Raw genomic sequence first — 576716 nt, 5'->3', positions numbered from 1 at the left:
TCGGTGAGTGAGAGGATGAGTTGTGTGTTGTCAATATGGGACAAGATGTTAAGTCTGTGGGTTCTGACAATGTCTGCAAGGGGTGTCATGTCGGTGTTGAACAGGGTGGGGCTGAGGGACGATCCTTGAGGATGCCGCAGATGAGGTCTGGAGTTCTGAGGTGAAGGGTGGCAGGCTGATTCTCTGAGTTCGCCCCGTGAGGAAGGATGCAATCCATTTTAGGATGTTTCTCTGGATGCTGATGTGGTTGAGTCTCTTAATGAGGATGTGATGGGATCCTTGTTCAATACTTCTGAGAGGTCGAGGAGGATTTGGGCTGCTGGTTCATTATGGTTGAGAATGGATCTAATGTCATTGGTGGTGGCGATCAGGTCTATCGCAGTGCTGTGGTTAGCGTGAAAGCCGGATTGGGAGGCTCAAGCAGGTTGTTTTCTTCTAGGTGTTTGGTGAGCTGGTGGTTGATGGCCTTCTTGTGGACTCTGGCGGGGTTTGGGAGCAACACGATGGGGAGGTAATTCTTGAGTTTGATGAGGTCTGCAGAGGGTTTCTTCAGAAGTGGTCTGACCTCCACGTTCTTCCATCTATTGGGGAAGGTTGCTGTGGTGATGAAGGTGCTGAGGATGTTGGGGAGTTCCACACTAATTTGTTGGGTTCTGAGGTTGAAGAAAGGGTGAGGGCAGGAGTCCCTGGGTGCCCTGTAGCGGATGGAGGACATGAGTTCTGTGGTGGTCTGCGTGGTGATCGGATTCCATGAGGTGATCCAGTGGGAGGGCTGAGTTTGTTGAAGTTGACGTTTGGAGGTTGGGGTTCAAAGTTGTTGGAGATGACAGCTATCTTGCTGTGGAGCAGTTCTGACAGGGTGTTGTAGAGTTTCTGTGAAGGGTGGACTGTGTTCTGGGCAGCTGATGAGCCAGAGAATTTGCTGGCTGTGTAAGAGTGTCTCTGTGCTGTTGGCACTTGCTTAAATGCAGTCTGTGAGGGTGTCTCTTTTGGTCTCTTTGATGAGTTGGTGGTACCTATACCCATTTTTCTAATGATAAGAGGCTGACAGTAACGAATCCCTTCTATCTGTCATGGTCGGATCATCTGGCCGTTCCCTTCAATCTGTCCTATCCGATCCAGGACATCATTAGAAGGGTTCCGAGTACAATGGAAGTACGTAGGAATCTCAAAAATATCAAGGAAAACTCTTTTGATCCGTGGACGTCTAGTTTGTCCACAACTCAGGAGTTGGATGTTTCGTCGGCGGTTTTACAATATGAAAAGACCATCACAGAGGCCCTGGATGAACTGGCTCCTGCTAGGTCTTGTTATTCAGCCAGGAAAAGACCCTCAGCTCCCTGGTTCTCAGAACAATTAAGACTCCTTAGACAGGAAGTAAGGAGACAGGAGCGCCTATGGCATTCTAGTTGGGACCAAAAGGACAGGGAAGCCCACAAAATCCTGTTAAAAAGATACAAGTCGGAAGTGATTAGGACCAAACAAGAATACTTTACGGCCCTCACAGCTTCACTTTCATCTCCTAAAGAGCTTTTCAGGATTGTGGACTCTCTTACATCTCTCCAGATCCCTGACCCTGTTATTGCATCTCAGGAGCTCTGCAATAGGATAGCTACCTTCTTTCAGTCCAAAATATCAGACATTTACATTGCTTTGCAGTCGCAAAGATCCTCTACTGCTGAGCCTTTGACTCCCGCTGTTTCGGACTCTGCTTCTGCAGAGCTACCTCGGTCCGGGGGTCTGGAATCCTTTCCTCCTCTCTCTTGCCAGGATCTAGAGATTCTTCTTAACAAAACTAAATCTGGTTCTCCGCTAGATGCCTGCCCTTTAAAGATCCTTAAGCAGTGTAGAGAATCCCTCCTTCCCCCTCTGGTTGACATCATGAATAGGGCGATGAGGGAGGGCATTTTTCCCCAGCAGTGGAAAAATGCTGTGGTAAAACCACTGCTCAAGAAACCTTCTCTTGACCCTGGGGTATTAAAAAACTTACGCCCCATCTCACTGCTCCCGGCTCCCGCGAAGATGATAGAAGCCCATTTAAATAAACATCTTGCTGCCTTCGTGGAGAGTTCGGGTTGTCTGGATCTTTCCCAGCATGGATTCAGGAGGGAACATAGCACTGAGTCTGCCCTCACCATAGTGCTTGATAACATCCGCACGCGCGTGGATGAGGGACAGACCTCCCTCCTGATCCTTTTAGACCTTACGGCTGCCTTCGATACCCTTTCTCCCCCGGTCTTAACATCTCGACTGAGGGAGATTGGGGTTCGGGGGGTGGCCCTAGGGCTCCTTTTTTCCTCTTTTCTTGACCATAGAGAGCAAAGGGTGATGCTGGGTCAGTTTCTATCTCTATCCCTGTCTGTGCAATGTGGGGTCCCTCAAGGGTCGGCGCTTAATCCCACCCTTTTCAACATTTATGTGACCCCCCTTGCCAGACTTATCAGATCTTTTGGGATGGAGGTAGTCTCCTATGCGGATAACACCCAGATCCTCGTCTCTCTCTCCCAGTCAGTTACGTCGACTGCCGCCAATTTTAGATCTTGTATGGAGGCAGTCGGCCAATGGATGATTCACAATTCATTGAAACTGAATGGGGAGAAGACTGAGGTGATGGTGTTTGGAGGAAAGGAAGAGATCTGGTCAGCTGAGTGGTGGCCGGATTCACTGGATGCCTGTCCTGATCCTACTTCCTCAGCTAAAAACCTTGGGGTTATGATTGATCCCATCCTTAGTATGTGACAACAGGTCAACAGGACTGTATCAACCTGTTGGGGTATCATCCACATACTAAGGAAAATCAGGCACTACCTCTCTTTGCAGGCAAGAAAGCAACTTGCCGTTGCCCTCCTGGGCTCCCGTCTGGACTACTGCAATGCGCTGTATGCAGGACTGAATAAAAGTCAGCTACAGCGCTTGCAGGTGGTCCAGAACGCAGCAGCCAGATTTGTTCTGGATCTACCTCGACGTGCCTCTGCCACTTCTGCCCGGAAGCATCTCCACTGGCTTCCTGTTGCGGACCGGATACTTTTTACGATCATGTGTCTGGTCTACAAGGCTTTAGCTAAAAATAGCCCTACCGGAATTGGATCTATTTTGTCCCATTACAATCCTGGCAGGAACCTTCGCTCCTCAAACAGACTTCTTCTATCTGTTCCGCGTATTCGGAAAACCAGATGGGGGGGTAAAGCTTTTTCCAGTCTGGCCCCTAAGTGGTGGAACGCTCTCCCTCTTGAATTAAGGTCTCTCCCCACTCTACAATCTTTTAGATCTGCCCTGAAGACCCATCTCTTTGTACGCGCATACCCGTAGTTGTGCTCTGCATTTTAGATTTTTTGGATAGGCGCCTTGACACCTTCGGGTTTAGTTTGCGCATTACAAATTGCATAATAAATAAATAAATTGAGGTCTGATTTGAAGGCTGTTCAGTTAGCAGGGTCATTGGTGGTGCACCATTGTTTCTCTAGTCGTTTGCAGTTGCACTTGATGGTTCTGAGGTCTGGCATCTACCAGCTGGCTCTTCTTGGGTCTCCGTTTTGGCTGGTTTCATGGGGCATCTCTGTTGGCACATATGGTAATTCACTCGGAGAAGTTCTGGACAACCTGCCACAGATCTGAGAGGCATTGGGCTGGGTGGTGTTAAGGGCCTGCATCCATTGGGTCTCTAGTACTTTGCTCCGGCTGCGGTGAGGAGCTGGGTGGCTTGGTGGTTGTCATACTTCTGTCCAAAGGACCCAGTGTCTGGACTTTGAAATTCCAACTGTTATCACTGCCATGGGTCAGTTTCTTAGTATGAGACACCAGCTGAATGGATTTCCTGTCCTGACATATAGAACCTTTGACTTGAAAACGACTGTCTTTCCCTCACTGCGGACAGGCCTCATTTAGACAATGGCGGATCGGGAGCACCACTCTAAATTGGAGGTTCTCTTTCCCCGCTAAACCTGTGGTTCCCCCTCTCTAATTAGATGCATGGGAGCCCCTATGTTTATACAGGAAAGCCTCTTATGACTCCACTGGTATAAGCATTTGGCCTGGCACATTAACATGACACCCACATGATAAACCTTCAATGATTTGAAGGGAGCTGCAAACATAGTGGCTCTCTTTACATCGGATGAATATCTGCCAGGCAGATGAGGTTCTCACAATAGGGCTTACTCAACCACACTAGTGGGCCAAGAGGCCATTGCACTTAAATGGCTAGCTAAGTGTACCCTATTTCATAAAATCAGTAAGATGTAATCAAAATACTAGCCTAAAGTTATCCTCATTATCTAAGTATGTGAAACCAGCTGCAAGGGTAGTGGTTTAGATGGTGTACCAAGAAATTCTGATCCCTGTTTGTAAGCTGAATAAAAACTCAGACTCACAGCACGTCCTGAAAAAAGTCGTTTTTGTTTGGCAGGCAGCACAGGCATGCATTCCACTGTGAGGCTGCAGACTCTAAGAGCAATACTCCATTGAGAACTATTGGTGGACATATGTGAGCTCTCTAGGAAGTACCCTACTGTTGCATGCCATACATCATTGATTAGGAATGTAGACATGTTGGGTTCCTATGTGAGGCTCCTGGTGCCAAGAGCACCTGAAAGCCATTGCTGTCCCTGAAAGACTGCAAATGAACAATGGTGGAAATACTGACTCACAGCAATCTGGGGATGGACAGAGAAAGGAGAAAGAGCCACAATGGAATGAAGTGCACTCACAGGCTAGACGCTGCATATGTCAGGAGCAGAGCAAACAGTTTGGAGATTCACTGTATTAGCTGCAATGCAGTGAGAGATCAAAGGGGAGTATGGCGTATGGTTTAGTAGAATATAGTAGTAGCACAACTAAGACTTAGGCTTACCGCATTCAATGATGGATGAACACTCCACATAGCAGAATTCCAGGAGAGCCCCCATGGGCATCACCACACTCCATATCAGAAACAAGCTTAGGCAGAGACAGGCTACCCAAAGGTATCAAAGACAGCCATACAAACAAAAGTAGGGGGAAGGAAGTAGTTAAAATTGAGAGAAAACCAAAAGAGAAGAGAATAAAAAAAACATAAGTATTCAATAACAGGTGCAATCTAAAATGATACAGAGAGCCACAAAAACTAACAACACACATGGATGCCTTGCCTTTTTCTTTTATAGCCTCTTAAATGTTGGTTCTACCTTATCTGTCCCAGAAGTGTATTGTAATCACAAAGTGAAATAAAGCAGAATACCTGCATAAGTTGGCAGTTTAATTTGTGGACATTCAAAGTTTTCCATTGCCCCTTTCTTCAGAATTCACAACTCCAACTCATTCTACATTTGATCTCATCTCTCTGATGTGCCGGGATACTGAGGGTACCCTCCACTAAGAGGCGGAGGCTGGTTTTGAATGGACCCGACTATGAAATTTGTTTATTCAAGGGGAGCATTAACATAGTCTGAATTTTCACAAGATCTTTCAGAAACAGCACATCCCTGGTGGCTCAAGTTCACATATACAGCTAACAAAAACCATCTAGACTTCTTGGATATCACCATTTATGCAGAAGGCTCTTCCCTGCAAACCAAAACTTATCATAAACCGGGGGCGGAGCTTGCCGGCGTCCATGAAAGACGTGTGAGCGCTGAGCTCCTCGCCTGAGCCCCGTTAAACTCCGTCAAAATTATCCTTTTGGTGCCTAACTAGCTCTGAAAGTTGAGGCGAACTCTCTATCTACGCTCCGGCCTAGCGGGGGGGGCTTTCCCCGGTCGAAATCCGGTGTGGTGTCGCTTTGCTGCATGGAGGACGGTGCTGTGGCGGACCAGGCCATAATCCACGGTCTATCCTGAGTGGCTGCCCGGGCTGCGTCACTCTACGTGCGGCCTGCGGTTCTAGAGTGGTGCCGGTCTACCTCTCCTGCGGCTGAACAACTGGTCCTGCTTGGCGATATCACGCCCTGTTTCCGAGCGAAGTTGTGGTGAACTGGCCTTCGATTTTGTATTCGGAGGGAACAGAGGTGCTGGTGTTTTGAGGTACTACTGGACACCGGAGGAAGTTTCTAGCTGGCCGCCAACCTTCTTGGAGATCGATCTATCGGCCTGTGCCTGAACCCTGCGTGTCCCACGGACAGCTGTGGGACTGTGGATGTGAGGTTTCCTGGAGTGGTGGTGACCCAACTGCCCGGCTTTGGTGTGGTCTGGTTACAGGGGAGTGCTCGGTGGTGTGCCTCTCTGGCGACTGGGCCTACTCGTACTGCCGTGTGATTAGCCGCCATCTTGGACGCATTTCTTGCTGTGCCACACCTTGTCCTCTGGAGCCTGCTGCCCCAGTGTCTCCTTTCTACTCCCCTAACATTTGCTGGTGGTTTATTGCTGGCGGTTGGGCACCTCGACTGAATGTCCACCAGGAACGCTATGGGGAAGGGTGACAAAACCCAGCCCAAACTGTTGTTTGATCAGGGGAAAACGAAGGGTGCAGAGGGGCCGGCCCCGGATGCCTCGTCGCGGCCTACGGCCTCCGACAGCTCACTGTGTGCGGACATTCGCGAAATGCTGGTAACTATGGAGAAAGGCTTGCAAGACAGCATGGCGGCGATTGGCACTAAAATCGATGCATTGTCATACAGGATGGACCGCATGTCCGAGAGAGTCGATAAGCATGCCGAACGGCTGGATATGGCAGAAAGGCGGCTGACGGAGGAGGAGGAGGCCCAAACGGAATGGGATAAAGACCGCAAGCAGTTCGGAAGGCTACTTCAAGTCATTCAAGACAAGACGGAGGACTTGGAGGCACGCTCACGGCGCTCCAACGTTCGCATTACTGGGGTGGCGGAGTCTACCAACACTGGTAAAATGGAACTGTTCGTGGAGAAGCTGCTTCGGACCCTGTTAGGGGAGGAGGTCTTCTCCCCTATGTTCATTGTCGAGAGGGCACATCGCACTCTGGGGCCGAAACCGCAACCAGGACTTCCACCGCAGCCGATTATTGCGAAGCTCTTGAACTATAGAGACAGGGATCTGGCGCTTTGGCTGGCAAGGGAGAAAGGAAATTTGCAATTCGAGGGCATGAATATCTCCCTCTATCCGGACTTCACGGCGAGAGTGCAGGAGGAAAGGAAGCGCTTTGCCCCATATAAGAAACAAATGAGAGACCTTGGGCTGGACTACGCCATGTTGTACCCTGCGAGACTCCGAATCAACAGGCAGGGGCACTCACACTTCTTCCCCGACCCTGCGGAATTGAAAAAATCCCTGAAGGAATGGGCTAAGGAACAACGCAACAGTCTGAGGAGTCAACGAGAGGACGCTGATGCCGCTGCTGACATGGACGGCCAGGGGTAATCGAGTGTGTGGACTCCTTTCTGGGTCGACTGTGCCCTACCGAATTTTTTGACTCTTGTACAGATGCTGTGAGCCTACTGTGTCGCAATTATGGGGTGAGATCTTGCTAGTGACTCCTTGAACTAATAGGAATGTACAGGGGGTCTGGTGGCAGCACGCTTTGCTGTCTGCCGGTTGCTTTGGGGAGGGCCCTCCCACGCGGGAGCTTAGTTCTTTGCTGGTGAGGGATTGAACTGGTGAGGGTGCCGAATGCTAGTGGGGGGCGGGGTGGTGGAGTAACCGAGGTATAAGGTCCTAGACCCAATTGTACTGTTGTCTGGCTGGGAACCTCTGCCCCTGTGCTTTTGGCTTTTGGCTCACTTGAGGGGCCCATGGGTCTGTAGAGTCAACTGGTGGTTTCGGGGGGGGGGGGGGGGGGTGATGGGTGGTGGTGGAACCTGTCTGACCGGGTTGGGGTTGGTCGGCTGTGGGTGGGTGGGTGGTTGTTCTATTCTTCTTTTGTTGACCATGTTACATACGCCAATTGGGGACTGTTGGGGGGAGGGTTTTGTTCGGCCTACTACAGGACTGTGTCTGCTGTGCCACCTGTCCGAAGCTGATTCGCTCGCTATTCTGCAATGGTGGATGTTGAGATTTTAGGGCCGGAGAGTGGCCCCGACTCTATCAGAATGTTAACTTGGACTGTGAGGGGACTGAATGATTTCCGTAAACTCCGGAAGGTACTAGCATACTTACAGCACCACAGGGTTGACCTCGCACTGCTCCAAGAAACCCACCTGCCTCTAACTAGTCCTATGCTGTTGACCAAGGGTCTTGGGAGTGCTTGTGTTGCTGCAAGGTTCACTACACATGCAAGGGGTGTGCTTACGTGGGCCAATCCCAAATCGCAATTGAAACTACAGAAGGTTGTTGTGGACCCGGAGGGTCGATATACCGTTGCCCGTTGTGTGGGGAAAGGCCACGACTTGTTGGTTGTGAATGTGTATGGCCCCAATTACGACACCCCTACCTTTTACACCTCGCTAGCGGACCTATGCAGACAGTATGAGGGCTCCAGGTTGCTGTGGGGGGGCGATTTCAATTTCGTATTGGATCCAGAGCTGGACAGGTCGGCTGGTGCTTCCAAAAGCCCGGCGGCCTCGGCATTACTCATGCAGGCGGAATTGGTGAAGCTTGATTTGTTGGATGTGTGGCGTCATAGGCACCCGGGGAAGGGTGGTTTCACTCATTATTCAGCCTACCATAACATACACACAAGAATTGATTATTGGTTTGCCTCCCACTCCCTCCTTAATTCAGTGAAGGGATGTGCAGTATTGCCCCGTACGTTATCTGACCATTCACCACTGCTTTTGCTACTAGAGGCGCCGGCTAGAAGGATACCCCAGTTCACCTGGAGGTTCCCCCCATATTCACTCCTGGATGAGGCCTTCAGAGGGGAATTAGCCGAGGATATAGACACTTACTTTTCGACTAATGTGGGGTCGGTGGATAGTGTCCAGGTACTTTGGGATGCGTTCAAGGTGCACATACGTGGGATGACGATCGCCAAACACGCAGGGGTGCTCAAAGCTATCAGGCAGCGATTGAAATACTTGGAAACACAACTGTCTGATCTGGAGCGGCAAGCGGGGGGTGCAGGGGATACCGACACGAATGAGAGGCTTAAATCTCTGCTAGCGGAATTCCATGATGAAGCGGATAGGGAGATACAACATATGGGGAAGTATGCCACGGCACGCCCATACGGGGAACGGGACCGCCCTGGCTCCCTGTTGGCTAAACTGATGCGTAATAGCAGACCGCCATTGGTGATTGAGGAGTTACTAACATCTAGTGGTGAGGTGGTTACGGAGGAAAGGGATGTACTGGCGGAATTCCATGCTTATTATACCGAACTGTATAAATCACGGTCAGGTCACCTAGAGGAGGAAATAGATGACTACCTGAGCTATATCCAGATGCCCTTCTTGGCCAATTGGCAGCGAGAATTTCTTATGGCGCCGTTCCAGAAAGAGGAGATTACGGAGGCGCTGGAGGGGATGAGATCAGGCAGCGCTCCGGGGGCTGATGGACTTACGGTGGCCTTCTATAAGGCTTTCCAAGACAAACTTGTACCTTACTTGATGCTGCTCTTTGATGACATTTGTCAATAGGGTAGTATGCCGAAATCTATGAGGGAGGCACTTCTCATTACCATCCCGAAGCCGGGGAAACCCCCCAATGAGTGTGGCTCATATAGGCCGCTCTCCTTGATTAACGTAGACGCCAAATTATACGCAAAAGTTCTGGCAGCGCGTTTGGCTCTACTTGTCCCAGACTTGGTTGCCCCGGAGCAGGCTGGGTTTGTCCCCGCTCGGAACTTGACCTACAACATTCGTACGGTACTAGGCACCATTCAACATGTCAGGCAAGAGAATAAGGCTGTTGCTATCTTCCTGGACATGGAAAAGGCCTTTGATTCAGTGGAGTGGCCGTTTATGCTCAGGGTTCTGCGTAAGTATGGGCTCGGTGAACCTTTTTTACAGATGCTAGGGGCCCTGTACTATAAGCCGACTGCACGATTGAAGATAGGAAACTCGGTCACTGCCCCGATTGAGATCAGCAGGGGCACCCGACAGGGTTGCCCCCTCTCCCCGCTTCTGTATGCTTTAGTGGCGGAACCCCTGGCGTGCGCTATTAGGGAATACCATGGGTTTGAAGGGATCAACTTCCCTACCTATCAGATTGGCATTTCGACGTACTCTGACTACACCCTGTTATATGTTCGAGAACCGGAGGAGAACTTGTCGTCTGTCTTGCGGGAAGTGGTGAGGTTTGGAGCCCTGTCTGGATTGTGGGTCAACTGGAACAAGTCTGTGGCGCTTCCTCTGACCCCGGTGACCCTCCCGTTTGACTCGGAGTACCCGCTGCAATGGACCACGGACTCTATCCTCTACTTGGGGATCCGTGTTCACACGGATCCTGAGATACTGGTGCGCGAGAACTATGGTGTTGCGTACTCTAGGCTGGTGGATGATGTGGAGGTGTGGTGCAGGCTCCCGCTGTCCCTGATGGGCAGAATAGCACTAATGAAGATGGTGGTCCTCCCCAGGTTCCTCTTTCTCTTTGCTAATATCCCCGTAGTGCTTTCAAGGGCTTTTTTCCGGCAGCTCACGCAGACGCTCATCAGGCTTGCGTGGGGGGGCAAACAACCCAGGGTTCAATGGCAAACTTTAATGCTCCCCTATGAACGAGGGGGCCCGGGGGCTCCAGATTTGGAACGGTACTACAGAATAGCGCAGGGGGCTCATCTACACACCTGGATCCATGGGGACCCTGGCATCCCGCACGTGAAGCTTGAGCGCCTCTTCGCGGATCCCACCCCGCTCCCAGCCACAATATGCTTCCCTGTTGACCGCAGGGTTGGAAATTTAGACTCTATTGCAGCCACAAACCACGCTTGGCATGAACTAGTCCGCTCCCGGGATAGCGAGCTGCTGTATTCCCCCCTTATGCTGGTGGAATGGGCGGTGTGGTTGGCCCCGCTGACAGAGAAGGGGGTCCTTAAGGCGTTACGGGACTTGGGCATAGAAAAGATGGGGGATTTCTTCTTGAACGGCACGGTAAAGACGTTGCAGCAGGTCCTGCAATCCGACTCTGGGAAGACGCTGTTGCACAGTTTCCAATATCATCGGGTCCGTAGGGCACTGCAGGTGTTGCTGGGCCCGGAAATGTCGGAGCCGCAGGAGGTGCTGGAGCTCACATATGTTATTAAGAACCCATCGTCCAGTAAGTTGGTTACGAATCTTAAGAAATTGGGGGACCGGCACAGGCAGTACCCACTCTCCAAGGCCAGATCGGCTTGGCAGTGTGATCTCCAGTTGACGATCTCGGATGAGATGTGGCACTACTGTTGTACGAACTCTAGAAAGATATCACGTAATAGTAGACATCGTTTGATACATTTTAAGTATCTGCAGCGGGTCTACTACACACCGGAAAGATTGCACAGGTACGGATTGCGGGAGTCGGCGGAGTGCGAGCGGTGCCACTTTCCCTCGGCTGATTTCTTACACATGTCCTGGACTTGCCCTAGTATTCATACATTCTGGCAGGGGGTATTCTCGGAACTTAGTGTGATGTTGGGAACGGAGGTCCTGCCGTGCCCGGCTCTGGCGCTGCTGGGCTTTTCCAAACCGCTGCCGGTGGCAGTGCGGCGCTTGGCGGATATTGCGCTGCTGACTGCCAAGCGCCTGGTTGCGTTGTGCTGGATGAGGGGACCGATTCCCACTAAAAGTCGCTGGGAGACGGATTTACTGTATTGCTGTACACAGTCTGAGGTGTATAATGAACTGCTTCCCCCGAAGAGTCGCCCTAAGAATTTCTGGGGGCTATATAGTGAATATCAGTGTGCCAAGGGGGGCGGTGAGTCAGACCCTGAGGGGGAGGAGTTGGATGAGTTGCAGGGGGGTGGAGGCGTCAGAGGTTGACATGCTACACGTCTGACTGATCTTTTTCGTGAGGTGGTCACCTGGTTCCTTGTTGCTATTAGCTGAGATGTTGGGGGTGAGAGTCCCCGGGGAGGTTACACAGGGAGGGTGGTACTCGGTGGCTCCCTTAGAGTGCTCCCTTGCACCCTTGGGCCTATGGGTCCTTGGCTATAGGTGCATTGTTAATTTTAGATTCAGCAGACATAGCAGGTGGGTGGGTGGACACGGGTAAGGGTAGGCTGGTTGTTTGGGGGGTAGGGGGTTTGTTAGGATGTGGGTTTATTGCACTTGTTCTTTTTTTAGGTAACTTGTTTACATAGTTTTGAGACTTCATCTGCATAGTCACACTAGCTGCATTGTATTTGCACTTCAATCCGTGGTCATGAGCGTCGATTCCCGGATTATCTACTTCACTCTTGATACACGGCAAAGTTATTCCTGTAGAACGCTTTCTCTGTCTGCGCCGCCAGGCCTCCGGGATGCTGGCACTACGGCTGTGTATGATGCTACTGACCACTGTACTGGATGTTGTTTATTGTTGCCGCCGGCCTCCGGGTTGTAGGTGATGAGTGCTGTGTGCTTACATCGAAGGTGCAATAAAGTACAAATTTAATTTAAAAAAACTTATCATAAACCAACATCCAAAAACAGCCTACTCTCCTTCTCAAGTTACCATCCCAGACCATTGAGGGAAAATCTTCCCTACAGTCAATTCCTGAGGCTACGCAGGAACTGCAGCGAGATCACAGAATATAAGAGACAGGTTAATGAACTTGGACAAAAACTCGGAGATAGGGATAATCCGAAAAGAATCATTGAGAAGTGCAAAAAAAGAGCACGCAATCAGAACAGAGACGGGCTCCTTGAACCAACCCCACGTGAACCAGAAACAGACATCTTGACATGTGTAACCACTTATGGCCCAGCGAGTAATAAACTGAAAAAAGTGTTAACAAGAACTGGAGAATCCTGACGTCAGCAAACATTAAATGGCCCAAACCAAGGTTTGCCAATAAAAGAACCAGAAATTTTAAAGAGATGCTGATACACACGAGACCTCCACCTAAGAAACATGTAGTGGTAACTATGTCACCTTGGAATGCCAACCCCGTTGTTGGACACTACCCTTGCGGCTCCTGTTCAGTCTGCCTGCTAACGAAGGTGACAAAAGAAATACAACTACTACCAAATCTAAAATGGCAATTGAGAAATCATACCAATTGTAACACAAGCCATGTGATTTATATGATCACATGTCCTTGCAAAAAACTCTACATTGGCATGACCTGCAGAAAGGTGAAGCTCCGCCTATGTGAACACAGAAGCAATATCAAATGCAAAAAAGTGACAACGAAAATGTCAACACATTTTTGGGAAGCAGGACATACAGTCAATGACCTTGAATGGGTTGTTTTGGAGACCCTGTCCCACAGAGATCATAATGCCGAAAGTATTCTCTTCGAGAAGGAACAAAGATGGGTACACAGACTGGGCACAGACCGCGAGGGACTAAATGACAATATCCCGTGGGGAAATATCTACAAATAAAGAATAACCAACTGCACGATCCAATCATTAACATTATGAGTGATTAAAGAACGATCTCATTACCATTTAATATCACAATACCAACTATGACCTTCACCAACGTATGCCGATTGAAATAAAATTAAAAAAATTAAATTAAATTCACTTTCATTGTCAAATTTGAAGACTGGCAACTTATTACCGAAGAAGAAAAAAGACTCTGATAGGTCTTTCTACCTTCTCACACGAACTCCTTACTTAAACACCCTAACCCGGAAGTAGAACTGTTTCCGGGACCGCAGAGTCAGTACAAGTCGAGTGACGAGGTGGCCGAAGGTAGCAGCAGATGCAACTGCAACAAAACCGTAACGTATTACTCTTTGGATAGGTTAACTGAGATCTAATTTATTACATCAGGCCCCGCTGACCCACGCGGATCCGGATGAGGTTAAAATAACCAGAAAAGAAGGTACGTGAATTAAAAAAACTACACGCATTCTACTCTAGCACTAAATCACACTGTTGAGTATGGCAGAGCTCACAGAAGACACACGAGGCACGCCTTCTTGCACCGGAGTGAATGATTTTACCACTTAAAAGACTGCATGATGAGCGTTACTTAAATAAGTAAGGCGCACCCTATAAGTATGGTGAATGCGTGAGAACAATATAGAGAAGGTATATGAAATACGCCAACAATACAATCCGACGCCCCCCCTTTTTACCAGATGATGAGACAACGAGTGGGTGGTTGTGCAACATTTTAAGAAGGTACATGAAATACGCCTTTTTGATATGAACGGATTGTGTACAAAAATCCAAGCACAAACTAGTGTATGAAACAAATGGCACGTCATTCAAAATTCCCCGCCCTAGATTCTGGGATAAAATCACGTAGTGTGGAAGAGTATAGAACACGGAAGGTACATGTAGCACGCCTTCTTGCACCTGAGTGACAGATTTAAAAAAAAAAACCCTGATTGCCTGGCTCACAAATGAGACGCACCCCAGAAGTATGGAGAATGCATGAGCACTACATACAGAAGGTACATGAAATACGCCTTCGAGACCCCATTATCACTTGATGAACAAATGAGAGAGAGCCAAAGTAACGTTATGTAGGGTATATAAGATATGCCTTCGAGAAATGAATGCTCTGTGTATTAAAACAGTATTAATATAACATCTGAAAGGTATATGAAATACGCCTTTCTTATTCCGCCTGTGCAGTTAGGACTGCTACTAAAGACTTGACAGCAATTTGTAACACAAGTTTGCCAAATAATATGAGAGAGTTGACCTTACCCATGCCATGGGGAGTAAGAGCAGTAGTATAGAGATGACCACATACTACTCAAATGAGCATTGCATGTTACCGGTTTAAACCGTACTTAATGTTGTGTGAACCCCAAACCCCGTCCCTTTGTTTCTTAAAACTAAGTTTTTTATAAATATCTTTATCACAGGTACCAAAGGACCTTTTAGAACTACAACTCAAATGAAGTTCTGTAATAGCTACACTGAGTAATACTTAGGAGTAACTCTCACCTCTTTACACTTCACCCCCTGGTCCTGAAGAAAGCCCACCTGACCTCCTGGCGAATGAGGGCTGAAACATGTCGACCTATTTTCACATTCTTTGCGTGATTGAGTCATAATAGCTCTTAATCACCCACATTAATTTTATTGCCTCTAAGAACCCGGAAAGAATAAAGAATTGTATCTGGAACCTAGAGACTTTTAACACACTTCACCTTTCACGAGCACCATTTCTGGTCACTACTGTTTTGACAAAGGGTATTACCTCCAGGTGGAGGTTGCATAACCACTAAACCCTATGATTATGCAGACACGTGTGAGAAAAAGCGGAGAACGGAAATATACCGCTTAACGTTACCATCAGTGAACACGTGTATGAGGGTTTTTTATTGGGATTTAAGAACCGTTCCCGCATACCCAATGTTATGCAGGACATATGATCCTTCCATTTTTGATTAGCTATAGCCAAATTTATTACCTCACTTGCCCCACTTTTGAACTCCAAACTAAACCAGATCTGGAACACTTCTCTAAATATATACTATATGCTATAGACTCTATTCTCTCATGGCACCCACATATAAAAAAGTCCAGGACCATTTTAACACAATATGCAACACCAATTTAAAAAAAACTTCACGCCACCGGAATAAAGGCTATTACTAAGCATGGGCGGAAAATCCGTTACGCTCGCGGATTTTGCGGATTTTCGGGAAATCCGCAATCCGCGAGATTTGCGAATTTCCCGCAAAATCCGCAAATCCGCGAGCAGCGGATTTTGCTCGCACTGCTCGCACTGTTCGCGTGAGTTCGCGCCCCGCGAATAAGTGCAAAATTGCAGAAATACGATCTTAGCAAAACTGAAAGTAACTACTTACCAGGTTCAAAAGTTCAGGCACATCATTAGTAGCCATTTCCTGTAGTGCTTCCTGAGGGGCCCCTCCAGAGTTCAGTTGCCAGTTGAAACTATTATGTGACCCTGCTCTGAACCTCAGAATAGTTACACATATGCCACAAAGGTCCTGAATTACAGCTAAGGGAGACAAGCAGGAGCCAGGCTGGAAGTTAAAATCCATTAATCAGCCCCTAATTCATTATTGTCAGTTGGGGCAGGGCAGGTGTTGTAACTAATTTTGCAACAATGAAAGCACTTAGCAAGTGCAAAAGATCACTAATCAGGGCGCACTAAGGAAGCAGGTGCCAGCTAAAAAAATATTCTGTGACACATTAATCAGCCCCAAATTAATTCAGGTCACTTGAGGCAGGGAAGGTGTGCTTTGCTTTGCCGAAAATAATGTACACTGGACAACCAGAGGGTGTGGTGATGAAACAGAGGGTGGCATGGGTGGGCCAGAGGGTGGCATGAGTAGTCAGAGAGTGGCAGTGGTGACAGAGAGTGGCAGTGATGAAGAAGAGTGTCCCAAACAGGCTGGACACGTAGAAACAACAAGTTCGCAAAACTTGCGACCCGACAGGTAAGTTCGCAAATTGCGAAATTGTAAAAACCCTCGCGAACTGGCAGAAACACGGGCGAACACAAAAAAAAAAAATCCGCAAATTCGCGGGAATTCGCGGATTTTGCGGATTGCGAATCCGCAAATCCGCAAAATTCGCGGATTGCCAATCCGCAAAATCCGCTCATGCTTAGCTATTACACCTGCACTGGAGATCTATAAATCCAGAGCACAAACTGCCGCTTTGTATGGCTCTGAACTGTGGGGCGGAGAACAACTCTCTATACTAGCAGTGGGAGAAAATAGGGCCCTTAGAGCGATGGTGCCCCTCCCCCAAAATACTCCACTGATTCCTTATACCTACGATTTGGGGCTAAAACATATTAAACACAGGGCGGTTTGGATGGCGCTATCATACTGGACACGGTTATGGGTCACTGAGAAACTCTTCTCTTACAGGCAGGCTTTGATAGAACTACTTGCACTGGACACCCATGTTAGTTTCCCCTGGTTGGTTAATGTTCGCAAATGGCTTTTTGTCCTGGGCTTAAGGAAATTTTGGAGCAATCCTGGTGAAATGACCACTGATACCAAACAGGAATTAAAAAAGGTATACTGGGAATTTGTCCAATGTAAAGTCAATTTGAATTGTGGTCATGGCTCATTAACATCTGAATTTTTAATGTTTAAACCAACCCCCTCCAACCCCATGAACCATTTTTAGACCAGATAGAACCTCCACTTGCGGAAATACTTTACCTGAAATTAAGGTACGGTATTCTCCGAGGATCACTGACATAATATCGATGTCATAAATATTGATGTAGCAAAATATAGAGTAAAAAACTATAGAATACCAAAATATCGATTTCCTATCTCCAAACAGGTAAGTACAAAAATATGGAATCAAAAATATCGATGTAAAAAAGTTATAGTTAGTCAAAATATCGAATTTTTAAATTATCTTAAAGGTAATGTAAAAGTAATGAAATAATAAACAGAATTAACTTAAACATACTATACTTAAATAACCTTAAAATTAATAAATAATGAATTTAAGTTAAAAATAAATTAACATCCAATTACATGTTTTAACACACATATATATATATATATATATATATATATATATATAAACATAATATTAATACAAAATATACTATATTTTTACCATAGCAGGAGAGTAACATTTACTATAACCACTCCAGTAAATACAAAAGTAGAGAAAGCGTTGGATAGCGTGGGGGTAAAAATTACTATTCCCACTCCAGAGAGTGCAAAAGTAGAAAAAGTGTTGGATAGCGGGAGGGTAAACATTACTATTCCCACTCCAGAGAGTACAACAGTAGGGAAAGCATTGGATAGCGGGAGAGTTAAAATTACTATTCCCATTCCAAAGAGTGCAACAGTAGGGAAAATCTTGGATAGCGTAGGGGTAAAAATGAGTATTCCCACTCCAGAAAGTGCAACAGTAGGGAAAGCGTTGGATAGCGGGAGGGTTTAAATTACTATTCCCACTCCGGAGAGTGCAACAGTAGGGAAAGTGTTGGATAGCGTAGGGGTAAAAATTACTATTCTCTCTCAAGTGAGTGCAACAATAGGGAAAGTGTTTGATAGCTTAGGGGTAAAAATTACTATTCCCACTTAAAAGAGTGCAACAGTAGGGAAAGCATTGGATAGCGTAGGGGTTAAAATTACTATTCCCACTCCAGAGAGTGCAACAGTGGGGAAAGTGTTGGATAGCGTAGGAGTAAAAACTACTATTCCCAATTCAGTAAGTGCAACAGTAGGGAAAGCGTTGGATAGCGTAGGGGTAAAAATTACTATTCCCACTCCAGTGAGTGCAACAGTAGGGAAAGCGTTGGATAGCATAGGGGTAAAAATTACTATTCCCACTCCAGAGAGGGCAACAGTAGGGAAAGCGTTGGATAGCGTAGGCATAAAATTATTTACTATTCCCACTCCAGTGAGTGCAACAGTAGGTCAAGCATTGGATAGCGGGAGGGTAAAAATTAGAATTCCCACTCCAGAGAGTGCAACAGTATGGAAAGCGTTGCATAGCGGGGGGGTTAAAATTACTATTCCCACTCCAGTGAGTGCAACAGTAGAGAAAGTCTTGGATAGCGTAGGGGTAAAAATTACTATTCCCACTTCAGAGAGTGCAACAGTAGGGAAAGCGTTGGATAGCGGGAGGGTAAAAATTACTATTCCCACTCCAGAGAGTGCAACAGTAGGGAAAGCGTTGGATAGCGGGAGAGTTAAAATTCCTATTCTCACTCCAAAGAGTGCAACAGTAGAGAAAGTGTTAGATAGCGTAGGGGTAAAAATTACTATTCCTACTCCTACTCCAAAGAGTGCAACAGTAGGGAAAGCGTTGGATAGTGTACGGGTAAAAATTACTATTCCCACTCCAGTGAGTGCAACAGTAGGGAAAGCGTTGGATAGCGTAGGGGTAAAAATTACTATTCCCACTCCAGAGAGTGCAACAGTAGGGAATAAAAAAAAATTAAATATAACACCAAATACAAATTAATTAAAAGTAATTAACAATTTTATATAATATAATAATTAATCAATTAAAAATACAAAAAAAATATTACAAATAATTATCTATAATACAAATTATTTACCAATTAACAATTAACTAATTAACAATTAAAACATTATTAAAAATTACAACAAAACAAAACCAATAAATAAATAACAATATTTAATTAATTACAATTAAATGACTTCCCACCCTATTCCCCTAGAAACGCACAACCCGCTACAGAAAATAAATTAATAAAATTAACATAATTATCAAATAAACTATTAATTAAAATTAATTACCAATTATATTTTAATTAATTACCAATTACATTTTTTAATATCAATTAATTCCAAATAAATGCCAATAAATAAATGTAAAAATGTAAATAATTATAATTAAATTACTTCCCACCCTAATCCCCTATAAACCCACAACCCGCTGCAGAAAATACATTAATAACATTTACATAATTATCAATTAATAAATTAATTTAAATTAATGACCAATTATATTTTAATTAATTATCAATTAAAAATTTAAATATCAATTAATTCAAAATAAATACCAATAAATAAATTTCAACATTTAAATAATTATATTTAAATTAATTCCCACCGTATTCCCCTATAAACCCACAACCCCCTACAGAAAATAAATTAATAAAATGAACATAATTATCAATTAATCAATTAATTAGAATACTTACCAATTATATTTTAATTAATTACCAATTAATTATTAATTAACAATTAATTCAAAATAAATGGCAAGTAATAAATTAACATATTTCATTAATTATAATTAAATTACTTCCCACCCTATTCCTCTATAAACCCACCACCCTCTACAGAATTATATTACGCAAAAATGAAATACCATAAAATTATTTCATTAAAATAAATTATAAAATAAATATACACTTTTCACACATATACTAACATAAAAAACACTTAAAAAAATTAATCTTAACTTACTTACCTCAAATTCAATATTTTTGTTGACTATATTCTGTCCATTCTATAATTTTGTTGTCTATATTCTGTCCATTGTATATTTTTGTTGTCTATATTCTGTCCATTCGATATTTTGTCCATTCTATATTTTTGATTCGATATTAATGCTATTCTATTCGATATTTTTGTAGTCTATATTCTGTCCATTCGATATTGTGTCCATTCTATATTTTTAACTCAATATTAATGTAACTCGATATTAAAAATTCTATATTTTGAGTGTATACCATTCTCCGAGTTGGAACATTCACGTCAAAATGGGATAAGTACAACAAGGGTGGAGAAGATGGCAAGTGTAAAACCTGCAACTCAGATGTTTTAGAGGACGTAGCCCATGTCCTTTTTTTCTGCCCAACCTACTCTAATTCTAGGAAAAAGTGGATAAAGCAAATGGGAGGAGGATGTTGGGGATCTAGAGGAGGAGGACTGGAATGAAGCCCTGGCAAGTTTGCGGTCGGCCACAATATCCACTCAGCTGTGCCTGATCCAATTTAAGTATTTACATCGCACATACTTCACACGGCAGTGTTTGTGGCGGGAGGGAATGGTGGGTTCCTCAGAATGCCTTAGGTGTGGATCAGAGATTGGAACACTGTTACATACTGTCTGGAGCTGTTCAGCACTGCAGAGGTTTTGGGAAGGGGTTTTCCGGAGCTGGCTTGGGTGCTTCCTCGAGATCCCAGATTGGCGTTGCTGCATGTCATGGAGGGGATTGGGGGCAACAGGTAAAAACGCCACTTGCTGTTGCTGGGTCTTACATTGGCCAAACGAGACATTGCACGCGCCTGGAAGGCGCACCAGCCCCCGCCTCTGGCTGCCTGGAGGAATGGTATGGACTTGTGCATGGGGCTGGAGCAGCCTGTGTTCTTGGCCAGGGGCTGCCCTGGAAAGCATTTTAAGATCTGGAAAAGGTTACTGATTACCGAGGGCTGGATTTGGAACCTCCGCCCGATGGAGCCGCATTCCTGTCACCTTAACACTCAGACATTAGATACTATGGTGATGTGTTCTGGATTGACTCCGTATGCTTTCTGTACAGTTATGCCGTCCTCAGTTCAACAGCAGCGCACTCTGGGTGGAGGGGTGGGAGGGGCTTCAGGGTACAGTTTTCTATCAAACGTCTGTCAATGGTATTTTTGATATATTATTGCTTGCAGTAGTCTCCGGTGTTCGGGGCAATGCATCATATGTGTGCCCAGACAAATAAAATCTGTTTTAAAAAAAAAAGTGGATAAAGCCGTTGGGGAGAAATCTGGACATTAGAAAATACAAAGATATGCTACGTATCCTAAAGTCTGATAATACCCAACTCATTGTTTTTGGTATTAATAGGCTACAAATTTTATGAGAATGAAGAAAGGACTCAAGTTTTAACTATCTACCTATATAAGAGCACTTTAGAATATAATCCTGTACTATTGGTATAATCTGCTGGATATTATTTGCATTTGCACCTTGCACTTTATGCTGAAGGACTCGATGAAGATGCAGATTGTTAACTATTTATTTAATTGTCTTAATTGTAAGGGTGAAGAGCCAAGTTTTTACATCGCAAAAATGTAGTTAGCCATCAAAGTACTTTAGTACTCTTCTTTTATATATATTGTTGTTGTTCCAGCTTCAAATATCCCTTGTATTTTGTATTATAGTAAAGATTTTTAAATTTGTATGAACATGGTTGTAAAACTCTAGATTCATCTATCTAAGTCTGTGGAAATGTAACAACCTCTTAGTATTACTGTATGAGATTGTTATAATGTATTTTATGTGGATTTTCTTTTAAGATTCTATGAATCGAATAAAGATGTTTTGTGACTTCTCTAAATACTGGCACCTATCCTTTTATCTAGAAAACCGCATTAGTAGAGCCATTCTAAAAAAAGCAGGTACTGACCCGACTGAACTAAAAAAAACTACAGGCCAATCTCTCTCCTGCCAGATCCTGCCAAGATATTTGAAAAGGAAGTGCAGAAACAACTCTCAGCATACCTTGAATTAACCAATCTGCTACATGATTCTCGGTCTGTATTTAGAGCTGGTTACAGCACAGAGACGGCCCCATTGGAAGTGGCAGAAACAATAAGAGAAACCCTGGATCATGGCAATTAATCTATGCTGGTGCTGCTGGACTTGTCCACCATTAAAGTAATGGGGTGACCCAAAAAGGTACTGGACCTGGGTTTTAACCGATAAAAAAAAATAGTCCAAGACCTCTATATTTTCAAAGCCTGAATAAATCAATCACTATTTTCTTCAACAAATTCAGAAGCCTGTCACTACGGATCAGCTCCAATCAATAAATGCATCTCATTCTGCAAAACACAAGAAATTTAAAGAAAGCAACAGCAACAGATAATGCCCAACCTGGAGACTTATTTAATATCTCAAGGTCAACAAATTAATCATTTCGAACTTTCTTAGTTAATAACAATGGTTGCCCCGATTGGAGCGTGCAGATAGAAAAGATATACGTTTTAGAGTTTGTAAGAAAATAAGACAAAAATGAATTCACAGACGTCTGTCATTATCTGTTGCTGTTGCTTTCTTTAAATTTCTTGTGTTTTGTAGAATGAGATGCATTTATTGATTGGAGCTGATCCGTAGTGACATGCTTCTGAATTTGTTGAACAAAAAAGTGATTGATTTATTCAGGCTTTGACAATATAGAGGTCTTGGACTATTTTTTTGTATCGCTGGACTTGTCCACAGTAAGTAAGTAAGTAAGTAATCTTTATTTGGCATAGTTACTTAAAACCATTGCAATATAAAATGGATTAAGAACAGAGAAAATAAAACTGCAGTTTTAAAAGAATCAGAAATTAAAATGTTCACATTTCCTTATGACAATTGTGCATATATTTGGACTTCGTATTTGTAAAGTATTGCTCAATGTCCTCATGAACTCATGAAGTCGGTAAAACAGTCAGCAGAGTGATGTCAAATCAGTTGAACTGGGACAGTTGTGGGTTAGGTTTTTTGGCATCTTCTTTTCTACTGCCTTCAGAAATTTTACAAAGCTACAATTCAAGCCAGGGTCATTAGGGTGAAAACAGGCAAGGACCGCCGTCCTTCTTGTGCAGATCCCTTGCCGATTGAAGTGGTGTTTTAGCCAGCGTTTCCGTTCGTCCCGTAGTTTTTCACAAGAGCATATCAAGTGCAGCATGTCCTCTTGTGCCAAGCCGCATAGCCGACAAAGGGGGTCAGCTTTGATTTTGAGCCAGCGTGGGAGATTTTGAGTACAAGGTAGCAGGCCCAACCTGTGCCTTAGAAAACACATCTAGACACTTTTAGAGTATCCCTCGGCCAGGTAGCGCTGTTGGGCTTTAGTTGTGTACGAATTCAGGGTCAGACAGCCATGTGTTCTTTTCGAGAGGGCTTCCTTGTCTTGCAACCATGATTGTAATTTGATTCATTTTTTAACCAATTTTTTCTAGACCTGTATTTGTCAGGCTGCCCATGAGGTACTTAGAAGCTGCTGAGGAAGGATGCTGTTCTAACTCCTTCCACAGGTGTTCATTCAGAGTTCCTTGTTTTGATTTCCTCACTTTATCCCAGGCTATCATATAGGCTCCCTGCCTTGCCAGGGACTGTTGGTCAATGCCGAATTCGAGCCTGATTTGAGCGGGTGAGGTTTGCTTGGGTAGACTGAAAATGATTCTGTATGCAGCTGTTATAGTATTGTCAAGGGTCTTGGCATCCCTTCCTCTGAGTGCCTCACTCCCATAGGTAATTGATGGGAGAAGTTTAGCACGAATTACATGCGTCAAGGGAAGGAGAGAGGGTCCGGAAAGTTTTTGATTTAGCGACTTCAACGAAATCGCTAGCGAAAGTCCTCTCCATCGCATACTTGTTCTCTGGACCGAGAACTACCCACCGTTGTCGATCTTCACTCCTAGGTATTTGTATGTTGGGGTGTCTTCAATTCTTGTCGTATTCCAATGCCATGGTGTTGGTTTCCTTTTTTTCTTGCTAATGGTCATTGTTTGGGTTTTCCCCAGATTTATTGTAAGATCGTTACTTGAATACCTTTGTGTTGCATCCAAAAGATGTTGAAGTCCTACGTTAGTGTGGCTTATTAGGACGATGTCGTCTGCGTATAGTAGACAAGGTAGCTGGAGCCCTCCTAGTTTAGGGGCGTGAGAGTTACAACCATTTAGTATTGGGACAAGGCCCCCTAGGAACAGGTTGAAAAGTGTGGGGGCTGGGACGCAGCCTTGCTTTAGGCCCTTATTGGTCTGTATGGGCCTTTACAAGGCGGATCCGTCCCCTATTTTTATCTGTACCAGGCCTCTGTGTGCAGGTTGATGAGCAGGTCCAACAGGGGTCTCGAGATCCCCCAGTCATTCAATTTAGACCACAAAAGCTTCGGTTTATGTTATCGAAAGCGGCCTTGTAGTCGATGAAGCAGAAATGGATGGGCATTTTGTTACATTCTGCTTTGTCTATGAGCATGCCCATGCTCAAGATGTTCGTCATCGTGCCTACTGACTTAGCGAAGCCTGTCTGGTTGGCTGGGATTAAGGATCTTTCTGTAGCCCAGGCCGTCAGCTCTTCGAGTAGGGTACCTGCAAAGTATTTTGCCTCGTTATCAATTAAAGCCACCAGTCGATAGTTATGTGGGGAAGCCTTATCTCCTGCCTTATAGATTGGGGAGAGGATAGAGCCCCTCCAGGACCTTGGTATGATGTTGGATTGTCTTATTTCCAAAAAGAGGGGTTCCAGGGCTGCTGCCCAGCCTGGCACATCTTGTTTATAAAGAATAGGAGGTATACCATTTGGCCCTGGCGCTCCCTCCTTTCTTCCTTTTTTGATTTGGCGGTGGATGGTGCTTTGTAAGTTCGGCAAGTTCTCACTATCGTTTGGAGTATAACATTCTGTGGGCCTTGTGTCGTTAATTGTTATATGATTTTTATAAATGGCAGGCTCGTAGTGCTGGTTATTTTCTTCAGCCTGACTAAAATGGGTGCCGAGAAAGCTTGCCCAGATGTCCTCTGAGATGTTTGATGAGACCCCGTGGTGCGCAGGTCTTATGAATGCATTTATTGATTTCCAGAACCTTGCTCCATCGTTCTGTTTGATATCGGAGTGAAGTCTCGCCCATAAATTGTCCTCAGCTGATTTGTTTGCTTCCCATTTTAGTTTTTTTAGTGTTGATTTTAGTTTTCATAGATGGTCTTGCTTTACGGTGTCCATGGGTTTCCGTTGGAATTCTCTCATTGTACAGTAGATTGAAGTCTTTATGTCTTTAATTTTCCCTTTGTCTTCTCGAGAGAATTTGCAGGAACTTACATCCCCCAATTGTGACTGAGGCTTGGGTCTTGTAGCATACATAGACATAGTACTTGTAAAATGTTCCCATTTCGTAATTTCACAATGCCCGGTGCGGCTCTCGAAGTGCTGTTTTGCCCTTTCCGCTAGCGTTCCATCTATTGCTGATGAATATTTAATTTTTTTAAAGTTGATGGTTTGGATTGACTCTTTTGGCACTTTTGATCGCTCAAAGTTAGGCTTTATGGTCTTGATGATAATTTCTTGGGGGCAGTGGTCGCTATCCCCACTGCAGCCGATCCGGTATGATTTTAAGGACTGGAAAAAGGGAAATGATATTAAAGTATAGTCTAGAATGCTGCTTGTTTTTGTTGTGTGAAAGGTTGCGGCTGGAGGATTATCTCCAGAGGTCCTACCGTTGAGGGCCCTGATGTTAAAGTATTCCAGATCTTCTAGTGTCCTGTTACCTAGTTTGGTTTTTTTGGATATCTGTGAGGTTGCTTGTGTTGGGATGTCCCAAATTGCATTTTGGATTAGTTGTACGTCTTCCTGCGTCGCACCCATGAGGTTAAGATTGAAGTCCCCTGTAAGAACAACATTTGGTGTAGGTCTTTCCCTTATGTGTGTCTCCATAAAACTACAGAGGTCTTTAGCTGCTTTCCCTTTCCTTCTTGGGTTAATGTAGGCATTTATTAAAAGGAAGTCGGTTTCAGTAATGCCTTGTTTGAGTTGTGGCAAGCGAATATTTACAGCCAGGGCAGCTGTAGAGGATGGCCCGTCTTCTTTTGCCGTCAGTACACTTGTAACCAGTATGTAGGTTACTAGGCCGCCTTTGGAATGCCCATATTTTGCCGTCCTATTTGCAGCTGAGTAAAAACGTAAGTAACCATGGAGGTTGGGGGGGTCTGCGAGCCATGTCTCTTGGAGTGCCACTATGTCAAATTTTCTGATGTAATTCATGAAATCTGAGTCAGTTATTTTGGAAGCCAGGCCGTTAATGTTCCATGAGCATACTTTTAGTGAGTCGTATACGTCTTCCTTTGGCTTGTGGCCGATTTGTCATTCGGTATTGTTTAGAGTTCTAGCTATCCATCCTGAGTCAAACATTCCAGGTATTTGTGTGTATTCATCTGCAGTAACTCCAGTGCTATTAATGTGTTGATCAGTTTTGTTGCTCCCTGGTCCTACCGCTCCTCTGAGGACCGAGTTTTTTAGAGTTTTCATGATAGCTGGAGCTGCCGCTTTTTCCACCAGGTCAAGAATGTCAGGGTACCTTGGTTTGACATAAGGTTTTATTGTGATCCCCCAGCTTTTAAAGATGTCAGCTTCGGCAATTAATTTTTGTGAAATTGCCAGGGTTCTCCAAGTTGCTTTTGATTTTTCTTTGCCTGTATCCTCATCGGCTACAAATTCGATGGATACCAGGTCGGAGATTTTTAATTCTGTCAAGGATGGAATATGGTATAGCAGCCTTAAGATGTTACCTCTGTTGAGAGTGTCATGTCTTCCTTGCGACGTGTAGTCCGGATTAAACCAGACAGCACCTGTTGAGTTTTTTCATTCTCCTGCTATTGCACTCTCTGTTATTGGTTGACTAGATCCCATAACCTCTACTCGTCGTGTTGAAGTTGTTTCCGGTTGACTAGAGATGTGTGCGGTGACTCTTAAATGTCGGCCTAGTATATGTTCATTTGGTACAAACGGTTCAGCGTGCGATCGTTCGTCTGACCATCGCTTAACCTCTACTAGTCGTACTGCAGTGGTTTTGACGTCGTTTGTGCTACTTGTGGTTATTCTTAGGTCTTGGCCAGAGGTGTGATGGTTCCTTAATGGTGGCCCGGCTAGATGGGCAATTTCGCAAGGTCTAGAGATGTTACACGTGAGACCCGTTGTCCCCATAATAGCTGAGTCTACTTCTCTCCTTGCAGTCAGTGCACCTTCCATTGTCATTGCTGGATAGCTTTCTGGCAGCTGTTTGCCTGTCTCTGCAATAGCCGGTCCTCGATTGATCCCAGACTTTGTTCCCCTAGTGGGTCCATGATTTTTTATTTGCTGGCGGACCGAGCTAGGCTGCATGCTGCTTTTTTGTGCTTGTTTCCCGCAGGAGGCAGGGGTTATATTGCTGGTTTCATCGAGTTGGAGACATGAATTTCATATTCCTCTTCCGGGCTCTTTTTGAGTGCAGATGCTATGTGGTTCCAGATTTGTTTTTGCTTTGCTGTTGCCCCCCAGCCCTTTGGTGATTGTTGCCTTGATCGGGGTCTCAGGTGTGTCGATGACTTCATCGGTTTCTGATAGATACGTGGCACCCTCGGGATGTGCTGTGCTTTGTTCCATGTTCAGTGTTTTCCCAAAGAGTTGTAGAAAACCATTACGTTGCGAATCGATTTTGTGTTTCCTGCCTTTGCGTTTGTTTGCTCATCTTTGTTTGGCGTTCATTTTTGGGTTTGTTATTTCTTCCTCCGCAATGTCAGGGAATTGAGGTTCTGTGTTTCCTGTCTCGCTGACCACTGGGGTTGATGGTTTTGTGGGTGCAGGGGCCCTTGAATTAGGGTTGATTTGTCCGTTGCTCCCCAGCACCTCTTTGGTCATTGGATGGTTAGTCGCAGCCACAAGAGGGTTGGTGCAGGAGTTACTTTGCCTGCACTTGGGTGTTCTTCTAAGTTCTGTGCACAAATCGCTCATTATTGTTGGTAGTCTCGACAATTTGTCGATTATTGGGCCGCATCCGCATCCTTCTTTATAAGACCCAGATACTTGGTTCGTCAATGGCGATTTATTCTGAAGAAGCGTATTGAGCGTGCCCAGCTTCCCATCAATGGCCACCACAAATACAGCCAATGTGTCAAGTAGCGACAGTTGGATGTCCATTTTGTCCGATTGGTAGTTGAGGGCTTCTACCAGGAGTTGTGTTGTTTTGAGCAGACTACTCCACGCCTTTTCCTGATTTGTTTGCTTCGAGGTTTTGTCCTGATTATCCGCGGACAAGGGGCTTTTTTGGCCCTCTTCTGGAGCCCCCACGTCCATCACTGGGTGATCCAATGAGACATCATTTATGATGATCGGTAAGGACGTATTCATACTTGTTTCACTGCTACTTTTGTCTTGGGTATATACTGCTACGAGGTCTTCCCACTCTTCCTTACCCAGGTATGAGGATATTTCTATCACGTCTAGGGGCAAAGTTGGTGGCCTGTGTGAGTGTGCAGTATCCTTCCCTGGCCTCATCGTACTGTTGTGATCAGTTGTACGTTCAGAATGTGTTAGAGTTTGATTCCCAAGAGTTGAGACATTCTCTTCCCAGCACTCCTTTACGTCTTTTTCACTTGCCCCATTGTGGTTGTTGGGGGCTTTTTTTGGTACTTGGATTTCCGACGTACAGTTCGTAGTGCGATGCGGAGGTTTGTCGGCTTCGCTGCCCTTACCAGATGTTATCCACTCACATAGTTTATTGCTAGCAGTTTTGCCGGGGGCTGTAAGGCATTTGGGTGACATGTGTGTAGGCTGGCTTTTGTTATTGTCGTTTGCCCTGTGCACTTTAATAAGGTTTGGTTCTAAAATGATTTTCGTACCGGACGTTGCCCCTTTGGTTGTGACAGCCATTGTGAAATTGTTTTTGTCACCCTGAGGGATTGATGTCACTTGTAGTGGTTCTCTGGCTGTAGAGATAGGGCTTCTCTTGCTGTTGTCGTCGGTTGCTGAACCTGTGTTGTGCACAGACACTGGCTGACAAGTCTGGGAAGGTTCAATGGGTTCCTGTAGGCCTGAAGATTCATTGATGTTGGAGAGTAATGTATCCCCCGCGTTTTTTAGGAAGTGAAATTTTGTGAACATTTTTAGTTGGGGCATTGCAAGGTTGGGTTTTGTTTTGCTGCTCTTCTCTGTATTTGCTGGTTGTTCACTGCTCACGCTGATAGAATCAAATTTGTCGGTTGCTGGGTCGATTGGTGGACCTACACTCTGAGTTAATGGCCTGGATTTACTTGTTTGATCTTCTCTTGCCCCCTCGACTGCTTTCGGTGATCTTTTGCATTTGTTTGACGATTGTTTGTCCCTCCTTTGCTAGTGGGGCATCCACGAACGCGCCCTGATCTCATATCGCCTTTCCCTGCAGCCTGCTCTAATTCCGCGCCACTGCTCCTAAACGTGCTCCCAAGCCTGCCTCCCAAGCCCGTCTACCCCCCACAAGAAGGGCGGCTGCTGCCAGGGAGGGAGCGGGGCGATATCGAGGAGTAGGGTGTTGTCCAAAACGGTAGGTGAAGGTTTTAGCAGGGTCAGGGTCAGGGACCGGGCAGGCTCTGCGCCGCAACCTCCTCTTTAGGCATTTCTGCAGTTCTTGGCCGACCTCTTGTACTTTTTCGCTGGACTTGTCTACAGCATTTGATACTGTATCACATCGGATTCTTCTGGAGAGGCTCGAGCAGTTGGGTGTAGGGAACACTGTTCGAACTTTGTTCCGCTCCTTTCTTGAGGGCTGATCCCAGAAAATCTATCTACGTCCTTACGTATCCACTGCCTGCCCACTTATTTGTGGAGTCCCCCAGGGCTGGGCCCTTAGCCCAACTCTTTTTAATGTTTTACCTTGTCCCTCTTTCCTCAATCATTGATCTTTATGGTGTCAAGGTGGTGTCCCACGCTAACGACACTCAGCTAATGTGGTCTTTCATAGACCTCTCTGAAGCTGCTTTTACTAACTTTAAACAGTGTCTACTCAACATCTCATCTTGGATGACAGACAGCTGTTTAGAGTTAAACACGGATAAAACAGAAGTTCTACTTTTTTAACCAGCCATCACCCCTATAACTGAACTGTGGTGGCTCACAGAACTCCGTCCCCCTCCTATGCCAGTCTTGCCAGTGAGAAACTTAGAATTCAAATTTGACTCCGCCCTTTCAGGGAAGGCTCAGATAGGCCAATTATCATCTTCATGCTTCTGGAAGCTGAAAATACTGAGGAGATTTTTACATCTCCTACCCATGGACTGCAGAAAAACGGTGGTGCATGCACTAATTACTTCTCAACTAGACTATACCAACAGTCTGTACTTGGGTCTCCCTGATTATGTTATCAAAAAGCTGCAGGTCATTCAAAATGCTGCAGCCAGGCTCATTAGGAATGTACCTCTCCGCCACCATATCTCCCCACTTCTCCGCAGCCTACATTGGCTGCCTGTAAAAAAGAGGATCCAGTTTAAGGCTCTGATCTAGGCCTTTAGGACCACCAAAGACACTGGCCCGAAATACTTAAAACTAAGACTACCTAAATATGTCCAAAACAGGACACTGAGATCAAATCACCAGAGACTCCTCATAGTTCCACGTTTAAAAAAAGCTAGACTGGGCGGTCGATCTTTCTCTGTCATTACCGCCTCTCTCTGGAACTCCGGAGCATCTTCGAAATGCCAACTCAGAACAGATATTTAAAAAGAATCTAAAGATTTGGCTCTTCAGTTCACCCTAGAGCCTCTTCCACTTCTGCGTACTCACCAGGACGTCTTCCCCATATTACTCACTGTCAGCACATGGAACACCTCCATTGGAGGTAGCTGTTGCGCTTTACAAAATGCAAGAATATTATTATTACTGAAAGCTAGTTACATTTCTCCTACTGGATATCTAGGTGAGAACATAAAGTTATTAGGATACTTTGATTCAGACATTTTTTTATGAATAGGTCAGCCAAAGGGAAAGTATATGTTGCTGTTGCTGGACCACCAATCCTTGGCTGGATTCATCAGTATGACTTGCACATAATAGTAAATCCAAGAGCAGATAACCAAGTCATGGTAGTAGATGACTACAAACTTTGTAACATTTTACACGATGCAAGCAGAGTGTTTAGAGAGGAATTAGGAGAATTAAAGGGGTACGTACATAAGATCCGTGTAAAGAATTGTACTGTCCCTGTGCAACACAAAGTGAGAAGAGTTCCCCTTGCAGTTAGAAAGGAGGTTAAAAATGTTATTAATTAAATGTTACAAGGTGGTGCCATTGAACCTGTTGAGGCCTCCACATGGGTGTCTCCTGTTTCATCACGCAAAAGGCAGATGGCAAGGTAAGATTTTGTGTTGACTTAAGATCTTTGAATAGAAATGGTGTAGCAAACACCTTTCCTCTCCCCAATATTGGAGAGCTAGTGTCCACCTTACAAGGTGCGAAGTTCTTCACAAAATTAGATTTGAAGACCGCGTATCATTAGATCTCCCTTCATGATGATTCCAGACATTTAACCGCGTTCATAACCACAGAAGGTACATTCCAGTTTACGAGACTTCCATTTGGATTGATCTCTGCTGCCAGCGTCTTTCAACGTATGGTAACAGAGAGATTTTTAAAGGAATAAAAAAGGCAGTATTTTTTCAGGATGACATTCTTGTTTTCTGTGACACCACATCTGAACACAACCAAGTGCTTAAATCTGTGTTTCAATGAATTGATGAAGCGGGTTTGACATTACGTACAGAAGAATGTTCCTTCCTTGTTCAGCACGTTGGTTGGATACAGTATCTAGCAGACACAGCTGAACACAACAAAGCGGCAGCGTTAAAGTACACACTTGGATCAATAATATTTCCTGATCCAAATGGCCACTTGACGTTGTTCGTGACAACAACACGTTGCACAGGAAACACGGTGGCGCTTTGACGCGCTGAGGCGAGAAGACACTGTTGCCTAGTAGCAATGTTCAGCATGATGAGGCTCTGATGCGCAGAGGAGAACAACGCTGCTGCCTAGCAGCGGATCGCATAAAGAACTTGTGCATGCATGCAGCGAGTGGACAATGACTGACTCGCGGTTTGCTGAGTGACGTCAGAGCAGCCCTGGGCTCACGTTATTTCTGTCAAATTTCTTCAAGAAGGGTTGATTCCGCTCGTTGCTTCGGGGAATGAGAAGTTGTAAAATACACTGTGGATTCTTGTAGGAGAGGTGTCGCTTGTTCTCGCCCAGATATGAAGAACGTTTGCTCTGAAGAAGGCTCTACTTCTTATCTGGCCAGCACAGAAAATCGTCGGCAAAATGAAGTAAATATCTGCAGTAACAATGCTGGAGTCTCTTCGAGGTAAGTAGAGGATTTAATGATAGAGCATAGATAAAGCGTACATCTCACCAGCTGACCAGACACCAACTGACAAGTCTGGAATGCAGCTTAGCTTAGAGAGATGCATTTAGAGCATTGCAAGTATTCTGAAGGAACAGTAGGGAGCAGTAATACAGGTTGGCAACCATTTTGAAAGAGAAGAACATATTAATAACATGTTCCCCTGTCTTTTTGCCTCTGCCTCCTGTATTTTTGCTGTGTGCTGCATTTTGTTTTTGCTGGTCTAGATGCTTTGAGCACTTTGCAACTGCTGATCAGTGCCAAATTGCAAGAGCTCCTTTTGTAAATTGTGAATATGGGTTGTGGTTTCATGATTAGCTTGTTTGATTTACTACTAAGTCCCTAGTACAGTGCAATGTGTGTGCCCAGGGCCTGTAAGTCAAATACTGCTAGTTGACCTGCAGCACAGATTGAGCCACCGACGCTGGCGGCCGATCAAAGGTGTCTCAGACATGCCACTGCAATGTCTGTGTGCAGTTTCTACTGCCATATCAACCTGTAAAGTGCACCCACTTGCTAGACCCTAACCTTCCTTTCTATCACATGTGCGTCACCCCTAAGCTAGGCCTAAGGTACCCCTGTGGGCAGGGTGCAGTGTATGTGAAAGGTAGGACATGTACTGATGTGTGCGACTTGTCCTGATAGTGAAATACAGTGTATTTTGTTTTTCATCATTGAAAGGCTATCTGTCCCATAGGATACAATGGGAGTATACTTATAACATCTTATAAGTATAACTTCAAATTAGGGAAAGATAGTAAGGTGGAGTTTAGTATGCCTGTAAACTCAGAATATAAAAATGCATTTTTTAGTAAAGATGATTTTTATATTGTGGGTTGGAAAATAGCACTTTTAGAAAGTGGGTATTTTCTTGCTTAGACAATACTAAATTTCAAAGGAGGGTCAAGGGTAAATAGTTTAAAGACCGTCGATAAGACAGAAGGCCCATGTTTTGACCCACAGCAACCCTTTCCTTTGTCAGGTGTTGCTGTGGCGCAGATACATCGATGATATCTTGGTGATCTGGAGAGGCTCTGAGATGGAGGTTACTAATTTCCACATGTTGTTTGACCCTTCGGGCAACCGATATCTTAATACTATTGGCCACTTAATTGAAGTTTGGCTTAGCTGAGTTGCTTTGTTTCTTGCTGAATGACTTGATCCAGGACCCCTATGGCTCCTGGCATTGTACATACACATTAACATAATAATTAGTGGGTGTGTCTCTGTGTTTTTCTTTCCCTACAGGAATGTATCCTCCACTTATCATAGAATTGACAAGGATACGGTAGGATCGTCCAATTGACGATTTAAGTCACTATATATCATTTCTTCACTTTAAAGTTACTTCACACTTTAAGTTTGAGTACGACTTTGCAGTAGCAGTATAAACATCTCTGGCCCTGAAGAATGCCGGTGGACTTTTCACCTTAAGGCAGAAACATGTTGGCCTATTTTACCAATTAGCAAAGAATACAGTGATTTTTTCACACTGTTCTCTCACTCGTTTTTAATTGACGTCCAGGTGAATACCAAATAAAAGTCTTTTTTTGTCTGGATAGTCATTTTAACATCACTCACCACTTTCACTGCACTGCACTGTACCAGCACCGCCAGTGGCGAGGACACTATCTCTCATTGAACCTTGGGCATATGTCATCCTGACAATTCATCTAGGCACGGAGACACCCGCCAGGTTTCATATGTCCTAAATGAAGATGCTCCGCCACGAGGGTGGGCTGATAGGACTTTGTTTACATTAATAGTGTCTTTTGACCACTCTAAGGCTGGTCCAGGGCATGTCCAGTTTTGAAGACTAGTTTTTTCGGTAAGAACACTTTTGACTCAGCTTAATTATAGACTGTCAGGTTTGTTTGTTGTTTCCAGTAGCTTGAGTAGGGGTTTTAACCTCGACGGTCTTTAAACTATTTACCCTTGACCCTCCTTTGAAATTTAGTATTGTCCATGTATTGAGCAGCCTCGGCTGCGGGTCACATTCTTGACAACATTCACTTAATGTTGTTTCTGCTAACTTGTTTTATATAATTGCCCTATATTTTCACTAGCTATGGCTGATTTTGGTGGTTTAGCGTTCGATGATGAGGACCTTAACAACCTTCTTACTGACAACCCCAGCATCTTAGGCGATTTACCTTCCACATCCGCTGCGACTACTGAGGATGACTGGGTGACCCTACTAAATTTAAAAAAGAACCATTCCCGTATTTCCCTACATGGGGTAGTGATGAACGAGTACCTCCATGGCAAGTGTGCACCATCTGGTCTAATAGTCACAAATACACCTCGCCTCTTTCTGACAGATAAGGGATTCTTGAAAGATTGGGCCTTAATCGCATGGCGCTGCACGCGCGATTGGCTCATTCTGATCATCAAAACTGCAAAAAAAGCAGCCGACGCCATATTGGTTGAGATCCAAGTATTGGAAGGTCAAATCAATGCAGCCATCCGACCTGTGCTTTACAAAAAGAACTTGGACGAGACCAACAAAACCAATAAAGAGTATTATGATAATATTCTGTTGAACAAAATAGAAAAATTCAAAAAAGACTTGGCACGCTTTTCTATGGAAGTCGCCTATCCATATATTAGCGATTCCTTTGTAGCTCCGGTCTACACACCCAAAGGAAAAAGATATGGATCTAACTATTCTTCCTCAGGTTCAGAATCAGATTCTAATGACCAAGGTGATTCAAACCAAGGAACACCAAGCAGAGGACGAGGGAGAAGCTCCCAGAGACGAGCAAACAGAGGGCGAGGAGTACAGTATTATCCAAACTCTGGACCATGGTGGCCTCCAGCCCCTTGGGGATATCACCAACCACCGATGGGACCACCACCCATGGGCCATCAATTTCCTAACTACCCCCCTAATCCAAATTTTTACATGGACCAGTCTTTTTTATGGCAGGGCCGAGGCAGGAGCCATGGTCGGAGGAGAGGCCAACAGACTGTGAATTGGGCACCAGAAATGACAGAAAACAGAAGAGGCCCAACCTAATTCAGGACAGCGACCTTGTAGTCAATCTTAGCTCCCGGACACTCACACCGGTAGAGACTTCAGTCCTCAATAAAGGACTGGGATTTGTCCCGACTTATGAAGGAGACCCCTTCAACCTTAGATGCGAACTTGAATCCTTTTTTAGGAAAATTCGCCTACATTTCTTCTTCAAGACCCATAATGATAACAGTGATCTGGATGACCCGCCGGACCGTAACACTGGTCTGAAACCTAAGTCTACGTACACGCCACTGAACCATCAAGTACCTGCGAGGATTCTCGCTTTTGAGCAAGCAGTCACCCATGACATTATGAACATGGATACAAGAAACAAGCAAACATTTTTTAACATGACGCTGACCGAAAAAAAGGCACTCATTGGTTTGTCAAAAGACACAACTATAACCATTAAACCAGCCGACAAAGGCGGAGCAATTGTTTTGCTAGACACTGCTACATATCACAATGAGTGTATACGCCAACTGAGTGATTCCAAAGCTTATCGTCGACTTACAGAAGACCCGACCAACAGGATCTCCAATGATATTAAGAGTCACACTGAAGAAGCATCATGTGAAGGATGGATCACGAGCCAAGAGGCAAGGTACCTCAACACAACACATCCGGTGGTACCTTACTTCTACTGCTTGCCTAAAATTCATAAGGAGAAGAGACCGCCCCCTGGACGCCCAATCATCTCGGGAATTGGCTCTATACTTGAGCCATTATCCACCTTTGTGGATTTTTTCCTCAAGCCAATTGTTAAAGAAACCCCTACGTATCTTCAAGATACTGCAGATGTATTGCGCCTACTAGCCGATACTGAGTTCAATGTCGAAGCCGACCTGCTGGTAAGCTTCGACGTTGAGTCCCTTTATACCTGCATCCCGCAACAAGACACTTTGGATTGCATTAGGACCTTGCTGGACTCCAGACAACTGGACACCATCACGCCTGTGCCCTTCATTATGGAATGTGCGAGGCTGGCCATGATGGAAAACTACTTTCAATACCAAGACGATCTTTACCTCCAGGTCTCTGGGACGTCAATGGGGAGTGTATTTGCCCCTAGTCTTGCAAACTTATACATGCATCAGTTTGAGCAGGACCATGTTTTGACCCACAGCAACCCTTTCTTTTGTCAGGTGTTGCTGTGGCGCAGATACATCGATGATATCTTGGTGATCTGGAGAGGCTCTGAGATGGAGGTTACTAATTTCCACACCTGGCTGAACTCTAGGAACCAACATCTGAAATTCACAATGGAACACAGTAAAGAACAGTTGCCATTTCTAGATCTACTTATTTTTCCAGGCGAAGGAGGCTTACTCAGTCGACTTTACAAGAAACCCATGGCACGCAACTCTCTTCTGTCTTATCGAAGCTTCCATCCACAATCCCTTCGCCAAAATCTGCCCGTAGGACAATTCTTGAGGGTTCGAAGAAATTGTTCCTCTACCAATCTGTACAAACAACATGCGACTGAATTGACAAAACACTTGAAAGAACGCCAATATCCCGGTCATCTAATACGCTGAGCACAGAAGAGAGCCTTCAATAATAATCGAGAGGCCCTCTTAGAACATCGAGGGAGCAAGACTACCTCAGATCGATTGACAATGGTACACATGTTAAGCACTCTATCCAATGGGGTGAAGAAAACAGTGTTGAAACACTGGAAGATTCTGAACACTGCTTCTGGTGAGGTACCAAGACCTCTTTTCGCCTTTAAAAGAGGGCCCAGTATCAGAGACAGTCTAGTACACACTAGACCCATCTCTGTGCGCAGAGCACCTTCAGCTACTACTATTACCCTTTGGAACATTCCTCCTGTACGAGGAGATTACCCTTGCGGTGGATGTACCGTGTGTCCTCAGACCCAGAAGACTCTGTCCATCGACATCGGAACATCCAGACCCTGGCAACTAAACACCCACACCAATTGCAACTCGGACAAGTTGATCTATATGATCACGTGCCCATGCAAGCTGGCATATATAGGGCACACCACCAGGAAAGTCAAAACACGTATAAGCGAACACAAGAGCACAATTCGCTGCAACAAACAATCTACGCGCTTAACCAATCACTTCCTGGCAGCAAAACATAAAGCAGATGAACTGAGGTGGGTGGTCCTTGACCAGCCGTATATCCCTGCACACATCACTGATGTTTCCCGTTTTCTTTTTGTCAAAGAACAGCGTTGGATTTTCAAACTGAAAACGGATGTGGTAGGGCTGAATGACAACATTCCATGGGTGTCTATTTGACCTGCACACTTGTCAATTGGAATAGCTCAATACCAACAAGTTAAGCAGGGTCTGGTCGCACGGGTGACAGCTTGGTGGGGTCGATTCCTACATTTGACCACACATGCAAGCTATCCTTTATTGCAGGGACTGTACATTCATTACTATATGGCCTTATTATGGGAGGTCCCTAGCACCATCTTTCTGACCCTTGCCCTAGGGTACACCTTTTTCCATATCACGCACAGGGCAATTACGGGGTAACAAGATGTAAAGTACTGTAGACTGGGTTTGCCTTGTGTTGACCTTGTTCCTTGGGGGTGGCCACGGTTGCTCGACTGATTTTCACTCTTTGCTGACATTCTCGGCCTCCCTGTGACACTCATGCATCTATGCTTTTTCCATTCACCCCGAGATGATCAAAATTGGTGCATTAGCAATTGCGCATGTGTCACAGTTCATCTTGTAGTGACAAGCTGCTGAGCATGCGCGGTCATCACCAACCTCTAATAACTGTTTATGGTTCACAAACATAAGGTGAGGCCTCTACTCCATAGGCCGGGTATTTTACTTTGTTTTTTACGCCTCTGGGTCAAGCGTATGCCGCTATGATCACTTTATACATCCATTTAGAACTCGGAACCGGTGTAACAGCTATCGGGCATGCGCCGCTGTTTACATTGTAGTGTTGAGTTGCTGAGCATGCGCGCACGCAAAGGCGAGGCTGTAATTGCGCATGCCCAGGTCTTCTGTACGCAGCTCCCGCTTTGGGTTTCACTGACGCGCATGCGCATTTAAATACATTGCCCGGATCTTGAACGGGTTGACATCATCGATGTCGACAGGTGTGGCTAATCGCCTTTCTCTGCCCCAATCAACGCGGGTATTTAAACACGCCTTCCGCCTCTCGTCGGTGCCTCCTCTTCGGCTCAGGACTTTGCCGAGGGGTACCGACGGAGAGGTGAGTGTGCTGCGGGTTGTTACGGATCACTAGGACCTGATTTGTCTATTTTTTCCCTTGGGGATCCCTTTTAGTCAAGACTACCTTGGCTCATGATATCTTTATTTAACATCTCTCAAGCCCTTTAAAAAACAGCATAGTGCAGGTTAACCTTGGTGAACTGCATAGTCATCAATCCTCCAACATTTTTTTAAGAACAAGGGTGAGGGAGGGTATTGACCAATAATCAACAGAGAGCACAGGGCTGTCTTCACTGACAAGATGTTGTAAGAATACATTACATCTCCTTACCATATGGACCATGATAGACAATTGAGTGGAATTTCCACGTCATCCTAGCAGGACTTATTAAGGTCATGCTCCATTAATATTCTACAAACCCCTTCTTTTCTCAAATGCTTCACTAACCATGGGTGTCAGGGCGAAGTGAATATTTCGGGCAAATTACGAACTAGTTTTATGCACATAACAGTAGATACCAATGGTATAAGACTTCTATGAGGCTTCTCAATTGTGCCTTTCATATATATTATATTTATTATTTGTGGTGCATAGAGCGGGGCCTCATCACTCTGAGTCGTTGCCAAGTGAGGTGAGGCTGTACTCCCAAAACTTTCTGGGTAAGTCAAATTATGGATTAATTTTGAATAATCATAAGATGTTGTTTGACCCTTCGGGCAACCGATATCTTAATACTATTGGCCACTTAATTGAAGTTTCGCTTAGCTGAGTTGCTTTGTTTCTTGCTGAATGACTTGATCCAGGACCCCTATGGCTCCTGGCATTGTACATACACATTAATTAATTAATTAATTGCGGGTTTATATAGCGCTAGGATCGACTCCCGGAGGAGTATCTCCGCGCTTCGACCGCTGCGAAACCCTTCCTGGCTTACCTGAGAGATGGTCCCTTAATGGGTATCTCCAGGGTGAGACCAGGCATCCCCGGCGGTCTGGTGGGGCCGTTAGTGAAGATGAGGCAAGCTAATGCCCAGAGTTGCCGAGTGTGATCGCTGATCAGAGTGGGCACCGAGGCGAGAGAATTATCGAGTCCGCTGACCCTGGTCCAGAAACCTGCCGCGTCGGGAATCGAACCCTGGTCCCGGGCCGTCCTCTGCTCTCGGGTCTGCCGCCTGTAACCAGTGAGCCACACTACTTCACAGTGGATGTGGATTTATTAACATAATAATTAGTGGGTGTGTCTCTGTGTTTTTCTTTCCCTACAGGAATGTATCCTCCACTTATCATAGAATTGACAAGGATACGGTAGGATCGTCCAATTGACGATTTAAGTCACTATATATCATTTCTTCACTTTAAAGTTACTTCACACTTTAAATTTGAGTACGACTTTGCAGTAGCAGTATAAACATCTCTGGCCCTGAAGAATGCCGGTGGACTTTTCACCTTAAGGCAGAAACATGTTGGCCTATTTTACCAATTAGCAAAGAATACAGTGATTTTTTCACACTGTTCTCTCACTCGTTTTTAATTGACGTCCAGGTGAATACCAAATAAAAGTCTTTTTTTGTCTGGATAGTCATTTTAACATCACTCACCACTTTCACTGCACTGCACTGTACCAGCACCGCCAGTGGCGAGGACACTATCTCTCATTGAACCTTGGGCATATGTCATCCTGACAATTCATCTAGGCACGGAGACACCCGCCAGGTTTCATATGTCCTAAATGAAGATGCTCCGCCACGAGGGTGGGCTGATAGGACTTTGTTTACATTAATAGTGTCTTTTGACCACTCTAAGGCTGGTCCAGGGCATGTCCAGTTTTGAAGACTAGTTTTTTCGGTAAGAACACTTTTGACTCAGCTTAATTATAGACTGTCAGGTTTGTTTGTTGTTTCCAGTAGCTTGAGTAGGGGTTTTAACCTCGACGGTCTTTAAACTATTTACCCTTGACCCTCCTTTGAAATTTAGTATTGTCCATGTATTGAGCAGCCTCGGCTGCGGGTCACATTCTTGACAACATTCACTTAATGTTGTTTCTGCTAACTTGTTTTATATAATTGCCCTATATTTTCACTAGCTATGGCTGATTTTGGTGGTTTAGCGTTCGATGATGAGGACCTTAACAACCTTCTTACTGACAACCCCAGCATCTTAGGCGATTTACCTTCCACATCCGCTGCGACTACTGAGGATGACTGGGTGACCCTACTAAATTTAAAAAAGAACCATTCCCGTATTTCCCTACATGGGGTAGTGATGAACGAGTACCTCCATGGCAAGTGTGCACCATCTGGTCTAATAGTCACAAATACACCTCGCCTCTTTCTGACAGATAAGGGATTCTTGAAAGATTGGGCCTTAATCGCATGGCGCTGCACGCGCGATTGGCTCATTCTGATCATCAAAACTGCAAAAAAAGCAGCCGACGCCATATTGGTTGAGATCCAAGTATTGGAAGGTCAAATCAATGCAGCCATCCGACCTGTGCTTTACAAAAAGAACTTGGACGAGACCAACAAAACCAATAAAGAGTATTATGATAATATTCTGTTAAACAAAATAGAAAAATTCAAAAAAGACTTGGCACGCTTTTCTATGGAAGTCGCCTATCCATATATTAGCGATTCCTTTGTAGCTCCGGTCTACACACCCAAAGGAAAAAGATATGGATCTAACTATTCTTCCTCAGGTTCAGAATCAGATTCTAATGACCAAGGTGATTCAAACCAAGGAACACCAAGCAGAGGACGAGGGAGAAGCTCCCAGAGACGAGCAAACAGAGGGCGAGGAGTACAGTATTATCCAAACTCTGGACCATGGTGGCCTCCAGCCCCTTGGGGATATCACCAACCACCGATGGGACCACCACCCATGGGCCATCAATTTCCTAACTACCCCCCTAATCCAAATTTTTACATGGACCAGTCTTTTTTATGGCAGGGCCGAGGCAGGAGCCGTGGTCGGAGGAGAGGCCAACAGACTGTGAATTGGGCACCAGAAACGACAGAAAACAGAAGAGGCCCAACCTAATTCAGGACAGCGACCTTGTAGTCAATCTTAGCTCCCGGACACTCACACCGGTAGAGACTTCAGTCCTCAATAAAGGACTGGGATTTGTCCCGACTTATGAAGGAGACCCCTTCAACCTTAGATGCGAACTTGAATCCTTTTTTAGGAAAATTCGCCTACATTTCTTCTTCAAGACCCATAATGATAACAGTGATCTGGATGACCCGCCGGACCGTAACACTGGTCTGAAACCTAAGTCTACGTACACGCCACTGAACCATCAAGTACCTGCGAGGATTCTCGCTTTTGAGCAAGCAGTCACCCATGACATTATGAACATGGATACAAGAAACAAGCAAACATTTTTTAACATGACGCTGACCGAAAAAAAGGCACTCATTGGTTTGTCAAAAGACACAACTATAACCATTAAACCAGCCGACAAAGGCGGAGCAATTGTTTTGCTAGACACTGCTACATATCACAATGAGTGTATACGCCAACTGAGTGATTCCAAAGCTTATCGTCGACTTACAGAAGACCCGACCAACAGGATCTCCAATGATATTAAGAGTCACACTGAAGAAGCATCATGTGAAGGATGGATCACGAGCCAAGAGGCAAGGTACCTCAACACAACACATCCGGTGGTACCTTACTTCTACTGCTTGCCTAAAATTCATAAGGAGAAGAGACCGCCCCCTGGACGCCCAATCATCTCGGGAATTGGCTCTATACTTGAGCCATTATCCACCTTTGTGGATTTTTTCCTCAAGCCAATTGTTAAAGAAACCCCTACGTATCTTCAAGATACTGCAGATGTATTGCGCCTACTAGCCGATACTGAGTTCAATGTCGAAACCGACCTGCTGGTAAGCTTCGACGTTGAGTCCCTTTATACCTGCATCCCGCAACAAGACACTTTGGATTGCATTAGGACCTTGCTGGACTCCAGACAACTGGACACCATCACGCCTGTGCCCTTCATTATGGAATGTGCGAGGCTGGCCATGATGGAAAACTACTTTCAATACCAAGACGATCTTTACCTCCAGGTCTCTGGGACGTCAATGGGGAGTGTATTTGCCCCTAGTCTTGCAAACTTATACATGCATCAGTTTGAGCAGGACCATGTTTTGACCCACAGCAACCCTTTCTTTTGTCAGGTGTTGCTGTGGCGCAGATACATCGATGATATCTTGGTGATCTGGAGAGGCTCTGAGATGGAGGTTACTAATTTCCACACCTGGCTGAACTCTAGGAACCAACATCTGAAATTCACAATGGAACACAGTAAAGAACAGTTGCCATTTCTAGATCTACTTATTTTTCCAGGCGAAGGAGGCTTACTCAGTCGACTTTACAAGAAACCCATGGCACGCAACTCTCTTCTGTCTTATCGAAGCTTCCATCCACAATCCCTTCGCCAAAATCTGCCCGTAGGACAATTCTTGAGGGTTCGAAGAAATTGTTCCTCTACCAATCTGTACAAACAACATGCGACTGAATTGACAAAACACTTGAAAGAACGCCAATATCCCGGTCATCTAATACGCCGAGCACAGAAGAGAGCCTTCAATAATAATCGAGAGGCCCTCTTAGAACATCGAGGGAGCAAGACTACCTCAGATCGATTGACGATGGTACACATGTTCAGCACTCTATCCAATGGGGTGAAGAAAACAGTGTTGAAACACTGGAAGATTCTGAACACTGCTTCTGGTGAGGTACCAAGACCTCTTTTCGCCTTTAAAAGAGGGCCCAGTATCAGAGACAGTCTAGTACACACTAGACCCATCTCTGTGCGCAGAGCACCTTCAGCTACTACTATTACCCTTTGGAACATTCCTCCTGTACGAGGACATTACCCTTGCGGTGGATGTACCGTGTGTCCTCAGACCCAGAAGAAGACTCTGTCCATCGACATCGGAACATCCAGACCCTGGCAACTAAACACCCACACCAATTGCAACTCGGACAAGTTGATCTATATGATCACGTGCCCATGCAAGCTGGCATATATAGGGCACACCACCAGGAAAGTCAAAACACGTATAAGCGAACACAAGAGCACAATTCGCTGCAACAAACAATCTACGCGCTTAACCAATCACTTCCTGGCAGCAAAACATAAAGCAGATGAACTGAGGTGGGTGGTCCTTGACCAGCCGTATATCCCTGCACACATCACTGATGTTTCCCGTTTTCTTTTTGTCAAAGAACAGCGTTGGATTTTCAAACTGAAAACGGATGTGGTAGGGCTGAATGACAACATTCCATGGGTGTCTATTTGACCTGCACACTTGTCAATTGGAATAGCTCAATACCAACAAGTTAAGCAGGGTCTGGTCGCACGGGTGACAGCTTGGTGGGGTCGATTCCTACATTTGACCACACATTCAAGCTATCCTTTATTGCAGGGACTGTACATTCATTACTATATGGCCTTATTATGGGAGGTCCCTAGCACCATCTTTCTGACCCTTGCCCTAGGGTACACCTTTTTCCATATCACGCACAGGGCAATTACGGGGTAACAAGATGTAAAGTACTGTAGACTGGGTTTGCCTTGTGTTGACCTTGTTCCTTGGGGGTGGCCACGGTTGCTCGACTGATTTTCACTCTTTGCTGACATTCTCGGCCTCCCTGTGACACTCATGCATCTATGCTTTTTCCATTCACCCCGAGATGATCAAAATTGGTGCATTAGCAATTGCGCATGTGTCACAGTTCATCTTGTAGTGACAAGCTGCTGAGCATGCGCGGTCATCACCAACCTCTAATAACTGTTTATGGTTCACAAACATAAGGTGAGGCCTCTACTCCATAGGCCGGGTATTTTACTTTGTTTTTTACGCCTCTGGGTCAAGCGTATGCCGCTATGATCACTTTATACATCCATTTAGAACTCGGAACCGGTGTAACAGCTATCGGGCATGCGCCGCTGTTTACATTGTAGTGTTGAGTTGCTGAGCATGCGCGCACGCAAAGGCGAGGCTGTAATTGCGCATGCCCAGGTCTTCTGTACGCAGCTCCCGCTTTGGGTTTCACTGACGCGCATGCGCATTTAAATACATTGCCCGGATCTTGAACGGGTTGACATCATCGATGTCGACAGGTGTGGCTAATCGCCTTTCTCTGCCCCAATCAATGCGGGTATTTAAACACGCCTTCCGCCTCTCGTCGGTGCCTCCTCTTCGGCTCAGGACTTTGCCGAGGGGTACCGACGGAGAGGTGAGTGTGCTGCGGGTTGTTACGGATCACTAGGACCTGATTTGTCTATTTTTTCCCTTGGGGATCCCTTTTAGTCAAGACTACCTTGGCTCATGATATCTTTATTTAACATCTCTCAAGCCCTTTAAAAAACAGCATAGTGCAGGTTAACCTTGGTGAACTGCATAGTCATCAATCCTCCAACATTTTTTTAAGAACAAGGGTGAGGGAGGGTATTGACCAATAATCAACAGAGAGCACAGGGCTGTCTTCACTGACAAGATGTTGTAAGAATACATTACATCTCCTTACCATATGGACCATGATAGACAATTGAGTGGAATTTCCACGTCATCCTAGCAGGACTTATTAAGGTCATGCTCCATTAATATTCTACAAACCCCTTCTTTTCTCAAATGCTTCACTAACCATGGGTGTCAGGGCGAAGTGAATATTTCGGGCAAATTACGAACTAGTTTTATGCACATAACAGTAGATACCAATGGTATAAGACTTCTATGAGGCTTCTCAATTGTGCCTTTCATATATATTATATTTATTATTTGTGGTGCATAGAGCGGGGCCTCATCACTCTGAGTCGTTGCCAAGTGAGGTGAGGCTGTACTCCCAAAACTTTCTGGGTAAGTCAAATTATGGATTAATTTTGAATAATCATAAGATGTTGTTTGACCCTTCGGGCAACCGATATCTTAATACTATTGGCCACTTAATTGAAGTTTGGCTTAGCTGAGTTGCTTTGTTTCTTGCTGAATGACTTGATCCAGGACCCCTATGGCTCCTGGCATTGTACATACACATTAATTAATTAATTAATTGCGGGTTTATATAGCGCTAGGATCGACTCCCGGAGGAGTATCTCCGCGCTTCGACCGCTGCGAAACCCTTCCTGGCTTACCTGAGAGATGGTCCCTTAATGGGTATCTCCAGGGTGAGACCAGGCATCCCCGGCGGTCTGGTGGGGCCGTTAGTGAAGATGAGGCAAGCTAATGCCCAGAGTTGCCGAGTGTGATCGCTGATCAGAGTGGGCACCGAGGCGAGAGAATTATCGAGTCCGCTGACCCTGGTCCAGAAACCTGCCGCGTCGGGAATCGAACCCTGGTCCCGGGCCGTCCTCTGCTCTCGGGTCTGCCGCCTCTAACCAGTGAGCCACACTACTTCACAGTGGATGTGGATTTATTAACATAATAATTAGTGGGTGTGTCTCTGTGTTTTTCTTTCCCTACAGGAATGTATCCTCCACTTATCATAGAATTGACAAGGATACGGTAGGATCGTCCAATTGACGATTTAAGTCACTATATATCATTTCTTCACTTTAAAGTTACTTCACACTTTAAATTTGAGTACGACTTTGCAGTAGCAGTATAAACATCTCTGGCCCTGAAGAATGCCGGTGGACTTTTCACCTTAAGGCAGAAACATGTTGGCCTATTTTACCAATTAGCAAAGAATACAGTGATTTTTTCACACTGTTCTCTCACTCGTTTTTAATTGACGTCCAGGTGAATACCAAATAAAAGTCTTTTTTTGTCTGGATAGTCATTTTAACATCACTCACCACTTTCACTGCACTGCACTGTACCAGCACCGCCAGTGGCGAGGACACTATCTCTCATTGAACCTTGGGCATATGTCATCCTGACAATTCATCTAGGCACGGAGACACCCGCCAGGTTTCATATGTCCTAAATGAAGATGCTCCGCCACGAGGGTGGGCTGATAGGACTTTGTTTACATTAATAGTGTCTTTTGACCACTCTAAGGCTGGTCCAGGGCATGTCCAGTTTTGAAGACTAGTTTTTTCGGTAAGAACACTTTTGACTCAGCTTAATTATAGACTGTCAGGTTTGTTTGTTGTTTCCAGTAGCTTGAGTAGGGGTTTTAACCTCGACGGTCTTTAAACTATTTACCCTTGACCCTCCTTTGAAATTTAGTATTGTCCATGTATTGAGCAGCCTCGGCTGCGGGTCACATTCTTGACAACATTCACTTAATGTTGTTTCTGCTAACTTGTTTTATATAATTGCCCTATATTTTCACTAGCTATGGCTGATTTTGGTGGTTTAGCGTTCGATGATGAGGACCTTAACAACCTTCTTACTGACAACCCCAGCATCTTAGGCGATTTACCTTCCACATCCGCTGCGACTACTGAGGATGACTGGGTGACCCTACTAAATTTAAAAAAGAACCATTCCCGTATTTCCCTACATGGGGTAGTGATGAACGAGTACCTCCATGGCAAGTGTGCACCATCTGGTCTAATAGTCACAAATACACCTCGCCTCTTTCTGACAGATAAGGGATTCTTGAAAGATTGGGCCTTAATCGCATGGCGCTGCACGCGCGATTGGCTCATTCTGATCATCAAAACTGCAAAAAAAGCAGCCGACGCCATATTGGTTGAGATCCAAGTATTGGAAGGTCAAATCAATGCAGCCATCCGACCTGTGCTTTACAAAAAGAACTTGGACGAGACCAACAAAACCAATAAAGAGTATTATGATAATATTCTGTTGAACAAAATAGAAAAATTCAAAAAAGACTTGGCACGCTTTTCTATGGAAGTCGCCTATCCATATATTAGCGATTCCTTTGTAGCTCCGGTCTACACACCCAAAGGAAAAAGATATGGATCTAACTATTCTTCCTCAGGTTCAGAATCAGATTCTAATGACCAAGGTGATTCAAACCAAGGAACACCAAGCAGAGGACGAGGGAGAAGCTCCCAGAGACGAGCAAACAGAGGGCGAGGAGTACAGTATTATCCAAACTCTGGACCATGGTGGCCTCCAGCCCCTTGGGGATATCACCAACCACCGATGGGACCACCACCCATGGGCCATCAATTTCCTAACTACCCCCCTAATCCAAATTTTTACATGGACCAGTCTTTTTTATGGCAGGGCCGAGGCAGGAGCCGTGGTCGGAGGAGAGGCCAACAGACTGTGAATTGGGCACCAGAAACGACAGAAAACAGAAGAGGCCCAACCTAATTCAGGACAGCGACCTTGTAGTCAATCTTAGCTCCCGGACACTCACACCGGTAGAGACTTCAGTCCTCAATAAAGGACTGGGATTTGTCCCGACTTATGAAGGAGACCCCTTCAACCTTAGATGCGAACTTGAATCCTTTTTTAGGAAAATTCGCCACCATTTCTTCTTCAAGACCCATAATGATAACAGTGATCTGGATGACCCGCCGGACCATAACACTGGTCTGAAACCTAAGTCTACGTACACGCCACTGAACCATCAAGTACCTGCGAGGATTCTCGCTTTTGAGCAAGCAGTCACCCATGACATTATGAACATGGATACAAGAAACAAGCAAACATTTTTTAACATGACGCTGACCGAAAAAAAGGCACTCATTGGTTTGTCAAAAGACACAACTATAACCATTAAACCAGCCGACAAAGGCGGAGCAATTGTTTTGCTAGACACTGCTACATATCACAATGAGTGTATACGCCAACTGAGTGATTCCAAAGCTTATCGTCGACTTACAGAAGACCCGACCAACAGGATCTCCAATGATATTAAGAGTCACACTGAAGAAGCATCATGTGAAGGATGGATCACGAGCCAAGAGGCAAGGTACCTCAACACAACACATCCGGTGGTACCTTACTTCTACTGCTTGCCTAAAATTCATAAGGAGAAGAGACCGCCCCCTGGACGCCCAATCATCTCGGGAATTGGCTCTATACTTGAGCCATTATCCACCTTTGTGGATTTTTTCCTCAAGCCAATTGTTAAAGAAACCCCTACGTATCTTCAAGATACTGCAGATGTATTGCGCCTACTAGCCGATACTGAGTTCAATGTCGAAACCGACCTGCTGGTAAGCTTCGACGTTGAGTCCCTTTATACCTGCATCCCGCAACAAGACACTTTGGATTGCATTAGGACCTTGCTGGACTCCAGACAACTGGACACTATCACGCCTGTGCCCTTCATTATGGAATGTGCGAGGCTGGCCATGATGGAAAACTACTTTCAATACCAAGACGATCTTTACCTCCAGGTCTCTGGGACGTCAATGGGGAGTGTATTTGCCCCTAGTCTTGCAAACTTATACATGCATCAGTTTGAGCAGGACCATGTTTTGACCCACAGCAACCCTTTCTTTTGTCAGGTGTTGCTGTGGCGCAGATACATCGATGATATCTTGGTGATCTGGAGAGGCTCTGAGATGGAGGTTACTAATTTCCACACCTGGCTGAACTCTAGGAACCAACATCTGAAATTCACAATGGAACACAGTAAAGAACAGTTGCCATTTCTAGATCTACTTATTTTTCCAGGCGAAGGAGGCTTACTCAGTCGACTTTACAAGAAACCCATGGCACGCAACTCTCTTCTGTCTTATCGAAGCTTCCATCCACAATCCCTTCGCCAAAATCTGCCCGTAGGACAATTCTTGAGGGTTCGAAGAAATTGTTCCTCTACCAATCTGTACAAACAACATGCGACTGAATTGACAAAACACTTGAAAGAACGCCAATATCCCGGTCATCTAATACGCCGAGCACAGAAGAGAGCCATCAATAATAATCGAGAGGCCCTCTTAGAACATCGAGGGAGCAAGACTACCTCAGATCGATTGACGATGGTACACATGTTCAGCACTCTATCCAATGGGGTGAAGAAAACAGTGTTGAAACACTGGAAGATTCTGAACACTGCTTCTGGTGAGGTACCAAGACCTCTTTTCGCCTTTAAAAGAGGGCCCAGTATCAGAGACAGTCTAGTACACACTAGACCCATCTCTGTGCGCAGAGCACCTTCAGCTACTACTATTACCCTTTGGAACATTCCTCCTGTACGAGGACATTACCCTTGCGGTGGATGTACCGTGTGTCCTCAGACCCAGAAGAAGACTCTGTCCATCGACATCGGAACATCCAGACCCTGGCAACTAAACACCCACACCAATTGCAACTCGGACAAGTTGATCTATATGATCACGTGCCCATGCAAGCTGGCATATATAGGGCACACCACCAGGAAAGTCAAAACACGTATAAGCGAACACAAGAGCACAATTCGCTGCAACAAACAATCTACGCGCTTAACCAATCACTTCCTGGCAGCAAAACATAAAGCAGATGAACTGAGGTGGGTGGTCCTTGACCAGCCGTATATCCCTGCACACATCACTGATGTTTCCCGTTTTCTTTTTGTCAAAGAACAGCGCTGGATTTTCAAACTGAAAACGGATGTGGTAGGGCTGAATGACAACATTCCATGGGTGTCTATTTGACCTGCACACTTGTCAATTGGAATAGCTCAATACCAACAAGTTAAGCAGGGTCTGGTCGCACGGGTGACAGCTTGGTGGGGTCGATTCCTACATTTGACCACACATTCAAGCTATCCTTTATTGCAGGGACTGTACATTCATTACTATATGGCCTTATTATGGGAGGTCCCTAGCACCATCTTTCTGACCCTTGCCCTAGGGTACACCTTTTTCCATATCACGCACAGGGCAATTACGGGATAACAAGATGTAAAGTACTGTAGACTGGGTTTGCCTTGTGTTGACCTTGTTCCTTGGGGGTGGCCACGGTTGCTCGACTGATTTTCACTCTTTGTTGACATTCTCGGCCTCCCTGTGACACTCATGCATTTGTGCTTTTTCCATTCACCCCGAGATGATCAAAATTGGTGCATTAGCAATTGCGCATGTGTCACAGTTCATCTTGTAGTGACAAGCTGCTGAGCATGCGCGGTCATCACCAACCTCTAATAACTGTTTATGGTTCACAAACATAAGGTGAGGCCTCTACTCCATAGGCCGGGTATTTTACTTTGTTTTTTACGCCTCTGGGTCAAGCGTATGCCGCTATGATCACTTTATACATCCATTTAGAACTCGGAACCGGCGTAACAGCTATCGGGCATGCGCCGCTCTTTACCTTGTAGTGTTGAGTTGCTGAGCATGCGCGCACGCAAAGGCGAGGCTGTAATTGCGCATGCCCAGGTCTTCTGTACGCAGCTCCCGCTTTGGGTTTCACTGACGCGCATGCGCATTTAAATACATTGCCCGGATCTTGAACGGGTTGACATCATCGATGTCGACAGGTGTGGCTAATCGCCTTTCTCTGCCCCAATCAACGCGGGTATTTAAACACGCCTTCCGCCTCTCGTCGGTGCCTCCTCTTCGGCTCAGGACTTTGCCGAGGGGTACCGACGGAGAGGTGAGTGTGCTGCGGGTTGTTACGGATCACTAGGACCTGATTTGTCTATTTTTTCCCTTGGGGGTCCCTTTTAGTCAAGACTACCTTGGCTCATGATATCTTTATTTAACATCTCTCAAGTCCTTTAAAAAACAGCATAGTGCAGGTTAACCTTGGTGAACTGCATAGTCATCAATCCTCCAACATTTTTTTAAGAACAAGGGTGAGGGAGGGTATTGACCAATAATCAACAGAGAGCACAGGGCTGTCTTCACTGACAAGATGTTGTAAGAATACATTACATCTCCTTACCATATGGACCATGATAGACAATTGAGTGGAATTTCCACGTCATCCTAGCAGGACTTATTAAGGTCATGCTCCATTAATATTCTACAAACCCCTTCTTTTCTCAAATGCTTCACTAACCATGGATGTCAGGGCAAAGTGAATATTTCGGGCAAATTACGAATTAGTTTTATGCACATAACAGTAGATACCAATGGTATAAGACTTCTATGAGGCTTCTCAATTGTGCCTTTCATATATATTATATTTATTATTTTTTGTGCATAGAGCGGGCCTCATCACTCTGAGTCGTTGCCAAGTGAGGTGAGGCTGTACTCCCAAAACTTTCTGGGTAAGTCAAATTATGGATTAATTTTGAATAATCATAAGATGTTGTTTGACCCTTCGGGCAACCGATATCTTAATACTATTGGCCACTTAATTGAAGTTTGGCTTAGCTGAGTTGCTTTGTTTCTTGCTGAATGACTTGATCCAGGACCCCTATGGCACCTGGCATTGTACATACACATTAACATAATAATTAGTGGGTGTGTCTCTGTGTTTTTCTTTCCCTACAGGAATGTATCCTCCACTTATCATAGAATTGACAAGGATACGGTAGGATCGTCCAATTGACGATTTAAGTCACTATATATCATTTCTTCACTTTAAAGTTACTTCACACTTTAAGTTTGAGTACGACTTTGCAGTAGCAGTATAAACATCTCTGGCCCTGTTGGCCTATTTTACCAATTAGCAAAGAATACAGTGATTTTTTCACACTGTTCTCTCACTCGTTTTTAATTGGCGTCCAGGTGAATACCAAATAAAAGTCTTTTTTTGTCTGGATAGTCATTTTAACATCACTCACCACTTTCACTGCACTGCACTGTACCAGCACCGCCAGTGGCGAGGACACTATCTCTCATTGAAACTTGGACATATGTCATCCTGCCAATTCATCTAGGCACGGAGACACCCGGCAGGTTTCATATGTCCTAAATGAAGATGCTCCGCCACGAGGGTGGGCTTATAGGACTTTGTTTACATTAATAGTGTCTTTTGACCACTCTAAGGCTGGTCCAGGGCATGTCCAGTTTTGAAGACTAGTTTTTTCGGTAAGTACACTTTTGACTCAGCTTAATTATAGACTGTCAGGTTTGTTTGTTATTTTCTTGCTTAGCCATCCTGTGTGCCTCTACTGGTTTGTGGATTGACTGTCTGGCTTTGGAGTGACAATGTCTCGGGATGTGCATTCACTGTAGACAGACACTGGGGAGGTTGAGGTGTGTCCTGCCTTTCCTGCATGAATCAGGGCTGGGCTGAATAGACCTGGGCTGCATTTAGAATTGGGGAGGAGATTTCCTTGCACCTGAAAGAGCCTTCTCTGTCTTAGAAAATACTGTTTTCACCTCCTGCCAGGAAGCTGGATCAGAGAGGACAGAACTGTCTTTGGCACCAGTGAACAAAGGAAAATGCTGTATAAATATTGGGGTCCAGACGCGAGAACTTTGGATCACTTCTGGACTCAAGAGGAACCTCTGCCAAGGATAATAGCTGGGAAAACTGAAGAAGAAGTACTTACCCTTTGCTGTGTGCTCTCTGGGGTGGCCTGCAGTGGCTGTTTCTGCCAAGGTGAGGACCCACACTTTGCTGTGTGTTGTGTATCCTTCTTGAAGAAGATCTCCAAGGCCTTGGTGTAGAGCTTGCCTCCTGTTCTGAAGTATCAGGGACACAAAGACTTCATTTCTTCTGTCCTTCTGCATCTGGCACTGCTGTTTCAGCTGCCACAGAGAAAGATTGCAACACCGACGCCGGCAAGTGATGTCGCAAGAGCATGACACATGGCCCCAACTCACACCGCAGCCCGATGCCTGCTGACGCAACACCGTATCAGCTCAGACTGCGTCACAGAGGCTGCTCCCTGCACTTCAGTTGAGGGAACCACTTGTGTCTCTCATGACACACCATCCCGATTCACACCGCAGCCCGACCTCATCGACGCCGGTGCGTCATCATAGTAGAGCTGATACCTGACGTGGGTGAGTTCCTGAATCCATCAACACCACACCATCGTCAGGAACTGCTGCCTCGTTGCCACTGCAACATCACCTCCCCGGCAACAGTAAGGAACCAACGCCTCACCTCCCTGACAACAGTAAGGAACCAACACCTCACCTCCCCTGCTTTGCAGTAAAGAACCAAGGTCTCACCTTCTCTGGGGTCGTGAGGAACAAACGCATCACCTACCTTGTGGTCGTACAGAAACAGCACCAACAAAGCATCACCTCCCTGACACCCTGCACCATCTTTGCTTTCATCGTTTGCCAATGTACTGTTCTTTGGGGGCCTGTGTGACCCTGCACCCAATGCCGCGTCCCTCGTGGTCAGCGCCGTACTTTCGATTTTAATCTGTCATGATGTTGTAATAGCTCCAGGAGGAGTTGTTTGTTGCTACAAGGTTTATTTGTGTGAACAACCTATTTCTGAGGATATTTTGGTATATATATTGTGGATTTTGTCATTTTGGTCTTGTTTGGTTTAGAGAAGGATTACTTATTTTTCTAAACTGGTGTGTTGTCCATTCGTAGTACTTTCACTGTAGTACTGTATGTGTGCACAAATGCTTTACACACTGCCTCTGAGATAAGCCTGTCTGCACGTGCCACACTGCCAAGGAGATGAGCATGGGTTGTCTAAGGGTGTAACTCCCTTACCATGACTAGAAGCAATGGTCTCTACTTGGCCAAAGGTGTAAACCATTGCCAATTAGAGACCCCATTTCTAACAATGACCTATGTTCTTCTGTTAATGATCTCTAGTAGACCATCTAATTGAAACACGTGGACCAAAAATATTCCAGGGAGTTCTGTTGCTGTTGGTAGTTTTTAGCAGAATGAAATGCCCCATTTTATTAAATAATCCACCACTACAAATAATTTACTTATCCTTTGGAATGGGGCAAGTTACTAATGAAGGCTATGAGATCATATTCCAGCTTGTAACAAACTGGCTACTTTTGACTCACACACAGTGCATTTGTTGATGAACTCATGTGCCAATGTTTCCACATGTTTCCATCTGAGGCAACTAAAAGTATCCACTGAGTAGTTCAGACATCTTTCTTTGTCCTGGATGTTCTGCTGCCGAAGAATCAGTACACCACTTAATTACTTTCTGTTGTATCTCTTCTCCTGATAGGTACATTGTTTCTCCTCAATAAATCAATTTTCGCTTGCAGAATCTTTTGTTCTGGTTTTTTTGTATCCACTACTGAACAACTTGCTGTTCCCTTTTCACAGTCTCAAGAAAGTTTGAGGATACTTAAGCTCAATTGTTTTTTACTGCTACAAATACAATCTCAACTTTGATGTGAAAGCGCATCTCCTTTTCCAGACTTATTTAATGGTCCTTCGATGAGTAAATAGTTAAACCGTGAGAAAAAGAGAGCATGCTGAGCATGTCAGGGATTGGCACACTACATTGAGGTGAGAAATTGTACGTTTGTATGGTCTGTCCGTAATGTAAGCTGATGAAGTGCTCCTTCCATGCAGTGTCTCCAAAGTGCAAAGGCAGTGTTTACAATTGATAATCCTCTATAGTCTGCCAGACTTATATTATTTTCTGCTGCAGAGAGTATACATGAGAAATATGCCACTGGATGCAGGACTTGGTTCTTGAAATCATGTTTTAAAATGCTGCTCCAATTGCATAGGGGGATGTGTCAGTTTCATCTTTAATTGGTAAATTCACCAGAGAATGTCTGAAGCTGGGCATAATGTGAATGCTTTCGTTAGTGTCTGAAAAGTCTGCTCTCTGTGATCTCTGCAGCAAAAAGCTGAGCCTCTCTTAGCAAGTTCTATAATGCTTTGAAAATTAGAGGAATATTTTTGTGAATGGCCGATAGAAGTTCACAAATATGATGAATCATTGTACTTCTTCATTGTTTAGGGAAAGGCCTGCACCATTACTGCCTTGACTTTTGTTGGAAGCCACACAAATGTCTTATCTGGAGAGTATAAATTCCTCTAAGTACATTTTGGCTACTTCGAATAAACCTTTTTTTATCTTGGCATATACTGAATGTTTTCTCAGGCTAGATAGAATTTCTAATTATGGAACTGATGTTGTTCCAGGGTTTCTAAATATGTCATTAGTCATCGATATATAGCATCATGTGCATATCCAGTAGATCTCAGAAAAAAATTGTAAACATAATGTTGAAATGTTGTTGGGCTTTGTAATGGCCAATTGGCTTCGCTAGCTGTTTCAAATGGCCAGATACCTTGTTAAACACCATCTGACACTCACCCCTTTCTCGTATGTATTCTCACCATATTGTATGCTCCTTGCAGAACAAAATTGCTGAAAATGTTAGAGATTTCGACCTGATCCAGAAGAACTGATATTAATGAAAGGAGATACTAGTTGCTGATAATAATGTAATATATTTATTTGTAAACAATGTATGGTTTTTAGTCCCAGTTCACTTTGGAGACATAAAAATGAAGACACCAGCCGGTGACATAAAATGCCCAACAAAGCCATTCTCCAAATGTTCATTTAGGTATTGTTGCAGAATGTTATCCGACCTGGCTATTAAGTGGTATATTCTACCATGAGGAATGGGTTCTTCTGGCAATAATTTGATGAAACAATCCTATTCCAGAGTTGCTAGAGGATATCTATAGCCTTCTTGCTGAAGAGATCCTTACATTCTCTGTATGGTTCTGTCATCAAAGTATCTTCTTCTCTTTCTTCTGTCTTCTATTTTAAAATCTGTCTTGCAGATTAAAACAAGATAAAGTTTAAAACCTGCCCTTGTGTTGAACTTGAAATCAATGTTCATTACAGTATGTTGAAGAGAATGTATTGGATGTCAATGTATGAATTATTCCAATCAATGTGAGGGGCATGATGTCAAAGCCAGGTCATTCCAAGGCCTCAGGGAAATGCTGAGCATCAATAATGGTAGTAGTTAATAGTGGTACTACCACCAAGACTCGATTTTGGTAACCGATAGCGCAGTGACTTACTCTCTGCAGACCAAGACACTTGGGGGCATATTATCAAGGACGGCACTAAAAATTGTCTCCGGTTTAGCGGCAGAAAACTGCCGCTAAAGTGGCGATAATGGGCTTTATTAATTTCTTTATTTGCATTTGTATACCATAGAGAACATTGGGCCTTTATATTCCCATTGCAACTTGGACAGATTGAATATTCATCTCATAAAAAGGCCCCCTACTTGAAAAACACAGAAAGGAGAAAGAAAAAAACAATGGCGCCTAGCAATGAAAAACAAAAAGTTTTTTGTTGTAATTAGTGAGTTAGTCAAACCTAGGTCCCTTAGGGTCCTCTTGTCACCTGTGTGTGTCTTGAGCCCGGCGGCAACACCTTGCCACTTTCTCTTAGGTAATGCCCACAACTGCTACAGCATTGGTCAGTTAGACCTGGACTATCTGTATTGTCTGATACATATCTGACATGTATCAGATCAGGTTGTGTGCTAAAGGGGGTTGTCTCTGGATTGCTTTGGCTGGTGTGGCTGGGGGACCATCTTGTGGAGTAGGTACTCTTTGGTCCTCTTTGGATGTTAAGTATTCCCGTAATGGTTCCCAAATGTTTTTAGGGTGGAATTTTGGTGGCATCAAATCCAAATAATACAAAAGTTGGATGCTGCACTAAACCACATCCAGGTGCCAGTCCTTCTCCCTTAGTATTTGTTGGCCACCCCACATTATAGTTACTGTGCATTTTGGCAAGAGCAGGAGCATGGCCAACAGCCTGTGTTCCGCGGGTGGCATCTCTTTTACATACTCTAGGAGGCCAAGCTGTGGTGTGCCGTCAATACGAAACTTTACCATTTCCTGAATGGCTGCAAACACCTCAGATCAATACCTAGCAACCTCGGGACAAGCCCATGCCAAGTGGCGAAAGTCCGCCCGGGGCCCCACATCTTTGGCAACCCTCTGTGCCTTTTAGCCCTAATCTGTGTAGCTGCAGCGGTGTACAATATAGGCATTCTAGGAAATTGAAGTGTATCAACCTATGCCTGTAGTTTGTGGACAGCCTGTCTAATTGTTTGCAACACAAATCCCAGTGTGCCTGTGTGAATTCTGGACCTAGGTCAACTTCCCAACTGAACTTTGCACGCAATTCCGTCTTTAGCATGTGTTGCTGTACTCTTTTGTGATTAGCTTCTGTGCTGATGGTGTATTGATCATTTGTTCTAGTATAGGCAGCGTTTGTGGTGGTGCTGAGAATGCAGGGTTCCTCTTGCGGCATGTGGCCTTGATTTGGCAATACAGAAGTATGTCTGTTGCGTTCACCTGATGTATATCTACAAGAGGGAGTGCTTGGAGGAATTAGTCTTCTCGGTATATGTCAGCGAATCTGTGAAGGTTAAGTCGCTGCACCCTTTTTTGCACCCCAGCCTCCTGAAGGGGTGGCATTATTGGCTTATCACTAAGTGGGATAGATGGGGCATATAATTGTGATATTTCTACCCTTTTTTCAAATTCCCTCCCAAGCCCATTGAACACTTTCTATGGTATTTATTTCACAGCACAGAGCTTTGTATGGACCGGAGAGTGCAGTGTTAAGAGGGAGAGGGGCAGCAAGATCCCATTCTAAAATGGAGTGGGGTGTATTCAGAAATTTAAAAATGTTGCCTGTGCACATAGGACGTATAACACCAGGTCCAGCGCACCAAACCCTCCCTGCGCAAGAGGCAGAGTGAGAACCTCCCAGGAAATGTGCAGTTGTTTTCCAGCCCAGGTCAGAGATATCAAATTAGACTGAAGTCGCTGGAGGACTGTACGTGAGTGGCATCGGAATGTTTTGAAATAAATAAAGGAATATGGGTAAAATGACCATCTTGGCGATTGCTATGCAGCCAGCTAGGTGTATTGGAAGTTTGGACCAAATTGGGATCCTGCTTTCAAGCCAGTCAATAGCACAGGCTTAGTTTGCAGTCAACAGTTCTTGGACATCGCGGCTCACCCATATACCTAAGTAGCACAAGGGGCCCGTGGCCCAAGTCAGTGGGTAGTCGGTATGAAATGGAGATGTGTTAACGGTGAGGGGAAGCAGCACAGATTTATTCCAATTGATGTTTCTCCTGGATATGCCACAAAATCTAAGCATCTCCCAGATAATTGAGGTGAGGTTATTGCACGGATTGCAGATATAGAGAGTGATATCGTCTGTGTAGAGCCAAATTATGAATCCTCTGGAAATGAAGCCTATGCCAAGTTGCAAATTATGTCTATGCCTAGCGGCCAGTGGCTCCATTGCAATAGCAAATAAAAGTAGTGAGAGGGGGCAGCCCTGACTGGTACTGCGTGCTATTGTGTTTGGTTCAGAAAGGAGCCAGTTAAGCTGTATCCTGGATGTAGGTAGGGTGTATAATAATTTTATATACGTGATGAAGGTGAGGCTGAGACCTAATTGCTGTAACAATGTGAATAAATAGTCCCATGTCAGGTAATCAAACGCCTCAGTGGCTTCTAACAGGGCAGCAATCACTTGGACATCAGGGTGTAAGTAGTGCATCACTGCAAATAGTGTTCTTAAATTGTGTGAGGTAGAGTGTCCCCGTATGAACCCGGCCTGGTCAGGTCTAATCATTTTAGGCAGTAGTGGTGGAATACGAATGGCGAGGATTTTGCAAAGGATTTTATTGTTGATATTAATTAATGAAAGAGGATTATTGGAGTCGTACTTTCGGGGTGGTTTATCAGGCTATTTTCTCTGGAGGATAACTACCCCCTGGCATAATTGGAATATTCTGAAGTGTATGCCTCAGTGTACCATCTTGCCCTTAAACCTGGGGCTGTGTGGGCTGTTAAGTGTAATCCTTGAAGAAAGCAAATATCCATGTGGTGGCGTGTGATGTAGGCAATCATGTTCCAGTCTTGATTTCTAGTAATCATTTATGCTTCTTATGTTCCAGGTTAAGCATTTTATAGACATCATGTAGAGTAAAGTGTGGTGTACCAGGAGTCGTGACCCATTGGAGGCAATCTAAGAGGGGTTCTTACCTTGTTACGGTTCACAACACCATTGCAAGTGCCATCATCTGTAACATGCTTAACTCTACAGAACTTCATGCGTAATGGCTTCAATTCCCTCCTTCCCCCAACCCCAGAACTTAGTTGACTAAAACTCCCCTCCTCCCACCGAACCTCCCAAAATGGAATTAAACAATATCGTAGGATACATCCCTGGGTCTAGAGAAGGACCGGGCGGTCTACCACACCATTTAAGGTGGGTGATCGGATGGGCATCAGCCCAATATCCCAGTACCACATGCTGTTAGGGGTATTAAGTTGGAAGTCCCAGTGGGCGATTATCCCTTAGTCATTACCATGCCCGTTCATTTATCTGTGGTGCGTACCATGGAGCTTCTGCCCTGGCGGTTCTATCATGTCTCTTTTTTTCCTCTTGTTTTTTTTTTGTTTGGGATCCCTTCCCCTTCCCTCAGGAGTTCAGCCAGTCCCATCTAGAGAGGTTTCACCTGTGCCCGCCTGTGAGCTTGCCGGGGACGACTGGTTGTTGGCGAGTTTCTTGGTGAATCGAAGGGCCTCCTTGGCGTCGGTGAAAAAGTGCTCCTTTTTCATGATGCAAAGTTTGATGGGGTATAGCAAGGCATAGGGGATTTTGGCCTGTTGAAGCTCTCTCTTGGCGGCAAGAAATTCCCGCTTGGCGTTCTGCCTAGTGATAGTAAAGTCGGGGTACAGAGAGATGCGATTACCCTGGTGAGTTAGATGTTGCTTTTCACACGCCAGACATAATATGTGTCTCTGTTCCTGTAGTTCAATAGTCAAGCTATAATGGGTCACGCAGGAGCTCCGAGCGCCAGCCGGGGCCCCAGGAAACATTGCACGTGCTCCACTATGAACAGAGGTGACAGCACCTCAGCAAAGAGCTCTAGCAGAAGAGAGTCGACAAAAGCCTCCATAGTGGTTGGGATGGGGGGGGATTCAGGAATACCAGATATGCGAAGATTGTTGCACGGTGCTCTGGATTCTAACTCTTCATTTTTGGCCTTGATTAGTTTCAGTACTTTATCCATTCGAAGTAGGTGTTCTATAGTTTTGCCTTGAGCATCTTCATTGTCAGATATACGTGCTTCAGCTTGGTCTAGCCGATAGTCGTGCCTGCCCACTCTATGCTTCATGTGGTCAAGCCTGGTGGTGAGTGTGTCTAATTTGGAATCTATAACTTTTAAGCTGGATTTCATGTTGATAAGCAATTCCTTAATATCGCTGTCCTGTTTGACTTCGCTTTCCGGTGTGTCTGTCTGAGTGTCAGTGCTTTCGAAGGAGAATTTGGGCTGATTAGTGTCTTGCTTGCCCATGTTTACCAGAGGTATGATGTGGTGGTTTTGCCAGGATATTAAGTCGGGATGTCGGCCTTTCTGGATTGGGAGTCCTCTGCTATTCTGTTCACAGGCCCCACCTCACCCCAAGTCGTCAGTGAGGGGCATGAGCAGCCCCTGACCTTAGCTGGGTGTCAACTCTCTGGGGGACAGTTCATCAAGTGTCACCGTCGTGGAGGTAAGTTTGGCCAGTGATGAAGTGGCATTTCTCTATGTGGAGCATGCAGGGTCACCTATTGGAGGGAAGAGGTTGAGTGGATTAGGCTTCGGTGTTGGAAATCCAGCTCATGTTTTTTCACAGAGTCCTCAGCTTTTCCACTTGCTGGCCCCCATTGCCCAGGATCTTCAGTGGGGGTATCAGTGGGCCTTGCTTGGTGCCAGATCTCAGCACTTAGGTGATAGCCTTTGGTGGTCTTCGCCGTGCATGGGTATTTATTAAATGGCGTAGTGCAGGTTAGTTCGCTGCAGGCGGTGCGCATCCGAGCCAGTGCTACCATATCAGCATCAAGTGGGTACACATGGGTCCAGGCAGGTCATAGGCACAGAAAACCACGACTGCCCCGCTACCTCAGTGAATTAGGCAGCCCAAGGATCAGGCCTAGTCAGTGTTCTGTCTGCACTATGTTCTTTATCACAGTGGGCTTCTCAGGCACCGCAGAGCTCTCCGCCCCTCTGACCAGCATGTCTGGTAGGCGGCCATCACTGATGCCTCACCAGGAGCGGCATCTGGAGCATGGGACGGCCGCCGCCACCCAGGCCAGTAGATGAATACAGCCCCCAAATTGAGAACGGGCCCTGCGTCACTCCCAGCGCCCAACTCAGTAATGGTGTCACCTACCCTCTGGAGGCCGGGTCCAGGGTCTCGCGACCAGGGCACCCTGTCGGTTTCAAGTCCCATTTGAAACTTTCCCTCTGAATGAACAAATATGTCCCAAGCTAACATTGCCACCCGGGCCTAACTTCTACGCTGTGAAACTAGATTCCTGCGCATTGACTCATAACTTATAAGACATCCAGTAACTCTTCAATTATTTAGACATAATTGGGTTCCTATAATAAACATTTTTTTTTCTAAAAATAGTAATGTTGTATTCACATTGTTAATTAACTTCATGATTTTTAGAAAGAAAGCAAACTCAACATGACCTCCCAATTCAAAGCCGTCTCCAGCTCAAGCTTCCATACCCTGAAGATGCTGAAGAAGATTTTCAAATACTTCCCATTCAGCACCCGAAAATTGGCATCCACGGCTTCGTCATAAGTAAGCTGGACTACTGCAACACCCTCTGTGATGGGATCAGCAAAAAACTACCCAGAAGACTGTAGACCATCCACAACTCGGCAGCCGGAATCACTATCAACGTCGAAAGCCACACTCACATCACATCACCCTTTGAAGGAGCTCCACTGGCTCCCCAAATACATGCATAATTCAAACTTATCACTCACTCTTTCAAGGTACTGAAGAAGCTAATTTATTTCATGCAAATAATGTAGAATAGCAGCCATATGTGCAATAATTAACGTAAAATTTAAAAATGACACATTTTAAACATGAAAACTACAATAGGCAGATATAGTTATACGGAAAAGGTGGTAAAAATGCGTAAATTATATTTTCTTTTAACTGAAAATGAACTTGATAATGTGGAAAAGTGCACAATGGAATTTAGGGACTTGACCTTGAGGTGGCATGTTTAGAAATATATGTTCCGATTTAAAAAATGTATTACATTCTACTAAGAATCATCTGATTGTGATAACTAAAGATCCTATTTATCCCCTTTTTCACATAATGCTTGAATTGAATAGTTGCACATTTTAAATCAGTATTTCTCTTGTTTGGCATACTTCATTGCTTATGCGATGAAACATTAACATTAGAAGGTTAAACTGTTTTCAATGCCAATGGTAATGGAGGTCTATGAAACAATAAGCCATATATTTAAAATGTCAGGGTCAAACCTGGTGATAAAAATGTGCAAGCTGCATGTTATGTCCTGGGAAAGGAAGAGCTGAACTCACTCGAAAGCGAATGCTGTTGCCTGATTGGATCCATAAAAGGCAAAACCTGCTGCAGATGTTGTAACATTATTTTTGCCTTTTCTATTAGTGCGTGTTTCTAGTTTAGAGACAACACAAATTCCACATATCGATTCCCAGAGACCCATTTTCCCCTGCACCCTGCAACTTTATGCTATTGCTTGAATTATTGAACCTCAGCTGTGTTCTTAAAGGGAAGTTAAACTGCTTTAATTGGATTTTGGTCATCATGCTTTCTTTTTCTCCCTCTTTTCCTTTGAATCCAAACTCTTCATGGGTTCTACTAACTCTCAATTTTGCTCCTCATCTTTAGAGTAGGGGAATTTACATTCATAAAATGTGTTTGATGCACTATTTGATGATTTGTTTGATCCATATTTTTTTCTTACGTCAGTAAACTTACTTGAATTTATTGACTAATTTGAATAAAAAGAATCTTACTAAACTCTCAATGAGAAAAAAAAACTTTCAAAACAAATTTAAACTCCCAGCATTAACTGAAATTAGAACTGTTATTGTGACTTAACTTACGATAATGAAGTAGCTCCTAGTTCAAAACGCGGTGGCAAAGATTTGTCACCTGAAGTGAGTTGTACATAGAAGCAAGTATTGGAACGGAACTTAACCCTGAACTTCATAAAAGGTAGAACCATAATATTTAAATTTTGCCCCACGTCCACACTATCAGTACTGAGTAACACTGGCCCAGTATAGCTCAACCTTGCTCTTTTTTCAGTTCACAAATCTTTATTCACAAACTGGAGGTGAGTAGGCTATGGTATTGAGTACCATAGAGCAAGCATTATGCCGGCTAAAGTGCAAGCATGCTATATTTGGACATACATAGTGGGTACCTTAAGTATGCACTAGAGTATGGCCCTAGTAGAAATGGCCCGGTTAATTGAGATGGGATCAGAATTATAAATAACAGTAATTACCATGTGGTTTACAGATCGCACTCATCATTATGTTTCAGCAGGTTAAACACATCGAAATAAATCCAATTGTGTGTGTAGCCTGTAAGTGTTTTTAGTTCTAGTTTGTCTAAAGCACTGCCAGGAGAGGGGCTTTTTCCTCTGACCACATGTTGGAAGTCAGTAATAAATCTTTTTTTTAAAGTTTGAGTTTATTAAGCATTAAAGAAGAGCAAAAAGAAAACCAAAATACATGAAGAAAACAGGCAATATGATAAATCAATAAGATATACAATAAGAGGAGGAAGGGGAAATGAGAATTACACAACTATGTAAAGGTGTAAAAAAGAAATGGGAGTGCATCATAAGTCAAGCATCAAAAACAACAAAGTAAGCATTGCATTCTTCAAGTAGATAAGCAATGAAAAATAGTGAACGAAATTAAGGAGGTTTGGGTACCTCAATAGAGTGAACATCATGGGTGATGGAGGAAGGGGTAGATGAGGATAGATAATTCACTAAAGGGAGCCAAAGAAGGTCTCGTTTGATTGCTAGAGAGACAGGGGAAACACAATTAGTATCTAGTCTGTGATGAAAACAAACTGCATTCCACCATGAACGGAAGGAGACATTGGTGGCAAGTTTCCAATTGGACGTAATATGATAGAAAGCAATGGCAATGAGAAGGTCCATTAGGAGATAATGTCTATGTGATTGAGGTAATGCAGAGATAGGGAACCTAAAATGATTTGTGCTGGGGAGAAAGGGATACTAAGGTGGAAACATTTTGGATTTGTGACCAAACCGAATTACAAAATTGAAGAATCGGAGGGCATTCGAAAAGCATGTGCTTCAAATCTGCAGCTGGGCAGGGGGACGACCAGCATGTAGGAAGTGTGTCCGTGGAGAAGGAGGATAAAACTGAGGGAGTGAAAAGGGTGCGATTGTAGATAAAGTATAAAGTTTGGGTGGTGTTGGCAGCTCTAGAGGTCTTATGGAGTTTGAACCAGATTTTGTCCCATAATGCAATGGACCAATTCAGAGAGAAATCCCGTTCCCAAGCTAATTCAACTTTCGATTTAGATCTGTCTGCAGAAAATTGAGCCGAATTGTACAGGAAAGAAGCAGAAGGAGAGAAGTCCAGAGCTAGAGCTACAGAGCGACAAGCGGGGGGGATGGGATTGGAATCCAGAAGAGATGAGAGATAAGAAAGGAGAATAGGACGTAGAGTGTCGTATTGAGAGCGTGTATTAGGGGGCAAGGAGAATTGAGACCTAAGATCCAAAAAAGATAGAGGGAGATTATGAGAAATAAGCTGAGAGATCCAACGAAGACCATGGGAATGCCAAGACTTCCAAAAGAAAGTGCGATTACGGATTAAAGTTGCTTATTATGCCAGATGGGCTGTTCATGCGTCAAGGAAATGGAAGGATAGAAAGAAGATAAATATGGAGAGAGAAGTTTGCAAGAGTGGGAAATATTTGGGTTACGGAGACTGGTCAGAGGGGAAGTAAAGGATAAGAGTTCACGAAATTCGAAGGGGCAAATAAAAGAAGATTCAATCATCAGCCAGAGAGGGGGATGGAAAGGAAGATCGGTGGAGAGCCAATTAGCCGATTGTTTGAGAGAAAAAGCACGATGATAAGCTTTGAAGTCAGGAAAACGAACTCCGGAGTGGGATTTGTCCTTCCGTAAATAAGCAAGAGCAATACGGGATCGCTTACCCTTCCATAGAAATTTTAGGAAAAGAGAATCCTTCTTTTTAAAGTAACAATCGGGAATATGGATTGGAATCATGGAAATAGTATATAATAAAAGAGGCAAGAGCATCATTTTGATCGAACTAAGGCGTCCCCACCAAGACAAGAAAAGCGGGTTCCAACGAGTAATAGCAGATTCCAATTTTTTATAGACGTAATCAAAATTGAGCTTCAGTGTGTCTGATAAAAGGGGAGCAAACCAAACACCTAAGTATTTAATTTTAATTGGTTGCCATGAGAAACCTGAGATATCAAAAAGATGTTTTTGACATAAAGAATTCAAAGGAAGAATTTCACACTTATCCATGTTGAGACGGTAGCCTGAAATGGCAGAGAAGGAGGAAACCTGTTGTAAGAAAGAGGGGAGAGACGAGACTGGATCCGAACAGTAGAAGAGAATGTCATCAGCATAAACAGAAAGTTTGACTTGTTGAGAGCCGAAGTGAAAACCGGAAAAGGAGAGAGGGGGCATCCCTGCCGAACCCCTCTGTGAAGGTGAAAATAGTCTGACACTGCGCCATTAACAAAAAGCGTCGCTTGGGGGCTGGAATACATTAGAGAAATGAGGGAGATAAATTTGGCATGGATGCCAATCCAAGAAAGAGCCTGAAACATAAAGTCCCATCCAATCCTATCAAAGGCCTTCTCCGCATCCAGAGAAATAGCGGCAAGAGGAAGATTCAAAGAAGAAGCCTTACTAAGGATGTTGAAAAAGACTCTGGAATTATCAGAGGAAAGACGGCCTTTCACGAAACCGGATTGCTCAGGACCAATCAAATCAGGTAGTAAGGGATCCAGTTGAAGGGCCAGAAGTTTAGCCAGAATCTTATAATCAGTGTTTACTAGGGAGATGGATCGGTAGTTATTACAGAGAGAGTTAATCTTATCTTCTTTAGGAATTAGGCAAATTAAAGCTTGTTGAAAGGAACCACTTGAGAGACCAGAATCTAGAAAAGATTGAAAAAGAAGTAAGAGTTTTGGTAAAAGAAAATCAGCAAAGTGGCTATAAAATTCAATAGTGAACCCATCAGGGCCTGGAGCCTTACCATGTCTCAATTTAGAAATAGCGTGAGAGATTTCAGAAAGTGAAATGTCGGTTTCCAAAGATCCAAAATTCACGTGCGCCGAAGAAGGGGGAGAAAGAGATTGAAAGTAGGAAAGGATGTCGGCCGAAAAAGGCACACGTTCTGGAGTATATAGATCTTTATAAAAAAGCATAAATTCTTTGAGGATATCATTATCTTTAAATAAAGAATCTCCGGTTGATGTCTTAATCAATTCAACTCTTGTTCGCTCTTTTCGAATTTTCAGATAATTAGCAAGTAATTTCCTATCTTGTTTTGACCCCCATAATAACATGCATTACATTTCAGTAATAAGTTGGAAGCAGAGTCAGTGGTGAACTTGTAAAAAAAAATGTTGGCCTCAATTAGATCTTTAAGCGAGGACTCAGAATTCGAAGAGTGATAAGCGAGTTCAAGTTGTTTGATTTTAGTAAGCAAAGAAGAAGATTTAGCTTCATTAGCCTTTTTCTTGCGCGAGACAAAATTAATAATAAAGCCTCTAGAAGCTGCCTTGAAAGAATCCCAAACCATGACATATTATTATTATTATTATTATTATATAAAATTTATAACGCGCTCAGTTACCCAGGGGCATCCCGGCGCAGTACAGAACAAGAAAGAAGCACCGCTCAATCACTACACTGGAAACAGATGGGTCTTCAGAAGTTTCCTAAAGAGTAGGATCTTAGGCTCTGAACGGATTTTAAAGGGAAGGGAGTTCCACAGTGCCGCCACTTGCACTGAGAAACGCCTGCCCCCAGAGCGAGCTCTCTTTACTCTAGCTGACTGCAGGAGATGTCTTTGGTCCGAACGCAGTAGACGTGTGGGCTTATAGGGTCGTGCCATGGTGGAAAGGATAGGGGGGCCCTTACCATGCAAAGTTTTATGGGCCGTGCACAGCGCTTTAAATTTCGCCCGTTCCCTAATGGGTGAAATTTAAAGCGCTGTGCACGGCCCATAAAATAGGAGGAAATAAGAGGAATGAGATGTGTGATTGAGTGTAAAGAACTCAGAAGCAAAATTGGAGAATTCCGTGCAAAAGGTAGAGTCAAGGAAATGGGAATTATCAAACCTCCACCTGCCGGAATGTGGAGAAAAGGGAAGGAGGTTTATATCTACGAGTACCGGGGCGTGATCGGAGATCAAAATGGAACCTATATCAGAGTGAATAGCGTGCTGGGAGAGGGACTTGCTAAGAAAGAGGTAGTCAATGTGTGATTGGGAATTATGTGCAGGGGAGTAGAAGCTATATTCTCGATGATCAGGGTTACACAATCTCCAGATGTCCACCAATGCCCTGGTTTGAATAGATCTAGTGAACTGGGAGTGCATTCTAGAGGGTGTGAACTTAACTTTGGAGTGGCGATCTAGAATGGGGTCAAAAACCAGATTGCAATCTCCACCAAAAACAATATAATCTTCAGTGAGGGAAGAGAGTTTGTCAGAAATAGAGGGCCAGAACAGTTTATCAACGCCAGTGGGAGCATAAACATTAAAAAACACGATCGGTATCTTATCAATAAGCAATCTGACAAGGACCCAGCGACCCTGATCATCACATTCCTGAGAAACTACAGAAACATTCAACTTTTTGTAAAACAGAATCAGAACTCCTCCCTTCTTATTGTCTGTGGGAGAGAAGTAAACATGCCCCACCCAACCACGTTTGAAATTTAAAGCTTCAGTTTCCGAGAGATGCGACTCTTGAATAAAAGCCACATCAGTTTTTAGCCTAGCAAGATGAGACAGTGCTCGTTGCCTCTTAATTGGGTTGTTTAAACCCCTAACATTCCAAGTAGTGATACGGAACATAATACAGCGAGAAAAATATAAAGCAAAACCAAAATATGCTCACTAAGTCAGCAAGAATAGAAGAAAGAAAAAAGGTATCATGATGGAAGATAAAGAGGATGCGGATGACAGAAAGAAAGAGAAGTAAGGAGAAAGAAAAGGAGAAGAGAAATAGCAAAGAAGAAGAATAGAAGGAGATAAGAACAAAAAACATAAAGACAGTACAAGTCCGAAAAAGACGACTGAGTAACATACTTACTGGTCAAGCGTGAAACGGGGGCCGGAGACAGCAGTGACGACAGCGAGAATAGCAACCTCAAGCGAACCACCGCCTGCACAGGGATAAAGAAAGCAGGATAGAGGGCTAACAAAGGTAACAGCAGGACTGAAGGTAAAGGGGTGAGCCTATAGGGAAAGAAGATAAAAACAAAGGTTAACAAAAAAGGATAAGACATTAGGATGAAATAGAGCACAAATTTACGACCAGGTTCACAGGACTAAGGCCAATCAAAAGCAAAACATGTCCAGTCAGATGGCTCCAGAAGTATCCATGTCAATCGCTCCGTGTCGCCGAAGGAAGTCTTACAGCACAGCCGGGTCCTTGAAAGTAGTGGTTTTCTCCTTGTAAGTGACTTTGAAGAGGCACGGATGCAAGAGCCCATATCTGGCATTAAGAGCTCTCAACTGGGGACGCATGTCAAGGAACTTTGTCCGGCGATCACCCTCCCAGACTACTTGTTTTTTGGCCTTGGTGGCAGAAAGCACTTGTAGAAGATCTGTGTACTGAAGAAACAGCATGATGACACCGCAAGGCTTTGAGGACACCCTGGGACCCAGACGGTGAGCTCTCTGTATGTTGATGGAAGCTAAGGCAGGGGCGTCCAGCAATTTTGGAAGGAATGATTGGAAGAAGGCAGTAGGGTTAGACCCCTCCGTGAGTTCAGGAAGACCATACAGGCGGAGGTTGTTTCTGCAATTCCTGTTTTCTAAGTCTTCTGTCTGCCTTTTAAGGTGAAGTATTTCAGCCTCCATGGACGGGATCCGAGAGCAAGAACTCTGTGCAGATTCTGTGGATTGTTCAAGAAGTAGGACTCGTGAGTCGAGGGTCGTCCATTTGTCTTGCATGCTTTTCAAGGTTTGTGCTGTCGATTCCATGAATGGTATGAGAGCCCGCATCTCTTCCAAAATAAGATCCAGCGATGAGGACAAAGAGGTGTTATCTGGAGATGGAGGATCTTTTTTAAGACGTTTAGAAGAGGCCAGAGTAGTTGGAATCTTGCTGCCATTATGAGACTTAGAGATTGCCCCCAAATGACTCAGGCTTAGACATCATGCCGACCTCCATATCCTGCGAAGGAGAGTCAGAATCCGAGTTGGTGGGCCCCCTGACTGGAGTAGACAGTTTCAAATTGCGAAGCTTTCCCATGTATGGGTGACAACAAGGTGAGCGAAAATAAAGCGCAGTCCGCACAGGGCCAACAGATTGATAAAGAAAGTCTGTGAAGCAAGGGAGTAGGCAAAAAGGGGAGGCCAGATAATAGACCTGAATCCGTCCAGTCAACTCGTAGGCATTTAGAAGGATGAAAAAATAAACAAAGGAGAGAAGTTGTCTCCAAAAAGAGCCTCAAAGTTCCTTAATGAGGGCAGAAAAAACAGTGTCTCTGTGAAAGAGAGTGGGAAGGAGCGAGAGCACCATACGAAACATACTGGCCTTCAGGTCGTAGAATCAAAACTGCGACAGAAGTACAAACTGTTGAAACACTGTGAGGCCGGAATTAGAGGAAAGCACGTGACAGCATTTCCAATGCAACATCAGCAGGGAAGCGTCTCATTGAATAGATAGAATGTTGCAACAGGGCATAAGGAACCAGGCAAAGAAAACAAGTGAATGCCCAAAAACGCTACATGTATGTCCAGGACCAGTAGTAGTATTTAAAGGGGCTCGCCAAAAGACCAAATTGGCAAAATGACATAGTAAACAGGCGAGGTGAGCCCCTGAGCATTAACAGGACAGCGCTGCTACAGAAAATGGTGTCCGGATGTCAAAGACTGGGACCGCGAGCATTCTGGTGAAAAAGGCAGAAATAAAAATGAGAACGTTAAAGTCCAGAAAAAGGGGCTCACCTCGACCCAAAATGGTGCAGGAAACAATCCAGTGATGACCGCGACCCCGCAGGCAAACGGGGACACGCAGTAAAGTCGGCGAGCTCCGCCGCCTCAGAGTACAAAATGGCGGCCGGAGCCACGGAGAGTGGAGAGTGGAGGTCTGTGTCGGAGACAGCGGAACTTCAGTCAAACCGGCATTTTGAAGGTGCCAGCTGGGTCAGCACATCCTGCGGATGATGTGAAGGTATTTCCTGATGGAAATACCGCGTAGAACCGCTGGAGTGGTGCAGAAGGTGAGGTCCGTCACGAGAGCTCTCCCGTCACCCCGCCATCCCGGTTGGCGCCGTAGCCACGCCCCCCAACCTTGCTCTTTGCTTCCCAAAACTTCTAGATAACTCTGCTCATCTGGACTCCTACTTGCACATATCCCATTCATACGGAAATCTCGATCCGATGGGGGAGTCTTCTCCTACATCGCTCTTAAAGTGTGGAACGATCTACCAATACACAAAGGAGCCTCCTCCTCACTTCTTGAATCATGCAAGAAGCTGAAGACTTTGGTTTTCGAGTAATGCAACTAGGCCCTAGGTTTAAGTAGACTCAGACCTCTTCGGTGCCAGATACCCTCCCGGGTGATACTGCACTCTAAAAATCTGCATAACATAACATTCCGTAAGGTATAGTAACATAACATAACGTGACATAACAGCTGTCCTCGCTTCATCTTAACACAAAGTAGTTACTAGCAATACATTTTTGCTATTTTTGGAATTGTGTAAACTTTATGATCTCCATATCTCAATCTTATTTGAACTTTCTGAATTTTTTGTTTGACTAGAGACTCCTATTAGTTCCGTTTATGCCATGATTACACTGCCGTACCTTAAGGAGGCGTTGGCTCACCTGTGTTTGTGAATAGATAATCACTGTTGAGCTTCCAGTCTCCCCCATTCACTAGGCCAGGTGCTTTCTCATCGAAAAACAGAATTCGCCTTTTGGTACTGGGCAGGTAGTCATGTAAGTGTGAAAAGGATATTACTACTACACCTCACAAGTTTAGGTAGAGCCGCTTTCTTTTTAGTCCAATCATTGGGGTCTTTGAAGCAGAGTTATCACGGCAAGACCGAAACACTGCCTACATGTTGCTTCTAACTTTTTTCTTTTAAATAAACCGAACATTTGCAATGCCTTTCTTGCCTTAGTTTTCTATTAAGCTGCAACAAGAAATATTTTATTGACATCAAGAATGAATTTATGTTCTTTTCCCAGAACACGATCAGCATTTGCAAGACCTGCTTTGAGTACATACCTCCTGGGCACTAATAGATTAATTGTTTTGTTTTCATGGACTTTTGAGACATACTCATTGAATCAAAATATAAAAGCATTAATTCCTCTCCTCTCAGTGGTATTCGTATACATTGAAAATCTAGGCTGACTCATTGGTGGCAAATGTTCTAAAAGGATAACAGCTACCTAAATATTACTTTTCTTTAGAACAGTGGCAGTTTTAATCGATAGCTTCTTAATTTTCTTTCTGTCTTCTGTAGACGTTGGAGAAATTTATACTACTAACATAGTAGGTTGCTGCAATTTCGTTCGTTAGCAATCCATTCAAACAAAATAAAAAGTAAAAATCCAGCTCAATTATATTGTTATGTGGCTAAAAACTGTGACTAGGTTTAAAGATTTAAAGGTTTAAATTGCTTAAAAGCTATCAAATATGCCTGAAAGTATAGAGGTGTGAAAAGGATTTATTGTAATGAATTTACTCTGCAATGTGGCAGTTCCAGCTTGAACGTAACAGCAGTGTCTTGCCTACAGGCTACTGTGAATGATGTTTGAAGGCGCTAATTGAAAGGAAGAGGAAGTGTGATAAAATCTCCAGTCTTTGATTATTTAAATATTTTTTTTAAAAATGTGTGAGCGCAGTAGAAAGTACCAATAATTAAAAAAAACATCATCTTTCCAATATGGTAGTTAGGTTTTATTCACTGTGATTTCTTCTCACTGACGTGGATAGTATATATTCTTGATTGCAATAACTGTAGCTTCGAGAAGTCAGCTGCTCAAGATGCATTGAATGAATCAAGCTGACTTGGCACCTGCGCACAACAATAACACTGCGCCGTAATAGCGTGGCAGCATCTGTGTGTGGATGTATGTCGTTACAATGCGATGTTTAACATCGCAGTACTTTACAACGCATGTTTTATAACGCAAGTCGTTACCACGACATGCGTTGTTGGGGGCTGGATAGTGAATAGTTTAATTTACGATTCCAACTTCAGTCCCCGTGGATAGTAGGGAAGTAGTTGGATAGTAAATTAAACTATTTACTATCCTGGAGCGCCCCCCAGCGCAATTCGTTGTTACAACTTGCGTTGTAAAAGTTGTGTCGTAAGGGAACTGCGGTGTAACATCTGCGTTGTAAAAGATGTTCCCCTCTGTGTGTGCATGCATGTGCAGTGTACTGTGTTTGCTTGTGGGACAGGTTACCTTAAAAAAAAAAGCCTTCAGGTGTGTGTGGTAAGGTTGACGTTTACAACTGGAGAGTTACTTAATTACCATTAAAGTCCAGGACAATGTGGTCTTTTGCTTCAGGCCTGATATTCAAGTCAAGTAAAATTCTTTATATCCAAGACACATATTTTACACAAATACTGCACATTTTCATACTCATACATGATACCTTTTGGAATCATGAAACCTCAATACACATCGGCACAGCAAGCACTTAACACAATCCTAAACACAGTGTAAAACAGTAATTAAAATACCTTCACAACAAGGGTTCTTTTTGGGGTACACAGCTCTTTATCCCAAACACCAAGTACATCACATATTTAGGGAGCATCAATTACCCTGTTAAATTGCTGGACCAATTCCATTATTCTAATTTTAACAAGACCTTTTATAATGTATCTTAAGTACATCTAAGAACAGCCCATTTGAACCATACAACATATACATCGTATTTTCTAGGATGCATAGGTTAGCCTATTAAAATACAGGGCTATAGGGACTTGTATAGTAAAAGTGTTTTGATAGGGAAAGTGCAATGTGCAAAGTCACATGGCATAAACCACTCAACAGACAATTCATATTAAAAAACAACACCTTTTAAGGAGCATCTTTGGCACATTTTAGGATGCATATCATTTTCAAGTAAGCACCAGCATTTCATAGACTGTTGCTTCCCTTAAGAGTTGGGTATGGCCCAATGCCTGGGTGAGGCCAAGCACCACCATATTTCCTTTCCCACATATAAAGAAATTCCTGGTTACTTGTAGGATTTCTACCCCTCCCCATCCCCCGGGGTAATCAGATTGGTAAAAACAACCCTGGGTCTAATGGGCACTTTATTCTCCACAGGGGTTAGGGTGGGGCAGATTGGCAGAAAACCCCTAGCAGGGGAGCAGAAAGATGGGTTTTCCAATGTTTGGGGAGGAGCACTTGGCTATGCATGTGCCATCCCTGGTGGCTAATGAATGGATCCCTACTTGGAGATCACCCTCCGACAGCCAGCAACCCCCAAGCAGGGATCCACAAGGGACTGATACCATTGGAAAGAGCATATTCTCCCCTTTCCAAAAGTACTTCTCCCATTTTGATCAGTGTTCAGGGGCTGAGAAATCAACCCAGAGCACCGATCCGAGTAAATGCATCCAACACCTAATGGTGCTGCCTGCTTTCACTTTCACTCTGCGTAACATCAGCGTGCTCTGCAGACTGAACAACACAGTGTGAAAAAAATAATATTGTGATGTGAGGGAAGCTAATCTCTTATGGCTTGAGATTATTTTGCAAAAAGAGAGCACAAAAAGATTTTTTTACACTTGGTGGGAAGAGGAGATGTTCACGTGCTCTGCACCAGCGAGGCAGAGAGAACATGAACTTTTCTTCCTACCTCACTAATGTGGTTAACTTTGAAACAGTTCGGCAGTGTGTCAAACAGAAGTAACATGTGGGCCATTTTCTTGGCATGGTACATTACAGTGAAGTCTACCTCTAAAATTATTTAAGAAATTCATCATCCCTCAAGGTAGATAAGATATATTCAGTGGGCAAAGGACTGACTTTAAAAAAAAACCTATATATTTTGGTAGATTTGATGATGTTGCATCCTCTTCCCCTCCACTATATGAGTGAGGGACCTTCACCACAAGTGTGGGGGCCTTTTGTGAATCAGGCCATCAGTCTCCAGATAGGGGGTCAAATCAGTTATGAAACATCTGCAGGTTTGTAACACTGTTAGAAGGATAGATTATGAGCCAAGCTATACAATATTTTCTCACTTCAAATTGTTTCTTGATTGATAACATTATTTAAACATTTATTAGATACTACTAGAATATAAAAATGCTCAAAGAGCATGATGAAAAAGCTCCATTATTGAATCTTTGCAAAGGCAGATCTCCTAATTCATCGTGACTGGAATTGAATTATGCCTGGTACAAGAATGCTTGTCATTTCTTTGAAGCTATACTCTTCAGAACCTTTCAAATACACACAGTAATCATACTGTTTTGTGCGGAGAAAACGTTTGACCTTGTGAGCTGGAAATTTCTTTTCTATAGATTGCACCACATACATTTTTTACCTCTGCTCCCAAATTTAATATACTTGATGTATACCAGATCTAAAATGTGATTGATAATTAATTTCTCGACATTGGGCAGAAACAGTTTCACAGGGCACATATCAGGGGTGCCTTAGTCAACCCTTCCTTTTGTAACTTTCATAGATTACCTGCAAATCATTATTCAGTATTCCACAATTATTCATTATCCTTCTTCCAATTTCAAACCTGTCCTGTATTATGCTATATGCAGCTTTCAGAGAGGAAACATGTAACATTAAAATACTCTGGATAATATTGAAAATCCCACTTACAATGGAGGGTAGAGAGGCAAACCGCTTAAGACAGACGTTTTGTTGTCACATACTGCACAAGATGATTTACTTGAACCACTGATGAGTAGTTTCCATCATAATCTCAAATGATCCATGGACATCTGGCTTGATGAAGATTATTTTCAGACAGTACTAATCTTGCACTCAGGATGCAAATGGAGCAATGTGTACTCATGGCTGCATCTACCATCACCCTCATAGAGTAAAGATATGCAGGTTAAAAGTAAAAGCAGGGAAAGAGGAATGGGAGAAGAGAGACAAATGTGGGCCCAATTCACAAAGGGCCTCTGCATTCAGGGTGGAGGCTCCACAGGCGTGGCAGAACTTCAGACCTGCAATTACCCATTGCGGGGCACGTGCCACGACTGTGGGGCCTCCTCCATGAAACTCTGGATATCACCACTTTGATGCATCACTATACTGGACACTGACATCTGAAGGGCAAGATGGGCATCTAAAGATATAGAGCATTAAAAGCATATAACATTGAAATCTACATATAAATATACATCTAAATCATTCAATGTATATTATTAATCCAGCCCTAACAGTAAATAAGATATACCTTGAATATTTGAAGGGAAGCTAACAATACAATTCTGTCAAGATCCACACAAGTCCATGATATGGCACCACAGATATTAGCTAGTAAAAATTTTTTTTTATTTCACTTTGAGTTTTTTCCCTTTGCTGATCTACCTAAAACCTGATATTCCCGAACGGAACTTATTTGTTAACAACCTATCAAATAGCAATCTGATTCATTAAGCAGCACCAACTATATTTGCAAATGAATACTTTTTTGATACCCCCACATTTAACTTGGCCCCTCCTTGATAGATTTGCATGAAACTCAATATATAAAGAGGACAGTAAAAATAATATTGACTTGCCAAACTTCGTGCTTATCTGTGATAAGACACCAAAGTTATTCGCATTGCAAAGATTTTGTGACCCTTGATTTACATTTGGTTCCTCTTGATTTAGCTGCATAAAACTTGGCATACCAAAAGAAAAATAAACTTGCTGAAGGTTTACCAAATGTCATGCTTATCTGTTGCGCAGATCAGTTCAGTTCTCAGTAAATGAATGCTGTTTGGACCCTCTTTTGAAAATATGCCCCAGCTTGATCAATCAGCACAAATGTGAATACACTAATAGTGAGCTGAACATGCTGATTACCTCATCTGCTGTTTTTGATCTGCAGATCTGGATCCGAATCAATGGACGTATGTGTCGGGGCCTCAAAGGGACCACTCTTTGCTAAAAAAAAAAAAATCTTAATGTCACTGTATTATTTAAAAAAAAAAAAAGAAAGAAAGGTCTGATGGTGGTTGGGCCCTGCAGCCAACCCCTGCTGTGCAAGGCTAAATGTACAGTGTGGGTTGGCAGCTAATGGAAGAAGTGTGTTCCATCCGGCCATAGTCCAGGCCCTGCGGCCAACTTCTGCTATGGCCAGTGGTTCGCCATCAAAAGTGGGTTGGTTGCAGGGCCTGGCCAGAGGGTGGGCCCTGTGGCTAACCCACTGTGATCATGGCCAAATGCCATGCACAGCGGAGGTTTGTTGTCCATAGCAAAAGGGTGCAGGGGCTGCAGCCTACCCCACTGTGCATCACTGAAGGCCTTGCTCAGTACAAATAGGTTGCCCATGGAGGGTTGGGTTTGGAACTTGGCCTTTGGCCATGCCAACGCAGCCAACCCTGTCTGTACAGATGAGATCCAAAGTTTACATGTAGTGAGGGCTAAACGTTCACAGACGGTTGGGTGCATGTACCATTTGGATGTGGTATATGATCAACGAACCACATAAATTCAATAAAAAAAGACAAGGGTTTAAGGGGAGTTATTGTTGACTTTGTTATCTTAAAAAAACTCAGAAATGTATCTACAAACAACAAATAAAGTGCAGTTATGTTTCCAATTAAAAAATTAAAAAACACAAACATTCGCAAGTATGGCCGGCACCACAATTCCTAACTCAAACACAAAATACAATACTCATGACCTCACAATATTTAAGCCAAAAAAACAATTCCTGAAACGAAAATGCGAAAATAGAGCAACACATGTGGCAACCAATAAATAATACTAGCTTCATAGTCATCCCTTTCGCAGTGATAAGTGTAATGTAATATGTATTTTAAAATGCAAGGGTATTTATAATGTTTTTTATTACATCTGTCCTTTTAAGAGCAAGAACATGAGAATTGCAGTTGGTCTGCCAGATCCGGTTTGCATTGCTGTTGTGCAAGAAATGGATTGTGTTTCTAATTATAACTTATGAATTTCATTGTTTTTAGTTTTACTTTAAAACCATAACTGCACTTTATTTAGTTTTAGATGAAAATATAAATATTTAAAGCTATTGTACCTTGCATATAGTCATTTATATTTATCATCAACATTCAGAAGTACTTTGTGCCGGTATACTTCTGTTCCATCAGATGATTATCCCAGAGTTCTTGTGAAACTGTCTCTCTTTTTTTTTCATAACAAATTTTATTCGGTTTTACAGGTACAGGTGGGACAGTGCCCGATATAGACATTATAAATGACAACTGATGTAGAAATTAGCATATTTTATATAACCATAACAATTCAGCCAGTTGAACATCTGGCGTGCAAACTAAACAGTTGCACCTGTTCCCACTGAGTACCCGCCACTGCATACATTTAGATATTTGTGTAGCAACATATGAAATGGCCAATCTGTGGCTTACTGATAAATCATGTATTATATTGGGGGCTCTATGGGGGGTCAGGGTGTGGTAACAGGGGTAGATCTATACCTCGGTATGACGCTCAGCCGGACCAAACCTTTCTCTGTTTTTGCGGGCAACCCCGTGCCTGGAAGACTGCGATTTCGGGGCCCATACATCTATCCATGGCTTTTTTCCAACCCACAATACTCAGAAGAGTCAAAAACTGTCATTCTTTAAGTATGTGGTCCTAATTCACAATGGGCCTCTGCATGGAGGGCTGGCAGTCATGAGGGAGTCTCTGCACTTGGGCAGAATCTCTGCAATGTGAATTCTACTTGACGAGATCCCACCCGAGTGCAGACACTACCCCAAGACTGTGGGGCCTCCACTACGAATTCAGAGGCCATTTGTGAATCAGACCCTGTATTTGGCAAATCAAATGTACAAATAATTAAAAGTTAATTTCCTTTCCATGCGACCTGATTTCTGATATATTTTGCTTCATCCCAAGCTGACCTCCATTCGTTTCTTCATGGCTAAAATACGAATCCAATCTCAAGGTCAAGGCTCCAGCAACAATGTGGCATGATCCAAGCTGCCGGCTTCCATCTCCAAACAGTGTGATAAGTCAGTGATTACTGGGAAATGTAGTTTAAATGTTGGATGCTGTTAGGTAGTGTGCTCTCCACAAACCGAAAGCCTTTCATCAAGTGGCTCCAACATTTAATGAGCACCACATGCTTTTTTTTAAGTTCAAAAGAGTATTTTATTGGGTAAGAGTAAGGTGTCAATTCAAAGTATAAAAGCAATACAGAGAAGATATATTAACAATCAAGTTAAGCAGTATGTCAAAAGTAATAAGAAATAACTGAGACTAAAAACGGGCTGAAAAGCAAAAACAAAAAAGTGGCAATGGTTAAGAGTATATAACAATTCAACATTAGGCAGGTATATTAGGATAATGAAGAAATAAGGAATGTCAAGGGTAATCAGGGAGGTTTAGAGACTTCTTGCTGAACAGGTCGTAGATGAAATGAACGTTGAACACATACATCAAGATAAAGCGTAATTGAAAGCCACAAATCCGCAAGTTTCGCCGCCATATGAATAGGAAAGACAAAGGCAGTGTCAAGTCTATGAATATGGCATACATTATACCACCATGCTTTAAAAGAAATGTTTGAATTTTTTTTCCAATTGACTGTAATCTGTTGAAATGCTACAGCCAGCAACAAATCAATAATTTGAACATCAAATGAAACATCCTCCCAGCAGGGGTAAAGACTACCCAGAAAAATGTGAGTGGGGGAGAAAGGAATGTGGGTATGAAAAATTGTGTTCATTTGGGACCAAACTTGTAACCAGATATCATGGACAGCTTTACATGAGAATAACATGTGAAATAGAGTAGCATGTGGAGAAGAGCAGGTCCAATAAAAGTCTGGGGTTGAGGAAAACCTCTTACTAAGGTCATACGGTGTGAGCAGAAGTCTGTTGTAAATAAAAAACAAGGATTGTGTCAGGGTCGCTGCTCTAGATGACTTGCAAATTTTAGTCCAAATCTTATTCCATAGAAACGTTGGCCAGGATGTATCGAAATCACATTCCCATTGTTCTTCTACTTTAGTTTTGGGTCTAGTGGAATCTGTAGTATGGAGGTATTTACAAATAGTAGAGGCTTTAGACGTGGTCCGCAAAAAAGAATGGAGGCGTGTTGTAGGAGTAAGAGATGGAGGGACACAGGATTGTGAGAGTCGGGTATGAGTCAGCATGACTGCTTCCTTGAGTAAAAGGTATTTACGAGCAAAAGAGGCAGGTAAGTCAAAAGATTGGCTAAGTGTAGGGAACTGTAAAAAAGTGGAGTTAGAGAACAGTTGGGACACCCAGAGTAATCCTTTTTGTCTCCATGACTTCCAATAAAAAGGCTTATTGTTGATTAGTAGGTGCATGTTGTGCCAGATGGTGGAACAAAGGAAATCAGCAGTTGTAGTGGAGGGGGGGATGTGTGGAGGATAAAAGCAGCTTGGTGGTGAATTTATGTAAGGGAGTGGATAGTGAGGGTGGTTTGTGAGAAAAAGACAGAAATTCAGCAAGGGAGAAAGGAGAGAGTGAGAGACGCTCAACCGTGACCCATAAAGGGCATGGATCAGCAGGGTCCTGTAACCAAAAAGAGGCTTGTCGCAAAAGGAATGCTTTCTGATAGGCTGGGAAATCCGGAATATTAACTCCACCTTCCAATTTTGGTCGTATTAGTCTGGCGAGAGACATCCAAGGCTTCTTCCCATTCCAAAGAAAGGAAGATAGGATTGAGTAAATTTTCTTGAAAAACTTTAAAGGGATGGCCACTGGGATATTGGAGATCGAGTAAAGAATTATGGGAGACAGCATTATCTTAATAGTATCGAGGCGAACCCACCATGACAAATAAAGAGGGTGCCATCTGGATGTTAAGTCTGATACTTTCTGAATACATTTGTTTAGGCAGAGAGAGACTGTGTCTGAGATTGAGGAGGTAGCATGTAGACCTAAGTATTTAATGTGAGAAGAGCTCCAAGTAAAGTTGGAAGTATTAAAGTCAGGTTTGAAGGTAAACTTGGTCAAGGCCAAAATCTCACATTTATCGTTGTTAAGTTTATAGCCAGAAATAAGGGAGTACTCACGTACTACATCAAGAAAGGCAGGTATCGAGTCAGTTGGGTTAGATATAAAGAGCAAAATATCGTCGGCATATGCAGCCAATTTGATATGAGAATGTGGAGTTTGGAAACCATGAATGTTGGGATGTTGGCGAAGTTTGGAAAGGAAGGGCTCCAGAGCCAAATTAAAAAGGAACGGGGACAGGGGGCAACCTTGACAGACACCTCTGACCAGGTCAAAGAAGGAGGACACCAAACCATTGGCACAGACTGCCGCACGTGGGTTAGAATAAAGAAGGGATACTAAAAAAATGAATTTGGGGCCAAAGCCAAACCATTCCAGGGCGGAGAAGAGATAAGTCCATTCAACCCTGTCAAATGCTTTCTCAGCATCCAGAGCAATCGCTGCGAGAGAGTGTTGTACATGCCAGGACTTCGACAGGACATTAAACAGAAGTCTAGTATTGTCTGTGATATAGCGTCCCTTAACGAAGCCAGACTGTTCCACGCCTAATAGGTCGGGTAACAAAAGATCTAATCTGGCTCCTAGCAATTTTGCAAAACTTTTATAGTCGATGTTAACTAAGGAGATGGGTCTGTAATTTTTGCAGTATTTGGTGTCCTTCCCCTCCTTAGGAATGAGGCAGATGTGGGCGTCAGAAAAAGAGCCAGAGGAGCTGCCTAAACTAACAAATGTGTTTAGCAGAGAATGTAATTTTGGTATGAGCTGTTTTGAAAAATGAAGGTAAAATTCAACTGTGAAACCATCTGTTCCAGGAGCTTTATCTTTTCTGAGGTGTTGGAGTGCAGTGGGTAGTTCTTGCTGGGATATGTCTGACTCCAAAGAGGTAAGATCAAGTGGGAAATGTTGAGGTTTGTGTATGCTAGAGAAGAAATGAGATAAAGATTGGGGGGAAGGTTGAGTTTCAGAAGAGTAAAGAGTGTTGTAAAAAAGAGAGAATTCAGTTAGAATATCCTTGTGTTTAAGGTTAGAGTCGTTATCATAAGTAGATTCAATATTCAACTTATTATGTTTAACTTTCAGGTAATTAGCCAAAATCTTCCCAGCTTTATTCCTACCCCCATAAAATTTCGCACTTGACTTCAATAAATACAAGGAAGCGTCCTCTGTAGATTTTTTGTTAAATTGCATCTTAGCATCAACAAGAGCTGTCAAACTATCTTGGGAGTGTGAAGTATAATAGGCGTGTTCCAAACTCTTAATTTTCTGGAGAAGATCACCGGTAAATTTACGGACAGCACTCTGCTTCTTAGCAACATATCCGATTACAAAGTCTCTTGCTGAAGCTTTAAAAGCGTCCCAAATGGTGTGTTTTGGTATGGAGTTAGAATCATTGATCCCAAAAAGCTCACCAAAAAAATGAGTGAAGGAAGCAGTGAACTTATGATCCAAGAGGAGAGCATTGTTGAAACGCCATCTCCTAGGCCCATCAATTTTAGGAAGAATATCAATATTGATGGAAACAGGGGCGTGATCTGACAATAACATGGGACCAATTTCAGCAGTAGAAAGAGTTTGGGCAATGTTATGAGAGACAAAAATGTATTCAATCCGTGATTGGGAATGATGAGAGGGCGAGTAGAAAGTGAATTCCTTCGTCGTTGGATTGCAAAGACGCCAAGCATCAATAAGCTTGTGTTGCGAGATCGCTTGGGCAAAATTTTGTGGGACTTATTTGAAGCATACGAAGCTTTAGAGTTTCTGTCCAGAAAAGGGTCAAGAGGTTGATTACAATCTCCTGCCAATATGAAATTGTCATCCATAAATTTGGTGATGTGCGTAGAAAACACATGCCAAAAAGCTGGATCCCCTCCAGTGGGGGCATATACGTTAAGGAGAGAGATTGGAACACCCCTTAAAGATAGTTTGACATGAACCCATCTACTTTCGGTATCCGACTCTTGAGTTACTAAAGAGTAAGAGAGGGATTTACGGCATAGGATGGCAACCCTGTTGCGGTTGCCATCACCAGGGGAATAATATACTTCACCTACCCATCCTCGCTGAGTTTGGCAGACTCTACATCTGAAAGGTGGGTTTCTTGCAGAAATGCAAAGTCAACATTCAACTTAGCTAAATGAGAAAGAATTCTTTGTCTTTTGATAGGAGAATTAATACCCTCAATATTCCATGTAACAACTCTTAGCGACATACAACGTAATATTTATTATAGCAAACAAATTGAATAAATACATAGAGAAAGCCCATGAGAAAAGGATAAAAAGCAACTGCAAAATGGTATGAGGAAAAAGAAAGGGAAAAAGAGAACAATACAGTAAAACATGATGCAATGAGAAAAAGAGTACAGAAAAAAGAAGAAGAGGCCTGAAGAGAAGTAAATAGAGATGGATAAATGTTGAAAACAAGAAGAGAATATAAGGAAATATCAAAAAGAACTGAAACTGTAAAAAGAGAAGAGAATAATATCGCCAGTGAATAGACCAGACAAAAAAAGGAAGAGAAAAAAAGAAAGGATAAAGAAGGAAAACCAGAAAAGACACCTGAAGAAGATGGGAGGCAAAGGGAGAGGAGGGAGGGAGAAGTGACATACCAGAGGAAAAACATGTAGAAAATAATAAGGTAAAACATACCTACAAAAGGTAGAGGGTGAGGGAACACAACCAGGAACAAAACCAGGATCGATGAGGAGGGGGGGTGGAGCCACATAGAGCAGGCGGGACAACTAGGGCAACGGAGCCCACAACTAGGAGAACATCACGGAACGATGGGCAAATTTGTGGAAAACATGAAGAAATGGTGAATAAAAAGAAAAAACGTGAAAGGACAAAGGAGGGGAGAACTAACATTATCAGAAGTAAAAAAAGAGAAGAAAAATGGAAGTAGTAAACAGGAAAAACCGCAATCATTACAGAAACATTTCAGAAAAGGTCAACAAACATGAAAAAACCTATGAAATACAACTAGAAAATTGGGGAGCATGCAAGAGGAAGTGATGTTAAAGAGAATCACAGAAGGAAGACAAGAAATTCAGGAAGGGTGAGAAGAAGAAGCATCAGAGACATCCATATCAGCTGTTCTGCAGGAGTTCAGGAAGCTTTGAAGACGAACAGGATCCTCGTAGGTGGTAGTTTTGTTGTTGTAGGTGACCCTGAAGAGTCAAGGGTGGAATAGTCCGTATCTAGCTCCTATAGATCGAAGTTCAGCTCGCATGTCCAGAAAAGCCTTACGTCGGTTCGCTGTAGCCTTTGCGTAGTCCTGGGCAAAGAACAGGGAGGATCCATACCAAGTAAGACGAGGAGAGGCTCTGGCCGCTGATAAAACTTTCAGAAGATCTGTGTACTTTAGGAAATATATAATAACCCCTCTCGTTCTTGACGAGGCTGAAGTAGAAGAGGAAATCCGGCCAAGTCTGTGGGCACGTTAAATATTAAGTATGATGTCCTCTGGGAAATGGAGAAGCTTAGGAAGAAAGGACTTAAAGTAGGCAATAGGGTCATTCCCTTCACAACCCTCCACCAGGCCGTAGATTCGTAAATTATTACGTCTGTTGCAATTCTCAAGCTCCTCCACCTGTTTCTGAAGAGATGAGACCTGCAAATGCAAGTGAGAAACTTTAGTAGACGTTTCTTTAAAAGAAGAAATGCACTGTTCCACTGAGGAAACTCTTGCATCCATTTGCGACCAATTGTCTGTCAACACTTGCAATTTGGCAGTGGTTTCTTCATGAAAGGACGGAGGGCTCTTATTTCTTCCAGTAAAAGCTCCAAGGAGACTGATGATATCGGCTTAGGTGGAGAGGGGGAGTCCTTTTTTAATCTTTTAGAAGTTGCCTTTCCTAGGGTTGGCACCGATGGTTCCATCGTGGATTGAGTATCCAGAGTCAGGGACACCTGAGAAGCTTCAAACTTGGCGAATTGAGTATACAATTTGGAATTCTTGATAAAGATGTGCCTCGAGTTGGTGGAGTTTGGCGTAGTTTTGCCAATATAATATAGCTACGAAAGAGGATGAGCAGCGAAATGACAAAAGCAAGTGACAGGAGAAACAAAAGCAGTTTTGTGCCAGAGGAGATAAGCTGTGTAGAACAAGAAACTAGTTCACAGGAAGTAAATCCAGGGAAGGACCAATGGCAACAACCATAAAGGAGAATGAAGCGTTGCGCCCAAGTCGCAGGCAGTAGAAGATTCAGCAGTTAGCTTGAGGTGAAGAAAGCATCACAAAATGGCCGCCGCATCTGAGGAGATACAGTACCTCGCGGAATTGGGACAAAAAAGCAGCCAATAAAAGTCAATAAACGAATAAAAGAAAAGCTTGGGCAGTAGATGTGCCTGTAGAGCAGTTGGGAGCAGCAAAACTCACATAATGCGGCTTGGAGTAAAAGATGCAATGCGGATGCTTCGCGGCGGATTAGGCAGAGGAAAACAGAATGGCGGCTGCGACCGACATAAAGTCGCGGCCAAACTTACTCCGATGAAAAAGGAGTGTGAACTGCTTCAGCGAAGGTTGAAAAGGGTCTCACATCATTCTCGAACCCTTCCGCTAGCAGAATCCGTTCTCTGTAGCACAGGAAAATTCCTCAAACCGCGCCTGCTCTCCCAAGCCGGCGGAGCGCTCACCCCAGTGCTGCCATGCTCATCGGGTGCCAAGCCACGCCCCCACCACATGCTTTTCCTTCCATAAAATACCAACACAGTGGGTTTGGAGTATTCAGTTCCTGCATCTGCAAGGTCTGTCTGGTATGTCATGCATCCTGCCAATTAAAAGGCTGCCTCTGCACATTATTATGCTCAATTGATAAATAAGTCGAAGGCACTTTCTGCAAGGTGGCTGGCATTGCCATTATTCATATTGGACATGGTTGCGCTTATTAGGATCACTGTATTCTTAATATGTTATTTATTTATGAAATATCTGACTTGTTTCCTTCAAGCACATTTTTTCCAGGAAGGTTGATGTTATGCCATCACGAGGGTGGACTTGCTTTACCCACTTTAATCTCGTATTATTTTGACACAGTTGCATTACAGGCTATTCACTTTACTGATTCACTCATTCATTTTTTAATGATTCTTTTTTGATTCAATATATGTTATTGACAGAAAACATGTATTTTTTTAAATTGCAGGTGCTGTGATCCTTGGGATTTTTGCGATGAGTCAATATTTAGATAACTAGTCATCTACACGTGGAGAACTTCTTGAAGCCTTGGAAATTATGTTTTCATGTGGTACATTGCAAACCCCAAGTTATATACGTACCTATTAGAAGTAAGCATGTCAATTAATTTATATTGAATATTCTAATTTAGAACATATGGTAACACATATTTTGTGACACATAAAAATCTATTGCTTTAGGCAAGTCCATGTGTGTGAGATAATGCATAATTGAGCTCTGACATTTTGGTTAAATTGGAGAATAAGATGCATATTCTTTTCTTGGTCAGCGATTATTGTCAATATATGACTCATATATGTTACTGTTATATATAACTCTAACCACTAGTATATGTAGTAGACCTTTGTACTTACTACCACTCCTATGTGATTTTAGAGTTTATCTGTTTATATCTCTTCCTTGAGTGACTTTACAACTTGTACATTTGCAATTGTTCCCTCCTTTCACTCCACTTGTACATTTGCAATATATATATAATTGTTTCTGTTGGTATCTCTTATGTAACTCATGTAATCCAAAGTCCTTATGTAACGCAACTGGTTCTTTTGTAAATCGCTCTGACACCTTCGGGTAATGTTCGCGCTATATAAAGTGTTTGTTCCACTATGCACCACATAACTATAAGCCAAATGTCCCATATTTTTAAGTCTGACAATGTGGAATGACTGACTTTGTCTTAGATGGGCTCCCATTTGAAGTCAGTTTGAATATCTAAGGGGCATATTAACAAGGAACAGGGAAAATTAACGTAAGGGCACTTAGCGTTATTTTTTTAACTCCCGCTATCGCTGGATAATATTGCTTGGTTATCGCGTTATTAACAACGCTAACCGCCTAGGCGATAAAAAATCCAGCGATATCGGCATTTTGGGAGTTTATCGGTGGTAATGCAGCGATAAAACAACAAGGATAGAGATATCCTTGTTGATAGCCCATGGTGGACTTAGCCATGTAATTCACCTCCGATTGGATTACATGCCTAAGTCTGAAAATTAGCAGACTTAAAAAAGCTGCGTTAAACGTGGTTAGCGTTGCTTTTTTTGTCTCTAACAGGGTTAGCGTGAAGCTTGCTAATAGGAGAATTGTCGCTTAGCGACATTTCTCCTATTAATTTGCTCTGGAACGCCCACTTTGCATCTCATTAGAGATGCAAAGGGAAGCGTAGTGAAAAAGGGTGCTAATTTTTTTTTCTCCGCTTCTTCTGCTTTTAAAGCCAAAAAAGCGGAGATAAAGCCCTTGTTGATATGCCCCTAAATTCTTTATTTCTGCATCAATGGATGTGTTTGGTTAGGCTACCCCGAAGACCACCATAGTTGACATTTGACCGACAAAACACCTCATTACATCGGACAATAATTGGTGAAACAGTTTTTGCAGTGGCAGGCTCTCTGATGACCTCTGAAAAGAGATAGTTTCAACCTCTAATATGTATCAATTAGTTTAACAAAATAGTCAAGATCAGACAAATTGAATATGTTTATGCATTAATAAGTACTACTGTAAATTGAAAACGAATTGACTCTTTATGATGCATATATCGACCATTTGGATGAAGGAGATTTGTTATAAGAGGTTTATGTGGTCTGCCTTTAATGTGTAATTGCTAGCACTTAAGCAAACTTTGGATAACACTTTTTAAATGCTGATATTGGTGTCACTGAGACCTTGCTAATCTGTGATACAGTGGAGAAGCTGTGCTTGATCACGTTTCCATATTATCAGCCCATGGATGAACAGGCTGGTGACTCCCATAGAGAAACTTGCACATCTGTTCTTTGTTATGATAAATTTAGGTGTACACAGGCCTGGAGATACCATTTCAGGTCACATGATGGTGAAAATGGGAAAAGTGTTGAAAGATTTGACTAAAGCGCAGAGTATCATTAAAAAAGCTAGCCCAAGCGTGTCCCCTATTGCAGTTTCCAGCCAACCGTAAGGCTAACTATTCTAAGTGATACATTTTTGGTGTATGCCAGAAGAGTATAGGAACAAAACGCCTGCGTTTTACACGTGTGACTTTAAGACAGCAGACTGATGCTCAAAAAATGCGAAAAGTAGAATTTTAAAACAGACTCTTGAACTATTTGCAAAGGACTTCTGTGGCGAAAGCATCATGGCTGATTCCAAGATTGAAGACAATGGAAAGACAGTGGTAGCGCCATCCAACATCTTAGACCGCTTTAGATTTTTGGGCATGGTGTATATCTGTTCAGTTTTTATGCATGGCTTTTGTTGCTGATCTATGCTTTCAATTCATTACTGAAGCCATCTTCCAACTAGGACTAGGGGCATTTCAGTGATAGGTCTTTAAAGTGTGAAAGGTGATATGCATTGCTTTTACCCTGTTCTGTCACTAGAATCTATACACCATCAGATTCTTCCATCCATTTACTTTGTCTTCAAGCAAAGGGGTTCTGCATCATTGAAGATTTGATTTAAACTCTAAGTTCAACAGGTTAAACGTTTACATAAAGTAATTGGAAATTTCTAGGCATGTCCTTGATTTGGTCACCACTTCCTCATATTGATTGGTTATTAGCCCCTGATCCCTGTTTTCAATAATTTGGCTTCCCATCCTCTTTCATGTATCGGAAAATGGGTGATTTATTAAAGTACATAGCATTTAAAGTAATGTGCAAATAATGAAGATGCACTGATGAAGCAGAAGTCTTCATAACATACTGTAACGACCGGATTCTCGGACCAGATGGGATCAGCTCCTAAGAGCCCCTCTAACCCAGTCGGAACGTAATCACCTCCCTCCTTAGAACGTATTTACAATGGGTATATGTATATGTATGTACATCTTGTACCTAAGGATGGGGAAAATAGCAATACACATGCATAGGTTTTCTACAATATCCCATTCATACCAACTAGTCTCAGGGCCACTTAGGCCCAGACTAATCTACCCTGGGGCAGTTCTGATTATGTACCATTACACACTGATCACCCTCAGTGCTCACTCGACACGCAATCCGGCATGCCATACACACTGATCACCCTCAGTGCTCACTCGACACGCAATCCGGCGTGCCATACACACTGAGCTGCAGCCCCAGTGCTCTCTTTTTATTTGGTCCACAATCCGGCGGACCTACACACTGGTCTCACTCCCAGTGCTCGCTTACTTACAACCCGATCCACAATCCGGCGGATCTACACATCAGGCTTCCGCCTGATGCTCTCATTAACGCCGCTTACCAACGACGATCACTCTCCTATGAATACCTTTGGAAGGAATCTCTCATTGGCTACTCGGGATGATACTACAATGACATGAATTAGCACAGCTTTCCAAATTGAATCATGTACCTTCTGCTCTCAGCATCAAATGGTCCCTCTCTCCCTCATTATTCAGTCACCTCTTACCTGACCGGGATTCACATCCGTTCATGAAAACGATGTCTGACTAGAAGACCAGGTGACCCTGATTGAACAAGAATACAAGGCACATGTCGGTTCACTAAGAACTGGGGTATTTTATTACAATGATTATAAACACAGCACTATACTATAACATATATCCTGAAAAGGAAAGTAAAAGGTTAGAATATGCACACTAAAAGATGTGGGGCAGATGTCACCTTATTAACGTGAAGTCGGGGTTCGGCAGTCATCTAGGTTCCCTTCTCGTCTGTGCCTTGGCTCGTCTCGGAATCACACCTCAGCAGTCACGAGTACACGTTTGCACCGTTATGCTCTGGCTCCTCTGCTTCCCTCCAAGTCACTGGAACCTTTCTCTTCATTAGCTGCTGTCTCTCTCTGTCTCTGATCGCTCTGCGCTACTTCTCCTTCTCCTTCAATCTTTCTCAGAGAGTATCAGCTTCATGATCTTTCTTGGACTTCAAAATGGCGACTGTCTGCCTGGAAATGATTAATGGCATTGATGCTAACGGCTAGCTGCCGCCAACAGACTGACTGACTCACAGCCTAACACTTTCGCTAATATGGAAGCTTGTCCTTTCATGGAAAGTTACGGCCAGTAACCTGCCGCCCACCAAATTCTTGTACCTCCCCGTACCAAGGACACGTTCCCAGCTGGCCAGCCTGATGTTGTGTCTTCGGAGTGGAGAAAAATACAGTCTTTCGATAAGGGCCAGCCTGAGCCGGTTCTCTCCAAGCGAATAACACTTCGAAACTAAAACATTACGTTTGACCTAGAAGCCTCTCAAGCTGCCGGGGCAGAAAGCAAGATGGAGTCTCTCCCGTTTGAGGCCTACAAGGCCCGAAATAAGCATAACTCCATAGAAGGTATACTAACACTCTTGCAAAAGGACGGATTATCACTAATACTAATGAATCTATCCCCTAACTTAAGTTTATAAGCCCTGATCTAAGGAAAAGGGTACGAAAATGCACTACTGTGCCTTATGAATAGGCCCTGTTTATAGTTCTAATCCCTGCACTAGGAGGGTAATAGGCTGGAGTCACCTTCAATCATTCCCCCTCCAAGGAGGGCCGAAAAAGTCGGTCAGAACACTTCACCCTTGACTCCAGTCTATTAACCATTCTCTATATGGAACTAACATCTGTGGAAGAATAATAGGAAACAAAACGAACTGATCTATTCCTTTTGCCAAATCTACAATATTGGAGTAAAGAAGGAATGCACTGAATAAAGCAGCAAATAGCTACTAAAATTCAAATAGAAATTATAATACCCTCTAATATCTGTCGTAGGGAATGTAAGTCAGGTAACCAATTGAAGAGCCAGTCAAACCAGCCCTGATCAATATGTTTTCTAACCTCTGCAGTCAAGTCCTGGAGTTTGTCAATATGGGCCTGGATCGACTTGGTGTGGTCAGACAAATTAAAGCAGCAAAGACCCTCAAAGTCAGAACAATCATGTCCATGCTTTAACAGGAGGTAGTCAATAGCTGCACGGTTCTGCAGAATTGCTCTGCGTTCACCCTGGGCATCTAATAACATGTCAGATAAAATGGTAGAGGTTTGATTAATTGATTTTACCATCCAACAGGCCAATTTACCAATGGATTTTGCGTTGTAAACCGCCAACGCTGGGACACCAATGATTGAAATAGCTAAACTAAGATATTCAGATTTGGAATAGAGATGTAAGGAAGAATCACAGTCCTCATGTAACATCATAGAATCGCGGACTATACGGGAATAGGTATTGGGATGTGAGGAAAACATTAATAAACTCAGTCTAGTGATGGCACACGGGCCTCCGGAAATATTTGCAGGAATATAAGGCCAGGAGGAATTACCGTAGGAGAAGAGCCAACCAGAAGGTAACAGCATTGTACGGTAATGGCTAGGAGCAACTACTATACTTTTACAGGTCATGTTATTTTTAACAGAAACACATGATTGTGGGAATCTTCGTAAGCACAGCAAACGTTCATGAGCCGAAAAAGAAGTGGCGGCTCTCAATTTTAACTTTACACATTCAGTAATTGCCTTAGGATCACAAGTCAAGAAAAAGCACAAATCACCCTGCGTGATATTATACGTAGTGATCTGAGAATGAATTGGGGGAATGGACTCTGAGAGAATAATACATAAGGGACAAAATTCATGGGCCGCGAAATCACCCAGAATAACATTGGGTCGGGCATTTGATATATTAAAAATATGTTTCAAAGTCTCCAGGGAGGCAGGGACAGCAACCAAGCAGGTCGCTAAAATGTCAGTTACAGAACGCATAGGTGTCAGGCAAAAATGCGGAGAATTAGTAACTCGTTTGGCTAGGGTGGTCCAAAAGTTTGATGATGAATCCCACGCAGCGAAGGAACGCGGTACTCAGGTTTTCCAATCAACCAAAGTCTGTGGGTTCTCTCCTCTCCCGACGTAGCAGACCAAAAGGAGTCCAACGCCGGCACATCCTGCAGCAGCAGTCCAGAGAATGATCTGAAAGAAAATCAAATACAGGCATTATTCATTCTCGTAAATAACATTTGTCAGCCGGGACAGCTTCCCAGCTATCTTTCCCTGGTCTCATCACCAAAATGGTGTTGTCATGACCGGTTGCAATGACTTCAGCTTGTTCAGGGGGATTTTTAGGCGATTGCACCCATATTCTCGCTCCAGGATTGTCTGTAGAGCCGAAGCCTTTCTGGACTCGCACAGTTAATAATGTTGGGGCAGTGCCTTTCTGAATCTCACCACTGAAAACAGGCATGATTAGCAATTGAGCAACTCGGTCAGTCTTTTGAATCGATATATCAACCTCACTGCTGTTCAGCAGGAGAACCTTAATCTCTCCCTGATAATCACTGTCAATCACTCCTCCGAGTACTTGAACACCTTTTAAGGCAAGGCCCGATCTTGGGGCGATCAGACCAAAACTTCCAGCTGGTATACAGACACCAATGCCAGTCTCGACAATTATTCGGTCTTTACTCTTAAGTACAATGTCATTCATGGCATGCAGGTCCAAGCCTGCGGAACCTGGGGTAGCTCTGCATGGAGCCAAAGCTCCGGGGGTAATTTCCCAGTACATTACAGTATTGCCAATGGTGTTGGGTTTCGCATCAACATTTGGGGGAAACAAACGCATCAAAGGAGATTCAGCATGTAGCAAGGGACGATTATTCAGAAATAACAATGCTTGAACTAAATAATCCCGCCAGTTTTTATAGCGGTCGTCCGTTAATTTTCGCAACTGTTCTTTAAGCAAACCATTCATCCTTTCAATCAGGCCTGATGCCTGTGGATAATAAGGAATATGAAACACCCATTCTATATTGTTTTCCGCACAAAATTCCTGTACCAATCTTCCACGAAAGTGGGATGCATTATCAGATTGAATTTGAAATGGAACACCATAATATAATATGATTAATTCCAATGTTTTAATGATATTTATTTGGGTAGCTTGTTTGCAAGGAAAGGCCGCCGAAAGGCCACTGTAGGTATCGACAATTGTACAAACATATTGACAATTTTTGCTCATAGGGAGCGGGCCAATATAATCAATCTGCCAAATTTGAGCGGGCAATTTTCCTCAATGTAAATGACCTTTAACACTTTGTGGTACTTTTCGTTGTCTGGAATGTTGACAGATGGGACAATGCAGAATAGTATCTTTAATGTAATTTAAAGGAATATAACTTCCTCGATCGGCGGCCCACCTGCTAGTGGCTCTCTCTCCAAAATGTCCTGCTTTCTGGTGGGCCCATTTCGCCAATCCCGCCAAATCAGAATCTTGCATGTCCACCACTGCCTCAGCAATTTTAGATTTCTCATCTGCAATGTTATGAAAGAATTTGTCAAGGGAGTCTATCGGGGTATGAGCATCCACATGAAAGATTGTCACAGTACTCTGTGGGAGCATTTCCCAAATTTCTTGCCATAATTCTTTTCCCCACAATTCTTTTGAATGCAACTCCCAATTATGAGTATGCCAAGTTGGTAACCATACCGCCAGTCCGTTAGCTGTGGACCAGGAATCAGTGAAAATATGACATATGCCAGGTAGTTCCTGTTTCAAAACTTGGTAAACTGCGTATAATTCAGCATATTGACTACTCTTTCCTTCACCAGTTATACTCAGTAATTTCTGCCAGATAGGATTATAGGACACTGCCTTCCAATGCCGTTTATCTCCAATGAACCTCGCTGAACCATCCGTAAACCACACATGTTTTCTGTCCTCCGCGGACAAATCATCAAATGGCTTACCCCACTTGACAGGAGATTCCTGTACTACAGGTACGGAGCAATCACTCCCAGTCTCATTCGATGGCGCCTGCGCCACTTGCTCATGTAATGCTGCCACACCCATCGGACCCACACGTGCCCTGTCCTGAATGTACCATTTCCATTTAATCACACTCGCTTCTTGAGCATGTCCAATTCGATGAGTTTTTGGCGAACTCAAAACCCACTGCATGATAGGAATTTCAGGTCTCAAAATCACATCATGCTCGGTATCCACCAGAGCCCAATAACATGCAAGTAACTGTTTCTCAAAAGGTGTATAACGCTCACCAGCCTCAGGTAACTTTTTAGTCCAAAAACCTAACGGCACTTTTTGTCTGCCTTTCTTTTGCCACAAACTCCAATTTTCATACAGGCCTTGTACGGACACATTCAAATCCACATCACCCTCGCCCACAGGCCACAGATCCAAGGCGTACTGAATCGCTTCTTTTGCCAAATTAAATGCATTCTGTTGTGGTTCACCCCATTCAAACGCATGCTTTTTGCGAGTGACTCGATATAAAGGAGCCAATATCTGACTCAAATGGGGAATATGTTGACGCCAAAAACTAAACAAGCCAATGAAACTCTGAGCTTCCTTTCTATTCCTCGGAACTGCAAAGTCTAAAGTTTTTCGTTTAACCTGCGGGATCACCTCTCTGTGACCTTCATGCCAATTAATACCTAAAAATTTAACATTTTGAGATGGACCTTGTAACTTATCAGGATTAATTTCCCAACCTTTTTCACATAAGCAGTCAATGATTTGATCTAATTGAGCCTGAACTTGATCTTGTGTTTCACCTTGAATTAAAATGTCATCAATATAATGACACACTTGAATTTGCGGGTGTACAGTTACTTCGGACAAATGCTCCGCCACCAACCGGTGACAGATCGTAGGACTATGTAGATAACCTTGAGGAAGACTTCTAAACGTCATTTGACGCCCATTCCAGGTAAAACTGAATTGTTCCTGACACTCGGGGGCAATCGGAATTGAAAAGAAAGCAATATCAATAGACGCATACCATGTACCTGGATGCTTTTGGATTCTTTCAATTAAAGTAACAATGTCTGGTACTGCAACAGTCAAACGGGGTGTGTGTTTATTCAGTTCTCGATAATCAACGGTCATGCGCCAAGAATTATCACTCTTGCGCACGGGCCAGACGGGATTATTCCAAGCAGAAGTAACCGGAGTTATAACTCCTGCATCAATCAAATCCTGTATTGTGGCACTGATCTCTTCATGACCACCTGGAATACGATATTGTTTCTGAGAAACCACTTTTGTAGCTTGGGGAATTTTTATGGGGGGCATTCGTAAACGGCCAACCCGTACGGGTCTGGACGATATGTAGTGCTTAGTTCCAAATTGATAACAACCATCATCCAAATGCAAAGTCATTCCTTTTAAAATATCAATTCCAATTATATACTCCAAGAGTGGTGCAACTAACACAGAATATTCTCTTCGGGGAATTCTACCTATTCTCATTTCAAGTGTAGTTTGCACTGCGGGAGTCTCCTTTCCACCTAAACCAGTAATTGTGAAAAATTGGCCTTTGAATTTCTTTGATTTACCATGAATTAAAGTGGCCTCCGCTCCTGTATCTACCAATGCTCGGGCCCTTTGGATATTACGATGTTTCCAAAAAATTTCAATATCTACATAGGGTCTATTGTCTTTGTGAGCCCACCTGCGTACTGGAGTTTGACCTATTTCCTAGTCATTTTTACTGCGTTCTGTCAACCAAGACAAATCAGGCTAAATGCTCTCAGGTTTCTTGGGTATCAAAATATCCTGTTCATATCCATCTCCATGACGTGGGGAATCATCACGCTCATAGCGCCGTCCATCACGGCGATCAGAATCCACACGATGCCTCTCATCACCACTGTCATCAGAATAACCACGATCACAATCATTCTTTCGCACACGACGGGCACCCTCTTTCGATCCAAACCACGCTTACGAAACATGTCCCATAAGCGAATATTAGGTTCACCGTCCATGTCTTCTTTTTTCACACCATCAGCCAGCAGTGCAAGAAACATATCACGTCTAGAGAATTTATAATCTCCAGCAGTACGACCCTCCGGTCGAGATTGTCTCTCAGGTTTAAACCAGTCACCCAACTCACCAAGTTGACGGACAGACTCAAGCACCATAGACAGAGGATTGCCAGTTTGATTAATTAACAAAGTCATCATAACCTGCTTATAAGCATCAGGAGAAGAACGGATGATGTGATTACGCACAGAAGATGTCAACGAGCCATCCAACAACCTGTCAGAAGTACTGAGAAAAATCGCAGTTTTCATCACTTCCTCTTTCAAACGCTGCGACGCATCGCGCAAAGTATACCACGGCTTGTCATTGACAGGCCAATCAGACTCAGTAGGGTATTTATGGTTACAGCCATCATTCGCGAGCTGGAGTAGACTAATTTGGCCAGCACCATTATAATTTCAAAAATGGTCTTGTACAGTAGAATCAGAACTCAAAGAGCAAAAACGTAAACAATCACCTGCATCAAGCATGATACCTGCAGCACCCAATTCATAAAGGCGCACCATCCACGTAAGCAAAGCCTCACCAGGCCGTTGTCGAAATTGTTGCAAAATGTCACTAACTTCCTGTTGAGTAAAATCTTCAATACTATCCAAATGAACACCATTCGGATTACCAGGAGCCTGTTGTAATTTACGACGAAAAACCGGATGCGCAGAAACCTCCGGACGAGCATCCGAAGAAGCCCGGTCCATAGATTTAGAGGAAGAATCAAGAATAGGCACATCACCAGAACGGGAAGAGCGACCAAGGTCGCTAGAACCATCGTCTTTGTCACAAGAAGCAGATTTACAATCACGTCCAGAGCGAGAAGACTCGCGCTTGTCACTCTCCTCAGCCGAGGAGCCAGAATCATTTGAATCCCAGATATTACCATCCCATTCGTCGGGGTTCCAATCCAGCCCGGCTTTCGCCACGACCAGACGCACTTTCCGTTTACAAACACGACCACGACGATTCCTATATTTGTATTTTGTAATACGAACAGCAGCCCTTTCGGCTATAGTCTGATACGTCTCAAGTTTGTCGGCAAGCAATTTATTTTGACATCGTAAAAGAGTATGCGCATTCTGCACCTCAACAAACTTTTCTTCAATATCCACAAAACGCTTCTGTAATTTGACAAATTTCTCATGAAGCATTCTGTATGCAGTCAGTACAATCCAACCTCTGCGTCCCAAAATAGGAAGCTCATCACCCTTCACTACTGGAGCCTTTTGTAAGCAAGAAACCACATCAGCAGGCTCCGCCTGCTCCAAACAAGAAGTCCAATTCTCGCTCAAACCAGTAGAATCGGCCCACTCACGGGCCAAGGCCTCGTAAGGCGTAGATTTCCAGCCGGGAATTTCAACAGGCAATTTGAAAGTAGATTTTGATTTACGCGAAAACATTTTGACACACAAAAAATATATACACAATTATCAACAAAGAAAATACGTACGAGCCGAGTGCAAACCAACAAGATCAAAACAATACAGCGCACACAAGCTTCGTAAACAGTTCGTGACGCCAGATGTAACGACCGGATTCTCGGACCAGATGGGATCAGCTCCTAAGAGCCCCTCTAACCCAGTCGGAACATAATCACCTCCCTCCTTAGAACGTATTTACAATGGGTATATGCATATGTATGTACATCTTGTACCTAAGGATGGGGAAAATAGCAATACACATGCATAGGTTTTCTACAATATCTCATTCATACCAACTAGTCTCACGGCCACTTAGACCCAGACTAATCTACCCTGGGGCAGTTCTGATTATGTACCATTACACACTGATCACCCTCAGTGCTCACTCGACACGCAATCCGGCGTGCCATACACACTGATCACCCTCAGTGCTCACTCGACACGCAATCCGGCGTGCCATACACACTGAGCTGCAGCCCCATGCTCTCTTTTTATTTGGTCCACAATCCAGCGGACCTACACACTGGTCTCACTCCCAGTGCTCGCTTACTTACAACCCGATCCACAATCCGGCGGATCTACACATCAGGCTTCCACCTGATGCTCTCATTAACGCCGCTTACCAACTACGATCACTCTCCTATGAATACCTTTGGAAGGAATCTCTCATTGGCTACTCGGGATGATACTACAATGACATGAATTAGCACAGCTTTCCAAATTGAATCATGTACCTTCTGCTCTCAGCATCAAATGGTCCCTCTCTCCCTCATTATTCAGTCACCTCTTACCTGACCGGGATTCACATCCGTTCATGAAAACGATGTCTGACTAGAAGACCAGTTACCCTGATTGAACAAGAATACAAGGCACATGTCGGTTCACTAAGAACTGGGGTATTTTATTACAATGATTATAAACACAGCACTATACTATAACATATATCCTGAAAAGGAAAGTAAAAGGTTAGAATGTGCACACTAAAAGATGTGGGGCAGATGTCACCTTATTAACGTGAAGTCGGGGTTCGGCAGTCATCTAGGTTCCCTTCTCGTCTGTGCCTTGGCTCGTCTCGGAATCACACCTCAGCAGTCACGAGTACACGTCTGCACCGTTATGCTCTGTCTCCTCTACTTCCCTCCAAGTCACTGGAACCTTTCTCTTTATTAGCTGCTGTCTCTCTCTGTCTCTGATCGCTCTGCGCTACTTCTCCTTCTCCTTCAATCTTTCTCAGAGAGTATCAGCTTCATGATCTTTCTTGGACTTCAAAATGGCGACTGTCTGCCTGGGAATGATTAATGGCATTGATGCTAACGGCTAGCTGCCGCCAACAGACTGACTGACTCACAGCCTAACACTTTCGCTAATATGGAAGCTTGTCCTTTCATGGAAAGTTATGGCCAGTAACCTGCCTCCCACCAAATTCTCGTACCTCCCCGTACCAAGGACACGTTCCCAGCTGGCCAGCCTGATGTTGTGTCTTCGGAGTGGAGAAAAATACAGTCTTTTCGATAAGGGCCAGCCTGAGCCGGTTCTCTCCAAGCGAACAACACCGGAGCAGAAAGCAAGATGGAGTCTCTCCCGTTTGAGGCCTACAAGGCCCGAAATAAGCATAACTCCATAGAAGGTATACTAACACTCTTGCAAAAGGACCGATTATCACTAATACTAATGAATCTATCCCCTAACTTAAGTTTATAAGCCCTGATCTAAGGAAAAGGGTACGAAAATGCACTACTGTGCCTTATGAATAGGCCCTGTTTATAGTTCTAATCCCTGCACTAGGAGGGTAATAGGCTGGAGTCACCTTCAATCATTCTCCCTCCAAGGAGGACCGAAAAAGTCGGTCAGAACACATACCTTGGTGATGTTCACGGTAACCACAGTTTTGTGGTTGATCACATCCTGCCAAGAGGTTTTACTTTAAATGAATTGATATAAGCTTTCACAGAGAACTGTGCATTGACCGTGCTAGGTATCCAGCTCAAAGAATTCCTGCAGGGCGGTAAGAGGATTAAATATCCATCACACATGAAAATGGCTGACACACTGATCGCATAAGCATATATACTTTTTGAACTATTTCCACGTATAGAATTACAACTTGGATGGACAGCAAGCTGGTCAATTCAACTGCACTGTCAGTTCACATTGTTCTGCCTGTACATAATGGACATCACACACGCAGAGTACAGCTATATGGGCAAATATACGTCCCATCAACAGAAAACATGCTGGAATAATTGGTGGGTCATGTCTCTCTTGCAACTTGAATCCCTTCAGACCTAACCCAATTTCTAATGGGAAATGGAAACCAAAGGTATAGCAAAGAGTTTCTGCAGATGTTCACATACTACCTAATGGCCAACATGTTGTGCCTCTGTAACAACTTACCACTGAGGTTAAAAAGCTATTCAACAGACCCTTCAACCTCAGTGCTACTTCTTGTTTCAGAGTATCAAATACATTTGTACAGTGCTCTTTTATTTTGTTTTTGCAATTTCCCCCTCATAAATACACACATACATACATACATGCATACATGCATGCATGCATACATACATACATACACACGCACACACAAACACATGCATACAGTGCCTCTGGGTAGTAGTGAAAGGGTTCTTCACATATCCACTGGTGGAATTCCGCTTTTCAGCTTCACTGAGGTAGTGAACCTAAGTGTTAAAATGATGCTAAAAACCCAGGGCATTTTCAAAAAGTGTAGTATGGCCTAAGACCTGCTTTGCATGAATGTTATGTTAGGATGTCTTATTAGAAGTTTAAATGCCATATTACCTTTTGCTGACATTTTGAAAGTTACCACTGTAACCTATAAATATATAAATCACTAGCTTATACCAGTCAGTAGTCAATAGTGTCTGTGGAAAGCAGGGGCAACCAGCTACCCAAGCAGATTTCAAAGAGGAGAGCGGCATGCCGGCAGTAGTACTGCATGACCTTAGGGACCACTTTGCAGGCCAGGGTAGAGGTGGCCAGGTGCCCAAGAAAAGGGCAGGATCACTTGCATGTGCATTAAAAAAAGTGTTAAGGAAAGGAAAGAAAACCTAGGGTACATCAAAGAAGAGTACAAAACCTTGTCTCAGGCAAAAGGATTGCCACCTAATGCCATGAGTGGTCTAAAATGCACAAGTTGTTGTCTCTGGGGCTTCCACAAAGTCAGGCCATATTAAACAATGGTTACTAGTGGGATAATCAGGTACACATAAACCATTATTCATTGCTCATCAATAGATAACAAATTGCATCAGCCAGAATGGCCAGAGTGCATGAGAATTAAAAGAAATATGAAAGTGTGTAAGTTGCAGATGGGCAATGGAAAAATAGTGACTCCTGCTGTTTGCACTATTTAAGTCATTGATATCAAGACAGCAAAAGCAGTTAATTAACTATAGGTCTAATTGCCCCAAGCGTTGACGATGTTTCGATCTGCAATGATATGAAAGGTCATGGTCAGTACATAAGATTTACAATTGATACTTTGTAAAGGAACGATGAATGGGTCAATAGTGTGCATGCCATTTAAAGTTAATGAATTGTATGGCCAGGTATACTCGGTAAGTTACTTATTTTGAGTAAATCTAAAAAAAGGAGAAATGAAAACCCAGTAAATGTGATGCAGTATTTAATTGGTACAACCTATAGGTTATCACCTAAAACAAAATGGAACTTTCTTAGATATTGCTAATATCGCCAATCAGTGCACATATGTCTGGTTTTCAAAATGATAGCCTAACATTAAACCAACTGCTTTGGTCAAGAATTATAGTGATACGTATAAAACTGAATTAAACAAATGGTATCAAAAGAAATTAATTGAATTACCCAGCATGTTGAAGGTGCCAACAGAGACTAGCTGTTTTGGGGCAACTACGCTGCCGCTGGAAGAGCTCCTGAAAATAACTGAAGAACTGAAAAAATTTGCCAAGTGCTTGAGAAGATGATAAAGGAGGGGGGGCACGGCGAGGCGCCCAACAAGTATGGCAGCGTCTCCGCGAGGCTCCTCTCCCGATGCGGCGGAATTGCACTCAAAGGATACATAGCGCAAAGTTGCACCCAGGAATGCCTATCGAAAGATGCAAAGGCTAACAGAGGACAACTCTTGAAGCTTTTTATAGCACAGCAAGGACATTTTCAGAGGTAAAGTGTCTCGCAGTATAATCGCGGGACGCAGCCACCATTTTGAATTCTGAGACGTGCGTTTTTCTCTCACATACATGAAGGAGAATGTCTTTTTTTTCTTTTGTCTCTTCATTTTTCTGCCACAAATGTTACTAGCTTCCCAGTCAAATGACATTCTCAGTACTCCCTTTTAATGGGACTTTATCGCACCACACCTGCCCAATTTAAATATACGTAGACAATGAGACTGTGACCGCCATTTTGAGTAGGAGCATATTTCTTTTTTTCTTTTGTTGTTTTTCTTACAGGCTAAAATTGATGATTGCTCCACCATATATCTGGACTATGCAAGGTCTTTTTATGTTTAAGTCCTCCTGCATAACCCCCTGAATAAGGGATTACCTATACACCCTCCACTTCCCTCTCTCACGCATAAACTCCAATGTAGTGTACCAAGTGGAGGGGCACAGCTTATCGAGCAATTGACATGTTTTTAGCGCAACAGGATTTATACTGATCCTCGACAATTCAAGGCAGTTACTGATTTACGCTGTATATCGTGTCATATTTTTCACCAAGCTTGTGCAATTTCATGCAGGTGAAGTCTCTTTCAGGCTGAATTTACCCATTTACTTCCCAATCCTGATAATAACATTTGCTGACTTTGCATTGCATATTTTAAGGTACATGGGAAGAATGAAAGGATCCCTTCATAACGCTCCTAAATCACAACACTTCTTCATTAAAAATTCTACGCTCCTCTCAGAATTTTCCAATCTGGAGGATACTGAATTACTTACCACAGAGAACACTGACCCAATAATGGAACCTATGCAAGCGACGCCAGGAAAATCCAACGTGAAACGCCTGACCACCTAAACCGGCTTCTCCAGTCTCAATGGAGTTACTACTAAAAGAAATAAGAGCCCTCGGGCCTTTTGTAGAGGAAACCAACTCTAAATTACAAGCTCTTTCAGACAATTGGCCTCAGCTGGATACAAGACTTACAGTAGTAGAACAACACGTCTCCTCCTTTGATGACACAACCAAAACTGTTACCTTTCTACATACTCAGGTCTAAACACTTCAAAAGCAAGTCCAGGACCTTGAAACTCGCAACAGAAGGAATAACTTGCACATTTATGGCTTGATGGAAGGGGCCGAAGATACAGATCCTCTTGTATTTTTTACATCATTCAGAGGACACCGCACTAAACATGCAGCGCGCTCATAGGCTGGGACGAATCTCCACTAACACTTCATCTTCACATCGACCAAGAGAAGTCATCCTTTATTTTCTAGGGTATACAGACTTGCTCAAAGTACTGGCAGGGGCCAAAGCTATCCAAGGATTTCTTGGTCTGGATCCACATTATTCTTTGCACAAGATCATTCCAAGGTTACAGCAGCTAGACGCAAAGCTTTTCTTAACATGAGACCTGACCTTCGTTTCATGGGAGCTAGATATGGTTTATTCCACCCGTGTCTTTACAAGGTCACCTACAATAACAAAACATCAACATATGAAGATCCAGTTAGTTTGCAAAGCTTCATCAATGCGCATACAACAGTTTACATGGATTCTTCAGGATCCTCCTCTTCGCACATTACATGATTTACCTGTAGCTTAAATCTTAGATATAAACATTCCTTTGAAAGCATATTTCAAGATGCCTGTCTTATATATATGTTGGTAACTTTTCTTCATTAGCATCATAGCTTACTGCCGTTTTTGAATGTCTTAGTTTATGTTACTCAGTATTTATATTTCCTGGTTTATTTTATTTTCATAAATTAATGTTCAGTATGTTTCTCTTCACTTCACTGTTACATCCTAGTTATGATGCGGTTCTCTCCCGGTTGATTCGATCCATCCGAAGATGTCCGTCTGCTCCATGTGGCTCCACCTACCCCCGTCCTACGTTTTTTTTGGTGTAGGTATCGTTATTTGTTTTGTAACGTTTTTTGTTTTTCGACATGTATCGTATTTTCTGATCTTCTGTTTACTTGGTGTCTTTAGCACTCTTATTTTCCCTCTTATTCTTGATTTTACTTCTGTCTTCAATGTTGCATATTTAAACCTCACTATTCTTTCATTTTCTCATGTCTTATCTACTATAGTTATCTCCCTTCATATCAATATGCTCAGCTCGCATCTCGGGTTTTGAATACATGCTCGCTTTGCTTGGCTCTTGCTTTCTCTATTTTCACCACTTTTTCATTCTGTCTGAGTTTCAATGAATTGGACTCTTGTTTCACATTTTTGCTTATTTTTTTCTTGATTTCTCATGCATTTAAAACTAATTTCTTGGAATGTTAGGGGATTAAATTCTCTGATCAAAAGACAAAGTTTTATCCCACCTAGCCAAATTAAATGCGGATATAGTATTCTTGCAGGAAACACAATTTATAGAGGATGAATCTTTCACATTAAAAAGAGGCTGGGTGGGAGAAGTTTTCTTTTCCCAGGAAGATGGCAAACGCAATGGAGTTATGATATTGTGTAATTGAACGCTTCCAGTTAAACTTACATCACAAAGCACAGATGAAGATGGTAGACGGCTAAATGTAAAACTGTCATTGAATAATGTTTAGTTTCTCTTCTTAATGTATATGCTGGGTGGTGATGTGCCCTTCTGAAATTTATTAGAGAAGCAGTTTACTCACTGTTTTGAAGATAATTTTATATTAGCTGGTGACTGACATCAGGTTTATGATCCATTTGTTGACAGAAACTCTAAAGTCAAGTTTACCCCTAATAAGTCCCATAAATCCTTTGTTCATGCCACCCAACACAAACTCCTTGATGCTTGGTGTTTATGTAACCCGACTGTTAGAGAATATACTGTCTATTCTCCTGCCCATCAAACCTAGAATAGATCACATTTTTAATTCACATAACATCACAGTTTTTCATGAATGCAGAAATTGGTCCCATTTTGTTATCTGACCATGCCCCTGTCTCAATTGGCCTTTACTTATTACCCAAAATTGATGCTCCTAGAAGATGGCGTTTTAAGAACTCCGGGGCATATTAGCACGGGCAATATTGCTGCTTTAGCAGGACTTTTTTCTCGCTAAAGCGGCAATATTTTTATCGCCCTCTTTTAGGCGATAGCTACAGGTTTGGGGCCCGCTTTGCCTGTCGGCGATATTTATCGCTAATGACATGCAAAGTGGGCGTACCCAAACTGTTAGCGACTGAAAACAGTCGCTAACACAGCTATCGCCTATTAGCAAGGCAGGCGAAGCGATAACAAAAATCATGCTATGCGCTATTATCAATATAAATTTACGCCTGCTAAATAGATGACTTACCTATATAATCAATGGGGGGTGGATTATCAGATTAAGCCCCCATTGGCGTTAATGTGAGAATATCGCTGGATTTCCAGAGATATTCTCGTATTTTGCCGCTAATGCTGGATATTTTAGCACAATGGAGAAAACGTTGCTAATAGAATGTTTTCTCCGCTAAAATATCCAGCGATAGCCAGCGATAAAAAGAAAAGTCGCTAACCACGTTTTCCCTTCTTCTAGATCCAGTGTTCACTGATTCTTTTACCACCTTCTTCAGTGAGTATTTTGCGGTTAATGAAGATGAATCCTTATCATTTTCAACTATTTGGGATGCTTTTAAAGCCTCAGCAAGAGATTTCATCATTAGTTTCACCGCCAAAAAATGAAGAATTGCACGTAAGATTACCAAAGATCTCCTTCAAGACATTCAGAAACTGGAACACTCTTATTATACCACACACTCAAAAGAGTGCTTAGCCACTCTTATTGATGCCAAAATGCGATTCAATAAGAAATCCACAGACAATGCCTCCCTTTATTTATTAAAAGCTTGCGCATAATTTCATGGGGGAAAGAGCAAAGCAGGGAAAATATTGGCGAATTATTTGAAAATCCGACAGAACAGGTTAAATATTGAATCCATATATGATGAACATGCCGATTTAAAATTCAAAGACCCAGAAATATTGAAGGAATTTTCTCTCTTTTATAAATCACTGTACACATCAGAAACACATACCACAGACTATTCATTATCACATTTCTTTTCCACAATCTAGAAACCTCAACAATTCCCTCTTGATTTGTCCTCTTTGGAATTGGACCTAACAGAACATGTGGTTTCACCGTTGAATTTTACCTCCATTTCTCTAAACTCCTATTACCCAAGCTGCATTCTCTGATACAATCTTTTTGCTCCCTTAATAAGTCCATGGGCTCTTTTTCAGAAGCTCACATTTGTCTCATCCCCAAAGAAGGCAAGGATTCCAGATTCTGCAAAAATTACAGGCCCATATGTTTGGTCAATATTGATTATAAAATGTATTCTAAAGCGCTAACCCTTCGCTTAGGCTCATATTTGCTGAATTTGTTGGGCAAAGAACAATCTGCCTTTGTCAAGGGGAGACTCCTAACTGATAACACGCAACTCTTTTTTAATGTTTTATCAAAGTCTTCACACCTGAAACAACCCCTTGCAGCAACTGCACTGGACGCAGAAAAAGCGTTCAACAGAGTAGAATGGAAATATTTATTTTATACCCTTAAGTGGTTTGGTTTCGGCCCCAAATTCATATCTTTTATTTCTGTTCTCTATTCTAACCCACGTGCTGCGGTCTGTGCTAATGACCTCATATCCTCGTTCTTTGATTTAGGTACAGGAGTCAATTTGGCCTTAGAGCCATTTCTTTCTAAGCTATGTCAAAACCCTGACTTGTATGGTTTCCAAACTTCGACTTCCCATGTTAAATTGGCGGCATATGCTGACGATATTTAGCTTTTTATGTCCAAACCAGAGGACTCAATTCCAGCTTTTACAGAGAGAGTAGGTTCATTCTCGCTCGTTTCTGGTTATAAATTAAACAATGATAAGTGCGAGATCTTGCCCTTAACTAAATACATCTTTTCAATCAGACTTTAGTACTTCTAATTTCACTTGGAGCCCTAACTCCATCAAATACTTAGGATTCCACTTCACCCCTTCTATTAAAGATACAGTAGCACTATGTATGAATAAATCCATTCAGAAAATATCAGAACTAACCGCCAAATGGCATCCACTTTATTTATCAGGGTGGGGGCGTTTAGACACTATAAAAATGATGCCATCTCCTATAGTTTTATACACTATCTCTAATTTTCCAATTTTCAGCCAGGCCAAATTTTTTAGGAGGGTTAATTCAATCCTATTCTTCTTTTTGTGGAGTAACAAGAAATCCCAAATGCCTTTATCAAAATTGATCCGCCCTAAAATGAAAGGTGGAGTCAATTTTCCAGACTTTTCGACATACCAAAAAGCGTTCCTTTTCCGTCAGGCTTCCTTCTGGCAGCTTGATTCCGCAGATGACTCCCCTCTTTGGACCTCAATAGAACGTTAATTTCTTTCCTGCTTCTCGTTCCTCAAATATTTCTCTTTTTCACGCAAACCACAGTCACTTTTAACCCCTATAATCAAACTAATCTCCAAACTTCTGGAATCAACTTCTTCATCCTCTTACACAAACAAGAACATCTTCCTCAACTCAACAATTCGGCATAATAAGAATGTGCTCATTCGAAACAAGCCTCTCTACTGGAATACTTGGAGGCAAAATGGACTATTATGGATTCATCAACTATTTTCAGGATTAGACTTTATTCCTTTTTCCTCACTCAGTTCCTCATTCGGCTTACCCGTTTCATTTGGCCATAAACCCAACTTTCTTAGAAATGCTGTGATGAGTAAATAAACTCAACTCAAATATCCACCTGTCATCTCTGACACACCGAAAACTTTACCACAACTCTCTACTCTGATGATCAATAAGCCCAAAGCATCTGTCACATATAGACATTTACAAGATAACCATACTGTTCGACAGAAGTCTAAAATAGAGGAAGCTTGTGAGACTGATTTCAACACATCTTGGTCACTATCATTATGGCAACACATATGAGTTAAATTGCACAAATCTTCCAGAGCTGCAAACACAGCGCAAACATTATTTTTTATATACAACAGGCTTTTATGAACATCGCTTGAAATAAGTAAAAGGATATCGACTTTGTCAGACACTTGTTGGACATGGTCCTCCTCAAAAGCAGATTTATTTCACATTTAATTTTCATGCCCAGGTGATTTTACTTTTTGGACATGAGTTTGGAATCAAATTAATTCATTTTTGGAACCAATTTTTCCTTTGCCTTCAATCAAATATTTCTTGGTAGTCTCTCATCTATCTGGGATAACATCACGTTTATTGTCAAAATTATTGATATATTCATAGCAGTTGCCTTTCAGCAGATCACCATTAAATGGAAGGATTTCACAAAGATATATAGGGCTTGGTGGTATGCTGTTTGTCATAACCATAGGTTGGATACTTCCTTCGTCTTCCCTATACAGTTGGCAACTAAAAGTCTAAACCTGTGGTTACCTGTTACAATCTACATTGATCCAAGTGCCAAACAAAGGTCCCAATTGCAACCATCTCAACGACAAGTCCTTAAACCACCTTAATTCCCCAATTTGTTAGTAGGTACTTTTAAATTCTAGTGATGAGTGATGTACATAGTACATATATTTTGCTTTGCTTTTTCTAATTTTATTAATTTGTCCAATTCATGTAATTTGAATGTAATGGTTTTATTATGCAACAATGTAAATTCTTTATTATGTATCGCATATTGACACTTTTATTCTTCTCAATAAACATTTTTCCTGAAGATGATAAAAGAGGCCTAATGCATTTGCAACTCCTCACCACCTTGTACAGAGAGCTAAACTCTGAGGGGCCTATGCATCACTGTGGAAAGGAAGGTTGCAAAATGGGGCTTACCTCATGTTCAAGATGCTTGTCTTGAGCTGTAGTGACTAGAAATAGAAGTTCCTGTATAAAAACAACTAAAGCAGGCCAAGGAGAGAAATCATCTGTGAGCAAGAAAAAGTTAGAGGGTTAAATCTTAAAATGAAAAAAATACGCTCTATTTAAATACTATTTTTATCAGGCGAAAGGTAAAAAAACTGGCTATATAGTACAGTGTGTGGACATGCAGAGCAAATCAAAGTGCCTACTTAAGAAATTGACAATCAAAAGGAAGAGATTTCATGTCAATTACATGGTTTGCAGTTTGAGCCAGATATTGCCACGATTAATATAAAGTATAAAAAGTCATGGTCTTGAAGCAATGTATCACCAGACAGAATATATCATGGTGCTCAGACGGTTTCTTGGTCATCGGAGAATGTCACGTTGGAACTTGGGTCTTTGCTTGGGGAGGGGGAATAAAACCCTACTCAAGCACCAACCACATTCCTTCTCAAGGTGACCCACAGAAAATCACTAAATTAACTTGTACTTAACCTTCTGGTAGCTTGGCACAAAAGCAGTTAGGCTTAACTTAGAGGCAATGCTTAAAGTATTTATGTAGCACACAAACAGTAAAAAAGTGAAAATCCAGCACGAGAAAAAGCCTACATCAATTTAGTAAAATAAAGTAAAATGTAAAAAAAATTACAACAAAATGATACAAATGCAATCAGTAGAGCTGAAGATATGCAATTTTAAAGATTTCAGGTAAGTGTGGTGCATAAAAGCACAAAGCGACATTCTCATATATTTGGTCATGCAGGAACGGATAAATGTCACAAGCTCAGGCAGACAGCGATAGAGCATGTGACAGATACAGGGACCAGGTTAGTAAAATAGAAAAAGTTATTGTCTAAAGTCCAGAATGAAAAGTTTTGTTTGCAGTAGAGGAGCCCGCGAGAAGCAGAGAGAGCATTGTGGATGGTCATCACTGTAGCGCAAAGAGCAGATCTTGCATTGCCAGTCGTTGCAGTAGCATGAAGAGTCAGGTTCACCAGAGCCTCACATTGGCGGTTGGTGCAGAAGTCAATTTCTTGGCGCACATGGGCCCGTTCACAATCATGAAGAGTCAAAAACATCAGAATTTCACCTTCTGTTCAAGAAGGAGCTCAACTGATGCCACACCAACAGTCCAGGACCTGGGGGCACCTCTTGGTGATCAAGAACTCACTGCAGCAGAGGCCAGCAGGGCTCAGGCAGGTCCAATTGCAGGTCCAAGCAGGTCCATTTGCAGAAGGTCAGTTAGACAGTTGCAGAGAGGCCGCTGGAGTTTGTTGTGTCCATGTAGCTCAGAACATGAGGCCAGTCAGCTGACCCTTGGAGTCACTTCAGCCTGGGATGAAGGGTGCAGGTCCAGTCTTTCTTATCAGCAAGCAGAGCAGGCTTCAAGCATCAGGGCATCCTTCTACTGTAGCATCCACATGTCCAGGATTGCTGAAGTGTAGGTCTGAGGGTCCCATATTTGTACCTGTTACCCCCTTTGACGTGGGGCGGGCTTCTGGAATTTTCCTTCTACAGAGTTGTCTGGAATTTCCTGCCTCCCTGCCTTGGTTCCTGCCTGTGTGGAAGCATATTAGGCTAGTATGAAGTTCTTTGTGAGGGTGCTGGACAAATGCCTTTTAAGTGCAAGTGTGGTAGGTGACAGTTCCATCCCCAATTATGACAGGAATGTCGATTCTGCCATCATCCAGACCCTCTATTGAATGAATGAATGAATACACACTTGTATAGCGCATGGCTACCCAAGGGCATCCCAGCGCTTCCTGTGACACCTTATCATTCAACACTGATCAGGGAAAGAGAAAGGTCTTCAACTGCTTCCTGAACCTAAGATAGTCGAATTCCAGACGAATTTAGTCTGGAAACTGGTTCCAAAACTTAACTGCGTTGTAGAAATCGAACCACCGACCTTCTGTCTGTGACCTTTTGATCCTGGGAACTGCAAGCAATTGTTTATTATTAGATCTTAGAGACCTATTGGTGCGATATAATTGCACCATGGACTGAAACAGTGGGGGACCATTACCAGAGGTAGACTTGTGAACAATGCACATCGCCTTAAACCTGATTCTTTCCTGAACAGGAAGGCAAAGCAGTCGACTGAGCTCCAACTTAACAGAATTACGTTTCGGAACATTCATTAAGAGATGGGCCGCGCAATTCTGGACAATCTGAACTATCCTAATAGTTCCTTGAGGCGCACCCAAATAGACTGCAATGGCATAATCCAGCCGGGACAGAATAAGAGCTTGGACCTACATACGTCTGGCATCAAACCGAAGAAGAGGAAGAATCTTCCTTATCATCCTGAGAAGTGCATAGCAGTTAGCAGCAACTTTACGTGCTTGGGCTTTAAAATTCAAATTACAATCAAACCAGATGCCCAGACTCTTAATTTGTTTCTTTGGTACAGGAGGGTAACCAAGACAGCTAGGTGACATTCGATCCAAATTCATGGGGGCAGCATGGCCCAATAGCCTAATTTCTGTCTTGGCACCATTTAATTTAAGAAGAGACAGATCCATCCACTCAGAAACCTTCATAAGGCAGGAAGTTAAACCCGGCTCAAATTTATCTTGCTGACTAAGAGATACCACCAACTGGGTGTCGTCAGCTAAGTAGCAATATGGATCCCCCAGGGAAGTACCACATCTGCAAGGGACCTCATGCAGATGTTAAACATGGTAGGACTTAAGGAGGATCCCTGGGGGACTCCATACTGCAGCGGGATCAGATTTGAGAGTACATCTTCTTCAAAGACAGCAAAAGATTTATCAGCAAGGAAAGACTGCAGCCATTTCAGGGCAGTGCCTGTTACCCCCACCTCCCTGAATCTTTAGATCATAATTTGATGGTTCACGGTATCAAAGGCTGTGCTGAGATCTAACAAAATAAGTGCAGCACAGCCTTCGTTGCTCAAGATTTTTCTAGACTCTTCGACCACGGCGAGGAGGGCGGTCTCTGTGCCCTGTTGGCGCCTGAAACCGGTCTGAGTGGGGTGGAGGCAGTTATTTTCCTCAAGGAAAGTTGCCAGTAAAGAGTTGACATATTTTTCAGCTAATTTACCTATTCCTGGCAGCAAAGAAATGGGGTGATAGTTGGCCCAATACTTAGGGTTTAAATTTGATTTTTTCAGAAGAGCTTTAACTCTTGCTTGTTTCCAGAGAAGAGGGACCTGCCCCCTTAAAAGGGAGGAGTTTATCACATCCTGAATAACTGGTGAGACTTTTTCTGAAACCTGATTGAGAATAGCCGGAGGGGCGGGGTCTGCCGGGGATCCTGATTTAAGTTGCCTCAGAAGTTCCTGCAAAGAGGGTAAGGTCAGTGGAGGAAACTCCTTCAGCAAGACTTGATGTATGGGTGGAAGAATATTTATATCCAAATTGTTTTGCTGGAAGGTAGAATAAATGTAAACTTTAGTGGAGAAGAAATTAGCTGTTTCATCACAGCGCTTTTGAGCGTTATCACATTCAATAGAAGGGCTGGGAGAAGTAAGAAGGGATTTCACAGTTTTTAAACTTTCCCAGGGGGAATTAGATGCAGAGGCAATTTTTTCGTGATAATAGCTAACTTGAGCGGCTTTTATTTCATTTTTATAGAGCTTAATTGCTTCTCAATATTTGCTCTTGCTCGTCTCTGTGAAATCTTTCCTCCATTTCCTTTCCAATTGTTTACAAGATTGTTTAAGCTCTCTAAGTTTATGAGAGTACCAGGCTTTCTTATTAGGTCCTACTCAATGCCGTAATTCATTCCTAGGGAGAACTGAATCCAACCGGGACTCCAGCCAACCGTTGAAATTATCATTAATCACTGTGGGATCAAAGTGAGGTACCGGGGCAGAGTTTATTAAATTAGTTGCCCAGCTTTCCACAGAAAGTTTGGACCATATGCGCCAAATTTTTTAGGTCTAGTAAACAGCTGCAACAGACCTTGTGGGGTCCAGACTAAAGATAATAAAAAGTGGTCAGACCAAGGAACCGCAATGGACTCAACCATAGTAATGTTTGTAAGATTCGTGAATAGAGGGTCCAGCGAATGACCTAAGTTGTGGGTAGGGCTGGTCACTATTTGCTTGAATTGAAACTTTCCAAGCCTTCAATAAGGTCCTGCAAAGAAGAGGAGTCAAGGTCATCAAAATGTATATTAAGATCACCCAAGATAAAAAAATTGGATGAAAGGCTGGCCCCATTAGTGACTATCGGCACAGATTCATCAAGCTGAAAACGGCTCGCAAAGGGCCAGATTCTGAGAATCTGGCCCTTTGCGAGCGCTATTTTTGCATTTGGGATTCATCATCCCAAATGCAAAAATTGCATTTTTAGAAATCGCATATTTGCGAATAATTGCATTTAAGGAATCTCAATTAGAGATTCCTTAAATGCAATTCAAGAAGCATTTAAAAATTGCGAAATCACTATTTTTGGCCGCTATTTACAGCGAAGTCTGACTTCGTGGTAAATAGCGAAAACTGAGAAAAATGTACTTTTGTGCATTTTTCTCAGTTGTATGTTACACACACATGTCCTTTGGACATGTGTGTGCACAACATCAGTCTACATTTTCATTTTAGGGGTGCTACAGGATGTGCTTTAAACACCCCTGGCACCCTTAAAATCGCATCCTTATTTGCGATTAGCAAATTGCTAATCGCAAATAAGGAATAACTCCCTATTCATTCCTAAAGGCCCGTAGGAATGAATGGGGAGTTATTCCTTATTTGCGATTAGCAATTTGCTAATCACAAATAAGGAATGTGTAGGAATCACAATTTATTTAGCGATTCCTACATGAATCCCGTTTTGCAAGTCCTTAATAGCGATTCCTTAATAATCGCTATTAAAGACTCGCAAAACGGGGCAATGATGAATCTAGCTGTATATCAGGGAGATCATTACAGAAATTGCACAAGACTCCTGGGGGGCGATATATAAGGATTCCGGAAAAGATACAAGTAGGTGAGAAACTTATTCCAAAGGATAGGCTCTCACAATCAGATAAAAGGCAGTGGATCTGCATCTACAAACATTTTTGTAAATAAGGGCAATTCCACCACCACGGCCACTTACACGATCTTGACTGATAATGGTATAATTAGAGGGAAGAGCTTGAACTACATCAGCATCAGAGTCCTTGTTAGTCCAAGTTTCCATCAAAAAGAGGGCATCCGGGCTCCTCTCTTCAAGAAGTAAGTAAATTTCACTTGAGTGTTTTGGGAGGGAACGACAATTAAATAGTAACAACGACATAACGTATTCCCCTCCTCCAGAGACATAATATGCGTACATTCACTCCTAATCTCATCTCTAATCCTGAGGAGCTGCTTCTTGTTATAACAATAATCATCTGAAGGAGATCTAAAAGGGGTCCCGGCCCCTAGCCCCTGCCTGGCGTGGACGGGCGCAGACGGGCTTGCCTTTGGAGTACCTTAGGCGCGCCCATTGCACGCGTCCGCTCCACAGATGCGTCATCGGCTCAAATTACGGCTGAGAATGCGTGAGTGCACGTCGGCGTCCCGAGAAAAAACTAGAGTCCTGACCTAAGTTTATCAAAGATAGGGGACGTTCCCCCTGAGCATTTAACGCAGCTCAAAGTGCCCCACACAGTAAGTGCAATACACAACAATTATACATTTTTATAAAAGTATTAAAATACAATAGCAATAGTTAAAAAAAGAAAACAGACTCTCACTCCTGACCTAGATCAGAGCGAGAAAAATGCCACAGCGCAGCCGTGTCGTCGGCATAACCCCTTCCATGCTCATGACGAGCTCAGCTCGTCATGCAGTACAGTGCTCCTGTGCTCATGACGAGCTGAGCTCGTCATGACCACACAGGTTTTCATTGCTGTCCAGCACAGCAGAGGGATTTGTCAAGCAGCGATGTGGTTAATTTAAGGCTGAGAATGCGTGAGTTCGCGTCGGCGTCCCGAGAAAAAACTAGAGCACTGACCTAAGTTTTCAAAGATAGCGGAAGTTTCCCCTGAGCATTGAACGCAGTTCAAAATGCCCCACACAGTAAGTGTAATAGACAACAATTATACATTTTATAAAAATATTAAAACACAATAGCAATAGTTAAAAGAAAACAGACTCTCGCTCCTGACCAAGATCAGAGCGAGAAAAATGCCACATATTGTGAAACTGTCTGGGAGGAATGCATATAGGCCAAATGCCAACTACAACTAGTCATGTGGCCCAGGATACAGGCATCAAATGGTTAGGAGAAGAACATGCCAACGGTCTGAGAGTGACAGTTTCATAATTGTGACTTAAAATCCGACTTTACCAGTAAAGACTGTTTTAAATTACAACTCCTCGGACACCAAGCATGACATTACACCTTCGCCCACACACAAAGTTATCACTTATTAAATGCTGAAATAAAGCTTTATTGACTGACTGACTGACTAAATATAATAAGATAAACCAATTTTAGCTCATGGGCGAGGTAGGCCTCACTGTAGTGAAAGGTTAACTTAGGAGTTTTTCACTAGCAGGACAAGTAAAACTGAAAAGTACATGTTCAACTTTTTTAATGAAATGCGTCTTGCCCTGTGGGCTGCTTACTGCCTAACTTAGGGGTGACATATGTATTAAAAGGGAGTTTTAGGCCTGGTCAAAGGTTTATTTTGCTGCATTAAAATGGCAGTTTAGAACTGCACCAGCAGGCTGCAATGGCAGACCTGAGACAAGTTTTAAGGGCTATTTAAGTGGGTGGCACAATTGTTGCTGTAGGCCCAGTAGTTGCATTTATTTTATAGGCCCTGGGTACAGGCTGTACCTCTTTACTAGGGACCTAAAAGTAAATCAAATATGGCAATTTATTTTTTCTTTCAGTTTTATATAGCGCAAACTAGACCCGAAAATATCAGGCCTGAGCACTTTATGTGAGCACCAGTTTCATTATAGATGGACACATTCATTTTTGTTAAGCAGGGGGAGATTAAGTGATTTGTGATTTGAGCTTCATTGTTGAGAATCGAACCCAGTTCCCCAGCTTCAAGGTTGACTGCTCTAGCCGTAAGGCAACATCCTCTCCCCAATTGGGTGCAATCTACTTTTACCATTTTTCAAGGATGAAATACAAGTACTTTAGCATTAGTTAAAAGTGGTAAAGTGCCCAGAGTCCAAAACCAAGACAAACGAGGTAAGCAAAACACAAGGGGTAAAGGGAAAATGTTTGGGGAACTGCCACCCAAGGGTGTCCGGTCTGCAATGGCCAATTACCAATGGCTTATCTATAACCGGTTATCCCACTAGGCACTATTGTTTCCTATGTCCTTCTTATGTGGCAGTTGATTGTGGTTTCTGGGATGCACCTGTTGCCTATTACTCAGGAGGTCATGGGCACCACGGAACATTGTATTTGGAGTCTGAGGGGCCACCAACAGCAGCAGTGAGCTCCCTTTAGTTTCATAAGCACAGAGTATCAAAAATGTAGTTGTTGAAGCCAGTTCCTAAGACTCCCCCTGAAGGTTGACTTAACTCCTTGAATTGGACCAAGGATGTTAAGGAAGAACCTGGTTGGGGCGTGGGTGAGGCGCGAGAGAGAGAGAGAGAGAGAGAGAGAGAGAGAGAGAGAGAGAGAGAGAGAGAAAATGAATGAATCCTGCAGGCTTGTGCTTTGGGAAATATTAAAGGGACTTTGGAGACACAGAATTCCAGGCCAAGTTATTAATATCAAGGTCTCTACCTGAAGATGAGTGACTGCAATTGCTAATTAAGTTCGGAACTTATCCTGTGGAAGTTGGTGCATGTGCAACCAGCCCTTGGTGCACACACACCCTGCGCAGGAGTCAAAGATGCAATGCCCACACTGCACCGGTACAGAGGAGGCCTGGACATGGTGCGAAACGAACAAAAAGGTAACAAGGCAGGAATAACAAACTGAAGGTAAGAAACTCTAGAACCGAAGGGAATTAAACAAGAAAAAAAACAAAGAAGGTGGAAAGTGGAACAATCTGACTGTGAACTATAGCAGCTTGTGAAGAGTCACATCAACTGATGTTGCCAAAAAAGGGAACTCTATTCAGGTAGGATTGAAGTACTTGGTTTGCCACTATTGACCTAGAAGTGTTCCTGATTGTGTTGGGCCTATAGTATCTGGGGATGTGAATATGAGTCTGGGAAATGTAGTTTTTTTCAAGTGCTACTTTGTATTTTTCAGTGTCTTGAAAAGTTCATCTCCTGCATCCAAAGAAGTCTTGAGATCTGACATTTATGTCCATCTGAGATGGAAAAGTGACATGGGCGGCAGGCGGATTCCACATGCTCGGCAGCTGAGCACCGCGGTCCCTCCCCCATCCCACGCCCTAGCTTCACTCACCGCCGAACTACATGGCGAGCAACAGCGAGTTCTTCTTGTCTGATCAAATGGGCAACCGCTTTTGATTGCCTGTTCTGGGCTACAAGGCCTGCGTTTTGCCTTGGTGGATATCAGCCCGGTGGAGTTCATGGAAAGCTGCGACTTGGAGACTGGCTTTTCAAAGTTCCGAGGATTGTCTCCAGTTCCAGTTCCTGGTATTCCGACATGGTGCTGGGTGTGTGTTATGAGGCAGCACAAATGAGGCAGTCTGTTTTTTTGCTAATCTACTGCACTGGAATTCTTTTCAGCAGGTGCAGAACTCCTATTCCTCATTTGATGATTTAAAAGCCCTGCAGTATTTCGAACTTGGTTCAAACAGAAGGGAAAAAGAAGAAAAAGTAAAGAAAAAGAAAAATTCCACCAGATTATTATCAGCAACAGACCACCAGGTTTCCAACTGGGATGGTAAGTGCTTTTTTTTCTTTTTTCTTTTTAAACAGAGGTCTTTTTGTGAAGCTCTAATTTTACCGCCCAGCTGGGGTCGCTGGGTGGGTCTATAAACTGCTGAAATAAGTATGTTAAATCACTCTAAGGCATCAGGTGCCCTGGTCAAACCTGAGGCTGCAGCGCTGGCTCAAAGAGCTAAAAAACGTGGAGGGCAGGCAGCACCTTGGCCCAATCATACCTCCCTATTGCGCAAGGAAATAATGATGCCTTCAAATACAGGCCAAGGCATAGGTGAGAATGAGGATATTTTGACATCACCAGATGCAGTTGGGTAGTCTGATTCTGAGGCCCCAGAATCTACAGCTCAGACACAGTGCAAAAATTTGGCGGATATACAGGTTATGAAATCTAAGCAAAACTGGTGAAGTTACAACAGCATCACTGCTGAATCATGAATCAGAGCCAGAAAAGCATAGTTTCCAATAACTGCTTTCGGTGGCAACAATTAGGTCAGGGGGATGGCTTCATAATTTTTTTACATGTCTACACTTTATCATTTTTTGGCGGCAAGGGTTTCAGGACACAAGTAAGCCATAGGATGTGCAGTGCTACCAGATTCCAATTTGGCGTCATTCGGTGTTTCTAAAACAATCAAACAATTAACAATGGGCAACAATATTTTATTTTTGTAGCATTGCTGGTTTCACATTGTTTGATACTCCAGAATTGGCAAACGAGAAAGCCTCCATCAAAATTACAATGGAAAAAAATTACTTGCAGTGTGAAGTTTGAAGAGGTTTATGCAAGGCGAGTAGGGGGGCAGAAAAGATATAAGGCCATTTGGCAATTTTGGGAGTAAGGTGAAGAGGCAACAATGAATAGGTTATACTTTGCTAGATGAATGATGGGTCCTTTTTCAAAATGTTTTTATATAAATATATATTTTAAGCCTCATTTCGGGACAGGTCACTTGGCGCTAGTATTGGACTGTTTTCTGTACAAATACACACTTTATACATACTCATCACATAAGCTGAGTCCTGGTTATCTTAACCGGGGTCACTTTTTAGCCACTAGAGCTTGCGTATGCGACTGAATTTACCGAGGATTCCCCGCAACTTGGAGAGTCTCTGTACTTAAGAGACCTGTCTATACTGGACCACCAACATATATATTCACTGAAAAAAACATAGGTTTCATGGACATTATAGTTAGAAATGATAATTTAAAAAACCTTAGAAATTCACTGAAAAAAACACAGGTTTCAGGGACTTTATAGTTAGAAATGAGCATTTAAAAAAACCTTAGAAATTCACTGAAAAAAACACAGGTTTCAGTGACGTTATAGTTAGTTGGACATTTCACACCAGAGAAATTTGGCCATTATAGTTAGTAGAGCTAACTATAATGAACCCCGCAATGCACTGCTGATGATGCCACATATTACATCACTCATGACATGGTCAGTGACATCACTGATGACATCTCAAATGACATCACTGATGACATCATCCTGTGAAGGTGTGTTTCTTTAAAGTTTAAATATGTTTTGTATATATATATATGCCATGGTGTATTGAAGAATGAGTGGGTGTATAAGTGTCTGAATGGATTATTTATTACGTGCGTGACTGATTGTATAAGTGACTGATTAAGTGTATCTTACTGAATGAATGGGTTAGTGAGTAAACTGTGTTAATGTCTGTATCAGTCTGTCAGTTGGTGTATAAGCAGCTACATGGGTTGGTCAGTAGCTACATGACTGTCTATATTGGTTATTGATCGGTTGTCTGAGTATCTGTATGCGTGCCTGAGTGTCTTTGTGAGTGGATGGGGGGTGGGTGACTGTGCATAGATGTGTGAGTGGGTGATTCACTGGGTGTGTGGGTTTAAGAGTGCATGCGTGAAGGGCTGTATGGGTGGGTGAGTGTGTGTAAGGGTGTGTTCGTGAGTGAATGGATGTCTCAGTGATATATGTGTGAGTAACTACATATGTGAAAGGCAGTATATGTGAGTGTTGGAGTATATAAATGACTATAAGTGAGAGTGACTGTATAGAGTGTGTGCTTGTATCAGTGATTGTATAAGAGAGTAAGTATGTGTTAGTATTTGTATAAATAAGTGAGGTGGTCTGTTTATAACTGTGTAGGTGAGTAAATGGGTGTGATTGATTCTTTGCATGATTGAATAGGTATGTCAGTATGTCTATGGATGAGTGGCAGTGTGTGAGTGTATGTATAGGTGAATGAGTGCATACAATAGTGCTGCAGACCTCATTCCCCCACCAACAGTGCACCAGAAGCCACTTTTGCAAAGTGGTGTAAAAAGGGGCATGGCCTCGGACCATCTCTCTGCAACACAGCTCTGTGGCGCCTACTGGAGGTACTTGGTGGGCTAGTTGGCCCCCAGGGACCCTCAGGATTGAAGGAGACTTAATCCCCCAATTTACAGTGCACTAGGGGGTGGATTCTAGGGGGCCACGCAACATGGTATTGACTGAATCGTAAATGTGGGTCACAGGCAGAGGATTTAGGATGGGCCCATCTGCAGGGTCCATTGATGACTGTGTATTTAACAGAACATTATGTGTGCATCCATCTGTGGATTACTAAGTGCTCAGACTACAGCTCTCATCATGCACAGTCTAATAGGAGAGGCCCTTTTGGGGGCGTGTAATATTTAAATGTGAACTGGGACCGGTACGTACACTTCCTTTTCATTAAAGCCTCCGAGGAGAAGTTGATGAACGTTGAAACAGGTAAGACAGTTCTATACGGAACAGCTGTTCAAAGTATCCACAGGCAGAATACCGTTCATACCTGTTGAAGGCTGTTGTCTTTCTGCTGTTGTCCGAGTGCTGCTTATCTGGTGGACAACCTTGGTGCTGAATCTATAGGTGGCCGTCCTGCCATGGAGCAAGCACCACCCCTCGATTCTAGGAGGCCACTCGACTTGGTATTGAACATTATGTGTGCATCCATCTGTGGATTACTAAGTGCTAAGACTACAGCTCCCATCATGCACAGTCTCATAGGAGCGGCCCATTTGGGGGCGTGCAATATTTAAATGTGAACTGGGAACGGTACATGCACGCATCCTTTCCATTAAAGCCTCTGAGGAGAAGTTGAGGAACTTCGAAACGGGTCAGGCAGTCCTATAGGGAACAGCTGTTTAAAGTATAGGACCCCGGGGTAACTATGTGCCAAAAAAACCAAAAAAACAATAATTAACAAAAATATTATACTCGGAATAGTATGTTTTAGCACCACTCACTGGAGGGATGAAACTTGGTATGACCGTTTGAACCACAGCCCCATAATGCATTTTAAAAGCATTCCACTAGAGGAAAGACAATCATTCAATTAAGGGCAAAAGACTGTGAATGCAAGCGGCGTGCTTTGGTGCAGGCTTACCTCTGAAGAAGTTCTAGGGAGAACGAAATGCATTAGGAATTCACCTCATGTTGTTCCAAAAAGAAATAAAGGAATTCGCCTCATGCTGTTCCAAAAAGAAATAAAAGTGGCAAATAGAAACTTACGTGTGCGGCTCATTTTCTGTCCGGAGGGGGAGAAGTGTGGAGACGTCCACAATGCTGCTTGAACGAACCTCGACCTGCCAACGCTGATGCCGTCGGTAGTAGCAGCCGCTACCTCAATATTTGTCAAGTACTGGATCTACCGGGAATTGTAGTTTAGCGTGTGATAATACGGGGGTTCGAGACCGTAGTCTCGACATTTAATTATATCAAGGGAGCTCCCAGATTTAGAGGCAAAGGGGGGGCATAGGGACCCGGTCTGATCCAATAATAAATGGATCATTGTTGGGTATGTTAATCGAGGAGAGCTCCCCTCGTAATCTGACCGTCATTTGTAAATATGTGACTGGTAACATGGTAAATAGTGGTGGTGGGGTCAGGGCTCGAGTGCTTTTATATTAGGGACGAGTGTAAGGTGACATATCTATATCGCTAAACTACAATTCCCGGTAGACTTAGCGCTCGTCCGGCAATCCCTGGCCTCCCATTGGTCTGGATTATCGCCACCACGATATCACAGACCACAGTTCTAAAACTTGACGGACTACAGCAATTGGGGTGAGGCATACTATGAATTACAAATCCCTATAGATATACCGCATGGGGTAGCTCTTAGTCACCCATATCTGACCAATATTGGAAATCCATCTTATGATAGGTATTGTGACAATTGCCAAACCCATCACACCACATGCTCATATTTTACAATGGATTGATACTCACTTTCATGAATTTAAAGTTTATCTAAAGTGTGTATATAGTAGCTTTGAAAGTTCAATGTGCTTATCAGGCATAATGTACGTAGCAAAGTATTTTTTCTATGTTTATTGAGCATTGACACAAATGTGGGACTATAAGTTTGGCAAAATACAAGATGGTGGTTACTTGAAAAAGGCTTACGCCGAAACGCGTCGTCCTTGGTTAAAGAGTGCACAATAAAGGATTTGTGCAAGATTTCCTGGTGTGCCGCCTCTGTGTCCTTCGAATTGGTGGGATCCAGTACTTGACAAATATATATATATTGAGATTGTGATCTCAATAGCGCATTTATGCTGTTATTCTATTTATGTATTCATTTATCGTGGCACTGATTTGGAGGAAAGACTGCCTGAGCCTAAGTTATGTAGTGTGTCTTTTATGTCACTTTATCACGTGGCTGTGAGAAAAAAATGCCCGGGAAAAACTTTTTGTATTTAAGCCATTTTGAACTTACTGACTGATGATCTGTGAACAAGGGCGGACGCCCGAAACGCGTAAGATCTGGTGGCCTTGAACGCACAATAAATCGTTTTAGCCCATAACGGACGTTGGAGTGGCGTGGCTTTCTTTCCTTTCATTGCTGTGGCGGCTGCTGCGCTGGTTTGGGGAGAGAACTGCATTTGCGCATATATATATATATATATATATATTTTTTTTTTATGACAATCAGATGCTTCTTAGATAAAAAAACAGAAAAATACAAATCACACAGCAATATGATAATTAATATGATACGCTTTTGTCTATACCACAACATCTTTCTTTTTTCAAACCAATTGTACAAACAGATCAGGGGTACTTCAATGGGCTCGTGCTTCTCCCCCAGTTACGCGAACTTGTTCGTGGGCTGGTGGGAGAAGCACGTAACTTGGGCCGAGACTAATGAGCTATGGACAGATAACATCCTTATGTGGACCAGATACATAGATGATCTTTTTATTATTTGGTGAGGAGATCGTACCTCGGCTGAGGAGTACATCTCTAAACTGAATGATAACACCATGAACCTGAAATTTACAAGCACTATAAGTGCAACTAGCATTTGTTATTTGGATTTGGAGGTCTGTGTAAACAACAATACACTCCAAACAAGACTTTACAGAAAACCTACGGTTGGTAATGCTGTTCTACATGCAGCGAGTTACCACCCGAAATATCTGATAAAAAATGTCCCCTACGGCGAACTATTACGCCTAAAAAGAAACTGTTCAGTAGAAACCGATATCCAACAAGCCAGGAGTGAGGCAAATGATAGGTTCCTGAGCAGGGGCTATTCCAAAAACATATTGCAACAGGCATCTAATAAAGCTTCCATGATCAACAGGAGGGATCTCCTGGTGCCCAAAATAGTGCCTAAAGTGGAGGAGGAGGTGAGAATGATCACCAAATTCAACACAAAATCAGGCGATCTAGTCCACTCTTTTAGAAAAAATTGGCATATCTTAACAACGGACAGTGTGTTAAAAAAACATCTATCGAAGCAGCCCTTAATAACGTATAGGCGCTGTCAATCAATGTCTGACCATCTCACAAAAAGCCATTTTTCTCAAGAGCCACAGCAAACTAGTCGATCAAATATAAAAGGCTTCTTCCCCTGTTTGCGCTGCAAAGCCTGTAAAGGGAGTAAAAAAACTACAGAATACCCAGGTAGAACAAGTGAAGAAAGACCCAATACGAAAATCAACAAACTATTAAACTGCCATTCAGAATACACCGTTTACTGTCTGGTGTGCCCCGGTAAAAGAAGATACATAGGGAGCAACATCAACCCCACAAAGCTCAGAATACTTGAACACATGCGAGCAATCGTGAATAAAGATAAATCTTACCCGGTTGCTCGACACTTTGCGGAATGTCACCAGAGCAATAGAGATTTGCTAAGTTTTTACTGCATTGATCAAGTAAATCGCTTAGAACGGGGGGGGGACAGAGAGAAGGCACTCAGAATCTTGGAGTCAAAATATATCATAGACCTGAAAACGACGACGCCTTGGGGCCTTAATAACGATGAAGAATTGTGGGTCCACCTGTAGACATACACATGGGATCATGTGTGTGGACATCCTATGTTTCTGTGAGATTTTTCCCAACTTGTAAATTACTCCCTAGGGTTTTAGTTATGTACCCTTTCCGACATCATTTAAAATGAAATATGAGAATGTGATACTTTGGCCCATAAAGGGCTACATAACAAGGATGGGGAAATAAATAATGACCTTCTAATCTGAATTAAATAAAATGAAGATTAATAAGGGGATACACCCCCATATAGCTAAAACAATTGAGAACATTAATGGATATAAGAGGACTGAAGGTTATGATATCCTTTATGAATATCCCCAAAAGTATCACATAACAATGAATTGCACTGAAATTAGGAAATGTTTGTTGTCTGTAATGTTTTTAAATGATCACTTTGCACTTTATTTGTTACGACATTGCCTATGTTTTACTCTGTAAATAGAGGATAAATATATGTTTAAAGATGGCCGCCACATTGGCAGAATGGTACATCTTCAATGTTAATGATTATGTCTCGGCAGATAGGCTTATAATGTCGTCACTTTACAAACACAAACTGACACTGACGAAGCTAGATTAGCGAAACGCATCTGTCAGGGGTGAGGGGGGGGGGTATGCATTAAAATCTTTTGATAACGGATTCCAGTGTGCTTGCCATTATTCCGGCTGGATAGTTGGATGTGTTGCAATATATATATATATATATATATAGAACACCCACTTTTGTTAGTGTTACCCCTGATCTGACAGTTTTCTGGGACTGTAGTCTCAGCGCACCCAAAGATAGATTATTTGCTAGAAGCACTAACGCACTTTCTATGGAAGCATTGTATGTAGATTTTAGGTATTGTACCCTAACACTGTGGCACATCTTTTCCATTAATTAATGTGTTAAATAGGCCAAAGGATAAAAAGATGATGTTAATATTTTAAATACCATTGCACTTGTTCTTGACAAAGGTGAGATCAGGATTGATTATGTGTATCAGAGCAGAGGATGTGGAGAAAAGGAGAAGTTGATTTCAGTAGAAGAATCATCTTCTCGGTATATACTTCTCTAGTTTTCCTAAGTAATTAAATGAGGTATGGCAGAAATGAGTCCTTATAAAGGTACATAATGAATGGAACTATTTGTGAATGCTTTACTGTACATTTTAGATGATTGGCTTAGGTTAGTGCATTGCTATTTTCTGTACAATCTATTTTTATTGAATTAATTATTATTCAAGAATTGTGATCTATCTGCTATATCTGCTCAATAAAAAAGAAAAAGTGACTGAGCATTCCTTATATTAGGAGAAGGTGAGACAGGGAAAAACAGCTGCACAGATTAGAATCTAGCTACATTATAGTATTGGATTGAAAAGAACTGAATGGTTTAAACTATGATGAGGAATTGTATACACAGCTATGTGTTTTCTTCACAGACAGTTCTGTTCAGCCAGTATTATTTGGTTAGAAGTGTTTTTAAAGTGGTTTTAATATTAGGATTCTCCATTATATATGTATATTTTAAGATATACAGATGATGTCATGGATTTTGCATCAGAAGAAAAGCTACTTAGATTTAAGGCTTAAGAATTGATTAAGACAAGGGTGGAGATGTCATTGGATCAGTGTGAATATGCGCTTCTACCTATTAAAATGGTATGATATTGAGAGACGTGCGAGCATGCTCTACAAAATGGCCACCACCTAGAGAGCTCCGGCGATTTGGGCCCGTTTTTCATTAAAACGCTGATTTGTTTATCAACATTGAGGTGCAAACTGTGTTGCTTTTATTTTGAAGTCAGTACCTGTGGTGTGTGGTGATTTTTGGCGATTTTGGTGGCGGTGAGCAGCGTTTTTCCCTGCATCCAACTTTCACCTACAGCTCTGCTCCAGGACAGCCAGGTTTGTTAGTCAGGGGGCAGAGCAAGTGCTCAGGAAAGGGCATGTCCTGGGCCTAGCCACTCCCATTGCCCATTATAGCTGCTGCACCAGCATTATTAAGGATTTCTTCTTGCAGGCTTATAACTTTACTCCTTTTATCTAATTTTCTACCAAAATGTTGGCTTTTCTCACACAAATAAAATGAAAAATAAGAATTCTATTCATACCAAAAGAAGGCAGCAGGTTTCACCTCCACCAATTAAATCAAAGGCAGTTTAATCATCAGAACCTTCATTATCCCTAATTTTAGAGGAAATTCATGCTCTTTGTATTAACACAGATTATATTGCTTCAGAAGTTAAAAATGTTCAAAAAGAAATGGCGAGTTTATCAATGACAACCTTAGAGAATGCCATTAAACTTCAGGATAATAAGACCAAACTTGACTCTTTTATCCCGCTTGTTGCAAAAATATCACCATTGTCTACACAACTTTTAGACTTGAAAAATCGCAACAGACAACTTACCCTACACATTTTTAATTTGCCAGAAGAGGTTGAGGGCAGCAACTGCAGACTGTACTTAGAAAATTTGATTCCAGGCCTTCTACAAATTAAATTTCCAGAAAAGTTTGAGATTGATAAGGCCCACAGGATTCCTTCACATCGCAATCCTAAGCTTACTAAACCTCGTCAAATGATATTCAAAGTTCTCCGACATCATCATCTGGTTTTGATTCGAAAAGCTGCGCGAGAAATTCCTTCCTTGATGGTCAATGGGAATAACATTTTCATTTATCAGGATTTCGCTAAAAAAACAGTTTCAAATCGCAAGGAGTTTACTGTTCTACGTCCTCAACTGTGTAGACTTGGGTTCAAATATGGTCTTCTTGACCCTTTAACTATTCGTATCTGGAAAGACAATTCATAAATCTCTTTTCATCATCCTGACTATTTACGTCAGTTTTTGGACCAACAATCACACCACTCAATGAATACTCCTGACTCTAATAATTGATTTCAACGAAATTCTTGTGTCATGACAAAATAATTGCTTATTTCTTCATTGGGCTCCAACGGTTCTGGTCATACTTGTAGAAGGTATGTGCATTTTTTTCTTGATATTAATGTACTTTGTTTGTTCTTTTCTCCCTATTTTAATTTCTCCTTGTCCTTTTACTAATTCTAGAGTTACTGTATTCTTCTATTTCTTATCCAGTTCCTCTTCTCTTTTTCTTGTTTTTCTTACTTTCATTTCTTTTTCCATCACTTAATTATGGCTAATGTTCATCCTTTTAAAATCGTTTCTCTAAATGTTAAAGGTTTACGTCATCCAGTTAAACGTACCAAAATTTTAGATTATTTAGGTAGTTGTAAGGCAGATATATTTCCCTACTGACAAATGCTTTTCATTTGTCTCTAACCCCCATAATTCACATTCTAGGATTTATAATTTTTTAATTTCCCCACAACTTGTTCAATCTGCAACTAATCCTATGATTGGTAATATTGATATATCTGATCATACCCTGATTTCTTTTGTTCTGGATTTAACTTCCACTTTTGCAAAACAAACTAGATGGTGTGTAAATACTGGGATTGTTCTTAATGAACATAATAAACCAAAAATGTTAAATGCCATTCATGATTATTTTTGCTTAACCCTGAAGATTCCACTTCTATGGTCAATAGATGGGATGCCTTTAAAGCCTATATTAGGGGTGTAACCATTTCTATTATGGCCTATGAGAATAAAACATTTAATGCACATATCATACATCTGGGAAGCCAAATTGCAAAATTTGAAAGACTTTTTATTACGTCCAATGATCCTCAATTCCGAGTCAAACTTCAAAAGCTTCTATATGAATTTAACTCAATTCTCAGTAAAAGAGCTGGCATTCAGCTCTCCAAATCTAATGGTAAATTTTGTTTTAATGCCAATCGATATGGAAAACATCTAGCGAAATATTTATGTATAAAAAAGATAAGACACAGATTAGCTCAATTAAGGGTCCTAATGGCAAAATTGCACTATCTCACAATGATATTGTTAAAACATTTTGGAATTTTATTCTACTCTATATAATAAGCCAGATTTTCATGATTTCTCCTTAATTGACTCTTTTGTAAATACTTGTGATTTACCCAAAATCTCACAATCAGATAGACTTGGACTAGATTTACACATAACTACAGATGAAATTTTAACAGCCATACAATCTCTTCAATTAAATAAGTCCCCTGGCCCTGACGGTATAAGAGCTGAATTTTATAAAGAATTCCAATCCCAACTTTCACCTTATCTTTTTCAACTTTTTACTTTTTTTGATTCTTCAGGAACTATCTTAGGTTCTTTTACTGATGCTTTAATTATTGAACTTCCCAAACCTGACAAAGACCCCATCCTTGTTTCAAATTACCGTCCTGTATCTTTAATTAAGCAAGACTGTAAATTATATGCTAAAATACTTGCCTCTAGATTAGCTCCTATACTGGACTCTATTTTTCACACTGATCAGTCAGGTTTTATGAAGAACAGATACTCTACAAACTACGCGAGAACCTTATTGCATGTAATTCAACAGAGTCACACTTTAGTTGCACCCTCAGGTATTATGGCTTTGGATGCAGAGAAAGCCTTCGATAAAATCCATGGCAATTTTTATTTCAGACCTTGTTATCATTTAATTTTGGTCCCTTATTTATCCGCATGATTTCTGCCTTGTATTTTGCTCCCACTGCTCATTTATTTATCAATGGCCAAGTATCAAGTCAATTTTCCCTTTTTCTCCACTTTTATTTCTAATTGGAATTGAACCTTTCCTTAGCCACATAAGAAAATGTGATAAGATTAAAGGTATTACGTTGAAGAATGTTACTATTAAAACCTTAACTTATGCGGATGATGTGTTATTATTTATTAGTGATCCTACCTCCTCAATTCCTTTCTTATTAGAAATTATTTCTAAATATTCCATGGTTTCTGGTTACAAACCTAATATTAATAAAACAGAATGTTTCCCCTTAAATGTTTTCTGTACTCCTGATATGTTACCTATGACTGACATTATCTGGCAAAAAGACAAATTGAAATATCTCTGTATTTTGTTTCCGTCATCCATCAGAGCAAAATTAACATTGAATAGTAACTTCATCCTAAATTATATTAAAGATAAAACATCCAAATGGTCCTCACTTCATCTCTCTTGGTGGGGTAGAATGGAATCTATAAAAATGAATATTGCACCTAAAGTCTTTTATACCCTTGCTATGATTCCTACTCAGTTTCCGTAAAAAATTTAAAAAAATGTTGATAACATTTTATCTAAATTTCTTTGGAATAATAAATCACCTCAAACTGGTTATAAAAAAACTAAAAATACCTAAATGTAATGCTGGTTTGGGTATGCCTGACTTTTTTTCTATATCATAAAGCATTTATATTGAAACTAAGTTCTGTATGGTTTATTTCTTCCTCTTTAATTAATCCTCCTTTTTGGTTTCATATAGAGCAATCTCTTGTTAACCCTTTTCCATTGCCCACCTTGCTAACAATGTCTAATAAATCTACAGTTTTACATCAATCAGTTATTATTAAATCCTCTAAATTAATTCTTAATGACTTAGATTCAAAAAACATATTCTCCTATGGATCATACTGTAGACTTATCATTATGGTACAGTAATGTTATTAAATTGAATAGAAATGTCAATTTCTGGAATTCTTGGATTAAGGCTGGTATCTTCTATCTTAAATACATATATTGTAATAATGCCTTCATTCCATTCGAAACTTTGCAAATGAAATTTAGTTTGCCTAAAGCTGATTTTATTAAATAGGACTTTCTATGTAATTCAGTTTTAGACTCTTTTTCTCATGGTATCACATCTACTGCTACAACAGATTTAGTAAACTATATTCAAGTTGTCTCTACGTCCTCACATGCGGTTTCTATCTTGTATAAAAGACGATCTACCTCTATAGGAAATAATTTAAATGTAATTTTGATATTTTAGAATAATGAACTTTCCCTCTCTTTATCTAATGATACTTGGAAAATTATTTGGCTTAATAGTATTTCAGGATGGTTACCTGGATTGCTTTACCAAACTAACTCTTATATCTTATTCAATTCTCGATGGATCCCATTACGCCTATTTCGTGCTAAACTGCTACAATCAGAAACATGTTGGCATTGTAAATTACATCCAGGATCCTTGCAACACATGCTTTTTGATTGTCCTTTAATTTTTATATTTTGGACAGAGGTCTGGGATATTATACAAAATATATTACATATTCAAGATGTTCTTTCTTATAACTTGTTAATAGGTAAATCGGTTGGTCTTTTCCATAACCTAACTGATTTAGAAGAGAAACTGTTTAATTTCCTAATATCAGCTGCTTTAAAATCTGCTACTTCCTGTTGGAAAGATATTTCAGCTCTATTGGCTCATGCCTGGTGGGCATGGGTCATTTTTACAGGAAGAGGAGCTCACTTATCTATGACTGGGATTAATCATAACTCTAATTATTTTCAAGCCTTTTGCTTACCTATAGACACATATTTGTCTTCATAAATGTAATTTTATGCCTGTTATATAGTCTAATAACTTTATATTCCATTCCATTTATATATTACTTATATGTAACTAGTAACTCTGTTTTTAATAGATGACATAGTATGTATTCATATTCCCCTTTCCCTTCCCCCATCTTTATTTTTTACTCCCTTCCTTTTATTGAGTATTGATATTCCTATGCCTCATATACTTTACTGATGTTTTTATAATTCTGCATATTTTGATTAGGTATTTTTGCTCATGTATTATTTTCTGTACTGTCTGTTTATGTCATTTATTCTAAAACTCAATAAAATTATTTTGAACTCAAAAAAATGGTATGATATTTTATATTTTTATTTATAAATTTGTGCCCACAGAGGTTTGATTTTCAGCATTATTATACTATAAGATATTAATGTTTTGCCTACGTTTTTTTATTATTTACTTATTTAAATTTAATTAAGTGTTTGTTTTTTACCCACTGGGGCTGGATGCTAATTAGGTGTTTATAGTTGATTTTAAATTATTTTTGAACATCAAGTTGTAATTGTTTACTTTACAGGTTAGTTATGTGCTTTACTTGATACATTTGGAGAGCTTTCCTTGTATTATCGTGTTGATGTGGTATATAAACTGTAATTCAAAATGTCGACTTGTATTGTATTCAAGGCTTGCTGAGAGCTGATTCATTTTGGCCTCCACCTTGACGGCATTGTAATACAGTATTTTGAAGTGCTCCTGGAGTTCTCGGTCTCTTCCTAAACAAGAGGAGAGTGATTTGTGTGTTCTGTTTGAACGTATTGGGGGTCGCCTTCTCTACCGAGCAGCAAAGTGGTTTGGAGCCCACCAGCATTCTGCGACAAATATGAACAATTAAGGTCCATAGATGTGAATAAATGGTAATGCATCATGTCTTGAATTAATACTAAAATAATACTAATCTATGGTCGATTGGGACACTGTCATTGTTTCAATATTATTCTTTATTGCCCAAGCGGTCCTTTAAGGGCACACCTCATCGGTAGTATTAGAACTAGCATTAAAATAGGCATATGGCTTTTATAGAAATGTTCACTGTTATGACATGGTCATTATAGGAAGTGTGCCAAAACAGTTGGTCGTGCTTTCCAGTAGTTAGAAGCGAAATGTTCTTGTATCTTGTGAATGTTCATGGGCATTGAAATGTTTTTTTTTTCTTGTCTTTGTTGACTGCATGGTGAAGACCCTGTAACAAAGTCATTAGGCCTGACTTTTTATGACTGTGTACCTACCTTAATCTTTCTAAAAATGCATTTACAGATATTGTTGTTTTAGGAAAAGGTTCTGCAGAGACTCAAAAGTGAGAGATGCTATAGACCTATGAAGTATTTACTGCATGTAGGAACTCAATTGACAACTGTGATCACTTAGTTAACATCTGTGACTTTACTTCAGTGTGCACCCCATGTGCCTTGAAGGACATTGTTGGGGAAGTTCAAATTGTTTTTTTGATATACATATTTATATTTGTTTAGTTTTATGTGTATAAAGTATTTTTCCATTTCCTTTTTTCAAATAAAGCACTGACTGTATATATGAGTGTGTTTTATTGTATTGCTGAGTCCAGATTTCTCTCTACCTCACTTCTATGAAGCAGCCATTGACTGTTCTTCTTCTGCTTTCAGTGTCAATTGCTTAAAGTGGTACTTATTACCCAGTTTGACATCTGCAGCATGGCGGCCACAGGACACTAAAAGTTAAGGTTCGCAGTTATCCCATTTGGGGCCAAATAAATGATGTTTAGTCTAGAAACCTCAGTCCTGGATTCTTCATAGACACAATATATGTAATTTGTTTGTGTATGTGATGTTTTTTTAATGATGTTGTGTTGCTTTATTATTTATTTATTTATTCATTTATTTATTTATTTATTAATTCGTAGATGTAAGTGAGGCCAGAAGCAGAGTGGGTAAATCTAAATATTCTGTTCTTATTACTCAGGTCTTGTTCACGCACAGAAGGCTCCATTCCTCTTGGTAAAAAGTTGGCAAAAAATAACTTTATTAACACTCCACATTATTTATAATACTATAATCTGAAATATATTTAACTCCTTACTGGCTTCTCACAGAAAGTATCATAATGTCTATTTATACCAAACTCTTGTCCGCATGCCTACTATAAGTATATGGCTTTTAGGTAGGCAACTTAGTTCTATGAGTACCTGATACGTGCTTAACTTTTAAAATATTCCCTTAGCATCCACGTAAAACAATAACATCATGTACATAGAAGTTAGCATGAGAATCTAGCATGGGCCTACCCTGGTTTATCCTCTGCTCCACCGTTCTGCATAGGGGCTTGTGCTAGTGAGAGGGTCATAAGGGACACATGAGAGTGTACCAATCCGTGTTGGGACTTTCAAGCCCCACCAGATGCTGGGCTGGCTAATGCCACTAACGAGACATCAACTTTACATCTTTTGCCACACAGTCAATATCTAAGCTGAGGCAAATATGACTTTCCCTTGACAGTGGGTGCATTTACAGACTGATGGAGGTTCCCTCTAGATTCTTGGAATCCTCCTTTTCCCACACCAATCAGTGCTTTGCGGTGTTGCACTAATTGCTTATTGACCCCCAGTTAGTGCATCCAATCTGGTTAATTACACCCCTGTGCTTGGTTCAATTATATAGCGCGTCAGTCTCACTCACAATATTCATGGTTCTGGGCTGATGCCCCTCACTCACCATTCTTCCACCTTCCTTTTGAGTAAATGACAACCCAACAGCGCAGCTCTGTAGAGTGTCACAGAGGGCACCAATTAAATTCTAAAGTGGTGCTGTCCTACAATTCACCTATTCATCTAACCGTTCTTTGATGTGTATCCTACACCAAACTATGCCCTATATGTATATGAGTTGGTGCTGTCTTAGGTCCCTTTCTCACCATCAGCATTGGTGCTTTGCATTATGAATATCACATGGCACAGGGCGCAGGTCGAATTGAGTTACAGAAGAATTATCTTCTTTGCACCAATTTACTGTTGCATTAGTAAAAACGTTTGTTGTGCACTCATTATCATATTTATCATTTTAAATTTTCTACAGATCCTTTGTGCCAAAAGTTCTGGATTGATATTGCTGTGAATTATATATGTATTTTACATGCCATCTTTCCCTCGAAACTCACTGTTCATTCAGACGTAAACGTGGCAAGTGACGTTCACTGAATTATGCCATTTAGTACTAAATTTAGAAAGTGGCTTTCGATGAATGATGCCCATTTTATACCTCTGTTTTCCCATCTATATGTAAAACGCGCAAAGTAAGTCTAACCAAGCAAAAAGCGTGCTTCAGTTATAGGAATGAGAATGTCCTTTAACTGTACGTCATTGTAATGACTGATTTTAATCCTGCAGGTAAACTGATTTGGAACTGCATTAAAGTTCCTAATTGCATTTTTGCTATTTGCGTTGTTCATGTAAAAATGGCATAACATTCAAACACTGCAAATATACTCAATTCTCTATGTTTTCCAGACTTGTGAAAAAAATGTTATCTTTGCCCATGTGAACGAGTGGGTGTATAAAACAGTACATGTTGAAACATCGAAATGATGTAATCTTCATCAACAAGACACTGTGCAACAATACGAGTTCATACACTATTTCCCTCTTGAATATGTTGGGAAGGGTTAGTCTGTGCTTTCTGTATGCATGTATTTCCATAGCACGAACCTCATCAAAAGCAAACGGGTGCTGTACATTGTCAAAGAAAAGTTTAAAGTCAAAGAGTGATCCGAGAGATAGTTTGTTTCTGGATTGTTAATGCAGAGTGATGTATGCCGATCTGCAACGGTTTCATATATTGATGTAGTATTTGGGTGTTCCTTATAGATAAAGGAATGCTGTTCTAGAGCCTAAATATAAAGATTGAAAAGGCTTTGGCCCACATGCATCAAGCACTTTTTCATTCGCAAACGGTGCGATTCCTTAAAATCGGCCGTTTGCGAATGCAAAAGTGCTTTTTGGGATGCATGAAGCAATTTTAGAATTTGCAACATTGTTGCGAGTTCTAAAATTGCGGGTGCTTTTAAGAAGTCGCAGATGTGCGACTTCTTAAAAGCAATGCATCATCACTTTGACAAGTGAAAATTCGCACTTAGGGTTCCAAATTTACCGAGTGGTTGAACCACTCGGTAAATTTGGAAAAAGTGTTTAAAATGCTTAAAATGTTTTTTTTCAACATTCATGTTACGGACACACATGTCCTTAGGACATGTGTGTGTGCAACATGATGCGAAAAATACATTTCAGGGGTGCATGGGGGGTCCTTTGGACCCCCCCCTGCACCCATGAAATTTTCTAAGTGCCACTCGCAATTTGCATTGACTCCTATGGGCCTTTTGGCCCATAGGAATCAATGGAAATTGCGAAAATTAACTTAAGAATTCGGTATTTCTTTGGGATTCGGTAAAAAATGCGATTTTTACCGAATCACAAAGAAATACCGAAAAAAATGATGCATAGCATTTTGCATTTCCTAAATAGCGATTCCTTAATTTTCGCTATTTAAGAAATGCAAAATCCTACATTGATGCATGTGGGCCCCTATGCCTAGATTAGCCTAATCTGCAGTCTAATGGTACTTGTAGTGTTCACCTCCCGTGACGCTACTTGGGGGGGGGGGGCTGCACCAGGACTTTCCTGTGCCAATGCATGCTTGGTTTAGCCCACCGGTGACATGATATGATGTGACTAAATAAAGGATGAAGAGCAAGAGCTGTGATGGCAGTTACTCAACGCCCATATAACATATATCTGGTGATCCATCAAGTCTGCACAACCACGATGCATGAGAGAGGCCAAAAGCCTCACCAATACTGTCCCTCGCAACATCTCTACACTGGCGACAAGGATGGGTGGTACCCACATGACAGGCAGAGCACATCCCTAAGTCCAAACCTACAGCATGTGCGGTGGCCACACAGCATCAGCTCACTGCTGGCGATGCTCGTGCCGCAAAGGAGGACAGCACCTGCAACACAAGCCTGAATTCTGGCTCCAAGGCACAGTTACATGAAATGAGAAATAGTGCACTTATCACCTACAACACTGTGAAAGCTCCAAGGGACACAACATTTGAAGAGACAAACACATTTGGCCCAGCACCAAAAAGTCAGGAAGACAGTCCATATAGGAACACAAGAGAAATTCACAACCCCTGGGAAACACACCACAAGGACACAGGCACAACTATCATAGCAAAAGTGTTAGCAATCAAACCCATCATAATAGACACGCAGACACCCAAGTGGAGAGACTAGGTGGAACGCTTAGAACTTTATTTTGAAGCCACAGGGGTGAAGGTAGAGAGGAAGAGAGCCCTTCTTCGTTTAGGGGGAAAAGGAATGCACAAAATATATAACACAATCACCGAGATGATGCCCAAGACATACACCACACTGGTCATTGCCCTCAATGCCCATTTCGAGCCCATGCCCAATCAGGAATATGAGCATTTTATATTCTGACTGGTCCGCCAAGAATCAGAAGAATCACTGGACAGCCTTAATAGGAGGCTGAGAAAATTGGCCAGCACCTATAAGTTAAACAATGAGCAGAAAGAAATGAGAGGGCAGAGCTGCGCCTCAACCAAGCTAAGAGGACACATCCTACAAGTGTAAGGGAAATCCCTGCAGGAAATTCTCATAATGGGAAGGTTAAAGTAGCTCTCAAAAGCTAGAGCATCACATCTGAGAGAAGCACTACACCGGACTACAAATGGAACTGGTCAACAAGGGTTCAGCCATGGAAAATGCCTGATAAGCCAAATAGAGCACCTGAAAGTAATAAGAATATGTAGGTATGGCAGAGTACCCACCCACAGGCCGACAGACTGCCCAGCCAAAGGAAAGAAGTGTCCTTCATGTGACAAGTACGATCACTTTGAAAAAGTATGCAGCTCCTCGAAATAGAAGAACGCGAAAGAGTCTGTCAACACTATCCCCGACACAGGGGATGAGGCGAAGGATATGGATGACGACATCACTGAATACATAGTGCACTCGGTGTTCACCATTGGCACCGCCACCGCAACCCAATGACCTCTACTTCAATGTCACCTACAAGTTGGGAACTACCCAGTCATCGCCACCAAAGATACCGAAACCTCCATGGACATAATGTCAGCTGACATGTACAAAATCATGCCAAACTCACCCACACTAACCAAAGCCAAAGTCAGAGTCTTCATGTATGGACAGAACCCATCCCTACCCATGCTAAGGAGCTTCTTTACCCGGGTCTCACACACGGAATCATATGTTGACACATCCATCTACGAGGCCAAAGGAGCGCAGGAATGCTTCTTACTGGACTTGGCCTTTCTGCAGGGTCTCCTGCAGGCGTTTTGCCTTTCTCCTCTTCTTTGTTTGCTGAGCTAGTTTATGTTGACCTTATGACTCTGTGCACCTTCCCACTGCTAGTCAGTGCTAACATGCTTGTGATCTCTACTTAAAACATGTTAGAATGGCTTATACCCAATTGACATAGTTAATTTACTTCTATGTCCCAAGTAAAGCGGCATTACCTGTGCCTAGGGCCTGTAAATGAAATGGTATCAGTGGGCCTGCAACACTGATTGTGCCACCTACTTAAGTAGCAATTTAAACATGTCTCACGTCTGTCATTGTGGCCTTTTGTATTTGCAGTTTACACTGCCATTTTGACCTAGTAAAATAAGCCTTTTGCCAGGCCCAACTCTTCCTTTTAAATACTGGGTAGGCCTTGGACAGCTCAGAGGACAGGGTGCAATGAATTTAAAGAGCCGGGCCTGCACTTTTAAGTTTCACTTGTCCTGGTAGTGAAAAACTCTTAAATACATTTTTCACCCTTCATGTTTGGCGTCTCTGGAATCACATTTTAACCCCTTCCGTGCTCCCGTCGACCGACGGAAGCACTCCCTCCCTGGTGCTGCAAACGGTCAACGGCCGTCGCAATCCCACCCACTCTTTAGAACACCCGCACCGCGGCGGAATTGCCGCTGCGATTAAGGCGTTAAATACCCAACTTATGGTGAAGTTGGAGTTTAAATTACAATTCTGAAAATGTCACTTTTAGAAAGTTACCAATACTTGAGGTGACCCAGCACACCTTTCCTTTAGCAGTGTTTAAAAAAAAGTAATCAAAATATTAAAGGTAAAATAAAGAACTTTTGCGTGCATCCACGTTTTAGTAAGGGATCAGGCCCTAGTCCCTAGAAAATGTCAGAATACGAAATGTAGGAAGTGACAATCCACTTCCTACGTGGAGCACAGCTATGGACTAGAATGTCTCAGAAAAGGTTACCCAAAACACTTATTTGCAAAGTTCACTGTATTAGATCAAAATCAAATCGTAATAGTTGACATCAATAGAAATGACATAGTGGGATTAATATTATAAATCAAATCAAAAAGTCATGTACAATGATACAGAATTTCAACATTTTCAAAAGCGGCCAAGTTTACAGAGTCATGAGCGAAGTAGAAGTAAAACTCCAGATGCATTAGTGTTGTGCTGGATACAACAATCCCATCCACCATCTGACTCGTGCACTGCCATGCAAATGATAAGCCACAGTGCAAGGTGGGGTAAAAGAACGTAAATGCAGTGAGAAAATAGGCAAATGGCTGCTGTTTCTTTCTCTTCCTGCGCCTTACGTTTTTGTTTTACTCCTCGAGTGCACATCCTAGTCTTTTACTGCATGGCTTTCATGTAAATATTTGTACACTTCAGGCAATTTGGGTTAAATACTCAAATTTGTTGTGTTGTAGATTCCTGAGGAAGATTCACCTGACTCGATCAAGTTATGTTTTGATGACATTTACCCCTGAAGAAGGGTTCCACTTGAACCCGAAATGCATTGGGATCGTCTTTGTTAATGCATTGTACATAGGGTGTTACCATTTATGCATTGCGCATATATATTTGATTTTGAAACTTACACTGCTTTTGAAAATGTTGACATTCTTTATCATTGTACATGAATTTTTGATATATATTAATCACACAATGTCATTTCAATTGATGTAAATTATTACGGTTTGATTTTGATCTAATACAGTGAACTTTGCAAATAAGTGTTTTGGGTAACCTTTTCTGAGACATTCTAGTCCATAGCTGTTCTCCACATAGGAAGTGGATTGTCACTTCCTCCATTTCGTATTCTGACTTTCAGAAAGTTGCAATTTTTTTGCCTTAGCCATTTGGTGTCTGCACCTTGTCTCTATGTCACATGACTGGGTGTAGCTGACAGTTGTGCTTTGTGTGTTCCTCCTAGACAGCCACACACAATGGGGAGCTTAGGTGTGACTGGATAGGTCATCACTGGTAGGATGGGATGGAGCAGCTGGGCCCAGCCACACTTAGACTTGAATAGGTTGTGTCCTGTCTCCACACAAAGGGCTGCATATCCCCTGTAATTAGTCTGGAGACAGGCCTAGGAAGGCAGGGTGACTGTGCATCTCAAAGGCATGCCCATAGAAGCAGATCCCCACTTCAAAGGCACAACTGTGCCTAAAAACTGTCCCTCAGACACAATCTCTTCAGCACACTTCTGGACCTCTGGATCTGCAGCCAGTAAGACGGACTGCTGTGCTGCGGAACGGATGACAACTCTACTGGACCCAGGAACTGCTGTCCTGCAACCCACTAGCCTGTCGAAGAAGAACTGCACCTGCAACTTCATCTTGAACCCAGGACCCCAGATTGACTCTAAAGGTTAGTCTGATCGTCTACTGATCAGAGCCTCAGGGACATAAAAGGTTTCCCAACCAACCCCTGGACCCTGCTGCAGGAAGGTCCTGACCCCCATTTGGTGCCTCTCAGGTCTTGGATCCTTGGTATGACTCACAGGCTCATAAATCAAGCTTTTTGGTTCATTGTGACCGCGAACAAGCCCGTTTGCGGCGAGACTGCGACGCTTACACCAAAAATCAGCACAAGCACCACCACTCGTCTTTTCACCCAGCAGCATCGAAAGTCTGCGGTGACCCGCCTACGTGAAGCTCCATCCCGACCATTTGTGACACCCGCCCTGACCATTCATGACACTCTCCTTGCTCCCCATTACCCTCTCCAATGCAAACGGGACTCTTGACACAAACCTTAAGAAGACCGAACCTCAGAGGGACTAAGGGGGGACTGTATCCGACCCACATTCCATAATGATCGACCTGAACTTTGACTTTGACCCAGTTCAGCGCGACCAGATAGTGGCTATTGGGTTACTAGAAACACCGGCTCAACAATAGATTACACATTAGCAGATCCCGATCTATTTCCTTATATTAAAGATTTCCATATCCTGGAATGGGTTGAAAGCGACCACTATCCCCAGATATTCATAATTCAATCAAACTAAAAGAGTATTAGCAGGCGCATCCTCTAACATTGAATACTCAACTTTTTAACTTACAAAGATTAAACTGGAATGAAGACAACATTTCTAATTTAATGGAGACATGTCGCCTATTGCTCCCACCATCAGAAGAACCTAAAGATATAATAAAGGCTTGGGAGTCCTTCATAGTTAACATCAACACAAAATACCAAATCAAGTCCAGAGGACACAAAACAACAAGATACGGAGGAGAAAAGTGGTACACGCCAAAAATGCGTTCAATAAAAAAGCAACTGAACTTAAACCTAAAGTCATTACAAAAAAAGGACCCCCAATTATCACAACAAACTCTCAAATCGATAGCAATTTTAAAAAAGGAGCTAAAACGCGAAACCAAGGCAGCCAAGCAAAAGTATAAGGAAAACCTGGAGTCCACCATACTCTATGCAATCAAGCTCCGGAATTCCAAACAGTTCTGGGCAAAAATAAATCTCATGCTTAATGGCAAACAGCGGCAGTTCAACTCGGACATGGCTGATCAAATATGGGGCACACATATTGACTCAACATACAATTTCACACTGGACAAGCGCATACATAACACACCTGCGATCCCAATAGAGCTCAATTTAACTCCCAGTTTGAGAATAACAACAGAAGCTTGGAAACCCAGCATGCAAAAAGATTCATCCAGCACCCACAGTAGGGTACTGGTGGAAGCTCCAGCCTCAAACTCAATAAAGCCATTTCAAACCAAAGAAAGCTGCAAGCCTCCCATTCTGGAGCATACAGGATAAACAGAGCAGATTATTCCAAAGCAGGTTCTGAGGATTATAAACCACCGAGAGCAGATGGGGCCCCGGACCAAATGGCCTACCCAACGCTCTATTTAGGCAGGATCCCACGTTTTGGTCCAACCTCTTATCCCCCTTGTTTTGTAACAGCTTGCAGACCGGCAACATTCCTGACTCCTGGAGGGGCAGTATCCTACAACCGATTCACAAATCAGGGACTCGCTTAGACCCTAGCAACTACAGGTTAACAGCCCTAATAGACGTTGAGGCCAAGATCTTTGCATCCAACTTATTGACAGATCTGGAGACTTGAGTCAGCAGTAAAAATGTGATCCCACTGACACAAACAGGTTTCTGGGCCGGCATGGGCACTCTAACAAACTTATCAGCACTAACCCTCCTAGCTAAGAAAGCAATTGACAACTCTACCATTCTATACACATGCTTTCTAAACCTGAAAGCTGCTTTTGATAAAGTGCCAAGATCTAACTATGGGTTAAAATGAAAGCTTGGGGCGCCCCTCCCAACTTATTGGGAGCAATTATCAATTTATATTCGCATACTTGGGTCCAAATAAAAAAAGGGAACGGTTGGTGCCTAACAAAGAAATTTCCAACATTTAATGGGCTAAAGCAAGGATGCGTGCTGGCCCCCAGTCTATTCAACATCGACAGCACCGACCTAGAGCCCGACCTATGCACAATCCAAGGTGAACCACCGAAATTGGGACAAACACTCATAGCGAGTCTGCAATATGCGGATGATATTGTGCTTCTCTCACAAACTCCAGTGGGTTTACAACGGCTGATTTACCAACTAGTGGTGTACATCTCGAATGCACAATTAACAATGAACCTAAAAAAATCCAACGTCCTACGCTTCTCCAGCGCTCGTAAAAACGACCAAAATGTGTTTGGAGGATAAATCCCATACTTTAACCCAGGTGGATGAATACAAATATTTCAGCATCCTACTAGATCGCCAACTTAAGTACAAACATCATTTAGACCTTGGGAATTCAAAATCAAAACAACTTCAATTTGCCTTCAAATCCATTCAAAAACATCTAAGTGGAAGTTCAACTGGTCACCTGCTAAAGGTTGTAGCAGCAAAATTTCAGCCTTCAATCACATACGGATCGGATTTGATGGCTACCAAGGAATCTACATTGCTAAACCTTGCGCAATCAAGATTGTTTAAAAATCTCTTCCAAATTCCGTGACATATTTCCCAAGCACAGAAACGCCTGGAATACGGATTAATAAATCAGATCCCGGCCAGACACGGGGTCCTGGCCAAATACAATTAGCGCAGGAGGAACACTGAAGATAACACACTTGCCCATCTCTGCTGGGAAGAAGTAGAAAAACAGGCTAGGCAGACCAATTCCACATGCAAGTCTCTTAGGCAAGCGCTTCTATCTCTAAATCTGGAAGAAGCTTGGCATTCACCAATGTCATATACTGCTTTTAAATGAATTACCAACAACGTCGTTAAACAAGCATCGTTGCAAATAGACAAAGGCTTAGTGGCTGGAAAACGTCATGCCTGGATCGTGATGCCAACATACAATCAACTGAAATAACAACCTTATTTGCAAGAATGTTTCAGGGATCACTACAAGAGGAAACTAAGTCTACTGAGGTTGGGGTGGTTCCCGAGCAAAGACCTTACCCCTAAATGGTTACAGACCTGGTCAACTTTGGATTGTCGCCTCTGTGAAAAGGGAGAAGAGTCGATATTGCATCTATTATGTATTTGCTCGGCCTTAAAAAATCTAAGGAAGATTCTCCTGAAACCACTCCTAAGAGAAACACAAGTAAGGACCTGCAGGGCGGCTGTGATAAAATGCCTCAGCGGGTCATCGATACAACTTTCCTGCAAAACGATAATATTCCTGGCATTTGCTGCTCAAGAGCTTGAAAAAAGGGAGCAGCAAAAGACGAACTGGGTCACATGGACTCCCTGCGGCTGGTCCTAGACTTTCCTTCATTCTCTCAATAGTCACCAACTTCCCTTCTCTGATATTTTGAAATACACTACAAGCCTTTTATTTGAGACAAGAGGGGACAGTCACATCTAATAAAATATAAGCACTTATGGACGCAGTACCCCCTGTAATAACAGTCTTTTGTTGGTCCCCATACTTTTATGAGACGGCCACTGCCTTAAAATGCTGTTACCCCTGTTTCTTTTTTTCTTTGTACATTTTAAAACGATTCACCAGTTTTTACTTATCACGCATATTTGTGCAAAGTCGCTAAGGACACAGGGGCATGTGCCATTTTATGTTGCTTTATGCTGACTCAAAGATGTTGATGTTTATCACATGGTGGTAAGATCCACCCTTTTACGATTCTAACAAACCAAATAAAGTATTACTTACTTACTTACTGATTATGGTTCTACTGATTGGAATTTTGTTGTTTTGGTCTTGTTTTATTTACTAAATTCAGTTCTAATTTTCTAACCTGGTGTGGAATATGTTTTGTGTGATGTTTTCACTGTGAAGTGTTGCACAAATACTTTACACATTGCCTCGAAGTTAAACCTGAGTCCTCTGTGCCCAGCTACCAGGGGGTTAAGCACATGTTAATTTGGGGTTTGCTTGTGCCTTATCCTGACAAGGTTTGTGGTTGTTGCTTCACTAGTGCTCACACCCCAGTCAACCAACAACTACATTTTTCACACTCCTCACCTGCAACACTGCACAAGCACTGGGTCTAGTCAAGTTCGCCCTTGGAGTACATGCAGAGGAACTTTCTCACATCTTGGCTGAATTCCGAGGCCTGTTTGAAGTGTTTGGATGTTCGAAGGACAAGGTAGTAAAGCTACATATAGACAAGTCAATACAGCCAATGGCATTACAACACGGCCGGATCGCATTACACCTGTGATCTACGTCAAGAATGAGTTAGACAAGCTTGTTAAAGCTGGGATCACTGAGAAGGCCAGCTGCCCTACCAGTTGGGTGTCCCCAATTGTTGTGACTAGAAAACCGAAACAACTCAGGGAAGTCCATATCGGCATGGATATGAGGCTGCCCAATGTCCGGCGAGAATACCACCTCACCCCTACCATTGATGACTCAGTCAGGGTGCCAGCTGGTTCTCCAAGGGGGACCTAGGGTCAGGATATCACCAACTTACCCTGCACTCTTGAGGTATATCACAACATTCTCAATGCACGTTGGGCTTCAATGCTACAGCTACCTAAATTTGGGATCTCCAGTAACCCTGGGCACTGAACTCCGCTCCGCTGGCAAAGTTTGCTGAATTTTGCATACTCCGCGTTCTGCGGAGAACGCAAAGTTCCTGTAAAACGTCAAAATCCGCATCGGAGCGGAGTTCAGCCCCGGACCCACCTGCCTCCCACCCCTCCGGAGCTCTACAGAGTTGACTAAAAACTCAGTGGAGCTCCGCTCCACATCTCCCACCCCCTGCAATAAATATTTTTTAAATAAAATGTAAAATTAAAGTAAAATAAAAGCGCCCTTACCTTATCGCAGCATCCCGGGCTGCCCTCCTCCTCTTCGCTGTAATCCCCTACATCAGACCTACTCCATAGTAGGACTGCGCATGTACGCGCATGTGCGCCGGGATAACGGCGAGGAGGAGGACGACAGCCCGTGACACCGCAATAAGGTAAGTGGGCTTTTATTTTACTTTAATTTTACTCGAACTCTAAACACATATGAGTACTAGCCATATAGATGACAGATAACTATAAAGGGATGGTGCAAAATAAGAATAATAATTGCATGTATTTCCATAGGATTTGCGGACTGCTCTAATTGAAAAAGGCTGGTCGAAGCTATAGATCACTGATAAGAATTACCTAGTTTCAAATAAAGACAACGGCAGCAAAAAGTCCAAGAAGTAAAACCTAAAACTTTAGGGTAAGCTTCTGATAGTTTAATGAAAAGCCCTGTGCAAACAATGATATAATAATGCATATAATGTTATTTAACAAATACTAAATGTTGGAAGTAAACTAGACGACTAAGCCGCCAAAGTTCTTTTGACTTATCCTTATTTTAAGTAAGTAATGCAAATAAAAGGCATTCATTATGATTGATAGATAACAATAAGGTTTTCAAATTTAACAAACATGTAATTTGCAGGGCTCCTTTTAAATCATTCTCAGACAAATTGAACAGAGAACATTCTGCTAAAAATCATTTGCGGAATATCTGAGTGAGATTTCTACCTGCTTATTAACATGAGGGGAATGTAACACAAGTATTGATTGGATTGGTCTACAAGTAGGAATGATCTGTAATGAAATTTATACCCCTCTATTCATAGACATAAAGACTAATATGATGTCTCACAAAAAGAATCTAAATAATGAATTAATTACATTTATGAATAGCCACCTTCGAAATATTATGGGTGAACCTAGGATGCACTGAACCAAAATTAGAAGTTATTTAATTTACACCCGTAATACATTGATTTTAATTGTGTTTTATTGTTTCGTAGATACATGATTTTATGATTAACAATGAGAAATTTGTGAATATGATAACAGTCCTGAAGAAGATACCACCTCACACCACCTCTGGATTCTTCTTATTGGAGTTGCAAGTAATACCTAGTCTATGTGGATTTGTGAAGCTCAGAAAAGACACACCTATATTCTGAAACTAGTATTAGCACCAATAAAAAGCACTGTAATACCCACTCTGTGTTGGGATATAGGGCTTAACCAAGGCACTGTTCTGCAAGATAGAGGTAATTTGCATGATGAGGTAGATGTGAGTTAAAGCAATATGACTTATTTTCTCTTGTTTACCTGAACAAAGTCACCACTAAAATGGCCTTGATAGACTTTTTTAAATAGAGCTAGCTGAAATTGAAGTTGTAATAAATTCTCAAAGGTCACTTATCTCTACCCTAGCAAAGACCACTCAGGCTCCACTAGCTGACAGCGGAAATTCTAGCAGCTCAGATGTTGATACATTTTGGATAAATTAGTGACAGGGCCAGCGCTTAAAGTAAAACTACACCCAGGAATGAGAGGTGCGAAGGCTATTTCACTGGAGGAACAAGTACTTGAGAAACAGGGAAGACCTGCAGAATGGGTGATTAAATTACTAGGAAAGATGTAAGAAATATACAAAATTTAAGTAAAATAAAAGTGCCCTTACCTTATCGCAGCATCCTTGGCTGCCCTCCTCCTCTTCGCTGTAATCCCCATGTGCATGTGCAGTTCTACCATGACCTACAGGATTACGGTGAAGAGGAGGAGGACAGCCTGTGATACAGTGATAAGGTAAGTGCGCTTTTATTTTACTTTAATTTTACTCAAACTCTAAACACACATGAGTACTAGCCATATAAATGACAGATAACTATAAAAGGATGGTGCAAAATAAGAATAATAATTGCATGTATTTCCATAGGATTTGTGGACTGCTCTAATTAAAAAAGGCTGGTCGAAGCTATCCGTCACTGATACAAATTACCTTGTTTCAAATAAAAACAACAGCAGCAAAAAGTCCAAGAAGCAAAACCTAGGACTTTAGGGTAAGCTATTGATAGTGTAATGAAAAGCCCTGTGCAAACAATGTTTTAAAAATAAGGTAAACCTGATATAATAACTCATATAATGGTATTTTTAGCAGATACTGAACATTGGAAGAAAACTAGACGACTGAGGCTCCAACGTTCTTTTGACTTATCCTTATTTTAGGTAAGTAATGCAAATACAAGGCATTCATTATGATTGATAGACAACAATAAGGTTTTCAAATTTAACAAACCTGTAATTTGCAGGGTTCCTTTTAAATTATTCTCAGACAAATTGAACAGAGAATATTCTGCTAAACATCATTTGCGGAATATCTGGGTGAGATATCTACCTGCTTATTAACATAAGGAGAATGTAACACAAGTATTGTATGGGTGATATTAGATCCAGATGTAGTACACATTGAATTCCCTTTTATTGGTTTGGTCTACAAGTAAGAATGATCCGTAATGAAATGTATACCCCTCCATGCATAGACATAAAGACTAATATGATGTCTCCTAAAAAGAATCTAAATTATGAAATAATTACATTTATGAATAGCCACCTTCGAAATATTTTGGGTAAACCTAGGATGCACTGAACCAAAATTAGAAGTTATTTAATTTACACCCGTAATACATTGATTTTAATTGTGTTTTATTGTTTCGTAGATACATGATTTTATGATTAACAATGAGAAATTTGTGAATATGATAACAGTCCTGAAGAAGATACCACCTCACACCACCTCTGGATTCTTCTTTTTGGAGTTGCAAGTAATGCCTAGCCTATGTGGATTTGTGAAGCTCAAGAAAAGACACACCTATATTCTGAAACTAGTACTAGCACCAAAAAAAAGTACTGTAAAATGCACTCTGTATTGGGGTTTTGGGCTTAATCCAGGCACTGTTCTGCAAGATAGAGGAAATTTGCATGATGTGGTAGATGTGAGTTAAAGCAATATCACTTATTTCCTCTTGTTTACCTGAACAAAATCAGCACTAAAATGGCCTTGATAGACTTTTTTAAGTAGAGCTAGCTGAAATTGAAGTTGTAATAAATTCTCAAAGGTCACTTATCTCTACTCTATCAAAGACCACTCAGGCTCCACTAGCTGACAGCAGAAATTCTAGCAGCTCAGATGTTGATACACTTTGGATAAATTAGTGACAGGGCCAGCGCTTAAAGTAAATCTCAACCCAGGAGTGAGAGGTGCGAAGGCTATTTCACTGGAGGAACAAGTACTTGAGAAACGGGAACATTCTGCAGAATGGGTGGTTAAATTACTAGGAAAAATGTAAGAAATATGGGAAAGGCTAATAGAAGTGATATATACCAGCTTGAAATACTGATTACCAATCAATATACTGCTCTGCTTCCTTATTGGCTAAATACTGTCCTCTGCTCTTTCAGTATGGGCACCATAGTGAAGCTACAGAGGTGAGTCGTTAGGGGATTAAACTCTAATAGTAAGCTTAGTATTGCCCATTTTGGCTCAGAAGATATCTAATTTGTGAGTGACTGAAAAACAGGAAGGAAGTAATGGGGCTGGCTGAAGCATCTGCTTCTTTGACTTCAACTGTTCCTGTGACTTTAGGGTCTGCAAAGGTAGCAGCAGTAGCTGATGTAGGAAACAGACGTAATGCTGTTGCATAACAGACATCCTCATCATCTATCACACTGGCTAAAGTAAGGCAATACGTCAATAACATTCTGTTGAAGCTTTTGAAAAATAAAATTGAAAGCAAAGACTAATGCATTAGCAAAGTAATTGGCACAAAAACAGCCGTGCAGAAATAGGAGAGGAACATCAATTCCTTTTTTGTACAGTACAGAGAAGTGGAGTCTCACTTAGACTCTGTGCTAATCACTGATCGAAGCTTAACATTTTGAATGAGCTAGAAAACAGTGCTAAACATTCAAAAATGGATCTTACCAGTATTTTGAACTCTCATTAGATTAATTGTGCATCCTTTTTTTAAATTTATTTTAATTCTTAAAATCCTGTGCATAGGGTGGCAAAGCACTTTTCAGCAGGGTACAACGGCAGGCTGAATTGTCAGAAGGTTTAACAGTAAAATGGAATAGAACATAGACACATTTAGACTTTAGAAAAACCCACTTTTATGCAGTAGATGTATATTACTTGAGGTCTCCGAGAAAGTGTTGTTTGAGGTTCCACTTGAAAGCAGAGATTGGTATGTGATATCATATATGCACTAGGATAGCATCATATATCTTCGGTAGGGAAGAATTACTTGCGAGTGAATGTGTTTCTAAATTTGTCATGCATGTGATTAAATTGTTTGTAAGATATTATCTTCATAATTCATTTGGTGGTGAACACCAAAGGGATTCATACAGAGCAGTAACAGCAGTATAGAAAAGTTGTCTCTCACGCTAGAAATAACTTAATATATTTATTATACCTTTTCACCACAAAATATAACTAGAACGTCTAAGCAAGCTAATGACATGTAATAATTTTCCAATGCTGTAGTGCCTATATTCGTCAAAGAAATCTAACAAATTGAAAGTGTAAGTAGACTCATTGTAAATGTTTTGTATTGGTGTTTCTCTACAGCATTTTGTGAGGATAAGATTGATATTCCTGGAGGAATCAAAATCAATCGTAGCAGTTCAGCATTGCTTGATATCATTTGAGACATGAAAAACAGAAATAACGTTTTATACAATGTTATATCACTTTTTTGGTGGTGATAGAGCCACAGTAGTTATAGTTTGTTCAGACTTTCCATATGAACCTTTTCATAGGTTTTTTAATAACTTTGGTGCTGTTTGCCGCATTTGCATGAAACTTTCCAAAAAAGAAAGGTTCACTTGCTTAGACTCCTTCATGGAAAGTTGTGTGCTGATCCATCAAGCAGCTGCGAAAAAGGAGGGGGGGGGGGGGTCACAAAATTTTAATTTTCCATTTTAATTCCCATAGGAATGTTTGCTTTCCTATACAGAATAAAATGGCTAAACCAAATTATTCCTAAATTGGCAGAGAGTTGGAATGTTACTCAGGATGCATATTTTGCATTCTTTAGTATATATTCGTTCAGTAGCTTTTGAGAAATTAGCTTTTAATTAGGTAATTGAGGAGGGCATGAAGAGGATAACTACCAGAAAAAGTTAGTGATATCTCTCCTGTTGGTGTACAGGTTTACAGGGATTGGTTAATCCTGACTGGCTGGCCACAACATGAACAATATGTTATGGCAGCCATTAAAGAACTCTGGGACATTGTCCCTACGTCATCAAACTGAATAAAAAAATTTAGGAGGAGTAACCTGAACATACCCTGACCCAAAGAGTCAGGTGAAGGGGGTCCCATCAGACCCGCCTCTATTGCAAGGTTGCAACATGGAAAACCACACAGCTTCAGGGAACAGGTTTATCTTGGTGGTGGTCCACCATGCCCCTAGATACCCTGATGTCATACTTCTGAGGATTGTGGTGACCATTACCTTGCTTGGTATTTTCACCAGAATAGTGTTATCCAAAGAGGTAATCTCAGACAGGAGAACACATTTCATGTCTGTGTACTTGAAGGCTTTGCAGGAGGAGTGTTTGGAGATGTACACATTTTCTACCTCTTATCACCCCCAAACCAATGGGCTTGTTGATAGATTCAACAAGACCCTAAAAGGTATGATTATGGGGTTGGTGAGAACTCCATAGGAAGTGGGATCTTCTACTCCCATACCTTATATTTGCCTAGATTGAGGTACCACAAAAGGGAATGGCTTCAGCACCTTTGAGCTTTTATCTGGGCATCCTCCCAGAGTTAAATCTTGTCTGAGAAGGGTGGGAGAAAATTCTCAAGGAACCCAAACAGGACATTGCTGACTATGTGCTGGACCTATGTTCCCAACTGAGTTCATGAAGTAGGCTTATAAAAACTTGAGGACCGAGAGGAGCATAATACTCACTGGTATGATCAAAAAGCAACCCTGGCCAAATACCATCCAGGTCAGAAAGTGTGGGTTGAGGAGCTTGTAGTTCCAAGGGCCCACCAGGGAAAATGAAATGGGCACTACACATTACTGAAGTTGATGGGTGAGGTACACCCTGAAACTGCAATAGTGTAATCTATGTCAACCCTCTGAAGCCCTAATTTGACAGGGCAGTCATGACTTTGCTAATTGGTCACTGACAGAGGTAAGAAAGAAGATAGTGAGCCTCTTCCAGACCTCTTATCTCACAATGCCAAGGATGGTTCACTGGAGGGAGTAGTTCTCTCACCTACACTGACATAACAGCAGCAGAGAGAATGTCACCCATTGTTTGGGTGGTTTGCCAGACTATTCCTCCTCACACCTGAATGCCACGTTCAATTTGAGGTAAAGCCATTTGGCTTGAAGTTTGCCCCTGAAACATTCTGGAGTCTGATACTGTCCTGACTTGAGACCTTTTAGTGCTGTATATCTGCATTAAATTGCTGTCTGTAGCACCACCTGATATGGCCACACGACCAACATAAGTGAATTGCATCGGGCCCTGCAACAGGCAGTACCAACTACCAAGGGCAGCAAGTGCCACATCGGGCAGGGGCTTGTTGTGTACCTTGTCCATCAAGATGGTAGGAGACATTCACAGACTCTTCAGCCCAAGATCCAGACAATCATAACTTGGGAGCTTCCCAAAACCCTAATTCAGGACAGAGTCTACCTGGGTCTGACAGGTTACTACAGAAGGTTTGTGAAAGTGTAAGTCACCATTGTAACCCCCCTCCCCTAGGAGGGTTGACAGAGCTGGCTTCAAGGAGGCAGCCAATGAAGATTATATGTACTAAGGAGTGTCAGACGACCTGTGTTACCCAAAAAAACATGCTGTGTACAGCACATGTACTAAAGGCACCTGATTTCAGCAATGAAGTTTGTGGTTCTAACAGATGGTTCAAAACATTGGAATGTGACAGTGACCATTTGTAATCAATGACCAATTGTCTTTATAAGCAGGTGACTACTTCCCAGAGAGCAGCGTTGAAATGCTGTAGAGAGAGAAGCCATTGCTGTTGTTTGACCACAAAAAAGCTGACACCTTACTCGTATGGTACTCACTTTAGGGTTCAAACAGACCACGGGCATTATGGATGACTCATGCAGATGAGAGGAGAAATCATAAACTGTTGAGGAGGTCCAGCTCCTTACAAGGTATTAGCTATAAAGTGGAGCACAGGTGTGGGACTTACCATTCCAGTTCTGATGGCCTTTCCCATTTCTTCTATTTTGGTGCTGAGAGCTGCCAAGGAAATGGCTGAGTTGCTCGTTATCTTTCACCCGGAACAGGAATATTTCATGATCACCCCCATTTGTTTTGGACTGATGCTGACAGGTATTTGACTCTGCGCACTGGGATGCATGTGCTCTGTCCCATGAAAACATGTTAAAATTGTCTATCCTCATAATAGGCATTCTTAACTTACCTATAAGCCCTAGTATATGTTACAAAGTGTACACAGGCCTATAAGGTAAATATCAAGTGGACTGCAGAACGCATTGAGCCACCAGTAGAGTGACTGTGCAAAAACATGACTGCAGGCTACTACAGTAGTCTGTACATTTTTAGGACCTCAAATTCAGTCTGCCAAAATAATCCTGCATGGTTTTTAAAAGTAGGACATGTAAAATGTTAATGTTTAGAATGTCCTTACAGTGACACGGCCCTAAAAGCTATTTCCACTGTAACACAGTTAGTTGATCAATAGGATAGCATTAGGATTCAGTATTATCCCCTTTGCTGCTAGGCATTTTACACCCCTTTGTTAAAGTATTTTGTAGCTATTTGGAGTAATTTGCGCTTAGGCCCCTGTAACTTTTTGACCACATAAGGTATCCACGCCAAATGTGTGACCTTTTATTAAAACATCAATGAAATTCTAAAGGTACACAGGGTTTGTGGATTCCCTTGGAGGGAACCCAGAAATTAACCAAAATACAGCTAATTGTTTTTTTGTGGGAAAAATGGGAAAAAAGTGCTGCAAAGGAAAGTGTCTGCTTTTTTCCCTGCAATTGGTATCAACAAAGGGTTTGTGGGGCTAAAATCACAATTTCCCCAGGTTTCAGGGCCTCACAGACTTTTGTCAGAAAACCAACATTTTTTCACAGTTTTGGCATTTTACTGGGACATAGCATATTTATGCTATTTTTTGTGCTTTCAACCTTTCTCAGGTTAATGGTAGAAATGGGTATGAAAGTAATAATGAACCCTGGAAAGCTATACATTTCAGAAAAGTAGACATAATTATGAATTCAGCATGGGGTCATTTGTGTAGATCCTTCAAGGTCTCTTTAGGGAAACTAACAGTTGAAAATAGGAAAAATTAGTTAAAACAACAGCCATTTGTGCCAACATTTTCACTTGTAACAACTTCTAAATATGACAGATGTTTGAAAGCAATATACCATTACATCCGCTGGACCTTTCTGGTTGTAGCGATATATAGGACTTGCAGGTTCACCAAGAACCCGACAAACCCAGATCCAATAACTGAGCAGCATCTTGCAATGTTTTTTTTATTATGCACCGGTATATACCAATTAAATATATACACTGAAAAATCGGGATGAAATACACCTATGTATTTCTGAAATTGGAACAACAAAAAATAGAGTTTAGAAACAGTAGCTATTTGCACATTTCCGAAATTGTGAGTGCCCATAATAGCATGAGAATTATAGCACATTTTTCAAAGTGAGTTCGTTTTTAACATTGTCTTTCATTTGTAAGGCAATAATGCTTAGAAAGTCAATAGGTAATTATAGTTGCTCTATAATTCAGTATTACCCTACGTCTCCCAATAAAATGGTACCCCACTTGTGTGGGTAGGCCTAGTGCCCGTGACAGGAAATGGCTCAAAACTCAACGTGGACACATTTTTACAGTGAAAACTGACCCTTTTTTTGCAAAGTGCCTAGCTGTAGATTTTGAACCCTAGCTCTGCCGGCACCTAGGAAAACCTAGCAAACCTATACATTTTTGAAAACTAGACACCCAGGGAAAACCAGGATAGGGTGACTTGTCTGGCTTTCACCAGGTTCTGTTACCCTGAATCCCTTTCAAACTTCAAACTTTGACAAAAATAACACATGTTCCTCACATTTCTGTGGTGGAAAGTTCTGCACTCTGTGTGGATCCACACAATTCTACCTGTTTCACATTCCCCAAAGTCTTCCGAGAAAAATAGTGCTTCACTTGTGTGGGTAGGCCTAGTGGCCACAATAGGAAACAACCCAAAACGCAACGTTGACGCACCACCTATTCAAAGTGAAAACTGGCCCTTTTTTTGGAAAGTGCCTAGCTGTAGATTTTGAACGCTAGCTCTGCAGGCACCTAGAGAAACCTAGCAAACCTCTACATTTTCAAAAGCTGGACAACCAGGGGAATACAGGATGGGGTGACTTATCTGGCTCTAACCAGGTTCTGTTACCCAAAATCCCTTGCAAAGCTCAAACTTTGTCAAACAAAACACATTTACCTCACATTTCTGTGATGGAACGTTCTGGAATATGAATGGATCCACAAAATTCCACCCACCCCACATTCCCCAAAGTCTTCCGAGAAAAATGGTACCCCACTCGTGTGGGTGGGTCAAGTACCCATAACAGGCAAGGGCCCAAAACGTATTGAGGAGACATCAAAATTACCTATCACAAAACAACCTTGCTTTGCAAGTGGGGTCCCCTGGGGATTTGACCCTGGGCTCGGGGCCATCTTGGGAAACCTACCAAACCCATACATCTCTGAAAGCTAGACACCCAGGGGAGTCCAGTGAGGTATTTGAGAAAAAAAATTGGGGGTCCATGCAAGCCATACCTCACTGGACTCCCCCGGTTGTCTTGTTTACAGAAATGTGTCGGTTTGGTAGGTTTATGAATGTGAGGGGTGGAGGAGCACACGTAACTTAAGTGTTTTCTTATAACTATTACTTTATTCACATGAACCTTTTCTTTATGGGTGCATCACTGCTGCAACGTGTTGACAGCATGTGCAAATCATAAACTAATAATCTAACAGGATGAAAATCCTGAGTGCAATGAACACTGTTCCCTTAGAACTGACCGTTCTATTTCTTTTACCAATTGAATCCGAAAACAACCAATGCAATTAATAAAAACACTCCATTGTTTTGTATCTGATGCAGATTGTTATTCATTAATAAATCATATAAAACGCATCATCTCAAATGTTGTGTTTGATGCTTAACAAAGAAAACATACAAATTACTGTTATAGTTTACAATACAAGCAACACTGTGTACATGGAATTGCAGATTTTACATTAACATTTTGTAATAGTTTTAATGTGAAGCCCGATGCATTTCAGGACTCTGCGGTCCCTTCCTAAGGGGCGGGTTCTAAAATCGAACAAATCTCAAATTATACATTCATATATTATCAACCGTAATTATGCATTAAGAGAGTCCCATACCCCAACAAGTGATGAATACACTAACATGTTAATACATGGTATTAAATGAGCCCATTTCACAAAAAGAAGAGAAGTAAAGTGTTAAAAATGCATGGAACGCGAACAGAGTGAAAAAGAAAAAATCGAGGCAAATCATTGTGATGAGAAACCTGTGTAAAGTTATCAAAAAAGAAAAAAAGAAAAAGAGATGTGGGGAGTGGTATATACACTGTAGATAGATCACCGCGAAAATGGGAAATGGAATACTCAGTAAACTGCATTGCAGAGAGCATGCAATGGCGTACCTGTATTGAAATGGTAAAACTGTATCCTGCAGAAATGAGGATACCATGTAAAGAATAAGAATGGGGTCTACATGCCGATGTAAAGTGAAAGAGAAAAATAAGTGTAATCATACCTCAACAGTGTCAGGGTAATCCCCAATGTGTTTAAAAGGGTAATATAGCAACAAGAAAACCTTGTGTTCCTGAGAGAATATAAAGCATTTTTATAACCAGTGAACACAATGTCTTAAGAAGAAAAACATGTTGGCGTTCGAGACTGGATTAAGAAAAGTACGGCACTCAACCAATGCCGGTCAGGCGGTTCCAAATATATCAATTCTGCCTGGTCATTAAACTAAGTAATGAAGGACATATGATAACATAAACCCTCAAGATCTGGAGCGTTAGGGAGAAATAATTACCTGGCTGCGAGTAGGTTGAAATCTTACAGAGACGGGGAAGGACTGCAAGAGTCTCATGCGTCAGTAGCTGTTCGAGCTCCTCCGCTGAGCGTACAGCGTAAATATGTGAAAAACTGTGAAAAAACATCAAGAAAACAACGTTATGCTTCATAATGAAAATGGAAGAAAGACCGAAAATAAAGTGCTATACACGGGTCCAATCATTGTGATAAATTATTAAATATTGAAACCAGGCCAAAGTTGGTAGTGGTCAGGTACGAAGTGGTAATAAACTACAATGAATCAAGTGAACAAAGTAGGACAACAGTGGTTGTGGCCGTCTTATAATCTAACACATGTAGGTGAACTGAAGAAAAAGCACTATAGACTGTGTGCCTTTTTTCTCTTAATAAAGATTTGAAAAAAAAAAGAAAAGTGTTAGGAGTTGAACATGCTGCGCTTACATAGTTTCCCCTTATCGCAGGTCGGAACCTCCGCTCGTGATTCATACTCCGGCAGATGTACAGATTTATTCAGACGCTGCCCTCGTTATTGACACGGATGATTTCTACCCAGGTAATACTTGCATTACCAGGCATCCGCTACCAGTCCTTGTGTCCCCTTGCAATCTCCAAACAGAGGGCTAGACCCTTAATGCTTTGTGGTCTCTCACCTTTTCCTCTCCAGCACTTCACCAATTCGCCAATCCTGTCCTGAGGAGGATCCCAAATCATTGTGGATCGAAACGCCGTCGACACTGCAGCGCAATTGTTTGGCACACTACAACATTTGGCTCATAACTGTGATCTAATGTGCTACAAAAAACTTGAATTTATCAATCATTTGGCCATCACTGTATATATCTCTGTCACCTTGCGCCGTTCACGCTGTTCACCCCCTTCACTTGCGTCGTCACCTTCACTTGTACATATCACCTTGTCACCAAGTGCTTCTTGGGTTGGCACATGATTTTTCTTGTACAGTGCTGCTTTCAACTGTATTCCCTTGTGTAATATATCATAAAATTGTTGAATTACAAGCCATGTACTAACTAATTGAGCCTCCTTGTTTCCTTCATATGGAATGCTTTTTGCATGCACAACTTAATTGCCTGTCAATTTGTTACCTATTGGGACATTGTGTTTTATATATAGCTTACATAGCAGGCATGTAAAGATATTCACACTACATCTCCCAGAAGGCCTTCTGGGTGGGACCTGACTTATTTATTCATTTACAACGCAAGGAGCGTTGTACATGATTCTGACGGAGTGCTTGTTTCCTGTATTCAGAGTGGCTGCCCTGAACCTTCTTTGCTTGTGTACCTTCGTGGATTTTCTGCGTCCTGCGTTGAGGCGTGGAAAGGATTACTTGTTTGCTGATTTGGGCTACTTTGGGGTTGCTGTACGCTTTACGCTTGGCTGAGCGTGAACGCCTTCTTGGTAGTGTCTATTCCCGCTAGCAGCTGCAGTAGGATTACTCAGGGCATTCACCTCTTCATTTACCGCCATCCTCTGTCCTTTTCTTGTCCTGCGGCAGCAGAACGAAGAGGTGATCTTGCCAGCAGAGGCAGGCTGGTACTCACTGGAGGGCTCCTACACGTCATTCAAACTCACTACACTGTATATTCAAAGTTCGGTAAGCCCCCTGGGCTTCTGGAGTAGAGGTCCGCCTCTGAGACATTTTCCTTTTTCCTTTATATTGTTTTATCCTGGAATAACAAAACTATCTAGCTGGGTCAGCTGATTATTCTTGGAGCCTAGTTTTCTTACATATACTTGTGTTATTTGGAACGCTCATGAAACATAGATCTCCTACATTTTGATTTTCCTTTTTGATTGCTTCATGAGTCATACTTAATTAATGAGATTTCTGTCCTGTGCTGCAGTTGGCCATATCATTTGGATTAAAGGGCGTGTGACAGAGGTTATGTATGGAGAATAGTAGCGCTTATTAACAGCTTGGATTTGATGTTGGCATGGTGTGTAATATATAATTGTTTTTGCATTATAGGTGTGAATATCTTCCCTACGGAGAGAGAATTATCTTACCAAAGAGAGAGGAAGGGTTCACCTCAGGGACAGTTCTTTTTTATGGAATGACTATGACTCTAGTAAGAATTATATGAGAGTAGCCAGAGAGTTATACTGTATTAATCCTTTGCTTATTTTGTCACAGGTCTCCCTTTTCCACCGCTGTTCCTAACCTAAACCCATCCCTCACTTGATTGCCTTTATACTCTGTATATTTATTTAGTCAGAGTGTGGGGACGTCAGGAGTTGGACCCATCTGAGCATCGCCCTGATCCTGAGGAGCTCGGTAGTCGTGACAAAAAGTACGGCAATCACCCAATGCAGATCAGGCATTAATAAATATGCCAATTCTGCTCGTCATCAAACTAAGGAATGAAGGGCATATGATAACATAAACCCTCAAAATATGGAGCGTTAGGGAGAAATAATTAAACTGTCCCCGAGTAGATTGAAATCTTACCGAGATGGGGAAAGACTGCAAGAATCTCGTGCGTCAGCAGCTGTGTGAGCTCCTCCGCTTAGAGTACGTCATAAATATGTGAAAAAGCGTGAAGTAAATGATGATATGCTTCATAATGAAACTGGAAGAAAGACTGAAAATAAAGTGCTATTCACGGATCAAATCATTGTGATAAATCATTAAATACTGATACCCGGTCAAAGTTGGTAGAGGTCAGGTATGAAGGGCTAATAAACCACAATGAATGAAGTGAACAAAGTAGGACAACAGTGGTCGTGGCCGCATTATAATCTAACACGTGTAGGTGAACTGAAGAAAAAAGGACTATATCGCCTATAGACTGTGTGCGTGAAGAATATACAATGTATACATCCAGTGATGACTCTAACAGCCTACAGATATTATATCAAAGATCCCCAGTCATGGGCATAAAAGCTGAACATGAAGAGATAAAAACTGGTCATGATAGAAAAACCCAAAGTGAGAAAGGTGGAAAAGGAGAGTTGTATTAGATAACAAAAGTGTAAGGGCTCTTAATACATGTAAGCATTTCGATATATAAGTTTAATAACTTTATGATATAGCCAGTATGATTCATAGAAGGCAGCTCATCTCTATTCTATCATTTAACTCTTTCGGGGCTAGAGTGTCCAGAAAGTTTATCCAAAACACATTGCGCTGTAGTAATTTCTTACTGTTATCAACGCACTCAATCTGTTCCACTACTTCAACGATTTGGCCTCTTAACTGTGTAATTGTGTGTTTTGCTTCCTGCCAGTGAACTGCTATGCTGGAAGTTTTATTCACAGTACGTATAGTGCTTTTAGGTTCTGTTATTCTAAATTAAAATTTCCGTTCTGTGTTGCTTACATAGGCCTTCTCAAATGGACATTTCAGACAATAAATTACATTAGTCGTGTTACAATCTGAGGTATGTCTTAATTTTATATTTTTGCCTGAGATGAGATGTGTGAGTATTATGATATTGCAATGAATGTGATTAAAACACTTGGCTGTGCCCTTGAAATTTATAGTTGCTAGGCGTCTTTCAGAAGATGTCATCAATTTTTGAAGATTCTTGCCTCTTGTATAGGAAAAAGTTGGGTTGATGTTAAAAATGCCCTTGAAATCTGGTCCATTCTGAAGAAGTTCCCATCTATTGTTGAGAATCCTCTTTATTTGATTGGAACATGTGGAATATTTGGACACTAATGTCGGTGTATCTTTCTTTGTGCTAGTAGACTTTAGTAATAAAGACATCCAGTCTTTGCTTGATATTCTGGTCATACTTTTCTGCAAGATGTCCTCTGGGTAACCCCTTTGTGCAATTCACTGTTTGTATTCATTAATCTTAGCTGTCACTGTATCAGGTTCTGAACAAATCTGTTTGATTAGAAGGAATTGCAAAAAAGGTAAATTGGAAATGATACTCTTCGGTGGAAACTTGAGAAATGAAGCATACTATTCTTGTCAGTTGGCTTTGTGTAAATCTCGATCTACTTCACTAATGTTATGGAGGCGACCAGTGATCTCCAAAAGGACACCGTAACTTTGTTCAAAATCAAAAACAAGTATCAGGCACCAGTTTCACCTAAAATACTAGACTCTTTTAAGAACACAGTAAGAAACGATTTATCCAAATTAAACTACAAAAAATTGAAGAGCAACAATTTGACTGATTATGAGAAAAGGACAATTCGATCAACAGCTAACAACACCACACTCACCTTAAAACCAGCTGATAAAGGAGGAGCCACATATTACGTTCAAAAAGTCAATGAACACATTTTGGATGACACTACGTACTTGGCACTTGTCAGTGATCTTACTATCAAATTACAAGGCATTTTACAACATATCCTCAATGAAGCAGAAGAGATGGGTTTTATAGATATACAACTCAAATCATAACTCGTTGCCAACAATCCACGTAGTCCCAGGATCTTCATGATCCCCAAAATATATAACATTCCAACAGATCCTCCCTTTCGACTAATAGTCTCTGGTTGCCGATCCATCCTTGATCCATTAGGGAGGTATCTGGATCACTATTTGTAAAAATGTGTTCAGAACTGGTGTACACACGCTAGAGATACAACTGATTTCCTACATAATCTGCAAAGCATACAACCTTACATTCAAGCTCACTGGATACTATGCACAATAGATATTATGGCTCTATATACATCCATAGCACATTCTGAAGGACTGGAGGCTGTGGAATTGGCATTATTAAAAATACAGGCAGTTGAGACAGACAAGGTATTTTTGTTAAAACTCATATGTTTGTCTACACAACAGCTATTTCAAGTGGCAAGGGAATTTCTACGCCCAATTCACCGGACCATCAATGGGTTTTTCTGGAGCAGCGGCGTATGCCAATATTTTTATGGCGACATTTGAACATGATTTCATTTTAAATTACGATAACTAGACATTGGGTATAGCACAATACTGCAGATACATTGACAACATATTTTTGATCTGAAAAGGATTTGGAACACCTGATACAACAATTGAACACTAGGAATCCCAGTATCCAATTCACACACATAATTAAGAAACAACAGATTAACTATTTGGATGTCCTAGTGTCTAAACATTCAATCGGCACTGGATTAAAGAACAAGATTTACACAAAGCCAACTGACAGGAATGGTACGCTTCATTTCTTAAGTTTCCACCCAAAGCGTCTCATTTCCAATTAACCTTTTTCACAATTCCTTATAATAAAACAGATTTGTTCAGAACCTGATACAGCGACAGCTAAGATTAATTAATACAAACAGAGATTTGCACAAAGTGGTTACCCGGAGGACATCTTGCAGAAAAGTATGAACAGATTATCAAGCAAAGACCTGATGTATTTATTAGTAAACTATGCTAGCACAAAGAAAGATTCACCGACATTCGTGTCCAAATATTCCACATGTTCCAATCAAATAAAGAGGATTCTCAACAATAGATGGGAACTTCTTCTGAATGAACCAGATTTTAAGGGCATCTTCAACATCAACCCGACTTTTTCCTTTCTCACTTTGGGTTTTTCTATCATGACCAGTTTTTATCTCTTCCTGTTCAGCTTTTATGCCCATGACTGGGCATCTTGGATATAATATCCTTAGTCTGTTAGAGCCATCACTGGATGTATATAGTGTATATTCTTCACGCACACAGTCTGTAGGCTATATAGTCCTTTTTTTTCAGTTCACCTACACGTGTTAGATTATAATGCGTCCATGACCACTGTTGCCCTAATTTGTTCACTTCATTCATTGTGATTTATTACTACTTCATACCTGAACTCTATCAACTTTGGCCGGGTTTCAATATTTAATGATTTATCACAATGATTGGACCCGTGCATAGCACTTTATTTTCAGTCTTTCTTCCAGTTTTATTATGAAGCATAACGTAATTTTCTTCACGTTTTTAACGTATTTACGGCGTACGCTCAGCGGAAGAGCACGCACAGCTGCTGACGCACGAGATTCTTGCAGTCTTTTCCCGTCTCTGTAAGATTTTAACCTACTCGCGTCCAGTTGGTATGCAACGTTTACAACAAAGTTTTTACAACGCACTACCATTACAACGCAGGCATTACCACGCATACCATTACAACGCATTGCGCTGGGGGGCACTCTAGGATAGGTAATAAGTTTCATTTTCTATCCAACACCTTCCCTAGTGTCCACGGGGACTGGAGTTGGAATAGAAAATTATACTTACCACTATCCAGCACCTCTAAGCGCTATGCGTTGTAACGGTATTCATTGTAAATACCGCGTTGTAAAGGTATGGGTGGTAAAAGTATGCGTTGTAACATCATACATCCGTCCAGTTTATTTATTTCACCCTTACACTCCATATCTTGAGGGTTTATTTTATCATATGCCCTTCATTCCTAAGTTTGATGACCGAGCATGATTGGCATATTTAGTACCGCCTGACAGGCATTGGGTGTGCCATACTTTTCTTTTCTTTTTTCAAATCTTTATTAAGAATAAAAAGGCATGTTACAAAAACTACACATTTGCAGTCAGGGTTGTTCATACAATGGACAGGCTCTACCCTCTCCTAGAGCTCCTAATACAATAACTAGATAGTGACCATGTCATACAACCTCTACACCCTCAGTGACGTCTTCTCTGGTCCGTGGTGGTGCACAAATCTCCCCTCTGTAAGAGTTCCCCTGACCCCAGACTTGTGTTCATTTGTTCAGGTGTCCCCTGGACTCATAGATGGATTTCTCGGTCTCGATGCACCAATCCATATCGTTAGACCAGTCCACCAGTTGCGGCGGGTTTGAAGCCCTCCAAGCTGTGCAATATTTTGTTTAGCGATCATGAACCCATGCGTCACCCACAGTTGCTCTTTAGAGTTCAAGTCAGTAGGGTCCCAAATATTTAACAGTGCTAACTTTATGTTACAAGGAATCTGTTGCCTCCTCCATCTGGCCCACCCCCCCATACCTAATACCCCTAAATTACCGCACACTCCCAAATAATATGAATAAACGTGCCTTCCTGCACACACTGCCTTGCACAGCTGCCCTCTGGGACGTAACCCATGCCAACCAGCATTTGTCCCGACAGGAAGGATCTGTGATGCAGCTTAAGTTGAACCATTCTGAGCTGGGAGGAAATGGCCACTCCGCAAGGGGAAGCCACCGCCTCCCGCCATTCCTCGTCATCCAGACCTGCGATATCGTGATCCCACTTAGCCCGCAAACTGGTCAGAGGGTCCACCATATTATTGATGAGTTTTTTATAAACATGGGAGATGGGCTTCTCCGGTCGATCACCATCAAGTATCCTATCCTCAAGTAGGGAGGATTCTAGGAGATCGCTACCTCTAGGGAGAACAGGAGCAGGGAATGCCTAATCTGAAGGTATCGAAAGTATTCAGATTTAGCTAGCCGGGGAGGTCAAATATGGCAAGATATCATCCTCATATGGGGAAAAGCGGTCCTCCCACCCCTGTGTCCAACGAAGGCCCAGGAAAGCGGTGTCTCGATGCACCAACGATGCCAGCTACTCCAGGGCCAATGCAAAGAGAAGCGGCGATAAGGGACAACCCTGTCGGGTGACCGTACCAAGAGCAAAAACTGGGGATTTCTTGTTATTGACAACCACTTGTGCAAGAGGTTGGCAATAGAGAAGTCGTACGCAGTCGGTGAACTACGACCCAAACCCCAATTTGTGGAGTACGGCAAACAAATAGGGCCATTCTATGGTGTCAAAAGTGGATGCGGTGTCCAAGGACACCATGACCGCATCCTTCCGAATCGTGGGTACCCTACCCAGAACCCCGTGAAGCCTGTGCAGACTTAGAAAGGTATTTCTCGCTAGCATAAATCCCGACTGATAAGGATGGACCAGACTTTGGAGGACCCTGAGCAATCGAGTGGCAAGGACCTTCGCCAGGATTTTCGCTTCACAGTTGAGCAATGAGATGGACCTATAAGATGAACATTTGTTAGCGGGTTTACCCGCTTTGGGGATGACGACTATGTTGGCCAGCCTCTGATCTTCAGGCAGAATACCCCTTTCCCTACTGTCACGAAACATGGCAACAAGGAATGGCGCGCTCTTGCTCGCCATTATCGTGAACATTTCTATGGGTATGCCATTAGGACCCAATGTCTTCCCTCCCCGCAAATCGTGGATGGCCTTTTTGACCTCCTCCACCGCGATCTCAAAATCCAAGTTGGAGCATTCATCTTCAGTAAGGAGTGGCAGCGAGATATCACTGAGAAGAGAGGCAGCGCCTTCCTCAGAATGCGCTATGCGGGATGTGTAAAGTGCCTGGTAATAGTGGCCGAACACGTGCGCTATGTCTTGGGGCATAGTGAGAAGCGGAGGAGAGTTGGTCTCCAACTCCACCACAACTCCTTGACTTTTATGCGAAGTACCTGACGTACTTCTGCTAAGTCGTTGGTTCTAACCTAACCGCGCTTTCCAAGTCGAGGATCTCTTCCTCTAAGCGCGCCATAGCGGTCCCTCATTCCTAACTTGTACTCCGATATAGGACAGGACCACTACCCGTATAACCACTTTGTAGGCCTCCCGCAGCACTGTCGCGAGTCGACCGAACCCTCGTTTTCTTGGAAATAGAGATCTATCTCGGGCAGGACCTTATCTCTGGTAGAGGGTCTATGGGACACCAGGAGTTGATCGAGGCCACACGGCCTACCGCTGGTTCCCCGACCTCCATGTTCGCCAGCCATCATGCCAGTCCCAGGCCTCTTCAGGGATGGTGAAAAACCAAGCCTTCCCCTGATTCCACCCTCAGCTTGGCAAGGAAGAGCATGGCATACTTCAGTCCCTGCTCACGAAACGCCTTTTTCACATCCAGGAAACTGCAGCGCTGATGCTGAACCTTGAGGGTGAGGTCCAGGAAGAAGGTAATGCGGCTGTTCTGGAATGCCACCAGCGCCGATGACCGGGCACATTGCAGGATGACATCCTGGTCCTGAAAGCTGAAGCTCCTAGCCAGCAAGAGCCTTGGGAGGGCCCCGGGGCTCAACCGGCCACCCGGCACGCGATGAGCTCTTTCAACAGAAAAAAAATTAGAAAGGCCAGTTGGATTCAGGTAGGTCGTGATCAGTTCTTCCACAAGGAAGTCCGCTGATGACCCCTCTGCCCGCTCTGGCACCCCTAGTATACGAACATTAATGCGCCAGGAGCGCCTCTCATAATCGTCCGGCTGTGCCTCCAGGGGGAGCGGAGACAGCGCCTGTGTCTCCACAGCAAGGTAAAAGAAAAGTGCGAGCAAAAATTATTAAAATGCAGAGATTAAAAGTATGTTTTAAAAGCAGCGAGAGCTGCGAGAGCCGAGGTCGTTCATGCAAGCTACTCCCTAGTGCAAAGTGCAGCATAAGATTGAATCAAAAGCACTACCTGGAAGCGATAAGTGATGTTGCGGGTCCTCTGTGAACTGGGAGGGGGAAATCGGAGGCTATTGCCCTGATATGCCCCCAAGGGGGGCAGAAAGACAGCAGCTATTCTTTTGTGGGGGTGGGGGCATTGGGATGCCCATTCAAGGCAGCCCCCACCCCTACGTATAAAAAAGCCAGCATAATAGCAGGCGCATAGTGGGCTCTCTGCCCCCTGGGGGCAGATCAGGGGCTACTGACCCCATGTAAACCCGTATTTGTAAAGTGCGAACTACTCACCCTTACGGGTCCCAAGGCGCTGGGGGCCGTCGTGGAAATTAAGTGAGCTATTGCCCATTGTCACATGGTGCTGAGCTGAGCTGCCGCTGGAGCCGGGGATCGAACCATGAACCCTGTGCTCCGAAGTCAGCAGCCCTGGCCGCTGCACCACACCTCTCCACTACCTCTTGGGAGGGGCAGAAAGACTGTGACATCTATTTGGGGGTTGGGGGCATTGAAAAGCCCATTCTGGGCAGCCACCACCCCGACCTATAAAAACATATAATCCCTGGCATCTAGGGTGCTTTCTGCCCTTCAAAGGGGGGGTAGAAAGACTGGAATTTTGTGGGGAGAGGGATAGGGGCATTGGCATGCCTATCTTGGGCAACCCTCACCCCTAAAATCATTGGGGAAAAACACCCTGGCTTTGTGCCCCTTGGGGGGGCAGATTGGGCGCTACTGCCCCCATCTGCCCGTCAGGGATGGCAGAAAGACTGTGCTTTTGCAGTGGGGTGGTAGCATTGACATGCCCATATTGGGCAGCCCCCACCACTAATTTGCATTTGAAAATAATCTCTGGTTTCTAGTGGGCTTTCTGCCCCCTCTGCGGGCAGGTTGGGGGCTACTGCCCCATCTGCCCCAGGGGGGGAGTATGCCTGTAGTTTTGTGGCTGGGGCATTGGCATGCCCATATTAGGCATCCCCCACCCCTAATTCAAATTAGAAAAAAATCCCTGGTATCTAGTGGGCTTTCTGTCCCCCACCCAGGGGGCAGATTGGGGGATACTACCCCCTTCTGTCCCCCTGGGGGCAGAAAGACTGTATTTTTGCTGGGGGTGGGACATTGGCATGCCCCTTTTGGGCAGCCCCCACCCCTAATTGAAATTGTCATAAAAAAATCCCTGGTCTCTATTGAGCTTTCTGCCTGGCAGAAAGACTGAATGTACCCAATGTTTGGGGAGGGAGCAAAGGCCCTTGCGCAAGGGGCTGCTCCCCCTTCCTGGTGGCTAGTGGTTGGATCCCTGCTTGGGGATCACCCTCCTGGGGCGATCTCCAAGCAGGGATCCACTAGGGAGGCTTTCTACGTGCTCACAGGGCTGCGATAGCCCCCTGAGCAAGTAGAAAGCGAAACTGAAATGAGGCTCTTGGCTCGTTTTAGTTTCAGTTTCACTGAAATGACATCAGCACAATGTGCGAGCTGATCTTCATTTCAGGGAAATCAAAGCTGCAGCCTCTGGAGCTGGAGATTCTCTTCCCCAGCTCCCGAGGCTTTTGGGGTGAAAGGGAATCCCTCTGGTGCCCGCACCAGAGGGATTCCCTGTGCCATGTGTTAGGACGGCCGGAGGAGTTAACATGAATAATGTTATCTCCACCTAGGAAACAAAATCTAATTTCATTCTTGGACTTTTTTAAATAATTATTACAAACTAAATACACTGGTAAAGTTGGCTTTGCACAAACTATTTTATAATACATGTGTTTGAAATATAACCTTTTACCTGCCTAAAGCATTTAGAAGTCAATTAGCATGAGCTTCCTACTGTCACCAGAAGCTGAATAGCTCCTTTGAGAAAAAAGGCTTCAGTGTGGGAAGGTGGTCTTTCCCTTTGACAGGATAAAAATCTGGGCAGTGTCAGGAACTTAACTAATCTTAAAGAGGCTTACCCTATCACAGGCAAATGTAGCTAATACCTGGGCCTGTCCCCTCCTTTATCCCTCCAGTCAACCAGGCACCAATTCAAGTGTTGAAGGAGCTGCCCCTGTACTGGTTTTGAGTATCCACAGAGACCTAGTTGCTCATTTCCTTGCCCACACCTCTAGGGTGGGGCACTGGAGCTTGATCAGGGAAGAAAGGGGAACATCCTTTACGACGCGGATGTTACCCCGCAGTACCGTTACAACGCGGATTTTAGAACGCAAGTCATAACCACGACTTGCGCTGGAGGGCGCTACAGGACAAGGAATAGTAGATTTACTATTCCAACACCTTCCCTACTGTACGTAGGCTGGTGTTGGAATAGTAAATTAAACTATTCTTAAGTCTGCACCCCTACAGCGCAAGTCATGGTAACGACTTGCGTTGTAAAATACGCGTTGTAACGGTACGTGTGGTAATACCACACGTCGTAACAACGTACATCCGGAAAGAAATGGTCTGCCATGTTGGATTTAGGTAGAGACCGGAACTGTGGGATTGTTTGAAAGTAGCATCCTCCCAGTCTAGGGTCTCAAACGTTATATTAAAGTCACACGCTATGATAAGGTATGGGCGGCGCTCCCTTCCATCCAGATAGTCTTAAAAAAAAACGTAAATACTTCGATGGATTGCCCCCCTTAATGCCTCTAGCATAAATGTTTAATATCGCTTCTGTCCTGATCCTATGATCTTTAATTCAAATGCCCAGAATATCAGTGCACTCTATGGGGATTCTGGTTGATTTTGCATTTAATAGATGCCCTGACTCATATCAGCATGCCTCCAGAAGGGCGAACGACCTTTACAATGCGGTCGTTACACTGCAATACATTTACATCGACTTGCGCTGGATGGCGCTCTACACTATGGAATAGTATGATGTACTATTCCAACACCTTCCCTACTGTTACACACACTGAAGTTAGATTAGTAAATCATACTATTCCTAAGTGCAGCGCCTCTAGCGCAAGTCGTTGTAATGACCTGTGTTGTAATAACCGCAATGTAATGTACCGCGATGTAAATGATCGCGTTGTAACGTCACATATTCCTCTAGAAATCCTACCATGGCAGTTGGGGATAACTGGAATCCAATAGCTAACATACTAACATACCCAGCCTTCAAGACTGGTGCTAGGGTCCACGTTTCCTGGAAGAAGCAGATATCTGATTTCTCTATGAAGTCGGTATCAAGTAGTTCCAGTCAGGAAGGCCCACCTTGGCCTTAAGTCTGGCTAGATTCCTGGAAAATATTGTTATCTCAGTCAATGCATCTGATGTAGGTGGAAATACATAAGCAGGAGAACCTTCCAAAGGAGTGTCTGTTTGAGGGCAGGAGTCAGTCTGAGGGATTTGCTTGTTGTTACTGGGAACAAAGCCCGAGTTATTAACCAGCTCAACCACATCATGAGCCAGCGGGAGAAGGGTTTTGGGCATATATCGATACCTAGGCTAGTAGAGGAGGGAAGTGATTTTAGTTTAAAATTTGTCGGATGGGACCTGTGTTTTCCCCCTGTGTCGTTTGAGCATGGTAGAGGATTGGGTGTGCTTAAATAACATGGTGAGGATAGTCAATCTATGTCCTCTAGTGAGGAGCCACCTAGGGCTTGGTTTTGGTTTTATGCAGAGTAGGTGTAGGCCTTTTGCTCTTCCAATGATATTTGAACTGAATGCTCGATGACGGAGGGAGGCTAGTCCCAGCATCAAGTGCTACCAGATTGTCGGCCATGCTCCTGTCGGCCATTTTGAGCTTGATACAATCGAGTTCTTGGCTAGAATTAGTGAGTCTTTACAGTTACAAAGTCTTCGATAATAATTGACCGGCAACCCCTCACTTTTCGTACCCAGTGAGAGATTTGTATTTTAGTAAATACAACCCTTCTTAGCTGGTGGGGAAAGGGAGCTTCAGTACATTTACCGTATAGACCTTTTTAGTATTCGTTATGTTATTTTATGTTATATAGGCTTATAAAGCGCACAGCTGCCCCAGCAACAGGGCATCCCGGCGCTGACAGCAGAAAAAAGCCACAGAAAGGAGCTAGGGCTTACAGCGCAGGGAAGAGATGGGTTTTAATTGCCTTCCTGAAGGCTAGATAGTTGGTCAGACAGCGAACCTGTAAAGGTAGGAAATTCTAAAGCTTTGCCACCAGGGTGCGAAAAGAACGCCCACCAACCCGCAACCTCTTCACCCGGGGACAGTCACCAAGCACTGCCCCATAGAGCGAAGGTGGAGTATAGGAACATAGGACAGGAGCAAGTAGGCCAGAATGCCTGGGGAAGAGAAATTCTGAATTTTAAAGGCTATGCAGAGGGCCTTAAACTCTATCCGTTTGGCCACTGGCAACCAGTGTAGCCAACGGATAGCATTGGTTGTAGATCACCTTCTGGGGAGACCGAGCAGGGTTCGGGCAGCCGCATTTGGGACCCTCTGCAGTCACATAACCTCTGCCTAGTTGGTCCCTAAATAAAGAGGGCTGGCATAGTCCAGTCTCAACAAGATTGAAGACTGGATGATGACTTGGCGAGTGGATGGATCAAAGAACCCCAGCAGGGGTTTTAGCCACCGTGGAGAAGTGTGGAGAAGTGTGGCTCAATGGTTAGCACGGCAGACCCTGATGCAGAGATCTGGCCCGGAACCAGGGTTCAACACCTGCCTCAGTGGGTCTTGGGCTTAATTTCCTTGGACCTGATAATTCTCGCCTCGGTGCCTATTCTAATCATGGGTCCCACGCTGCAACTCTGGGCAATAGCTTGCTTAATCCCCACAACGGCCCCAAAAGCGCTGGGATGCCTGGCTTCACCTTGGGGGTGCCCAGGAGTGGACATCTCACAGGGAAAAGCCAGGAAGGGTTCCTAAGCAGTATAGGGACAGCGCCGGGACACTTCCGTTGGAGGTAGCTGTGCGCTCTACAAATGCTGGCATTTACATTTTTACATTTACCGTAGTAGACCAAAACAGGTCCCTGCTACTTTCTTTGTTTGAGCTTGGAAACTGAGGGTCGAATCCATCCAGACCCCCAGATTTTTTACCACCAGCTTGGGAGTGGGTGCCCTCCCCCACAAGGGTAGTGGACCACCAACGCTCACTTCATAGCTCCGTGCCTTTTCCAACCAGTAGCACCTCAGATTTGTTGGAATTAAGCTGGAGACAGTTGGTGGTCTTCCAATCCGTGACAGCCACAAGATCTCCACAAAACGTGGGAGCATCTTGCGTAGAGTCGTCAGAGAGTGCCACCACCAACTGTGTGTCATCAGCGTACGAGACAATAGTGAGCCCTCTAGCTCTGGCCACTGCTGCCAATGGCTGGACGTAAAGATTTAACAGTATAGGGCTCAAAGTTGAGCCCTGTGGCACACCTTGTCCAATAGAGTGGACCCGGGAAAGAAAAGGGGGGCTGTCACCTGGAACGACCTCTCAGAAAGGAAGAATCTGAACCAGTCCAAGGCAGAGCCCACTATGCCGGCCTCATCCAAACAATGTAATAGGATCTGGTGGGAGACCGTATCAAATGCCACACTGAGATCCAATAATATCAGTGTTGCAGTGTCCCCGGCATCTAATATTGTCCGCAAATGTTCGGTCACAACTAGAAGAGCCGTCTCCGTGCTGTGACCAGGGTGGAAGCCATTCTGCGAGGGGTCCAGGGTGCCATTGTTATTCAAAAATTCTGTTAGAATAGAATTGATGTGTGCCTCAGTGATCTTAGATGCCCACAGTAAAAGCGATATAGGACGGAAATTTTCTGGTTTGGATGGGCCAAGTGTGGGTTTTTTAAGCAGAGGCACCACCCTTGCCTGCTTTCACATCCTAGGAACAACCGCCGTGGAAAGGGATGCATTAATCACCTGACACAGGGGGGCCAAGAGCACAGGTAGAGATTTTATAAATTGGTCCTGTTTAAGAGGGTCTGCAGGAGAGCTGGGTTTACATTTTCTACATAACAGCTGCAGCTCCTCATGTGAGATAGATGGAAAAGCCACAAGAGTGCAGGTGGACGGAGGACTATGTACAGCACTAGGACATATTGGGGTTGAAGAGAAGGAAATATATATGTTTTACACTTTCTTGACAAAGAAAGTGGCAAGGTCCTCGCAATGTTGATCAGACGTGATCACAGGTGCAGTTTGAGTCCTCCTCGATTTAAGGTCTGTAAGTATTGTAAAGATGCTTTTGGCCGGGTTCTAGCTCTCCTTAATTTCATTAGCAAAATAAGCTGCCCGTTCTAACAGGAATAGCCCTATGGTACCTCTTAATAGCGGCCCGATAACACCCCTTAGAAACCCGGTCATATTCCTGTCTCCAGGCCCGTTCCATTTTTTTACATCCTTTGCATTTTGTAGCCAGCCGTTCATTGAACCAAGGGTTGGAGAGTGAGTTGGGGCACTTTGACCACTTCGCAGGAACAAGTGAGTCCAGTGCCTTACTGATCCAGTCACATAACGCTTTAGTTGTTCCTCTATCGTGATTGCGGAAGGTCATTCCGCCCTCATTCTGCAGCTTACTATAGCTTCCTCAAGGCAGGCCTCTTAAAGGGTCATTCAATGTGGTATGTAAGTGACTAGGGTCTGTTCCCCTAGCATGGCTCGGGTCACTTCTGCAGGCCGTCCCTTGGATTGCCTGGACAAATGCTCTATTTTGCCTTGCAATAATACTATTCCGCTCCTCCCTAGGACCTGGGGGAAAATGCTTCCGCAAGGTGGTCCTTGTTGGCATGATCCTGGGTGTGGTTTGCTCTTCATTGGTCATCGTGCTTAGTGCCACCTTGCTATCCAGTAGTTGCGTAACCATGTTCGTTAGCTGTGCTATCATATTCTTAAGATTTCATATCTCAGTTTACAGCTCTTTTATTTGTGTGGTAGGGTCCTCATTATTATGTGGCAAGGTTTCGTAGTGGGAAGCCCTCTTAAGATCCTCATCTGGGGCAACTCTTGCAGATGGAGTATCTACTAAGTCAGCCAATGGAGAGTAGCGATTGCTACAAGGTAAGGCTCTAGTGCCAATATTATTTGTGGTGGAATATCATCCACCCCAACTAATAATCTACATTCCTACACTGCCCAACTGAAAGCAATCTTACAGTGCCCCTGGCAGCCCAAATCCAAGGTAATGAAACCCTTCTCTCTCTGTGCAGAGCCATGTGTGCTCACCTCAGTGGTTTGGTCAGGGAAATGAGCAACGTCTGCTCTGTGGTCATTTCAAATCAGTTCTGAGGCCAGCTTCTCTCCTACAGGAATTGATGCTTGCCTTACTGGGTGAATAAAGAAGGGCCCTGCCCAGGTGTACGCTAGCAGTTGCCAGTGACAGAGTAGGCCTCTTTGAAGTTAACCCAGATTCTTGGAACAGCCCAGTGGAAGTGGCGGCTCCTCTGCTATGGCGGAGGAGTGTCGCCCCACTGCTTGTAAGCAGTGTAACTAAAGGAAAAATAAAATGATAATAACTAGTTATTATCATTTTATATTTTCCTTGTTGCCGCAGCTTTGGGGGAGGGACTGCTCTAATGACAAAGCAGGGGAGGGGAGGAGTGGTTTGCACTCCCTAAAGTGCGTATGAATATTTGGCTGGCCAAACATTCATATGCACGTTGCATGTTCGTGACCCAGGCTGCATTACAGCCTGGGTGGGGAAAAATGCCCAGGCCCCCAGTGCCCATCTGAGTGCTGAACCATGGCGCTAAGACCTGCATTGTGATTTGCTCAGTGGGAGCCTGGATGCTTCCTGGGTGCTTTGTTCCTGTTGTGGAGACGACGGTGGAGAAAGCGGTGGAGAGAGCCATGAGACGTGGTGAGAAGCAACAAAAACATAAGATTTTCTTTCTTTACTCCCTCTCCCGGCCCCCGTCCTCCACCCTCCAACCCCGATCAGTGCCATTTGCCTCTGCCCAAATGGTCATCCTGCCAGAGGAACAGAAGCACCTGTCAACACTTAGGCTTTCCTCCTGCTGTGGGGTCAGTTTGTATACAGTATTCAGGGGCTAATTAGCCACCAGGTGATAGATGGAGCTCATGCAAATGGATTTCGAGAAGCTTTGGGAAGGAAAAAGGCAACGTTCCAGAAGTCATTTTTCCTGAATAGGTATTAAAAAATTCCCTTTTACCATTAAATGGATTTTGAAAAAGTGTTAAAAAGAGTCCTTGCATTTTATTTCTGTTTTCTAACCAAAATGAGCATTATTAAATGTAATAATATAACCTCGTATTTTTCTATGGAACAGCCAGCCTTGCTACAATGAAATAGCTTTTTGGGGATTTTTCTCTGTAAGACATATGTAGCATTACATTTCTACATGTCTCGCTTTTAAATACCCTGTAACCTGTCATAGGGCTCATAAGGTCTACATAGGGTGAATTAACAATATATAAAAGAAAAGTTTTTACCTGTCAAAATGGTTTGCTTTGAAAAGTTGAATTTGCAGCTTAAAATTGCAACAGCCAGGTTACAATGGTTGACCTGCAATCATGTTTGCACTGCCGCTGTAGTGGGTGGCACAATGTGTGCGCATTCTGCTAATGGCTTTTACCTTACAGGCCCTTTGTTCACATTGTAAAATATACTAGGGACTTATAGATAGGTTAAACATGCAAATTAGGAATATAACTGATTTCAACCTGTTTTAGGGTTCAGAGCATATGCACTGGAGCTTGGTTGGCAGAGTCAAAAAGGCCAGCAGCATAATCCCACAAAACAAATGGGTGATCATGTAAAAGAGGCATTTTCCTACAGTATTCAAAACAAAAAATAGAGCATTCCTGAATGCCATTTTGTTGGAATAGCACCAGTTAAAACTAAACCCTTCACTGAAGAGCAGGCTGAAGCTTGGCCTGAACGATGATGGCCAACTCTCTGAAAGCTCACGGCTGGCTGGCCTGCAATTTTTCAGGCACTCACTGTTATGGAGTGATAGGGTAGATCCGTGGATTGCGCCAGTGTCCCCAGAGATGTTGTGTGGGCTTGTACCACTCATCCCGAGGAGTCACTGAAACGTGGCCCCTGCACCACGGCCTATGCCTGTGAACCTCACCCACCTCATGCTACACTGACATCCTTGGGACAGGTGGTGGACAGGCTTGCAGGTGCTGGTGCTGCCTCGGAGTGTTTTCCCTGGTAAGCCGCCTCCACAACCAACCATGAGCAAGCCCCTGCCTTAATCTTGCTGGGAGATGCGGTGCTGCCACAGCGTCCATGCCCCCGGCAAGCTGCACGACCCATCTGGAATCAGACAAAAGGGCAGCAGGAAACAGGCCTGCACACCAGGGCAGCAATTCCTTTAGAGCAGCAGTCCAGCAGAGTATTAGTCCTTGTAGCAGGACAGCAGTTCTTCTTCCAGGGAGTGCAACCACAGGTGCAGAAGTGTACTAAAGAGTTGGTGTCTAAGGTCCAGTATTTATTCTCAGTTGTGCCTTTGAATAGGGGTGATCTTTCTAGAGGCGTGTCTTTTAAGTGCAAAGGTGTCCTGTCTTCCTGGCTCTGGCTCCAGACTAACTAAAAGGGGTATGCAGCTCTTTGTGTGGAGACTACGCAGCCTATTCAAGTGCAAGTGGGACTGAGAACAACTCCTCTCACCCATCCTGCTAGTGATGGCCCATCCCGGCACATCTAATCTACCTATTGTGTATGTCTGTCTAGGAGGAATATACAAAGTCCAACTTTCAGTCAGACCCAGTCATGTGACCGAGAGACAGGCTGCAGGCACCAAATGGCTATGTCCTAGTACCTTGGAGTCATCCACTTCTGGAGTCATCCTACTTTGATGCTTTGATGAATTAACTTAAAAACATTAAATCCACCTTGGGGTCACTGGAGCTATCGTGCTTGGAAGCAACAAGGGAGATAAAATCTCTGAATTCTGGGATTTCCACACATTAACACAGAACAATGGCTTACCTCCCTTGAATAGCAACAAGCTAAGGAGCCTGATTGGGGATCATAATTTTTGCACCTGCAAAATTGCCTTACCAACCTCTAAGACTGAATCTGGCAGAACAATATCTAAATGTAGAATCAGAAGAGTTTGACAACCTTAGCCAGTTCCTGGAATCAGTTTTTTACAGACTCCTGGGCCTCACCTTTCAGCCCCAACTGGAAATCTTGCATGTGCAACAGGATATGCTGCGGGATGAATGCCACATCCTCCCAACCAATGTCGATTATTGTGTACCTTTTGCGATATACGCATGTCCATCTCATTTTGCTAGTAGCCAAATGCACTCTTGACCACAGTGATGGTGACCACTCAGGTTCCTCTGCTTCCTCCTACTGAAGACAGCACCACCCATGTCACTGATGTTGATAGTGGGTTCAAGGGGCCGGACGCCCAGCGGAGGCAATGGCACTTCCGATACACAAGGGTAACACAGGCTCCCCTGGATGCGAAAGGGACAAATTCCACTCATCCTTGAAACTGTAATGATGCCAGGACCGAATGCCCCCAACATGAGTCCACATCCCATGGCAACAGTAGGATCCTATTATACATTTTACAGGAAAGATGGCATTGTTTTAATTATTTAGCCTCTCTTAGCTTCAAAGATTTCCTACTGATGATACCACAGACCCGGCCCCTGCTGACTTGATTTCTGAATGTCCAGCGTCGTCCAGCAACAGAAGATACTGTTCTATTTAAAGCCCAGAAAACATGATATTGCACTCATTCAGCAGACACATTTATCCCCAGCGTAATCTGTCAAACTGTGAAGGGACTGGGTGGGGCAGGTCCTTTCCACTTCTAGGACTACTCCAGAACCAGACGCTCCAGCACCTGTCCCACAGGAAACCGGAATAGCAATCCTGATCCACAAGAGCCTGCCAGCCTGAGTCATCTACTTGTGGGGAGAACCCCATACATGCTTCATTCTTGCCAAGCTCTCCATTTACAATCTTCTCCTCACAGTGGGCTCTATCTACGCTCCCGACCCGCTGAAAGTCCCCTTTTTTGCCTTCTTGCATAGAGTGTTACTGGATGCCCGAGGTGCATCAGTGCTTCTGGGGGGTGATTGAAGCAATAATCCTGGACCCCATCTTGGACTGCTCCAGACCACTACAACAAGCATGATAGATGCCTCTGACTTGACCTCATGGCTGATCACATGCTGACTGTTCCAGAGCACCTTACCCACCCGATGAACAAAACTTGTTGCCACAAATGTTTTCTCTGATGTAATGCAGAATGATTTGGTTTTGGTTTACTGTATGTAAGGGTGTGTAAGTGGATGTGTGAGTGGCTATGTGAGTGGCTGTATGGGTGTGTCAGTGGCAGTATGGGTGAGTTAGTGGCTGTGTGAGTGGCTGCAGAGGTGTGTGAGTGGGTGTGAGTGGCAGTATTGGAGAGTGAATGGGCATTTAAGTGGTTATTTGGGTGTGTGAGTTGTTGTATAAGTGGTTTCATGGGTGAGTTTGTGACTGTATCAGTGGCAGTATGGGTAAGTGAGTAGGTGTATGATTAGCTATATTGGTGAGTGAATGGCAGTGTGTTGGCTGAATGGGTGAGTGTATGGGTGTGTCAGTACCTGCTTGGGTAAATACGTGGCTGTGTGAGTATCTGTATGGGTGATTGAGGAGTTGTGTGACTGGCTGTAAGGGTATATGAGTGGGTGTGTAAGTGTCTGTATGTCAGCCAACAAGTTATATTGAAGTAGTGCCCAGGCATCTCTCTTCTGCTTTAGTGCAATGTTGACCTTGCCTTGCCTTTCTGACTCATGTTGGTGTCTGTCTCCTGCCATTTTTCTTAATGGATGGTTGTTCTGCTCCCAACTCGGTAACTGCTCTTTCTTCTTTGTGCTGTCTGTTCTATCTGCCACCTGCCTCTGTTTAACTGCTCCTTCTTGCACCCTTTGTTTTTCTTAACCGTCCCATTCTGCAACTTTTGCTCCTCTTAAGGTAAATTTTGCAGCTTGGTCTCTTCTGTCAGTTTTTGCCCCTGGCTTGCTCTGCCCATCGCAATTTCTCACTTTGCTGCTACTGCCCGACTTTCCCACTCTTGATAAGTCAGTCCACCATCATCTCACTCCTCCCACTCTCCCAGGGCCTGCTTAATGGATGCCACAGCACAACCCAATTGAGTAGGTACCTATGCATTTCTCTTCTGCTTTAGTGCTACCTTGATCTCGCTTTGCCTTTCTGACTCATGTTGGTGTCTATTTCCTGATGTTTTCTTGTTAGCTTCTTGTTCTGATCCCGACCTGTTAACTACTCTTTCTTGTATATGTTGTCTGCTCTATTTGCCCCTTGTCTTTGTTTAACTGTTCCTTTTGCAATCTCTGTTCCTCTTACTGCTCCATTTTGCATCTTGGTCGCTTCTGTCAGTTGTTGCCCACTCAACTTGCTCTGTCGATCCCATTTGCCTGCCTTGCCACTGGTGCTGGACTATTCCATTCTCCCCACTGGACTTTCCTGCTTTAGTGGAACCAGCCCACTGACCCCTGCGCTCCTCCCACTCTCCAAGGCCCTACTTAATGAGGCAGCAGCACTGACAGCACACCAATGGCAGTTCCATCTGTGGTCCTTTGTGCCTGGACCACTCCCAGTGCCCTGGTTCAAATGTCTCCCCCAGCTACACCACTAACAAACTCCACCTGTTGAGCCCTAGATGCCACCATGAACACTCCTGTCAGGCCTCACCTCAGTCCACAGTGAGCCCCTTTCCCTGCTCACATTGCCCATTCACCTGCCTCCACAAACCCGCTCCAACCGCCCACACAAACACCACTCCCCTCACCAAATCAGAACTCAAGAAACGCACTCACACAGCACCACCCACCCACCCTTCACAACAGCACTCATGTGCATACATGTTCCTCAACACAAGCTAGCTCAGCAAGCACTCCACCAAGATTTGCTACCTCATCAACTTCAACGTACCGGACCTCCTCTTCCTCACCGAAACCTAGCTCAAAACTGTATTGGAGCTTGATATCTCTTCAGTTATCCCTACTGGAAAACAAATCCAGCACCAGGCCCACCCTATAAACCAGGAGGTGGACTAGCCATCATCCACAGGAACACCATCAAGTGTATCTCTTACACTTACCCAGAAGCCACGTTTATGGAACCCATGCACTTCAAGCTTCAGACAGAAACTAAAATCACTATCAAAAGCATCCTTGCCTACGTGTCCCCAGGACCTCACACACACATGAGCAACCTCCTCATCACACCTCTTACCATGGTCACCAAAGTCTTCATACTCCTAGCTGATCATAACTTTCATCTCAATTACCCAGCGGACTGCAACTTCACAGACTTGCTTAATGTCTATGAAACATTGGCCCCACCCAGCTTGTACAAGGCCCTGCCCATATCGTCGAGCACACCCTGGACCCCATCTTCTCTCCCACCAGTGACAAGGTTAAAGTCAGCCACATCACTCCACTCACATGGGCAGAACATTATCATCCACTTCCAGATAACAGGGCCATCAACCACCCCTACAGAGTCTAGCAAGACCTCAAGTCACTGTGGGAAGAAAGTTACAGAAACTGATTAGCTCAACGCCCTCCAACTAAACTACCCAGAACCCACCAGCATTTTCATCAATGATATAAACAAATTGAACTAGGCGTGGGAAGTGAAATCTGTTCCGTTTGCGGAGTTTCTGCACTCTGCGCTCTGCGTAGTGCAGAAATCTCTGCTCCACGTAGTGCAGCTGAGTTATTCCCCACTCATGCACACAAGTGGTAAGTTGGAGAGCGCGAGCGGCTGCTCGGGTAAAATTTCTACTCTGCAACAACCTCTTAGACCCCTTCCACGAAAAAAAATCACCCAAATCTACAGCAATTTCGAACCTCAGCCAATCCCCATCGACCATCCCAGCCTGCTAGCCTCTTTAACCAAAGACTACCAACTGACAGCATGAAACCCTTAATCCATAAAGGATACTAAAGCAATAATGAAGACAGTCCACTCGGAGTGCCCACAGACCCATGCCCCATCATATCTGAATCATGGAAAGACCCACCATCTACACTGCACTCACTTCCATCATTAACAACTCCCTCAAAAGAGACACCTTCCCAGATAGCTGGAAAAACTCAAAATCACTGCCCTCCTCAAAAAACAACATATATACATTGTTTTGACTATAGAATTTGTTCGGGTACCCATCTTCCCCTGGGACCTTGTTATACAGCAGGTTCATAATTGTCTCATCAATCCACTCCTCCAATATTTCGCTCGCCAGTAGTTTTCTCCCTTCATTTGAGAGGGCCTGCTTGAGGAACACCACTTCACTAAGGGCGCACTCTGAGCCCTCAGGACCATAAGGGTTCTTAGAATCTAGGAAAAAAACATCAGCTATCTCCACTGGATGGGTCAGCAGTAGATTTTGCTGGTTTCATATGGCAGGCATGGCTAGAAGGGCCTCTGCCATAGCTGTGCTGATAACAATCTACCCATCTTGCATGGAAACTACTTTGAAATGGCGGGCTATCAACCCAACTCGTGTCTTCCGCCACACCCATACACCATTATAGATATAGTTCCACTATGGAGGCCATCATTATAATTACAGTCTAGGTCATTCCAATGTAATATTTACTGAAGGTCTCTTGGTGTACTGTCGACCATCATCCCATGTCTGGTGTCTTATAAGGCAGTCCCTGCTCCTGAGCTGGCCAATACCTGCAAACTCAGCTTTAGTAATGGAATAATCGCAGCGGGCAACAAACCATTAAAATCTGATCATGGAACTGTTGCAATTTCATTTCCTCTCCTCTTTTCAGTCTCCATACAGCCATCAAGTCTTTGGAGGGCAGTGGAATTTGTCTTTGTTCCACTGTTTGGGCCTTATAGACTCCAGCAGCTCTTTTTTTCCATCTCGTTGTCACTGCTTACAGTCTCTGATGTCCTGCCATTGGGTGACTATGAAAGCCAATTGCCCTTACAGCCCTGGGGATGGTCTATGCTAGTGATGCTGCCTATTCTCTTACAGGCGGTGAGTCCATTTTGTGAATGTCTCAACTTGCCAGGAACTGCTCCAGATCTTCTGGTTTGATGAACTCTCTCTGTCTATCGTTCACAGTAATCAACATCAAGGCAGGCTGCAGCAGGCAGTATCAAATATTCACTTTACTGTCAGGATTTTTATTTTCCCTCCTGATCAAAGTGTCCTGCGAGAAGACTGTAGGAATTACTGTTTTCTCCTCTTTGTAGATGAATGGCCCATTGTGGCAGTTTGCCACTGTGATGGCCTGTTGATGAAACAAAGAGAAAGCAATAATCAGACTAGGTGCCGTTCAGTTCCTACCAGCTCTGAAGCAGATTCTATGCAGTGTCTGAAAGTGAAAAGAGGGATAAAAGTGAGGTCTGTAATCTCAGTGATAAGGGAAGCTTGGAAGCTGAATATATTCTCAGCTTCTGCCTGTTCTGGAAATGCCCAAGAAGCGGACATTATTCCTCCAGTTTTTATCCTTCAACTTCATTATTTTCTTCCACTTCTTTATCCAATGTTCTTGGCCAAGGTCAGGGCTCCTGTTGATGGCATCTATTTGCTCCTTGAGAGTTCCTACTTTCTGATCTGTGGCATCAACTCTTGTTGGAAAGTTTTAAAAAATAACCTTCAGCAATTTTATTTCAATGTTTGCTGTCTTATTATCTTCCTGCATTGAGTCCATTGTGGTCTAAGTCAAAGTCAGTTTGCCCATCAGAGTGTCTAAGGTAATGTCCCAGGAGTCAATTTCGATTTCCCTGTGATAACCTCATATAGGAGAAGTAGGAGTAACACTTTCCTTCTTGACATTTGGAGGAGATGAGGGTGGAGTGTGGCAGTGGACCTTCTCCTCTTGCACCTATGGGATCAGACATGTAGTCCACCACCTAATCAAATAGTAGAAGGCCACAGTAAGGTAATTCTGGAATCTTGAAGGACAATGTAATTCTGAACAGTCTTCCTATCGGAGTTCTATGAGGTCTATGTGGTGTCACCAGTGGTGGGTCTGTCCAAGGAGAGCATATCCACATCTCTCAGTGGCCCACGTTTAAAGGCAACACAGCAGTTATGGTAGTCCTTTCACACCATAACAGTTTCATGGTACAGGGTTGGAAACAGCTGCGATGATTTGGCCCATGCTCTGGGTTTGGAGGTGTTTCTGGTCCGGGCCCTGCACATTTCAACTATCAGCAATGGATTGTGAATACAGTACACATGCTGTTTATTGCTGTCCCTTTGCTCCATGGTACTCAAAAAACAGTAGTTTTTAATAGCAGCTGCTGTGACCTAATGGGCCTCCCAGCTTCCCCATCAGCAAATGGTGAATAGGGTGCATCCGTCTCAAATCTGTAGCAGCTGTACCTTGAGTGAGCACCTCTCAGGGTCAAGCATGTGTGTGTCTAGACAGTAGCGGGGCTCTGTCCCAATCTCCACTCCGTACCCTGTATGCTCATCTCTGAGAATACACAGGGTCCCGGTTACGGCTTCCGTCTTTCCCAGCATATTTCAATGCACTGTGTCTGGCTATATGACGCGTGTCCCCAGCCACCATTCACCTGTATCCAGGTTGAATGAAGGCCCAGACTTGCAGTGGCCTTAGCGTATTGCCTTAGGTTGGGATGTGGCCATGACCAGCCAATGGCTTAGGTGCCCGTGGCCCAGGGCTTGTATGCACACTCTATAGTCTTACAGCATCGAACTGTGAGAGGTCAGTAGCTCCCGTACGCTACTCACCAAACTTCTGTCAACCGTTGGTCTCCATCTCTACCACTGTTAAGGGGCTGGAGTAGGTAAACCAAGAGTTGACCATCTCAAGGTCGGCCAAGCTCCGCTATGGAAAACATTTTCATTTCACTATCTCTTATCCCATGCAAAATCACTGTGATGTTGAGACTCATAGCCAGAGTTAGAAATGACAGCTTTATGCCAGAAAATTATGCAAATCCTACATATGCCATGCAAATGCCCTAAGGATTTGTGAATCTGGTGAAAGGTACACCTATGCATGCCAGGATTTATGTTTTTTGTTTAATAAGATTTGATATTTATATTTGTAGTCTTTGATTGTGGCATACATAAAGAATCTGATATGATAACAGCTATTCTCAATAGGAGGACAAGGCTAATATGTATATTATGGTTGTTCTCAAATATATACTCATATGTGTGAGAACATATCCTTTGTCAAGACAGACTCTTTAGACAGCTCCATCTTTGGTCTTAAACGGTCATCCAATCAAGTTAAAGGAGTACACATTGTCAATGGCTTCCATTATGTGTACTTTTGTTTTTCATCTCTACTATTTACGTGTGCTTATAATTGTTGCAGTCTTATACACCTTTTACCTTAAATACTTTAGTTCATTGTTTTGATTCAGTTTTCATGTAGAACTCTGATCATTGTAATTCAGATGTCGATTCACAAAAGCATTTAGTAGAAGGAAAAGCTGTTCCACAGCAGTACTCTTTTACATGCTCTCACGTTACGTTATGTTATGCTGATTTGTAGATTGCACTATGACCCAAGAGGGTTTCCTGGTCCTGAGCAGATGTGAGTCTAGGCACCTCTTGGACTACTCGAAAAGTCAGGTCTTCCGCTTATCAAGGAATTCATGAAGTGAGGATGAGGCTCTTATGTGTAGAGAGAGGCAGGTGGCTCCATGCTTTAGGAATGACGTAGGAGATGGCTCGACCCCCAGATGGAATGACGTAGGAGATGGCTCGACCCCCAAATGGAATGACGTAGGAGATGGCTCGACCCCCAGATCTGGTTTTCGGTATGCGTGGGATTTGTGCTAGTAGGAGTCGTGATGAACTGAGGTGTCTGGAAGGTTTGTTAAAGCAGATGCGATTGTTGAGGCAGTGGCGTAGCTAGGCCTTAGTTTGCCCATGGCGGCACCTGCGTTTGCCGCCAGCTGCGGCATGATCCAAGAGAGGGGGGTGGGGGGGGGGGGGGGGGGGGGTTGCTGGTGATTCTAGCGGCTGTCATGGCCGCAGGTAAGGGGGGTATACCGGATCTTGCGGCCCCGACGCCCGCCGTTAATAGTGGGAAAGGGGGCCAGCCGCCCGACCAAAACTTGTGCCGCCTAGGGCTGTCCACCCCCCTAGCTACGTCACTGTGTTGACGTATGCTGGTTCAGTGTTAGGAAGTGCCTTAAAAATGTGAGTGAGGAGTTTGAATTATAAACTCAAAATCTGACATTGTGAAGCTCATAAAACTATTGTCTTTACCAAATGTCCCATCGGCCGTCTACAAGCAGGTTTGTGATATCACCCATAACAGAAACGCGACATAAATGTCACATTGGAAAATAGCAGACTTTTACTCACAACGTGGTTCATAATATAATCATCTTGAAATGTAAAGCTCTGTAATCTGCATTCTTGGCACACGAGAGTCACGGACACATCTTAAGCGGATCTGACATTCAAATGACGCAAGCGATGCTCTGCGACAGGAGAATTTCAATTGCATGCTTTGCATGTCAGGATTGCTCTGTACTCTTTGTAATTCTCACATTCCTGGAATGCGCGTTCCACTGCTTTAATCTACAGATGAGGAGGGCGCCAAGAGCCATTAATATGCTTTATTTATAAGTAGACTTTACGCTTCCCCGCACAAAGCAAGTACATGCGTATTTCATTCAAATTTCAAAAGCAATCTACAAATATGAATAAAAGGAGTCTTTTTTTATGGTAGCAACAGTAGGCGTTCTCATTAAGTTTAAAAAAACGTATAGTCTTCAACACCAAGCACACTTTTCATTTATTTCAACTTAAGGAATTAGATGCAATTGGCCTTCATGAGTCCTGTTCCTGTGCCAGGCTGTTGAGCTGCGCTGGATACCTCACACGGTGTAAAGGAGGCATTCGTAAGGGCTCATGGAACTCTCTCCATTAACATACATGGGTAAGGGGGAGAGTGAGCGAGGGATGTTCAGCTGCTACTAATTAACTAATGGGAATGCAGCAATGGAGGCATGTAAAGGCACTAGACCTCATGGGGCTTATTTACAAGTCCTTTGCTTCATCGGTGCGTCACTTTTAAAATGGGAAAAAGTGAAGTACCGGCGGCGCAAGGGGCTTGTAAATAAACCCCTATGGGGCATATCCAAGGCAGGCTAAATGAAATTAACACCGCTTTTGTGGGCGTTTTCATCGCCCTATTAGCAGCTGTCACTAACATCAGTTAGCGACAGCTTTTAGGTGATAGCGAGCGGTTTGGGGCCCGCTTTGCATGTCAGCGATTTTTATCGCTAATGACATGCAAAGTGGGCGTACCCAACCTGTTAGCGACTGAAAGCAGTCGCTAACATCGCTATCGCCTATTATCAACGCAGGCATAGCGACAAAAAAAATGTGCAAAGCGCGAATATCGCTGAAAACTAACGCCTGCTCAGACCAGTTCTTAGCCTGTATATCCAATGAAAGGTGGATATTCAGGCTAAGTCCCTATTAGCGATAATGCCTGAATATCGCGGGATTTCCAGCGATATTCACGCATTTCACCGCTATCGCCGGATATTTCATCGCTTTGGAGATAAACGTTGCTAATAGCACGTTATCTCTGTGCTAAAATCCGGCGATGCGCAGCGATAAAAAAAATTCGCTAAGCTTATTTAGCAATAAATATCGCTAGTTGTTGATAATATGCCCCAATGTTTTTTTCCTTTCACAGTCTCCCAATAATGCAAAGCAAAGAGAAGGATGCTCTGGCCCATCAAACGACTGTATGTTCTTCCGGATGGCACCAGGGGCTGTGCAGGACGGGCTTTTATGGCACAACGCACAATGGAGCACCAGTTTTATCGACCCGCAGGACGAACAGTGAATTCTTTCAGCCAAATATTTCTCAGTGTTAGTGCTTTGCATTTAGGCAGCTTTGCTCAGAAACAGAAAGAGGCAAATCTTGCCCACTGTTTCCGAGCTGTGGGGCATATTATCAAGCAGGACATTAAAATTATCGCAGTTTTAGCTGCAGAAAACTGCCGCTAAAGCGGTGATAATGGGCTCGATAATATGCCCTGTAGAATTCCAATAAAAGCCCATGTTCACACCAGAACATGGGTTTCTATTGGAATTCACAAGGCCATATTATCAAGCCCATTATCGTCGCTTTAGCGGCAGTTTTCTGCCGCTAAAACTGCGATAATTTTTAACGCCCTGCTTGATAATATACCCCTGCATCCTCTGAAAAGAAAGCACTAGCACAAAGAAATATGAATACGAATTCACTTCACTTCCTGCTGGAGCGTAAACAGGCGTTCAGCTCTGCGCTGAGGCAGTGGCGCCCATCTTGCCAGGCCCAGATGTCACTCACACAGTCCACTTTGAGATTGGTTACCAACTGCTGTCAAGAAACTATTTAAGGGTTTGCGACCAAACAAACTGACAACATAATCCTGCATTTCCTTGCGAATCACATGCAAGAGGAAGCATCCCTTTTTTGTGAATTGTATTGTCACTTTAGAACATTGCTTTTAGTGAGTCTACTTTTACAAAGCCTGTCACTGTAAACATTGCGGCTCTCTACCATCCATTCACCATATTTTTGCCTCTCGATAAATAAGACAAGATTCGCAAACAAATATTGCAGACTATGGTAAACTCCAGAAAAAAACAAACACACTGGATGCTGGTTGGTCAGGGTGACCTCAGGAGCAAGCACATTCTGCAAAACATGGTGTTTGTTCTGTTCTGTGTGGCCTGGTGCTCCTTAGGTGGTCACAATGGCAGAACCCTCCATACCAACTAGTGAATGGGTCAGAAAAACATGCACAACATTTTTTAATGGTGATTTCTGCAACTTATTTACCAAATGCCATGTTCATTTTTAAGTTGGCAGATGACATATGCTTAAATTATGTGGTTAGTTAATGCATGCTGTAAAATTTTTGCATAAATTGTAGCAATACTTTATAGTACCTAATATACTGTTGTAATAGATACACAAAGCAGTCTCTCAGAATTTGAAAGTATTGCTTGAATTGCAAGCTGGGGGCAATAATGCAGTGTTCAAATTGTTATTATGGGTACTAGTAAATGCTTAAATGTCCTGCAGATTGACAATGACTTGGAGACGGGTATCAGCATCACTGGGTTTACTTTTTGTAGTGATACAAATATCTGCCATCTTTTTTAAAGATAAGTGTCTCTACGAAAGTCTGTTAAAAGCTACATTCTTTTAGGGCAGAATTTAACACTGCTTGTTTCTACAGGTTTCCATCCACATATTGCATGCTATTGCAAAAAAAAACTTCGACCTGTTATATCCCTTAAAACCTCATGAAAATCAGGGGCGTGGCTTGCGAGCCGCTCTGAGATGGCGGATCGCGCTTGAGCTCGGGGACACAGGCGGCTGTCGGGACGATTTTGGGATCCCGTTCGTTGACATTTTCAGCACCGAATTCCAGATAATGTACCGGAATGTACTGTGAGCGTCTGGATGTACATTACTGCAACTAAAGCAGGCAAGAACTGACCTTTTCTTCGCTTGGGAGCCTCGCTGCTGGAACTCTATTGAGCGGCCGCCATTTTGTTTTTGCGGTGGCGACGCTCGTTTTTCTGTCACAGAGCACTACAATAGAGCGTTGTTTCTTTTGAAGATGACAAGAGGAGATGGTATTTATGTTTTTCCTTTATTTTGTTAGTCCTTTGGACGTGCCTTTATGACTACAAGCGCGGATATGTTTGACTGAATTCTTTTACCCCCCTCTGCTGTCTCTTCTGGTAAGCTACCTCCCCGAGGTGTTAGTGCTGTGTGACCTAATCTAGAGGTTGCTTGTCAATTGGTCGATACTGCTGTTTTTGCGCTCTAGTGGTAGCTTGCGTGTCTTTTTCTTTTGCCTCAACTGTCCCTGTCCGCCATTTTGAGCTCTCTTATCACAGCCATAGTCTGCACTTCTGGCTTATACAGCGTTTACTGTCAGTGAAACTTGGTGAAGTGTCGGTTGGGTCCCGTTTGGCCTATTTTTGATTGGTCCCTCTACGCATCCATATCCTGGTGCATTTTTTGGTGCATTTACTGGGTCCTTGTTCCTATGGCGGACCACATGGGGCTGACTACTACTAACAAAGACTCTAAAGGGACTCTTAAACGATCTAAACAACAGTCCCCCACTCCTGAGTCCCCTCAGAAAGACTCTACTACCACTTTGGATGCTATTTTGGCGCGTTTAAATGTTGTCCACGATATTGCGCAGTCTACCAAGACTAATACCGATTTACTGCAAGTTGAGGTAGCAGCTATCAGGAATGACTTTAAAACCTTATCTGTCAGGGTTTCTACTGCAGAATCCCGTATCAGTGTGGTGGAGGATAATAGGCACCAACACTCGAGGGCTCTTCACCAGATGGAACGTTTCATGGCGGCTTTGCGTAGAGACCTTACAGAGCAAGAAGATCGTAATCGGAGAAGTAATCTACGTATTTTTGGTCTTCCTGAGGATACGGAGCAATCAGCCTCCTCAATGATTTATTTTCTATCCAAATGGCTTCCTTCTACCTTGCAAATTTCCTTTCAGAAAGACTTTGAAATTGAAAAAGCTCGTCTAGTTCCTACGTTCAAACCCAAATCTTCAACATATCCGAGCGCGGTCATTTTTAAACCGCTGCATCATTAACATTCGGAACAAATTTTGGCTCATATGAGGAAGGTTAAGTCAGTGACTTGGGAAGGACATCGAATTACTATCTCACAAGATTTTGCTAGAGACACTGTAATTCGGAGAAAAGGTTTTCTCAATCTGCGTAAACGTCTTTTGGACATGAACATCCCCTTTTCCTTTGCTGGTCCTTCCAAGTTTCGTATCTCTGTTAAGGGTCGATATCGTATTTTTGATGAACCTTCTGATCTTTCTTCCTTTTTAGATAACCAATCTGAATCGCAGATGGATTCTTCTCCTGCTCCAGGTCCCTCCTCTCCTGCTCCGGGTTCTTCTGGAACTTGATTCCCCTTCTGTTTCTTTTTTGTCTGCCTCTTACATATGCCTGTCTGACATATGTCGCTGTTTCAATGTTACATGCTGTTTTTTGCTCACCCTCCTTTTCAGGTGATTTGCTTCTCGTATCTCTATTATCATGGTTACCTGTGCTTTTTCAGTAACCTATTAGTTTCTTTGTTTTCCTTTTTTGTTTTGCTTTCTTCTTCTCTATCTATTATTCCATCTGCGTTAATTGCTATTTTGTGTCCTCCGTTATTTTCCCTTTACACTCGTGTTATTTTCTGATTGTTAAATGTCATTATCTTTGACACTTGTTTCTTGAAGTGTCCTTTTGCTTTTGTGTAGTTTTTATACCTCTTGACAGGATTTTTCATTTCTCCGTCTTCCCCTTATGTTGTATCATTCCGACTCGTATTATCTTGTTGTTCTACCTTCTCTGTATGGTTTTTCTCTTTATTTGCAGTTCTGTTTTTCATTCCGTTTGTTTTGATCTTTCGTTGATTCTCTGTTTATTAGTATGCTTCGGATGTTTCATTTCACTTTATATCTTGTTGCTTCCTTGTTAATACGGTTCTCTCTTCACCGTTTCTATAACTTAGATAATGTATTTATCTTTTTCTTGTACACCTTAGTGATTATAGTTCTATTTCTACTTTTATACTGTTTATGTTGTTATAGGCCCTTTTTCTACTCTCTTTGTATTATGAGCTCGGTTCACTAGATGGCTTCCCTGTCCTTCAGGTCGGATGTATTTCGTGTGTTGACAGTTTTTGTTTTTTTATATTGATCATATGTTTAATTCTGTCTTTTTGTTTTGTGCTTGGAGTCTCCGTTCGAGTTCTACTCTGTTCATATGTTTGATTGCTTTATTATGTTCCCGTAATTTATAGGCTCCTTGTCTACTTTATCCACATGTTTCCCTATATATTCTTTTTTATTGCTCTTTTGATGAATTTCTATTTATTGTTACTTCTCATTCATATTTAATGCTGATGATTTTTAGTACAGTATTTATTAAGTATTAATTCTGCCTATTGTTATGTTTGATTAATTCACTGACTGTTTCTATTATATGTATATAGTTCATATTTTTTTGGTTCAATAATTTATATGCTCATTGTATCCTTTATCTAAATGCTTCATTATACGTTTCTTTTTCTTGTACTTTTGATGAATTTCTATTTATTGTTATTTCTGGTTCATATTCATTCATGATGTTTTCTATTACAGTATGCCTTACGCATTAACTTTGCCTGTTTATATTTTTGCTTTCTTCACTAGTGGTTTATATTTTATGTATATAGTTCAGTATATTGTCCATCTCTGATTCATAGTTTTGCATTCTATCTCTTTCTTACAGAATTTCTTAAACAATACGTCTGCATATTTTCTACTTATGGTCCATATACAGGATACTTGTTATTTCTTTTCATTTAGTTGTTTGTTTGCTTTTTAGTTGGTCTTCTTTTTATAATGATTGCTTGCTCATATAGTTTTATAATGTTTTTATTTTATCCTGTATTGCGCCTTTGTTTTCCTATTTTTCTTTAGCTCACAAACCTCTTAAGACCTTCCCACTTCTATCTCGCTCTCTTTTTTGCATTGCTCTGCTTCTTTTATTACCCTTTTTGCTTATCTCCTACTTTTCTGGCTATAATTGGGTTGTTAATTTTACTTTGATTATTGGCTATTTCCCGGCAGCCTGCTTGCTTCCCGCATCCATGTCTCCCCTAGTATGAGTTTGGTCCTCTCTAGACCTCCCCTGGTGGGTCTCTTTCCTTTGATTTTTCTATTCTTTTCTGGTTCTTCTCTTTCTCCTCTTCTTTTCCTCTTCTCTTCATTCCCTTTCTTTTCCTTTTTCCTTCTGGATCCTCGTGTAGTGCTCTCTTTTGGTATAGAGCGTTGTTGGTCCTAAGTATGTGTTCTGTTTGACGTCTTACTCCCTCTACCATACGTCTGGTTTGGTTTTATGTTAGCCTATGTCTGGTTTGAATGTAGTTTCCCTTAATGTTAAGGGATTAAATCATCTGGTTAAGAGGGCCAAGGTTCTCGATTATTGTAAATCTCTCTCTTCGGATTTAGTGTTCTTACAAGAAACAAAGGTCTCCTATAAAGAAGCGCTGTTATTACGGAAAGAATGGGTTCTTGATGTGATGTGTTCGGATGCCCTTGGTAAGAAGAATGGGGTCATAACACTTATTTCTAAAAAATCTGGGTTATCAGTTATTTCGGTTGAGCATGATTCTGAGGGCCGTTGGTTGTTATCTCGATTGTCTAATGGCTCTGCTGATCTTTATGTTTTGAACATCTATGCCCCAAATGCTGATGATCCTTCTTTTTGGCAAAAGATCACTAAACATTTAGCTCTTACTCCACATAATGGTAATTTGATCGTTGGTGGTGACTTTAATTTACCACTTGATCCAGTGTTGGTCAGAAATTCGGCTTTCTCTTTCCGCCCTCCTAGATCTCATAAACAATTGTTGAATATGTGCTGTTCTGCAAATCTTCAAGATATTTGGCGCCTTCATAACCCCACAGGTAGTGATTTTTCCTTCTTCCCCCCCTCATTCTAGTTTTTCTCGTATTGATTATCTCCTAGTGCATTCGTCTTTAGTACAGCAATCATCTTCTCCGTTCATCCATCCTATTCTTATCTCTGATCATGTGGCTGTATCTTTTTCTCTCCTAAATCTCGTTCCTAAGAGTAAACCTTCCTCTTGGAGACTTAATACGGAAGTTCTCCATGATGATGTTCAAGTTCAAAACATACACGATGAAATTGAACGTTTCTTTTCTGATAATGAAGGCTCAGTTAGTTCTCCGGTGGTCTTATGGGACGCTTTGAAGTGTACTCTCCGAGGACACATTATTAAATTATGGCAAAAAGAAACGCTGACATCAAAAGGGAACTTGCGGAGTTAGCAGATAGTATTAAACAGCAGGAGCTTCTTTTTCGCCGTACTAATGATAAACAATTGTTGCAATCCATCAAGAATTTGAAATATTCCTACAACACTATCGTTACCAAAAGGGCTCATATTGGGGTTCAGGCCCAGAAATCCAAACGGTTACTCCTGAAGAATCGGGCTGGTAAGATACTAGCTGCAACTTTGAAATTTCAAGAGTCAAACTTTAAATCCTCTCAAATTTCTTCTATTACTGATAAATCTGGGGTTAAAAAATTTCAAACGAAAGAAATTCTTGAGGTATTTCGAGATTTTTATAGTTCTCTTTATACCCCCACTAATCAATCCTCCTTTGATGCTTGCCAGGAATTTTTTAAAACTATTCCTCTACAATCTGTCTCCTCTGCGGATGGAGAGAACTTAGGTGGCCCCATCACATCTGCTGAAATTATACATGCTATCAAGTCCACTCGGTCTGGTAAAGCCCCTGGACCGGATGGTTTTCCTATCATCTTTTACAAGACCTTCCTCCCTTCTATGGTTCCTCGTCTTAAAGCTGTTTTCGATGTCTTTATTCATGAGAGCGCGGTTTCTGGTACTGCGGCAGATGCCACTATTGTCGTACTTCCGAAAGACGGAAAAGATATCTCAGACTCTAAAAACTTTCGCCCTATTTCCCTTCTTAATGTGGAGGCTAAAATCTTTGCTAAGATTCTGGCCAAGCGGTTAGAATCTTATATTCCATCTTTAGTTCATTCATCTCAGACGGGTTTCGTGAAGGGTAGACTTGCTAGGGACAATATCCGTACCTTCTGTCATATTCTCGGTACTGCTAAATGGTCTACGCTTCCAGCGGCGGCTCTTGCCTTAGATGCCGAGAGGCCTTTGATAAGGTTTCTTGGCCTTTTCTCCATGCTGTTCTTCGTGCCCATAATCTTGGTGACTCTTTTGTCAACATGGTTATGTCCTTATATGCCCAACCGAGAGCTAATATTTGTGTCAATGGGGCTACTTCTGAGTTTTTTAGTCTCCATCAAGGTTCCCTGTCAAGGCTGCCCTTTATCCCCGCTTTTGTTTTTATTAGCGATTGTTCCTCTTCTTAGACTCATTGATCTACATCCAGATATCAAGGGGTTTACTTTTGGTCCGCATCGCATAAAAACAGCGGGTTATGCGGCTCTTCCCGCGCTTACAGATATTATTGCTCATTTTTCTACGGTCTCTGGTTATACGCTTAACAGAGACACGACTGAGATGTTTACCCTGAACTCTTATTGTTTTCCGGCACATATGGGTACTGCTGGCTTTAAGTGGCAATCTAAACATCTCAAGTATCTAGGGATTTGGTTTTGTGGTACGCTCTATGATACGGTGGCACATAATGAGGCGCAAACTCTTCTCAAAGTTCGTCACCTTCTAGATACTTGGTCCCCTAAACACATTTCTTGGTGGGGTCGTATTCAAACTCTTAAAATGATGGTTACTCCTATTATTAACTTTGTTTCCTCTATGCTTCCGGTGAAATTCTCCTCTTCTTTTTTTCGTGAGATTGACTCCATTACTACTAAGTTTCTTTGGATTGGTAAGAGGGCTAGAATTGCGTATAAATATTTGAGGAAACCTTATGAGATGGGTGGTTGTAATTTTCCTGATTGGGAAAGATACCAGACTGCGTTTTTGGCTTCCCAAGGTGCTTTGTGGTTTTCCTCGTCTCCTGTACACACGCCTTCCTGGGTGTTTATTGAGCAACATCTTTCATTTACCTTACCACTTTCCACCTTTTTTACCACATCCACTTCACCTATTCCTTTTCCCCACTCCATTATTTTAGATACTATTGCAGCGATTAAGTCTGTGGATAAGAAAGTGGCTACTCCGATCCATAAATCGAGGTGGTCTTCTTTATGGCGTAACCCTAGATTAAAATTTGTTATTGATCCTGCGTTGATCCCTTATTGGTCCTCTAAAGGAGTAACTTTATTTCGTCATTTATATGACTCCAATAATGATCCCTGGCCCTTTTCCTCTTTAGCCCAACAGTTCTTGCTCTCCAATTTGGACTTCTATACTTTTCTAAAAATCAAAGTAGCTCTTGCTAAAGTACGCCTGGAGCCCAATTCTCCTACTGGTATGTTATTTTTCTTGTGGCTTCGATCTGGTCATGTGGCTTCAAAGATCTATACATTTTTGTCTTCCACTTCCTCTGCCTTACATACTGTTACCCAACAAAAGTGGTTACATCATTTTGATAAGGATATTACTGACCATATTTCGCCAGACACCTGGCAGCTGATTGGCAAATTTTCTCTCCGTGATAAGATCGCCCCTTCTTTAACCCAATCTAAATTTTTCTCTATCAACCTTCTCCATTGGACTCCTGTGCGTTTGCATTCGTTACACTTGAAGGACGATGATCTCTGTTGGAGCTGTGGTCTGGCTACTGGCGATTATTTGCAAATGTTTTTTACCTGCTCTCTTTTACAACCCTTCCGGGATCTCATAAATAAACATCTCATATTCATTTTTAATACTGATTTTCAGCTTTCCTTCCCCATGGCCCTCTTGGGACCTTTAGCTTGCCTAGTGCCCTTGCCTTTGGATACCTTAGACTTGCAATTGCTTGATCTTTTACTGACAGTTGCCTTTAAGGTAATCCTTATGGAATGGAAGTCTTTTTCTTCTGTAACCTATCATACATGGTGGGCATGGGTTTCTTTTTTACGCAGCGCACACATTTCAGTCGATGTGGCTCATCTTACCCCTACGATTTCTAGTAATGTTTGGAAAGCTCTGGACGCTTATATGGATTTGGCTTTGAAGGGTTTGGTTGCCCAGTATCCTTTTGTGTCCTCTACTTGATTGCTGTTTGTTATTTGTGTAATGTGTGTTTGTAGTACTGCAGTGGATCCTTCCCTTCCCTTCCTTTTCTCTTTTTCCCTTATTCTTGCTACCTCCTTTCTACTTTTTCTTCCTCTGTCTTCTTTTCCTTTCCTTTCTTTTCTCTCTTTCTACTTCTCTCATTCATAATAGTGATACTGTTTGCGGAAATTTTGGTCATTGATTTTCTCCTTATGAATTTCTTATATTTTTACCTTTATATTGGTTGCGGGAATTCTCAAAGTACTATGTCTATGGATTTCGATTGTATCACTATGTATCACTATGTATTGTATTTATATACTTCTTATACTTAATAAACTTATTGAACACAAAAAACCCTCATGAAAATCAACCTTAAATTAAACGTTTACTTTTCTTTATTTATGTTGCATGAATCTCTCCTTTCTTTCAACCCTTTTCATGCTCTCCATATACCGGCTAGTTTAAATGTCTTAATCTCTCTCTTTTTTGAAACCACATAGCTGCAATTTAACAATCTTTATTAATTCCTGCATGCATTTGTTTCTCATAGAGCCCTCTCTAATGATCACTCCTTAAGGTCTCATTACGAGTTTGGCAGTGCAGGAGCGAGACCGCCCCACTCCCCCACCTCCAAACCTGTGGCTGAACCGTCCACCAGATTAGGAGTTTCCTCCTGTCTGATGGGCGTTTCTTTGGTGTTACCTAGGCGGTGCCTATGAAATAGGCACTGCAATAGGAACATCAAAATCAGTACCTGCAAGGCATTGATTGCTGCAGTCCAAGCCATGCAGGTATTGCGCTGCATGAACAAAAAGGGGCACAGCACGTGCCCCCCTGCATGCACGCCATAGTGCAGAGGCACAAGGAGGCCCTGTAGGACCAAAACAAGAGAGGAGAGATTGGGGCTTTTATAAGGTCCAGCACTTGTGCCCCTACAGTGGTGAAAACACCGAGTATGCTGTTCCTAAGTGGGAAGCTAGGTCTAATAGGTGGAGGGGAGTGCTCTTTTAGGAGCAAGGACCCTCACACACCCTAGAGGTGTCATACTTCATCATCCGGCAGCTCCTTGTTGGGCTGGCGCTGCAATGCCCAGTGGGCCCCTCAAGGATGCTCTTTGCCACAGATCTTCTTTTTTTGTAGATACGTGGTGAAGTTTGAGTAGAACCAGCAAGGGCCTCGGGTAGGGGGTATGCCACACTGAGCTTCGGTCCGTAGTGTTATTACGCTCCACAGCGTACAACTTGCCCGTCAGATTGAGGCCGCCCCAGAATTTTTGCATGGGTCTAACCCCAAGTGGCATTCCTCATAGCCATGTAAAGTATACAAGGCAGACCTTTATTGTCTCCCCTTTTTTTGCATATTATTCAAAGGGCATGGTTCACACATCTTCTAATTTCCCCCATCCCTGTGAAGAGTAGAATTAGGTCTTCCGGGTCCTGATGAAAGGCCATGGTCCAATAAGGACTGTAATAGGCATGAAAAATGTTGACCTCCTTATCCATTACCTTTGTAGCTAAACATATATTACATCTATTCTATGCTCATAACACGTTTTTATCCTTGACAAAGGGACCCTAGAATTAAAACTTTATTTCCTGCCCAGATCCCTTTAGTCAATTTTAAAACACCTTTCTTTCACCCATTCTACTGACACTTCACCACCCATCCACTCAACATACATTGGCTAAAAAGAGAAGATCTCCAGCAAAGAGCCCCCTCGAGAGGCCTGTTGGGCATTGCAGCAACGGCCCAATGAGGAGCTGCTCGATGATTAAGCATGACACCTCTCACGGTGTGTGAGGGCCCTTGCTCCTAAAAGGTGCACTCCCCTCCACCTATTAGACCTAGCTTCCCACTTAGGAGCAGCACGTTCCTGTAGGCTCCCTTTGTTTCCTCCCTGTCACACATTTTATGGCATCAGCACTGCCATGAAAAGTGTTGCAGTGACGAAACTAGTAACATGCTTGGTGGGGCTGCAGCAGCCGCCAAGCATATTGCAGCCTGAAGACCGCTGCACCACCATCAGTGATCTCTGATCCCTGGCGTTTGTGGTGGTACCAGGTGGTCTGACTGCCCTGGTCATAATAGGGCGGTCGGAAGACTGCCACCGCTGAGCCCTCGCGAGTCTGGCAGTCCTAGGACCGCAAGACTCATAATGAAGCCCCAAGTCATTTATGTACCAGAAAGAAAATGGAGTAAATCCATGGAATAGTTTCCTTTAGCATGCAAGACTAAACTAAATACCCAATGGACTGACCACTATCTGTGGGCTCCCGGGTAGCATGCTACTTGCCATAAAGAATGCCAATGCCTCGTCAGGGGTAGTAAGAGTGTGTGTAAATGCAATTTCAATGCAATTGCAAGGCATTGTTTCACAAGGAAAACTAGATTAAATGATACTCTGTAGTTACTGCAAATTGAGTCAGACAATGTTGACTTGGGAAAAAACTAGCAACAGGTAACTCTGCACCGATAGTACTCAATTCTCCAACCACATTTACAAAGTCTTGAGTGTTGCTTGTGTATTACATTTTGCTCATACACAAAATGTGTTTTTTTAGATCTGCTCTACAGTAGTTAAGACAAAAAGCAGTGGGAGTCTGCACCCAGTAATTTATGTCAAATCAAATATCACTATTTTCTTCAAGACCAACTGCATCTCATGCAAGCCTATCAGAAATGCCATCCCCGGATAACTGACAAAGACATTAACCACCTGACTTAGACAATGCCACACTAGAACAACAATCTGCAGAAAAACAAAAAAACAGAAAAAAGTCCCTTTTAGGTCTAGCTTTGCAGCGCACTATTCTCCAAACCCTATATTATCAAAAGGAAAAGATCATCCAGAAGCACTACTAAGAGAAGGGTTATTGGAACTGTCCTCATGCTATTTTTATGAGAACCATATGTTTATTTGGAAAAGGTTGTGTGATTCCACAGAAAAAGGGTGCTTGGACTGCACTTTCTGCCTTGTGCGAAAGTTAATGTTCAACACAACAAGAGTTAGTTGGTTATGGTGCCAATGTAATAAACAAGGCTATAGGTCTGCTGCATTTATTATTTCAAGTTACGAAAATGGCAGTATGCCTGGTGTATTTATTGTTAAAGGCATATTTTAATGCCAATAGTATGCGTTCTTTTTACACAGTGTTAAAGTCTTTACAGAGGTATTTGGTTGCATGGCATCTCTCAGATTACCTTAGTAGTTAGGCATTTTAGTTACACTTTCTGACAAACCTTGGAAGCAGAAGATTTGTCCTGGCAATCCGTGACAACCCTCATTTTTTATATTGGTATTTTACACTCGTATGCCTGATGGTTGCCTTGTGAGAAAGCTTATGCTGAACACAGTAGGCTTGAGGTGGTTATGGTGGCAAGCCAATGATAAAATGATAGACGATAAAGACTATAAGCCTCATTGATTCACTGGGAAAATTATGACTGATGCCATAGGTCTGATCTGTTTACTATGAAACATAATGCGAAAGGCTTGCTACATGGCTTATTTACCATGGAAAACTATTGGTAAAGTCAATAGGCCTTTATGGGTGGATGGGTAAAACTGGGCCTGTCAAAATGTTCATAATCTCACATAATTTTGTGTTATGCTTTTTACGAGAAATTCCCGATATTATGCTATTACACCACATGTTCATGTTCATACGAGGTTCATGACAAAAATGCAGCACCAGTACAGAGGAAGAGTGACAACATAGAGAACACAAGTGGCTGCTGTTTGCAGCACTTGTGTTTTTGCTATTGTTTTAGCTCAGAATGTGTCCTTATGTACACAAAAGAAGCAAGGATACATTTCAAATTAAAAAGCAATGCAAAATAATGTTTTTGTATTTTGTGTAATGATGTGTCATGTTGCTTAATTTTTCCATAAGTTTGCATAATTATGCAAAAGAAAAATATGCGCATTTTGCACACCTCTAGTTATTACACTGTGTGACAGGTGGTAAATAGGCATTTTGTTAAATGAGATCTTAACAATATCTATAACAGATAAATACATAGTGAAAACTCAAATAAATTGAAATCATATTTAAGTAATTATTTAGTTAAATATAATTTTAAATAAGTACATTTAAATTAGGTAATAAATAATACATTATTTTTTTGGGAAAAGAACATTAAGATGAATTTATGATTTTACACTTTTTAATTTTATATTGAGGCATGGTACTGAGGAGCTTTTAGGGTTTACGGAGGGGTAGTTGACAGAAATTACCATCTTTTGCATGGAGTAGCCCCACATTTATAGGTTGAGTGTTTTTGTTGGCTGTATGACTCTGTGCACTTTACCCCTGCTAATGAGAGGTATAGTGCCTGTGCTTCCCTTTCAGCATGATGAAATTGGCATATCTCTGATTGCCATATGTAACTTACCTATAAGGCCCTATTATATGGTACTAAAGTGTACTAGGCACCTGCAAGTTGAATGTCACAAGTGGACTGCTGCCCCCATTGAACCATTCACAATAGTGACATTGTTAACATGACTGCAGGTCTGTCCCATGTAGCCTGACTGTACAGGTTTAAACTGCACATTCAACTTGTCGAAATACCCCTTTTGATAGGTCTAAACCTGTCTTTCAAATATTAATAAGTCAAACCTAAGTATGCCTTACTGCCCTGAATGCAGGGTGCATGGTTTTTAGAAGTAGGACAGGTAAACTGTAATGATAAATATGCCCTACCATTTAAAAGGCCCTAAAACTACTTTATATAGTAGCATGGTGGGCTGCTCATTAGTAAAGCATTTGTACGCAATAGTAAATGTAATGCTGTTTTCTTCAGCTAAGAAGCAGCTACTGATTTCATTTTGGAATGTTTAGCATAGTGAATACAAGCCCAATTCACTGGTGAAGTATAACTTGTAATAAATATTTGGGAAAGGGTACTTTTCGAAGGGTACCTTTTTCCCGCATGAATTCTCTGGATTCCCATTTGCATAAGCTCAACTATCTCCCGGCAGCTGAATAGCTCTCTTGATTAGATGCGAACCTCCTCGCAGAGTTGGGACAAATACTTTGGTTGTGGGGAGGTGTTCTGTTCAGGCTCTACACCAGGGAAGAAAGCTTTGACTATCTTGGATTTAGATAGAGAGGAACACTGCGGGATTGTTTCCATTAAGTCACAGAGGAAGTGCTACAAATGTGGGTAGGGTTGCCTCCGGGAACCTTTACTTTATTGGTTAGGGAGGAGGCAGGAGTCACCCTACCCACAGGCTGGTGCAGGCATAAATGTAGCACTCAAAGTACCCCCCTCAGAATACTTTGCTGTGGAAGAGCAGAAGAGGACTCGACCTGCTGTCTGTGGCCTGAGAAAAGCCTAGAAGATTGGACCTGCCCCCCCTCTTGTACCCAAGACAAAGATGTGGACTCCAAGGGTCGTAAACCTGACCTCTTATTCAACCTTCGGGTACACAACAAGCTACAATAGGGTTTCCTAGAAATTCCCAGCTGACCAGTTCTAACTCTGCCTGCCCTGGAGCCTGCTGCTGGCCTCTGTTGGAGAGAGTCTTGACTCTAAAGTTCGGTCTTTAAGGTCCTGGATCCTTGGCTGACAACAAAGTGTACATTTCTGAACTTTTCTTAAAACCTGGTACTGTGACCAAACTGCCAAACGATTCGATGACGATGTATTGCCACTGGGTCAAAGAGTCAGGTTGCTCCAGCTCGAGCTTTTCCACAGCAGAAAAGTTGATTCAGTAGGATCTCGTGGAGGCTTCATGGAGCTATCTTCAGCTACAACCTGCAGCCTTACCATGCATGAAGAATCCAAGCTCCGGGGGCGTGGCTAGCAGCCAACGATGGCGGCCGCTGCTTAGAGAGGCTCCCGAGTACCGGCGGCTTCCCACGACTATCCGTTGCATTAATCCTGAAATTTATAGTGCTGGCGGGGGAGGATCGGACCCGGAGTCCGTGCGGCACTCAGCACTGCAAAATTGGAATCGGTGGAAGCCTGGACGAGCTTCAACACACCGAGCGGAGACCGGAGGTGAAGAGGGCCTCCTGCCAGCCTGGAAGCAGCAGTGTTGCGGAGAGAGGGTGACCGGCCGGAAGTGGCCTCGAAGCGGCGGGGTGCGGCAGGAAGTGTCGGTCACCGGACGCGTTGTCCGGTAAACCCGCAATCGCACCCCCAGCAGTCCCGACGTAAGTGCGGCTCCCCGCGACGCCTGGAACAGCCCTACAACACCGTTTGCTCTGGCCGGGGGCGCATTCTGGACCTCTGGCTACGGCAGTGACGCCGCCATTAGATCGCGCCTCACGCAAGCGGCACCCCGGCACCTAACAGCGGCTCTCCCCACGGAACTGTAATTGCCCCAGCTCACCGGATTAATACGTGGGGGACAGCGGATCCCTGGAGATCCCATTCTTTAATGTGTTCGACCTCCTGCAACGCGCTCCGCGTGGAAGACACCGGAAGGAGCAGTGGAACTCCCGGCGGTTCGCGCTCAGAAGGGGCGCTGTGACTCTGTGAGGTACTGTGTCCCGGCGCAGGCTGTACCCACGGCACGCCACCAGGCTTTTTGGCGGACTCAGCGAAAGTATGGGGGTCGACAAGCCGCCTAACTTCTAGTGCCACAGAAGGAGGCACTGCATAGATTGCCATAACCCTTACCAACGCTCAGCAAAACATAACCGAGGTGCCCTCTAGCTGCTGTAAACCTGCGGGGGGGACTCTTCACCCCCTCATTGCGAACTCGACTCTGCGCCCACGACAGGGGTGTTTTACTGGTGCGGCCGTGGACGGCACAAACGCTGGCATATCGTGGCATTCAGTGCCGCCAACACCACACATCACCATGTCAAACAGGGACCCCAAACATAACTCTACCCAAGCCAAACTGGATAAATTTGCGTACGAGAGGCAGACACCGCCCCAGGAACAACGCAAGAACGCAGGGAAAGCGGCGGACGCGGATGGGGCTAAGAAGGCCACACTTGAAGATGTCCTGGCGGCATTGGCCCAGGTGCAGACGACGGTCGGAGCAACCGCCACTGAAGTCACCCTGATACGGGCGGACCTCCAAAAAATGAACGAGAGGGTCAAGCAGGTAGAAGTCGTCACTAAATCTTTGGTAGAGGACGTGTCTGAACTGCAAACGGCAATGGAGCGACTTCAAGCCGACAACAAACTACTAAGGGACAAACTGGATGATCAGGAAGGTCGCTCCCGACGAAACAACGTCCGAATTTTAGGCGTGCCGGAATCGGAAGACACGGGGGCGATGGATCTCTACGTGGAGGACTTGATAAAAACCCGACTTCAGCCCAAGGGACTCTCACACTTCTTTTCGGTAGAAAGGGCCCACCGCATTCCGGGGGGAAAACCGAAGACAGGAGGTCCACCGCGGCCGATACTAGCAAGACTATTTAACTTCAGGGACCGAGACGCCATTCTGCAGGCCGCCAGGGTGGCACCAGCCATTCAAATCCAAAACTCGAGACTTGCATTTTTCCCTGACTACACGGCTGAGGTATCCAGGAAGAGAAAGACGTTCCTGGAAGTTAAAAGAACGTTGAGGGAGAAAGAATTACCGTACTCGATGATCTTTCCAGCACGACTGAGAGTAGTTGCGGACAAAAAGGTGTGGTTTTTCGACTCCCCCGAGACTGCCCGGGACTGGCTGGAGGGTTGGCACTCAGTGGGCCGGCAACGCAAGAATCACAGACCGGATCACGAACACAGAGACGACAGCAGACATGGTTCGCAAACATCTGGTCGAGGAGGGGGGACAGAGGGCTCTCCCTTCCGCGGAACAGGAGGGGCAGATGGAGAGGGGTGACCCTTCCCCCAGGATCTGTGCTGATCACAATTGCTGACCATCGACTTCACATTTCATTTGCTGCACGAAGACACTGGCATGACCTCCCCTGAGGCACGCAGGGATGCCGCCTACTCTGGTTGTGGGATGGGTTAACCACTCTGCTCAGTTGGGGGGGCGGGCAGTTGAAAGTCCGTTAGGCAGGGGTGCAGGGAGGGGGGGAAGGGGGATGGGTTGTTTTTTTACAGTTAGGAAATTGTATGTTAGGAACACATGTGCAGGGCCAAGTACTGCACCACACCACTCAAGGGACGTATCGGACCGTTTGACCCAGTTAGGCACGAGAACGGGGGGGAGGAATTGTTTTGTAATGTTCATGTTGGAACTGTACACACATGGTCATGAACGATGTTTCCATTGTTATAGGACTCAATGCGCGCAGGCAGGGACAGACAGCGATTTGATGCCCCCATGAAATCTTTAGGCTCTTCACTGCGCGGTGTCGCAGCTACTGGACCACTTGTGTCTCCTGGGTACCCCATTGTGCACCTCATAATCCCCAATGGCTAACAACACAGCACCATTAGGGGGAGCAGAACCCACCGATACACAATGCCCGACTCTGTCCTTGATGTCATGGAATGTACGGGGTTTGGGGGACAAGGTTAAACGGGGGTTGGTATTGGCTGCTATTAAGCGACTGCGACCTACTGTGGCCCTGCTGCAGGAAACTCACCTGGTAGGGGGGGCTAGAAAAGCTCTGGATAGACGAGGTTACAAAATGTGGGCTCACTCTGAATTCACGTCCGGTTCCAGGGGGTCCGGCATTCTAATACAAAAAAACTCACGATTCATGCCCCTATCGTCTCAAACTGATGACCAGGGCTGCTTCGCGGCTGTGCATGGGCAATGGGAGGGGACACTCTTCAATTTTGTGTCGGTATATATTCCGCCAGCATTACATTCGGTACACCTCCCGAGACTAGGGGACTTTCTTCTGACTCTCCCGGAGGGTGAGATTATTCTAGGGGGAGACTTCAATGCAGTCATGGACACGCAACTAGATAAACACCCCACACCGGCCCTGACGGGGGGAGACACGTACTTACGGCGGTTCGCAATGGCCATGGGAATGACTGACGTCTGGAGACACTTGCACCCGGGCGTAAAACAATACACCTTTCTCTCCGCAGTGCATGGAAGCCTATCCCGCATCGACTACTTTTTGTCAATGGGTGACGGCCTTCACCACGTAGACAACCTAGTGATCCACCCTCGGGGTATTTCAGACCATTCACCCCTCACACTGAAACTTTCCATGCAGACGAGAGCACGCAAACGCATCTACCCAATTCATGCATCCTACTTTAAAGTTCCACAGGTCCGCAAGGCCCTTAAACGTGCCACGAAACAATACTTTCTTGAAAATGTACACTCAGTACGCTCCTCAGAGACACTCTGGGAAGCCTATAAAGCGGTCCTGCGAGGACAAGCCATTAACACTATAACCGGGTACAAAAGGCAGCAGTCCCAGGCACTGGCCGATTTAGAGACGGCATTGAGGGAACGGACCACGGCTCATGAGCTACACCCCTCTCCCTCCACCCTACACGCACTCACTCTCCAACAGCAGTTATATAATGACCACCTGCGCTTGGTTGTTAAAGGACACATAACCGATACTCAGAATAGAATTTACGACGTGGGGGACAAAGCAGGGAAAATGCTAGCATGGCTGGATAAGCGTGAGACCAATTCCAGGGGGATACAACGGCTGAAAGATGTGCATGGAGTGCCGCATTCAGATCCTAGGCGCATCACAGAGATACTGGCGGCCCATTTTAAACAAGTATATTCCCCGGAGCAGGTAATCACATCTGAAACCGCAAAGGCTCTCTTAGCTCCGATTGTGGTCCAAACATTGTCACCAGAGGCATCAAGTGACTTAGAGGCAGATATAACTGCGGAGGAAATCCAACTGGCCATTCAGGCTCTGAACCCGGGCAAGGCGATGGGGCCGAATGGAATACCCATAGAATGGTACCAGGCGATGCCGGAGACCCTCAGCGTACATTTGTTAGGGATGTTCAGGGACTGTCTAGAGAAGGGTTCCCTTCCGCTGGACCAGCGAGTGGCGACTATCGTAACTATCCCCAAGCCAGGTAAACCGCCGGAGGAATGTTCCTCCTATCGACCCATTTCCTTACTAAACGCGGAAGTGAAAATTCTAGCTAAACTCCTAGCACCAAGGATTCTGCCCCATCTGTCATCAATCATACATCCGGATCAGTCCGGATTTATGCCGCACAGAAACACAGCGTTGAACCTGCGGCGACTACACGGTGTACTGGCTAGAACAGAAACCATTAAATCGCCGGCAGTGATTTTAGCGCTTGACGCCAAAATGGCATTTGACCTGGTGGAGTGGGAATACTTGTTCGAAACGCTGACACATATGGGATTTGGCCCTCGCTTTCTCGCATGGGTCAAGTTGCTATACACGGACCCAATGGCTCACGTGGTGGCTAATGGCCATATTTCACATGCATTCCCGTTGGGAAGAGGCACGCGGCAGGGATGCCCTCTGTCACCCTTGCTGTTTGCCATCTCTCTAGAACCTCTTGCAACCCTCATACGAGCTTCACCCCTCGTTAAAGGTATAACATGGCCTGGGGGCTGGGAAGATCGGCTGTTCTTGTACGCGGATGATATGTTAATATATCTAACTGACCCGATGAAGGCATACCAGCGTTGTTACACATCTGCGACACGTACGGCAGTATCTCAGGCTATACACTAAACCGGGCCAAGTCTGAAGTATACATTCTGCAGGGTCCAACCCCGAACCTCGACAGTGCGTGCCCGCTGAAGTTGGCGGGAACGTCCTTTAAATACCTAGGCATACATATCACTAGGGACCCGGCAGAATTCATAGATAAGAACCTGAAACCACACCTGGTCCGGCTTAAACGTGATGTAGAATTTTGGTCGGGCCTGCCGTTAACGCTCCTGGGCAGGGCGGCACTCTACAAGATGATGGCATTACCACGTTTTTTATACGTCCTTGAGAACTCACCATATCCTGTGCCCCCTACGTTCTTCCAGAAAGTGGCGGCTCTGGTCTCCAATCTTCTATGGGGCAGCCTCCCGGCACGAGTGGCACAGTCCAAGCTGCACAGAGACTGGTACAGCGGGGGTCTCGCACTACCAAATCTGAAATTGTATTACTGGGCTGCACATCTCAAGCCAATTAATCAGTGGGTCCACGCGCCACATACTGACCCGGCATTCCATTCAGACAGGGCACAACTGGGCACAAATAGTTTGTTAGGTCCGTTATACGATCGCCGCAAGGTGCGGGCACTACTGGGCCCCACAAAACTAACAGTTCAAATATGGCACACGGCAACGGCAGCTCTGGGTTGGAAGGGGAAGATAACCAAGATGACTCCGCTGTGGGACTCTCGAGCATTGGGCAATCTCAGAAACACCAAGGGGTTCGCACAATGGGACACGATTGGCATTACCACAGTGGGTGATCTGTGGGAGAGGGAGGAGGTAATCCCCTTTGCCCGACTAAAAGAGCTATATGATTTCGGTGACAGGGAACTTTACAGATACATTCAAATCCGCCACGCACTGCTCACAGCCCTGCCACCCGGCACACCACTACCGGAGGCTTCTCCTCTGGAAGACCGCCTCCTCACTGATTGTATGCTAGAAAAAGCGATGTCCCTCACGTATCGTAAATTGCTTAATAATACCCCAGATCCTACACTCCACCTGAAGGAGAAATGGGAGGGGGACATTCACGATATGGATGAACATGAATGGAATGCGGCACTTGGGTCCCCTAGGGAAGTGGGCATCTCTGCACGCATGAGACTAGTACAATTTAAGATCCTCCACAGGGTTTACTACATGAGGACTGTGCTACACCGCATACAGCGGGCGCCCCATCCTTACTGTTTACGTGGGTGCGGAGAGGAGGGCACATTCTTCCACACCATATGGGACTGTCCCAAAATCCAGGAGTACTGGATACAAATACTCCGCACACTCTCACAAACACTAGACCAATCCTTACTGCCTGACCCGAGGAGGTGCTTACTGAATATATGGGAACCTACTGACCTGTCCAGGTATGAACAACTCTGGATCACAGCGGGGGTAATGGTGGCGAAACGCGACATAGCACAGCGCTGGGGGGCAGCAGACCTGCCGACTAAGTCCCAATGGTGCCTGAACATGGACAGAGTAATGTTGACCGAGAGAGCAGTATATTCCAGCCGAGCCTGCCCGGGGAAATGGAACAAGATTTGGTTAAAATGGAATGAATATAGAGGGGATATTTGTGAACCCTTGCCCGAGGATGACCAGGAAGATTCCGACGACGAAAGTGATGAGGGTTGAGAATAGGTGGGGTGGAGGGTTAGAGATACGTGAGGATGTCCTGCAGTGAGTACCAGGGTGGGTCGGGCAGTGAGGGGGAATGTATTGAATATGGGCAAATTTAGGTACTAGGAAATGAGACTCGACTTACTGTCCTCCAAAAAGACGCTTACAGCTTGGACTGCATTGTTTTGTGGCAGACCGTAATGTCATTCCTAACAGGTTAATGTTACTAGTTTGTTGTTTTTCAAAAAGAAAAAGTGAAAAATACCATCAAAACCGCATTTTCCGAATGTTTTACTTGCTAGTACTGCACTTTTCTTACGCAGCATGTTTCAATGAACAACTATTATGATTATTGCTTAACTGACCTTTTCGCTGTCTTACGCTGTGAGTAACGTTCTTACAATAGCGGCCGGCCCGCAGGGTTGTAGGCATTCCGCTGTGTAATATGCAAAGTGCAATAAAGGTTTTTGAAAAAAAAAAAAAAAAAAGAATCCAAGCTCCAAAAAAGTGATTAAGACCGTAAGTAGAAATCTTCAGCATGTGTAGGCACGAAAAGTATCAGGTCGCTGATTGTCCTTCTCTGGCATGAATTTTGAATTTTTCTCACTTGGAGCTTTCCCACCAAAAGTAAACAGCTTCACTGGGACTTCATCCAAGGGTTATCTGACCTCATAGGACCTTCTCGAACACAGCCTACATTCTTGCCCCACTGAGGATTCTGCCTTCCATTTCATGAACTAAGGGTCCCTTGTATATATTGTATACACCGTCTCCAAGGCAACAGAGTATACATACTACTAATATGAAGGTCCCCCCGCCCAATATAAATGGGGACAGACCTTCAGCTTGGCCACAACAGAGACTACTCTATCTCTGCTGTGGCCAAACTTCTCTGACTACCCTGGGGAGTAAGAGCCATCAGAGAAATGACTACATGTCCACCCGCCCGATTTGCATGGGCAGACATGCAGTCATTTTTTACACTCTGTTACGACAGGTAAAACCTCGTGGTAAGGAACAGTAAAATCATTATAATCCTCCTCACGCCATTGGAGAAGATTCCCATGGAAGGGGGGATTATTGCATTATTTACTTTTCAGAAAGAAAAAAGGAGTACTCTTTGCCACAGTTCTGCGTCCTGCTGTCACAGCCCTGTAGCACAGAGTAATATGCATTGCCAGGAACCCCCGTGATGGAGGCTTCTGGTAATGCTTTTAGAAATGATCGCCTGCTTGGTCATTTATAAATTCGGTGAGCAACCTCTTCACCATGGGAATAAAGTAATTTACCTTGTCCTCATAAAAACATACTGAAATTTTGCCGTTACCGTTAACTGAAGTAACTATAACTTGCACTCTCACCATGCGCAGTGATCTGATCAATGGTGTCATTTCAGTTGTTATCATTGATGCTATCAATTTTGTCTGGAGCATGTCATGAGCGTTGTAATATGTGAGATCATAAACATTGCATGGCGAGAATGCAAGCTATGGCCCCAGGGCCCCCCGGGTCTGCCTTTCAGGTGTATTCACTATTCTGGTACAGTTCCTCACACATCATCTCACCTCGCCAGGTCCAAGTATCCACTGTGCTTAAGTTTGCCTTCATTAATGGCAGTCCTTTATTTCCTTAGAGAGGAATACCTTGGGTTCTTTACTGGTTCTTTTCTTTCTGATAACAAGGTTATTTGTGGTGTCTGAGGTGTTCTCCCTGTATTACCAATGACCTCATGGGTCTTGACATCTCTCCCATTGGCATGATTTTCTCTGCTATATCTTTCCCTCTCATTCTTTTTTTTGGGGGGGGGGGTAACTCTCTGTGTGAGGAAGCTCTGTATATATTTTTCATGAACTAACAGGGCATGGTTGGATCCTCCTCTGGTTTTTTACATTGCTAAAGTTGATCTAGCATCTTTTAGATAGATAGATAGATAGATAGATAGATAGATAGATAGATAGATAGATAGATAGATAGATAGATAGATAGATAGATAGATAGATAGATAGATAGATAGATAGATAGATAGATAGATAGATAGATAGATAGATTCTAAAAAAAGGTCTACAAAGAGAGTCAATTAAAGAAAAAGCTGCTTCATTAAGAAGCCAGCTGCCCTTTGATGGATTACTGGCTTACTTTGCAAAGTCAACCTCCCTTTAGGAAGTTTGGTCAGGGGGGAAAATCCAGTAGCCTAGGCTTTATTTTCTTGTACTATTATTTTTTTCAATCTACTTCATTGCAATTTCATTGCTAGGACATCTACCTTGGTGTCCAGGGATGATTTTCCTAATCGACCCACAGACCATATTGTACCTCCACAACAAGCTAGCTGCACTGGTCATGCTGCGAGCAACGGCCTTTGCACCCACGGCAGCATATATCAAACAGGAGGACTGGCTAGAGGAGGATACCTACGTGACCTAGCCAGTCCACGTGCCCTTCAGAGCTAATATCTGGACATTAGTAAATATAAAATGTAAGTGTTTCCGTACCTCAGCAGGGGTAGCACACACAAGCCACATGGGATACAATACAATGACATGTTGCCATGCCTATCGAGAAGTGAGGAGGGAAAACAGCAATACACCAAACTATCTTTCGAATCTGCCTTCACACCTTGAGACCACAGTCCTTGCACCCAGGATGGTAACTTTCCCACTGGAAAACAGGCCAGGAGAGGCAGAGCAGGTGGCCCAGCCAATTTACGCCACCTTCAAGCCATACTGAGAGAGCAGTGTGCCACATCAAACATTGGTACTGAAGTTGATTAAAGCATTCAAGCAAATGAAAAAGACCTAACTCTAAAACAACCGGAGTCTAGGATGCAAGTCCAAGAACAGACGCACAGAAAATAAACTGGATGGAGCTTGGGCAAGCCCTCTTTTACGGAAGCACATTGGTACGAAGGACCTATGACGGAAATAGGTAAAAAGTTCTATTTTGAGGGATTCAGGGAGTTTATGAGGGGTGATTGGTCGGAGGAGATTAAACATCCTCCTCATAGAGTTAGGAATGTGATGAGGAAGGGTCTGGGAAGGTGATGCTATTTTTGCTTTGGCCATATACTGCAAAATCACATAAACCACATCACTACTGTGCAATTCTTCTTATGTTGATCATATATGCATTCGCATATTCTAAACACACACCATACAACATATAGCATACAATAAGCAGAGGGCGTCTTTAGCTCAGCCCACTTTTAGCCATTGTCTTGTTTGGGAGAGCTTCGTTCATGTATTTGCTTTATTGGATTTTTATGACAGCCCACGGCATTTTGCTGGTTTACATTTTTACATTTACATTTGGATGATTGGACATAAAGTAACCCCTTTGCAGCAGTGCAGCTAGAGAACTGTGGCTCCTACCTTCAGTGTTGTGGTTCTTTTGGAAGGTGGGATGCTGCAGGGGGCATGTTGAGGGCATTTGCAATTCCAAGTTACAGGCCGGCTGAACTTGCTATCCTGATCTACCTAACTTGCTATCCTGATCTACCAAACTTGCTATCCTGATGTCCTATCGCCACGACCGTGGCCTACACGTCCTTTTCCAAAAGTACTTTTTAATGTCTACATGACTCCTCTGGCAGCCCTCATTGCATGGAGAAGGATTAAGGTGATCTCCTACATGGATGACACCTACCTGGTGTTCTCCTTTAAAGACCACTCTGCTGCAGCTTTCGATTCTTTTAAAGACTATCTCAAAGACATAGCAGGCTGGTTGAACGAAAACTGCTCAAAACTTAAATGCTGATAAAACGGAGGTCTTATTTTTTAATCTAATTTACCCCCACCAGCAAGCCTATTGTGTCCTGGGGAACTCGGCGTCCACCTGTACCGAAGGACTCAGTCCAAAACCTAGGAGTCAGGTGGGACAAAGACCTGACCCTTTCGGCTCAAGTCCGGCAAGTCTCGGCTGCCTGTTTTGGGAAGAAGAGAACCATTTGAAAATTTCTGGACAGCCTACTGGAAGAAAGCTGAATGACCACAGTTTATGCTCTTGTAACCTCTCACCTCGACTACGCCAATGGCCTCTACCTAGGCTTGCCTGTTTTCCTGATCAAAAGGTTGCAATGGTGCAAAACGCAGCAGCTAGGCTTATCCACATGGTCCCAATACTTCAGCACATCTCCCAACACCTCAGACAGCTCCATTGGCTCCCAGTTGCCAGGAGAATTGAATACAAAGCCCTGATGATAGCGTTTCGTGCCTACCATGGCAGGGGTCCCTGCTACTTGAGGAAGAGACTTCGGCCATACCGCCGGGAGCGGTTCTTAAGATCCAACCTCCATCACCACCTTGCCGTCTCCTGCTTTTCCAAAGCCAGGAAGGGGGTAGGTTTTTTCGTTAAGGACTGCCAAACTGTGAAATGACCAGCCTACTCACTTATGCATGCTGAACTCGGAGCAGGATTTCAGAAAGAAGCTGAAAACTTGGCTCTTTAAGCATTGGGATTAACTGCTCGGCTCTTCTACTCTGCTGTCTTTGGCGTTAGCGCTGGGATACCTCTTCTAAAGTAGCTGTGCGCTCAATAAATGCTCTTTATTATATTATTATTATTATTATTATTATTATTATAACTTCTGTTAGGACCACCTTGATGATCCCTTCACATCCCTTGAAATGTTCCCATCAGACTTCACACGTCTATTCATATAGAAGGTTTTCTTCACTTCACCGCCCCACGTTGAGTATAAGCATTCTCTAATCCTCAGACACAAATGCCAAACAGTTACTTGCCGGTCCTCGGCGAGGGTTCTCCACTCTCCCAAGGCATGGACTATCTGGGGACTGGTACTTACTATGTTATAGCCTATCTAATGCTCTTTTATTAACCTTACAGATTAACTCTACCCGACGGTTGTAACATTTTGGCATACTGACAGCCAAAACTGTGCTTTGCTCTCACGGGTAAGATTCAGTCACTTGACACATACTTTGTCCCCCATGTTGCCTGTCCATATTGTAGTGACATGGGTTGTTTCTTCCTCAGCCCCCAGATCTAGTAATTGTTCTGGACCTGGCAATGAGACCCACTATGCATTCAATCACACTTCACCACTAAAAAGTGGCACCTACCGAAAGCTCTGGATGGTTTTGTCACCCATAGGTCCGTATACTGTGAGGGCATTGTTTTTTTCTAGTATTCCAACCCAAAGGCTGTTGCTTGTTGAGTCCAATAACTCCTAAAATAGCTAGGTTCAGCTTACTCAAACCTCCTCCTTTCTAATTTCAGGGGCCTTGCATTACATGCAGGTACCTTCTCCTAGTACATGTATTAAAAAGGATCATGTAAACTTGTCTAAAAAATTGTTTAAAAAAAAAATCATATCTTGGTGTAAAATCCTTTCTTTTCTTCCTGCACTTTCTTCCCTCACTGGGCTGCAATCATTGTAATTGTGTTTCTGTGTCCTGAAGAAGACCTCGAGTCACAAAGGCCAAAACGCCATTGAATATTTTACCACCCCGACTGGAATTGCTAATTATGCTATGATTCTTTTATAGTTTATGAACAGAATGCCCGTACATAATCTCTACATCGACTAACTTCTAATCTATATGCTGGTTTTCATTGTTCCTTTATGTGTTTCACTTGCACTGTTTATTCACATCCTTCACGAGCACTATGTGTTCACCCCTGCACTTTATATACACCTTAAAAAACTCTTTGATGCTGCCATCAACCCTATTTATAAAAAGCATTTAAGCAGTTATTCCTTTTGATAAAACATGAACTTGTGAATATAAGAAATTGTGATTACATGTTCTTGGTGTAATTAATATACTGTCATAATTTGTACCTTTTTCCAAGGACTCTCATTGAGATATTGTTGCTTGATAATTGGGAGCAGGTTGAGGGCAGTTAAAGTTGCAGACCCCTGGTCCACGTCTGCGCCTCATTGTATTTCGTTTGTATTTCTCCCTTCTGTGCCTTCATTTGTACATCGTTTTTTACCTCCCCCATCTGTGCCTTCATTTGTATTTCATCCCTGTCTCACAGTAGTGTTGGATTCGTAGTGTTTCTCACCGATTCTGCCGGTATTATTCCCCTGTTGTGACCCCCCTCCGCTCCCTGCTTCCTGCCGCTGCTCCCCGCCCCCTTTTATTTCTATTTCCCCGTTGGCCGCCCCGCTCCCGCCTCCCAGCTGCTCCTCCCTCCCACTTCGCCTTATATGGAGACCGTGCGTACGCGCAGCGGTCACGCGTAGCAGATGCCCCGATTGCACACCGAAGGCGCGCCAAAGGCAAGCCCGTCTACGCCCGTCCGTGCCTGGACCATGCTCAGTGCCAGGACCCCTGGTCCACGTCAACGCCAACCCTCCCAACGGACCTACGACGCCGCCACCCTCCCCGAACTCAACGCCGGCCGGAACGCCGACTGCTACCGAGCCACCCCGAAACGCACCCACGGACCCTTCACCTGCCAAGCCTGCAAATTCACCTGCCTCCGGACCTGTACCGCACCCGACAAGCCGAGAACCAGCAGCAACCACCTCAAGTGCATCTTGCTCAACACCCGCTCCGTCCACAGGCACGCCGTCGAACTCTGGAACTCTCGCCGTCGAACTCTGGAACCTGCTCGACACTACATCACCGGATGTCGCCTTCCTCACAGAAACCTGGATGAACGCTTCCTCAGCGCCTGACATCGCCATAGCCATCCCAGACGGATACAAGATCACCCGGAAGGACTGTGTAAACCAGACTGGAGGAGGCATCGCCATCGTACACAAGAACACCATCCACATCACGACCAACCCCGACGACACCTTCACCACTGCCGAACAACTCCACTTCCAGATATACACCGATCCCAAGACCACCCTCAGAGGCACCCTCATTTACCGACCCCTGGGACCATGGACACAATTCAGCAAAGACATTGCAGACTTCATCAGCCCGCACGCCTCCCCTCCGCTGACTACATCCTCCTAGGGGACCTCAACTTCCACCTGGAGAACAACAAGGACAGCAGCACCACCACCCTACTGGACAACCTCGCCAACCTTGGACTCAAGCAACTGGTGAACACCCCCACCCATTATGCCGGTCACACGCTTGACCCCGTCTTCTCCTCCAGCAAGCATATCTCCTTCAGCCACTCCACCGGACTCCACTGGACTGACCACAGCTGCATCCACTTCAGCTTCAGAAGAACAACAACCCACCACCACCCACAACAGATACCTCGCAGGAGCTGGAGCAAGATCACCACCGAGCAGCTCACCACCTCCCTCCGCCAGAACCCTCCCGCCAGCACGACGGACCCTAACGAAGCAGCCAGCAACCTCACACAGTGGCTCACCAACTGCGCAAACGACCTCGCACCACTGAAGAACCCTCCCAGCAGACCCAGCAGCAAGAAAACCTCCTGGTTTGCCGACGAACTCAAGAACTTCAAGAAGAACTGCCGCACCCTCGAGAAAGCCTGGCGTCACGGCCAGACCACAGACAACATGACTGCCCTCAAGCACGCCACCCGCAAACACCACCAGCTGATCCGCACCACCAAGAAGACAGCATTCACAGAACGACTGGACAACATCACCCACAACAGCAAGGAACTCTTCAGCATCATCAAAGAGCTCTCCAACCCCAGCGCCGGAAACAACAACATCATCCCCTCGCAAGTCCTCTGCGACTCACTCGCCTCGTTCTTCCACCGCAAGATTGCCGATATACACAACAGCTTCGGCACACCTACCACGCACCCAACCACCGAACCAACGCCCCCCACCACCACCCTCTGCGCCTGGACCCCGATCAGCACCAAAGACACCACCCGCACGATGAACACCAACCACTCCGGATCACCAACCGACCCCTGCCCCCACCACGTCTTCAACAGGGCAGACTCCATCATCGCGCCCCAACTCCGGGACATTATCAACACCTCCTTCAACACCGCCACCTTCCCGGAGATCTGGAAGCACGCCGAGCTCAGCACCCTCCTGATGAAACCAACAGCGGACGCCACCGACCTCAAGAACTACCGCCCCATCTTGCTCCTCCCTTTTCCCGCCAAAGTCATCAAGAAGACCGTCAACAGACAGCTTGCCGCCTTCTTTGAGACAAACGGATCCCTCGACCCCTCACAGTCCGGTTTTCCGAGCCAACCACAGCACCGAGACCGCCCTCATCGCAGCCACCGACGACATCAGATCCCTGCAAGACAACGGGGAAACAGTGGCCCTCATCCTCCTGGACCTCTCTGCAGCGTTCAACACTGTCTGCCACCGCACCCTAGTGCAGCGCCTCAGCAACATCGGAGTCCAAGAGAAGGCACTGGAGTGGATCATCTCGTTCCTCCCCGGTAGAACCCAGAGAGTCCGCCTCCCCCCGTTCTGATCAGAGGCCACAGAAGTCATCAGCGGCGTACCACAAGGATCATCACTCAGCCCAACCCTCTTCAACGTCTACATGAGCCCTCTCGCAGCCATCGCACGCAAACACAACCTCAACATCATCTCCTACGCCGACGACACCCAGCTGACCCTTTCCCTCACCAACGACCCCGCCACCGCCAGAACCAGCCTACACGAACGGATGAAAGACGTCGCCGAGTGGATGAAGAACAGCCGCCTCAAACTGAACTCAGACAAGACGGAAGTCCTCATCCTGGGATCATCGCCCTCCGCCTGGGAAGACTCCTGGTGGCCGCCTGCCCTGGGAGGCGCACCCAAACCAACGGACCACGCACGCAACCTGGGTGTCATCCTGGACTCCTCCCTCGCGATGACCAAGCAAGTGAATGCAGTCTCATCATCCTGCTTCAACACCCTGAGCATGCTCCGAAAGATCTTCCGATGGATCCCCACCGAAACCAGGAAGACGGTCACCCAGGCCCTCGTCACCAGCCGTCTGGACTATGGACACACCCTCTACGCTGGAACCACGGTCAAACTCCAGAAAAGACTCCAGTGCATCCGAACGCCTCAGCACGACTCATCCTGGATATCCCGCGCTGCAGCCACATCTCCGCCCACCTGAAAGACCTGCACTGGCTCCCCATCAAAAAGAGGATCACGTTCAGACTCCTCACCCACGCACACAAGGCTCTCCACGACTTGGGCCCGAAGTACCTCAACAGCCGCCTCACCTTCTACACACCCACCCGCCAGCTCCAATCCGCCAGCCTCGCCCTCGCCTCCGTCCCAAGAATTCAGAAATCCACCGTCGTAGAAGATCCTTCTTCTACCTTGCAGCCAAGACATGGAACTCCCTCCCCACTCACCTACGGCTGACCCAGGATCACCTCTCCTTCACGAAATTACTCAAGACCTGGCTGTTCGAGCAGTAGCGACCCTCCCCCCCCCCTCAGCGCCTTGAGATCCTTACGGGTGAGTAGCGCGCTATACAAATTTCTATCATTGATTGATTGTTTGAGGCCAGCTAAACTTGCTATCCTGATCTACTCCCAAGTTACAAGGATAAATGGCAGCTATCTTAGATTGGATGAGTCCATTTACAGGAATGAAAACTCGTAAAATAGCTGACATTCTCCATTTACCTCAGAGGATTTTCTGATCATCCAGTCCCTTTTTAATTTGGATCCCCTCGTTTGTTACTTCCCTCTGTGACAGTGGGCCCAATATTGTAGAAGACATACTAGTGCTCCCAAAAACATGTTGTTAATCCATCAGTTGGCCCTGTATTCTTCCTGACACATATGCTTGTAAGCTTTGGCTGCATCAGAGTCAGCAGAATCGGGTTCTAGGCATCAGTTCTGTCCTGTGGCAAGAAGTGGGCAGCGGTTAGGAGAGGACACTGGGCCTGATTATGAGTTTGGCGGTGTGAGAGCGAGGCAGCATTCCAACTCCCGGCTCCCAACCCACCAAACTCCACTCCCGACCGCCTGCTGGATGACAAGTAGTAATCTGGGCAGGTGGTCCTCCGGCAGCTGATCCATAGCGCTGCCTTTCAAAGGCTCATAGGGGAACTTTAGAAAGACAGCGCCGTGAGACAGCCACAGCTCGTTCCAGCATGGCATGGACTGCAAAGTACATGCTGTGCTTGAACAGGGGGTGCATGTGTTCATGGTGGCACTGCATGTGCCCCCCTGCTTGCATCCCAAAGGCCCTGAGGCAACAGGGGGCCCTGGAGGGGCCCTTTTCTTGACTTTTCAAAACCCTTTTCATGGAGGTCTCACCACCATAAAAAAAGGGTGGCTGACAGCCAACTTATATTTTACTTGGCGGTGCCGCAGAGGTACCACCAAGCATATTGGGACCTCAGACCACTGCACCGGGATCGTGGATCCATGGAGGTTGCAGCGGTGCTAATGCAGTTTGACTGCTGTAGTTGTAATAGTACAGTAGGGCCACTGGTGGGGCAGTCGTACGGAGGTCCCCGACCACCAACGCACCTCCACTGCGATTTTGGCAATCCTATGGTTCGCCAAACTGATAATTAGGCCATTAGTGCTCAGACAGTGGTCCATTGTTTTCTCAACAGAGGAGCAGATGCTGTGAGATGGGCAGCAGTTCAACAGCCGCAATGGAACATGGGTGACAGCAGAACTACTGCTCAGCTGTCTGGAGTTTGTAGGATGGATGCCAGTGCTGAGCCTGTGCCCCTTGAGGCCTAAATGCAAGCACTTCCAAATTGAGGTGACATGGTGTGTAGAATAAAGATGGACTGGGATGCTGACCAAATAATTACCAGTGGCTGAGTTTAATCCAAACATTCCATCCATCACTAGTTTGTATACTTCAGTGTAACCCTGTACGCGGAACGGGTATGCTCAGATGTGGGTTCCATGTTCACTGTGCCCCGGAAACCAAGCTATACCCGACTAATGAGTCCTACGAAAGGGGAATCTGGTTATGGGTTGCTTGTGCTAAATTTCATAAAAACCTGGCCTGGCAGTTAGAGCTGGACTGTTCCTATTGGGGCAGGGTCAAGGCAGATTTGCATATGGCTTGATCCAAACTAAAGTGACATGGGGTGCAGAATAAAGATTAACTGGGATGAGACCAAAGTAATTACCAGCGGTTGCGATAAATGCAGGCATTGCATCCATCACTTTTTTGCATACTTAACATGAATTCTCATACAGTGGTTAGTGGCATAGAAACAGCATGCTGGCAAGAATGATAAAAACCTACAGTTTAGTTCATCCAACCATGTTTTCTACTGACATAATGATTAAACCAATCAGATTAGTTACATCACAGAAACATTGTTTTTTGTTAGTCCTCTGTTCCAACCCTACATCATGAAGATGTAAGAAAAGAGCATAGGCATGTAGGCCTTACCATTACAATAATCATACAACTTTTACAATTGATGTGTCACAAACGCACACACAGGGCCCATTTGGGATCTAGGCAATTGGCATGGGGCATGTATCTACTGAAAGAAGGAGCATTGGCAGACTTCTTGGTGAGTGCAGACATTACTCATTATATAAAAAAGCAGAGCGTAGACTGGCATTATACTGCTACGGATTGAGGGACATTACTTTCTGTATTTCTTTCATCTAACCCCAGAAGACAGGAGAGGCCCATGCATGTAGGAGCAGTGAGGTGGTGGGGCCGGATTGGGAGGGGGGATATTCAACAGAAGACCAGAAGGGAACATTAAATAAATAACACATTTTCCTTTGTCATTGTCTGTCAACCCCCCTCCCACCACCCGACCCTACCCAGCCCCACCACTCCACCACTCTTACCTGGGCCGCTCCTGCTACTAGACACAGTAAACAAATATAGCACTACACCGTTTATGTGCACCATTTCCTGTAATTCAAGTATATTTTGGTCATGAGTCCACCCGGTCAGAATACTGAGGTCCAATACAATAGTATCATCAGCGCGTTTAGATCCTCAGGCCTTGCATGTAACACTAATGTGGCCAATAAATAGCATTTTGAACATCAAACATATACAACCTTTTAAAGATCAGTGACCTAATCACACACAACTATGTTTAAAGAATGCTTCATCAGTAATTTTGCCTCATCTGTAAGTAACTAATTTTCTGTATATTTTCTTTTTTGTGTCTTGTTTACAAATGCTGAGAAGGCAAGATAAGACTGGAAAATTACAGTTGGTACCATGTGCATAATATAGGGTTTCCAGTTTATTTATTTGATTTGGAGCTCCAAGGTGAACCACAAACAATAAAGAACAAATAATTGTTGCTTCTATACAATCTAAAGAATGAAATAAATGTAAAATAAGAAACTTTACAAAAATGTAATACTTGTTCTTTCACATTCAGGGAACATCTATACTAATATAATAAAGAGAGAGCCCAAACCTTTGAGGCGGGTAATCTCAAGAACCACAGTACCAATCACAACACCCAATACAGCGTTGGAAAGGGCAGTTGCAGCAGAAGGACATAGGCTATGAAGACGCCCACCATATACATTTAAAAGGTAAAAGAACCTTGCCAGCAAAGTAGTCCCTTGTGGGCGTGTCTGCGTTGTGCTGTGGGCGTGTGCTGGGGGCGTGTGGTACGTTCTGCCCTTCATGCCATGTCTTATATTGTGTGCTAATCCCACCCTGCTCCCTTTAAATACCCCGGCACCCCATAAACATAACCCACCCTTACTCCTTAAAATACCCCAACACCCTTAAACACTAACCCATCTTAACCCTATAAATATACCCTGTACCCCAAACCTATCCCTAAACCCTAAAAATACCCATGTACCCCAAAACCCAAACCTAGATCTGAACCCTATAAATACCCCTGTACCTCAAAACCCAAACCTACCCCTGAACCCTAAAAATACCCATGTACCCCAAAACCCAAACCTAGCCCTGAACCCTATAAATACCCCTGTACCTCAAAACCCAAACCTAGCCCTGAACCCTAAAAATACCCATGTACCCCAAACCCCAAACCTAGCCCTGAACCCTAAAAATACCACTGTACCCCAAAACCCAAACCTACCCCTGAACCCTAAAATACCCCTGTACCCCAAAACCCAACCCTAGCCCTGAACCCTTAAAATACCCCTGTACCCCAAAACCCAAACCTACCCCTGAACCCTAAAAATACCCCTGTGCCCCAAAACCCAAACCTAGCCCTGAACCCTAAAAATAACCCTGTACCCCAAAACCCAAACCTACCCCTCAACCCTAAAATACCCCTGTACCCCAAAACCCAAACCTAGCTCTGAACCCTAAAAATACCCCTGTACCCCAAAACCCAAACCTAGCCCTGAACCCTTAAAATGCCCCTGCACCCCAAAACCCAAACCTACCCATAACCCTAAAAATACCTATACCCCAAAACCCAAAGCTAGCCCTGAACCCTAAAAATACCGCGGTACCCCAAAACCCATACCTATACCTAAACCCTAAAACTACCCCTGTACCCCATAACCCAAAACTTTATCTGAACCCTTAAAATACCCAAACACCCCAAAACATATACCTCAGTACCCCAAAACATATACCCCTATACCCATACTTACCTTATCCAAACATTTAAAAAAAAAACATGCTTTTACCATTCATGCATTTGCAACGAATTTCGTTGTAAATGTATGCGTGGTAAAAGCATATAAAATGTAATGCCATGCGTTATAATGGCATTGCGGAGTCATGGTACTTTTGTAATGAAAGTATGCAGAGTCATGGTATGCGGAAAGAAAGTTGCGGAATAATGGGTGTTTACCCTCCCCCGGTAAGTACATTGGTGAGACGGCGGCCCACTTCTCCAGCAACATTCTCATAATTTTTTCACCACCCATTTGAAAAATGCACAGGTCTCTCTCATTGATGGCCAGCACCGACATACACTTTTAGACACACCTCCCGCCACAAGTTCTAGAATTGCGAACTTTAGAGCTGGGGAGCTACGTTTGAATCTCGGCATCAGCTCAACATCCTGTGATTCCAGGCAAATCGCTTTGTCGCCCCGTACCTACCACAAATAAAAGTGTTCTTCTGTAATGTAAATTGTGCTCATGCCATGTGGTCGAGTTCGCGCTATATAATATTACAAGGAAAAATAAAGTAGGGAAACTCAAGTTCACACACTACTGAACGCGCCCTCTTAAGTGCATCAGCAGTGCACTGTGAATCGGAGCGTTTCACAGGCCTGTCACAGATAAGAAATGCTATCAAAACGAAATCCTACAAAACAATATACTACTGGCCGGCAGCAATTCATACCCGGACAACGTCGGGACGGGCTGCTAGTATTAAATAAACAAGCTTTTCTACTGACGATATACCCGAGTTTACAAAGAGAGGTTTTAAAGTGTGTTGACATGTAAAATATAAAGCAGGGCAAATACAAATGTCATGGCCAAACTCTTTTGCACTATTATTACAGAGTACACAAATTGAATCTTTAGTGTCAATTTTGTTTCATTTAGTTTTAGTGAAACAGCAATACAAAATACTAAGCCTCCAACCATATGGCCAACGGGTAAGATAAAAACAAACCAAGGAAGTATAAGACCAAAAAAAGTACTAAACCACCCCCAACTTCTCCTTACTCGGCCCTCTCCCCCAAGAGACAGCAACCTTCTTCTGTCTGTTCTGTTACGATGCTCCAGTGATGGCTTATATATGGTATTATTGAGTGCTTTGGTGGTGTCTATCTTCCCTTCTCCCTGTGTAGTCAATCTCAATACCTGTAGATAATTAGGGCAGGCCACATTTCTGAATGACCTCCACGAAGAAGTTTAAACAAGGTTTCCAGCGCACCACAAAGTCATCTCCCATGTGCTTGAGTCTAATGGAGCTATTTTCCATATCCATCAGGTCCCATGTTCTCTACAGCCACTGTCGGTAATCTGGTATAGAAGCGTTTACACATGCACTCAAAATCACCTTATTGGCCGCACATAACAGAGTTGACAGTAAATTGCCTTTCATGGAGTGAAGTGGGAAGAAAGCATTCTTTGACTCCGCGGATTAGATATGCTAGGAGTCTTAGGATCTTGTTGTTAAATATTATGTCTAAGTTATTCAAGACTTCCTCCCAATATTTAGTGAGCTGAGAAAGACAATGCCAGGGCAGGCCCAGCAGTGTTCCTATATGCCAACAGCCTCTCCAACAGTTGTTATCTTGTGTTGAGTTCGATGCACTTGATCGTTCTGGGGCCGTTTTATACAAAGTGACCAAGGGGAGCAACTGCCATTTGCTCCCACTTTATGCACCCGGGGCACTTTGATATTAAAGAAAGGCACACAGATGCTTGTGTGGCCCCTTCTGTAATTCTGTAATACAGATAGTACTGGTGCACACACAGCACCGGTGCTATCATTAAAGGGCATTTCCTCATTTGCAAGGAGAGTGGCGCAATACAAATGAGGGAATCACGTTGTTTCTGCCATATTACCGACGTGGGTGCAGAGGCAAACATGTCTTTAGAAGGTGCACTCTCAGTGCGCCACAAAAGGTGGCACTTTCTCAGTACGCCTTCAAAATGCAGCCCTCTAAAGGGATAAAAGGGGTTCCCATGGACCCTGCCAGACATCCCCTTGCAGACAGGTGCAGTAACTCACTGCACCCGCCTGCAAGGGGATCGCTAACCCCTTTTAAAAGTGAAGGCAGGTTGCTGACTGCACAGAGAAAAACAAAGCAGCTATTAAAGTACGGCTCCATATTTCTCTTGAATGCCCTGCCTTGGGTGCAGAGCGAGTTCGCAGTTGCCCCAATGGCAGCGCATTCTTCCTGATAGGATGCCCTTTCCATGTTTGCACTCGGTGCACCTGCTTTGTAGTGTGCCCTGGTGCAAACATAAAAAGAGAGGCCAATCTGTGATAGGGGCCTTGGTATCTAATACCAATAGGAAACTATTGTATTAGCTGCTTAATTAGCACACTATCTGATATTGGTTTTTTTTATGAGTTGGAAACCTGCTTTCCTTTTGTGTTCTTCCAACTTTCTTCCAGTTCCTTTTCCCATCTTAATTGGCCTGTTTTTTTCCCTGCCTCCTGATTTGACATAAGAATGTGAGTTTATCCCCATGTTTTAGTAATGAGCCATTGCTCTACAGGGTGAAAGAGCCAGCTAGCACCTTTCTTGATTGTAGAATTAGAGAGAGAATAGCAGCGTTGGTAGCATCGAAAACGCTCCCCTTTGGGGATTCCAAAATCTGTCTTGAGTCACTCAAAGGGTTTGAGCCTGTCAAGCTCATAGAGTGATGGGAGAGGACCCACAATGGTTTCCAGATGTACATCCCACTCTAGATGGGCCCAGGAAGACCCAGTATTTTTTGTTTACTGTCAAATGTCATTTTAACACATAGCGGAGCTCGGATGTGTAATAGTAATTAGTGATGTGGGGGGGACACAATCCACCCTCTGCTTCTGGTCAATACATTTGTTTGACTGTCAGCCTATGGGGCTCCTCTACCCATATGAAGTTATTGAAAAGTTGTTGAAAGCCCCTTAGTGTGCCTTGAGGGCGAAGTTATGGCATTGATTGAGCCAGGAACAAGAATCTCGGTAGTGCTGTAATTTTGGCGGGTACGATGCGATCCAGCCAAGACAACCCGCTGAGTGCCATGTCTGGAAGTTGGATTTCAGCTGATTAATCAGCTGAGTGTAGTTATCTACGAATGTTTTCGAAGTGGCGGGGGTAATATTTATACCGAGATAGCAAATGCTGTCTTTCACCCAGGGTAGGAGGAGTCTAGTCTGTAGCCTCAGTTGTATAGTGAGGGGCAGGGACAGACCTAGTAGTTGGGATTTATGGGTAGTTATGTCAAAGCCGGGGACTTCACCGAAATGCTGAATGTTGGGCAACGTGGCAGGGAGAGAGACATCCAGATCAGACAAGATCAGTAGGATGTCACCAGCATAGAGGCATAGCATATGGTCTGTTTGGCCCAGGGTTACTCCCTTGACCTTCCTATTGTTTCTGAGTTTGATGGCCAAGGGTTTCATATAGAGCGTGAAGAGAAGGGGCGACAGAAGGCAGGCCCTGTCTGGTCCACATTCGATCCATGTAGGGGAGGTGAGTGAGCCACTGAAGGCCCAGGTGATTAATCTCGGGTCCAATTCCATCCTGACCATCAGCTCTGTGAAAATGGGCCTGTGGACCCAGTCAAATGCTTTATACGCATCTGTCAATAATAACAATGCTCGCTTGCCCACTCTGCTAACCTTATCCACCAGATGGAGGATCAGTTTGGTGTGTTCTACATATGTGCCATCGGGTCAGGGAGTGCATGCAACCACTCAAGTGATGGGTTAGAATGCTAGTTAGTAGTTTAGTATCAATATTCAGTAAGAACATTGGGCGGAAAGGGGATCAAAGCTGTGGATCCTTCCCAGGACCAAGTAGGATAGTATTGACTGCTTTGTGCATTTTTGGGTAACCCCCCTGTTCTCCCCCACTGAGTTAAATAGTGTTGCCAGTACCAGCACTAATTCTCTGCAAAAGATTTTGTAGAAGAGGACCGTATAAACGTCGGGCCGCAAAGATCTTTGGTGTTTCAGTATCCCTTTCATTTCTAATAACCAATTTGATGTTCCCCTATGATAACCTCTTCACCTGGAGACTGTAGCATGTGTATGATCACCATCTTCAGGAATTGTTCCTGATTAGTGTTGGGTGCATAAGCAGATGCTACTATAAATGTATAGCTAGACAATGACAAACTAGTTCTCTCCCATTAATATCAGTTGTAAGGTTACCCAGGCTCCCCTTAAAAGCATGAGATAGAAGAATCGCTACCCTCACTTTCTTCTTGGGATAAGAGGATAAGTAATGCTGTAGGAGCAATCTGCAATGCATTCTATGCCAGTCTTTTGCCAACAAATAGTTTTTTTGAAGGAGGCAAATGTGTCCTCCCGAATTCTTGAATAAATTTAATGCTCCTCCTCTCTTACACGTGACATTTAGGCCCCTGATGTTGAAACTTCCTATTTTGAGGGGTGCATTAATACGTGAAAGGTATGATAGGTGTGTACTGGTGTTTTCTGCGCGCTGGATGCCCTCTTTCTGTTCCCCCCTGGTAATGTTTAGAGGTAAGTCGACTGCTCAGTGTGACTACTGAGCAGCCGGCTACTCCCTCCCAACCCTAAATTCCCCCTTCCCAACATCAACTGGTAAAGAACATTAAAGAACTGTTCATGTTCACCTCCGCAATTGGACTTCAGAGGCCAACAAGCTAAAAGTTCTCTACTTTGATTTTAGTGGCGATACTGGTAATCGTTGTTGTCAGTCCTGCTTCTCCACCTCCACCCCACCTAAGGCAGTGTACAGCAGACCAATAGCTGAAAAGAGGTGTCTGAAAGCCCCTCTAAGTAAGTATAGTATGCATATCATTTTAGTAAAATGAAAAGGTCTTGGCTAGCGCCAGATCTAAAAACATCTGCTCTGCTGAAGCTAACTTCGCAAGGAGCATTATTATCCCATGCAGGATCATACATTTTATTACATTTTGAAGTGAATTTTGTTGTACAGTTTGTTTTACTGCTTTCTGTTCCTCTCACTAGTTCTCTGGCTTAGATTGTTTTAGAATTAAATTGTTTTTTTTATTGTCAGAACACATAACAAAAGAATACAGTGCATTATTGCCTACAACCTTGTGGGCAGGCGAATTCACAAACAAAGCATACAAAATTAGAGTTCATGAGTCATGAAGCAATTAGAGCGTTGAGAACACAGCATGTCGCCTACAACCCATCACGGGCTGGCCATGAACAACGTCTTGATTTAAAAGATGAACATTACATTATAGAAATAGAACAAAAGCAAGGTCTAAGATACCACACGTGGCTTTGTGACAGTGTTCCTCGGGCACACCGTAGATCCTGGAGAGCAAGGACGTCTGCATTTAGAAATCATAACAGGAAAAAAAGAGATTAACAAAATTCTAAACATATAAACCTGATGTCCTCCCTCCCCCCACCCTCTTCTCCCTCCTGGTGAGCCACCCACGAACGTAAGCTACACCTGCGTGCCTACAGTAATGGTACCAGTCCCCCGGGATAAAAGGCAGTTACATTAGGGGCGCTTGCCCTCATCTACTGCCAGGCTCTTGTGATGAGTACAGGCCTCAGCAAGGCCTGCGAGTGCAAAGGGTTCGCCCTTCTGTGCACGCAGTCTTCAGACTACAGAAGAAATTGGCATGGAAACTGGAAATACAAAGACATAGTTTAATAAACCTTTAAAGGTGATACTACAGCCCACACAACACTCTACAGTATTGTACAAGGTAGCACAAAGAACTCAGACATGCGGTCCCCTTTTATACACAAAGAAGGGGCTCATAAGGAGGCGGTTACAACTCAAAGCATGATTTACAACCATATATGGACATTTCTTGAACATGATCGATACATGGGTGGAGTTAACGGTTCTTGAAACCCGCCGAATGCACATTCCAATCTACGCTAATCAGAAACAGATGTGACTCCTACTGGGCATGCGCTAGACGCACAAAGAACTATTCATAGCCTGTTGCTGGGCAAACTTCAGGGGTGATAATCAGTGAGGTAGGACTCGCCTCGTGGCGAGCACATGGCAATGTATAGCATACAAGATGGACGCCAGAAAACAAAATGGAGTCTGGCCGTATTTCAAGTACTAGCAGGAAAACTCAAACAAAGACATGATAGCATGTCTTCAGTGAATGCTTAATACTATCGCTGTTTTATTTACAACAGACAACCCTTTCAGCATTTGCTGAAGACATTCGGTTTCCTTGGATAATCTAAATACTCATCATTTATATCGATGCTCATCATGTCAGCTGTCTCTCTAGTTATAGTTTTCTTATGGGTAACCTCTGTGACAGATTGTTTATTAGGCACACACAATGAAACACACAAAGAACATATCATTGGACTACATTGAATACATACACAACACGTGAATAATATGGCAACAATTATACATAGTCCAGTAAGAACTTTCCAACCCCATGTAGAAATCAAGGACCAGAACCACCGAGAAAAGGTCCAAGATCCATTATCGACATGTATATAGGCTGCAATATTATGTAATTTGTTAATAGCTTTATACACAGAAGGAGTGTGGTCAGGGATAAAGACACAACAGCTGCTTCCGATAATCCTACAAGCTCCACCTCTAGCCGCTAACATGACATCTAGAACCATTCGGTTCTGTAATGCAACAATCGTAGTAATTTGCAACTCTTCAGTAAGATTCCCAAGGGCTGCAGCAGTTTGATTGGTAACAGCTTCAACTACTCTTGTTAATCGTCGTATCTTTCTGCTGTTCAGAGCAGCTCCCGCAAAGAAAAATAATCCTAAATTGAAATCTATATACTGCTGCAGACTAGTATCCGTTTGGTCAATATCATCTACAGATAAAGTTTGTTTGAATCTATTTACAGTCACATTATTCAATAATTTCAAGTCTTTATGATATGATGCAGGTGCCAGGAATACAGGTGGCAATAAAAACGATACATAACATACTCCGGACCATCCAGCTGGTAATCGATATTAGCCTTTGTTTCCACATACAAAATAGGTATTATGAGAGGCAAGAAAAGTACTATTATTAAGGCCATCAATGTTCAATATAACAATACAATCACTAACACCTACAGGAATATGGCCTACACTCTGTACACATAAATCTGCTTGTGCTTGGGCCACTGAGATCACAAACTTCTCTTGTCCAACAGTGTCTGTGGTGTTCGTGAAAATATAAGGTGTCGATTCATTGTCCGGTCGATACTCTTCCCACTCCCATATTGTTCCGTTGGCTTGTGTATAGCCTTCTTTATCTTGATGACATTCTTTATTCAGTCTAAAAAGCAATATTCCTACTGTAGGCTTTCTCGTAGCAAAAAGCAATGTGTACCATGCTCTACAAGAGCCATTATGAGAGAAAGGAAGAGGTATGAATGGTGTTCCCCCTTTCGTTTGATGCGCTGGCATCATCCCACATATCCAGCAGTCTGTAGCATTTGTAGCAACGTGGGTATGATGCAACATTTGGATGAAAGTGTTATTCAAATACGACTGTCGATGTTTCAACTCTTGATATGGGAGTGTATAGAAAAAGTGCTCATCAGGGACTAGAGTAGAAACAACATACAGCTCACGAGCAGGAGCTTTATCCTCCACAAACCACATGACTGTAGCAATAACTGCTATAATGATAATGAAACCTACAGAACCAAAAATCTTCTTCTTATCCATTCGAACAAATGTACACAGTATCTTCCTGAAACTAAAGTGTTGTCAGAACTCTTACCCCTAGGTAGCCGTTGTTTTCTTCACCAGCGGGCCAAGACGGGTGTCACTACACTAATACATGGCTGATCCCCCCCCCCTTGCCTCATCGGCTCTCCGTTTCACTGACCTAGGGACTGTTCTGACAACTTCTCACACAATTGCAGATTCTTTTCTTGGTCGCAGATTATATCTTCTTGATCCAGGGATCGTCTGGTCCGGGAAGAACTCCTCAGATTTGTTTGATACCACAGCACGGCCTCTTTCCATAGTCAGGATATCTCGATGGTCGGTCAATACAGCTGGCTCCACCAGGTCAGGTTGTACTTTCCGGCAATGAATGGAATGGATCCAATTTTTTTGATTGGTCACCCGCACTGCTGTTCTTGTCGCGAGGAGGACCTGTTCAGGACCGCACCACCTCGGCTCCAGACTGCTTGACCTCTCGAAAGATTTCACCAGAACGAAGTCACCAGGCCGGAGGTTATGGCCTTCTCCTGTGGACCGATCCGGTAGTGTTTCTCGAACCTGTTGATGAATGGAAACCAAGCTGTCAGTTAATTGTGCCAAATAGTCATTCATTAAAACACAAGGTACATCGTACACTGAGCTTGGTTTGGGCACCCCCCATATGTTCATGAGGCGCCTGAATACAATCTCATAGGGCGTTAGGCCCGTCCGAGAGTGTGGTACTGATCTGATAGACAATAATGCCAAAGGCAAAGCATCTGGCCAAGTTAGAGAAGTAGGAGCCTGTATTTTCGCTATTTTTAACTTCAGCGTACCATTGTACTTTTCCACCAATCCTGCTGATTGCGGGTGGAACACGGCATGGAACTTTTGCACAATGCTTAATCCTTTCAGGACATACTTAACAACGTCCGCCACAAAATGGGGCCCGTTGTCACTCCACAACAATCTGCAAACACCGAAACGAGGAAAGAATTCCTTCAGCAGCACCTTAGCAGTAGTCATTGCAGTATTGTCCTTCGTAGGGTATGCTTCAATCCATTTACTGAATGCACAAACCACAACCAGGACATACTTCAGATTATTGCAGCGTTCCAGCTGAATATAATCCATTTGCAATACTTCAAAAGGTGCAGTTGGTGTTGCAAATCCTCCTGCTGGAGCTTGTGTTCCTTTTCCTGGATTATACTTAAGGCAAATCATACAGGTCTGTTCTATTCTCTTTGCCGTGCTAGCAATCTCTGGATGCTCCCAAACTTGCGTAAGCAATTTCACAATTGCCGAAGCTCCAACATGTGCTAGCCCATGTGCCATCTGAACCATAGGTTGTACGAAGGCTGTGGGTAACTTCCACCTATCCATCTGCTTATTCCTCCAACAGCCTTCATCATCCATTTCTCCATCTTTTGACCATTGTTCTCGTTCTTACTCAGTGGCAGTCTTTTGTATCTCTAACACCTTTTCCCTAGCATCATGCCACTGCTCAGCTTGTGACTTCACAACATACATTGGAGTGGAGCCAGGCTGCATCGCAGTTTCACGTGCAACTCGATCTACAAAAGCGTTTCCTTGTCCCACTATATCTGTCACTTTCTTGTGTGCGCTACATTTCACTATAGCTATCTTTTTAGGATAGGTCAGTGCAGTCAAGAGATTTTGTACTAATTCTCCATACATTATCTGCGCTCCATGTGATGTCAAAAAGCCCCTTTCCTTCCAGAGCAGGCCAAAATCATGCGCTACTCCGAAAGCATAGCCGCTGTCCGTATATACATTCACGCATAATCCTGCACTAAGCTCACAAGCTCGTGTCAACGCTATCAGTTCTGCTGCTTGAGCTGATTTCTGCGGTATGAGTGCTGTCTCCACTATTGTGTGTAGCGTAGTAATTGCATATGCTGCTGAGGTAGTCCCATCCGGTAACTTCAAACAAGACCCATCCACCCACAGCTCTCCATCCACATCTGTAAAGGGCGTATCTTGCAAGTCAATACGACCCTTTGTCTGTTCCTTAGTCACAAAGACACAGTCATGTGTCTCTTGCGCCTCAGGCTGAGTCACTGGGAAGGGCAACAACGTGGCTGAATTCAATGCTGCACATCTCTTCAATGTAATATGATGAGCCAATAGTGTCAGCTCATACCCTGTCAGACGAGCGCTAGTTAAATGCTGCGTCTTTGTTTGGTTCAAAAGGGCATCCACAGCATGGGGGGCCAACACCAACAACTTATGAGATAACACAATCCCTTCACTCTGGCGTATTGACACAGCTGTTGCTGCAACTGAGCGAAGACAACCAGGCAATGCTCGAGCAACAGGATCAAGCATCGCCGAGAAGTATGCACAAGGGCGCTGTTTATCGCCGTGCATTTGCACTAACACTGATAATGCGCATCCATCTCTCTCATGAACATACAATGTAAAGGGCTTCGTGTAATCAGGGGTGCCTAATAAGCATGGGTGGAAAATCCGTTCCGCTCGCGAGATTCGCGAATTTCCCGCAAAATCCGCGAACGGAAATCCGCGACTGGGGATTGGGTCAAAAGTTCAAGCTGACTTTTGTAACTCTTTTAGAATGGCGCCAGCAAGCTGCCAGAGCCATTCTAAAATAGTTACAAAAGTCAGCTTCAACAGGAAGCTCTAATAGATAAAGTAAAGCAGGTGCTGCTCAAATTCAGTTACACAATCATTAATCACCCCCAAACTTGGGGTGATTAATGATTGTGTATCTTAATTTGAACTTCAACTAGAGCACCTGCTTTACTTTATCTATTAGGGCTTCCTGTTGAAGCTATTCCTAGCTATTTTAGAATTGTGCTGGCAGCTTGCCGGCACCATTCTAAGTGGGGCTGAGGGCAGAAGGGCACAAAAGTGGGACAGAGGGCAGAAGGGGACAAAAAATGAGTGGGGCAGGGGGCAGAAGGGCACAGAAACAAGTGGTACAGAGGGCAGATGGGCATAAAAAACAAGAGGGTGGCAGTGCTTAATCGGGCAAAAAAAAAACAGCGAAATTGCAAAGCGCCTCGCGAACACGCAAAGCGCCTCGCGAACACGCAAAAATAAAAAAATCTGTGAATTCGCGCAAATTCGCAAATTTTGCGGATTGCCAATTCGCAAATCCGCAAATTTGCGAATTGCCAATTCGCAAAATTCGCCCATGCTTAGTGCCTAACACTGGTGCTGAACAAAGGGCCTGACGTAATTGTTGAAAAGCATTCTCACATTCATCTGTCCAGGGAAGGGGAACTGGAGTATCTTTTGTCAAAAGGGCTAACAGTGGTTTAACTATGTAGGAAAACCCTAATATCCACTGTCTACAAAAGGAGGTGAGACCCATAAAAGCTCGAACATATTTCTGCGTGGAGTGTGCTGGTGTGTCTAAAATGGCTTGAATACGATCTGGTGTAAGTGCACGCCCCTCCTTAGACAAAAGGTGACCTAAGTAGGTTACCTTTGGTCTACAATATTGCAGTTTTTTTTCTCGATACTTTGTGATTGTGAGATGCCAAAAAGGTAAGCAAAGACAAAGTACACTCCTCACATTGTGTAGGGGTGTCGGCTGCCAACAAGATGTCATCGACATATTGTATAAGCGCCACACCTTCGGGTAAAACAAAAGAATCCAATTGTCTTTTCAACGCTTGACTATAAATGCTGGGACTCTCAGTATAGCCTTGGGGAACTCTACAAAATCTGTACGATCTATTATTCAAAGTGAATCCAAAAAGATATCGGCTGTCAGGATGAATAGGGATCGAAAAGAAAGTGTTCTTCAAGTCTATAACAGAGAACGTTGTTGCAGTTGGCGGGACCAGAGTAAGAAGTGTCGTAATATCAGAAACCACTGGGTATTGAGGTATCACTATCTTATTGTCCTCCCTCAAATCGATAATAAATCAATAAATCCTAGTGTCAGTGTCTTTCTTCAAAATCAGTAGTATAGGATTGTTACACACATTGTATGGGACTTCTTTAACAACCCCTACTCTAATCAGATCCTGCACTATCTGTATTAGCGCCTCCTCCCCCTCCTGTGAGATTCGATACTGAGGCAGGTGCAGCAACACGGCTCCCTCCTTTACACTAATGTGCACCTGAGGAATGATCATCCATCCCACACCAGTATCCTAAGTGGACCACAAAGTATGAGGTAAAGAGGCCAGTGCAGCATCTTCTTTAATCGTGTACACCCTCTCCATTGTCGGATAATTGTCATTTAAGATAACACGTACTCCTTCAGTGGAGCATCGTATCGTAGCCCGAAAATGCTTGAGCATATCCAGGCCCACAATGTTATCATGCGTGTTCGGGGAAAGCAAAAATGGACATGGTGCAGCAAACTGATCTACATAAAGTGCAAGAGGTTGTGATAGTGGGCTAACAGAAGGTGTTCCATCGAACCCTATTGACGTAATTGTTAAGCCAGACAGGGGAGCCCTCAGAACCAGTTTTTTAGACAAAGCGCTATGAGTAGCCCCTGTATCTACCAGGAACCGATCAGTAGAACCCAAAACATGTGCTGTAACATAAGGACCCCTCTGATCTACTGGCACTTCAACTGATTCCTTACCCCATCCTACGCAATCCTATGCATACTGTGAATCGTGCTGTTCAGGAGGTACATAGTCAGACATTTGGTATTGATATTGTCGATCAAAAACATTGGACCCATCTCGTGGTCGTATACTAGAGTCAAACCTAGCTCGATCATTCGTGTTGCTCCTAGGGCCTGAAGAACCTCCTCTACCCCTCGTGAATCCCTGCCCCCGCTCTTGCCGCTGTGCACGCAACAATGGACACTCATTCGCCCAATGGCCTCTCTGCCTACAATATGCACATTGATCCCGGGCCAAATCAGTACGGCCCAAAGAGGAAGAAACCGGGAAATTACTGCCACCTCTATCATTACCTCTACGAGGTGGCCCATACACTTGCGCTAACATAACCTTCGTTTTTAGATCTTTAGATTTCTTTTCCTCACTAACTTACGCTTCTAGTTCCTGACGCTCATAATACTGAGCCATCGTCAGGAGGGATGCTGACGACGAAGTCGTCCAAGAGCTTTCGCTCGCTTTCAATCGAGCTGCTACTCTCGGTAATAAATTCGAAACATATTTATCAACAAAAAGATGTCGACCCGTGTCGTCCGTAAGCGACTGGCCGCTGAAATCAAGGAAAGTCTCCTCAAATCGTGTAAAGAAATCTGAAACTGATTCATCTACTTTCTGTTTACATGATACTAACATAGTCCAATCAATCTTTTTAGGGGGGATGAGCATTTTTAATTTAGTCAAAATAGCAGCGGGAAGATCTAAAATCGACTGGGGCGGTTTCTGTGCAGGTTTCCTTTCTCTATCCTCATCCTCAAGATCAGCCCATTTAATCTTAAATATCTGAAGGTCATCTACTTTTCGTATAGATCTCCACATATTTGGGGGTAATATAAGCCCGAAAAACAAGTCAGTATCGTCCAGGGTCATAGTACAAGAATTTAGAGCCCCCTCAACTTCCTCGTAAAAGGCTGCGGGATTCTTTCGTGGATAAGGCAATGCCGCTTTTAATGCCATAATATCTGCTCTATTCCAAGGAGTATAAACCCAGTTATAAATGAAATACCCTTGAGCATCAGGAGACCCTCTATCCGAACTAGTACCTGCTTATTTAGGAGGAACGTACAAAGGCGCTGCCTCCCGCATTGGTTTAACATGCACTGCATCGATCTTATCTGAATAAAAGATGGATGACTGCTTCCCGCCACCACTCGGATTCGTTTTCTCCTCGCCGGCTTTCCTTTTCCGCGCTTCATCCCGTAGCCAAAACATCTCACCCCGCAACGCAAATATCCGTCGAATCGCATCAGGCACCTGAGAAGGAAGAAAAAGACCTTTACGCATTTCTTTAGAATCGGCTATCACATCATCCGTTTCAAAAACATCAGAATATTTCCGAAAAGCTGTTGCTACTTCATTAGAAACAAATTCAGTAAAGTATAGTTTCTCCCTATCCTCCCATGCTTCAAGCTCGTCCAATAAATCTTTCAGGGAGACAGCATCTTTGTTGACCCGATAAGCAATCTTATGGAGTTCAGCCATACGCTCGGTCGACAACATAGACCGCGTATCCACATTCTGCCCGGGTGGTCCAAAATCCTGATCTCCTCCTCTTGGGGCAGACGGGCCAGCGTACGGGGGCGGAGAACGATCTAATAACGAAAAATCATCATCCGATTTATTAAGGACAGGATAAAGAGGCTGTCGAACAGGATACTGGCCAGATATTTGCAACCGACGTTCTTTCTCTTGTTTCTCTTCTAATTCCTTTGCTTCGTGCTTTTTCGCCTCGTGCGCTCTCTCACGCTCACGCTCACTCTTACGTTGCTCCTTCTCAATCAGTGCCTGCTCACGCTTCTCACGCTCTCGTACCTCTTTCACCCACATACGTATACACTCAAACATATCTTGTCTCACTCGCCGCTTACACATACACTGCTCCACATACTCAATTTTCCGCACATCAAATGATCCATACATAGGCCATCGTAACTCAGGATCCTTTTTGGTATATTTCTGCCATAACGTGCTGTACATTACGGGGGAAAGACCAAACTTCACATACATATCCCTATTCGGCGTCCCTTCCGGAGGAGCCGGCTGTGATTCTTCTAGTATCAACCGGTCATTTCCAAAACAGCAGCACCACTTACGGAGTGCGCTAAAAACAGGCATGTCTAAAAATAGTGCAAACTATGTAATATTATAATTAAAATGGCACTTAAAACGTTGTGCCGCTCAAATCCAAAGGTCAGGAGAAATATCTCCACATTGCCTGCCTATATGAGTTGCAACACATATATACCCCAATTCAAAACCAAACACTATGACTAGTCACCTCAAACAAACAAACAAATTAGTCACGGCAAGCGTATCCTAAAACTGCCTTGCCAATCAAGACTACCAAAGGCTCGCAGCAAGCACCGTACAACGATTCTTACCAATCAAGAGCGTCCAGATTCCAACTGCCAAGTTCCGAATTCGCCCAAATGGCCACTATGCGGCAAACCAACAGAAGAGGTCTCAGTCGATGACCGGCGCCACCCAGATGGTCAGATCGGAAGGGAAGGAAGAATACCTTGGATGCCAGGACTAAAGGCGCCGCTGGCAGTGATCACGTCCCCGGCAAGGTTCCAATCCTTCGTCAGGACCAGTCCTTTGAGCATCCGAGTCGTCGATGAGCCCCAAGTGACGGGCGCCAATTGATGAGTACAGGCCTCAGCAAGGCCTGCGAGTGCAAAGGGTTCGCCCTTCTGTGCACGAAGTCTTCAGACTACAGAAGAAATTGGCACGGAAACTGGAAATACAAAGACATAGTTTAATAAACCTTTAAAGGTGGTACTACAGCCCATACAACACTCTACAGTATTGTACAAGGTAGCACAAAGAACTCAGACATGCGGTCCCCTTTTATACACAAAGAAGGGGCTCATAAGTAGGCGGTTACAACTCAAAGCATGATTTACAACCATATATAGACATTTCTTGAACATGATCGATACATGGGTGGAGTTAACGGTTCTTGAAACCCGCCGAATGTACATTCCAATCTACGCTAATCAGAAACAGATGTGACTCCTACTAGGCATGCGCTAGACGCATAAAGAACTATTTATAGCCTGTTGCTGGGCAAACTTCAGGGGTGATAATCAGTGAGGTAGGACTCGCCTCATGGCGAGCACATGGCAATGTATAGCATACAAGATGAACGCCAGAAAACAAAATGGAGTCTGGCCGTATTTCAAGTACGAGCAGGAAAACTCAAACAAAGACACAATAGCATGTCTTCAGTGAATGCTTAATACTATCGCTGTTTTATTTACAACACCAACTTCTGGAGCCGCAAGTAGGCAGGACAAGTTAGTTCCCAAAAGTTTGAAGATTTAGATTGAGATGAAGGGAGCCCATACTTTAGGGTATTAAGATTTGTCCCCCAGAGTGGCCATGGACAATCGTTCCATGCCCAGAAGGGACCAAAATTGGAGCAGCCAGTGGGAGTGCGCTGGGATTCTGTCAGCCTTCCTGCCCGCCAAAATAACCCGGTAAGCAGCATTCAGGGCTAAGGCGATCTGTTTGCCCTTGAGTGAGCACAATGGGAAGGTCAAAGTGTTCGGAAGTCCTAGAATTGTGTAACTGGGGAACCTCAGGATAGCGGTTTTTATAGGCCCTGTCAATCTCATTGAGGATTGTATCCCAGTATCGCGTTAATTTGGAGCAATTCCATAACAAGTGAAGAAGGGTTCCCGGATTCCCACATCCACGCCAGCAGAGCCCGTCATTCTGAGAGTTCCATTTAGCCAGTCAGGCCAGGGTATATTACCAATAGGATACAATTTTAAATGCAGTTTCTGTGTGTCCCACGGAATGTGCAAAACTATGTGATCTATTAAAAATATCCTCCCTCTCTTTGTCAGACAGGGTGCGACCTATCTCTGCCTCCCACTGCTTCTGTCCCACAGAGTGAGTCCCCGTAGCTCCCGTGGTAAGAAAGGAGTAGAGCTCGAGGATGAGCCTGCAATCTTCTTTTTTCAGGAAAAGCCACTTTTTGAATGGTAGGAATGGTCTGCTGACCTGAGGGCGTAAAAGGGGACTAGATGTCCAGTGCAGCATTTGTGTATGGAGCAAGTGGTCCGTGCCCGCTAGATTGTAATCCTCTTAGCATTCCTTAAAAGAAATATGGCTCCTCAGGTAAAAACAACTACCCCAGCCGTTTACAGCCACCCTCCACCCAGCGGGTCACTACACCCTTGTCCATCCCAGGAGGGAAATCAGGATTCGAGAAAATGGGAGATATAGGTGAAGGATAGGTGGTAAGATTTGCTTTTGTAGACACCTTGTCCCAAGCTAGCATGGTGGGGCGGGTGACTGGCGAGGGATAGAGACCTCATGCACGTGCTGACCTAGGCAGCCAACACTCCCTCCAGATATGCCGACCAGCTACTGCCAGGTCCTTTTCTTCCGCAGTTTTAACTAGGCTATTTTGCAGAACCAATCCCAAGTATGTAATGCCCCCTGTCACCCAGTCAAAATCAAATTGGGCCTGCAGGGTTTCCACAGTAGTGTGCTCCACAGTGAGATTCAGCACCTGCGATTTTTGCAAGTTTATTTTAAATCCAGAGACCTGGCTAAAAGACTGCAAGTCTGCCACGATGGCTGGCATAGATGTTTGGGGATGTGCTATCGAGAATATGACATCGTCAGCGTATAGTCTGATAAGATGGTGAACGCCACCGAATGGGATCCCCTGCACCTGTGGATTATCCCTAAGTAGTTGGGCAAAGGGATCCATATATAAGGCAAAGAGAAGTGGGGAGAGAGGGCATCCTTGCCTGGTGCCTCTCTCCACGGCAAAGTCTTCCGAAAGCACGCCATTGACCCAGACCCGCGCAGTAGGCGCATTGTAGATGCTCGCCACCCATTTGCGAAATTTGTGTCCTATACTGAAGCGCTTCAGTGTGGCAAATAGGTATGGCCAGTGCACACGATCGAAGTCTTTGTCGGCGTCCACTGCCAGCAGTAGTGCCTCTTCCCCCGACCTGTGCACCTTATCAATTAAATGGCAAATCTTCTTTGTGTTGTCCCCACACTGCCTCCCCGGGATAAAGCCTGACTGATCCGGGCCAATTGATCTGGGCATAAGAGGGTTTAGTTTATGGGCCAGGATGCTTGAGAACAACTTTGCGTCAATATTAAGCAGGGAAATGGGGTGGTATGAACTACAAAGCGCCGGATCTTTCCCGTATTTGTGAATGACAGAGATCGTGGTCTGGAGCATAGAGGTCGTGAGGGTGCCTGTCTCGAGGAAGGAGTTGAAAAGTAGGTTGAGCAGCAGTGCTAGCTCTGCGCGGAATGTCTTATAAAAGAGGGTGCTGAACCCATCTGGACAGGGCGCTTTCAAAGGTTACAGCCAGGCAATGGCAGAGATCACCTCTTCAATTCGAATCAGGGCCTCCAACCCTTCCACCTCAGAAGCTGGGAGAGGGGTTACCTCTGCGCCGTGTAAGTACTCAAGTGGCTCTGCAAGATCAGGAGACTCGGTGGAACATAGCCCCGCATAAAAATCCCAAAGACTGCAGCTATTGTAAGATCGTCTGTCACCTCCCAGATCACTTTCACTGCTTGGGCCTGCTGCTGGCAGCAGAGACAGTGCATCAACATGGGACCAACCACTGTTAGAGCCTACGTAATACTTATGCTTCAGTCGGAGCACCTCATATTCGGCCCGGTCAAGGTCCAATCGTTTCAATTGTAGCCGTTCCTTATCCAACTGGTGTCAAATGCAGGACGAGCCGGTATGCTTGTGAATGGCCACTAGTTCCCTCACTCGGTCCGCAAGGTCTTGGTGTTTCTCACGCCTAGTTTTATTATCATAGGCCGCTCCTGAAATAAGAGCCCCTTGTGTAACTAAAGTAATCGTCTCCCGAACAGAGGCCAGAGGTGTAGTGCCATCGTCATTGAGCGCTAGGTAGTCAGTCAGGGAGCTACTGAGACCCTCCACTACAGGCAGGGTCCACAGTAGTGAGTCTCGGAGATGCCATTGTGGGGAGGAAAATGGCACAGGTTAAAGGTGCTGTGCAAGAGTGATGTGAGCATGGTCCGAAAGGGAGCGGGCCTCTATGGAAGAGGCCTGGGTACAGGCCCACGCCACCCGGATTACAAGGAAGTGATCTGGTTGGCCGTATGTCTTGTGAGCCATTGAGTAAAAGGTGTAGTCCTTTTTGCCAGGGTGCAAACTACACCAAGCATCCCTAACCCCACAATCATCAAGCCAATCCCTCCCGGCCCCTGATATAGCGCCGGCACCACCTGTTCTCAGGCGGAATCGATCAACCCCAGCATCCATAACCAAATTCAGGTCCCCCCCACCACCACTAAAGGATCAGGCGTACGCAGCACTTCAGACAGAGAATACAGCAAGAATTCCTCTTGATGGCCATTGGGGGAATCGAGGGAAGCTATTGTGATAGTGGTAGTTCCTATACGTAGACGCAGCGCAAGCAGGCGCCCTGGAATCTCCACCACCGTTCCCCAAACCGAGCCCCTAAAGTGTGCGGAAAGTTAAAGGGCTACCCCTTCTGTTTTATGTTTACCCAAGGACCAAGATTGCACTAGGTGTCTCAGTGGAGGAGGTGTGTTTCTTGGAGTAGGCACACGTCCCCCTGTGTGTTTTCAAGCAAAGACAGCACAGTCTTCCTTTTGGTGGGATTATTAAGACCTTTGATATTATAACTAATAACCCGGACTGCCATCAGTGGGGGAAAGACCGCTAAATGCCATAGCTAAAGTCCAGGAGCCAGAGTAAAGAGTGAGGCTCACCAAGGATGGAATACATATGCGCTGGCAGGGAGAACTTATCACAGTGGTCATGGCTAAAAAGCTTACCAGAGGGAGAACCCACCCTACCATAGAACTGCAAAAAAACCAAAAAACATAACAATAAAGCAACACAAAGTCCAACGTGAAGGTTGGGCAGCACTCAAATGGGACTGCTAAGAGGGTAAGGGACATCTCCAGCAGGAAACTAGGCACCACGTCCGCCCCCTAGGCCCACAAGAAATGGTGTGAACCCAAAGGCACATTACCCTCAGTCATTGAAGTCCAGTGATCCCCCCTCCGCACCTGTCATGGTTCGGAGAACAGCAGACCGTTCCTTAAGAATGGTGGCCGGATCAGGGCGAAGGCGATCCAGAGTCTGGGAGCTCCGAGGGCTGCTTCCCTGAGATCTCTGTGAGCCCTGTTCCGCAACATCTGGAGAAGAGGACAAGTCATCGAGGGACAGCTTCAGCACCTTGCAGGTATCTGAAAAGAAAGGGACCTGATGCAATTTCCCATCAATTTGAGGCTAAAGGGGTGGTCCCAGGCGTACGAGATGTTCTGTGAAAGAAGATGGGTAGTTAAGGGGCGGAAGTTTCTTCTCTTCTGGAGCGTACTAGCCGCCAATTCCTGGAAAAGCTGTGGGGTATGGTCCCTGAATAACTAATAACCCGGACTGCCATCAGTGGGGGAAAGACCGCTAAATGCCATAGCTAAAGTCCAGGAGCCAGAGTAAAGAGTGAGGCTCACCAAGGATGGAATACATATGCGCTGGCAGGGAGAACTTATCACAGTGGTCATGGCTAAAAAGCTTACCAGAGGGAGAACCCACCCTACCATAGAACTGCAAAAAAAACAAAAAACATAACAATAAAGCAACACAAAGTCCAACGTGAAGGTTGGGCAGCACTCAAATGGGACTGCTAAGAGGGTAAGGGACATCTCCAGCAGGAAACTAGGCACCACGTCCGCCCCCTAGGCCCACAAGAAATGGTGTGAACCCAAAGGCACATTACCCTCAGTCATTGAAGTCCAGTGATCCCCCCTCCGCACCTGTCATGGTTCGGAGAACAGCAGACCGTTCCTTAAGAATGGTGGCCGGATCAGGGCGAAGGCGATCCAGAGTCTGGGAGCTCCGAGGGCTGCTTCCCTGAGATCTCTGTGAGCCCTGTTCCGCAACATCTGGAGAAGAGGACAAGTCATCGAGGGACAGCTTCAGCACCTTGCAGGTATCTGAAAAGAAAGGGACCTGATGCAATTTCCCATCAATTTGAGGCTAAAGGGGTGGTCCCAGGCGTACGAGATGTTCTGTGAAAGAAGATGGGTAGTTAAGGGGCGGAAGTTTCTTCTCTTCTGGAGCGTACTAGCCGCCAATTCCTGGAAAAGCTGTGGGGTATGGTCCCTGAAGCGGAGAGGCTGATTGGTACGAGCTGCTCTGAGAATCTAGTCCTTCACCGTGTAATCATAGGCACATTTCAGGATGTCATAAGGTGGGTGATTCGAATGGCGAAGGGGGCCAACTTAATGGCAGTGGCCTATCTTGATGGAGGATTCCGGCGAGGAGCTAACGTTTGTGTGGAAGAGGTCTTGCACATAGCCCATGAGGTCCTCCCCCTCTGTCCCCATGGGGACCGCCCGGATGCAAATATTGTTCTCCAAACATTCTGAGTGTGTTTGAAGATCCAACTGTTGATCCCACAGCCTCAGGACTTCCTGCAGAAGCGGGGTCCTCCAGGATGGCTACACGCTCTCCCACCGCATCCACATCTCTCCTGCCCTAGAACTGCAAAAAAAACAAAAAACATAACAATAAAGCAACACAAAGTCCAACGTGAAGGTTGGGCAGCACTCAAAGGGGACTGCTAAGAGTGTAAGGGACATCTCCAGCAGGAAACTAGGCACCACATCCGCCCCCTAGCCCCACAAGAAATGGTGTGAACCCAAAGGCACATTACCCTCAGTCATTGAAGTCCAGTGATCCCCCCTCCGCGCTTGTCATGGTTCGGAGAACAGCAGACCGTTCCTTAAGAATGGTGGCCAGATCAGGGCGAAGGCGATCCAGAGTCTGGGAGCTCCGAGGGCTGCTTCCCTGAGATCTCTGTGAGCCCTGTTCCGCAACATCTGGAGAATAGGACAAGTCATTGAGGGACAGCTTCAGCACCTTGCAGGTTTCTGAAAAGAAAGGTACCTGATGCAAATTCCCATCAATTTGAGGCAAAAGGGGTGGTCCCAGGCGTACAAGATGTTCTGTGAAAGAAGATGGGTAGTTAAGGGGCGAAAGTTTCTTCTCTTCTGGAGCATACTAGCCGCCAATTCCTGGAAAAGCTGTGGGGTATGGTCCCTGAAGCGGAGAGGCTGATTGGTACGAGCTGCTCTGAGAATCTAGTCCTTCACCGTGTAATTATAGGCACATTTCAGGATGTCCGAAGGTGGGTGATTCGAATGGCGAAGGGGGCCAACTTGATGGCAGTGGCCTATCTTGATGGAGGATTCCGGCGAGGAGCTAATGTTTGTGTGGAAGAGGTCTTGCACATAGCCCATGAGGTCCTCCCCCTCTGTCCCCATGGGGACCGCCCGGATGCGAATATTGTTCTCCAAACATTCTGAGTGTGTTTGAAGATCCAACTGTTGATCCCACAGCCTCAGGACTTCCTGCAGGATGGCTACACGCTCTCCCACCGCATCCACATCTCTCCTGCCCTCACAAAGATATGCCTGTAGGTCAGTCTGATGGCCAAGATGTCTTCCCTTTGTGAGGCAGAAAGGGACTCCAGAAATTCCCTAGTGACAGTGCTGTTTGGACTGTCTCCTACTGGCATTGCGCCAGAGACTGAGGCATCCCCGTCACCTTCAGCAGGAGGTCTCGCACAGACCTTTCTTTTTTACCCATGGTGGCAGCCATCTTGAAGCCAGCGGGCAATGGGAGAGATAGGCAGTCACACACTACCCCAAGTTGAAAGCGTCTGGGTTTTATCAGTGGGTAGATCGTGCCGCGCCCCAGCCCCAGTCACTGTCCGATTAGCAGCATATGCCCCAAGTGGCGACGGCAGTCGTCAGGCTCATCGCTGCACCCAAGGGGGACCCACACACAAGTGGAAAACCAATAGGAAGGCTCAATCAGGTCGTGCCGTACCGGTATGCTGTGGGCGTGTAGATCCACCTAAGTGACCCCCGCATCCAGAGGAACTGACCGTGGGTGGAAAGGGGTCGGCCAAGGGCAGAAGGGATCAGTGGCTCTTCTGTGTAGTTGGTATCCTCCACCGTCAGATCCCACATGGCTCCTCTAATAGCTGCTCTCCGAATCAGACACAGTTCACAGCCTCAGCACCACCTTGCCCGGGGGCACCCGGGACCGCCACAAAAGGTATTAGCCCCCACAGATGTGGCAGCGCCCTCTGGGGGGGACGAGGCACAAGGGGCATCCCACCATGCTCTAGGCCGCAAGTAAGCTGCAGTCAGGCCGCAGGCAGAGGGCCGAGAAAGCACGGGCCCCTGGCAGGCTGCACTGAGGGTAGAGTGTCATGGGGTCCTCCACGAGGCACTTGCCTGGCTCTAGGAATACTCAGGTGGGGGCCTTCCTCTGCAGCTGGCCAAAGTCGATATACTCTGCGGGCCAGTAGGCTCACATAGATTTCAAGCTGGTGGGGTCACGCTCGATTCCGGGACTGGGGGCCTGCTATCACTGCAGTGCGGCGCCAGGGACAGAGCGCGAGTGCAGGAACAGTCTGGGAGTCCTCCGGCAGCACACACGCTGAGGCGATCTCTGCTCGCCCGGGAATCAGGGCAGGGCAACTTTCTCGCGTCTCCGATGTGCCCAGAGATGTGCCCAGAGAACCGGGCCGCCAAGCCGACCCCTCCGTCCTCAGGCACCTGTAGCCGTGGGCGAGGTAGGTGACACGCAGGGAGGGCCGTAACGGGCCGGCACTGCGGTACGCTGCTCACCATTGCACGCACTGGACAGGAGCAGAGCTTCCGATCAGGAATCTGAAGTACTGGTGGGCCTTAGTTAATGCTGCAGGCCCGGCGGGAGCGGAGCTTAGGGAAGACACGTCCGCTCACTCCGCCATCTTGGCCACGCCCCCCCTTAGATTGTTTTATACTGTCTTCTGTTTCTATTGAGGTGACTACTTTATGAGATGAGTGAATCCTAAGAGTGTTGCTCTCTGCTCACTGTTTTTCTAAATGCAACATTTATGATTTATTGGTGTCAGTTCCAGAAATTTCATCAAAAACGTTTTAAAATTGAAACTCATTCAGGCACAGTGCATTTTAAATACTTATGTTCAAATTTAGAGAAGTGTGACAAATAACAACAGCACTGAAGAGAAAATATATTTACAATTGAACCGAAATGAAAAATCAACAGATTTTAAGTGGTGTTCCATTTTTGCTACAATTGAAACAATGAGCACCACAATGTCAAATGGTGTTCGATGCAGGGCTAGCTCTAGGGTGGTGCCACTGGTGCCACCGCACTGGTGTTGACTTCGGGTGGGTGTGCTCTACTTGAAAGTTTCATTATCATTTTAAAGCACAGGCTGCCACATTCCTTGCCTCCAGCAAATTTCAGGCAACAATACAAATATCAAGATAACTCTGGACATTAATGTTATTGCTGAAGGGAGATCGGAGTTTTGCCTAGTGGAAGTTTTGACTCATCATAAGGTAGCACAGAGGTTAAATATGCCTGCTGCAAAGAATGTGTACCATGCAGTCATGCAGTGGGTTACTGCCTATGTTAGAGAGCTACTTTTGTTACTAGCAATTTATAAGTTAAAACTCTAACATAGAACAGTGAGCTATTAACTGTTATCAAAAAGTTGCATGCAAACTGCAAGGTATAGATTAGAGTGTTATGATTTTTCACGTCTCTTCTTATCCTAATGTTGCAAAAATGGTATAACCTCCAACCATAGTGTTACGTTTTCAAATGCTGAATTTGTGCTTCTCTAGACCAAGCACTCTTAAACTATATTGCCTATCAGTATAGATAACATGTGACTCTTACACCTTGTAGTCCTCTGTCTTATATAACATTTCCTATACACTGATTTACACATATATGATTGATTGCCTCTGTGCAATGTGTGTGTGTGATGTAAAGTGCTCTGACACCCTACGTTGGTATGAGTGGCGGTATAAAACTAACTAAACGCATACAAGAGAGAGTGGTTATGAAGACTTAAGGGGCTCTGTTAAAGGGTGGTAGTATTGGAATCCATGGCAGAGGTGGCCATTGGGGGGAGCCAACAAGCATTGTCGCACTAGGTGCCACCACCGCTAAAGACGGCTCTGGTTTGATGTATAACTGAAATGATGCAATTTGCTCCAAAAGGTGAATACACCAATGCATAACACAGTAACCTCAATGTATGCAAATTGCATATATAGCAGAATTCAACATGTACAATTCAGACATACACAAAAGCCACATCTTGTCATGACCAGTGTCTTATGATAGATGGATAAACGGGGATTTCAGCACAGTGCCAAGTGGTGCAAAGGTAAAGTAGTGTAGTAGCATTAGGTGATATGATCTGCGCCATTTTTAGTGTTAGGCTAAATTAATTAGAATTTTGTTCTGTTTTTGTGTTCATAATGTCATACTCTGCCTCAGACCAGAATTGGATATCTGGAAGTTTTACCCATTTACCAATTTGTGGCAGCACTTACAATCTCGCGTTGGTGCGTATATGCCCCAGTGCGATCAACCTCAGCATTTTAGAAACAATAGAGTACAATAGCAAGTTGAATCGCCGTGGAAATAATAGTTAGAATGATGTTATCAGAAAAGCCTACACTGGGAGAAAATCGAAGGCTAACGCGTCATTACGACAATGTTGCACAAGCTACTTGGCATTTTCAAATTCAGCACTGGGTCATGCTTTAACCTGGTGACATTTGCAAAGCACCTTTGTGCATGCATGCTTTTGCATGTTTTAGCACATAAAATCCAAACCTATTAGCATTGCCAATAATTATTGCAATTTTTGCTGCTGCTAATATCCCCTCAAAATTTACCAACATCATTGTAAAATGTCCCAGAGTAACTGATACAAATATCGCTCAGTTGTGCAATTTACATCTTCTGCTGATAATCCAATTCAAAGGGCCAGATAAAACATGCACCTAATTAAATTGTATCATATATTCTCATAGACCACAATTCTAATAAATTGGAAACACTTTTGTTAGCGTTATTGTGTGACAGTGGCATATTTAGTCATGTACTAAAGAGCCACTGCAAAGGACTTTAGTTTTCACATACTGAGCTAAAATGCTGTGGTTAATCAAATCAGTAACATATTTACGTTTTCAGTACAGCACAGAAACAATTACTTTCCTTTTCTCTGTCCTAAAAATTGTACAACAACTAACCGATTAATATAATAATTTCCTCCTTAGCAAGCATCCTTGGCAGGTCCCATGTTGTCTGATTGAAAAGTAAACTTGAGTAAGCTAATAGATTCCAAGATAATGTGATCCAAAATGGTTTGGAAACCTTACTTGCTACATTTTCGATTCCTCACCACCCCACCATCAATACTCTATGCTGCTACGTATGATGCTCCGCACCATATTAATGCTATTGATGATACACGATTTAGGAAATCATAATACACAACACATTTACTGATTAAAGTCACAAAAAGCTGAAAGTGCACCATTTAGAAAAGTTGGTGCAAAAATGTGTAGAAACTAGGTAATATCTTGGAATCTGCATAATAATACTAGAAACTCTATAGTTTATTAAAAGTGAAAAACTAATTTTGTAGTGTGAATTTTAGAAGACTGTATGCTTATATGAATATTGAAAAAAGATGGTAGTAGTAGGGTATTTCTAACCTTGGCTGTTTCCATGTAATAATATATGGTGAAAGTTCTTCATATTCCCTATTTGAATGGATTTTATTACACTATATTTGATACTGATTTAGAGTTTATTTAATTTAAATGTGAAATGCCAATTTAAAGGCTTTTTTTTAAATGCTTTGTTTCTGTTAAAAAAAAGAAATAAAAAGTCTACACTGGCTCCCTATGAAACTAGGGGTTCATTTTAAATCCCTGTGCATGGTTTTCAAAGCCCTTCACGGAACAGGACCAGACTACCTGCAACAACGCTTCCGATGGTACATCCCCAGAGGAGCCCTTCGTTCGGCTGAAGCAAAAGAGGTGGTTGTACCGCTATTTAAAAAAGCTAACTGGGGGGGTAGAAGCTTTGTCACCTGAGCCGTCCGGGCATGGAATGACCTTCCCTTTCACCTCAGAAGCACTACAGAACTGCTGACATTCAGGAAGGGGGTGAACACCTGTCTGTTTACTATGTAGGACAATACATACTCTTGAATTTGGACAGATGGTAGCCTGCGCAAGGACACCCTCATAAATATATTGAGTAAATTGCAGTCATTTTAGGGTACACATTGAATAAGTAAAATAATACTTTAAGAGCCCTTCCAAGTCTTTAGTATTCCAGTCGGCATGTGTATGTGTTTGTGATGTGTTTGTATCAGATGTTCTGTATGATTTTCATGTTGTATGTCTGTGTGTTATATTAAGAACATTTGTATGACACACATTTTGTCATGTGTAAGGCAGCACTCATGGGCTTCTGGGAACCCTCCAACCTGGGTTTCAAAAGTTTCACAACAGACTGCAGTCTTATTTGCTGTGTGTTGCTGTATCATCAGTGCAAATTTAGTGTTTCCTGGAAACCATGTCTTTTTCATTATGTATCAGTTAGTCATATTGTTTGATGGGTGGTGCTTCTTATTAAATCAGTTGGATGCACATGAGTTAATTGGCATACTTATTGCTTGGAATATTGTGTGTAAGTGAATTAAGAAAAGGTTACTGGTGCTGTTAGATTAACAATGACATCCATCTACTTTCATATCGAGACTCAGTTAGATGGATATTAGGAGTGGTCTGTTGGAGGATAGTCCGGCTTATCAAGAAGGTCAGTCGGGGTAGGAACACACTGATAACCACCTATATGGAATATATGTGCAGTGTTATGTTAAATATGATGTGTTGGATTCTGGAAGTGTTGTGACAGTGGTTTCCTCTGTTGTGAGTGTGCTGATTCACAATCATATGACATATACGGTAGTGTGATGGTGTACCTTGTATAAAATGTTTTCTGTTGGTTGTTTGGTAGCTGAGTGAGGGGCAGTAATATGCAGTATTTACTCAGGTCACTTTCTATCTTTTTGCTTAACTGATTCCAATAGCGAATTAAGCCTTGAATGAAAGCTGTTAAATGCACGGGTGGCAAGATCAAGAGGGAGGACATATAATATTGAAATAGTTAATTCAAATAATTAATTTGCATTACAGGGGTAACTGTTGATTGAATACACTATATTGCTACTGAAAATGCCAAAGCTTTTGCAAGCAGGCTGGTATTTGCTTTCTTAAGGGAAGAATTATTGTTTCACTTCTGCAACTCATTTATTGGAGCATGGTTTGGGCCATAGTTTTCTATAAATGTATGTAGGTTTCTTTTTAAAGTATATAAAGCAAGACTGGTGATCGGAGGCATTTAATGAGATCCTATGGACTCTTGGCACCACATGATCTGAACCAGTGCGCTAGCGATGGTGACTATGAATTAAGGAATGGTAAGACATTATTGAGCCATGTTGTTATTGTTACCAATTGCCACCACTCTAGTCAATTTCACTCATGTTTTCATCCAAGTAGGCGTATCTAAATGTTTAACAAGCGAGTGAGATTGTAACTTTATGAATGAAGCCGGACCTTACATTGAGAGGAAAGTTGTGTTGGGCAAGTCCTCTCTTATGGTATGGGCAAGATTAGAAGAGAGGTGATCAGTTTCTAGGGAAGTATTTTTCTGTGACACCCAGAAATATTATTTAGGGATCAGAGGTTCCAATGAACTCTCCCCATTTGCAAACAGGGATATTCAAATTGCCCACCAACAGGTTCGCTAGTGGGGATGCAATTTGTGATACGGCCTATGTACAATAGGTTGCATTGTCAACTGCCCATTTGCAGAGGGTTGCAGAAAAAGTTGCCTAACGATTATTAATTAGACCAGTGGCTATTGGTTAGGAACACAGGGGTAGAGGCCAGCAAGGGACCTTCATTTCCGGTTCACCAAAAGGGATTTTGTTTTTTAAAGGTAGTGTATGTCACTTAAAGGGACAGGTACTGCTAGTAAGACTTCCGGTGAGCAAGAGGGGAATGCCTCTTTCATGCGAGTCTGAAAGAATTATCGAACTCAGAAAAGAGGTTTTGCTAATTTCAAAAGGCATTTTGCAGTTGGAAGGGTGCAGTATTGTTTAGGCAGTAATGTATATTTACAAAAGAATAGCATATTTAACATTAGTTACCTCATAGGAATGTAGAGTGTTGTTTCTTTCATGTTCCATGTATACATGCTTAGGGGTTGGGGTGTTGGGGTACGGCAGGAGAAGGGAAGAAGCTGTGCAGATAGACAATGTGCTGGTGCTGTTCGTGCCACCTGTGCATGCAGGTTGAGCAAATATAAGATATATATTTTCAATTTTGCTGTTTACTATGTAGGACAATACATACTCTTGAATTTGGTCAGTTTGCGAAATTGCAGTACTTAACACTGCAAAATTACTTTGTAAATTAAGATCCCAAGGACTTATTTTTGGGAAAATTGTGAGTTTCACTTGAAAGTTTACAATGCATCTATAGTTATATACCTCCATAAAAAATTGTTGTTCAGACATTTTCATTTTTGATTTGTGTTTTTTTATTACTATGGAAGTAATTTAGCTTGGATCGACATTGCTGATATGAGCTGAATTTTTCAGTAAGATATTTTTTAAAATGGCGTATGTGTTGCAGTGAGGGTGTAATATTTCAGGAGCCATGAAACCTATATACTTCATTTTGGTGTCAAAACATAGGTTTTGGGGGTTCAAATAGTGTTATGGAGAAAGGAAATACCTCCACAGAGCAACCCTTCTGCCATTTTCCAAAAGGAAGAAGGGACATATATAAAGGAAGAAGAGACATATATAGAAATGAAACACATAATATTGTTTTTTAATCCTTTTATGTATACACCAAACAATGTTTATGATCTGAATATGAAAGAAAATTCTGCTATCACTCCTGAGTTAGACATATTTTTATAGTTCACTTTATTTAGTTAGTTGTTTCACTGATCACTCATGGTACATTTGTAGAATGTTGAACATTTGAGAAGAGCATTTCGACAGGGACATCCTTTTGTTGCACAGGTTTTGCAAGTACATGTACTTGTAAGTACTTTGGGTTGAGGCTTTAGAAATTTCATAGGTTTTTGCACCCCATGCATATATTCCCAACCAAATTCACACAGATCTTCCTCTACATATGCATGATCCAAAACATTTACACATCTTCTGATCAAGTAGAACACTCTTTCAGTGTCTCCACGCAAAGAATATGACGTTGGTGGAAGGTCACTTAGGGTGACTGATCTCTTGAACTCACTGTACAGAAGATCACCAAATGTGTGACAGTAAGAACTCATTTTCCACAAATGCTCAAGTTATTTTTCTGCGTCTTTATTGTCTCATTCTTCTTCTGTCTCAGCAAATCCTTTTAGAATCTTCACATGTTCAGCAGTTAAAACTCCAAGCTTTATTCCAATTGTGCTCATAGTGTCATCAACTGTAAGAATATGTGCCTTGATAAGAACACTAGGCATCTCTGGGTCCTGCTTCTTGTGCAGAATATGAAGCAGGATTAAGTGTCTTTTCTCCCATGTTCCATAACGTATCCATAACTCTGACAATCCGTGACTTAAGAACATTGCAACAATTCTAAGTAGCAGAATAATAACATCTGTGTTATTTGACAGAACAATGATTTGAATAAACCAATTTAAACAGCCCACTCAACATGTGGCACAACACAAAGGCCAGCTTCCTCCAATTTGCTGTTAAGTTATTGAATAATATGGCCCGTGCCATTTGAATATATCTCTGCAGGCATCAACCCCTCAGTGATAATTATTCCACTTTCAACAATTGGAAGTTCAGTGTTCACTGAAGCATCTGCAAAGTTTTAGTGAGTTAACATCTCCAAGTTCTTCTTGTTCAATGTTGAATTTTAGATGCAGACAAGGTCAATTGTTACAATTGTAGACATTCATCTGATTCTTTCACATTATTTGGCAGATAGTTCAAGATAACTGTCAAAGACAATGTGCAGTTCTTGTAAGGTGCACACTGACTTTGATATCTGTAGAGCAGTCAATCAAAAAGTGAGCTTAAAATCCTAAGGAAGGAACTGTCTAGACTGAATGCGATGGAATATCTATTAAAAAAGAGTCTGTGCAGCCCATGATAAATAGCTGGAGGTAAGAAAATCGGTTTCCTACTTAGACACCCTACCAAATCAGGGGCTTAGAATGGAAATTTTAATGGTGAGAATTGGGATCAATCCACCTCGGTCAAATGACAAAATAAAAAAGGAATTGATGGGTCCAGATTGTAGATGCACATGCAGGATCGGTATGAAATGTAATTACTTGCATGTATTAATGGATTGTCATAAAGTAGTAGTCCAGCGAAAACAGTTTTTACGACCTATTTTCATAAAATACAGTACTAGGTCCTATCTGCAAGCAATTGAGTTTCTTACTGATATGCATCACCTTGATATTGTCATAGCTGTGGCAAACTTTATCCAGGCTGTTAAAAGGTTCTTCATGGAATAGGGACTGGAGAGTTGGATTGAGCAATGAGGAACAGAGATTTAAGTTTCATCCCTATCACCGTTTTAAAACAGGTTTTATAGCAGTTGATTTTCTTATGGGATTTTTTAAATGTTTTTTAGCTGTTGTAGGAAAGTGTCTTAATTTAACTATGGTAGAGGCTGTAAAAAATCCATAGTTTTTATGGAATGAGATACTGCTTTTGTCATTATATTAAGAATTTTGAAAAATGTGTATTCTTTGTGGTTTAAAGATCAATGGTCTAAATAAACTTTATTCTGACTTGACTTGACTTGACCACTCAGGTTGGGGAAAAAATACCAGCACCAAGCTGCATCCCCCAGTTCTGTACTGTGCTTTGTAGCTGTTAATTGGGCACAACATCCTAATGCATGCACATCTCAAAATAGGCATTGCTTGGGTGTTCATGGGAAATCTGGTCCTACCTTTTTGGATATGTAGCAAACAGTCTGAACGGAGGTTCATACAATGTTTTAAAAAGGATGCAAATAAGCTGCTAATTTTTATTTGATTTTATTTGAGAGCTTTACAAATTGCACACATGACAAAGGTGATCAGAGAGCTTTAAAGTATACAGGAATTTTTTTCAAAAGTCTAATGATGGTTACATTTACAGTTCTGTACATATTACAAGTTCAAAATATACATGGTCCTATCAGTAAGTAGTCCTTGGTAGTTACTGGAGGATCAACATAGTAAGTGGTAAGCTAAGTGGTTCAGTAGCTTGTATGTGGTCGGACAGTGTTGCGAAGTAGTGTGAGTATTCGCCATTTTAGTTTCTGTGGATTTGTCATTACTCACACCTGGGCATAGGGTGGTACATCAAACACGTGAAAGGCAATGGGACGATGTTTACAAAAGTTCTAACCACTGGCTATAACTTGGGGTAGTATTCCAACCCATTTAACTTTAGATTAGGCCCAGCCATAGGCAAATATGTCTTGAACCTGCTTCACTAGAAAAAGTCCAGCCTGAATTACCAAGCCAGGTCCTCTCTGAACTTGAACACAAACAACCCAAAATCAGTTTCACCCTGAGGGGGTCTCTTCAGTCTGGTGTAGCTTGGTTGAAGTGGCATAGTGCGCAAGCGACCCACGTCTGGTCATACTCGTTTTTTTTTTTAGAGTGTTATATAGCTCGAAGTAGACCAGAGGATATCAGGTATCAGAGCACTTTACATAGCACCAGTTTCGTTACTCAAGTGAACATTCATTTTTATTTTTTTTAGGCACGGGGAGATTAAGTGATTTTGCCCTGAATTGCAGGATGTTGAGCGTCCTTGCTTATGCTCAAACCTGGTTCCCCAGCTTCAACGTTGCCCGCTCTAGCGGTAAGGCTAAATCCTCTGCCAAACTCTTGGCAACTTAGGGCAGTACATCAAAGACACAAAAGATGAGGGGTTGTGATGTTACTCAGAGTGATTGCCAGTAGTTAGAAAAAATACCAGCATTCCTCCCATCACCTTTTGTGTGTTTGGAGATATGTTCTTATTATCTTTCTCCTGTTATAATCCTGGCTGCTGCATTAAGTGTGGCCCTCATGGGGGCTAAGTGGGTTTTTGGTGTCCAAGGGAGAGTTGAATTGCCATAGACTAACCTTGATATCACAAGGGATTGTACCACATTTTTGGGGTCCTCCACTGGAATGAATGTTTTGGCCTTATTTAGGAGCCTGTAATTAAAAAAGGCTTTTCTTGTTATGGAGGTTTTGTGAGCATTCATGCTCATACCTTTGTCTAGCATTATCCCAAGCTGTTCGGTGCATGTGATGGTTGAGAGGACTGTAGTCCAGAGCAACTAGAGGAATGATCAATTGTTGGATTAGTGAGGCGGTACCTTTTAGGAGTATTTGAGGAAATTCATTTTCCATCGAGTTGGGTTTCAGGTGATTTATTGCTAACATGTGTTGTACCTCTTTTAGGGTGTTTTTCAGGTGAAGAATATCCCTACATGAGGAGAACTTTTAGTTAGAGTTGCGTGTTACCTGTATATAGGTTGTATGAAAGGTTAGTGTGTTGCAGGATTGCAGTAGGGGCTTCATGTAAAGATTGAGGAAAGTGGGTGACAAAATTGATCCAAGGGGAGCTTCTTGGTTTATAGGTGCTGGATTAGTGAGTGTGAGCCTTTCAGTTTAACTAGCTTCCATCATTTGTTGAGGTATGAGCAAACCAGTGAAGAACTGTGCCTCCGATGCCCATGCATGATTTTAGTATATTAATGAGTGTTGTGGGGTTGACTGTGTCGAATGCCAAGGAGGGGTAAAGGACTACTTGCAAGCATGAGTTATCTGCATCCAACATTCTGAAGATGTCATCTATGACGTTAAAGATGTCTGTTTCTGTGCTGCAGCCTGCCCTTAACCTTGACCGGAAGATGTGTACAAGGTCATGGTACTCAATGCTGGCTTACTTAGTACCATGCACTTATTTAAAGAGCCTTCGCTAAAAAGTGCAGGTTGGGCAAAGGACAAAAGTTGTTTAGTGCTTCTGGATCCGCTCCTGATTTCTTGAGGAATGAATTGACCTGTCTGAGCTGTTTCTTAGGTTAGTGAGATATTGATTTTTATTTTTCTTTAGATGTATAAAAAAGAGGCTGAATTCCTTGATTAAGGTGAGGAAAGAGGGCCAGTTATGTGTGACATAGTATTAAAGTCTGATATGACTTTTATGAGATTGTCTTTCATGAGGGCTTTGAATTCATGACATGCTGCATTGTTCTTCAGAGTTAGGGGCAGGGAGTTCTAGGCCGTTTTGACGGTATTGGTCTCTTGAGTTGGGTGTGTGCTTAATGTATCACATGAGGGTGTAGTTGCGCAGAGAAAGAGTTCATTCTTCGCAATCTAGTCTCTAAAGTATTTGGCAAAGTCTTCACAGCATTCCACTGTGGTGACTGTGTTTGGGATGATGGTGGTGGATGTTTGTTGTTTGATGATGTTGCAGAGTGTTTTCAGGCGGTTTCAGGTTTTTCTAGCTTGGTTCAGAAGAAATATGCGTTTCCTCTAATGATTTATTTCTTGTACCTATTTCTTTCGTAGCTTGGGAATGTGAGGTTTGTGGAGGAGTGGTTTTGCTTCCATTTTATCTCGACCAGTTTAGGCTGTCTCCTCTCTGCATTTAGCTATTTGGTCAAATAGAAGCATGACAGGTTTCTTAAGAGTCTTGTCAGTTTTAGTGGGGTGACTTAATTTAATATAACATATGTTGGTTCATTGTAGTGTGAGGTTAGGTCATATGTTTTATTTAGGCACTCAGGTGGTTGAATGTGAGCACTGATCCTGGCTGCAAGACCATTGCTCTTGATCTGTTTGATATTTCCTCCTCAGCATTTAGGCATGTAGATTTTGTCTTTGGAATTTTGGTATTCCAAAGTTATGTAGAAGAATGTTACAGTCTACTAGTCAGATGATGTCTAGTTTCAGTGAGTCAGATTTAGCTATAGGCATTTCTAGGGTACCCCCCACCCCCCTTTGCATACATTAGTTTGTTGCAATGTTGTTTTGGTCTATTGTATTCCAGGAAGTCTTTTAGAATTATTATTAGTGTGCTGTTGCTGTTGTTTCATAAAAAGTGACAGTACAACTAGTAGAAGATGAGGCTAGTAGTTACCCCCAGGCATCCTAATTATTTAGGGCTGCAGTCTGGGATAAGTTTAAATTCTCAGGAAAGTCAGTGGCGGATCAGTCAGTGGGCTGGCTATTGGCAGCCTGGCAAACACATACCAGGACAGGAAGGAAGTTACAAACACACTGTACACTTTTTCTTCAACCATTTTATAGGAAGATCCCTAGATGAGGATTTGTGCTTTTGGCTATCTGCCTCACAACCTCATTTGTATTGGTTGGTTGAGTGTGAGATAGCAAAACATCACTTAACGGGAGGGACAGGGCTAATTACGTAGGAGATGGGACTCTGGCACATCCAAGCTTAGCATGGGTCTGGATTAATTGCCAAACAAGGTAAAAGGGACCCCCTGAGGCTAGTGAGTGTTCCTAGGACAGGGCAACAATTCTTTAAGTAATAATAATACCTAGGCAACTGAATACCTGCCTGGAGTCAGGTGTAACACATACAAATTGATAAACAGGACCTCAGTGTACTGACAAACAAAGAAAGTTAAAAAAAATCATTTTATTCTTGCATATAAAACTTACAAAACAATTACAATGTCACATACATATCATGGACTGACAATACATAAAAACATATTTCATCAAATCATAATAGAACAATAATATCAACATCAAATAGTAAAATATTACAAGGGTTTCGGAAAATGAAGTAGATGAGATGACAATCTCTACACGCGTTCCAGCGTAACATACGCCTTCTTCAGGAGAACCACTTGAATTTCTATATATAAGAAAAATATATGCATAAATCGACGTAATATATATGACAATAAAGTACACTGAGGCTGTTAAAGGATAACACAAGGTGCATGAGGGGTAAGGTATATGCTGTGGTGTTACATCAAAAACCACTCAAGAAAAGATAAACTGAAGAGAAGGAAGGGAATATACTATGGTGTTGCATCAAAAAACCACTCAAGAAAAGATAAACTTGAGGGAAGTAGACTCAAAAATGTAATAGAAGGAATGATAGAACCCAGTATACCAAAGAAACTAGAGAAGAGGTACAAGGTGGACCCCCAGAATGGTGATTAAAGAGTTGAAATGCGAAAGGAAGAATCAATGTGAAAAAAACTAAATAGTATCACGTGATTGAGACAAAGAGAAAAGTGACCAGAATACGTAGAATTAAGTGCCCCTATATTGAACAAATATTGGGCCTTACCTACAGGTTGTGTAGTTTAAAACACCACAGGGAGCTGGACAACGTAATTTGAATGATAAAAGCAGTTGTTAAATAAAATGAACAAAATAAATTTAAGTCAACCTATTCAAGGAAGCATCTAGGTAAGGAGGCAGTGTTGATAATAGCTAATTACCTATCTGTTGCATTAAGGGGGTGTAGTTGAGGATAAACGGCAGCGCAAAAAGCTGGTCTCAGGACTGTAATTAGAAGTATCTAAAAAATTAGATATGATACAGTCAAAAATATGGCCATAGAAGAATTAACTGAATTATATAAAGAAGGCTGTGTAAATGAAACTACCTGATCGTGTTCGGGACAACAACCAAGAAGAAAGGTGGACCGCCAAAGATAGGAGGCTAGGTCTGTCCAGTTGGGGAACTTTAAAAGCCGTCTAATGAAACAGATCAGGCTGAAATACATAAACAATGCGGAATCTAATGAATAAACTCATCCTGTTTGCAACAGGTGATGCTACCCTTCTCGAGCGGTGACTCCACTATCCATAGACAGTTACCTCGGCTGGAATGGAACAGTAAAGATAACAGGTCCTGGATGAACTGTAGAATGTCTAAGTTTTAGAGGGGTGTCAAAGGCGCCTACAAATGATAATCTGCAACAAAAAAACACCAAAACTGTATTGTGATAGCATAGACAAGTTGGTGTCAAGATGAGGGTTTAAATGATAAATGGAGTATTGTACCCGGAAATGTACATGCAACTATCCTATTCACTGAGTAAACCAAATTGTGGCAGGACCAACTGCGAGTATCAGAATATACGATACCAAATAAAGACGAACGAATGGTTTAATAAAAATGTACGTGCACAACGAGATAAGGGGAAGGCAATCCAAAATTAAATGAGCCTCAAATCATACTTGATAAAAACAGAACGCTGATACTGAGAGGCGGGGACTCGTTTAAGCACGAGCTGGGATCAGGGTGATCCTGTTATGTGTGCAGCAATACAATGTCAGAAGGCGAAAGAATAAACTTACAGGTAGCCCCGCGTAAGCATGTGTGCCTAGGATCCACAGCCGGAGAGAGGAACCCAGGAATGGCGTGTACGCGGTTTTTAAGCCAGCCAGCGCCTCGGAACGTCAAGGCGCAATGCACGCGCTAATGACGTTACATAAGGGTGTAGGGGGTGGATACAAACAGCAGACAGCTGGTGCGCTGACCTAACATAGGTTTTGGCCTATATGTATCAAATAATAGAAAGCAAGGTCAGACTTCAAAGCGCGAAGCGCGCGGTGATGTTGTTTCAGATGAAAAGAAGGAAAGAAAACCAATGCTAAGAACTGGTACGCTAACCTAGCGATGATCATGGCCTAAAGTTGCAAGATAGCAGAGTATAAGGACGACGGCCCAAAGAGCGAAAAGTGATAATAACTCAAAGATAAAAAAGAATATAATGAGTGTACAAAGGAGTGCAAAAATAATTACAAGTGGAAAAAAATGAGTAAATGGACACTGGAGGATAATTCTGAATGTCATACATCACTAAGGGGGTAAATCATCTGGTAATAAAAAGAGTGTACAGAGAAGTACAAGAGTAATTGCAGGTAACAAATAAATATGAGTAGAATGGACACTGAAAGGGAACTCTGAATGTCATGCAGCAATAGGGGGGCCAATCATCTGGTATTATGCTAAATGGCATTCTCCCATGGGATATCGTTATTGAGCCCTTTGGTATTTGCTGCGAAGGAGAAGATCCAAAAGACCTCGAGTTTTTTGCGAATGTCCTCCATTTTGGTGCTACCATCGGTGTCCAAATTTTCAATGATAAACCAACGTATCTCATTGGGTTTATAATGACATTCTAGGTAATGTTTTACCAGGGGGGGCATTCATTTTAGAGGTATGGATGGTTGAACGATGTTCAGTTAAACGGGTACAGAAAGATCTAGCTGTCTCGCCCACATAACCAAGTCTACAAGTGCAAACCAAGACGTAAATTACATTTTTGGTCTTGCAATTAGAAAACTTGCGGGGGCGGGTAGTATAACCTTGAAATGCAAAGCTAGTACCAACTATGGCTGTTTCACAAGCTTTGCAAGTATTGCATTTATATGTGCCTGTGATTGGCGAATTGCCATCAATGGTCTTTTGGACAAATGGAATTCCTTCAAAAATCTGGAACTGGTGATATAATCCTTAATGTTCTTGTTTCTTCTATGGGCAAAGATAGGTTTTGGCATTTTATCATTTTCCTCTGAATTACTATTGAGGATATGCCAGTTAGAATTAACAATCTGAGGAACTGTATTATTCATGGTCGAATGTTTGGTGATACATACCAGTTGATTTTTAGTAGCTTTAGATTTAGGCTGAAGGAGATAGTCACGGTCGTAAAATCGTGCATTTTTGAACGACTCCCGAATGAGTATATGAGGGTATCCCCGAGCAAGGAATTTGGCTTTCAATGAACCTGCTTGGATATCAAAATCCTGGATATTAGAGCAATTCTGTCAAAAACGAAGAAATTGGCTGAAAGGAATACCATCCTTCTGAGCCCTAGGATGGTAACTGTCGAAATGAAGTAAAGTGTTCCGTGCAGTAAGTTTAATGAACAGATCTACTTCAAGGGCCCCTTGTTTGTGTCTTATGAGGATGTCTAAAAACTCTACTTGGTTTATACTAGTGTGTGATGCAGGCGCGCAACACCCATTGTGCTCACAGGGCTGCAGCCCCCCGTTGTGTGCGCCAGCCCGGGCGGAGACAGCTTCGCGGGCTGGCGAGCATCTAATTGGAGCCGCACCTGAGTACTTAACAGGTCTTTAAAAGACCATTTACTTGTAAATGAGGCTTTTGTTGTGTGTTCACCCCTTCTTACAGCCACTCGGTCTATGGTTGGAAGAATTAGCCCCCCCGAAATATTTTTCAGCTCACCCCCGAAAGTTGGCTCTAGTTGCCCGCCTGGTGTGATGTAAAATGAAGATTGCTATCACACACGTTAAGCCACTCCAATAATTCATTCTTTGAGTGCCTGCTCTGTATCAGTCAAAATAAAGAAAATATCATCAATATAGCGTGATCAGATGGAAATGGATTAAAAAAGGGGCCACTTCATTGCGTATATGTGTCATCTCAAATTCGGCCATATCGATATTGGCCACTGATGGAGCAACATAGGCTCGCATACTTACGCCCTTTTTCTGCTTATATAAACTTTTACCAAACTCAAAGGTGTTCTCTGTTAGAACTATTTCTATACATTGGAGAAGGAAAGTTTTAGGGCAGGGAACCTGATATTTATCAATGAACCAAGCAATGGCTGTGAGAGCTTTATCTTGCGGAATGTTACTGTATAAAGCCTCAATGTCAAGAGTGAGTGGATGCTAGTGGCCTGATTAAATGGAAGGTGTTCAACTTTATTGATGATCGCTGTGGTGTCCATGATGTATGACGGTATTTTAGTTATGAACGGTTTTAAAAGAGCATCTGAGTATTTCGAAAGAGGTTCTGCAATAGAACTGATGGTGGATACTATTGGACGATAGGGAGGGTCTAATACATCTTTATGGATCTTAGAGATTCCAGATATGCATGGCATTGTAGGTTGAGGTTGGTTAAGATAGTCAATCTCTTTATTGAAAATATAACCATCATCAAGAGCTAGTTTTGTTAGATTTTGAATTCTCAACTTTACTTGGGGCGTAGGATCTTTTTGGAACAAGGAGTAAAAATTGGTGTCATTCAGGAGGGACTTCATTTTGTGTTCATAAATGCAAGTATCCATGACAACTATGCCACCCCGTTTGTCACTGCTTTTGATAGCCAGAGTCTTTTCAGTGGATAATATTTGAAGAGATTGGAATTCTTCCCGATTCAAACTATACAGGGGTTTAGGTACACATTTGGTAGCTTTCTTCAAGCAGTTGAGAACAGTGTGTTTGAACACCTGAACTTCTGGTCCAAGTTCATCTAGGGTTGGAGTAAACAAAGAAGGATTGGACATACCTGAGAGATTGGTGGTGTAATTACTTAACTCTTCTTTATCCTTAAAAAAAACTTTTGAGTCTAACTTTCCCAAAAAAAGTGATAATATCCTGGTACAATTTCAAAATTATTAGAAGTGAAATGAGGAACAACGGAGAGACCTTTAGAAAACAGATTAGTGCTCGCAATGTCTAAAGGTTGAGAGGAGAGGTTAAAGATCGGAATTATGTTCCTCTCCTCCAATATTGGGTGTTACGAGTTTCCAACATTTGGTTGCTGTTCTGTGGGTGATATACATTCTGATAGTTGCCACGAGTTTGGTTCTGAAATCTGACTCTGGGTCTTCCCGTTCAGGAGCTGCCTTGCCCTAAAAAAGGCTGTGGGGCATTGTGATTAGGATTAAAATTTCTAGGATTAATTGCCACCTCTGTAGAGCTTCCATATGTAGCCCAAGAATAACCCATAAGTACTTCAAAAAACATAGATCACAGAAATGATGCACATTGACCGTTTCTTAGAAAACCTCTGCTCATTTCTATTAGCTATAGCAGGAGTAGCAGGGAATCCACAATTGGTGCAAGTAAAGTTTGAGAAGTGTAAATAATTTCAAGGTCAGGAAAACAACAAAATAAAATTTACAAACTAACTTAGAAGAAATAAAAAAAATATGAGCCAAGTGACACCAAAATGATTAGATTTGTTTAAGGGGAACCAGAGGTATAACAAGTTCATATTTTAAGGCAAAAAGATCATGGAAAAAGTAAAACAACAATCAGGAGTAACAATTTGCAGTTGACTAGGACCTAGGTAGGGGCAGGAATCATTATGTAGAACCTGCGATTCTGGTACCGCCCAAGCATGGCAGGGGTCTGGGATAATAGCTATCTTTGTAGATCTTCCATAATCGTCCCAAGAACACTGTACAAGTACACGGTACATCTCAGAGCTATCATGATCAACCCTCTTGTGACAGAAAAAAGTACACAGTGACCCTTTCTTGCAAAATCTTAGCTCATTGTCAAGTAGCTATGGCACAACAAGCAGGTAATACTCAAAATGTGGGTGTTAGGTTCAGGAACAACCACCAATTTCACAGTCAGGTAAAGCATACAATTCACAAACTAACTTAGAAAAAAGAAACGATAATGAGCAAAAGGACACCAGAATTATTACATTTGCATAAGCGGAACTAGAGACACGGATAACTAATGTCAAAAGGAGCATAGAAAAAGTAGAGCAACAATCAGGAGTTACAGTGTGCAGTTGATTGGGAACTAGGTATGATTGCACATTAACAACGATAGAGCCGTGGTTAAAGGGGGATAACCCTGGACAAAGAGCCTTCCGCTGGTATAGGGAATTATTTGGAGTCTTGTGCACAGAGTACTTTGCTGTAAACATGGCAGAGTACCGTGGACACCAAACTGTCAGTTTGAACACTGTATTTAGAGTTGGGTGAACAATTATTTTTTTGTCGGAAGCCCCAATGACATTAGGCCATTGGTCTAAGTCCCTCAGACTGTTCAGCTATTTTGAAAGGACATTCAGATGTACATTTTTCCTGCTCTGGACTTCCATGAAAATCCTGCCATACTGAAAAAGACAAAATAGTAAACATTACCCTCATGCTGTGGGAGCATGGGAGAAAGGGTCTTTTGGAAGTTTGTTTTTGAAAAACAAAAAAGTTTGTGGAGTGGCCATATGAAACATTGTGCTGCTCAATTTAAGTGCTTTCAGTGATACTACCATGGCAGAGGCTCTTCTGAAGGCACATCATTCTCTCCAGGTAAAAAGAGATCTTTAAATGTAGTGGGCAGTCATTCTCCAGCTTTGAAGATTAAGGCCTCTGGCAAGCAGCAGTGATGGAGCAAGAATTTGCACGTTATGCGGCTTGCTTGTACTCATGAATCTCGAATAACGTTAACGTCATAACCAACACGTTTTGTCTTATTAATATTGCACTTTTACACTACATGGGGGTGTACCAGTGACGCTTGCCTATGTGTTTACTAATCCTAACTACGCTTGCATCTAAAATGGTCGCTGCTATGCGGGATTCTAGTCTGCGCATGCGTCGGTCATACCCATGTGATGTGACACACTCGCAGTTCTGGAGGGAACTTTTCGCTCATGCACATTACAGCAAATATGGCCGCTTTGTTCCTGACATGCTCTTCGCTTGCATTGCTGCTTTTGCTCAGCCGTTTTGTTCTGCTTAACTCCTAATGCTATAGTTATTTTAAAGTAAGGGATGTAGTATAGCCAATCATGGTATACAGTGTATTCATTTTTTTCTGTGTTTCTAAATTATTTTTGCTTACTTTTCATGTATTGATCTTTGCGGGCCTGGGAGAGGTGCGCCCTTCCATCTTTGAAGCCCATACTGTACCAATCACGTGATGAGGGAAAAGAGAGTCTTGCAGCAGTGGAAACCAGCCAGCTGGCTGCCGAAGCTGAGATGCTCATGGGAACCTGAACCATGCCCCAGCGAGAAGACTCAAGACTCATACCTGCACTCGCTACATTGTAATGTTGTAATGTGTGTGCTATTGTTTTCTGAATTTCTATGCCATGGGAACTGGAATGTAAGGGGTGGGTTCGAAAATTGAATATTTAGTATGGGAAAGTTAAAATTATAGTTGGTGTCATGACCTAACCACCTCTCTTGTCCAATCCGAAGTTGGGGATCCTTTCACTTGCAACATTGGTGGGTGGTACACTGACCCGAAAACAGTATAACTAGCCTAGGTTTAGCTAGAGAAATTGTCCGACTTGTCTGAATAGCTGACCTGTCACTGACCCTACAGAGAGCTGCGGTGCACTCTGTCCGTAATTTCCACCAAACTCAGTTTGGGGTGGAGAAACTTTAAGTGCTGGCGAAGCACTTTGCTGGGAGATTCGAGAACCCAATCGGGGTTATTGGCAGATTCCTTGCAGAGAGGGAGTAGCGCAGGCATTGCATCCGAAGCAGCAGGTGTTGGTCGTAACCTTTGGTGAGCCCAGTCCTGATCCAAATCCTGGGGTGATTCTGTCCTGATTGTCCATGAGCTGTACCTGCTCGCCTACTGGCATCCTAAGTCCTTGAGGGTCCTTTCCCACCTTTCCCAAACTGACCCGTGGCCAGGGTTAGTCTCCGTCCTGATTCTAGGTAAATATATCCTGTGTGGGTGGTTGTCTATCTAAATCTTTCTCTCTATCCCGTCTTAAATAAAGCAATCTTGCCTATGTCAGATTTCTCTGTCATTTGACTCTCATGAAAGTATTTTCTAGCATATTCCATATCTTTCCCCTACCTTTAGTCAAACACTGAATTGTTTTTCATATTTAGTATGTTCCATTCTTACCCTCCCTATAGAAAATAAGTACATCTTGGAAAGTATAATTTTTCTTCTAAATCGATTAGTATAATTCAAGATTCAGCATTGCATAGTATGTTCCCTTTCTTTACCCGCCTTTAGCAACGTCATGAAAGTCTGTTAGACAAATTAAGCGTGTTCCTTATTTTTCCTCTTTCATTATTTCTTGAGTTATAGATGATTCTTACTTTGATTCATGGTTATATTATATTTCTGATCTTGGTTATTGATGTTTTGATCTGTGTGAATTTCATTCTCATGGCATATGAAGAAAATGATGACTAGATAAAGATTTGAAAACTTCTTGTGTTTGTGGTTATTACATGGTATAAACATTGTGCAAATAGTATATGGTATTTTGTTAGTATTATCTTCCTACCCCTGCTAGCTCCTGATCTGTCGTGATCATAAGTACCTGTGACAAGGAGTTGGTAAGTCAGGTACACGGAAATAAAAAGTAAGAAAACAAGAATTACTGATAGTGGTGTGTAAGTCACCTGACCAATAAAAAATTAGTGATAAACACATTATGGGCCCAGAAGTGCATATTTTGGTAAAATAAGAGTAGGGTGACCTGCGTGCTCTAGGAAAGTCAAGATTTAGTTGCAGGAGTTTTAAACAAAGAAATTACAAACCCAGTTTTAGAAACATGTGCACCAAAATTAGGCCCATTTGAGGAAAACTTCAAAACTGTTGCCTGTGACTCTGGCCTAGCAGAAAAACAATTGTTTTGCAAATTAAACAGCACAGAATATTGTACACCAGATAATGTTATTTTTCAGATTCCTGATGAGGATGTAGATTTTAAAATGGCCCAACAAGAGACAGATGTAGCAGTATTTTCAGAAAAGACAGTTGAAAAATTACCTTCTGATTTTGAAAAAATAATAAACACAGAAATAAGAGAGTTCACAGAGAAGGATGCCAGATTAATAAAATGTGCAGAACATGTCTTATTAAAATTAGAACCAGATGACATGTATTCAGGAATATCATCAGTTGCAGGAATGTTACCAATAAAAGGATTTTTGATGGAATTTATTGGAAGTTTGTGTAACTTTCTGATCACAGGCTCACAGAAAATAAATGAAAATAACAGAATAGTGCAGGAGATTAAAAGCATAATTTTTCCATGTTGTCCTGTGGTACCGAATCCCGCCAATATATTTTTTCACATTCCATGTGCTTACTTTTATTGATTTTTGCAACGTCCATGTAACAGTGCCATTGCATGACAATAGTCAGGAGTACTGTCAAAAAGAAGATGAATACCTGGGACACAAAATTGGAAAAGGAGGTAGAAAGGTGTCACCAGAAAGGGTGGAAATAATTTCCAAGAAAAATCCACCTCAAATAAAGAAAGAAGTCAGGACATTTTTGGGAATGGTTAGCTGCTGTAGAGAGTGGTTACTAAACCTTTCCCTAGTGGCTAAGCCTTTACTGAGGCTGACACATGAGGATGTGTCTGATCCGCTTCCATTGGACAACAATTGCACAAAAGCATTCCTAGAGTTGAAAGAGAAAGAATGTCGCGCCCCAGCACTAGGAATGAAAGTTTATTTGAAAGAAAATACACCAATTTGCAGTGAGAGGGAGGGCTGCACTCTCTCATTGCCTATTCAAAAAGATGAATGTTTTCAAAGGTCTGTGATGTACTGCCCAATGACCTTTGACCCCAACTTCACAGAAATTTCAGCAAATGAATTGGATTGTGATGAAACTAAATATGTCTAAATATCATGAAAATATGCATAAAGCCAAGATCAGACTTTAAGGATGAACGTCTGAGTCAGCCCAACAATGTCCATTTTGTAGATGGCCCATGTTTGAAAGGCGACCCATTAAAAGCAGCACATTCTATGCTCCTTATACATGATTCTGTCAAAGCTTTATGGCTTTCAGTAGTTGCCCCAGCCCAAAATTCAAAATTGATTGCCCTTACCATAACATGCAGTATATCTGCTCAAATGGGAGTCACTGTTGTCATGGGAGAGAGGAATGCTAATTCAGTTGCACAAATTTGTGTTCTGATAGCATGTACATTCTGTGGAATCTTCACAGGTGAATTAAAAGAGGCTCAAGAAAATGTTTTTGAAGCAGCACAACAGGGTTGTATCAGAACTATTTTTGAAAAAAATGACAACTGCAAAGTGGCAAATGTGTTATTGCAAAGACTGATGCCCAGGTATAGATTGCCAGTTTCTCTGAAATCAGATCATAATGAGGTCTCAAAGATAATGAGTGCAGAACAACAGATTGGACAAGGAATGGATTGTAGCTATCTGCCTGTAGTGTCAAGCATAATAAAGCAACACAATGGCAGCACTGAGTTACCTTTTGCAGAGACTGTGTTTCAGCAACACCAAAGTGGCTTGAAAATGCATATGCAAGTGCACTTGTGGAAAACACTGATGAGAACACTAGCCATTGCTGTGTAGGTCTGGTTGATGTACAGTGTGCAGTTTCTCACCAGATTGCAGCTGCTACACAAGATCTGCATAATGGATGGTGCAACAGCTTTGATCTGAGAGATGCTGTGGTGAAACATCTGAATCTGATCAAAGTGAAAATAAGAGTGAAAGGCCTTGGTTGAAAAAGTGCAAGGATTGATGGTGCGCTATCAGAATTTCTCTTTTTCAATATAAGGAGTTAGGTCCTGGGACGTGCAGTTGGATGGACCATCATTAAATACTTATACAAAGAATTACCAGCTGCACATTTCTTTCATGTCTCACATTTAAGAACTACAAACCAATATCAATTGGAGTTTGTAAGGTATACTTTGTTCATACCTATTTTATTTCATTATTTTTAAATGTTTCTGTATTGTTTCAACTAAGAAAAAACACTATACATACATATTTACAATTTGTACAAAACAACATATATATTCTACAACATTAAACAATATATAGAGATAGAATTCATCACATAGAGCCAATTCCATCAACAGACATCAATTATTGTGGGGTGCCCTATCTTGACAACAAGTTCATTTACTATCCTTAACAACTTAATGCAAGGGAAAAAGTAAAAAATACTCTAAGCAACAAATCGCTCTATAAGACCACACATGAATTAATTAGTCTAAAGGACTTCCAAGTCAATTGCTTCTCAATGTGCCGACGCGTTTCGAACCCTCTCACGTCAATTTTCGGGTTCTCATCAGGGCTCTGTTCTTAACTTGTCTGTAGGATGTATATAAAGACAACATTGTTTTAATTAACTACTCTTCCTAATAGTGTCCCATATCTATGCTTAGCTCTTTATGGTTATACCTGTTTTCCAGCAACAGTCGATCCACTGATTCGCTTTCTTTTCTATGAGGGAAGGGTGTCCTTCTATTCTGCTACCTACAATGAAAGTGTGAGGTATCGTCACTCTATGTAGGGGCTAGGTGTAACAGATGCCAATGCATTTTCTTGGACGTACCTGCCTTTGGTGTCTCTTACACCGGCAGTCCTCTTATTGCGTGTGCTCGCACCTTTTATTTTCTTTTTCTGGGGTTGTTTTTCTTATCCTGTAATTAACAAGTTCTTTGTTTGCATTCCTAGCACAATTACACTGGTAAAAGCATACCTGTACGCTCTTTAGTTGAGTGCTCACTAATCATTTCCTGGTTATTCAGCCTGTTTTAGGTATTCCTTACCACATTGGGCCGCCGGTTTTGCCAACATCTAAATTTGAAAACAATGCAGGATCGTTTTAAGGAAAATAATCCTATTTTTAAAAAAAACTGATTCTGTCATGTTTGCGCTTGCCCTGACCACGGTACATACCTGGCGGTGGATTCGCGGAAACCGCCGATACTTCGTGTTAATTGACGCGCAATTGTCAGCGTCTTTTTCATAGGGCCATTATCTGTAAAAAGGATATTATTTTAAGATAAAGCGGGTCTACGCTCTAAGTTTTTAGGTAAAGGGAGGCAGGTCTGGCAGCAGCTTACCTGTTTTCACAGCTTCTTAGGGCTCTCTGACTCTATCTCTGGGCGCGGCGGCCATCTTTTAGTGTCTATTTATACATACAGATTTTCTGTCAAGTGTGTCAGCCATCTTTGAACGTTGTTCTTTGTGTTAAATTTCTACTTGCGCGTGGCGGCCATCTTTTAGTGTCTATTTATACATATAGATTTTCTGTCAAGTGTGTCGGCCATCTTTGAACGTGGTTCTTTGTGTTAAATTTCTACTGAAGGGGGTTCAAATTGACACAGTCTGCATTTACAGTCGTTAAATTTCAGACAGAGCATTGAGACCACTCATTGCACTGTCGAACTTCAAGTTTAAGTACGCTTCTTTTTTTTTCGACATCGGCAGAACTTTGTTGCTGGCTTATTGTAAACAAAACTGTCCACTTGAAATCATTATCCCCATGTTGTTTCTCCACAAAATGGTCAACCATCGGGGCAGATGTTACTTTATTCTTAATGCGAGATCGATGTTGAGTAATGCGTGTATTCACTTGCTGATTTGTTTTGCCGATGTATAACTTCAGGCAAGGACACACGATTGCGTACATGACATTGTGTGTTCTACAATTCGTGAAACCCACGTGTTTCCATTTGACATTTCTGTGTAGGAATTCTTTTCCCTTGATTGTATTTACACAGGAGATACAATTGCCGCATTTATGGAGCCCTTCAATTGGTTTCAAGCCCCATTGTGACAATAAGTCACTTTTTGTTTTGGGCAGGGCTATGTCTGCTCTCACCACTTCTTGGTCAATACTTCTGTTCTTTTTATATGCAAATAGGGGACGAGGGAAAAGACATTCTAAATTCTCCAACAGGTGCCAATTTTTTAACACCATTTGTCTCAATTTATGAGTGTCAGGACCAAAAGTGGTCACACACACCATACGGTCTAATGGTTTCTTGTCCTTTGTTTCTAGCAAACATTCGCGCGGTGTATAGCGCGCCCTCTTGTAGGAATGTTTGAGCAATTTTTGGGAATACCCTCTATCCTGCATCTTGTCACAGAATCTATGTGCATGATGTTTCAAATCTGCCATTTCGGTGCAGTTTCTCCGTATTCAGAGCAATTGGCCATATGGCAAGTTTGTCTTTAGGCTCCTTGGGTGTGCCCTCCGATTGTGTAAAATTGTGTTTCTATCCGTTTTCTTCTTGAAAAGGAAAGATTTCAACACTCCTTCATTGCAAGTTACTTCGACATCTAGGAATGTCCTTTTGGCACAGCTAGACTCAATTGAAAATTTGATGTCTTGATGTCTTGCATTAAGCCACATGTGAAACTCCATTAGTTCAGTGTGGCTCCCCTGCCACAGGAGCCACACGTCATCAATGTAACGGTACCATTGTTTTATGTGGGTCACATATGGATTGTTGTTATCTATTAATCTTTTTTCATACTCTGCCATGAACAGCACGGCCATCTCTGGGGCATAAGGGCATCCCATCGCGGTGCCCTTTATTTGCATAAAGAACTGTTCATTAAATCTGAAGTAGTTCTTTTTTAATGCCACCTCCGCTAATTTCAGAATGAATGTTGTGGGGACCCTGTGTGGCCTTTCTCTTGCCTCTAGGTAAAGCTCCATTACCTCGATTGCTTCGTTCTGAGGTTTCTGGGTATATAAGGACGTAACGTCCATTGTTACCATTATTTGACATTCAGGATCAAACTTGGTTCCCTCAACTTTAATTAAAAAGTCTGTTGTATCTCTCAGGAATGATTTCACATTACTAATATGTGGTTTTAAAAAGAAGTCCACGTATTTAGACATTGGCTCCAAGCAAGAGTCGCACCCAGAGACGATAGACCGTCCTGGGGGATCTCTTGAGTTTTTGTGGATTTTGGGGAGGAAATATAGTATGGGAGTCCTTGGGAATTTTTTCACTAAGAACTCACTTTCTTTGAGGCCCACAAACCCTCTTTTATCCCTTGACTGATGATTTCTGCGATAGTCCCTTGTATTTCCTTAACTGGATCTTCTTTTAGTTTCCTATACCAGACTTGATTTTCAACTTGGGAGAGTGCTTCAATCATATATTTGTCCCTCGGCCAGAGCACTACCGCACCGCCTTTATCGGCCTGTTTAACCACAATTGTGGAATCTTCTTTAAGATTTTTAAGCGCCGCTCTTTGTCCACTACTAATGTTCTGTTGTACATATTTTTTGCTCTTTTCCAATTTATTTAATGATGACAACATTGTTTGTTCAAAATTTCTCAGCACCTAAGTAGTCTAATTGCATGGAAAAAGTACAGAATGCCACACTGTATGAGCCATTCTGATGGCAAGCTGAAGACAAAGAGAAAATAAATGCTGAAACGGTCCTGTTTAATTTTCCTTTTTTATTATTTTAGTTACTTATTTTAAAGAAGACTAACTGTTCCAAGAAGCTACTTACAGATCTCTGCACTAAAACATTTGAGCTTGGCTATATATGATCTGATTACAGACCAAACTTGTGTTTGCCTTAGAAATAGACATAACATTGTTATATGCTCAGCTTTTGCAAATTAAAAAAAAGAAAAAAAAAGATATTGTCACTTGTAAAATGAAAATTGTGTGATGAATTATAAATCATTTTATTATGATTTGAATCATCAGAAGGGTGGATTGATGGAGCAGATTTCATCTGCAGTCAGGCATTGTTTTATTTTTTGTACTTCAGACAGGCTGCATTTAAATTGCCACGCACATTTTGGTGCAAGTTAAAACATGGCACATGAAAAACATGAAAGTGAGGCCTATACAGTCTGAAATGCTTTTGCTGAATTAACATGTGTTTTTGCAATGTAGAGAAAAGTGGCCTTTTTAGCTTTGAAGATTAATAGAATATGTCTCTCTCTTTCCCAGCTCATCCCTTATAATCTACATTCACTATTTCTGTCTTAAGAGACTTTGACTTGTTGCATATTTTGATAAATATTTCAGTTAATAACACCTCTTTTTATAATGTGTGTGAATTAATAATGCACCAAACACTACACAGGGGGCTAAATGCTTTTTTTGCATGAAAAGCTATCTAAAACACTAAAGCATGTTGCTGTGTGCGCTGTATTAACTGTGTGCGCTATATTAACTGTGTGTGCTTTTAAATTTTACACTAAAGCATAAAAATGCTATGTTGCACATTTATTTTGCATGTTGTCATAAATAATAGAAAAGCTGCTTTACACTAATAGCTTGGCTAGGTAAACATTTATAAGGGGTAAGTTGGGAAACATAATGGGCTGATTTACATGAAATTAATATTCTATTTGTGTTTGTTTTATTTTTGGGCCTACCATTAAATGGCTGCCTGTGAAACCAGCAAGGCTATGGCTTGCTTTGAAAGAGAAGAGAGCATGCGCAGACACCAGCTTGACTCAAACTGCGGAAGGAGTCAAGGACATCTTGAACTGTACATTCTTGTGATTGTGCCAATGTACCAGCTAACTAAAATATCTGTCCTACTGCGCTGTGAAAGGAAGGAAGAATTAGCAAATGTTTATAAATGTAGTTATTCATGTATGCTTCTTTTGTTAAAACTGGTAAAGTCAGGTTTTTTAGAATGAGTCAGGGTAGTGAGAACTCATGCCTTCATGACTGACCAATCACGTACAGGTTTTCCTGAAGATGAAACATTTTGTGTAGTCTGCCAAAATTTAGTGTATAAATACTGACCTCTCCGGAGGAGGGGCTGGCTTTCTTAGCTCAGCTGGCTTCTTGCCCATTTTGGCTTAGGCTTTGCTTCATTCTATGGGTTAGGTACGAGAAATGTCCCGGGAGACTGTGAAGCGTCCGAGGAGAGTCAGGGGGGGGGGGGGTTTGCTTTCACGTCATATTTTGGCACTGCAGGCCACATTCCTTTGAGGTCTGGTGAAGGAGGGGCTGTCTCGCTCCTTTTTGCTCTTTAGACACAGAGATGCACAGAGCAGCAACAGATAGAAAGGCTTTTTAGATTTAGATGCTAAACTATAAGTTTATGCTTTGACTAATTAATTAGGTCTGAAAAGAGTTATTTGACTTATGCATTTATTTCTCTTAATGGGAGATTTTTGCAAACTATTTGATTTTTGATTAGCCTTGCAAGGCCATTTTTCTTAGAAACTCTTTAAGAGTTTTGACTGAAATTTTCCGCCACATTTTCTTTCCTATATGTAATGCTTATATGCAGACTGTAATGTGTTCTGTATTAATGCTATTTTTCCTGTTTTCCAAATTCTGTAACCTGATTGATATTTTACTAATGAATAAAGGGTCAGAGAAACATTACTTTTGACTAGAAAATAAAACCCTTTAAATACTCAACAACTCTCTTTATTGGCTTAGAATAATAATTGCATTTTTGACTGTTCATCTTTATTTAAAGTCTCCTGAAGGTAATACATGGTGTGAAGGGGCCAACACCTTTTTCAGCGGTAAATTAGAGGTAGCATGAGGGTTTTCCATTGAGAAATTACCAGAAGAAATTACCGCTCCATCAGCAGGATAGTGGAATGCCTTAAAAACTCTCAAAAACGCCCCCTTGTCTTGGAGTTAAAGTCTTTCAGAGGAGCAAACTCCAAGTCTGAAGTCATTGAGAGTCCCACAAAATCGGATACTTTGTTAGCAAGCAACTGCTGAAGCTGTTGGTTTTGCACCAAAAGTTCTGATCTGGAAAAGGCTACATTTTGTAGCCCCTAAGGACACTTTTCTGCTACGATGGAGCTGCTGCCTCACCCCAGTCCAACATTTTACCTTCAGACTCAGGGACTGATTTATGATTGGCAGACAGGATGCTCACAAATGTGATATGCGCCATAGTGTATAATGCATTTGTAATAGGAAGGGTGGGATATGCATCATACTATGACAATGTAGCCAAACACTTAATCAAGCCCTTAGTCAATTTGGGGGTATTCTTCTAGTGAGGCAAGGCTGGACTCTGTAGCCAGGCAGAGCTCCACGAAGTTGGAAACCTTTACAGCAAGGTTCAGCTGGAACCTGTTTTTAGAACAACAAAAAGCTCCAAGTGGGACAAACCTTCTTTTCTTGGTAATCTAGGGTATTACCTTCCTGGGAAAACCTCAGCACCTTGCACCGGGCTTCTGCCGGTGGTAAAAAACACATAAAGTCCTACTTTCCTCCAACTGCATGGAACTTTCTTTCTGATTAGTCCTACAGACTCTAGCTTCATAAGACAGGCTTCTGTGCAAGAGAAATTTTTACAGCCAGATCTCCTGCAGAGTACAGTCCTCTGTGGTCATCCTGGCCCTCTTGGAGTCTGGAGTGCTTCTTGTTTTTGCGTGTCTGATGGAGGCGCATTGGAGTTGAACCTCATGACCCTTGGAGAGCAGTTCTAGTCCCTGGGAAGTAGTCCTTGATTCCCTGTCTTCACTTTTTCCGGTAGGATCCCTAGTCATCGAGTCCTTTTCTTTCTGCAATAATATTCCTTCAGATATTATCCTCCCAGGTCCAGGAGTGCTTTGAGCAGGTGGCAGTAAGGTGCCAGTACACTGTGCACTAGCCAGTGATTGGCAATTGTTCTCTATTCAATCCTGTCTACTTTCTCACAAGAGGCTAACCTCATTTTGCAACACTCTTTTCTTTACTGTGAAAATTCACACACGCCCTCAATTAAAGAATCCTGAACCCTTCCCACTGGAAGGGCACCAAGCAGGATCCTAGCCAATTCACTAATTAGATGAGGTCGCCTGCCCTCTTTTAGTGTTCAAACTGGTTTTACCTCCTACTGTGGTTGGGGCCAAAAGGTCTATGAAGGCTCTGTCACTGAATCATGCCAGCCCCATTTGAGATCAGGAAGGCAAAAAACAGAAGTGTTACAGGTGTCCTTTGCTCTTGAACCCCTCCCTGATGGCTAAGTCACCAATTGTTGAAAACATCCTGGGTCCAGTGGCAAAGCTATTGTCATCTGGCAGGTAAAGCTGTTAAATGAAGCCAAGGAAGAAAATTGGACTTTAGAGATGCAATTAGTTTTATAACTACAATGATAATAGCTTTTAATTCTTCAGGCAGTATAATACATCTATTTCAAATATATAGTGAGGTACCTGTTTCAAATATATACAGTTTTACTTCTCTATATATCAGTCACCGTGTTCTGTGGGCTTACAGGGCAAACTTTAGTGGTAATTTATTATTCTGTAAAAAGGTTTTATGACATGGAAAAGGCTCTTTTCTGTGCCATGTACTACTGCAGAGTCTTTAAACTGCAGCCCAGGCAGTGGTGATCTTGGCAGCTAAATATTTGTTGATATATTTTGTTGTGTAAATACATGCTCTAGCCCATATACATCATTTAACTTCCATGCCCCAGGTGCAATTTCTACACTATCTACCCTCGCACTATGTGAAAGTCCAATTGAGTGAAACAATTTACGAATACCATTTTAGTACCAGAGCAGATGTGATTGTTATTGTATTTTCTATTTAAGCAGCAGGTGAATCTTATTAGATTGAAATTATAGTACTCCTCTTGTTTATTTTGAAAATGCAAACTCCTGAATAAACGTGGCTCAAATACTGAATTCACATGCAAAGCCATGCTGTTTTCACAATTAATATTATAGTCTAAAGTTGCTGAGGGTGGATTTATATTATTTTACACCATATGAAAGCACAGATTGAGAAGATTATAACATGATGCACATCATCAGCTTAGCTGGCAGTAAACACCACCTTGTCCTAAATTAAATTAATTGTGTAGCTGAGATTCTGGAGGTGATGCATTACTGTGATAGAAGAAAAAAAGCCAAGGGAATACAGCCGTGTTTATACACCACACTCATAATTCCAATAAAAATACAAATGAACACATTTGGAAGCAACACAAGGGTTTACCCCTTTGTGTACATGAGGGTAATGTTTATATTGAAACTTGGACCCCTTTCTAACAGACATTTCGGGGATGAAGATGAACACCTTTGAGCTTTTGGGTTTTAGTAATCCCATCAAAAGGCACAAAAGGCAATATTCATTAGTAACTCAATCATATTGTTCCTTTAGGAATGTTCTGGGTGATTTGCATTTTTAATTTTCCTCATCACCAATGCCATAGACAAGGTAAGAAATAATCGAAAGCAGTCAAAATGGCATAAAAGTGATGTGAACATTAGACGTTCAAACATTTATTTCACATATTTTGTTCTGTGTGAGTCTCTCTGGTTATGTCCCTTCTTGCTGTCCTGTAGGAACCACCAGTGGGGTAGCTAGAGAGGAGGGGAGACCTCCCCAGGCGGCACTCTTTTTTTTGGGGGGGGGGCGGAGGTGAGCTTGTCATCTCTTACGACTACCACCATCCCCCGACTTCCTGAGAGCAAGTTTTCAGCCGCCACTCGCCCCCCCCCCCCCCAGAACAAGTCGTCCATCGGTCACCACCCCCGGAAAAACTAATTCGTTGAACAGCACCACACCCCATTCTAACCTGCACCGGGTGGCAAGCTTACAGGCGGTAGTAGGTCTAGCTATGCCACTGAGGACCTCGCAGTATTTTATTGTAATAGCATATACATAGTGTGCCATTCTCCTTATAAATTACTTTCAATATATGGACAGCATGCTTTTCCTTATATTTTGGACCATGTACGAAATTGGGATATTAGTTGAGAGGGGTGGAAGACCCACTCAAAAATAAATACAGTCCTTGTCAGAGTGAACCGCAAAAGTCATTAAATTAACCTGTGCGGAACCCCCTGGTAGCTAGGCACAAAAGCAGTCAGGCTTAACTTAGAGGCAATGTGTAAAGTATTCATGCACCACACAAATAGTAATAAAGGAATAAAACAACACAAGAAAACTCCCAGACCAAAGTAGAAAAATAGAACACACTTTAATAAATAAAATGATACCAAAGCGACAAAAATGTAATCAGTGGAACCGGAGATATCATTTAAAAATATTTTTAGGTGAAATTTACACCCAAAAGCACATAGCGCCTCTGGCGCTTATCTGATCACGCTGGACTGAGGAAAGTCACAAATTCACGCTGATTGCGATAGAGTGCAGGCAGATACAGGGAATGAGGTTAGTCCAGTTGAAGATTTATCTTTGCGAAGAGTGCCGTTCATGTTGGTGGAGGCCGTGAGGAGGAGGCTGTTGGTGCAAGGAGCAGGTCAGGTATCGTGTATGGTTGCTTCTGAGGCATCAAGAGGTGGCCATTACTGGAGCTTCACATTGGTGGTCAATGTGGGGTGTTGCTGTTAGTGCAAAGAGCAAGTCTCACGGGAGGAACACATTGGCGGTCATCACCGGTGGTCATTGTCCATCTCACCAATCATGAAATTTCAATCCTTTTTCCCCACCTCATTCTATTTCTCTGCCTCTCATATCTTTCTATTTCATGCATCTGCCCATATTTTACCTCACTCTTCCATGAGTTCCGTATCTTTGTACATATCACTCCATCTCCATGCACCTACACAATATCTCTTTATCCCAGCTTTCTCTAACTCACTGTTGTCTACTTCATCTCTCTCTCTCAAATACCTCTCTCTCTGCTCACTTGTCTCCCTCTTACGATTGCATCTCTTTCTCTTACATTCTGTGCCTTCTTCCACACCTTTACCTCTCTGCCCTATCTCACTACTTCACTACACTCTCTACCTCACCCCTTCGTTCTGCACCTCAGTGTTCTGTTTCTATATCACCTCCCACTCCCTCTCCTCCATCTATGTCAGCTCTGTTTCAATCTCATCTCTTTGTTTACCTCACCTCTCTATTGTTTTACCTTTACCACTGGCTCTCATTCATCTCTCTTTGTGCCTTACCTATCTACCATGTTTCCTGAAAGTTTAAACAATAATTTAATATTGTGGGGCATCACAAGGTTTTCCATGTACTGAAAATGGATTATAAATGCAAAGTGTTTCTGAGCTGGGGGGGCCAAACTATTCAGACACAAATGTGAAGTTCCAAAGGATACAACCATATTATTGGCAGGGCTTGGTCCCCTATGTCATATGTGGTCAGCATGCGTTCATAGTCCTTGGAATATCTTTCCAGTCTCAGATTATGTAACGTGATATAACAATCTAGACAATTACCTTGATAGATAATAATTTATTCTAGCTGAAACATTATGTTATGGTGCCTGTTAAAGATGCTTTAGTCCCAGCAACAACAAAAACAATAAAATGTCTGGTGAAGGCAGTAATTTAGATCTGCTAGTTGCATGAAATGTGGTGGTAGTGAATCTTGTCTGGGGTCTTTCAGGGACACCGTTTTTGTTTGAAGACTTTGAGACATGCTTGGAATGAGGCTTGCTAAATGCATAGAGCTCTGAATGTGTTTGTTATGTACACCATGTGAAACAGAGCTAGAACATGCACATCATTTGCAAGATTATAGGTATTAGACCTGTTTTCATACACTTTTCAGCCTAAAACCCTGACAGGAAGCACATGTCAGATTCACAATGCATGGTTAAGATAAGGCTAAATGTGAGGGTTTCTTTTGACATGCTGGCCCACAGAAATATTGTGTTCTAGGGAGTTAGCCTTTGTTTAGGACAGTCAGTGTATTTTAATTTGCACTTTTGAAGATTTGGGAAATATAATTACCCTCTATTTAATAAAAAGGAGAAATCAACTCAGGTCACTGATAAACCTCAATAAAAAGTATGGATATAATAGACAACACTAACAACAAAAATGATTTAACCCTCATTACATGTACTTTTGCAAGAACAACAGCTACCCTAATCTGAGTAGTCACTTGAATGTAAACCAGGTCTGACCGTTATTGCCTCCGACCCTAATTGTGAGATAAGATGGGATAAAGAATGATTTATGCCTCAACCTAGGTAATTTAATAACACATTATAGCATAATTTCAGACTATCCAAGGAATTCACCAGTTGATGAGAAGAGCAGCTAAAAATTGGATGCAAAGATACAAGTGAGTACAGTTAAAGATGATGGTGAAAGGATATAGAATCATCAATGTAAATCTCAAATACTATTTCAGTGTTAACCTTCTTTTATAAATCTGTTGAGCAGAGGCATAATTTTAAATTATTTATATTGTTTTATATGTGAAATTGGATGATGTTATCACTTTTGGATTTATTATTATTAATTCAAAGATAGAGTCAAGGGTTTATCTGTGTCAAGTCAAACAAAATAATTTGGAAGACCAGTGCTTTAAACACTCTGGATTTTGTCTGGAGACGTTTTTTTCTTGATTGATTATTAAAATGAAAGAGCGGGATAAGTAATGGCATCTGGAGAGTCTTAGATTGAAAAGACATGTTCCTAATTTAAAGAGAAACAAATGTGAAATAAATCCCATCCATTTTACTTAGATCATTTGCAAGAGTAAAAATAATAAGATAACTGGCAGTTAAAATGAAGGAAGCGTAAGAAATTACTAACTGAGATGGACAGTGGTGCATTCAATAGTATTATTTTTAAGTCAAGAAAGGCTAACTCCACTTTGCTTATGGTGTGGGCAAATTAAAAAAACTTTCACCCAGTATTTACCCATTCAACAAAAGCAATTGATATTTTCATCTTTAAATGGAAACTAATCATGCTATCATTGATATATCTACACCTATGGTGTAAATGTATTTAAGCTTTTAATCCAATGGAAAATAGTCTCTTTCAAATTGGTGGATGTAAAGGTAGTAAGTGGTCCTAATAGAGCAGGTACTCAAGCACTGGGCAGGGTTGCACACCATAATTAGTTCACCAAGGCTCTTAAAATCACAGTAACCAAACAAATGTAAAGAATTAAAACATACTAAGTGAAAGTGAGGAATATGAGAAATTGAAAATAATGAAAAAGTGAGAAAAAAGTCTATCAGAAAGACATCTGGAGGGATAAAAGATAATTTTGTATGAAAATGAGATATGAAATAACCAAAAGGAAAATAAATGTATTCAACTCTTGGACACTGAATCGAAACTAACTGCGTTATAAGACTGGAGAGATGGGTATCCAGAGAAAACCTTCCATTTTGTTAGGCATGATTTTCACAAGGGTGCGAAAAATTTAGTAATATTTTCACATTGAATATAATGCTTTTGTGAGCAGCAGCAAAAGGAGGAAGAGTGCTAAATGGCTATTCATTTCCTTGACCTTAATTTGAGTCAACAGGTCAATCGTTTGGTAAAAACTAAACATGGCATATTACAAATCAGCTTCTCAGAGCAGTTGAGATATTGTAGAGAGACACCAAAGTCAAATAAAAGTAGGTGGTGGAACAAGAATGCGCTGCAAAATTATAACAACTAACCAGGAACTGAATGTTGATTAACTTAGTGCACTTCACTGTTCAACGACGTGTGATCAATGCCTCAAATGTTCTAGGGTGCTGGCGGGTATCACACACTGAACCAGGGTCCGAAATTAAAGATAATAAATGCACTATGCCATTTTTGCACTGTGTCTCCCTCCGCACTCCTTGTCATTCCCTGATCGGTTACAAATGCTTTATAAATCTTTCTTATCAAAAAACATTCTTGCATAAAACCATAGTGTAGATAGATAATTCCGTGTTTATTGAATTTGTTTCTTTCATTCAACTATTTTTTTCATTTCTTCAACATTTGCATGTTGATGAACTCACTTCCAAGAAAAATACGTTCAAACGAAAACCCTCAATGCATTTCAGACCTCTGGTCCTTTATCAGGAGATTATTTTCACTATGGAACAAAAAGAGTGAACAATTTAGACCTTGTTTCATTCAAATGTATACGGGTCAATGAAATGTTATACCGGGTGAGGATTGCTTACCCATGTTCCTTAACCCGCATGATCCACAGACCCATAACAGATCAAAATTATGTTTTTGTGTAGATTAGTTGATTTTGTAATAACCTGAAAGAAAATCTGAAAAATCAGAAAATTAAAAACAACTAGTGGATGTCAAAAAGCATTTTGAATATTGAGTACAAATAATACAACTAGGATCTCCTAAAGCTCATAAAGCTCACCGATGATTCGCAGGGTTAATTGCCACCCCAAAAATGAAATAGGTGTAGAGGCAAGTGCCCATCTGTCAAGCAAAATACTAAACCCTTCTGCAACCAGTGAAGACAGGTGTGATTGGATACTTAGGACAATGTGAAATCCTCATGGTTGAAAAATTAACTGTAACTCATATGGAGTCTTATCCACACTGTACTAATGTTTTTAAAAAAGCTGTGTGGTGCTCTGAATCACTTTAAAAGATGTTAACAAGCTGGTCTTCAATTCTAAGTGTTTGGTAGATGATACACACAGTGGATTGCTTTCAAAGATTTACACAGACCAGACCGTGATTCTACAGCCCAATATTTAAATACGTTGCCTGTTACTCTTGGTCACTTGAAAATTTCTAGGCATACCAGACTGTGATTCCAAAGTGGAACATTTAGACCGAAACATTTGCAAAACTATGTATGGATGAACTTCATTAGAATGACAGCCTTAAAAGTTAAGTAATGGAATCTCTGTTAGAAAAATGGTATAAAATGAATAAACGATTTGTACCTGCACTTACCTAACATCCGTGGTTGGATGCTGTGTCTCCTATCCGGCGTGCTCTTTGTACGCCATGTTTACTACGCATGGCTTCAAAAGCTGTGCTGCTTGGTAATGGTAAAAAGTCAAATTACCCAATTGTCGACCATCTTATAACAGAATCTCATAGCACAAAAATAAATGTACATCAGAATTCAGAATGAATTACTCCACTGGTATTGCATGAATGTAGATTCCAAACTGAAATCTATGATCAAACAAGATTTACTTAATGTGTAAAGTATGCTGATTAATGATGAAATTTACTACAAAATAAATATGCATTACATTGAGCTCTAAATCATTAGAAGAAAGACAGGAAATCGTTTTCTCTAGAATGTGATTTTCAAAAACTAAGTTAAAATCCTATACTGTTAGCCTATGCTGCTGTGGTGGGTGCCTGATTGAACATTAAAAGTAATAATGGTATGTGTCCAGAATGGATTGAAACATTGGTGATGTTTATGGTCTATGATAGCAGTTAAGCACATATTATTAGTACAACATTCAAATCACTTCTTGACTCAATATATCCCAATATTATGAGGCAGTCCAAAGTTCTGAATGCAGCTAAAGCCTATTGCTTGTCTGTCATCACAGTTGTGTCCTGGCGTGTTATTATTTCACACAATTTGTAATGATAATCCTATGTTTTAGATGTTTTGCTGGCGAAGTCACCCAGCTGAAATGTAAGTGGATGATGGATGTTCATCTGAGTGTGTAATCTAGTTTCTTTCATTGGGTGTTATAAGAAACATAGAATTCTACCCAGTCATTTAATCCATTGGCTATCAACGTGTTCAATCTTTTTATCCGGTATGATTCTCTTTTAGTAAGAGTTTTCTATTATCAGTGTCACCTGTTCTAATACTGAAAATCTCCATTGACTGATGTTGAGACCCAATGATTTAAAATGAGTAGCCACAGAGGATTTTCTAATGTTGTGTTACACTTGTGTTCGGTCATCCTGTGTTTTAACTTAATCTTGGTGCCTTTGGATGGATGATTTATCTCTGATCTCTTTATTAAGTTGTTGGAATTGGTACAGTTGTAACATGGAGTGGGGCCTTTGTGCTTCTTTTTGTTGTCGCTTATTGTATTGCTTCAGTATAATAGTTCTTTAAGATTTTTGGAACGTTCATATGCCAACATTGGTATTTGGTTAAATATTCCCTTGAAATTAGATACAGCTTGTAACATCGGACAATATTTTAAGATGCTTGTTTTTACCATTGTGCTTTTAGTAGGAAACTTGGATATGAATATTGTTCTTGTGGATTCTTTTATGTGTGGTTTTTATTCAATAATTCTTGTTGGCTTCTCTTCTCTGCCCTATTCACAGCTTCTTTCAAGATGTTTTGTGGATAGTCTGTTTTTGTGAATTTCTCGCATATCATTGTCTTTCCTGTTTCAAAAATTTCAGAAGCCACAGTTGTTCTCCTGATTCGTAATAGCTGTGAATAAGGCAGGTGTTTCTTCAATGGAACTTGTAAAGTACATCAGATTATTCCGATCTGTAAATTTCCCAAAAATTGTCAGTCTTAAATTGTTTGTACGTGAAAATTACTTTTTACATCTAGAAAGGTAAGCTGGCTATCGTTTATTTCATGTGTAAATTGTATGCGATCATCCACAGACTTCAACTGTGTAATGGCATCCTCAAACTTTGGTGACTTTACATAGAAGAAAAACATCATTGATAAATCTTAGGTTGCTCTCCCACTTATTACTGGTGTAAATATGTTCCTTCTCAAACATTTGCAGAAACAAATTTGAGTGTCAATTGTATGAAATAGTTATCCTCCCAATAGAAATAACTATGATAAAGGATGAAATGTATTAGCTCCAGAAGAAATATCTTCAGATCTTCATCTAAAGTGGAAGCTGTCAAAGACCGTTCAATGTCCAAGTTGTGATGAATTGATGTATAAAGAGATTTCATGTCAATGGTACATAACAATACGTTCTCTTGATCTTTAATCTTAATTAAATCTAATTTATTGAGAACATTTGTTGTGTCTGTCACATATATTTCATAGACTGTACACTTGATTGCAAGTATTGGCCTGTGTATTTCCCTACTTGATAGTTGATTGCGCCCCTTGTTGACACAATAGCTCTGGATGGTGAATTCCTTATCTCTTTGTGAATCTCCAGTAGCATGTGTATTAAAGGAATCTGTGGGTAGACTGTGCTAAGAACTGTTTGTCCACATCAGGGTCGGTTCATTGATCTACTGCTGTCTTTTAGATGCTATCTAGCATTTTGGCAAATTCTTTTGTGTGGTTCTCCTCAATGGTCATATATGCTGGTGTATCACATACGTGATTCCTCACGCTATCCATATAAAACTGTTTGTCCATAATCACCAAGGCGCCTCCCTTGTCTGCCATACAAAATTCTATAGATTTGTCTCTTGCCATTTGTCTGATGACGCCTACTTCCTTGCTTGTTAAATCGAATTACATTGTTTTTTACTTTGAAAGAAGCCCTTAACTTCTGCAAAAAGCCACATTTTTGGATGTGCCTAATTGTATACTTCCCCAAATTAGCAATCAATAGTGTCTCTTTTAAATTTCTTGATGTTTCTATCATTTATATTGGTTGTGGATCATTCTAATTGTATTTTGATATCTTTTATGATTTGATCCAAATTTTCAAACTCAGTTTATTTCCTGTTTTCAAACTTGTGATTACAGTTAATATTTCCCCTAATAATTTGGATATTTCTTCTATAATACGTAGGATTAAGTTGAGTGAAAATTTGTTTTAGGATAACGTTACATATTTCTATGAAACTCTGATTGTTTTTACATGATCCCACCAAGCCCGAACACTACAGACCTATTTCCCTTCTTCCTTGGCCAGCTAAATTAGCAGAAGCTCATGCTAATGCTATTCTATCTTCTCACCTGCAGGAAGCAAATATATTGGACAATTCCCAAAATGGGTTTCGTGCAGGCCACAGCACAGAAACTGCCCTCCTGGCTGTGGTGGAACACATCAGACATCTGTTGGATCTGGGTCAGACGGCGGCACTGATCCTTTTGGATCTCAGTGCCGCCTTCGATACGGTGTCTCACCAGATTCTTTTACATCGCCTGATGGAAGCAGGAGTTGGAGAGGTGGCACTTGAATGGTTTCGCTCCTTTCTTAAAGATCGAGCCTTCAAGGTTTCCACACCCCCTTTTGTTTCTGCTTCTCGCCCCATACTCCAGGGTGTTCCCCAAGGGTCGGCCCTGAGCCCTACCTTGTTTAACTTATATGTTCAGCCATTAGCGGAGGTAGCCCACAGTTTTGGTCTCTCCTTAGTGTCATACGCCGATGACACGCAGTTGGCGGTGGCACTTAATGGCGACTCCAACATGGATGCCCCCACCTTTCAGTCAGCTCTAAAAGCTGTGGCCGGCTGGATGGCGAACAATCGGCTCCAACTTAATGCCTCTAAGACCGAGGTCATTATTTTTGGTAGGGAAAGTGAATTATGGGGAGATCAGTGGTGGCCTTCTGATCTTGGCCCCGTCCCTTCCCCTGTGACTGAGGTTAGAAACCTTGGGGTGTGGTTCGACCATAAACTCTCCTTCACTTCCCACACAAAACGTGTGGCTGGCACCTGCTTTGGCACCCTGCAGTGTCTCCGACCAATCTTTAAGTTCTTCGATGCGGAGACCAGACAGAGTATTGTCCAAGCCCTGGTTCTTACCAGACTAGATTACGCTAGCTCCCTGTTTCTGGGCCTTAATCAGGCCAAGCTATCTCGTCTTCAGAGAGTTCAGAATGCGGCAGCTAGGATGCTTGTTGGCCTTCCGAAGTTTGTCTCGGCCCGTCGGACTATCCAGGATCTCCACTGGCTGCCGGTGGGGCAGAGAATTAAGTTTAAAGCTCTTTGCTTAACTTTTAAGATTCTCAAAGCAGCCTCCCCTCCCATCCTTGCACAGACTATCCAGCACTATGTCCCTGCCAGAGCTCTTCGCTCTGCTGGATCTAATTTGGCCATTGTGCCACGTTTCAAAAAATCTAGGATGGGCGGACGCTCTTTCTCAGTGTTGGCGGCTATTCTCTGGAATTCTTTGCCTGCCCCTTTGCGCTCCATTCCTGAGTTGCTTCCTTTCAGAAAGGCACTTAAAACCTTCCTTTTTACTACAATCTAGGCCCATCTTTTCCACCTTTTCTGTCGTGTTGTGTTATTATTCTCCAAAGCGCCGGGACGCCACTTTGCTGCGGCATCCGCGCACTATACAAAAATTATATAACATAACATAACATAACATCTCGTTTTTAATACAATTTTTAAGCCTCTAGATATCCTTTTTACATTGTACTATTGGATTAGCGCTGTCCCATGCAACCCATGATTTCTTTCTTTCTTAGAAATGTTTTGAAGTTGGCACACATTCTACCTGAGCTTTTGGTAGTAATCCCAGAATTATTAATTAAAGAATATATTCATTGAGCTTCATCACTAGAAAATCCCTAAGTTAGAGCTCTATTTTCTGATAAGTTTGCTATGTTCTCAAATTACATTTTCTTAGGGTGCAATTTAATAGTGATCAGAGTAAAGCATAATTAATGTTGATTAACTCAGTGCATTCCACTGTTCAATGATGTGTGATCAATGCATCAAACGTTCTAGTGTGCTGACGGGTATCATCAATTGATCTGGGGTGTGAAATTAATGCTAGTAAATGCATTGTGCCAAACTTACCACTGTGTCTCCCTCCACACTCATCATCGTTCCTCATGGGTCACCAATGTTTTTATAGAAACCATAAAACTTAGATACATAATTCTGTGTTTATTAAAGTTTTTCTTTCCTTCAACTAACTTTTCTTTTCTTTAACATGTGTATATTGATGAATTCACGTCGAGCAAAAGTAAGTTCAAACAAAAACCCTCAATGCATTTCAGGCCCCTGTTCCTTCATCAGGAGGTTATTTTCAGTATGGAACAAAAAGCCAAAATGGTGCGAACAATTTATTCCTTGTTTCATTCAAATGTATTTGTGTCAATTAAATGTTATACGCTGTGTGGATTGCTTACCCATGTTCTGAAGCCCAAATGATACATACATAGATCCATGACAGATCAAAATTTTGTTTCCTTATCGAATAGTTGATTTAGAAATCACTTGAAAAAAATCTGAAATAAAAATTCAAGAGAACAAGGGAACAGTAAAAAGTGCTTTGAATATTGAGTACAAGTTATTCGACTAGCATCTCCTAACAGTCATAACGCTCACCCGTGTTTCACAGGGTTAATAGCTGCCCCAATGATGGTAAAGGTGTAGAGACAAGTGCTCGTCTCTGAAGCAAAATGTTAAACGGCATCAGCAAATCTGTGTAGACCTGTAATTGGATATTTAGGACAATGCACAATCGTCTAAGTTGAAACAAGAACTATGACTCATATGGAATTTTTAACCAGACGGTGCTGATGTTTTAAAAAAAAAGCTATGTGGTGCTCTGAATTGCTTTAAAAGATTTGAACATGGCAGTTTTCCATCCCAAGAGATTGATTATTGGTACATGGGCTAATCAGGAACTGAAGCAGGACTGCATGAAGAAGCGATTAATAATCAGTCTGCATGCAACTAATATAGTTGAGAGTACGACTTTCAGATTTTCCATCCAAAATATGGCGGTAAGAACCTATACATGCTTCAATATGCAGATGATATTATCAGCATGGCAGATCTGTGGTCGGTTTACAAAGAGCACCGATGTCCATAAAAAGAAGAAACCTCTGATGGCAAACATAAACAAAAAAAAGTTTTTGATGGATGAACAGAGGCTTAAATTCTTATCAATGGAAAATGAGTGTGTTACTACTGATAGAAAACCCGAAATCATAAGCTAAATAGGACTGCATGGCGAGCCACAAGCCCATCTCAAAAGCTCAAAACTGAAAACTTCAACCATTAATTATTTCCTAATAAAGCTGCACTTGTACTCATAAAGCTACTTGCTTTCACTATGTTGCACCACTTTGAATGAAAAAGGCATTGAGCTGTATTTAAAAGGAGTGCTCACCCTACCACAGTCATGTCCACGGTTTCACTTACATATTGAAATCGGACAAATAAAAAAGCCCAGATTGTACACATTCATTTTTTATTACAAATTACTTTCAGTGATAACATCACCTCAGGGGACACTAAAATCATTGATTTCACTCGAAAGAGTCCAAAAAAGAAATTGAGATCTACAATTAGTATTTTTAAATCCATTATTAAAGACAATTTGGCAAAAACTTCACATGAGCTAGATGTGACACGGTTTCAAAAATCACATTACACTTTCCTGCCTTTTGCATAAACATATTCTTAAATAATTTTGCCACTCTCAAAATCCTAACCAGAACCATACTGCGAAATTAGAACTTTACCTGTTTTTACTAACTTTGCTATTCAAAAAAAGTAAATATTTAAACAATTATATATATGTTTTGTGAAGGTCTGATTCTAGCATTGGCTGAATGTTATAAAAAAAAAATATGTATATATATATATATATATATATATCCTGTACACCGTTTGTCTCCTAGCTCGCGCGCTCGCACCGCCAGCAAGCAGACTCCGGACACGGACCTCGAGGTGCATAGAAGTTCTTTATTAAGCAGAAAGAGTCTCCGACGTTTCGGCTCAACGGAGCCTTTATCACATGACAGCGTTTTCTGTGCAAGGTACACCTTTTAAAGTGAAAGCAAGTGGTCAACTCAAATCACCTGTGCAAACTCATTAATAGACATAGAAAACATACTATGTAATGCACCCAACTCCGTTTTGCATTTCAAGTTTCTAAATAGATGTAAAATACATTTGTAACCAGATCGTATTTACAACATTTCATGCAGATTCAATAACAGGTGTGACTCCAAATGTAAGTCTAATTCCTTGTAAAAGAATATCATAGTAAAATACACAAATCTATTATACATATCCGTCTGTTTAAAAGCCTTATTTACAAATATGTACATCCCCTAATCATTGTCTTTCAATACTTGTAAACATAATTTATGATTTTTCTTCTCCATTTAGGAACCTCGGTATGATGGCTAAATCTATATAAAGTGCTATGTGCTACCTTTTTAAAGTGCAAATTGTGCTTAAAGTGCATCAAAATGTGCAAAAATTGGCAAACTTTGTGCAAATACGCATATTACAATATACCTCGGTCCTAATCTGTTTCACTCACAAACAGTATATATTTACAGATATGTCAGTTTCTGTTGTGGAGGAGAGTTGCTTTGTCTTTTCCTATTGTCCTTCCGCAATGTTGTATTTGGACTTTTAACCCTGGACGGATAAATCATCATTAGCAAGAGTCACACAAATTTGTATTGAAACTTGCTGTGTGGGTGCCATAATTCCTATGTCTCTAAAAAAGTCCTTGTGATGGAACGAGTGAAAAATAATAAGTCAGGTCCACAAGGGGCCTGAAACCCAAAACCAAACTGTCCCAAATGATAAAAAACAGACAACCATATGTTAAAAACCATTTCAGTTCATTTCATTTTGTTGGTTATTAACCTGGTTGTAAAAAACAGTGCACAGTGAAAAATAATAATAAAACAAACATTGCCTATTCTCATAGCAGCATAATTTCTTTCAGAAATGATTATTATGATTTGTGGATGCTCGCAGCCCCCTCAGGATCTGTCCCAGCCATCTCCCAGCCGGGTGAGTGCCGTGGACATTATCCACGTGGGGGAGAGCACACACTACTGATATATTAAGTCATCTAGAGTAAGCAAGTGTGGAGATCTTCAGTCACATTCAACCCATGAGGCACCTTAGTATTGAGCAGGAGGATGTATTTTGTTTCCAGCTTTCTGAGTCTGGTTTCCCTGTCCCCGCCTCTTTTGGTGTTAATGACAGAATCAATAACCCAGTATCTAAGACCACTGTTGTTACTTTGGTGATGGTCCTTGAAATGGCGCGCAACAGGATATGTGCTGTCCATATTGGTTATTGCTCGCAGATGTTGCAAAATGCGTTTATGGACAGCATTTCTGGTGCTGCCCACATACTGCAAGCCGCAAGGACAATGCAAAACATATATAGCGTATTCTGTCTTGCATGTTAGTACTTGGGTTATTTGATGTTCCCTTCCTGTGAATCCATCCATGTATGTTTTGGTGTTTTCACCGTGAGTACATGCTTTACAGATTTTACAGTTATAGAACCCTTTATTTCTTTGCCACCACTCTGATCTTATAAAGGGATCCGGGTTGGTTTTAACTATATGGTCCCTTAAGGAGGGGGCTTTGCTGTAGGTTAAAGAAATAGACTTTGGTAAGCTTTTGCCTATTATATTGTCCCTCAGCACAATGGGCCAATGTTTATTCACTATTTTTCTTATTTGATGGTGTTGTCTAGTGAATCCTGTTATTAATCTGAAGCAATCAGGCTCAACTTTATCTGGTTTAGATGTGTCTTGCCTGGACGGTTCCCTGTCCGCTTTCCTGATTAGGAGCTCCTCTCTACTCATTGACATGGATTTTTGCACAGCTTTGTCAATCACTTTGTCGGAGTATCCTCTTTCAAGGAATCTCTCCCTGCTCTCCTTTTGTGCCTGTTCCAGTTCCACGGGGTTGCTGCATATGCGTCTTAAACGCAGCATTTCCCCATACGGGATGCTGGAAATGAGATGGACCGGGTGAGCGCTAGCAGCATGTAAAATGCTGTTGCCTGCTGTCTTTTTTCTGTAAACCCTAGATTCCAAACGACACCCCCTGGTGTAGAGCTCAGCATCTAGGAAGGTAACTGTTTCCTGACTGAGTGTCGCAGTAAATCTAAGGTTTAGGGGGTAATCATTAATTTCCTCAATGAATTTAAGGGCCTGTTCCTGACTTCCCCTCCATATGACGAACAAGTCGTCAATGAAGCGGAACCATGCCACCAGATTGTTTTTAATGATGTGCTGAAAACCAAGCCCCAGGACCAGTTCCTCCCAAGCTCCCATGTGCAAACATGCGTAACTTGGAGAGAAACTGGCCCCCATTGCTACCCCCTGTTTTTGGCGGTACAACTGTTGATTAAACAAAAACACATTGTTTGTGAGACAAAAATTCAACATGTCCAACAACATTTTAGTGTGCTTTTCATTGCCGGGTTCTCTTCTTGATAAATAATACCGTATTGCATCAAGACCATCACTATGAGATATACTGGTATATAAAGCTGTTACATCCAGGGCTATCAGCCAATCCCCCTCCTGAATCTGTACATCCTTGATTTTTACTAGGAAATCCCCTGTGTCACGAATATACGACCCCAACTGCTGAACATAACCTTGTATGAAATGATCTATATAGATTGAGGTATGCTCAAGAAGGCTCCCCCTTGCTGATATTATTGGCCTTCCAGGTGGGTAGATGGGGTCTTTATGTATTTTGGGTATGAAATACAAAATCAGTGTTACAGGGTGTTCAACCTTCAGATAATCAAATTCAGTGTCAGTAATGAGTTTGGCTGACCGCCACTTACATAGTTTTCGATGGTATTCTTCTTTGATGGTCAGGAGTTCTCGGTTGTTGATTTTCTCATAACATGCACTGTCATTAAGTTGACTATAGGCCTCTTTATCATAGTTTGTTTTGGTCATGAGGACCACATTTCCCCCTTTGTCACTGCTTCTGATTACCACATTTTTTTCCTTATTGAGTTTCTCAGTCAATGCCTTATATTGCTGTTGCTGGGCTGTGTATCTGCGTTTTGTACCCCCAATTTGTATTTGCAACTTTTTCAGATCCGTTACCACATTTTCTTGGAAAATATCTATATTGTCTCGCAGTAGGATGGGATAGAAGGTAGATGGTGCTCTGAAATCTGTGGTTGTGGTTGTTCTATCCCCACTCTCATCGACCCCTTTGTTGGTTCCATTGGTATTGTGAGTTGCATCATATCCTACTCCTTCTGTTTCCCAAAGCTCACTTATGATGCGTGTTCCTTGTGATGCCTCAGGTTGCTGGATTTCCATCGCTGATTCCGTGTCTGATATTATTCCATCTTTGTTTTTTAAGGCATAAAATTTGCGTAATTTCAGTTTTCTAACTGCCTTATAAACATTACATCTGGTACTGGCATAATCAAAGTCGCAGGGGGGTGCATAAGATAGGCCAAGTTTAAGTATATTCTCCTCATTTTCTGTAAGTGTCAGTTCAGTAAGGTTGACGATGGTGCGATTGGAGGTTGGTTTTATTCTTGTTGCGGGGTATTGGTCCGCCCGGTTCCCCCTCCTCTCTTCTTTAGAGTTCCTCTTTTTTGCCATCCGCGACCTCTGGCGGCGCCTGTAGTTTGCCCTGTGTTTTCTTGACTGCCTTTCGTGTAGGATCTCAGGGTATTCCGCCTGTCCTGGCCTAAAAAAACAATCTCCTGGCCTGGCGTGAGTTTTGGTAGTTTCGCCGCTTCCGCCTGTCTACGGCGGTCTGCTTCTAAATCAGAGTCGGGATCCGAACTAATTGTGGCATCGGAGGAACCGCTTGCTCCACTTGTTTCCTTCATTGCGGGGTTGAGATGGCTCGGGGGGTTCTTTCTATTAGGCTGTTGTTTGGCACCGCCCCTGCGTAGAGTTTCAAATTTCCGCGCAAAAGTAAAAATCTGGCCCAGTTCGTAATCATTCCTATCCCTTTGGAATTTATACGATTTTCTTGCCACGATTTTTGCCTCCTCTTTCTTTAGACGTTCTTGCATGATTTTTGAAAGTCTATTCTTTTCATCCTCTTCCCCCAGGCCATCAATTTCTTCTTGTAAGTCCGCTATCTCTGTGAGAAGTTTAGCTCTATCAATATCTGCATATTTGATGAGCACCTGCACCTGGCGTCGCGATGCCTCTAAATTAATTTCTGCCCACTCCTTCATCAAGTCGGCGTTTGGATTTTCATAAGTGGGGGCTGTTAATATTCTTAACCCCCGTGGGATACGGTTCACATCATTGTAACGCTGTAGTGACTTCGACTCCCACCACTTAGCTTGCTCTTGAAATGACTTTTTTTCCAATAGTTTGAATAATTCTTTGATTTTAGTTGTATTGCTGCTGCCACTAGTTTCTGTGTTTTTTTTCCCTTGTATGTTGTCCGGGATAGGGGTGTCATCGGAAAACATTGTTGCAGCTAATGTTTCCCGCTCCCTTACGCTGTCACCCGACATCTTTCTGCAATGTTTCAAATGCTGCGCTGGTGCCGTCTAGCTGGCCGTTTCAGAATTACCGGCAGGCTAAACAGGTTCCCAGACTTATCCTCTCTCCTTTCCCAGCTATGGCAATTACTGGTGAGCTTACTTGATTTGGCGTCCTTGCTTCTCCAGGCTGTATTTCTCCTTTGGACTCGAGCCCGAGTCGCGTACAGCTCAGGGCGCTCAAAATCCTTCGCTCTATTTTCCGGTCAATTACCGGAAGCCGGGGGTTAGACGCCGTACTCCTTCCGGGGCCTGTGAATTCCCTGAACGGCATTCAGAGAAAGAATCCGATTTCGAAGCGTCGACCAATTTTCAAGGAGGGTCCCGTGTAAAGCCAGGACGAATCCCACTGGCTATATCTCCTGTACACCGTTTGTCTCCTAGCTCGCGCGCTCGCACCGCCAGCAAGCAGACTCCGGACACGGACCTCGAGGTGCATAGAAGTTCTTTATTAAGCAGAAAGAGTCACCAACGTTTGGGCTCAACGGAGCCTTGATCACATGACAGCGTTTTCTGTGCAAGGTACACCTTTTAAAGTGAAAGCAAGTGGTCAACTCAAATCACCTGTGCAAACTCATTAATAGACATAGAAAATATACTAACCCTGGGCGGAGTTCGCGGAGTGGGGCTTCGCGGAGCTACGCGAAGTGGGCGAGAAACTACGCCCACCTCCGCACTCCGCGTAGCCCCACTCCGCAAACACCACTGGCCGCCAGCCCCGCCACCCGCCTCCCTCCCGCCCTCCCTAAATACTTTAAAATACAATAATCAAATAATTTAAAAGCACTTACCTTGCCGCCACTGCCCGCCGCGTCCCCGGGGCTCGCGATCTTCCGTCTTCCGTACTAATGCGCATGCGCGGGCGGCCGCGCATGCGCATTTTCTCGTGAAAATGCGCATGCGCGGCCGCCCGCGCATGCGCATTAGTACGGAAGACGGAAGTAAGTGAGCCCCGGGGACGCGGCGGGCAGCGGCGGCAAGGTAAGTGCTTTTTAAATTATTCGATTATTGTATTGTAAAGTATTTAGGGAGGGCGGGAGGGAGGCGGGTGGCGGCCAGCTACGCTCCGTCTGCGGAGTGCCGCCTGGCTCCGCAAGCTCCGCAAAATGCGGAGTAGGCGGCACTACGCACACTCCGCAGACGGAGCGTAGCTGGCCGCCCACCCCTAAAATATACTATGTAATGCACCCAACTCCGTTTTGCATTTCAAGTTTCTAAATTAATGAAAATCGGTTACCTGCTCTAATACAAATGTCTGGAAGAGTTCAATTCAATGCAAGTTTAGGATATAGGTATTTAGTACAATTAATGAATTCATTGTATTTTAGTCTGTTGTTTAGGTCAGACTATGCACCGATTCATTAATTTATGGTAAATTGTTTGGTTTAATGAGGTATAGGGTTCAAAGATACTATAATGTAGTAATTGCATGTGATCATATACATTAAAAATTCTTCCGTATGTATTAAGATTATTCTCTGAGTAGCCTGGGGCCTTATTTATGAAGGCCTTGCGTCAGTTTTGCCCCGCCGGTGCGTCACTTTTTGTGACGCCCTGGCGGTGTAAAAAATGCGCCTTGTTGCGCCATATTTAAAAAGTGACGCATCTAGGTAGATGCGTCACTTTTTAAACCCCTGCGCCACATTATACCTGCGTCAGGTATAATGTATGCAGAGGGGGCGTTCCCCCCCAAAAAGCCTCGTAATAGTGACGCAGTGAAATCTATGAGATTTCACTGCGTCACTTTTAGGACGCTGTTGCGTCAAAATCTTGCGCCTGCCTCACAGCAGGCGTAAGACTGACGCAAGCCCTTTCACATGGGGCTTTCCCCATGTGAAAGGACGCATTGCTGGAGTTGCGTCACTTTTGTGACACACTCCAGCAATGCGTCACTTTTGCGCTTACAGATACGTCAGAAATACTGACGTATCTGTAACTCCTTGCGACATGATGCGTCATACATTAAATATGACGCATCAGGAATATCGCAAGGAGTGCGCAGTGAAAAGTGACGCATCGCTGTTTTCACGCAGCGATGCGTCACTTTTCATAAATGAGGCCCCATGTTTCTAACCAGTGCACGCATTCTTGGAAGTGTATCTTTTATAAATGATACGGCAGTTTCACGTGTAGACATTTTCCATTGTAAACTTCTGCAAAAACCAGGTTGAATAAAATAAATGTTGCCCTAGCTATTATTTATAAATCTTGCTTCTGCATCTGTCCTGTGTCAGTGACCTTGGGTTCTTGGAAGTGAGAGCGGTTACAGCACCTGTTCACATCACTTGTCGTATTAGCACATTAATGTAATCTGTACTTTGTGAGGTGTCATTGATATGCTGATCTGTTTGCTTCAAGGCAGAACTGAGCTCTCTACCAATGCACACAGCCGTCCGGAAACGTATGTAACGGTTGCAAGTTCTGCAACAATCTGATCCAATTAGCTAAATACCTCTATTGCCTCCAGTGAAACTATTCTCAGCTTTAAAGTTGAAGTTCAGTTTTAATTTATCTGATCACGAATATTTCTTTCACTTGACTTGGTCAATAATATGAATAAAGAATACATTTTTTTTTAGACAAAATGAGTTTTTAATTTGTAAAATAATAAGTCCTGGGGCTGTATTATGTATTGTGATTGTTTGCGCCCGGTGCACGTTTTGAAAGGTGCGCCAGGCGCAAACAATCACAATGTGCCCCATTATGATGTATGCTCTGTGTTTTCCCAGTGCAGGCGGCACTTTCACAGGTTAATAGAGACCCCCTTGCAGGCGGGTGAGGTCAGTGACTGCACCCGCCTTCAAGGGGATGTCTGAGGGGTCCATGGAACACCTTTCACCGCCTGCAGAGGGCAGCTGTCAGGAGACGCACTGACAGTGCACCACCATTTAAATGACGCTCTGTCAGTGAGCCTCCTGAGGACTTCTTTGACTCTGCGCCCACGTCTGTAATATGGCTTGGGTGCAGAGTCAAATGAATTCCCTCATTTGCATAGGTCACCACCCTATGCAAATGAGGGAGCACCCTCTGAAGGTAGCGCTGGGCTCTAAGTGCGCCAATGCTATCAGTATTAAAAAAGGGACGCACAAGTGTCTGTGCCCCGTTCTATAATACCAAAGTACCCCGGGGACACGCAAAGTAGGCGCAAACGCCTGGTGCACCCCTGGGGCACTTATTGTAATATAGCCCCTGGTGTTAAAAGTTTTGCTCAGAAGCCAACGGGTAGTGTTTTGAATGTAGACACACTGATTACCGATATTGCGTAGAATTAGTTCAACCTCATGCATCTATCATCCACCACAAGACACTCATAGTCCCTTTATCTCAATCTATCAGGCTCTTTTTCATCCCTGCTTTTTGTTACTGTTTTTTCGTCTTACTCTTTCCTTCTACCCCAGTTTGTGTTTTTACAACTTTTGCTCTGGGTCAAAGTCTGAAGAGGAAAAATAAGAGCCGGGACCCATCTGCAACCCATCTGCAACCACCAGCTCATATTATGCACTGAGTGACACTTGTAATTGCAAATCATTGCTATTGACCCTGATTAACAAAAATAGTAGGAAAGGTAAGGGTGGATATCTCGAACTACTTTCTGGAATATACAAACGTTCACAGAAGTACACCTGGAAAGCTGCACCAGGCATGTATATTTGGAAAGGCCATTTGACATTCCAATTGAGATCCTATTCCTGTTGTGCAGTGTTCGCCATTTTGGAAATTGAATTCCCTGTACAAAAACGCATCTATTTTTTCTTTGGAGGGAAAAACATTTATCTCCATGAAGACAGTCCTTTACCTAAGCCAACACAATTATCTGGATCCATTTAGAGTGAGTTATTCCAGTTGTTAGCAGGACTAAAAATCCTACCATTTTCAGGGGGAAAATGAATGAGAGGAGTTTGTGAAGGCAAACAAATACTAATGTTTATGAGTGTTAACAAACTTCCAAAGATGTCCAAACCCATTTTCCCATCCTTTGACTGGGATTTGAAGGGGCAGAGAACTCTTCACTAATGGCTAATATCCCTGTACACATAAAGGTTTTTGCCGGCTAGGAATCCCTTTGTGAATTCCTAGCATCTGTAAAACAGGTATATTCAGTCATAAATCTATATTTACCAGGCCATCTGAAATCAGTGAATACACTGCTAAATTTGTAATATAGTAAAAGTTTGTTTAGATAGAATCCACCTGTATTTCATTATGGAAGATGAACATGGTGTATCATTGCAAGTAAAATTTACTTTTGAACATCATTGTAGAAATATCTGATATTAGTCATGCTTTTTAAGTGTGCAAGTGTGAACATATTGCCTTGCAAGCATACCTTGCTTTATCTATACTTTGTTATCTTATTTCAATAAAACACTATCATGAAGAGTAATGGAAACACATGGGTGTAAACCAGAAAACAACTTACAATCAGAAAAAGTAACTTACTATTAGGTACACTTCACAGTCAAGATTAATGTAATCGAAATGAAGGTGCTTTTTATTAGCTTTTAGTATATTTATATTAAAAAAGATGTGATTACAAAGGTGTTGAACCTGTCATCCTTAGGGTGGTCTTCCATCAACTTTTTGCCTGCTTCCCTTCTCTTTTTGCTGCACCTCTATGTTGGCCTTAGGACTCTGAGCAGTTTACCCCTGATAACCAGTGCTAAAGTGCATGTGCTTCTCTCCTAAACATGTTGTCATTGGTAAATACCTGATTAACGTATATAATTTACTTGTCAGTCCCTTGTAATGTGGTATTGCATATACCCAGGGCCTGTAAATTTAATGATACTAGTGAGTTGTGCCACTCACAAAAGTAGCCTTTCAAACCTGTCCCAGGCCTGCCATTGCAGTGCCTGTGTGTACAGTTTACAGTCACTTCAGCTTGTCATTTAAAACCACTTGTCCGCTAGGAGAGGGTCTGAGAAAGATATAAAGAAAAGAGCCTCCTTAACATAAAAAAGTTAATTAAAAGCAAAATCAAATTCCCCCATTATGATTGAGAAACAATCTCATTTGGCCTTGGTCCTGAAGAGATCTCAAATTGAGGATGGTGAAACGTTTCAGCTTTTATCCGCAGTAAGGGAGTTGAATGAATGAAAATCTATTCTTTAATTTGAGGCAACCAGGGACTGGGACAGGTGCCTCTTTCAAAAATTGCCAGAAGACACAATCTTTTCACTTTTGCGGACATTCATTTGTTGTGTATCAGAAAGTAAAATAAATAACAACTCTTGCTTGTGAAAAGTTCAAGACTAGTTTGCTTTAATTTCATTTCAATATGTGTTAAAATTATGTCTTGAATGCATGCCTTACAATTTGAATTGGTACAAAAGGGGGTGCTGATGGACGGAGCATCTGAATCAATCAAACACTCACACCCAGTCAAAAGATCTGGGTTTAATCCATCACCGTTCTTTAGCCCACTCTGCCACCCCAGTTCCGACATGGCTATATGCAAATCAGTCTGACCCTGTGCCTCATGGGAACAGTCCAGCCCGAACTGCCAAGCCATGTCTTCCCTGGACCAGAAACAAGCTTCAGAGGACCGGTTTCTGGCATTCCAGCCGTCTTCAGCCCGGCTTGCTTGAATCCAGTGGCAAAGTGAGCAAGGGACTCACGTCTGAGCATACCCTTCCACACTTATGGCAGCCAAAAGCGGTACAAAAGGGGGTGGTGATGGACAGAGCATCTGAATCAATCAAATACTCACACCCAGTCAAAAGATCTGGGCTTAATCCATCACCGTTCTTTAGCCCACTCTGCCACCCCAGTTCAGACATGGCTATATGCAAATCAGTCTGACCCTGTGCCTCATGGGAATAGTCCAGCCCGAACTGCCAAGCCATGTCTTCCCTGGATCGGAAACAAGCTTCAGAGGACCGTTTTTTGGCATTCCAGCCGTCTTCAGCCCGGCTTGCCTGAATCCAGTGGCACAGTGAGCAAGGGACTCACGTCTGAGCATACCCTGCCACATTTATGGCTTCCATTACCACCCCCTTTTGTACCGCTTTTGGCCACCATAAGTGTGGCAGGGAACTCTGGCAGGACCACTGAATTCAGCCTACTTACCTTGATAATCCCACTCCACGTGTGGAGACTATTCCCTAGACAACTCTGTGGTTTGACACCATTTTGAAATTGTCCCACTGAAGACAAATGTAACATTGAGGGTGCAAGCTGGCAAGTACAGAACTGGCTTCTGGATTCTTATCTTCTGACAGAATCTCCCAGTAACCTACAAAACACTCCAGGCAGCTATCATCCAACATTGTATTTCCTATGTCCAGATGATGACCTCCAGTACTGAACATCGAAACACCGTCGACTTGTGCAAGCTAAACTTGGAATTTGAATCATGATATGATTCTACAAAGCCTTTCATAGTAGTATTAACTCATGCATAAGTTCTTTCTGAAGTCTTGTCCAATACGCGGTAGTTTTCTTCATTATTTTTTCACTTGCGCCGTTTCAATATTGCCCTGTAAAGCATTACTCAGGCCTGCCACCACTGCCTGTAGTGCAGTTTTAAACTGCCATTTCGACCTGGCAAAATAAACCTTTTGACAGGTCTAAATGTACTGTTTTAATACTTATAATCACCCCTAAGGTAGGCCTTCACCACTCATAGGGCAGGGTGCATGATATCTAAAAGTAGGACATTTGGGTTGATGCCTTTTATCTCCTGGCAGTGAAAAACCCTTAAGGCCTTTTTCCAATTCTGTAATGATATCTCTCCCATGGGCTTAGTATGGGATACATTCAGTATGGGATCAAGTAGAGAAATACGTTTTACACTCTAATGAATTTCAAATTAAAATCTTCCTTAATGGTAAAACTGAATTTTAAGTTACTATTCTGAAAATTACACTTTAGAAAGTTTAAATTTTTTTTGCTTCAACTAAATGTGCCTTTCTCTCAGTAAACATAGTCACAAAACAGTGACTGGCTCACCTGTCACTGGTTTTGTTTTCTTTGTAGACATGAGACCAAAAAAGCCCCAGGTATGAGGGGAGTGTATCTTCCTGACAGGATGACTAAAATGCTAAGATACCCTTCCCGGTGATAGTATGCTCTATAAATACCAAAACATACCATTGACTGGGGAGAAGCTGTAATCTGCCCTGATTGCCCTTCAAAGGGCCCTGCCTCCGGCCACAAAAAGGAACCTGACACCAAACCTGCCCTTCCCTTTGTCACCCTAGAATGTTTGGAAGCAAACTCAGGGGAAGAGGATGAGCTGAGTGAAACCAGTTTTGGGGCTAGGTCAAGGAATTGCCCCGCACAAACACTGACACCTGCAGACCCACTCTTCAGAACACTCCTACCCTGTGGAAGATTCAGACGAATGACTGCCCTGCTGTCTCAAGATGGAAAATTGGATTGGCTTGCCTTGAAACCAGGCTCTCCAGAGTGACTCCAAGGGTCAGTTGGCTGACCTCATCTATAAACCAAAGGGACACAAGTAGCTTCCAGAGAGATCACTGCAACTGCCAAGCTGACCAGACCCAACTAGACCTGCCTAAACTGCTACCGCTAAGCTCCAGTGAGACCTGCACTTCGCTCCATCAGTGACAGTCCACGTCAACTACCAATGTAAATCTTCTTCGATGACAGACTCTTCGTGCTACAGCAACAACCATCTGGAATACCCGACCAGCAACTTGCGCCGACAATGGCCTCCTAACGGCCCCATCCAATGTGAGCAGCAGCTCTTCAAGAGGACTGGATAAGGTAACCTTTAGCAGGGCTAACCTGGTTCCTGCATCCAACCTCCATTGTGGTCAGTCTGAACTTGTGATTTTGCCAGGTCCAGAGCAACCAGATAATAACGAGTGGTGCTTTTTGCTGCTATTTTCACCTAAAACTTGTTGGAGTGCTCTGTAAATACTTTACATATTGCATCTAAGTTTAACCTGACTGCTTTGTGCTAAGCTCCTGCCGAGGTGAGCACATGTTTGTAGTTCACCTTGACAGGGATTATGTTGTTTATTTGAGAGGGGCTTCCATGCCCTCTCAACAAATAACCCAATTACTTAGGTATGCAATATTTGGGTCATTGTCGAAATGTGGTTGGTGCTGTTTACAATTTACATCCTGACTTATTGTTTTTTATAATTCAGCAATGTACTGTTCTGGTCCTTTGTAACTTCAGTTGGTGGATCTTGTGCACAGTGACATGTGATTCCCAATTTGTTTGCCAGGCTATTGCTAATTTTGATTGTTCATTTAAAGTATAGTGGAGGTTGCTACCGGCTTTCAAGTAAGTTGCCTCCTCCTTGCCCACAGAAAACCTCCCACAATACTTTTAAATCCCCATAGGCAGGAGGGGATCTCTCTATCGGTTCACTTACAAAATATCGATAGCAAAAATATAGATGACAAAATGATTGATTCCCTATACTTAAACAGGTAAGTACAAAAATATCAAAGTTAAAAATATAGATGAAAAAAATATTGATTTCAAAATATCAAAAATAAAATAATATGTATTAAATATATAAAATATTAAGATTATCTTTAACAAAATTAATTAAATGTAATAAACATTTATAACTAAATATAAAAAAGAAACTTAACTATAAAAATATAAACACCCTAACATAATAATGTATACATATACATATATTTACTTTTATATTATTTATTAACTTTATCTTTATTTAGTTTTTAAACATTTAAATTATATAAACATAAAATATATAAATATATCAATATTTTGAAATGAAAAAAGCATTCTATAATAATTAAAACATTCAACTATTTAAAAAAATTAAAAGATACATTTTGTGATACAATAAATACAACAGTAGGGAAAATGTCGGATTACGCCATATTTAAATTTACAATTACAACTCCAGTGAATACAACATTAGGTAAAGTGTTGGATAGCGGAGCAGTAGAAATTACTATTCCCACTCCAAAGAGTGCAACAGTAGTGAAAGTGTTGGATAGCGGAGGGGTAAAATTTACTATTCCCACTCTAGTGAGTGCAAAAGTAGGGTAAATGTTGGATAGCGGAAGAATTACATTTACTATTCCAACTCAAGTGAGTGCAACAGTAGGGAAAATGTTGGATAGCGGAGGGGTAACTATTACTATTCCCACTCCAGTGAGTGCAACTTTAGGAATGTTTTGGATAGTGGAGGGGTAAAAATTACTATTCCCACTTCAGTAGGTGCAACAGTAGGGAAATCATTGGATAGCAGAGGGGTAAAATTACTATTCCCATTCCAGTGAGTGCAACAGTAGGGAAAGTGCTGGATAGCAGAGTGGTAAAAATTACTATTCCCACTCCAGTGAGTGCAACAGTAGGCAAAGTGCTGGATAGTGGAGGGGAAAAATGTGTATTCCCACTCCAATGAGTGCAACAGTAGGGAAAATGCTGGATAGTGGAGGAGTAAAAATTACCATTCCCACTCCAATGAGTGCAAAAGGGAAAGTGCTGTATAGCGGAGGGGTACAAATTACTATTCCCACTCCAATGAGTGCAACAGTAGGGAAAGTGTTGGATAGCAGAAAAACAAAAATTACTAATAACATTTAAACAATTGAAAACAATTAAATAAACTTAAAAATAAACAAACAATATTTAAAAAATATTACACATGGGAAGCAAGAGCCCTTGGTATCTGTAAGCGTCACAAGCACATGAAAGTAGAAATGCGCTTTGCCTCCTTAGTGATCCTCCTGGGCAAACGATGCATAACTATGCACTGGAAGGGATCAAAAGGCCCTCCCCTGGTGGCCTGGGTGGGTGCAGTCAAGAAATGGGGCGCAGCGGAAGAGGGAATACTTAGAGGGGAGGAAGTCCAGGGTCCTTATAGCCCCTGTGGATACCCGGGAGGGTATGCAACGGGCCCAGACAACCAACGGGCCAAACCTAATGGCTGCCAACGCCCATCACCACACCCTCATACAGACAGCTCTTGATGAACCTCCCCCTCCCCTACAAGCACCAGCACAACTTTATTTTTGCAAATAATATTAAACATTTTGATATTTTTTACATTGATATTACTTTCCTAAAATCGATATTCTTGACCACGGGTATTTGTCTGTAGACATTCCTGAACCACAATATTTTTGACACAATATTTGTGCACTTCGATATTTTTTACTCGATATTCTGTCTCTGCACCCTCTCTGTCTTCAGTGGATCCACTGCTATGTAGCTATAAAGAAGGCAATGAATCTTTACCAAGTGAGTGCCATATTGGTTGCACAGGGATAATTTTATTTTTTCTTCAACAATTAACTCCGAAAGTGAGACTTTGTTCTTTAAAAACCACAAAATCAATGTCCCAGATGTGCAGTAATATTTCTGCCTGTACCTGCGGGTCAAGGAGCCACTCACCTGCCTTACATGAAGTCCCAGACAGGAAAATCCAGTGACGGTTCCTTTGCCCTAAACAGGATGGATTGACAGTCACTAAGGCCTGTTGCACTCTGGCAGATGGACTATCAGATAGGAGGTTTCTCATGACAGAGTCATTGGCAGCTTCACCGTTAAAAATCTCAGCTCTCCCACACATATGATGGCCCTGGAGCACTGCTGAGATATAGCTGTCCTATTGCTTCACCAAACTCTAAATGCCCCCCACTATTTACTTAGCTCATGATTGCAATTGGGGTAGAATAATTTCATTAGTTTCTGAATGAAAAACATAGGAAATTCATCAAATCAGGATACACGTTTCTTTTTTGTTCATGTTTCCCAAGCAAGAGCTCACATTTGATTTGATCAGACTTTTCAGTAGACATTTCATATATTGATACTTTAGGGTATCCTTTGTGGGTGCCAGGGCCTAGCTACAAGGATAGTGTGGTCACTTTAAGCAAACATTGAAAACGCCATGCTCCGCCATTCTGAAAATGCAGGGATGCGCTATTTTCAGAAGAATGGGGTGCACCCCTGAGTTTCCCCTAGTGCTGATGCTAAATCTAGCTGCCTAGCGCCAACGCAGGCAGAACTTCCATGTGTGCTGCATAGAAGATGCAATTTGTCATTTTTTAAATGATTGTTTATGTGCAGGAATATCTTCCTGCACATGAACAATCATTCACGGAAATTTTCTGTTTAAAATGTGCTGCACAATGCAGCTCATATAGAAAAAGCAAAAACTAGGAGAAATTAAGCAGTTCTCCTCGTTTGCCATATTAAGACGTGGCTTTCCCTGGTCTTAATTTTGGCACTGCCTCCTATATACGCCACCCCTGTAAATAGCGGGCAGCGTCAAAATCAAAGGATGTTGTGGCAGCACGCATAGAAAGAGGAAAAAACTAGGAGAAATCGAAGCATTCCTCCACTTTGCGCCTCCTTATGCCTCCCCTGGAGAAGGGTAGGATTCTGACACATTCCCAGGTTTACGAAATATTGTAAATCTGGGAATAAGGCAGAATCCATGCTGTGGGTGTTGCATGGAAACACCCACAGCAACACCCATAGCACGTCCCTTTCACACAAAGTGCTGAGTGAAAAGAGGCCATGTTTACAGGGCCATGAAAAGCCATGCAGGGTTTCTTTACGTGGCCTTGTATATACGGAGCATCATACTGCACCTCTGGTGCCTCAAAAAAAGTGACACAACAGCAGGGAAAGGGGCTTGTAAATATGCCCCCTAGATTTTATGACTAAATATTCTTTAGTGAATATAAAAGCCTCATGTAGATACTTTGCTTTGTCGAATTGACCTATTTGTCAGTTTCACAGAAAATGATAGATTGCATGGAATCTAAATATTTTACTGGTGTAGAGATGGAATGCCACTGTCAGAAGTTTGAAGGTCTATGTGGTCAATCATTCTCTTTTTTAGCAGTGCCATATATTTTTTAACACAATGCAAAACGCCCTTTTTGTGCAGTCTTAGTTTATATAACTGAGTAACATTCAGGTACCATTATGTCAATTTTGGGTGATGATTAGTTTTCCAATTCTTTAAAAAAGAAATAATCTAATTTATATCTATTCAGTGTGTGAAGATCAAATCTGCACGCTTCATCTAAATCAAATGAAGTGAATGCGCATTTAAGGGTGTTATTTTCAGTTTTAATCCAACTGGTGTGGCAGATGATAGAGGAATTTGTGCAATCAGACCTGCTCTTAGTTTCATCCTTTTGACTGTTGCCGGGGTTATTTCGTTTGAAGTATTACATTGATACCTACCATGATTTGGTTCAGTTCGTTTTTACCCCATCTTGTGATATAACTATGCTGTACTCTTTTCGACAGGCATATATTCGCAAATTTCTCTCTAGAATGAAGAAGGTCTCTTTAAATGAATTTAGGTAAGCAGTGAAGTGTAAAAGCGACCAGAACTCCGACCTTCCAGAATGATTCCGTTGCAATGAGCTGTTAGCCTGTTTCTGGCATTGAAGAATAGGCGCCTACCCTTTTGAACTGGGTATCTTACTATGTATACAAGGACACCCTGAAAAAACAGAACTACAGATCAGACTTGGACAGATAATAGGACCGGGCACCAACATGAAAGTGGCCCCCATTAGTGAATTTGATAGCTTAAAAAGTGGCTGATATTTACAAATTGGGGCAGTTTTGAACTTGTATTGTCATGTTGTATAGGTTTTTTCACGTTATGGACAACTGCACGGATTGCCACAACCAATGTTTGTTTTGATATCAGGGGAATCAACAGTAAAAAAACTGCCACCAGACCATAAAACAGGTCCACAAACAGCTACAAATCTGCCCCACACAATGGTCTGTCAGACCAGGCAATCAGACACTGCCTGATTCCCCTACAGGCCAGTCTGACCCTGCAAAACTACCAAGATTTTCAGTCACTCAGAGGTAAGGAAGAAACTTACATCATAGGAATAGACAATGTACTCCATGTTTAGCATGGTGGCTAAGGATGCAAGTCTGGGCAATTTACCAAGACATTTCTCCTGGCTAAATACAGGCTTTACAAAGTTTTCAAAGAATAAGAAAGCTAAGGTGAGGCCTGAGACCACCAGCCTGATAGGAAGCGACACGATCAGTGCCTGGATACCCTCGCGGATTATTAGCTGTGATTTATAAATCCTGACTGATTGATTGAGAAAGGCCCATGTTGTTATAATGGGTCTAGGCGAAATTAGTGGTAATAAATGTTCAGCTATATTTGACAGAAGTATTTTGAAATACTTGAAAATCATTTAATTAAAAACTGTCATATATATTCCCCTATACCTGTACCACATATAAGGAGCCCTGAAGCAGCGCTCGCGAGATCTATTCCTTATACCAGTCAGAATCGATTTTGGTGAAGCACAGAGCATATGCATTGTATTCAGTGCTCCCTGAGCAAAACGGATCGTTTTTTGTGATTTTTAAATAATTTTAAAACTGTGTGATTTTCATGTTGTAAATGCACTCAGCATACCTCTGATACACTTGCACGCATTTTCGCCCATCTATCACGGCGCTAGCTGCCGTTAGAGCTTCAAACCGGGCTCAGGCTTCTCTGCACTCGGCGGCCATCTTGAGTGGGGGCTAGAGTGGTGGGAGCGCTCTAGTGTACCACATATTAGGAAACAGTGTTCTACCGCGCTAGCGGTCGCGTTTGCGGGGGCGCCGTCGCTGCGCCGGAGTCTCGCCTGAGTCAGCCCGTTTGCGTCCCGGAAGCGCTCGGGAACGTTTCTGGTGGGTTCCTTTTGCTCTTGGCTCGATGTACACTAGAGATGATCTTCTGTCTTACAATGTACACACTGCTCCATGTCAGCGAGCTATCCCCTACTCTGCTGGGGATATTACTAAGTGCCCCACGTGTGGGTGGATGCCGGTCCCCACAATTCCCTGTCCTGGCAAGCTCCCTCTTTTAGGTACTAACTGCGCCTTGTTAAATACTAGGTCTCTTCCTCAGCACGCTCTCGACATATATAATCTCTTAACACAAGATGACATAGATTGTCTCTTTCTCACAGAAACATGGCTCGGTGAGGGCTCGGAACCTGATCTGGCTATTGCCATCCCTCCCTCATATGCTATTTTCCGTCGAGACAGATGCAAGGGAAGGGGAGGCGGAGTGGCACTTATCATTAAAAGGCACATTCCTTGTACCATCTTGTCGACGGATGATTTACCTGACTGTGAAATCCTTGCCTTCTCCCTGGCCCTATCCCCCCATCAATCCTGCCTGGGGCTTTTGCTTTATAGACCACCTGGCCCTCTTGGCTCCTTTACTGAGGATTTGCTATCGATCATTTCCACACTGAGTCTTAGAACAAAACACTGCCTAATACTCGGGGACTTTAACATCCACATGGATAAGGGCGAGGATCCTGAAGTGCAAAAATTTCTGGATATGACATCGTCGGTGGGACTTCATATGTACCTACAGTCCCCTACACATGAGAAGGGGCATATTTTAGATCAAATTTTTTCGACCGTTCCGGTGGTCCTTTCCTCCCTTGCCCCAGTTCTTTGGTCGGACCATTTCCTAGCGGATTTCACGCTAGTACATCAGCCTGTGGCCGCCCGCATTTCGCAGCGGCTCGCTGCTCGTAGTTCTAGAGCCTTCCACAAAGTCACCCCGGCCATGATCACCCAGGCTTTAGATACCCATCCTTGTGTTCTTACGGGCAGTCTGGAGGATGATGTGGTGTGTTTTCAGAATTGGCTCACTGCACGTTTGCAAGCCTTGGCACCATCTCGCCAGGTTAGATCTGAACTGGCACGAGCATCAGCCCCGTGGTTCTCTGCTGCCTTGGCGGCCAAGAGAAGGCACTGCAAGAGGCTGGAGAGAATTTGGAGGAGGCACTATGATACATCGGCTAAGCAGTCTTACAGAGCAGCAGTGAAAGAATATCACAGGGAGCTCGTTGCAGAGAAAAAATCCTTTTTGGCCAGAAGGATCGAGGAAGCAGATAGCTCCTGCAAAGAGATCTTTAAGATTGTTAAAGAATTCACCTCTCCCTCCTGCTGCACTTCTGCATCTGCTTTCTCGGAACCTTGGATCATGGAGCTTGCAGTATTTTTTACTAATAAAATACGTACTATCCAGTCAGCGTTGCAAGGAACCCAGATCATCTTGAGCACAGGTTCAGAGGTCGACGGCCTTTCCAACCCCTGGTTATGCCCACCAGCTATGCATATGGATTCTGTGGGCCCTACCCTGCACTGTTTTCCCTCTTTAGAGCCTCAGGCCTCGCTTGACCTTTTGTCTAGCCTGAAATCTGGCTCTCCTCTGGACCCTTGTCCCGCCAAGTGTCTTGCGACCCTGGCACCTGCCCTTAATCCGATCATCAACCCTCTCATTAATGCATCTTTGAAGTCGGGCAAAGTCCCCTCCTCCTGGAAACAGGCCTTAGTTCTTCCCCTCATTAAAAAACCAAATGCAGATGCCAAACTGCATTCTAATTATAGGCCAATCTCGCTGCTTCCTGCCCTGGCCAAGATCATTGAAAAGTGTGTTCATACCACCCTTACCAACTTTGTAGAGGGTAACTCCCTTTTACATCAGTCACAGTCTGGATTTAGATCTAACCTGAGCACCGAGACCGCTCTTCTTGAGGTTACTGAGATTGTGAAGGAGACCCTCGATAGGGGTGGAAAGGCCCTGCTTATCATGCTTGATTTGTCGGCGGCCTTCGACACCGTCCCCCACGACCTCCTCCTAATTAGACTCTGGGAGATTGGGCTGCGGGGTACGGTGTTCGCATGGTTTCAGTCTTTTTTGGCCGATCGGACACAAACGATCTGGGCTCCCCCTTTCTCCGCCCGGATGCCGCAGCTTGAGGTAGGGGTCCCGCAGGGCTCCATACTGAGTCCTTCCCTCTTTAATATCTTCCTTACACCTCTTGCGGCACGGGTGGAGGAGCTAGGGGCCCAGATCATATCCTATGCGGATGACACACAGCTCCTGTTCACTTGTGACAGGGGCTGTGACTTCGATGGAGCAGCCATTCGGAAGTGTTTGGAGTTTGTGTTTGACTGGTTTGGGAAAAATTGCCTCAAATGCAACTCCGACAAATCCGAGATATTGTTCTTTGGCTGTCCTGCAGACCCACGTTGGAAGCTATGGTGGCCTTCGGCCATGTCTCCCCCTGCCAGCGATTCGGTCACAGCGAAGAACCTGGGTATGATGGTCGATAACACTCTTTCCTTTAAAACCCAGGTTGCTGGCTTGACTGGGAAGTGCTTTGCCATCTTAAGGATGTTGCGCAAGTTTCTGCCCTATTTATCTTTGGAGCATAAGAAAATTACGGTGCAAGCATTAATTGGCTCGCGCCTAGACTACGCCAACATCCTTTACTTAGGTCTTCCTGAGTATCTGCTGACTCGTCTGCAGATAGTTCAAAATTCTGCAGCCAGGGCAATCTTCGGTTTAACTAGAAGATCTAGGGCCAGCAATCTCCTTGTCTCTCTGCATTGGTTGCCGATTCGTAAGCGTATCTTCTTCAAGACCCTAATTACAGCTTTTAGGGCGCTTCACAGTTTCGGCGCTGAATATCTGCAGAGAAGGGTCAATTTCTATCTTCCATCTAGACCTCTGAGATCTGCTGCCCAGGCCAAGGCTATCGTTCCAGCAGTGAAGCGTGCTCGCTGTGGAGGTCGCTCCTTTAGTTACCTTGCACCCCGCCTCTGGAACACACTGCCCTTGACGTTGCGGGTGTGCACCAATCTCTCGGTTTTTAGGAAAGGACTTAAAACCTATCTGTTTGCTTTGTAATGCTGTTATGGTCAATTCTGGTTATGCTTTCTGTTATGGCTGTTTGTTTGCTGCTGGTATTTGGTGTGATGATCTTTAGCGCCGGGACGCTCTTTGGAGCAGCTGAGCGCTCTACAAAACAAACAGTAACATAACATAACATAACAATATCTTGTGACACGCTAAAATTGTATTCTGCCTGCAATAGTTGGGTAGGAAAGCTCACTTAGAAACAAATTTGTTTAAAGTGATTCAGGACACAACAAACATAAATAAGGAGTTGAAGAAAGTGAATCATAAGTACTGCATCATTTTTTCTGGCCTGAATCACCATACTTTTTCTACACAAACTTACAACTTTTGTTTGGAAAACGTGACTATTGTCTATGCAAATTCTTGATTGTAATTCACTGTGCCAGGAATTTCGGAGTTTTAGGTGTACATGTGCAATTTGTGACAGTTGAAAATCTACAAGATGGGTCGATATCACAAATATGAACCGGACACCAAAAGTTAGCAAAGTGGATTTTCTCAATGGAGTTTCTGGAGAGGGCACAATGGAGTGCCTAAAAAATGGTGCAAAACAATCTCAATGGAGTGCCTGGCGAATAGTGTAAACAGACAAAATCTCTCTAGGTATTCACAAGATTTGAGGGACCTCAAAGTACTTGAAAAAAACATTTTGTAGGGGTTGTGATGAAAGGGAAGCCTTAAACTGCAAAACTATTTTCTGTGTGAAATAACTGAAATTTCACATTTCCTTGATCCTTACACAAATTGTTGTTCTGTAATGTGGGGACTCCATAAAGGAAGGTTCAGAACACGTTAAGAACACGCTAAGATATTCTAGTACACTGTTTGACCTGGCATCTTTTGACATGTTTCCCCTGTCTTTTTGCTTTCTGACATCCTACGGCACCATTGTCTCCATATCATGTACTGATGGCTGTGCTGCAGCAACGACGACACTACTTCTTGCAGTGACCTGCCAGCACCTCAATGAGCACCGTCCCTCTACGCTCATCTCACCAACGCCACTGGATGTCGTCACCAAGCTGCTGCCTGCACCGCAACCTAAGGGCACCTCAGGCTGCACCGCTACACTTCGTACTGCAGCCTCAATGCCTGCCGATGCCGGCACTGCAGACTTCAACCTCATGGAGTTCGATCTGCAACTGTGTGACGTCAAGGGCCCATTGACTCCTGCACCGACCTCCGGGGCTGTTGCCTGCCAGGACCGCCTCTTCGGAGCTCATCGCAACATCCACGACGCCCTGGTTTTGGTCTTGTTTTACACAGATAAATATTGCCTATTTTTCTAAAACTGGTGTGGTGTCCTTTTGTAGTGTTTTCACTGTATTACTGTGTGTTATGTGCAAATGCTTTACACATTGCCTCTGTAATAAGCCTGACTGCTCATGCCAAGCTACCAACAGTGGCGGCCGACACAATGAAGAGGTGCTGGGGTGGGTGAGTAGAGCACCGGGGAGCACGGGAGGCGGTGCGTGCAGGGGGTTAATAATAAAAAAATATTAAACCACTTACCTTGAGCTGCCAGCCGCCTCCTGCATCGCGCCTTGATCTTCCTGGTCCCAGCAGGCACTGGAGCAGCATTAGACTCCCTATGCAATTCCCACGCTGCAGCACAGGAATGGGCCTGAGGGGGCTGGAACGATGCTCCGCTCAGACTAGGGAGTCCGTGCTGTTTCTCCAGCCCGACTGTGCAATACAGCTGCGCTCGAGAAACCTAAGTGCACTTGTGGGTTTGGCCGGCCCGAGACCGCTGGCCAAACACACATGCGCACTTAAAAATGCACATAGCACTCCTCCTCCCCCTCCCATGCCCCAGCCCCGGCCCTCTCTGCACACACTGGGTCAGAGGCGGCAAATGAAAAATAAAATGATTATAGGTAATAGTTTTATTTTTTAACTGCTGGCTTTGAACCAGCGGAGTGATACTCCTCCGCCATTGTGGAGGAGCCACCCCTGGCTACCAAGGGGGTGAGCAGGGGTTATTTTAGAAGTGTAATCCTCTTGTGTCCACCTCGACAGGGGGAGGGGATCGAAAGGGTCCCAGTATGCAAGACAAGTGCCAAATAGATGGCAAAATGCAGGCTCCCAAAAAAGTGAGGACATCAATGAAACAGCCCCTACAATACTTCTAATTAACCACCCTTAGACTAATCCACTGCCTTATTTTTTGAGCGATTGACTATGAAAGTGAAATATGACAATCTCGAACTGATTTGTCGATGTTGGCCAGCTGCCATGACAAGCGAAACCTGTGCAAATTTTCATTTGGAGAATGCTCTGTATTCGTTTCTTTGTTCTATTTCTTTTTTCTTTCTTTCTTCATATGTTACTCACAGATCCTACATTATGTATGCTGAAAGTTTAGTGTTTTTTTACTGTACTGTGAAAATGCCAATAAATAAAAGGTTACAAATAAAATAGAAGTGTAATCCCCTTTATCCTGACAAGAAGAAAGCATTACTGTTTGGACAAGATGCACACCTCTGCCAGCTAGAGACCTACATTTCTAACAGACATTTAATAATGTATCATTGTGTCATGCCTTCTTTAGTAATACATTTTGGTAAACATTTTCATGTGAAATTTTTCATCAGGCTTATTTTTACACATATTTGTATTCCTAGAAGCAGGATTGGGACGAATAACATTTTCTTTAAAACACTTTCTGATTTGTCTTCTTTTCCTTGGGGAAAGGTTTATATTCTTCCTTGTGTCTTTTCATTCCTCTTCTTTTGTCTTTACTTATTGTCCCTAGTGATTTTTATCTGACTCACTTTCAGGGGGTAATTTATATTCTCATTAGCTTATAGAGTAGTCAGTATAGTAATATTATATTTATAGAGTGCTCAGAGAGGTACCAATGGTAGTGATATTTCTTATTGTCCAATCAGACAGCAGAGAGTTTAAGAAATCAGTGGCATCACGTTCGCCTACGAACACTTCTTCACACATCAAATGCAAGACACCACTACCTTACTATTGCTCTTTGGGCCAATATTTAGCATAAGTTAAAAACTGCCTTTTTTATGCAAACGCCGCTGATTACATCATTAGTTCCTTTTTTTATACTTTGTGCAATACAGCTTTGCAAATAAATGTGCACCCAATGGCTGCAGAAACTATACTTCAAAGGGCCACCAGAGCGTCACTTTTTTTGAGGCTCCTGTGGCAGTGCGCCATTTTCCATATTTACAAGGAGGCACTAGGCCACTTAGCATGGCATAACGCCACCTTGTAAATAAGCCCTCTACCACCACAGTCTGCTGTGGCAAAGGGGTGTGCAATGGGTGTTGCTGTGGGCGTTCCACTGCAACACCTATTGCTTTTTGAGAGTGCCCCAGATTTACAAGGCTGGGGCAGTGGCAAAAACTAAGGGCAGGTAATATCTGGTCTTCGGATGGAAATACAAGGTGAAATTTCGCCTTGTTTTTGCTCTTTCCAAGCGCGCTGCATTCTGCAGCACACATTGAAAGAGCAAATTGCCATTAATGATTGTTTATGTGCAGGAAGGTATCCCTTCCTGCACATAAACAGTCACACCTACAGCGCAGGCACCTTTGCAACATGGCAAAAGGGTGCCTGCACTGACACTAAGCAGCTTTTTTAGCACTAGGGGAAATGCCGGGGAGCGCCATATTTTTGTAAATACAGCACATCCCTCCGTTTTGAAAATGTCAGAGCGCGGCATTGCCAAATTTGGCATAATGCCGCATTACGGCATTTTCTTTTAAATATCCCCCTAAGTTTCCTAATGTAGGAACTAAAAACGACCTTGAATTAGTTTTCAATAATATGGGACTGACATTTTTTTTTTCGAGACCAGGTGATTTAACCAATCTACATTTCTGCCTTTGAATGGAGTGAATACAACTGAGCCAGTGACAGTTTCTTCTTGCCACTACGCGTTGTATGTGGCCATAAATATGTGCCAACATATCACACATAATAACTACGTAATTTTAAAATGGGGCCTCACTAATCGCAGTTCCACATGCCAAAGAGCTCGAGGAGGTTGACCTAATCGCGCACAGCGTCAACCAGCCTACAGTTTACAAATGTGAAACCAACTAAAAGTCAAAAATTGTGTTATAACTGCAAATACATTAAAGCTTACAGCGTCACGGTGCTTATTACAATTTAACCTCGAGTCTAACAGAACCTCTTCATATATATAATTATGAGTAACCCACAATTTATGTCCACTGGCATAATATGCATAGGACTTTTAGAAGAATTAAATTACATTATCCGAGATTTGTCATAATTCAGTGTCTGGTTTATTAACTCTAATATGAAATTAATTGCTTTCTGCAAGTTTGAGCTAAAAGCTATTTGTCATCTGCGTATGCTAATGGTGGAACAGCTAAAGATACTAATTTGGGAAGCAGGGAGTCAACCTTCCTAATTTCCAGGGGCAAGTCGGCCTTGCATAAATTAAAAAGGCAGCTCTGTTTTGACACCATGTTATTTAACTTCAACAATGCCCAGTGTTTCCTATACTCACTTGTGCAATCTACCAGGATATTTCTGACCCGCGATGAAAAGGAAATCTTTTTGAGTTCCCAAACCAGTCATCTTTGGCCACAAAACTGTTCTTTCCACACAGTCAGAAGCTGTTCTGAAACCGATGAAACAAAAGTATAGTGGAGGAAAAACAGCCGACCTGATATTATGCACAAGAACATAAGCTTGAAAAGAAACAGCAAAACCTGTTCAACTTATTCTGCAGTAGCATATTATAATGCACGTCTTGCATATTAACGTGTTTTTTTTACATTAGCCTTTTTGGAAGAGGGCCTGAGACGGGCCTTCAAAGAATTAGGAATCTGAATCATATCCATTGGTGTAAAAGAGACAGCCAAAGGTGCCGGAATCTGAGACTAGGCTAGGAGACCTGGGTATGTACAACATCACACACACCTTCCGGGTCTGAGGCTCTTGGAATTCTTGATTTATAAGGCAACTGATAAGAAATGATGCATTGTCAAGGTCTGAATGTTTTTTTCAACAGATCATAGGGAACACCTACCAATAAACATCCACACTTGGGGTATTTGTACTCGTATCCAACACTCCCTCAACCAACTGCATAGCATTATATTTCCTAAATACCATATATGCTACTGCAACGCGAATTTTGTTTTGGTACTTCAAGATTTGATGACATTTACTACAGCGTTGCCTTTTTTATCACTACTGATTTTAAAAAATGAGTTTTTCTTTTTTAAATCTTCATGTCTGATCAAGCTGAAGTCAGACTGGTACCCTTGTCACTGTTTCTAAAACTAGGTGTGCCATTTCATTACTGTTCTGTATTAGGTGCCAGGATCTATCCAAAGCTGCCTTAATATTTAAATCACTGTTTATTAATGATTCAAGATCTTGAGTCAAATATTAAACAAAAAACTGTCCCTGAAAGCCATCCGAAATCGTTTGTACCCAGGTGGTATGACATTTTGTTCTTAATTGTTCCTAGGGGATGGGACACTTCCGATCTTCTGGAAAACAATGAAATGTCATTTTTGGGGAGGATACGATTGCTCCCTGTTCAAGGGTGCATATAGTACAAGTTACTGACATTAAACCTGTCTGCTTCTATTGAAGCATAGATCATTGCAGGTCACCAACTGATCATTCACTACTAGAATTAACAAATGGATTACTCTCAATATTAGTGGACAACTAGACACCACGCCCAAGCGCTCAAACGGGTTGACAAGCGCTTTACACTATTGGGTTCACACAATCTTAGTTTACAAATGGAGTTCACAACTAAAGTTCACACATGTTACTCCAGGCCTCAATTTCACATCATGTGAAAAACGGGAGTTCTCAGAAACCTGTTCAAAAGTTTTGTTCACTTCTTGAGTTCACACATAATTACTACACAATTGGGGTTCCAATTGTCACAAGAGATATTATTCAGTTTACTCATGTGTTTGTGCCCTCAACTACTCCCACCTAAAAAGCAGCCGCAGGACAAGTCCTGCTCCATGATGAAAAGACTTGGGGCCTTATTTATGAAGGCCCCCTTGCGCCACCGGTGCGTGTCTTTTTCCCATTTTAAAAGTCACGTAAAAGTGGCGCAAGACCTTCATAAATAAGGCCCTTGATGTGGCAGAAACTTGAGTGCATCAGAGAGACACAGGAGCAAACATCAATCAGGGTGAGTAAAACAGATTGTGCAGAGAGAAATTTGTAAATGTACTAATTAAAATCGAATACACTTTCTAAATGAAACTGACACAACAGATAAAAAACATGTGGATTTTGAATAATCAACATTCCCGATTTAGCATTCAGAACAGATCCGTTATTACAGAGTTGGCCATTCTGACCTCCCTGCTGTCTCTTGATATGTTTCTAAGAGGCTCTTGTGTTCTGTTGGTAAACAGTCGCGCGAAAGGAGCAGTGCACTCTGAGGTATCTCTCTGCTGTTGAAGATCTGAGACTTAGATCTGTGTGACATTAGAGGTAGCCTGTTGTTACAGGTCAGAGTATTTGAGTGTGTATTCCCTAGGTCTGTACATCCTGTGCCACCTAAAGCCAATGGCTGCATATTCACGCAAGCAGAATCATAGCTTTGCCATTTAAAGCCTTAACCTGAACATTCCGTTTCGATTTGGGGAACACTCTGCTATCTGGGGCATGAAGTTGTAAGATTTATGAAACCTGAGGCATAAGGCCTGATGTATCACTGGGCAGGTCGAAAATAGTGTGCAAACTGAACACTGATATTTTGTGTCAAGCACAGACAGCACACAACTGTTGTACTAATCAGTCATATTGCCTTGTATGCCAACACATTGTTGTTAGTTACAGGGACAGGTGCTGATCAAAAAAATGAAGGGGAGACTTTGGAGTTAACATGCAGAGGACCACTGTCACCATCCACTCCCCGAGAAGCTGTCTGACATGATTTCCTTTACCTCAACTTCCACCTTGACGTAGCGGACGACCCGGATGCGGTTAAACTGTTGGATATTACATCTCCACTGGGTCTTATACCGTTCGTGTCGGGGCCAACTCATGAGAAGGGGCATACCCTGGATCAGGTGTTTTCGTCTGTCCCTCTTGTGGAGGTTGACACCCTGCCGGTGCTCTGGTCCGATCACAGGCTGATCAGATTTTCGGTACTGGAGAGTGCGCGGCCAGAAAACAGTGCCTCGGTCTTGTCTAGACCGGCCTCGAGAGCGCTGCACAAAGTGACACCTGACATGCTGGAACAGGCGCTTCTGGACCACCCATGCCATCTTTCGGGCGATCTGGATAGCGACACTGAGGCTCTGCAGCTGTGGCTCATTGACAGGCTGGACGATCTGGCCCCCAAGGCAGCCCCCCGATCCACGGTGGCACGGCAATCTGCACCGTGGTTTACCGAGGCTCTTCGTGCGGCTCGCAGCCAATGTAAGGTGGCCGAGAGGGCCTGGCGCCGTCTTTATGATGGGGAGGCTAAACTCGCCTATAAGGCGGCGGTGAAGGCCTACCATCAGGACATTCTGGGAGCTAAGAGGGACTATTTGGCTAGGAGGATCGAGGCATCCGCGAACTCCTGCAAGGAGATCTTCACCATTGTGAAGGACTTCACGACCCCTAGTTCCCAATCGCCCCCTTTGGTTTCTTCGGACACGTGGGCAGGGGATCTTGCCGGCTTCTTTACTAATAAGATCAAGGCGATTCAGGCCTCCTTTGTGGAAGGACCGGAGGAGGGAAGCGGCGTCACCGGGGCTGGGTGCGGACTTCCGCACATACCGGCGGCGGTGCTGTCTGATTTTCCTGCTGTTTCCAGCGATGTGCCCAGGCAGCTGCTGGCCAATCTGAAATCTGGCTCGCCACTCGACCCCTGTCCCGCCAAATTTTTGGCTGGGATGGCGGAGGTGGTGAACCCGCTGGTTAATCCCATCCTCAACGCCTCTTTGAGGGAGGGGAGGGTCCCTAGCTCTTGGAAAAGAGCGATGGTGATCCCCCTCCTAAAGAAACCGGGTCTTGACGCCGAGGCTCTGGCCAATTATAGGCCAATTTCACTTCTTCCGGCCCTCACGAAGATCACGGAAAAACACGTTCACGGTGTCCTGTCGCGCTTTTTGGAAGCTAACAATCTGCTCCACCCATCCCAATCCGGTTTCCGTCCTAACTTTAGTACGGAAACGGCATTGTTAGAGGTCACTAAGATCATCAGGGAGACTCTGGATTTCGGCGGGAGGGCCATGCTGGTCATGTTAGATCTATCGGCGGCCTTCGACACCGTCCCCCATAAGGCGCTCTTAGCGAGGCTTTATGACATCGGCCTTAGGGGGACGGCGCTCAGGTGGTTTACATCCTTCCTTGAAGGCCGCCGCCAGACGGTCTGGGTTTCCCAGAGCTCTGCCGAGATGCCGCCATTGGGAGTTGGGGTTCCACAGGGTTCTGTGTTGAGCCCCACGTTATTTAACATCTTTATGTCCCCTTTGGCGGCCTTGGTGGAAGCATATGGGGCCCAGATCGTCTCCTACAACGACGACACGCAACTCCTCTTCACTTGCGGGAAAGACCAGGAGTTCGATGGAGGAAGAATTCGGGACTGTCTTACATTGGTCTTTGACTGGTTCCAACGGAACAGTCTAAGGGCCAATTCTAGCAAGTCCGAGGTTCTGTTTTTTGGTTGCGTTGTCGATCCGGAGTGGCAGCATTGGTGGCCGTCCGACATGAGCCCTCCTGCACAGTCTTCGTTGGTGGCTAAAAATCTGGGTGTCAAGCTGGACAACCAGCTGTCGCTGCGAACACATATTCTGGGTCTGGCGGGCACCTGTTATGGAATTTTGAAAATGCTCCGTAAATTCCTGCCCCTGCTGTCTGAGGAGCACAGGCGTATTACTGTGCAGGCTCTCGTCGGCTCTAGGCTAGACTATGCTAATGCCCTCTTCCTTGGCCTCCCTGATTACCTAGTTCAGCGCCTACAGGTGGTACAGAACTCTGCCGCCCGGGCTATCTTTGGCTTGCGTAGACGAGCCCGAGCTTCCGGGCTGCTACAGGCATTACACTGGCTGCCTATCCGGAAGCGGATCCAGTTTAAGTCCCTGACTCTGATGCATAAAGCCCTGTTTGGATCAGGGGCCGGATACCTGCGGCGGAGACTGGCCTTCTATCGACCAGTTCGCTCCTTGCGCTCGGAATCCCTTTACAAAGCGGTGGTCCCTCGGGTGAGGAAGGCCCGTATGGGAGGACGCTCTTTCAGCTGCAAAGCTCCACAGCTGTGGAACTCGCTTCCTCTTTCGCTTCGCAGCACTGCCAATTTGTTCCAGTTCAGGAAAAGCCTGAAGACTTGGCTTTTTAGTCTTTAGGCTGTTCTTATTGTTTCAGTTTCAGTTCTTTTTCTTATTTTTCTACTGTGTTGTGTTATTTTTATTCTGAGCTGCAGGTGGAAAGCGCCGGAACACTCTTTTTGAGTAGCCGTGCGCTATACAAGAGCGCTATAACATAACATAACATAACATACCTGCGTGCCCTTGTCCCACCCTCTGTTTGTCCTTTTTCCCCATAGCCATTTACGAGCCCCATTCTTTTTAGTTCTTTTGCAGGTTGGTACTACTTTTATTTTCATTCCGTTGATCAGCTGATTTCTTTTGCTCAACCTCCTCTTCCTTCTCAATCTTTCTCAGCCTTTTTCTTCAAATCTTTCCTGTTTTATCGTATTATTTTGTTAACCACTTTCCGTCCTCTTTTGCGGTTTTCCATCTTCTTTAGATGTCAGTTGAACACAGAAATTGGACTGCCATAAACATGTTTTATCTGTTGCTTTCCTAGTTGAACCTCGTCAGTTTTTTTTATCTTCTTAATTTTCAGTTATTCTGGAATTTTTAGACGTTTTGAGTCTCTTTAAAACTGAGATCTTTCAATCTGCTACTGAAAATCAATAAAAATCAATAAGGATCCTGCCAATGTTTTTACTGCAAAGGTTTAGGTTTCTATGAGTAATGCTTTAGGTCATCTTAGCTTTTCACCAAGCTGGAATTATTTGAGTCTGGTTTAATCAGGAACCAACTGACCACCATTGAGTTGAAAAGGCTCATCTGACTTTGTTTTACTTCGCCCCCATTATTGTGGATATTAGGTTACCATCAAGATCGGTGATTGAATCTAAAACTGTCCCACTCATGAAGGATCTTTGTGCTCCTGAGAAGAGTGGATTTACCCCTATTTTAAATACACTTAAAACAATCAATTAATCAGTGATCTTATAAAACACGACTATGCACCTGTGAGGGTCTCAAGGCACGAAGGGGGAGGGGGTCTGCGGTTCATTTGAAGAGCCAGGTCTTGAGGTCCTTCCTGAATTACAGCAGCAATGGTGATTGTCTGAAGTGCAGCAGTAGGTGGTTGCAGGTCTTTGCAGTGAGATAGGAGAAGTATCTTCCTACAGCTGTGGTCTTATATGGCCAGTGGGGTGGAGTGGAGATGACTGGTGGGAGTGTAGAAGGCGAGGCAGTGGTTGAAGTATGCAGGTCATTGTGGAGGCCTTTTTAGGCATGCATGTAAAGCTTGAAGGTGATTCTTTTGTTGACAGGTGGCCAGTGTAGGTCTCTCAGGTGGCTGGTGATGTGGTTGCAGCGTGGGATGTTCAGGATGAGTCTGTCAGTGGCGTTCTGGACATTCTGCAGTTTCATTTTGAGTTTCTGGGTGGTGCCGGTGTAGAGCGCATTGCCATAGTCGAGTCTCCTGCTGACAAGTGCATGGGTGACGGTTTTCCAGGACTCAGTGGGGATCCACTTGATGATCTTGTGAGGCAGGTGGAGCATATGGAAGCAGGAGGACGAAACAGCTTTGATTTTGGATTTCATTTACCGTGAGGAGTCCGGGATGATGCAGAACTTTCGTGCATGGTCCGAATGTGTGGGGGTTTCTGAGCGCTGCGGGCCACCAAGAGTCATTCCAGGTGGAGGGGGAGGAGCCCAGGATGAGGACTTAAGTCTTGTCTGAGTTAAGCTTGAGGCAGCTGTCCTTTTTCCAGGTGGCGACTGCCTTCATCCCGTTGTGGAAGTTGCTCTTGACACCAGTGGGTTCGTCTGTGAGGGAAAGAATCAGCTGGGTGCCATTGGCGTGGGAGACAATGTTAAGTCTGTGGCTTCTGACGAGGGCTGCAAGCGGGGCCATGTAGATGTTGAAGAGGGTATGGCTCAGGGAGGATACCTAAGGCACTCCGCAGCTGATTTCTGTGGTTTCTGAGTTGAACGAAGAAAGTCTGACTCTCTACGTTCGGCTTGTGAGGAAGGAGCGAATCCATTCTAGGGCTTTGCCGTGGATGCCGGCGTTGTGAAGTCTTGTGCAGAGGGTGTAGTGGAAGACGGTGTTGAAGGCGGCTGGGAGGTCCAGGCAGATGAGGGCAGCAGTCTTGCTGCGGAGTTGAGGGATAAAAAGCTGATTTCCCCTATGTTAGTGGTATGGGTCGTACATATATCTTGTGTTAGCATGATGTATCTATATATTCCTAGTATAGAGGTATGCATAGTGCTCAATCTATAACTTCTTTTGCTAGTAAGTAAGGATATATGCTGTTTGTGTGTTCTGTTTGCATCAAGTAGGCAGAAAACTGTTTAGATGCCATCTTTTCTGTCTGCGTTAGACACGAACAGTGATCACGTGTTACCTGACAATGGTTGTCAGGCCTTAGCTTAGTTGATTTGCTAGAGACAGCTGAATACACGCTATTCTCTCCCTGTGCTTGGACTCAAAATCGCATCTGGCTTTGGGTGCGATAAGCGCATTCCTGAATGTGCCGTGCCTGCACTCCTAGGCACTGAGACGAAAGGGAGTCACCCCTCCTGACCTTCCCAATAATAACTAAAGCAGAGCTTTGTACTAATCATGTCTGCCATATATGGTCCTTTCCGAGGGCCAGGAGCCAAGTAGTGTTTTCCTGGTACGGTGACTTCATGTATCAGCCTAAAAGTATATTATTAAGATAATTTCGCACGTTAGGTGTGGAAGAAACGGCCACCTTTCAGCAGACAATTTCGCACGGGTTAGGTGTGGAAGAAACAGCCACCTTTCAGCAAAATTCCCCATGGCAGGGGGTGAGACAGGGTTGCGTGTTAGCACCCACCCTGTTTTGCCTTTATGTCAACGGGGTAATTTCCCACCTAAATGGGATAAATCATACTGATGCGCTCAAACTCTCTGGTAGCAGGGTGCCGGCGATAATGTTTGCAGATGACACCCTTCTGCTTTCAAAATCCTCAATGGGAATTCAGAGGATTTTGGATGGCTTTGTGGGATTTTGTGAAGATAGGGGGTTGGAAATCAACGCCATGAAAACCAAATTTATGATTTTCAATCCCCCTGCACGGACTAGACCTAACCCGTGCATTGGAAAAACAAGGCTGGAAAGAGTTCACATTTTTGAATATTTAAGGATTACTTTTAATGAAAACATGACATGGGCCCCCCATCAAATAAAGTCCCAATTTAGGCAATCCCAGCTCATAGGAGGCATCCTAAAACTCTCCAACAGCTCTACAATAAAACCTATTCGACCTGTAGTGGAGATTTATACAACAAGAGTGAGAGGGGCTGTCACCTATGAGGGTGAGCTCTGGGGGCACGCCTGTCGTCCGCCGATTGTTGTCACAGAAAATAAATTCCTTAGGCAACTGTTGATGCTCCCCAGTAGCTCCCCTTGCTACCCATTAAACTGGATATGGGTCTTAGACCGATTGATGAGGTTGTGGGTTTGAAGCCTCTAATATTCTGGAGGAGATTATGGAGTACCCCGGAGCTTTCTGTTTACAGGCAGGAATTATTAGAGATTTTAAATACAACTAATACGGGGAAAATTCCCTGGCAAGCTAAAATTCCCAGTTAGCTTGGTATAAACCTGAAACCGCTTGCCCGAGCACCCCACGAAAAAGTCTGTCTAAACTTTTTTATGAAAGCAGATTAACAGCCTCGATATCTAGCACTCTCAGTGGCACTTTAACAGACTCTTTCTTAAAGGTGAAGGATTTTTATTATTTTGAAACTGTCCTAGATGCAGCGACGGCTCGTGGAGGGAGTTACGGTGGGGCAGGAGGGCGGGGAGGGGGAGGGGCAGGGCGGAGGTTGCTAAAAACCGGCATATGGATAATTGCAGGTAAGTAAACAATTTAATTAATAAAACGAATTTCGTAACTCGCACTGCATTGCATTTTGCGATGCAAGGCGCACTACGAAATTCGTTTTATTAATTAAATTGTTTACTTACCTGCAATTATCCATATGCCGGTTTTTAGCAACCTCCGCCCTGCCCCTCCCCCTCCCCGCTCTCCTGCCCCACCGTAACTCCCTCCACGAGCCGTCGCTGCCTAGATGTTATCTTTCCAGCTTTTACAAGGAAGTTGTATTTGCAGTGGAGGTACGGCACAATACCAACTAGAGCTTTCACATGCAATTGGTTTCCATCTGCTTTGAAACTGATTTAGTTCTCCAGCGCCGGACATTTCTCTCTTTGCATTGGACTATTTCCCATGTGAATAATATTGAAAACTTCTGCACTCTGCCATAACATTGCTTGCAGATCCTGGTCCAGCAGAAAAGGGTTCACAGGACCATTGTTTCCACCGGGCGAGGTAAAAAGCAGTTACAGGGTGCCATTTTGTAGTGTTGACAAACTGAAATAGCAGACCCCAAAATTGCTTTTTTATTGCATGAGAAGTGGCCACGGGCAAAATGTTAAATTGCAGTGAAAGCTGAACATCCGTGCACTGTCCCTGGTGAGTCTGCATGATCAATGAACTGTTCCTGCATCATGTGTGGTACTTTTGTTGTATTCGCCTCCAGAACCTCTAAGGGCTTTTCAATAAAGGTCTGCAAGACAGCATTCAGCATAACAAATTCGTAATAATTGCAGTGACTCAGTTGATCTCCTATCAGGCATCGCAGGTAACTGCTTGTACCAGTGCCGAACAGTGCTGATTAATGCACCCCTACTCTGGTGCAGGGGCGGCTGGTGACATTTGAAAGTGGTGGGGCGTAAAAGTTCAGGATGAGCGGCATGTAGCGAGCGAGCGGAGCATACCTTCTAATTACACTTCCACCACATCCATCCATCCTGAATCCATGACATTCATCCATCCTGCATCAATTACATTCATCCATCCATCCTGCATCCATGATTCATCCATCCATCCTGCATCTATGACATTAATCCATCCATCCTGAATCAATGATTCATCCATCCATCCTGCATCAATGACATTCATCCATTCATCCTGAATCCATGACATCCATCCATCCAGCATCAATGACATTCCTCCATCCATGATTCATCCATCCATCCTGCATCCATGATTCATCCATCCATCCTGCATCAATGACATTCATCCATCCATCCTGAATCCATGTTTCATCCATCCATCCATCCATCCTGCATCAATGACATTCATCCATCCATCCTGAATCCATGTTTCATCCTTCCATCCGTCCATCCTGCATCAATGACATTCATCCATCCATCCATCCATCCTGAATCCATGATTCATCCATCCATCTATCTATCCATCCTGAATCAATGACATTCATCCATCCATCCTGAATCCATGACATCCATCCATCCTGCATCAATGGCATTCATTCATCCATCCATCCTGCATCCATGATTCATCCATCCATCTATCCATCCTGAATCAATGAAATTCATCCATCCATCCATCCATCCTGCATCAATGACATTCATCCATCCATCCTGCATCAATGACATTCATTCATCCATCCATCCTGCATCCATGATTCATCCATCAAACTATCCATCCTGAATCAATCACATTCATCCATCCATCCATCCATCCTGCATCAATGACATTTATCCATCCATCCTGCATCCATGATTCATCCATCCATCTATCCATCCTGAATCAATGTATTTTTCATGTCATAAAAATAAGCTATGGTCACTTTAAAACCAAACAGTGGTCCTAACATTCCGTGCCCTCACCTTCCTACTTGCCCCAATGTATCATTATATTTGAGACTACTCGCTTTGCATATCTCTGCTTTCATTATGTAAAGCGATTCGCCGCACATCAGGCCAGGTTTATGTCCTGCAAATGCCTAAAAGATACTTATTGTATAGGTGGACACTTCAGTTCGTGGATTTATTACTGAAACAATAGCCCTGGTACCAGCCAATCAAACCGCACAGAGAACAGCTCGCCAGCTGTGAAACCCCAGGTGCAGATAGTTCTTGCCAGTACAGAAACACAGCCTTCCGCGCTCTGATGTTAAGGCAATAAACAATTATGGTTATACATGAACCTTCTTTACCCTTAACCCTCCTCCTCGCAGTGGGACATTTTGTGTGATGAGGGAGCGCAGCGCCTCCACACACAGACGGGAGGCAGGATCACCACCAAAGGTACAGCCCCTCTAAGCCAATCCTGGCAGCGCCAGGGCATGGCTATTCTTCGCCCGTAGCACGCCCATTAGGAATGGGCATGCGCAAACAGGTCAAAACAGGTCAAAACACAAGTGCGCATGCGTGGGCACGGTGCCCTCCGTCCCTACTCATGCGCACTTTTGTTGTGCTGATGCCTGTTGCCCCCCACTGGTCTGACAATCATGTTAGTCAACATGACGCGGACCGGGCGGTCCGGCGTCATGTTGACTGACATGATTGTCAGTTCAACCTCGGCGTCTTTAAACTTAAGTAAACTGAGAGTTTACTTAAGTTCAAAGACGCAGAGGGAGCTGCGGGCGGGGGGGCTACGCCCCCACGCCCCAATGGACGCACCGCGCCTGCTCTGGTGAGCTCATGACCCGGACTCCATTGCTCGCTGCTCGTGACAGTGCAGTATCTGATGGATGGTGTAATATAGTATCAGTGTAATTACAGAATAGGCTAACATATAATGCACTTAAATCACTAACACATGGACTCATAACAGAATCACAAACTCATCTTCGAACGGGCAATATGTTGAGGGAAAAATCATTATTAGCCAATTTGATGCTCTATTGAAGCTAATGAATAATCTATGTGATTAATTATCTAATCTGAGAGAGTAGCCGAGCACCGCGTTTGCAGGGCTGCTCAGTGAAGGAGCCGAAAGAGGAATCCGATTTTAACACAGTTAGAAACTGTAGCTGTTTCCAAAGACTGTCACAAAATGAGGTGCGGAATTTTACTTTGCAGCACCTGTTGCACGCTTGAAAGGAAACCGCGGGAAATGAGCCGCCATTTTGGGAGCAAGGTTGCCACCTGCATTAGTGAGTCAAACAAAAAGGGAGCCGCGCTGCCGCGGTATCTGGATATGATTTCCCATGACGCTTCTGGAATGAGCTGACACATCTCAAGAGTTTGCTTCCAAGTCAAATTGCTTGAACTAACTAAATTAAAAAAGAAATTAGACTTAACACACAGTACGGTGGGAATGTGCCTACCTGAAGCCCTGGCCAGTTTTATGGCTCATTATTTCACATAAAATAAATAGCACAGTATAACACGAATTGGCAGAAGGATGCTAACGGTGCGGCACATATTTAAACACCTGGCAGCAATTATTTGCCATACAGTCTGAATAGATATCCGTGCATACCCAAACGCATGCAATTAGCCAGTTTTAGCAATTTACGAAACTACATTACTTTACAAGTGCTTTGTCGGGATATTCTGCAACAAACAATAGTTACTTGTACTTGGGCCCTTTATTCGTGCCCTGTTTTGCAAACATCCATTTGCGAAATGTAAACACAAAAAACATCTGTCTGTATACTTGGTTTATTGCAGATAATGAGATGCAAAAAAATATCAGTGTGCTGCATGTTCCTGTTCTACGCGGTTATAGCTTCGCTCGTCGATAGGATGTTTTTTTAATTCCCGACCCAACTCCATTTCGAAAAGACCTCTTCATGAAGGACTTCTCCAAGAAGGGCTTTAGGAAAGCCAGTTCCTCACTCTTGTCTGCCTCCGCCAAGCAGGTGTTCAACAAGATCATACAGTATTCAGATTTTTCGGAGAGCTGGCAGGAAATAAAAAGAGTATTAATTTACCGGAATACTATACAAAGGATTAAATAGCTTAATGTACCTAATTTACATAGTCTAGGGAGTGCTTAGAAAAATAGGGCAGGTGATAATAATAGTGCTAAATACTTTTTAAATCAATTGACATAATATTAAAATGTGGGATTTTATTAGATTTTTTTATTGCAAATAAATGCAGCAATGACGCACAGTGTAATAACGTGAATGGTGCTTGCTGTGTAATTGCGGATCTACAGCTGTGATGTTGCATGTAGCTGCCATAGGGCACAATACATTTTCCCAAGAAATTGACATAGCAGTAAATATCAGAATACACTTTAATATATACAGTGCTATATGTTTTAAACAGCATAATTGATAGATGAATGTACAAGTAGAAACATTAGTGGCTGTGTTTTCTTCTATTTTGAATACCGTGTCTCCCTTAGGAGCCACATATTCTACTTCAGCTTCTGAGAGTATGGTTTAGAGGTGGGTGGTAACTGCAAAATCCTCCTGAACTTTGGAAGTGCTAAATCTTAAAAAATAATGTACGGTGGCATTTCTCCTATCACAGTGCTAGTGTGGGTGAAATTCGGTTGGAGAATTCACACACAATCTTAGAATTTCCTCCAGAGAAATGACGATCTTACATTCTCACCGAACTATAAATCAAGCCCCACACCACTTGTTACGTCTTTAACACATGGCCTGGCTAGAAATATTACAGATGTTTCCTTTCTCTTCTGAACTGGTATGGAGTTGGGCATATTGGTTTCTCTGCAACATTGTGCATATATGTGGCATTTAAGAATGCAATTGACTTAGACTTGCCCACTATTTTATTTAAAAAACTGCCCTGTTCATCACAAAACCTACGTGCCTATGAAGAAATGTAATTTTGAATGTGTGGCCTAGCTACCTGAGGGCCAATAAACAGCACACATAGGGCTTGGTTATGATGTCGTTCGGAGGAGCTCCAAACGGCATTCGGATTTTCCTAAACTGTGTCGGAACCTATGTTTCTGACTGATTCGGAAACCCTTCCGACCGACCGATTACGATGGAAAGGTAACCGTTCAGTCATTCCGGATCGGTTCCGCCCGGCATTCGGAAACTCCTAGACGGTTGAAGCCGAGTCGTACAGCTCTACGGACTGCGTTTCCGACCTACCTATTACGATGTCGGATTCGACAGCCATTCCGACTAGGACCATCTGACATAAAAAGGCTGTCAGAAACTTACTTTGGGGCCCCTAGCAGGCCCACCTTCATCCTGAGGCCTCCGGTTGGGGGCACACAAGGGACCCCACTGTAGACCTATGCACATTTTGACAGGCACCATGGGGTGCCCGCCACTGGGTGCAAGATTTTCTTCAACCACCCCTATTTTCAATGGGAGTCTGTGTCTGTTGGGTCACAGGCTCCCATTGTAGTCAATAGGAGACTTTCTGAATGGTGTTCAAAAGCAGGGGACTTTAGTTTCCAACTAACATCGTAATCAGGCCCATATTATCTTCTAGGAGCTTATTTAGAATTATCAGCCTTTGTTGCAAGGGCCCCCGGTGAATCACATAAGATACATCATCAACAACCATGTAATCCTTAAGGAAAATGATTCATCCTCTGCAGTTATAAACAAGAGACTTGTTAACAGGACAATATTAAGGATATTTTGGGTCTCTTGCAAGACATTTTGGGCCACCCCCCCCCTTGAAAAGACTTTGAATTTCTCTCCCATTTTCAGCTAATTCAACTCCTTGTGGTACCAAACTATGCTGAATTAACCATTAAACTTTCAGGTACACAAAAACAGCCAGAACTAAAGCATCCAAATAGTACCAAAAGAAAACTTGAATAAGCTTTGCCCAGGGACATTTTTGTGCTTGCATCTGGATATTATTTATCTTTCAGCAACAATATTTTAAGTGGAATTCAATGTCTAAGCAGCTTGTTCTTCCCCTTCGTGGAAATACATGATGAGGATGACATGGTGAATCTTTAATGGGATATGGCATAATGTTAAAATATGATATATATATGTATGTATATGCATGAAATTATATTTGCATTGACAGATACTTTCATAATCTCAAATAAACCTGAATCCCAATGGCCTTCTTGCTTCAATAGGGAACATCACAGCACTGCACTGCATTCCATAGTGAGACTTCTGATAATTGTTTTTATTAATTCTTTTCCTATGCATTGTCATCTTCACCATTTTCAATGTGTACATGTCTTTGGCTAAGCGGTACAAAAGGGGGTGATGATGGACGGAGCATCTGAACCAATCAAACACTCACACCCAGTCAACAGATCTGGGTTTATTCCATCACCGTTCTTTAGCCCACTCGGCCACCCCAGTTCAGACATGGCCATATGCAAATCAGTCTGACCCTGTGCCTCATGGGAACAGTCCAGCCCGAACTGCCAAGCCATGCCTTCCCTGGACCGGAAACAAGCTTCCGAGGACCGGTTTCTGGCATTCCAGCCGTCTTCAGCCAGGCTTGCTTGAATCCAGTGGCAAAGTGAGCAAGGGACTCACGTCTGAGCATACCCTTCCAACTTATCGCGAACAAAGCGGTACAAAAGTGGGTGGTGATGGACGGAGCATCTGAACCAATCAAACACTCACACCCAGTCAACAGATCAGGGTTTAATCCATCACCAATCTTTAGCCCACTCTGCCACCCCAGTTCAGACATGGCCGTATGCAAATCAGTCTGACCCTGTGCCTCATGCTTCCTAGGACCGGTTTCTGGCATTCCAGACGTCTTCAGCCAGGCTTGCTTGAATCCAGTGGCAAAGTGAGCAAGGGACTCACTTTTCATTTGTTGACTGGGTGTGAGTGCTTGATTGGTTCAGATGCTCTGTCCATCAACACCCCCTTTTGTACCGCTTTGTTCGCCATAAGTTGGCAGGGTATGCTCAGACGTGACTACCATGCTCACTTTGCCAGTGGATTCAAGCAAGCCTGGCTGAAGATGGCTGTAATGCCAGAAACCGGTACTAGAAAGCTTGTTTCCGGTCCAGGAAAGGCATGGCTTGGCAGTTCGGGCTGGACTGTTCCCATGAGGCACATGGTCAGACTGATTTGCATATGGCCATGTCTGAACTGGGGTGGCAGAGTGGGCTAAAGAACGGTGATGGATTATACCCAGATCTGTTGAATGGGTGTGAGTGTTTGATTGGTTCAGATGCTCCGTCCATCACCACCCGCTTTTGTACCGCTTTGTTCGCCATAAGTTGGCAGGGTATGCTCAGACGTGAGTCCCTTGCTCACTTTGCCACTGGATTCAAGCAAGCCTGGCTGAAGGCGGCTGTAATGCCAGAAACCGGTCCTTGGAAGCTTTTTTCCGGTCCAGGGAAGGCATGGCTTGGCAGTTCGGGCTGGACGGTTCCCATCAGGCACAGTGTCAGACTGATTTGCATATGGCCATGTCTGAACTGGGGTGGCAGAGTGGGCTAAAGAACGGTGATGGATTAAATCCAGATCTGTTGACTGGGTGTGAGTGTTTGATTGGTTCAGATGCTCCGTCCATCACCACCCCCTTTTGTACCGCTATGTTCGCCATAAGTTGGCAGGGTATGCTCAGACATGAGTCCCTTGCTCACTTTCCCAGTGGATTCAAGCAAGCCTGGCTGAAGACGGCTGTAATGCCAGAAACCGGTCCTAGGAAGCTTGTTTCCGGTCCAGGGAAGGCATGGCTTGGCCGATTGGGCTGGACTGTTCCCATGAGGCACAGGGTGAGACTGATTTGCATATGGCCATGTATGAACTGGGGTGGCAGAGTCGGCTAAAGAAGGGTGATGGATTAAACCCAGATCTGTTGACTGAGTGTGAGTGTTTAATTGGTTCAGATGTTCCGACCATCACCACCACCCTTTTGTACTGCTTTGTGCGCCATAAGTTGGCACGGTATGCTCAGACGTGAGTCCCTTGCTCACTTTGCCACTGAATTCAAGCAAGCCTGGCTGATGGCGGCTGTAATGCTAGATACCGGTCCTAGGTAGCTTTTTTCCGGTCCAGGGAAGGCATGGCTTGGCAGTTCGGGCTGGACTGTTCCCATGAGGCACAGGGTCAGACTTATTTGCATATGGCCATGTCTGAACTGGGGTGGCAGAGTGGGCTAAAGAGCGGTGATGGATTAAACCCAGATCTGTTGAATGGGTGTAAGTGTTTGATTGGTTAACCGCTAAGAGTTTGTGAATAATGTGATACGTCCCAGTAACAATTTATTTAGTATAAACGGACAGTGCAGTGATGGAATGGTCATCATTAAAAGAAAAAAAAACTTGTCACTTAACTGCGCTTCTAAATCTGTGCAGAGTACCTTTACAACTATTAAGGACACTTTAAGTGGAGATGAACAAATAGCATGCTTTCTGGGACAGCGAAAGTCAATATGACTTAGTATTCCCAAATATTCATGGCTTCATTAAGTCACAGGTCCAATGTATTAGTGATAGGAGCAAGGTCATCCAAAAACGAGATACAAGCATGAATACAGGGTGGAACATGGCAGTAGTGTGCGCTGTCATACACAACTGTGGGACAGGGCAGTGAACGAGCTACAAGGTTGGAGCACCGAGGTGACCTACTAGCTTTTCGGATTTCAGAAAAGTTCATGATAATGAAAAGAAATCCTCAGGTCCTTGTTGGACAACGATGCATTGTGTGGCTGTGTGCCAGAGTCCATGAGAGCAGGATGGGAAGGATAAAGATGGGGGGACCAGCCAGTTGCTACAACAAATAGAATGGAGTGTGGCATCAATGGAGGAGTGGAGAGCAGTGCTAGAAGAGGAGACTAGGACAGTGGAGCAGGAGAGAGAGTGGCATATGGGTCCCAGCACAATGGAGTTCAGGTGGATCTCCATGCTTCAGCTTATCTGACAAATGGTCATATGAAGTTTAGACATTTCACAGCTAATATTCCTTCATGCAAGGCTAACTGCCTTACGTTAACCCCAAACCGTGGCTGCCTCTTCTTTTCTTGAATATATTTTTAATTTTCTTGAAAAATTGGATGCAGTGTTAGTGGACTCTAAATCGTCAAGACCTATTCTTACAGTGCCAATACATTTTCAATACATTTATCCAGATATGCACTTCACTCGTTCTTTCAAAGTGTTTGCTTTTTCGCACAGCAGTCCAATTGTTTTGTATGATCAAATATTTTTTCTGGTGTCGACTATTTGCAAGTTATTTGTCTAGATCATAGGATTGAACTAGTCCAAACAGCAATCTAGAGAGTTGTTCTGGAAGTAGCAGTCAGTGGGACCAGCTCCATGCACATAACTTTTTTCACCAATTTTCAACAACAAGGGCCATACTTGTGGTTCATCCCATTCAGGATGCAGCTTTTAAGACTCCTTTTGCCTTGACTATCTAGTTCCTAGATGAGGGCTCCCAGACAGATTTACCTTAGAGCATTGTGCGGGGCGTCTTTCCGCTCCAAGCACTGTCACCATTTTCAATACACTATATTCATTTAGCTCCATATTACAGTAATACTGCTCTATGATCTTTGTCTGTTAGGTATACATAATATTAGTCAACTATAGGCCTCTTTGGAATTATCACACTTCACTGTGCATTAACCCTATTTACAGAACATCAAATTTAGGCGGGCTTTTACTATTTCAAAGTAGGATGATGCAGAAACAAGAGGGCATTTTCCTCTATTCCGCCTAAGGAGGAATAGCACACCACTACCATTTATATTTAATTAGATCCAGTCTAGCCTATTGGGAAATCTAAGCGCCTGGCAGCTACTTTGCAGTATACATTGTAATTGAATACATAAGTGAGCCTTCTAGTGTAGGTTGGAGGCCAACCGTGTGACTCCTGAGTTTGGAAATAAACGATCTTCATCCATTAGTAGTTGGGTTCTTTATTAAATTCATTTATTATAGCTATATAGATACTTAGGGCCTGATTGACAAACTGCACTTGTACTATTTTTGCTAAATGTACTACAAAACGTACTTCAAAATGTATGTTTCACCTATATCACCTATACTTATGGGTGCTGAGTTTTCTGCCCTGACTGCAGAGTCTCCACACATGTAGGGACACAGGGGAGTGGGCGGGAAAAGGGACAGACTTACTCCTAAAGGAGATTGCTTTACTATGGAGAATGGGACATGTAGCCTACACTTATGTATTAAGTTTACATTCAGAGTTAGTGAACACGGAAAGTTGTAATCTTGCCCTAAAGTGTAAATTTACTTCAAGGTGTAATTAATCTTTGTCAATAAGGCCCTTATGGTTTGTGGATGGGGTTGAAAGGCATGATAGGCCTTTCAAATTATCTTGAGAGAGATCTAATTTCTCTCATATTAGTATTGTTTTTTCACCCTCTCTCTACAAGGGAAGGTAAAGTGCGTCAACCTTTCAGATATGGTTCAAGAATGATAGGGTTTCTTTTAGTATGAGTTAGGCCTTAAGCACTAACAAAGGTGTCCCATGTTTCTTGATTATCTTGGTAGATTTTATTGTGCACCATCTAAGAGTATGATCAATTCACATTCCTAAGACATTCATTCTTTTCCAAAATTGTTCCAGCAAAGAAGAGAGGCTTGTTCATTTAATTCTTGAACAATCACAAACACTCATTTGCACAATTTAACCAAGTATTTAAAGCTGATCTGCATAACTATTGAATGGAGTTTTGTATTTCTTACTGTGTGGCTCCGTGCAGATATATATACTTCTACTAACAAACCTATTGTTCCCTCCCTTGTTATTTTGGCTCTGAGGAGCTTGTACAGATACTCAATATGCAAATTATGGTTTGTTTTTGCTTATTGTTATTGTCTGTTCTTCTCTTGTGTGTTACGAAAGATGGGTGCTCAAGTGTAAAATGTGGAAAAATGGTAGTGAATGTATGTTTCTATTTTATTTCTTGCTTACTTTCTTATGCCCTATTCATTTTTAAACTGTTGGGAAACAAGTTTCCAAACCCATCATTTGCAGTTAAAATGCAAACAACTTGAATGCATGTCGTGAAGAACCCCATTGGCCCCAAAGAGGACAGAAACCTTAATCCCATTAAGACTTAATGGCTATTTCTTGATTTAGTTAGAAAAAAGCTATGAGATATCAATTTAAGGCCACCATCAGACACAGGGTCTATCTGGTTTGGGCTTGGTGGAAACTGGCCCTCTCTGAAGGGCCACCCCATACTTTCTGCCTTAGTCCTCCTCTTTTTATGACCTTCTTTTTATTGGCTTGTGAATTCTGGGCACTTCACCACTGCTGACCAGTGCTTAAGTGCATGTGCTCTCTCCTCTAAATATGGTATAATTGGTTTATACCTGTTTGGCATATTTAATTTATTTGTAAATCCCTTGTACAGTGGTATACCATATACCCAGAGCCTGTAAATCAAATGCTACTAGTGGGCCTACAACACTGATAGTGCCCCCCACAGAAGTAGCCTTCCAACTTGCCTCAGGACTGCCATTGCAGGGGCCTGTGTGTGCAGTTTACTGCCACTTCGACTTGCCAAGCCTTAAACTCTCCTTTTATTACATATATGTCACCCCTAAGGTATGCCCTAGGTAGCCCTAAGGGCAGGGTGCTGTGTAATTAAAAGGTAGGTCATTTACTTTTATGTTTTGCATGTCCTGGTAGTGACAAACAGCCTTTTTGCTTTTCAATACCGTGAGGCCTACTTCTCTCATAGGCTAGCATTGGGAATTCTTTCATACACCTAGAGCTACTATGTATAGTGTGTGTTGGTTAAGAACCCAGAGAGTCCGCCTTCCACCATTCAAGTCAGTGGCCACTGAAGTCATCTGCGGCGTACCACAAGGATCCTCACTCAGCCCCACCCTTTTCAACGTATACATGAGCCCCCTCGCGGCCATCGCCCGCCAACACAACCTCAACATCATCTCCTACGCGGATGACACTCAACTGATCCTATCACTCACCAATGACCCTAGCACCGCCAAAACGAACCTACACGAAGGAATGAAAGAAGTAGCCGAATGGATGAAACACAGCCGTCTGAAACTGAACTCAGATAAAACAGAAGTCCTCATCTTAGGTACCTCCCCCTCCGCATGGGACGACTCTTGGTGGCCAGAACCCCTTGGAAAAGCACCCATCCCGACAGACCATGCACGGAACCTGGGCGTCATCCTGGATTCCTCACTTTCAATGAACAGACAAGTCAACGCTGTCTCCTCATCCTGCTTCAACATTCTTCGCATGCTCAAAAAAACATTTCGTTGGATCCCCACCGAAACTAGGAAAACGGTCACCCACGCTCTGGTCACGAGCCGACTGGACTATGGAAACACCCTCTACGCCGGGACTACAGCTAAACTCCAGAAAAAACTCCGACGAATCCAAAACGCCTCAGCCAGGCTCATATTAGACATCCCGCGTAAAGAACATATCTCTGGTCACCTGAAAAACCTCCACTGGCTTCCCGTCAATAAGAGAATCACTTTCCGGCTCCTTACCCACGCACACAAAGCACTCTACGAAATCGGACCAGAATGCCTCAACACACGACTGTCCTTCTACGCCCCCTCCCGCCAGCTTCGATCTTCCAACCAAGCCCTTGCCAATGTACCTCGCACCAACAAGACCACCATGGGAGGTAGATCCTTCTCCTACCTGGCAGCTAAAACCTGGAACTCACTTCCCACCTACCTTCGCCTTACCCAGAACCACCTAGCATTCAGAAAGCAACTTAAAACGTGGATATTTGACAAGTGATTCCCTACCCCTCCTTAAGCGCCTTGAGACCCTCTGGGTATGTAGTGCGCTATATAAATTCTCTGACTTGACTTGACTTGACTTGACTTGACTTGGTTACAATACAAATTCTCACATACAAGTTTGCTGTAAGCATTGTATGTACTGTCTGGTTCTTTTGTGCACGGTTATTTATGTTTTTAAATATGTAAAGATTGTAAATAAATCTTGTTTTGTACATATTTTAGCCCTGAAGAAGTCCCAGATGGGATGAAACATGTCGGCTGTCAATTGTGTGCTGTGATTTTAAGAAGTAATCACTCAACAAAAGAATAAACAATAAAAAGAAAATATTTTTCCAGAAAATACGAATAGCTACGTGATTTATTTGGGAGATATATTCCTTTATTTTTTGATGGACAATGGACAATAAATCTATTGACTCCTAACACACTTATGGAGTTAAGTGCAGAGCCATTTGTGTCTACATTTTGTCTTGGGGTTCTCTTTCTCCAATAATGGAGATATTGGAGGGTCACGTCTCTGGCTCATTGCACCACAAATGGACCCTTTCTCTATAACTTATACACTTTATTGACTGTTGCAGGATTTTTGTGCCTAGACCCATTTTGCGTGTGTACACCTTTAAGCTGTGATTCCTGATCAGGGAGAAATAGCTTTTTCGTGTTTCATATGTTTAGAAGGGCAATAAAAATACCCTTCTTACTGGTGAAGTTGGAGTTCATATTACTGTTTTTGAAATGCTACTTTTAGAAAGTGGGCATTTCTCTGTGCTTATAACTCTGTCTCCAGCTCTGCAGCCTGTCTCCAATACAAGTCTGGGTTGGGTGACAGCTACACTTTGTGCATTCCCTCTAGACCGCCAGAGACACAGGAAGGTGAGGCTCATCTGCATTCTGAGCACTCATCTGCATTCTGATGGGTCTTCCTAGGCAGGGAGGAAGGGAGGTGCTGACACTTACACTTCAATGTAGTCTCCTGTCCACACACAAAGCACCAAATTACCCCCCTACAGCTAGCCTGGCAGACAGGACTGGGTTGAAAGGGATCTTTGTGCGCTTCAAAGAGCTGCTTTGAAGTCACCTCTTACATCAAAGGCACTTTTGGGTATAAGTACTGGGTCTCTCACCCCTCACACACTTCTGGATCTTGAACTGAGCCTCTGTCAGAAGGGTTGCTGTGCTGCTTAAAGGACTCAACTGCACTGCTTTTCTGGAAGACCTGCTTTTTTGCTTGTTGCCCTGCTGACTGTTGTTACCTGCCTCTGCTGTGAGGAGAGCTGGACTTTGCCTTCCATCCAAGTGATCTTCAAGGGATTGCTGGCTTTCCTCCTGTTTTCTGAAGTCTCAGGGACACAAAAGACTTTCTGCAATCCTGCTGGTGCTGCTGGGGTCTGCCTTGTGTGAATCCTACTCTTGCAGGAGGTGACCTCTCCAAGTTCTGGGCCTCAGAAGTGAGTTCTGCAGCTGATTTTCTACAAATCCGATGAATCATCACCACTGCGCTGGTCAGAACCGGCACTTCACTCTTCTATGCTGACACAGAGGCTGTTCTAAAGCCTGCGCAGCACGACAACAACATTCTGCGTTGGTCAACGACAACGCAGTGCCTTTACCTCAGCAAAGCAAAGTGTGGGTCTTGAAGCCTGCTTGCCCTCCATTTTCTTGTACCTTATCTTAAATTTAGCCTTCTCTTTAGTATGACAAATTTTCAGACCATTCAAAATTATATAGGCATAGAAGTGTTGTTCATTTACTGGTTACGTGGACTGTATCCTTGTACTGTGCATGTCAATTTCAGGGCTTTACACCGTACGGCCTATTTAGGGTAAAAGGTGTAAAGGTTTTCATTCTTATCTGCCACTGCCACCAAAAATATGGCAGTAAGGGACAGGAAAAAAAATACTGATCCCCACATGATTGGAGAAAAACCCTCAGAATGGGGCCATTGCTTTTAAAACAAACTGCTGCTTTGGGAGCTTGTTTTAGAAAAATACAAAAAAATTGAAACGTTTAACTGCCATCCTGCATGTAGTGTCTGATGGAACTATCCATCAGACACTACATGCATTGACAGGAACCTCTGTGACAGTGGTTTCTGTCAATGTACAGAGTTGTCCACAAGGCCATCAGACAACTCTAAACTTGGTGGGCAGAAGGCCCTCCAGGATGGTAGAGGTAATGAACACAGCCATCACATTGGAGTACTCTCCATCTGCTAAACCCTAAATCAGGTCATAGCGTTCTTTGCATAGTAATGCAACCTTTTAAATCCAGGAATGTTTATTTAAGCACTTGGACGGCATTGACATGATCACTCCTTCAACAGCACTCCAAGCTGGATGGCGTTGACATGAAGGTCATGTCAAAGAGCATAGGGCAGGGAATCCCACTGCTGCTGGCTCCAGAGGGATTTCCTTTTTCATTTTTTGGATCGGGCTGCTTGGGAATAGCTTTCCCAGCAACACAAGCTGTTTATTTGGTGTTGGTGAGGGGGCGGGGGGGGGGGGGTTGGGGGAGGGGGGGATGATGACCAGATTGCATGGTGCACTGAAAATGATTAAAAAGAAAGTGAAAATGAAATAAGCCCCTTCTGCAAATTTCACTTTCACTTAGATCAATGCTGTGGGGTTTGTCTCAGGTTTAAAATCACCAATTTCAATAAGGAAGTTATTGTTGGAAAGTGGAAATCTGCCCCTTTCCAAACATGTATCTCCTTGTGGCTTCTTGCTGGGGATCAGCTCAGAGCACAATGCTCAAGCAAGATTATATACCATTAGATACCAGGGTTTATTTTTTGCGAGGAAAGATCTTCTGGGCCATGGGCCTCTTCTCCCCCCATGGGCACAATCAAGTCTTTCTCCCCTAAGGATTGGATGGAGATGTTTACCCTCAATTTGCCCCTGGGGGTTAGCAGGCCCTCTAGGCAGAAGGGGATTTATATGGATACAAAAAAAAGGTGGTGTCGTGCCCCACTCTAAAATGGGAAAATACATTCTTTCTGCCCCTTAGGTTGAAGACTGGGTGTTTTGTCCCCCCTTGGTGGGGGGGGGTCAGAAAAGCCCATTACACCCCAGGGATTATTTATTATTTGAAAAGAGTGGTTGGGGTGGTCTGTCATTGACTAGGGCCATGCCCTCACCCCCTAAGAGATAAATATGATCTTTCTTCACCCCGAGAGGCAGATTGTGTGCTTTTCCCCAATCTGTTCCCGGTATGGGACAGAAAAGCAAACTGGATATCAGACATGTTATACTCCCCACCCCCCCACCAAAGCGGGTTGGGGCTCCCCACCTAACATTAGGTCATACCACCAGATATAAAGTAGCATTAAAGATTTTCTGTCCATCAGAGGGACCGATAGGAGGTTTTCCTGATCAGGGGTTTGCCCATAATCTGCTCCCCGGAAAGGTGGGAAGCCCACTGGGCATCAGGGAATTCAAAATGGCTCCAAAAAAGGATATGAGTGGTCCACTTTGGCATCAGACCATACCCCCAGCCCAGAAGGACTAAGGGAGTGTTTATGTCCCCTGGAGAAATAGGAAGTTTGCTCTGATTTGGGATTTATCATAATCAGCCCCCATGGGAGATAGAAAGACTTCTAGACACCAGATGTTTTTCACTGGGGTAAAAAGGGTGGGGACTCCGGCAGGAGGATTGGGCCATAAGCCCATACCAAAAGGTGCAGCATGGTTTATCTGCACCCCTGGGGGCAGAAGAGGGCTTGCCTAAATTTGCCCCAGAGAGAAGAACAGCCACTAGCCACCAGGGATTTCAAATGACACCAAAAATAGATCAGGCTTGCCGTCCTGGCTTTATGCTATGCATTCACAGCAGAAGGGCCAATAGAGTCTTTTTGTCCCTCCTTCGCAGATAGGTTTGTTCTGATTGAGGGTTTGTCTGTAATCTGCCCCCTTGGGAGGTAGAAAGCCCACAAGCCACCAGGGAATGAAAACGGACACACAAAAAGGGTGTAGCAATGCTCCACTCTAAAAGGAAAAAAATAGTAGGCAGATTGGGTGATTTTTCCCCAATGTGCCTCTCCAGGAGGGAGTAGAAAAGCCCACTAGATACCAGAAATTCTTTTTCTTTTAAAGAGAAGTTGCAGTACAGTCCTGGCTGACATAGGGTCATGTCCTCTCCCCTAGAGAGGGAAATATAACCTTTCTACCCCGAGAGGCAGATTAGGGGTTTGTCTTCAATCTGCCCCCTAGAAGGGGGTAGAAAAGCCCCCTAGACACCAGGGATGTTTTGGAGACTTGGGCCTGACCAAATTTTCTCTATGCAAAAATAATAATCAAATTAATCTATGCAAAAATAATCTACGCCCGTTCGAGAGTATCAAATCGTGGGTAGAGCATCGAGGGGTCGACCCTCTTTTATTATATAAAATCCTCCCGATTGAAGGGTACTGGCTGCATCGCTCTTTGAGAGCTAAATTCAACAAACTTTACTTTAAAAGTAAAGTAAAGTTGCTGAATTTAGCTCTCAAAGAGCGATGCAGCCAGTACCCTTCAATCGGGAGGATTTTTAATTTTGCAATGTTTTCCACGGCTAAGAAGCAGGCCCCCCCACAAAAAATATACGGATAGTACTATCTAATTTGTAAAGATTTTATTTCATACTCTCATTTAATCCGGAACGGCGAGTCTTTTTTCCATTTCTCTCAATCGGAACCCGATGCCCGCCCCCCATCCAACCTCACCAGGAAGTAATGCAGGTTGATGCGGTCGTCGGCAGAGCATGCAGCACCTCTAGCACATCGGATTGATTGCGGCGGTTTCCTAGACGTTTACGGTAAATCAGTCCCTCCCGCCCCTCTTTGTGAACTGGTCTGGGCAACGCGGCATATTGTCGGTTCGAGTTATGAACCCATGGGTACTTTAATGTCTTACAGGAGGCTGTGAAAGTAGGTTCCAGTCGACCTCCAGATGAGTTGTCACTTTGTGGTGGTAAGGATTCGTACATAGATGTCCTTTTCCTTTCTTTTCTAAATTCAGTCTAATTTGGCATCAATATCTAATATGCCATCACTATTTTCCAGGCTCAATATTGTACAAGAAATTGTGACTTTCTCGATAAATACAGGCTCCCAGAACCTTCCGTACATGAAAGGTAATCTCTATACTAAATATGTTTAGGAACTGAATAACCATATAATATTATTAATTTTCCCTTTATTTATGTCCCCAATGTATAGGCGTTTTTTAATCAAATCTTTCCAAGATAACACGAGGTCTTAAGTACCTAAAAGTGTGCCGCAGGCTTAGAATCCACTTTGTCCGCTAACCAAACGGATCTTAAGGGTAAGCTTCATCCGAGTGACTATCCCCGACCGTTAGAGCAACCATTTAACTCATGCCTCAAATGTGAAATAAACCCCCTGTTTCCGTATTTTAAGGTGATCAATCCTTAAGAATCTTTTCCGCACTGTAAAGACGTCCGAACAACCTTTAGAGATCAGTGGCAGAATACAGATCCCGTATTATAGGGGTAAGCCTCCTTCCAAGGACTATCCCTGACCTTTAACAGCAATCATGTAACTAATGCCTGAATGTTAAAATAAACCCTGTTTCCCTACTTTAAGGTGATCATTCCAACAACCCTTAAAGAACATTTTTCAGCACTGAAAAGACGTCCTGAGAAGCCTCAGAGGTCAGAGGTAAATCATAGATCCCTGATAGTAGCTATTTGTAATTCTGTAACCTAGAGGTAGCAAAAAGATATGGAACTTGACCACTGTCCGTTAATATCAGAGGGTTACCCTTTATCTACAATCCTATTTATGAGTTGTGAGACCACTGATAGTGGGTTGAGATATATATACTGCGCATCACATATTGGACAGGATGTCATCACTTTGATGTATTTTATTATTAATTTACAGCACTCCTCTGTGTTATGAAAAATATAGACAACCTTCTTTGACCACAAGGAGGAATGACTTAAATAGGCCCTGTTGTGCCTCTCCTTCTTGTCTAAGTAATCGGGTAATCGAAAGATGTCTAGATCAATAAACTTTCTCCTCGTTATTTTCAGTTAGAAAATATCATTTTGTTCTGGGAGCATCCGCTTTCCGTTGATCCAGCCGTCTCGTCACTTGTGAACAGTGAGAACTCACCTCCTGTTGAATCAGCCCCTCTCGCCCCACGCGAAAGGTGAGCCAATGACATACTCTATGTATCTCTCGACCTAATAACTTGTGTAATGTGTCTTTCGACACTAACTTGACAACACGTTTTTAATTGCTAAACCATTCTCCAAAAAAAGTTCACCATCTTTGTACTAATGAACGGGGTGGTTGTGGTCTAATCGATTCTTCTTGTTTTAACTATCCCCTAGGAGGTTGCCCACCCACAACTCCTTTGTCCTGACGAAGACCCACTCTGTAAGGAACACACTCCTACTGTTAATCCGGGTCGAAACGTAGACTACATATTCAACGACCAACTCCGACCCCAAGCAAGACATTAACGGCTCTAACGGAGTTAGGCCTTTTTTCAACAAATTATAATTTAGACTCCTTTGGAGCCTTATGGTGTGGCCTTTGGTTTAAGGGACCACGTATACACAGTCTTTAAATTGACAATAAGACTTGTCACTGAATGAATCAGATTATCCTTACCTTACCCTTGACACTCACCCTCCTCACTTCCCCCTCCCCGTTGTGAATGTGGGCATGTACACGTATAGAAATTTGTTATGTATATAACCAAATGTATTATGAGTTTCAACTATTGAATAGGATGGAAATGCAAAATCTGAATTAAACTCTTTTGCATCCAATAGCCTTGCTCTTTTGAATTCATTGAATATAGAGGAAATACTTTTGAACCATTTATTTTGTGTCTAGGACCCCTTCCTTTCGTACTGATAACTACCCAGGTCCTTTTGACTTTAGTGGGTTTAACCCTGTTTTTGTTTAACGTCCCGCATTCCTCAGCTGCACCACTCATCCTTGACAAAGGACCTCGCAAAACTCCTTACCCAGGATTTAAGGTACTCTTGTTCATTGGGCCTAACTGGGTGCCTGTAGTAGACCCATGCTTCATTATAGGCAGCCTTAACTGGTGACTTTGTCCAAGTCTAGCATGACCACATATCAACAGTTAGTGCTTTGTTCTTTTTGGCACTATTCTCAATAAAACCTTTCAACTTGCATATCTCCGGTTCTACTGCTATAATTTTGTCGTTTTGATCTTGTTTTTTTGTATTAAAATGTACTATAGTTTCCTTACTTATATCTGTTTCTGTCTTATGGTTGTTTCACCACATCTATTTTACATTAGAAAGACGCTGGTTCAATAAATACTTATTGAAAATGTCCCCACTGTTTATTCTATGTATCTCTCTGAGACAAATTGAGCATGAGTCACTGAGCGAACAGTACTGTACTGTTTCCATGATTCTGAGGGATCAGGGGTGTCATGTTCGAATGAAACGCTTTGGCTGCACCTCCTTTTGACTGATGGATGACATTATTTGTGCTGAAAAAAATTGGCAGCCTTAAATTGTTATCGAGTGCCCAAAGGAAGAAACTGTAATTTTATTATCGTTTTCCGACCTCGTTCCAGCATACTTAAAACATTAATACGTGCAGGAGTGGGCAGTAGCACTTGCTCCAGCATTATATTGTAACAATGTTTTGTGGGATGCTGGGTCACCTCCCCATGTAATCCCAGTAAAAACTACTCTAACTCCACAAAGACAGTACCCAATAAAACCAGAAGCGAAAAAGCAAGTCAGGAAGATCATAGATCAACTTGAATACCAGGGTGTAATTGTAACTTGCACCTCTTCAATGAACAATCCCTTGTTTCCTGTAATGAAACTCGATAATTCATACCATCTAGTGTTAGACTATAGACATCTGAACACATGCACAAAAACATTTGCAAAACAGAATGCACACAGTGCGGCATTAATGAATAACATTGTGCGAAAAAAATACAAAACAACATTAGATAGCTCAAACAGATTTTCTGACACAATATAGTGCCTGAAAGCAGATATTTGATAGCATTCTCAGTGCTCAGTTCTAGTCGTCAATTCTGTCGACTCTCCCAAGGGTATACGAATAGCCCTGGGTTATTCTCAGCTAGGGGAACAGGGTTGCTTCAATATTTGGATGAAGAGGCATTGTCCTATGTAGATGATATATTCATCTGACGGATGATGATTTAATAGATTATATGACCAGGGTGAGCAACGTCATTTTGGGGTTCGCCTTTGAGGGCTAAAAATTAAACTTTAAAAAATCAAAAATAGCCCACCTCAATGTCCTATTTTTGGGATATGAGCTTTTAAGTGAAGGGAAAAGCCTGGCCTGGCAGCTAATTATTTAGAAAAGTGTGCCCTGCTCCAACCTCCTAAATCTTTTAAAAATGTGCAATCGATATTGGGATTCTTAAATTTTGTCAGAACTTACATTTGAAATTACACAGAAAAAGTGAAAACTTTCTATGACCTAAGATCGGATTTTTCAGTTCGACATTGGACACAGGAACACACAAATATCCGTTGTTCCTTACAAGCTGACATGATAGCTTCAAAACACCTACACAACCGTGTAAACACCACAAATTTGGTGACCCATTTTATAGCGGGTCAATCTGGGTACATTTACCTAACCTTCAATAAAGGGAAAACAGTACCCATGGCATATAAATCACACTTGTACACAAACGCGGAAATCCGTTTTGCTTCCACAGAAAATATTCTGACAGCAGTACGGACCAAGAAAGAGGGAAACGAATAATTGTCATAACTCCAATTCCGGCCTTAGAGTTTGTCACAAGGCAAGCGTTTCAAATGCTAAATCTTTACGTCCAAGATGGATACAATGGGCACATTCTCTCACTGCAACAGATGTAGACTACACATTTGACTCTACACTTAAAACGCAAGCATTCCTGCAATACAAACAAGAATATACTCTCCCAAATGAAATAATGCCTCTAGATAAGAATGAATATATTATTTACACTGACAGATCTGCTCAGCCGGCCATAGGAAGTAAACAACAATATAGCATATGGAGGAAGTCAAGTTCCTTCCTAGCAGTATGAAGACACAGTCTCTAGGAGACTGCACAGCACAGCTGGCAGAATTAATAGCTCTGTACCTTGCATTAATAAATACAGATTGAGAATTCCACACAGTTATTGCTTGTGATTCATTTTACTGTGTCCAGTCATACAATGAATATCTTTACTACTGAGGTCAGAATGGGTTTAAAGACTCAAAAGGTTGCACAATTAAGCATAAATTACTTTGAGAACAGGTAGCTGCTTGAAAAACGAACTTCCAAGAGCTCATGTGATACATACGCTGAGTCATCAAAGTGATGGCGTTCATGTTGAAGGGAATTTATTGGTTGATGAAGCTTCAAAAGGGGCAATACGAACTACTGCCATAGCTGTAATCACACGTTCTAGAACGAGAATAGACAGAGACATAATGGTAGCTGTCATTGCTTCACGCAAAAACAGCTCAGCTGTACCAAAGAAATTTCCACTCAAGTAGTCCTACAAGTTGGATGCGCAAATAACATTCCGTATGCACAGATTCCAGGAGTGGGGTATAGAGTAAAAGCAAACATGGATCACAGTTAGCGTTAATACTAGCTGCTCACAAAGGTATGAGTTCTGCACATGCAGGAGTTACCGCAACAGTTTCTTTACTGAAACAACACTATTGGTGGCCGGGATTAACTAAACAGACAAAGAATTTTGTCCTAAAGTGCAAAATCTCTCAGCAGATGAAGGGTTCCACCGTAACACGTCCAGCGCAGACACCATTAGTGATATCAGAACAACCACTTGCTTGTGTCTATTTGGACCATTGTGGCTACCTACAATCAGTTGGAGTTTACAAGTATATCTTGGTCGCAGTGGATTCATGCTCTAGATTCCTTTGGGTTTGGTCCCAGTACTAGGCTGATGCTCGAACTGTTCTAAAAGATTTGCAAGCTTCATAGGGACATAGGCAGTTGGCACATTGCATGCTAACTGTGGCCTTGCATTTAGCTCTAGGGCTTACAAGGAAGCCATGGATAGTTTGGGTGTTGCACTGCAGTACTCCTCTCTGTACCAACCTGAGGGAAATTCAGTCATGGAGAGGAAAAACCGGGACTTAAAGCAATCTTTAACAGCAAGAGTATTAGGTTCAGGTGGTAGTTGGGTCAATCACCTATATGGGGTCCAGAGGGCACTCAACAATATGCCAAGATGTTCCCTAGAAGGTGTCACCCATTACGAAGTCCAATTTGGGACTAGAATGTGGGTACCTGATCACGATTATGAAAGCACAGTGGCATGTGAGAAACCTTTTGACATCAATTAGTATTTGGCTGTTTTACAGGAAATCAATGAATTCCAGGCACTACAAAGCAATGTGCAAGTAAAACGCACCACCACTTGGGAAGTCAAAACAGTAATGGCAAGACCTGCCTGGATCCCAAAAGTCAGAGATCTAATCAGAGAAAAGATTGTGTACCAGAAATAATTTGGGCCATCATACAGAAAGCATGTACCTGTCCTGGATGTGGAAGGAACAAGAACATTACTTTTTTTGCCTCTTGCAGGGAAAAAAGAAAAGAGATTTGTCTCCATTGATCTGATCAAACCACACTATGTGGCCAATACAGAATAGTAGGCCTCGTGGGCTCCTGGGTAGCCATCGCTCTCCTCTCGCTACCATACAGGAAGTTCTGACAGAAAGACTCATAACATTTGAAGAGTCAGCAATACAAAGTAATGGACTTACCAACAATGAAATAGAACTTGTTCCTGTTGAAACAGAACATCAAAACACAAATGAAAGACAAATATCAATTCCGTCTACCACCAACATCTACATCAATATGCCTCTGCAGGAGACGTCTGCCAGCTCAACAAAACCTGTGGAGCTACCAAAGATAGATTGAACTGCATCTGGTTACTTCATTGATTTTGATACCTTCTCTCTTGATCCCAGTGAACCTGAATCAATGCCAGCTCCAGTTTCCTGTAAACAACATCTTCATGACTGCTACATGTTTCTTATCACTTCTTACACTTATCTAGTCTCACCATGGCTGCAGCTCTGGATAATAACTGTAATATTGTTTTTTTCTATTCTGGATTGACCTAGTGACTGTCTTTTGCCTACTCATGAATGGCAACTATCTACCAGAACACTCTGCAGTATCAAATGTGAACTTGGTCCTGAAATCTCATACATCACATCATCGTGAACAAAGAGACTGTCTTTCATGAACATGTCAGCTGTTCTAATTCCTATGATGTATTTGGTCCCACCGAACTTTTGAAAATACCTTATGTATTTAAAATCTCTTTAAATGATATTATTACCTCCAGTACATTTTCTGACGATTGAGATTTTGAAACTGTAAATAATATGTTGTCTGATTTAGAACAATCTGCTGCATTTACAAGCATCGAAATGTTAGAGAACATAACTGATTATGACACAATGTACTGTTACAACATTATGGTCATCACTTTTTACATAAATCCAGTATTCCACCTAATGTTTTTACATACCACCAATGGGAACATTGCCCAACATCACCGAAAGGTAGTTCACGAAGGTTGACACAAAAGTTTACTTATTTTTCAGGGTTTGACACTTCAGATCCGACCTCATATTACTTGCACCTACAACTGCACAGAAAAAATGCTAACAAACACCAAACAGATTTACTCTGCATCCTTTATTTCCCAACTGTCTGGAAATGTTTTGACTTATGGAAGGACACTATAGACATAAAATCAGTCTGGGGTTCCAAGGAATGACAAGTTCAGGAAACAGATGCACTATTTAGAGCATGCCTCATTCGACAGAGATAATAATTCTGAATGACACTGGGCAACAGACTTCCTGTCTTGGATTAACCAGAAACAAAGATTTGAACATACCTCGGATTCCCTTGCCTTTACACTTTGAGGGGTGGCAAAACTTCACAATACATGGTGAGGATACACTAGATGACATCATATATACAGTTTCATACAATTCATCAGACCCCAATTGGAAGGGATGGTTAGTTTGGCCTACAGACACAAATAGGTGTCAAACAAGATTCTGGGGTACCACCGAAGGGTTTAGTATCCATAGGCCGGACCAATGCTATGTACAACATAAACATCTGGGGGTGGTGACATCATACAGTGTTGGGAAGTTAAGCCTCGATTGGCTAAACACCTCAACACTGTCCCAGGTGAAATAATGCTTACCCTTAATGTCAGAAGACATGGATTTAAGGGACTTTTTACTGGGTCCCCAGAAGCCACATCAGAAACATTTCTTATACGCTGTTTATAATGAAATTTGGAAAATCTCTCAATGGGAAGCTGCGTGGAGACTTTGTGAAATTGACAGAATTCACTTAGAAAAGGCGTTATCGGTGGTTGATAATGTATTGACCACATTGACATCCAGAATTTATTCACTGGGCAACATTGTTTCTTCTGCTATATATATATTAGAACAGGATTTGTCCATACTACAGCGCAGACAGTCTCATTTATGTTCTATTATGTTGTTAAGCTAGCCGCTACAATCATTGGGCTCTTGTTATGTGCCTCGGCGGTTTTTCAACAGTGCCTTCCTGTTCTCTGCATGCAATCAAACAAAAAAGCAGATAACAATGGCACAAAGAAGAAAAAAATATACAATGCTGAGTATTGAAAAACTGGACCAATTAATATCGTAATCAGTCACAACTTTCCAGTTTCAGTATTGCTTAGAACAACAACAGGCAGATATGAAGAAATGGGTAAGGAATTCAGCAAGGAATTTTGGGAATTGCGTATACATTTTGACACAGGAGTGTGGATATGGAAGTGTTTATAATCGATACAGACTGCGAGAACTCTTTAAGTGGGTCTCTCCTCTTCCAGGATATTATGCTTCATGGGGGCTGTAATGGTTGAGTTGCAGACTTATTGTGTCATTTGAAAGGTTCACCGGCTGCCATGATTAATCCGGTGTTTAAGTGGCTCTTGAATGGGAGTTACTTGATGCTGAATGATCAAGGTTGTTGTGGGATGCTTCCGGGCATCCCATATCTTGTCACTGTAAGATTCAAGGTTACTTGCTGTGTGCAAGTATTGTTTCCGCCGTCCCACACAGCCAGGGAGGTGTCGGTATGGCCTTAGTTGAATATTTCCTTTATACTTTTGAACACTCCGTATTCTGAAGCCTTTTTGGAGGACTTCCGCTAATCCTGCTACCGATAGCGGGAGTCCTGATTTTAATTTTTATGCTACACAATGTACATGCCAGTCACCAAGGAGATGGAAAAAATGCTCTTGGAGCGCCAATACCGTGATCGCATTCTACTCCATCTGGGCACACCTCGCCTTCGGGAACGAAGCGAGTCTTGGTTCCTATCATTTCGACCAGTCTGGATTGACTGTATCTTGCCTGTCTTTCGCTCTCTAACACTTCCATCGGTTGCACCACCGGACGTGGATGCTTTACTGGACCCATTAGAGGCCCATGTACTGCTGTGTCCTCAGCATATTCCCATGTTGATGTATGCATCCTTAGAGCCACCACAGGACACTTCAGCTCCTTTTGGAACAGAGGCCGGCTCCTTCACAGGCATGCAGGTCTTGGATATCGTACAGGCTTCCTCAACATCGGCTGTGGGCACTGCAGAAGATCATCTGTGCTCAACTGACCCGATTTGTGAGGGGTTGCAGGGACAGCCATCTGCGAAGACAAGCAGCAGTGATGTTGTGTCTCCCACACAGGTCTCATAAACATTTGGCTCATTGTGTGCTGGGAAAAATCTGGCCATTTTCAAAAACAACCAAACTAGGAATTTTAAAACAAAAAAACACTTTGCTTTTCTTGCTGAATAGAATGGCTTTCAGGCACACACAGTTGTTCAAACCATATATACGAACACATTTTAATGAACTTCTACAGCTTATGCTAGAAGTTTTGCATTTTTCATGCAATCTTTTAATATAACCTTACTAGTTGTTTGCTTATTTTAGAGGTACATTTAGTCTGTTTAGTATGTTGTCCAGTCGGATAAGGAGTGGGTGTTTATGTTTCATACAGGTACCCCGATATAGGCTTAGGTAGTAACCAAACCTTTCACCTATATTTCCCCTGCCATTACACTACATAACGGTCTCTGGTACTGACCTTTTACCTAGTTACGGTAATGCTTAAATGAAGTGGGGTTTTCTCCGAAAACTAGCCTCATTCATTATGCATGAGGATTCTTGGAATCTTAACAGGATTACTATCTCCTGCATGAAAACTATGTATAAGGGTCATTACTTACATTAACCTAGTCCAACATGACACAGCAAGGTAGATCCCCTTAAGGTACCACTTTTGGTATATAAACACCATATCATTGCTGAGATAGAGAGAGGAGAAAAAGGACTTCCATGCTGACACACTGACGCAAGATGCTGAGGTTCCTGCACACAGACACTCTATTTCGCAGTTGTCTGACTTCCCTCACGGGGTCTCCATCTTGAGACCAAGACGGGGTCCCACTGTCTCCCACTTCAGGTAATGGGTTTGGCTTTTATCTTAGGGGGATTCTTGGCTCTACACCTACATACATGCTAGACACACGTAGGTACATCTAGTTAGGATCGCAACTTAGGAGTACGCATCTATTACTGTCATGTCTTTTTATACTTGCCAGTATTCATTGTTTTAATACTACAGTAGGATTCTACCATCCTTTTTACTCTATTGGTTCTTACAATCATGTATATCTGTTTCTGGATTATGGTTGTTTCAGCACATCTATTTTACAATAGAATTACGCTGATTCAATAAATGTCCCCACCACTTTTTCTATGTTTCTCTCTGAGACAAAGTGAGTACGAGTGACTGAGCGAGCTGTACTGTACTGTCTCCACGATTCTGAGGGATCAAGGTTTTCATGTTCGATAGTTGCTAAGAACTATTCCCTCCTTGGTAAGAGGGTTCTTTAGTAGCACTATGAGCTTGCTGATATACAGGCTAACATAGCCAGTGATGGTGTCTGGAATCAGTCTGGACACCAATCCCGCAGTGTATGTTGTCTAAATGTGCAGATCCTATATAGATTTATAGGAACTACACAACATATGAAGAATACCTAGTCCTTGAGTGTTGACTCTATGCTGTAAGTTCTCACTTTCATGTCTCATAAAGCTAGCCTCTTGTAGGAATGAGCTTAAAGTAAGAGTGAAATGTTAAATTATGAAACTTATGCATTGGAAGTTCCTTGTTAAGAATGTGTATTTATTCAGTGCAATCACCTGAGCTCCCCAGTCCAATCAACATCTCAGCGACCAATGGTGGTCCAGGGGCTGCCACCCTCAGGTCAAGGTCAGATTTAGTGCATCATCTGGTACCTCTGTTTCCAGGCTCCTCAATGATCCCCAGAAGTCGACAACTCACGACTAACATTGAACTAAAACCAGCTTCCATCCCCTAAGAAAGAGAAGCAACCACTCTTCATCTAATCACACATGAAGAAGCTCTACATTCCCACTGACAAGAGGAAACATGTCGCATGGGCAATGACAGTGCCGACCACTGCCAGCACCTTATTCCCCCAGTTACACCTTGTGTTCCCCAGCATTCTTATGTATTCATTGGCCACCTCAGATAAAAGGCCCTCTGTCAGGCAAGCAACATGACAGTGCTCTTTAATTACTAATTAGCTGCCATTTTTGGATTCATGCTAGGGAGCTCAGAGTCCTCATGAAGAGAAAGGTCAGTCTCTCTTCTGGAGATGGTAGAGTCAGGATTTGTTATACGGGCCATTGTCCATAGAATACATGGATCAGAGTGTACTCATTGCTGCCATGACTGCTGCCATTTCAGTTCTGGCCAGACTCCAACAAAGTCGTCTTTCATTTCTACATCTAGATATTTTTTGTCTCTGGCACTTTGGAGGTTGGAGGATTTTCAGGAATTCTCCATCCTTTCTCACCTTACAAATGTTCAGCCAGTCTGAAGCATATTCAGATCAGTGAAGGGCATTTTGTCACCAACTATCACTTTAAATAAAAGCATGTAGCATACCCCTGCTTCTTATAGGCACTTCTTGACCTTCTAGGAAGACACTTTTCTTAGTGAACTTCAATCTGAGAGTATTGACACTATGAAGTTGAAGTTGAAGTGAAGGGTTTTGTAAAGCGCTCGCTCCCCATGCGGTTTCCTGGCGCTGCTGACGGACGGCACATATGGGAATGAAAGGTTACTGCGATGTGAATGCTTGGAAAAAAAGAGATGAGTTTTGAGAGCTTTGCGAAAGTCCATGTAGATGGGAATGGACCTGATAGCAAAGGGGAGTGTATTCCAGAAAGGGGGGGGGGCGAGAGTGGAGAGCCTCATGCCTCCAAATTTTTTCCTCCTAAAGCAAGAGACACTTAGGAGAAACTGTGTGGAGGAGCGCAGATCTCTATTGGGGACGTAGGCTCTGATCTTGGAGATGATAAAGGCTGGAGCAGTACGAGCCAGAGCCAAGAAAATCAGGCAGCCCATCTTGAATAAAGAACGCTCCAGGATGGGGAGCCAGTGAAGGGTTTTTAGCAGGGGGGTGACATGGTGAAACTTGGGGAGTCTATGAATCAGGCAAGCTGCCTGATTTTGAATTATTTGCAGGCGACGAAGTTCGTAGGCAGGGATACCTACGTACAGGCCATTGCCATAGTCGAGGCGGGATAAGATCATGGCAATAAGAATAAGTTTGAGGGCTGTGAAAGAAAAGAAGCGAGAAATTTTGCGTATGGTTCTAAGGGACAGGAAACAAGATGAGACCACTGTGCTGATCTGGGGGCGCATTGAGATATCCTTACTGACTTTGATGACCAGAGTTTCCACAGAATCAGAGGGCAGGGGGTGGGGCAAGGGAAAAGGGCCAGAAGGCAGAGGTCCAATGGCTGAGAGGGCCACCAGTGAGGACCAACTCTGTTTTGTCAGGGTTTAACTTAAAAAACTTACCGTTCATTGAATCACTGATAAACGCCAGGATAGATTGAAAGTTGAGAGCTAAGTCAGGAGAAGAAGAAAGGTTAAAGATGAGCTGGAGGTCATCGGCATAATTGAATACCGTGACCTCCATTTTTTGCAGTGCAGATATAAGAGGATAGATATAAAGATTGAAAAGAAGGGGGGAAGGGAAGAGCCCTGGGGGACCCCACAAGGGACAGAGCATGTGGGGGCAAGGAAACCCTCCAGCTGTACGGCCTGAGTGTGGTTCCTTAAGAAAGAGGTGAGCCAGGCCAGAGCAGACCCCCGAATGCCGGCGCCCCCAACACGGTCGAGAAGGATGGAATGGTTGACCGTGTCGAAGGCGTCGGACAGATCGAGCAGGACCAGAGCCTGTGGAGAGGTGATGTCAGCACTTCTAAGCTCGTCCAATACGGAGAGAACAACCGACTCTGTGGAGTGTGATGGACGGAAGCCTGCCTGATGGGGGGCTAGGAGGTGGTTCTCCTCAATAAAGGTGTTGAGGCAGGTGGTAACGTGGCTCTCCAGAATCTTTCCCAGGAACGGGAGTAGAGAAATGGGGTGGAAATTGGAAAGAGAGGTAAAATCAGCACCTGTTTTTTTCAGGATAGGAATGATTTTAGCTGATTTAAACAAATCAGGGACAATTCCCTGAGTAATGGAATTATTGAGGAGGGTCAAAGTGGGCTCAGGACAAGCAAGAAAAATCTCTCTGAGAATATGATCAGGCAGCAATCAGATGGGGACCCTGATTTGACCCTCTTGAGCAGGGTGAAAAAAGCTGCTTTGGACAGCAGGGGAAATTGGTCTAGGAAAAAAGGATGGGGCGGCGGCTGGGGATAGGAGAAGGAAGGAGGAGGCAAAGGAATATTGTGCTTAATAGTTGCAATTTTCTCAACGAAATATTCGTTGAGAGAATTGCAGAGGAGTTGTGAGGGAACAGGCTTGGGGGTAGCTCTATCAGATGTTGCTAGCTCGTGGACAATACTGAAGATTTCCTTGGGATTGTTTGCCGCAAGAAGGATCTTAGAAGAGAAATATTCAGATTTTGCTAAAAGAATGGCTTTCTTATAGTCCCGAAGGAGAGTCATATATTGTGTTTTTAAAACAGGGCAGTATCCGCGCCTCCAATGGCATTCAGCCTGCCTGAGTTTGAGTATTTTGGCTTTAAGTTCAGTGGCGAACCATCTATTGGCCTCATGGGGGCGACATGTTCTGACCAATTTCAGAGGGGCCACTAGGTTGCAGTTTGCAGAGAGCCAGCTGTTAATGGCAGTGACCTAAGAATTGGGGGAGGTGTCAGCCAGGCTGGGAGATGAGGCTATAAGGGAAGAGCAAAGTGTGGCTAAATCCACCCGATTCAAATTCCGTGCCCTAACATTTTTGTGAAGGTAGTCCTTGGTGTCGGTCCCGAGTTCGAGAGAAAAAGAAATCAGGAAATGATCAGACCAGGTACAAGGAGAGATCGTGGGGGAAGGAGATGGATAGGTTGACTAACCAGATCTGATCCAGGATGTGGCCATGTATATGGTAGGAGAGTGTATCTGTGAAATAAAGTTCAAACTACAGAGTGAGACTGTGAAGTCTTTAGACATGTGATCCTCACGAGGGTCAGTAGGCCAGAAATTAAAATCACCTAATACCAGGACGGAGGAATTGTTGACCACCAGAGTGGCCAGCAATTCCTGCCCTGCCGGGATAAAGTGAGACATGGATTGGGGAGGTCGATATCACAGTACGCATGTAAGTGGAACCGTCAAGGAAACAGAGCGAACAACCAAAAAATCAACAGCAGAAATAGAGAGAAAAGAGAGAGGTTGGAACTGGAGATTGGAACGGGCTATCAAGGCCACTCCTCCTCCAGCCTTGCCCTCCGGACAGTCAGATCGTAGAAAATAATAAGGGTCAGGGAGGGCCGCTAGGATGTCGGGCAGGGAGTCAGATGAGAACCACGTTTCAGTAAGAAACAAGATGTCAGGTTTGACTGTGTCCAGAAAGTAAAAAAGCTCTAATTGGTGTTTAACCGCTGAGCGGATGTTAAGAAGAAAAACTGTTGCCACAGGCGGGGGGCTGGGGGTGGAGAGGGACTGGGCCTTCGAGGTAACAGATCGCGGAGGGGACTTCCGCGGCCCAAACAGCTGAGATGGGGATATAGTAGGTTTAGGGTGTAGTAAGCCAAGATTCTCAATTTGAGCATGGGTGTGGGCGCTAAGAGGCCAATTGCCTTGAAGTGCCAGGAGTTGCTTAGAGGAATAAGTCAATAAATGGGCATAGTAACAGGGCCTGAACCCCAGTCGGCCTCGGACGGGCGCAGACGGGCTTGCTTTGGTGCGCCGCTGCACGTGCACATGGGCCCTGGGTTAAATAGGTCGGAGCGCGGGAGTCTAGAGCGCTGACCTGATCCGGTAGTGAATAGAAACCCCGATAGCCCTCCGAGAAAACGGCACACAGCCGTGTCGGACCGGGGCTGGGGTGAGCAGGCAAGCGGACAAGGTAAGAAGCCACAAGAGTTTGCACCCAAAAGTTTTAAAAAACGGAATAAACAGTTTTAAAATCACAACATTGCCGGAAGCACACACATGTAGCTAGCGACCACCCACTGCCACTGGGTGCTGGTCGCGTCGGCCGCGCATGAGCACAGCCCTGGAATAAATAGGTCGGAGCGCGGGAGTCTAGAGCGCTGACCTGATCTGGTAGTGAATAGAAACCCCGATAGCCCTCCGAGCAAACGGCACACAGCCGTGTCGGACCGGGTCTGGCGTGAGCAGGCAAGCGGACAAGGTAAGAAGCCACAAGAGTTTGCACCCAAAAGTTTAAAAAAAATGAATAAACAGTTTTAAAATCACAACATTGCCGGGAGCACACACACGTAGCTAGCGACCACCCACTGCCACCGGGTGCTAGTCCCGTCGGCCGCGCATGCGCACAGTCCTGGACTAAATAGGTCGGAGCGCGGGAGTCTAGAGCACTGACCTGATCTGGTAGTGAATAGAAACCCCGATAGCCCTCCGAGCAAACGGCACACAGCCATATCAGACCAGGGCTGGGGTGAGCAGGCAAGCAGACAAGGTAAGAAGCCACAAGAGTTTGCACCCAAAAGTAAAAAAAATATGAATAAACAGTTTTAAAATCACAACATTGCCGGGAGCACACACACGTAGCTAGCGACCACCCACTGCCACCGGGTGCTAGTCGCGTCTGCCGCGCATGAGCACAGCCCTGGACTAAATAGGTCGGAGCGCGGGAGTCTAGAGCGCTGACCTGATCTGGTAGTGAATAGAAACCCCGATAGCCCTCCGAGCAAACGGCACACAGCCATATCAGACCAGGGCTGGGGTGAGCAGGCAAGCAGACAGGGTAAGAAGCCACAAGAGTTTGCACCCAAAAGTAAAAACAAAAATGAATAAACAGTTTTAAAATCACAACATTGCCGGGAGTACACACAAGTAGCTAGTGACCTCCCACTGCCGCCGGGTGCTAGTCGCGTCTATGATGCTGTCCACCTTAAGCCTTTCCACGGTATGGGATCTTTGTAGTATCATATCTCTATCCTGGTAGTGGAGTAGCTGTGCCACTACTTATCTGGAGGTTGAACCCAGCAGAGGGTGGAGTACCAGAACCATGTGGATTCTATTGTAGAAAACTTGGAGAGTCCAGTTTTACAAACGGTACACTATATTGCTTCCCTCAGTTCCGTCTAGGAGACCCACCTACCAGATATTGCTGTCCCTTGAGCAACCTTCGGAGACCATTGCTCTATATTCTAGGAAATGCACTTTACCACAGAATTTCAGTGCCTTCTTCTATAAGGGGTATGTACATGACTGTAACTCAGTCTTCTACTTCTGCTTGATTCGATCTGACAGGTTTCTGATTATCCTGTAGCACGTATAGGCTGATTGCATGCACAAGAGTATCAATTTTTGTTTCCATGCGTCTCTGGTGGTGATTATGCCTCACAAATCGTGTCCAGCATCTCTGGCCATGTCCTTTAAATGAACTTTCTGGTTCATCACCTCTACATCTGTCTGGGTCCCGTTAACTGAGACTAAGATTCCAAAGTGCTTGTTTAATCTTTGGTGGCCTTCGGTTTGCACCTTGCATTTCCAACTCCCCAAGGTCAGCTACGCCTGTGATATCTACTCACATTCGAGTGTTTCCTTTTGAGATATGTGCTCTGTGTCTGTTACTGGAAATAGAGGCACCAGATTCAACTCACACTATCATTCATGTTGGGGTTTAGATCTCAAAGAAGAAATGCACTCCTCAGGACATTCTGAGGTTGGTGAGGACTAATCCTCTGCTCCCTTAGTCCTGTCAGATTGCAAGAGGGATCATAGGGTCTCCCATGCACACCCAGCTCCACAGCCCCACTTTCACACCATGTTATTCTGTAAGGCACTGCATGCACACGCGGTCACAGGATCAAGGACTGTTTTTGTCTCCAGCACATAATGACTCTCCTGGCTGTCATACTCACAGGAGTGCACCTACTATATATATTATCATGCCCCTAACCCAATAAGTAGCTGAGAGCTGCCACTGGGTAACTAAATCCAGATGTTCCTTCATTGCAGCAGCAATGAGCGCTAGCATTTTATTACCAGATTAAAAGTCCCCATAACTTCAACAGTCGTCGGGCCAGGTAGACTGTAGGTCTCCTCCAAACTATTGTCAGTGCACATCTGATGGTCATGCTGTAGATATGAGTGAACAAAGGAAAAGATCCTGCCTCCCCTTAGCTACTCTAAATGGTGACAGGGGCCTCTGCTCACCACAGAGATCCTTCATTGCAGCTTTTGCCATCCATTAGCACCGGAATTGGTCATGCTACTGATGGCATAATAGGTGCTGCAGTGCGCTAGCAATATTGAACTTACAGGCTCTGGGTACGATGGGTACTGTTTACTAGGAACTTAAAGGTAAGCTGAATGTGCCAATTAGGATTTGTATCCAACTCAGCAAGCTTTAGTTGTGAGAGCGCATGCACTTTGTCCTGGTTAGTAGGGTCACGTTGGTCGGAGTAAAAATATCAACAGCATCAGTTAAAATTGGGGGTTATCATACAAAAAAAGGCATTTTCTTACAGAAATGAATTGTGCTTTTTGTTTCTTTCCCTAAATATTTGTTCAGTTGTCAGAAGTTCTACGAATATTGCATTTGTTATCCAACAATGTGTTGTACTCATTTATAATGTAAACAAAAATGTTTACAGATGGTTCTGACACAGTTTTAAAACATATTTTACCCCTTCAGCTGTAAAGCTAAAAATGCTAACTATCGAGATAAAATATATATGGGTAGGATTAATTAACTGTGGTCTTTTTATTTGTACAGAAATATTCTCCTCTTCCTGTTCATTACTTAATTAACAATCAGTCACTGCACAGCAGTTTGACATTTTTCCTTCTAGTTTTTCGGTTGTTTATTATCTTCCACAGTAGACTAACAAGTTATTTGCTAAATACAAGGGCCTCATTTTTGAGGTCCTACCGGCACAACTGCGCCGCCTGAACATCACTTTTTTGACGTTCCAGTTGTGCAATGTGCCTCTGGCATATTTATAGGGCCATGTAAAGCCACATTACATGGCTTTTCATGGCCTTATAAATATGTGCCCCTTTCGTTTTATGATTACTTGCAATCAATGAGTAAGACATTTTGCTCTTGGGTGATTTTAGTATTCATCAAAATGCAGATTATGCTTTGCTCTAGATACCCTAGTTAATTAGAACATGCTGTGTTTTACTCTGCAAGCACAATTATTGAACTCACACCAATTGATACTTAAGTTGTTCCTCTGTCATAGGCAGATTACAGATGAACTACATTTTACCTCTCCACACAATTTAATAATCATGTACATGAACAGTGGCTTAGTACATACTGTAAAATGATTTTAATATCAATAGCAAATGTAGATATTAATAATATAAATGTTCCCTCATCTTTACTGTATTATTTGAATAGTAGCCCCCCACACAACTTGTACATAGATTTACTGCCAAATGTATGCCAATATTGTATGTTTTAGTCCCCTAAAGAAGAAGCAAACATATTCAGCACAGACTACAGTATAAGCTATTTCTTCCTCAAAACAATATTGGAGTGAACCAAAAAAAGTTTACGGAGTGTTAATGGTGTAAGACAATGTCACACGAAGATAACATTCACTGTGCAGTTCACCACCAAGATTATTAGAAGGTTACTCATGCTAATAAAGCTGTCTTTTATAAAGCGCAAATATTTTATGTTTTAAATTCATCATAAAATTTTTTCAAATATATCGAAACTAACTTCACAATGGTCAAGGAATTTCAGGATTTGAATTTAATAATCTGATTGAATGCATCTTTGCAAAGGAGGACCTATCCTGATATTTTAAAACAAGGCCAGTGGGAGTTCTCTTTTAAGAAAATTCAAGTTTGGAGTCCAAAACCTTTACTGTAGACCCATTTGCACTTGTCTATTTATGAAAAAAAGAGTGGGTTGTTATTTAGAAACACACTCCCTGTCATCACATTTACCTTGTGAATTTACACTCATATGGACACAAAGTCTGCTGTCCTGGACATTAGAGAATGGTTGTTGGAAATTTGAGATAAAAGACAGGCAGTGGTTAAGATTCTTTCAGATCTCTCTGCAGCATTTGACACTGTGTACCATATGATTCTCCTCCCTAGGCTGTAACATATATTAGGTGTGAGTTCTAAGACATGACATTGGATGAAGTCATTAGTGATTTATCTCAAACATTACGTTTATCTATATCATTTCACCTCAAAATTGTATATTCTGTGTTGTTTTACATTCTAGGTAGGTGTACCCCGGGGCTCAATCTTATCTCTAATTGCCACTCCTATTTAACATCTACATGACATCCCTGGCTGTGATCATAGAGGCCCACGGTCTAAGGTTACAGATGTTTTTAGATGACGCATAGATTTTGTTGGACCTCCATAATGGTTACAGTGATATTAATAACATCTCAATCTACCTATGTTCAATGAAAGTGTGACTGTCTAAAACTATCTGTGTGTTAACACAGGCAAGAAAATAGGTTTTAGCAGTTTCATTAGGTGAATGTGCATTGTCTGTATTCAATTGTTCTAAAGAACTAGGCTTCTTTCTAGAATCAGTGACACAAGTACAAAATCTACTGATGATTTTGGATTCAGAGCTCTCTTTCATGTTGTAAGTTCTGGCTGTAGTTAAAGTGGATCATGTTCACCTTTATACTCTTTCAAAAGGTTGACTTTTACTAGGAGCAGATAATAGATTTGATCTAATCTTATATATTGTTTTTTAAAATTTTACTACTGTTCTGCTGCCTACCTTAATATCTCAGACATCCTTATGTCAAAGCTAGAGCTTTGCAAAATAGGTTTACCTGGATGGTGTTCAGATATATCCAAATGTAAGGACGTGGGGTTCCTCTCCTAACCGGTCTACAAGTAGAATCATGCCATCTATCTGGGCGTTTCATAAAGTTTGTTAAATCAGCAAAAGGAAATTCAAAAATGCAGATGATGGCCATTGTAGGCAAGGAACATCAGTAATTGCCCTGGTTCACATAAAATAAGGAAAGCAGTAACAGACAATTACAGATGCCCCTGATACCCTGGGCATTCATGCCTGATCTCTTTTGATCACCCACCTCAGAGTTGCACCTCACCAATAAGAAATTACGAAGTAGGATGAACTTTAAATCAGCTCAACGCTACTCTATCAATTAAAATTTCTCTTGAAGCAAAAGAAATATGTTTTTATTATTGAAAGCAGGAAGCACTTTTTGATTTTTAAGGACTGCACTTATTAGGCTGCACTTTAACTGTATGGACAGTCCTCAATTCCCTGTAAAAAACTCCCATTACAGTGTTTAAAAAAAATCATATTCTGCTTTTATCTGCTCCTCCCTTTCTCTTGCTCTGCCGAGATGTACTTATTTTAAATAATTGAACATCAATAAACTACTTTACTGTACTATCTGATCCTATACACAAAAGAGATCCAACTTAGATTTACTTGCAGGATATTTAGCTTACCTAAACAAATAGAAAAGTCAAACACAACATTTTGTCTTTCTTTTAGTGTGGTAAAGAAAAAACATGTTGACGTCAGTGCTGTTCTTAGTCAGAATACGTAGGCGTGCATTTTGCATTACTATGTTTCTTCCTTAACACTTCCTTAAATTTCCCTTAACTCCGCCCATTTTGTTTCATTTATTCCTCATTTTTCCACTACTCCCCCATGTCCCTCCCACATTTACTACTAAATCCCATAATTATATGTACATAGATCTCCGCCATCTACTGCCTTTGCTTTGTGAATCAGACCCTATTTGTCATGTTGTTTTGTTGTGTGGTCTAAAAGACTATGTGCTAGGTTGGGTGCCATTTTATTTGTGTTTGAAAAATGAGAACTAGCCAAACTAAACTAAACCTTTTACTGCCACCACACCACTTTTATTGATTGACATCCATTCATCAACCCTAGCCCTGACTTCTGTATGTGGGTGTCAGATGTGGGAAAGGGCAAGCACTTGATTCTGTCAATTGTTGGTGACAGATTGGCTACTCAGGTTTTTGAAGCGATCAAATAAAAGCATTCAACACATTTAGAAGAATAATGGCCAACTGAGTGTTGATATGTGTAAAGGTGTTTCATTTTGAAAACTGTTAAAAACTGGGAAACATTTTCTACATTGAAAAGCTGAAATAGCTGTAAAAAATCTCTGTGAACGAAATGTCAGTGTAACCTTTTTGTCTACTGATGGAGCGAAAATATAGATTTTCCTGATTGAGACAAAACTACCGAAAACGGCAACAAAATTTAAACGTGCAACATGCCCATGTGTAGAAAAAGAATACGGGAGAACAAGTTAAGTTAAACCATCCAGCACTGTAAAAGTGTGATTGGTTAGTTAGAAAACGGTAGAGTCAATAAACATAGTGATTTTGAGATGTATTTTATAACTGATTACTTATATTTCTAACAAAGAAGTCGTGAAAATGAAACATGAAAACTTAGCATTTCTAGCTCAGTGACTCAATAACATATATCGGTGCAAAACTCTTGTTACATGTTAGAGCTTTGATATTTTTCACAGAGATGCCTGATATTATATAGATTCCAGGTGTATGAAAACGATTTTGGTTAAATGCTTTAAAAACATTTTCTACACATTATTACTTTGAGAATGCAGTAGTAGGCCATAATCACAGTTGATTATCTATGTGTATTAATCGCTGAGAAACATTACAGAATGCTTATAAATGATTGAGTGATTTTATGATGCTTTTTAACATAAGCCAGGAGGTTAACACTAAATGAAGTATGAGTTTAAAGGATATTTGAATTAACTTTATTTTTAGGCTGTGTCCTTTTTCGCATGGCTTGATACAATCAACTTTGACATGTTTCTAAATGTTGCTTATTTTTTCTGATCATGCCACATTCCTTAAAGGACAAACAGACACTCTTTCTTAATTCTCTTTTGTGTGGATATCATGAGAACCTAATCTTTTGACAGTGTTCATGGAAAAAGCAACAATATTAATGATTTTTGTTGGCAAACCTGTGAGGATGCAATGCACTGGTCTTCTCATGGTTTGTATGAGAAAATATCATGGAGTATCAATTTGTACCTGCTTTATGGAAGAATGATCACATGGGATCACTCCACAGTGGACTGATCACAATGTCATGATGACAAATATGCACTACAAAGACTTTTGGATTTAGGTGAAGGGTGTTCCCCTCCTTTTTCCTGCACTCTCTTTCTCCATTATCAGTTTTGGTTTTCTGAAGACCCTTTGGCAATGCTCTTGAGATCTGTGGTCGTTGTCATCGTTCCATCACTTCCTTGACTCTATCCTGCTTGGTGAATTATCTTATTTTTGCCATTGCCTTTTGCTAATGAACTTAGCTGTTGGACTATTTGGAGCTGTCAGGTGAGAGTCCAGACTTGAACTTACTGATTAAATGCTGCGTTCCCATTTACCTATATTTATGGACTTTCCCCTAGCAAACTTTAACTTGAATCCGGTGTCCCTTTAAGAGAGTTCTAATTGAACCATCCTTTACCCTGGAAACCATCCTTTGCATTATTTGATTTGAATGACTAAATGTTTAGATTTTTTCTGCATGCATTAGTATGCATGGCAGAATTGCGAACACATGTTACGTTCTTGTATTAATTTTGAATCTCTAATACAATAATTCATTTATTTCAAAGATCTGTTGTAAATAATGTTTTGATTTAATGTTCTTTCTTTGAAACTGTGCTTGGGAGTTGGCCACTAATTTAATATCCTCAATGGGTAGACCAGCAGTGGGTTACCCTAGATTTCCCCCTTACTATGACATCAGAGAACCATTGCCTCTGTAATAAAATATAGCAAAAAGATTGTGAAAATTCAGCACTCCTATGGGCCCGGTGCTAGATGACCACGTTCCTTAAAAAGGGCTTCCGCTCCTGCAAATCTGTGTAGCAATGCTATGGTTCGAAAAATATGCCAATGCCACACTGGTTTATCGAGCCTAACCACCTGCTCGATGATTCCCAAACTGGTTTTCGCCCCAAGCATGGGACCGAAACTGCACTGTTGGGAGTCACGGAGGAGGCACAGAAGATCTTGGACCAGGGAGGATCAGCGGCCATAATCCTCCTGGACTTTAGTGCCGCCTTCGACACTGTTAATCATAGCACACTTCTCTCATGGCTTGCGAACATCGTGATCTCGGGTAAGGCAATATCCTGGCTTGAATCGTTCCCTACTGACCGTTCTTTTCAAGTATTTGAGGGCTCTTTTACTTCTCTAAGCAAGTCTCTTCCCTGTGGTGTTCCCCAGGGCTTGTCCTTGAGCCCTACATTGTTTAATGTTTATATGGGGCCACTAGCTGAGGTAGTCCGTCCTTTCAGAATCAAAATCATCACATATGCGGACGACACCCAGCTAGTGGTATCCCTTAACCAACTAAATACGACTCCAGACAACCTTAGGACCTGCCTGGAAGAAGTTTCCAACTGGATGACCCGGTCATACCTCAAATTGAACGGGGAAAAAACTGAGCTAATGTTCTTAGGTAACCCCTCCCCATTAGCGCTCAATACACTCTGGCCTCCCTCACTAGGGCCGCCTCCCACCCCCAAGGAAAAAATTAAGAGCCTTGGCATATTGCTCTATAAATCTCTTAACTTAAACGCCCAAGCCACTAAACTATCGGCAACCTGTTTTGGCCTACTTAGGCTAATACGGAAGATCCTTTCTTTACTGCCCTTCGAAGCTAGGAAAATAATGGTCCAAGGTCTTATCCTCTCCAGACTGGACTACGGAAACGCCCTCTACCTAGGTGCCCCCCAATCCACTCTTAACATTCTCCAGATTGTACAGAATTCCGCCGCACGGACTCTTCTCCAAATCCCCCGGCGCCTTTCGATAAAGTCCGGACTAAGGAGCCTCCATTGGTTGCCAGTAAGACGAAGAATTGAGTTCAAGACTCTCTGTATCTCCCATCAAGCCTTCTGGAAAACTGGTCCATCCATCAATTATTCTCTGATCACTCCACATAATCCTGCAAGACATCTTAGATCATCATCATCTTCTCTGGTGACAGTCCCCAGGATCAAAAAATCCAGATGTGGAGGCCGGTCCTTTTCATATAATGCCTCAAAACTCACAAACTTTATCTCCCTCAATCTACACTCAGAACCGAATCTGCTGTGTTTCCGCAAGCAGCTAAAAACTTTACTTTTCTCGCGCTCTGATTAATTTCCTCTCTTTCCATCAGCACGCACCAGTCTGTAGCACTAGGACGCCTCAGGGTAGCTATTGCGCTCTATAAATTCTCTTCTCATTTAATTTTGTTTTGTTTCGTAACGTGAGGATTTAGACTACCTCAAAATCTAGATATCCCCTGTGCAGTCCAAAATTAAAAAAAACATGTTCAGCGGAAGGAGTGATGGAATAGCTGGTTGATTTTGGTGACTTATAGGAGCAAAGGGGTGTGAGTATTTGTAGGCCTGCACATTGCCTTGCTTTTGCTTAGATTGCAGTATTATTTTGATATGGTTGTGTGCTGTTGAGTGGAGTGGTTAAAGTCCACAACGTGGTTAAAGTCCATGTAATGGTTAAAGTCCTTGTATGAATATGGTGCTTAATGCAAAGAAGATGAAGTTGTTTTTGGGCAAGTTTGTGGTCTAAGGTCTCAGAAGACACTGTGGGGCAGATTTACAAGCTCCTTTCGCCACTTTTGTGTCACTTTTCCCATGTTAAAAGTGACGCAAATGTGGTGCAAGGGGCTTGTAAATCTGCCCCTAAGTTAGTTGTTAGCTGTATTGTGGTGTTAGTCATGAGACGTCGTTGACAACATCTATCAATAGGGACTTCCAATTGTGTTTGTGGTATATCATTAGTATAGTTGATCTCAGGTACACAAGGAATAACAGTATCATTTAAGAGTGAAATCCAGCTGGTAGAGATTTCATTTGAAGGGAATGATAAAATAGGTATAAGATATTCCCTATGACCTTTTAGTGAGAGACATTCTTTCTTAGTGGAGTAGACAGTTTTATGTTGAAACGCTTTCATATTGTTCGTGGTTTTGCTTAGAAAATGCGGCAAAGAAAATTGTAAAGGAGGGTGAGCTGCTGCAGGGAGTGAGATTGACGTCACAGTGTGTCACGCTGTGATTGGCTGGTTGGTGTAAAGCTGAGCTGAGATTCGTTGGCAACATCATTGAGAGTTGTGCTGTTATTGATTGAGACTGCTAAACAAAGGGAATTGTGGGAGAATTTCATTTCCCTGTTTTTATGGAAAACATTTGTGAATACAAAATTGAATAATAATGTCATTTTTCAAGTTTTTACGAAAATGTATTAAGGGAGACGACACAATACGTGCTAGAGTAGGATTAGAAGCACCACCTGAGGGTACGCCAGGACACATTGTATTGATGCACAAATGTCTGTGGCTTGAATTTCGGCATAAACTTACAATAGAAGACGAGGCACTACAGTTTACTCATTATGGGACATTTCATATGAGAATTTAAGTAGGAGATCGTATGAATTAAAACATCTCCAAGAACTGCCCAATTTGAGTCCTTAAATACTTGGAAACAAATCGCACATTTAAAGGAGAAAGAAAAGTATCAGGGAAAATATTGAAGAACCTTAGATCATTATGCAGAAGTTGGGATGCACAACAGAAAGCCTGGAGAACAGATACTGTAAAGGGAGCTAGATTATATGCAATGTTACTCTTTGAAGGAGAGATTAGGGGAAAACGAAAAGAAAAAAAGCAATGAAACAGAAAAGAGTGATGCAGAAAATGAAGGTGAAAATAATGATATAGATGAAGAACTTTTACATGATTTTTTAATGAGTTCTCTGTCACCAAATAATGAATCTCAGAATGTGGATGTGTCAAGTAGTACCACAGCTGAAATTCCAAATGCCCCTGTAATACCTGATGTACCAAAAGAGGCAACACTGATTTCTACTATATGGAGGGAAACAGGAATAACAACTTCATTGAAAAAATTTGAAATAAAAGCTCCAGAAGTCCTGACTGTTCCCATTTCCGCAGGACTTGATGTACCTCTTTTTAATTCTAGGTCACAGGTAAATACTACACATACTATGACTATACCTGTAGGAGAAATTCTAGTAAATGGTAATCCATTAGATTTGACCATAAGATCTTCACTCCAGATGCATATGGTTCCAACTCAAAGTAATACTACTGCTACTAAGAGTACTGGTTCCATTCAAAACCAGACACAATTTGATCCTAAGATGTAGAATGGTACTGAGGTTACCACCTTTTTGTATCCAGAGAACAAGTGAGCCTCCTGGAATAAGTGACCATGCTTCGAAAAAATACTGTGCCAATGAGAATGACATTTCCAGATACATTCGAACTAAATATGCAACCAGGAACAAGTAGAGATTTGACTTACGGAGATTTACATTCAAATAATTAGAGAGAAATATCTAAAGGTACTCTTCAAGAATGTGAGGATTGGCTTAAAGGATTCAGTAGCCCAATTAATAACCAAAGTTGTGAAAATATTTCGGTCCTAGAAAAACGAAAAACATTAGATGTGATCAAATTGAAAGTAGAGCAGAATGTTGGAAAGAAAACCCCTGTTATAAGGAGTCATGTCGGGAAATCAGCAGGTCCCTTCAACACAATGCAAACAGACTTGCAATGGTTTGAGGTATGTTTTGGTCATTGTTTGTATTTTCTCAAAATGTGCCGAAGCTTATTCAACATACAGAAATGATAGCCTAACAGTAGCAAAGTTATTGTTGAGAGAGCTGATTTCACGGCTCAGCTTTCCGACTTCTTTTGGGACAGATCAAGGAACTCTAACAATGAGGTCCTGAAAATGTTATGTGCAGTATTACAAATTGAGCAGAAGCTCCATTTCAGTTACCATCCTAAGGCTTCAAGCTTGGTGGAGAAAGGGATCGGCCCATTGAAGACCAGATTGACGAAGGTGCAGGCTTCAAAGTTTTTGAAGTGGCCAATGCATTGCCTCTTGTGTCAATGAGTCTGAGAAGTGCACCAGTCAGGAGGACAGGCTTATCACCCCATAATATCATTATGGGCCCAGTGATAAAACAGCCAGCTGTTTCTGTGAATGGTCTTGTCAATATAAAGGGTGACCTTATTTTGGACGACAGCAAAGGACTGGCTGGCATGGTACGTTCTATGTCTCACCGTGTTGGAGAAGCTGCCTTTGCGACTCAACAGGAGCAGTGCCATGATCTCAGTTCTGGTGACTGATTAATGGTGAAGAAGCATGTACGAAGATCATGCTTGGAACACCACTGGAAAGGCCATACCAGGTGATCCTGGTCACCAATACAGCTGTGAAGTGCAAAGGCCTCCCGAACTAGGTACATGCAGTCCACACTCGCAGAGTCCCATGTCCCCTTGATGATACAACAGCACCTGATCCTGGTGTGCCAGTGGTTACAGTGAGTCAAAGGAAGCAGGTTAGTCAAGCTGTTGGGGCCTAGCAAGCAGACGGACAGCATTTGTTCAGACTAAGGGGGATCTGAGAGAGGCAACTGTTGATGGTACCTGTTAGAAATTGGGGTCTCTAGTTGGCAGTGGTATGTGCTCTGTCCCAATATGGACCCTTCCTTCTAGTTAGGATAAGGGGAGTACACACCCAAGATAACCTCTGCTCACCTCCTTGGTAGCTTGGCAGGAGTAGTCAGGTCTATCTCAGAGGAAACGTGTAAAGTATTTGTACATAAAACACACAATAACACAGTGAAAACACTAAAATGGACCCAAAACCAGTTAAAAAAAATAAAGTAGCTTTATCTAAACCAAACAAGACCAAAACAACAAAAATCCAACATACACAACTCAAAGTATGACCTTTAAAAGGTTTCAAGCAATTCTGTCCATAGAACTTTATGGATGTAGTGATTTTACACAAAGTACCTCAAATGCATTAAAATCCACAAGGCAAAACAGCCACAGAGGAGGGATGCATTGGGAAACACAGACATGCGTCAGTTTCTGAGTCCTTGAAGGAGGCGAGGCAACAGTTCTGCTGCACACAGGAGAATTGATGCATCGAATCTGGACTATAGGAGGAAGTGATGTGCTGATTCCAAGACTGTTCTGGTCTGTAGGTGCTGCGTCAGAAAAACTTGGTGCACAGGTGCAATGGAGGTGGTGAACAGTCACTTCATTGGTTGCTTCAGCAGTGGTCCCACTATGCACAAACTTTAACAGCTGCACTGCAGGGCCTGTATCAGAGTCAGTGTGGGGGTCTCAGACCTCGGTGATACGGTGTGCTGAACTCAGCGTGCAGCAGACTTTTCAGCTGTGGACAGGTGCTGTATTGATTTGTTTGGCCGTATGGTGGCGGTGCATGGAAATTTCTCCCGCATGGTGGTGCTGCATCAGAAAAACAAGAGCTGGAAGGACAAAGAGTCAATTGTGAGGTCTTCAAGCAGTTTTTTTAAGCAGGAACAGCCTCCAAGGGTGAGAACTGGATCTAGGTCCACAAGACAGGTCAGAAACCCCAGCCGTGGAGTTCAAGGAGGCTGCAGGTGAAGTCTTTGTGTACCTGAGACTTCTTAACAGTAGGCAAGCTATACTTCAAGCCCTTGGAGAATCTTCTCAAGCAGGATATTTATTTATTTATTTATATTTATTATTAATCTTATAGAGCGCGACAGCTACCCGTAAGGGTTTCCCGGCGCTGATTGACAGTAATAGCATAGTAATCCCAAAAAGGAGTTTATTGGGCAAAAAGCCAGGTCTTTACGGCTTTGCGGAAGCGAAGATGACAATGCTCCACTCGTAGGTCCAGGGGAAGAGAATTCCAGAGTTTGGATCCTAGTACAGCAAAGGAACGACCACCCACTCTGGTAAGCCTAAACTTAGGCACACAGAACAGGTGTTGGGAAGAAGAGCGGAGAGAGCGTGCGGGTACATAAGGTTTGACGAGTGATTGGAGATAAGTGGGAGCAGCTTCGATTTTAATCTTATGCATAAAGTATAATGCCTTAAATTTTACCCGGTTGTCAAGGTTAAGCCAATGGAGTTGCTTGATGCGTTCAGTAATTGGATCGTATTTCCGGCATCCACACAGAAGCCGAGCAGCGGCGTTCTGGACTAGTTGGAGACGGCGCATGACCGCCCTGGTGGCCCCCAGATAGAGCACGTTACTGTAGTCCAATCTAGAGGTCACCAGGGCCGTCACAACAGATCTCTGGGTGTCGGAAGGCAGAATCCAAAAGATTTTTCTCAGCCATCTTAGAATAGTAAAGCAGGTGGCTGCAACTTTATTAGCCTGGTCTTTCATCGATAGGTCCCTATCGATAAGGACCCCAAGATTTCTCACTCGTTCTGATGGAATGGGTAAGTCGCCCATGGTCGACGGCCAGTGTCTTGAACTCCATAGATCAGGCTTGTTACCAAAGACAAGCACCTCCGTCTTGTCGCTGTTGAGCTTGAGAAAATTACGGCTCATCCAGCGGGAGATGTCACTAAGACCTGATTGCAGAGAAGAAGGTGATGAAGGGTCGGCTTGAGATAGGGAAAACACAATCTGAGAATCATCGGCGTAAGTAAAGAGATTAAGACCAGAGTGATGTGCAACATGTGCTAGAGGAACAACATAGAGATTGAAGAGGAGAGGACTAAGGATAGAACCTTGGGGGACACCATGTGGAGAAAGGTAAGTGTTGGAAGTGGAGGTGTTGGAAAAGATTTGAAAAGTCCGGTCAGTGAGAAAAGACGAAAGCCAGTGCAAGGCTTTGTCACATATGCCAAAAGAGGCAAGGCTACTGAGAAGGATACTGTGTGAGACAGTATTGAAGGCTGCACTGAGGTCGAGCAATATCAGTGCAGCCGTTTCACCTCGATCCAGTAGTTGGCGAATATTCTCAGTTACTCCTAAAAGAGTGGTTTCAGTGGAGAAGCCTTGACGAAAGCCTGACTGGGAGGGGTGAAGGAGATTGTTAGTGGTGACAAAACATGATAGATGTAAATGAATGTGCCTTTCCAAAATTTTCGAAAAAGCGGGCAGCAGTGAAATGGGAAGGAAGTTGGCGGCAACATTTGGATCTGCAGTGGGTTTCTTAAGGAGCGGGGTCACCATTGCATGCTTCCAGCTGTGGGGGACCGTGGCTGAGTCAAGAGAAGCATTCAATAAAGTACAGATCACATTAAGTTGAGAAAACTCAAGTTTACGTAGAACCGAAATAGGTAGGGGGTCCATAGGAGAACCGGATTTAATATTGTTTAAAATTTCCAAAAGGGTGGCGGGTACAAGGACAGGCCAAGTCTTCAATGAGGCCGAGGGAAGGCAAGAAATAGTAAGGGATGGACAAGGACTGGCATTGGATTCCTCATGGGCTGCTATGTCTTTGTAAATTTTATCAATTTTGGATGTGAAGTACTGGGCAAGTTCATCACATTTCTTGCTGGAGAGAGGAGGGGGTATAGCAACTGTCTGTGAACCAGCAAGGTCTTTTACCACCTTAAATAAGACATTGGACTTATTCATGGCTTCTGAAATCAGGTTATTGACATAAGTAGCTCTGGTGTGAGCGCAGGCCTTGTGGTAAAGTTTCAGTTCTGCTTTGTACGTAAGCCCAGCAGCGATGGAGTAGTCTTTCCTCCAGATACGCTCTAGTCTTTTACATTGGGATTTATGTAGACGGAGGGTTTCATTGTACCATGGGGCAGGAGTATTATGGACAATATTTTTCTTGTTTGTGAAAGGGAGGCAAGTATTTATAGCCTCGGAGAGCCAGGAATTTACCGAGTTGGCAGCTGTATTCATGTTGTCTAGGTTGAGTGGGTATTTGGGCATGAGATCATACAGATTTTTATTAAAAGCTGCGATGTCCAGATTTTTCCAGACTCTCTTCTTGAGATTCATAGAAGGATTGGATGTGGTCTGTGTTTTATTATTTGTTGCAGTTAATTTAACAAGATAATGGTCAGACCAGGAAACAGGCAAGGCAGGAGGACAAGTTATTTGTGAAGAGTTAGAAAAAATGGGATCTAAGAGATGCCCACCCTTGTGGGTAGGACCCTTATTGAGTAAAATTAGATTCATAGCGGCAAGATCAGTAATGCAGTTGCCTGCTGAATTATCATTTGGGTTGTCCAAGTGTAAATTTAGGTCACCAATGATAAAGAAATTACTGGAAGAAATGAGCACAGATGCAATATAGTCCAAAAATTGGGTATACCAAGAGTTTACCGTGCCCGGGGGAAAATACGTTAGGAGCCCTGTAAGAGTATTATTGGGATTTAAAGTGAGCTTAAAATGCAGTGCATCACATCCGCTCAAGGTGATAGGGTCCGAGTGACACTGATATTTTTTATTAAAAATAATCGCCACACCACCCCCCGTCCTTCTAGGACGGTCATTTCGAACAATAGCATAATCAGATACAGCAAAATAAAAGACCAGGCCTTTCCACTGCCCACAGACAGAACCAGCAACTGCAGGCCAACCCAGGAAAGCAACACACAGCAAAGGGGCAGTACTCCTCCTCACAGCTCCTCTTCTTGGCAGCATCCTCTTGATCAAGAAGTGTTCTAAAGTTCTGGGGTCAGAGCCCCACTACGTATACTACTTTCAGCCTTTGAAGTATGCAGACTTTAAAGAAAGTCTCACTTGCTTAGTATACCAAATCTGTCCTCCCTGGTCCAGCCACCCTACAGGGAGTGGAGACAGCATTGCAGACACATCCCTATTCAGGTGCAGGTGACAGATCTTCCCACCACTTTAGCTCAGGAAGACCCATCAGCCTGGTGTTGGGCCATCAGGATAGGCAGGGCACACCGGAGCTCCATTTTGTGTGACTGTTTAGAGTGAATGTGCAAAACAGCCCCTATCAGTCTAAATCAGATGTTGATTCCACAGGCAGAGGCACAGAAGCATAAAAATGCCCACTTTCTAAAAGTGGCATTTTTACTCACACAATTTAAAAACCACCTTCGCTAAAAGATATTTTTTTAAATCCTAAGCTCAGGGAGCCCAAACTCCAAATCTCTAGCTGTTCCCAATTGAAAGTTACACTTGTACAATGTCACAAAGCAGCTCCATTGATAGCCCAAGGGAGAGCTAGCACTTGCAATAGTGAAAAACAAAATTGGCAGTATTTCACTATCAGGAAATGCAAACTACACCAGTACATGTCATATCTTTCACATATAGTGCACCCTCCACATGAGGAACCTTGGGTCTACCTGTGGTGTGCCTTGTATGTAGTAAAAAGGAAGGTTAGGGACTGACAAATGGGTGCACTTGCCAGGTCGACATGGCAGTATAAAACTGCACTTACAGACACTGCAATGGCATGCCTGAGACAGGTTTACAGGGCTACTCATGTGGGTGGCAAAACCAGTGCTGCAGGCCCACTAGTAGCATTTGAATTACAGGCACTGGGTGCATACATTGCACTTTACTGGGGTCCTACAAGTAAATCAAATGTGCCAATCATGGATAGCCAATGAGAGCATTTGCACTTTAGCACCGATCAGCAGTGGTAAAATGCCCAGAATCCTAAAGCCAACAAAAGGAGATCTGAAAAAATAGGAGGCAAAAGGCATGCCATTTGGGGATAAAACTGAAAAAAGGGCCAGGTCCAAGAGTATCAAAGGGTCACAACCAGTAGAGTTGACTTGGAGTGAGATAGATCCTAATGAAGGGCTTAGTGCATCAAGAAAGGGAGTTGTACACGGAACCTGTTGGCCCAGAAGAGTTGAGATACTAATACATTGCCTAACTGAAGGAAGAGTGTGAGCACTGCTGTCAATTCCTGAAAGCTCTGAACAGTCTGATAAGAGTGACAGTGAGGATGAGCGAACAGCTGTAAGGAGATTGAAAAGAGTGAGAGTACCCAGTCAAAGGTTCTCGTCTCCTGAATGGACCTAGTTGGCTGCGGATGAATAGGAGCAGGAATATCTTACCTTTTATTATAACCATTTGACTCCACCTGAACCTCCTTGAAATGATCTTTGTTGTGGATTTGAATTTCAATCTTGGTGTAATGCCTAAAGGACTGGCACAATTTGTCCTGAATATGCTTATTAATGAACCTGATCTGGGTATTTTCAATTCTCAACAGAATATTTTAATTGTGCCTTGGTATTTTTGTGCCGAACATTGCTCAAACTGCTCAAATTACACTAGCTGCATTTTGTAATTCTTTAATTTTCTTAGGTAATTGGTCTGAGTTGTGAGAATCTAGGGAGCCTAACACTGGGCTCTCTCCTAGATGAGAACATTTTTATGTTGAAATCTTTACTAGTATTGCTTTAATGTTGTTTGCATTACTTATTATCTTACATTTGCCACATTTTCTGCCTGATTTAACTACTGAACTTACAATTACGTTCACAACTGTCAAAACTAATTACACTGGTTCAAATGTTTTGGATGATGAATCTTTACATTTCGAATTCACAAAAGTTACTAATTCATTATATGTGCATATTAGTTTGTTGTATGAGTATATAGATAAAATGGATGCAAGTGATTGCTACGGATGTATGCAATTAACCTGCGTCAGTTGCTGAAGGTGTGACTTTCCACACTTTACCTTTAACATATAGAGTTTCATGTAAACTTATAAATTTAGTAGAAAGTAGATGAAATAATACAATAGTTCGAAATACTCTTTTGAATTTACCAGAAATGGAGCATAATAAATTAGAAAGAATGTCTACTTTAGCTTTAGACTGGCAGCATAATGGAAAACTTTGCATATCTAGAATTAGATCTAATAATAACATTACATTTGTGGGGATTAGTGCATGTGAACATACGCTTGACATTTATGAAAACTGGGGAAGATATTTTGAAGGAGTAGATCCTATCTTTCTTGGAGTGTATTTTATTTGTGGGAAAAATGCTTTTTAGAAATTACTGAAGGGAACGAAAGGAAGTTGTAGTATGGGAATTGTCTTTACAAAAGTGTTTCCTGTAAAACAAATCTAATCTGAATTAAAAGAAGACAAAGGAAGAATAAAGAGAAGTGTGAGTGCAAGTGCAATAGGTTGTTCTTTAATACCTTCTGTAGAAATCGTCTTAAACTCACATAAAAGTAGAACGCTGTCTACTATAGTTGATAGATTATCTGCTAATACAGTTGGAGGATTTTCTGCTATATTTATTGAAATGATCTTGATTTGATCGATGGTGATGCAAAATCACCTTGCCCTTGACATTCTACTCGCGAAGGAGGGTGGATTCTGTCGGTTGTTTAAATTTCAACAATGTTGCAATTACATACCAGACAAGAGTAGAGACTTAGAAAACTATGTTAAAAATATTACTAACTTAAAGAGAGACTTAAAAGAATTGGAAAATGATGGCACCTGGGAAGTGAAAGGGAGAGGATTGTTAAAGATTAGTAACTGGTTTGGCAACTTAGGTAACGGACTAGTAGTTTCAATATTAAGACCATTAGTGATGAACTCTTTGTGCATAATGCTGATAATAATAGCAATCAAATTCTGTAAATGTAAAGGGACTAACAAATGAGGAGTAAAAAGAACATGATCTCATCTAGAAATAGAAGATGCACAATGTAAATATTATGATGAAATGAACATTCTAGATGAATCTAGAAGAAAAAGGTTTAAGACAACGAACTGTAATCTATGATGATCTGATTTAAGGAATTTGGTGATGACTTGATTCTCCATCAAGGGGGGGATTCTCGGAGTGAAAATACAGATTTTTCAGATTGAACCAAAACTACTGAAAACAACAACAAAATTTAAATGTGCACCTTGCACGGTTGTACAAAAACAACACTGATAATAAGTTATGTTGAACTGTCCAGCACAGTAAAAGTGTGCTTGGTTAGTTAGAGAATGGCAATAAACAGTGATTTTGAGATTATTTTTGTAACTGGCCACTTATATTTCTAACAGATTTGATGTGAAAATGAAACATGAAAGCTTAGCGTTTCTTGCAGAGTGACTTGATAACATATTTCTGTAAAATTCTGATGTAACACCTTAGAGCTTTGAAATTTTTAGTATAGATGCCTGATATTAAATAGATTCTATATTTTTTAAAGCAATTTTGGTTGAATGCTTTAAAAATATTTTACATGTTACTACGTTGAGAATGCAGCAGTAGGCCATTATTACAGTTGCATATCTATGTGTATTATTCACTGACAAACGTTACAGAATGCTTATACATGATATATTTGGTCTGAGACCTGCTCTCTCCCCAGCAGCTCTGCTGTGCTGTGCCTCGCCACTGACCCTACTCGCCTTCACCTGGTAGGTATTGGAGGCCGCTGTGCTCTGTGCCATTTTATTTATCTGCACCTTGTACAGTCTAATGCTTGCTCTTCCCTGTTGCCTGCTTTTATTTTTGCCCGTATCCTTGGTTCTGTTTGCCTGTCTTTATTGCTGCCCGTGTCCTTGGTTTGCCTGTTTTGTTTGTTGCCCATTTTCTTGGTTATGTTTGCCTGTTTTCACTATTACCCATTTCCTTGGTTCAGTTTGCCTGTTTGTTTCTTTAGTGCTTTTTTCAGCCTCCCCATGCCCGCCGCAGCTGCCCCTGCGGCACCTGCCGGTCCCGGCTCCCACTTCGCAGCTGCACGGCCCTCTCCCTTCCATATTTCATGGCAGCCATGCCACTGGCACGTGGAAAGCATCCCAAAGACAAGCCCATCTGCACCCGTCTGCGCCCTGCCTGCGACCAGGGCCAGGGACCGTGGATCTCCAACCATCCACCACTATGATGCGGCTACCCTCCTCGCACTCAACCCCGGAAGAAACAACAACTGCCAGCAGTCCCCCCCAAAACAACCCATGGGCAATTCTACTGCCGCCAGACTTTCACCACCGCCCCTGCCGCCAAAGCAGCCGACGCATTGCATCCTCGTCAACTTGCGCTCCATGCACAGACACGCCATTGAGATCTGTAACCTCCTCAACACCCTCTAACCAGACGTAACCTTCTTTACAGAAACCTGGACCAATGCCTCCTCCGTACCTGACATCGCCATCGCCATCCCAGATGGATACAAGATCCAGAGGTAGTACCGCCCCACCCATCTGGGAGGAGGACTCGCAATCGCTCACAAAAACTCCCTCTGCCTCTCCACCTCAAGCGACGCCTTCTCCTTCTCCGTCGCCGAACACCTTCACTTCAAGTATTCCAGACCAGGCCCAACTCCACACTCTGCTGCCCCCTCACCTAGAGACCCCCCAGCCCGCACCCCCCTTCGCCTCCACCATCACCGATGTCATCGCACCCCACGCCATCACTTCAATGACTACATACTCATCGGAGACCTGAACTTCCACCTCAACAACCCCAGCAACCACAACTCCACCACCCTCCTCAACAACCTCACCAACATTGGACTGAAACAACTCATCACCACACCCACCCAAAAGGCAGGACACACTCTCAACCCCATCTTCACAGGGGGAAACAGAACCCACTTCAGTCATACCACCAACACCCATGGACTGACCACCACTGCGTACACTTCTCTGTCAACAAACCCAAGCCACCGAAGCCTGCTCCATGCCCTCCACGAAGAAACTGGTGCAGAGTCACCGAGGAGCAGCTCAACTCCAACCCCAACTGCGACACCCCCACAGCCACAACCGACAGCAAGCTCGCAGCCAGAGGACTCCACACTTAGATCTCTAGCTGTGCAGACAAGCTTGCCCACCTACACAACTCTGACAGACAGCACCACAGGAAAGCCACCTGGTTCACCGCTAACCTCCAAGAAGCTAGACACACCTGCAGACGCCTTGAGAAGAACTGGTGAAACAACAAGACTCCCAAAAACCACACCACCTACAAAGATGCCATGACGGAATACCACCAACACATCAGAACCACCAAACAAACCTTCAACCACAACAAAATCCTCTCCAATGCCCACAACTCCAAGCAGCTTCACCTAACCAGCCCAAGCGAAACCACAGACATCAGCCCCTCCTAGGACCTCTGCAACAAGCTTGGATCGTACTTCCATCTGAAAATCAAGAACCTCTACGACAACTTCAATGACCAAACACCTGACGGTGCAACCATCAAGTCTTCCAGCAACACCAGCCAGCCCACCATCGCCTCCTGGACACCGGTCATGACCGAAGGGACCGCCTCCACCATGAAAGGCATCCACTCGGGGGCCCCCACGGACCACTGCTTACTGCACATCTACTACAGAGCCGCCATCACACCAGAATTACGACACACCATCAATGTCACCTTCATGACGACACCTTCCCCGGTGACTGGAAACACAGAGAAGTCCGACCCCTGCTTAAGAAACCCTCAGCTGATCCCACGGACCTCAAAAACTACTGACCCATCTCTCGCCTCCCCTTCATGGCAAAAGTCACGGAGAAGACCATCAACTCACAGCTAACAAAGTTCATCAAAGACAACTCCATCCTCGCCCCCTCCCAACCCAGATTCAGCAGCAACCTCAGCACTGAGACCGCCCTACTCGCCGCCACAGACAACATCCGCACCCTCCTCAACCAAGGCCACACTGCTCAATCTCTCAGCAGCTTTCAACACTCTCCTTCAGACTACTCGACGCCAGCATACAAGGAACCGCCTTTGACTCTATCGGCTCGTTCCTCACCAGCAGAAGCCAACAAATCAGAGTGCCACCCTCCCTCTCTGTACCCACGGAAATCGACTGCGGAGTACCCCAGGAATCATCACTCAGCCCAACCCTCTTCAACATCTACATGGACCCCCTCACCGCCATCGTCACACAGCATGGCATCAGCATAGTATCCCACCCTGATGACACCCAGCTCATCCTCTTCCTCACCAAGGACCCCACCACCACCAGACTCAACTTCCAGGAAGGAATGCTGTTGTGCTATCACCTTATTTTGCCTCGGGAGTGCCACTGAAGTGAAGACAGGTCCGCAACTTCCCCAGAACACAACGTTATGCCAGAAGAGGAACTGGTTAGCAAATAGTGGTACCCAAGGGGAAGAAGGGAAAACAAAACAAGGAAAGTAGGGAAGAGAGGGTCTTCTTTATAAGTCGTCAGAAAGGCAGTCTAGGATCAGGGAGCTGATATATGTCCAGCAGGCATCAATTTCCTTTGAGAGAAATTAACATAACATTAAATATCACATCCTAGATATAAGACATTTTAACAGGTGTGCTGTATTTCTTGGTATGTACCTTTTCTTTAGTTTCCCTTTAGTATGAGGAAAATACACAGCAGGGTTCAAAAGGACATCCTGGACTTATCTGGGTAATGTTAACATAACTGTCAGGATGTAAGGATAATACGGAAAACACATACACTAGTCTTTTGATGTCTTTATTCTCACCTTTTTACTTTGTCTGATGCACATACAAAATAACCCCCATAAAGGAAAGTGTACTACAACGCTGTAAAGCAACAGCAACGTAGCTCTCTTAAATGCAGAGCAAAAACTAAATCTTATTGCCCGTCGAGAAATACCTATGTATGGACAACCTAGTCACACAATAAACAAAAGGGAATGCAATGTAAAGGAAAATATTTTTCCTACGTAACTGGAAATTACCGGGCATACATCTGAAACTGAAAGTCCTGAAAACAATGGTATCAAAAACGCCAGAACCCCGACGTTGCATTCAAGGCTAATAATCAATTACCCTACCACAGGAGAGGGAATAGACTATACTGCGAGATCCAGTGAAGCCAGTGAAATTGCTTCAATCGAGGCAAAGCTCTGAAGTTCCGATCGATTCCCGAAATGCCAACGACTCCCGAAACGCCACCACCATGACTCGGAAGCACTTGGAGCAAAGCAGGAAGCAAACCCGAACGCGAAGCATTGTGGAGGCAAAGAGGAGGGCTTAAGAGCCACCTCCTCCACTCATGCGCATGCGTCAGTCTCGGCGCATGCACACAATGGGTCAGCGGCCATTTTGCCAACCAGCCTGTCGTCTCGGTTTTGCCAACCATGACGACAGGCACGACAAATGCAGGACGTTGCATCCTGGGCGAGCAACAGCTGCCTGAAGCTTAACTTAAAGAAAACAGAAGTCCTCATACTCAGAACCACCACATCAGCATGGAAAAACACCTGATGGCTCACCGCACTCAGCAGCCCTCCGCCCCCACGGACCACGCCAGAAATATCAGCATCGCACTGGAGACCTCCCTCTCCATGAACAAGCAGGTCAATGCCGTCGTGTCCAGCTGTTTCAACACCCTCCGCATCCTCTGAAAGACCTTCAAATGGATCCAACCGGAATCAAGAAAGACAGTCACCCACGCACTCATAATCAGCAGATAGGACTACAGAAATGTACTCCTCCCTCAACAAGTCTCTACTCTGCAGGCTACAGACGATACAGAACACCGCAGCCAGACTCGTCCTCAGCATCCCTCAACATAAGAGCATCATCCAACACCTACGGAACCTCCACTTGCTCCCCGAAAAGAAGAGAGTTACTTTCAACATACTCACCCACGCCTACAAATGCCTCTACAACACAGGACCTCAATACCTCAACGACAGAATCGCCTTCACGTACCCAAACGAAACATCCGTTCCACCAACCTCGCCCTTGCCGAAACCCAGTGCATCCGCAGAGCCAGAACAGAGGGAAGAGCCTTCTCATACATCACAGCCAAGACCTGGAACAGGCTCCCTATCGACATCAGATGTGCCCCCTCCCTGAACACCTTCAGGAAGGCGCTCAAGACCTGGCTCTTCGACTGAACAGAGCTGCTCTTCCCCCACCCCAGCACATTGAGACCATCACAGGTGAGTAGTGTGCATATAATTCCCTGATTGTTTCATTGATTTGAGTGGGTTTATACTGTTTTTTAACATAAAGTAGAGGTTTAAGACTAAGGATCTAATTATGAGTACAGCGGTCCTGGGACCACTGTACTGTCATTGCCGGTCTGACAGCCGTCTCCTCAGTGGTCCCGGCACCCAATTACTATCAGTACACTTAAACCACTACAAGACTGCCACAAAACCACCACCACTGCCAGGAACTCAGGTCCCACAGTGGTAGGGAAAGTGGCCGTCTATGGAGGCGGTGCCAGCATCGCGCTGCCGTGGGGATCACGGCATGCCTTTCTGCCGACCTTTTCATGGTGGGGACCCTACCATGAAAAGGTCAGCAGAAAGGCAGGAAAGTGACCACAAAAAGGGCACCAGTGCGATTCAGCCCGTTGGGAGTTTTGGGTGTGGGCACATGTTGTGCCCCCCTATGCATGCACTGTTATGCTTGCACTGTGTGCCTTGCACGACATGGTGCATGGTAATAGTGCTCCCGATGGCATGTTCTTCTGGCTCTCTCTATAGCTGAAGCATGCTGCCACCGTGGCACCACCGCTAATGCAATACCATCCAGTTGTCACATTGTCATGCACCGGTCGGAATGCTGCCGGCTGGGCGGCGTTCTCCTGATCACCTCTGGCTGGTGGTGGGACCGGTTACATCGTATTCGGGCCCTTAATGAAAAAGTTAATTAAAGGATATATCAATTAACTTGAAAACTTAGCATTTCAAGCACAGTGATTCAATAACATATATTGGTGCAAAACTCTTATGTTACATGTTAGAGCTTTGATATTTTTCATAGAGATGCCTGATAATATAGCTCTAATTTCACCCTCTGAGGCGGAAGCCGAAGGTTCTTTGCTCTGCCTTTTCTTATTTGTCCCATTAGAATTATGCTTGATTAAATAAGCATTTTTAGCTCGTTTTTTAAACTGTGTGTGCAAATTACCTCCGCTTCACTTAGAAAGCGCTTCCACCGGACTAGACTCTTCCATCATCCCACCGCCGCCTGGGCCACTCTCAGCTGAGTATTGACGCTGAGAGTTGGTCCCGGGGAGGTGAAGGCATCACAGCGGCCATATTGCGTGTGGTTGCGCCCTGACGCGCTCTAGCTGTCTACAAAAGGGGCTTCCGTTCCTGGCGCGCATCATAGCTCTAATTTCACCCTCTGAGGCGGAAGCCGGAGGTGCTTTGCTCTGCCTTTTCTTATTTGTCCCATTAGAATTATGCTTGATTAAATAAGCATTTTTAGCTCGTTTTTTAAACTGTGTGTGCAAATTACCTCCGCTTCACTTAGAAAGCGTTTCCACCGGACTAGACTCTTCCATCATCCCACCGCCGCCTTGGCCACTCTCTGCTGAGTATTGACGCTGAGAGTTGGTCCCGGGGAGGTGAAGGAGTCACAGCGGCCATATTGCATGTGATTGCGCCCTGACGCGCTCTAGCTCTCTACAAAAGGGGCTTCCGTTCCTGGCGCGCATCATAGCTCTAATTTCACCCTCTGAGGCGGAAGCCGGAGGTTCTTTGCTCTGCCTTTTCTTATTTGTCCCATTAGAATTATGCTTGATTAAAAAAGCATTTTTAGCTCGTTTTTTAAACTGTGTGTGCAAATTACCTCCGCTTCACTTAAAAAGCGTTTCCACCGGACTAGACTCTTCCATCATCCCACCGCCACCTGGGCCACTCTCAGCTGAGTATTGACGCTGAGAGTTGGTCCCGGGGAGGTGAAGGCGTCACAACGGTCATATTGCATGTGGTTGCGCCCTGATGCGCTCTAGCTCTCTACAAAAGGGGCTTCCGTTCCTGGCGCGCATCATAGCTCTAATTTCACCCTCTGAGGCGGAAGCCAGAGGTTCTTTGCTCTGCCTTTTCTTATTTGTCCCATTAGAATTATGCTTGATTAAAAAAGCATTTTTAGCTCGTTTTTTAAACTGTGTGTGCAAATTACCTCCGCTTCACTTAGAAAGCGTTTCCACCGGACTAGACTCTTCCATCATCCCACCGCCGCCTGGGCCACTCTCAGCTGAGTATTGACGCTGAGAGTTGGTCCCGGGGAGGTGAAGGCGTCACAACGGCCATATTGCGTGTGGTTGCGCCCTGACGCGCTCTAGCTCTCTACAAAAGGGGCTTCCGTTCCTGGCGCGCATCATAGCTCTAATTTCACCCTCTGAGGCGGAAGCCGGAGGTTCTTTGCTCTTCCTTTTCTTATTTGTCCCATTAGAATTATGCTTGATTAAATACGCATTTTTAGCTCGTTTTTTAAACTGTGTGTGCAAATTACCTCAGCTTCACTTAGAAAGCGTTTCCACCGGACTAGACTCTTCCATCATCCCACCGCTGCCTGGGCCACTCTCAGCTGAGTATTAACGCTGAGAGTTGGTCCCGGGGAGGTGAAGGCGTCACAGCGGCCATATTGCGTGTGGTTGCACCCTGACGCGCTCTAGCTCTCTACAAAAGGGGACGGGCCTACTCCGCGTAGCGGACGCGTTTTGCGGACGCGCTGGACTCACGCCAGAGTCATGCCAGAGTCCTGCCCGTCTGTGCCCGTCCGTGCCAGGACGAGCCCAGGGTCCAGGCACCCTGTTTGTTCAAACCTAATTTGCCCCTTTAAAAGTTATACTCGTGACGATCTACTCGGAAAATTTTCTTTGTACTAAGCTTAACACACACTTAAGGACTTTTAAACCTTGCACAGGATGCAATTATAAATGTAACTCGGGCAATCCCTGTGGGACAGAGGATACACCTCATCGGTTCCGCCTTGCATTACTGAATTGCAGATCACGGCCAAAACATGCGATCGAGCTCCACATGCTCCTGGAGGAACGAGACCTTGATGTGCTCTTCCTGTCGGAGACATGGATGGATGATAGCTCGGAGTCTGACATTGTCCGGGCTCTTCCCCCCAACTTTGCGATACTGAGGTAAGATCGCTCAAAAGGCCGGGGGGAGGTATTGCTATTATCTAAAGGAAAATTTTGACCTGTAGAACAGAAGAGATTACAATCTCAGGGGCTGAAAGCCTAAAGTTTGCAATTTCTTTTTCCCCTACCTGCACTTTATCTGGATTTATGCTTATAGACCCCCAGGCCCCTATGGCCAATTCTGTGAGGACCTTTCTATTAAGGCAATAAATTGTGCAAGCTCTGCCCCCAACTTCACCATTTTAGGTGATTTTAATATCTATTTAGAGGAGCCTGACTCTCCAGCTTGTCGTAATTTGACCTCCAATTTGGATGTGCTCCAATTAAAGCAAATAGTTACAGGTCCAACGCATAAAGCAGGACACATCTTAGATCACTGCTATACCAATATACATACCCTTAGTTTTGACAATTCGATTAGGGTTCCCTGGTCTGATCATTCGCTATTACTTTTTTCCCTGACCCCGGAGGAACAGCATGAACCGGCAAATATTACCAAGAGGACAACCCGAGTCTGGTCTAAACTCCCACCCGACAGTTGGAATATGAACCTTAAGAAAACGCTACCCGATTTAACAAATGATCCTCTGGAGGCTGATGCGCGGTTTAACCAATGGGTGGAGGCTTCTTTGGATCTCACCCTTCCTAAGAGCAATTTATCCCACAGAAGCGGCGGAAACAAAAAACCCTCGTACACCCCTGAGCTGAAAGCTCTCAAGTTGCTGTGTAAACAACAGGAGAGAAGCTGGAGGAAAGATTACACTGCAGCCAGTAAGGAGAGCTATAGGCTAGCCTTGAGGAAGTATAAACAGGAAATACAAATTACACAATCCAACTACTTTTAGATAAAAATTAGCTCAGCGGCCAATGCGCCTAGAGAAATTTTTAAAATATTCAAATCTCTTGTTGCCCCCCCTGTTCCTACAGCTGACCCTGGCCAAGCAACTACACGCTGTAATGGACTTGCTACCTTCTTTTCCACAAAGGTGGCTAGTATTTTTTCATCCTTTCAACACCCTCCCACCGAATCTACCTTATTCCCTTATGTGGGCGTAACTGAGCTCAAGCAATTTGCCCCTCTAGATGGCCCGACTACCAAGATACTTCTAAAGAATCTAAGATCTGGTTCTCCTCTAGATCCTGCACCTCCAACCATATAAAACCTGGTGTCCGATACTGTGAGCCCAGTGATTCAGGAGGTGATTAACTCCTCCTTAGCATCAGGCATTGTGCCTCCTTCCTGGAAACAGGCAAGAGTTAGGGCCTTGCTAAAGAAGCCCAATCTTAATCCGGAAGACTGGGCAAACTACCGACCTATATCTCTTTTGCCAACTATTAGCAAACTTGCTGAGAAGCATGTAAATTCCGTGCTCTCTTCCTTCTTAGAGGATAGTAACTCCCTATACCCCACACAGACAGGTTTCAGAAGCAAGCTAGGTACTGAAACAGCCTTGATCACAGTGGTGGAAGAAACAAGGAAGATCATGGACAGTGGAAGTTGTGCGGCCATACTACTTTTAGATCTCAGCGCGGCCTTTGACACCGTGAATCATTCCATTCTGATTCAGAGGCTAAGAGAAGTAGGTGTCATGGGCCAGGCGCTTAATTGGCTGTGCTCCTTCCTGTCCAACAGGTCGTTTGCGGTGGTTGAGGACAATGTATCCTCCCCCCAAATGCGTCTACAGTGTGGTGTTCCCCAGGGTTCATCCCTCAGCCCCACCTTATTTACCATATATATGAGACCGCTGGCTGAGGTGGTGTTGCCCTGGGGGGGTACAACTGGTGACGTATGCAGACGACACCCAGCTTATCATCTCCTTGACTACTCAAGCCGCCCTGTATGATAATCTTTCCACTTGCCTTGACAAGATCCATGAATGGATGGATAAATCTTTCTTAAAGCTAAACGGCGCGAAAACGGAGGTGATGATTCTGGGATACAACCCACCCACCACTGTTAAAAATTGGTGGCTTGACAGCCTTGGCCATCCGCCCCCACCAAAGGAGCAAATCAAGAGCCTGGGTGTCTGGCTGGACCCAGCTCTGAACTTTGCGGTACAGGCCCGGAAGTTAGCAGGTACCTGCTTAGCTCTGATCAGGCTATTGAGAAAAATTGTTAAGCTTCTTCATTTTGAAGCTAGGAAGATCATGGTGCAAGCGCTGATCTTATCACGCCTAGATTATGCTAACCTCGGGACTCCTCTAGGGAAAGTTAAAATTCTTCAGACAGTACAGAATTGTGCAGCACGAATGCTGTTGAATGTCCCACGAACGTCATCCGCTAAGCCTGGATTGCGTCAGCTTCACTGGCTACCAGTGCAACAGAGAGTGGAATATAAAGCCTTGACTATGGTACACAAGGCAGTCAATAAAATCCGACCAGCACTTATTCAATCAATGTTCTGCCCATATAACCCCAAGCGGACTCTGAGATCCAATAACAAAAATTTGCTAGTGGTTCCCAAAACAAGGAGAGTGCATACGGGGGGAGACGCTTTTCCTTACAAGCCACAAATTTATGGAACAACTTCCCCGAATCAATCAGAATGGAAGTAAACCATTTAAGATTTAGGGGCAGATGTATCAAGATACCATTTTGCACTTCTCAAATAGCGATTGTTAAGGAATCGCTATTTGAGAAGTGCAAAATGGTATGTATGTAGAATTTCGCTATTAATTAGCGATTCCTTAGAATTCCTTAATTGCGATTAGCAAATTGCTAATCGCAATTAAGGAATAATTTCCCATTCATTTCTATGGGCCAGGAGGCCCATAGGAATGAATGTAAAATTATACTCAATTTGCGATTAGCAATTAGCTAATCGCAAATTGAGAATAATTTCAAGGGTGCAAGGGTGTCTTAAGGACACCCTGCTGCACCCCTGAATTTGATATGTGTACGCATATGGCGCACATACATGCCCTAAGGGCATGTATGAGCGTCATATGGCACCTTTAGAATTTAAAAAAAGTGCTTTTTGAAAAGAATTCGCAAGTTACCACCAACTACAAGTTGATGGTAATTTGCGAATTCTTAGTCAAAAATCGCAACACTGAAATGCTTGATACATTTCAAATCTAAAATCGCAATTTGCTATTTCTTAAAAGCCTCGCAATATTAAGGAATCGCTAAATTTGCGATTCCTTAATATTGCGAGGCTTTTTGAATGATACACTCCGATTCCCGTTTTTTTTGTCGCAAACGCTGCTATTTTCCGAATCGCAGCGTTTGCGACAAAAAAAACGGATGATACATCTGCCCCTTAGAAAGTTGCTAAAAACCTTCTTGTTCGCTTAAACCTCAGAGAATGAATGAGTCTAAAGCGCTGGAATGCCTCCGGGTAGCCATGCGCTGTACAAATGCGTAATTCAATGCAATTCAATTCAATTATATAGATTCTAGGTGTATGAAAACGATTTTGGTTAAATGCTTAAAAAACATTCTACACAATATTACTTTGATAATGCAGTATTAGGCCATATTCACAGTTGATTATCTATGTGTATTAATTACTGACAAACATTACAGAATGCTTATATATGATTGAGTGATTTTATGATGCTTTTTAACATAAACTAGAAGGTTAACACTAAATGAAATATGAGTTTAAATCATCATTGAATTAACTTTCTTTTTAGGCTGTGTCCCTTAACATAGCCTGATGCAATACACTTTGAGACCTTTCCATATGTTGCTTATTTGTTCTGAACATGCCACATTCCTTAAAGGACAACCAGACACTCTTTCTTAATTCTCCTTTGTGTGGATTTCATGAGGACCAACCCTTTTGACCATGTCCATGGACATGCAACAATGTTAAAGCATTTTGTCGCAAAACCTGTGAGGATGCAATGTACGGTTCTTCTCATGATTTGGATGAGAAAATATCCTTGAGTATTAATTTGTACCCACTAAAAGGAAGAGTGATCACATGGGATCACTCCACAGTGGACTGACAACAACGTCATGAGGACAAATATGCACTATAAAGACTATTGGATTTAGGAGGTGGGGTTCCCCTGCTTCTTCACATTCTCTCTCTCTCTCCATTATCAGTTTTGTTTGTCTGATGACTCTTTGGCAATGTTCTTGAAACTGTGGCCGTTGCTATCTTCCATCACTTCCTTGACTCTATCCTGCTTGCCGAACTGGCTCGTTTTTTCTATTACTTTATGCTAATGAACTTATCTGCTGGCCTATTTGGAGCTGTCTGGTGAGAACCTAAACTTGAACTACCGATTAAATGCCCCACTCCCCTTTACCTATACTTATTAACTCCTCCCTAGTGGACTTTAACTTAAATCCTGTGTCCCTTTGAGAGATTTCTAATTGAACGATCCTTTTCCTTGGAAACAATCCTTTGCATTCTTTGATTTGATTGACTAAGTGTTGAGACTTTTGATGCAAGCAGTAGCATGCATGACAGAATTGCTAAAAATTGTACTGACTTGTATTAATTTTGAATCTCTATTACAATAATTCATGTATTTCAAAGATCTGTTGTAAATCATTTATTTGAGATTTAATGTACTCTCTTTGAAACTGTGCTTGGGAGTTGGCTACCAATTAATGGTCCTCATTGAGTAGACCAGCAGTCTATTATCCTGGATTCCACCCCTTACTACAAAGAAGAAAGGTCCATCAGAAGGCCAATTCCCCTGTGGTAGAATAGAGCAAGAAGATTTCGAAAATTCGGCACTCCTATGGACACGGTGCTGGAAGACCGCTTTCTTTACAAAGGACTTCTGCTGCCGCACTACCATTATTTTCTGAAAAATATGTGCCAAATAAATGAAAATGCCGACATTGCTAAAATATTGTTTCAGAGATACTGAAGAGCAAATGATACTGTGTTGAGAGCCAAACATATTAAATTGTTTATGAGCTTCATCCTAAATAGTTTTTTTAATAGGGCCCACAATGCCATTACGAAAGCAGTACACACAGAAATGCACTTTACGAAACAGAGACAATTGATGACATTGGAAGCTTACACCACACTAACACATTATTATTCGCCATCTAAATGGAAACAGTAATAGGAACACATTTCATACAGAGAATGAGAAATACACAGTTTCAGTAGAGACTAAAATACATAGGGGTATATCTCAGTATATCTCAGCGCCAGGAAACCTTTCGGTGTCAGTGCGCTATACAAGAATCCCCTAAGATAAGATGGGATAAGTATTTCATGACAACCTTCTGAAGATAAAGAGGTAAGAACTTAGCAATACTCTTTATCAGTAATGTGTCAACACTGGGAGACTGAAGAAGAGGAAACTAAAATGACCAATGACGTGTAAAATTATCATCTCACGCCAATAACAATTGCTCACGCGCACTGGAATTGATCCATGGTTTCTGTAATGCTTGGGCATTGAAAAAAATAGCAATATAAAATGAAAGTGACAATGCTGATTTAAATGAGCAGCTACATTCGCCATTCTATCCGTACAAGATTCTACTGCACTGAGAATATACAGGAAAAAACAAGGAAAAAGAATAACTAAGCAACTGCAGGTCATAGGCAAAGAAAAAATGAAAGAATTAGGCTTTTGTTGTGTGCTTCTAATGAATGAATTGTGATCCTCCCGCCAGTGAATCTATCAAATTTGGGGCTAAATATACGAACGATTTGCAACTCGCACATCCATCGCAAATGGGTTAGTGACAGAAAAAGTGGTGTTTTGTTATTTTATGAACACGATTGCTAACCAATATTTGCGAGTTGGAAATAAAGAATTGGTATTTGCGACTTGCAAACCTTATGTTCGCGGCTGTCGCAATTAGCAACTAGTCGCAAAAATGCCATTTTGCACGTAAAATTTTGCACTGATTCGTTTCAGGTGGTAACTGTGTGCAAACTATAGAAGGTGGCCCAGAAAGCATCAGGGCTTTCCACAATGTCTGCATTTTATGTAATTGCTACGCGGATGGGCCTACTGGCTGCTCAGCAGAGTAGGAGGAGGGGGAGACAGAAGACGATCTTTAGAACGAGGCTTACGATTTTCTAAAAGACAGAGGAGAGTGCATCATTGAAAATACATGCTAAGTAGTGCACTGATATTAGATTTGAATTAATTGCTGAAACCACATTTGGAAAGCAGTATGTGTAGGTGTTGTGCTTGCTGCACCTTTTAGCCTTGGGCAGTTACCAGGGCATGATTGCTGTTGCTAGTGGATTGTCACAAAGTGTTCTGTCTAATTTTTTGCTCAAGTTCCATACATGCCATGCTCCTAAACATCAACAGGTAAATAGAACTACCCAGGAATGCAGAGGAAATTCCAAGCACAAAATGAGATTTTTATAGGGTGGCCAAATTCCCCAATGTCATAGGGTGTGTAGATGAAACACATGTTCCTATTTGTCTTCCAGCCCGTATAGATTACCTGTTTCTGAATAGGAAAAATACACATTCCCTTAATATCCAATGTTGGAACCTGGGATGTCAGGTCACCTAGGGTAGCCTGGCCTAGGGTAAGACATAGATACAAGAGGCACAAGTGTGAAGGTTGCAAACCACCCAGCAGTAAATCCACGCAATAACACTTAAAAAGGACACTACACCAAATTGTTAGAAAAATAAGTACTTGTTTATAAAAATAATCTCTTTGCTCTCTTGGTACTAGAATTCACAGTTCAATATAATGCATTCTGTCAGGAGAAGAACCAGTACTTTTAAAATTGCCAAATAATGTCAAAACACAGTACTATTAACTTATCAGCACATTACATTTAGATGTCTTGAAATCAGTAGCTCTACCTTCAGAGATGTTAACTTATTTCAGTAATTATCATCAATAATACATTTAATCAGACACCAACATTGACCAGATTTGACTTCAATGAGGAATTTCAGTTAAACCAGAAGTTTACTTAGACACCAGCAATCTCTGTGAGGAACTTATGCCTTCACTTAACCAGCAGGTTCCTTCAAGCTACTCCCCACCTTGTGTTGAACAGTGGAGGAAACGACCAGTGTCTAATTTACTCCTTTGTAGGCGCTAGCGCCACTTTCCCCCTGCAGATCACCTCCTTACTTGTAGAAGATCTGGCGGTGGAAGTCTTGCTGCGCCAGAGGGCGGGGGAAAATCACTCGGCCGGTCACAAGAGCCAAGCGCTGGCAAGGTTAATCAGCCCTTCAGCTCTCCTCACCCCGCCTGAGCCTGCTCCGCTGCGTGGCGCCCGGACGGAGAAAGACAGAGTAATCAGAATTCCCCTGCCGCTATCAGGATCCTCAGGTTTCCCTTCCCGCTCACGCCAGCTCCTTCAGGAGGCGCTCGAGCAGGGAAGAGGTGTCACCACACGCTTTCAGCCGCCGAAGGGTTGCCGACGCTCTTCCTCAGCTCCCCCGCGCTCTGATCAGGGGAACACTACACCTCAGGGCATGCGCGAGGCGCCCGCGCTGTCACCGCCTCTCACCTCGCTGTCTCTGATGGTGAGACGCTGCTCTCACAGGCCTGCTCGATCCTAGGCCCTTCCTGAACTGTGGAAGTGGGAACGCTTGGGGCATGCACGGTAGCGCTCAAATACCTCAAAACAATGGCACATCCACCACAACGTGGCCGGTGCCCCCGGAGTCCTGTATACGGCGAGATCAGCGCCGTTTCATAAGAACTGGCTCCCCTTTCCTTCCTCTGTTTCCTGAGAGGAAGTAGAGTCCTGTCGCCTGCGTTTTAGGTAAGGTCCCACAGGGACACACTGGCCAAAGTCTGCTTTACACCTAAGGCGATGGGACCTAGAGCTATCTTTCTCCACAGGTCAGCTCCCAATCTCTATCCTTCAGAGACTTCTTAACCCTTGGTGCTGGCAGGAATTGGGGATGAAGTGCACTCTCTCAAAGGTCTCTCTCTTACTGGGCAGAGGACTGCACTCCGCAGCACTGCAGTCTCCTTCTCCTCTTGACACCCCTATATTTCCAGACTAGGGGTTGATCAGGCGCCCAGGGTCTCCAACCATCCAGAACAGCGGGGTCAGGACAAGTATCCCAAGGGAGGAAGGGTGGTGAATCAGTAAGGCAACCCTCTGACTAGCCTACCCCCACCTTCAGCTACAGCCTGTCCTCCAGCTGACTCTCTCTCCAGTGAGACAAATGGCTGTCCAGCATTCCGCCTTTTATAGGCTGACCCTCAGAGGTCCAGAAGGGACCAGAAGGTTCTGGAATGCCCTATGCTACTCTATGGGACAGGTTCTGGGTTTGGCAGTTAGGGCAGTTGGTAGCCACCATTTTGTGGTTCCAACTATTTTCCTGTCAGAACAGGCCTCTGGGCCTGAGGTGAAAAACTATGAGGGGGGAAAGAACACCTATCCCCTTGACCAACACCTAGAAAAAGTTAGTGGACACAAAAATAATTAAGGGTATGAGGGGCAAAAAGGGGACAAAATAAAAAATAAATTGGAGGGACTACGCAAAAAGCCAGACAGGTCTAACATCCAAGTTGTGTGTTATGCACATAATGTAATCATAGGTATAGTAGCAAAATACCCACGGAGCACCCGTGACTCACCTATCATCAGGCACAGTGGAATACATCAACTCCTGGAAAGAGGGGACTTTGAGGATGACTGTTTATTAGGTAATGTAGTGTTGCATCATAACGCATATGAATGTGGCTGTCAAATCTCATGTTCTGTTCTGCTCACACTTATGTTTTTTGTTCCAGGTGAAAGAGCATACACGTTAAGGACTTGGATACTGACCCCATACCTAGCCATAACAATCCAAAACAAAAGGTGTTACAACATTGCTCATGGACGCTCCAGAGCAGTGATTGAACAGACATTTGCATGTTAAAATCAAGATTTCAATGCCTTCACAAGAGTGGAGGTGCTCAACAGTATGCTCCTGAGAGAGTCTGCATAATTGTGTCAACCTGTGCAAAGTTGCACAACATAGTGACCATGTGCGGACTACCCAGCACTTTATAGGACACTGACTCTGAAAATGAGGATCCTAACCACCTCCTCAGCAGCCTAGAGACCAGAGCACAGCAGTAGCGGGAGATGCAGATGGGACCACATTGCAACAAATTACTTCTCAAGGTAAGTCTGTATTACAATACATCACTGAAATACTGAAAGCAGAGTCAATGCAGCAAAGTAAAGCAACCTTTAATGGCAAGTAACTATTAGGCCTAAGCATAAAATTCCATTCCGCTCACAGAGTTTACGGAGTATTTCCCACTCCATTCTCCACGTAGCGCACGGAGTTCCAAAAAACTCCACTCAGCGTAGAAGAGCTGAGTTTTTTCTGCGCATGCTAACTTCAAGTTGGTGAGAGCAAGAAAGGAAAATCTTACTTCAGACCACCTCCAGGCAAGATTTCTCAATGCAGGCGATCACGAATGGCTGCTACCACTCACGTTGAGAAAACTTCCGTTCGCATTGAGCAAGTTGCTGTTTGAATGGAATATCTTCTCGAGTGGCAGAAAGAAGCAGCACCCTCTTGTGCAAGGCATGGTGCCGTTTACGCTGATTTTCCGGCGCGGGACAAACACTCAGCGCTAATAATCAGCTCGAATGGCGCAACCCAACCCACTACCCACTGTGGAACTCCGCACAGCATGGCAGAGTTTTTTTGTCAATTCACAGAGTTCCATATAGCGGAACTCTGTGAATTCCTCCCAGGCCTAGTTTCTATATCCATTTTTAAAATTGTAAATTGGATGATAACCACGAGGTCAGTAAAGCATAAACTAATGCTGGTTACATCACCAAACTAACTACATCCATGCCGATATGACCTAACAATATGATGTGTCCATCACTGGTTTCTGCAGCTACTTCCAACATGGCCAGCCCGAACTTGTTCTCCAGCAGGAGGGCAGCTGCTGCTGTGCCTTAGGACACATGTCATCATTGGCAGACATGCTGCTAACACTTCAGGTGTCCTCACTATCCTGAGGGGCATCATAAACAACACCTGCTTTCTGTGCATTTTGTAACACTTCAACTGCAGACATGATTTGCCCTAGCCTCTTGGCAATGTCATCACTAAAAGTGTCCCATTTCCACCTGCAGGGTGGCTGTTCTTCTTGATAGGGTGAAAGTGCCATTGGCCAAACGACCAATGGAATGATTTAGGCTGCCCATGCTACCTGCAGCGCTAAGATGTCAGGGCCTTTGATATGCATGGTAAGCTGTCATATGCTAGCATAATTACAGTATGGGTGAGGTGCGGCTGACCACATCCATGTTCATGTTTGCCAATTGTGTCCCAATGTTATCAAATTCAAATGAAATTAATTGCTGCATGTCCTGCCTCTTAGTGTTTATGAGTTTCATCTGCTTGTGTTGCAGATGCTGAATGTGATTCATGGCCTCAAAGCCTCCAAACAGCTATGCATTAGCTTCAGGTTCTACAGCGTGATCTGTCTCACGGACAGACTGCGCACACTTCCTGGAACACGCTGCTGTCATTGACTCAGACATATATGCTGGAAGGGACTGGTTGGCAGAGAGACTTAGATGTCCTACATTAATGCTGCCTGTGGTGAAGATGAGGCAGTGCTACATTGGGCTTCTTTTGTGCTTGAGTGAATGACAATGGGGATAGGTTTCTCAGCATCCATGTTTGCATCCTCGACTCCCTCCACATTGGTGTCATCACTATGCACCTCAGGGAGATCCATGGGAAATACTGAAATTCTGTTTACACACTGATCTGATGAGTTATCAATGTGTACGTTTTGATAGCAGTACCCCTATAAATGTATACAAATGACTCCTATGCTGTCTTTTTGACTACACGTCCCATAATGCACTGTAATGGTAATTTTTTGGATCTTCTTGGGGAACAACCATCTGATGTATGCTACAGTTCTATGTGGACTTGAACATAGATGTGAGGTCTGAGATGTGACAATATTACAAATTTCACACTTACTTTGTGAGGTTCCAGGTGCTGAGGTGTCAATGTTTTCCCAAATCCACGACAGCCTCAGGCACCAGGGTGGTCTCTCCTGTTCCCTGGGGTTGCAACAGCCACATTGCCACCTTTTCTTTAGTACCCGACCTGAGGTCATACCACCTCTTATGCATATCATGTACATAGTGGTGGGTGACTCCAATAGCATTTATTGTTTGTTGCATTTCCTGAAACACTGTAATGAATGCCCTTCCAAACAGTACCTCGTGGTTTTCACAGCATTCTTTAGTCAGGATCTCCAGCTCCTTTTCAGCGAATTTCAATTATCTTTTTCTGCCTCTTGCATCCTTTTCTCCACTTTATTTGGCCATTGGTGCAGATGGACCTACTTTGGGGTTTGGATAGCTGTGCTGGAAATGGCAGCTGCACTCCACCTTCACTCCTCATCACTCAGCTGGTCTTCTGGCGAGTAGTGTGAGGCACTTCATTGCTCAGAGGTGATCAGCCATGGCCAGGAAGTGTTTTTCTCCATTTGCAGTTGCATTCATAATTTGTAACTTCAGTCACAATTTTGGAAATCTTCAATAGCAATTTCCAAATTTGAAATGCGACTTAGTTGTGTGTCGCAATTTTGGGCCTCAAATTGTTTGTACATCAAGAATTGCAATTTCTTCATTGCAATTAGCAAAGATTCACAGTTAGGTAATCTCAATTATTTACATTTGTACATGCAGCACTTGGCCTCAACAAATCACATAATCAAATAATTGGTAAAGATATTAGAACTACAAAATGCATATGACCAACTTCTCAATTTCCATTTGAACAAAATATGTTTTCTTAAAATGGGCAATAGAAAAAATTAATGTTGGTCACAAGAGAGTGCTACTTCTTAGACCTTGAAATAATTTAGCTCAAGACATTAATGTGTTTGATAAATCCTTCTTGGACATTAGGAGTACCACTAGGTCCAATAGAAGTGATCTTTAGTTGTGTAATTGAATCAGTTGCATTGGATGGACTTTAACGAGAGGTGGATGCATGGACGCTTGAAGCTGGCATGCTAAACAAAGATTTTTAAGAAAAATTAATCTGAGACCTGTGATGTCCCTACCTCCTGAACTGTGGCTACACAATATCAACATTGAGAGGTCACTTAGGCTATTCATAGAGATACAAAGGTTTAGGACCAAGCAAGTGTTCATATGAAAGGGGCACTCTTGTCAACATATGAGCATTAGGGGCTTCACTAGGCCCTTGGTTGTTCTTCTAAGGATGTGCAAAATTGAGCTGTTTTAAGCCTAATAAAAATGTCCAAACATTGAGTATGCCAGCGTTTTCATACTTTCCTTCAAATGAGAGTCATCTCTTTCATCCATATGAGAAATGTATATTTAATATTCATTGTACAAAGGCCAGTCATGAACTCACAAAACTTCAGTTTGCCTACACCACTACTTTTGTTTCTGTATTAACAATTTTTTAAAGTTTGATAAGCTTTATTAAGTCATGCAATATCAATACAATACATCATAGGCCTAAAGTATAAAAATGTAAAGGATAACTTGTAAGCAAAGAATCGTAGGCAACAAAATCACAGCAGAAAGCTGTTTACATTTTTCGGGCTAAAATGGGAAAGGAGAAGGGAGGTTGGGAAAGAAGGGGTAGAAAATATATATTATACAAACAATGAATAAATAGTAATAGTATGCTAAAAAGAAAAAAGGAAGCTTTAATAAACTACTGAGTAAAAACTCTGCCAAATATTAAAAGAGGAAGAAAGAGAGAATAAAGAGGAAAGAATTCAAGGGGGTTGGACATTTTCCGAACGACGATGAGAAACAATATTGATTTAACTCATTTTTAAATAAGTAGTTAATGGCAACCAAAATATATCTCTATTAACATGTGGATTGCATTGGGAGGCATAAGCAATATCTAATCTAGTATTAACATTTTTAAATAATGTTCTTTTGCTGTATTATAATATTTTATACTTTGTATTCCTTATCTCTCCTGTAATGCTACTGGGATGGGGTACTTTTATGTAAATCAACTTCTTCACAATACCATTGTATTGCTTACCATGTTTCATGTGCCCCCTCCCTTAGTGTTAGTCTGCTCTTGTTTCTACTCATTGATCCACCCAATGCTGTAGGTAACCTCATCCCTAAAAGAGAGTGTGCTTCTCACTAGACAGACACATATAACTGCTCTTCCAGTGAAGTGGAACAGCTGCAAACGTCATGACTGGTATTAAAATCGAACAACACTAATGATAGTGGGTTGACCGATGTGTCACTAACATAACAACCCAAGACTAAGTGGGGGATGGAGATGTCGCATCTTCTTGTGATGAATGGCTCAAGTGTTATTAAATCAAACGTAATAACCAATATGTACTTTAGTGATTGAGAATTACTGTATGGACTCTGCTCGAAGAGTGATGATACACTGAACTATATAAATATGTTGCCAACCTAGGCTTGCTCTACCTGTTGATGTGCACATTTCTAATAAATATTTGATTTGTCTTACACCTTCTAAAACACATAAGGTAAAACACATCATGTTCTTTTCCCATAACAATATTATACATAAACTATGTTTAAATGTAGACTCAAAATTCATTCATTTTACATCGTCCAACAAGGTCAATATAAATGACTTTGGTTTTAAAAATCAATTTGACAGAATAGCCTAATCCCTTTCAATACGCCAATTATTAAAATGTAAATATAAGAGAAAAGGTTGTTGCGCTTGAAGATGTACTATATGAACAGTGACCAGTGTGTAACACATTAAATTCACCCTTTGCCCACTCATGAGTAGACCTTCTCGTCCAGATTTTGCTTTGTTTTCTGGGTCTACTCTCGTTTGTTCCTTTATAAAATCAGGAGAACAAGCCACAGAATGCAATAAATAAAAGCTGGATTTTATGGGCCACTCATATATGGAGTTGAGAAACATGAAAGCCCTGTGCAAGCAGTTTCACTGTATTTCCTGAGAGCTCTCAAATACATGTGGGAAAGTCTGTAGCAATGTGCCCAATTTACTATTTTTATGCAAAATGTTATTCTAGCACAAAATAATCAATTAATTGATTTTCAAGAAATGTAGGTTTCCAAGCTATGGTTGTCACCAGGCTCTGTGTCATTGGGAAACCCAGCTTCCAGTCCTGGGGTTTTAATTTTCGCTTCACAGTCTAATTCATTTCAGGTGTGGTACTCTTGGTTTCTTTCCATTAAGCCAATTGGACAAACAGACTGTGGCGGCTATCATAAATAAAAATTGATGAGGCGCGAAGGCCCGCGATTCAACATAAATTCGGGAGCATAACCGCTGCGGCACTCTTCTTAGCTTTCCATGAGCAGGAAGGAAAAAGAAGGACTTCCTTCAGGCTTGAGGAACGCACCTCCAACCAATCCTGGAGCTATTCTCATGCTGTGAAAACAGCTCCAGGACTGGTGGGAGCAGGCTCACCCAGGGCTCATTTTGAGGCTGGTGGCCTATGCCAGCAATCACCAGGCTGTTTCACAACTTTGGATTGCTGGGTCTACAGTGTGCATCTCGTCAAGCTGGCTGTCACAAGACGGCCGGACAATTCGACATGTGCACTGTAGACCAGTGCTGCCATCCTGGATTTGCAAGATTCAGCCCTCCCCCACTCTCGCATTGTACACAGTGCAGGCTGATGCGGTTGCAAATAAATAAAATGGCATTGATTTGCCATATTATTTATTTGTGGTTGCCTGCTGAACTCACAGCAGGCAGGGTGACGCTCCTTCACTCCCTAGAAGAAGCCGCCCCTACAAACACACCTCAAAATCAATTATATGTATAAGAAAAGGCCAGGACCAGAAACATGGTGTCTTACAGGCATGGAACAAGATGTCAAATCCATTTTGAGCTGCAGATTTTAAAACAACTCAGACTCTACATGTAGTACTTTCAAAGAAACTTTATTAGGTTTTTGCAAAAAACCCATAAAAGTCAATTCAAGTTAAATTAAAAACCATAAATGTTCATCATATAAAAGACTAATAACGGTACAGTACATCTAACACAGTCCCATAGATTGCAGAATTACTAAAACGTTCTATAAAACAAACAGGAAAGTTCATATATAAAAAAGTCTCATCAAACCGCTATGGCCAAAATTTACCTTCATCGGTTAATCACAACTAGATCTGCACCTGACCGCAGACCTTAAAAAACTGAGGACATATAATACTGAGTTGCTTGCAAAAAAATAAACGCGGGTATAACCGCCTAAAATTTGCCTTTTTTAAAATAGGGATGATGTAGGACTTTCTTGGTACCTCATAAAAGCTATAAAACATTACAAATGCATCATATCCTGTGGAGACATACCATTGCAGCCACAGGGTAGGAGACTCTGACCTTTATGCACCCCACGTAGGTGGGCTAGGAGGCAATAAAAAGATCCAACTGAAACCAGGTCAATATAAAACGATCATGGCTGCTTTTAAAGCATAAGAGGTAAGGTTCAGTTAATGGCACGGTTTTCAACATGAGTTCCACTTCTTCTGTGTCCAGCATCTGCTTTTTAAAAAAGTTCTCCTTCACCCAACATAAGTCCCTCCTGCAAATTTTCTCTGGGTTAGTAAATAGCTCAGCCCTTCCCAAACTCATAAAACATTCCCTGACATACTTAAACCAGGGCATATGATAACAAGCATTTGCAATGCAATCGGTCTTGCATTATGAAAGTTTGAGCTATTGGTCTTGTAAATGAATTTTTTTTTATTTATGTGTTGGTTTTGAAAATAGCTAAATTAATAGCTTTGTCATTTACAATGCCAATGCAAATGTGACACCTATAGCATTTGTAATGCAACATGTTTTGTATTTACGTGCCTTAGATGTATTGATATTACAAATAATAACAGCTTTTAATTTGTTTAAATAAATAATACGTGAATAAAAGTGATTGTAATTTATAATGGCAATAGCTTAAACTTTGTAAATAACTTTTGTGAAGATTATGTTCAGTGTATTTTATTGTGATGAAAATCCAAGAACAGAAGTGAAATATTAACATCTTTTTGTGACATTTGTAATAAAGCTTGAAACATTGAGAGAACATATTTGAACCAGTTGTTGTTGAATGGTTGCACAGATAGATGCTGTGATGGCGCGGAGTGATGTTGTGGTGGCGCTGAGTGATGCTGTGGTGGTGCTGAGTGATGCTGGGGTTGCGATGAGTGATGCTGTGGTGGTGCTGAGTGATGCTGTGGTGGTGCAGAGTGGTGCTGTGGTGGTGCTGAGTGATAATGTGGTGGTGCTGAGTGGTGCTGTGGTGGTGCTGAGTGGTGCTGTGGTGGTGCTGAGTGATGCTGTGGTGGTGCGGAGTGATGCTGTGGTGGTGCTGAGTCAGGCTGTTGTGGTGCTGAGTGATGCTAAGGTGGTGCTGAGTGATGCTGTGGTGATGCTGAGTGATGCTGTGGTGGTGCTGAGTGATAATGTGGTGGATCTGAGTGGTGCTGTGGTGGTGCTGAGTGGTGCTGTGGTGGTGCTGAGTGACGCTGTGGCGGTGCGGAGTGATGCGGTGGTGGTGCTGAGTGATGCTGTGGTAGAGCTGAGTGATGCTGTGGTGGTGCTGAGTGATGCTGTGGTGGTGCTGAGTGGTGCTGTGGTGGTGCTGAGTGATAATGTGGTGGTGCTGATTGATAATGTGGTGGTGCTGAGTGATAATGGGGTAGCACTGAGTGATGATTTGGTGATGCTGAGTGGTGCTGGGGTGGCGCTGAGTGGTTCTGGGGTGGTTCTGAGTGATGCTGTGGTGGTGCTGAGTGATACTGTGGTGGTGCTGAGTGTTGCTGTGGTGGCGCTGAGTGATGCTGGGGTGGCGCTGAGTGAGGCTGGGGTGGCGCTGAGTGGTGCTGTGGTGGTGCTGAGTGACGCTGTGGCGGTGCAGAGTGATGCTGTGGTGGTGCTGAGTGATGCTGTGGTGGTGCTGAGTGATGCTGTGGTGGTGCTGAGTGGTGCTGTGGTGGTGCTGAGTGATAATGTGGTGTTGCTGAGTGGTGTGGTGGTGCTGAGTGGTGCTGTGGTGGTGCTGAGAGATGCTGTGATGGTGCTGAGTGATAATGTGGTGGTGCTGAGTGGTGTGGTGGTGCTGAGTGGTGCTGTGGTGGTGCTGAGTGATGCTGTGGTGGTGCTGAGTGATGCTGTGGTGGTGCTGAGTGATGCTGTGGTGGAGCTGAGTGATGCTGTGGTGGTGCTGAGTGATGCTGTGGTGGTGCTGAGTGGTGCTGTGGTGGTGCTGAGTGATAATGTGGTGGTGCTGATTGATAATGTGGTGGTGCTGAGTGATAATGGGGTAGCGCTGAGTGATGATTTGGTGATGCTGAGTGGTGCTGGGGTGGCGCTGAGTGGTTCTGGGGTGGTTCTGAATGATGCTGTGGTGGTGCTGAGTGATACTGTGGTGGTGCTGAGTGGTGCTGTGGTGGCGCTGAGTGATGCTGGGGTGGCCTGAGTGATGCTGGGGTGGCGCTGAGTGATGCTGGGGTGGCGCTGAGTGATGCTGGGTGGCGCTGAGTGATGCTGTAGTGGTGCTGAGTGATGCTGTGGTGGTGCTGAGTGGTGCTGTGGTGGTGCTGAGTGATGCTGTGGTGGCGCTGAGTGATGATGTGGTGATGCTGAGTGGTGCTGGGGTGGTGCTGAGTGATGCTGTGGTGGTGCTGAGTGATTCTGTGGTGGTACTGAGTGGTGCTGTGGTGGTGCTGAGTGATGCTTGGTTGGTGCTGAGTGATGCTGGGGTGGCGCTGAGTTATGTTGGGGTGGCGCTGAGTGGTGCTGGGGTGGTGCTGAGTGATGCTGTGGTGGTGCTGAGTGATGCTGTGGTGGTGCTGAGTGGTGCTGTGGTGGTGCTGAGTGATGCTGGGGTGGTGCTGAGTGATGCTGTTGTGGTGCTGAGTGATGCTGTGGTGATGCTGAGTGATGCTGTGGTGGTGCTGAGTTGTGCTGTGGTGGTGCTGAGTGATAATGTGGTGGTGCTGAGTGGTGCTGTGGTGGTGCTGAGTGGTGCTGTGGTGGTGCTGAGTGATGCTGTGGCAGTGGGGAGTGATGCTGTGGTGGTGCTGAGTGATGCTGTGGTGGTGCTGAGTGGTGCTGTTGTGATGCTGAGTGATAATGTGGTGGTGTTGAGTGGTGTGGGGCTGCTGAGTGATGTTGTGGTGGTGCTGAGTGATAATGTGGTGGTGCTGAGTGGTGTGGTGTTGCTGAGTGGTGCTGTGGTGGTGCTGAGTGATGCTGTGGTGGTGCTGAGTGATGCTGTGATGGAGCTGAGTGATGCTGTGGTGGTGCTGAGTGATGCTGTGGTGGTGCTGAGTGGTGCTGAGGTGGTGCTGAGTGATAATGTGGTGGTGCTGATTGATAATGTGGTGGTGCTGAGTGATAATGGGGTAGGGCTGAGTGATGATGTGGTGATGCTGAGTGGTGCTGGGGTGGCGCTGAGTGGTTCTGGGGTGGTTCTGAGTGATGCTGTGGTGGTGCTGAGTGATACTGTGGTGCTGCTGAGTGGTGCTGTGGTGGCGCTGAGTGATGCTGGGGTGGCGCTGAGTGAGGCTGGGGTGGCGCTGAGTGATGCTGGGGTGGCGCTGAGTGATGCTGGGGTGGCGCTGAGTGATGCTGGGGTTGCGCTGAGTGATGCTGGGGTGGCGCTCAGTGATGCTGTGGTGGTGCTGAGTGATGCTGTGGTGGTGCTGAGTGATGCTGTGGTGGTGCTGAGTGATGCTGGGGTGGCGCTGAGTGATGATGTGGTGATGCTGAGTGGTGCTGGGGTGGTGCTGAGTGATGCTGTGGTGGTGCTGAGTGATGCTGTGGTGGTGCTGAGTGGTGCTGTTGTGGTGCTGAGTGATGCTGGGGTGGTGCTGAGTGATTCTGGGGTGGCGCTGAGTGATGCTTGGGTGGCGCTGAGTGATGCTGTGGTTGCACTGAGTGATGTTGTGGTGGTGCTGAGTGGTGCTGGGGTGGCACTGAGTGGTGCTGGGGTGGCGCTGAGTGATGCTGTGGTGGTGCTGAGTGGTGCTGTGGTGGTGCTGAGTGGTGCTGTGGTGGTGCTGAGTGATGCTGTGGTGGTGCTGTGAGAGAGAGTGTGTGTGTGTGTGAGAGAGTGTGTGTGTGTGAGAGAGTGTGTGTGTGTGTGAGAGAGAGTGTGTGTGTGTGTGAGAGTGAGTGTGTGTGTGTTAGTTTGACAAACTCAATTCAACTCTTCTGAGTTTTCTTTGCAATCGGGGATTTACTATGATAATACTGTCCAAATTCTTCAGGTCCACATATGACGGAGGAATTTCAGCTTCAGATATGGAATCCTATTGCAGAGCGTCCCACCTAGTCATTATCAATGAATGGTCTACGGCACACTAGGGGATTCAGCATTTGCTGCAAAGAAATGGGGGTTGTGGTGAGACTCGATTACACATTTGGGACACGGGGGCCAACTACTCCCCTCAAGTCCCCAGCAACTTTGAGTGATGTTAAAACTCTGGAGGAGTACAATAAAGATGCCGTAGTGGAAGGGATGCTTTACTAAAGGGACACCTCTGGAAGGGAACGATATGGGTAAAAGTGGAAGTTTCACAAATGGAATCTTATAGGTATCTCAGCATTGTGAAACGTGTTAAAAGGCATAATAGTGAAACCATATCAAGCACTCCAAGATGAATATAATTTGCATCACAGACAATTTATTTGCTTCTTCCAAAGGAGGCATGTGCTTCTGCTTTGTATAGCAGCCCTGAAACATCTCCCCGACTTTAACATGAGGCTAAATAATATATATTAGCAAAGCACCCACTTTGTCGTCAAGAGGAGGGACTGAAGGTGACTTAGAATAAAAATAGAACTGTATGCTTAGAAATTTCCGAATGGAGATTATTATTCAAAGACAGAGAGGAGGGGGAGGTATTTGGTGCATTTTACAAATAATTATTCGAGGAAAGAGCAGAAACTCATGGAAATCAAGAAGTTGCACTAGGATGTGTTGACTTCTCTAAAAATAAAAAATGGCACAAAGCAATGTGCTTACTGAGTTGATGATTAACTCCCTGTGGAGTGTTGGACCCCTCTCTTCTTTTAGAGCTGACTGAGTGGATGACCGACACAAAAGTGAGGGTTACCATAAAAGAAAAAAAAAATTAAATTCCCTGACAAGTTCACAAATGATTTCTTTTAGACATTCTTGAAAAACACCAACCTTGACACATTTCTACTGAGCCATGGCACACAGGGGAGCTGCACCCGAAAATATGTGTGGTGTGGACAATGTAGTCATGCCGAAACTGGACAATAACAAATGCATGTCACACAAACCCATAGTACTGCTTTCGCAAATGATGAATATACTAGCAAAACGCTCCGCATTAATTCTACCAGACAATATCGTTAAAGACCAGTACAGTTTAAAAAAAGATTAAACATTTACAATACTGATAGCTCACGTAGTCCTAAAGGAAAAGAGAGGCTCCCAATGACCCTGATAGCACTGGACACTGAAAAAGCATTCAATAGATTGAGCTGGACCTTTTTGAAAAGCGTTCTGTTAGAATTCAGCATCAGGAAAACACAGATCAAAATGGTCAGGGTCCCATACATTGAACCTAGAGAGAGTATTCTGGTTAATGGAGAATTCTGAGATATGCAGAGGAGCCCATCAGAGATGTGCCATGTCCCCGAATATTTTTTGCAGTCAAGATCAGACAATGCAATCACCAACACCAAAGATCTGGTATTTGGGAGCAACAGGCATACACTATTGTCTTTTGCAGATGACACGTTACTGTCTGTGCCTGTCCCGAGGAGGCTGGGTCCACGATTGCTGTATCTACTCAACAGATCTGGAAGGGCATCAGGATGATAAATAGATGAGAGAAAAGGAGGTTAATATGACAATTCTCCTGGGAAGAGCAGCTAACAATTATGATTCAGTTTAGACTTCCTAACTAGTCATAGAAATATCTGGGATTTAGGATCAGTTAAACAATTATGCCAATTTCTAGGCAAACTTCAAGATGTTTGAGAGACCCGACTGTGAAGCTTTTGCAGTGGATGCCTTGATATCAGAGGTGTAGGACATCTTCATTTTCTGTGTGGGCAGCTCAGATTTTTCACATTTTGTTAGACCCTATATTTTTGCTGGCTTTAGAGCTCTGTGTTTATTACTGCTGCTAATCAGTACTAAAGTGTCCGTGCTCTCTGTGGAGATGTTAATATTGATGGTCTCCTAGGTGACTGGGGGATTCCATATGACATCTATTGTAATGTAGGGTGGAGCAGTTGCTGGTAGGAGGAATTGCAGAGAAGGGAGAAGGAGACTTGCTGTGATTGCTGGAGTTGTTGAATAAATGGTTATCAAGAAACCCTGGAGTGGGACTTTTTACATGTCGAGGAGGATGGGATCCTGTGCAGGGGACAGGTAGAGGACATATCCACTCCTGGAAAAGTATGCAAGAAACATATGACGAATACTTCAGATAAGTACAGAAGTTGATGGGAGCACTAGGAAGGAGACGCTGTTATAATCCACTTTCTTCTTTTTATGTGGTGGGCAATTGGATGTGGAAGTGGAGACTGGTAAGGAGTTTCATGATCTTTTATTTGATTGTCAAGGAAAGGGCATGTAAAGCTGAAGATTTTGCATTCATACTTAACTGCAGGTGGATTTAATTTACAAATGTAACTGCTCCCGGCATTGCGCTTCAGGGGATTCACAGTGTTTAACAGTAAAAGTAGTCCTCTTTGCACATTTAATGTGGCATGAAATCCCGCCCCGCAGGGATCTACAAAGTGTTTAAGCTCAAAAACACGTATTCGGCGCTGCACACGATCGGTCAGTCCACAGGCATATTGAAAGCCTTAAAGTTCAAAAAGAAGCATTATGCGCTGCTTAGAAATCGGCCGCTCGAGGATGCTCACAAGCCCACAACAGAAGCATGAGCAGGCCCGGCTCGTGAAGCCGCTCAAGGTTCCCCCTTTGAGTGCCTCTTTTTCAACGCTCGGGCGCTCAATTTTTATCGAGTGTGTGCTGTGTACTACGGAGTGTGTAAACAGATTTGGGAAGCAGCTTATCAGTATGTTTGATGGGTGCAAATTTCTGAGGTCTTCTTTGTGTGGAGATTATCAAAAGAAAGACCAGGAGGGGGGAAAAAAGTGACAAACTGAGGGCAGACTAGAGAATCCATGGGACATTCGAAGAAAGTTGTTAAGCCTCAAATAAAAGGATAATGAGAGATAAAGCAAAGCTGGAATAGGAGCGACGGAAGTCAAAGGCGTACAACACTGTAGTTGCAATGTACTAGAGTCACAAAAGTCTGATACACAATACTCTATTAACCAGGGGAGCCCAGGTACAATAAGCGTCCGCGAAATGAAATGAAAAGCGGCCGGGAAACGCATTCCTTTGAAGTGTGAAAGGCAGGAGCGCATTGGCAGGGGAGCAGCAGCCTTTGATGTGCGAGCGAGTGGGAGGGAACACCATATGGGGTGTGATTTAGAAGTGAGCTCAAGCGCGTGCTGGGGAAGCGTCGCGCTTGAGTAACTCACATGCATTGGGGACAATCCTCGCTGGTTTCAAGAGCTGTTTTGCCCACTATAATCTCGACATCTGCAATGCCAGAGGCATTGGCAGAGGTCGAGACCTAAAAATGGTCAAGAGAAAAACAATCACTAAAATTTCCTTGCTTAAGACAATTCCATTCCAATGCCAAATTTCCATTCACAGCGATGTCTGAACGAAAAGCCATCCCCAATTCTTCATGGGGTACGATGGTGGAAATGCCCTGCAGTAAACATATTAATCATCTCGGGAAGATGTTTTCAGCAATTTGCAGCTCCTCATGCTCAATGTGGCCCCAGATCTCACAGCCATAAGTCACCTTGATGATACACGTGGCCTTGTATATCTGCAAAAGTGCCTGATGGGTCTATTGCCCAGTATGGAGGCAAACTTAAAAACAGCGGCATTGGCTCTAACAATGTCCCCCTTCTTTCTACTGATGAGAGGGCACCAGTTCAAGGCAGCATCGAACACTACCCACAGGTATGAGAGGATATCAGTCATAGCGACCAGCGTGGACCCTACCACAAATGTGTAAGGCTTACTTGGACGCGAACCTACTTGCATTACAAAGGATTTGTTGTTGTCGACCAACAAATCCAGGTCCTCCATGAAGAGGTCAAAAGAGTTCAACAAAGATTGCAGTCCCCTATCTGTTCTAGCTATGAGTACGGCATCATCAGTGTACAGTAGTACAGGCAGATTTCACCGACTCACCAGAGGACAGTCAGTTTTTAGCTTCAAAAGGACCTGCTCCAAGTTGTTGATGTACATGTTAAAAAGAAAGGGGGCCAAAATGCACCCCTGTCAGACCCCTCTCAGAATTAAAAACTGGCAGGTGACTCTGAGATCTTTAGAGTGGTGAACCACCACTTTGGTATCTCTATGGAGATCCCATAAGAAAAGGATTATCAGCCTGATTCATGTACGGGCCGTTTTGCGAGGCTCAAATAGCGAATCATAAGGAATCGCTATTTGAGACTCGCAAAACGGCATTCATGTAGGAATTGCTACTTAAATAGCGATTCCTACATGTTCTTTATTTGCGAGTAGCAATTTGCTACTCGCAAATACTCCCCATTCATTCCTATGGGCCAAGAGGCCCATTGGAATGAATGGGGATTTGCGAGTAGCAATTTGCTACTCGCAACTGAGATAGCGATTTTAAGGGTGACAGGGGTGTCCAAAGGACGCCCTGTAGCACCCCTAAAATGCACTTTTGGACAGGTGTTGCGCACACACATGTCCAAAGGACATGTGTGTGTGCTACATGCAACTTTGAAAAATGCTTTTAAAAGCATTTTTCGGAGTTTTTGCTATTTACCGACAGGTCTGACCTGTCGGTAAATAGCGGCCCCAAAAGTCCAAAATCGCTATTTTGTTGTGTGTCATGAATAGCATTTAAGGAATCTCTATTAGAGATTCCTTAAATGCCATTCCACGCAAATATGCGAATTCTTAAATAGCGATTTTTGCATTTGGTATCATGAATACCAAATGCAAAAATTGCGCTCGCAAAGGGCCAGATTCTGAGAATCTGGCCCTTTGCGAGTGCAATTTAGCTACATGAATCAGGCTGTATGTTTCTATTGACATCTAGGGACAGCATGATCTGCCAGAGATTTAAACTGCTGTTGCGATCGAATTATGAAGGCAGATCAACGAAAGCTAGATGGATGGTTGTATATTAGCCAGTATCGAAGCTGTCAAAAGGCAGCATAGAAGAAAAACTGGTATAGGGAGAAGCCCATCAGCTGTGTACTGCAGCACTATGGGCAGAACTATGGGCCCTGACATCGAGTAACCATCCAATTTGCTTGTCAGGCTCTGCTCTGTGAAGTTGAGGGAATAGTTCAAATTTGCAAAAATGTCCTGGGCACAATGACACCAGGAGCCAAATTATAAATGGGGTGGACTTTCTCGGTTTGCGCCACAGTGCACCTATCACTTGTTGTATCTGGTGCACCTAGGGACAGTGGACCCAGTTACACATAAAATGTGCTGTCCTAAATGCAGGCTTGAACTCTAACAGTTTGTGTCCTTTCTGAGGAGAGTGTATTAGTGAAGGACAGGACTGTGGTTTGAAATCGAAGTTCCATCTTTTACTGGAAGCAGAATGGCCTCAGTTTCAAATGAGGCGATGGGTCTCCTTACAGGCAGGTGCAGTTTATTACTTGATCTGGGGGTCCCTGCGAGCATATAAGTTGCAGCCCTTTATGATAGGACTGTCGCACAACCTACACCTGCGTGATCCATAATACAAAAAGCTAGTTTCTATGCACTTTCAGTACTAATCACAACTAACTTTTCCCAACTACCCATCTAGAAAATATAATCTAATTGAAAATACTATATGCATAATTTTCTAGTATGGAAATAATGTGATTTAAGGGTCATTCCTGATTTGATATTGTTACCTGTAATATTATCGAACTGCACATTAGTATGGCCACTTTCTTTTTTGCATCTCACTCGCTGCATTTTACGACTGTTTTCTAATGCTACACGTATTTGTGCTTGAAATGTCGCTGTGATCACCTACCCCTGATTGCATATTAATCTGTGCTGTATTTCCTGATTGCATAATAATTTATGCAGCATGTTCTGATGGCCTATTAATGAGGAACACAGTGTCTATGTTTACTTACCGGTGGCAATGTTCGCAGTGCATATTCTTAGGTCAGGCATTTCTGAATGCATAACAACATTTTAGAATGTGTTTATTCATTTTGTTTTTAGCGCTGGTGACCAACTCATTTATTATAATCTGCAGAATAAACGGTCACATATCACAATTATTTATTAATCTCTTTCACCATTTCACTGTCCCTATCGCCATTTCTTTACTCCTGTAAATAGCAGATTCCCCTTACTCTGTCCTACCTCTGGCATTTTGTAACCCTTTTCTTTTTGAATACTCCATCTCTTCCAATGACTGATGTTGGACTTGACCTTTTTTGCAGGGTCATCCCAGAACGTTTTGCCATCCTCCTGTATTTTTTCTGACCTGTTGTTGGTGGTTTTATGGCTCTGGGGACTTTATCACTGCTGATCAGTGCTAAAGTGCATGTGGTCTCTATTGTAAACTTGGTAAGATTGGTCTACACCTGTTGGGCATATTTAATTTACCTGTCAGTCCCTTGTACAGTGCTATCCTATATACCCAGGGCCTGTAAATTATATTTATTCTATTTTATTTTATTACAAATGTTTTATATAGCGCTGGTTAGACCCGGGGGTTTCGGAGCGCTTTACATGAGCATTAATAATTCCAGTTAGAAAAGTTGATTCAAAGGGGTAATAATATACAGACAGGGAAAGTTAGAAACAATTCTTAAATACACAAATAGGCTCACAGATACTACCATAAGGAGATAAAAAATGCCAGGACAAACAGTCACACAGAAACAGTAAATGTTGGCAAAGGAGCAAAAGAAGGGTAATTTACATGGGATAGGGCTGTTTATTTACACATTTACTTGCTACAGGGCTTTCCTTTATACAATGACACGAACACGAAGTTCGGCTCATATTTGATAGGGGAGAGGGAGATTTTGAGGCTGTTAAGGGGTGAGGAGATACATTGAGTGATATGAGTGGGAGGGAACAAAAATGAAGGGAACAGGAAAAAAACAGATTGGAGGGAGATTAAAGAGGAGCTAGAGGTAAGGTCAAAACTGGGAGGGTGGGGCAGAAGGATTAGAGTGGAGAGTAAATCGAGGAGAAAGAGGGGGGAGAAGAGTCAGACAGAAAAGAATGTCAAGGAGGTGTAGGGGGGAATGAATAAAAGGTCGGAGGTGAGGTTACGGGCCCTGGAATTTTGTGAGAAGGTGGGATTTAAGGTCTTTTTTAAAGCTGCCGTAGAGGGGTTGCAGCGCAGGTCTCTAGGAAGGGCGTTCCAGATGGTCGGGTGTTTCCTGAGAAGGAGCGAGATTGTGTAGTGTTCCTTTTTGACAGGGGGGGGGGGGCGAGGAGTAGAGCATTTGAGCTCCTCATCTTCCAGGAGCAGCCCGCTTTTTCAAGTTTTTTAGAGAGGTACAATGGGGGTTGTTGGTGAAGGGCTTTGTGTGTTATGCAAGCAGTCTTGTGTGCAGATCTTCCTTCTACAGGTAGCCAGTTTAGGGCCTTGAGAGCTGAGGAGATGTGGTTGTAGCTCTTGCAGTCGGTGCTTAGCCTGGCGGCTAAGTTGAACAAAAGGGGGGCAAGGTGTGATTTGGGGGTTCCAGTGAGGATAGCATTGCCATAGTTAATTTTGGAGAGGACTAGGGATTGGACAACCCATTTAAAGTTGTCAGAAGGAAACAAGGGTTTGAGTTTTTTAAGATGTCGGAGAGTGAGGAGAGCTCCTTTTGCCAAGTTTTTGATGTGGTTGTTAAGGGAGAGTTTGTTGTTTATATTGAAACCAAGTGATTTTGCTGAGTTAGATACGGAAAGCGAGCAATTAAGGGCATTTAAATGCTACTGGTGAGCTTCAAAAGTAGCCTTTCAAAACTGTCTCAGGCCTCTGCCACTGCAGGGCCTGTGTGAGCAGTTTACTGCCGCTTTGACGTGGCACATAAAGTGGTTGCCACGTTTGCAACTCCCCTTTTACTACATATCAGCCCCACGGTACACAGACAAAATATCGATTTTTAAATATCGATATACAAAAATATCGAAGTTTAAATATCGATGGGACAAAATATCGAAGGTAAGTAATATCGACAGTCTAAATATCGATATTAGTATGATATCAGTAATATCGAAGTTGTAAATATCGATGTCAATAATATCGAAATAAATAACTTCGATGTTACTAATATCAATTTTTAAATAAATTTAGTGTATATTATATTGTATTTATTATGTTTTATTATTTATTTTTAATGTAATTTAATTAAATATTGTCTTTTACTACTGTAGCGGGTTGTGGGTTTATAGGGGAATAGGGTGGGAAGTAATTTAATTATGTTAAATTAATTATTAATTAGTAGGAATTATTAATTAATTAATTGAGAATTAATTTTTTATTAATTTTAATTAATTGATTATTTGATAAATATGTTCTGTAGCGGGTTATGGGTTTATAGGGGAATAGGGTGGGAAGTAATTTAATAATAATTAATTAATTAATATATATTTGTACATATTTAAATTAATAATTAAATGGTAATTAATTTATATTAATTAGTTAATTAATTAATATAATTTTGTACATATTTTTAATTATTAATTAGTTGGTAATTAATTAATATTAATTAGTTAATTACATTAATTATAGTAATTTTTTTATATATATATTTTTTTTATTCTTGATTAATTAATTGGGAAAAATAATATTAATTATTACATTAAATTAATTACAGCTAATGTGCTAATATATTTACTTTATTGTTATTGTTAATTAATAATTAATTGGTAATTAAATACTATTAATTAATTTTGGGTAAAGGAGTATTTTTACGGTTCAGGGTCAGTTTTCAGTTTTTGGGTAAAGGGGTATTTTTAGGGTTCAGGGTCAGTTTTCAATTCTTGGGTAAAGGGGTATTTTTAGGGTCCTGGGTCAGTTTTCAGTTTTTGGGTAAAGGGGTATTTTTAGGGTTCAGGGTCAGTTTTCAGTTTTTGGGTAAAGGGGTATGTTTAGGGTTCAGGGTCAGTTTTCAGTTCTTGGGTAAAGGGGTATTTTTAGGGTTCAGGGTCAGTTTTCAGTTTTTGGGTAAAGGGGTATTTTTAGGGTTCAGGGTCAGTTTTCAGTTTTTGGGTAAAGGGGTATTTTTAGGGATAAGGGTCAGTTTTCAGTTCTTGGGTAAAGGGGTATTTTTAGGGTTCAGGGTCAGTTTTCAGTTTTTGGGTAAAGGGGTATTTTTAGGGTTCAGGGTCAGTTTTCAGTTTTTGGGTAAAGGGGTATTTTTAGGGTTCAGGGTCAGTTTTGGGTTTTTGGGGTACAGGGATATTTTTAGGGTTCAGGGTCAGTTTGGGGTTTTTGGGGTACAGGAGTACAGGGTAAAAACAAAAAAATATTACATTAAATCAATTAAATAACATTCAAAAAAATAAAATTACATTAAATTATTTAGTGTTTTATTTATTTTAAATGTATATGTATTAGTTTTAATTTTGTTTTAATATTTTTATTTAATATTTGTAAAATTATATGTATTTTAAAATTATTTTTACATTATTATTAATACATTTAAAAAAACGATATTTTTAATTCCGATATTTTTGTACTACGATATTTTTTTTTCGATATTTTTGTACTTACCTTTATGAAGATAGGATTCCGATATTTTTGATGTCGATATTTTTGTTCCGATATTTTTGTAGTTCGATATTCTGTCTGTCGATATTATGTCAGACATTCCAGCCCCACCTAAGGTAGGCCCTAGCAAGCCCTATGGGCAGGGTGTAGTGTAGTTAAAAGGTAGGACATGTGCCTTAACTGTGTGGCATGTCCTGGTGGTGACAAACAGCCTATTTGGGTTTTACTGATGTGAGGCTGCCCACTCATAGGAATGCATTGGGGATTCCCTGATATGTGCTTCAGTGGTGATTCCTAATCTGATAAGGGTAGCCTGATCAAGTTTGGTATGTTTTGAATAGTAGTGATAATTCCTGCTTATTGCTGACAGCAGATTTATTATTACTATTTTAAAAATGCCACTTTTAGAAGTTTGTATTTATGTGTGCTTATGTGTCTTTATGCCTGCCTGATGTGTATTGACCATCTAGTTCTGACTGACAGGAGAGAGGGGCTATGCATTCATTCCAGCCAGTCCCTGGGGGGCTGAGGTGTGTCCTGCCCTGCCTGGGTGACTCAGTACTAGGCTGAATAGGCCTGGCCTGCAGTTGGAGTGGTGGGAGGAGTAGCACCTGCACCTAAATAGGGCTGTGCCTGGTTTTCACATTGATGGCTCCGCCCCCCTATGGTGTGTCTGGGACCAAGGCTTACACTAACAATCGAGGTTGTTGTGCACTTGTAAAGGTCTTTTAAAATGCCCCAGAACTGGTTTGGACTGAGCTCAGAGCCCTGTGCCAGGGGAAAACAAATACTTTGTGCCTATAAGTACTGGGGCTGTGACCCTGTGTTGTGGAACTGGAAAATAAGATACTGTGTGGACGGCCAGAGGAAAGCTGTGTGCCAAGAGGTACCGCCTTCTGGGACTACCTGTTGCCTGCTGGGTGGCTGAGAGGACTGTCTGTCCGGGGACCCTGAGTGCTGGCCTGCCTGGGCCCTGTCCTCTACCCCAGTGATCTCTCAGGGCTTGGGATCCTGCCCTGCAGTACTTAGAAAACTTAGCACTAAGTGACAGCTTGACTCAGTGGGTGTGCCTCCCCTTTGCTTTGGGAAAGCTCTGGCGAGGGTGCTTTATTTTTCCGAGATCTTTGGTGCTTTGTGCTCCTTGAAGTCCCATGGGAAAGGTAATTCTTCTGTGGAATTCGGGGCTGAGCCCCACCCCCGGGTATGCAGAGCCTGGGGTAATTTGCCTGTGTTAAAAGTTTGGGTGGGAGCCTACCCCGCATTTCTTTTGCCGGGAAAAGAGAAACCGCCGGAAGCCAGGCAGAGGCTGAGCCTGGTTGTGGGCAGGACCCGATAGGGAAAGGAAGCAGAGCTTTGTGGGGTCCCATTAGCAGTGAGCCACCGGAGGTCAGTGAGAGAGTGGAGATGCCGCTCCGTGCCTTCCTGGACCAGCGAGGACCAACCAGAGACTCCTCATGCCCGGCCAACAACTCCACCCTCACAGAGGTGAGCTGGATTGCCACTGCGACTGCGTTACCTGGCCAATTTGTGGGCAGCCAGTGTGGTTCCAGTCTTGGTGGGGGGGTATTGTCCATTTTGAGCCGGTGCGGAGGAAGGGATGGAAGGTGCCAGCTTCCCTCCCCAGTCGACGCATGAGACCAGGCAAGGTCTCCCATGAGGTGAGCCTGCTTAGGCCAGCTGTTGGGCCCCACCGCAAATGTGTCTGCAGCTACACTGCATGCCTGCAGGGCTGCCAGGGGCCATTTCTCTGGTGGTGGGGGACTGAGTGAGGTCTTTCCACCTCCAGAAGGCATTATTTTTTAATACTGCTCAGCATTCCTGAATAGAGGCCCAAGAGTGAAGTGCCCTATCGCCTGGGGGAGGCAGTGATAACGAATATGCCTTCCGGGTAAATTGTGACTGCAGCATTTTCTGCATACTGCTGATTAGGCACTGATGTGGATATATATGGTGATATGCCTCCTGTTGGCCTGAGGTTTCTAATATGTGCACGCTGCAAGTGTTTACTATGGTGCACTGCCAATTAGGTTTTGTATAATGTGCTACGCTCAGTGTAATCCGACCAGTAGTTACTGGTCAGCCTGATGGTGTGTTTATGACAGAGACCCGTTTGGCCTAGTGATTTGTGTAAATCCCTGTGATGTCATGACAAGTGCCTAGCGGCACAGCGATATATATATATATATATAACAGCTCCACTCGCACCGGCCTGTCGCACTCCAAGGCGGGTGCCTGCCAGTCGGGGGTGCACCCGACGTCAATGTCAGCTTCAACAATCCCTCCCCGCAATCCTCGGGAAATAGGAGGCAGCACTCCGAAGATAGATGCACAAGTAATTTTAATCTCACAAGCGCTTTCGGCACTCGGCCTTCGTCAGGTATGAGACGCTGATAACAAACAATAGATTGTATTTAAACTCCTGCGTTGCACGGGTGATTAACATAAAGATAGGACTAACCTCAAAGGATAATTCAAACATAGAATGGCGGTCGCCATCTTGTAATAGTAGTGGTTGCAATATGTTATACGTATATATTCCAGCATCCATGAGTAATATCTCATTATGTTTCCACACAATGCAACAATTTCAACTAAATCATAACGCCCTAGATGGGCATATTAACACTAAGTTTGAGGTCCCCCTCTTTTCCTTATGCTATATCGCCCTGGATGGGCATAAATCCATAATAATATCTACAACGTGCCACAACCCTTATGGAAATAAATTATTTACATGATAGAAGTTCATTCATCCTTTCATTTGGACACAGTAAGTAAACATGAAGCAATGTTACAGTCAATTAGAATCAAATCATCCCAGGTGCACAGCTAAGTCCTCATGCATGTTCAATCCGGCCGGCATTTTACTTAGCAAATCGATTATATATCGTGATTCCAAACGCCTTAATTTCAGGAGTCTGTCGCCACCCCTTATATATATATATATATTGCTTCACTTAGCAGAGAGATTTCTGGCTAGCAGAATGAGAGGCACACACGGAGTTGATGTATAAAACTGGAAATGCTTTATTCGGTGCTTTAAGTCCTCTCCCCTCCATATCGACAGACGTGTTTCGCCTCGCGGCTTTCTCAATGTCGATTACCCATTTGTGCAACAACCATTTTAAACCCTCCATTCGCTTCCATAGCCATGAAAACAAAAGATGGACATTTAACCAACCCCACAGGTATCAGTTGTGTGGTGGCCATCTTGTAGTGGGTAAATAAAATGCAATAATATACTTTTCATTTATAAAGTGCAAGTGCTCAAAGTAAATCTAACATAAAAATTAACAATTAACCGAATTAACAATTAAAAAAACATTTTCAATGAACAGGTATTATTTTTTGTGTGTGTAATAGCAATTCATTACCTGCCATACAAATTACCTGTTATAAATTTCAGATAAGTCACTGCTACTTTACATGAAAGAAGAATTATTGTAATATCTATAGTAGCACACCTCATTAGACATATGCACATATTAATCATGAGCCCATTCAGGGCACAATTCTGTTACCACAGCAGGTTGAGTAATAATACGATATTGAATGTAATGTTTATCAATTTTGTGAACATTTACTCTATTTTGTTTGTTATCTGCTGAGGTTAAAATTTATAACAGGTAATTTGTATGGCAGATAATGAATTGCTATTACACACACAAAAAATAATACCTGTTCATTGAAAATGTTTTTTAATCGTTAATTCGGTTAATTGTTAATTTTTATGTTAGATTTACTTTGAGCACTTGCACTTTATAAATGAAAAGTATATTATTGCATTTTATTTACCCACTACAAGATGGCCACCACAGAACTGATACCTGTGGGGTTGGTTAAATGTCCATCTTTTGTTTTCATGGCTATGGAAGCGAATGGAGGGTTTAAAATGGTTGTTGCACAAATGGTTAATCGACATTGAGAAAGCCGCGAGGCGAAACGCTTCTGTCGATATGGAGAGGAGAGGACTTTAAGCACCGAATAAAGCATTTCCAGCTTTATACATCAACTCTGTGTGTGCCTCTTATTCTGCTAGCCAGAAATCTGTCTGCTAAGTGAAGCAATATCGAGCGAGTCACCATCGCTGAAGCGTGCACCCGGAAACATGGAGCGACAGCGGTGAAGTTCTGTTCTGCAAAAAAAAAAATATATATATATATATATATATATATATATGAGGCATACAACGTCTTCAAAGATGCAATACTGCAGAGACGAGACAAACCCAAGACTGGTGCAAATATTATTTATTGGAGCCCAAACACCAAGTCAACCATGACGCGTTTCAGCCTGCGAAGGGCCTTGATCACATGACAAACGCTGAGAAGGTAAGGTGACATTTTAAAAGTGCCAGTGTGCCAAAAAGTAACCTTGAAAACATAGAGGACAGACTATTATCTGCCTACTTGCGGTTAAAACAGTCATTCCCAGTTAAATATGCAGTGCAAAGCACATTTCATAATACTTGTAAAATACAATGTTGACCCGCGCTAAAGTGCATGATTGTAAAAACCATGCAAAAATATAAAAGCATGTTTAAAAATTGTCTTTAAAAAATAATCAATTCATAACTATTTTCTAAAATATAGAAATATCAATTTTACAAAAAACATTCTTTCTATTTACATGCCTAATCATTTCGAACCGGTCATTTACTAGTCATACTCTTTACTCAGCTACCGGATTTGGTGACAGACGAAAAATCAATTGAAAGGGGACCCATTTAAATAATGTTACCCTTAAACAATTGTTAAGTCTTAACCATCCACATTACTGCAAATTCTGGGAAAATAAAGCCCAAGTGGGCTAAATTCAATGTGCAAACAGTAATTTAAATACAATTAACTGTGCAAACTCCGCAAATAAATACTTATAAATTCATTTCAGCACACTATGAAAAAACAAATGTATAAAAAAGTGTCAGAAATATTTCATAATGTGTAAAAAAAAGGGATTTTTAAGAAACCATTCAATAGGTTAGAAGAGCAGCAATATACTGATATGTTACAAAACAACAACAATGTCTACAAACAGGTAAAATAGTCTTCACTAGAGTTCATACCATTGGGGATCCTGCAATCGAACAGTATTATGTGTCTTGTCTCCAGTTTGCGTAGGAGTGCCTCACAGTCACCCCCTCTCCTCAAGGGAGGAACCGTATCGATTACAAAATACCTTAAGCCCTCGGGATTCTTTTTGTGGACTTCCTCGAAATGCCTAGCCACTGGGTACGCGGTGTTGCCGTTGGTAATGGCACGTAGGTGCTGGAGTATTCTCTTGTGTACCGGTAATTTCGTACTACCAACGTAGCGTAGGCCACAAGGACACTCCAGCACATACACCGCGTACTCAGTTTTGCAGGTTAGTTTCGATTGGATGCGGACAGGAGTTTCACTAAAGGGGATTAGGTACTCACTTTTATTAATGCCATTCTTGCACGCCTTGCAAATAGAGCACTCAAGGAGCCCTTTACTGGCAGCTAGCCTGTTTCCTGCTACTCTGACTTCAGGGCTACTGGAAACCAGACTGTCACTCATGGATCTAGCTTTTCTGAAGGTGATAGATGGAGGGTTACACAATTGAGATCCTAATACTTGATATCTATAAATTAAGGACCAATTCCTACGTATGATCCTGCGAATAGCCTGGTGTTGGTTGCTATATGTTAATATCAGTTTGGTTTCTTCATACTGAATAGAGGAAAGTTGCTCACATGATTTTTCCGTGATACTTCTTTCAACCACATTGGCTCTATTCATGGCTTTATCAAGTAATTCAGACCGATACCCCCTCCTCAAAAATCTGGCCCTACACTTATTTTGCACCAATCTGCATTCCAGATCGGAACTGCAGATTCTTCTAATACGCAGCATCTCACCATATGGGATGCTGCGTATTAGGTGGGCTGGATGATGGCTAGAAGCATGTAATACAGCATTACCAGCCGTAGGTTGTCTAAAGAGTCTGGTCTCCAGTTTGAAATCCTGAATATAAATGTCCACATCCAAGAAACAAATTGAGGTACGGCTCATTTGGCTAGTGAATCCTAATTTCAAGGTGTTACAATTCAAACCATTGATAAACAGCTGTGCATCCTCCTCACAACCCTTCCAAATTATCAGGAGGTCGTCAATGTAGCAAAGCCACTTGACGGCATTGTTGGATATTGTTAGGGAGAGGGATGGCATAAGGACCTGCTCCTCCCAGTAGCCCATATGTAAGCAGGCATAACTGGGAGAGAAGCAAGCCCCCATAGCCACCCCCCTTACCTGATCAAATACCTGATTGGAGAAGAGGAAAAAGTTGTTATGCAGGCACAGATCTATCATATCCAACAACATAACACTGTGGTCTTTCAGGCAGGGTGGTCTGTTATTTAGGTAATGATGTACAGCTTTGAGTCCGTCCCTATGATGTATAGATGTATAAAGGGACGATACATCAAGTGAAATCAAAAGAAAGTCCGGTTGCTATATATAACATCACCAAGTTTCTTGAGCAAATCTCCAGTGTCAAGCACAAAGGATGGTAGGTTCTTGACGTAATCCTGGAGAAAAAAGTCAACATATTTGCTCACGTTCCCCAGGATGCTTTTACGTGCTGATATTATCACGCGTCCTGGAGGCTTGATATTGTTTTTGTGTATATTTGGGATGAAGTAAGCAACCGGCATCACTGGGTTTGTCACCTTTAAAAACTTGAACTCGTCCATCGATAATAAGCCCAGACTTCTCCAAGCCATGAGATTACTGGTCACCATATTCCAAGATTCCTTAACAATACTCATGTTAGCTCTTTTATAACAGTCTCTGTCGTTAAGCTGGCCCCAAGCCTCGTCCATGTACAGATTTTTGGGCCACAACACGACATTGCCGCCCTTACTTGATTGACGGATAATTATGTTGGTATTCCCCTGTAATTTCTTAATTAGCTGATGATAGGCGGCATCACAATATCGGTGTTGGTTCTCATCTGTTTAATAAACAGTTGTTTCAGCTCAACAGAGACTTTATCTTGGAATAGATCGATATTGTCTTTTACCATCAGAGGGCAAAATGTCGACCGCAGTTTAAACGGTGTCGGAGCTGTGACAATATTCAAACCTGTGTCCGAACATAATGATGGTATCGCTGCCCCCATTTGGCTTTGATGAACGATCTGTGACAAATCCGAGCTGCCTGCAGAAGGTGTAGATGAAACAATGGAAAGCTCAGACACAACCGGCAAAATGTTTTTGGGTAATTTGTTGGAAGCATGGTATTTGCGTAGTTTTAGCTTCCTAGCAAACTTGAAAAGATCGATCTTAGTATTTTCATAGTCAAAATTGCTAGGTGGGCTAAACGATAGACCCAGGGCCAAAATTTCTTTACTAGAGAGCTCGATATTTGACAGATTAATCACAGTGTTGCTGTCAGCAACATCCGGGTTTAGCGACGTTTCCACTGTTTCTTCTTTCTTGCAATTGGATTGTTCTCGTTGTTTCCGTTGCTTGTTACAGCGCCGCCTGGCCCTACGCTTCCAGTTGGTATTTTGCTTGTGTTGGCATTGCGCACACTTGACCGTAGGCTGTTTTCTGTCTTGTCGAACCACATCTAGTTCCTGGGCCAATGTAAATTTGCGAAACCCCAGACGTTGAGCTCTTATCTGCTCGTTATCTGATTCGCTATCGGCATTTGAACTGATTTCAAAGGCAGATCCAGGTGCTTCAGTGGTAACTTGATCTGCCATGGATGTCGTCGCAGTGTCCCTTTTGCTAATTTTCAGTTTGTCATACTTCTTAGCAAAAGTAAAGATCTGTCCGTGTTCATAATCTAGCCGATCTTGCTGGAACTTGTAAGTCTTCCGCTTCTTAATGATCGCCTCCACGCGCTGTAGGCGTACTGCCATCTCGTCTCTATATTTGGTTATGAGGGCAGTGCCGGGTAATTTGTCAATCTCTGCATTGATGTTATCAATCTCCTTTTGTAAAGTAACCCGGTCGTTTCAGTGAACTTGACAAGAATCTCAACCAATCTTTTAGATTGGCTTCTGCCCATTCCGATAGCATCTGGGGATCAGGGTTCTCATAGGACGGAGCCAACATGACCATGAGCCCTCTGGGAATTCGCCCAACTTCCAAATACCTTGTCAGGGAGCGATGCTCCCACCATTTTGCCTGCTCAGATTTGCAAGCCTTTTCCAATGACTTGAACAACTCCTTTACTTTGGGTTGCGAATCCTGTTGACTGTTTGTAGCTACAATAGTAACACTTTCCCCAGCCGGGGAATCAGAAAACATACCTTGTGCTGCTTCTTCGCGGCTTCTCAGCGTGTCAGCCGACATGGTGCAGAACGCTAAGGGCTATAATTTACTCACAATTGAATCCAGTCACTGAAACAATGTCCGCAAACCGGATTCTGCACACTCCACTCGGGAAACTCGGCGGTATCAAACACGTTAGTCAGAGAAGCGGCCGCTTCGCTCAGTCCTCAGCCAGCCGACCGATGACCCGGAACTCCACCGCAAAACTTTCTGGACACTCGTGAAGAACTTCCGCTGACCCCGGGGCAGGTAGCTACTCCCGACTCGGAGAAAAATGATAGATTTCGTAAATGAAATCACCACTTCATGCTGCGAGCCCACATCGTAGAGGGGTTACGTCGATTCAGGGAAGCAGTCCTGAAATCATTTGAGGCATACAACGTCTTCAAGGATGCAATACTGCAGAGACAAGACAAGCCCAAGACTGGTGCAAATATTATTTATTGGAGCCCAAACACCAAGTCAACCATGACACGTTTCAGCCCGCGAAGGGCTTTGACCACATGATAAACGCTGAGAAGGTAAGGTGACATTTTTAAAGTGCCAGTGTGACGAAAAGTAACCATGAACATAGAGGACAGGCTATTATCTGCCTACTTGCGGTTAAAACAGTCATTCCCAGTTAAATATGCAGTGCAAAGCACATTTCATAAAAAATGTAAAATACAATGTTGACCCGCGCTAAAGTGCATGATTGTAAAAACGTGCACAAATGTAAAAGCATGTTTAAAAATTGTGTTTAAAAATTTATCAATTCATAACTATTTTCTAAAATATAGAAATATCAATTTTAGAAAAAACATTCTTTCTATTTACATGCCTAATCATTTCGAACCGGTCATTTACTAGTCATACTCTTTACTCAGCTACGGGATTTGGTGACAGGCGAAAAATCAATTGAAAGGTGACCCATTTAAATAATGTTATCCTTAAACAATTGTTAAGTCTTAACCATCCACATTACTGCAAATTCTGGGAAAATAAAGCCCAAGTGGGCTAAATTCAATGTGCAAACAGTAATTTAAATACAATTAACTGTGCAAACTCCACAAATAAATACTTATAAATACATTTCAGCACACTATGAAAAAACAAGTGTATAAAAAAGTGTCAGAAATATTTCATAATGTGTAAAAAAAAGGGGGGTTTTAAAAAACCATTCAATAGGTTAGAAGAGCAGCAATATACTGATATGTTATAAAACAACAACAATGTCTACAAACAGGTAAAATAGTCTTCACTAGCTATATATGTATATATATATATATATATATATATATATATATATATATATATATATATATATATATATATATATATATATATGTATATATATATATATATATTTTCACACAATCCAACCAATGCAGGTCAAAAGAACGTCAAGCACTCCGATGTTTTAGATGTTTTTCAAGATTTATTCATTCCAAACCCCCCTTCACCCCTGACAGACGCGTTTCGCCAGTTAGCTTCGTCAGTGTCAGTTTGTGCAATAATTCCGAAGCCATTTTAAACCAGCCGCTTCATTTCATTTCATGAACATAGATGATGGTGTTCAACACGGAAACGGCGGCCATCTTATAGTGTAGTATTTACAACTATTTACATTTAGAACAAATGGCTATAAATAAAGTGCTAAAGTGCAAAGTATAAAAACTGTGACTTTTACAAACTTCCAATTATTATGGCGTGCACTCTTATACTGTATCATGATCATTTTTCATATTTACATTTCAGAAACAGGGAAATTACTTCCTACTTTTCAAAATTAACTATTTAGGGGTGTATCCCCTGTATGGGCTGTGATCACCTATGATTCAGATATTTACATACTGGTATGGTTCCCATCCGGGACCGCGCTAGCATAGACAAATATTTACAAATCTATTTACATAATTGGTGTATGGAGAGGAGTTCTTTTCTTATATGTACGCTGTAACCTTTCAGAATATACCTCAATCTTTTCTACAGGTGAACCCACATTTCTGCATCATTGTTCAGGCCCCCACGGCGCCATCGTTTTGAGGTCCAGAATGTATCTCGACTCTGTTATACCCAGTGTCTTCTCCCTGTTGCCACCGCGTTCTGATTTCATGACCTGGTCAATGCAATAGAACTTAAGCAGATCTCTATTGCTTTTGTGGAATTCGGCAAAATGACGGGCTACCGGATAGGTCTTATTATTGTTCGCGATAGCCCGCATATGCTCCAAAATTCTGAAAAAAAAAATATATATGGTCATGTGATCAAGGCAGGGATCTGCCGAAACGCGTCGTGGCTGATGTGGTTGCACTTTAACAACTGAATAAAAAAGAAGCACTTATTCGGGTCTACCTCGTCTTTTTGCTGGTGTGGCTGATTGGTTTCGTGGAAGCCAAGACGAGCTCTTGCAACATATATATATATATATATATATATATATATATATATATATATATATATATATATATATATATATATATATATATATGATTGTGTTCTAATATGTTTTTATGGATAATACAAAGGCTATTTTTATATAACCTTGATAACCTTGTGTGGAGCCTCTTTTGTGGTGTGCCTAGTGTGTCACTGGTGTGTGCGAGTGTTGCGCAAACGCTTTACACATTGCCTCTGGGATAAGCCTGACTGCTCTAGCCACGCTACCAAGGGGGTGAGCAGGGTTTATCTTCAGTGTGTAACTCCTTTGCCCTAACTAGAGTGGTGAGTTCTGCCTGGCTTAGATGCATACCCTAGCCAACCAGAAACCCCATTTCAAACAAATGATATCCTCTTACAAGTTTGTGTAAGTCTGAGAAAAATATGTTAATACGTGTGCACTATAATCTGGGCAGAAGTGCAGGAGGTTCTAAATGTATGTGCTTCAGCAAATATCTACGAGTTCTGGCAAGCTAATGTTATAAATAAAAACAAATCTTTGTCTTCTAACTTTCTGTAATTTTCATGGGCTCTTTTCATTGAATCAAGCAGTATTTTTTCGTTTTCCGTTGCAGCATACTGTGGTGCTCTGATAGTGTATCAGTGGATCCACCTATGCCCATGGTGCGGACATTCTCCAGACTTGGGATCCTCGACACTCTTCTTCGAGTCCAGCCATCCCGTCTCGGGGTGGGTGTCTCTTCAAAAGGGCAGGGTCAGTGCCCATGTTACTACTTTAAATGGGGCACTAAAAGGTCAGGCTTGTGGGCGGGGCTGGATTGGCTTTTTGTTTGCATGCATTTCTTTATTCTCTTACTGCTAATGGCAGACTGAACAAGAGTGGGGCACCGCCAAGTACCCACAGAATTGACGGATAACATGATATCTATGCGATTGGATGGAGTGATAGTGGCGTAAAATTCTCATTCTTTAATTTGGAAGTTGGCGACCCGTAAGCATGTATGAAGTTATCATAAATGCAGCAGGTTCAGTGACATCGAGGTTCAAGGGTTTGATTGGCCTAGTGAACCTCAATTATATATGTATTTTTATACCAAAGCAGGATGTTGACGGGGGGGGCACTTTTCCTTGCTGGCAATGGGGTCCATGACACGTAAGCTATGCCTTGTCACTGTGGAAGATTCCAAAGCAACCGTCTGTACAGCAAACCAGACAAAGGTGCTGCAGAACACAGGCTGGCTTCACAATTGACAGGCAGGTGCTTCTCAAAACCTGATCGGATTGGGGCCGCGGAAAGCACTGCCTGGGATGTAACCAGCCCCTTCGATATTTATAAGCCTTCAGCCTATGGGGAAACACTCTAATTAACCCGTTTGCCTCTGTGTGCTATAGGGAGCAGACGCTATTTCTGCTTATCCCCCTGCTGCTGAGACCTGCCTGTCAGGCAGTGGTAGCAGCAGAGACCAGCTCCAGGGCATCACGGTCGTAAGGCAGGGGAGAAACAGAGTAATACGCCAATTTGAGCAGAACCCTTTTTGGATGTAACCTGATGTATGGCATAGCATTCTTGGCATAGTTTTTTAAAATGTTGCATATTTATTAAAGCATTGTTCTTCTCTTGCGGCACCACATGCTTCAATTGAGCACTATGTCTCTTGTGGCACAAAAATGGCTGCGATTCTACGGGTCGCGCAGTCTTATAATGGGCACATGAATGGATTTACTTCTTCATAGAAGTAGAGTGCCTGGATTACTGAAGGTCAGTTATTGGAAGGATGAATTCATCATATCAGCCTCTAGTGGGATAGTAGGCCCAGCTTATTGCTGTGCTTGCTCACAAAATCCTTTTTGATAACTTTTAAAAACAGGGAGCTAGCCACATGAGGACTTCAGCTAGTGAGGCCAGAAGTGTTACATTTCTTTAACATGTTTGCGAATTTCCTTTCTAACACACTTGATGCACATGCAATGTGAATATGCATTGCATTATGGCATGAAAGATGCTGCAGGCATGCCAGAACAATGGAATTCTCAGCATTTGTTTTGAGAAGCATCGGGGCATATTACCAACAACTAGCGATAATTTTTGTCTCTAACTTGTTTAGAGCCAAAAATTATCGCCGCATATCGGCGATTTTTATCGCAGATAAACCTTGCTATTAGCAAGGTTTATCTCAAATGCGATAAAAAACGGCCGCTATGCATGAATATTGTTGAAAAGTCAGCGATATTCATGCATTATCGAGCAAATGCTCTTAGCCATTGGATAACATGGCTAAGAACTGCTCAGGGCAGGTGTTAGCTTTTGGAGATATTCGCGCTTAGCGCGAATATCTCCAAAAGTTGGTAATAGGAGATAGCGATGTTAGGGACTGTTTCCAGTCGCTAACATCTTGGCACGCCCACTTTGCATGTCATTAGTGATAAATATCACTGACATGCAAAGCGGGGCCCAAGATGGTCGCTATCTCCTATTAGCTGTCACTAACTGGTGTTAGCGACAGCTTGGTAATAGGGAGATAATTTTATCTCCGCTTTCTTGGCTTTTAAAGCCAAAAAAGCGGAGATAAACCCCCTTGATAATATGCCCCCATATTTTCTAAGTTTATTGGGTGGGGTTATGGGTAGTATAGTGCAACATGATTTCACACAGCTTATAAACTACCTACATTTGCTATAGGCATCAAAACTTTTGCAATATTTAAATATGTAGGTGCCTTCCAAGGAAACACACTTTCATGATCTTTAGTGGTAGCATCTTAGAAGGTTAAACTTGTAATTCAAATTTTTGTAATGAAGCAATATCCCAGCCATGTTCTTGACTTCATCTGGTTTCCCATGATGCCAAGTGCACGTTTTTAATTTAATTCCTAAAGAATTTTCACCGAGTGACCTTGATTGCAGATTTTGACTAATTTGCTCTAGGACCATATTCAGAAACTGTCCTTCTGCTCCGTTCAAACGGCCTTTTAATTTTACCTTTCAAACTAATTATGATGATGTTTAGAGAACACGTACATATTTCTCACATCCAACCTACCGCCGCGCAACCTTATTCTTAATAGCATTATATTCAAATAATACACAACTAAAAATTCTTAAACAATTTGAATTAGGACTGATATCATCCACTACTTGGTTTACCAAGCAGTGAACTGCTTCTTTTTTAGTCAAATGTGCTTCCTAAACACCAACACCATAAATTAGCCCTTCAAAGAAAACAATTAAAAAAAACACATTATAGTTCGAACCAATCCCACTCGATTTCCAAATTTCAACGGCTTTCTATGACTTGCCATGTCCTTTCCACTTATAATGCTACAGTTCATAACATAATAAAACAAACCCCTGCAACGCTCTTCACGGGAATAAAACCAACAACTAGCGATAATTATCGCTATGTTGGGTTAGCGGTGATATTTTTATCGCCGAGCTGCGGCGATTTTTATCACTTAGGAGCCTTGCTATTATCAAGGTTTATCTCCTAAGCGATAAAAATCGGCCGAAATGCATGAATATCACTGAAAAGTCCGCGATATTCATGCATTTTGAGCTAATGCTCTTAGCCATGTTATCCACCTCCCATTGGATAACATGGCTAAGAACTGCTCAGGGGCAGGTGTTAGCTTTTGGAGATATTCTCGCTTAGCGCGAATATCTCCAAAAGTTGGTAATAGGAGATAGCGATGTTAGCGACTGTTTCCAGTCGCTAACATCTTGGCACGTCCACTTTGCATGTCATTAGTGATAAATATCACTGACATGCAAAGCGGGGCCCAAGATGGTCGCTATCTCCTACTAGCTGTCGCTAACTGGTGTTAGCGACAGCTAGGTGATAGGGAGATAATTTTATCTCCGCTTTCTTGGCTTTTAAAGCCAAAAAAGCGAAGATAAACCCCCTTGGTAATATGCCCCAAAGTTCTAACAAATATCTCTTATTTGTGTACCCATTAGTTTCAGTTTAGTTTATTAGTTTTGTTAAACTGATATATTTTACAACATATACAGTATAATGCACTTTTGCAGCCTATACAAGATCCAAAAGTCAAACTTCTAAAAAAACGTTTAAAAAAAATCTATAGATATATTACAACATTGGCTTGATTTGTTTAAAATCTTACCCATCGCATTCTGCATGTAAATATGCAATTGCTCGGGTCTGTATAACAGACCTTTCTGTGGATGTTTATGGCTGGCTGAGCTGGGAAGCTGACAATCTATTCAGATTTCATACTGCAATGAAGACTTCGTTCAGAGTAGATGTGCCCAACCCAAAATAGGTTCAGATTGTCTCAACAACATACCTATGCTAGATGCCACAGAGGATTTATCGGAGAAGAGTCTTATCTGAAGCCACATATAACTACAGAGTCAAAACCATCTATATGATCTTCATAGAGGTCAGCCAGATCTTCATGTTTGCTAATATTTGCCCACAGGCTAAACAATTTATACTTTAGAAAAGCCTCAACTTCTTTGTAGGGACCAGGAGCGGCCAGTGTAGGTAAGAGTAGTGGGCCAGTGGGCGGGGTGGGGGGTGCATTCTACCGCCACCGATGAGGGAAAATTAAATAAATAATTAATTACCTGCGCTAAGACACATGCCTGGTGTCTATATTATTATGCATGCTCCTAATTTTTTTTTAAATTTTCTAAAATGTATGCAACAGATGGGAAGACTCCCACAACACATACTTTTTTTCTAAACGTTTTATACTCAGCTCCTCCTGTGTAAGGATCAGAGGAGGGAGGTCCTTATGGAGGTGGCTGAACCTAATAATCTTCTTGGTTTCAAATTGTTGGGTTTAAAAACTCACATCATTAGCTTGCTGTCTCATGATCAACCTGCCCTGGCCCAAAGGGGAGGGGAGCCCCTGTTTTTATATGATTGAGTAGTAGTATGAGCTGCCGTCAGTGCATCTCAGAAATAGAGAGAGGCAATCTCTCGTCCCCTAAGATCATGTGCATTTTGAGTCAAACAAATAGCTAGGTCCAGTGAAAACAGGTTTGCAACTTTTTCTGATAGTAAACTTAAGCCATTTTGTCATTTCCTATCTGCCAGAATACAACAAACAGGATCAATATTGCGGTGCTAAGAGAATACGGATTTACCCCATGACTGCAGAAAACAAGCTCTTAATTTGAACAAGTGTTACGAGGAAGCCACCTCTTTCCATGCCTTACAAACTATTAGAAATTGGGTTACTGGCTGACTGGGGTGTGAGCCCTGTGAAGCAGCAACCACAGTCCTAGTCAGGGTAAGGCACAAGCAAAATACAAATGAACCTGTGCTCAACCCCCCGGTAGCTTCAAACAGTAAAACAGGGAACACACCACAAAAAAAGTTTGTAGCCCGGGTTAGAACAATAGAGCTTAATTTAATCAATAAAACAAAACTAAAACTACAAAAATCTAATCAGGAAAACCGGAGTTATGATTTTTTAAAGAATTAACTGTAAAATAGCACCTGGAAACAGAAAGCGCCAACCACGGCGATCTGGTTGTTCTAGACCAGGTCGAAGTCAAAGGTTCAGGCTGACTGAAGGTTTACCTTCTCAAGGTTTGTGCCAAGAGTGCCGTTTGCATGGATGAAAATCGGCAGGAGCAAGAAGAGCGTCATTGGGAGTGGACGGCATGGTGCGAGGAGCAGGCCAGGTGTAGCAGATGGAGGGCTGGAGCCTCGCGTTGGTGGTCCACGCAGGAGTGATCAATACTTGCTGTGCGCAGAGATGGACTTGAAGTGGCCCATGCTGATTTTCCTTGCAAGCGCACACTTCCACTGTGAACGGGCCCATTTGCAGTCACGAAGAGCCCAAAATCTTAAAGAGCTCAAGGGCAACACCAAGGGCCCATGACCTGAGAGGGTCTCTTGGGGGACAGGAGTGTGCTAAAGACAGGTCCAAGAGCTGGGGGAGAGCCTGTTATGCCCCAGAGGCTCAGATTAGGAGGCTATCACTAGTTCTTTCCGTCACTCTGGGGTCCTGGGTTCAAGATGATGTTTTCAGGTCAAGTTCTTCTTCCTCAGGCAAGAGGGCAGCAAGTTAACACAGCAAGGCTGCAGCTCCTTCAGAGTAGCAGTCCAGAAGAGTGGCAATCCTTGTAGCAGCACTGCAGTCCTTCTTCCTGGCAGAGTATGCACAAGTCCAGAAGTGTACTGAAGTGGTGGTGTCTGAGATCCTCCTTTTATACAGTGGTGCCCTGGTTTTGGAAGGTGGAAGAAGCTTCAAGACAGCAGCTTTGTAGTGCAAGGAACTCCCTGCTTCCTCTGCCCTGGCTCCAATGAGGCTGAGGTGAGAATGCAAAGTTGTTTGGCTCTTTGTATGAAGACATGACACACCTATTCAGTTGTAAGTGAGGCTGGGCCCAAGTCCTCCCTCCCATCTTGCCAGTCATTGCCCATCCAGTCACTCCTTAGCTCCCATTGTGTGTGGCTGTCTAGGAAGACTACACAAATCACAACTGCCAACTACACCCAGTCATGTGACCAGAAATAGGCTGCAGGCACCAAATGGCTAAGGCAAGAAAATGACAAATTTCTAAGAGTGGCATTTCCGAAATTGTAGTTTAAAATCTGATCTCACCATGAGTTAGGATTTTAAATGAGGATTTCAGAGAACCCAAACATGAACAAATTATCTCTTTCAATTTGGAAATTACACTTATAAACTGTAATAAGGCAACTCCATTGTTATACCATGGGAGAGATACACTTTGCAGTAATGAAAAACGAATGTAAGAGTTTTTCACCACTAGGACATGTAAAACTTAAAAGAACATGTCCTACATTTTGAGTACATTGTACTCTGCTCTCTGGGCTGTCCATGGCAACCCTAGGGGTGACTTGTATGCATTAAAAATAAAGGTTTGGGCCTGGAAAAAGGTTCATTTTGCCAGGCCAAAAGGACAGTTTAGAATTACACACACAGGCACTGCAATGGCAGGCCTGAGACATGTTTAAAGTGCTACTTTACAGGGTGGCACAACCAGAACTGCAGGTCCACTAGTAGCATTTAATTTACAGGCCCTGGGTACATGTAGTACCACTTTACTAGGGACTTATAAGTAAATTAAATGTGCAAATTGGAAATAGCCAATATTACTATGTTTAAAGGAGAGAGCACATGCACTTTAGCACTGGTTAGCAGTAGCAAAGCGTGCAGGGTCCTAATGCTGGCAAAGATGAGCTCAGAAAAATGGAGAAGGAAGCAAAAAGTTGGGGGAAGGCCGTCCTAAAGTTGCCAGACTCAACACAAACATTCTTTGAATGTGTGCAAATATATAAGTGCTTCCATATCATTATGGGAAATAACTGATATTTCTAACTATGCAGGCGTGACTGACACATGACTGTGTGCCTTTCAGCAAAACTGGTCTGTCAGGAATTCTTCCTGTTTCACTAGGAGCTGGACTATATTGTTTTTAAGGCTAACTTTATGTAATATTTTATTCTAGCAATGTTATAACAGTTTGCATATCTTAATTGTTATTTCTGAACACGCATGAACAATGGTCAAGAAATAGCATCCCATGCCAACTCAGAGGATTTGAATTTAATTATGGTCACATTCATCCATGCATTTACCAATATTATTAAGAAAATGTGAAGAAAACCACGAGCCTCATTCACAAAAGCCTGTATATAGCTCTGATTTACATGCAGAAATGAAAGTATTTATGAGCAAAGGAAGTTTAAAAAACGTCACTTTGCACTTGACTTTGAATATATTTACTCATGGGTTTTAAGTGTGGAGGTGTGGCTCAATGTTTAGAGTGGCAGACCCTGATGCAGAGGTTTGGCCCGGGACCAGGGTTCAATTCCTGCCTCGGTGGGTCATGGGCTCAATTTCCTTGGACCTCATAATTCTTGACTCGGTGCCTATTCTAATCATGGGTGCAACTCTGGGCAATAGCTTGCTTAATCTCCACAACAGCGCTGGGATGCCTGGCTTCACTTTGGGGGTGCCCATGAGTGGACATTTCACAGGGAAAAGCCAGGAAGGGTTCCACAGCAGTATGCGTTACAGCGCCAGGACACCCCAGTTGGGGTATTAGTGCACTTTACAAGTACAAATTACATTACGTTACATGGGTGATATGTGATGTAATAGTATGAGTAAGCAAATCCCAGTAAAAGGTGATGTAATTTTACACATTAGTAAATCCCACTCAAGGAGTAGAAGTGGGCTGGTTTTCCCGGGAAGTTTTGGGAACTACATATTGAGTATTCTCACACTCCTTTTCAATCCTTTCCTGCCGCAGAGGTAGTTGGAGATTTACTCCTTCAGCAGCTGGAGTAAATTCCTTTCCAGGGTTCAAAAAGGAGGCAAGAACCCCTTAATTTATTGATGTGTAAGTTGAATGAGTTATCTTCGGCAAAAAAACAGAACAGATAAACTCAATTTTAAAGAACTAATCCCCAAATTGTTTTTGAAGAATGCTTGAAAACGTGCAACGGAGAAGCTTTGCAAGCATGCTTTAAGAAAGTTGTGTGGATTCCGAAAGTCATTGCTATCTGCACTTATTCAAGGTTGTACACCTGCAAGTTCAGCTGTACAAGTCTTTTTGTTGTGGTTTACGCCAATGTGCATTTCATGTTGTTCAATGAGAGCAGGGAATGGAAGAGGCATGTTGTCCATGGCAACTCCTAACGGGAGCAGGATGTCGGAGGCAGAGGAGGTGAAGCTTGTGTGAAAGGGATTCTGAAACACATAGGTACACAAATGAGTGTATATTTGGCATGGTGCAGTGCACTAGTGATCTGGGGTGCCAAAGGGCACAGGTTAAAGCATCCCCACTGAAACTAAGGGGCATATTATCAAGGACCGGTGCTAAAATTATCGCTGTTTTATCGGCAGGAAACTGCAGATAAAACGGCGATAATGGGCTTGATAATACACCCTTGTTAATTCCCATAGAAGCCCATGTGAACATCAGAACATGGGCTTCTATGGGAATTAACAAGGGCGTATTATCAAGGCCATTATCGCCTTTCTGCCGATAAAACAGCGATAATTTTAACACCGGTCCTTGATAATATGCCCCTAAATGTTTCCAGGTATAATAAAACACATTCTGGAGATCACTGGAATCTGGCCATTTTAGAGAAGACAAATGTCGTCTTGCTGGTTTGTTTTGTATTGTCCTTGTCCACTGCAATATTGTGTTTTTGTCCCCTACTCTGTTTTTTCAGGCCGGCCCTTCCATCTTCACCCTAAACTGAATATTACCTACAATCACTGAAATCCCAAATGCCCTCTCTGGAAAATCAAATGGCAATTATGTCAACAGCTAAGTCTCCCTCTCCCTACCTTGTCAGCTTCAAGTCTTGTCAACTATAGTCTGAAGCTTGGCAGGCTCTTAACACAGGCTATTTAAACACTTGTTTTCAGGTTGGAGCTCGCACCCTCTGTTTTGTTCGTCAGCAATCTCTTGTGGCACGCATCCCTGCCGCCACCTTGGACCCCCAACCATTCTGCAGACATTTTGGAGGAGTGGTGTAAATTGTCCAGGAAATGTGAAAGTGGAATGATGTCTTGACTGCAAGGTCTTGCCCTGCATGTCCAAGCGGAGAAGCAATGCATGTGTCAGCTACAGCATCAATCTGATGTGGACTGTAAAGCAGATAGGAGAAGCCAAGCTCTCCAGTTTCAGTCTGTGCAACAGGGCAGCACAGAAGAATAGCTTAAGCTCAACACTTAGCTTAACAGTGGGAAAAACATGCAATGGACAGCATATGGAAGAGGTGTAATGCAGTGGGAAGGGAGAGGCATGCACGGCAGCACTGTAACAAGGAAGAGGAGCAAAGTACAAACAAGCATCCCTTTATGTATAAATGGACCTGAGAGAGAACAGTAGGCGAGAAACAGAGAGGACATGCTGTGAAGCCTGTACAGCAAAGGTTAAAAAGAAAGACGTCTACAGCTCCACTAATCTGCATCTCTCCTAGTGTATGGTCAACATGCCTCTAATTAAAGCACATTAAATCAATTATATATATATATATATGCGAATGATTGTCATCCAAGGTTTGCAATCAACCTCAAGTCCAGAGGATACACTCATTTTGGAATTATGCAAGCAGGGCTTTCATACATCATACACTGCGCTCCCTTGTGTGTTGCGGATTCATCCACTGGTCTAATACCAAGCACCCAGTACAGGGAAGCAAAACATTGGTGCAGATTAACAATGAAAGTGACTCAGTACATTCCGCAAGCCATTTGGCTGCACTGCAATAAGTCACTTTCAAAGCACGGGGATGTGACATACTTACAACAATATGTTGCATCTCTGTGCTTCCCCCTGTGCTGGCGCACAAACTGCAGCCATGCGCAGGGGCAGGTACCCTTGCACCATGGTGCAAGGATGCCTGCGTTGTGGGGAGATTGTTTTTGTGCAGGAAGGGGCACGTATTGAAAGAGGAAAAAACGAGGAAAAATTAAAACATTTCTCTTCATTGCGCCTCCCTATGCCTCCCTAGGGGAGGTGTAGCATTCACACACACTTCCAGATTTGCGATTTCTCGTAAATCTGGAAATGTGTCTCGTTCCATGGGTGTTGCGTGGGAACACCCACAGCAACACCCATGGAACGCCCCTTTCACGCAAAGTGCTGCGTGTAAAGGGGCTGTATTTACAAGGACAGGAAAAGCCAAGCAAAAGCCAGGCAGGGTGGCTTTTCCTGTCCTTGTAAATATGGAGCAGGAAAATACGCCACCAGTACGTCACAAAAAGTGACTTACTGGTGGCGCAGGGGGCTTGTAAATCTGCCCCATTATATTTAAGCTTGTAGCAATACTTCAGACTATGGGGATAGGCATAAGAAGTTCCATTTGCATGTTATCACTGCAAATCCTTACAAAAGTGATGATAGAAAGAAACAAAACTGGTTGATAGTGAAATGTAAGCTAGTCTGTCATTTTGTTTCTTATATAGTGCTACAAATACAGAATAAATTAAACCAATGAAGTTCAGACCCATAAAAAATATTCAATATTTTAATCTTCTTTTATGGGCACACCATTTTACTCTTGTTAAAGAAGGCAGCTTTTTGAAACAATTTGACCTTTTTGATGCGATGTGTGTCGATTGGTTGTCTATCGTAAAAATACTGCATTGAGTTTAAATGTAATGCATCACTCACAAACACAAACGAGTTTGTACATAAGAGGATATTTCTGTAATATATTTGCTCTTCTCTTATGCTGTCAGTCTTAGTCTCCCTGTATCTTCCAAATGAGACTCACAGCAAATATAGTGAAACAGACTAAAATATTGTGCAGTAACCTCTTGTAGTTAATTAGTTACAACTCACGCTGTGAGAAAGTGACCATACTCTCTCGACAAACAGCAAAAGAATTAATTATTCCCTAAATCACAAGTTAGAAAGATCAATACAGGAAAGCACAAACACATCCTCCCTGTTGGAGAATACAGCACATTTGTTATTTGGAATCCTATTAAAAAAATTTAAGGAACATTGGTTCCGTCCCAGCTAACTACAGTTTATTCAGTCGATAACAAATTACAGCATTGTACCTCAATGTGTTCTTTTACTGTTAAGTACAAACCTAAGCTCTGTTTCATCTCATCTGGAAATGAAATTGAGAGAGAGCGAGAAATACGAGAAGTACATAGAGTGAACAAAGACAAAAGGAAACAGAAAAAGTATGCAACACTGAAAACAAGATTGAGATGAGAGAAAACGAAGACTAAAGAAAGAGTTAAGGAATAGGAAACAGATTAAGATAAGAAAACAACCTGCATAGGTAAAACAAAATTATGAATACAAAAAATAAAATAAATATTCAAGAAAGAAGGTAAGAGACAAGAAAGAAAAAGAAAAAAGGAAGAAAGAAAGAAAGAAAAAAGAAAAAAGGGAGGAAGGAATGAATGAAAAAGAAAAAAGAGAGAAAGAAAGAAAGAAAGAAAGAAAGAAAGAACCAACGAAATATGTAAAAAATCAAAAAAATATTATTTGCAAAGGGAAAGCAAAGAATAGGAAAATTGAAATAAAATCAAAGAAGATATAGTAAAAACAAAGAAACAAAGTCTTAGTTCGAAATGAGAAGATTATCTGAAACACTAAAATCATTATTGGCTATGATAGAAAATGACATTATACACAGCTATGTAATACCTCTAATATGTCCAACAATTTTCCTCGGCAGTTTCTACGTTCATGATCACATGTCTGCATAATGTTGTGTCTCTTTCTATTACACTCTAGATGATTTCTATTTCAAACTGCTAAGATGTGATGTGTTATAAGTTTTGAAAAAGGTCATCGAGTAACTAGCAAGACCCGCCAAACATGAAACCAATAATAGAGTTGCATGCTTACCGTCGAAGAGTGGGCTGGATAACACCACAAGTGCATCGCTGAGATCCAAAGTAGAAAAGCAAAATGCAACCTTGAAAAACTGCAATGAAATTAAAAACAAGTAAACAAGCAATTTCTTACAAAATGGGTGCCGGATGCTAAATAAATTACTTCAATAAAAAAGAGATACTGAATTCTAAGATCATTGCATTAAATTGAATCTGTTGTGAATACCTGATCATGTTTTGTTTTCCTCTGCCCTTGGAATTGTATGGTATACGAAGCTCCTTACTTTTATTACTGTTCTTTCCTAAATCATTGTTTTATACCAGGGGAACCCAGATGAAAAAATGTCATTACATTTCACCATAATGTGACTAATTGATATGAGATTGGCCTTTCTGTTCATGGTAAATGTGAAAACTGTAATTCGGCTGGCACCTGTCATGGTGGTAAAAAGCACAGTGCCTGCCCTTAAACTTTGGTATTTTAGAAGACGCTGTTAAGTTCAGATGTGTCTGTTATGTATGATCATAGTACAAAAGGGACACGGTTGGTGCCAGTTCTTATCCTTCTTGGATATGAGTGATAGGGATGGATGAATCGATGTAATATGTGTTCAGATAAACCACACATTATGATTAGGTGTCTCTGAGAACTGTGAAAATACCTATCAATTGATCTAATCACGTCCTCTTTCTTAAGTCAGTCAGTCACTTTGTTCTTTTAATTTGTAGTTGTCTTTTAGTAATGACGTATATCATAACATCTCACCACTTCAGAGCACTGTTAGCTAAGAAGAAAATGGCCAGGACTGACTAAAGGTGTCGCTCTTGATTTGGGCTTCTTAAAAGATATATCTACACATCTTGTTCTGGTAACATACAACTGTTACAAAAACCCAGAGGTGGTTATATGGACAATGTTGCACATGTTATTTGTTATTTATTTTGAAATATCTTTATTCGGCAATTTGATCACCATAAAAGAATACATATAAAATTCATTTGCAATACTCCCATAAAATTATTAAAATACAAATAAAAGAAAGGAGGTACCCCACAGTCACTAGATTGCTACCAGCGGTTGTATCCTCAACCCGTTGGCCCCCCCCATGTGCAATTTCAATAAACGGGAGCGCGTCGTCCATGCACTACCCAAGAACTTTGCCACCCCACATATCATGAAGGGAGATGAAGAGTCCGTTGAGAGTACACGGAGTGCCTGGCTATGGCACCTCAACCCCAGTTCTCTGCAAACAGGTTTCAGCCAAAATTTCCGCGCCCCTTTGTAAGCTGGACAGGCAAAAAATAAGTGGGCCACAGACTCTGTTGGTGCTACACAGCCAGGGCATGAACGCATGGGGGCACCAGAGTTTGCCCACCTCACCGTGAAGTCATGCACCGGAAGCGTCCCATATCGCAGTTTTAGATATAGTGCTCGATCTAAGGGTTTGGTTATCAGGTCGAGGAAGGGCTCCAATTTTCTCACACATTTAACTAACAAAAATTGGTCCGTTAGTGAGCCCCCATCCGTAACCCTCAGTGCACTACTCTGCACCCAGTCCCAATATAACTTTTTGATCACCTCCTTGGGTGGCGGCAATTGTGACTCCCAAGCATCCCTTATTCCTAACTTAAGAACCAGATCTTTCAATTTATTCAACCATCCTATTTTTTTACCCGTGTCCAGTTGAAGAAGCTCATCCAACCCCTCGCCATACTTTGCAAGCTCCTCAGTCCTTCTTAAACGAGTCCAAAAGAGCAACGGGCGTAGCCTTACCAGGTCCTTTAGTGCTCTTCTGCCCAAATCTAATCTCAGGGGAATTAGTGGGATGGAAGCAGGAAGAGCCACCACCTTCCTTAGAAAATTGTTTTCCGCTGTCAAAAGATCTGAAACATTTTCGAACCCCCAGAGTTCGGAGCCGTATAATGCCGCTGGAAGAATCTGACCCTCGTAGATGGCCATAGCCGGGGAGACAGGTTTACTACATGAATCACGGAGTTCCCTCAAGATCACCCCCGAAACTCTTTGGTGGCTGAGTAGCATTTGGCCAAGTGTTCCTTCCAGGTCATTCGACTGTTTATCCGGACACCGAGATAGTCAAAAGACTCGACCAACTCCAAAGGAACACCATTAAGCAGAAAGTTATTTTTGAATCTTTTAGAGGGGGAAAGTGCCATCAGTTTAGTTTTTGAGGTATTGATGGTTAAGCCTCGGATGGTACAAAAGGAGCTAAACCGGTTCAAGAGTTTTTGTAGACCCACTGGGGATTCGGAGATGAATATGGTGTCGTCGGCGAAGAGTAAAGATTCTTTCTCCCGCCGGGGATGGGGCATCCGTCTCCTCTCCCTTCAGATGGTCCACCACTCCGTTCACGAATAGGGAGAAAAGGGTCGGAGCCATAACACAGCCCTGGCGTACACCTCTCCTCACAGGGACTCTGTCTGTTAACTGTCCCTGGGTTCCCCATCTGACCCTCGCGTAATTCCCCTCATGGAGCTTTACGATTAGGTTCAGGAGGCCACCAGGGAATCCCATCTCCCCTAGGATCTCCCATAATTTTGCGCGGGGGACCAGGTCGAACGCCGTTTTGAGATCTATAAAGGCCATGTATAAGCTGCCTTTCATGATGGTAACTGCCTTCCAATAGATAACAAAAAAGCGAAAGACCTGGTCCATCGTGCCTACCTTTCTTCTAAACCCCGCTAGTAGGTGGGAAAGAATACTGGCCTCCTCCATCCAGTCTCCTACTCTTGAGATGATGACCCTGCTGACCACTTTCTGAATTATGTCTATCAGACTGATAGGTCTGTAGTTCGCAGGGACATCTCTTGCACCCTTCTTGAACACGGTTACTACCTCTGCCCCTTTCCAAGAGTCTGGCACCTGGTGACCTCTGGTAATCAAGTTCATTATGGCGGCGATTAATTTTGCCCAAGCCTGCGGCTCCGCTATCAACAGGTCTCCAGGGATCCCATCTTGCCCAGCTGCTTTCTTTGGGGTTAGATGTCTGATCGCCGTCACTACTTCTATGGTTGTAAATGGGGGATCGACTACCCCTAAGAAGTCTCCATCACCCAAACTATCTACTCCAGGGCTGGCTGGTTCTTCATTACCTCCATATAGGGATGAGAAATGATCAAACCATTGCTGACTGGTTATATGTGCAGCCAATGGTTGCGATTTCCTCTGCCTAGTTCTATTGATCAGGTCCCAAAAAAGGTTCGGGTTCCTACTGCTCACAGCATTGGATAGGTCCTGCTAATGCTGTTCCTCCCACTCACGTTTGGCCAGTGATAATGCTTTTAGGTATTCCTTCCTGGCCGCTCTAACCAGTAAAGGATCCCCAAAAATCAGGGCTTTTGTCAGGTTTTTTTCTTTTGCCCTTACACTGGGCTGTATACCAAGGTTTATTGGAAGAGGGGGGTTTAACAGTATCCCTATTGCTTTTCCCTTTCGAGGTAAAGAATTGACCGACAAGATCTATTGTGGTTTTATAAGCTAAGTCAAAGGAGGGGTATGGGGACCCGCTAGTCTGACTTTCACCAACCCAGATCTCCAGATCGGAAGATAAGCCCTCAACCAATGATTTTATGGCCCCTAGATCTTCCTCCTTTAGTTTAGCCTTATCCCATTTCAATCTACGGTTGTTGTTATATGGGATAATCTCTTTAGATGTTTTTAAGATGACATTCACCCTCCTGTCTTTGGTGGTGCCCCAATTAAACTTGCAACACAGGGGGTTGTGATCACTGTCCTGACTTGGGAGGACTTCCATATCAATGAGGTCTGCCCAGAAGCTAACATCCATTAGGATGTAGTCAATTCGGGACGGCCCAGTAAGTCTGTTGAAGGTCAGTGCCCCTGCCTGATCGGATATAGTTCTGCCATTAAGGGCTCTTAACTTGTGGTCCCTAGTCAGTGCATTGATTTGGATTGCCCTAGCTGACCAGTTCCTAATGGGGGGCAAAGATAAGGTTGGGATGGACCATTTTGAATCCTCCTCTTCAATACCCAGGGGGTCATCTCCGAGGAGGGGTTCAAACGTGCAATTAAAATCACCCCCCACGATGATTTTTGCTATTGAAGTGCAACTAGCTAGGGCGGAGTCCAGAGCTGTTAAAGTCAGAGAGGCTGAGTCCCCAGGTGACCCTCTAGCATAAACATTAAAAAGGTCAACCCTACTACCCTCCGCCTTTCCTCTACTGGAGAGGTGGAGTATATCATTACACTCCAAGTCGTGGCGTGTAACCACCCAATCCAGATCTATTTTAATCCAGACCAAGAGGCCACCCGCCGGTCTACCCTTTCCCTTACTTACTGCTGGCAAAAAGTGGGTGGCATACCCCGATTTGTATAATGGTAATAGACTCCAAGTTTCCTGAAACAGGCAAACATCAAACCTCTCGATGAACGTGTGCCACTCTGGAATTTCTAGCTTCCTTTTTAACCCCGCAATGTTCCAAGAAAGGAGGTTTACTACCTGCCGTCCTTTAGGCACTATGGTATAACCCTCCCCTTTCACACCCTCATTATCTGCCAAGGGCTTGCAGCTTCCCCCCTCCTGTACCAGGGAAGTAGGGGTTACGGGGCAATCAACCATGCTAGTCATAGGCTCGACTAAGATAGAGACCTCAGTAATGTTGTTAGTAACAACAAGTTGAGCTGGCTTAGATCTACCTTCCCCTGTATCTGTATTCCCACAGAGTCGTCTTTGGTCCTCCTCCCCTTGGAATTCCCTTACCTCCCCCCCTAGCACTAAATTTCAATCGCAATCTTCCAACCCAGAAAGCTGAGAAAACCGATTGTGAGTGTCCAGTGGGGTAAAAGGTCTCAGATGATTCATCCTGGTGCCATGGTTCATTGTATGTCTATAGGGTACCGTAGACCAAGCAGAACGCTGGTCAGGCATCAAGGTAAAGTGTTGCCCAGAATGGGAATAATTGTTATTGTAGGGCAAGGTAAGAGGTGGTCTATAGGAATAGGAATGAGATATGTTTGGATATTTAAATGGAGTATCCTCTGACCTGGGATAGAAGTATCTTAGGGCCCGTGGGATTATGCAAGTTCCCCCGTTTCCTGGTGGCCAGTTTAAGATATAATCAACCACCCGAGGGTCTCTAAAGTTGACCACCACTAGGTCCCCCTCCATATTTTTAGTTCTGCTCCCCAGCCAGTTAATCCGTCTGACATGGACTATGTCTCCATCGATATTGGGCGCTATCGGCCTATGCGTCCTCAACCAATGAATAATTTTATTCTTGAGTTCAGCATATCCCTCCTTCTTATTTTCTGCTAACTGAGGGACCCCAGTCAAAACCACCACAAAGGGCACTGCTTCAGGAGGAATCTCTACTTGTGGCACCTTTTTATATAGTATTCTATTATTTTTACCTTCCCCTAGGGCGTCCTGGTTGTTACTTGCCGGGGCCTTTAAGATTGATTTAACTGGGGCGTCACCTGATTCGGTTACTGGTGTCTTTACATGTTGTGGAGGCAATGAGTTTTGGGAGGGAAGGTCAGCTCTACCCTGGGCCTGTAAAGTTTGCTTGGCCGGCTGAGCTGGGGCAGATGGGTTCCTGTGAACTGAGGTGGGAGGGGGGCTTGTCGCGGGTTTAGGGTGCGCCACCCCACTCCCCTGGGTTTTGGTCAGGGTGGCCATACTGGTTATGGCGGCTTCCAATATAGTCAGTCTGATTTCTACCTTTTTAATGGACTTATTGATTGGTACAAGGAGAGATCTCAGCAGAAACTCCAAGTTCCCTATCAATGTGGGGGGAGCTAAAGTATCGGCTGCTGTATCACTACTATTGCTATCAGGAGCCACCGGCTTTATAGCTACTTCAGATGAACTATAAACCAATGGTAGTATTACTGCTGGTGCAGAGTCATGAACCTCTGCTGGGATAATTTCAGTTAAAATGTTTTTTTTTGCCCTTTTACCAAACTCAGTATGCGGGATTTTGGCTTTACCTGGAGCCACCCTTTGTTTCCTCCTTTTTTTACTAGGTGGAGGGCGGTGAATCTGAGCAGCAGTTAAGGGCTTGGGTTTCTGTTTCCTAGGTTTAGATTTAACCATAGTGCAACTTAGATTAGGGGTAGGAGAAACTATTGTGATGTTATCCAAAGGTAGGCAGGGTGTGGATACAAAGTCCCGGAACAGTAGGGGAACGCCTTCTTGGCTAGCGTTATCCTCACTCAGGTCAACAGGGCCTCCCTCCCGAGTCAATACGAGCAGGGAACTATCCGTGAGGGGTCTATGCTTCATGCTCTCAACTGAGCGGCGGCGCTCTGCCCTACGTTCTGCTAGAATAGAATCCTTTTCACCCTCACTCTTCTTAGGGAAATAGTTCTCCAATGACCCATTGCGTAATCTTCCTTTTTTGCCTGGGGTTTCCTCCTCTGTCGTCATGTCCAGCGAGTGCGGGACTAAATACACTGAATTACAGATGTTAAAGGGTTGGCCCAGCCCGGCCTTCTCTGGCCTACGAGGGCCTTAGAGGGCCCGCCCTTTGCCCTAATAAAGGGAGGAGGCGGGGCTACAGGGAGAGCATCCAGGTGCAGGGGATGGCTACACAGGGACTCCTGGGAATTGGAGTCCCTGTTCCCTACCTGACGCTCGCAGCCCTGTGTGAATGTTTCCTCCCGCCCTGTGGGTCACGCTGTCAAAGGTCCTTCTCCTCCACACAATGGCAGCCCAGCAACACGGGCGATGCGGGACTCGCGCAGCGGGTACCGCAAGGTGCAGCGAAGGCGATGAGTCAAGCAGCAGGAGCGTTGCAGGGATTCTCCAGTCAACTCCCTGGTCAGTGGCAATCCGTTAGATGTCTCCCAAACTTCCTTTGGTAACGGCAGCTTTAGCCCGGCGGTCGGGGCGGGGCTACAGGGAGAGCGTCCAGGTGCAGGGGATGGCTACACAGGGACTCCTGGGAATTGGAGTCCCTGTTCCCTACCTGACGCTCGCAGCCCTGTGTGAATGTTTCCTCCCGCCCTGTGGGTCACGCTGTGAAAGGTCCTTCTCCTCCACACAATGGCAGCCCAGCAACACGGGCGATGCGGGACCCGCGCAGCGGGTACCGCGAGGTGCAGCGAAGGCGATGAGTCAAGCAGCAGGAGCGTTGCAGGGATTCTCCAGTCAACTCCCTGGTCAGTGGCAATCCGTTAGATGTCTCCCAAACTTCCTTTGGTAACGGCAGCTTTAGCCCGGCGGTCGGGGCGGGGCTACAGGGAGAGCGTCCAGGTGCAGGGGATGGCTACACAGGGACTCCTGGGAATTGGAGTCCCTGTTCCCTACCTGACGCTCGCAGCCCTGTGTGAATGTTTCCTCCCACCCTGTGGGTCACGCTGTCAAAGGTCCTACTCCTCCACACAATGGCAGCCCAGCAACACGGGCGATGCGGGACCCGCGCAGCGGGTACCGCGAGGTGCAGCGAAGGCGATGAGTCAAGCAGCAGGAGCGTTGCAGGGATTCTCCAGTCAACTCCCTGGTCAGTGGCAATCCGTTAGATGTGTCTATTTGTATTTTGCATGTTTATTTTGGGGTGGGTAGCTTGAAAAAGCTGTTTTCTTCAAATTGTGGGTAACAATGGGCACTGATTAGAATCAGAACATTTTTGTGAATAAATTGTTTATACAACATCAGTAAATGGTGAGGACAAGTGGATTGACGCATTTGTGTACCTGCAGCATTTGTCGCCTATTTATGGATTTACCACATGCGCCACATTATTTGCAGGATTCACAAAAAATGTTGCTTCCTGCTCGAATAGATGAGCATAATGTTGTCTGCATAATTTATGCTCTTTGCCTCATAATTAAGATAATCTTTCTGCATTATTTGGTCCGCCAAAACGTATAATACCAGTAGCCCTGGCAATGATAATGTACATAATACTTAGCTTTCAGTCGAAAATGAAAAAAGTTTATTACATCTTTAGAGGTCTGGATTTATATTTGTTTTCAATATCACCAGCTCAGTTGGGGAAACTGTGTGCCAACTTCTTTCTGTACAGTAGGATTAAGTAACATTCATACTGAGATCATCTATTCATTGTACATCTCAAGGAAAATAGGGGGCATATTATCAAGAAGGGCATTAAAATTATCGCTGCTTTAACTGCCATTAAAGCAGCGATATTAGGCTTGATAATATGCCCTTGAGAGTTCCAATAGAAGCCCATGTTCACACCAGAGCATGGGTTTCTATGAGAATTCACAAGAGCAAATTATCAAGCCCATTATCGCCGCTTTAGCAGCAGTTTCCTGCCTCTAAAGTGGCGATACTTTTAACGTAGTTTCTTGATAATATGCCCCTAAGTTATTTAAACTGATCTCCGATTCTCAATAGGCTGTTTATAAAAAAGATTTTGGGAAACGTTTGTACCCTCTAGTCCGTTGCAAATATTGTTCTTCTAGCAAGATCTCTGAGTAATCTTTTTCAATTGGATAATTGGTTTTCTTCTGCCTCCATACTGGGGAATATGATTGTTCATCAAAAACTTTACTTATCTTTCAAAACTCTGTACCTAACATGCACTGCACGTTATCCTTGATAAAGAAAGATTCTAGTAAACGTGTTGTGCCATTCACAACTCACAGATTATTCTGATTAGGTTCCTGCGCATAAACCCTCTGTAGGACCTTGCTGTCCCTGAACTACTGTATAATGAGCAATCAGTAGCGGCCCGTAGTGGGAGTGCTGCCTGGGCGCTGAGGGACAGGGTGGGGGGTAGTAAACTCCGGATTATGGCCTAACTGAGGTAAGTATACAAATAAATAAATATAACAAATTTCGTTGCACGCGCTGCATCGCCAAATGCGATGCAGCACACGTAATGGTTTTATTTATTTATTTGTATACTTACCTCAGTTAGACCATAATCCAGAGTTTACTACCCCCCCCCACACCCTACCACTCCCGAAGCCACATCAGCCCCTGGCAGCACTCCCACCACAGGCCGCTACTGTGAGCAATGCAGACTACTAGCTCACAGCAGTGGAGCAGAGAAAGGTGAGAAAGGGAGGGCGAAAAACACTGGACTGGAGTTCACTTTTGAATAATACTCTGTGTGGGTCATGAGCAGAATGGAAAGCTTTACTAGCAGGAGAATGTGAGTTTGCTGCACTGGCAAGTAATAGAGAAACCACAGGTAAGTATGGGGTGATAATTTGCGGATGCTAGACCTGCCAGCCTTTGGATGGCTTTACCCAAAACCTTTTCCTTCACTCTTTCTATTTTTCTGAGTTTGCTTTTGTTGGCCTTAGGACTCTGTGCACCTTACCACTGCTAACCACTACTATAGTCCTGGTGCTCACTCCCTAAAGTCTGGCAAAATTGGCTTACACCTGGCATATTTATTTGTAAGTTCCTAGTAAAGTGGTGTACCATATACCCAGAGCTGGTAAATTAAAAGCTACTAGTTGGCCTGCAGCCCTTATTGTGACACTCGCTTATGTAACCACTTAAAACATGCTCAGGTCTGCCATTGCAGCCTGTATGCAGTTTTAAACTGCTAGTCTGAATTGTCAAAATAACCCCTTTGTCAGGTTTAAAACTCCCTTTTTAATACATTTATGTCATGCCTAAAATAGGACCGTCTTATACCTTAGGGCAGAGTGCATTGTACTTGATGCATTGCAATTAAAAGGTTGGATATGCACTCATAATTTTTACATGTCCTGGTAGCGAAAGTCTCCTAAATTCATTTTTCACTACTGTGAGGCATATCTACCTCCCTCATAGGATAACATTGGGTTGCCTTATTACATTTATTAAGTGTTAACTTTTGTTTGGGGGCAAGTAGGAAATTCATGTTTTATGTCCAAGGAATAGTCATTTAAAATCATCGTTAACGGTAAAGTTGGATTTTAAGTCACACTGTTAAAAATGCCACTTTTAGAAAGTTGTATACAAGGATCAAGGGAAACCATACTCAAAAGGAACCAGGGCAATTAATATGTAACAGAGAGACAACGGTTCCTGTGGACAAATGTACAGGATACTTAATATTAACTCTGCATAATGGCAGTTCAATCAATCAATCAATATAGCTTTATTCGATTTTGATTCAAAAATCATAAAAGCGTACAGTTTAAAACAATTATAAGTAAAAGCATACATACAATAATACATAATATCTACAAGTTAAAAACTTCGGCCCAGCACGTGGGAGTAAGTATCTTGGTTATAACGTGCTATACACAGGTTAAAATTTGATCAACCAGTAATTAATAGAGGTTCCAGTACTTAGAACTATAGAGCAATGATTCCTGTCGGGTATGAGTAGGAAAACTTCTGCCACTCAATACATGAAGTCCTCTGCCCATTAACCTGTTGCACCCTGCCTTTAGACTAGATGTGGGGGACCACGACATTCTGGGGTAAAAATCGTGCAAATCCCAGACGGAGATTGGGCTGTTTCCCACTTGGGGTGCACAGGTGCGCAGGTACGGGACAATGTGTCTCTGCCTAAATCTAACAAGAACTAAGTCACCAACAATATCTTTTTGGAGGGAACCCAGCCAGCCCACCCTTCTAACACTCATTATTGTACCCACAAGGTTGGGTGGCAGGGGTCTGTTTTTGGTCAGCCAAAATTTGACCTTGTTTAGCAAGTCGTGTTGTCTCTCGGTTTTCCCTGGAGGAAGTACTGGTACTCCTGCGAGGACACACACAAAAGGAGCTGCCTCCGGGGGGAGTTGGATGGGAGTAACTTTGTTATGCTGTGCTCTAGGAGCAGCGAGTTGCGAGAGAGCAGGTAAAGGGGAGGTTCTGCGAGGTATTGGGGCTGGTACATTGGAGACTATTGATTGGGTTAAGACCCTTTTGTCTTGCGTGGTTGACTTTGGGTCTTTCGGAGTAGAAGATGGATGGGAACATTTGGGTGTTACAGTACTTTTATGAGCTAGCAAGGTGGACTTGATGGTTTCTTCCAGTCCCGTCAGCCTGTCCCCTAGTGTGTTTATTTTATCTATCAGTGGTGATATGATAGAGCTGACCAGTTGTTCAATGAGGGATAATAGATCCAGCTGTATAGGAGATGCTAAAACAACTAATTTCTCGTCAGACTCAGGAATCATGGAGGGATTGCTGGCTGGAACTGTAGGGCTTAAGCACAATTTTTGAGGTTTAGGTTGGTTCCCCATGTTATTAACCCCATTGCATTTCCTTATAGCGGATGAGGAATCGGGAGTAGCGAGCCTTTGGGTGTTTTCAATGTTGTCTTTATTAGATGATGGGAGGGGTTGCAAGGAACTGTCGGTGTCGGGTAATACACAGAAGCTTTCGGCAGGAAGCGGTGATTCCACTAAAATGTGTGTGGTTTTGCATAGGAAGTTTAGCTCATCTAACCACGAGGACGCTTGGTCTGCGTCTACTGTTTGTGAGGTCAATTGCCTAGTCCCTCTATCCTGTGTGGGCTGGGGAGGTAAGCCTTTATCGACTTCTCTCGCAGTGGGCATTGTTGTATTATCCCCCTTGTAAGTCATATTGTGGTTTAAGTCCTAGGAAAAAGGCAAAGTCAGTGGATAATGTATGTAAAAATGAGAGGGTATCCCCGACTAGAGTTCCTAATTCGGGATAAATCAAACAATTGCGAATACGGTCAATTAGGAACAGGTTGAATTATGGACTTAGACTGACATTAGACAACAGTGAATGTATCTTAACCAAGGTATTGGTACGTCAGTGGATAATACGCCAAAAAGAATCAAGTGTTCTTTACCTCCTCTTCACATGAAATCATGAAATCAAGGGGGATAGCCCCGTCCCGTCCTCCTTGGGTCTCAGAGGGCCACAGAGGGCCTGCCCTTTGCCCGGGCTTAGCCCGGCTAGTCCCGCGATGCGTCCCGCGATACGTTATGATGGCGAGGTTAAATACACTGAAGTAGACGGGAAGAGGCACCAGCTGCAGGTCAGTCCGAGACTGCTGGTCCTCGCAGTCCCGGCGGCCCGCTGCTGTAGTCCCACAAAGCGCTTGGCAACTCCTAGTTCCACTGAGCGCTATGGCCAGAGTAGGGGGGCCAAGACAGAGGGCCCGATGTGAAATCCAACAAAGAAGTGGTCTGTAAGTGGCAGTTATTATTGGTGTATGAATGCTGAAAGAGAAGACCAAAAATACAGACCACAATGTAGGGGACAAATATTGTTAGTGGAAATAGTATATTTATATTGCACCCTATTCCTTGGTCACATGACTAACTGCAGTAGGATTTTGTGTATTCCTCTCAGACCTACACATAATGGAGGGATTAGGTGTGCCTGGATGAACCATCACAGGCAGGATGGGGGCCGAGCTGGGCAAAGCCCCACTTCCAAATGAGTAGGCTTTGCTCTGCCTTCACACAAAGTACTTCACACTACCTCGTTGTGCCTGTAGTTGGGCTGGTACCTCGGCCGGGAAGGCGGAAAATTCCAAGGACTTCAGAGAGAAATATCTAGAAACGTCTCCTACTTAAAAGAAGGCACCCTCAGACTCAATCTTCAGATCACTTTCTATGCTGCACCTGGAGGGACAGCTATGCTGCCTGAATCCTGTCTTAAAACCAGCCTGCCCTGCTGATTGATCTCTGTTCCATTTCTTTCACCCAGGACTACTAGAGTGACTCCAAAGGCTAGTAGATTAGGATAGTAGTGTGGACAGAATAGGCTTAAACTATTTTGAACCCACATCTGGGGCTAGCATTAGTGAGACCTGACCCTCAACGTGGTGCTCACCCAGTCCTGAATCCTTGAATGATGTGCTAAACATGTCCAGATAACCAAATTCCAAAATGTTGGACTTAGAAACTTTTTGGCTAAAAAGTGCTCTAAGACCTGAGAGGAGACCAGTACCAACCTGCTTGTCAAACCTCTCAAAGTGCATTGCTGGTCAGCCTGACCTTCACAGCAGTTCCCGCTAAGTACTTCTTCTTAGCAGCAAATCCTGTTCAGCGATCATTCGCAGAAGGTGTATCTGACCTCGTCAGCTATAGCTTGCAGTTCAGTTTCCTCCATGCTGAAGATTTTCAGCTTCCAGAGACTAATTCCAAATGTAGAAATCTTCACAGTGACATCATCCGGGGGCTCCCAGCAACAATGCCTCCTCCACGGACAATGTCTGCAGCTTTGCCCCGCTGAACTTTATTTTCTCAAACATTTTTCCAATAGTTTTTTTACCTTAAACATCAAAAATGTATAACTCTGGGTCTACTAATGGGATTTTTGTCATTTTGGTGTCAAATAAATTATAAACGTACTACATTTTTCCAAATTGGTATGGTATTTTTCTTGTTTTGTGTTTTCACTTTATTGCTGTTTGTGTGCTGCATAAATACTTTTCACATTGCCTCTAAGTTAAGCCTGACTGCTTTTGTGCCAAGCTACAAGATGGTCAAGCACAGATTGATTTATTGACTTTTGTGTTTCACTATGACAATGATTGTGGCTGTTGCTTGAGCAGGATTAATTCCTCACTCAACCAACAACTCAATTTCTCACAATGTTGCTAAAAATATTGACAAGTATACTGATCTGCAGTACTGGGGAATGATCTAGAAGAAGAATGCATACACTGATCTCTTGACACCCTTCACAACACTAGCCAGATATGTCATGTGCTGTGCACACATGCATGGGGGCATCAACTCTACAACCACCTCTTGCTGACACCATATTTTGTCATACTTGCATTCAATGTAACACCTATCGTACACAGGGAACAGTTGTAAGACTCTGTCTAGAAAATATTGGTCATGTTCAATGTCTTATGCTGCACCTCAACACCCTACATCAATGCATTTATGTTTGGAACATTTTCCAACATACCACTTCCTTATAGTGCTCTATTACTGCCCCATCTGGGGTACATAAACAGGAAGATAACAGTACTTTAAACCCTACCAGTAGGAAATATTGTCTGTATGAGTTTCAACAGGGGGAAATATTGTCTGTATCAGTTTCAACATTGCAGTTCCAGTATGCCTAGCTAATCCTCTAATATTTGTCTTTGTACACTTGTCATCATGGTGAGTGCTGGGTTGTATACCTATTTGAAGAACATGCCAAATCATCGTAACAGCAGCCACAAGGATCATGCAGAACTGACCACCACTTTATTCATCGTACAGTTAGTGTCGGGGAATACTGTGTATATCAGAGCTCGGCCCAACAAGTACGTGAGAAAATAGTCATATCCCTGATTAATATCCGGTGCACAACACTAGGTTATGCAGAGTGACCAAAAAAGGATATGAACAGAGTAGAACTTGACACTGCTGGAAGCATAGGAGTCATTGCCAAGCAAGACAACCAAAACATAATGTCTTCCTTTGTAAACCCAATTAGCGTATTGAAAAGGCATACTAATGTGGTTTGTAAACCCAACATGAGCTATTTAGAACTTGAATAAGAGATGGACAAGGAGTGAATAACTCACAGCCCACTCCATGAGACCCAAGGATTAATCGCTCAATGACTGTTTATTCAAACAACACACAAAACACCAAATATAATAAAACAGTTAAAAACAAATGGAAAACCAAAAAGAGCAATTGCAGTTTTTAGGATGATAGAACAAACTAGTCAAATGATTTATATTGTGGTATTATCCTTAATTCTGATCGAATTATATTGTTGTAAAGTTCTTACCCCCTTAAGGTATACTGTGTCTACCCATACAAACCCTTTTATTAGGATTTGGAACGTCTTCTGACATCTTGTAAAGCGGTCTGATACCCTCGGGTCTAGCTAGCACTATACAAAAAACTCAAATGAATAAAGAAACAAAGAAATGTCATTGACATTTCAGATGCACAAGAAAACAAGTGTTATTAAATACCCAAAGTTTGAGTAAGGTGTCACGATGCTGACAGACACAGTCGACATTCCATTAAAATATTTTTATGTCAAACATCCTGTTACTCCAATAAATGTCTTTATTGTCATTAGCTGATATTTGTCTAAAAAAACAGGAAGACGCGTACCTGGATACACTGCTATTGGGAGAATGTGCCTCTTTTTTGGTGCAAAACTACACAAGTAGATGAGCACAATTCTTTAAGAGTAAAGGTTCCGTAGAACACTGATATCTCATCTCCCTCAAAACACACTTTGAAAAATATTATTGATAATTCAAAGTGATACACCAATAGATATAAAACTCTTCCTAGAGTTGTAAAGGAACAACACAAAATATAGTTATGTTGAATCCATATTCTCTTTTTTTATTATTTCAATTTGTAATCTTCACATAGCACATATTAGAAGCTACAGCCTATGTGTTTCGTCCCAAACTCTGGGGACTTCTTCAGGGCCTTATATATTCATCCCACACATGGAAAGGGGTGACCACTCGGTCCCCCCGAACGTATGGTGGAGTACCCCGATCCCCCCGGGAAGCCATTTTGGGCGGGAGGCGAGTCTCGGCTGGTATGCCCGAAGCGGCGTAGCCGGGGCGCACCTTTTCCCGCCCAAGAGAGGGTTGTCCTAGACACCGACACCGCTAGCCACGCCCCGGAGGCGGATTGGAGGTGGGTCCACGCCCGCCCGAAGAAGGATAAAAGGAGCGACAAGCCAAGGAAGCATCCTCTTGTTCCTGTGCTCTGAAGCTGCACCTCCCCGTTGCACGTGAGCTCGAGACGGAACGAAGGGCCAATTTTGAGAATTTAATTTTTGTGTTTCTTCTTTCAGCGAGTTCGGAGCTTCCTGGCCTAGGACCTTGAGGAGTATACAGGGACGATGCCTATCAAGAAGGTCGGAAAGAGGGTCGGGACTGATCAGATGCTTCGTATGCTGGTGAAGGACATGGCGGACATGAAGAAGCAGATGGCGGCAATGAATGGTGTGGGGGGACCAAAGAGAGTCGTCGGACCAGCATTGCCGGGAGTGGTCCCTAACGGGAGAGGTAGAAGGGCCAAGAGGGGAGCGTTGGGTGGGGAGGCCCCGGTTCCCGAAGCACCTCCAACGCACCGGGTCACCCCGATCGAGGCCCCGACTCCGGTCCCGAACGCGGGGCAACCAATCCCTGTGGTGGTCACTCCTGTGAACGGGGAGGATATGCCTCCTGAGCTGGCCGCCCAGTTGGCGGCATGGTTGGGCAAAGAGAACGGGGGGGCCACGGCTGAAGAAGCCAGGTCGATAATGAAGCAGTTGCGGCAATCGAAAGATGCTGCATAGGCACCATGTCCTTTTGTTTCCCTGCAGGCCCCCGTGGAACAACCAGTATCGGGCGTTGGTTCGGCAGGGACTACGGTCACAGCTACCGGTTCAGGTAAGCAGCCATTGCCGATGGCGGGGGAGGGATCGGTACCTTCAAGGAGGGAAAAAGTTGTTCAGCATATCCCGATTGAGGTAAAAGAAAGGATATGGGCAGATAAATATGTGAACATGTTTTCCTTGTTGACCGATCACTATGAGATCGAGCATGTAAAAAATCAAAAGGAGTTCTGGCATCCTAGTGTATGGCGCGCCAAGATGGCCGGTTTCAGAGTTGAAGAATCGATAGGCAATTGGGGCAGAGCGTTTGGAATGTTCACTGCAATTATGGGGGAACGTAGGCCCGAATTATTGGTGGAATTAGCCGTGTACCAGACACGTATCATGGAATTTTATGAAACATATGGGGGTAGTCAATGGTTTTGTTATGATAACATATTTCGTAAGTCCAAGGAGCACGACTCATCCCTGACGTTGGATTGTTTCGACTCCATTTCCTGTCAAAAAATAGAGAAGCCAGGCACGGCGAAGTCGCCATCTTTAGGGGAAAACGTGGTCGAGTATTCCCGCCATTCGTCAGGGACGCCCTTTCGGGCGGGATCAAGCAATGATCAGAACACAAGGAATAATGGCAGCTCAGGTAAAAAAGGGGTCTGCTGGAGCTTTAACAGAGGCAAATGTACTAGGCCACAGGGGTCGTGCAGGTTCAGGCATGAATGTACAGGGTGTGGGCAGTCCTCGCACCCCGAGACTATGTGCAGAGCCAAGACTGGTGATACGAGAAGTAGAGGAGGCGCCAAACAGGTCTGAAATAGTCCGAGGGGCGCCTCTACCTACCCCGGTTGATATCATGGCACTGATCCCTTGGCTGAACGAATACCCGGATCATATCTCCGCTGGGGTGTTGCGAGATGGTTTTTCGTATGGTTTCCGCATCCCGGCGGGGGATTTTCAGGGAAAAGCACAATGTAGGAACCTACTATCGGTTCAGCAGAATACGGCGGTGGTACAAGCAAAGATTGGGAAGGAGGTGGCCCGAGGTCGGGTTGCTGGACCGTATGACAAGCCGCCAGTTGCTAATTTTGTTTGTTCGCCTCTGGGAGTGGTCCCCAAAAAGGATCCAGGGGAATTCAGGTTGATACATAATTTGTCAGCTCCAAGGGGTCTTTCGGTGAACGATGCGATTGACCTGGGAGTTTGTTCGGTGCGGTACGCATCTTTTGATGAGGCCGTCGCCATTTTGAATCGCCTGGGGCCCGGAGCGCTGATGGCTAAATCAGACATCGAGTCGGCGTTCCGGTTGCTCCCGGTACACCCAGATGATCAGCGTCTCCTTGGTTTCATGTTTCAGGGACGCTATTACATGGATAAATGTATGCCAATGGGTTGCTCCATCTCTTGTGCGTATTTTGAGAGATTCAGTTGTTTTTTGCAATGGGCGTTCACAAGAACAACGGGGTTTACACATGTTATGCATTATCTTGACGATTTTCTATTCCTGGGGGCAGCCGGGGACATAGAATGTGCACAGGCTTTGAATGAATTTTGTGATCTCATGAGACGCTTTGGCGTGCCATTGGCACCAGGTAAGACAGTGGGGCCGTCTACTTCGCTCGAGTTTCTTGGAATAGAGCTTGATTCCGAAGAGGGGTGCTTCCGTTTGCCTAAGGAAAAGGTAACAAAATTTAAGGCTTCGCTTGAAACATGCATTAGCGAGACGAAAGTAAGGTTGCATCAGTTGCAGCAGGCTGTGGGTCAGCTGAATTTTGCCCTTAGAGTGATACCGATGGCTCGCCCATTTTCCCGCTCTATTGCTCAAGCCATGGTTGGCCTTAAGGAAGGGCACCACCGCACAAGGCTCTCGGCAGAGGTTCGCCAGGACATGCGCATATGGTTGGCATTCCTGGCGGATTTCAACGGTCGGGTCGTGTGGAACAAACCAGCGGTTTCCTCCGAGGAGCTGGGGTTGTGGACTGACTCGGCAGGGAGTGTGGGATTTGGCGCCATTTTTGGTAATCATTGGTCAGCACGAACCTGGCCGGCATGGTGGCACGAGAGTGGGCTCACAGGTAACATTGGGTTTCTCGAACTGTTCCCTATTCTGGTGGCCTTAAAAACATGGCCTGAGGGGTTTCGTGATCGCTCTGTGGTGTTCTGGTCTGATAATATGACCGTGGTTGAGTGTATCAATAGTCAGGCAGCCCGCTGCAAATGGATCTTGAGATTGCTGAAGGAAATTGTCCTGCTGTGTATGAGACTAAACGTCCACTTTAGGGCAAGACATGTGCCAGGGGTGTTAAATCAGGCAGCTGATGCGCTTTCTCGTTCCCGTATGCAGGCCTTCTGGGGTTTTCTGCCCTCAGCGGACCCGGTGGCAGCACCATTTCCCGAAGCTCTCTGGTCTCTCGGTGCCCCGGACTACAAGACCTCGTGGGAGAGAGTCTAGCACCCAGGACAAGGAAGGCATATGAAGGGGCGTTCCGTTCCTATTGGTCCTTTTTGGGTTCAGCTAGGGGGGAGCTTTGGGGCCAAGAGGAGTATGTCCTGAAATTTCTGTTATCATTACATCAGGCAGGCAAATCAGTGGCTACGGCCAATAGGCACCGGGCCGCCATTTCTTTCATGGCATGGGCTCATGGCATCCAGGACCCCACAGCGTCTTTTCTGGTACAGAAGGCGCTGCGTGGGTGGCAACGCCTTGAGGGTAGCAGAGTTGATGAGAGGCACCCGATAGGTCTGGAAAGGTTGGCCCTGTTACTGTCCGTACCCCCTGCGACATGTTCATCTCAATCAGAGACAGTGCTATTCCGGGCCGCTTTTGCATTAGCATTCCATGGGGCTATGCGGGTAAGCGAACTGGTAGCAAGGAACAAGCAGGATACGGGGGGAGGTCTGTGCCGAGAGCACATTCAAATTAAGGGGGAGACGATGGTAGTCTCATTTGCCAGGTCCAAGACCGATCAGAGAGCGATCGGGGACAGCGTAGTAGTCCAGCGGATTCCGGGATCTCCCATGTGCCCGGTAGCATGCGTTGAGGAGTATTTGGTGCAGAGGGCGGCATCATGGGGGGGAAGCTTGCTGAGGCACGCCGACGCCACCCCACTGACTAGGTTTCAGTTTCAGCGGGTGCTAACAATGGCAATCGCAGCTGCGGGCTTGAACCCGTGCGAGTTTGGGACCCATTCCTTCCGGATAGGGGCTGCTACAGAGGCTACAGCCAGGGGGCTGAGTGTGGAAAAAGTGAAACAGTTGGGGCGTTGGTCCTCGAATTGTTATAAAAGGTACGTGCGCATGCACATGTTGTGAAGCTAATGTCATGCACTCACGCTTCTTGTTTTTGTTTGGTTTACAGTTTTGCGAGCTTACGAGGCGGGGCGGACTGTGCAGTCGACCCGACACCTGGGAACCAGCGGTCAAAGATCACCGGCTGAGGAAAGAGTGGTGTGGGTCGTGGGCCACTCATACGTGAGGCGTGCCGCAGACGTATTCAAAGCAGGTGACATGATTCACATGGCTGGGGAATACGGGTACAGGGTGACCTTCTACGGAAGGGGCGGGCTCTGTATTGACCAGTTCCAAACTTTTATGGAGAGTTTGTTAGGGCGGACAAGGTCACCGCCATCTGTAATCATAGTGCATCTTGGGGGCAATGATTTGGTGACCACTGGTCGATGAGTACTTCTCAAGTTGATACTATCCACAGTAAGTTGGTTGGCGAGAAGGGTTCCGGGGTGCACGATTGCATGGTCCCATATGATTCCACGGAAGGTGTGGCGGGGGGCTAATTCTGTGTCTGCTATAAATCATTCGGTGAAGAAAGTGAATAACAAACTTGGTAGATAGTTCCGTACAAGTACATTGCATTCTATTCCTCATGGATGTATCAGGGGGGACCAAATGTATCTAGAGGATGGGGTCCATTTGTCCCGGGTGGGGAATATTTTACTCATAGGAGACCTCGTAGCTTGGTTAAGGAGTTTGCAGCCATGACCTTTAAGTAGGAGTTTTTGTGGGGGGTCCGGATAGCCGGTCAACTATCCGGCCTGTGGCGGTAAGGTCATGATCGGTGAGCAGTAATTGGAAGATCCCTAGAGGTGGGGTGTCACCCATTATGGATGGGAGCGCCCGGGGGGAGGCGGCCATTGGCCCCTCAAACGGGGAGGCGGTCCCCTCTAAGGATGGGGACGCCGAAAGGGAAGGCGGCCATAGGCCCCTCCCTGGGGAGGAGGGGCTACGGGCCCCTCCTGGTAATTTCCCGGGGCCAGGACATCTGCGACGGCAGATGTGGTAAGTTGTGTGGGGTGGGAGGGGGGTCTACGCTACCTTCTAGACACCTCACACGAGTCCTCGGACGACCATTAAGATGGCGTCGAGTTAACAGGGGGCCCCCGCTAAGACAAGGGAAATTGGAAGTAGGCACAGAGGTACAGTCCTCTGTGCGACCGCCCCTCACAAGTGAGGGGGGAATTCTGGTATTGGGGATCTGACACCGGTTACGACCTTGCCGTTGGCCCGTAATGTTAGGATGTACAATTTCAATTTTGAGAAATGCATTTGTAGGATGTTTAGTATCGGCTAGGAGAACCTTTGTATTAGAGATGTGTTAAGGTCAGCCAAGAACATCGTAATGTGTAAATGAAATTGTACATGATATGAAACTGTTATTTTAATGTTTTAATTTTGTTTCATATTTTAATAAATACGGCCGGGAGGGTAACTCCCTCCCGCCTTCCAAAAGTTCAGAACCGTTTCCGTCTTCCCATCCTTGGGGATTGTGTTGAGAGGGGGTGGCGGGTATCTCAGCCATATGGAAAGGGGCGACCACTCGGTCCCCCCGAACGTATGGTGGAGTACCCCGATCCCCCCGGGAAGCCATTTTGGGCGGGAGGCGAGTCTCGGCTGGTATGCCCGAAGCGGCGTAGCCGGGGCGCGCCTTTTCCCGCCCAAGAGAGGGTTGTCCTAGACACCGACACCGCTAGCCACGCCCCGGAGGCGGATTGGAGGTGGGTCCACGCCCGCCCGAGGAAGGATAAAAGGAGCGACAAGCCAAGGAAGCATCCTCTTGTTCCTGTGCTCTGAAGCTGCACCTCCCCGTTGCACGTGAGCTCGAGACGGAACGAAGAGCCAATTTTGACCCACCCACCAGCCCCTGATGACAGCGATTTGTTTGAATAAAGTCGAGTGACGTGATATTGTTTCTCTTACAGGTTGTTCTGAATAAAAGTTGGTAAATGTGGTATGTAATAAAGTTGATGATTTTTTCCTTTTCAGCATGTTTTATTCAGCGAAGTAGTTGCACCAGAGTTGTACAGTGATGCTCAGTAGAGATTATACTTTGAATTGCTTAAGTGTAATTGTCTTTTCTCCTCTTTAGTCTTAGACTGTCGTATTTATTTTGGTCGGGCGGTAAGGTCATGATCGGTGAGCAGTAATTGGAAGATCCCTAGAGGTGGGGCGTCACCCATTATGGATGGGAGCGCCCGGGGGGAGGCGGTCATTGGCCCCTCAAACGGGGAGGCGGTCCCCTCTAAGGATGGGGACGCCGAAAGGGAAGGCGGCCATAGGCAGACACCTCACACGAGTCCTCGGACGACCATTAAGATGGCGTCGAGTTAACAGGGGGCCCCCGCTAAGACAAGGGAAATTGGAAGTAGGCACAGAGGTACAGTCCTCTGTGCGACCGCCCCTCACAAGTGAGGGGGGAATTCTGGTATTGGGGATCTGACACCGGTTACGACCTTGCCGTTGGCCCGTAATGTTAGGGTGTACAATTTCAATTTTGAGAAATGCATTTGCAGGATGTTTAGTATCGGCTAGGAGAACCTTTGTATTAGAGATGTGTTAAGGTCAGCCAAGAACATCGTAATGTGTAAATGAAATTGTACATGATATGAAAGTGTTATTTTAATGTTTTAATTTTGTTTCATATTTTAATAAATACGGCCGGGAGGGTAACTCCCTTCCGCCTTCCAAAAGTTCAGAACCGTTTCCGTCTTCCCATCCTTGGGGATTGTGTTGAGAGGGGGTGGCGGGTATCTCAGCCATATGAGTCCGTGCCAAAAGGGTCTAACCATACTATTCTTGTTGATATTTATAAAAATCCAACACACTTTTTTTATCGGTTTGAGAGTTATATCATAGGTAAGAAAAGAAAGAGAGGGGCTCTTGATAACCCAAAGGGAAATAGAGCACCAATATACTTTAAAAGTAAAACAAGAGATTTCCCAATGGGAGATATTGTTACCTGCTCATAAATCAGGACTCAGCTTTCACACACCATTCATACCATTCATCTAAGTGGAACGGGCGAACATTCACCAGAAAGGAAAACCACCCAGTCTGCTAGTACTGTAAAAAATGTATTCACTTTATTCGAAAATATACAAAACCGGTCAATTTTAAAAAAACATAAAATCTAAAGAGACACTTATATCTGTCTTTAGTCTGTCATTTCGGACTTTCATTTGTCAACACTAAGAGGAAAAGTGTTCCTTTTGTTCAGTCAAATTGTTGGCAATGCCGAATATGACTTTGAGGTTGGCGTCGACGCGTTGACTTTTGACTTAGTGTTGACAAATGAAAGTCCGAAATGACAGACTAAAGACAGATATAAGTGTCTCTTTAGATCAACTCTCTCCCCGACCACATTAGGTGGCCTTTTACAATTGTGTATTTCATTGTGTTTTTTATGTTTTTTTAAAATTGACCGGTTTTGTATATTTTAGAATAAAGTGAATACATTTTTTACAGTACTAGCAGACTGGGTGGTTTTCCTTTCTGGTGAATGTTCGCCCGTTCCACTTAGATGAATGGTATGAATGGTGTGTGAAAGCTGAGTCCTGATTTATGAGCAGGTAACAATATCTCCCATTGGGAAATCTCTTGTTTTACTTTTGAGAGTTATATCAGACAGTGGTCCGACAATACGCATCATGTTATCTAAGCGCCATTCTCACTGTATAGAAACATTCAGTCACTAGGCAACTTGTCTCAAGAGGAACGGCCCTCTTAGCTTTTGAGATTAGGATCAGTGCTGTCATGGGCGTAATTTGAGCTGGTGCTGACAATTTGAAGAGTTACTTAACATTGATTTAAATTGTGATATACTGTTCACAGTGGCAAGGCTGCAATCCTTATAAAGGGTCTCAAAAATTGTCTGAGCCTTTTGATAAATCCCCACAACTGTAACTAGTGTTTTACTAACCTAGGGAGAATATATCACCAACTACGTCTCTGTGGGAGTCAGTTTACATCAGCAGCCCACTTAAAAGACCCGCCTAAGGTTGACCCCATTATATGCTTGGTTCTACAGATAAGTATTAACATTGGCAGGACTTTACAATATTAGCTAGTCTGAGGATACATAGACCTAAGCTCATTTGACATGGGACATACTAAAAAGAGGGTAATATTCCAGCAGATGCGTAGGTGGATATGAATTTACAGTCCAAGTAAAATATTGTGAATCTCTTCTGGAGTATTTCCTTTCCTTCCACCCTGATATATTACAAACAATGCCAGGCTTGTTGAATAGGGTGAAGATGAAATAATTTTTCTACCTGCAAAACAAAAAATAAACTATAAGAATAAAATGAGAAATAAATACACATACAAAATAAGTATTAGTGGTAAAGTAAAAATAAATGATTTAGTAACCACAGTAATGACAGTATGGACAGCATGCAAACACTACATTGTCAACAAAATAGACCAGGCAGGTAACTCTTCGAAGGAATCATTTAGAATCCTAAACAACTTTGTCAAACCCCAGGCTTGCGCCTCTGTTTTTCCCGCCTCCCAGTCTCTCTGTGACTCTTTAGCTAGCCACTTCAAAACTAAAATAGGTAACATTTATTATAGATTTAATTCTATGGCTAACTTGTTAGCATACCCCTATACCTCTGACTGACCTTGCAATATGGCTTAGGTGGTATTGGACTGGTTTGTGCCAGTTTCTCAAGCCCTGATGTTTGAATCACTAGCATGAGCAAAATCCTTTTCTCCTTCCAATCTCTGCCCTCCACAGATTATGGCAACTCTCTCCCCTCTTCTTGCACCTGCTATCACATCACTGTGTAATCAGTCCTTGACTCAGGCCACTGTTCCACAACTATTAAACAGCACATATAACACCTATCTTGAAAGAAAATAAACGCAGAACCTAAGGACCCTGCGAATAATCGCCCAGTATCTCTCCCTCCTCTGTGGGGCACAATTCTCGAGACGCATGCCAACAAACAACTCTCCTCTTATTTAGAGAACATTGGTTTGTAGGGCGCTTCTCAATAGGGCGTGGAACCTTTTCACAGTACTGAGACTGTAGATGCCATCAGGTTATCCCTGGATGCCGGAAACCCCGCCGTGCTAATCCACCTGGACCTCTCAGCGGATTTCGATACCAACTCTCATTTCATCTTGATTCAGTGTCTCGATCCGTTTGCAATTCAGAGATTTTCTTAAAGACAGGACCCAAAAAGTCTCCATCAGCACTTACCACTCCAACACCATCTCAGTGGAGAAAGAGGTCACGCAGGGCTCCTCCTTCACTGCTATACTCTTCAAAGTCTATGTTGCCCCCCAGGCTCAACTAGTAAAGTCCTGTGGGTTTGAAAATGTCTCTCATGCAGACGACACTCAACTGGTTATTTCCTTGGGGGGGCAGGACATCAAGAGTGTCGAACAGTGTTTTGTCACCTGCTTGAGAAAAATTGCTATCTGGATGTCGCACAACTGTCTCCAATTGAATGTGGGCAAAACAGAGATCCAGGAGTGACCGCCATCATTCTGCTGCACTATGAGCTCCACCAGCGAGCGTTATTAAATACCCAAAGTTTGAGTAAGGTGAGCGCGGGGAGGGAAGCACCCAGGATAGAGTTCCCACTGGAGCAGGGAGGGGCAGGCCAGAGTGCCACTGTAACTGAGAACAAGGCTGGACTGAGTGGGAGCGGTGAGGAAACGCCTCCCAAGCACAGCCAGAGTTAATGGTCAGTGCAGCCCTGCGTGCCCACCCCCCACGTACTCTTAGGCAGCCGCCATTAATTGACTCCCCTACCACTGTTTCCTAGGAGGGATGTGGGGTTCCTTTGTCCCAAAATGCCTCCTTTTTTTCTCTGCATGTCTGACTCTAAATGCTAGCAGATGTGTAGTAGGCAATAAAAAAAAAATAGCAAGTTCAAAATATATGTTGGGAGTAATCTAAAGAGAGGGAGACCTTAGTGAAACTACATTTTCTCAAGTTCTGCCCCCTCCCTATTTCTAATTTTCTATAGATTATACCAATACTGTAACTTGTTTCACTTCTGAGATCAGCAAGCCACCAGTTTGCAGGGCACAAACAGTAATCAGGCTGCGAGGAAGCCTGGAATAGAGCACATTGGGTGACTCCCTCCTCTCACCGAACTCTGTGGAATCTAGCGCAGTTTTCCAGCAACTCCACGGAATTCCTCGAAGTGAAACTCTGTGAGGTCTGTCCACCTCCACACTTGATTAACAACTTGCCATTGTGGACAGTCAGCTCCCACGCTTAGAGCCCTACATTGGCCTCCAATTGGAAATGGAGATCTCTGCCTGACCTACAAATCTTTGTCAGGCTTCAATCAATCAATCAGAGTACTTGTAAAGCACGCTACTTCCCCGCGATGGTCTCGATGTGCTGAGGGGGAGGGGGGGTGCTGCTACTGGTCGAAGAGCCAGGTCTTGAGGAGCTTTCTGAAGGTGAGTAGGTCTTGGGACTGTCGCAGATAGGTGGGAAGGGTGTTCCAGGTCTTGGCGGCGAGGTAGGAGAAGGATCTGCTGCCGGAGGTTGTTTGTTGAATGCGCGGGACGGCGGCAAGGGCGAGGCTGGCGGAGCAGAGCTGGCGGGCGGGGTGTAGAGGTTGAGTCTGTTGTTCGGGTAGACCGGCCCGGTGTTATGAAGTGCTTTATGAGCGTGGGTGTGGAGTTTGAAGGTGATCCTCTTGTCGACGGGGAGCCAGTGTAGGTCTCTCAGGTAGGGGGTGATGTGGCTGCATCGGGGGACGTTGACAATCAGTCGGGCGGAGGCGTTTTGGGTGCGTTGTAGTCGTCGCAGGTGTTTGGCCGGAGTTCCGGCATAGAGTGCATTGCCGTAGTCCAGCCTGCTGCTGACGAGGGCTTGGGTCACTGCTCTTCTTGTTTCAGTCGGGATCCACTTGTAGATCCTGCGGAGCATGCAGAGGGTGTTGTAGCAGGAGGAGGAGATGGCGTTGACCTGCTTTGACATGGAGAGGGAGGAGTCGAGGATGAATCCTAAGTTGCGTGCGTGGTCTGTGGGTGTTGGAGCCGCTCCCAGTGTGGACGGCCACCAGGAGTCATCCCACACAGAGGGGGTGGGACCTAGGATGAGGACCTCCGTCTTGTCCGAGTTCAGTTTCAGGCGGCTGCTCCTCATCCACTCGGCGACGGCCTTCATTCCCTCGTGATGGTTGATTTTGGCGGTGTGCGGGTCCTTGGTGAGGGAGAGGATGAGCTGGGTGTCGTTGGCGTAGGAGATGATGTTCAGGTCATGCTGGTGGGCCACTCATGCGAGGGGGGCCATGTAGGCGTTGAACAGGGTCGGGCTAAGGGATGAGCCATGGGGTACGCCACAGGTGATTTTGGTGGCTTCGGATCGGAAGGGTGGGAGGCGGACACTCTGGGTTCTGCCGGAGAGGAAGGACGTGGTCCAGTACAGGGCTTTCTTCTGGATTCCGGCTTCTTGGAGGTGTGTTCTTAGTGTGTGGTGGCAGACCGTGTCGAAGGCCGCTGACAGGTCCAGGAGAATGAGGGCTGAGGTTTCTCCATTGTCTAGCTGGCGCCTGATGTCGTCTGTGGCGGCGAGGAGGGCAGTCTCGGTGCTGTGGTTTCATCTGAATCCGGACTGGGATGGGTCTAGGATGTTGTTGTCCTCGAGGTTTGGGGATCATCTGTATGTTGGCCATTTTCTCGATGACCTTTGCCGGGAAGGGGAGTAGGGAGATTGGCCGGAAGTTCTTGAGTTCTTTGAGGTCCGCCTTGGGCTTCTTGAGGACTGCGTTGATTTCGGTGTGCTTCCAGCTTTCCGGGAATATTGCTCTGTCGAAGGAGATGTTGATGATCTTTTGCAGTTGGGGTGCGATGTCTGCGTCAGCTTTGGTGAAGACGTGGTATGGGCAGGGGTCTGACGGAGATCCTGAGTGGAAAGAGTTCATGATCTTGCATGTCTATTCGTCGTTGACGTGGGACCAGGAGGTCAGCTGGTTGGTGCTGGTAGCGTTCGTGGTGGGTGTCTATTGTGGTAAGGGCAGATGCAGAGTTGAAGCTGTCATTGATGTCGGCGATCTTGCGGTAGAAGAAGGTGGCCAGCGCATTGCACAGATCTTGCGGGAGTGTGATGTCGTTGGTGTTGGCGCTGGGGTTGGAGAGTTCCTTCACTATGTTGAAAAGTTCTTTGCTGTCGTGTGCGTTGTTTTCCAGTCGAGTTTTAAAGGACGATCTCTTGGCTGTTCTGATGCGGTGGTGATGATTGCGGATGGCGTCCTTGTGGGCTGCATGGCTGTCTGGTGCGTGGTCGTGGAGCCATTTCTTCTCCAGTTTCGGCAAGTTTTTTTGGAAATCTTGAGTTCTTCGGTGAACCAGGCGGCTTTCTTGCTGGGGTGGTTGGTGGAGTGTTTCTTGATTGGGGCGAGGATGTTGGTGCAATCGTCGATCCACTGTCTGAAGTTTTGGGCGGTGGCGTCTATATCGGTGGGGTCGGTGGGTGAGCTCTGGGCGAGGGTGGAGGTCAGCGCTGGTCTTCGGTGACTTTGCTCCAGCAGCGGCAAGGCAGCCTCTGGGTGCAGTGGTGCATAGTTGGTTTCTTCAAGGTGAAGTGGATGCATCGGTGGTCAGTCCAGTGGAGTTCAGTTGTGTGGTTGAAGGCGACGTGGGTGCTTGAGGAGAAGAAGGGGTCGAGCGTGTGGCCAGCAGCGTGGGTGGGTTCAGTGACGAGATGTCGGAGGCCGAGGTTGGCGAGGTTGTTGATCAGGGTGGTGCAGTTGGCGTCGTTGTTGTTCTCGAGGTTGCAGTTCAGGTCCCCGAGGAGAATGTAGTCCATGGAGGCGAGTGCGTGGGTGCTGGGGAGGTCGGCGATGGAGTCGCTGAAAAGGGTCCGGAGTCCAGGAGGTCTGTAGATGAGTGTTCCTCTGAGGGTGGCGTTGGGGGTTGGTGTGTATCCGGAAGTGAAGGTGTTCTGCGGAGTTGAGGGAGTCTTCTGCAAGGGTGTGGACCTGGAGGGTGGACTTGTGGACGATGGCTATTCCTCCTCCTGTCCCATTGGGCGGTCTCTGCGGGAGATCTTGTAGCCGTCCGGCATGGCTATGGCAATGTCAGGTGCCGAGGACTCGTTCCACCAGGTCTCGGTCAGGAATGCAATGTCAAGGGTGAAGGTGTCAAGTAGGTCCAAGAGCTCATTGGCATGTTTGCGTGCGGAACGGGTGTTGATGAGTATGCTGCGAAGGTGGTTGAGTCCGGTCCCTGGAGATTTGGAGGTTCTGTCGCATGTGAAGTTGCAGGTGTGACAGGAGAAGGGTCCGTGGGTGCGTTTCGGGGTGGCCTGGAAGCAGCGGTGGTCTCGGCCGGTGTTGAGAGCACGGAGGGTGTTGGCATCGTATCAGAGTCTGGCATCGAGGCAGATGCGGGGGCCAGGGGTTCTGGCGCTGGGCGCGGTCCAGGCACGGACGGGCGCAGACGGGCTTTCCTCTAGCACGCCAGCCGTGCGGCCGCGCAGCGGCCGCCATTTAAGGTGGGAAGGGAGGGAGGAGCTGCTGGGAGGCAGGAGCGGGGCGGTGAGGGGGCGGGCCACAGGGGAGAAGCAGCGGGAGCGGGATACAGAAAGTAAAACGGGGGAGAGTGGCAGAGAAGGGCAGGACCCAGGGGGGGCAAAATGCAAAAAAGGCAGTACAGGTGAAATTTAATCAGGGCAAAATGAAGAATACAAAATACACAATGAACAAAGCAGAGAAACAGTGCAGCTCAAACCAGAGGGGCACAGTAGTCAGGATCGAACTTGCAGGAACAGCGGCAGAGAGGGGAGAGGCAGGGACGCACTGGTGGAGCTGTGCGGCAGCAGGAGAGTGACCTGTCCTAGAAGCAGGGTCAGGGGTCGCTCTTACTGCTGCGCAGCGGCCACTATTAAAGGCGGGGAGGGAGAGAGGAGCAGTTGGGAGACAGGAGCGGGGCGGTGAGGGGGCGTGGCAACAGGGGAGCAGCGGCAGGAGCGGGATACAGAAAGTAAAACGGGGGAGGGGGCAGAGAAGGGCAGGACCCAGGTGCGGCAAAATACAAAAAAAGGCAGCACAGGTGAGATATAATCAGGTCTAAATGATGAACACAAAATACACAATGAGCAAAGCAGAGAAAAGGAGCGGCTCAAAACAGAGGGGCACAGGAGTCAGGATCGAACTCGCAGGAACAGCTGTGCGGCAGCAGGAGAGCTACCTGTCCTGCAAACAGGGTCAGGGGTAGGCTTAGGTCCTAAATATTTACAGGATAGACTCACTATGTACCACCTGTACAGGAATCTAAGATCTAGGAACCAACTTCTGCTAAGTTCACGGCGCATCCGCACAGTCAAACAGGGTAGCTGAGCTTTCTCCTATCTCACCACGTACCATTAGAAACGACTTCCTCTGTTCATCCTGGCATGTAGCAGTGTGGTGGGTTTCAAAACACATCTTAAAACCTGGCTGTTCTAATGTTGCTTCGGTCTATTTCATCTACCTGCCAGTCACAGTGTCGAGGTATCCCTCCAGGATCAAGTGTGCGCTATACTAAGAACCAAATATTATAAAATAATCATATATCGCTATATGCTTATTACAGTTCTTTGGCTTTATTGAATAGATGCAAATAAACTGTTTCCCTACTACAGTTTTTGTGAAGTATTGTATTTTATATTCTATTACTATAGATCCTGTTACATCAACAGTTTGGTCAATGTAAACAACATATCAAGTTCCTTTCCTTCAATCAAGGAACACTGGCAAACACATTTTCTGGTGCACTATTTTTACACCTTTGATGGCAATTGTTTATGTGGCTCCTCAACAAATATTCTCTAAGAAACATCCATTTTTAACTATTCATATTCAAAGGCTTTTCCTTTTTTAATGAGTTTTAAGGTTGACATTAGTATTGGAATGTTCAACTTATAATTATATTGAAAGTGCATTGTGAAATAAGTAATTAATTTCTGGACAGTCTTTGTGCTCCTATATTCATCAAATTGAAAGCCTGAGTAAAGTATGGTTTTTCCCTTAGCATGTTGCATATGAAAATAAACATAACGCTCCAATTCCTCTTTCCTTCAAAAGAAGACGACAGCACTCGAGAGGTACTTTTCAGACGTGCAGGTTTATTTCAGGTAGGCACTCTCCACAGACGCGTTTCGGCGTGTTGCCTTCGTCAGTGTGGTAACAATGATTATTTACTTGTCGATGGAATAAATACACCATTTTCACTTTCTTGCTCTGTACATAGAGATAGACAGAGGACAACCCCACTATGGACGCTATAGGCGCCATCTTAGAGTGTGAAATGTGCAACCTAAAAGTTATCACAGATTGTACAATAAAGCCCATAGATGGGCAAATCCAGACAGGTAGTGGGTATAAACAATAAATCATACATTTCTGATATAAACAACAAAAATAAAGCCGTGGATCAGCTAGGGTCCTCTATCTAGTCTTTGTGCTCCTAAATTCATCAAATTGAAAGCCTGAGTAAAGTATGGTTTTTCCCTTAGCATTTTGCATACGAAAATAAACATCCAAACATCTGTTTGGATGTTTGAAGAAGTGTAGCTCACTGGCTGGAAGCGGCAGACTCTGAAGCAGAGATCAGGCTCGGGACCAGAGTTCAATTCCCGACGCGGCAGGGTCTTGGGCTCAATGTCCGCTGACTCGATAATTCTCGCCTCAGCGCCTACTCTAATCATGGGTCCCACGCTGCAACTCTGGGCAATAGCTTGCTTAATCTCCACAACGGCCCCAGCAACACTGGGATGCCTGGCTTCACCTTGGGGGTGCCCAGGAGGGGCATCTCACAGGGAGAGCCAGGAAGGGTTCCACAGCGTCATACAGCGCCGGGACCCCCCGTTGTGGGGGCAGCTGTGCGCTTTACAAGTGTACTACATTTACATTTCCATGACACATGGAAACATTATGTAATCACTTTGACAGTGCTAAATCCTGAAGAAAGCAACATTGGTCGGGGACAATAAATAAACCTATGCAGGAACTTACTGAAATACGGATTTGGCTTGGTATTTCCCTGTTTATTTCTCTCTGTAGATCTATTGGTGTTTCTGCCTGTGCTTCCTTCTGCTCACACTGTGATCACTGCTTATACATTTAAATAGTTTCCTTGGCTGTAAATAGCTTGTATATTATTTTGTTCAGTATCGATAACTCTGTACCTGTTCCAGGAGAACTCTTTCTTTCTTTCTTTCTTTCTTTCTTTCTTTCTTTCTTTCTTTCTTTCTTTCTTTCTTTCTTTCTTTCTTTCCTGGTTAATAAAAGCTCAGTCCATAGTACCCTCTTAAGTAATGCCCAGCTCTGATTTAATCACTATTCCAAATCCCGTTCAATTACTAATCCTATAAGACATTGCCTCGAAATCTTATTCAACAACTTAGGGGTCGATTCCGATCTCGGTCGGTCAGCCCTACGAGATGTGTTAGTAGACTTACCTTACGGCCAAACCGTACCAGGAGCGGGACCGTCCGGGCGAGGAAGTACGATGTGGAAAAATGCCAAATTGCCGACCGACCCGCACGCTCCGACTCCATCAATCAATTTCCGTCTGAGCCTGAACTGGGAAACACCCAATCCGCACCGCACGGCAACATAAACACTGCTACTTCCGGCCAGTTAAGTACGATGCACAGTACCTACGTTCCGGACGGATCGCCACGTACAGGACGTTTCAGCACACAGAAGAGCTGCATATCAACTCCGATTCACGCCATTAACCCATCCCACGGGTTCGAACTGGAGCAGCCAGCAACGGATCGAGACAGAGCATGAATCTAATTGCGCAGGTCATACCAGTCCTTTACATATATGACCGGATCAGGAACAGACGCGGACGGCGCAGACGGTAAGTCGGACACCCACCCTACCAACAAACCCAGGGGTTCCACACCCTGTCCACCAGTACCTCAGGGAACCCATGGCCACCACTACTGCCACCCAACCCATAGGGGCACGTTACCTATCACCGATGCCACCCCACCCATAGGGGCATGTTACCTATCACTGATGCCACCCCACCCATATGTGTCATGTGCTCTATCACTGATGCCACCCCACCCATATGTGCCATGTGCTTTACCACTGATGCTACCCCACCCATATGTGTCATGTGCTCTACCACTGATGCCACCCCACCAATAGGGGCATGTTGTCTATCACTGATGCCACCCCACCCATATGTTTCATGTGCTCTATCACTGATGCCACCCCACCCATATGTGTCATGTGGTCTATCACTGATGCCACCCCTCCCATATGTGTCATATGCTCTACCACTGATGCCACCCCACCCAGAGGGACATGTGACCTATCAGTGATGCCACCCCACCCATGTGTGTCATGTGCTCTATCACTGATGCCACCCCACCCATGTGTCATGTGCTCTACCACTGATGCCACCCACCCATAGGGGCATGATACCCATGAATACTGCCTCACCCACCCATAGGGGTCAGTGTGGCACACACTATTGACACCCCCACCCATAGGGAGGATGATGCGACACACATCATCAAACATCAACCACAGGCATGTCAGCCAAACACATTTCACAACAACATCATGCCAACAGTGTGTAGTGCCTGACAAATACCCCCAACAGTGATTTTGATTAATCACACACAAAGTAACTACCATCACATGTGTGAAAAACACCAGAGTGTGGGCTACACTAGTCAAGCTTTGAAATAGCACTGGGCCAATGTGTGAAAACCCCCCATCAGTGTGTACAATGTAAAATGTATGGACACAAACTGCAGCTAAAGTTGACCAGTGTGGCAAAGGGTGAATATCACCCATCATCACAGTGAGCACAAGGTAGGTGACATCATGGAAATAGCAGCACATGCCAAACAGTAGGTAAGATTCCTGGGCATGTCAGCACAACACCTGTACACTCAACCTTCATCTACCACCCAATGTAGACTCTGGTGACAAATGCCTGGGTAGGGTATTGCCCCTTAAGTCACCTGCACATAGACAATACATATGTCTACCAAGTTGCACTGAGAACACAGTTGACTTTACACCAATGATGCCCACACCTTCATATACAGTGGAGATGTCACAACAGTCAGGGAAAGTGTCAAATTGGACATAGTGAAGCACATCATATGTGCATGGGTGCAAGCCACAGATGTGGCCATGCCAATGAAATGTTACCATCCCATTGCTAAATTAGTTAACTCTGACACACCCACTCAGCTGCAAAGGATGATATGGATACCAACCTGAACATGAAACACATCTCATGGGCCACATGGAGTACATCATATCAACACCTCAGTAACAGACATTTGAAAATCCTGCATCATCACACCAAGGTCAGGCTAAACAAGAGCAATGAAATCTACAGCTCAATCAAATGCACGAGGAGAACAAAAAATGCTTTAATCAGCAATCTGCCATCTGGAAGGGAAAAACAACAAAGAAATGTCGTCCAATGTCCCTTTGAATATCCAAAGTCCAATGATGGTGTGAGTGACACCGTCACCCATTGCATGCCTGCACTGATAAGGACTGGGGAAATCCACTCTGAGGGGCATCCATGATACAGGCAAGGCACCACAGGGACAGGATCAGGGTTTCAGCAGAAGGAGGTAGTGAAGGGGTGCTGGGGGTGCAGGAGAGTCAGTGGCAACTGCAGTGGAGGGGTCTGACATGGGTTGTGCCGTCACAACTGTGGGGCACAAGTCTGATGGGGTGGCTGCTGGAACCACTGCAGTGGGCAGGTCAGGTGTAGTGAACATGGTCCCCACTGCAGTGCCCATGTCAGACTGGGTGGGCGTGGACTCCACTGCAGTGCCCAACACCATGGGAGTGGAAAGGGATGCAGTTGAGGTTGGCAGGACAGCTGGGGGACACACCCGCCCCACAGTAGTTGCAGCAACAGACAGACTGGTGGTGGTGTCAATGGAAGATCAAGTGGGAGGTGTGGAGGGCCTGAGATTTTGGGAGATTGTGTATCTGGGGTGGGGTAACCTGGGACACCTAGTGGCGGGGGAACCTGTGGTTTGCTGACCTAGGGGATGGAGGAAGGAGACTGTGTAGTGGAGCTGGGGGGTGGGGGTTGGGTCCTGCTCTTCCAGGTACGGGGTGACTTGCGGGTGGGGGCCTCAGTCTGCCTGCGCTTGGGGGAGGGTGTCCAGGTGTGAGTGGTACTCTTCTCTGTGTGTGGGGACTTCCCCTTCCCCCTGCAGTCAGGATCAGCTTGATCTGAGGGGAAGAGGCCTAGGTCACAAAGGAAGAGCATCTTAGGAGATGGGGTTGCAGGTGAGGCAAGGGAAGGGCTCTTGGAGGGTGAGGGATCTGAGGACTGCGGAGTGGTTGTGGATGCCTGTGTGTGTGTATGCGACCCATCCCCTGTGTGTGGAATCAGTCCTCTGACTTAGCTTGCGTGCACATTTAGACTAATGTTTGGGTGATTGTGTGCTGTCTGTGTGTTTGGGTGACCGTGCAGGTGTGTGTGTGCTGGGGAAAGGTAGGGTGCTAGGAGTAGTTGTTTGGGCTGAGACAGCAGGGGTCAGGGACTGCTTTAGGAGGGATACTGCTGCCATCAGAGAGGAGGCCATGGACTGATTGGTCCTCTGTAGGGCAGACATGCCAGTTGAGATGCCCTCCATGAACGACACCAGTTGTGTCAACAGACCGGTGTGTGCATGGAGGACACTCAGCATTGATGTCTGCCCTACATGGATATGTTTAAGTAGGTCCACAGACTCCACACTCAGGGCAGCAGGGGACACAGGGGCAGGGGGTACAGTGCCTGGCAGGAAGGAGACATGCTCCTGAACAAGGGAGCTGCCACAGACCTCTGGGATGGGAGCCGAGGGGAGGGTGGTGGTGGTGGTGGCGGTGGTGGGTACAGCCTCACTATCAGTTGTTTCCTGGATGCTGACACTTGCCCCCACAAAGGAGTCATCCTCCAAGCTGCTGTGGTCCTCAGCTGAGGTGGATGGTGCTGAGGACTCCTCTGTGTGGCTCCCCTCACCCTCCGTGCCACTGGGTCTCTCCGACTCCTCAGTTGCTGGCCCAGACTGGCTCTGCGACTCCTCCTGTTCCGTGGCGCTGTCTTCTGTGCCTGTGGATGTATCTGCATATAAGTAGGAAAAGAACGACTACATTAGTTTCCTTCACTGACTGCACACAACACTGTAAATACACCACATCACAGGCCATGCACTGGCATCCTTAGCTGATATGTGCTCAAAATGCACACATAGGTGTACATAGGGCAATAGCCAGTCTGAACATCAACCATGGCACACAAATCCCTCCTGGGCCTGTACCCATATGTCTGTTGCATGCTGGCTGATAATACCCGAACGTGCACACATGCACCACATACATAGTTGTTGAGCATGTGAATGACCATGTAGAAGTACAGTACTATAGACAAACATCACATCAATTGCCAATCACTCAGTACAGGGGTCTGGATGAATGTATGCCCAGCCTAGCAGCACAACACACAATGATGTACTTACGTCCTGAAAGCTAAGGACACAATAGGGTGCATGGAGCACCTCTGACTCCAATGCAGGATCCCTCTTCTCAAGTCAATGCCCTGGCACTAAGCATGGGCGGAAAATCCGTTTCGCTCGCGGATTTTGCGGATTTTCGGTAAATTCGCAATCCGCGAGATTCGCGAATCTCCCGCAAAATCCGCAAATCCGCGAGCAGCGGATTTTGCTCGCACTGTTCGCGTGAGTTCGCGGCTTCCCAGTACAACTTCGCGCCCCGCGAATAAGCGCTAAATTGCAGAAATACGATTTTAGCAAAACTGAAACTACTTACCAGGTTCAAAAGTTCAGGCTCATCATTAGTAGCCATTTCCTGTAGTGCTTCCTGAGGGGCCCCTCCAGAGTTCAGTTGCCAGTTGCAACTATTATGTGACCCTGCTCTGAACCTCAGAATAGTTACACATATGCCACAAAGGTCCTGAATTACAGCTAAGGGAGACAAGCAGGAGCCAGGCTGGAAGTTCAAATCCATTAATCAGCCCCTAATTCATTATTGTCAGTTGGGGCAGGGCAGGTGTTGTAACTAATTTTGCAACAATGAAAGCACTTAGCAAGTGCAAAAGATCACTAATCAGGAAGCACTAAGGAAGCAGGTGCCAGCTAAAAAAATATTCTGTGACACATTAATCAGCCCCAAATTAATTCAGGTCACTTGAGGCAGGGAAGGTGTGCTTGTGTTGCCACAATAATGTACACTGACTGGACAACCAGAGGGTGCTGTGATGAAACAGAGGGTGGCATGGGTGGGCCAGAGGGTGGCATGAGTAGTCAGAGAGTGGCAGTGGTGACAGAGAGTGGCAGTGATGAAGAAGAGTGTCCCAAACAGGCTGGACACGTAGAAACAACAAGTTCGCGAAACTTGCGACCCGACAGGTAAGTTCGCGATTTGCGACATTGTACAAAACCCTCGCGAACTGGCAGAAACCCGCGCGAACACAAAAAAAAAAAAATCCGCAAATTCACGAGAATTCGCGGATTTTGCGGATTGCGAGTTCGCAAATCCGCAAAATTCGCGAACGCGAGATTCGCTAAATTCGCCCATGCTTACCTGGCACAGACATGCATGGTAAGTCAGACTTCACTGTCACATGTAATGGGGCAATGCATCTGGACAACAGCAGTCTGCACTGCGTCACATTCATAGGTCACACCCATACCAAACTCTGCAGCTCAAAAGTGCACCACTCTGAGGTTCCGTGACGATCGTAAGTGGTGTCTTCGACTCGCACGAATATGGTCGAGTCTGGTATCTATGAACCGCAAATGACGAGTTTAGTGGGTGTACGCGTTTTCGCTGTACTAGCCTAAACCGTTCGTTTGTTTCGTGGGTTTCTACATCCGAGCCCACGGGTTCCATCTTAGATGCGGCATCCATTTTGTCTCTTGCCCTCAAGTAGCCAGCGAACGGACGCTGTCCGCTTTGCGACCCTGGGATTCCCAAGACTCTTGCGGAAGACACGTTTCCTTTGAAAGTGTCTTTATGATGAGGGGGATGACACTGTAAGGCAGATGGCCCCGCTCGAGGCACATCTTGCCGTGTTGCTCTATTGTCTCAGCCGTGCATCTCATTAGGCACGTCCCTTTGATGCCTGTAGCTCGTGTTTCCCGATACCACCCCTTTTACACCCTTTCCGATCTCCCCACTGTTTCTGCCTTCCTCTGCACCTGTTTCTGTTCCTTCTTCGATCTGTTTACTGCCGATTGGAATGTACTAATAGTGGGAAGATGGGTTTTTACAGTTGGGAACCACCAAACGTTTCTGTACTTATGTTCCGGGCCTTGAATACATGAAAGCAACCCCTTATGGTTTTTATGATGGGAACCAAGTTGTAAACCTTTGTGTATCATGTTAACCTATGACTTAAAACTGTATAAAAAGGAGCGACCCATAGTAGCAATTCGAAGCAGGCTCCGTGAACTTACATGATTTGTACTTCTCGTGACTTCTGTGTTCCCTGCAGTAATTAACCTCGAATCTTTGACGCCGAAGGAAGTGTCCCGTGTCTCTGTCATTTGTACGCCGGAACAGGTTACCCACGAAGGTTTTAGGTGTTATCCCTGGCACCGCTGGGTCTTAGCAGAACCCAGTCCTTCAGTTGGCGCCCAACGTAGGGCTGCATCAGTGGTACCGGTCCGAAGCCCGACGATCGTGAGGAACTTCATGTGAAATCTCCGAGGGAAGGTGCACCCCGCTTGATCGATCCTGTTGTCGAAACAAGTGGCCCGACAACTTTTCCCGCGGAGATTCCCGCCTCCTGGCGGTTGCGACGGACTGCTGCCCTGACTGTAGACCTGTTTTGGCGCCTGGCGTAGACCTTGGTACAGCGAGACGATAGACGGGCCTTCCTGGTGACGCCATCGATCCTTGAGTTAAGTATTTGTGGGTCGCTCCCAGAGTCTTTAGTTGTGGGTGCTTAGTTGTTGCATGGTTCCATTGCATTTGTGGTTCTTAGTACTTGGTTCTTTGTTGTGATATTTGACGTCTGCAGTCGCCAAAAACCGAGGGTTTTTGCTCTTTGCAGGGACTTTGTTAATCCTATAACCCTTGACGTTTGTGAAACTCGGTTAGTGTGCAAGATGCCTGGCCGTAGTACTTTGTTCAGTTGTTTTAGACGTTGTGGTGCGGATTCCCAATTGGAGGACTCGCGTCCGATACCTCCGATTGGAACTCCAAATTATGAGCTGTATAGCAAGCACGGGTTAGGTCCGATTACATTCAATGAGTGTTGGGTGCGCTATACTAAAGATGATGGTGCCCTTAGTTGGCCACCTCATGGTAGTTTTGAGACCCCGATTCTAGATAATCTTGAAGCCAAATTGTTTAAAAGAAAATCAAGGCCGGCCATGTTTGATTCCTTTCGGTTGTGGCGTAAAGAGGCCAAACAGAAAGAAATCAGACAGATTAAACGTAATCAGAGAGATGGAGTTGTTACCACGGTAAGAAAAGCAGAGCAGTTTCAGCGAGATAAGGAGGAAAAGGAAAAGGAAGTTTTCGAGAGATTCCAGCGTATGTCTGTAGATAAGTGCTATCCCGCTTTACCGGCGGAAACTGATAAAAAGGAGGAAGGTACCGAGGACCCCTTAATGTCTTATCTTATGAAGTCACCACCTCCGTATGTACAGGGTACCACCGCTCCTGTGGTTCCCCCTGTTCCTGTTCCCCAACCAGCTCCTGTCCCTGTACTTCCAGCTGTCCCTGCTCCTCTACCTGTTTCTGTCCCTACTGCTCCTCCGCTTGTACTTCCTCATACTCCTGCTCCCGCTGCCTCTACTGTTCTGGTTTCTCCTGCTGTTCCCTCTGTTCCTGGTACTTCTCTTGTTACCCCATTGGGTTATTCTACTACCCCGTCTACTGGACGTCGTGTCCCTTCTGTAGCCGCTAACTTCTTTAATTCTCTTGGACCGATTCTTGAGACCGCTGGTTCTGACGGCCCCCAGAGACAAAGTCAGCTTCCCGGTAGTCAGGAACGTGACTATCTATGTAATATGGCGATGGCTTGGATGAAATACCCTATTAGAAATCCACCATGTGTGGTGCTTGACACATTCTCTCAGTTCAATATACCGACACAGAGGTTCGTATTTGAAGAAATGTGCAAGGTTTTGCGAGACCAAATATCAGTCGATGCATCTGCAGAAACGATGTCTGCTCTGACTGACCTCGAGCTCCAGTTCTCGAGCGGAATGGTAGTAGGTAGCAATGTTCGACGTGCTGTCGAGCAGTTGCTGTCCTTTCGTCCTTCTATAATGCCTCGAGCATTGTTTGTAGAAGACATTGAGGGACCGCTAGGAGCACCTGGTCAGTATCCCATGCACGAAGTTCCACCGGTGTGGATGCCTGGTGATGCACAGGCTGTTCCTATTATTCTGCCACATTTTCAGAGAGTATGGATACATCTTCCATGGAAACGATCGGAAGTTTTGCAGGTAAAACAATCTTTGCCTGACCCTCGCAAAAATCCTGCAGGGTACTATAAAGAATTATCGCAGCTCGTGGATGCTACGATAATGAATCTTGCCGATATCGATATGCTGTTTGATAATGTCGTGCCGCAACCGGTATGGGCAAAGATTCGTCAGGAAAACCATGTGGCAGAATTAGGTGGTGATTGGGCTGCTCTTATAGCGGCGGACACCCGTCAAATTGGTGGGGCTAAGCCTAAACAGTTGATCACGGATCTTCCTCAGAGAATTCTCACTCTTATGAAAACGCTTATGCCAGCCATGAAGGTGAACTGGGACAAACTATCTGCTTGCAAACAAAAGAAGGACGAGAGTGTCTCTGATTTCTTTACGAGATTTGAGGAGGCATTCATCGATCATAGTGGTCAGGATATGGGTCCTGAGGGAGGACAGCGATTGTTTGTGGATAAGTTTGTTTCAAATTTGCTGCCTGACTTAAGCAACAAATTGCGTAATTCAGAAAGTGCTTGGGCTGTTTCTACTTCTGCTCAAATATTGGCCACAGCACAATATTATGAGAACAGAGAGAAAGAAGAGAATGATCGTGCCGATAAAAAGGCGAAAGAGCTAAAAACAAAAGTGTTGTTGCAGCAAGCGTATCCTCCACGTTCGAATCAGAATGATTCGCAACAGCGAAATAGGCCGCAGTCTCAGCCGAACAGATCGCAATCTCGAAATGACTCCTCTTCTGACAGATCTTCATTGGGGTACAATCAGTGTGCCTATTGTCGGAACGAGGGTCATCTGAAATTCGATTGTCCGGTTTTACGTGATCGAAACAGCGGCAATTCTTCTAGAGGAGGTCGTAGCGGCCCCCAACAAGCATCACGTGGTAGAGGTCGTGGTGTTCAGACTGATCGTTCCAATAACTCTTCCGATTCTAACAACTGTTTTGATCAATGTGGATCATCACAAAACAGATCTGCTCAGTACAATGTAGACGATTATTACGTTGATCACAATATCGACGATAGTAATTACTAGGACAGCCATGAACAAAGAGAGGGAGTAGTATCAGTTCCGGTTGATCAGAGAGGGCCTTACATCGCAGTTGCCACCTCGGGCGTCGTTGAGCCTTTTCTGTTGGACACTGGTGCAGCGAAAAGTTCTATCATGCATTCGAAACTCCCTGGCGCACCTTTGTCTGGCTTAACAAATGTTTCCGTTGGATTCTCTGGCGCCCCTGTTAGCAATCCGGTTTCGTGTCCTTTGCCCCTTACAATTGGGCCTCGTGAGCTGCAAGCTCCGTTGATTTTGACCACTGGTTGTGGTGAAAATCTCTTGGGCCTGGATTTGCTAAAACGTCTGTATGCGACTTTGTATTGTTCTCCTGCGGGAGTAAAGCTTACGTTGGGTGAGAGAGTTGTCTCTCCTATGTACTTATCTCTCGATAAGCTTCCACTGGAATTGAGTTCTCTTCCTGCATCTTTGTGGGCAACAGGTCCCAATGACGTGGGCCTGCTAGACATCTCCCCTTATGTTGTTCATTTGAAATCTAATGTGCGTTTGCCACGTATTCCCCAGTATCGTATCTCCCTTGATGGAGAACGGGCACTGTTAGCTATCATCTATGATTTGATTGAGAAAGACGTTATTGAGGAGACTCGGGGAAACGTGTGCAATAGCCCTGTACTGCCCATTTTGAAGCGCACTGATCCATCAAAACCCCCTGTTTATCGTTTTGTTATCGATTTACGGGAGGTGAATAAAATTGTGATTCCTCAGTTCCCTGTGGTGCCCGACATCAAGGCGCTACTCACTCTGATTCCAGCCTCCGCATCTTGGTTCTCAGTGATCGATCTGAATAATGCGTTTTTCAGCATTCTGATTGCTGAGGAGAGTAGAGACCTTTTCGGTTTCTCTCTTGGTGGCCGCAGCTTCAGGTTTAAACGTGCTCCTCAGGGCTACTGTGAAAGTCCATCGATATACAGTCAAGCCTTGAAGGGTCAACTTGATGCGTTTGTGTTGCCGGCCGGTGCGGCCTTAATACAATATGTCGATGACTTATTGGTAGCTGCAGACACTCAGGACATTTGCAAAATTGCTACGGTATCGTTGTTGCAACATCTTTGTGACTTACATCACAAGGTGTCACCTTCTAAACTACAATATTGCTGTCAAGAAGTAACCTATCTAGGTCACTTATTGTCAAAGGAGGGAAGAAGGTTGACCCCAGAGAGAATTGCAGCGATTACTCGAATGACTGTGCCAACAACTCAGAGAGATGTGCGTGCCTTTTTAGGTATCACGTCATACTGCAGGCAATGGATTCCAAATTTTTCATTGCTAGCGAAACCTTTGGTGGCTCTTACATGCAAGGATGTTCCAACTCCTTTGCCATGGACGGAAGAATGTCAGAAAAGTTTTTCTGAACTGCGTGACGCATTGTGTTCGGCTCCTGTGTTAGGTACCCCTGACTACAGTAAGCCGTTTACACTATATGTTCACGAAAGGGAAGGTTGTGCGTTGAGTGTTTTGACGCAACAATTCGGTGGTAAGCAGCGTCCATGTGCATATTTTTCCTCGACCTTGGACCCAGTAGCAAGAGCATTGCCGAGTTGTCTGAGGGCAACAGCGGCAGCTGCGGTGTCCATCCGACAATCTGCAGGATTGGTCATGGATAATATGCTTACGGTAATGGTTCCGCATGCAGTTGACACTCTCTTGAATCGTACGAAAACTCAGCACTTGACGAGTGCAAGGTTGTCTGGGTATGAGTTGACGCTTTTGGCAAGTCATATTCAAATAAAACGCTGTAACGTCCTGAACCCGGCGACTTTGTTGCCAATCAGTATGGAATCAGATGAAGTAGCAGCCCATGACTGTTACTTACGAACTGAGGAGGAAACCAAGGGTCGTGTTGACCTGAAAAATACTCCTTTGGAAAATCCCGATGGGATTTTGTATGTGGATGGGTCGTGTTTTAAGTTGCCGAATGGTGATGTAACGACCGCATATGCTGTAGTGACATTAAGTACGGTTGTGGAAGCTGCGAGATTGAATCAGAATTCTGCCCAGGCGGCAGAGCTGATTGCCTTGACTAGAGCGTGTGTGTTGTTGAAAGGGAAACGGGTGAATGTGTTTACCGACAGCCAATACGCTTTTGGCGTTGCACATAGTTTTGGACGATTGTGGCGAGAGAGAGGTTTTATGATGTCGCATGGCACTAAGATTCAGCATGGACAGCTTGTGAATGATCTTTTGGATGCACTGACTTTGCCTGAGCAGGTGGCGATTGTTAAATGTAGTGCGCATCGTAAGGTGATGGATGACGTTGGTCGTGGGAATGCGTTTGCAGATGAGACTGCTAAGGAGACTGCCCGGAACCTTAGCACTAGAATGTATGTGACGAGTTCGGTAAGGTGGCCTACAGAGACTGGTATGTGTGAGGATACCATTGAGAGTGTGAAAGCAATACAGAATGAGGCCACCGAGACTGAAAAGATGAAGTGGAAAGAGAGTACGGGAAATTTGGATGCGAACAGTTGTTGGATTGATTTGTCGGAACATAAGAGATGGAAGTTGCCAGATGCGTATGTACTAGCTGTTGTGACGATGGCACACGGGTTAGCACATATTAGTGCGAAAGGTATCTGCAAGTTGTTGTCCCCTGTATGGAAGAATGACGGTATCACTAAATGTGCGGAGAGATTGGTTAAGAATTGTATGATATGTATGATGTACAACCCTGGAAAAGGAACCCCTACACCTCAAGGCCATTTTGCTCCCCCTTCATGTCCCTTTGAAGTAATTCAGCTAGACTTCATCCATATGGAGAGATGCAATAACCTGAAATACGTTTTAGTTGTGGTTTGCGCATTCTCCCGATGGATTGAAGCCTACCCTCTCAAAGACAACACTGCTTTGTCCACTGCGAAAATCCTACTGAAGGAATACTTTCCTCGGTACGGATTGCCACGGATTGTATGGTCTGATAACGGAAGTGAGTTTGTGGGGAGTGTGATGAAGAATGTGTGTAAAGGCCTGGGAATTACTCAAAAATTCCATAGCGCGAATAATCCTCAGTCAGCGGGTTTGGTTGAGGGTTACAATGGCACGCTCAAATTGAAGCTGGCGAAGATTCAGGCTACAACTGGTCTTTCATGGCCTGACGCTTTGCCTCTAGCTCTGTTGTCGACTAGGGCGACCGTACACTCCCGAGAAGGGCTCAGTCCCAATGAAATAGTGTTCGGCCGTCCTGCAAATGTTTGGGGGGTCCCTAGACCGAGTGTGTTCTCTGACCTTGAGTACCCAATGTTGATCGATTATCTTCATGATCTGACTGCTAAACTGAGGTTAATTCACCAACAGGTCTTTGAAGCACTGCCGATGCAGACGGAGGGTCCAGGCCACCAGCTCCAGCCCGGAGATTGGGTGGTGATTCGTAATTTTGGAAGAAAAAGAAATCTCGAACCCCGCTTTACTGGACCCTACCAGGTGTTACTCGCCACGAGGACTGCAGTTCGTTTGGAAGGACGCAAACACTGGGTGCATGCCACCCACACCAAAAGGGTACCTATACCTTTATCAGCAGACTCGTGGGTGAGGAAAGGCATTGCTTCATCGGAAACAGAAACTCCACAGACTTTCGTCCCTTTTAGCGACGCTCAACTTGTTGGAGAACCCTCAGTGCAGCAGAAAGACATCGTTGAACACTTACCATCGAAAAACTCAAGATCTGAACAATTGACTGATCAGCAGAACTCTGTCCTACCATCGGATCAGTTGTTTGATGAACAGACCCGTCCCGGGAAAAGCCGATACTTTTTGCGATCCAATCCCAAGGACAAATAAAGAAAAGCTTTTTGCTTTCCCCTCTTTTGACATCCGCATTACCCCATTGATACCATTCAGCCTGAACACACTCGTATGATTTTAGTTTTTGTAAATATTGTGAGTTTGTTTCCATATGTGTTTTTGCTTCCACAGCTAGGAGATTTTGTATATACTTGTAAATAAAATACCTTGCATTCGGGTGAGCCGTAGGGCCGCGCGTGTACTTCCTTCTGGTTAGTAGGTCTAGAAACTAGGTCGAAGGCCGTCGGTTCCTGGGAACTCCTGGGGATTGACTACTGCTACACAGAACGAAGTGCGTCAAGAAACGTTGCGGACGGTTTTAGAGGATGCCGTTCTCTAAGCTAGTGGATTTGGAAAAAGCTCAGGCCCAAAGATTCAAGCTGCAGCAAATTACTCGTACCAAATGCTTCATGTTTCAAGTGTTCCTTCTGTTCTTAATTGTTTCTTTGCTATTGGTGGGTGGGGTGTATTATCTGATATTGACGTTCTTGCCTTCTGCCTCACCTACCCCTTCTCCTGAGCCTAAAACTACCTCTACTGTTTCTCCTCATTCCTTCCATATCTTACCCCAACACGAGCAGGCTAGACGTGCGGAATTTACGAACAATTCCTTCATTCAGCTCCTTAATCAACATCAGTTGGTGGTTAACACTACCAATTGTTGGGTGTGTGGGTTGATGCCACATACCACCGATAAGGGAATTCCGTACCTGGTCCTTCCTTATAGTTCCCAGGGTTCAGCTCGAGCATTCCAAACAATGTTTCAAAGTGCACTAGATTCCTACCCCAATCGAGAGCCACGTCCTCCGCACTTTGGTCCCGGTCCGTACCACAAGCCTTTGGCTATAGCGATCGCTGATCTAGATAGGGATATCTATGAGCCGTCGCTCATTCCAGAGGAAGAGGTGCGAGCCTAGAGGGATCTGAGTGAGGCTGAGTATAGTGCGCTCGTGGGTGAAAGACAGCTTAGAAGCTCGTCTCCAATATGGATCGTACCCCACCTTGGTAATTTCTGTCTAAAAGGTCGTGGCCGAAGACCGAGAGCACATCTTGGAGAGAGTGCTTGCTCCGAGACGTATGTCTTACCGATGCTCTCTTCCCCTGGGTTTCTGACTGCCAAAGGTACGTACTTTGTTTGTCATGATCGTGCGTACACATGGTTTCCCTCCGACTTTGCGGACACATGTTACATTGCAAATTTGTTGCCACCGACTTTTACAGTCGCCTCCGATTACCACAAGACTCGAATTGTGAGGGGCGTGATTAGCGAAGAGGACACTGCCGGTCAAGAGGCAGGAGACTTTTTCAAGGGTTTCTTTCCGTTTTGGGGACCTATGGTCAATAGTAGGAACCTGAGACAGTTGACTCGAGTGGTGAAATCGACAGCTAATATCACTGCCAGTGCCCTTGGCAACATTACAGCAGAACTTCAGGCGGATAGGCTTATGACGTTACAAAACCGTATGGTTTTAGACGTTGTTTTAGCAGATCGAGGTGGAGTATGTAAGGTGATCCATTCGAGCTGCTGTATTTTCATTCCAGATAACGCTCCGACTGTCTATCAAGCCATTTCAAAGTTGCATAAGATCTCCGAGTCCATACACGTGGACGTAGGGGATTGGACGCTACTTGGGTGGTTTTGGGGCCTAATGTCGACTTGGGGTTGGAAGATTCTGATGATCATCGGGGTTGTTGTAGCATTCCTGTTCACGTGTTGCCTTTGTGTGCAGTGTGGTCCTGCCTTATGTGGCCTCTGTGCTACAACGTGTATATGACAGCCGCCTGTTACCAAAGGAGCTCAGATGGATAGAATTATGTTGCAGCAGCATCTGGATGGTCTGATGAATATCGAGTATGATTCCGACTAGTGCTTGCCTACATGAGGGCAAAAGGAGCGTCTGAGGTTCCGTGACGATCGTAAGTGGTGTTCTCAACTTGCACGAATATGGTCGAGTCTGGTATCTACGAACCGCAAATGACGAGTTTAGTGGGTGTACGCGTTTTCGCTGTACTAGCCTAAACTGTTCGTTTGTTTCGTGGGTTTCTACATCCGAGCCCACGGGTTCCATCTTAGATGCGGCATCCATTTTGTCTCTTGCCCTCAAGTAGCCAGCGAACGGACGCTGTCCGCTTTGCGACCCTGGGATTCCCAAGACTCTTGCGGAAGACACGTTTCCTTTGAAAGTGTCTTTATGATGAGGGGGATGACACTGTAAGGCAGATGGCCCCGCTCGAGGCACATCTTGCCGTGTCGCTCTATTGTCTCAGCCGTGCATCTCATTAGGCACGTCCCTTTGATGCCTGTAGCTCGTGTTTCCCGATACCACCCCTTTTACACCCTTTCCGATCTCCCCACTGTTTCTGCCTTCCTCTGCACCTGTTTCTGTTCCTTCTTCGATCTGTTTACTGCTGATTGGAATGTACTAATGGTGGGAAGATGGGTTTTTACAGTTGGGAACCACCAAACGTTTCTGTACTTATGTTCCGGGCCTTGAATACATGAAAGCAACCCCTTATGGTTTTTATGATGGGAACCAAGTTGTAAACCTTTGTGTATCATGTTAATCTATGACTTAAAACTGTATAAAAAGGAGCGACCCACATTAGCAATTCGAAGCAGGCTCCGTGAACTTACATGATTTGAACTTCTCGTGACTTCTGTGTTCCCTGCAGTAATAAATCTCGAATCTTTGACGCCGAAGGAAGTGTCCCGTGTCTCTGTCATTTGTAAGCCGGAACAGGTTACCCACGAAGGTTTTAGGGGTTATCCCTGGCACCGCTGGGTCTTAGCAGAACCCAGTCCTTCAACTCTGTTCCCTGCCACACACTGTTCTTGGACTATGATGAACCTATATCACTCAGATTTCACTTATGAGTTACTGCAAACACAACTACATGAATATGAGCACCTCACAGTCTGCTGACAATGACACACAGCTGCGTGAAACTCACTCTTGCATACAGCATTGTGCACATTCAACTGACCACACCCCTATAGGTTGCACAGGTCTGATCACCATTGTCACAACAACTCAGATGTCCTGCTGACACTAAAATCCTCAACACACCAGTTGTCACAATAAGGAAGCCACAACACAATGACATTGTCCCAGACACTTGATGGCACATTTCAGGAAGCACAATCAGTTGGTTCATACACGTGAGTGTGAGTACAGACTCTCCCATTGCTGTGGAGTGGGCATGACTGACCAGGTAAACCTAAAACAGTGTATTGGCCTGGACAGTAGGCAGGTTTCTGGGCAAGTGTGAGATACTTCCTAAACATAGTCCTGAGGACATTACATGGACTCACCTGACGCATGTGCATGTTTTAAGAAACCCATCACACATGTTGTGACTCAGACCAGCAATTTGAACCCATATGAAAGGCACACACAGAACACATGTCAGAGACGAGGCATAGTGCAAAGAATAGACCCACCCACGATGCACACATCAGAGTCCCAGTAACATATGCTATGCAGGACCCTCAGCATAGCAGAATGAAGGGACACAGTGCCCAAGTTAAAAAAAACTCACAGACTGTAGGGGCCACAACTGTGGATCAGATGAGGAGTGTGACTGACACAATTGAGGGACAGGAGTCCTGGACTCCAAGACCAACTTTATGTGGGAGTATTACCACGCCAAAAGACTGCAACCGGCATGTCAGACATGTTCACAGATCAGGCATGGACTTACCCCCACCTTGCTGCTGTCTGGCCTTCAATTGCCCATCTATGTCTGGGAAGACCACCACCAGGATCCTGAGCATGTGGGGGGTCAGGGTCTGGTGTCTGCCCCTATGGCGAGGAGGCGACAGCTTCAGGTGGACCCTCGCGATCCTCAGGGTCCAGCCACATAAGTCCTGCCACCTCTTCTGGCAGTTGCCAATCCGGCACTTGTAGACCCCAACTGATCGCACTGCCCGGGCGATGGTCAGCCAGATTTCTTGCTTTTGGTGGGCCGCAACCTGTGAAGTGAAGAGAACTTTACCACACATGCCACATAATTGTGCTGCGTACAGTTGAGTATACATGTAGTCATCACAAAGCTAAAAGAGGTACCCAGGTAGTGGGCCCATATGAATGTGCATTTGTGCTGTAGGTCTGACATGGCAACACTGGCTAGGAATTTAAGGCTAGAGATGTAGCAATAGCAAAAAACTTAATATCTGAATTTTTCACTCGTAAAGCAATCCTCAAAGCTACAGCGAATAGGGAAAAAATCTATGAATGGAGCGAACAGGTAGGGCACCAATTAGCTTTTAGTGTAAGAGAACAAAATTCAAAAAATACGATCAAAGCAATAAGAGACCCTGTTCTCGGCCTAATTCATGATACAAACGATATTAGGAATGCCGTTAGGAGATAATATGCAGAGCTCTATTCTGAAATAGATATTAGGCAAGATAAAATCGATGAGTATCTAATTTCGGATATAAGGCCCTGCCTATCCAAAGCTGATGAGGGAATTCTTGCTGAAACTCCAGACTGGATAGAAATGTTACTATCCATACGCAGTCTTCCATCCGGCAAGGCATCAGGTCTAGACGATATTCCCGTGGAATTTTATGTCAGATTCAGTAGCTCACTCAAAGACATCCTAACCCAGTTATTTACCCAGGTCTTCATGAATGGAAATCCTCCGGCTTCTTGGGTATGTGCAAAAATTATAGTATTCCCCCCAAAAAATAAAGATCCGACAGAACTAGGCACATACCGTCCTATTACCCTAATTAACAACAACTCTAAAATATATTCCAAACTGTTAGCAAGCAGATTGGCACCTTTAATTCATAAAATTGTATCTGCTAGACAACACGGGTTCGTCCCTGGAAGATCAACCACAGATCACGTCCAGAGGGTGATAACTCTCTTTGACATTGCCGAGGTAGCAGGAGACCCTATGGGTCTAATTTTGTTAGCATTCGACAGGGTCTCCTGGCAATATCTATGGTCGGCCATGGCAAAGAGTGGGATTGGAGAACATTTTATTCAAGCAGTACAGAAAATGTATATCGCTCCTGAAGCGGTCGTTATGATCAATGGGGTCACCTCGGACATCATCAAAGTGACTAGAGGTACAAGACAAGGGTGTCCTTGTTCTCCCCTACTCTTCGCCATTTACATCGATCCCTTTATCGCAAAGCTAGAAATGAATCCGTCCATACTACCCAATTACGACATCGAATGATGAAACTAAAACTCTAGCCTTCGCAGAGGATATTGCGATTGTTACATCTGATCCAATTACAACAGCTAGGATAATGGAGGAAGAAGCAAAAAGGTTCGGGGAGATTTCGGGATACAAATTAAATCAAACTAAAACCCAGATTGTAATAAATAATAACATCAGCGTGGACAATGCAAGAGTCGCTGATAATGCATTATATCTCGGCGTTAATATTACATCCGATCTGAATAATCTAGTGGCCCTGAAGATAGACCCTTTATTGAAACCGACAAATAAAACCTTATCGAGACTTCACAAACTGCATCTTACAATAATCTAACAATAATCGGAAGATGCAATCTCATAAAAAATGGTTTTTCTGCCCAAATTTTTGTACTTCTTCCGGGCAATCTGTCTTAACTTTGACCTATCACTTTTTAATGAAATAGATAATATGCTATCTCGCTTCGTTTGGGGCTATGGAAAAACACACTCAAGTGATAGAGGTGGCCTAGCCCTCCCTAATTTCAAATTCTATTGGTGGGCTACAACCATCAACTACAGTCGTCTACTGTTAATCCCCAAACAAGACTCAACGCCCATTTGCCGGTTCCAACTCCACAGGAACTAATCTTGGGTAATAACGCCAATAACCACCTTTGGAAACTACCTTATGAATGTTATCTAAAAAAAGAATGATTTAAAACACGCAAGGGTATTTACACAGTTTGGAACATGGTTCGGAAACATCTGGCGATCGGCAGGTTTTCATTTTATACTCCGATAGAAAACAATACCAATCTGCCTGATTTTTTTTTGGATTCCTGTATGCGGCGATGGGTTAGTTTAGGAATCTTGCAACTCGGCCCATTTTATGATTCCACTGGTTTTTGTTCATTTGAATCGCTAAAAAATAAATACGGGCTGAATTTGCATGATTTTTTAAAGTTTTTACAATCAAGAGATTTTATTCTCAAAAAGGGGGGACCCAACGGTTGCTCTAAGAAAATCCCCACAATTAACACTGTGGTCAGCTCGGCCAGGGTAAAAATTGGAGACATTTATAAAGACCTAATTGCTGTACTACCAGACGATGTGGATAAACATGCAAATAATTGGCAAAATAGGATCGATATTACAGAGGATCTAGCTCACAAAGCACTCGAACTATCCAGCTCTATTCTAATGTCCACCAAGCTACAAGCTCAGTTCTACAAAACTATTTTTGACCTTTATTATACACCCGAAAAAATTTCAATATGGGGGAGGGGAAGGGGACTCTCTGCCCCAGATTCAATAGGCCTAAAGCCGATCTGACACATATGCTGGCTACATGTCATACATTAGATAATATTAAACAAGAAATCTCCAACTTCCTATCTGAAATATTCGAAGTCAATATAGAGATCAGCACAGCAGAAATTATGTTAGGGGTAGATAGAGTTACCAGACCTATCGCCATGCAGGGACTCATATATATTGCTATGGCAGTCTTAAGAATCTGTTTGACTTCCGCATGGCTGGATCAATATCCACCCACATTTCAACAGTGGCGGATGCGCTTCTTAGCTACATATAATCTTGAAATTGCCATTCATAGCCGGAAAGGTATGAAGAAGAAAATAAAGGGATTACAAATTTGGGACCCAGTTAGATTATGGCTAGCGAGCCCAGCATAGACCAATAATGTAACCGAGATGTATCGGGTTCATTAGGAATGTAATGATGTGTTTTTTTTTATATTCTTATTATTCTTCAAAGCCTGTATTTTTCTATTTTTCTTTATAACTTTTCATTCTTTAACTGCTATTTTTCAAATTTCAAATTGTTACCTGTACCGGGAGGAGGGGTCTCAGAGGGCAGGGAGGGGGGGGGGGGGTAAATGTGATGTAAAAAAAAGTTACAAACCTCAATAGAAACTTGTTAAGAAAAAAAAGGAATTTAAGGCGAGCACTCCTGCACTACTGCAGCAGGACACCTGCACTGATAAGGACTGGGGAAATTCACTCTGAGGGGCATACATGATACAGGCCAGGCACCACAGGGACAGGATCAGGGTTCAGCAGAAGGAGGTAGTGAAGGGGGTGCTGGGTGCAGGAGAGTCAGTGGCAACTGCAGTGGAGGGGTCTGACATGGGTTGTGCCGTCACAACTGTGGGGCACAAGTCTGATGGGGTGGCTGCTGGAACCACTGCAGTGGGCAGGTCCGGTGTAGTGGACATGGTCACCACTGCAGTGCCCATGTCAGACTGGGTGCGCGTGGACTCCACTGCAGTGCCCAACACCATGGGAGTGGAAAGGGATGCAGTTGAGGTTGGCAGGACAGCTGGGGGACACACCCGCCCCACAGTAGTTGCAGCAACAGACAGACTGGTGGTGGTGTCAATGGAAGATCAAGTTGGAGGTGTGGAGGGCCTGAGATTTTTGGAGATTATGTATCTGGGGGTGGGGTAACCTGGGTCACCTAGTGGCGGGGGAACCTGTGGTGTGCTGACCTAGGGGATGGAGGAAGGAGACTGTGTAGTGGAGCTGGGGGGTGGGGGTTTGGGTCTTGCTCTTCCAGGTATGGGGTGACTTGCGGGTGGGGGCCTCAGTCTGCCTGCACTTGGGGGAGGGTGTCCAGGTGTGAGTGGTACTCTTCTCTGTGTGTGGGGACTTCCCCTTCCCCCTGCAGTCAGGATCTGCTTGATCTGAGGGGAAGAGGCCTAGGTCACATAGGAAGAGCTTCTTAGGAGATGGGGTTGTGGATGTATGACGGTACCACGCGTACTTTTACAGCGCGTACCGTTACCACGCTACTTTTACCACGCAAGTCGTTACAAAGACTTGCGTGGAGGGGCGCTGGATAGTAAATTATTTAATTTACTATTCCAACTCCAGTCCCCGTGGACTCTAGGGAAAGGAGTTGGATAGTAAATTAAAGTATTTACTATCCTGGAGCGCCCCCCAGCGCATTTCGTTGTAACGACCTGTGTGGTAAAAGTAGCGTGGTAACGGTACCGCGTTGTAAAAAATGCGTGGTAACCGTTGTATACCTGGGGTTGCAGGTGAGGCAAGGGAAGGGTTCTTGGAGGGTGAGGGATCTGAGGACTGCGGAGTGGTTGTGGATGCCTGTGTGTGTGAATGCGACCCATCCCCTGTGTGCATGGAATCAGTCCCCTGACTTAGCTTGCGTGCACATTTAGACTAATGTTTGGGTGATTGTGTGCTGTCTGTGTGTTTGGGTGACCGTGCAGGTGTGTGTGTGCTGGGGAAAGGTAGGGTGCTAGGAGTAGTTGTTTGGGCTGAGACAGCAGGGGTCAGGGACTGCTTTAGAAGGGATACTGCTGCCATCAGAGAGGAGGCCATGGACTGATTGGTCCTCTGTAGGGCAGACATGCCAGATGAGATGCCCTCCATGAACGACACCAGTTGTGTCAACAGACCGGTGTGTGCATGGAGGACACTCAGCATTGATGTCTGCCCTACATGGATCTGTTCAAGTAGGTCCACAGACTCCACACTCAGGGCAGCAGGGGACACAGGGGCAGGGGGTACAGTGCCTGGCAGGAAGGAGACATGCTCCCGAACAAGGGAGCTGCCACAGACCTCTGGGATGGGAGCCGAGGGGAGGGTGGTGGTGGTGGTGGTGGCGGTGGTGGGTACAGCCTCACTATCAGTTGTTTCCTGGATGCTGACACTTGCCCCCACAAAGGAGTCATCCTCCGAGCTGCTGTGGTCCTCAGCTGAGGTTGATGGTGCTGAGGACTCCTCTGTGTGACTCCCCTCACCCTCCGTGCCACTGGGTCTCTCCGACTCCTCAGTTGCTGGCCCAGATGGCTCTGGGACTCCTCCTGTTCCGTGGCGCTGTCTCCTGTGCCTGTGGATTTATCTGCATATAAGTAGGAAAAGAATGACTACATTAGTTTCCTTCACTGACTGCACACAACACCGTAAATACACCATATCACAGGCCATGCACTGGCATCCTTAGCTGATATGTGCTCAAAATGCACACATAGGTGTACATAGGGCAATAGCCAGTCTGAACATCAACCATGGCACACAAGAGGGGGAGGAGCTACGACACCAACTAAGATGGCCGCTTAGTCTCCCGGCTCCGCTGACCTCCGTCCTACGCTCCACTATCCTGCTGACAATCCTGCTTTCCTGAACCGGATCCGTGTGGGTGATCCGTCCCACACTCCAGTGGTGCAATCCCGGAGTTTTTCCGCCGCCGTGGAGCGAAGATAAGTCGAAGTACGTACTGAGGCCTAATCTGCTGGGGAGGCCGGGATCTCAAGTGCTGGCCCTGCCGGGTCCGAGCTGAACAACAACGGGCTGCTGCATGCGGTTGGGCCCGGTCTCCGGTCCACTCGAACTTTTTCCCGATTGTTTTGCTACCATCAGCTGCCTGGTGCCCTGTAGCGTGTGAGGCGACGAGCGACGCAAGGTCCTGTCTTGTGAGGGTCCCCGACCGGGGATCCGGCATCCATAACGCCGAGCCCCCCGGATCGGCGCCTCACCGCGTACCACTGTTGGCTGACCGCCGCTCCCTCCTAGCACATTCCTGCTCCGTTTCACTTTGCCCCGGAGAAGGCGCCTCTCCGTTGGGGTCACCATGCCTGCGGACAGAGTATGCTTAAAGGAGCGGGTTCGATCTGGCCCGTCTTTGTTGACCGTGATGGAGGCACTTATGGTGCTTCAGGGCACTATCAAAGCTCAGACTCATACCTTGTTGTCTGCGATGGATGAAGTCACAGGCTCGAGACTGGACCCTGACTCGGCGCTTGCGACCCGGCAACCAGCCCACTTTGCAATGGATGCTTCGGAGGTGTGTGTAGACCCGGCGGTGGAAATTGTGTTTGCCCCTATTGTATCGGATTTGCCGGACTGGAGTGTGCCTGGACACCCGATTGAACTGTTGGAACCCTCGATCCTGTACCCCTCGGAACATTTACGCGTCCCCATTGTGGTACTCTCTACTTTGTACTGCATGCGGTTTTGGACTTTGATTATCCTCCTCATCCACCGGTCGTTCAAGATGGCGGATGGGACGAAGCTTGGCCTCGGGGATGGGGAGGGGCGATGGTGGTACCAGCAATCAACATCTCTGCCCTCCTGTTCTGCCGACTTATGGGACGTTGTGTGTAAGGGACTTCCCTTAATTACCGATTTCAGTACATTTGATCGTAGGGGTCAGGGTTGAGAACTTTGTCTGGGCTCCTCGTGGTGAATTTATGGTTGACGGGATTGCTTCACTGTCCTAACGGATTCCTGGGCAGGGTTGGCTGGGTTGGGGGAAGGAGACCGGGAGTCCGTAACGATATGCCTTCCTCCGATTTCCCCTCTCGATTGGGGCTTTCTTACCCTTTTCTCTTTCCCTTTCTTCAATATTTTGGGCTCTGATTGCTGGGCGACAGGCACGCTGCGTGGGGGGTGGCCGTAGTCATTTGCAGGGGTGCAGGGTGGGGGGGGGGGGGGGGGTGGGGGTGGGTGTTTCGTTTTTGTCTTTGTTCTATGGCCTCTTTTTTTCTTCTCTTTTCTTGCCTTTCTTTCCTTTCTTTTCCGGGTTAGTGTAGGGGGTTCGGCTCTCTTTGCAACTTCATCTCCATACCTGTGCCTAGACCTCTCCGGGGCCTGGGTGCTGGGGGGCGGACAGCAAGGACGGTGTGGATATTGATGATGTGCTGTTTATCCTGATGTCGCATGTTTAAACACCGTTGATTGCTAGGGTAGCGATTTTGGTATGGACGCATCGTTTTCCTGTTCGCCCCCATTCCCATGGTCCGAGACACTATATGATACCTGATCCTTTCTATTTTATATTGAAAATGAAAACCTCCTATCCTGTTTTGCATCGCACTGCACTCCCAACCACTGTATTTGGTAACCTGAGATACTATGATCCCCAGGGACAAATGCTTTGAAACTGACTGTGATGTTATGTTGAACTGCTTAGCGGCCAGCCCCTGGGGTTGTAGGCCCGGTTTTGCATACATGTGCAAATGTTAAATAAAGGTTTTCAAAAAAAAAAAAAAAAAAACCATGGCACAGAAATCCCTCCTGTGCTTGTACCCATATGTCTGTTGCATGCTGGCTGATAATACCCGAACGTGCACACATGCACCACATACATAATTGTTGAGCATGCAAATGACCATGTAGAAGTACAGTACTATAGACAAACATCACATCAATTGCCAATCACTCAGTACAGGGGTCTGGATGAATGTATGCCCAGATCCCAATCTTGTTATGCCTAGCAGTACAACACACAATGATGTACTTACGTCCTGAAAGTTAAGGACACAATAGGGTGCATGGAGCACCTCTGACTCCAATGCAGGATCCCTCTTCTCAAGTCAATGCCCTGGCACAGACATGCATGGTAAGTCAGACTTCACTCTCACATGTAATGGGGCAATGCATCTGGACAACAGCAGTCTGCACTGCGTCACATTCATAGGTCACACCCATACCAAACTCTGCAGCTCAAAAGTGCACCACTCTGTTCCCTGCCACACACTGTTCTTGGACTATGATGAACCTATATCACTCAGATTTCACTTATGAGTTACTGCAAACACAACTACATGAATATGAGCACCTCACAGTCTGCTGACAATGACACACAGCTGCGTGAAACTCACTCTTGCATACAGCATTGTGCACATTCAACTGACCACACCCCTATAGGTTGCACAGGTCTGATCACCATTGTCACAACAACTCAGATGTCCTGCTGACACTAAAATCCTCAACATACCAGGTGTCACAATAAGGAAGCCACAACACAATGACATTGTCCCAGACACTTGATGGCACATTTCAGGAAGCACAATCAGTTGGTTCATACACGTGAGTGTGAGTACAGACTTTCCCATTGCTGTGGAGTGGGCATGCCTGACCAGGTAAACCTAAAACAGTGTATTGGCCTGGACAATAGGCAGGTTTCTGGGCAAGTGTGACATACTTCCTAAACATAGTCCTGAGGACATTACATGGACTCACCTGATGCATGTGCATGTTTTAAGAACCCCATCACACATGTTGTGACTCAGACCAGCAATTTGAACCCATATGAAAGGCACACGCAGAACACATGTCAGAGACGAGGCATAGTGCAAAGAATAGACCCACCCACCATTCACACATCAGAGTCCCAGTAACATATGCTATCAGGACCCTCAGCATAGCAGAATGAAGGGACACAGTGCCCAAGTTAAAAAAAACTCACAGACTGTAGGGGCCACAACTGTGGATCAGATGAGGAGTGTGACTGACACAATTGAGGGACAGGAGTCCTGGACTCCAAGACCAACTTTATGTGGGAGTATTACCACGCCAAAAGACTGCAACCGGCATGTCAGACATGTTCACAGATCAGGCATGGACTTACCCCCACCTTGCTGCTGTCTGGCCTTCAATTGCCGATCCATGTCTGGGAAGACCACCGCCAGGATCCTGAGCATGTGGGGGGTCAGGGTCTGGTGCCTGCCCCTATGGCGAGGAGGCGACAGCTTCAGGTGGACCCTCGCGATCCTCAGGGTCCAGCCACGTAGGTCCTGCCACCTCTTCTGGCAGTTGCCAATCCGGCACTTGTAGACCCCAACTGATCGTACTGCCCGGGCGATGGTCAGCCAGATTTCTTGCTTTTGGTGGGCCGCAACCTGTGAAGTGAAGAGAACTTTACCACACATGCCACATAATTGTGCTGCTACAGTTGAGTATACATGTAGTCATCACAAAGCTAAAAGAGGTACACAGGTAGTGGGCCCATATGAATGTGCATTTGTGCTGTAGGTCTGACATGGCAACACTGGCTAGGAATTTAAGGCTAGAGATGTAGCGATAGCAAAAAACTTAATATCTGAATTATTCACTCGTAAAGCAATCCTCAAAGCTACAGCGAATAGGGAAAAAATCTATGAATGGAGCGAACAGGTAGGGCACCAATTAGCTTTTAGTGTAAGAGAACAAAATTCAAAAAATACGATCAAAGCAATAAGAGACCCTGTTCTCGGCCTAATTCATGATACAAACGATATTAGGGATGCCTTTAGGAGATAATATGCAGAGCTCTATTCTGAAATAGATATTAGGCAAGATAAAATCGATGAGTATCTAATTTCGGATATAAGGCCCTGCCTATCCAAAGCTGATGAGGGAATTCTTGCTGAAACTCCAGACTGTATAGAAATTTTACTAACCATACGCAGTCTTCCATCCGGCAAGGCATCAGGTCTAGACGGTATTCCCGTGGAATTTTACGTCAGATTCAGTAGCTCACTCAAAGACATCCTAACCCAGTTGTTTACCCAGGTCTTCATGAATGGAAATCCTCCGGCTTCTTGGGTATGTGCAAAAATTATAGTATTCCCCCCAAAAAATAAAGATCCGACAGAACTAGGCACATACAGTCCTATTACCCTAATTAACAACGACTCTAAAATATATTCCAAACTGTTAGCAAGCAGATTGGCACCTTTAATTCATAAAATTGTATCTGCTAGACAACACGGGTTCGTCCCTGGAAGATCAACCACAGATCACGTCCAGAGGGTGATAACTCTCTTTGACATTGCCGAGGTATCAGGAGACCCTATGGGTCCAATTTTGTTAGATGCGGAAAAAGCATTCGACAGGGTCTCCTGGCAATATCTATGGTCGGCCATGGCAAAGAGTGGGATCGGAGATCATTTTATTCAAGCAGTACAGAAAATGTATATCGCTCCTGAAGCGGTCGTTATGATCAATGGGGTCACCTCGGACATCATCAAAGTGACTAGAGGTACAAGACAAGGGTGTCCTTGTTCTCCCCTACTCTTCGCCATTTACATCGAATCAGTCCATACTACCCAATTACGACATCGAATGATGAAACTACAACTCTAGCCTTCGCAGATGATATTGCGATTGTTACATCTGATCCAATTACAACAGCTAGGATAATGGAGGAAGAAGCAAAAAGGTTCGGGGAGATTTCGGGATACAAATTAAATCAAACTAAAACCCAGATTGTAATAAATAATAACATCAGCGTGGACGATGCAAGAGTCGCTGATAATGCATTATATCTCGGAGTTAATATTACATCCGATCTGAATAATCTAGTGGCCCTGAAGATAGACCCTTTATTGAAACAGACAAATAAAACCTTATCGAGACTTCACAAACTGCATTTAACAATAATCGGAAGATGCAATCTCATTAAAATGGTTTTTCTGCCCAAATGTTTGTACTTCTTCCGGGCAATCTGTCTTAACTTTGACCTATCACTTTTTAATGAAATAGATAATATGCTATCTCGCTTCGTTTGGGGCTATGGAAAAACACGAAGAGCCTATAAACATATCACACACTCAAGTGATAGAGGTGGCCTAGCCCTCCCTAATTTCAAATTATATTGGTGGGCTACAACCATCAAATACAGTCGTCTACTGTTAATCCCCAAACAAGACTCAACACCCATTTGTCCGGTTCCAACTCCACAGGAACTAATCTTGGGTAATAACGCCAATAACCACCTTTGGAAACTACCTTATGAATGCCATCTAAAAAAAGAATGATTTAAAACACTCAAGGGTATTTACACAGTTTGGAACATGGTTCGGAAACATCTGGCGATCGGCAGGTTTTCATTTTATACTCCGATAGAAAACAATACCAATCTGCCTGAAACTTTTTTGGATTCCTGTATGCGGCGATGGGTTAGTTTAGGAATCTTGCAACTCGGCTCATTTTACGATTCCACAGGTTTTTGTTTATTTGAATCGCTAAAAAATAAATACGGGCTGAATTTGCATGATTTTTTTAAAGTTTTTACAATCAAGAGATTTTATTCTCAAAAAGGGGGGACCCAACGGTTGCTCTAAGAAAATCCCCACAATTAACACTGTGGTCAGCTCGGCCAGGGTAAAAATTGGAGACATTTATAAAGACCTAATTGCTGTACTACCAGACGATGTGGATAAACATGCAAATAATTGGCAAAATAGGATTGATATTACAGAGGATCTAGCTCACAAAGCACTCAAACTATCCAGCTCTATTCTAATGTCCACCAAGCTACAAGCTCAGTTCTACAAAACTATTTTTGACCTTTATTATACACCCGAAAAAATTTCAAAATGGGGGGAGGGGAAGGGGACTCTCTGCCCCAGATGCAATAGGCCTAAAGCCGATCTGACACATATGCTGGCTACATATCATACATTAGATAATATTAAACGAGAAATCTCCAATTTCCTATCTGAAATATTCTAAGTCAATATAGAGATCAGCACAGCAAAAATTATGTTAGGGGTAGATAGAGTTACCAGACCTATCGCCATGCAGGGACTCATATATATTGCTATGGCAGTCTTAAGAATCTGTTTGACTTCCGCATGGCTGGATCAATATCCACCCACATTTCAACAGTGGCGGATGCGCTTCTTAGCTACATATAATCTTGAAATTGCCATTCATAGCCGGAAAGGTATCAATAAGAAAATAAAGGGATTACAAATTTGGGACCCAGTTAGATTATGGCTAGCGAGCCCAGCATAGACCAATAATGTAACCGAGATGCATCGAGTTCATTAGGAATGTAATGATGTGTTTTTTTTTATATTCTTATTATTCTTCGAAGCCTGTATTTTTCATTTTTCTTTAGAACTTTTCATTCTTTAACTGCTATTTTTCAAATTTCAAATTGTTACCTGTACCGGGAGGAGGGGTCTCAGCGGGCGGGGAGGGGGGGGGGGTAACTGTGATGTAAAAAAAATTTACAAACCTCAATAAAGACTTGTTAAGAAAAAAAGGAATTTAAGGCTAGCACTCCTGCACTACTGCAGCAGGACACCTGTTCATCACATGTACCCACTTAAATAGGTATATGAAAAAACTCAGTGCATATGCCTCACACTGATGTGCACACTTCTATTACTTTTAGTCATACAACTTGCATAAAATGATAGGCAGTGGACTGCACACTGACCTGCTCTCCTGGTTTCCCATACAGTTTTCTGTACTCTGGGAGGACCCCATCCAACAGGGCCTGGTTCTCCTCCTGAGTGAATGCTGGGGCCCTCTCCAAAGTATGTGCCATTTCAGGATCCAGAGGAAGCACAGACAGCAGCAGCAGTGGATTTGGGGAAGTGGTCCTGTAGCATGCAGTGCAGGCAAGTGAGCTCCCTGGGGGCCTGCCAGCCTTAAATCAGTGCTGCAGAGGCAGATTCTGTAACATTGCCCCTCACTGATAGGCCAGACACGGTTGCATTCTATGAATCTGTCCAATCCATGGAAATGTAAGACTCCTACACCTCTTCTGCATCGTTCAAATCACTCACCTTCAGGACGCCCTAGGATTGCAACATTGTTGTACGCATCCAACTGTATTTCCAGTGCAAGACTCAAAAGTTTTTTGAATTTGCGTCCGTCTCCGTGACAGCCCATTGCCAATGAGTGCGCACGGCTCGGTAAACTAACTATTCGACGCATATTTTTTTAACAAGACGCATCCGTCAGGATACGATTCTATGGGCTATGCAGGCACATGGCTCGGTCCATGTCTGTACGACACGTTTGCTTGCAAGTCACATGCGTCGGGTCAGATTGCATACGCGTCCAACATGCATGAACCGAGCCGTGCGCACGCATTGCCCATTGGCATCAATGTGATCAGATGCGGGTGACTATAATGCATACGCATCGTGCAGTCAATGGACAACGTGTGAGCACTACTCAGTCCATGCATGTACGGCGCATCTGCATACAAGTAAGCCATGTCGGATGACATTGGTGTGACTTGCAGATGGTTTTAACACAGATTTAAGTGCCATGCCCACACCTTCAACACCACAGCATGTCACGCAGTGCATCCCATGGCATGTAAGGCTGTATCACCTGTGTTTGTAGGGGGGGCAACATTTCCAATCTTGAACTGCACTTAGGTCAAGTCACTCCCAGGCTGGACAGGAGTTCATGGGGACAGATTAGTTTTGGTGTGGTGCACCTCACAAATGTAATTTCAAAGTGTTGGCTTATGGGCATGAGTAATGGACACAGTACCAGTTTTGAGATATGTATGACCTGTCACATACACCAAGAGTACAGGGTTGCATGTCATGTACGTCACAACCAGACCCATGTCTACAATCATCATCTACCCACACAGTCTGTGTGCATGTTGTATCTCTGATGTTTGTGGTTCCATGTGCCCAATGTGAGACAGGGTCCGCCATGTGCCTTGTGCATGAAATTTCATGCTGTGCGTGTGTATAAGGGGCATCCATGTATGGCCTGCAGCGACCACAGGGGCCACTAACTGTGTGACTCATTATTGGTTGTGTGATTTCCATGATATAACATGTCATTCCAGTGCACATGTGACATTCCAGGGACCATGTCTATTTCCCTGACATGGAGTTGTGATGCCTGTGAAACATAAGTCCTCCATTGTCACTGTGTTATGTGTTTTGAACGTGACAGTAGTCCATGGGTACTGTGACACAGCCCAATGATTTGCCATTGTACCCCAAGGAACTCATGTACACATGTGTGATTTATATGTGAGATGATGGGCATGAAGGTGACATATGTGTCCATAAACAACCGCACACACCTTAGTTAATTGTGCATAGCTATGATGTACAATGTGATTTTTTTGCAAGGTGAGTGCCACATGGGTAACAGAATATACGCTATTACTTTGCTAATCTCTGTACTGCAGGGCCCCAGCAGTCCATAGACTGTTCCCTGACCTCGATACCATGGTGGAACGCGACAGCATCCAACGGTACTGCTTCACCAGGAGCATGATCGATGATTTGATGGAGCAGTTGGCGCAGCATCTGGAACCTGGCCGCACATACCCGACAGCACTGACACCAAATGTGAACGTAATGGCAGCCATGCACTTCTTTGCCACCGGTACCTTCCAACACACTGTGGTGATGTTCAGCCGTGTGCTATGAGATGTCTTGGAGGGGATGTTGACTCACCTGGACTCCTACATCAAGTTTCCTACACCGGGTGAACTCGCAGAGATCAAGGATGCCTTCTATGTACTGGGGAGGATGCCAAACGTGATTGGCTCAATCGATGGCACACATGTGGCCCTGATACCAACATGGACACAGGAACAGACATACCGCAACCGCAAACATTACCACTCAAATAATGCTCTTGTGGTATGCCTGGTGGACATGGTGATTACACATGTGTGTGTACGTTTCCCTGGTTCGGCCCACCATGCCTACATGATGAGGAGGAGTCGCATACCGTTGATGATGTTGTGAGCACTACTCAGTCCATGCATGTACGGCGCATCTGCATACAAGTAAGCCATGTCGGATGACATTGGTGTGACTTGCAGATGGTTTTAACACAGATTTAAGTGCCATGCCCACACCTTCAACACCACAGCATGTCACGCAGTGCATCCCATGGCATGTAAGGCTGTATCACCTGTGTTTGTAGGAGGGGCAACATTTCCAATCTTGAACTGCACTTAGGTCAAGTCACTCCCAGGCTGGACAGGAGTTCATGGGGACAGATTAGTTTTGGTGTGGTGCACCTCACAAATGTAATTTCAAAGTGTTGGCTTATGGGCATGAGTAATGGACACAGTACCAGTTTTGAGATATGTATGACCTGTCACATACACCAAGAGTACAGGGTTGCATGTCATGTACGTCACAACCAGACCCATGTCTACAATCATCATCTACCCACACAGTCTGTGTGCATGTTGTATCTCTGATGTTTGTGGTTCCATGTGCCCAATGTGAGACAGGGTCCGCCATGTGCCTTGTGCATGAAATTTCATGCTGTGCGTGTGTATAAGGGGCATCCATGTATGGCCTGCAGCGACCACAGGGGCCACTAACTGTGTGACTCATTATTGGTTGTGTGATTTCCATGATATAACATGTCATTCCAGTGCACATGTGACATTCCAGGGACCATGTCTATTTCCCTGACATGGAGTTGTGATGCCTGTGAAACATAAGTCCTCCATTGTCACTGTGTTATGTGTTTTGAACGTGACAGTAGTCCATGGGTACTGTGACACAGCCCAATGATTTGCCATTGTACCCCAAGGAACTCATGTACACATGTGTGATTTATATGTGAGATGATGGGCATGAAGGTGACATATGTGTCCATAAACAACCGCACACACCTTAGTTAATTGTGCATAGCTATGATGTACAATGTGATTTTTTTGCAAGGTGAGTGCCACATGGGTAACAGAATATACGCTATTACTTTGCTAATCTCTGTACTGCAGGGCCCCAGCAGTCCATAGACTGTTCCCTGACCTCGATACCATGGTGGAACGCGACAGCATCCAACGGTACTGCTTCACCAGGAGCATGATCGATGATTTGATGGAGCAGTTGGCGCAGCATCTGGAACCTGGCCGCACATACCCGACAGCACTGACACCAAATGTGAACGTAATGGCAGCCATGCACTTCTTTGCCACCGGTACCTTCCAACGCACTGTGGTGATGTTCAGCCGTGTGCTATGAGATGTCTTGGAGGGGATGTTGACTCACCTGGACTCCTACATCAAGTTTCCTACACCGGGTGAACTCGCAGAGATCAAGGATGCCTTCTATGTACTGGGGAGGATGCCAAACGTGATTGGCTCAATCGATGGCACACATGTGGCCCTGATACCAACATGGACACAGGAACAGACATACCGCAACCGCAAACATTACCACTCAAATAATGCTCTTGTGGTATGCCTGGTGGACATGGTGATTACACATGTGTGTGTACGTTTCCCTGGTTCGGCCCACCATGCCTACATGATGAGGAGGAGTCGCATACCGTTGATGATGTCACAGATGCCAAACCAGCGTGCCTGGCTTGATGGTGTGTACTGTTTACCATTGCGTGTGTTTTGCAATGTTGTCTCCCACCCCCTTACAATACTCAACTTATGTGTGACTCAATGAATGTAGGTGACTCTGGATACCCCAACATGCCATGGTTGCTGACACCCTTGAGGAACCCTGTGACAGCATCCCAGATGTGCTACAATCAGGCACATGGCAGAACCAGGCAAATCATCGAGTGTGCCTTTGGTCTCCTGAAAAGCCGCTTCCGCTGCCTGGACACGACCGGAGGGGCCCTCCCATATGAGCCTGCAAAGGTGTGAAAATCATCATGGCCAGATGCATGCTCCACAACATGGCAGTACGGAAGGAGTTGCCTCTCATCCAGGACGGCGATGAGCAACATCCACCACCTGTGGAGGATCCTGGCCTGGGCCACGAGGCCAGTGATGAAGATGATGAGGGTGACGTCCGCACACAGCTCATCAACAACTTCTTCAGCTGAAGGTGAGTTCACAGGGTTGTCATGTCAATGTCCTGAGTGAGCCTGTGATGTGTTCGTTCAGCTCAGTTGCTGTTTGAGTTTGTCTGTGTGGTCCTTGACTGGAAGTGTGCATTGATGTGTCCTGTCATATGGTCTGTAGTCCATAATGGTGTTGACATGCTAAGTTGTTAGTGTGTAGGTTTCTTGTGACATGTCTATTGCATTTCCATCATGTTCTGGTGTGCTTCTGACTGTGTCTCATTTCTGTCCTTCCCAAGGTTCTTTGCCAGTTCCTGGGGCAAGTCTGACACCGACATCCAGAATCCACCCTTAAAGTGCCATTTGATGACACTTGGTGACCCTGTGCCCACTGTCATGTGGATTCACCTTGATATTGTTGGGTAATAAACTTATTTCTGATTTGTAATTACCTGTGCTTTACTTAGTAATGTGTGTTGTCTGTCTTCACACATCTGACTGACATTTGGTTACCTCACCTGTGGGCTTGTTGGCAGTGACTGTGGAAAGGTGTGGTGATTGTGCATTCCACTGCATATCTGGCAACCACCTTTCTAGGCAATGTGTCACATGTACATGGTGAGCATGTGTTGTGGAGGCCAATTGGTGTGTCTCCCTCATAGGTGTCACATCAACATGAGTCACATAACGGTAATGACATTTCTGTAGTAGTCGGCATGCACTGTGTGCTTCAGCATTTCATCATCTCCATGACACATACCAAGTTGGAATCACAACATAGGCAAGTATAGTGTAATTGTGATTTTATTTACAGACATGTGTGGAGATAGTGCTGTACATGAGGTTTAGAATCCACAGTTCACACATGAGTTAGAAGTATTGGTAGATGAAATGTCCAGAGTGAAGTACACATTCATCCTCTACATTGGTACTAGATGGACCATCCGTGTCATGATGGGGACCTGTGTCATGTGCAACATGGTGAACACTTTGTACACAAAGACCAACATCCAAAACAGGTTCTGGGTTCCTGGGGGGATGTGCAGGGACAACTGTGGCTCACTTGTCTTTCTTCGGACAACCCCTCCTCTTCTTCTGTGGGGGATCCCCAGGAGCAGTCACTGACGGTGCATCGGAGTCCCCACCAGATTCATCCTCCCTCCCTGTGGCATTTGCAGATGTTGTTGCAAGAGATGTTGTGGGCACACAGGGAGGTGTGGACATATTTGCGCTGATCTGGCGGAGACAACTCAATTTGTCCATATGCACCACCGTAAATTTGTTCCACTTGGCCTCCATGCGGGCATGATGGGCAGCCTGCTCCAGTTGCATGTCCATGAGGACCCCCACTACCTGGCTGAATCCTCCGGTGCTATCCTGGTACGCATCTATGATGCGTACCAGTTGGGGGTCATCAGGCAGTCTAGGCCCCTCTGCAGACCGTGCCCTCGGTCTAACACCACTCCGACCACCCCTAGACACATGGACTGTACCTGTGGTGGCAGGCACAGTTGACCTGGGGCCCCCTGGGGCTATTGCCACTGGTGTCATTGTTGGTAGCATCCTGGGTGGCCGGGGCCCCTGTGCTGTTTGAACTTGGTCTCCTAGGTCGGTCCGTGTTGGCGGGGGTGTTAAGTCTGTGGGCAGATGGTGTTGACATGGCTGCAGGGGGTGCAAGTGTTTCTGATGGTGGGCTGCCTGATGACTCACACCGGAGGTGCCAGGTTGAGGGTTGTCATCCGAAGAGGACAGAGCCAGATCGACACTAGAGAGCTCATCCTCCACCAGAGTCTGGGTCAGGGACTCTTCTTCACTTGGTACTGAATCCCCAGTGGCACCTGTGTTTGCCAGAGACATACGTTGTCTTTTATATTACTATAGACATCAATGGTTGACCTATGTATATTGCAACCGGGAGGGGGGAAGAGGTACTGATACATTCATCTTGCAATGGGTAGTACTAACAATGAAGGAGGGGGCAGTGGATCACTCATCCTGTGCAGCCATGATATGTACATGATTGTATTCCTTAGTAAATTCCCTCCTATACAGAAATGGGACCGTGCTACTTGGATTGCCGCCTCAGTGTACTGTAGCTGCATTTACTTTGGTTCACCTTTACTGCAAATATGATGTGCCTCCACCTGGAGGTAGACTGGCTGCTTGGTTTCCCAGTAGTGTTCAGAGGAGATATTAGGTCTAGGATCACATGGGGCTGTTACATGTTGACCAACAGTGACCAGCCCTGGCGTGGTGGATCAGTAGCTGGATCCACACACAACACCTTTGCTTGTAACTTCATACATCACAATGTTTAACATTTTTCCTTTGCCATTGGGTGTTGTGTGTGTTTTTGACTCACAGGACTTGAGCACAAACACACACTCTTAGTTTTCTCCTCTGGGCACTACTGGGGAACCAGCCAAGTTACCTTCAGGTGGAGACACAGCATATTTGCAACAAGGGGGAGCCAATGATGCTGCTGCTACAGTACACTAATGATGAAAAACATGATGTCACGCACTACGTATGTGTAAATTTGTGTGGCTTTCAATGGAGGCAACACAATCAGTTACGAACCAGCTTGCACAGGAGGAGTAGACCATTCACCCCTCCTTGAGCTTTGTAACAATGTTTGATATACATGACATTTGCAACGCGACCTCAGGATGCATGGCTGAACACTGCATTGTCTTTAGTTGTCACAGACAAAGTCTCATGTTGTGGTAGCACATTGTCCTGCCAACATGGAGCCGCTCAATGTGCATGTTTATGTGTGCACAAACCCAGCTCATGTATGGATTTCCATGTACATGGAAATTGTTACTCAAGGGCCATCAGGTGGCTGACACAGGAGTGTGATCCCTGTTAACATTTGACTCTGCTTCCCTGTGAGGGTGTGTACCTGTGCTGACAAGATGGCTGACAGTGCAGTCCTGGTGTTTGTTGGTGCACAGTTCCCAGCAGGGCTTTGTGCTCCCCACAACAAAACCCAGTGTCAGACATCATGTCAGTCCATTTCCACTCCCTGTGAGGTGAGCATGGTTCAGTGTGATCTTGCTGGGCCATTTGGGTGGGTGGGTATTGTGAGTGACTGCAAGTCTCAGCATGCTCTGGGCTACACCCCCCTTCCCAGCATGCCCTCACTTCCCTCCTTCTGACTCTGCTTCCCTGTGAGGGGGTGTGCCTATGCTGACAAGATGGCTGACAGTGAAGTTCTGTTGTTTGGTGGTGGCCAAGTCCCAGCAGGGCCTTGTGCTGCCCACAACTGAGCCCTCTCCCAGAGTACTTGCCAGCCCAATTCCATGCCCCTGTGAGGTGAGCATTGTTCAGAGAGGTGTTGATGGTGCAATTGTGAGGGGTGCATTATCTGTGACAACAACACCATCATGCTTTGGTATACACTCACTTCGCAAGCATACCCACTATTCCTTCCTGTCAGTCAGCTTCACTGTGAGCTATTGCTTGTGGTGGCAGGGATGTCTGACAGTGTTAACTCAGATTAGTGCCACTGCCTTGCCCTTTTTGTTGGTAGGTTTGTACATGTCATGACACAGTTACAATTCACTATGATGTGTCCATTATTGTGTATGTCTGACTAGCATAGACTTCTTGGGCTGTTTGACTTTTGTTTCCTATGTCTTTGCTATCACTGCATGGTTTCACAGTCCCCTTAACGGTGCTGTGTGTGTATTGCGACACAATATTGGGCATATTGGTTGTGTGCTCACCAGGCTTGGGTATTTCGGTAGGCCATGGATGCCCTCTGGTTGTAGGATGTCCTGTACCTTCTCCTCCCAAGACCTGAAGTAGACTGGTTTGGCAGAAGGGCCACTGCCAGTGACCTGGCTCAAGGCGTGTTCCTTCTCGAGGAGCTTCTTGACCCTCCTGCACACGTCATACCACCTGTTCTGGATATCGGTCTTTGTGCGATACGCTGGTGTTTGTGCGTTCACCTTGTCCATGATTTTGTCCCACATCTTGGTTTTCTGTAACATGGGGGTCCTTTGTACCAATGTGCCAAACAAATGTGGCTCCACTCTGAGGATCTCATGTACCAATATTTCTAACTCTGTCTCTGTGAATGGTGGATTCTTCTTAGGGGGTATGGTGATGGGTGGTGGTGAGGAGTGATGTGGGTGGGTGGGTGTGTGGGTACAAGTGAGGGTGGGTGTGTGTTTATTTGTGTAGGTGTTTGTGGGAAAGCTTTTTGAGGAGTGCTGATGGTGTGTGGTTTGTGTGATGAGTGAGTTGTGTGTGTGTGTCTGTGGTTGGTGTCTCAAGTTGTTCTGTGCTGGCTGCTCTGTTGTATTTGCAAAGGATCATGGTAGTTTAGTTTTGCCTTTTTATAGGTGGAGTTGTGGGTGTGTCTTTGTGTTTTTTTATTTTTTGTGTATTTATTCACTTTGTCATGGCTTGACTGGTCTTTTTGTGTGTGTTTTTGCATTGTTTTTGGTGGGCACGTAGGAGACGTTCTTCTAACCAAGTCAGACTCTCATGTTGCCTTGTGCAGGCTGCTCCGTGTCTTTCACGCTGATTGGGTTCTGTGTGGCATGCAAGTCTATCGCCGTGGTCTTACTCGCTTCAGGTACGTTTTCGGTCCGGGTCGGTCGTGCGGCTTGGGCTCCGTGCGATTCGTCAGATTTAAAGCGTTTGGCATCGTACTATGCCTCTCGGATGTACTTATCGGTCGGGTTCATTCTGGGTTCGGTTTGGTCGGTGCGGCTTGTGTCCATTTTCCGGCCGGATGGCTGAATTTTGTACGGCTTGGTTTCCGTACGGCTCGGTTGTAAATCACAGGCTTTACATTTTACTGCAAGGCTCGCACGGTGCATGTAGGTGTCGGTCGGACTGAAAATAATGTTTAAATTACACATTTACTCATTGACATTTACTGTAGTGACTCAATAGTATAATCTATATATTCATAAATATAAACACAGTTGCACATTATTTTTTTACTCCTGAGTGTTATGCATGGTTTGATAGGTACAACTAACAGAAAAATATTTTCTCTTCGGAAAGGCACAAGGAATATAGAAACCTTTAAAGCCCTGCTTTTGTGAACATATAAGTTTATCTGACAATCCTCTTCATAAGGATCCAGATTAAGCCCACTATCCAGTGCAAGTGTCTTTGCCTAATGCAGGGCGAGCTGTACAGCTTAACCATTGAAGGATTTCAACAAAGTGCCCATAGAAAGATCACCAAATTGGAGATCACATCTCAGTAGATCACCAAGGAAAGATAATGGTCAGACCTTTGTGACATTCAGATGATCATATTATGTTAGAGAACTTAAGAAGATTACTAAAAGAAATTTCTAAAAACGGTCCCTCTGTAGTTTGTTAAAAGATAGCCATCGAGAAAAGAAAGATAGTGAAGCAACAGCAATTTCGAGTATTTTCAGAGGTTCCTGCAAGAATATATTAACAATAGGATATTTCTATGGGCATTGTTTTTTTTTAAAACCAATTTTTATTGAGTTTACAAATACATCTTACATTAAGAGAGTTATATCACCTGACACGCTTTACATAATTTCACTGTGTAGGTTTACCAGTCTTTCAGGGGCACAATGTGGTATATGCATAGTGAGATTAGTTATTGGTTTCCCATTTGTGAGCATGTCTTGACGTGGTGCGTCTTACTATAGCTGCTATAGAAGTCACCTGTTTAATTTGGTGTCCGGTCCCTGAAACTACTGGCTTGGGTAACGAACTGGGGCAGAAACCTGGGGTGGTTGGGGTAAGGCGAATGACGTAATCTCCTTCGGTGGGCGTCCAAAGGTGAGGGAATTATGCTGTTGCGTGCACTTTCAAGGGGCGGGGGTGAGCAAAGCTTTCCTGTAGTAGAGCATAACCAAGCGTGAGCTGTCTCATCCCGTGGGGATGTTGTCGGGGCCTGGGCTATTGTGATTCTAGGGGCATATGTTTTCATTGCAGCCAAACAGTGCTGTGATTGTGTCTGATTGTGATTCATAAAGTGATAATAATGCTCAAAAGAGAGATTGACGGTGCTGTAACTTAAAGAAGCAAGCCAGAAGAGAAAACATAAAGATAGTGGATCCAAATGTGGTAGCTTAGTGCAAGGTGGTATTTATTTATTGGTGAAAAGCCAAGCTTTAAGAATTTTCTAAGCTTTAAGATTGTTTGAGAATAGTGAATGATTGGCAGTAGCACAAAGGGTTAAAAGGAGTGCCTCAGAAGATGAACTGCTACTCTCCTATCCTGCAGCTCTGTGGCCTACTGCCTTGTTTGCTGAGAAGGAAGATTGGACCTGTACCCTTCATCCCAGGCTCATGTGACTCCAGTGATCAACAAACTGGCCTCCTGTTTTGAGCTACAGGGACATAACAATCTCCAGAGGCTCCCTGTAACTGCCCAGCTGACCTACTGCCCGGACCAGCAGCTGGAACGCCTGAACCCTGCTGGCCTCTGTTGGAGTGAATTCCTGACCACCAAAAGGTGCCTCTCAGATCCTGAGCCCTTGGTGAGTCATCAGTTATGGGCCTCTCCAAAGAAACTGTGAAATACTGGTGTTTTGAGCTCTTTGCAAACGTGAATGGGCCTGTTTATGCCAAGATCTTTCCACCCACACCAATCGCCAATGAGAATTTCAGCGAATCTCACTCTTCGCGCCACAATGACCACCAATGTAGTCCAACAGCAGGAGATCTGCACTTTGTGCCACAGCATTGACAACTCGTCATGACCGCCAATGCAAAGCTACAGGAACAGCTCTACGCGACGCCCGGCAGAATCTCTCACTAAAACGACTGCTCACAACGCTCACCCTCTCTTGGTGCTACATTGACCACCATCTGCGATGCACTCCCGCCCTACGGGACCCCTTACACCACTAATGAGAACTCTACGTGCTAGACTTAGAAGTTATCTCTTTCAGCAGTACTATCCTGCTTTCTGTATCCAGCCCTCCCTCCTTCGTTGTCGGCTTGAACTTGTGACTTTCACCCTGTGTTGCACAACTAGATAACTGCAAGTGCCTTTGTGTTTTTAAGCGCTTTACTTACCTGATATATTTAAGATTTCATATCTCCGGTTCTACTGATTGGATTTATGTTACTTTCATGTCAAATCTATTTTTATATTGTCCTCTACTTTTCAAAATTGGTCTGGCTTTTTTCTTATGTTGCGTTTTAACTTTATTACTGTTTGAAGTACTGCATAAATACCTTACACATTGCCTCTATGTTAGGCACAGGTTAATTTGGGGTTTGTGTGTAATTTAATCTTTACAGAATATGTGACTGCTGCTTGAGTATTACAACATTGGTTTAAACACGTGTGTAGCTTCCAAGCACCATTATGGGCTAAGTGTTCTTTTCTTTATATCTGACTATAAATAGGACCCAATTTGTAGATGGGCACAATGAACAAACACATTACCATAGACGAGTGGACCCAATTTTTTCGTAGGCAAGACCTTATAAATTTGGTGCATCACTGTTATCTTCTCCGTTTGCTGGTCACTGGGCTTGTTATGTTATGTTATGTTATGTTAGTATGAATTTGTAGAGCGCACGTTCACCCCAGGGTTTCGTGGTGCGCGCTGTGTACCGCTGGGGAACCAGTCCTGGCTTTCCCTGTGAGATGGTCCCTATTGGGCATCCCCAAGGTGAAGCCAGGCATCCCCGGCAGCAAGGGGGGCATTGTGGAGATTAAGCAAGCTATTGCCCAGAGTTGCACCGTGGGACCCATGGTTAGGGAGACACCGAGGCGAGATTTATCGAGCCCGCTGACATTGGTTCCGTACCCTGCCGAGTCGGGAATTGAACCCTGGTCCCGAGCCGACCTCTGCTTCTGGGTCTGCAGCCTCTAACCGGTGAGCCAGCACTTCTTGTGTGCTTTCTTCAGGTAAGAACTTGAATGCACCTGAAAGACCATTCATTAAGCCCCCCTTGGCACTAGGATTGAATAATACAAACATTAAGTGGGAAAATGAAATGCTTATTTGCACAAAGATAGTTCGCAGAGTACATTGGGCTTTTTTCTTGTATGCCATCAGCATAGAGGCTATGCCAGAAAATAGTGATTCCTACATCTTACAAGTGACTGAATCTCGTTTGTAATATCATTAGCTATTCCTGGTGATGGAGTGTGATTTAAAAAAAACTTGTAATGCATTTATTAGCAAAGTGCAATTTATAACATTAAATAATATGTGCCTATTTGTCTTATAATTAGTAGTAGGGAACCACACTTAGCTATTTAAAGCAAACAGTTGAGTTAACATGTTGTAATGAATTAAGTTAGCCTAATATTAACATAATTTTGAATGTCGACTTTACAAGTTTAAGTCTAAAAGTCCTACTCGCATATTTTCGAGGTTGTTTTGACCTAGATGTTTTCCTTTTTTTTTCATTACAGATGGTGTATTTTTCCAGAAGTCTTTTAGTAGCTAGTATTCACTAGCTACCAGAAGTCTTTTAGTTGCTAGTATTCACTAGCTACTAAAAGACTTCTGGAAAAATGAAGTAATGTATTGGACGACTGACAGTGAGGTTCTTACTGGGAGGAGGAGAAAAGGCCATGAAGTCTGCTCCAGGGATTCAGCCTAGTAAACAACTCAAGAACATAGCCATGTATGAAGCATTGTAAAGACGTGTGAAATTAGGGAGTTTACCTACTCCCAGCTTTTCGAAGAGGATGATTGGTTCCTGAGAGTGGGAAGGAGCTGAAATGTTGAAATTAGAGTTTTGATTGATTATATAAGCGTGTGTTCACTAGACTATGGACTGACTGCCTTGCTTCTTGTCTCTTGCACACTTTGTACACTAGTTAGATGCTTGCTTACTTCGAAACTGGGAAAATCCTTATCATTTCTGCATATCTCCACAATTAAGTGCAAAGGATTCTTACTCTCTCAGAAGAAACTTTCATTTGAGTTTCAGAAGTTGACACCTAACCTATTTGTCTAACCAAATGCCTTTTCAGACCTATCCTTCCTTAATTTAGATTTTGAGGTTTACCTATATGGGGCACACTTTCTGGATATTCTGTATTATTTATATGGTTTTGGCACCTGTAATGTTTTTCCCTATGCTAAAATATTGGCTTTTAAACTGTTTAATTTTGGAAAGATTATATTTAAGATCTATAAAACTTTATTGTCAAATAACTTTGATATGACTAAAAGTGTTAATAAATCAGTTTTAAACGCTCTTCATCTCCCTGTTTCATTTCCTGTGAAGCCTAATGATTTAATTGTTTCTGGTAATAGATATAAATAAAGCTAGTTCTTAGTCACGTCGACAAACAAAGGTCCATATGACCAGTGGCGGAGTTTGTATGATGACTATACTCATAGATCACGATTAAAAGATCCCCACCCCGATCCCTGCGTAATTCAACAGATTTTTCCATCCTTTGAGTTCTAATGCATTCCTATAAGAATAAAATAAAATACCAATCTCAAAATGCATAGTTAATTTAGTTAAAAAGCAAGGACTTGCTAAAGGTGTGACATGTGAGAAAGAGTCACTTGGCAGCTACATCATCTCTGTTCTGACATTCTTGGTATTGCTGTTCCTTGTTGAAGTTATTACATGAGACTAGAAATCGCCTTGCCCTTCACAGTAAACAGTTGGTAGAAAGAGTAGTGCAGTGGCTATTGTGTAATATTAGTAACAATCAATTTGTTGGCCTTCTGATTTTTAAAGGTGTGTATTCTCAGTGTAATAGGATTTATAGTATATTGAAGCAATTGTTTTTGTATTGCCTTAGAGTCCATGGGTACTCACAAACTTTCTCTCAGGGGCCAAATTTTCAGTGTGGTTTGTGGCCGAGGGCCGCACCGTTGGGGCGGGGTCAGAGGCAGAGGAGGGGCGGGCCTTGAGCAAAAACAAAACAAAACTTTGACCAGGAGGTTGAACACATGCCTCTGCAGCGGACGCCTTCGTCCACTGAGCCACCAGACCCAGCATACACACATCTTTCTCTCTCTCTCTCTCTCTCTCTCTCTCTCTCTATCTATCTCTCCCTCCTCTCATTGTCTCCCTCCCTCTCTCTCTCTGACTCCCTCCCTCTCTCTATCTCTCTTTCCCTCTCTCCCTCTCTTTCTCTCTCTGTCTCAGTCTGTCTGTCTGCCTCTCTATGTTTGCCTCCCTCTGACTCCCTCCCTCTGTCTCCCTCCCTCTCTCTCCCTCCCTCCCTCTCTCTGTTTCCCTCTGTCTGTCTCACTACCTCCCTCTGTCTCCCTCTATTTGTCTTGCTTCCTCTGTCTCCTCCCTCTGTCGCCCTCCTCCCTCTGTCTGTCTTACTCTGTCTGTCTCCCTCTCTCTATCTGTCTCCCTCTGTCTGTCTCCTTGTGTCTGTTGCCCTGTCTGCCTCTCTGTGTCCCTCTGTCTCCATCCTTCTGTCTCCCTCCATCTGTCTCCCTCTGCCTGTCTCCCTCTGTCTGTCTCCCTCCCTCTGTCTGTCTCCCTCCCTCTATCTCCCTCTCTCTCTCTGTCTCTCTCTCTCTCTGTCTCCCTCTCTCTCTCTCTCTCTGTTTCCCTCCCCCTGTCTCCCTCTCCCTCCCTCTCTTTCCCGTTTCCCTCTCCCTCTCTGTCTTCCTCCCTCTGTCTCTCTCCCTTTCCCTCCATCTGTCTCCCCCGACTATCTCTCTCTGTCTCTCTCTGCCTCTGCCTCCCTCTGTCTCCCTCTTTCTGTATCCCTCTCTCTGTATCCCTCTCTCTGTATCCCTCTGTCTATCTCTCTCCCTGTCTCCCTCCCTCTGTCATCCTCTGTCTACCCCCTCTCTGTCCCTTCTTCTCTCCTTCTCTCTCCCTCTGTCTCCCTCTCCCTCTCTGTCTCTCTGCCTCTCTGTCTCTGCCTCTGTCTGTCATGTCTCCATCTGTCTGTCTGTCCCTGTGTCTGTCTGTCCCTATCTTCCTCTCTCCCTCTCTGTCTCTGTCTGTCTCTGCCTCTATCTGTCTGCCCCTGTCCCTGCCTCTCTGTCTCTGTCTGTCTCTGTCTATCCCTGTCTCTGTCTGGCTCAGTCTCTATATCTGTCTCTCTCTGTCTACCTCCCTGTCTCTCTCTGTCTTCCTCTCTCTCTCTGTCTCCCTCTCTCTCTCTCCCTTTGTCTCCCTCCCTCTGTCTGTCTCAGTCTGTCTCCCTCTGTTTGTCTCCCCTATCTGTCTGCCTCCCTCTGTCTCCCTCTATCTGTCTCCCTCCCTCTGTTGCCCTCCTCCCTGTCTCCCTCTGGCTGTTGCCCTCTGTCTCCCTCCGTCTGTCTCCCTCTATCTGTCTCCCTCCTCCCTCTGTCACTTGTCTCTCTCTGTCTTCCTCTGTCTTACTCTCTCCCTCTCTCACTCTATCTGTCACCCTCTGTTTCCCTATCTCGCTCTCTGTCTCCCTTTGTCTGTCTTGTCTCCCTCCCTCTGTCTCCCTCCCTGTCTCCCTAACTCTTCCTCCCTCAGTCTCCCTTCCTCTATCTCCCTCCTGCTCTGACTGTCACCTCACCCCACGTGTGTGGCAGCCCAGGCTAAGACAGATTCCTGGGCACACACACAGCCGCACCCCAGTACTTCACAGGTCTTTAAAAGACCATTTACTTGTTAACGAGGCTTTGTTGTATGTTACCTCTTCTTAGCGCCCCTGCATCTCCACTGTGACAATCACTAAAATCGCTCGACCCCCATAGAGCAGAGTCTCTCGGAGTCCGCGCTGTGTGGTGGTGTTTGCTGCCACTTTTAAAAAAAAAACAACAACAAAAACCACAGGTACAATGTCTGCAAGGTCCGCGGGCCGCTGAGGAAGGTTTGCTGGGCCGCTGGGGGCCCGCAGGCCGTACTATGAGTACTTGTGCCTTAGACTATATGAATAATAAAATAATGTCATTAATATTTTTCTCCCAATTCAGTAATTTCGCTTCCTATGCCACTACCAGAGACAAACCTCTTTATATTACTTCCTGTGATGTCATCAAGGTTAAAGGTCGTGAGATGCCACTTCCATTTATGTCATTTGGGGTGGCGCCAAAGGATGTCAGTGTTGCTTCCCCTTCATGTTGGTGAATTTCCGTCCATTGAAGTCCGTCTCTAATGTCAAAAATAATTAAAAACAAACTCTTTCACGTTCAGGCTTTTTCTCCGATTTCCCGAATTCTCCATCCAGAATTACAGCCCCTGTGATGGTGACATCACAAAACACTAACAATACCATGGGAATTCTTATCATTTTAAATATCCAATCTTAAGCTTTCATGCATGCTTACAAAGGAGAGGTGGGGTGGCAGAAATACGCCTTCATCCAAAGTAAAGCAGAACAAAGACAGAGTTAACGTTGAATAATGAATATAAGGATTGAGACAAAGCTTGTCTCAGGTTTCATTTATTAAAGGAGCAGGTTCCATAGAAAAGAGTAAGCAGAGAATACAAGTTGGTGTTAATTAAGAGTATGAGGACAAGGAAGTCACCTGCATTTACCAAGCAGCGCCTCTTCAGTAGTAATTTTAGAAGCCATTGTCGTTTTAATCAATAGCCATCCCTTTATGTAGCTCAGCTGAATGAATTTATCCATTATTTTTCATTTCTCCAGAACTGCATGCTTAGGCATGAGGTTCTGAAATATCACAAAATATCTTTATTAGCAGTCAAACGGCTCATTTTCTGCTCTGGCACCATCTATAAGGCATGCAAATTATGTCGTGAATGGGAAAACTCTGACGAGGAATCTATATTTTCATTGCATTTTAGTATTGTAACAACAAAAGGTACGAAAATGATGTATCATGCTAATAGTAAATTATATTTTTTTAGCAGCTCCAGTGAAATTGTAAACATACGTAGCAGTAGCGGCTCCTCCGCTAAGGCAGATGAGCGTCACCCCACTGCCATGAGCAGCAAAGAAAAGAAAAAATTAAATGATAATAACCGAACGTTATTATCATTTTATTTTTAACTCCTGCTGCGGCAGTGAGAGGGGCTGGAGCGGAGCTGCAAGGGAGGAGTGGTGGAACACTCCTGTGCGCAATGACTGTTTGGTCAGCCCCCTCGGGCCGTCCAAAACAGTCATGCGCACCTCCCTGTTCTCCATGCAGGCTGTGTTGCAGCCTGCATGGAGAAAATGCCCACCCCTCCAGCCCCTGACCGAGCAAAGTGTCATGGCGCTCAGACCAATCACAAAGCTGCATTGCTTCCTTTTCCGACCTGGAGTCATACACAGGCGAGCATGAGAGAAGACGTGGGACCCAGAGGCAGGGGCAATATAGGTTTTATTTTATTATAAAAAAAACGTAAAAAGCAGTACGGGCCATCCCCGATACCCACCTCCCTACCCGTGAGGCGTGCCGGCCGCCCCTGATACGTAGTGCCCAATAAACTTAGGAAGAAATTATTATTTTATTTAATGATGCTTCCTAATTAAGCTTGGCCTACTCAACTTATGGTTGGCAACTTTGAAATAAATGTTTTGAAACATTTCTTCTCGTGCCAACTCTGAGCTTCTATACCATTATGAATTAGTGATATAGTAAAAGAATGAATTTCCTCTGAACAACAAAATTGGCCAAAGGTTCGGAAAATGTACAAGATATTACAAACAGAGTTATGTATGTCTGCGGACTTACAGTCAGCTGAGTATTTGTAAAAAAGTATTACAGTGACTGGCTGATGACTTGGAAGTAATTCTTGTTCTATTTGTATTATTGTGATCACGTTTATGCATAGGGTGGGCCTGCAAAATCTTGTTGGTCATAATGCACTTTACAATAACTCTCTACATGTATTATTTCCTATTTTATGAAATATGTTTATCATATTGAACATTGATTTTGATACTGATCTAGTTTCATTATATATTAATGCGTGTATTTCATTTGTAACCATAATTCCATTATTGATTGCTATGTTGCTTTTGCATTCAGAGATGGTTTCGAATATTTTTTAATGCTTTTGCTATGGAAATTTCACCGAGGACACACACAAACAAACAGTGGACTACACTGCCGTTGTTGTGCGCGAGGTTGCAATATACTGTGTTGTAACCAGGGATGGGTGTCACAATTTTACGTATAAACACAACTTTTTATCAAGCCTTCGCTATTTCTCCTACTCACTGAGGGGTCCTCGAATGCTACCTATTTGCATAGGTTCAGGCTCCTCTATTGACTTCTCTGGCTCAGGTTTCCTTTCACGATACGAAAAAACTTTCCCCTCTGATCTACTTCTTTCTCTCTTTCGTTCGCTCATTCTATGATCCAACTTAACAACTAAATCAACAAGGGCGGAACACGACTTGGGAGGGTCTACTACCTGAGCCAATGCATCCTTTAAATCCTCTCAACCCCTTGTAGAATAGAGCACTATGCTTCTCCTCAGGTGATCCTGCCTCTGCCACTACCCGGTAAAAGGTGGAAATGTAAGAGGTTAGATCCTTAGTTCCTTGTTTCAAGGTTACCAATTCGGTGTCAGCTGAGTCGGTGAAAGTGTGTCTATGAAATAACTTCCTCCATTCTCTCCTAAAGGCACTATAATCCTGTAATAGTGGGTCATTTCTTTCAATCAAGGGTATCGTCCAGTTTGCCGCAGAACCCACTAATTAAGAAATACCAAAAGCTACCTTTGCTTGGTCTGTAGGAAAACAAGTAGCCTTGCACATGAAATGGAGTTGACACTGACTAATGAAGGCAGCAAACTTAGTGGTGTCTTCATAAAAACGTTCTGGAGGTACCAAAGGAACAGACGGAGGTGTTGTTACTTGGACTAGTGGAATGGTAGCACTTGGATCGGATGGGTTTCTACTCTGTTAGGTTCTCATTTCTCTCTATATAGTGTCTACTCTGGTAGAAAGGGATTGCGTTTCTAATTGCAAATTGCCTAGTATGTGAGCCAAATCTGCTAAAGTAACCTGAGAAACGTCCATGACGTTCGGGCGAAAAAGAATACTATTCTTTTTGGGCTTAGCGTTCTGTCACAATCTTACCTATTATATTTTTGCAGGAACGTCATGGATCGGAGGTATGGTCCTCAACTTCGCCAAGTCACCACTCGCTGCCGACACTTAGTTTATGCCAGGCAGCAATGGTAATCCGGGGAAGAAGGGAAACAAAACAAGGAATAAAGGATAAGAAACCAAAACACTTTCTTCAGAGCACTTCAGGCACCGTCAGGAAGATTAAATGCTGTAAATAGGAAAAGGGCAGCAGTTACAAAATGATAATTTATCTATAGCCCTATTGAATTATGTACTTATACAATGTGTAACTACCTTCAGTTTCCCTTCTTCGTAGTGTAATGCATAATTGCTTGACAATGATGTATGGTATACTCTGGTGCTATAAATACGGGTGCTAGAAAATAAAGAACACATTAAACCAACAACCTACATTTTAGTAATCTTACAAATGATAAGTAAATGTTGTGTGTTGTTTACCTATTCTAATGTAGCTTGCTGCTGAATAATTTCCAATGACTCTTTTAACATAAACTTCCTTTTTGCAGGTATTAAAGTAAAGCCTTGTTTCTTATTATAGGTGGCAGAAACAATAAAAGATTGAACCCCACAACGCAGGAGCACGGGATAAGGTAAGTAATTCAATAACAATACAGAAATTAACATAGATAGCGAATAAGCGATGTTACTGTGTAAACCAAGAGGAGTCTTTAGTTTAAAGTCTTCTTTTCCCTTTTTTTTCACTGTAGGTTCGATTGTAAGGGAAACTCCAGGGAGCTGCTAACCCCAAAGATGCCAGGAACGGGAAATCCAGGGAGCAGCAAATCCCCTTGGCACCAGTACCGACCCGAGAGAGCAGAGACGCACAAAGGGACCATCGAGAACAGAGTGCCAGAGGAAGCCAAACGAAGTCCAGACGCCACCTCCATACCCGACGAGAAGCCCTGAAATGCACAGCCTCCAGGGAAACAGCAGGTACAGGACCATCCGCTAGAATGCTAAGCGTTTGCCGCAGGCGGAGAGGCCGATTATTACCCTTCGGCCTTTCCCGCCCATGCGCGGTAGTGCCTGGTGGCCATTTTGGTAGTTTTTATTTGTTTTACGTGCGCTGAAAATGCATACTAGTGCACACCTGACAGTACACCCCCCTACAGAGCCCCCAACCGGTTTGGGTTTGTCAGGGTGCCGTCTATGAAAGAGACGTACCAATCTAGGGTCATGAACTTGACTGGCAGGCTCCCAAGTACGTTCATCAATACCATAACCTTTCCAATGTATCAGATACTGTAATTTACGTCGCACCCTGCGGGAGTCTACAATCACCTCAACCTCATATTCCAGTTCGTCATCCACCTTCACCGGTGTGGGCGCTTGGGAGGCCTGTACCCGGTTCCACAGGTTTCAGAAGGGAGACATGAAAGACCGGAAGGATTTTCATGGAAGCAGGAAGATCTAATTTCATAGCCACAGAGTTCACTACTTTACATATTTTATAGGGACCTAAGTACTTGGGTTAAAATGTGCAGGATCCCTTCAATGTCAAGTTTCTTGCAGAGAGCCAAACCTCATCCCCTTGTTTGTAACCCGGCTCCATGTGTCAGTAAACATCCGCTCTTCTCTTGTAACTAGCTGTAGCCCTTTCTAAATTTACTTGCGGGCTCTTGTGTACTTCTTGCAACTCCTTTATGAAGTCTGTAACAGCAGGGGTTGAGCAAAGGTAAGTAGGAGGTGTAACAAAGGTTCGGGGATGGAAACCGTAAGAGCAATAGAAGGGTGAACTGTGGGGACTGTTATTGTAGGAGAATTCGGCTAACCATACCATCTCATCCCATTCTGCTTGTGTGTGTAAAACCTGGCATCTAATGTACTGTTCAAAACATTGGTTAACTCTCTCGGTTTGACCATCTGTCTGAGGATGGTGGCTTGAAGATAATCGTATGTCTATTTGTAACAGATCTCCCATTCCCCTCCCAAACTTTGAGATGAACTGGCCCCACTTATCTGAAATCAATACGGAGGGAAGGCAATGTAATCGAACACTTGCTGCAGAAAGACAATAGCTAAGGTTCGAGCAGTAGGGAGGTTTTTCATAGGAATAAAATGGGCCATCTTAGTCAAAAGGTCTACTACAACGAGAAGAGTGGTATTCCCTTTACTTGTTCGAGGTATTCTACAATAAAAACTAAAGACACCGTGTGCCAAGGACTGGGTGGCATAGGTATAGGCTGTAACAATCCTGCAGGACTCTGATGGGACACATTCCCCTGGGCACACATGACACGTTTGAATGTAATGTTCAGTGTCTTTTCCCATTGCAGGCCACCAAAAGTGTCGCCGTAATAGATCAAGTGTCTTCTTATGACCTGGATGACCTGCAAGAGGATGTGTATGACATTTCTAGTGCTTGCAATCTTAGTTCCTTAGTAGGGAGCACCAAACCTCCTTGCACATATGTTAATTCCTGTTCTATGTGGGCTTCTTGAGTATCGATTACTTCTTTCATGTCTGACTTTGTTTGTGCCTACTTCACTGCCAGCAGGAAGGTTTATCAGAATATATAGCCCCAATAGTTTGCTCAATAGTTATTATGAGGGGGGTTCTCCAAGTGCTTCTATAGGTTCAAAACCTAACCGTGACAGGGCATCTACCTTTCCATTTTTGTTACCTCCCTGAATCTGAATAACAAAATCGAACTCATTAAAACACTGAGTCCATCATAACCGCTGCAGAGATAGAGCCCTTGCAGGTTTCAAATATTGCCGGTTACGATGGTCTGTTAAGACAATGATCTTGTGATTGGCTCCTAATAGGTACTGCCTCCATTCTTCAAATACTCTCTTAATGGCTAACAATTCCTTGTCCCCAATAGAGTAGTTGCTTGCAGCTGGAGATAGTTTACATGAATAATAAGCAACTGGATGTAACACCCCAGTAATGGAATCTGTCTGGGAAAGCATTCCTCCCACTGCCACTTGTGAAGCATCAGCCTCTACTATAAAGGGACGTGAAGAGTCAGGATGTCTTAATATTTGTGCTTGTGTAAAAGCTTCCTTAAGCTTGCAAAAAGCAGCCTCTGCCTCAGGAGTCCAATGAAACTTCACTCCTTTATGTAACAATTTAGTTATTGGGAGGCTAACTCAGAGAAGTTACAAATGAATCTCCTATAAAAATTGGCAAAGCCAAGAAAACTCTGGATCTCCTTGATGTTCTGAGGGGCTTGCCAACGATGGATAGCTTCCACCTTTTTTGGATCCATACTGAGTCCTTGTGTTGAGATTATGTATCCCAGGAAACTTACTTGCTGCGTATGGAAATGACATTTCTCGAGTTTGCAATACAAATGATTATCTCGCAAACGTTCCAAAACTCTCCTTACATGAATTACATGTTCTTGCATAGAAGGGGAATAGATTAAAAGATCATCGATGTAAGCGACGACAAATACGTTTAACATGTCCTTTAGTACTTTGTTGATAAAAAACTGAAACGCTGAAGAGGTGTTACATGTCCCAAAGGGCATTACTAGGTATTCATACAACCCATACTTGGTGCAAACGGCTGTCTTCCACTCATCCCCCTCCTTGACTCTTACCAGATGATATGCCCCTCGCAAATCTAGTTTGGTAAATACCTGGGCGTTCTTTATTTGGTCAAGGAGAGAGGTAATTAGCAGCAAAGGGTATCTATTCTTGATGGTAATAGAATTCAATGCTGTATAGTCTATGCAACATCTAAGACCCCCTTCTCTCTTAGGAATGAAAAAAAGAGAAGATGAAGCAGGCGATCTAGAAGGACGAATAAAGCCTATTTCCAACATTTCGTCTAGATACTCTCGGAGGTACACATTCTCTTTTTCTGTCAAGGAATACACTCTACTAGTAGGTATGCGGGCTCTAGGTGGTAAATCAATTCTACATTCGTAGACCCTATGTGGAGGAAGGCTAGTAGCTTGTTCTTTATCGATACGTCTCTGATATACTTATAGACTGAGGGCAAGATTCCTTCTTCAGTACTCATGATTGCAGTGTCTTTCTCGATGTTACCTGAAACCAATTCAGAGTTTTCCACAGTATTCATGAACGTAACGCTGTTCTCTATATCATTTAAATCAAATTGGATGTGTTTCTTGCAATATTCCGGATTGAAGGTTAAAGCCCTATTCCTTCAATCAATAAATGGACTGTGTGTATCTTACTAGGGTAGTCCTATAATTACTGGAAACTGAGGGGACTGAATAAGGTCGAATGTAATCTTCTCTTGGTGTTTCTCAATGATTAAAGTCATACCCATGGTGGTGTGTTTAATAGGACCAGATGTTAGTGTACTACCATCAATAGTAGTAACATCTTCCCAAAACGATTTAGGGACCCAAGGGATCTTTTGACTCTGAGCCCACTGAGCATCCATAAAATTACCTGATGCTCCAGAATCAACCATTATTTGCACCTCCACTGTTTGTTGTCCCCACACCAGACTTGCAGACAAAAGAAAATGACGTGGCTGGGAAGTTTTAACTTCCATGGATGAGACAATTAAATCTGAATTACCCAAAGCCCTTGCCTCCTGAGACTTCGGGCACTCTAGTTTTCTGATCGCCATGTTAACTTTGGTTTGACAGGACATTCTCGAAGAAAATGGCCCTGTTTCCCACAGTATAAACACAACTTTTTATCAAGCCTTCGCTATTTCTCCTACTCACTGAGGGGTCCTCGAATGCTACCTATTTGTTCAGGCTCCTCTATTGACTTCTCTGGCTCAGGTTTCCTTTCACGATACGAAAAAACTTTCCCCTCTGATCTACTTCTTTCTCTCTTTCGTTCGCTCATTCTATGATCCAACTTAACAACTAAATCAACAAGGGCGGAACACGACTTGGGAGGGTCTACTACCTGAGCCAATGCATCCTTTAAATCCTCTCAACCCCTTGTAGAATAGAGCACTATGCTTCTCCTCAGGTGATCCTGCCTCTGCCACTACCCGGTAAAAGGTGGAAATGTAAGAGGTTAGATCCTTAGTTCCTTGTTTCAAGGTTAACAATTCGGTGTCAGCTGAGTCGGTGAAAGTGTGTCTATGAAATAACTTCCTCCATTCTCTCCTAAAGGCACTATAATCCTGTAATAGTGGGTCATTTCTTTCAATCAAGGGTATCGTCCAGTTTGCCGCAGAACCCACTAATTAAGAAATAACAAAAGCTACCTTTGCTTGGTCTGTAGGAAAACAAGTAGCCTTGCACATGAAATGGAGTTGACACTGACTAATGAAGGCAGCAAACTTAGTGGTGTCTTCATAAAAACGTTCTGGAGGTACCAAAGGAACAGACGGAGGTGTTGTTACTTGGACTAGTGGAATGGTAGCACTTGGATCGGATGGGTTTCTACTCTGTTAGGTTCTCATTTCTCTCTATATAGTGTCTACTCTGGTAGAAAGGGATTGCGTTTCTAATTGCAAATTGCCTAGTATGTGAGCCAAATCTGCTAAAGTAACCTGAGAAACGTCCATGACGTTCGGGCGAAAAAGAATACTATTCTTTTTGGGCTTAGCGTTCTGTCACAATCTTACCTATTATATTTTTGCAGGAACGTCATGGATCGGAGGTATGGTCCTCAACTTCGCCAAGTCACCACTCGCTGCCGACACTTAGTTTATGCCAGGCAGCAATGGTAATCCGGGGAAGAAGGGAAACAAAACAAGGAATAAAGGATAAGAAACCAAAACAGTTTCATCAGCACCCCAGGCACCGTCAGGAAGATGAAACGCTGTAAATAGGAAAAGGGCAGCAGTTACAAAATGATAATATATGTATAGCCCTGTTGAATTATGTATTTATAAAATGTGTAACTACCTTCAGTTTCCCTTCTTCGTAGTGTAATGCATAATTGCTTGACCATGATGTATGGTATACTCTGGTGCTATAAATACAGGTGCTAGAAAATAAAGAACACATTAAACCAACAACCTACATTTTAGTAATCTTACAAATGATAAGTAAATGTTGTGTGTTGTTTGCCTATTCTAATGAAGCTTGCTGCTGAATAATTTCCAATGACTCTAATAACATAAACTTCCTTCTTGCAGGTATTAAATTAAAGCCTTGTTTCTTTTTATAGGTGGTTGAAACAAGAAAAGAGTGAATCCCTCAACACAGGAGCACGGGATAAGGTAAGTAATTCAATAACAATACAGAAATTAACATAGACAGCGCAGAAGCGCTGTTACCGTGTAACCAAGAGGAATCTTTGGTTTAAAGTCTTCTTTTCCCTTTTTTTTCACTGTAGGTTCGATTGTAAGGGAAACTCCAGGGAGCTGTGAACCCTAAAGATGCCAGGTACAGGAAATCCAGGGAGCAGCAAATCACCTCGGCACCAGTACCGACCCGAGAGAGCATAGACACACAGAGGGACCGCTGAGCACAGAGAGCCAGAGGAAGCCAAACGAAGTCCAGACGCCACCTCCATACCCGACGAGAAGCCCCGAAATGCACAGCCTCCAGGGAAATGGCAGGTACAGGACCATCCGCTAGAACGCGAAGCGTTTGCTGCAGAAGGAAAGGCCGACTAAGACCCTTCAGCGTTTCCCACACATGCACGGTAGTGCCTGGCGGCCATTTTGGTAGTTCTTATTTGTTTTACGTGCCTGGAAAACGTATAGTCGTGCACGCCTGACAATGGGAGGAGTTTGCGGAGTTTCACTCTGTGGAATTCCATGGCGTAAATGAAAATCTCCACTAAATATTACGGAACGGGTGCTTTTTTCTAGGATCGTTCTAGTATAGAGGTGCCAAGGCACAAAAATAAAGTAATTCAAGGTGGGCTGTGAGCTGCCTTCTTATCTGACTGTCAGCAGGCTGGTGAGGGAGCCCTTCCTAGCAGCGGCACCAAGAGTGAATTACTCAGAGGTGAGGCGATGTTACAAGCTACAGCTCAGGCCATGCTCAGTCAGGATCAGAGAAATAGCTGTCCCCAGCTGGAGGGAGGAGACATGCTCTTTATTCAGTAGGGTAGGCTATTTTTAAATCCCGGCATGTCTCAAGTCAACAAAGCATGTCTCAGCGTCAAGGAATCTCTTTGTGTGCTAGAGTAGGGATTAAGTGCCTAGCTTCACCTTCTTGTGCTCCTAATCACACTGTCGCTAACATTTCAGCCGTGTCCTTCCCTTCCCTGTTGATGGCTGTCTCCGGCTCCGCTGGACCATTCCTCTGTCCCAGGTAAGGGCAGCTGAGGTTTTGTTTTGTGCTGCCTGGGGTTGTACTGGAGCTGTTGCTACTGTCAACGGTCACCATCTTCTTTCCCACCAGCGCATGAGGCTCCAAACCGAGCCATGCTAAGAGACGGAGGGAACCAAAGTAGTTATAGTTAGGACCATGTTTGCATAGAAAACGTGTTTTTGACTTGTCTATATCTTTGGCATTGTTTGGCGAAGCTTCACAAAAGTTTCAAACAAAGTGTCATGGCAAGTCTTGTTGTGCATGGAAAGTTTCGGGTCAATTCGTCTAGTGTGGGCAGAGAAAGTCTGTTTCCCATGTGATTTCCCATAGGAGCTTTAGACATGACTACAGTTCGAACAATTGGACGGAATAACACCGAATTTGGCTGAAAGGTAGACTTTAGTTTGCTGATCATGCTTACCGTTATCCGGTGTAAATCCATTCAGTATGTTGAGAAATTTAAGGAAATCCTAATGAGGATATATATCATCGCAGCTAATTCGTGAATAATAAGAAGCTTGTGCCAAGAAGTGCAGAGCTCTGATTGGCTACCAACACTTTAGCCAGGAAGTGCTGGCAGCCATCTTGGGACTCAGCTTCAGCAGGTCTCATAAAAAAACGCTTAAAAAAAAGGAAAATAGGCAGGGTAGGAATACTCTGACTCCCAAGCCTTGGTCTTGGGGCACACTGGGACCCCACCTCTGCAAAAAAACGTTTTTAAAAAAAATTCCCAGCAATTTTCATGAAAATCTTGTGAATATCATCATGAATAAAATAACGATTGCTCACTCTTACACTTGTTTTTAATTAAGCCCCCAGTTGGGCTTTGTCCCAGGGGCGTTCCTCTATTAAATGAAAGCATGGGGGAACACTTGCCCCCCCCCCTCCATGGGAATTTTTATACCCCGGGGACCACCATCTTCACGGGGCTCTTTGTATTTTACTCGTGGAACCCCCAGGCCCCAAGGGCCACCATCTCCCTGCAAATAATACTTAGGGGGGCTGCACAGACGCCCTCGTCCCTGGGGACCACTCCCTCTCTGAGAACAGAATTTAAAAAAATCATAGAGGGGGCCTCGTGGACTTCTCTGGGCCGGAGAACCACCATCTCCCCAGGGCCGGCCAGGAAAACAGAAGGACAGGGGCCATGTGCCTCCCACTCCCCAAGCCATTAATAGCCCTGGTGACTGCCACCCACCCAGGGTCAGCTTCTGCTATGTCATGGGGTTCCACCCCTGGGACATAGGTGTTTGTTCTAACATGGTAGGAGCTTTGACAGCTCCGACCAAGTTAGAGCAAATACTCCGCGTCCAGCAAGCAGGAGCTGTCAAAAGGCTCTCACTCCCTGGAAGGGACGTTTTCATCTCTTTCCCTGCTCGCAGACATGCAGTAGGGAAAGGGATGGAAGATTGCTCTCACACACAGGGAGTTGTATTTCCAGCAGCTCCCTGTGTGTAAAAGCAATGTCACCTTCTGCAGGACCGCAGGAATTTTAAGGCTCCCCTGTGGTCCCAGAGAAAAACAAGAAGAAAGAAGCAAAATAAAGCTTTGCAATGAGCAGAAAGAGGCAGAGCAAAGGTGAGAAATGAGCAGAAAGAGGCAGGATGAAGGTCAACAACGAATAGAGAGAGAGGCATAAAAATGGTGATAAATTAGTAGAAGGAGGCTGAATAAAGGTGAGAAATGAGCACAGAGGCAGAATAAATGTCAGCAATGAGCAGAAAAAGACAAACTAAAGGTGAGAAATGGACGGAAAGAGGCAGACTTAAGGTCTGCAATGAGCAGAAAGAAGAAAAACAAAGGTGAGAAATGAGCAAAAAGAAGCAGAATAAGGTCAGTAACTAGCAAAAAGAGGCAAACGATAGGTCAGCAATGAGCAGAAAGAGGCAAAGTAGAGGGCAGCAATAAACAAAAAGAGGCAGAATAAAGGTCAGAAATGAACAGAAAGAGGCAGAATAAAGGTGAGAAATGGGCAGAAAGGGGCAAAATCAAGGTGAGAAAAAAAGCAGAATGAGGCAGAATAAAGGTCAGAAATTATCAGAATGAGGCAAAATAGAGATCAGAAATGAGAAGAAAGAGCCAAAATAAAGGTCAGAAGGGAGCGGAAAGAGGCGGAATAAAGCTCAGAAACTAGCAGAAAGAGGGTGAAATAGAGAGCAGAAACGAGCAACAAGAGGCAGAATAAAGGTCAGGACCGCGCAGAAAGAGGCAAAATAAATGTCAGAAACTATCAGAATGAGGCAGAATAAATCTCACAAGGGAGCAGAAATAGGCAGAATGAAGGTGAGAAATGAGCAGAAAGAGGCAAAATAAAGGCAGCAATAAACAGAAAGAGACAGAATAAAGGTCAGAAATGAACAGAAGGGGGCATAATAAAGGTGAAAAATGGGCAGAAAGATGCAAAAACAAGGTGAGAAAAGAGCAGAAAGGGGCAGAATAAAGGTCAGAAATGAGCAGAATGAGGCAAAATAGAGGTCAGAAATAAGCAGGAGGGAGGCAAAATAAAGGTCAGAAGTGGAGAGAAAGAGGCAACATGATGGGCAGTATGAGCACAAAGAGGCAAACTGAGGTCAGAAACCAGCACCAAGAGGAAAAATAGAGACCAGAAACAAGCAGAAAGAGGCAAAATGACAGACATGGGCAAAGGGCAGCCGATAACTCATAGTACCCCAGGTACCCTAGAAATGCCCTTCGTTCTTTTTGTTGTTGTTGGAAAGTCTGTTTCTGTTTTAGCCTTAATCTGTCAGGTATATGAACGACGGATGCAGATTCAAAAAGACCATCGTCGAGAGCAAGAGAGTTGTAGACGAACGCCGAGCAACCATAGAAGTGGAGAGAATTGAGGAGATTAACAGACATCACTGCGGAATTGTTCCAAAGCAGTGGAATCCACAGGCCCTATTGTGTGCCTGCAGCCAGTAGGCTGATGCTCCAGGCAGAAATCGACCAAATGTTGAACATGGGAGTCATTTACCCTACAAGAGTGAGTGGTGATCGATGCTAGTACTCGTCCTTATACCTGACAGATTAAGGCTAAAACAGAAACAGACTTTCCAACAACAACAAAAAGAACTAAGGGCATTTCTAGGGTACCTGGGGTACTATGAGTTATCGGCTGCCCTTACAGACATGTTGAGGAAACTTATCTCCCCTTCTGTCTTCAAACATCACTCTCGCACAGTCCTTGGTGCCTTTCAGAAGTTTAAGACAGCCCTCACAACAGCTCCTGTTCTGCTCTCACAAGATTTCAACAAACTCTTTATACTCCAAACAGAAACTTCTGATGTTGGAATTGGGGCAGTCTTGTCTCAATTGGACTCTGAGGGGCAAGAAAGGCCTCTCTTCTATATCAGTAGAAAGTTGTTCCTTAGAGAACGTGTTTATAGCACTATAGAAAAGGGATGTCTGGCCCTTAAAAAGAGCATTGAGAAACTCCAGTTCTGGAAAGAAGATACTTTGTACTGTATACTGATCACACTCCCCTTACCTTGCTCCTTCGAAATAAGGGAAACAACACAGGGTTCTATAATGGGTTTCCTCTTTGCAACCCTTCCACTTTGAAGTATGGCATAGAAAAGGCAAAGAATAAGGGAATGCTGACTATCTTTACAGTTTCCCCCTTTTCCAATCCGAGCGAGGAGGTTATGACAGGGAGGACAATGTGAGCGACTTGATACCTTGGCCCTTCCCCTCTACTCGCATATCACAAATTGCGCTTCTTATCCTTCCACAACTTGTCCTCCCCGCCTCATAACTACCTGGGGACCTCACTAACCGGATTTTGTTTTTTTTGTTTGTTTACCTTTCTGACATCCTTTGTATCACAAAAAAATTACACTTCATGTTGTTGCGCACTAAGTGATGGGGAAGGCCATAAGCCCTATGATGAAATAGTAACTTTTCAGAGCATTTGTTTCCGAGGATACTGGTGGAAAGACTCCTGGTTCCAGACCCATGAAGGGAAGAAAGAGAAGGCTGGTATTCCCCACAACGACTTTTACCTGTATCCAATATATCTGATAATAAAAAAATTATGTACGGGCAAAACTTCTCTGAAGGTTAAGTTTGTCTCTTATGCCCAGTCACATGACCCAAACATGACACTCATGCACCCATTCACAGATTCACTGTGAGACTCGTGCTCCAACTGGCTAACCCACCCACACACTCACTCACCCACTCACAGACCCACTGAGAGACTCACACACCCACTCCGAAACCTACACAAACACTTACCCACCCACTCACTCCCCCACTCAGAGACTCATCCATCCACTCACAGACCTTCAAATACACTAATGCACCCACTTACAGACCCACTCATATACTCATGCACTGACTCACAGATCCACACAGGTATTCATACACCCACTCACACAGTCATGTACACTGTCATACAATCACTCACACGCCCAATCAGAGACCCGTACAGCCACTCACACACCCACTCACCTACCGATACAGCCACTCACACACCAACTCACAAGTTACATATAAGAATTTTTTTTAAAACAGTTGAAATTCACAGAAAAAACAAAGGTTAAAGGAATGTCATAGTTAGGAAATAGAATTTTAAAAAACATAGGAATTCACTAAAAAGATCAAAGATTACAGAGACGTTGTAGTTACGGAATAGAATTTAAAAAACCTTTGAAATTCACTGAAACATCCAAAGGTTACAGGGAGGTTGTAGTTAGGCTCAGATTTCACTCATACAAAACCAATGAAATTCAGCAGATATAATTACCTGAGCTAACTATGACTTACTCCCCCACAATGACCTCACATAATACATCACTCATGACATGGTCAGTGACATGACTGATGACATCAATGACATCTCAACTGACGTCACTGATGACAATTTCAATAGCTGCAAAAAACTCTTGTGAAATCCTCTCTGGAGTGCGGGCTTTACTTGCTCACTCCTATATAAATATGTATGTATGTATAACTAACCTTTTATGTAGAAAGCCGCATTATATGGATTTAAAAAAACATGTATTCTAAAATGTGCCTTTCTTTTCTAGGACATTGACTCTATAGAGTAGATTTAACAATACTGAAAATGGGAATATATATGCAGTATGGGACATTGTGTTTACCTGTTTGCTGATAGCGTTCTCCATTTACAATGTTTGATTTCACACACGAGGGAGGATTCATTACTAGATGCTTGCAAACAAGGTTTGTGAATTAAGGAAAGGCAAAAATGCAATGATATAAAAATCCATGTTGCACAGGGAACCTTGAAATATAAGAAATATTTCATGGTCCATTAACATAATGACGTTCCACAAACTACTTAGCTGTACTTTACAATTGCTGATTCCACTAGGACGATAGCAGCAAGATTATCTGCATTAAAAAAACACCTTTTTCAAGCAGATTACCCCAGGATAAACATGTACAATAAACATAAGTAACAAGTAACATGCATAATTAGGTTATATATATATGGCCATATATGGTGACAATAAATTCCTTGACCTCTGCTCTTGTTTTCATCCACTAGTGCAGTTGCATTAGATGAACTTCTAATCAGATGTCTAATAGGTGAAAATACAAATGCATGTCACATGGTTAACTGAATGCCACCAGCCACTTCAGCGCCTGAAGGTTGCTTGGACAACCATATCTCCTGGTTCTACATTGCTGCTGTGCATTTGCCTTTCTTATTAACCGCTTCCATGCTTGTGACGGAACCGCTCCGTCACGAGCCCCGGTTGAGCTATGCTCATGACGGAGCGGTTCCGTCATGGCCCACTCGGCACGCCTGCGTGGCGCAGATTTCGTGCCTGCGCGGAGCGTTCTATTGAGCGGGCGGGCCATGACGGAACCGCTCCGTCATGAGCACAGCTCACCCAAGGCTCGTGACGGAGCGGTTCCGTCACGAGCATGTGAGCGCCGCTCGCCCCCCTTCCCCCCTAGCGCTGCGGCGGAATTGCCGCAGCAGCGAAGGGGTTAATGAGTAACCACTTTAGTCAACCAAAACAAAGTTATTTCCTTCTGCGTGTATTTGGTCTTAAACATGACAAACATTTATAGTACATATTCCTTCATCCAAGAGAAGGTGTGAAATCACATTTCATGGTTTAAATGCAGATAATAAACAGCACCTTTCTTCAACCCAGGCTAGGCTTGGACTTTGAAGAAACTGATATAATGATGGCGCCTAGTAGGAGAACGTTAGGCAATAAAAGAGCAAAGGGCCCTGTTCAGAACTTCCATTGTCATTTTCAATGAACACGTATTTTGCTGTCAGTGTCACTGTTTTATTGAGAATGGTAAATGTTTCTGAATGAAGTCTTATAGCTGTCTGCTGAGGTCTATACCAGTTGTTAAAGGCCCTGAACCCGCGTTGTAGCTATAATAAGAGAGTGGGCATTTAACAGGTGGTATAGCCCGAGGCAGAAGGGCTATAAGGCTATTAGAACATTCCACCATCTAAAGGTAGAATGTTCTAAATTATAAAAGGAGAAACATGAAGACCAACATTGGAATGTTGGAGCTTCGGTCTTATACCAGCCAATTTGAGCCTGGAGCTACTCCTCTATCTTCAATGTAGCTCTCAACATTCCATTGTTCTCATGCCATTTAAACTCTCTAAAGCGTCACCTTTCCCTTGGGCCAGCATTATTGAGGCTAAATTAGACTGAAAAGACTCTTCCTGTTCCAGTGGCACTGAAAGGAATGGATCTAAATTTCTCCAGAATCAAACAGTCGCCGTTTTCATTTGCATCCATGCTGTCCTACATACTGCCAACTTTTTCCGAGGGGATAATCTTCTGCCACTTATACATGATCAGTTTAGTTGACCTGTAATTCTGTGCGCCAACAGTGCAACACAGACATAGGGGTTAGCTCTACTGAATCGGGCCAATGATAGAGGAGTCTGGGTACCACCGATGCTGATCGTGTGAGACCCCAGATAGTGTTTTTCAATCAAAAATAACTTCTGAAGGTTCTTTAAGGGGTCTAATGAAATGTAGCCATTTCTCAGTTTTTGACTAAATAGACACTGTCTCTCACACTCTGTCAAATCAGCGCAGTTTTTTATGATGACATTGCAGCTCTCTGCTGGTAATATTCCTTGATGAACACAGTCACATTTATCAAACTCATGCAATAAACCTTTTGCTACAAAATGTTCTCAACAGAAAGCCTACCAATCAATCACCTGACACAGTTATACATGCAGCCATATAACACAAACCTACACTAAAGGAACAAGCCAGATTTAGGATTTTGACCGTCTTTTTTTTATTTTTTTTATTTCTGTAATTTTTTATTGTAGAAAAATATATATAGCTCTCCTTGATGAGATAGTCTTAGGCTTTAAACATCTCATCTTAACTTACATTTTCAGTCATACAGCAGAACAAACGTTCAGTTCGGTTATGGAAAGCAAAAGAAAGCTACAATAAAAAAGAATGTATTTCTAAGATTCCCAACGAGAACTAAATACGATTTTGCCTTGCCCTAGTTATTTCTTCGATCATTACATTTGACCTGTGAGAAAAAAATGCATGAAATTGTTTAACAATGTTGTGACATTTCCACATACGTATACGCATGCAACATAATGCATATACAAATAATACATTATTTTCTAAAGAATCCAAGTATGTGTGTTATTCTAATGTTTAGTTGGAGACAAAAAGCGTTTTCTAAGCAGTAAGAGGCAAGTATTTCACCTTATCTTCCAGTCTTCAGAATGTACCCTTTATAAATAAGGTGAGTGACAGCAAAGAACTTCATAACCATTGGAAATGTCAGACCTGAAGCATGATTAGATGACAATCAGAGCTGGCATAAAGGTCTGTATGTAGGATGTAGGTAATGTTACTGTCACAAAATTCATTGACAAACCTGACATGCCTTTTGTTTGAGACTCTGCCATCTGATTGTTTTTAACGACAAAAAAGACCTTTTAAGTCAGATTTGCAGATGTGCATATGTTCATTGTCTTTTTAAGCTCCTTTTGTTGCATTCAAAATTGTTATTTGTATGAGGTGACACCTGAAATTCTCACTACACCGATCAGTACAACATTAGTACATCAGATGTTTATTTCTGGATTCAAGGCCATGAGCAATATATAGGACGCCAAGGGTAAGAAAAGGGGTGGACCTAGACATTTGATCGGGGTGCAAAGGACTTGTGATGTCACTCTCTTTGCCCCTGACATGTTTCTGAATTGACGCCGTGGTGAGGGGAATGGCTTGGAAATAAAATAAACTAATGTACCCTCTTGAAAACGTTTCCACTTGAGTTGGAAATGTACTTTTAATAAGGCCTTCTTTTATCCGTTTTTTTCTCTAGCCCTTTCCTTTATTTTTGATGACCCGGTTCAGGATCAACAGTCTACGTCTTAATTTGTTCGCTTATTTTCCATATATTTGTTATGTTATGTGATGTTATGATGAATTTTGTAGAGCGCACGTTCACCCTGGGGTTTCTTGGCGCTGTGTACCGCTGGGGAACCCGTCCTGGCTTTCCCTGTGAGATGGTCCCTATTGGGCATCCCCAAGGTGAAGCCAGGCATCCCCGGCAGCGAGAGGGCCGTTGTGGAGATTAAGCAAGCTATTGCCCAGAGTTGCAGCATGGGACCCATGGTTAGAGAGGCACCGAGGTGAGATTTATCGAGCCCGCTGACATTGGTTCCGTACCCTGCCGCGTCGGGAATTGAACCCAGGTCCCGGGCCGACCTCTGCTTCTGGGTCTGCCGCCTCTAACCGGTGAGCCACACTTCTCCACTCCACTCCATATTTGGAAGGGTTCTCTGCTTTTTCCATTATTTATTGTCATGTTTTGTAAACGGTGCTTTTTACAGTAACATACACAAAGTTATTTTTGTATTATTGTATTCTGACATTGATTTACTGTAGTGGAAAGCTAAACATACAGAGTGCATATAAACATTTATGATTTTTGGTGCTTTCAATTACAAATAGTGATTCTCAAAAGTGTGTGTTTCCGTTGAACACAAAGTGTTCATGATAAATTGCAGTACGATCATTAACAGTTGGGTCCTGCTATGTAACCTGTTTTTCTTACATAGCTGTTACCTAAGGCACTGGCGTGGGTCGGATTATAAGTGCACCATTTCATTGTGACCCTGGCACAAAAACTTGTTTGTGCAGGGATCAGAATAATAAGTAGTGCAACGTTTACTACATCTGGTAATTAAAAGGTACAAACCATGCCAGGAATGAACAGGGAAAATTTCCAAGTATTTACTGGGACAAGTGCACTTTCCTGCATTAAGCATCAAATTCCGTGCATTATTCATACTCCCTCTATGCTAGAGACATGTTCAATACATGTCTCTAACCTCACCTACCTCTTAGAAATGGGATTCTTTCATGAAAAAAGCAAAGCTCTAGTAAATCAGCCCTAAGATAGAAGACCTGGTGATGTTAGAGAGAGAACCCGTTACAACGGAAAGTAGGTATCACAATGGAACATTGTTAGGGAAATCAGCTGTAACATGTGGAAATTCATATTGATTTCCTTATGCGTTACCTAAGCTGAACGATTTTTGCTTACAATTCCATTTGATTTCAAATGGTTTTTTTTTTCAGGTCATCTCCATCGGTCTCGCTTTCTCTTTTTCACAGAGGTTCAAATAGTTCAGGATTCACATTGCACAAATCTTCCAATGTGACTTTCAAAGCAGTATTCACAAAGTATGACCATTCAGGTGCTGAATGTCTGCGACAGGGCACTCATGCTCTTTTCGATCTTCTTAGGTTTTGCTGATTTGGATCTAGGCTACTTTTGTCACTTATCTCAGACTCTTTGGGTATTATTTCTGGAATTTGAGCTATTGAAGAACTTCTCAGATTTTTGTTTTCATAACGTTGTGGCCATTCTACTTGTCAATTTATTTCCTCATTCCATTGCTGGTTCTTTCGCCTGGATCTTTTTTTCTTAGTGCCCCATCAGCAGCACTTTCTCTCTGTGACTCGATTTCTGCTTCTCCTCTGTTAGGTATCTCAATGCCACTCTGTGTAATTTTTCTGAACCCATATTAGAACAATAACACTGTCCTCTATCTAAATCTAAATAAGAAAAGTGAGGGGGATCCGACAATAAGTATACGTTAAGATAAGATGTAGTCCACTAAACAAATATCCCTAAAATTAGATATAGTTTATGTCCGAGGGACGATACACACAACAAATTATAGAATCTTTTGTGAATATTATAATATGTTCCAGGACAAAGATATAAGGCTAGGAACCCCGTAGAGGAGGACAATAGTTATTCTCCTTCTCCTTTTCAAGCACTGCAAATAGGCCACAATAGGCCTACAATGTATGAGATATGTAACCACGCAGCAATACAGGCCGATATTTAATATAACTATATATCATAGAACTAGGCAGAAATGACGAGAATGTGTAGAACGTATCGGGAGTATAGGTACAAAACACGAGGCAAATACTATATATAAGGGGAAGATAAAGTTGTAGATCGCCGGGTTATGTGCGTATTGCCACTGAATAACTGAATGGCTTTTAAGCATTAAAATAGAGAAAATAGAGGTAGCGGATACATCTGACATTCTAATCATGAGTGGATATATATAACACAAAGGGAGCCAGAGCCCCGTTTTAAGATGGCCGCGGTCTTCATAACAATAGGTAGACCCACAGCGCATGCGCGGGAAAGTAGCGTGCGCGGCGTGCAACAGCTGAAATGAGTTAGAGACGCAATAAAAGAGGGCGGGCGCGCGGACTCTAAATCCAAGAGGACGAGGCGAAACCGAGGACACGACGGGGACAAAGAATTAGCAGGCAAGTCTCTGATGGGGAATCTAAGACGCAGGCTCTCGTACACACTGAAGATAGGCGCGGGAGCCCCCACGATGGGAGTAGATGGGATTAGTAACGCCGTATACTATCATAGAGGGTGTCCGCATAATGGAAGACACCGAACACAATGGGAAAGCTCAATTCCTTACCGGGTGATAAAAAAAATAAAAAAGGTACCAGGGGGGAGCGATAAACAACTTTCCTAATGCAGGGGACTTATGCGGCAGCCCTTTGAGTAAATAGATGCAAAACAGATAAAGGGCTGAAAGCAGAACCACACACATAAAGGGTAGACAGAGGGCGGTAAACATAACCATACACATAGGTGGCGCTGCGAGTAAACACAGTGAAGAGGGCGGTCTAGTAGGCCCGTAGGAGGCAAGAGATCACACAATTAACAGATGAAAGAGGGGGACCAAATAACCCTCATTAATCATGAGTGATAACAATATACCCACCCGAGCTCTAGTAATAGATAGAGGCAGAAAGTGAGCAGTTTTCTTAATCAGTTAATATTGATTCCTCCATAGAACATATCCAGTTCTGAAAGTCTGCACAACAACTCATCAGGTAGTCTGCATCCCACGGGATACCTCGGCTAATGGAAGGATTTTAAACTAAGATAAGGTAAGGGGCATTGAGAATGAATATTAGACAACGGGATAAATTCATCCATGTAACTAAAGATAATAAAAGTTCCCTTATTATACCCTTGCAACAGACCTCCCGTACAAAAAGGAGCAGCTGATAGAACTATTACCCAAGATCAGGGGGATATCCTTAAATCTACAGAATCATAAGAAAATAAGAAAATAAGAGTCCCGCACACAGAGCACTTGAGAGGTAATGAGCAGTCTAATCATGAGCAACAGAAGAAAATAAAATACAACCCATAGGAATAAAACCATGTGGTTATCCTCTACCTCCCTTAGATCCATCCAAGAGTGTTCCACCTACGGACACCCATTCATTACGGAAAAGGAAGAATAATATATATCCTTGTATGGTAGCCCGAACGTTCAATACTCAAAAAAAAGGTCAGTACTGCACTAAAGTCAGGAGAACTGAGTGGTATAAAAGATGTATCCCACATAGTTGACCCTTAAAATGCAACGGAGGGTTGAAGAGGCCTGAGGTTAACCATACCATGGACATAATTAGGAGAATGCACTGATGTGACAATTTACTGTGAACAATGACTAGAGGGGGAATAAAGAACCCAAGGCAACAGTATGAAATAAACTTTGTGTTCCCATAGTACAATGCACTTAAAAGAAAGGTCTACTAAGACATGGCCATTCAGAGTGGAAGTTTAAAAATGATATATTTCCTTTTCCACGAGAATGTAATAATGTGAAGTTGAAATACAGCCATAGGTGTGTACTGATTTATATCTTTCTAAATATGCAAAAGGATACCAGTAACTGAATACGATGACCCCATGTGAACTTACATTGTCCTGAAGAAGGTGTTACCATATCCACGGCTCCATAACACCGAAATGCGTCGACGCACCACTACATATAGAATCCAAGTCAAGCCTAGGGGCCCCAGATATACATAAATTTTGGATACTGGAAGTCGCATATGAATTGTGTAAAGCCGAATTGATCTGATTAATCTGTAGCAATATCATCTGATCTATTGAGTAGAGGGGTTTTTTTTCTCTTTTTTTAAAATGTATTGTGTTATTGCACTTGATGATTAGACTTTGGTATATGTTTTTATATGTTTCATTTACATTTGATGTAACATTATGAGGATGATGTTTTAATGTATTTCAATGTACTGCATAAAATGCTTTTATGTTAAATGTTTTCAGGAAAAACTCTTTTTCTGAAATTTAAAAAAAAATTATTTGCTAATTGTAAATGACAATATTGTTCGGTTTTAAATAAAAGATTGTAAACGTTACATTTTAGTGTGGGAACTATATTCAATGAGTACCCTAATATAATATGCTGAGGGAATGAGGTGTGACCATATAACAGTAGAGTGAGTACAGTTGTTTAGCAGTAGGTCCAGGGAAATTCATTTGACTTTAATTTCAGGCACCTGCACTTAAAATACATTTCATCAACTGATCATCACAATTTTTTTCTTCCAGTGGCTTGATTGACAATGGTGCTGTTGGCTTGGGTGGTCTCCCGATTGGCGGTTTAACCACCAAAGCTCTTTGTTCAGGATCATAGACCAAAAGCACTTCTAGATTGCTCACTCTTTTGGTGTGCATGGCATGTATCCAACTCGGGACTCCAGCACACTTAACATCAATACGTGTAGTGAGGATCACCTGAAAGGGGCCTTGTCATCTGGATCAGAGGCATGCCTTCCGAACGTGCTTGTTGATCACAACCCAATCACCAGGATTGAGGTTGTGGCACTGTTCTTGATGCAGGTCTTGTGTGGTAGCTGAGACCTGATGACAGACAGAACAAACCACTTCAGCCAGTCTTTTGCAATATTCTAGTATAATGTTGTCAGTGATATTCAAAAAAGTATTGGCAGGAACGGCAGGTAATCACATTGCTCTTCCCATCAGTATTTCATGGGGGGATAACCCCATCTTCCTGTCAGGGGTATTCCGGATACTCATCCACACCAAAGGCAAAGCATCTGGAAATTTCAGAGAGGTTGATTTACAGACCTTGGCCAATCTAGACTTGATGGTACCATTTATCTGCACTGCAATGACAGAGCCTTCTAGTCTGTAAATGCAATGTAATCTTTGTTCAATCTGTACAGATAATCTGCTTTCCTCTATCTGACAAGAGAAATTGGCATGCCAAGCCTGGATATTAATTCACGTAATACCAGCTTGGGTACTGAAAGACAGTCGGCTTCTTGTAGTTGGATAGGCTTCCATCCATCTTTTAAAGATGCACAGAATTACTAGGATATATCTCAGCCCGTAATTCACAGGTGGTCCAGCGGGTTACCAGCATCAGGTAATCTAACACCACATACTCACCTGGGGCCATACATTCATTCACAACACACTGGCAATAATCGCTGGGGTCATGTTTTTGTAATTTTCTAGATTAGTTATCTTTAGTCCCTAACTAATCTTTTACTGATCAAAAGTTCTTTCCTCTGGTCGATGGACCATTAGTTAGAACAAGTTGATGGTGAAATGACATATGCTTCAATATACACAGAACTCAGAAATAATCACAGAGTCTGGATGTATTTTTCAATTTTTATCTCAGATTAAATTCATGTGAACCACTTACACAGTACAGAACAAACTCCGTTTCTCACAGGAAGGAAGATTCAAATAATCAAGATGCATTCATTTGTATTTTGCAATGACACAGCATGAAAGGGAGAGGATAGAGAGAAAAGTACATAAGCGCATACACAGATATATGTATATTTACCCAGAATGGTGTGAAAACCAACTCCCAGGCCTAGTAATTGGTAAGGGTCCCCCAGGCAAGGTCTGGCCAACAAAGGATTCAGGACAGGGCAGACTACCTCTCTATCACCGACGCTTGCCTAGCACGCCTCTCTGACACTCTCTTCCTCCTTGAGATTCTTCCGCGATCTTCTTCTAAATTGATTTGCTTAAGATAATTGGTTCAGCAATTTGATTCTTCTTCAGCATCTCTGTCTGGGACTTCTCTGTGCTCTCGGACCGCATCATAATTCTCTAGCTAACTAACTAACTAATGCTACCTAAGTTATACCTTTCTGTATGCTTGTACCACCCATTATTGTTTCAAGCTTACGAAAATACTAACCCTGATTGGACAGGCAAGGGGAGGTTATCATCACACCATGCTTATTTCCCATTATTTCTTTCATCTCTTTATTTTAAAATCCCACCCCTTAAGTTTTATACATCAGTCTTTATTCCCACCCGTTATTCACAATGTAATTGTTACATACGAGAGAAAAAAAACAGTAGTTCCCATCCATTTCAGTGGACTGTCGTTCCGGTTCCCATGAACGTATCCACTGGAAACCTTGAACGAGGTAAAAGTTGACATTGCGTCTTCCAGCTTGGTTGCACTACGCAGGTGAGGTAGAACGAGTGGGAATAGACTGTGGTGCGTGTTTCTAGGCCCATAATAGGCACTATGGAAGAGTCAAAAAGACAAATGTTAAAATCAAAAATAAATGGTTTCTCTGTATACCACCTATCTCTACTCTAATCCACTTTATTTAATATTACTCTTCCCGCATTGGCATTAGTAGAATAGCTGGGTTTAGTTTTTCAGCAAGCAGGTGGCAAGCATGTGGGTTTAAAGTGGCCAAAGCGAAAGGTACATCATACTACGTAGATGCAGCAGACGCATGAGCACTAAAGATTTTCGGTTAGCAGCCATTTTAGAATCACACTCGGGTTACTGGTTCATAAGACACAGAGGCAAGCTTCATTCTTATTCTTAAATGTTGTGTAATGCATGTTATTTCCACAATACAAGTTTATACGGAGTTAGTGGCTACATGAGAAGATTGCATCCGAGCAAGTCTCTTTTTCACGAGTCATTGCTCCATCACAGGCATCTCGATAAAGTCCATTTGCATCCTGTTGAATGGGCCACCTGATCTCCAGAGGTGTGTTAGAGTGACATGTGTTCGTTTCCCTACGTTAAACTGTTGACAAGTTACACACTGGTGCAAACTACAGGTATTTCTTGTCATCTAAACTAGGCATCATATTGCCAGTAGCATGCGGAGCTACAGTTAGTTATTCGGTGTATTCGTTTTTATTTTGGAATCCTTATTGCGTAAGCATCGACCAGACACTGGATCAAGTTTGATACTTAGAAGGTACGGCTCCTTTGGGAGAACACAGAATGGTTGAGAGCATTAATTAGGAATGGTCTGGTGATAACGAGTACATTTTTACTTTATTTTTCCAGTTTCTGGTTCTTTAAGGCATAGATCTGTTGAACACCACAGAGCAGTATTACCTTATCTTGAATCTTGGGTAAGCTTGTATTTTCTATGTGCTTTAACTATTGATTTCTACTAACGCCAAATCACAGTGTTTAAGTTGATTCCATTGAGCATGGTGTACATAACCAGTTATTTATCTGTATATGGATAAATGTAGAACTTTGTTCCTCTTTGTTTGCATGTCAGCTAGATTTGCACAAAACATTGATACGAACAAAAAAATGTTTTTTCATTTCAGTTCCCCTGAAGAAGAGATCAGTGAGATCTCGAAATGCATTGGGATTTACAACAAGATTATAATGAATGAAATAATATACTGTACCTATATGTTATGTTTTTGCAAAGAAGACTTGTATTAATTCAAATGTTAATACCATTAATTGCAAAGTATATATACAAAAAAATGTTTTTTGGTTCACTGAAATAAAAGATGAAAATGAGAAGAAAACAACAGTTAAAATACATTTATTGTTTGGTAAAAGGTCAGATGCAAGTTAAAATAAAGTAGCGAACCTCACAGGTTAGCATTCGCAGTGCAGTAAGGGCCCGGTGATAAGTTCATCACCCATTCCATTATTTTGTTTACCAGGGGAGTAGCATCCTCGTTCCTCCCTGCTTGCCAAGTAGAAAACGTTTAAACCCCCCCAAAAAATTGGAGTCAATATTGTTTAAAGCCTTGAGTGCACAGTACAACCCTCTCAGACTTGTTAATTTCAGGCTATCAGTACTGTAGCACCAATAAAATGCAGTTTGATTCGATCTCGAACATCACAGATAACAAAGCTGAAACCAAAACTTATACGTCAGCTTAAGCTTCGGACATTTATGCATTAATAACTGACATTCAAACTTTTAGCAAACAAAGCGGATCAATACCACAACAGCTAAAACAACTGGAATTTCTATCCAAAAGAGTTCTCAATCAAAAACTCCATGCATCAACCCTAATACAATATCATAAAGTTCAACGAATACCACGAGGATTATGACTACCAATCAAACCCATGCTTTTCAAATTCCAGTACAATAAACATTTCATGGATAAGTGGCACGCAATCCTAAACAAGTGCTCACTGGATTTAATTTAATTTTGGTATTGGTAGAGGAACTGGCAAAAATCATTAAGGACTTGGAAGAAGAACTAGAACTACTAACAAATGAACTATCAACACAAATACAGTCAGAAGAATGGAATACAATCTTAAAGGAATTACAGGACAAACTGGATAAATATGGAAAGGATAGAAAACTTCGCAAATTCAAATGCGATACTGTCGATTACAAGTTAAATGAGGTTTACACCTGGGCAGATGTGTATGCCCAACGAAGACCACCAACGAGACCAATAACTTCATCACAGGAAGGCATAGTATCAGATCAAGAGTTAACCACATCGCGACAACCACCAACCAAACCCACATCGCAATTGCCCAGTGAAAGCAGCTCGGCACAAGCACCAGAAAATCAATAACAGCCACAACAGAGTTTTTTAGAGAAGGGTCCAGCAGCCGGCAAACCTCCAGAAACAGTTGTGTCACGAAAACAAGACGTAGTCAAAGAACAAGTCAGTGCAAATCTAAGGAGCAAGGGGAAATCCTAGTAATAAATATTTCAAGCAAAGAACTAAACAAACAACAGATACAAGTACTTCAAAAAGTCACAAGTTTTGTACCAACATTTTCCAGCAATTCCTTCAATACAGAAATAAGCTTTTTTAAATTCATGCGTTCTTTGCGCCTGAGACACTTTTTTACTAACATCGTACCTACATTGCCTGAGACCCCAATGGTCACTAAAAAGTGAATACAAGGAATTCAAACCACCAAGTATGTTTATGCCGCCTACATCACATAAACTACTGGATACCTTTGAAATTCTGGTTAAACAGGACTTACAGCAAATTGATTGGCAAAAAAAAAACAGGAAAACATTAACAAACATGAAGAGACAATCATTCAAAAACTAGCTCAAGATGCATCCATCACAATCCAAACAGCGGACAAAGGAGGAGCTTTAGTCATTATGGATACTTCTTTCTACGAAGCAAAAATACGTGAACACCTTACAGATGAATCTACATACCTACAATTAACAGAAAATCCTCTCAACGAGATAGCCAAAACACTTGACTCCATCTTACAGAACACAGTTGCAATGGGTTGGATTAATGACCGAACCAGAAAATTCCTGACAATTGTGACACCAAGAAGTCCTCGGATCTATATGTTGCCCAAGATACATAAAAATTTAAAAGACCCACCTTTCAGACCTATAGTGAGCGGATGCGGATCCATTTTTGAATATTTAGGGCACTATATTGATGAGTTTCTTCAACCATTTGTCCAGAACTGGACAACCTACCTCAATGATACTACACACTTTCTGCAACTACTGCAAAATGTTAAAACAGATTTGGATAAACTTATTTTATGCACAATAGATGTGACATCTTTATACACATCCATACCCATCAATGAAGGACTCGAATCCTGTGAATGGGCTCGCTTGCAAACTCCCGATTTACCAGCGAACAAAATTTTCCTACTGGAATTGCTACAATTTTGCTTACGACACTCCTATTTTGAATGGAAATCTAATTGGTATTTACAAATCAGTGGAACCTCAATGGGTTTTTCAGGAGCCCCAGTCTTTGCCAATATTTTTATGGCTAAATTCGAAAATGATTTTATACTGTCAGACGTCTGCTGGAAAAAACATCTAGTCTTTTACAAAAGATTTATTGACGACATCTTCTTGTTATGGAATGGCACAGTAGATCTGTTACAACAACAAATCAATTCTCTCAATACCAAACACTGCCGGATACAATTTACATCTAAAATTGATTCTGTGGAAATCCCCTTTTTGGATGTATTGGTCCAGAATAACAAACAAGAACTAGAGACAAAGGTTTTTCATAAACCAACTGACCATAATAACACCTTGTTATTCACCAGTTTCCACCCCAAGGAGTTGCTACGAAACGTACCTCTCTCACAGTTTATGAGAGTAAAACGCATAGCATCCACGGACCAAGCACTAAACCAAGAATTGATACTTCAAAAACAAAGATTCACTAATCGTGGATATCCAGCACAAATTTTACAACTAGCAGAATCCAAAATTCGAACAATGCCAAGAAGCCAATTGTTGCAATCAAAAACCAAAACCAAACAACAACGGATGGTTTTTGTAACCAAATTTTCTACACAATCACAACGAATTAAAAGCATTATCAATAATCGTTGGGATTTACTGGAGTCAGAGCAAGAATTCCAAGGTTTTTTCAAAGACAAACCATTGTTTGCCTACAATAGAAGCAGAAACCTGAAGGAGATGTTAACCAAAGCAAAAACAATTTCCATCCTACCTAGCCCAGGACAACCGGGAATGAAAAGGTGCGCTAATTGTGTGCACTGCAACAATGTCATTGTCAGCAATATTATCCAACATCCGCAAACAGGCAAAAACATCAAATTACGTCATCGAGCAGATTGTAATTCTACTCATGTTGTTTACAGCATCAAATGTCCATGTGGCAAATTAGACATTGGCAAAACAGACAGGAAAATCAAGACTCGCATATCTGAGCTTAAGAGTCGTATTCGGAACCAATCTACAACCTCAAGCCTTGCCACTCACTGGAATGAACTAAAGCATACCATACCACAACTTAGATTTCAAGTATTGGAAATAATTGACCAAAAATCTGATCGTGACAATGTTCGTTTACTATCTCAAAGAGAGATTAGGTGGATAAAATATATGGAAACTACCACTCCCAAAGGACTCAATGACAAGCTAGATATGATTTGCTTTCTTTAATCAGCCCATCACCTTTAGGTATTACCAACACAGAGCGTTAGTTTAACAGTCTAACAGAGTCATATAGAATCCAAGTTTAACGAAAACCCATAAATTCAATAGGTTAACAGAGACCCCATTCATTTCAACCGTGCAGATGTATTTTTATTTCCTTTGTTAAACAAAATGGTTGTTATATAGGCATTGTTATATTACTACAGTTTGTTTACTATATGTCTTTTATGTTACAAGTGTCGAGTGTTTAGTCACAATAACAACAGGGTCTACAACCCCAAACCATCCCATTTCTATTACCAATATCGTCAGGTTAGAGCATCATTATCGTTCATAACTTTACATGATCCCATATAATCACTTCGTCTGTAAGCATCAATATCACTTATAACTTTTTTGTTCCTCTTAGATTGTTTTCATGTAGGAATCGGTTAATTTTGTTGGTTTGAATTTACTGTTGACAGCAGTTGTATATGAGCGTTGAGCAGGTTAGCATTTTTTTCCAGTTTCAGTGCGTTATTTTAGACAGCTTATGATGGCCGCTTCCAGCGCCCCTCATGACTGGCGTTTCTTCTAAGATGGCCGCCTTGAGCTTGATAGCTATAGTCCTGTTTCTATCTTATTCAAGTGTTTAAACTTTAACACTACACACATCGACATGTTTCGGTAACAGGATAGTGACTTTGTAGATGCGGAGCAGTCTTTTCAGGTAATTTGATGGTTTGCGAGCGCAGGATACTATAAGTAATTTTTCAACAATACAGTGTGTGACGGTGCGCTGTTTTTATTTGCTTTATCGCAGAATATCAATTTCGGTAACTGTTTGAATCTGCCGCTCGTCGACAGACACTGGTGCAAACTACAGGTATTTCTTGTCATCTAAACAAGGCATCATATTGCCAGTAGCATGCGGAGCTACAGTTAGTTATTCGGTGTATTCGTTTTTATTTTTGAATCCTTATTGCGTAAGCATCAACCAGACACTGGATCAAGTTTGATACTTAGAAGGTACGGCTCCTTTGGGAGAACACAGAATGGTTGAGAGCATTAATTAGAAATGGTCTGGTGATAACGAGTGCATTTTTACTTTATTTTTCCAGTTTCTGGTTCTTTAAGGCATAGATCTGTTGAACACCACAGAGCAGTATTACCTTATCTTGAATCTTGGGTAAGCATGTAGTTTATATGTGCTTTAACTATTGATTTCTACTAACGCCAAATCACAGTGTTTAAGGTGATTCCATTGAGCATGGTGTACATAACCAGTTATTTATCTGTATATGGATAAATGTAGAACTTTGTTCCTCTTTGTTTGCATGTCAGCTAAATGTGCACAAAACATTGATACGAACAAAAAAAAATTTTTTCATTTCAGGTCCCCTGAAGAAGAGATCAGTGAGATCTCGAAATGCATTGGGATTTACAACAAGAGTATAATGAATTTATTTATTTATTTATTTATAACAACATTTATAAAGCGCGAACGAAGGCCCTAGGGCATCTCGGCGCTAATAGCTGCAATGTTTAACCCACAAGGGGTGCTGAAGTAAAGAATAAAAAGATCATAGGTTAAAAAGCCAGGTTTTAAGATTTTTTCGGAAAGACCAGAGGGAGGTGCTGGCCTTGATTGAGAGAGGGAGTGTGTTCCACAGCTTCGGTGCAGCTACAAGAAATCGTCTGTCACCCCAATGGACCGTTCTGGTTCGGGGGACCACCAGATCAAAGGAGCTGGAGGAACGCAGTGTTCTAGAAGGGCAGTAGGGGGTTAAGTTCTGAGTGAAGAACACTGGTCTGGCATTATGTAAGGCCTTGTATATCAAACATAATGACTTGAACTTGATCCTCTTCTTCACTGGAAGCCAGTGAAGTTGTCTTAGGATGGGAGACACCGGTTGGTATTTAGAGGTTCGCCCTAGTAGCCTAGCCGCCGCGTTCTGGATGGCCTGCATTTTCGATAGCACTCTCTCCTGGGCACCTAGGAACAAAGCGTTGCAGTAATCTAGGGTGGAGAGAACCAGGGCGCTCACCAAAGTTTTGGCGGCAGTTTCGGGCAAAAAGGGCAGAATTTTCTTAATAAGCCATAGCTTGTAAAAGGCAGAGGAGGAAATCTGGTTGGCATGTGGTAGGAAGTTCAGACGGTTGTCGAACAGAACACCCAGGTTCCTCACCTTGTTGACCGGGTCTGGGGGCTGGCCCATGGGTGAGGGCCACCATAAGGGGGACCACTCCGGGGAAAGGTTGCCAAAGATAACGGCTTCTGATTTATCAGAGTTTAATTTCAGGCAATTGTGGGCCATCCAACTCCCGATTGCCTGCATACCCTGACTGAACATGTTGGCTTTTTGAAGCCCGTCATTCTTGACAGAGAGGACCAATTGGGTGTCATCTGCGTAGGATGTTAGGCTCATCCCGTGTGCTCTGATGACATTGGCAAGGTCCGACACATAAGTGTTGAAAAGTGTCAGACTAAGGGATGAGCCTTGAGGAACTCCACATGGCAGTGACAAGGGGGAGGATTCAAAAGGTCCCACAGTTACAACCTGGGTCCTATTAGCCAGGAAGGAGGCAAGAAGATTTTTAGCGTTGCCTCGGATGCCTATACTCTCGACACGGTCGACCAAGGTGGTATGGTCGACCGTGTCGAAGGCAGCCGATAAAACCAGTAGGATCAGGACAGCTGTGCCTCCCGCATCCCGAATGGATCTAATGTCATCCGCCGCCTTGACCAAGGCGGTCTCAGTTCCAAGGAAACGGCGGAAGCCGAACTGAGATTCGTCCAAACATTTGTTTTCCTCTATAAAGAGAGAAAGTTGTGCGTTCATGATTTTCTCCACTATTTTGGCTAGTAGTGGAAGACTAGCAATGGGTCGGTAACTTTTAAGTTCTTCTTTATCAAGGGTGGGTTTTTTGAGAAGCGGTTTTATGAGTGTTTTCTTGAGGGTATCCGGGTAAGTGCCTGTAGAAAACATGGAGTTGCAGATATCTGTTATGGCTGGAAGAACTGCTTCCATGATAGGCCGCAGAACCCTCATGGGACAGGGGCCCAGGGCTGATCCCGATTTGATGGTGGATACGATATTTAATACCTGAGAGCAAGTCACTTCTCTGAACTGGTGAAAGATTGGTCCATCAAGATGGGTGGGGAACCTATGGGAAAGGGTTGAGGAAGTGGCGAAGATCCGATAGATGTCGTCAACTTTGCTGAAGAAGAACTTGGACAAAGCATCGCAAAGAGCTTGTGACGGGGGAGGTGTGAGATCCACAGAAGAACCTGCTAATTGTTTAGTGGTCTCATAAAGACATTTGGTCGAGTTTTGAGCGGCTTCGATTTTGTTACAATAGTACTTTTTCTTAGCGTCAAGAATGAGATTTTTATATTTAGCTACTGACTCTTTGTACATGGATTTGGCTTCCTGAGTATAATCTTTCCGCCAGTGTCTCTCTCTGTTTCGACACTGTTGCTTTTGTGTGCGTGGTTTATCCGTATACCACGAGGCCGTAGGGGTGGATCTATTACGTGACCATTGTTTAACTTGAACCAGGTCTTTGGCTGCTGAACTAACCCAGTTGTGATATTGGGAAGTAGCAGTATTGGGGTCTGGAGATAATGTGGGGAAGGTGTCGTTGAGCGTGGTCTTCAGCCTGCATTCATCTATGTCATCCCATGCCAAATAGGATTGGCGAGGGTTGGGGTTGAATTTGTTGACCTGGGAATCGTGTATTTGTAGTGAAGTCAAGATGAGGTGGTGGTCAGACCAAGTTAAGGGAAGTATTTGTGTGACTTGAAAGGCTGTGGCATTGGAAAAAATGCCATCTAACGTGTGACCTCCTTCGTGCGTGGGGGAATGAACCAGGGGAATAAGGCCGAAGGTAGACATACATATAGGTAACATATAGGTAAATAATATACTGTACCTATATGTTATGTTTTTGCAAAGAAGACTTGTATTAATTCAAATGTTAATACTATTAATTGCAAAGTATATATACAAAAAAATGTTTTTTGGTTCACTAAAATAAATGATGAAAATGAGAAGAAAATAACAGTTAAAATACATTTATTGTTTGGTAAAAGGTCAGATGCAAGTTAAAATAAAGTAGCGAACCTCACAGGTTAGCATTCTCAATGCAGTAAGGGCCCAGTGATAAGTTCATCACCCATTCCATTATTAAGTTACACACCCATGGCAAATCTCTTCTGCCAACATTCTGAATCTAGGGTTGAACCAACTGTGCCTGAAAAGTCTCACCATTACATCTCTCCCCAAATGTGTGTATCCATGGTAGTATTGTGTCACTGGAAACACCAAGTTATCTGTTAATACCGGTCTCCGATCTGCTGTTATCCAGATGTCATTTGTATTTTTCTCACATCCTGCCATTACCCAACACTTCTGCTCTGCCTCTGACACATTTTCCTTCACCCATTCATTTCAATTCATCCCACATGGCAGTAATTTTCATCAACATTGCAAACAAACTCTCCTCTACGGACTCACTTTTGAAATTTCCATTAAAGGAACAAGCTAACAATGTGCAATACCTGGCCACTGAGTCAGCATATTGGTTACAGATGGCAACGTCTCCGCCTTGATGAGCTAAATACTTTAACCGCAGCATTTTATCCTGGCAATTGCATTGCATCCAACAGGTCCTTGATGTAGGTTCCATTTTTAATATATGTACCTGAAGAGGTAAGAAAGCCTCTCTGTAAACACAATTGTACAAAATCATGGACGACACCAAACCCATACTGGCTGTCAGTAAGTATGATGACTCTCATTTGAGCAGTTACACAGCAGGCTCTAGTAGGAGTAATCAGTCCAGCAACTTGGGCAGAAAAAAACTGTTTGAAGCCATGAAGCTTCTACCACATCATTCGTGGTGCACATGGCACTATGTCATCATTTCCTCTCAAGCATGAGCCATCTACAAACAACACATGATCATGCTCAATCAGGGGTTCGTCCTTAATGTCAGGGTGAGGTTAGGTACACAATTCCATGACATCTAGACAACTATGTTCCCCTTCCTCACAATTTTCCTCATCAGTTATAGTAACAACGTTGAAGGGTTCAGTGCTGTACATCATTTTAAAACAATATTGTCAGAAGAGATTATATTTGGCCCATATATCGGGTAAGCCTCTTATGGGTGATTCATTGTGTCTGTTCTCATTACAAATAGCTCTACAGAGTGTGGGACGATGACAGTTAATGTGTATCCCATCACTACTTTCTCGCTCTTTGCCAGTCTAGTACTTACCGCAGCCACCACTTTAAGTCAACAGTGAAGTACTGCCACTACAGGGTCAAGTGTGGAAGAAAAATAGGCGATATGCTTTTGAGATCCTGTATTTGTTTGTGTCAAAACCAAGAGAGTACACCCATCTCTTTCGCTTCAAAACAATGTGAATTATTTTGTATCATCTTTCATTCCTGGTGCGCAGCTCAATTTCTCTTTCAACAATAGGAACTCTCTTGTACATTCGTTGTCTCATGGAATTGGATCAGACACATCTTTATGTGACAGCTTCAATAGAGGCTTGGCCAGCAAGGAAAAGTTTGATATCCACTGTCTACAATAGCAAACAATTCCCAAAAACATTCTGATTTCTTTCTGAGTTCGGGGTAGATTGAGCTCCAAGATTGCTTCCACCCTTTCTGGTGAAACTTTCGTAGCTCCTTTCAGAATAAGGTTTCCCAGTTTTTGAACCTCTTTTTGACAATACTGCAGTTTCCCTGGAGACATGTTGTGTCCGTTCTCAATCAGGTGATTAAAGAGTGCAATGGTGTCATGTTTACATTCATCTCACGTTTCTGATGCCACAAGCAGATCATCTCTGTCTTGCACAAGGCTTGACCTCCCGGGCATCTGCAGAAATTCTAGATTTATTTTCAGGATTTGATTGAAAATAGATGGACTCTCCGTATACCCTTGTAGTATATGACACGTAGTGCCATATGTATCAAGGCGAATTGCGATCGTAAACGCTAAAATTTGCAGAATTTCAGCGTTTGCGATCGCAATTTTTGCCTAGTGCTATGTATAAAAGGACTACTGTCTCGCAAATTAAGGAATCGCAAAATTGGTGATTTCTTATTTTGAGAATGCTTTTAAGGAATTGCAAATTGCGATTCCTTAAATGGAATGTATGAAGCACCCAAGTTGTGAAAATATGGCATAAGGAATCGCAAATTACCACCAACTACAGGTTGGTGGTAATTTGCAATTTCTTTTAACACCTTGGCTGCTGTGGCTTTTCCCCTCCTGTGCTGAGATTTCATCACTGCCGTTATTCATGACGAGCTCAGCTCGTCATCAGCACAGCTCCACTGTGCCTCATGACGAGCTGAGCTCGTCATGAGCATGGAAGGGGTTAAATATGCACATTTTTGCATTGTTCAAAGTGGCATGTGGTGCACAAACACACGTGCCATTAGGGCATGTATGTGCGCCACGTGTGCACCCATGCTACTTTCAGGGTTACAGCAGGGTGTCCTTGTGACACCCTGGCACACTTGAAATTGCATTCTCAATTTATGATTCTCTTATTGGGAATCGCAAATTGAGAATTTCTCCCATTCATTCCAATGGGCCTCTAGGCCCATAAGAATGAATGGGGAGGTATTCCTTAATTGCGAATCGCAATTTGCGATTTGCAATTAAGGAATATGTAGGATTCGCAACGTTTATTGCAAATCCTACATACATAGCGTTTTGCGATTCTCAAATAGCGATTCTCAAAAATTCGCTATTTGAGAATCGCAAAACCTAACATTGATACATATAGCCCCATAATTACCAAATCTACAGAAGGGCATGCTGAGAGGCGCGAAAGGTCTGGATCAACCTAGCCCAAGCAATGACAAAGTTCATACCGGTAGGAAAATTACCATCACCATCGCTCACCCCACAGCGGACAATCCCCCGGGACACGGGCAGAGGAATCAAACTGGAACCAGTAACGGCACGGCATGAATAAACCCATCCAAAGCACAAAAACCAGCTAACTACTGTAGCATCTGCTCTTGGAATGTGAATGGCCTAAGTGCAAAATTAGAAGACCCAGACTTTTTGGAATTCATAACTCAACATGACCTACTCATCCTCCAGGAGACTTGGCAGACAAATCCAACATCAATCGTGGGGTATAAAGAGTATCTCAACCCAGCAAAGAGGGATTCCAAGTATGGCAGAGCAAAAGGAGGTCTTTCCATCTTCGTTTCGACCAACCTTTCTTGGGATGTCGCCGTAGTAGACCTCGACACGACCTGGATGTCATGCATCAAATTAGTGGCTACATCTTCTCTTAGTATCATTATATTGAATATTTACATCCATCCCTCATTCAAACAAAAGATGTCAAGGATAGAGAAACTAACAGAAACAATAGCTACCCTTAAATTAGCGCATCCACATGCTAGCATCATCCTGTCCGGAGACTTCAACATGAACCTTTTAAATGTCAGGAAAGGAAAATCAGCAGGCTATACACAACGAAGAAAACGAAGTAACACACACGGTGATAGATGTGCATTCCTGCTGAAAAAACTTTCATTGTGCGCGCTCAACGGTCAAGCTCCGCCAGAAGGCTCCCCAGCATACACCAGGGTTACTCAAAAATCAGGCTCAATCCTAGACTACACATTTACAGATCAGGACATTCTTCCGTATATTGCAAACTATTTAATAAAAGAGAGAGCTGAAAGTGATCACTATCCCCAAACATTCATCCTGCTTATAAGCATGGCAAATCCCATAAGAGACAATGCAATGTCTTTACCAACGCAATGCTACAATCTAAAACGACTCACTTGGAACAAGGGGAAAATAGATGATATCATGGCTACATGCATTACTCTTCTCGAGAATTTCAAAACTGAACCATTGTGTCCAAAGGCTTGGGAATCCTTCACTCATGACCTTAACAACGAATTCTTAAGAAAAGGTGATGGACGCAAAGGTAGAACACCAGTAGGGGCAGCTTGGTTCACGAACAGCCTAAGGAAACAAAAAAGACTACTAAACAAATACTTAAGACAACTTCGACTCCGAGGCCCAGATCCCAATCGCGACATCTTTGCCCTAATTTCAAAAACAAGAAAAGTGCTAAAAAGAGACATCAAGGTGGCCAAGAATGATCATAGTGAAAATCTCTGGGCGAAACTTCACTACGCTAGTAAGCAGAGAGATTCTAAGCTGTTCTGGGAAGTTATCAACCACTTTAATTCAGACATAACGGAACATAACTGGAGAGACCATATTGATCAGACGTATAACGCTACCCCACTCTTGGATGCTACAAAGCAGGAAGTTCCCACTTTAGAAACCACGTTTAAAACACAAAAGTTAGAATCTTCAGACCCTCCGTTACAGATTACACAAGACCGGGTTCTTAAAATTATAAAAAATTTAAGATCTGAGGGAGCACCAGGTCCTAATGGCCTGCCAAATGCACTATTCCAGCACGACCCTCCATTTTGGACTGGCACTCTAACTCCATTGTTTACGTACACATTAACAACCGGCTCGATCCCCGACTCATGGCGAGGAAGTATTTTAAATCCTATATACAAAACGGGTTCACGTGCAGACCCTGCAAACTATAGATTGATTGCACTGATCGATGTGGAGGCCAAGATATATGCTGCAAATCTCTTGGCAGATCTAGAGGATTGGGTCAAACGCATAAACCTGATACCGAATACCCAAACTGGATTTCGGGCCGGAATGGGCACCCTTACCAATATCTCTGCTGTAACATTACTAGCTAATCAAGCCTACGCAAAATCTCGAACCTTGCACGCATGCTTTATCGACCTTAAAGCAGCGTTCAACGAGGTTCCGAGAAAGAACCTGTGGGCCAAAATGCAAACCTGGGGGGCACCCCCCAAACTTTTGGAGGCAATAATCAATCTTTACTCAAATACGTGGGTGCAGATAAGGAAAGGAGATGGCCGCACCATAACAAACAAGATCACAACATCAAACGGTCTAAAACAGGGGTGTGTGTTGGCCCCCTGTTTATTTAACATCTACACAGCTGATCTTGAGAAGTGCCTCCAACAAGTGCAAATCGACCCACCAAAATTGGAAAGGGGTGACCACTCGGTCCCCCAGAACGTATGGTCGGGTGCCCCGATCCCCCCGGGAAACCATTTTGGGCGGGAGGCGTGTCACGGCTGGTATGCCCGAAGCGGCGTAGCCGGGGCGCGACTTTTTCCCGCCCAAGAAGGGTTGTCCTAGACACCTACACCGTTGGCCACGCCCTGTAGGCGGTCGGAGGAGGGTCCACGCCCTCCCGGAGAAGAATAAAAGGAGCGACAATCCAAGGAAGCATCCTCTTGTTCCTGTGCTTGGAAGCTGCACCTCTTCGTTGCACGTGAGCCCTTGACGGAACAAGAGCCATTTTTGAGAACTTGTAATTTTGTGTTTCTTCTTTCAGCGATCTTGAAGCTTTGTGACTCAGGACCTCGAGTCGAATATCCTGAATGATGACTGGCAAGAAGGTCGGAAAGAAGGTTGGGACCGAACAGATGCTTCGTATGCTGGTGAAGGACATGGCGAACATGAAGAAGCAGATGGCGACAATGAATGGTGCGGGTGGACCGAAAAGAGTCATCAAACCAGCATTGCCGGGAGTAGTCCCTACCGGGAGAGGTAGAAGGGCCAGGAAGGGGGCGGCAGGAGGGGAGGCTCCGGTTCCCGCATCACCTCCAGCGAGCCCGGTCAGTCCGGTCGAGGCCCCAGTTCCGGTCCCGAACGCGGGACAACCAATCCCTGTAGTGGTCACTCCTGTGAATGAGGGGGATATGCCTCCTGAGCTGGCTGCCCAGTTGGCGGCATGGTTGGGCAGGGAGAATGAGGGGGCCACGGCCGAGGAGGCCAGGTCGATAATGAAGCAGTTGCGGCAATCGAAAGATGCTGCGAAGGCACCTTGTCCTCTTGTTTCCCCGCAGGTTCCCGTGGAACAACCAGTTTCGAGCGTTGGAACGGCGACGACAACAGTCACAGCTACCTGTTCGGGTAAGCAGCCATTACCAATGGCGGGGGAGGGATCGTTACCCTCAAGGAGGGAAAAAGTGGTCCAACATATCCCGATGGATGTGAAAGAGAGGATTTGGGCAGATAAATATGTGAACATGTTTTCCTTGTTGACCGATCACTATGAGATTGAGCATGTGAGAAATCAGAAGGAGTTGTTGCATCCTAGTGTATGGCGTGCAAAGATGGCGGGTTTCAGGGTGGATGAAATGATCGCCAATTGGGCCAGGGCGTTTGGAATGTTCACTGCAATTATGGGGGAACGTAGGCCCGAATTATTGGTGGAACTAGCTGTTTACCAGACACGTATTATGGAATTCTATGAATCGTACGGGGGCAATCAATGGTGTGGTTATGATAGCACATTTCGTAAGGCCAAGGAGCACGACTCATCCCTGACGTGGGATTGTTTCGACTCCATTTCCTGGCAGAAACTGGTGGGGTCGAACGCGGCGAAGTCGCCTTCTTTGGGCGGGAACTGGGTGGAGCCTTCCCGCCATTCTTTGGGGGCGCCCTTTCGGGCGGGCACAAGCAGTGATCAGAACACAAAGAATAATGGCAACTCGGGTAAGAAAGGGGTCTGTTGGAGCTTTAAAAGAGGCCAGTGCACTAGGCCACAGGGGACATGCAAGTTCAGGCATGAGTGTGCAGGGTGCGGACAGTCCTCGCACCCCGAGAGTTCGTGCAGAGCCAAGACTGGTGATACGGGAGGTAGAGGAGGCGCCAAACAGGTCTAAAATCGACCGAGGGGCGCCATTACCTACTCCTGTTGATATCATGGCACTGATCCCTTGGCTGAACGAATACCCTGATTATATCTCTGCCGGGGTGTTGCGAGACGGTTTCTCATATGGTTTCCGCATCCCGGCGGGGGATTTTCAGGGGGAAGCACAATGTAAGAACCAACTATCGGTTCAACAAAATACGGCGGTGGTACAGGCAAAGATTGGGAAGGAAGTGGCCCGAGGTCGGGTTGCTGGCCCATATGGCATGCCACCAGTTGTCGACTTTGTTTGTTCACCGTTGGGAGTGGTCCCCAAGAAGGACCCAGGTGAGTTCAGGTTAATACACAACTTGTCCGCTCCGAGGGGTCTTTCGGTGAACGATGCGATTGACCCGGGAGTTTGTTCGGTGCGGTATGCATCCTTTGATGAGGCCGTCGCCATTTTGAATCGCCTGGGCCCGGAGCACTGATGGCTAAATCAGATATCGAGTCAGCGTTCCGGTTGCTCCCGGTACACCCAGATGATCAGCGTCTCCTAGGTTTTATGTTTCAAGGACGCTACTACATGGACAAATGTATGCCAATGGGTTGCTCCATCTCTTGTGCGTATTTTGAGAAGTTCAGTACTTTTTTACAATGGGCTTTCACCAGAGCCACGGGTTTTTCACTGGTCATGCATTACCTTGATGATTTTCTGTTTCTGGGGGCAGCCGGGGACACGGAATGTGCACAGGCTTTGAGAGAATTCTGTAATCTTATGAAAGAATTTGGCGTGCCACTGGCACCAGGCAAAACGGTAGGGCCATCTACTACACTCGAGTTTCTGGGAATTGAGCTCGATTCTGTAGAGGGGTGCTTCCGCTCGCCCAAGGAGAAGGTAATGAAATTCAGGGCCTCGCTCGAAATGTGCCTCGGCGAGAGAAAGGTAACTCTCCATCAGTTACAACAGGCTGTGGGTCAACTTAACTTTGCCCTTAGAGTGATACCGACGGCTCGCCCCTTTTCCCGCTCTATCGCACAAGCCATGGTTGGCCTCAAGGAAGGGCACCACCGCACAAGACTGTCAGCAGAGGTTCGCCAGGATATGCGCATATGGCTGGCATTTCTGGCAGATTTCAACGGTCGTGTCGTGTGGAACAAACCGCCAGTTTCCTCTGAAGAACTGGGGTTGTGGACCGACTCGGCAGGGAGTGTAGGTTTTGGCGCCATATTTGGCAATCAATGGTCGGCACGAACCTGGCCAGTGTGGTGGCACGATAACGGGCTCACAGGTAACATTGGGTTTCTGGAGCTGTTCCCCATTCTGGTGGCCTTGAAAACATGGCCAGAGGGGTTTCGTGGTCGCTCTGTGGTGTTCTGGTCTGATAATAGGACTGTGGTCGAGTGTATCAATAATCAGGCAGCACGCTGCAAATGGATTTTGAGATTGCTGAAGGAAATTGTCCTGCTATGTATGAGACTAAACGTCCACTTTAGGGCAAGACACGTGCCAGGGGTACTAAACAAGGCAGCTGATGCACTCTCTCGTTCCCATATGCAGCCCTTCCGGGGTTTTCTGCCCTCAGCGGACTCGGTGGCGGCACCATTTCCCGAAGCTCTCTAGTCTCTCGGTGCCCCGGATTACAAAACCTCGTGGGAGAGAGTCTAGCACCCAGGACAAGGAAGGCATATGAAGGGGCGTTCCGTTCCTATTGGTCCTTTTTGGGTTCAGCTAGGGGGGAGCATTGGGGGAAGGAGGAGTATGTCCTGAAATTTCTGGTATCATTACATCAGGCAGGCAGATCAGTGGCTACGGCCAATAGGCACCGGGCCGCCATTTCCTTCATGGCGCGGGCTCATGGCATCCAGGACCCCACATCGTCCTTCCTTGTACAGAAGGCGCTGCGTGGGTGGCAACGCCTTGAGGGTCGTAGAGTGGATGAGAGGCACCCGATAAGTTTAGAAAGGTTGTCCCTGTTAATGTCCGTACTTCCTGCGACATGTTCATCTCAATCCGAGACGGTGCTGTTCCGGGCCGCTTTTGCATTAGCATTCCATGGGGCTATGCGGGTAAGCGAACTGGTAGCGAGGAACAAGCAGGACACGGGGGTGGACTGTGTCGAGAACACATTCAAATTAAGGGCGAGACAATGGTGATCTCGATAGCCAGGTCCAAGACCGATCAGGGAGCAATCGGGGACAGTGTGGTAGTCCAGCGGATTCCGGGATTTCCCATGTGCCCGGTTAAATGCGTTGAAGAGTACTTAGCGCTGAGGGCGGCAGCATGGGGGGGAAGCTTGCTGAGGCACACCGACGCCACCCCACTGACTAGGTTTCAGTTTCAGCGGGTGTTAACAATGGCAATCGCGGCAGCGGGCTTGAACCCGAGCCATTATGGGACCCATTCCTTCCGGATAGGGGCTGCTACAGAGGCTACAGCCAGGGGTCTGAGTGTTGAAAAAGTGAAACGGTTGGGGCGTTGGTCCTCAAACTGTTATAAAAGGTATGTGCGTTTGCACATGTTGTGAAGCTAATGTCATGCACTCACGCTTCTTGTTTTTGTTTGGTTTACAGTTTCGCGAGCAGGCTTTGCGGGGCGGACTGTGCAGTTGACCCGACACCTGGGGACCAGCGGTCAAAGATCACCGGCTGAGAAAAGAGTGGTGTGGGTCGTTGGCCACTCATACGTGAGGCGCGCCGCAAACGTATTCAAAGCAGGTGACATGATTCACGTGGCTGGGGAATACGGGTACAGGGTGACCTTCCACGGAAGGGGCGGGCTCTGTATTGACCAGTTTCAGAATTTCATTGAGGAACTGTTAGGGCGGACGAGGTCACCGCCATCTGTAATCATAGTGCATCTTGGGGGCAATGATTTGGTGACTATTGGTCGATGAGTACTTCTCGAGTTAATTTTGTCCACAGTAAGTTTGTTGGCACGAAGGGTTTCTGGGTGCACAATTGCATGGTCACACATGATTCCTCGGAAGGTGTGGCGGGGGGCCCTCTCTGTGCCAGCTTTCAACCAGTCAGCAAAAAAGGTTAATAACAAATTGAGTAGGTTGTTTCGTACAGGTAAATTGCAGTGTGTTCCACACGGGTGTATCCGGGGGGACCATATGTATGTGGCGGATGGGGTCCATTTGTCCCGGGAGGGAAATGTCTTACTCATAGGAGACTTCTTAGCTTGGTTAAAGAGTTTACGTAACCATGACCTTTAGTAGGAGCTTTGTGGGGGGGTCCGGATAGCCGGTCAACTATCCGGCCTGTGGCGGTAAGGTCATGATCGGTGAGCAGTAATTGGAAGATCCCTAGAGGTGGGGCGCCACCCATTATGGATGGGAGCGCCCGGGGGGAGGCGGCCATTGGCCCCTCACACGGGGAGGCGGTACCCTTCTAAGGATGGGACCGCCGAAAGGGAAGGCGGTCAAGGCCCCTCCCTGGGGAGGAGGGGCTACGGGTCCCCTCCTTGGAATTTCCCGGGGCCAGGACATCCGCGACGGCGGATGTGGTAAGCAGTGTGGGGTGGGAGGGGGGTCTACGCTACCTTCTAGACACCTCACACGAGTCCTCGGACGACCACCAAGATGGCGTCGAGTAAATATGGGCCCCCGTTAAGACAAGGGAAATTGGAAGTTGGCACAGAGGTACAGTCCTCTGTGCGCCCACCCCTCACAAGTAAGGGGGGGAGTTCTGGTTTAGGGATCTGACACCGGTTACGACCTTGCCGTTGGCCCGTAATGTTAGGATGTACAATTTGAATTTTGAGAAATGCATTTACAGGATGTTTTAGAATCGGCTAGGGGAACCTTTGTATTAGAGATATGTTAAGGTTAGCCAAGAAACTTCGTAATGTATAAATGAAATTGTACATGATATGAAACTGTTATTTTAATGTTTTAATTTTGTTTCATATTTTAATAAATACGGCCGGGAGGGTAACTCCCTCCTGCCTTCCAAAAGCTCAAGAACTGTATCCGTCTTCCCATTCTTGGGGATTGTGTTCGGAGGGGGTGACGGGTATCCAGGCCATATAGGCAAAACACCGATCAGGAGCCTTCAATATGCAGATGATATTGTGCTCCTAGCACAAACACCAATAGGCCTGCAGCGTTCATTGTCACAACTAGGATCTTACATCACCTCTGCTCAACTAATAATAAACATTAAGAAAACAAAGGTATTATGCTTCAGCAATCACCACAAAAAAGGGTCAAAAGGAAAATTCATCTGGAAACTGGAGGAAAAACCAATATCCCAGGTGGACTCATACAAATACCTAGGGTTCCAACTTGACCACTCACTTAAATACAAGCTACATTTGGACCAAGGGAATACCAAAGCAAAACAACACTAAGGGAATAGTACCTTAGCATCTCAAACCATTGGATTTTCTTTTTCATTTATTCTTTTTCTTTCACTTGAGCACGCATCTTTGCACTTTCTACTGCATCTGGCAGACCTTTCCCAACCTCATGTTTTTTATAAATATGTATATATGTATATGAAATAAATTGCTAATTTAATTGCCAGAAATTGGTTCTGTTGTGGGTATCATCCATAAGACATCAAGCGCATTTGTTTTTTTCTGTTGCTTTTTCTCCTTATTTTTCAGGATCCAATCCGAAGAATTAAATCAGATTCATAATGAGTGGTACATTCAAATGCGTTGATTAAACTGTGTCTAGGACCATTTTGTTCTTTATACTATCTGATACCCAGGTCCTTTGGCTCTGTCTAGGTCATACACCATTTTCTTAATGGTTCCACAAGTGGAAGGGCACTTGCTACTACCCTGGTGACAGATTGAATATTAACTACAGGTCACTGCAGATGTAGTAGTCACTGTTAAAATGGTAATCTGTGGTTGAGCTATTATTGATGAGTGATCTACAACATTTGTATGGGTCATTCAACTGGGGTTGCACCTTGATGTGCGAGAGAGTTGGCACTATCGAACTAGTACTTGCGCTACTCTGCTCTCCTGGGATTACATGTGGTGGGGGTCTCGAAGTCAACATTTGTTTCAATATTTCATCTCCTGAATTAGTGTCTGACTCATCCCATCTTTCTTGAAGGAATCTTTGTCCTTTCCTTTCTTAGCAGTCTCCGAGGTAAGCACTGGATAAAATCTAGTCCTGTCTATAATAACCTTTCTCCATCCACACTGCTCTTCATCCCATCGGGCATTCACATAATTTTTAACTGCCCTATTAGTACTCCTCTGGTATCTTTTCCTCTCTTTTCCCCTGGCAACTTTTTCCCAATCATTAAATACTTCAAATTGAAAGGGTCTAGGAGGTGGCTTCATTTCGTACAAATGTCCTTTCAAATTATCAAGAATCCTGTTATTAAATGTCCCATATCTAGGAAAACTCAAGGCAACCTCCTTCTCAGAAATTCTACTTCATTGGTGAAGCCAGAGACATGCTTAAACCATGCTCAGTAGTCATAATGTATGCAGACGTACCCTCAGGATGTGCCTCTTCACCTTTGTGTGCTGGAATAGTAGAAACATCCCCTCTCACCAAATACTTAAAATCTGTAAAACATTTCATAATGACAGGTCAATTTGAAACAGCATGATTAAACTGAATGGTATTATTTTGTTCTGTATACATCAATTTTCTGTTGAACCAATTGAATTCCTGGTATTATTTTTCACAGTTCTTAAAAATAAATCCAAATACAGTATTCACGTTTAGGGAATTCAATCCTGGCACTGCACTGCAACGTCACCAACCAATCACGGTCCAGAAATGCACCAACCGTCCAAACCGAGCACAAAACACTATGACGTACAACCTCAGTCCTCGGAGTAGCTCACCCTCCTTTACAATTTTCTTCCTACGTGCACATCTATAATTATTGACTTTTGAAAAACCTTGTTTGCTCTACTAAAAGAAATACATTTTCTCACATATTTAGGAATATTTTCAACAGTCCCAAGTGAAATCTCGACCAGCGTGAAATCACCCAAATCAATGCAGTTTTCTCGTTTGTGCAATTAGGTTCAACTAACACTGATCAATGTTAATCAGTCAAAACAACTTAAGAACCCTATGTCACTTGAATAGGTGATGGTACCTCACACACCACACCTTAAAATTTTGGCAAACAAGATTTCAATGATGCTATCCCGGGATCTTTTGACTATGATGTATTTGGAAACTTCTAACGCCTTTTCAAGCACTTATTGACTATTTTCTCCTTCCCCACTCATTGTAATCAAACATCCAAACCAGATGAAAGGCGCAATAACAACCACAGCACATTTTCCCTATTAATACTCACACCTTCAAAACCACTGCTGACATTGAATACCACTTTGCCGGATCTTGAAGTTCTGGACATTGGATTCAGGAATCGGGAATTTCAAAATATTACTGGGTAGGATTTTTTAGCTCCATTCAGGGTGTTAAACCTATCCTATGCTACCAGATTAGCAACCACGGAAATCTCATAAAGATTTTATAAATAGCTCCACTTTAAATTTAGTAAGTGAACCTCCAATTTCCATGCCTCTTTGGGTCTATGAATCTTTGCCACCGTATTATAATGGAGCATAACCCAAACACATTTCTAAAATAATCATCATCTTGCAGCATTTAATGTTCAGGCAATGATTGAGAAGTTTGATGAAGTTTTAAAGTATTTTCTCTTTAAGAGATCAGTCTGTATTTTTGTCTTTTTATTCAGATTGGTCAACTAAGTCTCGTTACAGAAATATTGAGAAACATTTGGTTAGAACAAGCATACATAATAACAGCATGTTCCATAAAAGAATTAGGGCCCGATGTAGGTAATTCATATTTACCGACTCTTAAATACCGAATTTTACCGATTCGGTATTTAAGAGTCGGTAAATATGAAGGGGAGAGATGTAGGTAATTCGAATTTAATAATTACCGAATCGGTAGATTCGGTATTTACCGATTCGGTAAATACCGAATCGGTATTGCCCATTGATTCCTATGGGCCATGAAGCCCATAGGAATCAATGGGCAATACCGATTCGGTAGTTACCGAATCGGTAAATACCGAATCCTGCAAGGGTGCAGGGGGTGTCACTTTGACACCCTCTAGCACCCCAATTCCGGACTTCTGTGCCATGTGGCACACAGACATGCCCTAAGGGCATGTCTGTGTGTCACATTGCACAGGTGTGCATGCACAGATGTGCATGCACACTTGAATTCGGTATTTTACCACCCAATTGGATTGGGTGGTAAAATACCGATTCTTAAGGGCCTGTGACACTCTTAGGAGTGTCACCTACATGTGGATTTACCGAATCGGTAAAATTACCGATTCGGTATTTTACAGAATCGGTAAATTTACTGAATCTGTAAATTTACAGATTCTGTAAAATGATGGCCCCTACTTGCCAAATCCTAAATACCGGTCGGTAACGGCCGAAATCAGCCGTTGCCGACCGGTATTTTCTCTCCTACATCTGGCCCTGGGTCCCTATTGTAATCTAAAAGATCTTACCTATCCTAGTGAGAACCCATTAAGAGTTCTTTCGGAGAAGAGCAAGTAAAATTTTGGAGCACAAGACTGGTAAATATGAAAAGGCTGACCTCCCCATAAAAAGTAGTTCTGGAAACTCAGTCAAGTTCCCTAACAGCTGTATCAGCAATTGTTAAAGCAAGTAAAAGGAATTCCTCACAGCAGTAGCTATGATCAGCATAAAGAAAGAAAGTCTCTTCACAAAGGGTACAGAGTAAGGAAAACAAAGAAATCACTGTTAGCAGTAGATTATGACAATTTAGGGGACATGGCAGGGGGTACATAGAATGCCTTAATTCTCTAGCTAGGCTCGTGTCCTAGATAAAAAGCACAAAACATAATGCTAACAATGTTGAATAATTTTTAACCAATAGGAAGGGTTCTTCTGATAGTATGCTGTCTAAAATATGATGAAGTCATGTGGTTTGAGGAAGAAAAGAAATACCTTTTGCAAAAAACAGCACATTTCACCAAGATGTCAAGTTCTACAGTTCAATCAGGATTTACAAAAAGGCATTTATTTTATGAAAGGGATAGGAAAGAATCAAGAAAATAGTAAGGTCTAGTAGTAAAAGAATGATAGAAATGGGAGCTTTCTGCAGAAATAAGCAGAATTTTCACGTTTTACACGTTTAATAAAAAAACACATTTTCTCTAATACCTTTTGCAAAAAAACAGCACATTTCACAAAGATGTCAAGTTCTACAGTTCAATTTTAATGTTAAATCAACATTTACAAAAAGGCATTTATTTTATTAAAGGTATAGGAAAGAATCAAAGAAAATATTGAGGTCTAGCAGTAAATGAATGATAGAAATGACAGCGTTCTGCAGAATTAAGCAGAATTTTCACTTTTTGCATGTTTAATAAAAAAGCAAATTTTCTCTAACCGCTATTTTGACATGCATTTTCTATGTTAATGTTAAAGCACAATTCTACATTGTTATGAGGTACATTTTTGTAAAAAATGTCAACTTCCACACTACAAAGCCTACATAAAGGTGACTAATTTATATTTAAAAGGGGCAGTTTTCCTTGTCAAAAAGGGGTATTTTGACAGGCCAAACTGCAGGTTAAAACGCAGCATTCAGGCTAACTGCTAGACCCTAAGCCATGTTTTCTCTATCACACCAGAGCTGCCGTCCAAAGGTGACGTTTAACTATCCATGCAATGAATGTATTACTGCACCACATACTATGGCCTTATAGGAAAGTTATATATGGAAATGAGTAGTTAGCTAATTTTGCAAGATGTTAGGGGTCAGAACACATACACTGGGGCCTGATAAGCAGTGTCCCACTGTACAGAGTCAAAAAACCTACAACATCAGTCCAAAAAATAACAGGGTAACCATGTCAAAAAGGGCACATTCTCATACTTATTGTTTAGAGCAACTTTACTAATACATGCCCAGTAACACATTTATAACTTTAGTACAAGAGTCAAATGTAACTTTATTATGGCAGGTCAGAAAAAGTGACATGAGAAAAATGCTTTTACCACCCCACAGATGGCATGCAATAATTACTTTACATAGGTACAAAACTCACCTAATAGTCATAATATCTTGTCAGTGTCAATTAACCTTGCTACACAAATGTAAGCCTTTGTACCCTAGTTTTGTTTAATCATCTTTTGTTAAAACAAGCACATGTGGTAAATGTCATGGATAAACCATATGTGCAGTTTCATAGAGTTTGATATACTATTTATTACTTTTGTTGAGGAATGGAAGAGGCAAAAAGACTCACTTGGATTCACTTTTCTTGAGTCATGACCCTTCCCAAAAACTCAACTTAGCATATTACGCTCTACACAGCTGCATATATCCTACTTCCCACATTCCTTCAGGTTCCTGAACCAACTGAAATATATTTGAACAGCAAAAGAAAACCTTTTTAAGCTATGAAGAATTGATTATAATTCCCGAAATGTTGCCTGGTGAGTTGATTTCTTATAATCTACATTTGATGTAAATTCATCAAAACCTTTTTGTAATGTCTTGCCATGTTTTTTGACGTAACCTTTTTGCCTCCAAATGTACTCCAAAGAGCTCTGGCATTGGTGTCAGAGCGCAATGCCATGAAAACTTGTTTTGGAATGTTGAGTTTACACTTACACGCAGCAGAATACAGACTTGTAATACTAAGCTCTGTGCGTGGTGTAGTCATTGGTGTGCACCCAGGCTGGGGACAACGCTACTAATGACTACATGATAGGGGATAAGTAACCTGAAGAACGACTGTGCTGTCCTAGAGAGTTTGCTGTGGTCCAACCAAACTGCTCATGTGTGCCATGTGTGTCACTGTCAAAGTATGGAATCAACTCTTCATGCATGTTGAGTCAACTTGCAACTCCAACCGCTGTAAAGCAAATTAAGTCAATGAAAGCATTTCAAAGAATCTACATGTTGATGGTTGAGAACCTGCTTGTCACGGCATATATGAAGGCACCATGCAAGATAAAGTTGCACATTTTACCTAGTGTTAAAGCTGAAAGCTGATTCAACCTTGTTTTTGAAGCGCAGCCGCTGATAACAATAACTTGCAAAATAACCCTGCGAAGAGCAGCGCGGAGGTTATGTGGGTTTCTGAATCTTGATATTTTATTGAAGTCACAGATTTAAGTAGGCAATCTTGTGGGTTTTGAGAGGGGGGATCTTGAGTAGCCAGTCTCTTTCTTCTTCTCCTTGATGGGCCTGTTGTGAAGTTCTCGTTCTTTAGCTCTAGCAGGGGCGGCCCTGCCACTATTGTGGTGGAGCATCGCCCAACTGCTTTTAAGCAGTGCAAAGTAGATGAAACATAAAATGATGATAACTTTTAGTTATTGTCATTTTATGTTTCCTGCTGCTTTGCGGGTGGGCAAGTGGGCGGGCTGCTCTGCTCTCGGAGCAGGGCAGGGGAGGAGTGGTCTGCCCACTCCTAAGTGCACATGACTGTTTGGCCTGCCCTCTCAGGCCACTCAAAACAGTCATGCGCACTTTCCCTGATCTCCATGCAGGCTGCATTTCAGCCTGCGTGGAGAACATTCCCAGGCCTCCATTCCCAGGATGAGCGTCAAACCAGGACGCATAGATCAATAACAACACTGCATAGCAGCATTGTGATTGGTCAGGGGAGCCTGGGTGCTCACCAATCACAATGCTGCATTGCAGCATTGTGATTGGTCCAGGGAGCCAGGCTGTGCTTCCTGTGCCTTGAGTCCGACGAAGAGAGCAGGAGCAGAGATGCAGGACACGGCTCAGCAAGGTAAGTGTTTATTTTATTAACATTTTTTTTACATTGGGCACCGTTTCCCCCATTTTCCTTGTCCACCTGCACTTGCTCTGCCACCCGCAAGCAATGCTGGCTGCCACTGTCCTCTATGTATCCCATATGCCAGTGTCCTCCGAAAAAGAAAGAGTGGTAAGTATCAGGTTTGTATTTGTTCCTTAAAGACTTCATTTCACCCGTACATTGAATTTGTGTAGGGAAAACCAAGTGTGACCCCCACCTGAGCATGAAACAGCCCCTTCTTGAACTGTCCTTCGAGAACATTGGGATGTTACCTACTATGGTTCCCTTGCAACATGGGTAAAAATTTCCCTTCACCCAAACAGGCTACTGATATTCTCCTCCGCTTTGAAGAAAAAACGCTGTTCTTTTTTTTAATTGTTTTAAATGTCAGCAGACAAATCATCAGTACAATAATTCCAGACAATGCCATCAATTTATAGATTTAATACTTTTACAATTTATCAGACATGGTTTAACAAAACAATCTATAATCAGACATCAAATCTTAACCTCTTTAAATCCTTAACCAGTTTGTTTTAGGAGACCACATATTTGTCCCAAACATTTTCTTTCTGATACCTTTCCTTTTGTACAGAGACATTTCTAAATAATATGTAGACAATAGTCTAGATTGCCAGTTCAAAAAATTTGGTGGATCGACATCTAACCACATAGATGTGACACATAAACGAAATATGGACATGCTAATGAAAATAAACCCTTCTTCAGGCGGGGACCGTCCAGCAGCCACTGTTTCTTGAGAGCCAAAAATTACTAGTTCGGTCGACAGTTGCACTCGGATACCCAACCTGTTTATGAAAAAATTCAACCTCATGGATAAATTGAGAAAGTTTAGGACACAAGAAAAACATATGGGGTGCATCTGCCGCCAGCAGTCCACATCGATTGAATTTATCTCCTCTAGTTGATTTCCATCTAGCAATTTTACTCGGGGTATAGTAAAGTCCAAATATAGACATAAAATGTTGGCTTTTTAGCGAGCAATTGAATAATACACGGGAAGCTATTTCTATACTTTTTACTATATTAATGCATTCAACCCCCAGTTTATGTTGCCATTTTAACTCCCAATCTTGAAGATCTTCTTTCGATTTATCCATGAATAGTTGATGTATAAGACCCATCTTAGATCTTAGTTTGATTACTTCACAAATTCCTATATTGCCCAATGTAATCTGGTTATTGATTATTTTCTGCTCTAAGAAGCTCCGTAGCTGAAGGTATTTGAAAAAGTCAGTTCTAATTAAATTATATGTCTTCTGTAGATATTCAAAAGATACTAGTTGGTGCCCCTGGAATAAATCTACAATATGGTTTATTCCAGCCCTATCCCATCTAACCATTGTCTGGTCACTAAATACATTCGGTAATAAAGGACCCTTTTTAAATGGAGTATAGAAATTCAGGTTAGCACCAACACCCAAATATTTTTTTGTTTTTCTCCATATTTCTGATGCAGCTATAACAACTTTAAATTTAGTTTTCTTGTAGTAGCTATGTTCAATAATCCGATTCAAGCATTGCCTCTCCTCGGACCCTAATACCATCTCATAAATTGAGGGAGCTGCAAAATTTTCTGTCGGGTCTTCCCGTAATATTAACACTCCCATATGCTGAAGAAAGGCAATCCAAAGATATAAGTGGAAGTTAGGAACACCCCAGCCTCCTCTTTCTCTAGGCAATACACAGTAATTAAGAGATCGGCTGGAGCGGTGATAGCTTCACAAGAACCTTGAGCACATTCGCTCGATACGAGAAAAAAAAGAAGCAGAGATAAGTAAAGGAATAGCGCGAAATAAATACAAAAACTTAGAAAAAATATGCATTTTTAAGACATTACTACGCCCATAAATGGATAAATGTAAATTATTGATCCTTTCTATTGTCTTGTTGGCAGAAACTATGATTGGGTCCAGATTTATAGGAATAATATCCTTGACTTTAGCTGTTAGTTTAACACCTTAATATACTGCCTCAGAACCAAAATGCATATCTGGTGGTCGGCCAGCCTTCGAGTGAATCCGTTGTGTCTTGGAGACATTTAACCTGTATCCCGAGTGCCTTCCATAAATTTCAGCCGCTTCAATTATCCTGGGAAGGCCTATACTAATTTCTGACGTCACCACAGCAATATCATCCGCATACGCGAATACTTTGAATTGCCCGTTATTTATCTCAACCGGTTTGATTGCTCTGTTCTTCTCCAAGGTAAGAATAAACGGATCAATATACAAAGCAAATAGCAAGGGGGAACAAGGACAACCTTGTCTTGTCCCCCTTGATATCGCAATTTCCCCGTACATCTTACCCGCTATACGGATAACTTCAGATGGATGGCAATATAATTTCTGAATCGCCGTCATAAATTCTTCTGGAAACCCCCGCCATGTCAAGACCGTCCACAGAAACCTCCACGAGACCCTGTTGAATGTTTTTTCTGCATCCAACAGGGCCACACCTACTGGAGAGTTAGTGCCCGCTGCCCAATCCAACATGGAAATAATCCTTTTGATATGGTCTGTAGTGTTTCTTTTTTGGATAAAACCATGTTGCCTTAACGAGACTAGTCCTGGCATGAGGCCATTCAGTCTATTAGCAATAAATTTCGAATAGATCTTACTATCTGTATTCAATAATGAGATAGGCCTATAGGATCCCAATTCGGTGGCTCCCTTACCTTTTTTCTTAAATACAACAATGGTTGCATTAGCCCATGACTCAGGAGCATTACCAATAAAAGCTTGTTGGCAAACTTCTAGTAATACATTTTTTAGAATATCCCTGAATGTACGATAGAACTCTAATGGTATATTGCCAGGGCCCATAGCTTTTCCCAAGGCTAAGCCCACTAAAGCCTGCTCTACTTCACTCCACACTAGGGGGGCCAGCAATATCGTTTTATTCATGTCAGACAGAGCTTCTGATGGAAGATTATTTAAATAATTCTCCTCTTCTCCCTCTATTTCTATATCCGAGCCCGACTGACTATATAAAGATTGATAGAAGCCTTGAAATGCCATCAAGACGTCCTCCTCAGATTCCTGCATTACTCCATTTATGTCGATAATTTTCTGGATATTATTATAAACTGCCTTCTCCTTTAGTCTCTGCGAGAAGAGCCTGCCAGTTCTTTCATTAAATTCATAAGTATCTTCCTTGTATTGTAATTATTTGCCCGCTATCTGCTCTCCAATATTAGAATATGCTGCAGATCTTTTGATCATAAGATCCCTTTGCGCTACCCCAAAATCTAATCCCAATCGCATTGTTTCTGCTAATTTCCGCTCTGCCACAGTGACCATATCGAAATCCTTTTTATGTTTAAGTCGTATTTTTTTACATTTAGCGTTGGCAAAACTAATGGTCTCCCCTCTGACCACCGCTTAAAAGTATCCCAGACTACACTCTGAACAGCTGTTCCTTTATTAAATTAAAAAAATTCAACAATAACTTAAGACATGTATTGACAATACTCTTCATCCATTAACAGTTTTCTATCAAAAGACCACCACTTTTTTTCTGCATTAGCACCAGGCCCTATCAAAAGCTCTCATACTACAGGATTATGATCCGAAATCAACTTGGCGTGTATTTCAATATTAGCTTTGTCTAAGATTCTTGGAGCGGCTAAAAAATAATCTAAACGAACAAATTTAGAATGGGGGGCGGAAAAAAAAGTAAACCCTGGATCATAAGGGTGTAATAAATTCCAAGCATCTTTAAGTCCATGCCCTGTAATCAAATCCCTTAATGATGCGAACACCTGTTGTTTCTTACCGGAATACACTGCATTAGCTCCAATGTTCAGCTGCGAATCAATATGTATATTTAGATCTCCACACATAATCAGTGGTTGGGGCCACTGAGCCAATTCTACATTCAAATAGTTCATAAGCTCAGGATCATCCAAGTTAGGACCGTAAACATTACATAAGGTAAAGCTAAACTGATTAAACTTAAATTCAGAAATTGCCCAACGACCCTATTTATCAGCAGCAGTTCTTATGCAACTACCCAGCCCTCTTTTCTTAAGTATCGCCACCCCTCTCTTTACACCCGTTTGTTTGGAGCATACTACCAGTTCCATCCCTAAGTTTTTCAACACTCCCCTGTTTGCCCAAGCCACATGTGTTTCCTGTAAACATAAAAAATCAATTTGTAACAACTGCAAAATTTTAGCCAGAACCTGCCTCTTTTTGAGATTGTTAAGACCACAAACATTCAGAGTGCATATCTTTAATTGCTTATCCATAATAGCAATTTAAAAAATCCAACTTATTCTGATGAACCATGGTGGACATAATTGATTCAACTAATTCTTTCACATAGCCTATCTCCTGGCCGAATCTTCGATGTACACAAAACCATTTACAATTTTGCCTGATCTGTCGCTGACTTTTCCCCCCCCACCACCAGAACCCCAATCCCACCACCTTCCCCCAAAACCCCCCCCTTGACCCTCCCAACCCCTTCTTCCACCCTTCTCACCCTCCCCACCATATGAGGCTCAGGAACTTTCAGTTCCTGCAAAGTATGGAATGCCGTGCCCCCCCTCTCCGGGAACCATGAAAGGAAAGAAAATATATTGGAGAGAGAAGAGAAAAAAAAAACCTTTCAACCCAACCTGTATTTAGGGCTGCAGAAATCAAACTCGGAGACCTGCGCTAGTTTCATACCTCCTACTCACAAGGACTCATAAGGACTCCAAATATTCCTTAGCTTTGACTTCTGATAAGAAGAATTTGTTTGCCCTTTCATGATTATTTTCAGTTTTGCTGGATTCTGCAGATACACAGTGGCCCCTTTTTTCTGAAAATCGATTATCAACTGCCGCAGATGCCAGCGTTTGGTCACTGTGGCCTGACAGATATCCGGCCTTACAAAAAAACTACAGTGCTTTGCGACCGCTTTTTTCTCAGGCCTAGCTTGCGCATAAATCTCTTCTCTGGCAAGAAAATTATTAAAACATACTAAGATTGCCCTTGGGTATTCTATCTCACCCTGACTTGATTTCCAAGCAGTAAATGGGAACCAATATGCTCTTTGTACTTCTCTAGCCCAGTCCCATGTTGTTAACTCTGGAAATGCTTCTGCTAGTAATTCAACAATAAATTTCCTAACATCGCCCCCCTCTTTTTTTTCAGGTATTCCCAAAAAACGTAGGTTATTTCTACGAGCTTGATTCTCTAGTCCCGACAATTTATAAGAAAGATCATCTCGATGGGCTTTAATGGTCTCAAGTTCCAGTTTTTGTGTTACAGTCTCTTCTTCCAGAGCCAGAATTCTAGCCTCTGCTTCGGTCACCCTATCAGCTGTTTCAGTACAAATTTTAATTGCCCGTCGGACAGCAAAACGCTGTTCAATGTGTAAGCGGCAACGCTTTGAAAAGAGAAACAATACTTAAAAGAAAATAGTAGTGGTCAATCTTTTAAGTGAATTTCCATACCTGTGGTGCTCAAAAAGAATGCATGTGGCAATTATTGAAAGGATTATCTCCCTCTAGACATGTGGTTGGTATCAGGTGGTATATGAGGGAAGTTTGTCAGCATTGCCGGAGCCTCCCTTACTCCATCTGGACTAAGGATCCCTTTCCCATGTCACTCACCAGCGATGGCGCAACACTCCTGAGTTGTGGCAGACCATAGAGCGCCCTCCAGCAGCATCGATCATTCTTCTGTCCACAATTCATGGGACTCATTGAGGAGGGAAGCATGGTCTTCTTTGGGTCGGATTATTTCTTCCTCCTCCTTTGGGGTTCGTCTCAGGATTCCTTGTTACCGTGGAGGTCCTCTTCCCAGTTGAGATTCTCATTGTCTTTCCTCTTCCTAGTTTGGCGGTCTGCAGTGTTTATGTTTCCTCTGCCTGGCCTTCCTTATTCGACTTGGGCTATAGGGGCTATACTCACCTCTACCAGGATAGAGTAGTCCTTCATTACCGGTACCGCCTTGTATAACCTCGCGTTATTGTCTTTCCCCCCAGGGAAGTTGTTGGAGAGGCATGATGGCAGTGTGACTCCGGGGACCAGTGCAGGTAAGTCAAGGGATGTGTAGCGTGCTAACTCACAATGACATAGTGAGTACATGAAAGAAAGTTATCATAATACAGCACTCTGTAAAGTGGGATCAGGGAGAAGTGTTCAGGGTTTGTGCTTATGGAGCCATCCATACCCAAAACGGTTCTTTTACAAAGCTTCTGAGTGGGGTTCAGAACAACTTCAAAGATCTTTGGAAAATGAAGAGCCAAGACCGACTCTCAGAATAGTGAAATTTTTCAGATGGTAGCAAAGAAAGTCACGTTCCCAGCTATTATTACAGATAAGTCAGAGGCCAGCACAGCACAAGCTTTCAAAGATGAGTTACCTAAATCAAGTCACAGGGATCCACCCATGGTGACAATAAGCTCCACACTGGTCTACAACACTGCTGGGTTCCTTAGACCACCACCACATTTTGTTTAATGCCACCAAAAAGCTAAATATTGATGATAGATGGACTGCTTGGATAGAGACATTTGATTATTTCATTGAAGCAATTGAAGAGATTGATAATAAAAAGATTATCAATTATCTAAAAACTTTTTGCCTTTGATGATGTGAAAGAAGTCATAAAGAAAGTGCCACAAACTGACAAAGAAATTACATATTGTCAGAATAAAGAAACACTCAATATCAAGTTCAATCAAGGATCAAATGTTAAAATTCTTAGTCTGGAGCAAGTGTTAATGGCTGCCAGAGTTGATGAGAGTGCTGAAAGACAAGCTGCTGATATGGAGGCCAGAGATGCCCAGAGTGAATCAGTCATGAGTGTAAAATATCAGCCAAAGCAAAAGACTGAGGGACATGGAGTGATGTCTACACGTAAAAAGAAGTTGTTTTAGATGTGGATTTTCATTTCCACAGATATGTAAAGGCTGTGGGAAAGAAAACCACTTTGTGACAGTTTATAAGGAGAACGAAAAAGGACATGCATAATGGCACAAAGACAAAATGGCCGCAAGAACATTCCAGAAGCAATTTTGGACACACACCACAAGCAGCGGCATCAGTGGGAGAAATCAACATTGAAAGAAGTTGATTGTCATCTAAATCATTGTCAAACAATTTCTCTGCCTCAATATCGAGGTAAAGCAAGGACGATGTTTGTGCCATGGTACAAAGGTTTTCTCTCGCCTTTACTTAAGTAAAGGTTATCATCAGTTGGAACTCAAAGAAGATTACAGGTATTTTACAACCTTTTCTGCACATGTTGGGTCTGTTTGGATATAAGAGACTCAGTTTTGGTGTGCCATCAGCTGCAGAACTTTTCCAAGACGTCATTGAACGTGTTATACAGCTTGCTGTGAATACATTCAGTTATAGCAATGACATATTGATTTTCATAGTTACACAGAAGGAGCATGATAGAAAACTCTCACCGAAGTACTTATTGATGGAGACCTGAGTTTGAATGGAGACAAGTGTGAGTTCCACAAGACAAAGTTAAGGTTTTTTGGCTATATAGTTCCAGATGGGGTTATGACTCCTAATCTTGTCAAAGTACAAGCCCTGTCAAATGTTGATCCCCCATGTGATGTTTCTTTGATATGTTCATTTCTGGGCATGGCCAGTTACTGTTCAAAGTGCTCCCTTATGAGAACTAACAAAGAAAAATGTTTCTTTCAAGTGGTCACAAGAATGTGGGAGAAGTTTCAAGAAAATCAACATGCCATTGAAAGTGCAGCTGAAAAGGCTTAATTCAAATAAATGCTTCATACAGAAGTTGTTGATGCTAGTACAGTCAGGTTTAGAACTATCCTTGCACAGCTCAGCAGACACCCACATGCTCAAAGGCATATTGTGCCATATACCAGTAAAAGTTTGTCGCAGACAGAATGTGCTTACTCACAACCTGAGAAATAAAGTTTAGCCATGGTATGGGCTTGTGAACATTTCCATGTATGCCTGTACGGAAAGCCTTTTATGCTGGTAACTGATCATCAAGCTTTACTGACTATCTTTGGCAAGCCTAAGAGTCAAGATGCCTCCTTTCATAGAACGGTAGGGACTACAATTACAGGAATACAGTTATGCCATTGTGCACCATCCAGAGAAAGGTCAAAACCCTGCTGACTACTACTTCCAGAGTGCCTATGCAATTTCAGCGTACTCCATCCAGCCTATATTAATTTCATTGGAAAATCAAATACACCAGCTGCCATATTGTTTTCCCAGATCATCATTGCCCCGAGTCATGCCAGTGATATTCTGAAGTTGAAAGATATAATACCACATCAGTCATGGAACCAACACACTCAACCTCTCACCAGTGACGGTGAAGAACAAAAATGTTAAAGATGAAGGGCCCGCTTCAGAGAACTAACTTAAGACAAAATCCTAAACTTACTACCATTTTGGTATTCACAGAAGGCACTTACTCATTTTGGTATTCACAGAAGGAACTTACTCATTGATGAGTAAGTGCTTTCTGTGAATAACAAAATGAGTAAGTGCACTTACTCATTTTGGTATTCACAGAAGGCACTTACTCATCAATGAATAAATGCCTTCTGTGAATAGCAAAATGAGTAAATGGTAGTAAGATTAGGATTTTGTCTTAAATTTGTTCTGTGAATCGGGCCCCTTCTGTCTATATATCAGGATGGAATTATTCTGCTAGAGTCGAGAGTCATAATTTCAGAGAGTATGAGACAGAAAATAATTGAAGTGGCTCACGAAAGCCATCGTGGTATTGTTTCCACCAAAAGAACTCTCCGAGATCGAGCTTGGTTTCCATATTTAGATGAGAGGTTTAAATAGGAACTCAAGGCCTGTCATCTACGTAACTGCCTTTCTTCAAATATTACTCAACATACTCTCACGAAGTAAGAACTTCCTAAACATGCATGGGAGAGAATAGCCATCGATTTCTTTGGTCCACTTGATAATGATCATCTGATGGAAATTGTGTATGAGCTCTCATGTTTTCCATTAATAGAGTATCTCTCATCCACAACTCACAAGAGAGTCATTGAGAGACTAGATGGCATCTTTGCGACAAGGGGTGTTCCAGTCATTTTAAAGTCTGATTATGGCCCGCCATTTGACAGGCATGAATTTAAGGCTTTTCGTGGAGCATCTGAATATAAAGCATCAGAAGAGTTCACCTTTGGGACAGCTGGTCACTGGACTTGTTGAGCATTTTATGAATACGCTAAAGAAAGCAGTACAACATGCACCTATTGAGAGGCTCAGTTCAAAATCTGTATTGAATTCCACCCTACAAGCCTATCATTCTACACCTCACTTGACCACAGGCGAAAGACCTGTGACTTTGATGTTCGAGAGAACTATGGCAACAAGTTACCTCAATCGATCAACAAAAGAGAAGGAAATGAGAATACAACTCTTATGAAGGACTTGGCTAACAAGAAAAAAGTTAAAGTCTTTGCAGACTAGAGGCGACATGCAAAGAACATTGTGTTTAAGACAGGAGATCTAGTGATTGCTCTTCAAATGAGAAGCAGATAATCTGATTCTCCAAATGATGCGGAATCTTTTCACATAGTGTCCACCAAAGGACATAAGGGGAACTGCCAGCATCCTGGAAAGTCTGTTACCAGAGACTCTTCTCACTTTCGGCATTTTATTCATCGGTCCTCTGATCGAGATGGTGTAGGAAAGACTGAACCTGAAAACTCAGTGACTACTGTTATTTCTTCACAGACTTCGAAAATCTCTGATAGTGAAGATGACAGCTTGCTGTAACCAGATCAGGTCAAATAATTAAAACACCATGAAGGTTGATTGAAGAGATGTAAATGAAAATATATATCTTTATAATGTGTATATGTAATATGTAATTGTATAGATTTGTAAAAAAAAATCCATTTAACAGAAGGGGAGAAGTAGTGTCTTGCAATGCTTTATGATGAAACCCTTTTGGCTCCAAATGGACTCTGTAGAGCTGTGATGTAGGTGTCAGAGCGCAATCCCGGGAACGCTTGTTTTAGAATGTTTAGTTTGCAGTTACACGCAGCAGAATAAAGACATGTAAAACTAAGCTCTCTGTGTGGTTAGTCATTGGTGGGTACCGATGCTGAGAAGGACACTAGACGTTTATGAAAGAATCAATAGAAAATCCATGTTTTAACACCTTTACCTACACCATTGATCTGCCTTGTTGAATTTCATGTAAGCTTTCAAGGATGAATTTTATGTACAGAGTTCTGTTTTTTGGGAGCTTTGTATGAAGCACTCCTATGTACCCAAAAGAGATGTATACAATATTTTTACTCACATTTTACTAAATAACAAAGAAACTGCAGATGATCAGATTAACAACAAAAAATCACAGAGACCTCGGACACCTCTTTGCATGCCAAATTTGCAGTCATTCCATTCAGGGTCAATTTTTCTTAGCTCTGGTGATAACTTACCAATATGAGTTGGGAAATATCAATTACTACGCAGTCATTACAACAACCTACTTTTACAACGCAACTGTTACAACGCAACTGCCTTTACATCGCATGCCATTACAATGCATGCCATTACAACGCATGCCACTACATTGCATGCCATTACAACGCATACCATTACAACGCATGCCATTACAACACATTATAAGGTAAGTAATGGAGATTTATTTTAGTGTTAGGGTAGGTATGGGTTTTTGGATACATGGGAATAGTAATTTTTACCCCTACACTATCCAACACTTACCCTACTGTTGCCCAAATAGTATTATGCCTTGTAATAGTACACGTTGTAAGGGTATGCGTTGTAATGGAATGCATTGTAATGGTAGTTTTTTAAAATCATGCACTGTTATGGTAGTTGCGATGTAAAGACTGCGTTGTAAAAGCATGCATTGTAATTGCATTCATTGTAACGTCATATATTCATATGAGTTACAATTTGCAAATCATGTTTTGACACCTTACAATAATCACCCTTGAACAATCTAAATGAAACCTTTACAGAATTTACCTAATGTGGATTACATTTTTACATTTTTGGGAAAGTTTACAACAGATGTGTCCTGTGCCACCAAAGCAAACCATATTGTTTTCTCTATGTGAAATGCAATAAAGAGATGTGCTACCCACCTCCTCTCCTTCTATGATGCTCCTGAATGCACTGTTCATGGTCTCATAAATTACATTACGGATAACATCACAACATAAGACATCAGCAGCATCATTGAAATCATACCCACACTTCCCACATTGCATGGCCTGTGTACAGTTTTTGTGCCAGAGTAATATCCCTTTGTGCATTCTTCAATGCCTCATGTCCCATAGATTATGGCCTTTGACCATAGCTTGGGGGTACTCGGTTGAGAGCATTACATTTCACTATGGCCTGTTTTTAGTATCCATGCCTTTAGTACTCTTGGGTTTTGGTGCTCGGCCACGCCACAGTATTAGGGTTTGAATGCAGCTTTATACCTTGTCCAATTCTAAAATACTTCCATGGAAGAGTCGGCAGCAGTTTATTGAGGGTATTAATTGCATTTTAGTTATGCTGGGTCATAGTGTCTGGATTCACAGATCTTGATGAACAGAGTCTACAAACAATCCTCTCCACAACCCAGAATGCAGCTTTGCCAATGCATGAGTATGCATACAGAGCAGAACTAAACTCTGAAGGGTATGGGGAAATGGGAGCAAGAGAGAGAAGAGACTTCTAGAATAGTGCGATCTCATCAACCTCATCTCTCTAGCACTTCAGGGGTTTCATGATAGCATTTTAAAAGGAGAATGAAAATTACATATTAAACGTTAAAAAAAACAAGGCTTTACCAAGTTGCACAATTATTGAAATGATCTTACTAAAGAAGGTATTGGTTTTTATGCTTAATGGCTGCATAATGTCAGCAACCAAAACCAAAATGTAATCCAGAGACATGTTAGAGTTCAGGCAACTGTTCAACAAGCACAGCCAAATTGTAATCCAAGGGAAAGTCAGTCTTCAGTCAACCAGTCAGTAAACATACTGTTGGACTTGGCCCTTTTTGCAGGGTCATCCCAGAACTTTTTGCCTTCCTCTTTGATTTTTTCTGATCTGTTTTTGTTGCTTTTATGACTCTGGGCACTTTACCATTGCTGATCAGTGATTAAGTGCATATGCTCTCTGTTTAAATTGTTGTTATGGATTATTGATTCCATGATTCGCATATTTGATTTACTGGTCGGACCCTAGTACCATGTACAGTGTGTGCCCAGGGCCTGTCAATCAAATGCTGCTAGTGGGCTGCAGCACTCATTGTGCCACCCACAGAAGCAGCCTGTAAAATGTAACTCTGGCCTGCCATTCCAAAGCCTATGTGTAGTCTGGTTCTGCCATGTCGACTTGGCAAATGCACACACTTACCAGTCCCTAACCTTCCCTTTTCTTACTTCTTATTCACCCCTAAGGTAAGCCCAATGCACCCCTGTGGGCAGGGTGCATTATATGTGAAAGGTGGGACATGCTCTGATGTTTGTGGCATGTCCTGTTAGTGAAATACTGCCAATTTCATTTTTCACTATTGCAAGGCTACCTGCTCCCATAGGATAGAATGGGGAGTTTGTTTATAACATCTTATAAACATATCTGCCCCTGGGAACAAGGTAGAAAAATAAAGTTTGATATGCCTGAACTCAGAATGTTAACATGCATCTTTTAGTGAGGGCGATTTTTACATTCTGTGTTTGAAAATACCACTTATAGAAAGTAGGTATTTTCTTGCTTAGCCATCCAGGATGCCTCTGCTAGGTTTGTGTAGTGCATGCCTGGCTTTGGAGTGTCAGGGGCTGGAGAGGAGATGTGGCTCCAGAGAGCCTGATGAGTCAGGGCTAGGCTGAAAATGCCTGGTCTGCATTTGGAGTGGTGAGAGGAGTAGCACCTGCACCTGAATAGGGCTGTGCCTGCCTTCCACAATGATGGCTTCACCCCCCTGTGGTGTGTCTGGAGCTAGGGCTCACACTGACAATGGAGGTTGTTGTGCACTTGCAAAGTGCCCCCACAGAGCTGTTTTTGGCTGGGTACAGACACTCCCTGCCTTCAGAGAACAAAGGATTTAGGGTATAAAAAGAGGGGCCCAGACCCCAGACCTTTAGATCACTTCTGGGAAATCAAGAGGAACGTTTGCCAAGGAGAAGAGCCGGATAAGCTGAGGAGAGATACTGCCCCTGTGCTTTGGCTGTCTGGGGTTGGCTTGCAGTGGCTGCTTGCTGCCAAGGAAAGGAGAAAAATGACTTTACTGCTTGCTTTATCACTTGCTTGAAGAAAAGATTTCCAAGGGCTTGGATCTGAGCTTGCCTCGTGGTCTGAAGTCTCAGGGACACAAAGACTTCACCACCAGTTCCCCTGAAGTTCCTTGCTGGGGATTCCAATCTGCAGAGAGGTGCCTGCTGCTGTTTAGGACCTCTAGGGACTGTTTGTTGCTGGGAGCTGGAAAATCGACGTAACACTGAAGAAGCGTGTCGCATCCGCACCTGTTTTCTGACGCATCGCCCAAGGACAGTTGCGCCTGCCGCGGCTCGAGAAATCACTGCATGACGCATTGGGTGTATTGTTCTCCAAAGACCGAGATCGCCTCACCGATTCCGACGCAAGCATGCTGTGCGGCTGAATGAAACCACGCATCGTACCGGATCGACGCATCGCATCGAGGTGCCAAGATTGTCGGATTGTTGGGGGCCACAGTAAGAAACAGACTCATCAACTCCCGCGCAGTAAGGAATAGACGCATCACCTCCCCTGCGCTGCATTAAGGAACCGAAGCATCACCTCCCCTGAGTGTAAGAAACTGACGTATCACCTTCCCTGCGGCCATTATGTTTGTTTTGCGTGATGCATCTAAGGTACTTTTGAGAAAAGTGTTGCAATTACAACTTGCATTGAACTGAACTATTTCTACTATTTGAAAGCCCTATCTTTAATAATGAATTATGGATTTTTGTCGTTTGGTCTTGTTTTTGTTTAGATGAAGATTTCTTATTTTTCAAAACTTTTGCGGTGTCCATTTGTAGTGTTTTCACTGTATTTCTGTATGTGTTCACAAATGCTTTACATACTGCCTCTGAGATAAGCCTGTCTGCTCGTGCCAAGCTACCAAGGGGGTGAGCAGGGGTATCTTAGGAGTGTATCCCCCTTACCCTGACTAGAAGCAAGGGTCCCTATTTGGACAAAGGTACCTACCTCTGCCAACTAGAGACCCCCATTTCTAACACATACCAAATCGTAATCTAGTAGGCATGTCAGCCTTCAGCAAGAATGTCCAATTGTAGCTGTAGTGAAGGAGCCAAGGTAACACATAAAGTTACCAGGCACCTTAGAAAGGGAAGAGGATTGCTTCCATAGCCCTGCTACCACTCATGACTTAGAAACCGGTCCCTTGACCTCTACCAGTGATGATCCTGACAATTAAGCCACCATTGTCTGATCCTACTCTTGGACACAAAGGTGTACAGAACCAATAATCATACACCTGATAAGTGTTATGTCTTTTGTCCAGCCGGACAAGGAATTTATTTTAGCATTCGAATTGATAAAACAAGCAGTATGAACAATTTAATAACAAGTGGGCACAGCCGTGACCCACAACATTTAAGACAAAACAACGAAAAGAATGGCCAAAAGGGCAAAGCAAAAATCTGTCTGTGTACTTGTAGTCAGTGTTACAGACGCAAATTATTATAACCACACCGTTGTATTTCACAATATTTCAATGTCATATTGCATAAGGTTTTTTTGATCGACGTCGTTTCGATGGCTTAGTTACATGAGGGGCATCATCATCAGGACAAAAATGAAAATCATTGTTGTCTTATACTTTCAATATGCCTTTTGTCGCATTACTTTACATTTAAGGATTACATGGACATCGACATCCTCCGCTTTTTACCCGTGCATGTTTTAGGCAACTGTTCACTCAGTAATTCTTCTAACCCACTGGCGCCATGACCAATTGCTGTAAAATTTATATCCACTGACGCCTTGCCCGTCACTACAAAACAGCACCAGCACATTTGTTTACACAGGCCCCAGAGCGAATTCACGGGTATTTTCGACCCACTTCACTCCGTTGTTCACGCTTAGACAGTCACATCTCAACTTCTTCGTTCAGATCGTCACCGGCACTGCGCCCAATTGATCTAGCCTGCCCTCACGGTCACCAATGCATCGTTCTCTTTTACTGTACTAGCCCTCACTGGCACTCCTGAAAAATGAGTTTCCAATGCGAAAGATGAGGATGATAGCTTTTATACCTACATGCCTAACTTGATGTATTTCTCCTTTTTTCCCTCCTTTTCTCCCATGTAATCCTTAAATGTAAAGTAATGTGACAAAAGGCATATTGAAAGTATAAGACAACAATGATTTTAATTTTTGTCCTGATGATGATGCCCCTCATGTAACTAAGGCATCGAAACGTCGTCGACCAAAAAAACCCTTATGCAATATGACATTGAAATATTGTGAAATGCAACAGTGTGGTTATAATAATTTGTGTCTGTAACACTGACTGCAAGTACACAGACAGATTTTTGCTTTGCCCTTTTGGCCATTCTTTTCGTTGTTTTGTCCTAAATGTTGTGGGTCACGGCTGTGCCCACTTGTTATTGAATTGTTCATACTGCTTGTTTTATCAATTTGAATGCTAAAATAAATTCCTTGTCCGGCTTGACAAAAGACATAACACTTATCTGGTGTATTATTATTGGTTCTGTACACCATTCTGTCCAAGAGTAGGGACCACTGTCTTGTATAATATGATACTGCCCAAGGTCCCTATGGCATACCTTTTGGGTTCCCTTGTTTTTTTGTAAACATAATTAGAGCAACCGCTGGGTTGCAAAGGATTCAGGCAATCCCAGCCCCTTTTTCACAAGTGGGTCCCCCCTGTCCACCTTTGTATTTTCCGATCCTTTGCTATTTCCCTCTTGATACCCCCCTCCAGGCATGTCTGATTCTCACCCTCCATTGTATAACTTAGAATACATTAATAAAATCTTAGGAGGTCCATCGCTTCTTTCTGATTCAACAGAAACACCGTCTGGGTCAAGCACATCACTAGCTGATGACCTAGAAAAACTAAAGAAAAAGGAGGTACGACTATTGTTAATGATCAGATTACTAACAGACTATTTAAAATCAAACATAATCCCATTGGGCCTACAAGTACGCAATGTTCCAGGGGTTTTCACCAGCAACCCGAAATACTTGAACGGTTTCAGCTATATTAGCACAACATGCTCCCGGCACTGGATGGTGCTTGGAATTGACATTGCCACGGAAGAGCTTCAAAAACTAAATACAGAGATAACAGATCTCGAAAAACAAATTAAAGACAATAACACCAGCTCAGAAACCAGTAAACTTTTGGACCAATTAAATAAAACTATTGAAGCCTTTCACAAGTTTGAACTCAACAAAAAAACAATTAAAGTACATAAAGACATAAAGAATTTTAGTCAGGAAAGAACGTACCCCTATTTGTCCAAAGATTACTATACAAACCGCCCATATAACGGCCCTCAAAATCAAAGACCTTGGGGCAGGTTTAACAAAAAGGCAACAGTTTGTCGGTTTCTCAGATAGCTCCGCTGACTCTTCAGAACAGTCAGATCAAAGTGACAGGCCTGGTCCTTCTAATCGTCCTTTTTTAGAAGGAGGCTGTGGTCAACCGAGGGGCAGAGGGAAGCAACCCCAGACATGGAAGAAACCACAGAACCCTCCAGTCGAACGGTTTACACGCCGCCAGCACTATTGCTGGTAGCTACAGCTAACCATAATATGACTGAAACCTCCCTTGAACAAAGTGGCCTCCTCCCAATCTTTAACCTCACTAAACATACCCTGTCCAGTAACGAAGTCTCACTCCTGAGCAGAGGACTTTCATTTGTCCCCACAGTACGCCCCAATTTTCAAGACGTACAGATAGAACTCTTGAGATTCTTCAGGAAGATTCGCCTACACAGATTCTTTGCTCTCAACCCCTCTCCCTCCACCCATGGCAACACCCCCTTCAAACCCCCGTCCAAATTCTCCCCCACTGCTGGTATGATCCCTCCTGAGATACCTACCTTTGAGAAATTGGTCCTCAAAGATTTAAGCAACCTGGAGAGCAAAAGGTCTTTCATACCCTATAACATCACGCTCGAAGAAAAACACGCAATCTCCTCCCTCAAAAACAACCAGTCCTTCATAATAAAACCTGCGGATAAGGGAGGTGACATAGTGATCCAAGATATTGACCTATATAAACAGGAGATACTACGTCAACTTAATAACACCGAGCACTATTGCAAACTCCCTCGTAATCCCACAGCAGAGATTGAGGAAATGATCATTAAAGTCACCACGGAAGGACTGGATTCAGGTTTTCTGTCCAAAAAAGAGTTTGATTTCCTCAATATCAAATCTTCCCGCATCCCTGTCATTTATTGCCTCCCCAAAATCCACAAAAACCCTCTATCCCCCCCCCCACCACCCCATAGTCTCTGGTTGTGGCTCTGTTTTAGAGCCACTGGTCCATTACATAGACTATTTCATTAAACCCTTTGTACCCGAGACCCTTTGTTATATCAAGGACTGCATGTACATGATTAACATGATAGAGGAACATCCATTTGATCCAACATCCAGCATCATGTGCACGCTGGATGTAGAATCATTGTACACCAACATCCCACAGTGCGAATCTCTCCGTGTGACTGAAAAGGCACTTGAATCAAGGACACGCCCACACAATGTTCCATCCATGTTCATCCTGCAGTTACTAGAAATTTGCCTTACGAAAAACTTTTTTCTTTTCGGGGGACAGTTCTACGGCCAGGGCAGGGGGACTTCCTTGGGAGCTATTTTTGCCCCTAACCTGGCTATCCTGTATATGGACCACTTGGAGATCAATAACATCTTGAACACATCTAATCCTTTCCACAATGGCATTGCCTTGTGGAAACGCTATATAGATGACATTTTCATGCTATGGATTGAATCCTCTGACAACCTTTTACTGTTCCAACACTGGTTGAACAATAACAGCGGAGGACTCAAATACACTCTGTCCACTAGTACAGAATCCATCCCAATTTCTAGATTTAGAAATAAGACACACCGAAGGCCATCTAACTACCTCTTTACATCGCAAACCAACAGAGCGCAACACTCTGTTGAAATACAGTAGTCACCACCCTAGGGCCTTACGTGACTCACTCCCCTTCTGCCAGTTTCTACGCATCAGGCGCAACTGCTATTTCAGAGAGGATTATTTCACTGAAGCAAAACCACTCAGCAAAAAACTCAGAAATCGAGGTTATCCATGCAAATTGGTGCTTCGCTCCCTCAAAAGGGCCTGGTATTGTCCAAGAGAAGCCCTTTTGGAACTAAAACCAAAGAAAGAACAAGATAGGTTAATTTGCGTGACCACATTTTCCCCTGTTTCCAATGCAGTCAGAAAAAGTGCTAAAACATTGGCCAGTTCTCAACGCAGGACTATTGACGTTGGATCGCCCTATGTTCACTTTTAAAAGGGCCAAGAATATAAAGGACCACCTAGTGAGAGCTTCCTTGCCACAACAACCCCTAAAAACCACAATAAATGATGCATGGGGTCTACCTCCACTCTTAGGCCATACAAAATGTGGAAACTGTGTTTGTTGCGACTCTACAATTGAAGGCTAAACATTTCAATATGGAGCCATAAAATTTGACCGGAAATATTTTTCTCACTGCAATTCTGCAAATTTCGTATATGCTATTTTATGTCCTTGCATGCTCATCTACATAGGTCAAACAAGCCAAAAAGTGAAACTGAGAATTGGTCAACACCGCAGCAGGATAAGGTGTAAGACAGCCAATGCGC

This window comes from Lissotriton vulgaris, chromosome 5, assembly GCF_964263255.1.
Source record: "Lissotriton vulgaris chromosome 5, aLisVul1.2, whole genome shotgun sequence".
Classification (NCBI taxonomy): Eukaryota; Metazoa; Chordata; class Amphibia; order Caudata; family Salamandridae; genus Lissotriton; species Lissotriton vulgaris.
The sequence above is the reverse complement of the archived record's forward strand: the minus strand, read 5'-3'. Positions refer to the sequence as shown.